Genomic DNA, 487,587 nt, shown 5'->3' with positions numbered 1-487,587 from the left:
TTGTATGCAGTGTAAGTATGAGTATGTAGTCTATAAATTGCCCAAAGAGTTGTCAGAAAAATATATTAGGTAATAGGAAAAGTTGCAAGGAACAGTGAGGTGACAGGCTAATGAGCAGGAACACGTGGTAAATCTTGCTTTTTGTGACATCTGACTAATGGAAGTTTTGTTCTGAGGAGTAAAGCCACACACGAGCCCACCGTCAAGTGGCCATGCACCTGAGATGTGGTTGATGTAAAGATTAAGGACCAGTGGTCTGCAAGCAAATGAACATTAATAGAAATGTCAGGGTACTCGATGGCTGAGAGAGAAAAGAATTATAAACAAAACAGAACAACAGAAAAGGAGAGTGTGTTATCTGGAATTTTGCACGGTAGGTGTTCCGCGTGTTCTTGCTGGGTTGTTCCGTGAGCTGTGCAGATTAAAGGCTTGTTTTGTTTCTCTATTCACAAGCACATGTTTCAGGCCAGTTTGTTTTTCCAGCCTTTTTTTTCTAAGAAAGCAAAGAAACGTCCGTATATGTATCTTATCTCTTTAGATCCCTCATGTTTATGTGTCTTTAGCCAAATAATTTTTCCTTCCCTTATGATGTAGCTCACAAAACCTTTCAGAAGAGGGACCATCATTGTCCTAATTATGATAAGGAAGTATTCAGAGATATAGTATAGTAATAATAATAATAATAATAATAGTGATTTCTGCACTTTTATATTTATTCAGCAAATACTCAAATGATGCTTGCTATGAGTTGAATACTTCTGAGTAAACTTTTCAAATACTAGATTTTTATCTCTCTAAAGACCCTATCAAAGAGCTACAGCTGTTCTTATTCCATACAGAGGAACCAGAAGAAATTGGAGATTAAATTATTTACTGCTGTGACCGCGGAAATCTAGACTTGTATTTCAACCATATGACTGTTTGGCCAGTGTGCTTACCAGACCCCTAGTCTACTCTTTACTTCTGTGCACCGGAGAATGACAGCCACTGCCTGGGATCCCTCTTTTTGCTTCAACTGTTAGTTCAAACCTGCCACGTCTTATTCAGGGTACTCAGCATGATGTCTCAAATTTTATCAGTGTGGTTTGCCCTTTGGGATTTCTACCACATTGTAATTCATCACTCCAAAGTCAGGGGAGTGCCTGCCTGTCCCAGCACCGTTTTGCCTTGTCCCCAGGGAGCATAAGGGAAGACAGGAGATTATATTATAGCACCAGCCTTTAATTGCCTCCAATGTTCACTTAGGATAAAATGCCACTTGATCCTGCTCCCGTGGTTCAAGCTATTTGTCTTTCTGTGGAGCGGCATCTCATGACTTGTTACATGATTGACAGTGCTCACCTCCTCCTTCATCCTTCTTCAGGTTGCGGGCATTGCAGCAAGGAAGGAAAAGAATAACAGTACTCAAGGATGCAGAAGCTGAGGGAATATAGGGTTTGAGTACTTGTCAACTATAGTCAACTCAGTAACAAAAGCATTATGGACTAATTCGACTCTATGTTCTTTGACTTTCAAATCATACTAAAATACTAAAAACGTCTTCAGAATTTTATTGAATTGCTTTGGGAGATTTATTGTGTAAAAAGACGATGGCCAGGCCACACCTGACAGAAGTATTCTCACCCACTATTCCTAAAGCAACCAGTCTGGTCAGGGAATCCAATTTGCAGCCTCTGGAGCAACTAGTTCAGAATGACCAGAATGTGGTCTATGATTAACAGGTCCCTTGCTCAAACTCAGTACTAACAGGCAAAACCGAGTACTCTTCCCAGACCTATGCTCTAGATGTGCTCCTTGTTAGCCTGCCTCCCTGTCTGCACCTGCAACCAGAACACACCTGTATCACTTTTCTTACCCACAAAGCTTTCCCATGCCTCTGCTTGCTTGAGTTCAGATAGGATGGACAGGACTGACTATTGCTATAGCTCAGAATTGATGCCTAGTCTGCTCGCCCTCCTTAAATAGCCTTTTATTAAGTTCCTCCATTTTTAAAGGAAAATGTTTCCTCTTGCCCCAATTTCTGGAAAATTAATTTTGTTGTATCTGATCCTTGTTTCCAGTGGAGTCCATAGGCATTCATGTAGGGCTGCCTGTGTTAACGTCTGGAGAGCTGGACAGGTATCTAGATATATCTCTATGCAGCCTTAAAACATCAGCCCTAGTATTTAAAAATACCGTCCTTTCTTGCTGCTTGTAGTCGGGCCCATTGACCTTCTTAGTGTTATTAAAAACTGGAGACGCAACCCAATGATATTAGGGAGAGTTTTATTGTAAAATAGCAGTACCTACAATTTTACATGTTTTCAAGTCTACAAAAACTCTCAGAGCAGAGACTTCTTCCTGTCTGTCACACCAGCAGACAGATTATTCATAAACTGGGAGGGAAAATTCACTTCCTGCTAAACTGGGGCAGAGGAGGGGGCACTTTAATGTCTTGGCCTCTCTCCAGCTTCTTCTCACAATCCACCAGGTAGTTGACGCCGTCGATGACGATCTGAACAAGTTCCACCTTGACCGTGAGGAAGAGGCACAGCCGCAAGGAGGAGGCGTGGTGGAGAAAGAAGAAGAAATGATTAATTTGAGCAGGAGGTGCCTGCAGAGTCCCCAGAATGTGAACTTGCCTCTTAGCAGGACTTTATCACGTGAAATCAGGGCACTTGTGGGAGGGGTGTCATCCTGAGGCTGGGCCAGATGTGGAGGGTGTCATCCTGAGTCTGGGTCCAGATGTGGAGGGTGTCACCCTGAGGCTGGGGCCAGATGTGGAAGGTGTCACCCTGAGTCTGGGTCCAGATGTGGAGAGTGTCATCCTAAGACTGGGGCCGGATGTGGAGGGTGTCACCCTGAGGCTGGGGCCAGATGTGGAGGGTGTTACCCTGAGGCTGGGGCCAGATGTGGAGGGGTGTCATCCTGAGACTGGGCCAGATGTGGAGGGGTGTCATCCTGGGGCTGGGGCCAGATGTGGAGGGTGTCATCCTGGGGCTGGGGCCAGATGTGGAGCGTGTCATCCTGAGACTAGGGCTAGATGTGGAGGGTGTCATCCTGAGTTAGGGGCCAGATGTGGAGGGTGTCATCCTTGGGCTGGGTCCAGATGTGGAGGCTGTCATTCTGAGGCTGGGGCCAGATGTGGAGGGTATCATCCTGAGTTAGGGGCCAGATGTGGAGATAGAAATGGGGCTTAAGGTTTTCTCTCAAACCTTCCTTAGGGTGGGGCTGCTGAGAGAATTTTATACTTTAAAATTATTAGTTTTCAATCCTTTCTTTTAAAAAAATTTGTGTATGTGTTTGTGTGTGTGTGCGCGCGCGCGCGCGCGCGTGTGTGTGTGTGTGTGTGTGTGTGTGTGTGTGTGAGAGAGAGAGAGAGAGAGAGAGAGAGAGAGAGAGCAGGCATACAGACATATGCGTTTCAGTCAGCAGAAGAGTTCAGTCAGCAGAAAAGTCACCCGGTTCTCTCATTTTACCATGTGTTCCCCACATACCTTTTCATTTTAAAGATTTGTTATTGTCTTACTTAATGTGCACACATGTGTGCCTGCATAAGAATGTGTGGAATGTGTGCACTGCATCCCTGTGGGTGCCCACAGAGGCCAAAGGACCTTAGATTTCCTGGAGCTCAGCTTACAGAAAGTTGTGTGCCACCAGGTAGGTACTGGGAACTGAACTTGGGTCTTCTGCAGGTACAGCAATCATTCTTAACCACTGAGCCAACTCTCCAGGCCACATGTACTTTTTATCAGCCTCTTGTACATAAGACTATACGATGACATCTGTGTGTTGTTCTTTAGAAGTGAATTCTAAACAGCTGCTCAACCCTCCGAGCACTGAATATGCTCCTGACATGGAGATCTTTAATTGCACTGTGGGTGTCTTTCTGAAAATTGTTGTAACTTTATAAACCATGCTTTTCTCCATGATAGGAAATTGGAGTATTTAAACAAATTTTATAAATTATAACAAACTACACTTTTGAAATTTCCTGATTTTAAAAAATGTTAGAACTTCAGTGTTCAAATATTTGTTGAAGGTTGTTTACCTAGGATTTTTTTCTGGGATCATCTCTAAACAAGGCACAGTGCTGCTTGAGAGGCCAAACTAAGACAATAAGTAAGAGAGGACTCGGGAGGTATAACGTAGTCTATACCCTCAGAGGGAAGAGCAGTCCAGGAAGGACCACTGAGTGCGGGAGGTGGAACAGGCCTTATGTGGATGGGGCTCTGTTCCTTTCCAAATGTTTTCCATTCAGAAGGAAATGGGGTCAGAGAGCCAGCTATGTGCAGCTAAGCCCACAGTCTCCTATTCTAATCCTGTCCTGTGTCAGACAGGATGCAGCAGGTGGGCTTCTTATTCACTCCTGGTGGGGCTCCGTCTTAATACAAATTTCCAGGAGGGAAACTGGCCATATACGGCTTTCCTGATTCCTTCCTAGGAATAATCCTGACTCGAGTTGTGATTCAAGTTATCCCCAGCTGATAAAAATACCAACCAGAAAACCTTAAAGATGCAATGGAAAGTCTTTAATGCCATCACCAAATCATGTGTTTGGATATAAAAACATTTTTCTTGTTTTGTTTTTGAATGTTTGTTTTTGTTTGTTTGCTTCATGGCATTGGGATCAGATCCAGGGCCTCGCACCTGCCAGGCAAGAGCCTCACCATGAAGGTACCCCCACCAATCAGTGCTGGAGAGGCGGCTCAGATGAAGTTACCCCCCATCAGTGCTGGAGAGGTGGCTCAGATAAAGTTACCCCCCATCAGTGCTGGAGAGGTGGCTCAGATAAAGTTACCCCCATCAGTGCTGGAGAGGTGGCTCAGATGAAGTTACCCCCCACCAGTGCTGGGGAGGCAGTTCAGCGGTTATGGGCACTTGCAGAGGAGGTACCTGGGTTTGGTTCCCAGCAACCACACTGTGGCTCACACGCATCTGTAACTCCAGTTTGGGGGGGACTGATGCCCTCTTCTCAATCTCTGGGTCACTAAGAATGCACTTAGTGCATATATATACATTTAGGAAAAACACACTTATACATAAGATAAACAATTTTTAAAAACTGACACAAAGAAAATAATGTTTTTAAAAGGCATTTTCTACCCCCACTCATGTTATTTAATAATATTTATTCCTGAGATAAAATATTCATGAATTGTAAAAGATATTATAATAAAAATTATATAGCTATCTTTAAAAGTTTCTTAACAATTATTTAAAAGAGTAAAAAAATTCAGATAATATTCAAAATGATGAGTACTGCTGGATTAAGTACACGTTTTTGAAAATGCTTTTAGAGATTTTGCTAGCTTTTGTAATGATCCTCTAGAAGGTTGCAATAAGCACTAAGTTATGTTTGGTAGTTACTATGGAAATTGAGAGAATGACCTACGGTCGCCCTTCACATCCAGCTTCTCACAGCGGCTGCATCCTGGGTGAGAGGCTCATCCTGGAACTTGCTATGAGCATTTCCTTAGCAGTCCGTGCGTGCGTTCCTAGGTGTGCTCTCCAGACCCATCTCACTCCCAGCGTCTGCCCGTCAGTGACCCCTGTCGTTTTTCATGTACCCACAGGAGTTCCTCAGCATTGTCTTAGAGGCTCATGTTTACACATACTTACCACAAATCCCTTTGACTAGCTAAACTCCACAACTAACGCATTAGAAACTCTTAAGTAGCCGGGCGGTGGTGGCGCACGCCTTTAATCCCAGCACTCGGGAGGCAGAGGCAGGCGGATCTCTGTGAGTTCGAGGCCAGCCTGGTCTACAAGAGCTAGTTCCAGGACAGGCTCTTAAAAAAAAAAAAAAAAAAAAAAAAAAAAAAAAAAAACAACTCTTAAAACTCTTAAGTATCTACGATGCCAAAATGAAGAGGCTAGGATGTGGTCTTGAGCAAGCGCAATGCAGAATCGCGAGGGCGTTCCACATTCTCCCACTCTCAGAGGGACAGCACACCCCTGAGTCTATGGGGATAAAACCCTGCTCCTTTAGCATAGGGGGCTCCTGTGGCTGATGATGGTTGAAAAGCTCTCGGGGAGGAGGGGCGCTGGTCAATAACAACGGTTCCACTACGGCTCCTTGACTTCCCACAAGTGCTCAGAATGAACTGTGTATCCTTCTTGCGTTCTTTTCCATGCCAGAGAAACACTGAGGAAGGAAAGGCTAACTCGGGACCCAGTGGGGAAAGAGGAAGTGTGTGGCTGAGGTGAGGCTGTTGAGGCTGCTCTCCCACGCCCTCTTTCTGTTAGGCCAACCTCGTTAGTTCATGCTAGGGTGAGAGAGACGTTACCTCCGATCTCCCGATCCGATCTATGTTGGAAATGTCGTATATATCCGCCACCGCTGCAGTGTCCACACCGCCGGTGCCACGCTTCTGGAGCCTCAGGTTCTCCAAGATCTTAGAAAAGCGTGGGTCCTAGGGGAAGGGACGTTGTTGTAGTCGTGAGCAAAGACGTAATAAGGGGCAGGAGCGCTTAAATATTTATAACATACTGGGACAGACACACTGGCTGGAACGCTTAAGCCTTCCAACACTCTAATGAAGCGGGTATTATTTTCAGCCCATCAAAGCCCATTTTCTGTTGCTGGAAAGAAACATAGCTGACCAGGTACCCTACAAATAACAGAACTTCTTTCAGCTCCCAGCTCGGGGGGAGTCCAAGAGCCGGGAGCTGGCCCTTGTGGCATCTGCTGAGAACGTTCTTGCCACACCATCATATTACAGGGCATCACACAGTGGGATAGAGCTGGTGTGCTAGCTTAGATCTTTCTTCCTGGACTGCCGCTAACCTCATCACGGAGGTCAGAGCTATGGCCTCAGCAATCCCTGTTACCTCCTGAGGTTACACATGCCGTTGACATGAATTTGGGGAGTAAGTCTCTATCCTATAAGTTCCTCAGGGACAATTGAAACTATACTAAACCCTACACTTCAGATGAGCAAACATCTCTAGAGAAATTAACTTGCCCAAAGTCAGAAAGCTAGAAGTTGGCAGAGCAGCCACTAAATTTGGGGCATTTGACTCTATGTTTATCTTCATATAAATATACACATATATATTTGCATGTGGGTGCCAACTTTTGTATGTTTGCTTCTCACCTGAGCACCAATTTCATTGTTATAATTAAAATCATGAAGTTGAATCACTTTTCTTAGCATTGGAATTTTTAATAACAAAAACTCAGCCGGGCGGTGGTGGCGCACGCCTTTAATCCCAGCACTCGGGAGGCAGAGGCAAGCGGATCTCGATCTCTGAGTTCGAGGCCAGCCTGGTCCACAAGAGCTAGTTCCAGGACAGGCTCTAGAAACTAAAGGGAAACCCTGTCTCGAAAAAACAAACAAAAACAAAAAACAAAAAAAATTCACATACCTTTATCTTTATAGGCAGCACATTTTTCTAAACTTGTTTAAGCTTCCCCGATGTACTTTGTGTGCTGTGGCAGAAATGCCTAGCTCCCAGTCTCAGTCCTTTACTCTCTGTCCAGCAATGGAGCTGAAGATGCAGCTGCTTGCTGCCTGAGCTCTTGCCAACAGAATGAGCAGAAGTAGTGTGTGCCACCTCCTTCCTGACACCCCAAACCTCATCGTGGACATGTCTACATGTGTTCTCCATACACCTTAAACCTCATCATGGACATGGCTACATGCTCTCTCCTTACATGTTGAACCTCGTCATGGACTCGCCTACATGCTCTCTCCTTCTCTCATGTTCTAGAACATGGAGAATGACCGTGGCTATGCAAATGAGGAAAATGCTCTGAGCATTCCTCCAAACAAGGCCCCCCTAGCAGCAGCCTCAACGTCACCTGAAAACTTGCAAGAAATAAAAATTCCTGAACCTGGATGGTGCTTGCTGCCAACCCTGATGGCCTGACTTTGACCACTGGAACCTGGAAGTTCTCCTCTGGCCTCCACTGTGTGCCCACATACTCCCCCACACCGCACAAAACATGAATACACAAATACAAAATGGAAAGAAAGAAAGAAAGAAAGAAAGAAAGAAAGAAAGAAAGAAAGAAAGAAAGAAAGAAAAGAAAAGAAATTGCACAAGCATGACCTAGCAATCTGGGCTATCCAAGGCCTCCCTCCAGGTGCTTCTCACACAGGCTCAGTTGTTAGGACAAGAAGGGAACCGTAGGGAGCAGAGCAGGCAGCCCACACCTACCCTTGTTAGTTACGCGATGAAGACTCAAACACACAATTCTTGAGTCCCCATTCCCTTTCCCAGGTCCTGAGCCTTTTATCCTAACTAATGCAAGTGACCTTAAGCCTGACCTGGGCCTCTCATCACTCTTCCATTGCAAAGGTCAGGATTAAGGAGTGAACTCTGACACCTTCTGCAAAGCTGTCACATCTGAGTTGAATCTTGAGACCCAGCTTCTGGTCACACGCCCTTACCTTGCTGAGCTTGGGGATCTTAACGTGGACACCAGCTCGCAATCCAGTCCCGAGGTTTGAGGGGCAGGTCAGAATGTAGCCTAGCCGCTCATTCCACATGAATTCCCAGCCTCGTTCTTGGATCAATCGTTCCACCTACAAACGCAACAGCCAGAAACAGATGGCAGCAGTCTGTAGTATCTACTCTCCAAGGGTCATCCCAACCGTTTGGAAACACTGCTCTGGAAGATTTGATTCTTAGAAGAAAAAAAAGGAGTTCCTCTTTGGAAGTCACCAAAATATCTTTTTAAAAATGCAAGCTAGCAGCTAAAGAGATGGCTCCCGTCTTAAGAGCACTGGCAGCTCTTCCAGAAGAGCCCGTATTGGATCCCAACACCCACGTGGCAGCTCACAACCATCTGCTTCTGTAGTCACCGGGGATTTGTCGCCCTCTTCTGGCCACCACAGGCACTGCAGGCATGAGGGGCACAGGCAGTGCAGGCAAAACACTCATACGTGCAAAATAAAATCATAATATTTAAAACCCATGATGTGATGGACTCTTACTTCCTTTAGTCCACGACAGAACCGCTCAAATACTCGTTTCATATTGCCTCCCTTTTCCATTGAGATTACCCTGGTGTGGTCTTCCTCATTTATCCAGATGAGAAATGTCTTGTCATAATTATGCCTAACGAAGACAGAAATGCAGTGCTGTTAATTGCTTTTACCTCAACACTTGAAGATTCTCATTACCTCTGCAGCTTGATTGTTGTATTTCATCTTCCCCATTCCCTAGATGGCCCTTATCTCTTAGCTGTGCCTGAACAAGGACTACAAAATAATGATACCTCCCAGAATGGAGACAGAGACGAAACCCAGCCATTAGCGATGCTGTGCATGGTTTTACCCCCACAAGAATACAACCTTTCCTCTTGTTCCTCAAACAAGATGACAACAGCTCACCTACTTAGCTCTGATGCTAGGACTGTTTTGTCTTTTAAGAGATTCAATCAAAAACTTGTGGTTCTTGAAAAAATGGGAGGCAAGGATGGAGGAACTTTACCTACACCCCAAGAATTCACATGTATTTGACACATAAACTCTGGCTGTTTACCCTTTTGTGAACATTCTTCCTCATCTCCTTCTGGAGACAGTTGGGATAACAAAGTCAAGGTAGGCTGAGGACTTCTATAAAGGATGTGGATAGATCGGACAGCCACTCCTTCTTTTAGGAATGGTGTGTCGTATCAATATTATCAATTATCAATATGATAATCAGAATTTTCGATATTAATTTTTCATTTTGTGTTTGTTTGTCCTAAGTTCACAAACAGATTCTCTAATGCGAAGTATTTTGAAGTCTTCCCCATGCATAATTTATGCAAACCAGCTCACATTCCTGTCATTTTTTTAAAAAACTATCACAACACACACACACACACACACACACACACACACACACACACACACACACGTTTTCAAGTAGACTTGGCTTCCCCATTTAGCTCAAGCCAGACATGCTGTCAACTGCAGTTCACAGCAACCTGGGGTTAGAAGAAGCAGGAGAGCTGAGATTCTCCACACACAGGGTAACTGTGAAAACTACATCCATACCAGATTCCCCTGGCATCAGGCCAGTCACGGGCCATCCCAGCGCACGTTAGTAAAGGGGACACTGGCTTATCAAACAGAAAGTGGTCCTGTGGGCCAAAAGGGACAAAGCAGAGAGAAGAATCTGTAAGGCTAGGTGGGCATGGGCCAGGCGATCAAGGCTCAACTTAACCGATAAAGAGGCCTCTTGGGCAGCTTATCTCAGATTCACTGGGAGCTGGAACAGCTTGAGAGATTTTAAAAATAAAAACACCAATTCCCAGAGCTCACATGGAGGCAAGATTCCAAGCAGATGTGAGGATTCCTTCTAGATTCTCCAAGTGGGAGGCCTTGGAGACTGGGGACAGGAAGGGCTGGAGAAGGTTGGGGAAATATCTCCTGAACCATTGCCCAGGAGGAAGCTCATCCATAAACGGGAAGTTAGGGTGACTGCTTATGGAAGATGGGGGTTTGCTGTGTAATGGTAGGCAGTGGACGGCGGAGTCTGCACACATCTGGAGACAAAGATGTACCAACTACACAGCTGCTCTGAGTGGTTTGGAAATGGGATGTTTCGTGCCATTTCCAACTTCTGAGATGGCAGAATCTTGTTTCTCCTTTTTGTGGAGTTTAGTTAAACGTGACTTTTGAAAATGCATTCTGTTTTAATTTGTGAGGACATAAAGGGACCCAAGCTCAACACTCGGGAGGCTGATTCAAGAGCATTGCTGTGAGTTTGAGACCAACATAGGCTACATACCGAGACCTTCTCTTACAAAACCAAAAGGGGCCTGGTATATTGTCTACTCTAGAGCCAGAGAGATCGCAGAGGTACTGGGAGGCATCAGGGATGAGTAGCTGCAGGCAGCCCCCACTGTCTCCGTTCCAGTCAGGGGAAGGACCTTCATTTCCTCCCTTGATCTCTGCTTCCAGAGTTTTCTTAGGGTATAATAGGCACGAACAGGATTTCCACACCCGACTGTTCTCACTTTCTCATAGGTGGCAGGAGGCAGATCCCTCACTCACCTCACCCCCCTGTGCCTCGTCCAGCACTCATACTGGAGTCTCCTCTTTAGATTTTTAGCCCTGGCCTGACAGGATTTAAAGCTTCAGCTCCTTTCTTACACCGACGCTGTGGAAGTCCCGGGCCAGTTTCAGCCCTGCGGGCCCCGTTCTTACGTGGGTAGAGGCCAAGGCAGGGTTGTGGGTCCAGCCTCCCACCCAGCAGCCCCCGGGTGAGTTATCACCTACTCACATCGATAAGCCGTTGCTGATCCTGCTCGGTCATCTCAGACAGCTTGTAGTAGCGACCAGCCAGGTCCCCCTTGAGGCCCTCCAGGGCAGTGATGGCCACATTCTCCACCTCCCTTCTCTCCGCCCGGGAGCAGGCAGGAGGCAGGCTCAGCCCACGGATGCTGCGACCAGTGCGCACCCGGGAGGACAACACGTAGCGCTCATCAAACTGTCCGTGAGTGATCTGCCGGGTCGGGCAGAGAGGAGGGTCACCGTGGCAGCCATGGAGCATGGTCCTCTGACCTGAAGCTTGCCTGGAAACCTTCAGGCACCGTATTGCACAGAATGTGGTGTGTCTACACCTGGGTGTGTCTACGCCTGGGTGTGTCTACGCCTGGGTGTGTCTACGCCTGGGTGTGTCTACTTCTGGGTATGTCTACGGCTATAAGCTCTGGAACAGCCACTTTAGTTAAGTAAGGTGGGATCTGGAAAAGATGGTTTTGGTTGTAGGAAAGTTTAAAGTTCCCATCAGTTGATTGTCCCCTAGAAGCCCCTTTAAAGGACCTCTAAACCTCCCCTAGACCTCACGGATATGGGGAAGGTAGGCTATGTAGACCTTTCAGGACATCTCACCAGGGCAGAGGCTCTGAGAGTCCCTCCTCTGCCCGTGGATTCAGGAAGTACTGCATCATGGGGGGAGGGGAGAGAAACGGAGGAGGGAGCCTACCTTGGATGCATCCAGGTCTGTAGGGTGCTTCATCACCCTCGGGTCATAGCCATTGTGCCTTAGCTTGATGACAGGATCAAAAAGGTCAGCGAACACCTGTAGGCAAGAATATCCTTCTGTAACTGGCTCTCCTAATAACAAAGACTTTTGCTTTCACTTGTCCCCTTTCTCCTCAAGGACCTCCTCTGAAAGTCTCCGTGCTACCATGGGGGATATGCGTAGAAGAGTAGACTAGCAGACAATAATGAATAGAGCAAGCCAGCGTGCACGAGAGAGGAGCATTCAGAGTCACCTCGCTCCTGACAGGGTACGGGGCTGCTGGACTCTGCCCTCAACACCCCTGCAAGGATTCTGCCAAGCTCACTGTTGTCACACTGGATGAGAAAATCTGGTGGCTAAGAACCCAAGGGCATTCTGTTTTGTGAGCTAAAAGAAACCACCAGTTTGGGGGTGGGAGGCTAAGCAAGTTTTGTGATCAAAAGAGAAGGTCAGGTTCTGAGATTTTTTTGTTTTGTTTTGTTTTGTTTTTCAAAACAGGGCTTCTCTGTAGCGTTAGAGCCTGTCCTGGAGCTAGCTCTTGTAGACCAGGTTGGCCTCGAACTCACAGAGATCTGCCTGCCTCTGCTTCCCAAGTGCTGGGAATAAAGGCGTGTGCCACCACTGCCTGGCTAGGTTCTGAGATTCTAAGCAAAACGCTAAGTCTGTGGGGAAGCCAACTGTACCATAAGACAAAACAAGAGCCTATTACCCTGTGAGACTGTCCAACCCCAAAGCCAAACAACCAAATTAGCCAAATAGACAGGGGTAGCCTTTAGATAAAGTAAAGTCGAGAGAAATTACATCTAATAACAGAGTTCTCTGCAGACTTGGGAGTTATGGGAAGTGGAAAGAAGGGTTTTAAGACCAAAGACAGCTTTAGTCTGTCTCTGTTACAAGCTAACAAGTCACTATTTTGTTTATTTAGGATGGCCCTTCTAGCCCATGGATGACAAGTTCTCTGAGAAGCTCTCTGTAGTTCTACGGGAGAGAGAAGAGACAGAGAATGAGGGAGTCGGGCTGCAGGCGTTTGTCACAGCGAAGAGGCTGCCCTGCGAGGCACAGGTATGTGTGGTCCTGAGTTCTGCTATGAGCAGACACCAAGCATGAGGCTGGGTCCAAGAACCTCGGTGAGCTGAGGAGCTTGTGCTACAATAATAGGAAGATAAGTCTCAAACTAAGACACACAATCCTGCCCTACCCAGCAGACCCAGATACAAACACTTGGATGTCTTTCTGATGAATACACGACATTCAATGTTATTTATTTATTTATTGTACCAACACAGCTTTTGATGGACCCGGAGAACTCTGTCATGCAACCTCTCCTTGAGGAGGGACACTGGCACAGTAACAAAGAAAACCTTGTCCCTAGCTAGCTATACATCTCAGAATTCCAGAAAGGACTCCCAAGATTCTGTGAGACTTCCCTTTACTGGAGTCTTCCTGGAAATGCAAAAAGCTATCCAAAGAAAGATAGAGTCCCATGACCGTGACCTCAACCACACTCAGGGTAGCCCCACCCCGGAACCAGTCACCCTCGGTTTTACCTCGTATGACTCCTCGTCACCAGCCACCATGCCCACAGTCTTTATGAAGGGGTGGCCGGGGTTGTCCACTCCAGTTTGGATGCATTGGTCCAGGGTGTAGCCGTTGGGGGTCATCTTGTTTCGGAGTTTGGCATAGATGGTGGGAGTGAGGCACTCAGCCATGCAGTTGTTATGTTTCCTCAGGTCAGGGTAGTCTGCGCTGTGGGAGGAGACAGGCTGTGGACCAGTAGCCCTCAGGTAAGGGCTATCAAAGATTCAGTTTCCCTGAGGCCCTCAACCAGGCTCTCTTGGACAAGTGGGCAGAGGAGACATTGGACAGACATTCGTACAAGGCCTGACTTGAATAAGTCAGACTTAAAATAAACAGCAGAGCCAGTGGCTGCTAGAGAGAGACATGGCCCCACCTTCCAGGAAACCCACGGTGCTATAGAAGCAACAGAGGGAAAGAGGAAAGAAAGTCAGAAAATGAGTTGAAATCATTTACAGATTTCTCTTCCACTCAGAAGCATTGATAAGATTCGATGAATTTGGTCTCATGGGTCTGTGGTGGGGAGAGAGACAGAGATGGAACTATCTAGAATGTTGTTTACTTTTCTGTCCTTTGCCTACAGGACAAGCTTCATGACAACAGAGCCCTGTCCTGTCTCCAGAACAGTGACCAGCCATGGGCACAAGCCTTTTGTAAATATTTGTTGGGATATTATAACATACAGGACACCACTTTGGATGCTGTCTTACCCTGGCTATTTGTTGTCTGAAGAATATGAGGAGCACCACAGGTGCTCTCCCCTCAGTGGTTCCTGAAGTTCATAGTTGCTCTGCTTCCCTCAGAGATGCTCAGGCTCCCAGAGAGCAAATGTCTCCCGGAGAATCTTAGTTGTTTTTTCTTCTACTCCTACCTATGTGGGAATCCCAGGACATAATCACACAGTTCAAACTACTCAGGGCATTGGTGTGTTGGACAAAGTGAGGTTCTGGGGCAGCAGAATATGACCTCATCTTCTGTGTGACATGCCTCAACCTCCCCTCTGTGATGTCCTTTAATGCTCACACTTAAGGTCAATACCTTGATCATGTTTCCTAGGATATGGTGGAGCAGCAAGGGAGCCGTGGGTCTGCTATCAAGGGACTTAGGTTTGCATTTGGCTGCATTAAACACATGACTTTGGATGAAGTCTCTCCATCACCAAAGGACGCTAAAATGAATCCCTCCCCATGTAAAAAGCCCTAACAGACATGTTAGCAGACGGTCTCATAATGTAAATGCTCGTTCCGTGAATTGAACTACCACTGTTGATACTGTTTAACTGGATGGCAAGCTTTGGGCAAGAATGAGGATTTATTCCTTGTATTTGTCACAGGTCACTAGGCTTAACGAGCTTCAAACATGATTAAGTTTGGCTTGGCCATTTAGAAAGACATAAAGAAGGATTTTCAGGGACTGGAGAGATAGCTCAGTGGTTTAGAGCACTGTCTGCTCTTCCAGAGGACCCAAGTTCAGGTCCCAGCACCCACGTGGCAGCTCACAACTGTCTATGGCTCCAGTTCCAGGGCATCTGACACCCTCTTCAGGTCTTTGCAAGTACTACATGTACATGGCACATAGATGTACATTCAGGCAGAACATCCATACAACTGAGATAGAATTAAATAGATAAACAAGTAAACAAACAAAAAGGCGGCATCTCAGTGACTATTCCCAGCAGAAGAGAACGCGTCTGGTTGACACTCCGAGTTATTAAAGGCCAGGAGGACTCACCTTGCGGGAAAGAGCTTGTGCTGCTCCCGGGCATCAGCAGACACCTTCTGCCTGTTGAGCAGGTAGCCAGTGGTCAGGGCACTGGTTCCCAGGGTAGTAAAGAGCAGAGATGCATTGCGGCCAGTTAGCAACTTAGAGAAGGCACTGGCCATCCTTCTTCTTGGTAGAGTGTCTGGAAGTAAAGAAGGTGTATCAGTCAGCATCGTAAGAAGGTGCTAAACCACTGCATGAGAGCAACAGGTGCGAAAACAATCAGCAGGGGCCATGGCCCTTTCGTTTGTTTTGTTAATCTTTCTTCCTTTTATTTTTTTGCATTGATTGGTGGTTTTCATATTTTGTGGGTGTGCAAATCATTTTCTCCAGTAATTACAGAGAAAAATAAACAGAAATTATTTATTTCTTTATATCAGACCAACTGTGTGCTTTTTGGACTTTTCAACCATATAACTAGACTCTGAATAAGATAGATCTCTGAACTTGTAAGAGGTACTGAAATTCTCTGAGGACCGTTGTCCCACACCTCAAACAAACTCGTGCCAGAGCTCAAAGTAACAAGCAAACACATTTGGGTTATCTGAAGGGCAAAGATTCTTCTCACTCAAAAGGTTGGGGTGCCAGCTGTATGGAAGTGGTGTGTCCCAAACTTCCACTCTGGCTTAGGATCCCTGAAAGGGGATACAGTTGTTCAAGGTTAACAACAATCCATCCTTTGGCTCCTAGAAGAAGCAGACTCAAAATCTTCCTTTAAAAAAATCATATTAAGCTTAGGTCTTGGATCCTTGCAGTTCAAGATTAAACAAGCTCCAAACCAAAGATCTCCAAGCATCCCGAAAGATAAAATAAGGAGACAATAGAGAAAAAATAATAACAGAGTTAGTCATCCAATGACTGTGCACTGTGGAATTGCTAGACAAGCGCACAGACTAGCTCTAGATAGATGTTTAAATAACAAAGTTATTTATAAATAGTTAAATTATTTAAAATTTATAATTAGAATTATAATTACAATCAAGCAACAAGAGACCATTAAGAACGACCAAGATACCCAAGCATGGTAGTTTACGTACTATTCTAGCTCTTGGAAGTAAGAGGCTGGAAAATTGTACCATGTTTGAAGCCAAATGGTCTGAACAGTGAGTTTTAGGTTAGCTAGGGCTATGTGGTGAGACCCTACTGAAACAAACACACCAAAGAATAAAACAGAAAAAAAAAACCAGAAAGACAATGGGATTGAACAGTTGCACATGGCATAGCTGAAGAAGGAAAAACAATGGAAAATCTGAGACATAGATTAGGAAATATGATTAATAACACAATGGGAAAGTTGGATACAAGCTGGGTTGGAGTCACAGAAAAAGACACCAGAGGGAACAGAAGTGATGTCTCAAAGGAAATGGCCAAGAATTATCCAGAACTGATAAAGTACATGAGGCATAATATAATATAATCAAACCCTGAAGAAACTGATCCCTAAGCCAATGCTAACCAATGGATATTGCTAATTTTTCAATAATTAATTTGGAGAAATATTATTTTTAGAGACAACAAGGCAATGAACTCATTTCACACAAGACTGAATGAATACAGATAAGGGACAAATCAATAACAAAGGAATTACTAGAATAAATTCTAGAGAAAGAACACGGCAGTGGAGGGTGGGCTGAAACATGTATAACAAGGAAAATCTTATATAACTCTCAACAAACCAGGAGAGTTGGTATTCCATATGCATAGATAGAATCTTGCTGGCCCTGCTGCTTCTCGGAATCAGGAGGGCCAGCCAAGCCTTGCAGTATCACCTGGCAAGAGCTACTTAGTGTGGGTCTCTGAGTAGATAACAGAGAAAGGCATTTGTCAGCCATATTCCCACTCCTTGGTATCCATGATGTTTAAATGATGAAGGCGTGAGTTCCTCTAACCTTGGGTGTGTGTTCCTGGGTTTTTACTTTGAGGAACCCCAAGTTTAGTTGGGTTGGTTGCTTCCCAGAGCTTGTTGGTATGTACTATTATGGCCAAAAGCCCGAGTCACCCAAAGAAGGTTGAAGTAGGGTGTGGCATGGCAGTCTGGTTATCCTTCTGACATCAATTTTCTTCCATGACTGAATTTGGGGGAACTGATGAGCATCTGAATTCCAGGATTCTCCAAAGAAATTTCTGCTAAATTCTAATATGTTGACTAAGCACCAAAGACTTTCAACATTTATGAAGATGCTTTTCTACACTGGCCTAGGAAATCAGCTTATTGGACACCTAATCTTCTATGTCAATGTCTGTATACAATTCTCTCCATCCTAATGGTACATTTGTGAAATTGTCCTGACAAATCAGCCATTTCTTGAAGTTATCCTCGGGACTTGTCATAACTAAACACTGACTTTATCACATATACTTCCTTGCCTTCTGCAGGGCTTTCATGTTGCCAGCATCCTTTAAGAATTTAAGAACATGGAGACGTGCTATGGTGTGCTGGCCCTCACATGCAGCTGGCAGCACCAATTCACATCTTGGTGTTGTCATGGTCTCAATTCCACTTCCCAAGCAGAGGGACAATGCTGTCACCCTGAGATTTACTATAAACTCAACAAAGGAAAATAAGTTCTAACTAAGCACCTTCGAGGCAGTAGGGGCCCAAGCATGTGGCAGAACATGCTGTCCCTAAGCTAATAGGAAGCATGTTCATGTCTGCAGTGGAGGCAAATTTCTTTACCCTGGGTTTTTTCCTATGTACTCCGATGGTAGGAGGCCTTTTTGGAAATGGCTCTGAAGAATCCGTGTTAGGAAGACAGGGAGGGAATGATCTCCATGAAGAGCCGGGTGGCATCTCATAGCCACAGGCCTTCTGTCCTCAGAGGCAGGCACATAGGCGGGCATCTGGATCAACATACTACAGTTTGATACGGCATTCTATCCAAAGTTTAGTATTTGGAGATAACGGTCTAGTTTCCTTCTAAGAGTTGCAGTACTATATTCCCGAAGGCGTGTGGTCTGTGTCACTGATGCGGGGGAGGCTTTGGTGGTGGCAAGCAATGCGGCCCCGAAAGAAATCTAAGACCCCATACTTCGGTTCCTTGTACATTTAACACAGAGTTCCAGCTTTGGTAAAATGAATGATCCCTGTTTCCTTGATTCCCTTGGAACCCCAGATGGCCTAGCTCTGGTTTCTAAGTGCATCAGGAAGTCCGGCATGGGATTCATTCAGAAAGGAACTCTGAGTGAGGGGGGCGCAGCTAAGTGCCAGGCATCACGGTAGACAATAGGGGTAAGATAAAAAGATAGTAAATAGATGCTGTCCCTTCTTCGGGGGCTCTTAATTTATCTAGGAAAGATGGCTAAAAACAGAACAAATGAAATAATTATAGGTAGAGACAGGTGCAGTAAAAAAAGCAAGATATTATTCAGGGAATCTTTCAGGGTGCCTACTTCGAATAAGGTTACTCAGGCCAAGAGAACAGACTGGCCAAGACTCTGAGGCTGGACAGATCTTGTTGAGACAGAAAGGGGTTGGTGGCATTGCAGCCAGGCTGAGAAAGAAGGGTTGGTGGCATTGCAGCCAGGCTGAGACAGAAGGGTTGGTGGCATTGCAGCCAGGCTGAGACAGAAAGGGTTGGTGGCATTGCAGCCGGGCTGAGACCCTTAGCATCATCTATGCCTGCTCAGACCAGGGCAGGCAAACAGGAGACTCCCATGGGAGATGTTCACTCCTCTCTAGATCATGGAAGCCCACACCATGGAATTCAGGGGCTTGGTGGGAAAGCAAGCGATGTGAGCTTAGTTGTGACAATTACTTTTGGTTTTCTTGGCATGTTACATCGGGTAACGAGGTGGCGCACACCTGTAATCCCAGCACTTGGGAGGCAGAGGCAGGTGGATCTCTGTGTTTGAGACAGCCTGCTCTACAGAATGTGTTCTGGGACAGTCAAGGAGACACAGAGAAACTGTCCCAAAGAAACAAAAGAAGGAGGAGGAGGAGGAAAAGGAAGAGGAGGAGGAATGGCCTGCTGGTCTTTGCTGTGGAAGAAAAGATGCAGAAAACCCATCAGTACCCACAGACGCTTGTGCTTCTCCTCCAGGGTCTCAATCCAGTCAAACTATGAAACAAGGTAGGCAGAAAGAGCCAAATATCAACCAAACAAGATGGCTTTTGCAATTTCAATAAAAACACATACACTTCATGCATACATCACTCAAGGGTTGTCATGGGAGACTGTTGCTAAGGACACAGTTGCCAGGCTGACATTCAGATCGACTCTAGAGCATTTGTGATCTTAAGCTTTTGATATTACTTCTAAATATTGATTCTTTCTTCTCTTGTGCCTATACCAGAAACTAGGCTGAGTTATCTTGACAAAGAATCATCATTTTTGGCTTCTTGATGCTCTTCCAGTTAAGACTTTGGTGTCTATTATATTCCCTGTTTCATGGGGCCACAGCCTGGTGCCTCAGTCACCTTAAAAAATGTTTCCTTCTAGCCCAATATGTTGGTTTGATCTTTTAGTCCCCAGAGCACTCACAGGCTATGCATTCATTAGTATTTGAGCTTCACACTGCTTTTTATCCTGTTGGTGAACTCAACTCTCGTGTCACCCATCGTTAGGGAATCCTTGTTCTTTGTATGGTCCTGTTGATGGTATATTTTTCAAGCCCAGGAAGTTTTCCCTGCTGACTAGTATTCTTTTTTGTTTATTTTTTATTTTTTATTTCTTTATTTATTGATTTTATTGAGCTATACATTTTTCTCTGCTCCCCTCCCTTCCTCTCCCCTCTCCTTCAACCTTCTCTCATGGTTCCCATGCTCCCAATTTACTCAGTAGATCTTGTCTTTTTCTACTTCCCATGTAGATTAGATCCATGTATGTCTCTCTTAGGGTCCTCATTGCTGTCTAGGTTTTCTGGGATTGTGAACTGTAGGCTTGTTTTCTTTGTTTTATGTCTAAGAGCCACTTATGAGTGAGTACATACAATATTTGTCTTTTTGGGTCTGGGTTACCTCACTTAATATGATGTTTTCTAGATCCATCCATTTGCCATTTCAAGAGGTCATTATTTTTTTTTTTGCTGTATAGTTCTCCATTGTGTAAATGTACCACATTTTCCTTATCCATTCTTTGGTCAAGGGGCATTCAGGTTGTTTCCAGGTTCTGGCTATGACAAACAATGCTGCTATGAACATAGTTGAGTACATGTCCTTATGGCATGATTGAGCATCCTTTGGGTGTATACACAAAAATGGTATTGCTGGATCTTAAGGAATTTTGTTTCCTAATTTTCTGGGAAATTGCCATACTGACATTCAAAGGGGTTGTACCAGCTTGCATTCCCACCAGCAATGCAGGAGTGTTCCCTTTACCCCACAACCTCTCCAGCATAAGTTGTCATCAGTGTTTTTGTTCTTGGCCACTTTTACAGGTGTAAGATGGAATCTCAGAGTTGTTTTGATTTCCATTTCTCTGATGGCTAAGGATGTTGAACATATCCTTAAGTGTCTTTCAGCCACTTTAGATTCCTCTGTTGAGACTACCATTCTTGAACATCTTGGTTAGATGACCAGTAAGCGTCCCCTCCTTAACTTTATAGAATTCCCATCATGCTCCACATAAGGATGTTTTGGTCAGCAGTGGCTGACAGGATGGTGGTCCATTACAATTATGGGCAAAGAGCTCCAATTGCTTAGTGACATAGTTTTTCACATAATGTCGTGACGTAGTGTGATACATTGTGTATGTATTTGTGCTTATGCAAACAAACTTGAGCTGCTGCAAATATAGAAACATAGCATATACAATGATTGACAGGATGGAATATTTGATAATAAACGACTATGTTACTGCTTTTTAAAATTTACTAATGATATATTTTATCAATATTTTGACTATAAAGAAACCTGCATATTGCCAGTGACAGTTGCCTTTAACCTTATGTTTTCTGTCATTTGATTGCATCAGAAGCCATATGGAGTCTTCATCCTCTCATTTTTAGATCTGTTACCTCTCAAGACCAGGCCCTGCTTCCAGACTAATTTGCACCCCTTTCATGGTAGATTTTGAAGCACTGCCCAGAACAACAAACACACGAGATAGCAGATTTGCTCTTGCTGTTTCCCTGCTCAGGTTTCTGTGTCCGGGAGCTGCTCACTATCCAGGACGACCAGTTCAGACTTCTAACCGTCAGAGACAACAGGTTGTCAGCTTCCTGGGTACCACCACAGCCATCCTCTGCAGTCTCTATGGTGATTCTGCAGTGGCTACCCCATAGAAAATGGGCCTTCTGGGAGAGCAGAGCATAAGTATGTATCTTTCCCCTTTCTTCCTTCCTTTATATCACTACCATCATCATCACCACCACCACCATCATCATCTGTTTCTTTCTCACACTGAGCAGAAGGAAGGTATTGGACTCAAATTAGCAACAAGTAATAAGTGTTGAGGAACTAGTATTAAATCTCCTGCCTCCCCAGAAATTGTCTTCTGCAAAATATAGGAAGGCAAATTAAAGCACTATTACTGAATGTGTGTTTAACCAGTAATATATGTCTTAGGTGATCCACTGAAGAGACAGAAGGGGGCCTTATTCTTTCACACAGATAAGCAGATAGAATCCATTATAGACATGTGCTCAAGGGAATGCAGGGAAGAGGACTTGGTGGCACCACTGTCATACAGAGGTCATCTGAAGGTCACTTCAGAATTGGGATGCCGTGTGTGCTAGCTACTTGTTTTAATCCAAAGAATGGGTAAATCTCCAGTTTGCTATGCACCAGGTAGATCTACAGTTCTAGAACCAAGCACCTACATAAGACAATTGTCTTCCCACTGAGAAAGGGAACAGCCACTGGCCATGGTTTCTCTTGCAGTCTACATTCAAATCAATGGCTTCTGGGCCACAAAACTGGCTAGTGGCTTACTTGGTTTTTTTTGTGTCTTTTTGAGTTAGGGTCTTGCTATATCTCTTAGGTTGATCTTGAATTCACAGTCCTCCTGCCTCTGCTTTCAGAGGGTTGTATAGGTGTGTACCTACTCTAACTTGTTTACAGTACATTTAAAAGAGACAAAGACATAGCTTACAATAACACATTTTACCAAAGGAAATGTTCTAAGGTAAAAAGGGGGGCTCTTTCCATCTACTATAGAAAACCTTGTTATGTCCCCCCACTTTACTGTGTGCTAGAGAGTGTGAGGTATGAGCAAGGTGAGCAATAGGTAGGGTGAGGAATGCAGGCCCAGCCCTACACCCCCAAGTGAAGGCAGGGCTGGGAGGCAGCTTTCTTGGCACTCACATCCATTGACACACACTTGCTAGGCTCTTATTAAATGCCTGCATGGGGTCACGGGTGCTAGGGTGGGCTGTCCAGGCCAGGTAGTTTTGTTGCAGCACAGAGACATTTTCTCCTGTGGCCCTCCTTAAACATCAGCAGCTCTGTGGGTCTGGTCAGTCTGCTCCCTGGAGCAATACACTCAATATTGCATAACAGTAACTGTAACCTTTTTCATTTGTTGATAACATAGGAAAGCAAAGCAAGAGAATATTTTGAAGAGCCTGTTTACACAGCAGCCTCCAAGAACGGGTAGATTATACCATGCCACATAACAGGGGACTTAGAAACAGAGATTTTCACCTGTTTAAGGTCACACAACTAAGATGAAAGCAACTGACCCAAGTATCCATTCTGTACTGGTAAAAATCCTACTCTTCCAGGCAAAATTTCACAGTGAAAACATCATGGTGTACTTGGATGGAGCTGACCCCCTTGGCTCCGAAGGACCAGAGCTGCTGGGGACCTAACTGGCTTCTGTCCTCACTGGTAACTCAGGAACATGGAGTGGTTTTTATCAACCAGGTTTTCCACAACAGAGGAACAGGGGAGGTTAAGAATGAGCCCACCAGTACCTCGACAGACTTCTGGGCAGCCCTGAGGAGAAACAGAGTCTGAGGCTAGCCCCAGATGCCGAGGATAAACAGAGTCTGAGGCTAGCCACAGATGCTCCATCCATAGAAAAACTATTAAAGAGACTAAGATGACCAGCAGGGTGTGAGGTTCAAGACCAAGCGGAGCCAATGACATTGACATGCTTCACTGTTAGAGGTACAGTGTGCAGTGACAGGGAGGGGAAGGGGGAACAGTTTATCCAGGTGAAAGTGGCTTTTATTTTTTATTTTTATTTTTTTAAAAATTACTCATTTGGAAAATTTTAACAATCCACTGTATGGCAGTTTCTACAGAGATCTTAAGTTGGAGGAGGAAAGCCTAAAGCACTCCTTACTATATGCTGAGCACATAGTCCCAGTGCTTGATGGACGCCATCCCGTTCATAGTCTCCACCAATCCCTTAAGATGCCCCTGTTATCTATGTTTTACAGGTCAGAGAATGAAGTGAAGAAAGGCGATGTGTCAGAGACCACATGGCCCGCAAAGAGGAGTTCTGGGATTCACACACAGCAGGCAGCCTTCACCAGCCATACCCTGAGCATGAGCCCTCTACTGGGAATTGTGTGTTAGGGACCAGAGTGGTCAAGGAGCTCTGAGGTGACACAATTTGGTAGTGTTTTTGCGAGGGACCTTGTCAAATTTTAACCATCCTGAAGTATTCCTTGCCTCCTCTTCCAAGAGACTAGTACCATGTCACACACTACTGAAAACTATAATGTCAACCATGAGTAGACACCCCCCAAACCATGAGCAGGAGCAGAAGACCATGATGTATTTATCGTGTCCATTTAGACAATGGCTTTCTAAGCCTCTTCTAGGTAGACAAGTGGCCATTGCCTTCAGCAACCTCAAGCCTAACCTACCCCAGAATGCTACACAAATGAATAAAAATGGAATATGCCCCTTGTTCTCTCTCTAGGTCCAGAATCTTAAGGATGAGGTCACAATATCCAGGACCATAGCCACAAATGCAATCTAGCTCTGCAGGGAGCCTACAAGAGACCACTTGTCTGGAATTTGAAGCGTTGAATTAAATGGGGACTACTATGCTTAGAATTTGTAGTGGTTATCATCAATGGCCCCAGGGAAAATCCATAATTTGTAACAATGCTCTTTATTTGAGATTACAGAAACTTCAGAAATGAGGGCCTGTCTGAGCATGGCCAATAAAAACCACCCAGTAAATAATTTGTGCCCAGAGATTCCATTAGGTTCCAAGAATTAAGCAATATGATTCATCCATCCATCCATTTATCCATCCACCCATCCACCCATCCATACATCCATCCATCCGTCCATCTGTATATCTACCTATTCATTCCTCATTGCTCCCTAATGTTATCCCTCCCTCTACCCCTATACTCAACAAATATTACAGAATAAATCCTGGTGTCAGATGTTGGGGTCACCTCAAGAGTTCTATCAAAGTTCGGGGGAAGGTAAAAATAAAGAGGTAAGGAGACCCCAAATACCTGATGGAACAGGAAAGAATTTCTGGAGGAGGTGAGAAACTTTGTCATTTTTTCAAATGAACAAGGGGAAGGCTTTGGAGACAAAGGGGATAGAACGAACAAAGGTGGGGCCGGGAGTGGCAGCAAGCAGGGGGGATGAGAGGCAGCAGAGCCAGTATTGCAGACATAACTAGAGGAAAGCAACCTTGAGGTTTGGATTCTGAGATTCTGTACACGGTAGGAAGATACCACAGTGTTTGAGACAGAGAAGATGTTTTAGTGGATGTATAGATAGTTGACATCAGACCAATATTGTGGAGTGTTTATAATGCTTCGATAGAGTGCTTTCAACTTCAGCTGACACTTCATATCTGTTTATTTTACTTTTCTAGTAGTTATACTTTATTATGTCTTACAAATCAATGGGTCTGCTGTGGATCAAACATGATTAATAGATGGTGTGAGAGTCACTGCTGGGTTTCTACAGACTTAAATGGGGCTAACATCTGGGCTTCCCTGCCTCCTAGAAGTTGTGAGGATTGAATGAACCCTTGGCTCGAATCTTGGCGTTTTAGGCACAGGTGGTACATAATGGACACTCTGTGGTGAACTTGGTAAAATGGGTGAGGAAAGGGAAAATATCTGTAGACAGAGAAACCAGGCAATGCATTCTAGAATAATCCAGTCAAGAAACTGGAGCAGAGCAAGCGGGAAGGCTTCCTGAGAAGGTGGAAGAATCTCCAAGGTGTCCAGGGCCGTTGTGGCCAGTTAGATGTGAACACGAAGTGTGCAGATGAATCTTGGACCCCCCTCCTCCGTTTCGGGCTTGAACAATTGACTCCATGTGGAGTCATGCTCTACAGTGGGGACTTTGGCTGGAGAGGAGCTTTGTGAGGGGAGGGGAAGATGCTCGGATGGACTACAAGAGACCCTTGAGGTGTTCCAGAGGGATTGTGCTCTTGCAAATGTCCTGTAGTGGGCGTGTAAGCATCACTCACTTCCCATACCTGCCTGGGAAGAGTGGTAGTTACCTACTTACTACATTGTTTCAGATCCCTGCCTGACAGCCTTCCCGAGCCATCTCCTGTAGAGACCGAGAGCTCATGACTGTCAGTCCACAAGGGTGCAGCATGTGACCAAGGCCTTGGAGCAGCAGAGCCTGGTTTGAGCCCAGTTTCATAATGGTTATTACCTGCTGTCTTCAGAAAGGCCTTTGAAGGCTGCATTTTCCAGGTCTTAGCTTTCTCAGACATTAGTGATAAATGGTAAGGGTATGGTCCACATTACACCTTCAGATTAGTGCCTGGGATTCCCCTTGCACTATTTCTGAACGGTCATTTCTAGATGTGCTTGAAAACGTTCTTTGCACCTCAGCAAAGACCCTAACATTAGAAAGCGGACTTTGTTTCCAAGGAAGGGTTTGCATGTCCTTCACTTAAAATAAACTTCCCAGAGACAAAGCAAGGTCACAGCTGGGCAACTGTAGCACCTCGCTAGGCCACATCTAGTTCTTCACAGGGATCCTTTAGCCTGGTATCCTACTTTCCATCAGATCACCCCTTCCTGTATCTGCTCAGGAAGATAAAGCCTTGGGTCTCAGCTCCTTTCTGTCTTAAAGACACAAGTTCTCCCAGGCCCTAAATGTGACAAGCAGGAGCAGTGGGTCCTCCAAGGACATCCATCCCGACTCTAGCATTCCCACATCCATAACTTCCACTGAATGTCTTCTCTCCCTGTGTCCCTGGTATCTTCTCACCCAGGCCACAGGGATTTTGTGGCCTGCTCCCTGCCCTAGGGTACCCCAGACAGCCTGGAGCCTTCTGTAGGCCAGGGCATACTTAGCTGGCCCAATTCACTTCTATGGAAAGGAAGCTAAGTAGCCTATTAGCCAGAGGGCAGAGTGGCACCTTCCTTTTGTACTAAAAGGATCCTTCTGAGTCTAGATAGAGGTTCATGAAGAAGGCCAAAAGTCACGGATTAGTGCTACCCTGACAGGCTCCCATCTGCCACCAACTGTAAACTTTGGGTGGCTGATGGGTTGGTTTCAGAATCACCTGGACAGCTCTGGGAAGAACTGTGACCAATCTGGAAAAGGAAGCAGGAAACAGTCATCAACACAAAAGTTCCCAGGCTCACGGTCCCAGCATCACGCTTTGGGAGGAGAAAGAGCTCCGGGGATATAGGACAGGGGTAGATGGGTCCTCAACACTAGTCTGTAGTATCAAAAAAGGCAGAAGCAACCAGCTTGTAAAAGGAAGAAATGTCTTAGTGTGTGTTTAGAATCTGGAGCACTCTGAAGCTGTTGTCTCCTCTTACCTAGACACATATAATGACTCATTCCTAGATGAGGAAAAAAGCATCTCATAGGAATGAGTGCAAGCATTTTTGTAACAGCAATACATCTTATATGCACACACATGCATGCATATGTGTATTTGCCTCGTATAAGCATCAAGAATGCTTCTGAAGGTGGTTCATGAAGGGCTAAAGGGTCTACAGCAATATATTTGGAGGAGTCAGCCATTCGTTTTTCTCCTGCTGGAGTCCTGGGAAGCATCACTTCTGCACACCTGCATTCATGACTTCAAAAGAAGTAAAAATCATAAAAAAGTTTGTGTGAAAATACCCAGACATCCATTTGCTGACTCTCGAATGCATATCTGCAAGCATGGTCCCGCCGTAAATATGTCCTGAGTAGGCTGCCCTAGCACAGGCAGCTGCCAGCCTAAGTGAAGGGATGCTGATGTTGCTCAGGGAGGTTCAGCATCTCATTTCCTGTGATGGGTGTGGCTAGGAGGAAGGAGCAGGCTGCAGAAGGCGCCTTCACTAACATCTTAGGGTGGATCTTCTACACTCCCTCCTGGGGACTACTACCTCAGTGACTCCAGATGCCTGGCCAGCCTAAGGTGCTGCTCCCTCTGAAGGCCTATTCATCTCAACTTTCTCAAAAATCATCTTAAGCATTTCACTTAATTGTTTTTATTTTATTCACCTACCTGAGGGCAAAACGTCAGACCAGAATATGCTTACTACATACTATAAGATTTGCTGATCAACCTTTGAATACCAAAATGAAGCTCACCAAATGAGTTTAACCAAAACATGGGCTCACTCATCCCAGATCCTGGCGCTGGCAGTGTCTACGACAGCCTCTTGGCCTTGTAGTTTAGCCCCTCATCTTTCCCACTTCTGATCCACTACTTGGTTCTTCACTTCTATCTAGAAATAGCTCCCCAGCCCTGCTCATCTAGCCAAAGAACTACCACTTCTTCTTTTCCCACTAACATGTAGTGAGCTCCTACTTGAGCCCAATGATGCCAGGGGCTTGACGAGCATCTTTAGACTTTGCAATAACCTATTAAGCAGGATTTCTTTGGCTGACTGGAAGTCAAGTGGCCTCCACCTAAAGTTGGCTTTGTCAGCAGGTGCTGACCCAGGTTCATGTGGACACCAGCACCTCACCTACAGCCCTGCCTTGGCTGGAAGAGAATTGCTCTTGTAAGTCCTGGAATTTAGTCCTGCTCCCACGTTACCCCAAGAGTCCAGAAACACTTTCACCGCAACCATGCCAAGGCACAGGATTGTCACCTTCGAGCATGTGACTCCTCGCTGAGTCCCAGAACATTTGAATCTTGTTCTCGTCCCTTCCTCGGGCTTCTGCAGAAGGGCCCAGTATTCCAGGCATTTCTGTGCACACTCCACTCTGACATGAGGCACTCGGTGTGCCTGCCAAGCCTAGCTAGGGACCCTGCATTCACCCTGCCTCTCTTAGAGGACGCCAGGACTTGCTTTCTCTCTCTTTCCATCCTCTCTCCCTTCATACAGGGTTAGATACAAGAGGAGGAAGGGGAGGCTGTCTCTGCTCTTACCAGGAGAACTTGCCTGTCTGTTCCTCTACTGGGAACAGCTCTATGACTCTTGCTTTGAAAGTCATGTTTTTAAAATAGCATTTGGATAAAATTAAATCAATTTTTTTGGGGGTTGTAAGCCAGGAAAATTGTGTGTGTGTGTGTGTGGGGGCGTTGTGATGTATAAGAACATAGCCTAACTAAGCTGAAGGTATTGGGGTCATGTTTGTGGCTACATTTGCTGTGTCCATCAAAGAAGGGTGAGCACTTTAGGCAGAGTGCCCAGGAGCTCTGACTTTTCTCCTGTCCCAGTGGGAGGACATGGTCCCAGGTTCCTGATGTTCTCTCTGGCTCTGCAATGTCATAAACTACCCCATGAGCTACTGCTCGCTCTGGCTACCCTGGGGTGAAGGTCACGTATGCTTTTCTGCTGACTCAGAGCTATTTCTGGTCCTGCTGTTCATCACATCCATCTATCTGAGCTTTGCCAGGCTAGGAGGAAGGGAGTAGTGGGGTGACCCACGTGTCACCCCAAAACAGAGGATGACCTTGAGGCTATCCCAACACCATAGGGTTTTCTGAGCAAATTCTCATGATGCCAGTCATGTAGGCAAGCAAAAAATGGCCAAGATGTTCCTGTTGTAAGACAGCAAGGGGATCCAATTACCTTACATGACAGGATGCAAGGTCAACCTTAATGGGCACTCTTGGGCTTCTCTATCCAACTCAGCAAATAGGACGTCGTAAGAACAGAAGGTTCTTCCCTGAGTGACAGGCCTGTCTCAGGTCCACTTGTCAAGATGGCCTGGGATCCCTTTTAGAATTGTCTGTCAAGAGAAATCATTTTCAAGAGAATGGGGGCCTAAAGGCCACCCTGTCCTCTGAGCAGCTGTGACAGAGTGGGATGTCATCTTCTCTGACTCTTTAGGCAGGTGTATGTGTGTGACCTCCGGCAATCACCTTCAGAGTTGGCTCAACAGGCAAGAACTCCCAGAATACTAGTCATAGATTCCACATGTGACCTCAAAGAAGAAAAACGGATCTTCCTTTGTGCTGTGGCAGAGATAGAGACTTGGGGGTCTCTGGAGTGGGGACCCAGTCGGTTCACACCTCTTCATTCCAAACCCCTATCTTCTGCTTCCTGTTTCTGCCTCTGTTGCGTTTTTAGAGAGACTGTCCCAGTCCCCAGCCCATGACCCGAGGCCATGGTCTTCTCGTGAAGCTTGCAGAACCTACACTGTGCACACCTTAGCACACAGGGATGAGCTGCTCCAAGCCCAAGGGATTTAAAAACGGTGCTTTCTAAAGGGAGTAGGATGCAAGGGTACAAAGTCTGACCATGACCAGTGAGTCCAGGAAGAGCCAGTCTTCCTGCCACCTCTGATGTCACGCTCTCCATGAAAGGACAGAACAGAAGGGCACAGACGCAGTGGGAAGTGAAAGATGTCCACGGGAAAGCACCCTCCTGGAAAGTACAGAGTTTAACCAACGTGGCGTTGTCTGACTGCCACCTCAGAGGCCACAGACAGCACAGTGCTGGTCACAGAATCTAGCTGCGCTTGAGGAAGGTTCAGAGGACAGCACTGAGGACAAAGGGGACTTTGGTTTGTTGGGCAAGTGCCACCCCATGCAGTCAAAGTAGAGCTTCCAAAGCCATGAACTTTACACATAAGGACAAGGGCAGGACTGGTAATGACCCTCCCCCAAGAGCCAACCAAGTAAGTAAGGAGTGAGTGGGCTGCCAGCCATTTGAAGCTATTTTTCTTTTTCCTTTCTCAAAACAGTGCCTTCCAAAGTTCATGTTCAGTATATTAATACGTTCAAGAGTGAATCTCTGGCCTTAGCATTAGCCATTAAATGGAACCTGAACCATTTCTAACTGTTCTGCTCTCTTGGAAAGCCTCAAGGAGCTTAAAATCTTCTAGCTAGTTTACCCCAAGTCCTCAGGCATCTCTTTTGATGTAGCCGAGGAGAAACACTCCTAAACATGAGCAGACTGGTCTCTGTAAATTATTAGAGAATAAAATGTAACACCTAAACTTTCCCCAATTCAGGGTCAAAAATTCTACAAAAGTTCTTGATTCGCTATGAAACAGAGGCACACCAAGCTATGGTTCTGGGTTCTCTTTCTGAGCTGCTCACATTCATGCCATGGGAAAAGGTGATTCCAGGCAGGAGTGACCATACTGGTATATCACGTTCCCATTTTTCTCTGGCCCCCACACAGTTTCCCAGTAAGTGTTTCTCCATGGTTGGGGCTCATGGCTCTAGGTCTGTCCTTCCTGGGAAAAATGAAGCATTTTGATCATCTCACTGACCTTGAAGCTGGAGGAGTCTGTCCTATGCAGATCCTGCTGCTGCACACAGCCAAGAAGTGTAACAGGAGCTTGTGGGCTCAGGCTAGAAAAGGCCACTGTGCTGGGTGGGGCTGGAGAGTCTCCTACCAATCAGACCTCCAGCTCCACTGGCTCCCCCAGCTGTGTCCTTGAAGGCCAGCTCCCCACTCTCCTGCCACTGGGCCAGGTGTCCTTTCTAGAACCTGCCATTTCTATGAAATGTTTGCCTTTTCCTTGAGCAGGTAGACCTTTGGAGGGTCTTGCCAGCTGGCTCTGCAGACAGTTCTTGCTTTGAGATGGTCTTGCGGCTCACTTGGAAGGTGGTCCTAGCTTGGGGTACAAGAGCCAGCAGAGGAAACTACCTACCTGTTAGAAGGGGAGAGAGGATTGCCCTGGAGAATAAAGTCTGAGAGAAATCTCAGGTGGCTTCTTTCTACCTGTTAGAGAGAGCACCAGGAGCAATTGGGAAAGCCCACACAACTTGTTATCTGGTTCAGGGACAATGATCGTTATTATCATTTTCACGATGAGGCTCTCTGAAGTAGAGACTAGACTTTCTCACTTTCTATCCACACCATCTTACATGACCAGCCGACAGCCCAGCAGACCTTATCCCTGCTAAAAATAGCCTCCCAGAACATCCGCCACCGAAAGATGCCTATGAATAGCAATAAACCACCCGGGTTTTGGACAGTAGCCCTGCCATTTCAAAGGAGCTTGCCTGGGCTTCTCATGGCCATCACGTACACAGGCAATCACATCGATGTCACCTGCTCACTCCTTTCTCACTGAGGGCACCGCCAGCTCAGCCACTGCTGGACAGGAAATGCTGGTTCCCCTAAGTGGGTCAGTGTTCTTCTTGGCCAAAGTTTTTTTAAATTTGACCCACAGAAAAAGTGCCTTTGAGGTGACTGAGGTGATGCGGAATGGGAGAGCACAGGAAGGGTCTCCTGAGAGCTGGGAAGTCTCGACCTGAGTGTGCACGCACACATCCCATCTCCTCTGCTGTGTGCTTAGGGGTGAAGCATTTCACCATGTGTTCCTGACAGCCCAGTTAACTTGGGTTCTCCCTGTCGATAAGACATGGCTCAACCTGAACGGGAAGTTTACAAAGTTATTCCCTTTCAACGTGTGATATGCTCAGATGCTTTCTGAACTTTTCTGTTGTTTCCTTGAAGCAATCCAATTGTGCCAACCACAATTGCTTCATGATCCTCCAGGATCTTAGTCCCAGCTGGGTGCTGTCATCCTGAGTCACAGTTCCTGGGCCCCAGTGGCCTCCTCTGCGGGGCATGGGACTGAAGGGTAAAACTCTGTGCCGGGTTGGGGCAGAGGGTAAGTGGAGGCTTCTTCTTAAAAAGTCTCTTGTGAGCATATATATTTGTTGTAAAGTCAGTTCTGGTGACTTGAAAGTATGATTCACAGATCCAGAAAACTGCAAGGTTTGGGGAGGATGTCAATGTCAATTTTTGAATAATGTCAAACACACATACATACACACACACACACACACATATGCATGCACACACACATGATCGCACAACACACATGCACACAATTTTTTATTTATTAAAAATCAATTAATAAAATAAAAATTAAAAATAAATTTTATTTATTAAACAAAAAATATTTAATATTTAAAATTTTACTTTAAATTCCTTTTATTTTTTCATAATCAACATTTCGGGCTCCCTCTGCCTCCCCTTACCTTCACAGCTTATATTTCACAGATTAAGTCTATATGAGTTAGGTCAGATGTTGGGGGACTTGTTGAGGAATTAAGTGTCTGTTCCTCTCTAAGCTTGTCATAAAGAGGCTGTGACGGGGACAGGAAACCTCTACGAGTGATTCATAGCAGCATTATGAGTGTCTGAAGCTCAGCTCACATGATTCCTGTCCAATTCCTTCTATCCCCTTCCCATCAACCCCAGTCCCCAAGCTCATGTCCATGTGGCCGTGTGATAGGCTTTTGTCATAGGGGAAAGGGCAGGAGTGACCATAGCACTGCTGTGTCGCCTACAATAGAGTGACACCTTTCTCCCTTAGCTGTCCCTGAGTCCACTTGCCCTGTGGATAGAGCAGGCCCCAGGTGGGGCCAGGCAGGGAGGACCCACCTTGTGAGGTGGCCAAGGAGGAATGATGTAGGAGGGTCTTCTGTTCTGTGTTGATTTCATTGGTTAAATAAAGAAAGTGCCTTGGCTTTTTGATAGGGGAGAAAATTAGGTGAGCAGAGTAGATAGAACAGGATGCTGGGTAGAAGGCAGTGTGGCAGACACCATGGATCTCCTCTCCAAGACGGACGCCGGTTGGACTCATCCCAGTAAGCCACAGTCAAGTGGCGATACAGATTATTAGAAATGGGTTGAATCAATATGTAAGTGCTAGCCAATAAGAAGTTAGAACTAATACAGTTTCTGTGTTATTTCTGGGGCTAAGCTAGCCGTGCAAGAGCTGGGCGGGATGAAAAGCAGGCCTGCTCGCCTCATCACTACAGAGGAAGATGTGGGTAACCTGCGTCTTTGTGTCCCTCCAGCCTGGGTGGGTCACACCACAGTGGGAAAAAGAAGCTAAGGGGCCTCTTTCTGCAGTTTGCCCTCAACAGCAGAATCCCGAATCAGCTCTAGGTGTCAGGACAATACATACATATATCAGCCCATGCAAGCTCTGCAGTCCTTCTAGAAATGGACACGACTCTGCAGTTTTAAAGAAGATGTAACCCGAGACAGCCAGAAGCTCTTGAAGGTCAGAGCTAGTGGTGACTGGGTGAGGATCCACTCCTGTATGGCATGAGTTGCCCGGATAAGGTAGGTTCTCCGTGCCTGGAAGCAACCAGCCATGGGCTGCAGATGTCACTGGAACAGACATAAGAACTAGAAGCAGAGGGGGAAAAGATGAACCCCCAGTTCTCTGCTTATTAATTTAGTCTGCAAAATAAAATCTCCTGGGTGTTCTTTGTATCTGAACTGTAGAAGTAAAAGAATATATAAAGGAGCCAATTGACATGAAGGGCAGTGGCAAAACGAAAAAGGAGATGAATGAAGAAACCATGAGACTTTTGAGTGCTGAAGAAAGGCGGAGTTTAATTTGCATATTGGCATAACCTGTGCCTCACTTGGCAAGTGCTAGGCCACAAAGCAAAGCCCTCATTAGAGTTACAAATGACAGCGGATGTGCAAGTAACCAGACACAATATGTTGCTTGGACACACGTGTTCGTACACACAAACACACACATACCTACAAATAATAAGTACATTTAATTCTTCTGCAAAAGAGAGCTGAGAATGGTAATCAGTTACCTCACAGTTGTACAGCACTTTAAAGTTTACATTCTGACCCCTTTGGTCCTCACAGCCCAGTGAGGTAGACAGCACCGGAATTATGACTAATCCCATTTTGTAGATGGGGAAACTGAGACTCGAGGGTGTAAACACTGGCCTAAGTCTCTCTGGCTGGACGATGCAGAGCTGGGCTGAGACTCAGGTCTGGTCCAGTGTTCTTTCACTACCAGCTTCCTGGTGAAAACGGACTGGGTTGCGGAAAGACAGCAGTTCAACACTGTGAAGGGGGGGGGGGTGATTGTTCTCCTCGAGCAGATCCAGTCAAAACCAGTCAACCCCAACCTGAACGCCGTGCCTCGAGGCAGCTGGACTGGAAACTTTGCTAGGTTACCCCCGTGTCTGTCCCTACAACCACAGATCCCTCTGGACTTCTCCTCTGCCCTCCTTTAAACTAATAGTGGCCGCTGAAAAGATGCTGTTTACATCCCACCGACTGCAGTCTCATTTCCAGGAATCACACAGTGATACCTTTATATAAGTCACTAAACCTACAATCTTATTTCCTACAAAAGTGAAAATGAGTTCCATTCATTGATTTCCTCCAGCTGTGGACATTAGCCTGGCTAAAAAATAGTATATTATCTCTTATGCCATCTCAACCGTAGTAAAAATGATAAATTTTACAAGTTGGATTTAAAAGAAACACGTTTAAAACAAGAGATCTTTTCATGAGGGGATAACATTAAATATTGAATTGAAAAGAAAAGCTAAGTAAAATCCCTTTTCAAAACATGAAAGTTAATAGTTTTAGAAGTGGGCACTTCATTGCCTTCCTCTTTAGGCAAGTGGCAACCACTGGTGGTCTACGGTCTTGTCTCTCATAACATGAGAGAAGAGGGGAAGGCCCATTGTCACATTAAATGGTTTACAGTGGGTTTTTCCCTTCTGGGTGACCCAGTATCCACGTGTTTACTTGGTTTAAATGTAGTACTTTGAGATGCACTAATAAGCAGACAGCAAAGGAGACTTGGTGTTAGAAATGCTCTAAAATAGTGCCACTTTAAAATTCTCTCTTTAAATTCCTCTGGGGAATCGCAGAAGAAAGGGGACAGCCTTCTTATACTTCATGCCTGAAAATGTCACATATACTGGCTTCAGTGAGAGATTTGCTTCTGTTTTAAGAGTGGATGTCTTAGTTAGGCATCCCTGAAGTCCTCAGGGTAATCCCACCCACAGGACAAATGTTGTGCTAATTTGAAAGCATGGAATCGGGTTGATTTCCTGTAGATTTTGCAGGACACATGTTCACTACTTGACGTTTTGAAGCTGGCCTCCCAAGTGCTCTTAGAAATGCATCTCATAAAGTCAGATATTGGCACACACAGATGGAAGAGCCTTGTTGTACCCCACAAATACATACAAATCTTCAAAAGACCGGGGCTTCAACAATCAAAGGAGGAACCACAGATTGCTCTGGTGAATTTTAAACATGATCAAGTTGAGGCGTTTTGTTTTTAAATGTGCATCCCTGCCTTGACTGACCATGAACGATCCTGGTCTCTTTAGCTCTAGCAAGCCTGTGAGCAAAGAAACGGCAATGCCCACAAATGACCACTGGGGGCGCTTCCAAACTGTTTCCTGGAACACCAAAGCTCATCACTAGCTGAGGAAAAGCTGCTTTTTAACAGAGGAGGAGCATTAGAAATTCTTTTTTTTTCTTTAATAAGAATGGCTGCAGTGGCCTCTGGAATATAATATTGGAGAAACAGGAGCCCAAACTCCCAAGGAAAGTGATGTAGTGCCTTCCTCTGAAGGGCAGGGGTGGTGTGGTGTGGAGATGGGGCGGGGCTGAAGGTGGTTCAGGTACTCCTTCCCTAGTAGTGATTTGCGTGAAACTAGTAGCTATGGTCCTCTCAGGAATGCTAACCTTTACTTTTTCTCTGTAAGTTTGTGCAGTGTTTGGTGTTAGTGACAAATTATTTCAAACGTTAGCTTCTGAACACCGAGAAATAAATCACGAGTGATGCAGGGTTAGGACCCAACAGCTCATGCTCTCATCACGCGACACTATGCATCAACCTCTTATTTGAACTGAAAAGAACAAACAAGCAACTCAGGAAATGATAAATAAAGAGAAGGCATCCCTAAGTGGCGGGGGGGGGGGGGGGCGTCGCAGCTTGGCCCCAGGGGCGGGACTTAGTACTGCACTGTTGGCTAAAATGAACCAGGGAAAATTTCTGGAGTGGGATTCATATAATATAAATTTTTAATTCAGCTTATTTTTTTCCAGGCAGTTATGTACAAGATAACCCTTACTGTGCAGAAAATGCACCTTCTCTAGTTCTATGGTACATTCCCAATGCTAGCTCTTCCATTGGGCTTTCGGAAACAGAGAGGGAAGGCATTAGCTAGCTCTCTGCTCTATCACATAATGAAAATGCAAAGGAAGAGAGGAGGTTGCAGATCAATCTTCATGGTCAGCATCAGTAAGTATCCTGCCTCTAAGAGAAAATGCTAGGCATGCTAGGCTAAGATCACAATAATCCCTCATTGTCAGCTCTTCCTCCTTCTAAAGCAGTGGTCTCCCTGAGAATAAGAGAGGGGGTAATTAGGAGAGCCCTATTCCCCGAACAACTGACCGTTGGTGGAGCATGAGGTCGCTTCCCCAGGCTGAGGGTGCAGAACAAACCCCTGCATTTGGCTTTCTGCTCTAAGAGCCGTGGAATAGTTAGTAGCCTTTCCTATGCACTTAGAATAGCTTTGTTCAGATGACCTTGTTTTAAACGAAGGCTAGGAGAAGACTGTCTACCAGTAGCACACGGAAGCGGGGCTTCTCAAAAGAAGAAGCCCACAGACTGTTTCACAGTACAGCCATTACTCACAATGAACCCAACTAAGCTTGTATACATCAGAAACGGTTTCTAGAACATTCTAGGGGAAAAGAAACCAGGTGCAAAGATGACTTGTAGGCCTCCATTTTTGCTTCATGAAAGTCATTACTTTCCATAGCCTTTGGTGGCCTTCCCACGTCCCACAGTTTTGCTGGCTAGCTGACACGGGCATGTACCTTACTGCGGCCTCCACAGCTGTCTCTCCAAGGGGGCAGCTCCTTGGAACCACCAATCTCTCCACGAAGGCCCCGCTCAAGCTGGTGGGACATTGCTTACTTGTAATTAAGGAAATGCTACCAACAAACCCACTTGTTTTTGAATCTTTTATTTCCTGTCCCATGGCCTAGAGGCTGCAAGGCTTTTTCAGAGCACGCCACTCCTCTCATGCATGTTGAATGCACCGAGAACCATGCACATGCTGCATACTGAAGCTGTATATGTGTGGGGCCTGTGGAGGAAGCTTCAGCCTGGCCATGACCCTTGGCATAAAGGAAGTGTAAGAGAAGCCGTCAAGTCATAGAAGATTGGTTAGAAGTGCGCCCAGGCTAGCGGAATGCCAAGGAAACTTTACAGCCCTCCTCTGTGGGGTCCTGTCCCCAAGTTCTAACAGAACATGGGACAGGGGACATCTACCTTCGTGACACTTCACTCTAACGGACAAGCATCTCCCACTTCACAGCCCTGACACAAATTGTGTCGTCAGCGTCACTCCGCTCTGCCCGTCCCACCCAAGGCTGGAGCATCTGTCTTTGACCCATGCATCTGGGCTTTACTCTGGCTGGAGACAGAATTGCAGTCTGGTTCCATCTTTGGTGGTGAACCAAGGCAGGCGCTGTCCCTCTGGGTCCCCGCCGTGCCACGGGTGACACACTTTTCACGAAATTCCCATGTTCTCAGGGACAAGGTAAGATCTTCAAGCAGGGAGTCGAGGTTCAATTTTGAGCGACAGCTCATAGAGTGTATCTTCATCTATGATGAGGGCTTTGTCAAGCAGGTACTGTATGACCTGGAGAGAGAGAGAGAGAGAGAGAGAGAGAGAGAGAGAGAGAGAGAGAGAGAGAGAGAGAGAGAGAGAGAGAGAGAGACCAGCTGATGCTTCTCTCAGAAGATCAACTGTACATTTTCTGAATGAGTCTGACACAACTCAACATTTTCCTTGAGACATCTGGAATTTTTCTAAAACAAAAACTGCTGAATATATTGTTACTGTAAAATAGTCCTCTCCCAACCTCTAAGCCCAGTCAGCACTCTTGAGGGTTGTTGTCATTTGGGATCGGTGACCTCACTGTACATTTAGATGCATTACACATACTTACAGTATTAAGTTTAACCTAATAGTGATGAACAGAATCATATCATCTATCAAAGTTTACTTTCCTCTTTGCAACCCAGGCACATGGAGTTTCACTGTTTATAGTCTTCAGGGTGTAACCTATCAGTGGCTTTTAATGATCGCACACTGATTCGTATAGGGTTACAGTAAGTGTTTTACAACCGTGGTCAGGGTGCAGTCCTTGTCAGCTTGCTCCCTGGTGCTCATGCGTGCATGTTCTGATGGACAGATCCCAGGAAGAAGGAAAAGCAATGGCACTAGAAATGAAGGTGTAAGGGCATGAGGTATTTCCTGGAAAGTATTTCCTTCTTATTGAAGTACAATGTTGATAACTCACATGAATGTATTTCTCACTGTTCTAGGCTTATTTCTGTTGCTATCACAAACACCATGACCGAGAGCAGCTTTGGGAAGAGAGGGTTTATTTCATCTTACTCTTTTTTATAGTCCATCATTGGAAGCAGCTAAGGTAGGAACTCAAGGAAGAAACTGAAGCTAGCTATTTTTTTTTGTTTTTTTTTTTTTTCGAGACAGGGTTTCCCTGTAGTTTCTAGAGCCTGTCCTGGAACTGGCTCTTGTAGACCAGGTTGGCCTCGAACTCAGAGATCCGCCTGCCTCTGCCTCCCGAGTGCTGGGATTAAAGGCGTGCGCCACCACCGCCCGGCGCTAGCTATTTTTTTTTTTTTAAAGCAAACTCTGTCTAGTTGTAGAATAGATCCTGTAGTCTAGAGAGGTTGGAACTGGATGAAATTCTGGGAACAGAAGGAAGAGGGCTGGATCCCAAGAAGCAGACGCTCAACAATGAACAAAACTTGACAAATCTATCTTTCCAGCATCCCTGTTCCCAGTCAGGTTTGCTGACCACTTCTAAGATAGGTCCTTATCCTAAGTCAGGCTTTGGTGTTACTGTGTGGTTTTTATATAGCCCACCAACTTCTACGTCCATCTGTGTGGCTCTCACTAGCCCACAGTGTTACCTTTGGCTGCTGGTCTATGCGGTATGCAGTCTGCTGGAACTGGCGTATCTCTCGAATAATGTGTGATATCTAACAGGGAAAAAAAGCATTTCAGAAGCATCCTTCTGCATCACAGTATTCTCCCAGGGTGACATCCCCGAGTCCTGTCCTCTATGGGGTAGGAGGAGTCTTACCTGATTGCTTCCTATACCAAGGGTAAAGCCAACAAGAAGGTCCTGAACTCATAATCACTGGGTTATTGCTGATGCTGGGTGGCCTCAGGGTATGGGCAGGGAGAAGCTCTGGGCGCTGCTTCCGTGGTTTCTGTTCTCTAACTTGGTGTGCAGAATATGGCTGTCTAGTAAGGAGACTCATGCATCTGCCTACTGGGCTGTCTTAGAGAACCATCTTTGGGGCTTTATTCCCACAGCCTGGACCCAGACTTCAAGGAGTCACTGCTAAAACACTCTTCACCTGGCCGACAACCGGTGTCTTCACCCTCCTTTTCCACCTCAAGATTTAGAAGCTAACACCACCCTCGTTATCTAGCCTCTTCTTACTAAGCCATGACGTCACTGACACAGGCCCAGTCACAAAATGGCCACCTACCATTCGCATTTTGGAGAAATTGACAAGGCCTTCTTCTGTAAAGTTTGGTGTTCCTTCTTCAATGAAGGCCAGGTCTGTCAAGTACATCCCGAGGTAAGGGACAGCAGGGGGGTTACAGCTGCAAGGCCAGGAAGAGTGGTTCTTATTCCTGCACACACACAGTTAAAACTTGCACCACAGGAAACACAGTTTCTGTTGAGCTGATTTGGAAATGCTTTAGAAGACGGGCATTCACCAACCATAACAGCTACACACGGAAGCCATGATAGGAGCCTGCTGTAAGATATTCAGACACTGTGTGAAGATGCACTGATGTGATTTGTGTGATTGAGAAACGAATGGCAAATAGCTCTGCAGAACAGGGTAGGTGGGATTTCCAGGTAGAGAGAGGAAGAGGAGGAGTCGTCTAGGTGTTCGGATTTCCACAGCAGACTCAGAGGAAGTGGGACGTGCCACACTGAGGAGAGGTAGCCAAGCCACGTGGTGGGATATAGGTTAAAATTATGCGTTAATTGAGTTATAAGAGCTAGCTGGAGACAAACCTAAACTAAACACCAAGCTTTCATAATTCATATTAATTTTCCGTGTCATCATTTGCAGGCTAGCAGTCCCAACGAGAAAGTACAACTACAGGAGACACTTGCTCAGGCAACCGGGTCTAATTGGTCTTCCTGGTGATGCCTAAGCCAAGGATGTGACTTCTGGTGTAGAGGGAACAGGATTTGAATCCCAGCTTGACCAGTCGCTCAGTGGTGCTGAGCAGGGTGCTCCCTGTCTACACTTCCCTCGCCTGCAGTGGAGATAGAAAAGCTAATCTCTGAAGCTTATTGTGAGGCGTAAGGAAGACATGTCAAGCACCTAACACGCAGTGTGTAAATAGCTAGCAAGCACTTGCTATGCTGTCATTGCTTTTACTGATGTAATAGCAATGTGTAGACACCTATCACTCATCTTTTACCAGTGTGACACAAGACAGATGTTCTCTGAGTAAGCCAAGTTCATGTGTTAAACCACAAGAGAACCAGCTGCAAGCAAATAGAATTCTTATTCTTCCCCCTCCCCATGTGTATGTGTTCAAGTGTGTATGTGTGTGTGTAGAAGGAATGATATAGGTATGAAAGATCAAAAGCAAATACAGTAATAACAGTAATCAACTGCTTTTGGAATATTTACATAAAACGTCACAGTAGATCATTGTGTTTAGATTAAGAAATACTAAATTGACAAATTTATACTAAGAGAGAATTTGCTTATGGTGATATTTTCCTATTTGGGATATACTGCACGTACCTCTAGTATACTTACTATACTCACAGTATCTATAACATGCTCACTGTGCATACAGCTTTAGTACACACCATGGTACTTTCATAAGATGCTCACTATATACACAGTATCCTTACATATCATGGCACTTCCATAAGATGCTCACTATGTACACAGTATCCTTACACACCATGGCACTTCCATAAGATGCTCATTATGTACATAGTATCCTTACACACCATGGCACTTCCATAAGATGCTCACTATGTACATAGTATCCTTACACACCATGGCACTTCCATAAGATGCTCACTATGTACACAGTATCCTTACACACCATGGCACTTCCATAAGATGCTCACTATATACACAGTATCCTTACACACCATGGCACTTCCATAAGATGCTCACTATATACACAGTATCCTTACACACCATGGCACTTCCATAAGATGCTCACTATGTACACAGTATCCTCACACACCATGGCACTTCCATAAGATGCTCACTATATACACAGTATCCTTACACACCATGGCACTTCCATAAGATGCTCACTATATACACAGTATCCTTACACACCATGGCACTTCCATAAGATGCTCACTGTGTACACAGTATCCTTACACACCATGGTACTTCCATAAGATGCTCACTGTATGCACAGTATCCTTACACACCATGGCACTTCCATTAAGATGCTCATGGTATACACAGTATCCTTACACACTATGGCACTTCCATAAGATGCTCACTGTATGCACAGTATCCTTACACACTATGGCACTTCCATAAGATGCTCACTGTATACACAGTATCCTTACACACTGTGGCACTTCCCTAAGATTCTCACTATATTCACAGAATTCCAAGTGAAAAGTAAAATCCCCAAACACTGCAACAATAGGAACTCCTTCCTATTTCTTCTTCTCCAGCAATGAATGGGTAGATCACTATTTGCATGCCATGTAAATAATTTGACCATATTCTTGAACTGTGAATGATTTAATGATTAAGGAAGACATACTTTTTAAGAGTTTCTCTGAGGTTTTTAAATCTTCCTTCAGATGAAACAGTCTTCTGAAGTTTTTCCATCAGCGCTTTTGTCTAAACAGGAAAGAAACAGCATAGTTTGTCAAGAAAACACTGTAATTCGATTAGAGAGAATATCATCAGGGCACTTGGGTCTTTCCTTCAGTGGCAGGTGCTGATGCCATTTAATGTTTTAAAAGAAGAAGGGAAGGAACATGCAAAGTGAGAAGTGCCTATATCCAGGCTTTTGCCATGGGGTGAGAAAAAAAATGAAAAGAAACAGTGTAATGCAGAGAAGACTTAGGAACTTACAGGTGCATAGCAAATGCAGCAGAAGGTTAGGCTAAGAGCGCATGGCACAGATCTCCTCCCAACAGGCACTAAAACTGTGCAGGAGCCTGGAAGATTCCTCCAAGACCCTTTGTGAGGACCAAGGTATTAATCCAAAATCCAATCAACTCCTCATATACAGTTCATGTGCCCTGCAGGGTCACCAAGGGCAGAACAGTCTGTGATACAGGTGAGACACACCCTAGGCTCAGAACATTAGCAGAGCCAATGGCACGGGCAAGACAAGGCTAGCCCAACTCCCAGTGATGGACTAGAGCCGGAGGTGGAGACAGCCTTCTAGGAGTCCAGAGAAAGTCTTCCAGACATCCTTAGAAGCCTCCCCCAAACTCACCAACACCCAAGGAGAAGGACAGGGATTTGATTTGATTAACTACTGAAATCTGAGTGGAAATAACAGATGAGCTAAATCTAAAGTAAGAAAAGCAACAGTCGCGTGTCCGCAGGTCTAAGTCACTAGGTAAAACCCCAAAAGCTGCTCCCAGAAGGACAGAGGGAACGTTGTATATGGAGGTCTCTGGGGACAAAGGCTTTGGAGGAGGGAAAATGGGGAGGAATCCATTGGGCAGTTGTGGGCTTACCTCCCCTCCAGGAGGATTTCAGGAAACAGGTCATGACTGACAACCATATTGTTTGAGGTTGTTCCTCCAAATGTTTTAATGAGTGTTTTGAAGACACACAGGAGGGGAATTAATTAGGTAGTAAGAGCAGGGTAATTATCCATTGGCACCTTCCTTTGGCAACTGTACTGCTCATTTCAGCTAATGATTTTCTCATTAGCAGGATTCATCTCGGCTCTCCACTCCTCTCAGTAGCTGCACGCTGATGCTCACCTGCTTGGACACCTTGGCCCAGGTTTTCTTCAGCCTGTAGATGGCACTTCTGTTTAAGGCTGCAGTGATCTCCAGCACACCATTGTAGTTATGTAGACATCGGCAAATGTCGGCCACGGCAACCCACTTCTCAATGGCGTTGGCGCGCGAGCTGATATCAGCGTAATTCATTATCTGGGAGGCTACCAGGTTACTCATCTAAGACAATCAAAGAGACCAGCAAGCTGTCGAAGACCCAAAACAATGCATCCAGGCAAATAGCTGAGTGGCCCATGAGCACATAAGAAAAGCAGGTTACTAAGTAGCACAAAGCTCTTGGTCCATCTTTAGACACCAGCTTCCAAAGAGACTGGAATCTGTAAAGATAACAATAGCAACAAACCACCCACCCCTGTTCATCCTGAGAGCGGAGGCAGGGACTCTTCAGAATCTGGCTTGTTGGAGGAAAATTGAATCTTTTTAAACTGGTAGTTTTGATGAAGGAATCCTTGCCAAGAAAGGGAATGAATGGAATGACCTAACTACTGGGGAAAGATCATATTGCAGACCTGAGTGTCACCCCTTGGGGACCTTGGGGACACATATTTCTGTACTCCCAACTGTGTGTAGATAGCATACTCTGGGAAACCTCAGTTTTCACAGAGAAAGAAAAACTACAGGTTACTATTAATCTGAATTCTGATATTTTTGGTTGTGAACCTAGCCTTTAATGGCTGAGCCATCTCTCCAGCCAGTCATCAATCTAAATTAATTCTAAATTAGTCATCGCTCAAACCAGAAAATCACTTAACATAGAAGAAGAAAGCATACTTCCTTTTTGGAAAATTTCTCTAGCAAAACAAACAAAATGAGCAAACAAACTTTAAAGCTAAGGACTGTAATTCTTCTAACCAAATCCAACTGAAGCAGCTCAATTTTCAAAATATGGAAAAGAGCGGACTAAAATCATCACCAAGGGCACAGGAAGCATGTGATCTTGCATTCAAACAGTAAGTCTGATGGGTACCCCTACTCTTTGAAGACACAAAAGCTCCGACAGTATTTTTGAGTGACACATAGAAAGTCATTAAAACACATACGAGGGTTAATCACTTGTTCAACTTTGATGTGGAGAATGACATAGAATCCAGTTTGTTAAGAAGAGTTCATTTTGTTAACCAATAATTTTGATAAGGATGTCATTTCCAATAATTATTCAGGAAGTGGGTTAGGACACACTTGTCTTTGGTGCTAAGAACAGAAGGAGAATGAAATCCATGACCCTCACTGGTACTGTTTGGGTGTTGAATATTCCCCATAGACTATGAGTCAATAGCCTGGTCCCTGGAGTGGCACTATTGGAAGGAGCTGTGTAAGTCTTTAGGCCAAAGAGGCATGTCTTGACGGGGATTGTGGCCACTATGTCCCTTCCTCTTCCACTCTTGCTTCCTGTCTGTGACCTGAGTAGTTTTCTCTGCCAGTAAACCTTTTCCCTTTATAAGTTAATCATCTTAGGCATTTTTTTTATAGTAACAGAGAGCTGACTAGTACACTGGCCTTCGGGTATGCTGAACCCAGCTAGGAGGGATAATGGGCAGAGGAAAATATGTAAACAAGTAAACAGCATACGTGAAATGCAAAACTATGTCTGCTCTGAGGCGTGGGATGCGGCCCAGTGGATAATGCACTGGCTGTGCAAGCAATGGGGTCCTGAGTTTGCATCCTCAGCACTTAACAGGGCATGGCAGGATGCATCTGTAACTCCAGTGCTGGAGGAAGGAGCCAGGCAGACTCAGGAGCTCACTGGCCAGCCAGTCTGGCCATCTCACCACTTTGACCCCATGCTGCATGAAGTGTCAATCTAATTATTGCACTCCCTGACAAAAATCATCTGGGGTTTCCCTTCATCTTTAGGATCCAGACCAGCTGTTCATCTGTTCAACTGAGCATGTGAGGACCCTAAAGACCTGTCCTCTCTGGGATAATGCTCTTGTACCCTGTAAAGATTTGTCACTTGTATTGGTTTAATAAAATGCTAATTGGCCAGTAGCCATGCAAGAAGTATAGGTGGGGTGACTACACTAGGAGAATTCTGGGAAGAGGAGAGGCTCAGTCTGCAGTTGGAACCCAGGTGCAGAAGAAGCAAGATAAAAATGTTGCGTTGAGAAAAGGTACCAAGGCACGTGGCTAAACATAGACAAGAATTATGGGTTAATTTAAGTTGTAAGAGCTAGTATATAATAAGCCTGAGCTAATAGGTCAACAGTTTATAATTAATATAAGCCTCTGTTTTTCTTTGGGACTGAATGGCTGTGGGACCAGACAGGACAGAAGCTTCCATTGACAGTCATCCTTGTCTTCTCATCAGGCCATCAGGTCCTCTGCTCTGCCGTGAATTCCAATTTCACACCTGTGCTCATTTACTGAGACAGGAAGTCGTGAGTAGGGGACAGGAGGGAAACACAGGTGTCTTGTAGATTCCTGTCTGGCCAAAGACATGGTGATGCCACTACCCACATTAGAAGCTCCCGAAGGAGGCTCATCATTGCTACGGGGTTGTTTAGAGCACAAGGCTATCCTAGTGTGGGAGACGTGTGGAGCCTGGGGTGGAGTCTTCAATTGGAGTGCCCATATGTATAGCCCAGGTAATGAAGTACGTTCCTCACATTACACCTTCACTTAGCATCCGTGAATTTTGAGCGGACCCTGTGCAGGGCTCTATCTTGGGACTCTATACTGCTGATTTGGTACCCTGGTTTTAGTTGACCTGCTAACTTGTCAGTGAAATTCCTTTGCTCATATACAAACCCTCACTATTCCTTGTATTAATCTGTACTGAAACTGGAAAGGAAGTTTCCCTTTGCCCAGACAGCCCCGAAGCCACCTCTACGGCTGTTACTTATTCTCTCACAAGACTAAGTCTGTTCCAACAGAACAGATGAGCAACTGGATATAAAATCAACTCCTCATCTTACTGCTGGAGCCTGGCAGTGGTTACCACTGCTTCAATGAGCTAGTGTTGTAAGAAGTCCCTCCCAAGGTCAGCCTGTAATTTAGGACATCACACTGATGCAATCTTATTGCCACCACCAGGGGTCAGTATATACACTACTCATTCAGTCTGTGACTAAGCTTATAGTGATTATAATAAAAATAATAACAACATTTTACACCTGATTGGATACTCACAAGACCTGGGAACCATCAAAACGAGACCTCTTATGTCTGGAAATTATCTTATGTCTAGAGATTTAAGCTTGCTATTCAATCAGCCCTGTATAAATAGTGATGACGGAGTTTATTTCTTTTCTGGGGATCAAACCCAGGGTTTCGTGCATGTGTAGACAAGTGCCTCTCCGCTGAGCTACATCCACCGTGCCACAGCTGCTTTGTTCTAGAGAAGCCTAAAGCCCACAAGGGTACCCGTTACTCACTTCATTGAAGTGCTGGCTGGTTTTCATGATGTAAGGGGCCCTTTCATTTTTATCCAGCTTCATCCAGCCCTGCCCAAGAAACTCTCTGAAAGTTGAGAATAAAACACAAAATCAGTGATGTTTGTAAGAGAAGGCGAATAGACCTTGCAGAGTTATGCAGATTAGACGGGTACATTTAATTAATATTCCGGGGACATCATTTACCCTCCTCCCTCCTGTTTCCACAGATCATCTCTACGGAACGGCAGCTCATTCCTGGCCTAGCATCCCATCACTTACTGCCAAGATGAAAACGATTTTTCAGTCTCTAGTGTTTGGAATGTTGTCTCAATAAAAGGCTTCTCTGAAATTCAAAACGCTGCCAACATAAGAGGGATGAAGTAACCACCAACTCGGCACTCTTGTGGTGATTTCCTCTGCGTTAATCTCTAGATGTATCTTTCAAGATTCCAGAAGATCTATTTTGACCCAAAACTGCTCATTAGAATGGAATCCTTCTCTGCTCTTGTTTTCTCTAAGAACGGAAGTTTTCAAGGTTGGGATGCTGAGCCTGGTGGAAGGAGAGTCTTCTGATGTCTTCCCTGGTGAGTCATTTTATTCAGGAGCGGGTCACTAGATCTCAATATGCATGTGGCAGTTGAGAGAGGGTGCGTGGGAATTATTTTGTGCAGGCATTTAGAAAACAGTGTGAAATGAAATCATTCTAATACATTTCTAATGCAGAAGTGTTGGCTGGACCCCCCTGCAAGATTTATTGTCCCTTGCTGCTGTTGCTGTTGCTCTTGGCTACGGTTCTGCAGGTAGACACAGAAGTGTGGACACAGTTCCCCAGCTGGAAATAACTGATAGAAGTTTCAGGCATGCAGGGGCACAGGGAGAAGACTCCCAGGAAGGTTCCACCGCAAGAGCCACCATGGGATTCTTTCTTGGCTCTTTCTCTAGCAGAGAAGGCCAGGGCCCACCTTCAAAGCTCTGGGTGGCAGTGAGAAGGTGACAGGGCGGTGGTGGAAGGGAAATTGTGTTTCCTATCCTAAGTTTTCAGGATGTCACTGGATTCATTTGAATAGTCAATGAGCCAGATTCCTATTTCAACAGTTCCATGTGCCTGGGTTGGTCTACAAATTCAGGGAAGCCAGGAAGAAGAGAAGACGGAATGCATAAAAGCACAGTCTACGTGAGTGTTCTTGGGCACTTCCCCTCATGCTTCTCTGACAGCACTGGTCTAAACTGTCTTGCCCATCTGCTCTGACCTCTCTCTTCCCTCACCAGGGATGTCCTATGCTTGACAAGGATCCCATTCCTGTGTCTTGCCCAGTCCTTGCACACTTTCAGTGTGGTTACCAGTTCATGGATAATGTATTTCTCTAAACAAAGATCTGTTTAAGGATCTTTCAAGTCAGTGTGATTGCTGGAGGCTTAAAGAGCTCCCCCTTTGTACATAGGGGAAAATGAAGAAGCAGGACAGCAGCAGGACCACAGTCATTGAGCTCAGTAGAACGCGTTAACTTGCTAAAGCATTGACTGTAGGTCACCGCTTCTCAGCTTGAAGCTTCGGGCTCCTCTGAACTTGGGATTCTCATGAAAAGACAATTTTCTGGACCTCAACCAAACCTACCAAAATTGGAATTTCACAAGCATGCTCTCTCTGAGAATACATTTTCTACAAGCTTCCCATATGGCTTTAGACATTCTGTAATTTGAAGATGGGAAAATGCAGAGAAATCAACAGTCATGGTAACCTTATTACGTATAGAAGAAACACAAACCGAGATCATCTCAAGGATCTCCAAGTCAATGCGCTCAACATGAACTGGGCCCAAGAGACCTTCAAGCATTCTAAAGCACCAAGAGATGGAGACTCAACATCCCTGAGCATGGGCGAGTGCACGCACACACCTGTGTGCCTTAGAGATAATGGCAGCTTTAAGGCTAGCTACTTCCTGCTAGAGGACAGGGCACTCACTCGTAGGGGATGCTTCTAAAGACGACGTGGTCCAGGAGAGTGATCTGCTCGGCCAGCTCCATGGCTGACAACGTCTCAAAGCATTCGGCCTTTGGACAGTCTGTCTGCAAGAGATGGTGAAGGAGTGAAACACAGTGCATCTGTGGAGCGTGAAGGCCTCTACTAGGGTCTAGGTCAGAAAGAAACTGCAGCAAACTCAACTGTGAAAGTCAATATGTACGTCCCCAACCAGCTGCTGGATCCTGTGTTGAGTGAGGCCCTTCTTGTACAGCTTCCCAGGCAGATACATGGTCAGCCACAAAGCTGGTCGCATGAGTTTGCTCACCTCAAGGATTCTGTGACTGAACTTACCATTTGAATTATATCCTCTAATTTTAGGTGGATGTCATCTTGATCATCTTGTGAAAGAGCTCTATAAGGAAATGGATAAAACAATCTCTGAGTAAGAGAAGATGGTCATGCTCGTAAGTGGCAATGTGGGGGTCTTTTTTCTGTGGTTAGGAAGTGTGGGGGTTCAGGTGTGTGAGGCTGTGAGGTACAACAGACTCTGTGACACACACATGCCCCTCCCACTTGCTCCTCTAGCCCCTCCCACCCGTGCTCCTCTAGCCTTTCCCACTCATGCTCCTCTAGGCCTCCCTTGCTCCTCTAGCCCCTCCCACCTATGACCCTCTAGCCCCTCCCACTTGCTCCTCTAAGCCCCTCCCACATGTGTTCCTCTAGCCCCCCCACTCGTGTTCCTCTAGCCTTTGCACACTGTCCACTGAAGCAGAAGAGAGACAGTGCACTCTCTTCTCAGCTCGTGGGCACAACTTGGAAGAACATAGCACAGGAGCAGGCAGGTGATCATCTTGTTCTTTGAGTGTGCATCCCAAACTCAAAAAAAAAAAAAAAAAAGCCGATATTTCAGTGTTTAGATGAATAAATGATACAAGAGTTAATTAATACCCAAGACACCATTTTCAGAGTAGGAAGACGTTTTATATATCTTACAGAAATTCCAAATCAGGAGAATTACAGCAAGTGGGAATTTCATTTTATACCTTGCTATCTGGGCCAAGCATTCTAAGTTTTAGCACACAGTCTGAGCATTAAACCACTTAAGCAGTTTCAAGTCATAAAGCTTGTCCCAGGGGAGACTAAAGTTGGCTCTCTTTCTTTCTTTATTGCTGGGCAGGGCAATTAAAGTCATAGAAATTGTTAAAGACTCTGGATAGGGAAGCAGCTAGGCTAACTGCAGATCTTCACCTGTTCCCCCCTCTTCCAAATCCAGTCCTCAAGTCTTACTCCCAGCTCTGTAGCAGACCGCCTGATGCAGCCTCCCTCCCCGCGCAGTCCCCATCCCCAATGGGTCTCACAGATCTTTCATTATAACCCCTCCCCTCACGCATCCCCCGGAACCCAGCAGCCAAGCCTGGCAGAGAAGCAAAAAGCCTATCAGCAAAGCAGGCAGGTGAGCTTTAGCTCTTCCCTCTCCCTCCTCTCTTCCACACCCAGTCTCACACCCCAGCCCCAGCTCTGCAGCAGAAGGCCTTTTGTGATCGCTCCCCACTCTTTGCTCTGATCCCTAAGGGACTAAGGAGATCCTGGAGGAAGACTTGCTTCTCTCCAGCCTGTGGAACACCTCAGGCCTCTCACCTAGCTCATCCTTATTCCTAAGTATCAGCTCCCAACACCTAGAATCAAATCTTAAGTGGAAACTTCAGGGGTCACACCTATCAGAATCTCAAAAGAATTTCCTATCAGACAGCATGCAGCTACCACACTCTCCTAAGAACCAGAGTGGAAACAGAAGACAAGGAACAAAATACTCACCCAACGAAAACAAGACCAGATATCAGCACCAAGAATTGCAGTTTCCCCATACCCAGATGCCTAGATCCCAGTGTAAAAACACAATCAACAGCAGCCAGGATAATGTGTCTTTACCAGAGTCCAACAAACCTACCACAGTAAGCTGTGAGAACTGATGCTTAGCTGAAACACAAGACAAAGACCTTACAATAGCCTTTATGAAATATGATAGAGATCCTTATAGAGGAAATGAATAAAACTATGAAGATCAGTGCCTAGTACAACTGTCACCAGAGGGGTGTCATCTAACAACCAATAGGAGCAGATGCAGAGATCTACAGCCAAACATTAAGCAGAGCCAGGGAACCCTGAAGAAGAGAGGGAGGAAGGATTACAGAAGTTGAAGGAGGGGTTGTCAAGGAACCATGAGAACAGAGGCCATAGAATCAGCTTAGCAGGGCTCATAGGGGCTCACAGAAACTGAAGTAACAAACACATACAATTGTGTAGCTTGATGTTCTTGTGAGACTCCCAATGATGGGCGTGAGAGATGTCTCTGACTCTTGCCTGTGCTTGAGACCTTTTTCCTCCCAATGGGTTGCCATGTCGAGCTGTGAAATGAAGGTTTGTGCCCAGCCTTTAATTGAATCCTGTTAGGCCATGATCTTGGGGAGAGGAGAGATAGGGGGAAGGGAGTAGGAGGAGTGGAGGGAAGGGAAACTGAGGTCAAGATGTCATAAAAGTTAAAAGAAAAGAAAGAAGTCTATGAAGGCACAAACAAACAGTGGAAGGAAATGAATAAAAGAGTCCAAGACCTGGAAGTAGAAAAGAATCAATAAAGAAAATCCAAACTGAGGGAAATTTGGAAATGAAAAATATAGGAACTCAAACAGGAGTCTCAGAGGCAAGAGTACAAGAAATAGACAAAAGAATCTCATCCACTGAGGACATGATAGAAGGAAGGAGTACTTCCATCAAAGAAAATGGTAAATCCAAAAGTATTCTAGAACAAAATATTCAGAAAATCTTGGACACTATGAAAAGATCAAATCTAAGAATAATAGGAATAGAGGAAGGAAAAGCAACCCAGGTCAAATGCACTGAAAATATTTCCTACAAAATCATAGAAGAAAATTTCCTTTGCCTAAGGAAGGAGATGCCTATCAAGTTACAAGAAACGCACAGAACACCAAACAGACTGGACCAGAAAAGAAAGTCCCCTCAGTACATAATAATCAAAACACCAAACATACAGAACAAAGAAAGACTATTAGAAACCGAAAGGGAGAATAACCAAGTAAAAGATTAAGGAGACTTATTAGAATAATACCTGACTTCTCAATGGAGACTCTAAAAGTCACATTCTGGACAGAGTTCTACAGACTCTAAGAGACCTTAGATGCCAACCCAGACTGCTATACCCAATAAAACTTTCAATTACCATGGATGAAGAAAGGCATTCCACAAGAAAACCAAATTCAAGCAGTATCTGTCTACAGATCCAGAGCTACAGAAGGCACTAGAAAGAAAACTCCAACTTAAAGAGATTAACCACACCCAAGAAATCACAAGGAATAAATAATACCAGACCAGCAAATCAAAAGAGGGGAAGCATATCCTCTCTCTCTCTCTCTCTCTCTCTCTCTCTCTCTCTCTCTCTCACACACACACACACACACACACACACACACACACACAACATCACCACCACCCTGAACAACAACAAAAATAACAGGAATCAAAACACTGCTTATGGATATCTCTCAACATCTGTAGTCTCAATTTCCCATTAAAAAAACAGAGACTAACAGAATGGATGTGAACAGGATCCATCCTTCTATTGCTTCCAAAAAGTACTTTTCATCATCAAGGATAGACATCATCTCAGGATAAAGGGTGGAAAAAGATATTCCAAGCAAATGGAACCAAAAGCAAATCCATGTAGCCGTTTTAGTCTGACAAAATAGACTTTAAATCAAAATTAACCAGAAGAAATAGGAATGGACACTACATATTCATCAAATAAAAAATCCATCAAGAGGAAACTGCAATTCTTAATAACTATGCCCAAACACATGGGGGAACAAAATTTGTAAAATAAACACCGTTACAGCTTAAATAACACATTGGCCCTCACACAGTGATAGTGATGGCTTAAGTACCCAACTCTTGACAACAGATGGGTCATCCAGACAAACACTGAACAGAGAAACCTTGGGGATAACTGACATCATAAACAAAATGGACTCAGCAGATATTTTCAGAATATTTCACCCAAACAGAAATGAACATACCTTTTAAGCATGCCATGGAACTTTCTCCAAAATTGACCACATATGTAAACAGAAAGGAAGCATCAGCAGATACAAGGAAATTGAAATAACCCTGCATCCTATCTGACCTACACAGATTAAAACTGGGTGTCAACAACAGAAACAACAGAAAGTTAACAAAACTGTGGAAACTGAACACCTCACTATTAGATATAAAATGGTCAAGAAGTTAATAAAGATATTAAGATAGAAGTTAATAAAGAAATGAAAGACTTTGTAGAAATAAATGAAAATTAATGTACATCATACCCAAACCTATGGGACAAAGTAAAAGCAGTTCTAAGAGGCAAGTTCATAGCACTAAAGGCCTACATTAAAAACAAAGTTTTTAATTAAAAAAATTTTAAAAACACTCTCATACTAGTAACTTAGCAGCACAGCTGAAAGCTCTAGAACAAAAATAAACAATACCCCAAAGGAATAAATGACAAGAAATAATCAAACTCAGAGCTGAAATCAATAGAACACAAGCAAACAAAAAGTGGACATAATCAATAAAACAAAGACTTGGTTCTTTGAGAAAACTCAAGAAGATTGACAAATCCTTAGCCAAATTAGCTAAAAAGTAGAGAGAAAACAGAGCAACAAAATTAGAAACAACAGACACCCAGGGAATCCAGAATCATAAGGACATACTTTAAAAACCCATGCCCCTCCAAACTGGAAAACCTAAATCTCTCTATACATGTTAATTAACAAAATTAAATCAATATCAGATAACCAATTTAAACAGACCTACAATAATTAATGAAATAGAAGTAGTCATTAAAAGCCTCCCAACCAGGAAAAAAAAAACAAGGTTTGATGGTTTTAGTGAAGAACTCTGCCAAACTTTCAAAGAAGAGTTAATGCCAATACTCCTCAAATTATTCAAAAATAGAAACAAAAGAGACATCATCCAATTTATTTTATGTGGCTATAATCACCCTGATACACCTTGATCTAATACTTCCAGAACTTTTTATCATGAAGGGATACAAGGGACATACCTACACATAATAAAGGCAGGTTCCAGCAAGTCCAAATCCAACATCAACTTAAATTGAGAGAAATTCAAAACATCTCCACTAAAGTAAGGAAGAAGAAAAGGTTGTCCACTCTCTCCATACCTATTCAATATAGTGCTTGAGGTCTTAACTAGAGCATGAAGACAACTGAAGAAGATGAAGGGAATACAAACTAGAAGGGAAGAAGCCAAAGGATTTTATCTGTATAAGATATGATGGTATACATAAGTGACCCTCAAATTTCTGCTAGGAAACTCCTACAGCTGATAAACACTTAGCCTTCCTACACCCAAGTGGCAAATGGACTGAGAAAAAACATTATTTTTTCAGAAGAAAACATGTTTTTCAGAAGAAAAACACCTTCAACAATAGCCTCAAATAATATAAAATATCTTGGGTTAACTCTAACCACAAAAGTGAAAGACCTGTATTATTAAAAAATGTTAAGTCTTTGAAGAAAGAAACTGAAAAAGATAGCAGAAGACGGAAAGATCACCCATACTCATGGGTTGGCAGAATTAATATAGATGTTTTTATAGAATGGGAAATACAGAATTTTCTAGGCTGCCCTTGCAAAAAACCACCAAGTAGGCAACCAAGAACAACAGAGTTGTATATAATTCTGGAACAGAAGTCAATGGTCAAAACGTCAGCAGGGGTGTGCATCCCTGAGGTCTCAAGGAAACATTTCCTTGCATTGTCTAGCTTTATGTGCTCTGCCAGCAATCCCTGGTGTTTGTCTTGTGGTTACATAGTTGCAATTTCCATCCCCACCCATACATGATATTCTCCATATGTTTATCTTCCATGGCCATCTTCTTAAAATGACACCTGTCACAGTCCCTAACTTAGTTGTCTGTATCTTCAGGGATGCTATTCACAAACAGGGTCATATTTTGGGATAGGAGATGTCAGGACTTGAACATGTCAGTTTTCCAATGGAGAACACAATTAGACTTCTAGCTGCTTCTAGATCACGATGGTCTGGCTTTGGGAACTTAATGGGGGATAAGAATGACGTATGGTACAATTGTTAAATTACCACAGGCTCAAGTTTGGCATTGCTACATTTGGGAGGAACTGAGCTGAATGAATTCCTCTCCACATATGCTTTCTATATAATTAATTACACCAAGACACAATACAAACATGTTTGGCTAAAACTAATGTCACTTTCAGGCTGTAAGTGAAGGAAGAATTGAAAACCAGAACAGTGAGGCAGTAATGGGCCTTACCAGATAGATGTCAGGCTTCCCACCCTCGAGTAGGGGCAGAAGATGTGCCCATGGGTGAGCTGAGTAGCCATAACTGACGCATGCCCATGAGACCCGTGATGGACGCACTCTTCATGTAGAGTGACCCAGAGAAAATATTAGCCCCCCCATCAGTTAAAGACACCATAAGACAGTGTGTGAATGCTGGGCATCACAACTACGGACAAATACAATTTTCTAGTAGGGCCCGCCAAGTCCAAGCCTTCCTCACACACATATCAGTGTATCTGACATGGAGAACTTAAGACAGGAACTGAACAGAACAGTTTGCCAGGACCAAAGCAACAAGCTGAGGATCTTGTATAACTACAGGCATGCCACCTCTCTCAAAGAAACACTACCATCCTGCTCTAAGGTAAGCTGGCGATTCCTAATTAGTCCTCACAAGCAGAATGAAAAGCCTCTCCAGGCTGCTGGCTGGATTCATGTCAGGAATCCAAGCTCTCCCTCTTTCACCCTGTGGTTCCTCAGATATCGTCCCCACACAGTTTAAGCCTATAGTCCAAAGCCTTCCTTGCACAGCAGATCCCAAACTGTCCCCACAAAGCAGAAGATAGAACAGCCTCGCTGCTGAGCATACAACCTCGGGTGCTTAGAAAGGTCTCAAACGTATCCTTCTGGCCCGATAGAACCCATTTTCCACGAGCAGAGCCCAGTGGATGTAACTCCATCAGCAGCTGCACTGGCCTTTACCTCAGGATGTTTGCTGTGGCTTTCCTTTCTTGAGGAAGAAGGTCTGGGTCTCGTAAAACTTCTTCCAGTAAGTTTAGAACGTTCATTTTGAGTTCGTTGTTGAGTTCAAAATCCTATAAGATAAAAGGAATCTCTTAAGATCTTCATTTCCAGGGTTGGCTCTGTGTCCTGTGATGCCTGTATTTGTGATCGTTTCCCCAGAAGCCAGGTCTGAAACTGAAATGTACGGCCCCATAGCTCCTCACTGCGTGCCCCCGGTGGTCCTGAGGAGTAGTCTGGGTTGGGGCTGTGCTGCTATATTTCTGACAGCTCCCCCCCCCCCACAACCAGGAGATGAGAACATGTGGCTAGCCAAGCTTGAATACTATTGCCTGTGGGACACAGTTGGATCTGATCTCTAGCAGCCATTAAAAAGCTCCAGCAACAACCCTCCCCCAGCCTCTTGTCTCTAACCCACCCTCCCCCATCACACCCTTCCTCCAACACACGCTCAGAAACACTGACTGGACTTAACGCACTTAACCCTAGTGGGGACATGTATTTCCTTGGCCTGGAACATTATGCTACTTCCCCAGGTGGATTCTCACTTATCTCTCAGGCCCAGGAGTTGGTAACTCTGCTTGGAGTCCTTAAATGACACAGTGGGGTAGAAAGCTCTTCTCTTGTGCTCCGTGGAGCACATAACTCGCTATTATCATAATTTAGTGTGGCACATTTTGAAGACCAATGTAGCCTGGTTTCCTACTGGACCGTGAGTAATCAGAAACAGGGACAAAGCAGCAACTTAAAAAAATATTTGTTGCAATAATAAAATGTGGTATTTGGGTGTTAACTTGAATGAAGATGTGCTAGGGTATTAATATCAGTGTAGTTATGTTTGAATCTACATAGCCATGGTAAGGGATAAGGAATAAATGATACTGGGAAACAGATGTGGTCATGCCAGAGACAGAGTGACACTGGTAGGACAGATTATGAGCAGACTGAGGAAGAATGGAGCATAGAAACAAATAATGAGAATGATGAATAAAAAATCAATAGAAAGAACTTGTGAGCCATTATTGCTACAAAGAGGGAGGGATGACTGGATAGATATGTGGCTGCATGGTTGTGGCAGATAGATGGGTGGGTAGGTGGGTAGATAGGTGGGTGGGGTGGGTGGATAGATTGAATAATGGATGGATGGGTAGGTGGATGGGTGGATGGATGGACAGACAGACGGATGGACAGACGGATGGATGGATGGGTGGATGAATGGGTAGATAGATAGATGGGTAGGTGGATGGATGGATGGATGGATGGATGGATGGATGGATGGACAGACGGACAGACGGATGGTCAGATGGATGGATGGGTGGGTGAGTAGATGGGTAGATGGGTGGATGGATGAATGGAAGGGTGGGTGGACAGATGTAGTAGACAGATGGATGGGTAGGTGGATGGATAGGTGGGTGGGTTGGGTGGATGGATGGATGGATGGATGGATGGATGGATGGATGGATGGATGGATTAGAGCTGGGGACAAAGTGGATGTCCTCAGTGTGACCACTGATTGAATGACTGTGGGAACACATACTAGTTGGAGCACTGCACCAAAATGAACTGTCCTAGATGGACAGCAAAGCAGATCACGGTAGAGATGACTGCTGCCAAGGCTAGTGATCTGAGTACAAAAGGAGAGACGCAAGTTGTCCTCTGGCTTCCACACATGTGTGCACACATGAACACACACATAATAAGGCTTTCACCTAGATTTGATCCTCCTGTCATTTTACTATTGACTTTTCCTGGGCTGTAAAGGGTGGGAGGAGTCAGGAGGAAACAAATGCAAACACACCGACAAACATGGCTCCAGATGCACACTACGCTGCTGTCTTTAAATCTAGTAACTTTTCACTGACTTGGAAATTTTTAAGGTAAAGAAAGTATCAGAAGACAAACAGAATAGAGATGTGAAGTTGTGGCTCCTGCACTCTATAATTTTTATAGAGTGCCACCAGGTGTACACAGGAGGGCTCACAGGTGTACACAGGAGGGCTCACAGGTGTACACAGGAGGGCTGTGTGTACAGGCAGGAGTGGTTGCTACCCACAGGAATCTGCTATGATTACTACAACGCATTCTATTATAATACTTGTATTATTATATTATTAGCTGTATTATCCATTCTTACAATTACAGTTTAACATTAAAGAAAATGATTTTGAGGAATTAACCTTCTGAATCATCTTTAATGGTTAGAAACCAACATCACTAATGGCAATTAGTTAAACAGAAAGAAAATTGTACAATTTTACTATATATAGTAATGTCCTTAATTTTATGAATTGGAGACATTTTAAGACTCTAACCTAATTTGTATTGAGAGTTTGTACATCTTAGTTCCACAGCTAAAGGAACAGTAAGCTGGTCTCAGCACTTCACTTCACTGTTTCCTGACAGTGTTATCTCTTGGCGAACACGAGCCAGTGGGGCCTGAGGGTTCATACAGATGTTCCTATCTGTCCTGCCTCGTTTTTGCCAACCTGACATAAGTTAGAGTCATCTGAGCAGAACCTCAATTGGGAAATTGCATCCATAAAAATCAGGCTATAGGCAAGTATGTAGGGCATTTTTAAAATTAGTGATTGATATGAGTCAATAAACTAAGGGTGGTGCCGACCCAGGGCTGGGGGTCCCGGCTGAGCAAGCCGTGCGGAGCAGGCCAGGAGGCAGCGCCTCTCCATGGCTTCTGCGTTGGCTCCTGCCTCCAGGCTCCTGCCCTGTTTGGGTTCCTGTCCTGACTCCGTGTGATGATGGACAGTGCTGTGGAAGAGTTACGTGAACTCAAACTTTTCCTTGCTTTTGGAATAAACCCCACTTGGTCATGGTGTTTCATCCCAGCAATGGTAACCCTAACTAAGACAGTCTCTCTTATCAATATTAAATAATGTTTCCATAAAATGTTACTTACTTATTGCCCAATGGCTTCTCATTGTGTGCTTTCCATTTAAACTGTGGGCAGGGATAAGCTAGTTGTATCTTGCCGCTGTTTTTTCCCTTCCTTCCACCTGACCCCCATCTCAAGGTAGAGGTATTTGTATTTTTAAGCCGTGAGCGACCTTGTCTACTTCAGTCTCTCTGGACTACCAAAGGAGCTTACACCCAGCAGGAGCCGATTTCCTTGATGAATATTTGATATACATTAGCGAGTCTTCATGTAGCTATGTTGAGATACTAATGATGCAGATAACCCGATTACCATAAACAGCACGATTAGCGTGAAGGACACCAGCCTTCTGTTCAGAGTGTGCTGAGAGCTAATTAGTGATTAGCTGGCATCCTTGAGCAGCTGCTGGGCTCCTTCCTGGGCGCAACAGGGTTGCTCTGAGGCCCCAGCACAGCAAATGTGGAAGGGTCTCCTAGACTCGTGTTGAGTAAGATGCTGAGAAGAAGCGAAGACGAGGGTGCAGTTCTAAACAAGTCATTTATACAGCTCCTGGCACACTGCAGAAGAGGGGACAGGACGAATGTAGGAGCTGGGAAGTAGGGAGGAGGACAGAGAAGTCCCATCCTCTACACACCACACAGCCAGTGTAAGCATGAACTTAGAGCAGCCACAATTATTTGCACTGGTCCTGTGCAACAATCATCTGTGGACGGGCAGGGACATGGATGCTCATGGGACTCCACACCTTACTGCTCAACTACAGGCTAAGTATGGGCTGGGGAATGGGAAGGGGGACTACTTACTCCAGTTATGTACCCTCTGGAGAGCCCGCCAGACCCCAGTGGATAGTTGCAATACCAAGGCCACGCAGAAGGCCATAGTCAAGCCCAGAGATACACAAACAAAACAAAAAAACATGAGCCTGGGGAAGAGATTGGTAGGGAATGAAACTTGGATAGAGAAGGGAGGAAGATGAGAGCTGGGATGGGAGTCAGAGCAGTCCAAATACATTACATACATGCACGAAACTGTCAAAGAACAGACTGAAGTAACAAACAGGATCCTGACACATAACTTGTACAAGGTTAGTAATTAGCACAAAGATCATCATATAAACAACCTTTTATTACTGAGCTACTGGTAAGCAGTAAAATAAGCCTAATATTCCTTTGTAAAAATAAACATTTTTAAATGTAATTTTACTCTTTTAAACTTTAGGGAAACTACTGTCCTGATCAGCCCTTTAAAAGATGGGGGTGATGCCGGGTGGTGGTGGCAGACGCCTTTAATCCTAGCACTCGGGAGGCAGAGACCGGAAGGTCTCTGTGAGTTCGAGGCCAGCCTGGTCTACAAAGCCAGTTCCAGGACAGGCTCCAAAGCTACACAGAGAAACCCTGACTTGAAAACAACAACAATAACAACAACAACAACCAAAGATGAGGTGGACAATAGGCTGGTGACTATCTGCAGCATGACACATGGCTACATTTGAATATTTGTGTCTGATGCAACATGGTTAATATAAAAGATTCTCCGACACCTCATAAAATGGTGAGGTTTCCCTCCCGAGTTTGCTTACATTTCGATAGGGTTTTCACCAGGAAGCACCCTATAAATCCAGTCCCTTCTCACCAGCTGGGCTGTGGAGGAGGAAGGAGACAGAGGCCAAGTTCTCAACATGTTGGACCACCAACACCGAGGAAGGATAATCACGGAAGCAGGGACACAGGTGTCCATCCAGCTCCTGTCACCTCTGCCGCTCAGACTCAGGCACGTTGGAGTCACCCGAGCTGGTACTAACCCCGATGGTCTGGCCCAGCCATCTGGAGAGGCACTGGAAGTTGTTTCAGACTGTTTCGTGTTGATGAGTATTAGCCTGCATGTATGTGTGTGTGCCATGCATATGCCTAGCATCCATTGGAGCCTCTGGAGCTGGAGTCACCAAGGTGGGTGCTGGGACCCAAACCCTGGTCCTCTGCAGGAGCAGTAGGTACTCTTTTTTTTTTCTTTTTTTTGGTTTTTCGAGACAGGGTTTCCCTGTAGTTTCTAGAGCCTGTCCTGGAGCTAGCTCTTGTAGACCAGGCTGGCCTCGAACTCAGAGATCCACTTGCCTCTGCCTCCCGAGTGCTGGGATTAAAGGCGTGCGCCACCACCGCCCGGCCGCAGTGGGTACTCTTAACCACTGAGCCACCTCTCCAGCTCCAAGATTCTGCCTGTAACAAACTCTGAAGTGACCACGTTTTAGCAGCAAGACTTTGCACTACTTCCGTCTTATTTTTAAAGCTGAAACCTTTGAGGTACCCACAGGATGTCATGTTATTGAGAGATGAACGTAAAAAACACACAAATGGCCATTGAACATTTTTGTTTTGAAGTGTAGAATATTATTTCCAATCAAAAATAAATGTAAATCAGGAAGGAAAGACATTTCTCCATATTTAAGTCCAGAGATAGGATATGTATGTCTGGCTAACTGCATTTTATCACAGAATGTAATTTTGTCTGCTTTTCCCAGACAAAATTTTGGTCTCAGTTCAGGCTCAGTGGAGCTCATTGCCCACAAGATGGCGCTGTGGGGCCGCTGTGCTCTTGGGAGTGGCCTTGACTCTGTCAGCTATCTGGAAGGGAGCCACAGGGCCTGAGACCTGTGGAAGCCACCAACTGAAGCTATAGAGGCAGTAGCTGCTTCCACGTGATTCCCACGCCATTTTGCTCCAAATGGATCAATCAGAGGCGTGGAAACAGAAAATCGGCAGGGGGCAAAAAGGAAAAAAAAATAGAGATCATTTCAATCTGCCTCTCCTTCTTCTGATAACAACTGTTGAGCTAGTCAGTATTGCAGGAAGGCAGAGCACAAACTCGGGAGAAGGGGTGACCAGAGGCAACACTAGCCAAGGATGTTGCAAGGCCCTTGGTTCAAGCCCCAGGGCTGGAGAAAGGAGAAGGAAGTGAAATCCATGACTCAGTGGGTTCAAATACGACAGTTGCGCTCCCCACAATGAGAGTCATGGTTGACTTAAAGGTGTGTTACCTTTATTTCCTCATCATGAGGGCAGTAAGGGTGTCCCAAGCCTGCATCCTGAGCTTACTACACAGCATCTTTCCCTGCTTCCCTCCTCACAAAATAGCCCGGATCTAACTCCTCTACAACATGATTTAAATCCTTCATCTTGTGTAAAACTAACCTGTGTTGAGAGCTTGAGCACTCTGACAGTTACATTTGTTCTGTCCAGAGAGCACGGTAACAATTAAGTACATGCTCCATATGGCCAAGGGGACTCCAGAGCACCAGGGACTCAACTGGGGAACACAATTTAGGGAGAAGGAGGCTTGTGAGCAATCAGCACAGTGTATTCTAACAGTGGCTAGAGACGGGAAAAGTGGGGACCATACAGAGTGGGGCAGATCTGCACAAGCAAGTCTAAAACCCGGTACGAAGGTCCCTAAGGGCAGATGCTTAGGATGTGGCAGGTCCTAAACTCGGGGACTGGGGCTCAGGTTGACGGTCAAGAAATCAAACGTATTCTTCAGCTTCCTGCCTTCCTGAATTACGCAAGATAGTGAATTTAAATTGTGCTACAGAGGAGTTAGATCCGGGCTATTTTGTGAGGAGGGAAGCAGGGAAAGATGCTGTGTGGTCTGCTCAGGATGCAGGCTTGGGATGCCACGATGAAACCTGCCTGCTTTTCACTCTGTGTCTGCCTCTGGTCCGTGGGCTGCATGCTGTGAATGTGACCCTCCCAGCATCACACACTCATTGAGATACTATGAGTAGCTGTTGTCCTTGCTGTTGCTTGAGACTTGACTATAGAACTGGAGCGTGACTTTTGCAGGTGACAGCAATGTGTCACAATGTCAAAATCGGAGGCACGCCTGGTAGAACTTTAAAACTGAAAGCCAGTCCGCGGAGGGGTTACCCTGGCTAGAAGTTAGGACAGGAGCCTTCGAAGGGCACCTTGTCCTACCCTGTCACCCTCGGGCTTGCCTGCGTTCACAACTCTGGGCAGCATTAAGTCTGTATCAACTTCTCCCTTTGGAAACCCTCACTGTAAAGAGGAGGGGAGGCCAGCGTTCCCCAGTACCCAACCAGGGAGGTAAGTAACAACCTCTTCATTTGCATAATGGGTGAGACATGCTCTTGGCAAGCGACAAGGGAGGATGGCAGTGTGAGCGTGGACAGCGCAATAGTGCAGCCTGTCTACACTTTCCCACACACGTACAGTACTTACTAATCGCTCCTTAACTGCCTTCTGGAGACTACGAGGATGATCTGTGCACAGGGAACCTGCAGCCCAGGTACTAGACTAGACAGTTAACCCCCAGACTTGCTAAGCACAGCCCCTTGTTCCTGGCTGACCTACACATATTTCTTGCTGAGCACAAGACCACTGAGGACAGGTGCTGATGAACTAAGTCTTAAACTGATGATCTGGGAAGTAGAAAGTACCAGAAGGCAGAGTACAAAATACAGACATGTAGCAAAACAAAAATCGTGGGCTGGAGGCAAATGGTTACACCGATGTCAATCCACAGAAAAGGAAGGCACCCCCAGAAAAAGCATTATTCAGATTATTTTCTGGAATGGTTCTGTGCTTTAAAGACTTACAAAAAGTTAGCCTCTAGTCCTCAACACTTGAATGAAGAATTTGGAAATAGTGTCCCATAACTCTGAAATTAGGTAGTTCTCAAGCTTTCTCCTTAAGCCTAAAAATAAATTAGCCTGGATAAAAACATGTATTGGGAAGAGACGTCAGAGAGAATTTTTCAGATGAGTGTTTTCTATTAGGGTTCCAGTTAAGTGATTAATGTAAATGGATCGGAACTTTCAAGACAATAACGAAGAAGGGAGGGGAAAAGAAAAGCCTGGAAGGGATTGCTCTTAATTTCAATATTTATAAGTTTTTAGTTGAATAATACCAACTGTCATTGAAATGATATTTGAGCTTACTTGTAATGTAAGCCTTAGAAAACCACTAGGAGAGGATGTGGTCCAGCAGTGTAGAAAGGATGCTGCAAAGAGTTTCAAGCAAATGTGCATCTTTCCTTCCTCATGAAGGAGACACTAGGTTAATGGGATCAGAGGCAGGGGGTGGGAGGGAAGGACAAAAAAGAAGGAAAGCAGGCAGGCGAGAGAAGCCAGGGGCTGACGAGCCAGGGGCTGAGCAAGCCAGGGGATGCATGGATGTGGGATTGGCTTCTGATGTCACCAGGATGCTCTGCAGCGGTTGAGGGCAGTGGTCCAGGCCTGGACCATGAAACAAGGACTGATGACATCCAGTGCAGGTCTGGCCATCAATCCCTGCTGAGGATGTGGCTGTACCCCACAGTCTCCAGTCACCCTTCTAAGGTTCAGGAGCGATTCTGAGAGCAGGGAGCCACCAGTGAGGAGCAATAATCTGGCTCCCATGACCCCTTATCAGGAAACAAGAATAAGAATCTATCAGAGCAGTCAGATTCAATGTGCTAATTCTTATTGATTTCTTAGTCAATAAAATCCATTGTCAAGAGGTGAAGGGATCTCAGTAGTTCTGTGGGAAACTTACTTTTAGCAGTTTTAGTAGCAGATGTGGCCACTAAAGAGAAGAAAATATCTTCCAAGGACACTGGCATTTTAACTGCTTAGTTTAGTTCATACCAGCAGTAAATTCTGCTGTGAATGCCTCACCAATATTTAAAAAGCCCAGAGAGCGTAAGGGGACTTCAAAGGACAGATGGAGAAATGGGTAAGAGACAAGGTGAATGTGGTAACTAGGATTTAGAAAACAAAAACAAGCACAAAACAAAACAGCAGCAACAACAAAAAACCCAAAACCTGATTATCTGTTTGTCTGGACCAGGGAGAGAAAAGAAAAGAAAATAGAAAGAAAGAAAGAACAAAAGCCAACTGCTAAAACCAAAACCAAATCCAAACAAACAAAGCACACACTACCAAATCCCAGAGAGTCTCCAGGATTCACACACCAAAAGTAAACACTAACTTCTCACCTAATAGTTTCCACTTAATATTTTGAGTCTGACAAGTAACTCAGTTGTGCACAAGAACCCCGCTGGGCGGTGGTGGGACATGCCTTTAACCCAGTACTCAGGAAGCAGAGGCAGGCAGATCTCTGAGTTTGAGGCCAGCCTGGTCTATAGGGCCAAAGTGAGTTCAAGGACAGTCAGGGCTAAAAAGAGAAACCCTTTCTTGAAACAACAACAACAGCAAAACCATGCAGATTGCCCGCCCACATCACAAGTGAGAAAGCAGGCACACTCACACTGAAACACACTCCTGCTCAGTGGCCAGAGCTCTTCCTTCGGAATCCTTTTGACCCAGGATCTTTCTTTAAGATGCAAGAGGAAACGTGATGTCCCTGGTACCCACTCAAAGGGGCGGGAGAGGTCTAAAGAATGCCACGGCAGGATCAAAATGCTGTAGGAATCAAGGTTTTCATCAGACTACGGGTCTAGAAACCTCAGCGACAAGAGAAGAGGAAAAACAAAGCTAGGGCTAGGGAGCCAAGGGTAAATCGGGCACATTGACAGAAAAGTACCAGAAGCAAATGGATAGAAGCAGGAATGGGCATAGACAGGAGGGGCTGAGCCCTGGGATAGGACAGACTGGCAGTCGGCCAAGAGCTGTCAGTAGAGGTGACAGCAGCTGCCTGCTCAGTAGCAAGATGTTTCTTACAAATTGCATTCTCCCACCCACAACAAAAACTGTGCTGTGCTTGTCCTGGCGCAACCTCCACTCCAGATCTAGAACAAAAGGCTGCCTCTGAACTCTCTGAGCTCCGCTGTGACACCGAGTTCTGTGTTTTGCAGAGTGAAGCCAAGAAGCAGAAACGAAAGAGAGGCTTCTACAACTGTCAAAATAACCCACCGTTGAGAGGAAGGCTTGCATCTTGGGTCCCTCTGATCCCAGACATGGGCCAGCAAGTTTCCTATTGGCTATCACACCAGCACCCACTTCTCCATTTCCAGGAGTCCCTGGGGACCACTCCTACCTCTGGCTGCAAGACACGGGAGTCACTCTGGCCCTTTCCTCTCTCGGGAGTGAAAAGCTGCCGTCTTCTCCTGTGTCCCAGTACAACAGTGGAACTGTGTAAACGTTTTATTTTTCCATCCACAGGGATGGGTCCTCCTCCTCGGTTTCCTACCACGGCAGTGGTGGAGACCACGTGTCGGGACTGCAAGAACCTGGGTCTCAGTGCTGGGTCCAGTTTCCTGATGGTTTTCTGGTTTATGCTAGTAGCGATTTCACTTCAATAAAGTGGTAACACTTCAACGCTTCCACCATGCTAGCTGCCCTAGAGATCAACCGAGAAGCCCCTGGGCAGGGCGCCCCGGGTGAAGTGCTGCGTTTATACAAGTTATAAAGTTCAGGAGACTAGCTTCAAATATGCCCTCTGAGAATCCAGTAGCTCGTATGTCAAGTGTGGGCATGATATTCTGTCTACCTGAGGTCAGGGTTTAGACCAGACAGTGCTGCCCAAGGCTTAGCTCCACCAAGAGCTGCCATCCATAACAGCCTCACAACCTGTCACCTCATGCCGTCTTCCTGTGACTCACAGGAAGGGGTGGCATTAGCCCAGTGTTTCCAAAGGAAGAAATCCAGGACCAGGGGCAAAGAGGTTCTCTGAGCCACAGAGCCAGTAAATGCCAGAGTGGGGGTTTCACACTATTCCATACCCCACCCTGCCTCTGGGGTACCACCTGTAACAGTGAAAGTAAAGTGGCCCTGTTCCCCGAGTGGTGGCAGTGGGCAGTAGGCACGTGGCCATAAGAGCCAGCAGGTCCTAGGCAGGGGGCACGTGGCAGGTGAGAGACCAAGCCAGAGCAGCCAGTCTCACAAGGAGCTGCAGCTGTGGCAGGTGAGAGACAGACTGATAGGAACGCCATGCAGAGTGAGGCTGGTTATTTATTTAGTGGGTTATGAAAGGGAAGGGAAAAGGGGAGAAGAGGATAAAGAGGCAGAGAAAGAGAAAGAGAAATGGGGGGGTGAGAAGTGGGGGAGAAGTGCCTGCCTCAGCGGAGTGGGGGAGGGAGTGGGTCGGGCTTGTCTCCTAAAGGGACAGGACGGACCATTACACCCCCACACCCTCAATAAGAAGATCCTTGTTAACACAGACTGGGCATGCCTCTCATGGAGTATTACCCCAGTGGTAATACTGGGCACGCTCTCTCTCTCCTTCTTTCTCTCTCTCCCTCCCTCTGTCTCTATCTCTGTCTCTGTCGTTCCTTCTCTCTCTGTGTCTCTCTGTCTGACTGTCTCTTCCTTCCTTCCCCTGTCTCTTTCTGTCCCTCTGTCCATCCCCTCTGTTTCTAGGATTAAGTTATGCAGAGCTGTACTGGTTAATTTTCTTACTCTACTCACAGAATACCTGGCAGAAACCATGTATGGAGGGAGGGGTTGGCCCTTGCTCAAGGTTCAGGGATGCCTGACTCACAGACCAAGACCAGTGACAGTGGCATTGTGGCAGGCAGGAGAGTGAGGCAATGCATTCCATCAGGCTGGCAGTCAGGAAGCAGGGAAAAGCAAAGTAAAAACCTTTCTTCTGCTCACGTTTCCCTTTTCATTCTCGACAGAGCTGGAGTCCAGGGTACGGCGCCACCCACAATCAGTGTGGCTCCTCCTTCTTAGTTAAACCTTCTGGGACATTCCTTCATAGTCACACCTAATGGTGTGTCTCAGTAACACCTTATGTGTCTATTAATCCAATTAAATAGATCTGAATTAATTAGACTTAACCATTTAATCAAAATTAGCTATCACAAAAGTTCTCTTACAATAGGAAGAGAGAATATGCTTGTGGGAATACACACACACACACACACACACACACACACACACACACACTGCATTAGAAACAGAATTCAAGGCAAGAACAAACCAGAAGAAACACAAGTAGAAGGTAAAGGGATTATCCTGACTATATTAAAATGTACATTAGATTAATAACAAGTAAAGCTAACAGAAGCTGAGCAATGCTCTGAGAGACACAGTTGACAGGGAGGGGCCCCTATGTCTTGACCAGGGTGACATTTCAGGGAGTTGGTCACTGTAGAGGTCACTGAGTTACACACTTCTGCTTGGTGCCACTTACATGAAGTCCGTCACAGCTCAAGAAAAAGAAAGAAACCATGTAACTGCAATACAAATTCAAAAGTGTTTCATTTCCAGATAAACAGGTCTTTTCAAGTTTGCCATAAAATTCACGTAAACAGACTGAGTGGTTTAGAAAGGCAATGTCTAGATCATTTGAATACAGTCTGTGAAAGGGACTCCCAAGAGAAGCCATATTTTGGATGGCTTTATAGAGCAGCATTGGTTCCCTTGCCACCGTCTGCCGTCCTGGCTGAGGTCCGGGCAGGTGCCACTCTTCTCGGGCCTTCAGTCACAGCCACTGTCTCATCAGAGCAGTCGGAATGAGCAGTCCACCTAGTAACATTTGTGACCCTGTCCACCCTGGTCTGCTCTAAGTCTGGAAGACGACACAGTACGCTCCCCTCACCTTTGCTGCGGTTACAGGTGCTCATGGGAACGAACAGAGTTGTGAGAAGCAAGTGGAACCTGGCATTGGCTCCTTCTGGGGGGAGCAGGACAGTGATTAACTTGCCTGGGGGATTTTGAAGACCACTCTGCTGGGCACCTCAGGGCAGCTTACCTAACCCAGGTAATGCCTGGTCTTCCATGCGTCATTTTCAAGTCCCCTCGGTCCTGAGCTTCCAATGTCCCACTTCATCCAGACTCTTTCAGTGGGATTATATAAACCCTCCAGACTCTCTCAGTGGGACTAAATAACTCCTGCTTGGACAGGGGGCAGAGCCAGACTGGATTCCCTGAAGGTCTACTTGCTCACCATGTAGGGAGGGCCCCCTGTGTGTGCATACACAGCTCCTCAATGGACTCCAGAAAACACCTTGTGCCTCTCTCCATCCAGGGCATGTAGCCGGTGACTTCCTAAAACGGTGTCTTCCATGGCTGCTGAGGAACAGGTCTGTTCCTTCCCCCACGGTAGGGAACGGATCCTGCCACTGTCTTATCCTACCTTGACTTCCCACTGGTGACTGAACACAACTGTGGCTAGGTTGCTTTCAAGAGCTCTTTTTATCCTCCTGAGATGGCCTGGTACCTCCCCTTAGGGTGTGAAGTCTTTGTTTCCTTTGTTCCACCTTTGTCTAAGGCGAGCAGAGGAACCAGAGGGAGAGCCAGGAATGACACTATGCACAATGGCTGAGAGTGGCCACCTGTTCCTATAACTGGAAACTTCTTGAAGTCAGAGACCACGTGGATCTTAGTGGCTCTTACACCCAGCCCAGCCTTTGTTAGTAGACAAATAAGAGAGAAAACAGAAAAGAGTACCAATTCTGCTCAATGTGTAAATTCTTTGGGAGAAGGAAGTGGTTTTGCGTGACTAGGACATTTGTCCGATCTCATGCTTTTGGAGGCTCTCCCTGAGCCCATGGTGAGGAATATCCGAATGGTTCCTCCTCTGGCCATTCAGACATTCCCCTGAGTGGGAGGAAGAAAACTGTAACCCAAAGTCAGAGCCACAGCTCCTCTTCCAGATCATCCAGTGTCTGCGGCATTTCTCAGGTAGACAGAGTCTCTTCAGAATGACTGATCAATAGACAACTCAGAAACAAACAAACAAACGCAGAATTGCCCTGAAATGTATCAAGTCTGCAACAGCCTCATGAGTAAGACACAGGTCTTGGCTGACTTGCCAGCCTGGAAGTTCCTCAGAAGATCACAGTGACCACAGGAGCCAAGAACAGCATAACCCTGACACCTTCAGAGACCTGGGAATTGTGCAAATAATACACAAGGCTTTGCAGCAGGAGGTGTGTGTGTATGCATGCCTGCGTGCACGTGTGTGTGCATGCCTGTGTGCACGTGTGCGTGCATGCTTCATGAAAATGTTTCCTTTTCACAGCAATTTCAACACACACACTGTAGCGCAGAGCCCAGCTTGTGAGCCCATTGGCAGACACAGCCCGTGTTTGGCTTCCTTTGAAAGCTAAAGGACAGAAAATGACTTCGTGGAGAAAGTGAACAGTGGCGTCATTAAAAACGTAAACTCAGCTCAACAATAACCAAGCAGACATCTGCCGTGTGCCCAGCACCACAGAACTAGTAGAATGAAGACAGATGCCCAATGGCATGGGGCAAGTATGTCTGCAAAGTGTGCTTCACGGCTAACTGCAGAGAGATGAAAAGAGCCAGCCTCTCTCCCAATCACAAACATCTGTGCTGTACTTCATGCTTAATGCAGAATGATCTTGAAGCTCTGTCACATATGTGGTCAGAGCCACTCAGAGCCTGGTCTTTCTATCCAACACTCATTATAGACTACTAGCAAGCTTTGAGTCCAGGAAAGCCTGACACGAAGCCCGTAAAAGACTGTGCATACTTAGAACCAACAAGGTAAAGAGGGGACTGGCTTTATTTTGCAAAAGGGAAATAAATTCTACAAACCTTTTGAATTGAAAACCGTGAGATTTCTTTCAACTTAAAGACAGAGTACTAGGAACCAAAACAATAAAAAGACACAAGATAAGACTTTGTGAATTTTGCAAATTTTGTGAATTGGTCCAAGAAAGTCCTCCCTGACCAGATAAAAATTATGTTTGGCCTTGATGGGGGCACTGTGATGTTTGCCTCTAGGGGTTCTGGGTGCTACTGAAGATGGAGGCCTCTGGAGCACAGCTCCACTTTCAGAGGGGACCCTGAGAAATGTAACCCCAGGATGCTCTAGTGCAGTTGTGACCATTGCTGTAGCATGGGAGGGGGTGCTGCCTCAAAGATGGGGGAGCTCCAGTTTACCAATGTGCCTCGGATTATCCGTAGATGTGAAATAGCAATGTTGGAAATATAAATGCCTTTTCCTTACATCTTTGCTTCTAACTCCCAGGGCTTCTAACCACAGTGTGCGAGGGGACAGTTTATGTGTGTAATGACTGAAAAAGTTCACTTAAACATAAAACACTTGAAAGCAGTCACCAGAACTTCTGGGTTACCTGTGCGTGCTTGGAGACCCAGTGGCGGAGGACATTGAGGACTCGGTTGGTGGCCGTTCTCCGTATGATAAACTCCTTGTCACACGTTCTCTCTGTGTTGTTAAATCCTTTGGAGGAAAGGAAACATGCACTGCAGTTAGGACCAGTCCCCAGGGATTAGAAAGGTCACTTATTTTAGGACTCCTGTTAATGAAACTCGCACAGGCTGTGTCTTGGCAGAGAGGAACGCGGCTTCCTATTATCCTCTCCCAGTCAGCCCAGCGCAGGTACAGGTGCAATTACATGAACAATGCACACATCTTTATTAAAGGCCACCGGGGAATGCTAGATCCACTGATGACATGGCTATTTAGGCCTCTCATGATCTACAGTCCAAAGCCAAGAGGGGACTTGAACAAAAGGAGCGGAGCCAGGGTGGATTTATTTATACCTTTGCCTCAAAGCGATTGTGTAACCAGTAGTATGTGAAGATGGATCTGGGCTTGTCAGTGAGCGCTCTATTGTCCGTCTGCAGACAGTACAGCCAGTGCTTGAAAAGAAGTATTTTAAAGTTGCTAAAAGTATGGATTCCACATGTTTTCAGCTCAGAAGCCTTATAAGTACCGAAAAGATTTGTTGATAAGTTCTAACCACTACATGATATAAACATACCAACGTATCTATTTTAGACTCTGTAAGTAGATAATATTTGTGTAATTGTTGCTGGTCAATTGAAAATAAAATAATTCAAAACAAAAGGTCTGCCTGGATGGAAGCTTCTGCCCCCGAGCTCTGGAAAATTATATTAATCTCTGATATCCATTATGTACCTGTCTTGTAGAGCTGGTGTGGAATAACACTTGATAACTCTGAAAAGTCTGTAAGATACCACAGTAGCCCTGGGGAAGGACTGGAGGGGAGACGGGAGGGTTTACTAGGAGGTTATGGGGAGGAATATGCTCAACATACTGTATTTACGTGTATGAAAAAGTCCTGTAACTCAGTACCATGAACAATACACAATAAAAATAAAAAGTAAACCCAATATGCTCTTTTCCCAACTCATTACTTTCCTGCATGAAAGTTATATACAGTGTTTTTTCATTTATTTATTTATTTAATATTTTTAAATTTCATATGACCTGCTAATGGGGACTGAAATCAGATTAATGCATTGTGACCAGCATTAAAGAAATGAAGTAGATGAGGGCCATCTGCATGTTACCCATAGGGATGGTGTGTATTCTTTAGAGAACTTTTAATATGTATATATGTGTGTTTGTGTATATGTATGTATGTGTAAGTATATATGTCTATGAGCATATGTGTGTATATGTGTGAGTGCATGTGTATATGTGTGCATTGTATTTGTGTGCATGCATGTATATGTTTTATGTGTGTATATGTGTGCATGTGTATGGGTGTGTGAGTATATGTGTAGGTATTTCTGTGAGTGTATGGGTGCATGTGTGTAAGTGTATGTATGTAGATGTGTGTAAGTGTGTGTATGTGTTTATATGTGTGTCTATTTGTGTATGTATGTCTGTGTGTGTATGTGCTCAGGTGTGCATGTGTGTGTAAGGTATGTTTGTGTGTGTATGCATGCATGTGTGTGTGATGAGTTATAACATATATCTCCTAGATTGAATGAAATGAGATTTGAAGGCAGATTATAGGACTGACTGATCAGTAGGTTTATGCTTAAATAATCTACATTAAAATTGAGAACCCCTGGAAGGAAGGGTCCATTTCAGACCCCAGAGCAGCAGAGCATCTTCTCTTGCCACATCTGCTCCATTGCTGTCTCTCCATTCTCCACCTGACACTCCATGCTGGCCTACTGCTCATTCATGGATCCCCTCTGTTCTCAAGTGGACTCTAATCAGTTCTCATGCTATTGAGTTATAACATCTATGTTAGAGCCATCTCTAGTCAGTTCCCATGCTACTGAGTTATAACGTCTATCAATCAATCAATCAGTCAATCAATCAATCTCTATCTATCTCTATCTACCTATCTATCATCTATCTATCTATCTATCTATCTATCTATCATCTATCTATCTATCTACCTATCTATCTATCTATCTACCTACCTACCTACCTACCTATCTACCTACCTACCTATAATATAGCCATCCCTTGTGGGTTTCTATGCATGCCCACATTTTCAAAATCCCCCAAAGTATTCTTTCAAGACAACGGGAAGTAATTCTATCTCATCTCAATAACATATCCTTCTCTCCTGAAAAACAGATCCAATGCTCAGGTTTATAGCTCATTCTCCCTAACTGCCCTCACTAACCCTCCCATTAGCTTACAGGGACAGCCATGGCTTGAGCCCTTCAGGAGAGAAACTTTACTATTCTCTGTCCTTGGTTTTTCTCTTTCAGTGATTATACCCTTAAAGACTTACTAGCAGTTGTTAGATTGTCCTCTTTCCCACAAGTCTCCTGTCCCCATCGTAAGGCTGAGCACTGCACAACTGTATTGTAGCTATAGTTCCTATATACTATAGCCATAGCTCCTACATGACATAATTATAGCCTCTGCACATGACAGCTATAGTTGCTGTACCCCACTGCCTTAGTTCCTGTACCCCACAGCTGCAGTTCCTGTACCCCACTGCCTTAGTTCCTCTACCCCACAGCTGTATTTCCTGTACCCCACAGCTGCAGTTCCTGTACTCCACAGCTGTAGTTCCTGTAGCCCATAGCTGTAGTTCCTGTACCCCACAGCTGTAGTTCCTGTACCCCACAGCTGTAGTTCCTGTACTCCACAGCTGTAGTTCCTGTACCCCACAGCTGTAATTCCTGTACCCCACAGCTGCAGTTCCTGTACCCCACAGCTGCAGTTCCTGTACTCCACAGCTGTAGTTCCTATAGCCCATAGCTGTAGTTCCTGTACCCCACAGCTGTAGTTCCTGTATCCACAGCTGTAGTTCCTGTACTCCACAGCTGTAGTTCCTGTATCCCACAACTGTAGTTCCTGTACTCCACGGCTGTAGTTTCTGTACCCCACAGTTATAGTCCTGTACCCTATGGCTGTAGTTCCTATATATAACCTCAGCTATAGTTCCTGTTATACCCAGAGTCCCATAGAAACCACCTAGGAGACTGAGTCCTGTGTGAAACAGCAAAGAGCTTTTATTCAAGCTTAAACTTGGTCTCTCCATCTGTCTGACACAATGTTTGAGATCAGAGAGTCTCAAGACCAGTCAGGGCAGGGTTTATATAATAGTAGAGGTTGGGGTGAGGGGATTTCCAGGGTTCAGGACCCTGATTGGCTGACATTTGTCTAGGGGTCTTGACAAAAGGATAATAGGTGAGTCCTGGGCTCAGGGACTTCTGGTGATCTAATCTAATCTAATGGTTTGATTGTTAGGTACTTCCCCTTAGATGCTGGCTGTCCGTGGGTGATGTCAACTTATGGCTTTTCCTGGAACCTGGTGTTGCCTGCTATGGCAGCTGTGTGTCCTGGGCCCCACATGGCCTGGGTTCCATTATGTGTGGCCAGGCTGCCCTGGGCCCCACAGCTCCTATGCATAACCTCAGCTCCATCACTCTCCTCCCAGTTTTCTTCCAGCCATAATTCCATGGTTCCATCATTATATTCTGGAACCCATTGTCTTCCATGAACTGCACAGCACTACGTGAGCAGAGGAGACAAATTCTTTGCTCTTGTGAGGTTTCTTTCTCTAGTGGGCATGGAGAGAACCCTCCAACCAGTTAAACATGGAACACATAAAACCCCAACCATGGCGATGGGTTCTGAATATCTAAATATCTGGACATCATCCTAAACACCCCCTACTTCATCACTCCTCCAATGCAAGACCTAATTAATATCCCTTTTCTGTGGAATACATACAAAATGTATTCCATGAAGAAGCATGAAGAAGTGATGTATGCTACATCACAACCTAGTAAATTGAAGAAAAGAGGTCAGTGCAGACAAGCAGATGTGCACACTTGCCATGCTGAACATTAGGGTATCAGTGAGCCTACGAGTGACAGTCTTCAGAGACGCTGACTGGGAGGATGGCCACTTGCTGTGGACATCACTGGTGCATACAGCCGTGTCCAGTTAATGCACTGTTAGCAGTCCTTTGTTGGCCAAGGACTGAAAACTCCACTCAAAGCAGGTAGCAGGAGAAAGGGAATTACTATTTTGTATACCTGAAATATTTCTCAGTTCTGGTCCCTTCTATCTTACTCAAGGCATATAATGACATTGCTGTCTGCTTCTTTTCAATTCTAAATATTCTCTCATTTTTAGGTAGCAAAACGAGGAAGGCCCTGCTAGCCTTGCAAGTCCAATTCCCACCATGCAGAAGGTAAGTATCTGCTTTCCATAGCATCTGCTGAAGAGAGATGATGCTTATGTATTAGAAACCCTCCAATATATTTATATTTTCCTAAGAAACCACGTTGTCCATCTCTGACGAGCTCATCATTATAACGCAGACCTGGGGGAGGTAAGGTGCCAGAGCACAGGTTCAGAACATGGAGGGGCACTCTCTAGATGTCTATTAAGATCAAACCAATGGGACAATGAACACATACAGGAAAGCAAGGTTTTATCTGTCTTTTCTTTTCCTTTGCATAAGTGTGCTCTTATTCTTCAGCTTTTAAATTCTTATTTGGGTTAATCTGAGATGATTTCCCCTAGGTACCATTAACTGCAGCAATGTCAGAACACGGCTCAAGAATGGAGTCATGTGAGGAGAATTCTGAGGACTTGCGAGAAAACTCCAGGAAAACCAGACAATAGTCTTGTGATCTCAGCTCCTTCAGAACACGAAATTGTCTTTAGAATGTGCTTTTGTGCCCCTCCCCAGTGTAGCACATAGGAGTGGGTTTACTTCAGACTATTCTTTACAGCTGGCTATTGTTATTTGTTTGTGTGCCTCTACAGAAAAAACACACTTTCGCCCCATGTGGCTTGCCTTCCATGTGTGCTTGCCCTTGTGATTGGACACTTTCCTCAGGTGACTCCCCCCAACCCTCCGATTGTAAACTGTCTGATGCTCTGAAGAAAGCTGGTTATGGCCTGAGACTGTAGACCGCTTCATTCATGGTCTCTGCTACCCCAGGCCCCACTGCCTCTAGAGCAGTCGGCATAGCAAGGTAAGCACATCCCTACAAAGTGGGGCAAAAAATCTTAGCGGGTCTGTCATTATTTGAGTTTAAAAACATACAGAGAATGTGGAAATCAATATATCATTGCTTTAATCTCTCAGGAAAATCAGTACCAAAAACTGCCAGCTGAATTGCTTTTATAGATTTTTTTTTTGAAAAATACATGCTTTAAGATTCCCAAAGGAGTAACTATTCATTGAGTTTAAAATGGATTAAAAATCTTTTAGTATTACATATTTTACTTCTCATGATTCCACATGTATTCCCCATTCTTTACAGATGAGAAAACTGAAGCTTGCTGAAGTCCATGGCACCTATGGTGACAAATAGTCGAACAAGAGCCAAGATTGACCGCCCATGTCACAGAGTGGGTAATCTGGCCGTAAGTCTTGGTTCTTATTCTTGAGAACACTAAGCTAGGCAGAATTAGTCAGACATGGACGAACAAATGCTCCCCAGTCCCACTTACACGAAGCACTGAGAACAGGAAACTCAATGAGGCAGAAAGTAGGCGAGAGCTGATCCAGGAGCTGAAGGGAGGGAGACAAGGAAAGCATTGCCTAACCCTAGCAGGAGCAGAACGTGGGTAATGAAAAGCACTCAAAACGTAAAAATGATCGAACAAAAAGGGTTCATAGAGCTGTGAATGAGCTGTGAGTGAGCTGTGAATGAGCTGTGAATGAGCCCTTGTGTGCCCAAGGAACTGAAGGGCAGAATTAGTCAAGATATTCTGAAGACACCAAATAAAGGCATTTTAGAGATGTGGGGAAGGAGAGAGAAAATGGGCCATTTTTTTCTTCCTCAACAGTTAACACATAAGAATTTAAACAAAAAGATTTTAATGTCCCAAAGCAGTGGGGCTAACACTAGTAAATGAAACACACCCTCGGAAGGGAAGGTAGAAGCCACAAAGCACAAGGTTGGCAGCCTGGTTTCGTCAGACACAAAGTATTGATTAAGCATGCTTCTGCCAGTGACTCTTTTGGAGGTACTAGGGTACATTATTGAACAAGGAAAATTAGCAAGCTGTTCATAGGAACCTATTTTCTACTACAGGGGAATAGAAATAGCACATATTTCTATGTGACAGTATTTATATAAAAACAAGTGTTGTGGAATATTATTTTAAGATGTGTTACATTTGTTTATGTTGTGGAACATTTGTTTAATGATGCAAAGATGTGCTGCATTCTTTTATTTTGCATTTGTTTAACTTTGTTAAACTGTGTTATTTCGTCTGTCTAAAACACCTGATTGGTCTAATGAAGAGCTGAACGGCCAATAGCGTTCAGGAAAGGACAGGTAGGACTGGCAGGCAGAGAGAACAAATGGGAGGAGCAATCTTGGAAACAAAGAGGATCTAGAAGGAGGACACTAAGGGTCAGCCACACAGCCACATGGCAAACCACAGAGGAAGAAGTAAAGAAAGGTATAGAGAACAGAGAAAGATAAAAACCCTGAGGCAAAAGGTAGATGGGATAGTCTAATAAAAGTTGGCTAAAAACAAGCCAAGCTAAGAACAGGCGTTTATAAGAAAGAATAAGCTTCCATGTTATGTGTTTGGGAGCTGGGTGGTGGGCCCCCCAAAGAGTAGAGAGCTGAAGAGTTAAAAAAAAAAACCCAACTACAAATAAGGAAAGTAAGTTGAGATGCTGGGATGACCTATTGAAGGGAGCTCTTGAAACTCAGATAAATGACAAAAAGGGTCACAGGGCTAACAGAGCAAGAGGGCAGTCAGTTACATACGTCTGGTGAAGGTCAGCAGGCTAACATGAGTGAGGGAACAGTCAGTTACATGGGGTTGGTGACAGTCTTCCCAAGAGGGGCTCATTAGTTGGGACATGTGGTGTAGGAGTTCCTTCTGTTTGTGTGTTGCTTTCATTGGTTAATGAATAAAGAAACTGCCTTTGCCTAGTTGATAGGGCAGAAATTACACAGGCAGAGAAAACAGAACTGAATGCTGGGAGGAAAAAGGGCAGAGTCAGAGAGAAGCCATGGATCCTCCACCGGAGACAGACACCAGTTAGAATCTCTGGTAAGCCACTGCTACGTGGTGATACACAGATTAATGGAGATGGGTTAAACTAATATGTAAGAGTTAGCCAATAAGAAGTTAGAGCTAATGGCCAAGCAGTGTTTTAATTAATACAGTTTCTGTGTGGTTATTTTGGGTGTAAGCTAGCCAGGCAGCCAGGACAAACAAGCGGCTCTCATCCTTCAACAGACATGGGTGACAGAAAAGAGGTGGGCATGTGAAAGTCCATCAAAGTTTCAAGTCCAGGGTGGTGGAAACTTGGTGGTACAGAGTAGGAAGAAGGGAGATGGAGTTAGTAAGCCAGCAAACCTGAGGGTATCCCATCAGCTGAGTTAAAGAGCTGGGGTCTGTTTGCTGGCATTGAGAAGCCACCTGAAGGCTTGACTAGGAGGGTGACATAATCTGATTTACACTTTGGAAATGTTATCCCGTCACAGGTAGTGTGGCTGGGAGAGGACAAAAGTGGAGTGAGGAGTGACCTGAGAGAAGCACCAATTTTGAGGATCCAGTCAGTGAACTCGTAAGAGGTTCTAGCAGGACATGGAGTGAAATGCTGGGGTGGGTAAGATTTGCTGAAGGGTAGTACTAGGGCATGTCTTGTGTGCTGACCCAAATGGCTGAACAAAGAGAAAAGAGGGTTGGAGAGAGAACATGGAGACTCCAGATCAACTCTTGAGGAGGCAGAGATGGGTGAAATTTGAGTAAATTGCAGGAGATGACTCAGGAGTAGTGTAGGGAAGACCCTTCCAGATTCCTTGAAGAAGTGGAGGGTGGATTGTGTGTAGGACCCAGTCACTTCAGTGGAAGACAGAGGACATTCATGGCTACTGATTTCTGTTTTCACCTACAAATCAGCAGAGACTGGAGAGGGAGGTGGGGATATGGGAAGAGAAGCCAATGGGAAGTGGTCATCCTGAGAAGAAGAGCCAATGGGAAGTGTTTGTCCTAGGTAGAGGAGCCAATGGGAAGTGACTGTTCTGGGAAGAGATGCCAATGGGAGGTGGGGAGAGGAACCAATAGGAAGTGGTTGTCCTAGGGAGAGGAGCCAATGGGCAGTTGTTCTGAGAAAAGGAGCCAATGGGAAATGGTTATCCTGGGAAGAGGAGCCAATGAGAAGTGGTCATCCTGGAAAGAGGAGGCAAAGGGAATTGATCATTCTGGAGCAGGGAAATTCTGGGGACTGCAGAAAGACATGACAGGAAGGACAACTTAGAAGGGGAGATTTTAATGCCTGTGTCTTACTGGGGAATTTTTTTTTCTCCCAGCATATCAGTTTTCTCTTTGGTTATAAGAAGAGTTATTCAGATGTCTCTGGGGTCTTTTCCTTCATTTCTCCTCAACTAGAGCCCAGCCTCCCACTATGAGCCTACTCCCCTTTCCTTGGCACCTAGTCACGATCTTCTTGTGGCACCTTGTTCTCCACAGAGCCTGTGTATCTGATTACAGAGGCCTCCACTTACTGTGATTCCCTCATGGGTGACAGTGGCACTTGTGTATTTCTTGCTTACCCTAGTTCTTCCTGAGAAAGTTGTAGGCAGATAGCAAATTTGTGCAGGAAAAGCAAACATCAATCCTGCACATAGACAGTAGGTGCGTGTTAGATAGCCAAGTAATACTAATGCAATCCATCTGGCTGCGTCCATGGAATTAGGTTGCATCCCTGAGTGGAAATAGACCCCAAACACATCTCCTGTGTGTACAGTTCAAAGACAATGAGGTTTCTAATACAATATCAGGTCCTGTATAAGGCAAGATGCTGGGACTTCTGAGGGTCAAGACAAGACACAAAGAGAAATCTAAACTGGCTTTCTGGAGAAGACCCAGAGATGGGGAAGTGGCTTCTCATATTGCCCAAGCAAGTTATCAAAGCCCACTCTACCCGTGTGAAGAGGGAGAGCTTCACAGGTGTGAAGATGCTGACCTGCTACACTGGGTTACATTATGTCTCCTTTCATAAGATGGTCTTATACACGATACTCAGCCAATCTATTCACTAGCTTTTATTCTTTTGAACCTTAGGGTTTTTTTCTTTTTTATTCACTTGGCTCATTCTATTTATTGGAAGACCTTGCTATTTCCTGAGGCCAGAGGTCCCTGAACCTCCCTGCTTTGGAATTTACCACACTTCTCCTCCAATCCTGTCATCCCCAGGCTCTGTAACCATGAGATACTGTGAAGTGATTTCAGGTTGGCTGCTGAGAACTCCGAAGAGATGCCTGTACGTAGCTGAAAAGCCCACAACCCCAGGAAAACACCCTGAATGCGAGAGTAATGTCACCCTGGCCCCATCCTTGGGCTGCTCCCCACCCTGCCTAGCTGGGGATTGGCTGTGGCTATCTTCCCCATATCCACAGAATGCTACACACAGTTGATTTGTATATTTTCAATGACAAATGGTTATTCAATGTTCAATGTTGAAAAGGCTCAACATAGATTGCAAGAAATTCTTAAGTACAGTTAGTTGAGAATTTCACATTCTTCTTTTGGGCTTACCTGACACCTTTACCTCATTTCCAGAGAACTGTACCCCCTGTAAAAGGATCGCATCTTCTTTCCTCCCAGAATACAAGCCCTGTGCATCAGCCCAACACTTAACTGTAGTGCACATACCAAGAGGCTCCAGAAGTGTCCCAAGAATTCTGGTTACTAAGTTTGTGTGGCTGTCACTGTTCATTAGACTAGAGAGCCTTTTCATAAACCACAAGTTCTGCAAGTATTTTCTATTTAACTTCCCAAGAAATGATTCAACTATCTAAAAATGATTTGACAATCTACCAGATATTTTTACAATTTTTTCTACCAAATCAAAGAATATGACTTGTATAAATATGAATTAATGAGCTATATGCATTTTAAAACTTCATTAGTCCTAAAACGTGCTGATTCCTAAATTTAAATCAGTTTTAAGGGCAGAAACTTTAATAGTTACAGTGAATCCGTGTCATTTGGTTAGAAAAATAACTTTCCAAGAACAAACTCGTCTCTTGTACTGGAGGTCCTCTGAAAAGTCTGTAAAATGCCACAGTGACCCTGGGAAAGGACTGGGAGTCTGTAAAATGCTGAGTCACCAAGTGACACTTATTCGGTGTAATTATTAAGGCCCTTCAGTTATGTTGAATAGAAGGGTGCCTGCCTTCTAAAATAGCTGTAGAGTTTCCTCTTAAATATTCTGACATTTTATAATTTTCCATCATTGCCCATTTCTCTCTTAGGGTTAGTTAGGCTATGATGCAATACCATGACCAAAGTACGTTGGGGTAAGAGGATTTATTTGACTTATGCTTCCACATTGCATTCCATTATTAAAGGAAGTCAGGACTGGAACTCAAACAGGGAAGGAACTGGAGGCAGAAGTTGATGCAGAGGCCATGGAGGGGTGCTGTTTACTGACTTTCTCCTCAAGATTGCTCTCCCTGCTTTCTTATAAACTCAGGACCACGTGCCCAGGGATGGCACCACCCACAATGGGCTGGGCACCACCCTCATCAATCAATAATTAAGAAAATGCCCTACAGGCTTGCCTACAGCCCAACATTATGGAGGCATCTTCTCAATTAAGTTCTCTCTTCTCAGAGGACTACAACCTGTGTCAAGTTGACATAAAATTAGCCAACACAATTCCCAAGGGAAAAAAGAAAGCCCAATAGAGGTAAGGAGTTGTTGTGTAAGCTTCTCTCTTGGCCTGAGAATAGTCCTTGGTGAATTAGACATTCAGGAGCCCATCTCTAGAGGAAGATGCTTAAGAACCTTAAAAAGCCTCTTGTATTTGCTTGTATCTGGCAGAATCTACTTCCCATTTAAATGAGAAACAACCACTGCACAAATAATTCTATAGATTCATCTAAAAGGATTGGTTGGCCAACGAAAAAGGATTTAAGTAGAAAAGAACAGGGAACTAAGAAACTAGCAGTGGGTTCATGGGTAGTAGCACTATTTATAGGAATATATTAATGTGATGATCTCAATAAACATCGAATTATCTGCATTCTAACAGTCATGCTTGAGCATCCTGCTGCAAGGTGGAATGAGGCTGTGATGGGGACACAACAATTTGTGTAGTGTAGGTTGCCTAAGAGGTCCTCTCCAGCTAAGAAGTGCTCAGGAAACTTAGCAAACAATTAAACTCTAAGATCTGTCAATAGCATGTCCTCCTGAGGGTTCCATCAATGCTTTCATGTGGAAATTACAAGAACTGGCTCTTGTCCTTAGATCTCAGGACATGGATTAACCATATTACACACTGAGGTCACTCACTAGAGCTTATTCTCCACCATCAGTCAAGGTGATGAAACAGTTCTTCTCTGACCATGCCTCTAAAAGTCTCTCTGATGAGGAAATCAAATCAAATCTACAGATGTATGCACCACCTATGGCAGGAGCCCCATTTAATCAATGTGATCAATTCTGTCACCATCAAGATAATTATCCACTCTATGAGAGTTTGCCTTGGTATCAGAAATGACAATAGTTCTGTTTTATTAACCCAATCCCTCAGTAAAATGCACTGGACAATTATGGAATGATCCCAAGATGGAATTGGATTGAGTCTTTGACCCATCTAAGGCTCAGATCACTTGTATGAATACTGACAACTGGCGTACATCAATGGTCCCTCAGCATAAAATGATTTTCCAAATGCATTGGCAGTTCCTTAAGCACTGGATAAATTAGGCTAGTCTAGGTTGTACATAGTAAGATCTCTAATAGACATCAGGAAGAAAATGCACACAATTACAAGTTCCTTTCTTCTCCACGTTCCCAAATGCAAGCCTTGCTACTGATTGGATATGCTGCAGCATTAAGCAGCTGTAAAGCTCCTTTCAAAGTTCCAGCCAGGGTTTTCCTTCTGGTAACATCCCAGAGAAGGAACTGGGAACTCCCCTAACTTGTTTCAACCTTTGCTCTGACTAGAAGATCAACATTCTAAATATTTACCATGCCCTAAAGAACACTCTCAACTCACATACAAGAATCACCAAAGATAAACTTTTGGATGAAGGTAAAAGTGATGAGGGTAGTAATAGTGTTCTCTAAACCTGTAAAACAACAGGAATAAGTAAGTGAAATACAGGTTTACTGAGTCATCAGTAATCAGCATGCAATTCATTCACAATGAGTAAATATATTGCAACAGTAACTTCAAGCCAATCATAGACCATTTTTACCATCCCCAATGTATTCTTAGTGCCAACTCTTGGTCCACCTCTACTCCTAACCCCCAATCTAGGCAACCAGTTATTGGTTTTGGGTCTTTAAGGAGTTATTCTTTCTGAACATTTCATATGGAGACATCTCATCATATTTACTTCCAATAATACCACAGTGTTCTCAAAACATAACGCGTGTAATTTTAGCCTTTCTTCACATTTTATTTATTTGGTGTGTATGTTGGTGATAAGCATATGAAAGTCTGAGGGCAGCTTGCAGGAGTCGGTTCTCTCTTTCTGTGGGTTGGGTTGTCAGGCTTGGTGGCGGGTGCCTTCACCCTCTGAGTCATCTCACCGGCACTGCGAGTTCAGTGAAATACATTAAAAAAAACTCTTCCTTAAAGGTATTCTTTCATTGGGTGGAATGCTCAGCTACATTCCTAGTTGGTTGGGTTAGTTGATAGTGATGTTCAAGACTTTAATATTCTGGTTTTTTTTCTGTGTAGTTGAACATTTCATCAGCTATTAGAGTATGGTACAAGTTGCACATCGCTAATCCAAAAATCTAGTCTGAAATCCTACAAAATCAGAAAAGAATTGAGTGTCAGCATGATATTTAAAGACTTTCTAAGTTTTTAGTATTTCAAATTGTGAGGATTTTTTTTAGGTGTATGTGCTCAGCTGGGAATATCTATGCAAATATCTCCAACTCTGACACGGTATCTCTGGCCCCAAAGATACGAGAAAAGAGTCACTCAACATGCATTAAAATTAATAGTCAATATTGCCAAAAATATCCGTTTGTCTTTTCAATGGTCAGTTTGGGGTTCCCTGTTGCTAGATGCAGTTATAACAAATGTTACTTCCTGTGGATTTTCACGTCTCATGATCAGACAGCCCTCTTACCTTTAGTAACTTTGGGGAGGTTCTTAAATCCTGTCATATTAGAGCTGCTTCAGTCTGTTATAATCTATCTTTGCATAAAATATCTTTCCTATTATTTTATTTTCAGTGTATTTCTTTTTATTGAAACTGTTTTATAGACAACAATGTAGTCAGCTTGAGTATTTTTAATGCTTTAACAATTTCTACTTTTTTGTTTTCATGTTTCATCATTAATAGTTAATGGAGTTTTGTATGATTGGGTTTATATTTAAGATCACTGTTTTCTCTGTTTTGTTACCATATTTTTTCTGTTGCCATTGAAAAAGATAAGCAAATATTTTCCAATCTGGAAAATCTGAACTATGTCTTATCAAGACGTTAAATAGGAGATGGGGAGAAGAGTCATTAATTTTTACCCAGCTAGGAACCTCATAAGTTACAATATTAACTAGACCAGAAAGACATAATCATTGATACAATAGTGGCATAAAGGTCATGAGTACAACCAACAGCTTTCTGATTAGACTTAAAGCTCTTCCTACAGGAAGGAACTCATGGCTGGTACAAGTTAACTTGGACAAGAGCCTGTGGTTGGGGAGGCCATACACTTTAGGAGAGAATCTACTACTAATATTTTGCTAAATGAACAACTATCTTTTGAACACTTGCCCTAATGCCCACAGGTTAGTACTGGAATTTCCCCTCACCAGAAAAGCTTTCTTGTGCAGTTGACAGGGCCAATATAGAGACCCACAACTGGTCACACTGCTGAGGATGAGTGACTGGTGTGTTCAGCTCTAAATGGAACATCTATCACATTCTCTGTTCTCGCCTTTTCCTAAGGCTCAGGGAGCATTGCAGGATAGGGGCAGGAGAGTTTCTGAGAGCCAGAGAGGGAGAGAACAGCTGTAAGATAGTGTCTTCTGGACACGCTGGGGCCATCGCACCCCAGAACCTACATCAGCTGTGTTTGTATGCACCAGACCTTCTTGAGATCAGGTCAGACGATATTCTATCATGATGGGGGAGGGGCTCATTAGGCTCCAATGAGCTGAGGAACCAAGTGATAGCAACTGCAGGAGAGAGTCAGTTTTCTTCAGGGGTGTGGTTCTTTGTAGGTTGCTCATGTTCCAGTGGATGCCCTACATTCATGTTCATATATGAAGTACCAATTAGACTCAGTAGGTTATTAAAAAGCAAAACCAAACAAAAAATAAGTAGTTAGAAGGGGAGAGGAGAAGGAGTGGAAGACAGGCAGTGTGGAATGGATATGATTATACCATTATTATTATTATTATTATTCAACTTGACACAATCCAGAGTCACCTGGGAAGAGGGAACTTCAAACGAGAAATTTCCTCCATTAGATTTGCCCATAAGAAAATCTATGAGACATTTTATTAATGAATGACTGATGTAGGAGGGCCTGTCCACTATGGGTCGTACACCTCTGGGCAGGTTGTTTTGGATTGTATCATGAATCAGACTGAGCAAACCATGAGAAACAAGCTAGTAATAAGTGTGCCTCTGGTGGTCTCTGTTTTGGTTCCTGCCTCCAGGTTCCTGCCTTGAGTTCCTGCCTTGGCTTCCCATTAAATCCTTTCCTTCCAAGCTTCCTTTGGTTATGGTATTCATCACAGTGGTAGAAACTGGAAACAATAATGAAAATACACTTTATACATATATTAAATTTTCAAAAAGTTAATAAGATTTTATTAATGAGCAATCAGCACTGGCAAAAATATGTCTGTCCTTTCACCAAATTTAGAAGCTGAAAGGTATCCTACAGTATTAGAGGACAGAAGTTTACTTTAGGCCTCACTGGGTTAAAAGCTAGACGCTGGCAAGGTCACATCACTTTTGGTAAACTGTAAGGGACAACCCACTTTCCTGCTTTTCCTTGTTTCTGAGTGCTACTCTCATTCCTTGGCTCCCAGGCCCTTTAAAACCATCTGTGGCTGGTTAGATCTTTTCTCATTAGGTGACCCTGACTCTAATCCATCTGTGGCTACAGTCTCTTTGAGCATATCAGGCTTACCTGGTTTCACAATGGTTCAACAGACTCTACAGACTCTGAAAAACTAACACAAATGAATAAACCCAACCATTCTACATAAAAAGAAAAGAACTAAAGAAAATCACCTGCTGAAGAGAAGGTCATTGGAAACAATCCCGAAACACATATATGACTAAGTCCAGCCCTGGATACTCTCCAAAATGAGTTTTATAAAGATCAGTCCCAAGAACGTGAGTCCACACAGCTGGCCCCATGACACTCTGCCAAGCCTGGAACAATCTCCAAGGAAGTCTCAAGGCATCCTCAGGTAAGAAAGTGCCAGAAATGACCACAGTCGGTGACACTAAGATGCTGGGTGCTCCTGAGACAGCGTAGAGATGCTTGACTCAGGGTCCACACCTCCCAGCCTTTGAATTCCCAGAGCCCAACAGAGGAGGCTGGTACAGGCCATCCAGGCTGTAAGACAGTGTTGGTGGTGTTAAGCAGATGTGAATAAGTAAGTCCTAGCCACCAAGAAGTGATGCATAGGCTGTTTACACGCTAAGATTCAGGCTTATCTTGCCCTTATCTGAGACCTACCTATCATGATTTTTACTGTGCTGTAAAGGAGAATTCTTAACATCTATGACAATTTCTTTGTGTGTATGTGTGTGTGTGTGGGGGGGGTGGCGATGTGTTAGAAAAGGTGGTGTTCAAAAGACCTAGCAACTATCTTAGCCTCAAATTCTCCTCTCAGAGACACCCAAACTGAAAACCTAAACTAGTACTCGTAAGCCCAAACCATTCCAGACTATCCTATCTCTGGCAACGACAATATACAAGATATATTCACCAAGATGTGTGACATGTTCAAGACAGAAGGTGGAAAACACATATTTTTCTTTTTATTTTTAAGATGTTGTTTCATGAACTGGCCTTCATAAACCAAGAATTCCATATTTTCCTTCGGTCTCTGTACAGAATAGATCCCAGACAATGTCTTCTGACTCACAATTCAGCCAGCGGAGCTACCTTAAGCCCTTTCCAAAATGATAGGAGGCACAAACACACTTGATGATGCATGGCCAGAGGTGAGAGAACCACACCAATCATCTTCAAAGAACATGCAGCGCCCTACTTCCCGCTTCCTGCTAACACTTAGCACCTAGCTCACTGAACTGAGGTCATGGGCATATTATTAACTGCCTCTTTCTTGCTTCGGTTTCCACCACTCTTCTCGATGTTGTACTATTTATACGGTTCACCAAAAATGCCTACGTCAACACTTTCCAAACTCCCTTGTTTCTCTGAACAGTTCTAGTATCCTCCACCATTATCACCACACACACCTACTGACACGCCTCTTGGCTCATCTCTCTCCAGTTATCTGTTGTAGAGATGAGGCGAGCAGGCCTGCTTTTTGTCCCGCCCAGCTCCCGCATGGCTAGCTTAGCCCCAGAATAATTACATGGAAACTGTATTCTTTTAAACATTGCTTGGCCCATTAGTTTTAGCCTCTTATTGGCTAATTCTCACATCTTGCTTTTTTTTTTTTTTTTTTGGTTTTTCGAGACAGGGTTTCCCTGTAGTTTCTAGAGCCTGTCCTGGAGCTAGCTCTTGTAGACCAGGCTGGCCTCAAACTCAGAGATCCGCCTGCCTCTGCCTCCCGAGTGCTGGGATTAAAGGCGTGCGCCACCACCGCCCGGCTCTCACATCTTGCTTTAACCCATATTTAGTAATCTGTGTAGCACCGCGAGGTGGTGGCTTACCGTGAAAGATCTTAACCTGCATCTGTCTCGGAGAGGAGAGCTATGGCGTCTGCCTGACTCTGCTTTCTTTCTCCCACAATTCTGTTCTGTCTACTCTGCCTACCTAATTTTCTGTCCTACTAAAGGGCCAAGGCAGTTTCTTTATTAACCAATGAAAGTTACACATAGACAGATGACCCTCTCCATCAATCTGTCATATCCACAGAATCAGTTGTGGTGAGTATCACTGTATAACACAGATTCATCTAACCAAGTGATTTCTGGGTGTCTTGACTATGTCCAGAACATACACTGCTTTCACTGGTTCACCACTGAAATAACAACTTAGATAATCATCCCTATTTTTTTTTTTTTTTTTTTTTTTTTTTGGTTTTTCGAGACAGGGTTTCTCTGCAGCTTTTTTTTTTTTTTTTTTTTTTTTTTTTTTTAGAGCCTGTCCTGGAACTAGCTCTTGTAGACCAGGCTGGCCTCGAACTCACAGAGATCCGCCTGCCTATGCCTCCCGAGTGCTGGGATTAAATGCGTGCGCCACCACCGCCCAGCTAATCATCCCTATTTTTGAAGTTAAATTACTAGTAATAAGTTGCCCATGCAAAAGTCAGAGTGTAGTGTGTGTGTGCACATGTGCTTATGCACTCATGCACACTCATGAGTCACAAGGACATACAAAGAGTAAATGAAGCCGGGCGGTGGTGGCGCACGCCTTTAATCCCAGCACTCGGGAGGCAGAGGCAGGCGGATCTCTGTGAGTTCGAGACCAGCCTGGTCTACAAGAGCTAGCTCCAGGACAGGCTCTAAAGCTGCAGAGAAACCCTGTCTCGAAAAACCAAAAAAAAAAAAAAAATAATAAAATAAATAAATAAAAAAAAAAAACAAAGAGTAAATGAGTCATGGGGAAACACTTTGATTTTAACTGAGCACTTTGTGCTGCCAGAAAGATAGAGTCTAAAGGACCCCAGAGAACATGGCAGTCTCCATTCTCAAGAAACTTATAAACTGAGAGGAGCAAAGAAACCAACAATAGTTGCAGGATATATTTGGCTAACATCTAATGGTAGCATACACTGAGCAAAGAATGACACCGAGCATCTCTCTTAATCCTTAGAAAACCACGAGTTAGGTGCAATCACCTTTGCCTTAAAGCTAGGAACAGGAGGCTTAGCAAGGCTTTCTGAGGTGTCATGTGGCCAGCTAAGTGGCAGGACTTTTATACATATTCATTTGACAACAAAATTCATTTGTATGACCTCTCATTAATCCTGACCACTTGATAAATTCTCTCAACTCTGCTGGCAAATACCCCTCTCTCTAAGGCTCTGCTGGTCCACACCCCTAAGAATTTTGCCCTTACCAGATCACAGGTCACCATGGATGATGGATGGGATAGTTAACAGTGATTATTAACTTGACAGGATCTAGAGTCACCTAGAGGATGAGTCAAGCCTGTGAGAATGATCTAGACCAGACTAACTGAGGAGAAGTCCCACACTATACAGCCCACACCATTCTGCGGACTGAATGGACCCATGGGGTCTTGGACTGAATGAAAAGGAGGGAGTGAGCCGAGCATCAGCCCTCCTTGCTCTCTGCTTTCTGACTCCAGGTGCAGTGCGATCTGTCACCTCAAGTTCCTGGGAAGATGACTTCCTTGCCATCACACACTGTGCCTGTGACCTGAGTTGGTTGATCAGGTATTTGTCACAGCAGCAAGACAAATCACCAAACAGCAGCCACCCCAGCAAAAAGCATTCCCAAGAAGAGGCATGCAGCTTCTTTTCCAAATGCCACAAGAGCAGACAGGCAAATCTTCAGGATGAGAGTGGACAGTCTTACGGGGAAGAGGAGTCCTAACCGTGTTTCCGCCTGCCCCACAGTGCTGAGAGTGAGCGCACAGGCGCGGAATGCATCATAGGGTACCTCTGCATTGCTTTTCACAGTTGATTTTCAAGACTCGAGGTTAGAAGCTCAGTCAAATAGGGAGCACCACTAACAGCACACTTTCACCCGGGGAATCATGGGGTGTGTGAAATCTATCCTCATGAATCTGTTTGAAACACAGCTTAAGATGCGGTTCAGTGGCAGAGTCTCTGCCAAGCATGCGCAAGGCCCTGGGTTCAACCTCCAATGGCAAAAACCTGTTTGAAAATGAAAATATGACAAGACCTTGAACATTGAAAATGAGAACCTTCTGTCTCCAGGGTCACTGGGCAAAGGATGTTGAGTGGGCAGGATATATTCCAAAGACTTGATGGTGGGTGCCTTTCACAATGACAAAGTCAGTGAATGAAACCGGTTGGCGCGCTCTACTTGCTGTGGTGATTCATCTGTTTATCTGAAGAGATGTTTATGACTGAACCTTTCTCAAAAGACTTGGGAAGTAAGCATTGGGACTTGCTGGAAATTAAACCCAGATTATAGTGTATACACACACACACACACACACATACACACACACACACACACACACACACACACGAAATAAGAAATAAAAGCAAGTCCTTGAGACTTTCCATCAGGAAGCAACTGAAACTGAAGGGGAAGGGAATTGATAGTCACCTCTGAAACATCAGTCATGAACATCACTGTCTAGGAAGTGTGCACCAATTAAACACCAACTGTCTCTCCAACTGCCCCATAACCTATATTTTGAAACACACTTAACAATGTAAGTATAGACTAGGATTCCATCTGCGACTTCTACGATCCACATGGTCAGGGACCTCACCTCACTAGCCCGTTGTTCCCAGAAGAGAAAGATGCCATCTACTTCCCACTTCTTGGTACTGTGACAATGGACATCCGTGCCACCACTTACGAGTGACCGTGTAATTGTAAGGTAGTTTTCAAATGACAGGTACAGGACCACATCTCTATGCCCACAATGCTGCAGAGGAAAGGGAAGGAGAACATCATTGGCAAACCTTTACTGCTGTAGCAAGGAAGTCATGACAGGAGCTTCTGCCATGGCTGCTTGCTTTTGGTGCCTTCCCTAAAGAAGACTGACATGTTTTGTACACCAGTTGCTGGAGTTGAGGCAACTGATTTTGGCAGTGTGACACTCTCTGCCAGATGAAGTTCATCCTGACTCAGACGTTCTACTGTGTTTAATTAATTCTGAATTGTGTATTGGATATTGAAAATTAGAGGCAAACACAAAGAAAACTGTAAAGAGGGGGCAGATCATAAGCAGGGTACATCCGTGCCGAGACACTTGATTGTTATGTATAATTAAGCATCCAGTCTGTCCAGAGCATGATCTGACAACATTTGAAAAACAAGAACTTGGTTTCCCTGCGGCCCTTTGCAGCACTTACTAAACACTCGCGGCGCTATAATTTTACTCTGTTTCAACTGGTCTATTTTGGGTTTCTGTGGGTTCATAACTCCCGACTTTCTAAGCCAGTGAAACACAATCTGCTTCAGTGTCTTTCATAACTTCTCCTTACGGCGCATGTGCCAAAGTCAGAGCAACACTGGGTTTGTCCGGTGTGGCAGACAGCACCTCCCCTTAACCGAAACCAGCTAGTTTGCTTCTGCAAAGAGCAGCTGAAAGCTGAAAGACCCAGAGATAAAAGTATTTTAAAGTTTCGACCCTCTGCCACCAGAGAAGGCTGACTAATTGGAAGCATGTCGAAGTGCTCTGAGTCCATATTAACCTTTTCCTTCAGGGTTACGCACTGCCGCTTTATTATTTTGCTAATATGACATTTTCTTTTGATTTTCTAGTCCAGAGTTTAACAACATGGCCACGGATTAGATCCTGCATGCTGGAGTTCACATCGTAAACAGTGTTTACTTTCTGCCTGTCTGTCTAAGCTCAACTGCAATGTCTGATTTTCAAGAGCAGGAGCGAGCTCTTGGGGCGGGGCGGGAGTGGTGAAACAGAGCGCTTGCGTGTTAGGGAAGCAGTCTACCTTAGGACTGCACCCCTAACATACACTCCTCAGATTTCAATCTTCTCTTCCCATAATCCCCAGAATGATGTTGGCAGCAGACAAAAGCTTGAGACAAGAGAGTGAAGGGGAAACAGAAACAAGAAAATGTGTATGTCATTCAGTCAGTGTTAGGAAGGAATTTCATGCAGAAATTCACATCTTCCCGACAGCCTGTGATGAACCTCTTTGCTTTAGACTGTGTGTCAAAAACCTCCCTTAGCCTGGGCGTGCTGGCGCACTGCCATGGGTCTGGCACTCGGGGGGAGGGGGAGGCAGAAGGACTCTGAGACTTGCCTGGGGTGCACAGCCACTTTAAGGCCAGCCTGAGCTACACAGAGAGACCACATCTGAAAACCCCCACAGACCAGGCAAGCGGTCCAGTAAACACTTGCTGGTGTGTGTGCCCCTGTGTTCAATTCCAGCACTACAAGAAGGAAAGCAGGATTGCCAGCAGCTGTCGTCTCTGGAAGCCTTCCCAGCAAAGCAGAATGCAGAGGTAAGCAGGGCTTGGATAGTCGGCCCTCTACATCCCGCCTCCATTTTTCCCCTCTCTTGACCCTTTCTCTGTAGCTTCTCTTCTAAGGTCATCCACTCCGTTTCCAGGTACTTGTATTACAGGAGCCAGGGTTTGAGGCTCAGTATCTCAAGTAATTATACCATGAATACAAAACTCCCGTTTTCCTGGTAAGGACAAATCCACTAGTCTTTTCTTTTCCTCTTAGAAAAAGGTTTTGTCTTAAGCATTGTCTTAAGCATTGTCTTAAGGCTTCTAAATATCTTATAATTCCGACAGTCCAGCTTTTTCACAACGGGGTTTCACACTGGACCAACACAAGGTCTTGGGAAGCCAAGATGCCAGGCCAAGTGTAACACAGAGGCCAACTTCAATTTTGTCTTAAAATGATAATTACAGCTTTAGACTCAGCATCCCAGCCAGACAATTGCTACACAGGGAGGGCCTCTCCCGTCTGCAGAGGAGCGTGCAGCCATAAGTGCCTCCCTATTGCTAAGCAACAGCGGAGCGAAGATCAAGCTGCTCTCAGCTCTCCAACAGCACAAAGATGAGTCGATGCAATTCGGAGCAGCACAGGTGATGGGAGAGGAGCAGCACAGGTGATGGGAGAGGAGCAGCACAGGTGATGGGAGAGGAGCAGCACAGGTGATCGGAGAGGAGCAGCACAGGTGATGGGAGAGGAGCAGCACAGGTGATGGGAAAGGAGCAGCACAGGTGATGGGAGAGGAGCAGCACAGGTGATGGGAGAGGAGCAGCACAGGTGATGGGAGAGGAGCAGCACAGGTGATGGGAGAGGAGCAGCACAGGTGATGGGAGAGGAGCAGCACAGGTGATGGGAGAGGAGCAGGCCTGGACAGAGACTTGGGATATGAGGCATGTGCAGGGTACACGGTGATGGCACACATACCACTTCCATTTCGATGTATCTGCTAAAACATAATCCCAGGCCCCTGTGTTCCACCGTGAAGAACCCGAACATGCTTCTCTTTCAAAAATGAAAATACAATCATTAAATTAAATTTGATTAAAAATAATCTGAGCTAAGTCTGTGGGAATTTATGATACCATCTGCTTTAGTTATCCAGCACTGTTTTAGAAATTACCCTAAAACTTAGACAAAGCAACAAGCAACTATCATCTCACAGTCCCTTCAGGATACAACACTGGGGGCTTGACTCTGGTTTCAAATGAATTCTTAAGCCTAGCTGTTTGGCTGTCCTGGGGCTGGAGTGTGTATCCCAAGCTCATCCACACATGCAACTGGCAGGCAGGTATGTTTACTCTCTTGCTTCACCCCTCTCTTTATGACAGGAGACTGGTTTCTTCGAGAGCAAGAGGGCCATGAGAGCAATGGATCAAGAGAGAACACACTATACCTTTGACGACGGGATTTGCCAGTTTTCTGTCTCTATGACAGCAATCTGAGAAAACAGTTTACAAGAGGAAGGATTTAGTTTGGGCTCACGACTTCAGAGGTTCCATTCTAGGGTCATTTGAACTCACTGCCGTAGGCTTGCATTGAGACAGGCCATCAAAGCAGGCACCCTGAAGACCAGCCAAGCAGCTTGCCCCATGGCAACCAAAAAGCAAATGGAGGCAGAGAAAACTCCCAGAGAAAGATACACCCTTCAAAGTTCCACCCTTGGTGACTATGCTGGTTGATACTGTCAACTTGAGAAGACTTGGAGTCACCGAGGAGGCAGATTTCTGAGCTCCCCGAGGATGGCATCAAACCATGGGCTGGGGGCCTGGGCTGGATAAGGAGAAGGCTGACTGACAATATGCACCTTCGTGCCTCTTGGCAGTAGATGCCGCCTGCAGCTCCTGCTCTTGTGACTTTCCTGTCACGAAGGGCTGCACCCTCAAAGCACGAGCCAAAGTCAACCTTTCCTCCCTTGAATTTGTTCTTTGCCAGATATTTTGTCATGACAACAGGACAAGTGTCTGATCCAGTGACCTACTTTCTTTAAACAGGTGTCACTACCAACAGTTTCTTCATCTAGGAATTTGCCAGTTGATTGGACCACAGATAAGAAGCTCTCGGGATCTAATCTTCCCTTAAAATGTGACAGCTGGTAAATAAAACCTTTAACATATGTGCCTTTGGGTGCTATTGTTAGAGTCAGACCATGACAGTGACCTGTAGGTCGCAAGCTTCCACTGGTTACTTCTACTTCATTTTATATATGGGAAGCAAGTTACTAAATGCCTCCTATGGAAGTGGTTCTCAACCTGTGGGTCACGACTCCTTTGGGTCAGAGGATTCTTTCACGGGGCCCCCTAAGACCATTAGAAAACAAAGATGTTTATATAATGATTCATAACAGTGGCAAAATTATAAAGTTATGAAGTAGCAATGAAAACAATTTTATAGTTGGGGTAATCACAACATAAAGAACTGTATTAAAGGGTCACAGCATGGGGAAGGTTGAAAAGCACTGTTCTACAGAAAGGGAAAATCATTTAATTTTCTATCTGAAAGGAAGAGGTGTGAAAATTGTGGATATATAGGCATGCCACACACACACACACACACACACACACACACACACCACATACGTATACCATATATACCTGCCTCTGCCTCCTGAGTGCTCAGGTTAGAGGTGTTCACCACCATCTCCTGTCTGTGGGTGACTTTTTAAAACCACAAGACCATTCAACGGAAATGCTCATGTCCTTTTCTAAACATAGTGGCTGCACCACATACATCCAAAGGACCAAGTTCAAACTGTGCCCGCCCCATGTGTACAAAGCAAGGTTGGGATTGCCTTGTACCGTGCAGGCTCTTTGTTTATGTTTTTACCCGTCAAGAGTCCACTGTGCCAAGGCAACAAAGTGCTGGTGAACCCCAACAGAGTAGTTTTGTGGTTAGGAGAAGAGCCAAATGACAGGATTCTAATCTAGTTATTGTAATTTGCCTAATTCTGCATCTCAGTGTTTTCTGCTTGAGAGTGAATGTAATAATAAGAGCAGTAATAATGATAACAACTCAACAAATAAGCTAAAAGTGCTCAATATTAAGTATAAAATATTGGAATATAAGACTCCAAAGGGCTGTATTTTGTTCACAGTGCCACCACTCAACTCATATACAGAAATATCCAGCTGGGCAGAGTGGGGCAAGGGTTTACAAGATGAGTGGAGCTTTGGGACAGTAACCACCATCAGTGTGTGTTTACACTCGATACAACAAGGCAATTCATGTTGCCAAGCTCACTTCCGAGGTTTGCCAGAGTACACAAGCTGTCCCAGTAAGTAGACAGCTGACACGGAACCCATCTAAAGGGATGCTTCCGGCGGGTGAAAGCCTGCTTCTCCATGCCCATGCCCACAGAAACATCAAGGCTCAGCTGCCCGGGGCTGTCTTCTGCCAGGTAAAAGAAACAGGTTTCTGTAATTTCAGGGGCCACCTTTAATCTTCATTATGCTCGCCTTTAAAAGTTTTATGACTAAAAGCAGATCACACTGGAGTAATAAATGGGGTTAATGAAATGCTATAAAATTACACTATTATCGTTGATTATTTCTCCAAATGAGAATTCGCTCTTTACTATACAGTGCAGAAGCTGTTTATAACATCTAACTTTCCAGAATAGCTATACTCAGTTTGGGGATAGTACTGATATCATTATTTGCTTTAGAATATTTATTAAGTTTCAAATCCTGAGGACAACAGACGTTTCTAAGTCTCATAAGATAATAAGTTTTGTTTGATGACTCTGCTGCATCACCGTTAGACAGTGAGAGTTTGACTCGTTGGAGGTTCTACTCAACATCATGTCTTTGGTGAAATATTATATTGTATGCCAATTTCTAAAACTCATACCCTCTTCATGAACATGAATTCCTTTGTTTACATGTTGCTTTGTATTTCTAACTGATATTGTTCAGCCTAAAATTTTCACATCACTAAAATAACAGGTTTATTATCTCTTCATATATTTTCACCACAGAACTGCTCTACAGAATGAAGATCGAATTTCAAAAAAATCATCGAAGAGCACAACTAAGAGCAGCACCCTAGTGGATCCAGCAAGACACCCTAGGGAACTAAAATGTCCTGATCAATCCACAAGACGCAGGGCCAGCGTTATGAGGTGCAACTGGTGCCATCAAGAATTCCATACCCAGAAGACATAGGCTTGGTTTGAATAACAAATTTTAAAAATGCCAGGAATGGGTCGCTTTTTTTTTTGAAGGTTCTGGCCAGTGAGGTCCTGTGGATACTCAAATATAACTACCTTCCCAAGCTCTTGCTTTCCTTCCAGAAAAAGACCCTATTGCTAAAGATACTGCACACTTGAGTCATAGAATGTGGGGACATTAAATTGATAATGACCTGGAGGTTTTATCCCTCCTGAATAGCTTTAATGGTGTTGCAAAGTGCTCCACCTACTACCAGATGGAGAAAACAAATCATCAGTCTTCCCAGCTGTGAACCCATGAGCCACAATGATGACCTTTCTGGCAAGACACTCCTGCTGGTGCAAAGTGGCACAGGTGTCATAGGGGTAACCAACTACTTTCTCATTGGATTTCAGGTCCATTTCAAAATTTGAAGCCTATCCCTGGCACAATGATCAAGGCCAGGAACTTGGGGATAGACAGGTCATACAACTTAGGGGAGAACCTGTTACTTCTGCTCTGGCAAAAGGGGATATCATTCAGCTCCCGGATGTGCCATTATGTCCACAGACTGGTGCATTTTTCAACCCTCATCAAAGAAACTTCTTTTTGTAGTGGACTTGATTTAACACAGAGACCCACAACGGCCATGGTGCCAAGGATAAGATAGTGTAGCTTGCTTGGACATCTATATCATACCCCCTCCTTCTGAGACTGAGATCATTGTGGAAAATGAGAAACAGAAAGCTGAGAGTCAGAGGTGGTGCACGGCTACAAGAAAACCCTGTTTTAGATTCAGTAAACAGCTTATATATGAATTCATAGCAGTTGATACAGCATACACAAGAACTGATTGAGTTCAAGACAGATAAAATCCTAGACTGGAGAGGGGTGCACGTGAGATCCTACTTCTAGCTGAGGAGCTATTGGCAATTGACAGTTGCTGGAAGAGGGGGAGTCAGTTTTGTTTAAGACTGAAGTCCCCTGGTGGGTTGGCTATGCTCCAGTAGCAGGCTGCACATCCCAAAGTGTATGGGCCACATCAACTGTACTCCATGGGTTCTTAAAAAAAAATAAAAGAGGATATGAAGTAGGTGGGTGAGGAGGGGCTGAATCAGAGAGAAGTAGGGTAAAAGGAAAGCCATGATCAAAATGCATTTAAAAAATTAAAATATTTTAAAAATATTTTAAAAGAAAATAAAACTGAGAAAGAAACCCTAATAGGTTTTATATAAGGGGAAATAGCCAGTTTTAACGAGAGGAAACAACACAGTGTTTAGGTGCAGAATTCTACAGAGTAAGAATATACAGAGAAAAAAAGTGAAAGGGAAGCTGTACTTGAAATAGGACAAAGGTGTGTTTCTGCTAAAAAAAAAAAAAAAACATCTAGAGAGAGCCTCTGCATAGGAAACACTGTATTTAGCCAGCATCTGTCCACATACCTCTTAACAGCACCAAGAAAACAGGTTAGATAGTCAGCTCATTTTCTGCTGTGCCCTAACCAGCCTGCAGTACGAGAATCAGATGGAGAGAGCAAGACAACTAGTCTCTGCAAGTCTCTCTCTCTCTCTCTCTCTCTCTCTCTCTCTCTCTCTCTCTCTCTCTCTCTCTCTCTCTCTCTCTCTTTCTCTCTCTCTCCCCTCCCTCCCTCTCTCCCTTCCCCTCTCCCCCCTCTCTCTCCCCTCCCTTCCTCCCTCCCTCCCTCCCCCCCTCTCTTTCTCTCTCTCTCTCTCCCCTCCCTCCCTCTCTCCCTTCCCCTCTCCCCCTCTCTCTCCCCTCCCTTCCTCCCTCCCTCCCCCCCTCTCTCTCTCCTCCCCCCCTCTCCCTCCCTCTCTCCCTCCCTCCCTCCCCCTCTCTCTCTGAACCCCGGGGGCAGGTGTACTGGGGAGTCCCCTAGCTTCTCCTACCCCAGTCACCACCACTGGGAAGTGCTACAGTGAGATATCTACATGATGTTCAGCCTCTGAAACAGAAAATCAACACTTGCCTCTTGCCAGCAGTTTCAGTTTTAGCTTGTAATATAAGCACGGGCAATGGACCAGCTGCTTTGCCTCTCTTATGGATTTATAGGTGTAGATAAGCCACTTAAAAAAAGGCTGAATGTTCTCACAGATCCTGAAAGCATGTCAGCGTTCGTGTGTGGCATTAACTTAATTGACAGAAATCAATATCTTACTGCATATGTAATCCTATCCTCAAGACAGACATAAAGGCTTCCTCTGACTAGATCCTATCATTGCAACAAGGCCCTGGTTTTCTGCCTGTACTGCTCCTTCAAGGTCAACTCTCACCAACCCAAGACCAACCGCTTGGTTACCAATTTCTCCTGAGCCCATCTCTCCCTACTCTCCATATTGCTGTATCTGCCACTTCGGGGATGCTGCAAGTACCTGCAGAGATGAGAAGAGGAGTATTTTGTGCACAGACACAGATGTGAGAGTGGATACAAACTACATATTCCACGTTCCCTGAGCTCCTACTCTTTTGCAGTTAATATGGAATTAGTGGCAACATCAAGGCAGGGAGACAGTGACTAGGTCACATCACTGAGTCTCCATCTCAGCAGCTGGGAGCCTGGGCAAAGCCCTTTGGCACCTCTCGTCTCACACTTCAGCATCATCTGTAAGACAGGGAGATGGCGCAGTGACAACAGGTGGCTCCCGAGTCCTCGAGCGTGGGTTTTTGCCCCCAAAAGCAAAAGTGGCCAAATCCAGTAGAGAAGAGGATGGAGACAACTCGCTGGAAACAGGCCAGCAAATGGCAGTCAAAAGCTGGGGAAGGGACGCCATGAAGAGAGTCAAGAATCTCTTAATAATATCTGGGGAGTACTTAGCAAATCTAACCATCAATAACCCTCATCTCCAGCTGTTAGAGATTACTGTAAACTTAAGGTCCAACCATCAATAGCCTGCACCCATTTCGAGTGTGGCCCACAAAAGGGTTTTGCTTGGCTAGAACTGTGTTTATAAAGAATATGTATTCATTTTCAATGTCTAAAAAACAGAAGAGCTCTCAAAAATATCCACATTTCTGGCTTTTCAAAAAAAAAGACCCCAAAACAAAAAGAGAAAGAACGTCTGACACGTGTAATGTTTCATTCACAGCAGGAGCTGAGCTGTGGCTGTACTGTAGATCTGTGCCAGCTTCCTGGCCCCTGCTCAGGCTACTTTTCTGGCCCTGCACAGACGGAACGGTGAGGTAATCAAACAGCGATTAAGCATCGTGAGGCACAATCAACTTGCTTTGTAGCTCTTTGGAGCCGCACCAGTGAGAGAATCATCTATGCAGAGCCTGGGGAAGGTCTGCACACAGAAGGAGGACTTGGTATTGCAGCTTGGCCCGGGAAGAAGGTGCCAAGGCTTCTGCAGTAAGGGTGTGGGTCTACTTGGGAGGTGCAGAGAAGACATATGATCAACAGTGGGTACCATGTATGGCCAAGCTTGGCCTGTGGCCCCTTTCCAAGAAGAGAATGTAAGGGCCACCTGCCATGATGGTCTACAGGCTCAGGATGGCGATCATACCACTGAAAGATGCAGCTCTTTAATTCCACAATTCTAATTCCAAGAGGGTGTGTGTGTGTACAGGTTTATTTGAAAATAAGACTTGAGATCCTGATTAATTTAAGTTTGGTTTGCTAATGCTCTCTATGGTTTCCATTAACAGAAATGTTAATATTTTTATTTAAAATTTTGCATCAAAGAATCTAATCTCTTATCCCCTGAATTTTAACTCATTTGTTTTGGGTAAAATGAAGAAAGAGTTTTAAAACATTTTAAAAGGAAAATAGAAAATATGTTCCAAAAAAATGAATATTTTAGCAGAAAACAAAGAGACATTCTGAACCTAACAAGAGTGCATGAAAGAGTATAAATGAAAACGAAAGCCACTCTAGATGCTTGCAGTTCAAACTTATGCAGTGAATAACAGACCTGCGCAGATTGAGTGATCTAGTTTCAAAGTCGGAATGATAACGGGTTGTGTACATAGCTCTCTGGGCTATTATTCTGTTGGGTGGGTTACATGGGCCAGCCATATGATTATACAATCACTGTAGAAACATAAGCAGCACCTACGCCATCACTATTGGCCAGCTCCCACATCCAACAAGGGCTTGAAGGAGCCTTCTCAGTGCACACAGAGGAGGAAAACAGGTGTGTCTGCTTGCATGTTAGTCCCGGTTACTTGGATGGAGAAGGTAGAAAATCATTTGTGTTTAAGTCCAGACAATACAGGAAGCCTCATGTTCTGATTTCCTCCCTGCTCCTGTCATAAAAACATTCTGGCCTCAAAGTATCTTAGGTGAGAGGTGGGATTATTATTTCAGAATCCAAGCTACAGTTCATCATTGAACGTAGTCAGGGCATGAATTCGAGATAGGAACCACAGAGGAACACTCCTTGTTGGCTTGCTCTCTGGCTCATTCATCCATACTCAGCTAGCTTTCCTTTATTGCCCAGGACTAGCTACCCAGGGAATGACACTGTCCGCAGTGATCCGGGTCCTCCAACATCAATAATCAAGACAACCCCTCATGGACATGCCCACAGACCAACCTGATAAAGACAATCACTCAATTGATAGTCTTCTTCCAGGTCCCTGTCAAGTTTAGAAATCAATCACAGAAGCAAACAAAAATAGTCAAAAGTTAATGATTGTTCCAGCAAATGCAATAAAACAAAAAAATAAATAAAAGTTATGCAGATTACACTGGAAGCAATAAGACTGTTTTTATTCATGGATGAACTGACACATGAAGAACCCTAGAAGATATAAAAATACTAGTGTAACTTAGACCAATAAATGAAAGAAGCTCTAAATAGATCAGTAAAGAGTTATTCCAAATTTGTGGATTGAAAGACTGAATACCGTTTCCTAAGACGGATTCATGGAATCAATCACTATAACCATCTCAACGTGAAAACTTAAGTTCCAGCTCCAACATGTGACCAACCTGGAATTTACCGCATTTGTGCTTACCACAAGAAAAAGACAGGCAGACTAAAGATAAGCAATGTTACTCAGGCATACCAGAAAATCAAGTTGTAGTGCAAATGGCATCCCCAAGTCTGGAGACATGTGTACCCAGAGAGACGAGGCAGGGCCGCCTGGCTGGATCATGTCACTGGAGCCACTTAGGGGCAGCACTTGTCATTGCGCTCACTGACTGAAGTACGAAGAGTTGACTCAGAAATGAACTTGATGAGCTCTGAAGGTCTACATTCTTCAGGGGGCTCCATCCTTCTGGGGATTTCCTTCCACGAACCACTGTGTCCTCACAGTAGGGACACGAGAGAGATCCACTCTCCATGTTTTTTTTTTTTTTTTTTTTTTTTTTTTGGTTTTTCGAGACAGGGTTTCCCTGTAGTTTCTAGAGCCTGTCCTGGAACTAGCTCTTGTAGACCAGGCTGGCCTCGAACTCAGAGATCCGCCTGCCTCTGCCTCCCGAGTGCTAGGATTAAAGGCGTGCGCCACCACCGCCCGGCTTCTCCATGGTTTTTGCAGGGAGAGGAGAGGAGGGACATGGATGTCCCCAGCTTCTTTGTTTACCGTTCTTTCAAAGGAAAAGACAGAAAAAATGTTCACCAGCTCTGAGACAGGCGCTCCTCCTTTGCTGGTGGTATCGCAGCTCGGCTTTCTGTTTTACACCTAACTCTGGGGATACTGAAATAGTCCACAGGAATCAGGAATTCAAGAGAAGAAAGGCTGCGACCATGGAAGTCTAGGGCAGGCAGGAAAAGAAGCTGTCCCCCCCGAGAAACTTTTGTGGGGGCCTCAGCTCCGAGACTGAGTCATAGAACACCACCTTCTATTGGGAGACAGGCCCTCCTCTCCAGCCACCATACCACATGTGATCAGAAATCTAGTCAATAGCTGTGGATCATGGCAGGAAGGGCTGCGAGGAGCAGTTAGGGAAGACCAGGGCCAAGAGGGGAAACTGAGGCCTCTTTTTCCTTTAAGTGTAGTCCACCCCAAACACAATCTGAATTCCAACCACGCTAACACACATCTTCACATTTAAAGGCCTAGCTAGATACCTCTATATCTGTTACCTCTCTCAACAAAATATCACAAGGTTTATCAAAAGACACGAACACAGTGTGAGGGGTTGCTTTAGTTCACTCAGCTGCCATAATGAAATGCCCAAGGCTGCAGTGTAAACAAAAGGAAATTACTTTCTTACACTTCTGGAGAGTAGATATCAAAGCAAACTCACTGCTAGGTCTGATTGCATCTGAGGCCCCTTCCCTTGGTTTTTAGGGGCCACCATCTTGCTTTGGCATCATGTTGTTAACTTCCTGTGTGTGGCTAGGTCCTAAACATCTGTCTTTTAAAGGGACCAGTCATGCTAGATGAGACCCACAGTATAACCCTACTTTACCTTTATTAGCTCATTAAAGACCCCACACCCAAATGCACTGATATTTGGGGGTGGTTGGGGCTAGGAATTACATTTAAAATTTTGGAACACAACTTAGTATGTAACAGACACGGTAAACCTCAGACTCGGCTATGACAATTACTAGATGGAATTGAAAGGCTAAGTTGTGTTCTAGGAGCTTTAGTGGGAGAAGTAGGCACACGCACAATCAGTTAGGTACTGTGAGCAGAAAGGCCAAGCAAGGAATCAAGAAGAAACACTAGGCATCCAAAGCAGACAGATGGAGGCCACCGTTACTGAACCCACAGTCGGTTTAGTACACCTGAGGGAGAAGTAGTGAGCCCAGTGATGGCCAACAGAAATCTTCAAACTGACATGCGGGAGGGAAAAGGGATGGAAATGAAGAGATAACTCTAAGCCAAACCATAAGCAAAGCCCGCAACATACATGAACCGTGGGGCAGTTTCAAAGGGTACAACACACACATAATTAGAATCTCAGAGAATGGACTAGAAGAAATACATTAATAACAACAAGACTTTTCTGAACTAAATGGCACTCATGAAACCCCGATCACACTGCCTAACAATTTAATCTTTGGACATGTCCTCACAAGAAGGTGGAAACAAAACACAAAACTTGCATGCAAATGGTGGCTGTGTCACTCACGGTAGCCAGAGTAGCAGTAACTCAAAAGCCAATGGATGAATAAATGGATATATCCACACAGCAGGGGGTTATTCTGCAATAAAAGCATCAAGTCACTGGTACACACTACAAACCAATGGGAAAGCCTCCAAAACACTGTGCTAAGAAAAAGAAGCCAGACGCAAGGAAACATAGTACAGGATTTCATTCATATGAAATGTCCAGAATGGATTCTTTTACAGAAACAGGAAAGATATCAGCAACAGAGAAATGGGATGAGGAGTCAGGAGGGGAGAAACAGGCAACTGCTACAGGGCTCTAGGATGGATAGAGATTTTCTGATATCATTTGCGGTGATTTTTGCTCTACTCCAAGAGTATATGAAAACTAATTGAATGGTACATGTATTTTATTCCCTTTATTTGTGCACGCATGTGTACATAATAGTAGTGCACCTCTACTATATGGGTGTGTGAGTGTGAAAGTGCTACAGCATGCTTGTGAAAGTCAGAGAGCAACCTTCAGAAATCAGGACTCCCCTTCCGCCACACGCGTGCCAGGCTTGGTGGGGGATGGCCTTTACCACTGAGCTTTCTTGCCACGTAGAATTACATATTTTAAGTGAGTCGTACATTTATATAAATAAAAAATATACAACAGTTTCTACTACTTTCAGATTAAGGCTTGTTTCTTCTGGTGCAGGACTCTAGGTAACCTACTATACGATTAAGAAATATTAAGAAATATGAGCATCGAAAATTAAACTTGGACATCGTTCTAATCAACTAAGTGCACTATGGAAAATAACAAACAGAAAAAGGCATCCAAGCCTTAGGAAGACATAAAGCTAGGTTTCCGTCTATACTCTACTACAAATAATATGGTCACAGAATTATTTTGAATGGGGAAGAGGCCCAGACATCACACTAGTTTGAGTGTCCCAAACTTTAATACATGTAGAGAACCACAGATGAAGCTTTTAAGATGCGGGCATGAGAAGGAACTCGCGGCGCGTAGGCACAGTAGAATTGATATGCGGTCTAAGAGTATGCGTGGCTTTTTAAAAAATGACCCGTGTCTATGCATGTGTGTGTGCGTGCTATGGCACACACGCCACGGTATGCTGTGTGAAGGGCAGAAAATGAACTCCTGGAGCTGGCTCTCTCCTTCTGCCACGTGGGTTTCACGGAGAGAACTCAGTTTGTCAGCCTTGGCACCTAGGGCCTTTGCCCGCTGAGCCATCGCTTTGGCCCGGAAACTTGCATTCCTCGCCAGTCCCCAGGTGATGCTGATGCTGCAATGCAGGGATGGCATCTTGAGCACCAGGGAATGCACTGGTGCTTCTCTCCAGCTTCAACCATGAGGATCTCTGGGCCCACAGCAGTTAAGTCCATTGACTGCTGTGGCTCATGTAGGACGCAGCCTCCCTCTCGCTTCCTATCCAGTCCACCAGGTGCCCCGTATAGCTAAGACATCTGCAGAATGGAATCTGGGCTTAGCTTCCAAACGACCTACAGAAGTGGGTTAGGATTTCCAACCGTTTCAGATCTGTATTTCATATGCGCTACTCAAACAATTACAAAATCTGTCTATGCCAAAACCCATCATGGAATTTGGAAGCACTCATATTTCAATTTTAAGTGACTTTCTCAGTAAAATATTTACATATATATCCACATATTCACACACATATAAATGTAACTCACAAACACATTTGTTCCAGCTAGATCAATGCTTTCCCCACCAAGGATCCACAATATATAATTTGAGAAAGTTCTAAACATTGTGATTCAGGACATTTCTCTGACTAAACAAGTCAGAATCTTTATGGGACCAGATATTAGTATTTTTAAAAACTTCTCCAAACCCAGTTACATAAACTCAGCTCCACTGCCTGAGTGGTACAGCACAAAACAGAATACGAACCATTTGCATTAGAAGTAGCAGGTAATCACCTGTAAAGGGTCCTCTTTTTCCGAAGCAATTGTGTGTGCCACTAATGTTCCTACAGACCATTCAACCATTCCTCCACGGTGCTGGTTTACATTGCCTGGCATAAAAATGTAAAACATAAAACCTGCCCACAGATAATCAGGAGCCCATTGTAGTAGCTCCAGGGCCATTATTGCCATGCCTAGAAAACACCCCACCTCATACTCCTTTCCATGCTTCATTTAGGTCATTTGATGGCATGTGTTTAAGGCTCCAGGTTGAGGTTTCCAGTAAGCAACACAATGTGCCTTGCTGTGCTTTTTCATTGTTTTTGACTTCTATTTGCGTCCTAACTATATTCCAACTGCACCCGCAGGTTACCTATATCAGAAGCCACTTGAACTGTATGCATCTTAATTTGTGCTTCATACGGAACACTAAAATTTGACCATATGCCTTCAAATGCCACATATGTCACTTTTGCCAATGTGACAGCACACGAGGGCCCCGTCAGTTGTTGCATGTCTCAAGGTTATGCAGAGTTGAAGCAGTACCACAGAGCCAAGCATGGTGGGAGCCAGAGCAGGCATTTGCATGACCTGACACTGCAGATGAAATCAGAGCAACTGCACACACCATTCTCTCTAGACACCACGGCCAGCAAATCCAACTCATTTCCACAGGACTCTGAATAGCAATGCTGGGCCAACTGTTCTGAGTTTATAGCTATCTTTCATACCTGACTTTTGATTAACTAAGAAGAAACAAGGGTAATGACTGACTGCGGGTCGTCAGCATGTCAACCTTCAGCCCAAAGCACAGATTTGCTGTGACCCTTGGCATGGGTTCCTGCTGGAAGTTTTCCCCCTGCTGTCCTTATGGTAACTAAAACTTATGAGCTTTGGTATAGGACCCTACTGACACATATGAAGCCTTTTGATAGGACCATACTGTTTAATGCAAATTAGGTGATTCCCCAGATACCATCCCCAAACCTATATATTTTATATACTCTGAAACAAAATTTATTTGTCTTTCTGAAGTTATCTTCCAGGGGGCTACCTATCTTGTATCCACAGCCTACTGAACCCTGTCCCATACTTCCACTCCCTCCACCTTCATGGACCAGTAGCCAACATTCCTGAGGAAGAAGGAGATCCACAGCATTGCACAAAGAGACTGCAGCCAGATGTTTCTGTCCTGCCCCGTAGCACAGCTGTTCAGTCCCAAAGAAATACACAGAGGCTTATATTAATTATAAACTGTTTGACCTATTAGCTCAGGCTTATTATTAACCTAGTTCTTACAACTTAAATTAACCCATAAGCCTTGTCTATGTTTAGCCACATGGCTTGGCACCCTTTCCCAGAAAGGCATTCTCATCTTGCTTCCTCTGCATCTGACTGGTAACTGACTCTCTGCCTTTCCTCTTCCCAGAATTCTCTTAGTCTGATCACCTCAACAATACTTCATGCCTAGCTACTGGCCAATCATCATTTTATTAAACTAATACAAGTGACAAATCTTTACAATGTACAAGAGCATTATCCCACAGCAAGAGACCTCTTTTCTAACCATTAGTGGTAAGAAAATGACCCAAGGGGAGCTCCTTATCCTTACTGTGGTGCTACCACACCATCAAATTCACCAAATTCTAGAACCGTTGCCTTTGGTTCTAGATCCAGCTATGTGACTCTAGTCTGTAGGTAGCAATGTATCAGCACCTTAATGACAGGGTAGCCTGCTCATACAGGATCCAGGCTGCCCTACACCAGTTATGCCCACTGAAGTCACTTAGCAGGTTCAGGTGGCCTCCTCAGAGACCCAGGTAGTTCATAAAAGATTACCCACCAGGGCTCTCCAGGTGGAGAGAAGAAGGTTCTCAGGCAACAGAAGCATCATCCTGTGAGGACAGCTGAGATCTTTGCTGACTTGGAGAAACACATGGGAAACTAAAGTCAGAAACTCCTCTTTAGTACTCGTTGGAACAGCCCATCTCAGCTGCCTTGTTGGAATGAAATAGGACCTTCCCAGCTGGGGTTCCAAAAGTGGGAAAATGGACTCACCGTGAACTAAAGCAAAGCCACTTCCCTTCATAAGCTCTATTGGAATTAGGAAACCCATGCTGGCTAGCTTGTGAGAGTGGACGGCTAAGGTTGTCTTTGCTTTTTGTTTTGTTTCAGCTTTGAAAACCTCAACTGACAACTAATACTGTTGAAAAAAATCTTTCTCATTTTTTTGACCCAAAAAAGTTTATTAGAATAAAATGCAGTCAGTAATAAAATCAGATAGAGTGATAAGATTTGCTTTTATAGGCTGTTATGTGCTATGCTGTTGGAACCTTGGGAGAAAGTTGAAAGAATATCTGAGACAGAGAACACCCCTTGGCACACACATACAGGAGCATGTTCGATGAAACACTGAAGGTAGGGAGTCTGCAGGATTTCCATTTAGATGAAATAGAGCAAATAATGTCCTTTCCCTCTCTACATGTATTGTTTATCAATTGAGAATGAATTCACGCACATATTTTCTGCTAGCTACTATTGCAAAACTAGGTTCATTGTCCATGAGAAAGGGCCCTTTGTGGCTGTTGACAGTGGTTAATAGAGCGGGTCTGTTCTCATGGTTTTACAAATCATGATCATAACCACAGGTTAAGATTACACAAAGACATGTTACACTCTCCAGGTGCAGACCGTATCAGTCAGAAGAACAGGTGAGTGACCTGTCTGTCAGCTGAGCTGCCCCGCTCCTTAGACCTGCTTCCCAAAGATCCATTATACCACCCCTCTTCCCACCTCATCCACCACCACCACCACCACCTCTGCCTTCTGCCAGCCTTCTGCACCCAACTCCCGCAGACTTCCACTGCCCAGGTTCAAGCCACACCAGTCAGAAGAACAAACATAGACACCTAACCCACATGCTGCACCAAAATCCAAACTAGCTCCAAGATTCCAGCCCCTCAACTTGGACAGACATTCCCTACTGGATCAGAGATAGAGATCAAGTCAACCTCCAGAAATCCAGGCCACAAAGACCAGAAGATCAAAAAAGAAACAGAAACCATGAAACAAAACATGCATCCAACAGAAGACAAACTCAGAAATCGCACCTATAACTATAACCATCCTGATCTCAGATGGCTAAAGGCCAGTGTAAGAAAAACAACAACAACATTCATGACAATATGACACCACCAGAGCCCAGACAACAGCAAGACCTGAATATTCCAACGCAGCTGAAGCACAAGAAAACAACCTTAACACCATTGTTATGAAAATGATAGAGGTCTTTAAACAGGATATAAAAAAAAATCCCTTAAAATAATTGAGAAAAAGACAAAAAAATTGAGTAAACTAATAAATTCCTTAAGGAATACCAAGAAAGTGAAGTGGGAAAACAGGTGAAGGAAACTGTTCAAGACTTAAAAATGGAAATAGGGAAATAGACGCAATAAAGAAAACACAAACTAAGGAAATTCTAGAAATGGAAAATATAGACAATTGAACAGGAACTACAGAAATAAGCATCACCAACAGAATATAAGAAATGAAAGAGAGAATCTTAGAGATTGAAGATACAGTACAAGAAATAAATTCATTAGTCAAAGAAAAAGTTAAATCTAAAATTCCTAACACAAAACACCCAGGAAATCTGGGATACTAGGAAAAGACCAAACCTAAGAATAATAGCAATAGAAGAAGAAGAAGAATCTCAGCTAAAAAAAAAAACCAGAGAACATGTTTAACAAAATTATAGAAGAAAATATTTCTAACCTAAAGAGGGACACTCCCATAAAGGTACAAGAAACTATGGAACACCAAATAGACTGGACCAGAAAAGCAAGTCCCTGTGCCACATACTAATCAAAGCACTAAACACACAGAACAACAACAACAAAAGAATATTAAAAGTTGAAAAGAAAAAGTCAAAGTAGCACATAAAGGCAGACTTATAAGAATTACTCCTGACTTCTCAATGGAGACTCTAAAAACCAAAAGGGCCTGGGAAGATGTTTGGCAGAATCTAAGAGACCACAGATGCCAGACCAGATTACTATATCCAGGAAAACTTTCAACCACCGTAGATGGAGAAAGCAAGATATTATCATGGCAAAGTCAAATTTAAACAATATCTATCCACAAATCTTGCCCTACAGAAGGTACTAGAAGGAACTCTACCAAAAGAGGGTAACTATACCCATGAAAACAAGGCAATAAAAAAAATCACACCAGCAAAGCCCAAAGAAGGAAAATATACATAAGCAACCACCGCCACCATCAACAAAATAACAGAAATTAATCATTGGACTTTAATATCTCTCAATATCAGTGGACTCAATTTCCCAATTAAAAACAGAGACTAACAGGATAGATACAAAAAAGAGGATCCAATCATGGTTTAAAACTAGAATTCAACAGCAACACTAATTCCAGAAAGCCCACAAACACATGGAAATTAAACAACGCTCACCTGAAGCATCAACAGGTCAAGGAAGAAATAAAGAGAAAAATTAAAGACTTCCTAAAATTCAATGAAAATTACCACACAACATACCAAAATTTATGGGACACAATGAAAGCAGTGTTAAGAGGAAAGTTCATAGCACAAAATACCTACATAAAGAAACTGGAAAAACACCACACTAGTGAATTAACAGAACATTTGAAAACTTTAGAACAAAAAGAAGCAAACTCACCCAAGAGAACTAGATGGTAAGAAATAATGAAATTGAGAGCTGAAATCAACAAAATAGAAACAAAGAAAACAATACAAAGACTCAATGAGACAAAGAGTTGGTTCGTTCAGAAAATCAACAAGATAGACAATCCTTTATCCAAACTAACCAAAAGACAGAGAGAGAATATGCAAATTAACAAATTCAGAAATGAAAAGGGGGACACAACAGACATGGAGTTAATCCAGAGAATCATCAGGTCATATTTCAAAAACCTGTGTTCCACAAAATTGGAAAACTTAAAGGAAATGGACAACTTTCCAGATAAATATCACTTACCAAAATTAAATCAAGACCAGATAAGCTAATTAAACAGACCTACAACTACTAAAGACATAGAAACAGTCATCAAAAGTCTCTCAACCAAAAAAGTCCAGGACTAGATGGTTTCAGCTCAGAATTCTACAAGACTTTCAAAGAAGAACTAATACCAATGCTCCTCAAATTGTTCCACACAACAGAAACAGAAGAAACATTGCCAAACTCTTTTTATGAGATTACAATTGCCCTGATACCCAAACCATATAAAGACATTACTAAGAGAGAATTATAGACCAATCTCACTCATTGAACACTGATGCAAAAATACTAAATAAAATACTGGCAAATTGAATCCAAGAACACATCAGAAACATCATCCACCATGATCAAGTCAGCTTCATTCCAGAGATGTGGGGATGGTTCAACATACGAATATCTGCCAACATAATACACTATGTAAACACACTGAAAAGTAAAAAGCACATGATCATCTCATTAGATGCTGAAAAAGCTTTTGACAAAATATAACATCCCTTCATGATAAAGGTCTTGGAGAGAGCAGGGATACAAGGAACACACCTAAACATAATAAAGGAAATATACAACAAGCCAACAGCCAACATTAAACTAAATGAAGAGAAACTCAGTGATCCCACTGAAGTCAGGAACAAGACAAGGTTATCCACTCTCTCCATATCTATTCAGTATAGTTCTTGAGGTCCTAGCTAGAGCACTAAAACACCAACAAGAGATCAAGAGGATACAAATCAGAAAACAAGAAGTCAAATTCTCACTATTTGCTGATGATATGATGGTCACATAAGTGACCCCAAAATTTCAACCAAGGAACTTCTACAGCTCATAAACACTTTCAGTAATGTAGCAGGATATAAGATTAACTCAAACAAATCTGTAGCGCTTCTTTACATAGATGATAAATGGGGTTAAGAAATAAATCATAGAAACATCACCCTTCACAATAGCCACAAATAGCATAAAATATCTTGGGGTAACTCTAACCAAACAAGCAGAAGACTTGTATGACAAGAACTTTAAATCTTTGATGAAAGAAATTGAAGAGGACACCAGAAAGTGGAAAGATCTCCCATGCTCTTGGGTAGGTAAAATTAACATAGTAAAAATGGCAATCTTACCAAAAGCAACCTACAGATACAATGTAATGCCCATCAAAATCCCAGCAAAATTCTTCACAGACCTTAAAATGGTAATCAACTTCAAAAGGAAAAGCAAAAAACAGTATAGCCAAAACAATCCTGTACAATAAAAGAACTTTTGGGGGCATCACAATCCCTGATTTCAAACTCTTATACAGAGCTACAGAACTGAAAACAGTCTGGTATTGGCATAAAAACCGACAAGAGGACCAATGGAACCAAATCTAAGACCCAGATATTAATCCACACACCTTCAAACACCTGATTTTTGACAAAGAAGCAAAAAAATCAAATGGAAAAAAAGAAAGAATATTTAATAAATGGTACTGGTATAACTGGATATCAACATATAGAAGAATGAAAATAGATCCATGCCTATCACCATGCACAAAACTCAAGTCCACATGGATCAAAGACCTCAATATAAAGCCAGCCACAATGAAACTCATAGAAGAGAAAGTGGAAAGTACTCTTGAACACATTAGCAAAGGAGGTGACTTTCTAAATATAACTCCAGTAGCACAGACTATGAGAGAAACCATTAGTAAATGAGACCTCCTGAAACTGTAAAGCTTTTGTAAAGCAAAGGACATGGTCAACAAGACAAAATGACAGTCTACAGAATGGAAAAGATCTTCACCAACCCTACATAAGATAGGCATCTGATCTCCAAAATATACAAAGAACTCAAGAAATTGGTCCTCAAAAGAACAAATAATTCAACAAAAAAGTGGAGTACAGACCTAAACAGAGAACTCTCAACAGAGGAATCTAAAATGGCTGAAAGACACTTAAAGAAATGTTCAGCATCCTTAGTCATCAGAGAAATGCAAGTCAAAACAAGACTGAGATTCCATCTTATACTTGTAACAATGGCCAAGATAAAAAACACTTACGACAACTTATTTTGGAGAGGTTGTGGGGTAAAGGGAACACTCCTGCATTGCTCCTGGAGTGTAAGCTGGTACAGCCCCTTTGGATATCAGTATGGCTATTTCTCAGAAAATTAGATAACAACCTTACTTAAGACCCAACAATACCACTTTTGGGTATATACCCAAAGGGTGCTCAATCATGCCACGAGGACATGTGCTCAACATTGTTTGTCATAGCCAGAACAACCTAAGTGCCCCTCAACCAAAGAATGGATAAGGAAAATGTGTTAATATACACAATGGAGTACTGCACAGCAGAAAAAAAATAATGACATCTTGATATTTGCAGGCAAATGGATGGATCTAGAAGACATCATATTGAGTGAGGTAACATATACCCAGAAAGACAAATATCATATTACTCACTCATAAGTGGTTTTTAAACATAAATGGAAATAATGGAAACAAATAAATGGAATAAAAACAAAAATAACCCCTTGTATTCTATTAGACTACCACAAATTAAAGCTGGATATCAACAACAGAAATAACAGAAAACCTACAAAACCTTAGAAACTAAACACATTCCTACTGTGTCAAGGAAAGACTTTCTAAAATTCAATGAAAATGAATACAAAACATATTCAACAGCATGGACACAATGAAAGAGGTGCTAAGAGGAAAGTTCATAGCACTAAGTGACTTCATAAAGAAATTGGAAAGATCTCCTATTAGCAACTTAACAGCACATGTGAAAGTTCTAGAACATGGCCTGCAAGGGGACCTGACAGTCTGCAGGAGGATCCATCATTCTTTGGGGTGAGTGAGGAGTGAGTGCCCGAACCGCGGCAGCTGCCCAGAGAGGGACCACCGACTCTCCACAACTCCCCCTGCCACCAGCACACTTCCTGCTCTTCCTGCAGGGGTTATTCTCCCCGGATACTGCCTCTCTCTCCCTGTCCCTTCCCAGCTTGCACCCAGAATCCTCCCCCCCTCCCCCTGCCTCATCCTCCCGTCTTTGGGGCCACAAAATCCCACAGCTCAGCCTGTTTGGGCTCTGGGGACCTGGAATTGAGTGCACCCAGGCCGGTGGGAGGTCCCCTCCTTCATTTGACTGCCCGGAGCAAGGTAGGCCTTTGTCTGAGAGCTGCTTGGCCTGCAAGGGGACCTGACAGTCTGCAGGAGGATCCATCATTCTTTGGGGAAGAGATGGGCAGGCGCCAATGCAGGAGCTCCTCCAACAACATGAAAGGCAACATGACATCACCACAAGCCAGACATCCCGAAACAACAAGAATTGAACACCCTACCCCAGAAGATATAGAAGAAACCGACATTAAACAGTACTTTATGAAAATAATAGAGGACTTTAAACAGGAGGTAAAAAATTGCCATAAAGAAATGGAGATGACAAACAAAAAGGTAGACGAAATAAATAAATCTCTCAAAGATACCCAAGAAAAACAAGAAAAACAAGAAAAAGCAATCAAACAGGTAAGGGAAACAGTACAAGACCTGATAAATGAAATGGAGGTATTGAAGAAAACACAATCTGAAGGACGACTGGAAATGGAAACTCTGAGTAAACGAACAGAAACTTCAGAGACAAGTATTTCCAACCGAATACAAGAGATGGAAGAAAGAATCTCGGACTCTGAAGATACTACAGAGGAAATAAACTCACAGATTAAAGAACTAAACAAATCTAACAAATTCTTAACACAAAACATTCAGGAAATCTGGGACACCATGAAAAGACCAAACCTAAGAATAATTGGGGTAGAAGAAGGAGAAGAATTACAACTCAAAGGCCCAGAAAACATATTCAACAAAATTATAGAAGAAAACTTCCCCAACCTAAAGAAGGATGTTCCTATGAAGGTACAAGAAGCCTACAGAACACCAAATAGACTGGATCAAAAGAAAGCATCCCCACGCCATTTAATAATCAAAACACAAAACATACAGAATAAAGAACAGATATTAAGAGCTGCAAAGGAAAAAGGTCAAGTAACATATAAAGGGAAACCTATCAGAATTACACCTGATTTCTCAATGGAAACCATGAAGCCAGAAGAGCTTGGATAGATGTGCTACAGACACTTAGGGAACATGGATGCAAGCCTAGACTATTATACCCAGCAAAGCTTGCATTCACCATTGATGGAGAAAACAAGATATTCCAGGACAAAAACAGATTTAAACAATACGCAGCCACAAATCCAGCCTTGCAGAAAGTAATAGAAGGAAAATCACAAACCAAGGAGTCCAACAACGCCGACAATAACTCAGGCATCTAGCGACCCTTCACCAGCACAACTAGAAGAAGGGAAACACACAAACTCTACTACTAAAAATGACTGAAGTTAACAACCACTGGTCATTAATATCACTTAATATCAATGGACTCAATTCACCTATAAAAAGGCACAGGCTAAGAGACTGGATACGAAAACAGAATCCAACATTTTGCTGTTTACAAGAAACACACCTCAACCACAAAGACAGACATCTACTCAGAGTAAAGGGTTGGGAAAAGGTTTATCAAGCAAATGGCCCTAAGAAACAAGCGGGTGTGGCCATACTAATTTCCAACAAAGTTGACTTCAAACTAAAATCAATCAGAAGAGATGGAAAGGGACACTTTATACTCATAACAGGAAAAATCCATCAGAATGAAGTCTCAATCCTGAATATCTATGCCCCTAATATAAAAGCTCCCACTTATGTAAAAGAAACACTTCTAGAACTCAAGGCAGCCATCAAACCACACACACTAATAGTTGGAGACTTCAACACTCCTCTCTCACCAATGGACAGGTCAATCAGACAGAAACCTAACAGAGAATTGAAAGACTTAATGGAGGTAATGAACCAAATGGACTTAACAGACATCTATAGAACATTCCACCCAAATAGGAAAGAATATACCTTCTTCTCTGCGGCTCATGGAACCTTTTCGAAAATTGACCATATACTTGGTAACAAAGCAAACTTCCACAGTTACAAAAAAATATTAGTAACCACCTGTGTCTTATCGGATCACCATGGATTAAAATTAGAATTCAACAACAATGCTACCCCCAGAAAACCCACAAACTCATGGAAACTGAACAGTCAACTACTGACCCACACCTGGGTCAAGGAAGAAATAAAGAAATTAAAGTCTTTCTTGAATTTAATGAAAACAAAGACACAACATACTCAAACCTATGGGACACAATGAAAGCAGTGCTAAGAGGAAAGTTCATAGCACTAGGTGCCCACTTAAAGAAAACGGAGAAAGCGCTCATTGGTGACTTAACAGCACACCTGAAAGCTCTGGAAAAAAAAGAAGCAGACTCACCTAGGAGAAGTAGAAGACTGGAAATAATCAAATTGAGGGCAGAAATCAACAAAATAGAAACACAGAAAACAATCCAAAGAATCAATGAAACAAGAAGCTGGTTCTTGGAGAAAATCAACAAGATTGACAAACCCTTAGCCAAACTAATCAAATGGCAGAGGGAGAACACGCAAATTAACAAGATCAGAAATGAAAAGGGGGACATAACCACAGACACAGAGGAAATTCAGAAAATCATTAGATCTTACTACAAAAGCCTGTATGCCACAAAATTGGAAAATGTAAAAGAAATGGACAGTTTTTTAGATAAATACCATATACCAAAGTTAAACCAGGACCAGGTAAATGCTCTAAATCGTCCTGTTAGTCGCGAAGAATTAGAAACTGTTATCAGAAACCTCCCTACCAAAAAGAGCCCAGGACCAGATGGTTTCAATGCGGAATTCTACCAGAACTTCCAAGAAGACCTAATACCTATACTCCTTAAGGTATTTCATAATATAGAAACACAAGAGTCACTGCCAAATTCCTTCTATGAAGCTACAGTTACCCTGATACCTAAACCACACAAAGACTCAACCAAGAAAGAGAATTACAGGCCAATCTCACTCATGAACATTGACGCAAAAATTCTCAATAAAATACTGGCTAACAGAATCCAAGAACACATTAGAAAAATTATCCATTACGATCAAGTAGGCTTCATCCCAGAGATGCAGGGCTGGTTCAACATACGAAAATCTATCAATGTAATCCATCATATAAACAAACTGAAGGAAAAAAACCATATGGTCATCTCATTAGATGCTGAAAAAGCATTTGACAAAATTCAGCACCCTTTTATGATAAAGGTCTTGGAGAGATTAGGGATACAAGGGTCATTCCTAAATATAATAAAAGCTATTTACAGCAAGCCGACAGCTAACATCAAATTAAACGGAGAGAAACTCAAGGCTATCCCACTAAATTCAGGAACACGACAAGGCTGTCCACTCTCTCCTTATCTCTTCAATATAGTGCTTGAAGTTCTAGCAATAGCAATAAGACAACATAAGGGAATCAAGGGGATTCAATTTGGAAAGGAAGAAGTTAAACTTTCATTATTTGCAGATGATATGATAGTATACATAAGCGACCCCAAAAACTCCACCAAAGAACTCCTACAGCTGATAAACTCCTTCAGTAACGTGGCAGGATACAAGATCAACTCCAAAAAATCAGTCGCCCTCCTATACACAAAGGATAAGGAAGCAGAGAGGGAAATCAGAGAAGTATCACCTTTCACAATAGCCACAAATAGCATAAGATATCTGGGAGTATCGCTAACCAAGGAAGTGAAGGATTTATTTGACAAGAACTTTAAGTCTTTGAAGAAAGAAATTGAAGAGGATACCAGAAAATGGAAGGATCTCCCCTGCTCGTGGATTGGGAGGATCAACATAGTAAAAATGGCAATTCTACCAAAAGCAATCTATAGATTCAATGCAATCCCAATCAAGGTCCCATTAAAATTCTTCACAGAGATTGAGAGGACAATAATCAACTTTATATGGAAAAACAAGAAACCCAGGATAGCCAAAAATATCTTATACAATAAAGGTTCTTCTGGAGGCATTACCATCCCTGACTTCAAACTCTATTACAAAGCTACAGTATTGAAACGGCTTGGTATTGGCATAAAAACAGAGAGGTTGACCAATGGAATCATATAGAAGACCCGGATCTTAAACCACAAACCTATGAACACCTGATTTTTGATAAAGGAGCCAAAAGTACACAATGGAAGAAAGAGGGCATCTTCAACAAATGGTGCTGGCATAACTGGATGTCAACCTGTAGAAGAATGAAAGTAGATCCATATCTATCACCATGCACAAAACTCAAGTCCAAATGGATTAAAGACCTCAATATTAAATTTGAACACATTGAGCTTGATAGAGGAGAAAGTGGGAAGTACTCTACAACAAATGGGCACAGGGAACCGTTTCCTACGCATAACCCCAGCTGCACAGACTTTAAGGGCAACATTGAATAAATGGGACCTCCTGAAGTTGAGCAGCTTCTGTAAAGCAAAGGACATTGTCACTAAGACGCAAAGGCAGCCTACTGACTGGGAAAAGATCTTCACCAACCCTGCAACTGACAAAGGTCTGATCTCTAAAATATATAAGGAACTCAAGAGACTAGACGGTAAAATGCCAATTAACCCAATTAAAAAATGGGGCGCTGAACTGAACAGAGAATTCTCAACAGAAGAAGTTCGAATGGCCAAAAGACACTTAAGGTCATGCTCAACCTCCCTAGCTATCAGGGAAATGCAAATCAAAACAACTTTGAGATATCATCTTACACCTGTCAGATTGGCTAAAATCCAAAACACCAATAATAACCTTTGCTGGAGAGGTTGTGGGGTAAGGAGCACACTCATCCATTGCTGGTGGGAATGCAAACTTGTGCAACCACTTTGGAAAGCAGTGTGGCGGTTTCTCAGGAAATTCGGGATCAACCTACCCCAGGACCCAGCAATTCCACTATTGGGAATCTACCCAAGAGATGCCCAATCATACAACAAAAGCATATGCTCATCTATGTTCATAGCAGCATTATTTGTAATAGCCAGATCCTAGAGACAGCCTAGATGCCCTTCAGTGGAAGAATGGATGAAGAAACTGTGGAATATATACATGCTAGAATACTACTCAGCGGTAAAAAACAATGACATCTTGAATTTTGCAGGCAAATGGATGGAAATAGAAAACACTATTCTGAGTGAGGTAACCCAGACCCATAAAGATGAACATGGGATGTACTCACTCATATTCGGTTTCTAGCCATAATTAAAGGACATCGAGCCTATAAGTTTGGGATCCTTGAGAAGATAATAAGAAGGTGAACTCCCAAAAAAGATATAGTAATCCTCCTGGATATTGGAAGTAGACACGATCGCCAGGCAAAATTGGAAACTTGAGGGTTGGGCAAGACTGGGCCAAGGGAAGATGGGGAGAGAAAAGTGTGAAAGGGAGAGCGGGGGGGGCTCGGAGGAATGGGGTGCTTGGGATATAGGAAGGGTTGATATGAGAGCAGGGAAGCATATATCTTAATTTAAGGAGCTACCTGAGGGTTGTCAAGAGACTTGACCCTAGAGGGGTTCCCAGGTTTCCAGGGAGACGCCCCCAGTTAGTTCCTTGGGCAGCTGAGGAGAGGGAGCCTGAAAAGGCCAGTTCCTATAGCCATACTGATGAATTTCTTGCATATCACCATAGAACCTCCACCTGACGATAGATGAAGAAAATGACAGAGCCCCACCTTGGAGCACCGGACTGAGCTCCCAAGGTCCTGATGAGGAGCAGAAGGAGAGAGAACATGAGAAAGAAAGTCAGGACCGTGAGGGAACCTCCAGCTGGCGACAGATGGGGAAGGTGACTGAGCCCCACATTGGAGCACTGGACTGAGCTCCCAAGGTCCCGATGAGGAGCAGAAGGAGCGAGAACATGAGGGAGAAAGTCAGGAACGAGAGGGGTGCGTTCACTCATGGAAACGGTGGGACAGAACTAATGGGAGATCACCAACTCCAGTTGGAATGGGACTGATGGATCATGTGACCAAACCCGTCTCTCTGAGTGTGGCCAACAGCGGGGGCTGACTGAGAAGCAAAGGACAATGGCTCTGGGCTCTGATTGTTCTTCATGGACGGGCTCTGTGGGAGCCTTCTCAGCTTGGTCGATCACCTTCCTGGACCTGGGGGGAGTTGGGAGGTCCTTGGTCTTAGCATAGATTGGGGAACCCTGATGGCTCCTTGGCCTTGAGAGGGAGGGAGAGGAGGTATGGGTGGAGGGGAGGGGAGGGAAGGGGGAGAAGGAGGGGAGGGAAGGGGGAGGAGGAGGGGAGGAAGGGGGGAGGAGGAGGGAAGGAGATGGAAATTTTTAAATATAAAAAAAATAAACCATGAGGAAAAAAAAAAAAAAAGAAAGTTCCAGAACAAAAAGAAGAAGCACACCCAAGAGTAGAAGAGGAAAGAAAATAAATCGAGGGCTAGAATAAAATAGAAAAAGAAAACAATACAAAGAATCAATGAAACAAGGAGTTGGCTCTTTGAGAAAATCAACAAGATAGATAATGCCTCATCCAATTAACTAACTAAAAGGCAGAGCGAGAATATCGAAATTAACAAAATCAGAAACAAAAAGGGGGACATAACAACAGACACCAAGGAAATCCAAAGAATCTTTATGTCAGACTTTAAAAACTTGTACTCTAACACATTTGAAAGTCTAGAAGTCTAAAATAATTATACAATTTTCTCAATGGATACCACTAACCAAAGTTTAATCAAGATCAGATAAACAATTTAAATAGACCTAGAACCCCCAAGGAAATAAAAACACTGCTTAAAATGTCTCAGCTCCAAAAAGTTTAGGATCAGATAGTTTTAGCGCATAATTCTACCAGACTTCCAGAAAAGAGTTAATACCAACCCCCCTAAAATTACTCCATAAAATAGAAACAAAGGGACCATTGCCAAATTCATCTTGTGAGGCCACAGCTACCCTGTTACCCAAAAACACACAAAGATTCAACAAAGAAAGAGAATTACAGACCAATTTCTCTCATAAACATTGATGCAAAAAAACTCAATAAAATACTAGCAAACTAAATCCAAGAGCACACCAAAAAGATCATCTACCATGATCAAGTGGGCTTCATTCCAGAGTGCTGGTATGGTTCAACGTAAGAGAATCTGTTGAACAAACCGAAAGAAAAAACTCACTTCATCATCTCATGAGATGCTGAAAATCCTTTGACATCACCCACAACACTTCATGATAAAAGTCTTGGAGAGATCAGAGATACAAGGGACATACCTAAACATAATAAAGACAATATATGCAAGCCTATAGCCAACATCAGATTAATTGGAAAGAAACTCATAGCAATTGCACTAAAACCAGTAACAAGACAAGGTTGTTCACTCTCTCCATATCTATTCAATATAATACTTGAAGTTAGCTAGAGCAGCAAGACAACTAAAAGAGATCAAAAAGTTATAAACTGGAAAGGAAAAATTCAAAGTATCACTATTCACAGATGATATGATATTATACATAAGTGATCCCGAAAATTCTACTAGGCAACTCCTAAAGTTAGTAAACACATTCAGCAAAGTGGCTAGATACAAGATTAACTCACAAAAATCAATAGCCCTCCTCTATACAAATGACAAGAGACTCTATAAAAAAGACTGAGAAAGAAAACAGGGAAGCAACACCTTTCACAATAGCCACAAATACAGATCTAAACAGAGAATTCTCAACAGAGGAATCTCAAATGGCCAAGAAACACTTCAAGAAATGTTCGACATCCTTAGCTATTAAGGTAATGCAAATCAAAATGACTCTCACACCTGTCGGAATGGCTAAGAACAAAACCACTAATGGCAGCTTATGTTGGAGAGGATGTGGAGTAACAGGAACACCCCTCCCTTGCTGGTGGGAGGGAAAACTTGTATAGCTACTTTGGAAATCAATATGGTGATTTCTCAGAAGACTGGGAATCCTCAAGACCTAGCTGTACCACTCCTGGGTATATATCCAAAGGATGCTCCAACCTTTCACAAGAATACTTGCTCAGTAGTGTTCATAGCAGCTTTATTTATAATACCCAGAACCTGGAAACAACCTAGATTGTCCCTCAACTAAAGAATAGATAAAGAAAATGTGATACATTTACAGAATGGAGTATTACTCAGCTGTTAAAAAACATGACACCACAAAAATTCCAGGCAAATGGATGGAGCTAGAAAAAAATCATCCTGAGTGAGATAACCCAGGTTCAGAAAGACAAACATGATATGTACCCACGTATAGGTGAATATTAGCTGTAAAGTTAAAGATAATCATGCTAAGACCCTCATATCCAGAGATGACAAGTAACAAGGAGGTCTTAAAGGGGGGGGGGAATGCAAGGATCTTCATGGGAAGGGGAAATAGAAAAGATTTCTCGGGTGGAAGAGAAGAGGGTAGGGGTAGGAACAGGAAGGATAAGGCTGGGGAGGGAGGAAGAAAATACTGGGAGAAATGATTGGAATTGGGGGTCATTTGGGGGTGAGGTGGAAACAGTACAATGGAAAATCCACGAATCTATGTGAATAACCCTAGCAAAGAATTCTGGTAATGGGGGACTTGGAGCCTGAACCGTGTAACCATGTAAGGCCTCAAGTAGAGGGACTGGGATACTAATCCAGCCACAAAACCTTGTCCTACAGCTCATCCTCCCCGCAGAGAGTTCTGAGGCCAGAGTCTAGCAGAATCCTCATCAAAGAGACCAGAAACATACTCTGTGGGAGGACACAAGTCTTAGCCGTGCAGCACAAAGGCTGGAGAGGAGAATCAACCAACACTGGAAAGGTGACACACCCTTCTCAGACACAGAGTTCTTCAGAAGCCTGACCCAAAGACCTCCCGTGTGAGGCTCACCCGACGGTACGCATTTTTATTGTACCGCATATTTTTATTTCTAGTCACTCATTTTTATTATATGTATATATGTACGTAATGGAGTGATTAAACCAAGTTATTTATTATATCTGTTACTCACTTTTTGATATAACGACACTTAAGATATGCCCTCAAGATTTTCAAGTATTAATATGGCATTATTATCATAACTACTGTAACCAAATTGCATAGTAGCTCCCAGAACTTATCTTCCTATGTAGCTGAACCATTGTAACTAGTGTCTCCCATTCTCCCCGCACTTTACCCTGGTCCCTAGTGCACTCATCTCTGTTTTCTGACTCCAGGAGTTCAGCTGTTTTAGATCATATTCAACATTATGCAGTGTTTATATTTTTGTACCTGGCTTATTTTATTTAATGTAACATCCTCGAGGTTCGTTCCCCAGTTCTGCAAAAGACAAGATTTTCTATCCCCCGTCATCAAGACCCTGGCATCAAAGGCCACTGGTTCAGTGGACTCTAGCACCCGCTTCAGGCAGGGGACTCACCTGGTGGACTCCCATGTCCTGCTGCAGCCGTGGCAATTGCAAACGCAGAAGCAGGGGAAACAGAGCAGTGGGGGCTGTCAGCTGCCTGTCCTGGGCATTTAAAGAAAAAGGAAATGGATGGTGAGGCACACAGATAATATTCTGCAGTGAATATTCTCATATTAATACCTGTCCTGGATGAAGGGCTGAGCAAAAGACCCCATGACATCCCTGCTAATAGGCAAGTCATGAGATTACACACCAGCAATTCCGTTCTAGGCACACAACAAAAAAAAATCACATATCCATGCAAAAACATCATATTCACAGAAGCAGCCTCACACTGCCAAAACTAGAAACACCCAAATGTCCATCAGCTAAAAAAATTAGATTTTAAAAAGATAATATTAGGGCCGGGCGGTGGTGGTGCACGCCTTTAATCCCAGCACTCGGGAGGCAGAGGCAGGCGGATCTCTGAGTTCGAGGCCAGCCTGGTCTACAAGAGCTAGCTCCAGGACAGGCTCTAGAAACTACAGGGTAACCCTGTCTCGAAAAACCAAAAAAAAAAAAAAAAGATAATATTAGTCCATCATAGAAAGGAATTAATTTTTGACACATACTATAAAATGGATGAGTCAAAAAGCCTACAATAGATGAAAAGGCCAATTATAAAGGCCCCCGCTGAATGCTTCTCTTTTTGTAGAAGTCTATAATGAATCCACACCTAGAGATCATAGACAGCAGTTACCAGGGGCAGATACAAGTGGGGGAGTTTGTTGATGACTATAGAATTTCTTCTAGAGTATTGAAATGTTCTAAAATTGAACTGTGGTTATGGCTGCCCGGCCTTTTCAGTATGTAAGATCTAATGAACTACGTACTTTGAAAAGAAGGAAAAATTTTGTAGTATATGAATTATATTTCAAAATAAGACTATTTTAAGACTCCCCATCATGCTTTCAGGACAAGTTCTTCATCAGTTAATAGAGGAATGCGTGTTAGGCATGTGTGAGGCCTTTGGTTTGGTCCCATCCCACCTTAAGGATGAATTAAGCGTGTCCCATTTAAAACTGAAAGGATGCAGGGCTGGGTTGTCTCAGTGGGTAAAGTGCTTGCTGCATTAACATCATGAGTGGAGTTAAGATCTGCACCACTCACAGAAGCCAATCTGGCAGCCACACCCGGAATCCCAGTGCTGAGAGATGGGGACCGGCAGAGCCCCGAACGATACAGTCACCCAGTCCAGTGAATTGTGAGCTTTCGATTCAGCAAGAGGCCCTAACTCAAAGGAAAAGTTGGAGAGGGATAGAGAAAGATACCTGATATCCACCTTTAGCCTCCACATATGTATGCATAGGCTGTACACACATACACACACACACACACACACACACACACACACACACGCGCTTTCTCAAAGCTGCTTGCTGCCAAGCCTGTTGATCTAAATCTGTGTTCAGTCCCCAAGGACCCCCATGGCAGTGACAGAGCCAGCTCCTGCAGGTTGTGCTCTGATTACCACATGCACGCCATGGCACATATATGCGTGCTAACCCTTAAATAAATAAGTGTAATTTCAAACATTTAATTTTTTGAATTGAAAGGCCATAATAAGCAGCCCCTGCAGCCACTTTCACGTCTCAGCCTATAATAGTCACATAGGATTTCCTAACACTAATGCAGTTCCAACACCACTGTTCCCTCTCAGGATTTTAGTAAATATGGTGTGATATTATTCTGACTTGAAAAGCTTGCTTCTGAATTTTGATGTGCATAAGTAAGTGGCTAGATGGTTATTAAATAAGGTGGGTGGATAGACGATTGGTAGAGAGATAACAGACCATAGAAGACAGATTAGATGAAATATAGGATGGACAGATAGACGATTGGTATATAAACAACAGATGATGATAAACAGACAGATTAGATGGTATATAGGATAGACAGACAGATGAATGAATGTATAAGTTATTAGTGGACTGGAAATGGGTAGATATTTAGATGAAGCAAAAAGTTTCATAATATTTCCAAACATGAAGTTATAACTATCTTAGTGAACAAGCAGAACATTGGCTAGACACTAAGAAACTATATGACATTCTACTATTTGTAGACACAATTTTATCCCAGGTTTTAGGTTACTTCCTGTGTTCTCAAGTCTTTATGGTAGGTAAAAAAATAATAAATCTTTATATAAATTAAAATTTTAGTGTGAAGACACATATGAATATAAAACTACAAAAGAAAGCTCTAATAGTAAAAGGGCTAGCAGTATTTAACTCTCGTCAGTCTCCCATGGGCCTTGATTACAGTTTCTTCCAGGAGGCAATGAACCTAAGGAAGACTATGTGACACTTACCAAGGGAAGTGCCAGGTCCTACATTGACCAGGGCATTAGGAATAGTGAGAGACTGAGCTGCTTCTGCTGTAGTCATGTGACAAGATAGAAAAGCCTAGAAGGCTGCCTTCATTTGCCAAGGCTACCCAAATGACAAGGAATCTGACCCCAGGGACTGAGATCTGGCCAGAGCTTACACCATACTTTTTTTGCGGCTCTCACAGACAAAGGCTGAAAATGACAGCCTCTGTAGAGTGGCTGGGGCCACAAGTGCAGTAACCTCCTGGAGACATGCACTTTCAGCTTTTCTGACTTGCCCTAGATGAAGACTGAGGGCCAAACAAAATAACGACCTGTGTTTTGGTTGGCTTATTTGGAGTGAACCTGGTTTCATAATTTTCTCTTCTGGCTTGATATAATCAGCTCTTGAAGGGGCCAGGAGAAGGAGACATTTCAAAGCAACCCTGATTTCGATATAATTATTTGAGCAATAAGGACAGAAAATGGGGTGATAAAATATTTCTGCTTTTTGAGTCGTTTCTCTTCTAATTCACAGATAATTGTTGTATTTCAAAACAAACTATGGAATCATTTGTCATAATTTTTATAACTGTATACTAAAAAAATGATCAGGTTCTGTTACTAACAATAATAATAGGGTCCCATTCGACTGAACCTTATTTTATATGAAATAAGAATTTCTAATAAGGGTCCCTCAAGTCTGCTTGGACAGCTTACACTGGGGACTCAGGGTAAGGAAGCTGATCCTTCAACTAGCCATGCACGAGGACACACATTTCATCGTGTTTTCTGCGCAGTCCACAGCACAATAATAGGCCCAGCAATACTAGCCAGACAAAAGGTAGGCTTCCTAATCATCGTTACGGCCACTCCTTGAACCCATGCAGCCTTACCTGCTTCTAGTTGTCTTTATAACTAAGACTAAGCAATGCCTTTTCTGTTTCTGAATCTGTGTTTGAGCCCTTACCTCCAGGCTGGCGATATCGGAGGTGCCGGGGAGTGGAGGGGGATCTGCAAGGTGACAGTTCTGTGGAGTCTCCTGCTCGGTCAGCTGGCACAGACTCCAGGACGGCTGCTGGAAGATACAACGTTACCCAGGCTGTGAGTTCGAGAGTACCTTGGCAATACCGTACCGATAATAAGCATTTCGTGCTGGTTTACACATTAAAAGTGCTTGCTTGGAAGTCATTCATCTCAGTAGAACTTTAAGAACGTAATTGAAATCCAGATCTCCACAAGCTAAGCTTAAGTTCTACTGTCTTGTTGAACCTGCGGGCTGACCTTGGCCAGCCTCTCGATCCAGTGCAACTGGAGGTTAAGAAGAACAGGAACTATGCAATGGATCTCCTGCTTTTCATAATCGCTGTTCCATTTTTCTTGAAACATTTTTCTTGAATCAACAATATGATTTCTTCTTTGTCTAGGTTGTGCCTTAAGGAAGCTCTAGGCGGGAGGGGTTCCTTCAGATCTAGAGACGCATTCCCAGCGTGGTGGCAATAACCAAACACGGCTGAATGACAATTTATATGATCTAAAATGGAAGGCTATTTTAACTCCCCACTAGCACTAGTCATGGCAAGGCTTAGTAGCCACCAATGGCCAGTAACTATAGCTGTGGCCAACACAGCTACACAGCAGTCCTCTCCCTTCCTGGAAAGGTGTATTGACTAGCTCTGAGAAGAGCTATACACCACTAGGAAGGAAACAAATGAAATTTTATCTGACAGGTTTCTTGAAAACGTAGCCTCTAGACTACAGCCCAGATGAAAATTTCTTCAAGGAACTGTGGAGAGTTTAAGATGATCTGAGTCTCTGCGTGACAGCTGATATCCCAAAAATGAGACTTCTCTTTCTGGACCATTAACAGGGCTATTGGGATGGTGCTTCTAGATGCCATCCCTCAGCTTCTTATATAGGCAAAACAGTAACATTTACTATTGTAAAGGTAGAATAGTAGAACCAAAAATTAATTTCTGTTTAACAGACCCTTCTTTGCTTTTAATCAGGTTCTCAACTGACTCCCATTGATTAAATTTCAGGGCCATTTCCACTAACTGTGTATTATCTTGGTCTGCTAAGCTGCTTCCCTTTTCCTTCCATTCAAGGTTTTACTCAACAAATATTCCAGAACCCATAATGATTTCATGTAAAGCTATTTTTAAACTTGCATCATATTTACTCCCTTAGAAATACGGCCATGATTTTGATCTCTTGAAACGCAATAGGGCTGCAGAAAGGAAGTGGTTAGAACTTTTCTTGAATGACATAATTACAGTAAAGCTGGCAAGATGCATATAAAAAAAAACACCAGTGCTTAGCTGTTAGTTTTATTATTTTCTAAATAGCTCCTTCAGAGTTCAGTAATGAGAAGCATCTGTTGTGCAAGGCAGAGCAGAATATCAAATGCACAGCCTTGGTTCAGTTTAGGCACACGTTCATTCATTTAAGGAGAGGAAGAAAACTTTAATCTGCAATACATCAAATTTTATTAAAAAAATTTGACTGAGAGAACTTGATAGGACCACAGTGTCCTGAAAGAGCAGGAACAAGCTTACAGAACAAGCCAACACACACCTACAGAAGAAGCCACGCCATGGGGATGCGCTTTCTTTGGCGTGCTCACTTTCAACCGAGTGCTGTGCAAACAGCTTTGCCCACAGGACAAGTGGGCAGATGTGGGCTCAAAACAAATGCTAAAATCGGGAGCATGTTCAGCCCACAGAGAGGCAATTTTCAAACGGAGAAGACAGAAACAGACACTGTTGCTGTGGGCTGAGCAAGCACACTTGGGTGACTAAATTGCATAATCATGGTCTAAAGATTAGGTAAGGGACTGCAATCGTGCTGGCGGCCATTGGGCTCTTCATTCCGGCCTTGCCTGCCACGGGCTTGGTTTTCATTGAGAACTCATTATTGAGAAAGTTTCAGGTGTTTTTTAGAAACATCTGGAGATAGAAAAGAGTAGGGGTGACCTAGTAGAGGAACAGGAAGAACGGTGGCTATTAGAGGAGCCTAGAACTATTTGGGGGCTAGGTTGTGAGATGATTAAATCATTTATCTCTATAAAATATGCCACCCAGCTTATTTTGAAGAATATTTTCAATTTCTCTTCCTTTTCTTCATGCCATTTGATGTTTTCTTGAAATATTACAAAGCTGGCATTATCATTGTGGTAACAATGAAGTTAGGTAATGGTTGTTGGCAGATTTCAATGATTTTACCCTAAAACTGTGGATGGCAGTAAGAGAGACCTACGTTCCCTATGGCCACCGTGAGCTGATGTTACACCGTGAGACTGTGGGACTGGGTTTTGAAGTGGAAAGTAAAATTGTAGCAACTCTTGGCACTGGAGTTTGCCAGCTGTTTTGACTCTTAATCCTATGCAAAGCACATGCAAACATCTGTCAAATTAAAGATAGATCCACATCTTCCATTTCCTTGGCATTTGGAATTTTTTAAGATGGGACAGCAAGAGGAACAGAGCCGCACCCTGACTTACACAGATGTCACACACATCTATGCACACTCATGCATCTATGCACAAGCATGCATCTCCGCATACACTCTGGATTGTCAGGTTGATGCCTTGGTGTTCAGTCATATCTTCTATAAAGCTACTCATGACCAGCATTGCCCATATACCAATGCAAAAGAAAAGTCTATAATTGATTAGTCTTATCTATTCAGAAAAATGTCACAGAACCACCATGACACCAGTTTTAATTCTAAGCCTTTTACTGTGAGGGTTCATTCTTCAAATCCCAGTGACCAGGAAAGCAGAACCTTTATAGACAAGTTGTTCTCAGTTTTGAATGGGAAGCACATAATTACCTTCATGTCTGCCGCCATTCTGTCAAACAAGAAACTCTGAAACAAATTCAGGGGACTCCAGGGCTCAGAGGACCACATTGTAGACTACATCACCTGATATCTTTACTTATTTTATTTTTAATCTGGATGTGCCTGGCCATGAGTCTGTTTGACTACTATCTTGAATACTTTTAGGGATGAAGTGAGAAATATAAGTATGAGAAGGAATTAGAAGCAGCAATAGAGAGGGGGAGGAACTTGAAACATAAGAAATACTTAATGGAAGGGTTAAGATGAGGGTTTCAGGGTGCTAAGAGCTAAGGGGGCTGTGTTAGCAGGCGGCTGTGCCTGGAAAGTGCCCCAGCAGAGGAACTGGCTTTTCTAGAGTAGAGCCTGGGCAAGCTCATCAACCACACATCTTGCTTGGGCTTTCTGCACCACCCGGACAGGGAGAGGAAAGCACACAACAAGCTGAAACAGCAAAACGTTCTTCCAAACTCCCACCATCCAGAGAAACCAGCTCTTAGGATGCAATCATTTGAGTCAAACCCAGAAGGAAAGAGGCATTCTGCCTTCACTTTTGCTAATTCTGTACTGTGGGAATGAGCACCTTTTGTCCCTGGTCCTCTCCACCTGCCAGCCTCAGGATGTGAGCAGCCAAGGCTGCTGCATGGGGAAGCTCTGAAGCAGTCAAAGAGCCTCGCCTGGGAGCTGGATCTATGCTTCTCACTTATCAGAACCTCTACACACTATCTGAACCTTCCAGACCATGTGGGAAGATTAGTCCTTGGCCCAACCGGGCTGAGAAATGGGACCTCCAAGGATGATTAAGTCACAAAAGCTCTGCCCTCATAAAAACTTTATGCTATTTGGAGAGAGAATGTTCATTGCAGAAGAATGAATTCAGCTTCCATCCTCTGACCGTGTCTCTTGTCATGTGAGGCCTTCTACTCCTCTACCCCTCTAGAGAGAAAGAAAATGCTCCTCTCACACTACTGCCTTCTCCTGGACTTCCTACCCTCTGGAAGTCCTGAAAATAAACTTCTGTTGATTTTGAATTACACAGTTTCAGATGCTATAACAGCCCCAAACATATTAGGCCCCACAATGAACTGTCTTCTAACTTATTGCTCCAATTTAAAAAAAGCTTTTTATCTCTACATAGTGTCTCAAGCATCCTGCACCAATGATATGCACTCTGGGCTTGGGCTTAAAGATCATAACTAATGAATGCAGTAAACAAAGTGCTGTATTCTCAGCACAAAAGCTAAACAGATCATCTGATTACAGGAGTAGTGTGCAGTGTAATATAGATCATCCAATCACAGGGGTGGTGTGCAGTATAATATATAGATCATCCAATCACAGGGGTGGTGTGCAGTATAATATATAGATCATCCAATCACAGGGGTGGTGTGCAGTATAATATATAGATCATCCAATCACAGAGGTGGTGTGCAATGTAATATATAGGTCATCCAATCACAGGGGTGGTGTGCAGTGTGTGGGAGCCACTGGGATGCAAGCATGCCTTTAGACCATCATGAAGAAAGAAAGAGGTCCTGCTTTTCTGATAGTAAAGGAACATTCATATCCATACTGGTGGCTATTAGTAACAATAAATGTTTTAAAAATTATTTTAAAAAAGAAAAGAAAGTTTCTTACATCATAGCCATTAGAATGATATCCATTTCAAAACAAAATAAAAACTAGCAAGTGCTGGCGGAACTCCTTCGCACTCCTTGGAATTTGAATTTGCCATGCATCTTTCTCCAAAATTTAATAATAGAATTAATGTGTGTCCCAACAAGCCCACTCATGTTACGTGTGTGTGTGTTCATGTGTGTGTGTGCGTGGGTGTGTGTTTTCCAGAACTGAGATTATGATCTCGAAGAGATATCTGCACTCCTGTTCATTGCACTGTTCACAGTAGCCAAGATGTAGAAGTAACTCAGACATCAGCTGAGGGGAAAATGGCAAAAAAAAGTCATTATGCATACAGTGAAATATTATTTTCCTGAAAAATTAAGGAAATCCTATAACAGGTAACATAGGTAGAAGCTCAAGGCTATTAAGATAAATGAAGTAAGTCGGTCACAAAAAAAGCAGTGTAATTCCACTTCCAAGAGATTCACAGAAACAGAACCCAGAGTGGTGCTTGCCAGAAGCTGGTGGGGTGAGGTATTGTCCAACAGTTGGGGTTTCCTGTCCAAGATAAAAGGTTCTAGTGATCTGTTGCGAACGCTTTTATTTGTTCACTTTCCTTAACTTAAAAATCACTGTGACAGTAAAAGAACAGAAGGAGGAAGAAAACATTAGGAGGACTTTTGTTTTAATTTGCCACAGTGTTTGTACATCCTAGGAAAAGCAGGAAGCTCTGCTTACAGGGCTCACGGCATCAACGCAGGGCAAGGCTACTCTTGAGCAGCTGTGCCCCAGGAAGGACGATCATTCCAAGGTGTGCACAACCACACCTGTCTAGACTGTCTCATTACCCAGAATGTGGCCTGCCTCCTCTCTCAAGTCACGGAGCTCTCTTGGCTCCTATCAAAGACACCCGTTGATTATGCTCAGCAAGGCACAGTCTCCCCTACGTTTCAGCTTCATGCTCTCGTCTGCACCCTTATGCCACCTGCCCTTACACGCAGGTCTTGCACCCAAATAACCAGAGTGGGCGCCATCCTATTTTCCCCATGCAACTGTTTCAGCCGCAGGGGCTCACAGAGCACCTGCTCAGGCTCCAGACTAAGCCTGACCACACATAGGGCAGCAGCAGACCTCATGCCAACCCTGAGGTCAACCAAAGGATGCCCTGGGAGCCATGAAGAGCTGACGCAGCAATCCTTGTTCCTAAATTGCTCCTGATTCCAAAGAAGATGAGAGTAAGGATTTCTCCTTTTCTTTCCTGCAGTCCAGTAACAGAGGGGAAAGAGCCCACCACACCCTGGCGTCCTCCTGGACTCCCCAGTTCACTGCAGCCCCGGGGAGGGTTGAGATAAGTTCAAGTCACTCCCTCCACAGAGGCGATCAGACCCTGGTGCTGGGTAGAGCCCCAGTTACATCTGCCAGCTAGTCCTTGGCTCATTATTTCCAAGAATTCATCATGATTTTGCCAAGTTTGTTGTTTTAATGACTTTTTAATTATTTTCCCCTTTCTTCCTTCTTAATTGCTCACTTGTCAATTTAAAGACTTTCTATTTTTTTTTTTAAAAAAAAAAAGATGCCACTTTGGATGCTGACATGTACTCCAGTTGAAATTCCATTAAGCACTTCACCCAGAAAGCTTATTTAAATTATCTGAGGGCATCAGCACATAAGACACTTCAAGTAAGCAGTAAAGCAAGGGTTTGGGCCTTCATCTGGGTGACTCCCCTTGAAATCTGGGAACTGTCTGACCTAGTGCCTGATTTTTATGTCATCATCAATAAGTCAGTCAGTTACATACAAGGGAGGCTCCTTGATAATACTGTGAGATGTGCTTATATTCTTCATGTTAACACTGGACACTTGGAGACCCACAGGGCACAACCCCAGGAAGCCTAGGCAGCACACCAGCTGGATTGGCCGCTCTTCCTATTGCTATGACCAAATACCTAAGGAAAGCGACCCAAGGGAGGGAGGGTTTGCTGTGGCTCTCAGTTCTTGGCTGTGTGGTGGTAGGGAAGTTGGGACTGTAGGAATAGGATGTAGCCCATCACTTGGCATCCATAGTCAGGAAACAGGAATGAGGGCTGGCACTCAGCTCACTTCCTCCTTTTTATTCAGTGTGGGACCCCAGCCCCTGGGGTGGTGCTGCCCACAGTTAGTGTGGCATTCCCAGCTCCTTTAATCCAGTCTGTAAACAGCTTAAGGGCTTCTCCAGAGATAATCCTAGATTCCATCACGTTGGTAGTCAATACTAACTATTATACTAGAGGACACAGTTTCCTGAATGATTCTTTTCATTTCTTCAATTCATAAGCATTTACTGCCTGGCCGAGGCATGGAGATACTGAGGAAAACAAGCTAGGCAAGGTAGCTGCTCTCCTAGATTTTTCACAGTCAAAGATGTGACAAAGGTCCTCTCAGAGGAACAGCCAAGGAATCTTAAAGACACAAAGAGGGAGTCACTGAGACAGTAGCCTCGTAGATGAGAAATGTGAAGAGCAGGACTTGCAAATCGGCAACAAGTCCTGTAGGATCTGCAGACCTTGGAAGGACAAATATACTTTATTCTACATGCAGTGGGAAGCTACTACAGAAGGTAAGATGGAAGACATATGATATAATTCACACACAAAAAGATCATTTTGTAGCTATACATGGTATGCTCAAGTTCATAATCCCAGCTCTTAGAAAGTTGAAGGTAGCCCTGGGGATTGAATTTGAGAAGAACAGCCTGGACTACAAAGTAAAACCCTAGCTTAAAATCAACAAAGTTTGGTTATATCATAGAAAACTAATACTGTTTCTGCTTTGATTTGTCTCACTATAGCTTTAATGTGACCTGAAATGGCCCCTCCCCCGTGGCCAAGCTCTTCAGCTATCACAGTACTTCCAGGTTAGGCTATCCTCGTGAGCAAAAGGTTAGAAGGGGCACGTCCTTCACCCAGACAACAAAGCAGGAGTAAACTGGGAGCCCAACCAATTAGATAAGGGGTGCCCAAGGCTTATCTTTTATACAAAGTATCATAATAGACTCTTAAGCTAATCAGCCTTTACCAACATCCAAGAACATTATGATCTTAATGTATCAGTCCTCTGCTGATGACTAGATACAACTAGACTTGATGTAGGAGTGTTTCTATTTATCTGTTGTTTCATTGGTTAATTAATAAAGAAACTGCTTGGCCTGATAGGTCAGAACATAGGTGGGTGGAGTAGACTGAACAGAATGCTGGGAAGAAGGGAAGTGAGGCAATCGCCATGCTCTCCTCTCTGGGACATTCACCATGAAGCCAGCCACCAGGTCAGACATGATGAATCTTTCCCGGTAAACCACCACCTCGTGGTGCTACACAGATTACTAAATATGGGTTAAAGCAAGATATGAGAATTAACCAGCAAGAGGCTAGAGCTAATGGGCCAAGCAGTGTTTAAAAGAATACAATTTGTGTGTTGTTATTTTGCATGTAAAGCTAGCCATGTGGGATCTGGGCAGGATGCAAAGCAGGCCTGCTCTTCTCTTCACTACATAGACTTTGAATGGGGGGGGGGGATGACAAGCTGCTCCCTGCTACTGCAGGGCAAGAATCTGCAAGGATGCTCTTTATTCAGCTGGCACTGTATCCATTCTTTGTATGCAGAATTGAGGAAACTGCCCCCAGACAAACAAAACAAAACAAAACAAACAAACAAACAGAAAAAAAACAAGTAAGCTGAGTCTTTCAGAAGGAATGGTGGGAAACCAGGCAGCTGCAAGTGTGAGGTGTGATCATAGCAATGTGCTGGAGAAGACACTTTGCAGACTTCATCTGGGCCTGCTGCACAGATCCCCAAGGTGTCCCTCTGTGCTCCCTCGGATAGCCGCTGCACTTCGCTCAGGAGCAGAGGCCCAGTGCTAAGACCCAGTGGTACTTACAGGTGTGAGGTGGCGGGGATGCCGCCGGACTGTGGGCGGTAGGACTGCTGGAAGGTGAAGATGTGGTCAGGTCCAGGGCTCCGATCCTTGAGTTCAAGGAAGATGTCAAGGATAGCTTTCTGGCCCTCACAGGAGAGGATGTTCTGGACACAGCCAGGGGCGGTGGGGAGGAGAACTTGCGGCAAAGACGTGGGGATTTTCCATCTACCATATGTTCACCTCTGTTGTTTGGGCTCGCAGCAAAAAATAACTCTAATGACCTAAGATGAAAAGCGAAGGCTGTTAACCGATTGTAGCCAAAGGAAGACCTGTCGCAGATATCACACAAGAGCATACTCTCAGCTCATCTACGTTTGAAGACCTTGACAGCATTGTACTTTCACTGCTGGATTCTCCTTAATCTAAATGCTAAAGGTGCACTTGCCCTGCGAGCGGAACACAGACGCTGTCCAGGCTCTCCGATGCCTTGCCACTAAGGTGCAGTAAAGCCTTAAAGTAGAGACTCCCATCTTTGGGAGTCTTGTTAAGCATGCCAAAATGAGGTCTGCTCCACGGTTACTGAGTCAACAAAACATGCTTAAGAGCGTTTAAGTAGACAAGATTGCCGGACAAAAAATGGGAACTTGGGGGTGGGGTGGGATGGGGGGAAAGGGGGATGGGGAGAGAAAAGTGTGAAGTGGAGGATGGGAAGAGCTTGGGGGAATAGGATGGTTGGGATATAGGAAGGGTGGATATGGGAACAAGGAATTATATATCTTAATTAAGGGAGCCATTCTAGGGTTGGCAGAGACTTGACTCTAGAGGGGTTCCCAGGTGTCCAGGAAGACGCCCCCAGCTAGGTCCTTGGGCAGCTGAGGAGAGGGTGCCAGAAATGTCCAGATCCTATTGCCATACTCATGAATATCTTGCATATCACCATAGAACCTTCACCTGGCATTGGATGGAGAAAATGACAGAGCCCCACATAGAAGCACCAGATTGAGCTCCCAAGGTCCTGATGAGGAGCAAAAGGAAGGAGATCATGAGCAAGAAAGTCAGGACCGTGAGGAGTGCATTTACCCATTGAGACGGTGGGACAGATCTAACAGGAGACCACCAAGTCCAGTTGGAATGGGACTAATGGAACAGGGGACCAAACCGGACTCTCTGAATGTGGCTGACGGTGGAGGAGGACTGAGAAACCAAGGACAACGGCGATGAGCATGAACTCTACAGCATGGACGGGCTCACTGTGAGCCTTGTCAGTTTGGTTGCTCACCTTCCTGGACTTAGGGGGAGCTGGGAGGACCTTGGACTTAACATAGTGAAGGGAACCCTGATGGCTCTTTGGCTTGGAGAGGGGCGCAGTGGGGGTATAGGTGGAAGGGAGGGGAGGGAAGGGGGAGGAGGAGGGGAGGAGATGGAAATTTTTAATAAAAAAAAAAAGAGCGTTTCAGCACCAAATGGTAGGTATTGGAGACCCGGTTAATGGGTTCCTCCATTGACACAAGAAGCCAAATCAAACCAAATTAAGAATCCAGATTTAATACGAGGAGCCGAGCGAAGCAACTCTCAGAAAGGCAGGAGAGCAAGCATGAAAGTACCTGGCAGATCTATGGGCATGGTCTAATAATCTGTAGGAGATCTTGAGCAGTTCCAGGGGAGGAGCAACCTATGGCCGGCTTTCTCGGGGCAGGGTCTGGAATGGGAGGAGTGGGGCTGGGTGGAGCTTCCCAAAACAAGAACATAACACCAATCATAATAAATAATGATGATGCTAAAATAAATGTGTCAGCTTCCAAATAATCATAGAGTAATCAAATGTCACTTGGAAACTTCCGGCTTCTTCCCTGGGGAACTCTAAGACCTTTTACTTAACTTCCTCTTACGCAATAAGGTCAAAGGTGAGCCCACAGCTTAGGGGCATTGGCAATGCTGCAGTACCTGACCGGGATGGAGGTGAAAGGCCTCTTGTAGATGTCGGAGAGCTTCGCCAGCACCACAGCGGCCGTGGTGAAAATGCGGTAGGTGTGTAGAAAGGTGTTGAGGAAGTCAATGCTCAGAAACCGCAAGTCCGTCAACCGCTCCAAGAGGCGCTCCACGCTCGCGTAGCGGATCTGCGGCACTTTGCAGGAATTGAGTGTTTTACTGAAACAGATGTCAGTGTCGTCTTTATGAAGACGGGCATCAGACCTACATGCAAACCAGGAACGGGTGAGCAAAGCTGCTGGACCTTCTGCCTCAGCCACTGAGTGCTGCAGCGCCTGAAAACGCACACTCGTGTGAGGCTTCCAGAGTTTTCCACAGACGACAGAGCGATGTGCAGGTGGTATGACATGCCACAGATGTGTCTGGGAACATTATGTGCTACCATGACATTCTACTTGAGAACGAATTATGGAGGTTGCAATGACATGTGATTTTACTGTGTGAATTCCTTCTTGCTCTAATTCAACATGCTTTATTAGAAAGAAGATACTAAGTCTCTTTTAGTAGAAAGAGAAAACATTTCTCATGTCTTGGAGCAGGTCAGAAGTATGCTTAAAACAGAGTGGTGACAAGCCCCAGTGCACGGCCCTGTGCTGTGTAAGATATTATGATATGTTGTGTTATAAATATGTAGTTCCTGAACACAAGATATAATTTACTATTTTACCTTTTAGAACCAGCTCTTTATCAGTTATATTACTTTCATATTAACTTATGCCCTTCCAGAGTTTTCCTACATTTAATTTCTCATCCTTTCTCTTTAACATTTTTTTCCTTCTGTTTTACTTTCTTTTTATTTGTCCTTTTATTTATTAAATTTACCTGAGGAGATGCCTGCGGAGGTCAGAGGATAGCTGTAGGAATGGGTTCTCTCCTTCCGCCGTGTGGGTCCCAGGGGTCAAACTTGGGCCATCGGGCTGCAGATGCCCTTACCTGCTCTACCATCTTGCTTGGGCCTTCTCTTCCTTTTTCCTAACTTCTCAAATTGAAAGTCTAATAGATTTATTTTATTCTTTCTGACTTATACATAGGCTTAAACTTTCAACACAATTTAACTCACAAATTGGTATGCTTAATTATATTCTGTTTTCAATATTCTGCAGTCTAGGAAATGGATTTTTTTAAGTGTTAATGGACTGTGTGTAGTACTGACTTCCTTTCTATAGAGCCTTCTTCCATCTGCTGCCCCTGACTCAGCAGGGGGCACTCACTGGCAGCCTCTCTAGGAGGCCACTGGATCCCGCTTTCTCTTTGCTTCCTTACCAGCTCTCTTGTGCCTCTTCAGGACAGCATCAGAATGGACAACTGAGAGTCCTGGCTTTCACTGTTCTGGTAAAGGTCATGTGCGGGGCCTGTGAGTCTTTGAGAGCCAACTTTTTGCTAAAGAACCAGCTGGTTTTGCTAGGAGAGTTCCTTTAGGCCTTTTAAAGCTTTGAAGAATTTTAAATTATCTATTTATTTTCTTTGGTATAAGCAAGAAGCAATAGCTGTCTTATAGCTTGCTCTAGCACACAGTCTGCATAGTGCAGGTGAAAGCACTCTGTCTGCAGCGTTTACGAGCATTTTAAATGGCTAGCCTGCCTCTGCAGAGGGCCTGGCCAGCCGTAGCCTGTTGGGTCTTTGAAGGTTTGCTTTTAAGAACCAGCCCTGCTCTTTCATTCATTTACTGCATGATCCTAAGGCAGCAGTAGTTTTAGGGATCTTGAGTTCTCATTTGTCAAAAGTCCTGGGTGACTTTTATGAAATAACCATGTCTTGAAGTGGTTGAATAAAATAGTCATTATTTTCTCTTATTTTTTCCCATCAAAATCTCCATCTTCAAAGAAAGTCAAAGCCAAATATTATTTTAAAAAAGCTAAGTCTCTGCACCATTTAGAGGAAAATTCCATGTACTAGCTGTCACTGTTTTGCATTCTAACTAGTTTTGAGCTTTGCATCTTTTTCACTATAATTAGTTTGTTCAAAACACTAGGAGGGAAAAATGTGTTGCAGCCAGCATGAGACTAAGTTAAACTAATTACACCACTGTCCTTCAAATTTGTGATTATATTTTCATTTTAAGAAAAGAAATTAAATATTATGAAATTACTTAATTTTCTTTTATTACACTGACTAGGCTCTTCCATGATTTCCTGAGGGACTCTCAAGAAAGCCACAGTGTGTTACTTAAGCCTCCAATGGCAATAGCAGCTCCTTTTTGGTAAACACATAAAAAGCAATCTTGAGAGATCAAAGCCAAATCGCCCATTATAATCGATGAGTTTTAAAAGGAAGTGAGCACTTATGAAATGACGTCATGTCAGTAACAAGATGTGGCTATGTTAGGATGTTTTCCCTTTTAACTTTGAAAAATGCTGATTTCCCCCTGCCTCTCCAGTGGCATGTAGCCATGGAGACAGACGCACAGGGAAGCAGAATACAGCCTTAGGGTATGTTTTCCTCTGGTTTAAGAGAACCAGTGAGACTGGGCAATAAGAGAAGGAATAAATAAAGGTGTGCCCCTTCTCTTTGCCTTAGGAATATAGCCAGTGTGGTGCAGAAGCCCTGGCAGGTCAGGTCCTTCTCCCTTCTCCTTCACTTCTGTGAAGTCTAAGTCAGAAGGTTTGGTCTGTATGAAAGCGGTCATGCTAATGAGAATGGACAGGGTCACTGTCATGGTAGGAGACAGTAAATGCATGCATCACCAGCCATGAGGGTCAGACACACAAGTGAGGTTCCCATTAATTTTGGAAGTCAACACGATGTGTGCAGCGTAGATATGCAGTTGCCTTGGGTTCCATGGGCTTTGAACTTACCTACAATGTCTGACTTACCATTGTGACTCTAAAGCACCATGGACTTTCAAATATATATTATTTGTGAAATCAGAGTCCTATCATAAAATTAATAAGAAAATTCTATTCAAAAAAAATAAAACATAGTTTAAACCTGGCTTAGTCTATACTTGTTCTGAATATTCAGATATTTTAATTAATTCAAAAAGAAATTTCTAAGTCAAAATAAACCTAAGAAATTCAATGCAGACAGAATCTATGCCATAGCATTTAAACACAGCCCTCCCCAAAACATTTTTAAATTGACTAAAATTCATGATAATATTTGCAAATTTTGTTTTATTTAATGTTTTTTATAGTGTTGCGTTCTCTGCCTTCATGTGATGTAATAATAAGTTCTACAACTGTCCTTGCATACTAGGGCCATGCTATCACGTCTCTGCAGCGCAAGATCATCCTTCTATAGGGACACTGTCATTTGTCTCAGCAAGACAGCTCAGACCTGAAAACATCCATATAGGAAAGCATGAGAGAATAATAAATAATGTTCTTATTTCCAATAACTTAAAAATATATAAACAAGTTGTTTTAAAAAAAAACATTTTACTTTTAAAATGTGGACTGCAAGGGACTGGAGAGATGGTTCAGTGGTTAAGAGCACTGACCTGGGGTCAATTTCCAACATCCACATAGTGACTCAGAAGCATCTGTAACTCCAGTCCCAGGGGAGCTGACCTCTCTCTGGCCTCCAAGCACACTACATGCTCATGGTGCACAGACATACATGCAGAGAAACACCCATTCACATACAGTTAAAACATGAAAACAATATGGAACACAAATAACCAAAAATAAAATGAGAACAAAAGCAATTTCTTCCCTAGTTTCTGAATTTCAAAATGTCATAGTACACAGACCATTGATATAGAGAGTTCTAGCATGCATAGCTGGGAGCCATTGATAGAGCTCCCCATTCTAAACTACGGCCTCCTAGTGGTCCACTTAAGCTACAGTTGCTTTGTTGAAATATAGACAAGATAGCAGCCCAAGCCAATGACCGCTGAGCAAAGCCAGGCACATGCAGTGAGCAGATAGTGCTACATTCATGCCAGCTGATGCCCATTGGGTGTGTTCAATGCCTAACCCTGGCTCTACAGCCAGATATGAGGGAGAGGATTCATACTCACTGGTATGATGCCAAATAAGCCAGACACACCTTCATCCACCCCCTGACCTTGAGCAGTTTTAAATACTGAACTTGAGCATCTTGACAGGATTTTTGTCCTGGGTAAGGGTATATGTTAATTGTATGAAAACAAATCTCAGTGCTATCTGCCAGTAGGCTGTGAATCTGAAAAAGCATTTTCATATCAGTTATTGTTAGTTATGATTTAACAGGAATTACTCCATGACTGACAAGGTGGACCCTCTCCAGAAGAGGCAGAATTTTACTGACAGTACTCTCTTCACAGTTTCTCCTTCTCTACCCATCTGATCCTGATTCAGACAGAAGGAAGAGGGCTGCTGAACTTACTTAATCATATGTGGCACAGTGACTTTGGAATTCTCTTCGAAGACTATAGTCATTAAACCATTACATCGTATGTTGTCCACACACTGAAAAGAAAAAGGCAATTAAAACCCACATGGAAACTCAAGCAGGTCATAGATAATTACCCATGCTTTTCACACACACACACACACACACAGAGAGAGAGAGAGAGAGAGAGAGAAAGAGAGAGACAGACAGACAGACAGACAGACAGACAGACAGACAGACAGAGATGATGATGTGGGAGGTGATGTTTGCTGTGAATATGTTTTATTACCATTAGTTAATGAAGAAGCTGTTTTGGGCCTATAGCAGGGCATAATATAGCCAGGTGGGAAGTCTGATATAGAGAGAGAGTAGGTGGAGTCAGGGAGATGCCATGTAGCCATGTGCTGGTACCAGTAAACCACGAGCCTCGTGGTAAAATATAAAATAATAGAAATGGGTCAGTTTAAGACATGAGAGCTAGCTAGAAACATACTTAAGCTATTGGTCAAACAGTATTGCATTTAATATAGTTTCTATGTGATTATTTCAGGTCTGAGAAGCCAAGAATGAACAAGCAGCCTCCAACTACAAATTGGCACCAACATGGGCAACTACATCCATATAAAAACTGAGAGACCTTGGGAAGAAATTCTAAGACACAGAAAAAAAACAGAGTTTAGTGCTGCATCTTGGTAGCCACATTTTTTCCCAGATGGGCTGTTTGCTGGCAGTGAGCAGGAGCACCATGGCTCCTTTGAGAGAGCTCTTCCTGATTCATCTTTAGCAGCAAAAAAACAAAGCCACATGGATTCTTTAAGAAATGGTGGCCTTCTGGCTCTTTCAGGAGACTTAGCTTTAGAAGGGGTTTGTGAGCAGAGTGCTACAACTTGCTTAATGGCAACAGAGACCTGCTGTGTGCCTGGGAATGGGGCTGTAAGCATGGCTCACAGAGCTGGCACTAAACAGACCTCTCCCATGTTGGACTGGGCAGAGCCAAAAGGAAAAAGCAGCCTTAGTCCTAGCCATGCCACTTAGCACTTTAAAAAGCACTCCTGGTCAGAAAAGGATTACAGATACACAAAGGACAGATTCAGAAATAAAAGACCTCTAAATGAGACACAGTGTGTTTTTTTAAAAAATGTACATAGGCTTGGGAGAGAGAAGAAAAAGAGTATAGAGAGTTACAAGAAGAAGTAAAGTCTTTAAAGAGACAGCAAAGTAATATAAAATAGTACAGTCATAGATTAAAGGTGTAAAGAAAAATAAGTCATGTAAAGATGAAAAATACACAGAGAGTCTGATTATATATATTATTGTTTTTCTTTGAATTTTCATTTTTTTTACTGTGAATGAGCTCAGTAGAGAGAGACACTATGTATGGGCTGCTAAGCTAAACCCCTTGACTTCAAAATTTGGGACTAAGGATATGTTGCTTTGGAAAAGAGCTTCTGCTTTTGTTTCCACAGAGGAAGAGAACCTGTGGATTCCTTCTAGGCTAATGTGGTTTGATGGACCAAGAGCCCCTGAAAAGTCTCCATGAACCACAAAATTACTTCGCTAACAAAAAGGAGGAAGCAGTTTGGAAAGAACTACACCCAAATTTACAAATATTGTTTATAAATGTTTGTTTACATTTAAAGGGCGATATGCAATAGAGATGAATACTTTGCTTTGGTATGGATCTTGGTCTATCGATACAAATTTAAGGTCAATTTTGTTATATGTATTTTTGCTCTTGTTTAAGGTATTAGGTTTGTGTAGCTCATTTAAAAATGGAATATAGTTAAGAAATACAGACCAATAGATAGTCATTTATAATAGTCAAACTTGTAGTCATGTTAGTTAGGTTTTCTAGATGTACAAAGATATATTTCAGATGGATAGTTATTCTTCAAACCTTTAAAAACTAACAGAATATGGAATTTAAAATGTTTTAAGAACTTGACTTTTCAAGATAATGAGACTCATCTGCTACTTGCAGCACCAGTCTACTTCAAGGGGAAGATGGATATTGAAGAGGCTCCTTATAGAGTTTGTTAGTCATTTGGGCAAGAAGCTGCTCTTGCCTGTACTGCTTGATGGTATGCTGTATGAACTGGACGTGCAGAACCCACAGAAAAATGACTGCTGAACTTGCCTAAAGGAGGTGAGACAATCCTTCAGGGTTCTGCTTCATGAGAGAACTGCCAGACATTTTCCAGGGCACAGAAGAAAGCAACTAATAAACTTTGCCAGTACAAGGCATAAGAGATCTTCAAAGTTCCCGCTTCATGGAAAAGTCTGCCAGATACAATGGGCCTATAGGCTGAAGATGGATAGTCCAATGATACAGAAGAACTTTGGGTAACTGTCCAGGCAGTGAGATGTCTCTGGCAATTCTAGAGTTTTGAGGTTGCTTACAATGCATTTCCTGTTTATTTAGGAATTATATACTTCTGGGGTCTTTGATGGAGTTGAAGAATAGATAGTAGTAATTATAGTTTTCCTTAGTTATACTAAAAGATTATATATATATATATATATATATAATAACTGTAATTCTTGCTCGATACCTTTTTGTTATATGTAATTTTACTATGTTAAAGTTAAAACCTTCTTTTTATTTAGATAGAAAAGGGGAGGTGATGTATGCTGTGAATATGTTTTATTACCATTGGTTAATAAAGAATCTGCTTTAGGCCTATAGCAGGGCACAGTATAGCCACGTGGGAAATCTGATATATAGAGAGAGTAGGCAAAGTCAGGGAGACACCATGAAGCTGCCAAAGGAGACTGACACCTGCACATTGGTACTGGCAAATTACAAGTCTAGTGGTAAAATAAAAACTAAGAGGAATTGGTTAATTTAAGATGTAAGAGCTAGCTTGAAATACACTTAAGCTATTGGGCAAACAATATCACAATTAATATAGTTTCTGTATGATTATTTCAAGTCTGGGTGACCAGGAAGGAATAAGCAGCCTCTGACTACAGAGAAAGAGAGAGAAAGAGAGAGAGAGAAAGAGAGAGGATAGATGTTACACATTGATAAAATCAACTCATACGATGAATTGTTAATTCAGATGAATTAGTTAATGAAATGATTAATTCAATACTATGCTTATAATCAAATTGTATCAGCCAAATGCATGACAAAATTCTGGCAGATAGATATAAGTGCTATATTTTCCCAGAGTGCATTTCTTATTATTTTTATAGAACTGGGGAATCAAGCATGGGAATTTGCACATACTAGGAAAATACTCCTCCTCCTGCTCCTCAGTACCCATTTCTTAGAATTCTTACCACAATGTCACTATGTCACAATTATGTGTCAATCAAAACACTAATCAGGCTCCAGCTATGTTCACTTTCTGCCACCAAGGGCAATATGCAGTAGTCAGATTGTGAATGGCATTTGGATGGAAACGATCTCACTAGCAAGCTCTGTGCCCACATCTCAGGTGTCTTTTTGCCAATAAATCCCCACATTTTACTAGTTTGTCTAGTAGTTTCTGTTGGCACCATATGGGGTTGGTGAGGGGGCAGAGCGTACCTTGTTGTGTTTCTGGCACACTTAACTCTCTATAACAACTTCTTCTGTTTTTTAAGAGAACTCAGAAATTTTGGTTGATTCCCCCATTGTATGTGTGTGTATGCCTCACTGATTTAAAATCTTCTGAAATTCTGAAATCACGTTGGGTTAAAAACGAATTCATCTGAATTATAAATATTCCCTTTGGATAAAATAAGTAAAAAATAAGTGCACAATTATTTAAATAAAAGCTTGCTTCTGGTCACAATGGTCCCACACAGAGCTTGTGGCTGTAATTAGCAGCAGAGACCTGACCCCTGCTGACCTGATCCCCAGTGCCAAATGAAAACGACACTGTGTATGAGAGATTAGATCACTGATTGTTTGGTCACCTTAGTCTATAAGCCATTTTCATATTTGTTTTTCTCTCAAAAGTTGTTTCCCCCCAAGTCTTATGCCATTATTTAAGCTACCAGGAAGAAAGGCTCAAACCTAGAAAAATGAAGTTTCCCTTTACGCATTTCCTTAAACTATGGCACTGGGAAATAACTTTGAGTTAGATTTCTTCACACAAATACTTAGTTTCTTAGCTATCAATTTACTTATATGCACTTAAAGGTGAATTTAGGGTCCACCTAACTCCTCAAGATTGATGCTAAAAAATCAGGACACAAGTAAAGACAGGCCAGATCAGAGTAGATTTGGATAAAAGCAGAAAACAGTGAGCTAACGCCCAGAAAGCACCCTCCTCCCCCCACACTGTATGTCTATACATTTGTTATAAGTAATCCTCAAAAAACATGTATCTTATCAGACCACCATGACTTAAAGTTAGAATTCAACAGCAACACTAATTCCAGAAAGTCCCCAACATGTGGAAATTAAACAATGCTCACTTGAATCATAAATGGGTCAAGGAAGAAATAAAGGAAGAAATTAAAGATGACCTTACTATAAGATAATTTAAAAAATTTTGATGCCAATAGTGATGATGATGATGATGATGATGATGATGATGATGTATAGCCAGTGTCCTTTGGTTAAAACAGTGCTTAACCCAAACAAGTCTCCTTTTTGAATTGTCAAGAAGTTACATCCAGTATAAATCCTGGGGTCTTTCCAAAATGGGTACTTCACAATTGCACATATTAAATATTCATTATGAGGTAGATACTGAGATAAACGTTAAATACTCTGATGAAAGCAACTCTCTAGAGAAGCAGGTACTCTGGCTCACAGTTCAGGGTACAGTCCGTGATGGGTGGGAAGTCAAGACTGCACGAGCTTGCAGCAGTTGGTCCTGCTGCACCCGCAGTCAAGGGGCAGACAGAGGGTGAAGCTGAGCCAGGGTTCACTTCCTTCCTCCTTTGCACACAGTCCAGGATCCTCTGCCCAGGGAGCTGTACTGCTTGTGAGTAAGATGAGCCTTCCTTCATCACGTAATCAAGATGTCCCCACAAGCATGAGCAGAGGCCCGTTACCCAGGTGATTCTAACGTCTGTCAAAGTGGAGCACCATCACAGCTCTCTGTTTCGATTATCAAGCTGTGGATTGGGGCACAGGGTAATCACCAAAGGGTTTTACAGAAAGAGACTGCAAATAGGGAGAGAAAGGAGGGATCACTCCCTCCCAAGATGCTCCCAGTTAATCTTGCAGCTTCCCTCCTCTCCCAGTGTCCCTGACATACAATGAGGATGCGGCTTGTGTCGTCAACACAGGAAGTGGGAGAGTGGAGAGATGGTGTTGGTGACCTGTGTGACATTGAGCTATGTTCCTATATTTTCTTTTTATTAAATGAATTCTAAGCAAATGGCATAACTGTGTAGACAACAACCTTCATGGTGATTGTACAAGACTGTACAAGCCAGAACAGAGCTGGGACCACAACCTATTGACATCACACACATCCAGCCCCACAGAGGCAAACATCCTGCTTAAGTGAAACCCAGTCCAAAAGGAGCAGGAAAAAGAGGTGGCTGAACTCATACACGTTACAAAGAAACAACGACACCTTTTCCTAGCTAGGATTGACAAGCATATTTAACTGGTTTCTTAGGGATTTATAGGCCCATTCCCTACAGAACACAGGAACTAGGGAGTCCTCAGCCTGGACACCAATATACGCTTGGAGAAGAGCTCAGAGGGCATGTTGCATGTCGAGGACCAAGTCATAGAATATGAGAGGGGTAGAGCATTTCTGCACCCCATGGAGACTATAAGAGAAGTCAGGGCATCTTAGGATCCTACAGGCTGACTCTGCTCCCTCTTTTCCTGGAGACCAGAAGAACTTTTCCTTTCTATTCTTAAAATAAGAGACCAATAAGAAAGGGGTCTTCAGACCAGTCCTCTCAGTTCCCTTGCCTAGGAAACACGTTTCTATAGAAACCAAGGCAGCTGTGATGTGTGGTCACCATGGCAAAAGTAGAGGATGAGGCCACTTTAAGGAGCCAACATAGAGTTCTTTTCCATCCTCAGCATAAGGAACAGGCACTGCCCCCGTCCCACCTTCATCTACTGAATCACTGGTCCAGGAACAGGCAGCTAGTTGGGACCTGGGAAGGCTTTTCAGACTGAAGCAGAAGAGGCACAAAGAAAGACTCTTAACCAAACCCATCACCACCCAGAATGATCTAAAAATCTGTGGAACTAGCTGGGCAGTGGTGGTGAACACCTTTAATCCCAGCACTTGGGAGGCAGAGGCAAGCAGATCTCTGTGAGTTCAAGGCCAGCCTGGTCTATAAAGCGAGTTCCAGGACAGCCAGGGTTGTTACACAGAGAAACCCTGTTTCGGAAATACACACACACACACACACACACACACACACACACACACAAACACACAAAACAACTGTGGTACAGGAAGCACTTCTTTCTTTTTCACCTCTGATGAAGTGGGATACTTTTTTGACTGAAATAAACTGAATTTCTAAAGAAACTTGCAATTCTATAAAAGAGATTAAATGGAAACATAATGTCCAAAAACTACTACAAGAAGATGTAAGAGTTTTTAACTATTTAGTTAAATTACTATTCATTCTAGAAATAGAACTCAAGGCTCTTCCTTCTTTTCTCAACTCTCTCTTTGCAAAAATAGGAATTCATACTTTTGAAATTAAGAGATGGAAGAAAAAAGAGAATATAGATCTTTGCCATCTCAGTGTTTCTATCTTTATTTAATCTTTTGAAGATTGATTTATATTTAATTTGTGCATGAGTGTTTTGTGTGCATGTTTTGTGTAAGTGCCCCCCAATGCCTGCCTGCTGTCTGCAGAGGTTGGAAGAGGGCACTGGATACCCTAGAACTGGAGTTATCAAGTTATTAGCAACTCTTTTGAGTGATGGGAATCAAATCCTGGTCCTCTGCAAGAACAACAGGTGCTCTGAACTTCTGAGCCATCTCTCCAGCCCTTATAATATATTTCAACTATTCAGAAAAGACTAAGACATTCATATGCCAGCCACCCAAACACAACTGCTACCATCACACTCATGTATTTGTATAGGCTATTCTTTTTCTCTTAAGGACATTTAACACCATTAACACAGAAAAATCCCCTTCTTCATTTTTTTCCAGGCTTCTCCCACTCAGAAGGAAGCCCTGTGCTGAGCTAATGGTACCTTTCCTGTCTTAGTCAGGGCTTCCACCGCTGCAGTCAAACAACATGACCAAAAGCAACTTGGGGAGGAAAGGGTTTATTTTGATTACACTTCCATGTCACATTCTGTCATCAAAGGAGGTCAGGACAGGAACTCAAGGCAGGAGCTGATGCAGAGTCCATGGAAGAACACTACTTACCTGGCTTTCACCTCATGATTTGCTCCGCATTCTCGCCTACAAAACTCAGAACCACCTGCCCAGGGGGTTCATCACCCTGCCCACGTCGGCCTTTAATCAATAAAATGCCATAGAGACTTGCCTTCAGGCAATCTTCATTTGAGGTTCCTCTAGCATATGTCAAGTTGACCAAAAGAGCCTAGCAGGACAGTCACTTTTCCTCATCTCCCTTTGTGTCGTATTAGCTACACTGGATTGTATTTGTACACTGCGATACCTATTATTTCTAGTTTTAAAATTCACACAGATGTTTGCATTTTAATACAGCATTGCTTTCAGGTTTATTTCAGTTTACCTGTATTGTACATGGGATCATTTTTACAGCTATGTTTCCTGTTGTCTAAACAGACATATTTATATATTTAAGAGGTTTCATTTTCTGCTATAATAAAAAAAATACAATGACTAAACTTACATATTTCTTCCTGTTAAAGTTTTCCTATCATTCTATCTTCTAGTTATCCAAAGTAATTTTAAGATATTTCTTTTTGTGTTTGTTTTCCTTCAGTTCTGCTCGTTGTTAGATGGGATTCTGAGTATAAGAAACTTGAAATTCAGTTTATTTCTTTAATCTGATGACTCGTATCTTTCATTTTTTTATAATAATCCCTACTCGTGTTCACTTTGGTGATTGCATCTCCCCCATTCTCTTGTCCCTCTAGGCCTCTCCAAAACTTCCCAATGCAGTTCTCTGTTGCTGAGTCTCCTTCCGCGGAGGAAGTTTGGCGGCTGTGCGTTCACCACACAAACAAGGCATGCACACGGTGGCGGTCGCGCGAGGCCTGCGCCCGGGTCCCTCGGGTCCCTCGGGGCGACCCGCACCACAGACCTCTCTAACTCACCTGCCGCTGCTCACCCACACGCAGGCGCCTCCCGCCCCCGACCCCCGCGCGCCGCTGCCACTCAGATAACTTTCTCATAAATGTGGGACCAGCGCTTATCTTCTCAGCAGCTGTGATCAATCCACTGTCTTTAATGATTTCCAGACGTGTGACTTTGAGATATATAGTTTCCACTTAAGAGGATCAATTTGGTAGGGAGCAGGGAGGTAGAGACATAGCCCAATGGTTGTGAGTACTTTCATGGGACCCAGGTTCAAATCCAAGTACCCACATGGCAGCTTGTAACTGTCTGTAACTCTAGTTTCAGGGGCTCCAACACCCTCACACAGACACACATGCAGGCCAATTACCAATGCACATAAAATCTAAATAAACAGATCATTGAAAAGATTGTCTGTTTGGTTCCTTGACAATTCAGTTGTCATTTTGACAATGTTGAATTCCTTCCTCTTGTGCCCTTCCTTCCTGGTTCCTTTCTTTCATCATTTTATTGTGTTTTAATGATTTTTAGTTTACAGTCCTGATGGTCACACTAGTATGTGAAGTCCATTAAAAGCATACCTTTGTCTGCGTCCCTTTGGTTTATATATTTTTTTAAAATTTAACCCATGTCATAAACCAAGTGTGGCTGAGAGGATAGAGACCTGGATTTGCTTCCAGAACCCTCTGGGGACTTCAGCAATCAATAATAGTAATAATTTCTCAGCTTGGGGTGTTTTTGCCATTAACTTCTAATTCCATAAGCCAGAGATACCTCCATCAGTACCCTGTTAGAAGAACAAGTGCCTTCTATCTTTCTGTACCAAAGAGTGAAATTTTTAAGCTCTTGTTCCACAGAAGGGATAGCTTCCAATGTCCAGGCTTTGACTCAGGATTTCTGATTATTTTCACAGGCCTCAGAGTTTGTCTCACAACCTAATTGTGTTAATTCTCCGGAGGACAGGGGCCAACTTCCATCTACAGCCATTCCCCAGACTCTTTTCAGATCTGTTGTTTCTTGTGATTAGAGATTTCTCTTCCTACCTGTACATGTCACCTATGTGTTACTGAATCCATGTAGCAAATGTTTCTGTCCCACAGCTAGTCCTAAATCTGTCCAGTTCTCCCCATTGCCAGGGCTGTGTTGCGGAATATTTGTGTACGCTGTAAAGATATGTCTCTCCTAACGTGCCTTCTGATGGGCTTAATAAAGAGCTGAATGACCACTAAGTAGGGCGGAGAGATAGGCAGGATTTCTGGGGAGAGAAAGAAAGAGGAGGAGGAATCTAGGCATGCAGATAATGCCAACAAGACCCCAGGGGACAAGGAGAGGAAATAGGAGGGGCAAGTTGGGAGGGAGGTAATGCCATGTGATAGAACATAGATTAATATAAATGGGTTAATTTAAGTTATAAGAGCTAGGTGAGACAAGCCTAAGCTAAAGGCCAAGCTTTTTTAATTAATAATAAGACTGTGTCATTATTTGTGGGCTGGCGGTCCTGACGCGAAACGCCTACTACAGGGCTGCAACTTGAGCTAAGTGCTTATATCCAAAAGGAGACATTTGTGTGACAATTTTTAGACATCTCATCCAAGGTCAGGTTTCACTTAGACGTCTTTCTAGTTCACCATGTGGAGCCTTGAAATTACTGTCAACGGGAATGAAAAGAAACTTACACTTACGTTCGAGTTTCAAAAAAATAGAAATATGCAGGTAGTCAGAACCACAGCTCAAAAGTGCATAGAACAAATAGTGACATTTCACTTGCACAAAAGGTCTTTGACAATGCTATACAATATCCAACCATCTATGGGACAGACAAATGGAGGGACAAATAGAAGACAGATCGATAGATGCTATATAGACAAATGGTATGTAAATAGAAGACAGAAGGACAGATCGTGTCATAACAGAGGAGTAGTTCTCACTAGCGCTACCTCAGCCAGCTTTCAACTTCTATCTCACTTCTATTCAGGGCTTTGAAAAATGCAACATTGAAAAGAGGTACCATTTCAGACAAAAGCTAAGCTGTAATAGACTACGCACATGTAAGTATGTATACAAGTGGAAAGTGTGACATAAGCAAGAGACCGTCTGTATCTCTGGATTCAACATCCATGCTTCAGTAAACTGCAGATGAGAAACACTGAAGGGACAGTTCATCTCTATTCACGCCATTTTTTTCTTGCCATTATTCCCTAAACTGTATAGTGTAGCAAACATGTAGCCGCTCACAATGTTGCTTTAAGTGTCGGTTCAGCTGTTGTCAGTGGTACAGAGATGATTCAAAGGATGCAGGAGGCTGTTTACAGATACTCCATTTTATACAAGGGACTTGAGCATCCCAGATGTTGGTATCCCATGGGACCAAGAGTCAGTGAACCCCACAGATGCTGAGGGGAAAGAGAATTCATCACTATGAAGTATATATCTTAGGCGTTAGGGAGAAATAACTGTACCTGAGGAAACTGAGTACAATTTTATAGTTTAGAATAGATGCACAAAAAAATAAGCAAGGTGTCAGATGGCTTTAATGTCATACTGAATTTGGATGAATTACAATAAACCTTGAAATTAATAGGATAATAAAAGTGGTCCCCTATAGTTTAACTTATTAAACATGTCTTACATTTACATGTGTGTGTGGGTGAGAGAGAGAGGAAGAGAAAGAGAGAGAGAGAATGTGCAGATGCCACGGCCACCCAAATGTGGAGGTCAGAGAACAATTTGTGGGAGTCAGTTCTCTCCTTCCACTGTGTGGGTCTCCTGCATCAAACTCAGGTCATTAGGCTTGGCAGTAAGTGCCTTTACCCATTGAGACATCAGCCCTGGACTGAGGTCTGTGTGAGAATAGGCCCGTACACAAACACACACGGACACACGCACACACATGTGCACACACATACACACATGTGCACACATGTACATATGAACTCATGCGCACATACGCATGCACACACATGCACAGGCACACACATGCATGTGATATAGCTGGTTTGGAGAAGTGTTCCTTGTTTTTGTTTTGGGGTTTGCAGCTTTTGTCCATAGGTCGTTGTCCTACCATGGTCTACTATGTCACCGTATTATTTTAGATTCTCAATGTTTTAGATACTTCCATTCTACAGGTAGTAGAAAGAAATATTTGCTTCCACTTTCTTTAAATTCACCAATTTTATGTTAAAGCACAAAATTGATCTAAGAGTAGCTATTTTAAGAAGGAAAGCATGACCAGTGGCTACAAATCCTCCACAGATGTCTAAAATGTAGACTGTCTGTCCAAGCCAAGAAGTGTGAAGAATTTTAATTCTTCATTTTAGTTAATTTTTATAATTGCTTCAAAATCTATTTAATGTACATTTTTATTTACATTTATTTGTGCATGTAAGAAAGACAAGCACCAATGAGTGCACTTCACTGAAAGGAATGGTCAAATCTTTGCCTCAAGTCCTCCCTATAAATAGATGTAAGGGGGAAGAATTATTGGTTGAGACCATTAGCTATTTGCATGTTTTGTTGAAGGCACCAATAGTTAATTATGGCCTACTGGTGTAACTAAAGGTGTAATTAATCATTCAAGTAATTGTTCCTCCTTAAAATTACAGCTTAGGGTACAGAGACTGGCAAAGCTTCTGTGAAAGTGGGACCCTCTTCCTTCTCAGGAACTGCAAGGCTGTCTTGAGGAAGACCCATGTATGATTAGGGCCACACAAGAGCTTAGCCCTATGGCTTCCAATCAAGCTCAGGAAACTAAGACGTAAAAAGTGTAAAAGACAAAGTAACAGAGACTATATTCAAAATCTGAAAGGAAAGAAAATGTCAGTTTCCCTGGTCTGTGAAGATAGTTTCAGTAAATTAGTGTTCAACCAGCATAACCAGAAAAGAAGTAGAAATAGCAGGGAATGCTAACCTCTCGAGTGATTACAAAGATGTAAATTAAAACCTCGAGAAGGCAAAACCCAATTTTCCATTAAGCTGGAAGAGGTGGTGATACGCCATGTTTTTGGCAGGATTTAGTGATTTAGATATTGTGTTGATGGTATGAAGAATTATACCTTGCTTTTTGGGTGGTGATAGTGATATTAGGGATTGAACCTAGGATACCACACACAGGAGGAGGATCCTCTGACCTTCATGTTTCCTGAAGGAAATGTGGCCAAACATGAGTTACTAAATGAAATCACGAAAATGGTCATGGCCTCTGTGTCAGTCTTACACTCTTGGGAGAATGTATCAGCGAGGACCTGGAGATGGGGAGCCATCCCTTACCAAGTTAGCACTACATTACATGTTAGTTCTAAGACTGGGAAACAGCACACATACTCAAAGCCACTTTATTTGGAAAAAACAATAAAAGTTAAATGTGATAAAATATATGTCTTATGTATGTACACACATACAGTTATTAGAATAGATTGGAGAATTTCTGGGAATATAAAAAGAAGTAAATGAGGTAAAAATAATAACAATAAATCCCCACTGAAGCCAAACTGTGAACTCATTTTTGAGTAGATGCTAAGGTCTTTGGAGATGGAAAGAGTTCGCTCTTCGGTGCATAGGTCCTGTAATATAATTGAGCAGGAGTGGTCTACAGAGCTTGTTAAGGGTAGGACATTTTGAATAGCATCTGCAATTTAGACTCTCAATAATGCATTTGCACAGCACTCCTTCAGTAATGCTAACACTGGCTGCGTGTAGAAAACACTTCAGGAAAACATCTTGGTGTGCTGCATGTTGGGACTATTTCTAGTTCATCTTTGTGGCCATGTTTTTCCACATGTGCAATGAAATATTGAAGAGGCCCTCTTCAAGCTCTCAGTGGGCTCTTCCAGCAAATAATAGATATGTTTGGCTATATTTATAATACTGACAAATTTCATGAATGTGTATGATTTCTCCCACAAAATGAATATGCTTTAGGCCCAGAATGAATCAAGTTGAGAAAAGGGCATATAGACCGGAGGTTCAATCACCAGAATATTCAGTACTTGCCAGTCAGGCTTCACCGCAAGATCACAAAGCACCTCCTAAACCCCACTGCCCTACCCGCTCTGGCAGAGCTTCACATAGAGCCCTCCATCCTCCTCATGTGCTTTCTTCAGTTGGCTTCCAAGATGCCATCCTTAGCTTTGGCCATCCTTCTATCCCTGTGGCCCCTTCTCGGTCCTTACTGCTGCTCCTTCTGGTTTCTCTTTCATACATCAACATTCTCTTAAAGTGATGTGATTTTAAAAGGCTCATGGCATAAACTAGCACCTGAATGATCCAAGGCCTCCTACTTGGGCATCTCTACTATGGCTTCCATGGGCCATCTCAGTAGCTGACAACTGCATTCTTGCAGTGGCTTGGGCCATTAACCCTCACATCACCTGCCACAAAATGTTCTCTCTTCTCCATGATATGACCTCCCTGGCCCTTCCTTCAGAATGAACACAGAACCCTGTGCCCAGCTCCACTATTGCCAGGCTGTGTGAATTTTCTGCACCTCCTTCTGGTGACTGCAGGAGCATTTCCCCTTACCTCCTTCTGTGCCAACTGGCTCTCCATCTCATCTTCTCTCTCCGCAATACCCGAAGTGACCTTGCAAGGCCTAAATGAAATTGTGGAGTCCATGTGCTCAAGTCCCTGAATAGCTTCCATCTGACTTGAAGGACTAACTAAAGACCTGGCCCTGCCATGGACTGATTGCTCTTACTAGTTCCATTTTCTCCAGCTCAGTCATGCTAGCATTCATGGAATTCCTTACAACACAGTGTTCTCTCATTTTAGAGTATTTGCGATCATGGCGTCCTCTCTGTGAAATGATTTCCACTTCATCACATATCCACGTGGTATCCCCATTTACTGCACTTTTTGGGTCTGTGTGTGTTCTCATGAAAAAAAAAATGGAATCAATACAAGGGAACTTCTTGTTGCTGTCTCCTGTTTTTCTTACTTTATGTCACAGTGGCCTAGAAGAGTACTTGGCATAGTAGCACTGTATGAATGAACCTGTGACGTCACATGGTGAGAAGATATCATTGAAGATAGTAATTTAATGTATTGATCTCACTGCCACTTTCTTTTTTCAGTAATAATTATTGCTTATCTTGATCATTTTTCTGATTAGCAGAAAAATACATTCTTGTAAGACACTCATGCTTGATACATGAGTATTCCTTACATTCCTGCTGCAAAGGAAAGCCACAGTCAAGACCCAGAACTGTGTCTGAGGCTGTTTAAGCAGGCTCATGTCATTGGATGCCTGGGTTGTTTCCAATCTTCCATTATATATGTTTTTTTATTTTATTGAGCTATACATTTTTCTCTGCTTGACTCCTTTCCTTTCCCCTCCCCTTCAGCCCTCTTCCATGGGCCCCATGCTCCCAATTACTCAGGAGATCTTTTCATTTTCTACTTCCCATGTAGATTAGATCTATGCATGTCTCTCTTAGGGTCCTCATGTTGTCTAGGTTCTCTGGAATTGTGAATTGTAGGCTGGATTTCTTTGTTTTATGTCTAAGAACCATTTATGAGTGAGTACATATGATATTTGTCTTTCTGGGTCTGAGTTACCTCACTCAATATGTTTTCTAGCTTCATCCATCCATTTGCCTGCAAATGTCAAGATGTCATTATTTTTTTCTGTTGTGTGTACTCCATTGTGTATATGTATCACATTTTCCTTTTCCATTCTTTCGTTGAGGTGCATTTAAGTTGTTTCCAGGTTCTGGCTATGACAAACAATGCTGCTATGAACATAGTTGAGCACATGTCCTTGTGGTATAATTGAGCATCCTTTGGTAAGTGATATTTATCCAGAAAGTTGTCCATTTCCTTTAAGTTTTCCAACTTTGTCGAGTACAGGTTTTTGTTTTGTTTTTTAAAGATTTATTTATTTATTAACTATACAGTGGTTTGTCTGCCTGTGGGCCAGAAGAGGAAACGAGATATCATCACAGATGTTTGTGAGCCACCATGTGGTCACTGGTAATTGAACTCAGGACCTTTGGAAGAGCAAACACCTCTGAGCCATCTCTCCAGCCCCGAAGTACAGGTTTTTGAAATATGACCTAATGTTTCTCTGAATTTCCTATATGTCTGTTTTTATTTTTCATTTTCTGATTTTGTTTTGTTTTTTTATTTCTGATTTGGTTAATTTGAATATTCTCTCTGTGCCTTTTGATTAGTTTGGATAAAAAAGGTTTGTCTATTTTGTTGATTTTCTTGAAGAACCAACTCTGTTTTGTTTTCTTTGTTTCTATTATCTTGATTTCAGCTCTCAACTTGATTATTTTCTGCCATCTAGTTCTCCTGGGTGAGTTTGCTTCTTTTTGTTCTAGAGTTTTCAAATGTTCTGTAATTCATTAGTTTTGGATTTTTCCAGCTTCTTTATGTAGGCATTGAGTGGTATGAACTTTACTCTTAACACTGTTTTCATTTTGTCCCATAAATTTGGGTATGTTGTGTGGTCATTTTCATTGAATTTTAGGAAGTCTTTAATTTCTCCCTTTATTTCTTCCTTGACCCATCGATGATTCAGGGGAGCATTGTTTAATTTCAATGTGCTTTTGGGCTTTGTGAAATTAGTGTTGCTGTTGAATTCTAATTTTAAGCCATGATAATATGATATGATACATGGGGTTATTCTAATTTTTTTTATCTGTTGAGGTTTGCTTTGTTACCTAGTATGTGGTCAGTTTTTGAAATGGTTCCATGAGGTGCTGAGAAGAAGGTATATTCTCAAATGTTTTGATGGTATTTTCTATAGATGTCTGTTAAGTCCATTTGAATCATAACATCTGTTGATTCCCTTATTTCTCTGTTAATTTTCTGTCTGGCAGAACTGTCCAGGGGTGAGAGTGGGGTGTTAAAGTCTCCCACTATTAGTGTGTGGGATTTAATGTGGGATTTAAGCTTTAGAAGTGCTTCTTTTACATATGAAGGTGTCCTTGTATTTGGGGCATAGATGTTCAGTATTGAAATTTCCTTTTGATGGATTTTTCCTGTGACTTTTTTTTCTTAGACCTATTTGATTGGAAAAGTTTTTCCCAACCCTTTCCTCAGAGGTGATAGCTGTCTTTGAGGTTGAGGTGTGTTTCTTGTATGCAGCAGGATGGATTTGTTTTTTTATCCAATCTGTTAGCCTGTGTTTTTTTATAGGTGAGTGGAGTCCATTTATATTAAGGAATATTAATGACCAGTGATGGCTATCTCCTGCTATTTTAGTTTTAATTGTTGATGATGCTATTTTGTGTGTTTTTCCATTCTTTTGGATTTGTTGCCATGAGATAATTTATTGTCTGTGTTTTTGTTGATGTAGCCAATTTCCTTGGGCTGGAGTTTTCCTTCTAGTACTTTGTATAGGGCCGGGTTTGTGGCTAGGTATTGGTTAAATCTGGTTTTGTCATGGAATATCTTATTTTGTCCTTCTATGGTGACTGAAAGTTTTTCTGGGTATAGTAATCTGGGCTGGCATCCATGGTGTCCTAATGTCTGCCTAACGCTTGACCAGGACCTTCTGGCTTTCATTCTTTCCATTGAGAAGTCAGGTGTGGTTCTGATAGTTCTGTCCTTATATGTTACTTGGCCTTTTTCCTTTAGAGTTCTTAATATTCTTTCTTTATTCTGTATGTTTAGTGTTTTGATTATTATGTGGCAAGGGAACTTTTTTGATCCAGTCTATTTGGTATTTTGTGAGCTTCTTGTAGCCTCACAGGCATATCTTTCTTTAAGTTGGCAAAGTTTTCTTCTATGATTTTGTTGAATATATTTTCTGTGCTTTTGAGTTAGACTTCTCCTTCTTCTATCCTTATTATTCTTAGGTTTGATCTTTTCATGGTGTCCCATATTTCCTGGATATTTTGTGTTAAGCTTTTGTTAGATTTAATGTTTTCTTTGACCAATGAGTCTATTTTCTCTTTTGTATCTTCAGTGCTTGAGATTCTCTCTTCTATCTCTTGTATTCTGCTGTTCATGATTGCATTTGTGGTTTCTGATCATTATCTCATGATTTCTGTTTTTATGATTCTTTCGGCTTGCATTTTCTTTGTGTCTATTTCAGTTTTCAAGTCTTGAATAGTTTCTTTCATAAGTTTGATTACTTTTTCTTGGGTTCCATTAAAGGATTTGTTGATTTCTTCCAATTTTTTGTTTGTCTTTTCCTCCATTTCTTTGAAGGAATTTTTCATTTCCTCTTTAAGGGCCTCAAACATTCTCCTAAAGTTATTTTTAAAATTATTTTCTTCTGCTTCATCTATATTTAGTTGTTCAAGTCTTGCTGGCATAAGGCCACTAGTTTTTACTGGTGTCATGTTGCTGTTTGTGGTGCTATGTATGTTCTTACCTTGTCTATCCATCTTTTCCTCTAATTGGTATAGTTGGGGCTGTCTGTGACTCTGGTGATCCGTCTTCCAGGTGGCAGTGGATCCAAGGCTCAGATGGTTGCTTCCCATGGTACAGTCAGGGCTATGGTTCCAGTCACCCCATGGGTTACTTCATGTTTCTGAAGGTCACTCAGCACTCCCAGGACTCACTCTGCAATACTATAGGTCATTCTGGCCTGCTCCCACAGAGATTGCTTGCTTGGGGATGTTTTTGCTGAGGTTGCTCCCTTGGGCCTGCTCTGGCAGAGGTCCTATCTCAGGCCTACTCCCTTGGTAGTTCTAGACTTGCTCCCAGACCTGCAGAGGTCTCAAGATATAACTTTTATTAATGCTCTTCATCTGCAGATAAAACCAGTATTATTTTGTAGTAAAGAATATCCCCACTATTGCATCTGGAGGAACTAAGGAGAAAATTGAACACTTCTGCCTGGTGTCATGTTGCTGTTTGTGGTGCAGCTAACATAAGTCTAAGTAGAAAGAAGGTATCACTTGAATGCTTGTAGCAGGTAAAAGTTTGGGTCCCATATTTTGAAAAACCAGACACAGAGTCAGTCATGAACTCTGGGGATCTTTCCCATATGCACACTAGACACCATAGGGAAGGTCAGGGAATTATAGTCAACCACACCTGGCCACATCATTAAAAGACTGAAGTACTGGAAAACCATCTGTCTATTCTTCCTCTTTACCATCTTTGTATACTTCTTGGCTTCATAACACTATCAAAGTGTGTTTACTCAGTGAGTTACTTCCTTTTCTGCCTTAAGAATCAGTCTTTACCTATACTCCTCACATTATTCCACACAATAGAAACAGAAGGAACACTGGCAAACTCTTTTTATAAGATTACAGTTACCCTAATACTGAAAGCACACAAAGACTCAACCCAGAAAGATATTTACAGACCAATCTCCCTCACGAACATTGATGCAAAAGTACTCAATAAAATACTGACAAACCCAAATCTAAGAACACATCAGAAAAATCATCCACCATGATCAAGTTAGCTTCATCCCAGAGATGCAGGGATGGTTCAACATACAAAAATCTGTCAATCTAATTCACCATACAAATAAACTGAAAGAAAGTGGTGAAGGGGAAAAGGGGGGAGAACTTGAGGGTACAGGATGGTCAAGATGGGGAAAGGAGAGAGAGAGAGAGAGAGAGAGAGAGAGAGAGAGAGAGAGAGAGAGAGAGAGAGAGCAAAGAAAGAGATATTTTGACTGAGGGAGCCACTATGGGGCTAGCAAGAAACTTGGCACTAGGGAAATTCCCAGGATTCCACAAGGATGTACCTAGTTAAGATCCTAAACAATTGTGGAGAGGGTACCTGAACGGGCCTTGTCTTTTAGTCAGACTGATGAATGTCTAATTGTCATCATAGAGCCTTCATCCAGCAACTGATGGAAGCAGAGGCAGACCTTGACAGTGGAACACTGACCTGAATTCCCAAAGTCCAGTTGAAGAGAGGGAAGAGTGAGAATACGAGCAAAGGGGTTAAGACCATAATGGGGATACCCACTGGTGCAGCTAACCTGAGCTAATGGGAGCTCACTGATTCCAGCCTGGCAGCAGGGGAACCAGCAGAGGACCAAACTAGGCCCTCTGAATCTGGGTGACAAATACCTTGCTCAGTCTAGATATAGTGAGGAGGGTCTCGGTCATGCCTCAAAGCAATGTGCTAGACTTTGGTGACTTCCCATGGGCAGCCTTACCCTCTCTGATGAGTAGATGGAGGGTGTGGTGGGGGAGAGTAGAGGGAGCAGGAGGAGGGGAGAAGTGGGAACTGGGATTGGTATGTAAAATGAGAGTAAAGAAGATTAATTTAAAAAATCAGTCTTAATACCAAATCCCCATATCTGAACCATACCTGGTTGCATATGGTGATTCCTCAGTAAGTCTTTGAAAAAAATCATTGAATGATCTAGAGTTTAATAAGCTTACAGATTCTTTACAAATAAGAGAGGCTCACTGAAGTATTAATGCAGCTTGGAGGTAATAAAAGAATTAATTAACCACCATAAGAATGTAATTTTGTTCAAAAAACAGTAAGGAAGATCTCAAATTCTTATCCATTTAGATGCCTAAAGAGATGAAGCTTCTCTTTTAACTATTTTCCCACCATGAAAACAGTCTGAGAGGTAGACAGGTAACCCCTGCAGTGTGTTTACCCCCAATGAGAAGTCCTGGCTAAGGTCTGAGCACCAACTCCATGCAGCTAAGTAACGTTGACAAAGGTAGATTTCCAAACCCCATTCTGACCTGCACAACAAAGTCTGCAGTATTTCTTTCTGTTTTCTTTTGAAGATACTGTTATGCGGATGGAATGATGGTGGAACTAGGAAACTGTATGAACATATAAAAGCTATGGTCATGCACTGCCGACTGCTCTACCAGTATTTAGTCACTTGGAAAGTTTAGGGAGCCGAAGAACTGGAACCTTAGTACATGCTTCCATTCACATCTTAGGAGAAAATTACCACGAACTCCTCGGAAAAATAGAAGGCAAGGAACCCGAAAATGAATGCCTTTGCCATTTGCCCTAATCTTCTTCAAATGACAACTTTGGAAGTAAGTGTGGGATGCTAATTAAAGATATAATTGATTAATTAACTAATTAGCTTAGAAATGAGTTCTTGCTTAATTGCCTAGGTTGGTCTGGGACTCTTAGATTCCAGCAATCCTCCTGCCTCCGCTTCCTGTGGAGCTGAGATTACAGGTACAAACCACTGCACTTCATTCAGTTCTATACAATCTCCCTCCCCTCTGCCCACATTGGTAATGGAGCCAGAATTCCTGTGGAGCAAGACTCAAGCCCAGCTGTGAGCAACCTGACATATTTCCAGGTGATGTCGTTGCCTGAAAAAAACTCATCGATCTCCTGCTTGAGCCTTGGAGCCACCCAGCTCCCTAGTTTTTTTTCTACACAAAATGCAGGAAGTTATCCCAGATTCCATCCTGTCGATGCTGCCTTCTGTTGTTCTCTGCAAATTCTCACCACAGCCCTTGGTAACTGTCCTTCCGTCTCTCATCACTTTCCTGCTTCAGAAACAGACAAGCAAAAGAAGTCACTGGTGTCCCTGGGAAGGAAACTGCTACCAGGAGAGTTCCAGCACTGTTCAACACAGTTGCAGCTGGTGCAGAAATCCCGGGAACTACAATGCAATTGTGTTTTTAAATAATAAAATAAAATGCAATGATTCAGAACAAAAACTCAAGCTTCGGAATTAAAAGAAATAAACAGAAGGAAAGGAACAGGGGAAGGTACAAGGAACAGAGATCCACTCATTCACACACTGAAGAATCCCATAAAAAAAAATCGCTAAACTGGGAGTTATAATATGTATGTAGTGGACCCCGTGCAGACCAGTACAGGTCTTGTGTGTGCTGCAGTCTCTGTGAGTTCATAAGAGCCTTGTTCATGCTGACTTAGAGGCCTTGTTTTCCTGGTGTCTTCCATTCCCTCTCTCTGGCTCTTCTTTCATGGGGTTCTCTGAGCCCAAGGGAAGGGATTTGGTGGAGACATCCCATTTAGCGGAAAGTGTTCCAAGGCCTCTTACCCTCAGCAAAATGTCTGCCTGTGGACATTTGTTCCCATCTGCTGCAGGAGGAAGCTTCTCTGATGATGACTGAGCAAGGCCCTGATCATATTTACCACATTTTAAATAAACATTAACAAAGAAAGAACAACCACAAAATGCTAACGACCTATCAAACTCGGTAGCAATGTGGCTAAGTACAGCAACTTAGAGGCACATGGCTCTTCTAGAAATTCTCACTAAAGGTTCATGCTGAAAACTTCTGGAAACAAGGAAAGAAGCTACTCAGTTACCTGACTGATGTCGCTCATCCATGCAGCTTTCTCCTGGCGAGAAGGGGCCAACAGGACCACAGTGAAAGGGGCAGCGTCAGGAGGCTCCACTACTATTTTAAAATCCAGATGTCCAAACATGTGGCCAGAACCTTTGGCTTCAATACACATAAACCAAATGATTACATGTGAATGCAAGGACATATGAACAATAGCTCCTCTCGTCTAGCCTCCTTCCTGGGACCCACGTGCATTCGAGCCCAGACTCTCATTTCAACAATGTGCTTCCGGAGCACACGGAAGGACTAGCGCATGCGCTGCTGGAGAGCTGAGGGCAGAAGGCAACTCCAACCAACCTCCCTGGTTTATGTTTAATTTCGATCACGTGTAGAAATCCCGGTTTAATTCAACCCCCCCTTTCTTTTTGGCCTGCTCTTGAAAGCCACCATCATGAGGCAAGCTATGCACAACGTCAGTTCTCAAAGGCAGTTCAACCAGGCTAGCGCGCTACACAGAGAAATGGCTCCAGAGAATTTGCCCTCAAATCGCTTCTGCCTCCATAGACAGCCCTCCTTGGCCCTAAAACACGAAGATCTACAGAATCTGGCTGTTCTAGTCCTACTGCTGTCCCAAAAGATGTGCTGTTACTTACAGTCATCGTCAGTTGCGTCGGGCTCCTCAATCAGCGTGCACTCTATGAGGGAGAGGACTCCACCTGTCTGAAAGCAAACAGTGAAGAAGGGGCGGGCAGCCTTGTGCAGACTGCGGAGTCCAGCTGTGTAAACTTAATATTCAGACTGCCGCGGATGGCAAATTCCACGTCATAAATAATTGTTCACAGAGTTCAAGACTAAGCAGAACAAATAAAGCCATTCAACTTTAATTAAATACTTCCCACTCTCGCACTCTTGCCCCCACCACTTATAAAATTTATTAAAAAGCCATCTGTGGGAGATTAGATGGCACCACAGTGACTTCAGAGAGCCACCGTGGCCCAGCAGTATGAACTGGCCAGCCAGGAAGTGTCTTAGGAACTAGAAGGCCATTGTCATGGTGTGAGTGATATTTTTAAAATTTGTTTTAGAATTTATTTGCTGTGCATATGCATGTGTGTGTATGTGGGGCAATGCTGTGGTACACGTGAGGAAGTCAGAAGGCAACTGATGGGACTCTGTCCTCTTTCTACCACGTGAGGCCCAGAAACTGAACACCAATCGTAGGCTTGGTGACAGGCGTCCTATCTGCTGTGCCATCTCGCTGGCCCAGGGAATAAAGGTTTATAGCAACAACAGAAGATAAATAAACAAGTTGGCAAAGTTCTCCTACGAAAGGTCAGAGAGGAAACATTTTGGGCTCTTTAGGTCACGTCATTTCTATCCTGACTCCTCAGGTGTGCGACCTCAGTGGGCAAGCAGCCATGGGCATGAGTGGTTATGTGCAAATAAAGTGTTATCACGACGAACGGGTAGTAAGTTTCAGGCCGCGGTTTGATGGCTCCTGATACACAGTGAGATAAAACAGCAGCTGTCAAATATCTCATCAGCGAGTGTTCTATGGTGAACAGACAAGATATCTACAGCCCAGTGGTTGTCAAGTAATAATAATCTTGCCTAGATTTTGATTTTAATAATGCTTCTTTAGGATGATGCACACTTAAAATAAATCTCTGTTGCCTTGAATCCAAATAACAATGAAGTGAATGCCAGAGCTGTTAGGCACACACTGCCCCTCCCTGCACAATTGCAATCTGCTTCATGACAATAGCGGGCACTGGAAAGCCAGAATCAAATTAACCTCAACATCTCTTCAGCACTGGGAAGACAAATGAAACCGCCACAGAAAACCTGTACCTTGAGCAGATGCAGCTTTCCTCCTGAACTCCTGGTGCAAATTAGAAAGTGTTTCGTAAACAAGAAGCACTGTCTCTCGCCTTCCTTTTTCAAAGACAGTGAGCCCAGACGAACTTTGCTAAGCTTCCCCCTCTCCACGGAAGGTACCTGAATAAGAGAACCTGGCGAACGAAAGCGAAGAACAGACAGCAATTACAATCTGGCGAGGACCATGCCCTTGGCAATAAACACAGGGATCTTTTCCCCAAAATACCAAGGATGTATTTGGTGTGCCATTGGAACAAATGGATCTCCTTCCTTTCTTCAACCGAGGAAACGTGTTGTATTTTAAGGAACAAGCTGTTCCTAGCATTGTTATGAAACAGTTTCGACTTGTTTCTTCATCTATAAACTAGAACCTAAGTTTGAAAGAAGGTCAACTTAAAATCAAAGCATTGAGATGCTGATGCCATCTATGATCTGACGGAGTAAATTTATACATTGTTTAAGTATAGATAATGATATGACAGTTTGATCAAATTAAGTTGAATTTATCCTTTCTGGAGCAAATAAAATAAAAAGCATATTAATATTTACTTTAAAATAGATGGTGTAATGCAAGTATCCTGTAAAAATATGCAAATTTTATGATGCAGTGCAATTTGATTAAGGGCTATCTTAAAGAAAGCTATTTCAAATTGGGTTTAAGTTATGTCTATACAAAGAACTCCATTCTGTACAGTTAATACATGCTGATTAAAAAAGAAATGCAAAGAAGTATTATTAAAATGCATTTGTGGAACCTAAGTGGAGCATAAGCCCCATTCAGAGCACAGCTGTGCTCTGGTCAGTATGAGAAGTGATGCATCTATGGCCATACCACCCTGATGCGCCCAATCTCGTCCGATCTCAGAAGCTAAGCAGGGTTGTGATGTAGAAGGGTCTTCTATCTATCTGTTGTTTCATTGGTTAATTAATAAAGAAAACTGCTTGGCCTGATAGGTCAGAACATAGGTAGGCGGGGAAGACAGAACAGAATGCTGGGAGAAAGAAAGCAGAGTCAGTCAGTTGCCATGAAGCTTCGGCTCAAGATGGATGTAGGTTAGAATCTTCCTGGTAATCCACCACCTCACGGTGCTACACAGATTATTAGAAATAGGTTAAACAAGATGTGAGAGTTAGCTAAGAAGAGGCTAGATATAATGGGCCAGACAGTGTTTAAATAAATGCAATTTGTGTGTTATTATTCCGGGTGTAAAGATAGCCATGCGGAAGCCGGGCAGGAGGAAAAGCAGGCCTGCTCACCTCATCACTACAGGGCCGGGCCTGGTTAGTACTTGGATGGGAGAAGTGATACACAGACCTCCACAATATTTATAGAATATCTGGGAATGCCTCTGATCACTTGTAGACTGCATTCTAGTAGAAAATTCCCCATTCCTAAAAAGAAAGCGCCAGTCTATTAAATATCAACCACAAAGCACGGAGATCTTTGCAAATACCTTGGCTCTAACTTCTGAAATCACCGGAGCCAGTAATCACCGGTGTAATCCACTGCTTTGGGCAGCCCTACACAGACTCTCATGAGCCCACAAGAAGTACAAAGTACATAGTCAATCCTTAATTATTATCAGAGGCATCTCTCAGAGAAACAACCTTATTTTTCTTCATGTTTTCTGTCTTTTTAGTGGAGCCAAGATTAGATCTATAATAAAAAGTGAAAAAAAGCCTAAAGTTTTTTAATATAACGAAATATATACCTAAGGCAATAAAACCAGGTGAGTCACAAAATCGCCAGATTAGCATTAGCTAGTGAATGTTCTAAATTGCAGCTTCCCATTAACAGAGCTGGTAAGGCATCCAGGACCCGAGTTTCCATGTCCTGATCTCACATCTCTATTTGGGAGAGTGATTAGGTGGGATGCTTGACAGACAGAAAGTAGGCAGCTCTTCTGGGCTTAAAGAATAGCAAGAAACCAGTCCTGGGGGCGGCTGTAGGAGTGGGGAACAAAGGGCCAAGAGGAGGCTTGATTTCAGGGAAGGGTTGGACAAGAGGGGAGTAATTGGAGGAGGTGAGGTGGGCGGGAGCAAACTGACAGACAGCTCGTGTAGCAAAGAATTAAACTTGAGAAGTCGTGGAGAAAGCAGAAGGCAGGAAGCTTAGCAAGCAACTACAGCACAGGATTGGAATTCATGAGACTGGGGGTTGGAATTAAACCCCCAGGCTGAGTAACTCTCCTAAGGGTGCACATGGGTGCGGGGCATAATCAGACAATAGCAGTAGATTTAACAAGGTAAAAACTGGAACCTGAAGGTAAGGGGTGGGGAGACTAAGACACTGATGGCACCAGCCACGCCCCAGGTAGTCCTATGGATTTCCCTTAGTCAGGGTGAGTGGAAGGGGGCCTCAGGTAAGTGTCTGTGTGGACATATGGGTCATGGCGCCATTTCCAGAAAAGCTGTAACCAAGTCAGTGAAAACTCTGTAATAGTGTGTTCATTGGCAAATACTTCTAGCATTTTAAGCAATTTTCCAAGTTAGAAATTACAACATTTATGGTAAGCACATCTATTAGTGATCATTGTGAATTTCAGCTTTGAGGGTTAAAAAAGTTTCCTTGGCAACCATACACTAATAACTATAACTATCACCAAACAGAAGACTATCTACATTAGATGCGGACAGAAATCTACTCAGCTAAAATAAAAGCGAGAAATATCATGACTACTTTACAGCAAACTACTTTATAAAATAAAATGCTTCAAAAATGTGCTTTGAGTTGCTTTGTCACACTTCATCTGTGTTCAACACATTTCAACCCAGCCATGTGACTTTCAGAAGATTCCTCTCTAACGCAAATTTGACAGATGGTTAGTCTTATGGAAATGATTGCCACAGCCGCTTTATCAGACCACTGCTGAGGTCTGTCCTTAGCATCCTGATCACTGGGTAGCTAACAGCTGAGGTCAACCTGTGGAAGTCCTCTGGTTCTTCCGTGATTACTTCCCACAGGATGGCCTCCAAGATAGGCCAATGCCTCTATTCTGAACCTATTCTGCAGTGAAACTATGAACAGCAATATTTGGATCAGTGAGCTTGGTGTCTGAGATGGTAGAGCCACTGTGCTATGGGGCTGTACTTTCTTACTCTGAGGAAACCTTACTGAGAAACAGGGTGATTCATTTTTCCTGGAAATCATAAAGTTGAAAGTGCGAGCATGCATATATTGAAATCAAGCTTGTATCGCCCCTCAGAGCGATTAACAAAAATACTAGCGCACCATTAAAAATCAATTGCAGTCAGTTTAGCAGGAAATAAAATCCCTTGATAGTTTAATGGATAATTCTCTTATAGTGTGTTTTATGGGTGTTAAGCCTCTTGAGACTATTTAGTAAATGTGCTAATAGGAGAAATTGAAGAAAAAAATAAAATCTTTTCCATTATAATTGATAATTTTCTAATTTCAGATTAAATTCTGATATTTAGAAACAACCGTTATTAAATAATTCCTAAATAGACTAACCAGATCAAACACACAGCAACAGCAGCAAGACACTGTGAAGTAACTTACCACACTGATATCGCTGTAACAATAACATTCCGGGCAATTGTGGCTGGCCCTGCCCTAGACGTAACATATAGCAGAATAAATAATGTGTGGATGTGGCTTCAAGCGTGAAGCAGTATATGATTTTTACTTCTTAAAATGTAACCACAAAAGCGTGACTTGTTCAATGCTTTTGACCCCCAAACACATTTGATTATTTGTGGGTTTTTTTTTAAGATTCACAAGGACCTACTTTTATAAATGCATTGAGTACATGTGGATAATAACCCTGTTCAATCAAAAGTATATAGTTCAGAAATCATATGTGAGTTACAGAAGGTCTCATGTCCATTTTTAGTTATAACGTACAGGTCAATTAGGAGACATTTTAAGAGAACTCCAAATACAAGAAAAATATAAAATAAATGTCTTACAACTTTAATCAAATAAGTTTATTCAGTCTGCCTCATCGCACCCTTTCCCAGTAGCTTTAATGAACAACGTGCGGCAAAGAGAATTCAGGGACGCTGCCTCTCATAGCTTGCGGTTACCAGGGGAGAGAGGCATGCAGATAGATATCTTCACACAAGGACAGAACCAACCCATGCTTCATGAGCAAAATGCCTTGACAATGAACAGGATAGATAGTCAAATCATTAGTCAATTTGTCATAACTTGAGACAAAGTGGATGGATAAGACTTCTTATCTGTCCTGGAGTTGTTAGGTCAAGTAGACCTTTTGTAGGCACAAAAGAGGCAGAGTAGGTCTTTCCCACTCCCAGGAAGGGAGACACAGATGAAGGCACAAGAAGGCAATGTACCTTGAGGCAGAGAGTCAGCCACTATAGGGACCCAGTCCACACAGAGGAACAGGACAGGAACTGGAAGGGTCTGGCGTTGTTGGCATTGTGTTCTACTATCGCCTTAAGGAAGTTGGTGTGTGGTGTCAAGAATGGGAAAAGAAATAATCCCTGAAATACACTTCCCAAATTTAGTAGATGTGTAGTGTCTCTTCATGTAAATAAACAACAGAAGATAGAATGGCATGTACAAATTTGTTGAAGTATTCTAGGCAAAAAAAAAAATAATGTATACTGCATAATGTCTTATTCAATGAGACAAGCATATTTTTAAGGAGAATATTAATGAAGGAAACAGTAGTAGCATTAATGATGCATTCAAGTTCCAAGTTTATGTTTCAATCCGCGGCAACCCCAAAACTATAAAGATGTGCAGCAGAAAACGCCGGTTGCTCAGACCCAGCATGTGAAGCATGCTTTCCTTCCCCAGGCACCGGAGCACTTGAGAGTGATTGGGATGTGGCTAACTTCTTGTGCTTTCAAATAAGAGCTGAGGAGGAGTGTGCATCACCAGGCTGGTCCTTCTCCAACGTCTGTGACACAACGTCATCTCTTCAGATGCTTAACTGATGAGGTATTGCCCCTCACAGAGCACACGCCACACATGGAGAGCTTCCCCAGCTCCAAAGCCAGGCGGGGATCTTCCACCTGGTAACTGGAGTTACCGACTGAATTAAATCGGAAGTGCCAGTGAGAAAAGGCCACAGGAGACCACTGCTTTCACTTTGAACAATGTCCCCACTCTTATTGGCTAGGACTTTGAGGAACACTGGTTTCTCCTGTGCCTTTGCCTGGATGTCATCACCATTTGGCACTGCCATTCTGACTGACCAGACAGACCTGTCCTCCTTGGAGCTGTAGAGAATGTCCGGTTCACTGAGGAGGGGCGTCCAGCCAGAGTGTGATTTACTGCCCCTCTCATGCTTAACTCTTATTGTGTTGCTGTTTTTCATGGCCCCTGAAAAGAAATAGCACAGAGGTAGGCCTCAACCACAGTCCTGGTCAAGGCCGCAGGGTCTCCTGCACGAAAGGCACCAAACACATAGGCCTGCTCCAGAGCATGCCCCTGTATCTGCCATTGATAGCTGTGACAGAAACCGATCACATGAGTAGAGGGTCGGATCAACAGGTCTTACCTTGGCGGATGAAAGTCTGGCTGGTGTCCAGCAAAATGTCACAACCCTCCACTATCATCCTTTCGATGGCAAGGTTTTTCCTAATGTTCTCAGTGTCACTGACTTCGTCGTGCATGACTCTGTGGGACACAACGCAGAGAGCATTGCAGTCAGAAACTTTAGCTATGGCTCTAGCCGATAGGCAAAGATGGCGCCACCTGACACGCTCGGAATTTAACCGAGAGAATGAGCGAAGACTGACCTCCAGCTTCAGCCAGCCACAGCCTAAAGCAAGGCCACAGTGTGTGAGCAGAATGCAAAAGGTAAGGGGACCAGCGGTCAGTGAGTGGCAATGCTTGCTTTGAGTGCAACAGGAAAGAGACCCAGCATTTTACAGATGACTCCCTTGGTTAACACTGAAGTGTCACCATCAACATTAGAGGCCCTAGGTTAGAGGCTGTTACTCTACTTGTCACACTTAATCTCAGTAGCACTGGTGGCAGCCTGCCCATTCACCAGCTACTTGCAAAATCTGAATACAAAAATTCAGCAGAAAGTCATTTTTTTCTGTTTTGGTGGAAAAATAAAAGAAGTGAACAATTGCAAAGGTCACCAAACTTTACCTAATCTCAGCTATATAAACTCACGTACCATGAGAACCTTTCAAAGGTGCCTTGTCTTGACTAAAGTGGACGTGAATGGTGATTCGGTGCCGCCTCTTACACCCTCAGATGAATCTAAGAAGTTGGAGCTACCATTGGCGTTTCCTCTCTTGAAAGCCACATGTCGCCGGGTTTATCCAGGAGGCGACCAGGATGTTTCTTTCACAGTCTGACCCCCTTCCCACAGGTCCCCTGCATACCTGGACAGTTCCTCCAGCTTTGACTTAGCAAACTCTAGGCTTTTCCTCTCCACGTGTTCATGGGGGGTGTGCGCCAGGAGTTCGTGCAGGGTGATGATATACCTGGGGATCTAAACACATACACAGGTGAGTGTGGAAAAGAGGTCCACGCGGATGACACGGGGACACTCTCTACTGGGCTGTCACCCTCGGAGAAGTCATCCCTATTCTTATAATTTTGAATGTTTTCAAGATTTTACAGGAATACATATAGATTGAACTGAGCTTCAAACCTCATACACCAGAAAAGTCTATAACAGAAACGCAAGAAAGACTTGTCATAAATGAATGAACTGAGTATAGAGGAGCCATCGTTTCAGTTTGCACGTACCTGTGCATGTTTGAATCAGAGCTTCTACAGACTGGGTGATGGGGAAGCAGATATTGCTGGCATCAGTCACCTGAGTCTCTTGCTAAAGGTCTGCTGTCTGCTTACACGCTCATTTAAAAACAGACAGACCTGACCACGCTCTTTTTAACCCCTGAAACCCAGCAGGACATGTTCGCCTGTATTGACAATCTGATCCTATTTCTTCTCGCTTCACCATCCAGCAGTGCAAATGTCATTTAACTAGGTTATTTATTTAATTCTGCAAAAGGCAAAACTCCACCAGCCATATGAGACTTTTAGTAAACCAAAGAGACTTAACGCAAGTTACAGACTCAACATATTTTTCTCTCTTTTGTGCTCCTAAAACGGCCTCTTAGAAAGCAGGGAGGTAGACTTCAGAAAAACACTTGTGAGCAACCAACTCCAACATTCCACTTTCTCTGGGCCCAGGAGAACTCTGAGCTCTGTGGACATGTCCACTCCTCCAGCAACATAAGGGTTAGTTCTCCACTTGCCAAGAAAGGAAAGAAATGCAGTGAGGTCCAGTAGCTTATCTAGGGTAGACCTTAGGACAGAAAAGCGGCTCCCAGAGCTCTGTGTGTAGCTCGTCCCTTCTGTCCTTAGCGCTGGTGACCCTATCTGTGGATGCATCTTTGCTCCTCACTTGTGGGACCATCATGGGGCAGATGCGTCTTTGCTGCCCACTTGTGGGACCATCCTGGTGCTATTTGCTGTTCTCTCACGGGTGCCTGCTTTGTGCACTTAAATAGGCAACAGTCAGTATTAGCACAGACATTAACTGTAGCTCAAAAGTGGAATCAAGGTCTTAGGAAACACAGGCAGATCCCGTGGTGAAGGAAGAGCAGGAAATAAGAGACCTTCTCACTGCAGGAGAGACGAAGGAAGATTTCTATGAACTTCTCACCAAAGCATCCTCTGATGCCATCTCACATGAAAAAGACTCCCGGGATACAGGTGCTTACACTCCCACAATCCCACAATGGCTAAAACTATGCTAAAAGTTAGTACTTCCACAGAAAAATCAAGCCATCAACAGCTAATATACTCATTTTTTTCCTAACGAATCCAGAGTGGGTGGGCCTCACCACTTCCTATGCACTGAAACCCCACAAAACTATGTTTAGTAGATGCCTTCATGCTCCTCCTCCATTAGCTAAATCTATTTTAAAGAGTTCTTTGGCTAAGGTTCAAGAGGATGGAGCTGAATTCGGTAACTGGCCCCTTCCACTTTCCAGTACAGGAATGAATAAATGCTAGCTCCCGCTGAGAGCAGGCAAGGGAGGCTCAGCTAAGAAGTGAAAGGCTGCAAAGAGCTTGTCAGTAGAGTCAAGAGCTCTCTGCAGAGAGTTCCAGAAAACGTCTAGCAACCTCAGCAGCTATCGAAATGAATCAGATTTCTACTTTCAATAAAGGAACAAATACTCGTCACTTTCCAGACTCTAATTAGCTTGCTCTCCTGTTTTGGTTAATAACTAGCTAGAGCAGCAAGCGCCTCCTGCCTGGAGCACATCCTCCAGCATCATTCTTGGAAGGCGCAGACGTCATGACTGGTTGACCTGTGGACTCTCAATACATGCACATCCAGATAAACAGATGAGATCCTGGAGACCACTGGAACAGCACCAAATGGTACCAACCGAGCCACCGTGTTTGCTAAATAAAAAAAACTTAATGACTCTGTTATTTCTGTAACAAATTGCTTGGTAACAATAAGACTTACTAGTTCTGGTTGAATCATCCCAAGTCTACAATTCCCCCGGCTCTCATAGTTCAAAGCAGCAACTGACTTAACAAAAACCCCGAGAAAGCTGGGCCTGGAGATCAGAAGCAGAGTGTTTGCTTTGTATAGGGTCTTGGGTGAAAATCCCATAACGAAAAGGGGGCATGGCTCTGTCACCTTCTGTCTCCCATCATGCACAAGCTACAGGATAAAAGCTTCCAATTCTAATCTTTTCCCACCCCTCCCTCTGGCCAGGCACCAGCTTCTGCCTGCATATTAAGCCCATGTAAATGTCTGAGCCAGAGGTCCTCTGGCAATGTAAAGGAGATTCACATCTTCTACAGTTGCGGGGAGCATGGGTGGGAGTATGTCCAGCACTACCAAGGAGCAAGGTCAAGGCTTGGAGGGACTCAGTGTATACAACGGAAGAAGCTACATCCCAGATCCTCTGAGAGTGCAAACACCCTCATGATGACTTCACCCATTAGTAAGGGACCATGAAGAGAAGGAAGACCAGGACTGGATGAGCCCAAGAAGAAAAACCTTCAAGTTTCTTTCTAGAAAGAGTACTTCCATCTAATTTTTCAGACGGTTTCTCCTCGAGGAGACCTGTTGTGGACCAGCCTTGAAAAAAACGCCTCTCATCAGGGTAGGTGCGTGGGGAACTAGAAATATAAGTAAAGAGTAACATGAAAATAATTTTAAAAATTGTAGAAAGTACCAGGAGGACATTCCAGTGAGGAAGCCAAAGAACAGACCCCAAGAAAACCGAGGTCCATGGGCAGCAATCTCCAATAATTTCTCTTCTTGGATTATTCGAAATCATTTCCATCTGTTTATCCTTTGAAATTGGGATAATTCTGACTGAAATCTCTAAGCTTGAATATTCATCTAGACAAATGGGCCTCAAAAGCTTTGAGTTAGCTCACCACGGAAGAAGTCAAAGACCATCACTATCTGATCCTTCAACTCAGTTTTGGGGTTTAGAGCTACGGCAGTCCGGAGCTGAGGAGGAGGTTCTAGGTCACTCTAGACTGCTCACAATATGGCGTGATTGCCCAGCCTGAACGTCCACACCACTGCTGCACGCCCGGGATCACAGCCAGAGATCTGAAGATCAGCAGAACTTAGCTTCCCCTATCAGAGCACAGTGACAATGTCACGGAGAGGGAAGGCCAAGTAAGACATCAGGTCTCATCAAGACTCCCAGCCCTGTCGGGCGGTGGTGGCACACACCTTTAATCCCAGCACTTGGGAAGCAGAGGCAGGCAGATCTCTGTGAGCTCAAGGCCAGCCTGGTCTACAAGAGCTAGGTCCAGGCCAGTTAGGACTGTTGCACAGAGAAACCCTGTCTTGAAAAAAACCCTCAAAAAAAAAAAAAAAAGACTCCCAGCTCCACGCTCTTCTCTGACATGATGGGAATACCTCCAAGTGAGTCAAAATGTTTAGTCATGGCTACTGCATGGATAGGCCATGTCAACGATACAAATAAAGTTCCTCCCTTTTAAAACCCTGAGGAGATCACAACTAGTGGAATTAAAAAGCACGTGGAAGAAACATTGAGCCGAGGGAGCTTCATGTGCTTTACACTATTCTACCTTTACACCCACCTGACCCGTGACTGCTGGTGGATATGGTTTGGGGTACTGAACCCTAACCTAGAGGTCACTGCAGAAAATGCAAATAGCATCACAGAAGAGTAATGTATTCGTGAGGCACTTCACTGTCTCTTAAACCTGAAATTCCATCTGTGTGCATACAGTAAAATAAAAGCTTGTCATTTTCTTGAGAAATATTTCCTCAGTGAGGCAAAGAGTTCAAGCAAAATAGTTACATTATATATATATATGTGTGTGTGTGTGTGTGTGTGTGTGTGTGTGTATACATATGTATATATACACAATATATGTGTATATATACATATGCATGTATATACATATATGTGTGTATATGTTATAGTTATGAAGTTCCACTACTCGTAAGTGTTTTCAAAGGCAGCCTTTTGTTTTTTAAGACTCTTACTGAACTACCATGGCCACTTCCAAGTTTTGAGCAGTACTGACAAACCTTAAGACAAACAATTATGGACCACAGAAATGTTTCCCCCTGCATCTCCTGAATGGTTATCCAAGGTCAGTGCTGCCTGCCCACAGGACCAAATGCCCCTTGGTGATCAGAACTCATGTGATCAGAAAGATCATTTTACCTCATGACAATTCGGAGGCCTCGTCAAAAGCCCCATAAATTCCACAACAGGAACACTCAATGCTTCTCCAAAAGAACAGAGCCCACAGTTTCCAAAAGAACAGGAGACTCTGTACCCATTTTGTGCTCTGTGGGGCTCCCTCAAGACAGGGTACGTCACGGGAAAGCCCAGAAGGCATGAAAGAACACACATGCATTTCATCTTGTCGGTCTCCCTTGTTCCCAAGAACAAACACCAGGGTATAGCCTTTCCTGAGAAAGGCCACATGACCAGGTCCCCACAACACCGAGGTCTAGCCAGCGCCTTCTAGCTCTGAGGTCTCCACAGCCTGTGGAATTAAGAAGGCCTTGTTTTGTTCTCCAAAGTTCCAGCCAAGAGAAACTCAACAGTAACCCTGCTGCAGCAGGAGAGGGGTTGAAAACGGAGACTTCCCAGCAGCCACCCCAGTCCCCGAGAACCTTTTATGTAACCAGCACAAACCGGTGCATCTGCAGAGAATCCTATTTCTGTGCTCCTAATAATATTTTTAAACATGCTGGAGGTGGAGACTCCATGAAAGAGATTTGTGTGGAATCATTCTATAAAAGAAATTACTGCTCCCAAAAAGTCATCCCTCAATTATTTGCCTCAAAAAAAATGTTTTCTGGGCTGGAGATGTAGCTCATTGGTAGAGTTCTTACCTAGAATACTCAAAGCCCTGGGTTCAATCCCCAGCACTAGGAAAATGCCAAAATTTCCATTTTGTTTTATACACTAGAGAGATAATTGGTGGCATATAGTTGGTAGCACTGAGCTAGAACCAAAGCCTTAGAAGGCTCATCCCAAGTGGCTTACCTGAAACATTGGGTAGGTCAAGAATGTCTCCAGCATCCTCCCCTCACAGGCGGGATTGGCTTCATACTGTTTTAAGAGCTTGTCAAAGTCTCTGTTTTGTTTACAGTTGGCAAGTACTTGGAGGCTGTACTGATGATTACGCACAAATTCTTGATAAATGTTCAGCATGGGCAGCAAAATATCAAACAGATCAGCTGGAAAAAAGAAGGCAGCATGGCTATTTGGTACCTGGAGAGTCACCACGAAAAGTGCCACCCAGTACCATAGGACTCCGGCCCTAGTTGCCCTGCCCGGAGGACAAATTGGGTAGAATCTGCCCTGCATGATAATGTGACTCCAGTTCCACATGAATTATGATAGACCAAGGGAAAACATCAACAGGTACCTACTGAGACATGGCCCAGTACAGCAAGACAGTCCCAGTGTCAAAGAAAACCCATAGGATAACAGTGAAGTCTAGACATCCAAGGCTGATTAACACATACTATACCTTAACACTAGGCAAACAACAGGAATTCATATCCTTAAAGAGTGGCTTACCTAAAACCAAAGTAGGCCAATTTGCCAGCCTTGCCTTTAGTCCTTGATGGAATATTTCATGAAGGAACATGATTGTTTCACTATAAAAAAAAATACCATTCAGTAACTAGAATGTATCACTTCTTGAGAAACCCAACAGATGCATAATACTATCTGTATACATGATACACCAGTCTCATAAGGCCTCCAAAACATCATGGACAATGTACCTGCCTCCATATAATTTCTTTTTTAGTCTCAGAAACCCAAAGGAAATCAAGATGAACCCCAAAGTCAGGAGGACAGGATGCTCTTAATATGCTTCTGTTTCACATTTATGGTCCTATGCTCTTAAATTCAACATTCCAAAGAGATAATTTTTCCACCAGCTCTTCTGATGAATTCTAAGGAACGGATTTCCTCTAGTAAGAGAGCAGCTGCTCTTCCCTACATTGAACCCTAGCCAACTGATGCATTCCCCTTTGTATTTTGATACCTGAATCAGAAAACAAGTGGAACAAATGCTGTTCATAACTGGGAAAATTACATTTTCTTAACTATGAGCTCTGCTGAAATTCAAGATAATCGGCCTGCCTAGGCTTTATTTCAGAGACAAGGGAATCCAGTTAAACAGCAGCCATGACAACAAACACCCTGTGTGGCCACCCATTTCAAATGTACCTCTTCAATGTGCCATCTAGAACTAGGGGGCGCTAACAACCGCTGGGTTGTTTGAAGAGCTCACAGTCTGAGCTTCCAATCAGGAGGCCTACCATTCACATTCTGAATGCCAGCAGTGTTCTCTTGGCTGTTCATGATCTAGGTCAAGAAGTCCTAAGGAAGCAAATCATCAGGGCAGCCAAAAACCCAGGGCCACATGCTTGGATGCCACTACAAGAGAGAACAGCTCACAGTCTCCTCCGCAGCCTCATCCACACATGCTTGAATAACTGTTTCCAGAAAGCTAACAGCCCTGCCTAAGGAAGACAGTGTGAGAGAGCAACTTTAAAGTGGCCCTCCCGTTGTTTTGACTTTTGAATCATATCAGTATACTATCTACTCAAAAACAAATACATAATTAGAATTTAAGTAAAACACCCAAGTCTTCCTCCCTCCACTTCTTCCTTTGCTTCATTTTTCCACAGCATTGATCGCTGGATAATATGCTACATATTTTCATTTATTTGCTGTCCACTTCTGTTCTCACATCAAAATACAAATGTCACGAAGGCAGGGAGTTTCTGCTCTGTCCACTAATTGATCTTCGGCAAAAAGGACACTACAAATACTTACTGCAGAAATAAATTCCACAAGGATTCTTGAGCCATCTTAGTTTGTATTCTTTCTAAAATGCTTCTGTGTAAATTGCACACAAAGTCCCATCAATCACTCCATATCCTTCAGCTTGGAAGAGAGAATATCTTCCACACGTACATACCCCCACATAGTACCAAGAACACAAATGTCAAACAGAGATGCAAACCGAAAAGGTCAGATGTCAAGACTCAAGAGAAACGCAAATGCAGACTAACAATGCCATTCCAGGATCGCATCCTTCCTCTTAACCTGAGAACCATGCAGATGGATCTGTGAAACCTCATCTTCTCAGACTGAAACAGGGATGCTTCAAGACAAACCTGTTGAGAAAAATGCTGCTGACATCATCATGGCTAATGGGGGGCTTCTTGGAGCTGGCTGCCATCCGCAGGGGCCGGAGGAAACCGTTGACCAGGATGTAGAGCTGGTGCACGTACTCTGTCTCGGCTTCCACCATGGCGAACACAATCTGGTTTCTCTTCCTCATGCTCTCAGCATGGGGAGAACAGATGTAGTCCTGCACAATGGTCTTCCACTTCCTCCTACACAGCCATCCCCGCATGAAGCTCTGAACCTACAGACGAGGAAGGGAAGGACTCTGGGAGATGAGTACATGTATGAACACCACCCTTTGAACGGTCCGTTGACACTTTTCCTTTTTTTTTTTTTTTTTTTTTTTGGTTTTTTGAGACAGGGTTTCTCTGCAGCTTTTTTAGAGCCTGTCCTGGAACTAGCTCTTGTAGACCAGGCTGGCCTCGAACTCACAGAGATCCGCCTGCCTCTGCCTCCCGAGTGCTGGGATTAAAGGCGTGCGCCACCACCGCCCGGCCGACACTTTTCTTCAGTACTATAAACAATGGCAAATATTCACAAAATAGCCGGGGGGGATGATTTTAAAAAGTTTTCCTGAGGTTCACAAATTTCTACGATAGCTTAAATGCACTAGGCTTATTTATATAGACACTAGAATATACTACTATTTAGCTAGTAATACTTCAAGACTTAGGTAATGTATTTAAATAATATAGCTAAAGGTTTCTTTTTAATAATAAAGAATCCTATATATTTTTATTTATGGTAAAAAGTAACATAAATTTGTCATCTTTTTTTTTTTTTTTTTGAGACAGGGTTTCCCTGTAGTTTCTAGATCCTGTCCTGGAACTAGCTCTTGTAGACCAGGCTGGCCTCGAACTCAGAGATCCGCCTGCCTCTGCCTCCCGAGTGCTGGGATTAAAGGTGTGCGCCACCACCGCCCGGCAAAATTTGTCATCTTAATAATTTTTAGGTGCAAAAGATTGAACCCAAGGTCTTATGCATACTAGACAGGTGCCCACAATTGAGCTCCAGAACCACCTTTTAGAAAAAGATTTCTTGTTTGTTTGTTATTTTGTTTATATGTGTGTGTTTATGTACATTCATCATGTATGTGCAGGAGCCATGAAAGCCAAGAGAGGGCATTGGATCCCCTGGAATTGGAGTTACAGATGGTTGTAATCCACCATGTGGGTGCTAAGAACCAATCCTAGTTCTCTGCAGGAACTGACTAATTTCATTTACTAAAATGTCTTCAAGGTTCACCCATGTTGAAGTATGTGCTAGGATGGCTGTACTCTTTAAGGATAAGTGACATACCATCACACATTTCTCATCCTCATCTCTGTTGGGCAGAATGGCTGATTCCACCCTATAGCTGTTATGAATAGTATTGCTGTGAACGTGGCTATGGCAATATCTCCTCAAGACCCAGATCTTGTTGCTATTTCTTTAGAAATATACCCAGGAATGGAATTACTGGAAAATGAGGTATTGAATTTCATCAAGGTCTATTTACCATTTTACAATCCACATCGCACAATTGTACGCAATTTCTCCATATCCTTGCCGAAATGTGTCATGTTCTTCCTGTTTAGGTTTGCAGTAGCTGTCCTAATGGGTGTGAGGTTCGGTCTCATTGTGGCTTTGATTTTTCTCTTCTCCAGTGATTGGTGACCTTTTCATGTGCTTGTTGATTATTGGCAAAACATCTAAATAGTGGTCTATTCAAGTACTTTGCCCAATTTAAGCCAGCTGATTTGATTTTTTTTATTGATGCTGAATTTTGTTTTGCTTTGCTTATTTAAGCCTAAAAAGTAAGTGTTGAAATTGGCTCGTGTAATAACTCCTACAAATGAGCAAACCGAGGTTTCAGACTATCTACATAGCTGGAAAAGCTGCAAGCAGAGCCATCGTCCTTTTGTAAGTCTTTCCTTAACCACTTATCCGTCGTTGGGCAAGACATATATTAGTCTTTGCAATGATGAGTAACTTTTAAAAGAATAAATTGATATAATATCTTTGTAGAAATATCATATAGCTTTTTAAATGGCTCTGAAATTCCTGGGCACAATAGTGGCAAATCTGGAAAAGTGCACTAGTCTGTATGGTTTGGCCGCTTAACAAACACTGAGCAACTCTTAACTGCCCAGGTAACTGAAACCCTGGAGAAACAGGTATATATCATAATCCTTCACTCAAAGGCTATGCTGCTAACCCACAGGACGACCTTGAATTCCAATCCTGTTTTCTCAGAATGAACCTAAAACTAAGAAGTCCTTTTTAAATATAAAAATTACTGGATAAGTAATTAAGCTATGGCCCTTTAGAGATGGCAGACTCAGCAGGAGGCATAATTCAGCTTCAGACATTCTTATAAGCTTCAATCCCCCACCTGATCCCCTTCATACAACCATTATCTATTCATCATCCCTTTTCAATATTCCCATCATCCGTGTGATATAAATTACCATGCATTTGATTTTATGACACTTGAGATGTTGCCATGTGCTTTCTAATTTTGACACCACCGCACAGGTTTCCATACGACTGTTAAGACTGATACACTCAAACAATAGAAATTAAGCAGATTTCAGTAGAATTATATAAAGAAGTTCTATGCATACTATTTTAAGAATTCTAAAGAACATTTTTTGTGAATTATAAGAAATTTTGAGTTGTGATCTCTTGAAGCTAAAAGGCTATGTTTTGCCAGGATTAGAGAAGATAAGAGGCCCAGCAAGGAGCCATTAGCCTGAAACAGAAGACCCAGCGGAGGAACCTTCACCTGGTGATGGATGGAGATAGAGACAGAGCCCCACATTGGAGCACCGGACTGAGCTCCCAAGGTCCTGATGAGGAGCAGAAGGAGAGAGAACATGAGAAAGAAAGTCAGAACCATGAGGGGTGCGTTCACCCATTGAGATGGCGGGACAGAGCTAATGGGAGATCGCCAAATCCAGTTGGAATGGGACTGATGGAACATCCGACTAAACCGGACTCTCTGAAAGTGGCTGGTGGTGGAGGCTGACTGAGAAGCCAAGGACAATGGCAATGGGCTTGGTCCCGACGACAAGGACGGGCTCTGTGTGAGCCTTGTCAGTTTGGTTGCTCACCTTCCTGGACCTGGGGGGAGTTGGGAGGACCTTGGACTTAACATAGTGTAGGGAACCCTGATGGCTCTTTGGCCTGGAGAGGGAAGGAGTGGGGGTATGGGTGGAGGGGAGGGGAGGGAAGGGGGAAGAGGAGGAGAGGAGATGGAAATTTTTAATAATAATAAAAAAAAGAAAAAGAAAGAAGATAAGAGGTTCATTTGTAAACAGCCTTTCCACAGACATTTATTTGATTTAGGACATAAAAATTATTAAGTTAATTTTGAAATCTATTAACAAGTTAAAAATAGGTGGTTTAAAATTGCTTCTTTGGAGAATCACAAAGGTTCAAAACTGTACATTTTTCTTTTTATTATTCTCTTATTTAATAGAAATAGGCTTAGAAAACTCAACTCAATTAAAATTTGTGTTAAGTAAACTCTTTGTCTTCACTTTGGCAGATGTTGCCTGATAAACAATAGCTGCCCCACTTACTTACTAACAGATCAGCCCCTCCTGTATGGATGAAAATTGGATATTATTAATATCCTTGTTTACATGCGACTGCATGCTATTAAAAGAAAAGCATAGCATTAGTCTTGAAATACAGTACCACAAACCAGGTTCAAATAAACAATTCAAATGCTAGGAAAACAATAGCTTTATTTTACTTGTTTATTTCTTAAAAATGTTCAACTCAACCCAGAGAATCTGTTCCAAATTCTGAGAAATATTTGGTTAAAGTTTTTTTTATAGCTAGCAGGGAATAATTATTTAATATAGAATTATAATTTCTTCCCAACTATGAATGCGACAAAATCAGGAGTTTCAACAGCACTGCATTATCCCAATAGAGGACACTGCTGTGTAAATGTGTGTTTGCGGCCTTCTTCCCAGCACCCGAAAGGGAAGTTCTAGGACTGGAAAGAAATCCCAGGCTGAATTTTTCCAGACCAGTGTCGATTCCAATGAAGGGACAGTCTGGGAGGCATTAGCAGAAACACCAAGGCTGTTCGCAGCTCAGGGACACTATAACAAAGTCACCATCATAGTAGACAACTGGTCACCATGCTCTCTGAAGCCCCACCCCCACCTCTTACCTTTTTAATCTTCTTGATGTCAGGATCCTCATCCTCTTGATGGCTGTGGTAAGGGCGCATCCGCTCCTTGGTTTTATTAAGAGCAACAATCTGTAGGACAGAACAGGTGCAGTTCAGGATCCGGGGAATGGTGGTATACAACCATGCTACAGAAGCACTAGCCACAAAGACGGCAGGAACCCTCACTGCTCATGCCCTCTCCTTGGCTGCTGCTCCAGTACAGGAAACATGAGTCTGACTCTAAGCCTGGGGTTTCAGGTGTTGACAGGAAGTGCTCCACAGAGTGTGACTTGACGTCTGCCTTAGGAGAAATACGAGTCCAGAGCTTAGGCCTGACAGACCAGGCCGATGTCTCCTCAAGACCCTGTGATGGAGGAGGGTCATCTGTCTATGTGTTACTTTCATTGGTTAATAAAGAAACTGCCTTGGCCCTTTAATAGGACAGAAAATTAGGTAGGCCGAGTAGACAGAACAGAATTGTGGGAGAAAGAAAGCAGAGTCAGGCAGACGCCTCAGGCAGTCGCCATGTCTCTCCTCTCCAAGACAGATGCAGGTTAAGATCTCTCCTGGTAAGCCACCGCACGTGGTGCTACAGAGATTACTAAATATGGGTTAAAGCAAGATGTGAGAATTAGCCAATAAGAGGCTGAAACTAATGGGCCAGGCAGTGTTTAAAAAAAATACAGTTTCCATGTAATTATTTCAGGTGTAAAGCTAGCCAGGTGGCGGGATGCAGCCCACCATTCCTTCTACAACCCTGACTGAAGGGTAGAGGGCATGAAGGCCTATGCTCTCTAAAGACAGAAACGCTCTAGTATCTAGATTCCTCCTTCATTCTTCAGCTACTGCTCACTTTCTGTGAGCACACACAAGACAGCCTAGAAGGTCTCTGCATAGACTGAGACCTAGGGTCAGAAGGAAAATGCAAGTACAATACCATAGCCAGCACCATGGCTATGGACTCAAAGACCACCTCCTCCATCCCGTAACAGTAACACTATCCTGAGCGTCACTAGAATAGGGGCCAAGGGAAACACAGAAATGCCCCATAGTCAATCAATGCCTTCTTGTTTATCCCAAATGTGCTTTTCAGAATTCTGCATGGGAAAGCTAGAAATGAAGTATTTCAGAATTCCTATCTGGTCCTTCCTTAGTTATCATTATGAAGTTTAAGTTATCCCGTGGCAGACTCACAGAAGTTACTCCAAGAGTCTATCTGATGACTAGGGTGTGTGGTGTGTGTGTGTGTGTGTGTGTGTGTGTGCGCGTGTGTATGCTTCTTAGCTAACTAAGGACATTAGGGGCATAAATAACAACAGAAGGTAGCACGTTTATCATGGTGGTAAATTCACATTTACCTAAAAGCAGACAATAGATTCAGGTCTAGATCAGCAGCCCAGCCATATATCTGTTGGTAGCAGAGGAACTCAGCATGAGATTAAATTTTTCTCCTGAATATTAGACAAATAATCATGAGGAAGTGACAGAAGACAAGAAACAGTGCGACAGAAGCTTCAGCTGGGAAATACCTCTGATTTAAGCCTTTCAATTTCGGTGTCTTGATCTTCAAGCTGGTGTCGGAGTTGGTTAGCAGCAATTTTTTCTGTCTCCACAATCTGAACCAGATGAATGTACTTCTGCATTAACACTTCCCTTTCAATCAAAATGTCCGCGTAACTTAGGAGAAAATTGCACAGTTAGTCACTGGAGTGTTGCTCTACCCCAGTTTCACATGGCACAGGGCTCACACGTTTATAAAGAGTCCCATGCACGTTGTTTGGCTAGTTCTACCTTACACATTAACCTAAACCATACAGTTGGCATTTTGATAATATAGAATTTCGGATCATTTTACATATTCTCCAACTAAGACTCAATTTAATGTTGACTATCACCCACAGTTTTAACACGACTATGAGAAAAAAATGCAAAAAAATTTTTTTTGAAATATTTTAATATGAAAACATATGTCTTTTTTAAGGAAGTCAATGAATTGTTTTGAATTGATGCCACTGGTCTTCAAGGATAGTATTCAAAGTGTTGCACAGGGTAGAACATTCACCAGTACAACTGACCTCCTCCCAACAAGAGTAAGGCAACCCCAAGAACAAGGTCTGTTCAGCAAGAGGTTGCCAGTTCTGTGGGGGTCTCTATGGGGTTCAAACTACCCACTACCCTGCTCTGAAAATGACCAGAAGTTACACAGGTGACAGAGAAAGTTAAACTCTTTGGGCAGTGTTACTTACGTCCATTTCTTCAGCTAAGCACAGCAGAGAGAAAACTTGTTCTTGATTTTTACCAATAATACGATATAGACAGGCCTGGACTATGATACAATGCCAAGGCACGTGGAATACGATGCAACATCAAGCTGCCTAGAAGTTTGCGTCAGATCCCCTGCACTGTTTGCTTAGGATGGTAAGGTGCGTGTTCCTCTCTTCATGAACCTTTTCTGAATGGCATGTTAAGAGTTGTAATTAATAGTGGCCAATAGTGGACACCATTTGTTGGATGTATGGGATGGATCACACATTTTTTTCATTGCAGCCTCCCTGTAATACAAGAGGTGGGGCTTATGGCTGCAAGCAGTGTGGGGAGAATTGGTTCTCAGAATACATATTGGCCCCAGGATTAGGATCAAAGCAAAGTCTGTCTGGTTTAAGTCTGTGTTATTGACCACAAGCCAAACTGGTCTCTCAGGGGAGAAACTACCCTTGGAGACTTCTGGCAAGTCTCCAGGCTGTTTGCCTTCTCTTTGGGACTTTGAGTCACCGAAGCCATGTTTGTACCACAGAACCTCCCTCAAGATCATGGTGAAGAACCAGAAGACGAGCTGCCTGATGCAAGCTATCACGAGTAGAAGCTTTCTCCATGGAGTCCTACTCTGTGTACAATAAGTGAGAGGATATGGGCCATTGTGGGGCAGCCTTTTTTAACCACCTCATCCCAAAGCAGTCACAGGAAGTCTGCTGAGGAAGAGAAGCATAGGCAAGTGTTCCAAAAAAGCAAACACATAACAAGCAGAATGTCTGAGACAGGAAGGCGGTGGTACCTGGGACCTGCAGGCTTTTAGGACATTTGAGTAGAATTATACCCTACAGTTCAGAAATACATGTAGTTTCCCTCTAGTAAACTCTCTTTCTAACTGCTTTCAAGAGGCACCGTACTTCTAAGAACTCAGAAGTCATGGGGCCATGCTTAAGTCCCATTGTGGCTGAGTCATGGGTCCCTCTTAGCACTGGGGTCACACGTGCCAGAGTTGCTGAGGATCTTGGAGTTAGCAGCAGTCTCAAGCTACCTGCTCTAAGAAACGGCCCCTTGAGCTTGGAAAGAAGGACTAGGTAAGAGTAGAAGGAAGACAGAAGAGGGTAGAGTTTCATCAGGCTTCCTTCTCTAAGGCACAGGTTCTCAACCTGTGGGTAGGCACCCTCTGGGTGGGGGGGGTATCACATATCAGATATCCTCCATATCAGCTACTTACATTACAATTCATAACAGCAGCAAAACAACAATTTTGAAGTAGCAATGAAGATAATTGTATGGTTTGGGGGTCACCACAACACAAGGAGCTGTATTAAAGGGTCACAACTTTAGAAGGGTTGAGAACCCCTGCTCTAAAAGGAGGAAGTAGCAAAAGAACATAAACAGAGCCATAAAAATTCTGTTCTTTCCTGTCAATTTTACCTGAAATATGTGTGTTTACAAATGTATTTTATCAACATTAGGTAGCAGAGTAGTATTTTATTTGATTAAAAAAAAAAAAAAAGACCAAGCCAGCAACTCCCCCAGAGCAGGCCTGAACAAGCAATCTCTACTAGAGCAGGCCAGAGGCAATGACTCCCACAAGAGCAGGTACAAAGGAGCCAGTGCGGTGGTGGCACACACCTTTAATCCCAGCACTCGGGAAGCAGAGGCAGGCAGATCTCTGTGAGTTCGAGGTCAGCCTGGTCTACAAGAGCTAGTTCCAGGACTGGCACCAAAGCTACACAGAGAAACCCTGTCTTGAAAAAAAACCAAGATAATAATAATAATAATAATAATAATAATAATAATAAGAAGAAGAAGAAGAAGAAGAAGAAGAAGAAGAAGAAGAAGAAGAAGAAGAAGAAGAAGAAGGAAAGGTAAAGTCCAGGCCAAGCTGTGGGCTGAGCTCCTGTGGAGTCCTCAGCTGACACTGGCCATCCTTCTTTTTCAAGGTTCCAATAGACCTTAGAAAAAAATAGAACTGTATGTTCTTAGCAATCGAAACTATAACAATATTGAAAAACATACTGTTAATAGACCAAGTATTTTGTGAACTTCAGTGGGGAAAAAAAAAGGCTGAGCAGAATTCATTTTGTAGAGAAACTGGAGGAGAAGAAATCAAAAGTGTAGAGTCCTCCACAAGAACATGAGATGGTTGTCACCAGGGTTGGCCCAGAAGAAACACTAAACACAGAACCAAGTGATGCAAAGAACAGACGCTAGCGTGGGATCAGGAAGAGAGCCTGTGGAATGTTGGCAAGTCAGGCTCCTCATCCACATCCCCAGATCACCACCCAGCCCGTGTTCCGCTCTCTGTAGAAAAGCTGGTCACCTCCACCAGGAAGCCTGAACTGAGAGAGAACAGAGCTTAGGTCAGTCCTGACATCCACTGTAGACATAAGGAGAAGCCACACAAGGAAAAGTGTGAGTTCCTGGCAGTGAACTCTGCAGGACAACTTCCCTATTGTGAGCAGCTTACTTCAAACTTGGGGGCTGGAAACAACACATTTATTATGAAGTGTACCAAAGATGGTACTTCCGAGGTGACATCTGGTTTCCATCTCACCTGCCTTCTCTTCCTACATTGCTGCGTTTGTTGCTGTCTCTTGCTGGTTTGCTCAGAGGTAATGTGGCTGCCTAGCTGTGAACTGCTCTATCTAGAGGCTCATGTTGAATAGAAACTGAGGGGGCTCTCTCACCAACAGTTGTCTAGAGGCTCCCCTCAACAATGTATAAGGAAGGGGATTCAGTCAGCATTTATACGACTTAGCAGAAGACCCTCCCTAACCCGTGTGTTCAGAGGAGACTGCAGACTTTTTCAGCAGCTTGTGGGAAGCTGCTAAGCAGAGGCCACCGAGCTAATCCGTGGTAAGACACCTGGCCTGCAGGATCTGTGATGTATAATGAGTTCCTTATTGCAGCAATCATTGCGGAGGGAACTGTTAAACAGCAGCAGATAGCAAATAAAGCCCCAAATGAACAAACAGAAGCTGCCGTGAGAAGCAAGGGTCATTCCGGCAGCCAAGACCCACGGTCTTCAGATTAAGAGCCACAAAGCAAGCAGGCTGCCATGGCAATGAAGCAATTGGATAGATAAAGAAGACTTGGAAACCCAGCATAACTGCTAACTTCTACAAGTCAATGAATGTACAAGCCTACATTCTTGAATGAATTAACATCAATTAATGTAAGTCAGACCTAGCTGATAAATCTGAGCAGGCAGAGATCAAGAATAATACAACAGGCTGTCTGCAGGAAATGAGACTCCAGGAGCAAACATTCAGTTCTGTCTAATCATTCATGGACTGCAGGACCAAATACCAACTTTACTATTTTGGTATATAATACGGCTGTGTCCACGGGGCAAATGCCCTGATCGCTTTTTCTTACAAATGAGTGAAGAGAGTGAGTGGTACATGGTAATGGGATACGGTTGCTGCTTCAACACATGAAGCAGCATGGGTCAAGTCAGGGTCTTGCCTATTTTCTCCTCCTCAGGTGCCTTTGAGCTCCTCCCTTCCAGAGCTTCAGGGAATTCTGCAAGCATCACCCCCTGGCCTGCCCAAGGGCAGATCTTACATTATCTGTGCCATCACACCCTTCCCATCGGCTTTTGATGTTCAGATTCCACCAGGGCAACATTCAAAGGCCTAACTGAATTTAGAGAACAGAAAATAAATATGTCAAACTTTATAAAGTGATAATAAATAATCATAGATGCAATAAAAGCTCAGCATCCAAAGAGAGAAAACACAATGATAGCACATGAAATGTCCATGTCCAGAAAGCCTTCCTTGTGGAGATCAATACCAACTGTGTTGAGCTGATAAATCAACAGAGATTTAATTGTAGTATTTCAGAACAAAGTCAACTGATTTAAGAGCTACAAGATACAAGCATCAGATACAGAGGGAGCAAAAGATGAAACTTAAGCAGTAAATTGATTTAAATGTTTCATAGTTATACCAAGTGAACAATATTGGGTAAAATTAGACAAAGGGGCTTCATAGAATATTATAAGCTAATAAGTGTATGAAACAGATAAACTACTTAATCAAAAACTGGTTAAGACCTTTAGAAAACATTAACACTTAGCATGAACACTAGAGTGGATTGGGTAATGTCACATGGCGCTCCAGAGCAAGCCATTCCAGAAGACAATATCACAAACACACCAAAGCAGGTGTGAAAGATTGTATCTTTTGTATTAGTGTTCTCCTTTCTGTAACGCAAGTCAAAAATATAATCACATTTTTTGCCAAGATGTGCAAAGAAACAAGATGCTCATTCATTAAAGCCGAAGACACTGAGACAACCTACTATACACATTTGTAAGAGAAGAGCTAAACAAGCACAGGATATCAGGAATTATTGCAAGGTATTTAAAAATCATGTTTTCAAAAGTTGCTATTAAAGAGGACCAGGACTGTAACTCAGTGATAGAGTGCATGTTTCGCACACATGATAGCCTGGGTTCTACCCCAAGTACTGCCAAAAGTAGGTATAAAATAATGAGTCTACCAAAGGCCTACTGATCCATGAAAAGGAACAAAGATATCAAGACGAATAGTATGTATGTAACATGTATCTAATATGTCTCGTGCATTCATATGTAGAGAGAGCAAATGATTTGCAGGGTATATAGTTAGGTAGATATAACTAAGATGGAGGGGAGGGGAAGGAGAGAGAGAAATAAACTGCCAAGTAAAGGACAGGTCAAAGCATCTAGAGTTGCTGTCTCTGGATGGAGATATTATGAGTGGCGTTTCCTCAGCTCCTGAATTACTATTGTAAGCGTATCAACACCTCTACAATACTGAGTGAGGTGAGGAATTCTAATGTTAGTCATGTGCTCTGTGCATTAGATACTAGTAGTATGAAAATAATAGAAGTAGTAACACTAGTGTGTGGAGTAAATGTTCCTTTGCATGTTTCTGTGATGTTCTGACTAAAACATATCATTGAGTGTTCAGAGACAGATGGAAGCCCGAGGCACAGGAATATACAAGATGGAGAGTCTGTGTCCTCATGGAGATTGAACAGCAATAAAAAGAAAAAGATATAATTGAAAAGAAAATCTACTGAAGAGGTGAACAGGAAGAAGGCAGATCAGAAACAGGAAGAGAGGGATTACAGTCCCAACCCAGGCAATGGGTGTTCTCACAAAGAGAGGGATTACAGTCCCAACCCAGGCATAGGGTGTTCTCACCAGGAGAGGAATTACAGTTCCAAACAAGACCTAGGACATTCTCAACAGGAAGCTGGTCCTAGCAGAATAGCTTGAAGGAAAGAGTCCTCACTGGTGGAAGAGCACACCAGGCAAAGGGAAGCCCAAGTGCAGAAGCCTGGTGATGGGCTGGTGGGGGCCTGGCCTGGCTGAGCATATGACACTGGTCTCCAGGAGGCAGGTGCAAGAGGGCTGGAAGAGGGGATGGAATAGTAAAATATGCAAGCTAATGATCTAGAATCTCAGGTTTCCTCCTCGTGTGAGATCTGAGCTTGGGTATTAAAATGTGTCAGTATTAGTCTTCTTAACAAGATCGTCTTGGCTGCTGTTATGGGGAAGATAGCAGTAGGGAGTGGCTCGTGCTGGCAGAGGTGAGGACAACTGGAGCTACATCGCAATGATGCAGGGAGAATGTTCCCCACTAGCCAAGCTTCTTGTGCGAGCCTTCGCTCAGATACAGAAGAGTCCCCACGATGTGAAAAGGTTGTGAATTCTACATACATATATCTGATATATATATATATATATATATATATATATATATATATATATATATATATATATACATACATCCTAATTCATGACACTTGTGCCTCTGGGGCTCTGCGTTGGTCTTCTCTACTCTTACTGGGGTAACCCTGCAACTGTATCTCACAAACCTTCTATGTGAACCCCACTAGAAAATCGACGTCATTCCCAGCCAGACCAACTTTCCGTGCCTGGCTTCTCCAAGATTTCCTGAGTGTTTATTGGTGTTTCTCTCTTAAAGTATTTTCAACCTATACTTTACTTGATTAAATTCCCCATTTCCAAGATACTGTCCAAGCTTTTAAAAAATGCCAGATGTGTTATTTCATTTTTTTCCCTTTTCAATTCAATCCCTACCTAAAGGAACAAGAAGTAAAGAGAGGGCTGAAAGGAGGAGAAGGCGATTTCACACTGCCCAGGGAAATAAGGCACAGTTGCATAAGCCAGCATAGTAAATGCAAAACCAGAAACTATCTGTGGAGTACCAACATATGCCATGCTTAGGAGAAAGTATTGATGTGTTATATTTATAATCCAAACCAAACCACCACTACTCCATACAGGAGGAAAAGAAACATTCAAAAGAAGTCTGGACGATCCAGAGAAGGGACGCGGCATGGAATTACAGTCTTCATTTTTATGAAGGGCAGACTGTTTGTTATCTTCGTTAGATGTTACTAGTTGGTGAGGTGCTCATCCTACTCGTTTTAATTCTAGGCGTGTGTATGAAGTGAACTGTTGCAAAACCTAAAATGAGAAGTTTTAGGCAAAGTCCCTGAAGAAAAATTCCAACTCCAAACTCCAGGGGAATGCTCAGGTTTCTCAGGAAGGTTGTTCAGGGTCATCACTACTTATTGCTAACCCCAAGGGGTCTTGATGTCTTCAGGAACAGGAAGAATCCAGGCCCAGAAGCTGCAGGGCTGCAACTCTTGATTCTGGGGGCAAGGTCAGACCTCTGCTACAGAGTGGATCTTGACTGTCCCCTAAAGGCTCCTGTACAGAAGGCTGGTCCCCAGAGTGCTGTTCCTGTGAGATGGTGGGAACCCTCAATACATCATTGGGAACGGACTTTTGATGGGGACTGTGGGACTCTGGTCTTCTCCCCATTTGTTTTTCCCTCTTGTCCATGAGGTGAGCCATTTTGCCCCATTACACACCCACCCACAGTGCCTTGCTGCCTCACCATGGACCCCAAGGAAGCAGGGGCAAGGGATCATCAGCTAAAATATTTGAGACAGTGAGCCAAAATACACCTTCTTTCCTTGAAGCTTAACTGTCTGGAGATTTGTCTCACACTCCTCCCCTTTCCTCACGGTCACTCACCGTCACTAGCCTACCCTCTGTAGTCTCTGGCTCTCAGGGCTCTCACATCACTATCTCCACTGCATCAGAACTTCTCAGGCACCACCTTAGCTTGAGACCCTGGCACCATTACCCCACCAGTATGTCTCTGACCGCATCCTTGCTCCTCAGTTATCCTCTTTCCAGTCAGATGTTAAGAAGATAACAAGAGGAATAACTGTAAAGATGAACCCTCCTCTTCTAATCCAGGGTGCAGTCCCAGCACATTGTGTAAATATCTCATCTTGAGCTGAGTGAAGGTTTTATCAGGAAGCCTTTCTAAAGCACAATTCAACATAAAAACAGACAGAGCAGTGATCAAGGAAACACGGCAGAAAGACAATGGCGCTCACGTGAACTACCCTGAGATGAAAAAGTTTTAGGGCATGCCTCTAAAGTGAACGGAATGTGTAGCTTAGCTTCTCCTAGACGCACTCAGAAAACAAAATGACAGAAACGAGTATTGCGAGGATTTGGAGAACTCAAACCTTCGTCTACTTCTGGTGAGAAGTGGCACAGTCCCTATGGAGGATACTTTGGTAGTTCCTCAAAATGTTGGTCACAGTTAACATATGGTGTAGGCTTCATGTAGGTATATGTCCAAGAGAACTAAAGATGTATCTTGGAGAGAGATATTCATAGCAGCATTATTCACAATGGAAAAGAGTATAAACAACTCGCACATCCATCAACTGATGCATAAGCAAAGTGTAATACAACAACAGAATGGACAATCCAGATATAAAAAGAATAAAGTATCTGAAGGGCTGCTAGACTAGTACAGCATGGGTGGGCTTGCAAGCATCATGCTGAGAAAGGAAGTCAGAAGCCAGGCTTGAATGGTTACTTCTTGATGAAATGTTCAGATTGAAAAAAAATCCATTAATAAAGCCCATTACTAACGGTTGGCTAGGGGTAAGAGTAGAGGGTAAACGACTAACTGTTTTTTATATGTTGGATCTGTAAAAATCAATTAGTAAAGCCCATTACTGGTTGGCTAGCGGTAAGGGTAGAAGGTAAAACGCGGTTTATTTTTATATGTTGAAACTGTTCTGAATTAGTGTAAAGACTGTGCAGCCTTGTGACTATTCTTAATTGTGTAACTTCAGATAAAAGATTTTGTACTATATGAAATACAAGCCAATTAAATTAAAAATAATGTTCTGAATTCATTTCCCTCTGAGGTAATATATTTTTATTGGATTGTAATTCAAAAGCTTTGCAAAAAAATTCACAGATATAACAACTATGAGACAGAAAAATGGTGCAGCTGATTAACAATGAATATAACCATCAGATAACAAATTCATCATGCAAAGAATGCATAAAATCAGATAGAACATGGAGAGACATTAAGAGAAAAAAATGAGAAAAGGACACGAAATGACAATTCCTACAGAAAACACAGATAAAGATTAATGGTAGCAAAAAAATAATCAATCCTACAAATGTTCGAGGAAATGCTCATTACACTAAGATACCATTTTTACACATCAATATAATAAAAAAATAAAATAATTTCAGCTTTCTCCTTGGTGAGGGAGATTAAATTGGTACACGTGTTTCTGAAAAGCAATTGGGCACAATGCCAGGAGCAGGGAACAAGAGAGGAACAGAGCATGGTTTGCTTTAAAGAAATTCAGACCAACAGAAAGAAACAGACATATAAGCAAGTCGAAGCAATGATGTCTTAGTGGCTTTGAGAGAGACAGGAGGTTGCACCAGAGGCTCAGACAAGGGAAGTGTCAGTCAGTCCTTCCGGGAAGGACTAGGCAGGGGCCAGGGAAGATGGTGCAGGTCACTGAGATCTCCATTTTGAGAGACAAATTTCTATAGGCCATACTGCAAGGGACCAGCCAGCACTTTAAAACTCCAGCCCTGTTTTACCTGGAACCTAAGACAGAGGGAATGTGGCCTACAAGGTTTCAAATTTTCAGCTTGAAGGAGCATTGTGCTATCTGGCTCAGTGCACTTCAGAACTCAGAGCATTTGATCAAGAAGCAATGGGTATCAGTTAAAATAATACACATTTTCTTTCCTTCAAGCAACACAATAACTATGGTATGAACCCTTCCTTTCTTGCATATTAAAATTTTTATTCTTTTAAACTTTTGATAATAAGTTAATTGAATAAAATAACTTAAGTCAGTAGAAAATATTGAGGCCTTTTCACCTGATGAGATGTTCTTAGAATGAACACTTTGGTAACCAAACAGAGGATAGAGATCAGGGAAAACTTGGAAGAAGGTGGGTGAGGGGCTCGGCAATCAGCATTCATATCTCTACCTGGGAAAACTGCCCAGACATAAACAGCAGCAGAGATGTGTAACAATCTACCAGTCAAATTCATGATAGCACTGAGCACCCGGGAGATGGTATATAGAGAGTTCAACATTTAAAAAAATGCACACTTGTGAATTTCTACATATAACTGAGGCAATGTATCCTGCTGGTTAAGTGTTGGAATTGCTCTGACCTGTTCTTAAATCTAGTCCTGCCATGAACCAGATTCGTGACCTTCACAAAGCCTTCTCATCTAAGCCTGCTGCCATGGAGACAGCACCACATAAATCAAAAGAAGAGCATGGCCCAATAGAGCAAGCAGAAAAAGGGTGGCTTTGGTCACGTGGGGCCAGTCTTGGGGTAGATGCCAAAGAGGAGCAAATATGAAGACACGTGTCACCAAAAGGACACAAAGAACAAACTCAAGAGTGGATTAAAGCTCTCTTTCTCCTCTGAAAATAAGGTTAAGGTTTAATTGAAAGACTTTCTACTTATCACGCTAGGAAAGACAAGGTCAAAGAAAGGGTCAGATCAAGGCTCCATGCTCCCTTTGCTAACTTCCTGGAATGGGTGAGTCTGCCAATTCCTTCCCCCAGTCAATACTCTCTCCTCAAGGCAAACCTGAAATCCTGGCATGAGACACACATGGAGAGGAAGAAAGAGAACCGGCGTGTGGATTTGAGCCAAGCTGCATCTGAAGAAATTGAAAAACAAGCCAAAGGCAGTGGGATGGTCTCCAACACCAAACATCTAAGTCACAGACGGGTGCAACAGCAAAACGTGACAGTCCCAACATCTCCAAGTTTCACCAACTGTCTCCTGACCTCAACCTAAACCTAGATCTCTTCTCAAGCCTTACTCCTCTAGTTGTTCCTGCCTATTCATTCTCTCATTCTTACACGACACAGGGCAGAAGGTTACAGGACACGTTCTGTAACCTCCAGATTTACCCTCCTTGTGATATACCTCACCGTTGCAATTCCCCTTCCTGGCCACAAATGAACATCGGCTTCACAACTTGTACTAACACATCATTTCTTTTTCTAGTGGGTAATAACGTCTAAGGGAGAGGGCAAAAAGTCTATTAGAAGCCATCTTGGCCTAATATTGTCCACATCCAGATTGCCACAAAGCCCTCTGGTAGATTCTCACTCACCTCTGGGGACTCCCTTATCCCACAGTTCCTGATTGCTGTAGTCCAGATCCTGTGGATCCTATGCTGAAGCCAGGACACAAGGATCTCAGAAAAAGTGCATCATGTCTTCTTCCAGACCAAGGACATCTTACTCAATATCCCAGCAGATAAAACAATAAATGGGTGTCACGTTAGCCAGGTAGGCTTTAGCATCCACAATTAACTAGATCAGTGTTTCTAAATGCTTTTATTCAACTACTTCAATCAAGTCTGACATATATGGCTAAGAAAATGAAGACAATATATCAGTTATTGGTCCTAATTAAGTTCCATGCCCAATTGGTAAGTTAATTATAAAATAACCATAGACTTAATTGTTATTAAAATGCTCTGGCTTCAACTTAAACAATAAGATGGCTGGGTTTGGGTAGCATCTTCCCACATACCCATGCCATAACATGGTGGAATGAAATTTTAAGTGCATCAATGTTCTAGAATTATCATATTGAGCAATTGTATGCAAAACTCTAACACCAACATTCCTGGACTGAGTCAAAGTTCCAAGTTGAAAATGTTAATTCTGATGACATTATTTTCTGGATCAGACATAGAGAGAGAAATATGCAATTGGACATCCCAGTAAATGACCCAAAGATCCTCTAAAGGCAAATCGTGGTGAGGAGCCTTCTCTGATACAAGAGCCAACAGAACAGTCTGCCTTCCATGGTGTGCAGATACAGCACTTCTAGGCTTCATGGAGAAGCCATTCTAGAAAGCAGGAGATGGAGAAATAGTAGTCTTGTTTAGTGTCTCTCGGGGGATTCCTAACTCAGAAAAAAACAAGCCTGTGCTAACATAGTTACTGAGAACCAAAAGCTCTGACTTTTGAAAAGAGGAATCAGTAAAGACTTGGCTATTGACTGCTTTAAAGTTTTTCATTGAAAGTCGTTAGCAATGCCAAATTAATGTCACCAGGTTGTCCCCTAAAAGTGAAGTGTTTAGCCAGCCAAGCCCAACCCATTAGTTGCGTTTCATGTATGCTGTCAAGACAAAGTGGCTAATGATCTTCGTCTGAAGCAGCTTCATGAAATTTCTGGCATTGTTTGTCAGCAAATAAAGTCAGTTGAGGCATATTTCAGAGAGTTCGTGTTATTATTCCTTGATTTAGAATAATGTTTATTCTATATAATAAATATTTTAGAATTAATTCAGAAAGGCAAATAGAAGGACACAAGTATAAAGCAGTCCGATTCAAAGGAGTTATCAAAGAACTTAGTCCCAGGCATTAAATCAAAGTAAAACAAGTACAAGAGAAGAAACAAAATCAAAGCATCAAGGGAACAAAAGACCAACCACTAAGCAGATATTCAAATCTAAGAGGAGAAAAGGATATTTACCATTCTGCCACCTAAACCACATAAGTGGTTTCTCATGTCCGTCTCCTGACAGAATCACACACATCTTAGATTGCATGTTATCTCAAACACAGTCAATTACTGACTGCACCCACACGTATGACAAAATCTTACCATGCCATAGTGAAACAAACAAAACATCTCTCCTCTGAAATCCATGCATCTGTAAAGTAATTCACACTGCATCCAATTCACCAAAATATTCTCCTGGCAACTGTAAAGCCATTCGTGGTATTAATAGTTCCTGCTCTTCTGGGATATAAAGTATGGTCAAATACACATGTTTTAAATTACATACTTCTTTTTAACACTCAGGTAGAAAAGAACAGACATAGCTACAAAGATTGTGACTGCAAATGGCCCCAGGGCTCTATTTTGCCAACTTGATGCATCTTTTGTCTTTGACGACCTGACCTTCTTAAGTCATTCTGAATCAGCCCCAACTCAGGAACTCAGGCAGCAGGCACCAGAGCACTGAGCAGTGTGCCTGTCCCCACTTCACAGAGCTGCCCCCTGGGGAACTAGCATTTGTTGCCAACTGCATCTCAGAGAACTACTTAGAAAAGAAATAAAAAAGAGTGAGATAGTCTGCAATTGATACCTTTTGCTTTCAACCCTGACCTCGTGTTATTCCTGCTTTGAAGAGAAAAAGAAATAGAAAAAAAAACTGAGCCGAGAAAGAAGAGAAGGAAGGACAATATGGAGCCCTGCTTAAGCATTGTGAGGTCCGGCAGACCCGTGTTGTTCTGCAGATTAACAATTTGGTGTTGGATCTTGCCAAATCTGCATGAATTTCTGTTTTCTCATTCATCAAATGGGGCTGGTGATACCTGACTGAGCTCCTGCAAATAACATAAAAGGTAGGTGTGCAAAGTGGTCCTTCCAAAGACAAAGCGGTTTTCAGAATGCCCGTGTCAAGGATTCAAAGAGAAGAGAGAAATCACTGGGGACTGGTGCTTTCTTTTTTCTATTAACCAACCTGGAAGTCGTTCCTGATCACCTGTTGCACAATTAGCGAATGCATTTCATTTATGAATGACTATGCCCCGGTCCTTCTCTTGAGTCTTAAGGTACACACAGGAAGTAGAAACCACGCAGAAAATTCCTTAAGTTGCTGAGTATCTGCATGCAGTACCATGCAGGTGCAGCAGTCATTTGGAGTATGGACTGACGAGGGATGAGCTGTCCCAGGGTCTCAGGGGAAGTGTTAGAGAGACAGACAACACACAGGAGAGGGGTGTTCTCAGATGCACATAAAGAAAATGTTCTATGACCAGAAAGGTGAGAAGAGGAACTGAACATGCAGGCAAAATGATGGCACCTGTGCTGGCTGGTTTTATGTCAACTTGCCACAAGGTAAGGTCATTGGAGAAGAGGAGAGCTCTGTTGAGAAAATGCCCCCCATAAGCTTGACCTGTAGGCAAGTCTGCAGTGCAGTTTCTTGATTGATGGCTGATATATGAGGGCCCACGTCACTGTGGGCAGTGCTGCTTCTATGCTGGTCCTGGGCATGATAAGAAAGCAGGGCAGGAAAGCCATGGAGAGCAAGGCATTAAGCAACACTCCTCCATGGACTCTGCGTCATCTCATGCCTCCATGTTCCTGCCTTAAGTTCCTGCCATGACTTCCCCAGATGATGGACTTGAGCTATAAGATGAAATAAATAAACCCTTCCCTCCCCAAGTCATTTGGGTTATGGTGGTTATCACAACAATAGAAACTGCGACAAGACAGCATCCATAGCTGAGGAGAAGATGGACAAGAAGTAGCAAGCACACACAGGAGCAAAGGAACTGGACTTGAAGGGAGAAAGCAAAAAGCCTGTCTGCCTCGCCCCTCCCTTCAGATTTCTCATTCCTGTCTAGTAGACAAGGAGGAGAGTTTTACAGTCTTGGTATTACTTAGGGGAAAATAAACCAGATTTTTCTGTTTGACCCAGGTTGAGTTTGTTACTACAATTCAATAATGAGACTGCATGGGGGCGGGGGATGGAGGATGGGGGATAGATGCTGCAAACGTGGACTCCACTGTGTGGGTATCTAGCTCTGCCACGTCGAGTAGCATGAAGTTAAGCAAGTGAACTAATCTTCCAGGCCTCGATTTCCTTACATGCAGAAGAGGAAGTAAGTGTAAATCCCCTATATCAGACTGCTGGGAAGGGTAGTCATACATTTAATAAAGTCCCTAATTGAGAAGCCCTTCGTAAGTACATAGTATGAAGGAAGAAATCCGTGTCCACTACCAGTAATTGTTAGTGTTTATGTCTGCTATGTTTATCTTTAACTCGCACATAGCCATAAAAAGGGCAGACAATCACCTCACACATGAACAGGAAGGGACCAAGGTGATACCATCTTACAATGACAAAATCTTCCAAAAGTACTGGCAGCCACGACGAGCCCCACCCAAAACGAGACATGACCCCCACCTGGCTTGGTGAATGGCTTCCATCCACTCTTTCCCGGCCTGCTCCTCTTCACAGCGCAGCTCCAGTGGCTTCTGACCTTCATGCCCGAAAAGAACAGTGAAGTAATACTGAAAAGAAAAAAAAATAAAAAAGGTTTATGGTTTTAGTTTTCAAGAGTAGAAATGTAATAGCACAGTGTTTGCCTACGAGAGGTATGAGCTTACAAAATCTACCAGCATGATGTAAATCATATTTCAAAATGTAATATCATGCCTGGTCCAGCCAGAAACATCTTTGCACCTTGGCAGTAATACAGAGAGCGTCTTAGCACCCCTGAGTAGCACTCAGCCCACAGCCCTACTGCACTGCATACGTTTATATAAGAACAAAAAGAACATTGTACCAATTGGCCAATGAAGATAAAAAAGTTAAAGCTAACACAAAAACGGATCCAGAAGTTTTCTTTATGCAGAGTTTGCTAAAGCAGCAGGAACTAGGAGTCTACACCACTTAACCAGCTGATTCTATTACCTGGCCTAGTCTCTATCTAGGCTCCATTCTGGGACATGCTATGTCTTTAATTGCATCTAATTGTTGCTATTGCCTCTTCTGCAGCCTTAGCCAGCATCATCAGTGGCTTAAGCCCTTGTATGACAGCCAAATTCTATTTACCATGGGAAGGAAATATAATTGCTGTCCTGGAGGTAAGTCATAATCAGAATTTCTTTTTGATTGAGTGTAATCTAATTTCTTGTTGGATAGAAGAAGAAAGAAAGGAATGATTTATCAGGAGCAAAATTACTCATCCCATCTGAACTTTCTTTATCATCACCCCAGACTGGAAACAGTGCAAAGCTCCTCTAGCAAGTAAGTAGTCAAAGTCAGTAAAAAGGAACAGTTCTTGATGAAGCCAGCAACTTGAATGCCTCTCAAAAGTACTAAGCAATGTTAAAAAGTCAGCCTCAAAAGGTGACAATCCAGAGGGCTAGAGAGCCAACACAGTGGTTAATATTCCTCTCTGTTCCTGCAGGGGATCTGACTCTCTTCCCAGCACTCATGCCAAGTGGCTCTAAACTGCCTTGAACTCACATTCCAGTGAGAACGCCGCCCTCTTCTGGCCTCTGAGGCACCTCTACGTGTGCACACATGCACACACACTTAAAATAAAAAGAAATATTTTTTCAAGTTTCATGCTCTATAATTTCCTTTCTGTGCTACTACTGAAAAGGTAGCAGAAAACAAATCCCTGTTTCCCAGGGCCAAGGAAGATGTGCGTCCCTATAAAGGAACAACACAAGGATTTTTTTCAGGGTCCTCCCCTTCATCCCCTCTAGCCTCTCAAAACCCCAGATCATTGACCTAAGGGGATAGATCAGTATGTCATCAGTATTGCTACGTTCCTTTATCAGAATAACAGCATAGATTCTCGCCCTAGGCCTATGGCCTATGTATTCTCAGGTTATTGGCTACTTCAGCAGTATCAGGTCTGGGTTTCATGTCATGGAATTGTCCTTACATCCAATCAAAAAGTGGCTGGTCACTCTCATGACATTTGTGTCACTATTGCACTGGTATATTTTGCAGACAATGACTGTGCACACAGTCATTGTTGTGTGTGCACAGTGTTGTTGATGGTTACCATTTTCCTCCAGCAGCAGGCACAGTACCTTCCAATGCCAAGAATGCTGGTCAGGAGGGATGAAGCCTCTAGCAGAGGACAAGCTCAACTTCTTCATGTTCAACAACCTAAGTAAGTGTGTTGTAATAGCCAATTCTATGCCAATTTGACACAGTCTAGAGTCATCAGAGAGGAGGGAGACTAGACTAAGAAAATGCCTCTAGAAGATCCAGCTGTAGGCAAGCCTGTAGGACATTTTCTTAATTAGTGATTGATGTGGAAGAACCCAGCCCACTGTGGGTGGTGCCACTTCAATGCTGGTGGTCTTGCATTCTATAAGAAAGCAGACTGAGAAAGCCGTGAGGAGCAAGCCAGTAAGCAGCACCCCTCCATGGCCTCTGCATCAGTTCCTGCCTCCAGGTTCCTGCCCTGTTTGAGTTCCTGTCCTGACTCCCTGTGATAACAAAAAGTGATGTGGAAGTGTGAGCCAAATAAACCCTTTCATCCCCAACTTGCTTTCTCTTCATGGTGTCTCATGCCAGCTATAAAAACACTAACAAGACGTATGATCAGCAAGGGGGCCTCACCATCAAGTTGTGGAGAAAAACCAATAGCCTTCACAATTGTGTCTTCCAGATACAATAGAATTGATGATGTAAGAATTTACGGAGACTGTGGGAGTATCCATAGGAGCTGCACAGGTTAAAGGGTCTCAGCACTGAGAAGGGAAAGTGAGCACTAAGTCTCACTTCTAGCCAAGATGCCTTTTGCAACTGATTCTCCTGGAAAAGGGAAACCTCAATTTTCCCTAATAGAATGTCAATGGGTATGTTAGCCGCACTCCAGGGCAGGCCTAATGCTCAGAAGTAGTTGGGCAACACAAAAGGAACTCCATGGTTTTGTGTGTGTGTGTGTGTGTGTGTGTGTGTGTGTGTGTGTGAGAGAGAGAGAGAGAGAGAGAGAGAGAGAGAGAGAGAGAGAGAGAGATGTTTTGTTTTGTTTTGATTTATTTTGGCATATGTTGTCTTATTGGGTTTTTGTTTGTTTTGCTTTTCATTTTAAGGGTTTGTTTGTTTGCTGGAGACAGAGAACATGAACTTGGGTGGGAAGAGGGTGGTGGAGAGAATCTGGGAGGAGCTGGGAGATGGCAAGAACGCAATCAGTACCTATTATATAAAAAGGTTTTGTTTCACTTTTTTAATTAAAAAATAAATTAATTAATCCCAGCCCAGAATTGGTGCTTTAGTGAGCAGCTCAAGTTTCCCTTCTTGTGGTGATGTCACCAATGCTGCTGACAGGCCACTGGCCCCTTCCCCAGAGCTCTTCCCTATAGCGTCCTCTGCCATCTCAGCTACTGCAGATTGGGAACCCTGTGTGGGGCTCCAGAGCATCCACTCACAGTCCCTGTCCCAGGCTCTAGCCTGAATCCTAGTCATTCTCCAAATGTGGTCCAGAGGTCTGCCCTCCACCGTTGTCCAAGTCTGGGCTCCTCTGCCTGTGGAGTGACAGGCTATGCCTTGGCTTTGCACAGCAGAAAGTGGTTTTTATACTTTTTATTTACCGTCAATGCTTTCATGACTACCTGCACCATCTTGGTTTTTATGGTTCATGGATGTTTACAGAAGAGGCAGACAGGAAACACAGAGCTGTGGTTTCTAATGTATAAACTTTCTACAATCTCCTAAGGGTAACTACCAAAACTAACTACATCCATGCTTCTAAAACGGGCCATGTGAGAGAGGGGAAGCAAATAAGTGTTTGCAGGGGATGAGGGACAGGGTAGTGGAGGGGACTACCGGCGTGCTAAGAGAGTTTATCGTTTGTTTATTAACTAGTGGGCTTCCTTGTCAGAGAAGCTCGGAGATGACTGGACTCTAGCATCACAGCAGAGAAAACTCCCATCCTGTACATGTGGGGAATATTCACAGTGCTGTGTGTTAGTACTAACCTAGTTCCAGCTACGGTTTGCTCTTTGTGCTGAAAGACGGGGTTTTGACAAACGTATTGCATTGCTATTCAAAATTACTGCATTTTCTTTTGGTCAATGAGATGATCTGATATCAGATAGTGCTGGTGGTCTCACAGTCTTGTGAATAAATTCAAAACAACTGAGTTGTGTCCTGTAAAACAGCCAATGCTGGAGAGGATGCCTATCTCGGTTTGGTTTGGTTTTGTTTAAGTGAGAGAAGTAGCAGCAAGAACAAAGGAGGCTCACACCCAGGCCTGGCTACTCTGCTTTGCCAGTTTCTAGTTACTCCCATCCATTCGTATCTTTTCCCACAATTTTCCAGCTTCAATAAGCTGGTTTTCTTTTAGAGCTGTTCTTTGCTGACAATTATTGATGGGGGTCCTAGTTTCTAGGACAAAAATGTTAACTCCATCTGCCCTCTACCACTGGTCTTCAAACCCTTAAAGAAACACAGCCTCTCAAACCATCCTCTCCGCTGCAGCACTTACTCCTCTCCTGGATTCCTGCTCCCACTGGCCTTGCTGCCAATGCTGCCTGTAGTGACAGCTACTTGGGTATTTGCCCGCCACTCTTTTCAAGCCTTCTCTCCCCTTCAACACTGTGCTTCCCACTACTTGATTCTCTTATATTTGCATGCACATTGGGTGTGTTGAGAGAGGAATGGACATACTTGAGGTCACGAGTTCCATGGTATACATCAAACACTCTAATATGGGTATATGGAGAACCCCAAGCTAGGACACAGAGCACTGCCTTCTCCAGAGTTTGAGGGAGGAGACAAAAGACTATCATGAGTGTGAAAGATGAATAAATGGCTCAGTGGTTAAGACTACCTACTCCGCTTGCAGATGACCTGAGTTCGAATCCCAGGAAACACATTGCATAGCTCATAACTGTCCAGAACTCCAGCTTCAGGGAATATGATGCTTCTGACCTCCGTGGGCAACTGTACTCATGTGTGTATGCGTGCTCACACACACACACACACACACACACACACACACAGAGTCACATAAATGCACTCACATACACAGACACAGAAAAAGAGAGACAGAAGAGAGAGATAATTAAATATGAAAGCAAAGAAAGTCTGAGAAAATAAAAGAAAAAGTCTTCTGGACAGTTACATTGGAAAGCAGTTTGAAGCCCCTGTAAGACCACCCTGTAAGAAAACTTACAAAGAAAATAATATATCTCCTTCAATGACCAGGAGACAGAATATCGGTCTAAGCAAAAAAAGAAACAGAAGAATGAAAGGAACAGGGGGTGCGGGGGAGGGGGAGAAGGCAGGGGGCAGCAAGGAAGGCTGTTTAACAGGGTAGAGAAACTTGCTTGGAGGGGCAGAGACCTCCAGTTCCAGCCAATGTGAGACACAAATGTTTCCAAAGCCCTTTCCACAGCACCGCTGCAGCCACGAGCAACAGTTCCCATCCATATTTTGAACATGACAGTTATATAACAACGGCTTCCCAATATTTCTGAATGCTGTGATGTGGTGTCTTTATTTTAGGTTCAGCTGCTGCCTCAAGACAACAGGCAGAAACCAAAGCCCACATGACCAAGTGAGGCTTGGAACTGTTTGTCCAGCTCAGAAAGGAGGTAGCCAAGAATCAGCTATGACCCTTGTTCACTTATGGTCATAGAGGGATTACACTGGAATCTGCCAGATTCTGGACAATCTGGGATTCCCTTCCCCCAGGGACCTATGTGTGCTGAGGTTCCCCTTGTCATCTCCTTTGGGACAGAGAGTGAAACATTCTCCTGGCCTCGGGCTTGTGAGGTGGCTCCCAGCAACCTATTCACACAAGTTCCTGTGTTTTCTTTCCCAACTTGGTGTTTGGCCAGTTTAGGCTCTATTGTTGAAGCCAGGAGGTTGAAAACAGAACACTCATTTGGGGAGTGCACTCCCAACCAAAGGCCAAGAAAAGGATGGTGTCTACTTTAGCCAGGAACTGGCCACAGCTTCGTGTGCTGGACTGAGCTTGCCTAGAACCAGCAAGGTCAGCCCAGGCATACCAGCGGCTTGTAACACAAAGACGTCTGGTTCCTGTCTGGTGCCACAGGCCCAGAAAGGGGAATCACAGGATCCAGTTCCCCTGGAGGAATCTAGATGCATTTCCTACTCTTGGATGGGCGTCCACTGCTGTGGAACCCAGGGGTCACTCCCACAGTGGGGGTGAGGGAGAGTAAGACAGGGTCACCAGGGACTGAGGCACAGCAGGTGCCTGCCTCCCTTCCCTGAGCTCCAGCCCAGTCACGGGGCAGCTTTCCCGTTACACCGGGCCATCTGTGGCCACAATACTAATTACCAGCAGAGACTGTCTGGGAAGGAACTGTGACTGGAGGACTTTGTGTGATATTAGAATCGTCAGAAAATGAGCTGGGCATATGCAAGGATTTATCATGGGGCCCAGCAAAACTGCTCTAAAAGAGAGACCTAAAAATAAAACCGGCTCTCTGCTAGCCTGCCTCCCCTTGTGCCCGATCTGCTCATCCAGTGTGATCCAAATTCATTCTTTTGCCTTTTTCAAACTGAAACCATCAGTTCAAAGATCTCATTAGCCTCCAGTCCTAGAGATGGACTTGTCTAATTTTATCTAAAAGGAAAAATTAAAAAATGGCTAATTAAAGATTGACTACATCTCTGTGCACATCATTGAGGGCTGAGGATTCTGCACCATGCCTGGGACAAAAGTCCACTGTGCTTCCCCAGGGACAGTCCCGTATCCTCCACAGGGCAGCTGGGTCTGTCCATAAACACTGGGGCAGGCAGAGAGTGGCGTGCCTTAGACTCGAGAGTGACAACCTGATAAACAGGCCTCTGAGCAGGGGCAACGCTGGATTTAACATTAGATCTAACGAAACTCCATTCAAATTTAAGAGAAGAGGAGTGGAAACTCCGGAAAAATAACAAATTGGTGGTTCAAAAGGGTAATGATTATGCAAAGGTTGACTTCTGTCTGAACTCGATGCCCAAACCAGGAGAAGCACTCAGTGACCTGGCCTGGTCTATCTAGGAGTTGTATGGTGCCCCCAAAGCAGTTGCTGCTTGGGAGCCCAATTAAAAGGCACCTTTAAAGACAGCCAGGCAATCCCATTAGCAGGGTACATGCAAAGGTTAAACCATCGTGCAGGCAGGACGTGATGGGAGAAGCAGTGAAGAGCCACTTCCACTTCCCAAAGCTGGGTTAGATCAAACACTGCCAGCAAATTACTTATTTCAGCAACTCATGCAAAGTCTCCTCTGTAGCCTTGCGGATGATAGTACAAATGTAGTCAACGGCTCTCAAAGGCTGATGGGAAGATCTCAAGTTTGAGGTTAATCTAGGCTGTGTAATGAGTTCAAGGCCAGCCTGGGCTATACAAGGAGGTCTTGTTAAAAGAGGGGGTCAAGGAGTGGGGAGAGAGAGGAAAGAGAGAGAGAGAGAGAGAGAAAACTCCATCTGGGGATCAGGTGCAGCTGTAGAATGCTTGATTAGCATGTACAAGGCTCTAAGTTCAATCCCCAGCACTGCTAGAAAAGAAGGAAGGAAGGGTCATCTGGCCTCCCTGGGATACAAACGCTATAGATGTGGATCTCAGACCTCATGCACCATAAGTCCCTTGGGTGTCAAACCTAGCAGCAGACTCCATGGTGTTACACTGTGACCTCTGATTGGTCCCTCTGCCATAATTTAGAAATTTGAAAATATAGTTAAAGCCAAGTATTATCATACATAAACTCCACACCATGCAGCAGTGTCAGCCTTTACAAACTCCCTGAAATATGATTGTTTAGAAAACATAGTTTAGTGGTTAGAATGTCAACTTAACACCCAATTTAAGAAAGCATTTAATTGCCCCCCTGTAGTGGTTTCTACTGCAAGTGGAAAAATCAATCCAGTCTAGCTGCTAAATCTCAGACAACTGAATCAAATTAAATTGTGTTCACTGGAGAGTGAACAGGATAATAAGAGGTCAGAAAACCTATCACTGTAAGAATGGCTAAAAGCTCTTGATGTATTCAGTTGTTCTTCCAAGCCTTGAAATACTATTATGTAAATGTTAGAACAGAGAAACTTTCGACTGAGGATCTGAGCTCGCAGCCTACTAAAATGTATGGAAATAACAGTGCAATGTTCAGTAGCTTAGGCCATCATCTTGGCCTTTCATACCTTGGTAAATTCTCATACAAGCTCCTATCTTTCTCCTCTATTACCACTTCAGACAGGGACAAGAAGATAGATAACAACTGACCTATGTGATAAGTTTCACTCATCTCCGGAACTTTCATTGATTTATTTAGAAAGAGACATCTGGTCAACCTCAGAGCTACTGATAGAATAGACTTGTGAGTTCAGTCATCACTGTCTCTTTTCTGTCATTAGTTCAAGGTCCAGATAAGCCTGGGTTATTCTTTGTTGGTCTGGAACCTCTAAGTTCACTTGTCTAAAGGGGGAAATCATCAAATACTTTCACATATTTGTGGTCTTATTTCAACTTATCAAACCATATTCTCAGTTGCGGAGGATAAACCAAGTGCAATAAGAACATATGCTCTTAACACCTGCGGCAGTTAGTGCCACTTAGCAGAGGGACAACTTAGCAAGTGTTGCTGAAAACAAACGCGAGGTGCTGTATCAAATAAGAATGAGGATAGTGCCAAAAAGTGGGGAGGATAAATATGGACTAGAGTACAGACTCCATCTTTATTCTCTAATTGTGTGACTTTAAATTGGAGATTTCAAATACCTTTCTGAAAACAGAATGTCTTGAGCAGTTGACTATTCTATTTATTTAGTTGGAGGGGGGGCTACATGTGCTCCCATATGCATGTAGAAGTCAGAGGACAACTTTCAGGAGTTGATTCTCTACTTCCATCATGTGAGCCTCAGGAATCAAACCCGGGTAATTGGGTTTGTACCAATTTGGCAAGTACCCTTATCCACTGAGATATCTAACTGAGCTAGCTACTCTCCATTTCTAAGGGATTCCCTGAGCTTAAAAAAACAAAATCAGATGGCCTCTATGATCCCATATTACCAAAATCCTTCAGTGCCCCAGACATTATTTAGAATCATATCCTTATGGTATACAATAGTGGATACATTAAAATACAAAAATATATGTAAAATAATGGCTAGACGATATTTCTGTCTTTGTTTTTTAATGCTCCAGTTTTCACTATATAATGCCTTCCCAGACGGAAATAAAAGAAAATGCAAGCCTAAATTAAGAAGTCGTGTCTCTGTTTTTTAAATGTGTGTGTGTGTGTGTGTGTGTGTGTGTGTACCAGGGTGCCTATTTATGTACCACAGAAGTGTAGGTGCATACAGAGCCCAGAAAGGCATTGGATGCCCTGGAAATTGAGTTAATGTGTGTGCTGGGAGTAGAAGTGGGTCCTCTCCAAAACCAGCAAGTGCTCTTACTCACCAAGCCACCATCTCTCAAACCCCATGGGTAGGTAGTGCCTTTTAAGAGGCAACATACTTTATAATTTGCCTGGTTTAAGTTGTAAATCATCTGGTAAAGTTATCGAATTAATTGGGAAACATCACTGAAGACTTTTAACCAGAATTTCAATTTGTTAAATTATAAAAATGATAGAAAGACTCCTTTAAAACAAATAGATAATGTAAAAGAATTAACTGAGTATGTGTAAGATGTGTAAGACCTTACACATCCTTAAACTTTGATCCTTAGCCAAAAGGTGGGCATGAAGAGGAAGAAAAGTAGGAGGAGGAAGAGATGGAGGAAGAATGGGAGGGACAGAGGGAGAAAAGGAGGGAGAGAGGGAGGGAGAGAGGAAAACGGAAAGAAAAGGATGCATTTGTAAATTAAGACCATTTAATCAAATTGCAACTTTTAAAAACTAAAACCTATAGTTGAACAGTGTCATAATATAGTGGTCTAATCTTTATGAAATGGAAGCAATTTTTAGCACAGACTGTAATATATTTTCATTTTATTCAGGGGTCAATACTGAAATAACTGGAAATTAATATTAAGACTTACCTAAACAATCATGGCATTATTACTATAATAAAAAATGTTCACTAATGGGGACAATTGAAAGAAACTGTGAGGCATTTAAACTACAATGCTTGAAGAAATTAAATTAGTAAAATTGCCAGGCGGTGGTGGTGCACACCTTTAATCTCAGCACTTGGGAGGCAGAGGCAGGCAGATCTCTGTGAGTTCAAGGCCAGCCTGGTCCACAAGAGCTAGTTCCAGGACAGGCTCCAAAGCTACAGAGAAACTCTGTCTTGAACCCCCCAAAAAATTAGTAAATGTGCCCCTAGTTTTCCTTTATGGTGGGGCTTGATGTTACTTAGGCCATCCTTAAACACTTGGGCTCAAGAGATCTTTCCGCCTCAGCCTCCCAAGCAGCCTGAACTAAAGCCACACACCATCATCTCACCCTCCCTAAAATCCTTGATAATTATCCTAAGAATATTACCCATTTTAAACACACTTAAAACCCATTTATAAATGAGTGCATTGGCACATGTTAGCTCCTGCCCAGCACAGGAGGATACATTTTACATACAGTTTAGGCAGTTGAAGGATGAATGACTTCATAAGCAAGGGTGAAAACACAGTGAGGAGAAGTCATGAGGCAAGTAGCTGACAACTAACCCCAGCCTACATCTGTCATATCCATGAGACAATGAAAGCAGACAGAGCACAAAGCCAAATGACAAATTACAACGTAGAACACAGAACTTTCCATGGTTTGGTGTCAGTTTTTATTCTGCTTTTCTTGTACCGGATAAGGTCACTGTCACCTCTAAACCCAACAATGACACCTATCACATCTGGGAGTTGGGTTATAGTCAATCTCTGTCACTGCTGGTCCAAGAGGACACACACAAGGACAGGGAACACAATTGTTCTTATCTCAAAAGAAGCATCTGATTATCTTGAATTGGATAAAATTAAAAATCTCCTCCAAAGTTATTCTCAGTTCCTCAACTTCCCCATGTACATGGTAGAATAGCAAGACTGAGACCATCAATGAGCCCAAGGCAGAAGTTGAGGCAGCACAAAGAATTGGATGTGGAAGCTGCAGTAGAGGAGGAGGAAGAGAAAGCTGAGAAACCTGCATGGGATGGGATTGGGAAATTATGAATGATACCAAACCAACATGGCAGAGACCATCCAAATGGAAGATGAATACAAGTCTTTCTACAAATTGTTTTCAAAGGAAACTGATGACCCATAGTTTATATCTACTTTACCGCAGAAGGGCAAAGTTGCCTTCAAATCAGTTTTATTTGTGCCCATGTCTGCTCCTCATGCTCTATTTGATGAATATGGATCCAGGAAGAGCAGTTACATCAAGCTGTGCATAGCTGAACATTCATCACAGATGACTTCTATGATGTGATGCCCAAGTGCCTTAATTCTGCCAAAGGTGTGCATTCGGAGGATCTCCCCCTCCATGTTTCTCAGGAGAACTGTGTAAACTGTTGTTCAGTAACATAAATTGCTCAAGGTGACAAAGAAGAAGTTTTTACATAAAACTCTGCACATGATCTGGAAGATGGGAAGTACAATGACACTTTCTGGAATGAGTTTAGCACCAATATAAGGCTTGATAGGACTGAAGACCATTCAAATCAGGCATGACTGGCTAAACTTCTTAGGCCCCAGTCTTCTCACCATCCAACTGACATTAAGAGTTTAGACAAGTATGTAGGAAGAACAAAGGAAAAAAAACAGACAATATATGCTTCATGGCTGGGTCAAGCAGAAGAGACTGAATCTCCCCATTTTTTGAGAGACTTCTGAAAAAGGCTATGAAGTATTTACCTCACAGAGCCTGTGGGTGAATTCTGCATTTGGGCCCTTACTGAAGTTGATGGGAAGAGGCTCCAGAATATTGTCAAGGAAAGAGTGGTTTGATGAGAGTGAGAGAACTAAGGGAAATTGGGACGCAACAGAGAAGGAATTTGAGCCTCTGCTCAACTGGGTGAAAGACAAGGCTCTTAAGGACAAGATGGAAAAGGCCATGGTATCGCAACATCTCAGACTCTCCCTACGTTCTTGTGGCTAGCCAGTGTGGATGGTCTGGAAACATGGAGAGGATTATGAGGATACAAGCATACCAAATAGGCAAGGACATCTCTAGAAACTACTATGCCAATCAAAAGAAACATTTGACATTAATCCCAGACATCCACTGATCAGAGACATCCTTCGGTGGGTTAAGGAAGATGCAGATGATGAGACTGCCTTGAATCCTGCTGTAGTTTTGTTTGAAAGAGTAGCACCTCAGTAGGGTATCTCCTACCAGATACCAAGGCATGAGGAGATAGAATAGATAGAATGCTTTGCCTCAGCTTAAACATTAATCCAGAAGAAGGAGAAGCAGAAGCAGAAGAAGCAGCAGCAGCAGAAGCAGCAGCAGAAGCAGCAGCAGCAGCAGCAGCAGCAGCAGCAGCAGCAGCAGCAGCAGCAGCAGCAGCAGCAGAAGAAGAAGAAGAAGAAGAAGAAGAAGAAGAAGAAGAAGAAGAAGAAGAAGAAGAAGAAGAAGAAGAAGAAGAAGAAGAAGAAGAAGAAGAAGAAGAAGAAGAGGAAGCAGCAGCAACGGTGGAAGAAGAGCCTGAAGACACAAGACACAGCAGAAAACATGGAGCAAGACAAAGAGGAAGAGGTGGATACAGGCACAGAGGAAGAATAGGAAACAGTAAAGGAATCTATAGCAGAAAAGGATGAATTAGAAATTATACTCTCACCACTGATCCTGTGTGAAGAGAGACTGTGAAATTTTAAAGTCATTTCTCTTGAGAAAATCTTGTTTTGGATGCGCTCACAAGTTCCCTTCTTCCCTGCACTGTAAATGTTGGGATTATGGATCACAGGAAGAAGTGGGTTTTTTAACTGAGATTCTTTAACATTCCTTATTAATGTAAATTTATACTATTTAACTGACTATTAGTGTAAAATCTTGCCATGAGTATAAAAATAAAAAGGATCCTAAATTAAAAAAAAAATACATTGGAAAGGATATTCCAAACATTTAACAGTAGCTACTTCTTGGGAGTTTTGTCTCCTTATTTGTATCTTTTATGCAGTTTTCAAGGTAGTCATAACAGATATGCACACTTTAAAGACATAAATATAGAGAGATTACATAAATATGTAGTAAAGTTGTTTAAAACACTCAGAGCCTTCTTGACATTTTCCTGATCAGAACAAACAAATATGAGGTTGAGGCATAGCAATTTGAAAAAGAGAGCTATTGACATGCACTTATTCATAAGCAGAGACACATCTATGTAAATAAAGCAGCATGGAAGGCGTCTAGTGGGCGAGCCAGATACCTAGAAACCATAGGAGCAGGATTAGGGGGCTTCAGTGTGGCTCACGAACTAGTAATGTGCTTGTGGGCCCCTTTTCTCTAAGATCTTCAGTATAAAAGCTATGCTTTCTCTCATTTGCTGGTGGCAAAAGCTTATGACTGCCAGACATCAAAAAGAATGTGACAGTCTCCAATTCCAGCAATAAGAACAGCTAAGACCATAAAGCATCAGGGATGGGGAAACAGTTGACACAGCGTATGCGTATTGTCTTCTCCAAAAATCTTCATAACCAAACCTTTCTCAAACTCTCCAGCTCAATGTGTCTTTAATTGTGCTTAACCCATACTCTCAATTATAGAGAATATACAACAAACAAGTCAGCTCTGTGCCCTGCACTTGATTCTCTCTCATTATAAAGTACAATCCAGACACCATGACTCTTGAGTTCCATCTAATAAGAACTAAGTTACCTCTTATGGAAAACTGTGTTGCTGGTGGTTTTTCTGTCCATGAAAAAAAATAATGCATAGATACACATGCATACATATATAAATACAGAAAACAATAATACATGCATACATATAAATACAGCAACAGAAAGCAAAGGGAGAAATTCACCATTCAAAGAGCATGTTCTCTCTCGCTCTCTCTCTCTCTCTCTCTCTCTCTCTCTCTCTCTCTCTCTCTCTCTCTCTCTCTCTCTCTCTCTCTCTCTCTCTCCCTCTCCCTCCCTTCCTTCTTTCTTCCCCCTCTCCCTTCCTCCATCCCCTCTCTCCAATGTAACCCCGGCTGAGCATCCTGCCTCTGCCTTACAAGCCCTGAGGTTACAGGTATGTGTTGTCACGAACAGCAGAAAACCACTATGAAATTTTGAGATGTATCATTCCAGGAGATTTTCTGGTACCATCGTTCTCATATTATATAGGCATCATCATTTCAGCCTTTCTCAAATTGTGTCTTATTTTAAAACATGTACTAAGGGTTAGCCCACATCCCTCAGTGGTGGACCCCTTGCCTGGCATGCGCAAAGCCCTAGGTTTGACCTCTAGCATAGAGAGTAAGTGGTGAGCCAGGTCACTGTAGTAATGTAAGAGATGGTGGCCGTAAAAGGAAAAAAGAAGAGGAAGCAAAGCAGATAAGATGTGAAAGAGGCATCTACAACTAATTACCAATTTTTACAAGTGTCAGGTCATGTATGTGCTCCATGCACACAATTACTCCCTGTAACATCTGGCACACCAAACTTTTCATCTGGTTTTGGATACACAGTGAACACAAAGCACCTGTTACTTCTTAGATTATTTTTAGATTTTCTTTAGAGGTTCGTGCACCTTGTGTTTGCTACAAGTGACATGAGGTTTGATCTGATCATTGTGATAATTAACTGTTGGAAAACACACGGACCACAATGTTAACGCTATCTGGGACAACAGCGCCGGGCATTGCAGTCAACCCAGTGGAGCATGGTTCATCTGGGCAGCAGCTGATGATGTGCAAACCGACATATCCAGGCGTGAGAATACTACCACCTATGCAGTGTTTAGTGTGTGCCAAGCATTCTCCCGAGGTTCACCCTGCTCTGCTTCCTATAATTCCCATCATGGTCTATCTTACGGATGAGGAAATCATCCTTCAAAGGTATGATAGTTCTCCCCACCAGTATATCAGATTCTGGCTGAAAGGCCTGGGAATGATGGACATTCTTGGCACCCACACCCTAGTCTCTAGTCCCCACTGTGAAAGCTCTGTACAGTATGCAGCAATGCTATTAAGTGTTATGAGCCCAAAATTCAGAATTCAAAATGAAGATTCACTCTATGGAACCAGTTAGGATGGATCACAAGGAAGCAGTAATGAATGGCTCAGAATCAGACAGTAAGTATGTCCAGGCTCAGAATCAGACAGTAAGTATGTCCAGAAATAAACATCAAACTTATCAAGTCTTCTAAATTTCTAAATTCTGTTCTGCCTGTGAATGGTGTAACAGTCCCATTCATATTCTTGCTTTGGGAACCCACTAGTGGGAACCTTGTGTGTGATGTTCTTCTGTATATGCATTGCTTTTATTAGTTGATGAATAAAGCTGTTTCAGCCAACGGCTTAGCAGAATACAGCCAAGCAGAAAATCCAAAAAGAGATATATAGAGAGAGTAGCCGGAGTCAGGCAGACACCATGTAGCTGCTGAAGGAGAAAAACACCAGAACCTTACCAGTAGGCCACAGTGTCATGGTGATACACAGATGAATAGAAATGGATTAATTTAAGATGAAATAGTAGCTAGGAATACTATTATTATTGTATTTATTTGTAATTATTTGGCCAAATTATTGGCCAAACAGTGTTGTAACTAATAGAGTTTCTGAATGATTATTTGGGCCTGGGCTGTCAGGAAACTAAAGCGCAGTCTTGGTTTACAGGAACCCACTAGAATATGTTTTCTGTAGATGGAGGCAATGGTTCTATGTAAGGTCACTGCACAATCAGATCAATACACATTTAAACCATTTCTAAACAATGGGCCCAGAGGACTGAAGCATCCTGGATAGGAAGGATGGTCCAGGTATGAAAAGCCCAGCATCTGTGAGGCAGAAAGCTGATGCTCAAGGTGTGGGCTCTGGAAGTATCTGGAACTCTTACGATACTGCCAGGGCCAGTTTCCCCAACTCCAGTCCTTCTCCTTGGCTCAATGCCCACCCCCAAATGAAAAGCTGTATCTGAACTGCCTGCTCTACTTAGGTCTCTTGCTTTCACAGGGTCATCCCCACAATGTGTGGAACTACTGTCTTCCAGAAAACATGTGATTGATCTTGTCTTGTGTACACCCCAGTGAGGTGAGCAAGGTAAGCTGCCATCAAGGGGCAGCTGGTCCTCGTGGTTCATGCATGTGTTCCTAAGACCAGTCACCCCAGGTTCAAGCCCCCCCACTAGTGCCCCATCTTAGTTTATACACCCTTGATGTTTAATCTCCCAGCTTCATTTTTCTCATCTGAAAATGCAGCCACTGTCATGCCTGCCTGCTCCACAGAGCTGTTTGGGTTCAATGATTCCCTACATGTAACAGTTTATGTTCGTGGAGCCATTGTCACTAGCCTGCTACTTTACAGGTACAGGGGGTGAGACAGATAAACAGGAAGTTAGTGGTGGTTTGAATTAGAATGGCCTCCTTAGCTCACATATTAAAATGCTTGGTCCCCAGTTAGTAGAATTGTTTAGGAAGGATTGAGGGTGTGGCCTTGTTAGAGGAGGTGTGCTACTAGGAGTTGGGTTTGAGGTTTTGAAAGCTCACTCTATTTCTAATTAACTCTCTCTCTCCCTTCCTTCCTCCCCTTCTCATGTGCATGCTCTTGATCTAGCTCTCTCTTTCATGCACACTCTCTCTCTCTATGTGTGTGTGTCTCTCTCCCCACTTCACAGTTATTGTCTCAGCACATACGCTCTCTGCTACTACCCCAGTGCCCCACCTACTGCCATGATCTCTGCCACAACGACCATGGACTCACCCTCTGAAACTGAAAGCAGCCGTCAGTTAAATGCTTTCTTTTATGAATTGCCTTGGTCAGAGTGTTTTGTCCCAGCAATTGAAAAGCAACTAAGACAAAGTTTCCCTTTCAATGTCAAACTCAACTGAAGCAGTTCCACATAATTGCAGGATCAGGTATTTGGGGTACAGAACTTGCCATTTGTTTATCGTTTGGCTGGGCCATTGCCTAGAGTGCTGAAGGAAAGCAAGAAGTCCAACAGAGCCACCGCTCCCGAAAGGAATATAATTTGCCTCAATTTACTTATCACAGAGATGCAGGAATTACCAGAAAACAAAGTAAACTAGGGACTGGAGGAATGGCTCCGTCACACCTGGGTTCAGATCTCCAGCACCTGTAATCCCAGCCCTGCACAGAGAGACACTGGGGAATTTGGTGATATTTTGTTTGTGCTCTAACAAATAACGCTTGCCTGAAGATCAGAGTGTGGAGCTAGCCACACTAATTAGCCACAGAGGCCAGGCAGTGGTGGCGCCCACCTCTAACCCAAGCACATAGGAAACAAGGCAGAGAGAGATATCTCTGTGAGTTCAAGGTCATCCTGGGCTACTTGAGATTGAATCCGTCTAAAAGGAAAAACAGAGCCAGGTAGTGGGTGGTGGCTCACACCCTCAATCCCAGCACTGGGGAGGTGGAGATGGGAAGTGATTGGCTGGGAGAGGAATATAAGGCAGGAGGAGACAGGAGCTCAGGATTCAGTCTGAGGTTTCATAGAGATGGCATTCAGTCTGAGGACTTGTAGAGATAGAATACTCCATTCTGTCTCAGGATCTTGTAGAGGTAAGAACTAGCAGATGGCTGTTCTGCTTCTCTGATCTTTAAGCAAGCTTTATTTGTTAAAGCACAAACAAAATATCACTACAGGGGATGGTGTGGCTCCCTTTGGGCTCCCTGAACAGCCCCTCTAGCCCAACAGCCTAGTGAGGACCCATGTCTCAAAAGATAAGGTAGAGAGTGCTTGAGAAAGACATTCAACTTTGACCTCTAGTTTCTACATGTACACTCATGAGCAGAGGCACCTGTACATGCAATTGCACCTGTCTACACATGTGCACACATGACACAAATATTTTCATACAATAAAGGTTAAAGACAATATAAAATAAATTTATTTTGTTGACAACATGATTTATTATACTCTTTGAGCTGGAACCATGGGCTAATAAAAGTTGCATTGTATGAGGGTTAATCTGGTATCTGGTATGCTGTGGAAGATTTGTTTACACTGTGTGAAGATGTGTCACTGTGATTGCTTTAATAAAGAGTGAATGGCCAATAGCTGAACAGAGAAGCTAGGTGGGATTTCTGAGGAGAGAAACAATTATGGGAAGAAGAAAGGCAGGGAGACAGAAGGGAGACACTGAAGAGGCCAGACATATGGAACTGAGTAGAGGTAACCAAGCCCCATGACAGAACATAGACTAATAAACAGGTTAATTTAAGTTACAAGAGCTAGGACAAGCTTAAGCTAATGGCCAAGCTTTCATATTTAATACTAAGTCTCCATGTCGTTATTTGGGGGTTGGTGATCCAAAGATAATCTGATGAGAAAGCTTGCTACAGCATCAAAAGTTGGATACTCAAGGTTTCTTGGGGACCTGTCCCTTCGAGGAGCAGAGCATTTTGCTAGGGCTGAAGGATCACTTCGTTGCACACAGAAGTTCTCTCAGAAAACCAAAAAGACTGAGGCAAACTCCAGAACTTCTGAACTTGAAAGCCACCAAGCAGGAAAAGGGTACTCACGGTATCTTTCCTGCAGGCACAGGAAAAAATCCTGGGGTTGGTGGTGGGGGTTGAAAAGGCATGGCCATTTTGAAATCATGTGAGAAACTTTTTAAGCAATGTGAAGGAAGTAGACACTCTGGTGGTCGTTAAGTCAGCCGATTCCAAGGAAAAAGTAGATTCCTCGCTTTGGGGCTGGAAATCACTGGATTTCTAACTCAGCTGCACCCTCGTCTGTCTGTTGTGTACAAATCTCCCCACTGAGTGCTCTACACACCACATTTAGAAACCCCTTCAAAACTTCTGCATCCTTCCCAAACGCCTTAAAGCCAAAAGCCTTTCCACTCTTTTCACCAAAAAGCAGTCCACGGATGCAATGCAAGCCGGAGGAGTGCCCAGGACAGGACGCTGGGAGGAAGCTGGGTACGGGTGTGGCACAGCTCAGACAGCTATGGAGCAGCCAAGAACAGGACAATGGGGTAGGAGACTTGCCAAATCCCAGAGTAGCTCTTTCCAAACAGCAGCACCAGCAGGGATTGGGGGTTATTTGTTCAATTTATTATTGCTTAAAACCATACAAAATTTAACTAAAATAAGTGAATATTAAAATTCAAGTTGTTTTCCAACTGGAAAACAGCCCCAGAAGCAGGGACTTAGGTGGGGCGGGCTGTTATCAGGCCTTTCTGGAAATGTTTCCTTTCATATCTTTAAAGACTTTGGTTACCACTCAGGAAATTTTCAATTTGAAAAGAGCTGGCAAGATGGCCTGATAAAAGCTATTTCAGTCTACAGCTAAGAAAGCAAAGTGAATTTCCTCCTCGAATAATCAAGCAGACCCAGCCCTCCGGCCATGATTCCTGCCTCCAGAAAGATCGCTCCCTCTGAAGAAAGACCGTGTTCCCATAGGAAAATAAAACACTGCAGAAGACAAAGACTCTACTGCTGGGCGGGTGCCCAAACAAACAAAACCCATGTCTGTGAGAAGAGCATCAGTGTTTGGGGAAGCATGATTGGCAGTGGCTAAAAGAATGGAAACAATCCAAACGTCCTCAACTAAGGAATGTATAAACAAAATTTTATATTTTATATTGTATATCTATACAGCGGACTATTATCTGGCCATGAAAAAGAACAAAGCAAAGGTTCATGTGATCCCATGAAGGCATCTTAAAAGCACTATGCAGAGTGAGTGAAGTCACTCATGAAGAGCCACGATCTTCACGGGTACATTTGTATGAAACAGGACAACCCATAGAGACAAAAGTAGCTTTGCGGTTGCTAGGGCTGGGGGAAGATCCAGGGGAAAGAGGGTGATGGGGAAGGATTTCTCCTTCAGGATAATGAAACATTCTATTTACTGCAATGGTGGAAGCTGCTGGAAAGAAATCCATCTGTGGGCAGTGCGCCATCTGTGGGCAGTGTGCTTCCGTTTTGAGCAGAGCAACGCTGTGGTGACAAACATACTGGACAAAGACAAGCAGCTGTGTAGCTCCCGGCTCTGTGCAGGGCATCTGTTGTGCTGTGTTCAATTATGGTACCCAGGCACACCGACTCCTGCTTCTCTCCCTCAAGATGATAAATTCTCCAGAGCTATTCATACTGATGAAATAGTTTAAATGGTTGTGTATTCCATCTCATGAGATGAGCCAGTCCTGCTTGGCTGAGATTGTCTCGAGTTTTAACCAACAAATGTGTGGTCATGATGTAAAAAATGAATGTTTTGACAGGTTTGAGCAATTAATTAGGTGCCTAGTGATGGACGCTCACAGGCCAAGTTGCGAGATGCCGCTATTGTGTGTGCAGCCACTGACCCAATACCAGAACCTGCAAGAAGCCACAGAAGTTCACAGGTCAACACACAGCACTTTGCACGAGTTGGTCAGGCCCTCTCCAGGAACCAGAAGAGCAGCAGGTAGTGAACCACGCTGTCCTGTTTCAACCTGGATGACACCTATTAACACCTGCACCCAAATACCTCACTGGCCACCACCCCACCCCCCACCCACTCCCACCCACCCACCACTGAAAGACAGGAAGCAGCTCATTGTGTTTAAAGTTCAGCAGCAAATGAGAGTTTTACTCTGGAGATCGGCCTCAGATCATTCCAGAAAACCTCGGGCTGTGGGATGTGATCAGACAGTCCTGCCAACTCTTGCAAGGAACAGAAGTCAGCTCCCAGCTCACCCTTAGCCAACAGCTCCCCGCAGTTCCAGATCACACACACCCTGCTTTCAGGCAGGATTTTCAAACAGGAGTCTGGAAGTGTGCACAATGCTGAGTGCCCCTGTTAGCAACACAGACAAGCTAAATGATCACCTCCCTAGGCAAAGGCCAAAGGGTCATCTACAGGGTTCTTATCAATGATGTACACAAGGTACATACTTGAGAAAGCTGAATCCACAAGTTTTGCAGGAGATAGCCAGACTTCTTAGCTGTAAATTAATGGAGGAAAAGTGGGCATTCTGTTCTTTGGTGTCTGTACTTCAGTCTCAGCCTGGGCCTGTATTATATATCCTAGTTTATATGTACGTTTATTTATTATATATTATGTTTATGTTCATTTACTATATTTACTAATTTTAAAAACTATAAAGGTTTTCATTATAAAGACTAGGCAGCTGTTGAACTAGTTGGGCTAGCCTCGGGCATATTAGGTAGTTCATGCTGGCCTTGAATTTATAATCCTCTTCTCTCAGCCTTAGAAATTTTTATTTTAATTCCTAAAACTTTTTGTTTTATAAATAGACCTTAAAATCCAAATCAACTTACTTTTTATTAAGAATGAGTTGTCTTTGTGTTACTAAAACCTTGAGATGTCATAGTTGCTCTTGTACCACATTAAGGGACCTTGATTGGCAGCTGCCATGTGGCCTGAAGACTCTCCCTAAAGGCTTTTCTCCTGTAAGCAGCCTGTGACCAGCAGCCGGTTCTGTCCTTTTACTGGCCAAACCTGTCCTAATAACTGCAATATGATGCTGGCAACTTGTTGTCAGAGAAGGCTAGTCTTATTACTAATTTTCTGTTTCATTCTGGCCAGTGAGATAACATCCTGCAATACTCAGCCAAGCGACCGCTACTCACAAGATCTCCACAGCTGCGCGATGCACACTTTTACCTGCACAGCATAGACGCCCAGCGAACAGAGACACATTTCCATAACTAGATACAATGAAGATTTTTTAAACTTCTTCCAAAGAAAACAAGTTTACCCGTTAGTAATCCAAAGCCCCTCTTTTCAGCATGTGTGGTCACTTGTTTACACCCACAAAAATCACAGCCTCGCAGCCACAGAAAATACTAAGAGTGGATCAGTGCTACTTAGCTACCGTGCAGATGTCCCACATCTAGCTCTCAATTATGGCTCCTGTCTCCCTCTCCTTCATCATGGGTATTTAAAGCAAGTAGCGCATGAGTGGAGTCTTCGCCGGCATCCAGCTATTCTGATAAATACTCTGGTCAGAGTGGCACCAAGTCTAAAGCCTCGAATGCAAATGCAGGAAGGAAAAGTAAAATAACAGAGACTCAGAGGGAAGAAGAGGAGCCCTGGAAATCAATCCCTAGCTGTGGGATTGATGCTAAATGCCAACAATGCCTCTGTTACTTCCTCTGGCAAAGTGAAGCTAATAGAAAAAGTTGGTCTTAATTTCTAAGAATGGATTTTCTGAGGGTGGGTGGTGTACGACAGTACTGCCTAGACAACTACTAGTTAAGTCCTTAACTGCTAGTTAAGTTCTTAACTACTACTTAAGAACAAGAGGTGCGCTACTGCACTGGAGGACAACTGAGATAGCAGTAACACTGGATATTTACAAAAAATTAAGACAGATTTTGACTGTTTGGCTACAAAGAAATACATTGAGGACACAAGCATATGTAACCTGATGCAAATGCAGTATTACTCACACATGTATCAGAATGGCATATGATATCACACTAAGACATACAGTTTGAGGGTTTGACATCTGCTTAAAAAATAAGTTTTAAAAATTAATTTTGAGCTGGGCAGTGGTGGCACGTGCCTTTAATTCCAGCACTCTGGAAGCAGAGGCAGATGGATCTCTGCAAGTTCTAGGCCAGGCTGGTCTACAGAGTGAGTTCCAGGACAACCAGGGCACCAGGGCTGTTATACAGAGAAACCCTGTGTCGAAAAACCAAAATACTAATACTACTATTAATAATCATAATAATAATAATTCTGAAAATAAGTACTCACTGTTGACTTTGTATGAAGTCTGGGCTAGCCTCACACATAATTTTACACTGGATGTGTATAGCATTTTACCAACTTGACTGCTAATACAAAGCCATTAGCTAAAGAAATCACTGCAGTGACAGGCAGAATGCTCCTGCCAATAGCTGACTCTCTTTGAAGATATACTAATTCTAGGAAAACATTTACAAATGATATGTATGAGGAGTTTCTTCCTATTACTCCCAACGCCACCAATTCTGCCACCTTCAAGGCCTTTGTTTAAATCAGTGGATAAGAAGTACTGAATCTTCTTCTAACGCAATGGAGATTTCCAAGCGTCTGCCAGATTGCTGGGTGCTTTCATCTATCCAGATGAGAAACACTCCCTCTCGTCCTTCAAGGGGTTTATAATCCTTCAGCAGCATGGGCAGGAAAAATACCCATGAACATGAGTCAAGGCAGGACTCAGCTTTCATGAGATTTCCAGAAGTGGTAACTTCTGTGTGCATATGTCCAGGGAGTGAGCGCTTTGGGCATCGAGCATCCATGCTACACCTTTCCAGTGACCCAGTGGTGCTCAAAGGGACAGAGCGCAACTGTTGAGTGTTGAAAACCTTTATGATAATCCTAAGGGGCCCACAATGAGTGAAAACCTCAATGCTTGTGGGTAAAAATGTTAAACCACAGGGATGCAAAGGTTTGATTTACAGAGGCAGCAGTGGTCTATTCAAAGAGCGTGATCCCTCAGGAACACAAGCCTGGTCAAGAATCCAAACCTTGCTATCTAGGAAATGAGCCCAGCCTAGGCAGGGAACTCACTGCTCAAATCCACCCTTACCTGGGTAGTATGAACTGTGATCAAAATCATCCTTGAGCACAGGCACATAATTAAGACTGTAAATCTAATAAACCAAAGATTGCTCCAGAAGGCTATTGTCTGGGAAGTGGTTGCTTTTCCCGGGAGGAAATATACACTAACAACAGAGGAGGGAACGCAAGCATGTAGGACACAAATTCCATCTTAATAGCTTTAGATCAGCACATCTTCGACACTCCTAACTGAGCCTCTGTTCACCCTGCACCTGGAGATAGTCCCTGCCTATTTACACAGTAAATAGGAAAATATTTAGCGATGACTGCCAGAGCATTCTCGGGTATGTAACTTTGGCTGCACAAACCTCACTTCCATGACTCAAGGATTCTTTCTGCAGAGGGAGCTTCAGTTTCAGGTGGAGGAATGAGCAGGCACGTCCACTCACAAATTCCAAATGAGAGAGAGCTTTCTTTGCTAACGTCCCTGGCACTTTGAGGCGCCCAGTCTACAACCGAAGCAACCCACACATCCTGCATTGTTCCCTGCATCTGAGCACTCTGACAGAGCTGCCTGCATGCTAAGATGCACCGCGGTGTTACCTGCTGTCAGAAATGCTCCTGATGCTTCAACCTTTAGGACCCAAATGAACAAACAAACAAAAGACTCCAAACCATCATTAGAGCCCTGGCATGAGCGCCTTGTTTGCTAACTTTGTTTTGAAAGAAGTTGTTGGAAATGCTATGCAGAGTCTGCCTTCCCTAAAGGGAAGAGAGAGTGTAAACTGAAGTCATGGCTCAGCTGGGAACTCTAAACAAACTATAGCAAGGCATCTTCCCCATGGCATCTTCACCATGGCATCTTCCCCATGGCATCTTCCCCATGGCATCTTCCCATGGCATCTTCACCATGACATCTTCCCCATGGCATCTTCCCCATGGCATCTTCACCATGGCATCTTCCCCATGGTATCTTCACCATGGCATCTTCCCCATGACATCTTCCCCATGACATCTTCCCCATGGCATCTTCCCCATGGCATCTTCACCATGACATCTTCATGGCATCTTCACCATGACATCTTCCCCATGGCATCTTCCCCATGGCATCTTCACCATGGCATCTTCCCATGGCATCTTCCCATGGCATCTTCCCCATGGCATCTTCCCATGGCATCTTCCCCATGGCATCTTCCCCATGGCATCTTCCAGACAGGTGCAGTTCTCACCCAGCAGCTCAGAGCTCCAAACACAGGTCATTCCTGCCACCACCTCGGCCCAGGTACTGGATCAGGAAGCCTGTTAGGACACAGTTCCTCCAGACCTGCTACCCTCCCAGACACCACAGGACAGGGAAGAGCTGTCCCCAGCCTGCCCCTTCTAAGATCCCCACCTCAGAGCATCTGTGAGCAGAATAAATAATCCATGCTTAGGTCTGAGACTTCCTCATGGGAAAGGCTTGGTCAGTTTGTGTAAAACAGCCCCTTTCTGCTTCTCTAGCCAGATGAGGGAGCTTCAGCATGTGACAAGAGGCTCAATAAAAACAAATCAAACTGCAACCATAGCAGAGAAAGAAACTGACTGAGGAGAACTGCAACAGCTGATGAGGATATGTGGGTACCTCAGAAGCAAGACTGGTGCCGTCCTGGCTTTGGGGAAAGGCTACAGAATTGAACGCAGACTTGGTGGAAAGCTCATCAGGGGACTGCCCTGATGTAAAAGTCTTCCTAACCAGTATACACGTAGATTATTGCGTATGACCCATGAGGGCCACCATCAGATGAGAGGGGAAGGGATGCAAGTGCGATGCACCGCTGTTTCTGTCACCATTCCCTGAAGAGAAGTCTCTAACTTCATCTCACTTCAGATTCTGTGCAGGTGGTACTGACACCTGTTCTAGCTAGCCGCAAACCCTGTACTGTGCCCCGTTAGCCACCAAAGCCCCAGAGGTCTACACTCACCAACTGTCATTTTCTCTTTTTTCATATGTATATTGCCCCCATGTCCGTAAGTGCACACATATCAAGGACACAGAGGTCAAATACCTTCCATGATAGCTCTGCACCTTAGACACTGAGGCAGGGCTCATTTGAACCCAGAGCTCAGCAGTTCAGCTGTTCTAGCGAGTCAGCTTGCTTCCGGAACTCCCTGTCTCTGTCTCACTTGTGCAGGGGTCGCAGGCAGACTGCCACACCCGCCCACATGTATCTGGGTGCTAGAGACCCAAATTCCGGTCCTCGCATCTGTAGAAGCACTGTACCCACGGAGCCATCACCCTGTCTCTACCCTCACCTTTTAGGTCCTGACTACTGCAGAACATTTTAACAAGGACTCCAGGCTTATATATTCAAACCCATCCTGATATAGGTTAGGAAACTGTGCAATGAGTCCTTGGGTTTAATCTATGTTGCATGGAACACTTTTTCTGAAATTAAAGTTGATGATTCTTGGGTACAGAAAGCTTGAGTAGCACACTTTCTAAGGAGTAATTGAAAATATTTCTTTGTCTGAGCAATTGAACATATTCCAAACCATAACTTAGATGACCAAAGTAACACGCATGGGAGATCGGGAAACCAGTCTGCTGCCCATTCCCCAGACACGGCACCAGAGAGCAGTCTATTTTAACTTCATTATTTGGGGTCCTTGGAGAAAGGTCTTCACTAAATCACGCACAGACATTAAGTCGTTGGAAACTGTCAAGGGCATTTGACAAATGGCTTCACAGTCCCCTCTGCTAGAGCTGTCTCCGCAGACTTACTTCACACCCCACACTTCACCCCTTGTTGTGCATTGCTTTCAGGCCTCGGCACAGGAAAAATGACTCCTCATTAATCTTTTGGGCATCGTGGATCCTATCACTGGCTCAGAGAGCCTGCAACCTCTTGGCTGAATCTGTCACTCGTCTCAAGCAAGGGAACAGCATGTCTAAGAAATGTTGTCCAGTGTATGTCCACCCCCCGAACTGCTTTTCCTTGCCCCTAGTTCCTCTTCTACTTGGGATTTTGTCTGCTTGTTCCTTTTGTTTCTAAGCCTGCATGGGCATATCAAATCCTTCAGAACTGAGGTATAGATAAAGGTAACATAAACAGAACTTTTGAGAAAGGCTAAAAGTAATGATGGGTGTCATTTCTTGTAAAGCCTAATCTGTTTTTGAATGTCATTAAAACTATAAGCAGGTCCAAACCAGGTAGTGCTTCCCCTGAAGCTCATCCTGGACCCTTTCCTGCCTGTTGGAGGCTCTCTCTCTTTCTCAGTCCAGGGCTGGTTATATGCCACCTGCTACCCACCACCTGGCCCCTCTACCTGCCCCCTCCACCTGCCCCCCACCTGCCACCCACCATCTGCCCCTCCTCCTGCCCCTACTAGGTGACACCCACCACCTGCCCCCCTCCACCTGCCCCTGAAACATGACACCCACCACCTGCGCCCCTCCACCTACCCCTAAAATGTGACACCCACCACCTGCCCCATCCATCCGCCCCCACCACCTGCCCCCCTCCACCTGCCCCCCACCACCTATCACCCACCACCTGCCCTCTCCACTTGCCTCCACCACCTGCTCCCCTCCACCTGCCCCACCACCACCTATCACCCACCATCTGCCCCCTCCACCTGCCCCACCACCACCTATCACCCACCATCTGCCCCCTCCACCTGCCCTACCACGTGACACCCACCACTTGCCCCTGTCCGCCTGCCCCCCTCCACCTGCCCCACTTCACTCACCACCCCTTTTCCTGCAAATTGGAATGTTGATTTTTTTAATTTTTTAATTTTATTTATTTATTTAGTTATTTAGTTAGTTATTGCTTCACTAGCCTGGGGGAAGAAGAGGAACCAACCTACATCCCATTGCATTAACCTTCAAAATCACTCTACGAAGCAAACTTCCTTCGGGTGAGAGGACATGAATGCTGTTGCTGAGTGAATGGAGGAGACAGACAACTCAATCTTTCATCCTCAGTCTGAACAGGGATGCTCAGAGCCTAAGGGGCAGCATCTCCCAAGGACAGATTGGCTTTATATTTGCATCTCTTGGTGTACTTCTCTCTTCTCCTTTCTTCCTCCCCCCTGCTCCCTGTCTTCTCCTTCTTCCTCCTTTCCCAAAGTGATGCATACTCTGGCAAAGGAATTTCAGCTGAGGCATGGTGATTTCTCCAATCCTAGCTGGGCGTGGTGAGTGTAGTTGGAATAATGGTGTGGCAAGGAACAGTGGGGAACAGTGAAGGTGGGCACTGATTTGGGAAACCCTGGGAATTTTTGCCCAGGATATCTGATTGAAAATGCTATTTGTTGGTTTGCCTGCCACAATCGCACAGAGTTATCTATGAGCCATATGCCTCACACAATTCATGTTCATTGTTTTGTCTTCTTTAAAAGCCATCTTTCCTGGCAAAAGACCTACACCCAACTGCAGGTGCTCAAAATATTTCCATAGATTTTGAATGTGTTTATACAACTTATAGAGAGAAAGCATTTTAGAAATAAAAGGAACTGTTTAAGGAGTAGGTATCATTCTGTAAACATAGTCAGGAACTTATAGGTTTGAAAAAAAAAAGATTGCTGTCAACCTACACCTTTCTGGTACCAATGAGCTACCCCAGAAATAGCCTTATTGATAAACAGAATAAAATAAAACAAGATAAAGATGAACAATGGGAGGAACACTAAAATAAAATTGTATAAAGTTTTTTTTAATTCACGATCTTATTTAAAAATAAAAAGGCCAGGTAACAAAGAGCCTTGACAGGCTACAGAAGCCCAGGTCCTAGCAAGTCTGCATTTCAAAGGACTCAGGTGACGGTAGACCTAGGTAAGCTTCTAGAGGCCTTGCTCTAACCTATTTGAAGTTCAGGTCATCTGATAGTGTACATATATAACTAGTGGAGAATAAAAGGAAGAAGGACCCTAGACAGCCACAGCAAGAATGGGGGGTTCCCCAATTCTTAAGATTAGTAAGCACCCCGCTCTGATCTAAGTTACAAACCCCTATGCTTCACAGATCTACCAACTCCAATGGTCCAAAAAGCACAACCAGACACCTTAAACTCACGGCTTGCGAACTTTCATGGATTTAGTTTCCACGTCTAACACGTGAAAGTCTGGATTCAGCCTTCTTCCCTTTCTTCTTTCTCAGATTCACACCAAGAGAGTCCCACAAAAAAGACTCCATAAACCACTAGAGTGAGGAAGCCAGCAGCCAGTCACAGAAGCTAACCATGGGAAGTAGGGAAGAATGGTACCAAACAGGAACCTGAGCATCCAGCTCCCAGCTTGGACTGTGGGGCACTACAGGTATGCATAGCAAAGGTGTGGCCTGAAACTCAATGACAGAGGGCTGTTGCCCTCAGAGGTCCTAGTGCCACCCCGCCAAAGAAATGAAAGTGTCACCTCAGACAAGCAGCACCTCTCCAGCAACAGGGAAAGTGCCTTTGCAGGGAACTCCCTCTCGACTCCTTGCAAATGCAGTTGGAGGGTTCTCGGGGCTCTGAGAACTTGCTCTTGATTGGTGGTGAAACTAGATTCATGAGGGAGCTCACCTACTGCTTGCAGAACCCGGAGACCCAGCTAGCAAGAGGCAATGTACTCTATTTCCCTGAACTCTGGTGCAATTTAGAAAATAATACAAAATGTTTTGTTTGTTTAGGTTCAGATTTTTAGGAGCTTTGGGGAGAAGTTCTTTTTTCACAGAAAAAAAAATCCAAATAGCAGTCAAATTGATAGCAAGCCTTTCTTTCAGGGTGACAGAAGTTGAGCTAAGCAAATAGAAAATTTCCTGTGTGCTAGAAATCTTCCTACATTCTCCAAGGGACATGGCTTCCACTGGCCACCTAGTGTAATCATGCATGCAGCCTTCATGCACAAAGCCAACACATTTCCCACCTGGACAGCCTCAGAGATAGGTTGGAGAGGAGGGGGAGGGGGACGCAAAGGCATGGGAATCCCAGATAGAACCATATTCTAGAATGAGGAAATGGCCCCACCAAGGCTCACCCATCCTCTGCAACTCATTAGAATTCACTGTAACTGTATTTTACCACAACGTGATTGGGTTACATCATAATTGACAGAGGGCTTGATTAACTACAGTCCAGCCACACGCTGCATCACACTGGCCATGTTTCAGAAAGGGAACTGTTTGCTTTAGCCTGTGAGAGGGAGGAGGAAAACCCCGCTTAGAGTCCATCCCCAGCATCCTGCTCACACTCGCTAACAGGATGCGGCGTTTTATGAAAACATTTTTCCACCACCCTACAGCACCAGTGCCAAAGCCCGTGACAACATTATTAGCTGCTCCGTGATAAAGGTTGCGCTGATACAGAATTTCCCACAGAGGAGTCTTTAAGCGACTCCCATTATAGTGCGATGTCTACACTCAAAACGACTGTACAGACGCTGCCACAGTCATGAATAACATTTCCATAAGAATGCTTTGGCACCCAGGATCTTTTGGGTAGCATTCATGCAGCAGACGTAATATGATTTGAAATATCAATACACAGGAAAGGAGTTCTTTACTGAAAGAGAAAATAAGAGGAGGCAGACACCATGCAAACCTGCTGTCCCAGCCCTGGAGAGGCTCGGGCAGCGGCAGCCTGAGTTTGGAGCCAGCCTGGGCTAGATAGCAAGACTTGTTCTCATAAAAACAAAAAGGCCTCCCCTCTGGGGAGGGGCTAGAGCCCAGATGGTGGTAGCATGCTTGCCTTGCATGCACAAGGCCCTGGTACCATCTCTGACATTGCATGAGTCAGGCACGGGGACACACACATGCAGTCCTAGCAATCAGAAGGTGGGAAAAAGAGGGTGGTGGGTTCAAAGTCACCCTTGCATATGTGATAAGTTATAGGCCAGTCTGGACCATATGAGATCCTACCCCACGGCCAAAAGAAGACCATAAAACTAACAGTCCTGCTGAGGGTTGAGCTGGACCCAGTTACCAGATTCTGCTCTCATAAAGTCATAGCGCTCAATTTCCTCGTTCACAATTACTGTCACCTTACTTTTTTTTACCTGGCTTCAATTTAGTAAGTAAATTTTAAATTCATTAGAGGAAGTCATATACATATAAACTGTGCACATTTTGCTCTAGTTTCCTTTTCTATCGTTTTGTGCACAGACCATGTCTCTCTACCAAGCATCTGTTAGCATTAGACACTGCTCATTTACACGCACTTTCTCCTGATCACAGTGTGCTGGGAAGTTTCCATCACCGTTACACATGTAGGGTCACCTGTAAAGAGTGGGAAACCTCAGGTGTGGAGTTGCCTCCATCAGACTGACCTAGGGGCATTTTCTTAATTGCTCCTTGGTGCAAGAGAGCCCAGCCCACTGTGGGCAGTGCTTATCCTGGGTGGGTAGGCCTGGGTTATATAAGACAGCAAGGTGACAAAAGAAACCCAGTTCCCGGATGGTCTCTGCTTCAGTTCCTGCCTTTATGTTCCTGCCTTTGTGCCCCTCGGTTAATGGCCTGAATTAAACCAAATAAACCCTTTCCTCCCTTAAGCTACTTTTGGCCATCCTTTTTGTAACAGAGAAACAGGAAAGCAAAATAATACACATGTTATCTCTGCATCCACCCCAAAATAACTGCCACGAGTTTGGAATGCAAATATGTACCAAAGTCAGCCCCTGAAGCCTCACTAGGTTTCTCTTTCCATTGCTATTAAATAGTTCAAAGAGCCATTGTAGTATGTACTGCATATCTCAGCCACTCAGCAATGGCTTAATTCACGGAGTCTCCAATATTTTATATCAATCTGCACAGGCCACTGATGAGAACACAACGTGACCTAGAAGAAAAGCTAAGTCACAGTCGCTGGCTGCAGAGACTTCGTAGACTAATTGAATAAACAAATACATAAAATTCATAAATGAAACATATACACAAAGAATTGGTTTTGAACATACATATAACTAAAAAAAATATAATTCCATGTAACTGAAACAAAGGAAGGATGACAGGAATCCAGGAAGTGTCGTGGAGGTGGTCCCTAAGGAAGCTTTTTAAGGAAACACTCCTTAGAGTAGCAGAATAATGGAAGGAAAAAAATTTCACATTGTGACTTTCAAACAAAAAGAAAGGTGACAGTCTCAGAAGTGCTGGGAATTGGAAAATATAATGTATCTCAAAATATTTCAGTTCCTGTGAAGCTGTAATGGGCTATTACATAGTGGCTTTCTTTTAACCAAGACTCTCTTTTATACTCTTCTATCTTCTTGGCTCCTGTCTCTGATCTTGTACAGCCTTCTTAGTGCTCGGGGAAAGATTCTTCCTGCCGTTTGCAATAACTAAAAGAGAAACAAAGCCAGAAGTGTAAATGTGTGATGTCATCACAAACCAACCAGCACTTGCTACCAAAAGCTGCCTTTACCTGATGAGAAAATGAGTCCTATGTGTTTCAAACTCAAATGACTTAGTCTACTTCACTATTTTTTATCAATAGTGGAGAGATCTAATCTCCACCCACACGTTTCATTGAGACGCCTCACCAAACCTGATGCTCAGACCAGGGTGGTCCATGGCTTTTGCCCCCAAAGACTTCTTAAACCAGTGAGAGCCAAATCCACCACTAGGGCATGGCACACGGCCAGCATGAGTCAAATGGACACTTCCATTTCTTGATTGCTATAGCTGAGCAATGGGAACCGAACAATGTACAAGTTTACAGCAAAGAACAGTCACAGGGCCACTGCAAATCAAAGAGCTGGGCCACTAGAAGGACACAGCACACGCTGGAGACCAGAAGCTAATGTAACATAAAAAGGGAAACTCTTCCGACAGCTATGGGGAACAGAACAGTGTTTTGATCAGAGAAAACAGTGAAGCATTTTGTAGAAAATAATGACCAGTTCTGAGTGGTGTTACCGCGGCCCAGACAACGAAACAGTGGTAGTAAGTGAGCCTGGCCTCCTGCAAACAGGACAGAGGATGTGGCCGTTGCTAGGAGCCAACAGCAGACACCTAACAGGAAATGACTTTGCTAGAACTAACGTGGGGGCAAGTGTGATGACCATACAGAGAACGGGCAAAAGAGGAGGCACAGAGGCCACTTGGAAGTTCAAGCAATAAGAAGAGTGTTAGGTCTAAAAGCCAGGAAAAATGGCCAGCTGAGGTGATCTATTTAACATATCAGAGCAGATCTGACCACCAGGTTCTCCCAGCATCCCTAGATCCCTACCTGTTACAGGGTCCTTAGGTCTAGCAAACCCAGCCCCCCTACCCTAAACTTCTTCAACCCAGGGCCTGGGCTGCCCTTCCCCCAGCTGCCTTTCAAGCCATTTTGATTCCCTGTCCTTTTGTCTACCTGTACTCTCCTGGCTCTCCCCTATCCCTCCCACCTCTCCTCACACGGACTGATTCAGGGTCACTCTGGACCTTTCCGGATGCCTGTGGCCATTCTCTCCCTCATAAATACAGTGAAACTTCTCCTCCATCATCCTAGGAACCATAGATTGCTTCTTTTTTTTCTTTCTTTTCATTCAAAGTGAATTTGCATCCAAGAGCGGAAAGTGAGAGACAAAGGCAGGCTTTATCAGTTTCCAAGACCAGCCAGGGATCAAAACAGAAGGGCTCCAGATTTCAGAACTTTGGGGGTCTTGGAATATCAGCACACGCATGATGAGTTACTTTGTGCTTGGAACCCAAGTGCAAACCTGAGATTTGCTGTGCATTCGCTGTGCATTCAGCCTGCAGAGGATTTCGGGTTTCATCTTGTGTTTTCGGTTTATGGGGTCAAGTGAGGCTCACATTTCAGCTTTGGGTGTGAGGTCAGGATGCTCAGCCCCCAGCAGATTTCTCTTAGAAACCATGTTTTGGATTAAACCAGGATGAGAATTTTTTTTAAAAAAAAAAGTCACAGCCAAAGACCTGCTGGAGCCAGCCCAGGATTGTGTCACCCTTCATGACAAGTACCTCCACTTTGAGCTGACCACACTTCACACTACTTCTTTCTGTGGGCTTAGGTGACTTTCAAACAGTTTTCCCATTAACTGGCAACAGTTCCCACAGTTCTCCACCCTCCACATCCTTCCTGTACTGGGCACTTAAAAATAGCTCAAACATTCAGGAAAGTATTTTAATGGGAGAATCTTGGCCTTCACAGTTGTAAGAAGATGGAGAACCCAGGATATGGTTCACACAGCTTTTAAATTAAAGCTGTGACCTTTAAATACAAAACCTTTACTTCCTAGCTGTGACTTCTTAGCCACCAAAAGAGGTCTGTGCAGTGTGTGACTTATTTCGTAGAAGATACTCTTTACCTAATGACCCCGAATTATGTCACAATAAGATGGTAAATGTTTTATGCAGCTGCTTCATTAGTAAGTTAGTGCTGGGTCAAGTAATCATTTGATTGATTATGTAAATATAGGTAGGCTGTTATAGAAACAGATGTAAAAATAAGTATGCAAAAATTAAAGTTGCAAAAAACACTTCCCACTCAATAGAGATAGCCAATATGTCAATATAGACAGCTAGAAGCAGTTTCTGAGGGAATTTCTAAAAATAAAAACACGCATATATATATATATATATATATACTCTTAAAATATAGATATACAAAACCCTTTGATGACCATTTGCTGCCATTTCTATTTTCACCATAATTAGGCAAAGATCTCAAGTCTGAAGTAGCCAACTTTTATCACTGGATATGTGCTAGTTAATTACCACAAACATCTGAGCTAACTCACACATAAAGGTGAAAGTTTACAGTCTAAGTCTTCCAGCACAGGGCTGGATAGACATGATGTTGCTGAGGCCACCAAGCTCCTGGTGGGGCGCTGAGTAACAGCGATAGGGAATCTGTATGGAAGCCAAAGATGTTAATGTCTCTCAGAAGGATAAGAAGAAAGGGATGAAGAGGAGGAGATGAGGAAGAAGAGGAAGCAGAAAAGTCTAGGATCCTATAATCGCTTCTTAAATACGCTATCACTTCCCAGTACCATCACCCTGTGGCCAAGCCTATAAAATGTAGTTTGGGAGTAGACATCTACACTGCAGCAGGCATTGGCACTGTATCCAGTGTTTGCTGCAAATGACTCTGGCCCAATACTGCATCCTCATAGGCACTGTGGTGTACACTCATCTCACTGTTCCTCGAGGGCAAATGCTAGAATTAGAGCCTTTGCTGCATTGAAGACATGACTTTTACATTACAGGAAATGTGCAGTCCATGAGTTCTTCCACACATGCCTGGCAGGAGAGTAATAAAGGAATGGCTAGTTTGAGATAAACAGATAATAGTGTGCACTCAGCAGCTCAGCACACGCATACTGTGTAGGAGACACTATGCAAGATCCCAGCACCACACACACAAGTAAAATAGCACATAAGACAGATAACAAATATATTTATACTTGAGAAAACAAACACGAAGGAAAACATTATCATTATTTAAAGAAAAAGTTTACATCTATTAAATTGTACCTTTGCCATCAATAAAACACCAACTCCCAACTAAAATATGCTTAAGACTGTGATGATTGCCAAGCTTATGCCTCCTGAGAAAGACCCAGACTTATTCAGGAGGCTCCTTTGGGGGAAAAAAGGACCTCAATGGGCAATGGACTAGAATTCTCTCTTACAGTTCATCACTGGACAAGGGAAATAGAATATACAGCACAAAGGCAAGCTGCACATATAATTTTAAATTTGCAAATAATCAAGGGTAGAAAAAAAGAAAACTTGGATAATAAATCTTATTTCTGTTTATGTGTCCAAATTCTCTTCCAACATGAATCAAACTTGAAAATTGCTAAGGTCTTACAAGATCATGTTTATTTACTTACTTATGTTCTTATTTACTTCTTGCACCGGCCTGCACTCTAGCATGCTGAAGTATATACAAACACGTCTGATTTTGACCAATCATGTCTTCAGGACACAAATCCATAGGTGGCTAATGGGTACTACAAAGAACAAGGCGTTTAAAAGGCAGAGGTTGGCAAACTTTTTATGTAAAAGGGAAAATGATAAATATTCTAGACTGTAGTCCTTAAAGAAAACTTGAGGATGTTATTAGGTAATTTAATGAACTGTTTTTATGGGGTGGGTGAGGTGGTGAGCAATTTTACACCAGGGACAGTTTCGAGCCAGGTTCGCAGCTAGAGACATACCCAGGATGGGGAGCGATGGTGTCTGTCTCTAGGGCAGGCAGGGCTGCTGCTTTCAGATGTACCTAGATCCCAGTGTCCTTGTCTCTTCCCCTGGGACCCCAAGTCATCACAACTTAGCAAAGTGGCCAGAAACTAACTCTGCTGGAGACCCCACAGCCCAGCACCCTGAAGTTGCCGTAGCAAAACCCTCCACAGACCCACTGAGGACAGCAGCAAATGGAGACCACTGGATGAAGAGTCAGGTCCAGGGAGCATGGGGGACAAGAGCAAATTGTGTCTGTGCCTGCTTGGTGTGGGCAGTTCCCGGTGTCTGCTCATCAACTCCCACCAAAGGGCAGCCCAGCTCTGGGAGTGCGCCTCCAAGAGCGGGACAGTTTAAAAAGACACCTCAGCAGTCAAGCTTCTGACGAATACCACAGAAGAGAAACCCAGTCACTTGTGCATCCCAGCCTCTTCCCTCCCCCATGTTTTGAGCAGTCACGTCTAACCAGGAGTGGAGAAGTGGACGTTCCTTTATATATGACACACTTAGAGGCAGGTAACTCTAAGACGCTGCAAACTTTGTAACATCTCGTTTGAGATTAACAGACGCTCCCAACAGTAATCCTCACTAAGAATGGAACCGAGATCGATCCTACCACTACCTAACCACTGGTCTCTACCCAAACATTATTTCTCATGTTGAAAATAATGGCCCCATGGAAGGCCAACTGAGCCTAGCCTTGTCTTCCTCCTTTGAATCGACCTTGGTCCCTCTATCAAGATTTACTGCAGGAACTCCTGGAGCCTTCACTGTGAAGTGAACTAGGTTTCTAAATCAAGGATTGTTGCAGGAACTTCTGGAGCCCTCGGTGAGCACAAAGCACAAAGTCTTTCCCTCCTAGAACACGGACAGTGCTTTCTATGTCTCCTAGCCTTGGAGAATGCTTTCTACTACATCATCTCGTCTCCTCTGTCGTCAGGGGCAACCAGACATCAGGGATGCGGCCTTGAAACTCGTGCACAAACCTCAGTATAGCACTTATTACTCAGAAATGCTCAAAACCTGCTAAAAGAAAACAAAAGGGAATGATGGGTCCACATTCCCATGAAGAGAGGCCCAGTCTGAGAGCGCAGTAGACTTCCTAAAAGGAGCAGAGGTGAAATGACACCTTTAACCCTTCAGCGACAAATTTCATCAATGTTTGTCCCCGTTTATCATTGTAGGGCATGAACCACACTGCTTTGCATTCCACTGCTATCAGCGTGATTCACAGACAAAGTCTTCTTCCTTTGAAAATACACTTGACCCTTTACGTGTTCACTAAATGAAAAGTATGGTATCTTTTATTTTCCCGCTGAAGCTACATTGACTCTTTTCTTTAAAAAAAAATCACTTTTTATATGCAAAAGAAAATGTCTGGGATACTCCAGCTTTTGTTACTAAAACACTGCTGTGTTTGGACCACATGCAAACGCAAGCCCATGCCTACACATGTACACACGTGCACACAGCAGCAACAACAATCCACAGCCTCTTTTCCTCTCGGTGGCGCCACTTGTTCTCCTGAGAACACTCCCCAAGATTCTGGGGAGGGATCCATGTGTGCTCCTAAAGCCACGAGGGACCATCAGCGCTGTAGATTCCACAGCACACCACGGCACTGCGCCTTGAGAATCCCAAGCATTGCCACAGGACTATAAGGATCCAGTACTTTCCCGCAACACCGTCCTAGAAATAGAATTCATACTGTGCTCTCAACTAAGCAATAAAACACCCAACACTAGTGACAACAACTGAAGGATTCTAACCTCTAAAATGGAAGGGTTTCACTTCCCTGCAGCAACTATGAAAGTAACTCCAATTGGTTTATTCCGGCCATGATAACAGGATCACACATACATTGCTTCACAACTAAGTGACTGTTAGCTAAGCGTGGGGAGGAGATCACAAGGCATCTAGAGAACACTTGCCTGAACTTTACTGTGAAGCCACTTGCCTGGACCCTCAGAGCAGGGAGATGGGCTCCCAGGTAGAGTGTTGAAAAGCTCTGGAAAAACCCTCTTCTCTGCCAGACAGGTTACCATGGAAATGACAGGGGCACCTCCACTCCACATAAACCCCTGAATCATTTCCAGACAAAATAGTTTGTCTGAGCATCAACTTTAGGAAGCCCCTTTATTCTAATGCACAGTGGTGTGTAAGTTCTAAAATAGAGGTGGGAAGGAGATCTGGTGATAGTCTTTAAAGAGTCCTGCCTGCGACTAAGATTGCTGTCACCATCACAAACCACATGGAAACCTGTGATGGGGACCGCAGGCAGGGCTGGGTTCCCAGACCTGGGTGGAAAGGATCACAAACCTAAGTTGCAAGGCGGCTGTTATCAGCGTCAGAGGTAGGAAAGTTTGAGTCTCCTGATCCAGGCAACTTCCATTGTTCTGGAGTTTCAGAACCACAAAGGGGACACAATCTAATTTAAGGATGGGCTAACTTAAATGCCCGACAGTCAGGTTTATCTTTCTTACACCACAGTGGGAAAATCTGAGACAAGGAAGAGCACTCCCAAATGAATAAACAATGGTGTTGTATAAAGAACCAGCCGTAGATCTTGAGTTCCACTTAGCAGCTCTCTGTGCCCAGAAGGGGTAAAGGCAGCCTTGGGTAAGGATGGCTGGTGGGAAAGTCTGCCGTCTTTCCATGTCAGCTCTTAGAGTGAGCACGGTAGCACCAAGCATGGAATTTTCATCTTTCTCACGTGGCCTTGTTATTCCCTGCCTTTAGATTACTTGTGAAAAGGTCAACATTTGTAGCCTACACCACAACATAGGCATACTTCTACTGTGTGTTCTGCCAAACACGTAACTAGAAAAGTGACTTGAAAACAAATAAATGCCAACCAACCCTTGTCTAGAGTTGCACATTTGTTCTTAAGATGGAATAAGGAAGTGCACCCTAGGTTAGTAGAAATGTTTAGGGTAAGAGTTACAGAAACATTCAAATGTACGCAATGGTTAAATCAGAACTTGAAGTATTAAATTGCAGGTGTGATTAGCAGGATGGGAACTTTGGACATTTCTATCCAAGTGAAGCACCATAATAAGTGTAGGGCACTTTAACTAATCCTAACAAACATCAACAAAAGGAATTAAATGATTACATTTGGCCACTTCTATTCCTGTATACTAACTTTTAAACAAAATGTGTTTTATGTTAGGTATTCGGCCAGTTGCCCAAACTACCTTTGCTAGCCCTGCGGCTCTTGCTCAAGCAAAGCTGTGAGTTTGAACCACCAAACAAAACAGAAACTATCATGGAATTCAAGGAAAGTGAACATTGAATAAAATGGTTCCTAAGCATCATGCGGATGGTAAAGAGGAGACTAGCTGGGACTTGGCTCCCAGAAGGAACACGTGCTCAGTAGAGACAGCCTTGGGTTTCATTTCCAGAACCTCAAACAGGAGACTCTGACTTCTCGAGTTTTCCTTTGTTCATTTGTTTACGTGGCTCCACCAACCCTGCCAATCACTCACAAATGTCCTCCGAATGCTCCTTGGAGTATTGTATACAGTAGGACAAAATTTCACAGTATGAAAGCAAAGTAAATGTCCACCTATGGGTGAGTGCCTATTATATATCTGCATAGTAGAAATTATGCCATAATGTCATCACAAACTTGACTCAAGATAATTACTGTATGCTCACAATATTATGTTCAGAACAAATATCGCTGTACAGTAAAAAAAAGTATACAATTTCTGTATAAAATAGAATTCCAACTATGACTCCTTTTCAAATGTCTACGTATTTATACACATGCAGAAAAACACCTATGAGGGAAACTCCTATAGTGCAACACATAGTTTTCTCCAAAGGACAGAGTTCCAGGAGAATTAACTATCTTCCTCCATAACTCTCTGTGATTTTCAAATTTTCCCAAGGGAACGCTGCTTCAAAGGTGAAAGAGTGATTTTTAAAATGTTCTGTTAAGGTGATATTCCACATCAGAAAGAAAAGTGTAGAAGTCACAGTGGGTTCAATCCTGTTCCCCGTGTGCAGGGTCAACATTCCCAGCAAAAACAATTTCTGCTTTAGAAGCACAAATACCAATTTAGCTACTTGCTTAAATAAAAGGTTCTCTTATGTCAATACATGTAATGTGCTCATCACAGTCAGGAAGGTCTATACACGAAAAGATTCATGCAACAATGATCATCTCCTCACTGGCCTGGCCTTTCAGATAAATGATCCTGCATTTCATAAAAGTGTTCTTCCCTGTAACGTATGAGAAAAGAATAAAAAAAAAAGTACTCCTTCAACTTCTTATTGAGAAGCTCACTAGATAGATAGATAGATAGATAGATAGATAGATAGATAGATAGACAGATAGATAGATAGATGATTGTGGGTGGGTGGGTGGGTGGATGGATGGATGGATAGATAGATAGATAGATAGATAGATAGATGATTGATAGATAGATAGACAGATAGACAGACAGTAGGTAGACAGACAGGTAGACAGATGATAGACCGACAGATGGCAGGCAGGCAGGCAGGCAGAAAGGCAGACACATAGACAGCAGAAAGATAGGCAGAAAATCTTCTGTTCAGAGCCTTCTACGATGACAGAGGGTGCTGATTTTTTTAATCTTTGTTACCAAGCACCAGGGTATAGGACAAGCACCATGAAGGAAGCCTGAACTACAAATCCAGACAGTGGGGTTCCCCAGAGACTGGCATCCAGCCCTCATTCCCTCAGAACCCTGGCTCTCAGGGCCTTGGCCTGGCACAGAGACTGTAGATGTCTGTAAAGTAGCTTAAGGCTAAATGGAAGACCAAAGACAGCTTTGCTTAACTGGTATGCTTTCAGGAATGTAGGCCAGAAACAGCAGCCTGCACAATGGGCTTGAAGAAAGGGGCCGGAACAAACTAAGCAGCATTCTCTTCTCACTGCAAATACGCCCTGTCAGACCAAGAAGAAGAAGACTGGAGGCAAAATCTTTTCCCTCCGCATCACAGATTTCGCAGGCTCAGCAAATACTGGCAGAAGCCTGGGTCCTAGACAGCAGGCTGGCTACTGAGTAAAGGTCTGTCCTGGGTGAATCACTAAACTCATCTCTAAGCTCAGCATCTCATCTGCAAAGTAAACAGGATAGTCATCTCAAGGCTGCGAAGACCCAATAAAGTGCTTGGGTCGCTGCTCACCCACATTAGCATGAAGTTGAGAGTAGCTGGACTGCGGGGACAGCTCAGCAGGTAAAATACGTGCTGTGCAAACCTTAAGGACCTGAGTTTAGATGCCCAACACCCAGATAAAAAGCTGGGCACACGTCATCCCAGCAGTAGAAGCCAGAGACTGGTGGATCACACTGGCCACCCAGCTAACCGCACGGTCCAGCTTGAAAAGGGTGGAGAGAAATTGGGGGAGACACCTGTGTTGACTGGTTTTATGTCAACTTGATCCAAGCTAGGGTTATCATAGAAAAGGGAGCCTCAACTAAGAAAATGCCTCTAAAAGACTGAGCCATAGGCTAGCCTGTGAGACATTTTCTTAACTGGTGGTTGATAGGGGAGGGTCCAACCCATTGTGGGTGGTGCCCTCCCTGGGCTGGTGGTCCTGGGTTCTATATGATAGCGGACTGAGTAAGCCATGAGGAGCAAGCCAGTAAACAGAACCCCTCCGTGATCTCTGCACCAGGTCTTGCCTTCAAGTTTGAGTTCTGTCCTGACTTCCTTCAATAACGAACAGAGATGTGGAAATATACTTCAAATAAACCCTTTCCTCCTCAAGTTGCTTTGGTTACAGTGTTTCATCAAAGAAATAGAAATGTTGACTAAGACAATACCTGGTATCAACCTCTGGTGTTGGCATGTAACATGTACCCTCATATACATGCACATGAACACATACCCACACTTAATTAACCAATTAACCTATTCTTAGAATACAAAACAATGTTCATTTGAAAACAGAGAAGTTAGTATTCTCAAACTATTGTTTCATTTTACTTCCTCAGAAGAAAGAATTAGCTTAGACCTACAGAAAGATAAATGTTTTAAATTAAATGTTCATTGACTAAAGTAGATGATAAAGAGAGATCTCTAGGTATCCAGACATAAGAAAACTTTTTAATTAAAAAAAGTGTAAATTCATTGTGTGGGGAAAAGATAAGGGTCATACCATGGACCTTCAAGATATATACCTCATGGGCCATGAAAATTATAAAGGTGAATACTATAAAAGATAATATTATAACTGCAGAATGATCTTTCTGTTTTATTTTGTGCAAATATATAATGCTCAAAGATAGTCATAGTTAAATTGACAAAGGTCAGTAATTTGGCTTTTACTTGTTTATAATTATTAAGCTGTAAGTGATAAACAGGTTCTTTTTGAGAAGGGGAGAAGATAAGATAACTTTTCCACTCTGTTACAAGGAGGGTCACACACGTTTGGACCACCGTAAACTGTTAACTCATAAAAGTCAGAGGTGCTGGATGACCTCAAGGAAACAGTGTCTTCCAGACACACATAACACACTCTCAGAGACTATGACAGTATGCACGGGGCCTTCACAGGTTCAACCCACACAAAGTCCCAGCACTGAGGTGAACTGGACACAACGTCCATGGAGTGCACTGAGCCTGACTATCAAATTCCAGGTCAAGGCCCGTGGACAGGAGGAACTGACCAACACAAAAACAGATGCTTGTTTTTTGTGGGCTTTTTGATTTGGCTTGGTATTTTTGTTTTATTGGGGTTTTGCTTGTCTTGATTGGGTTTTGTGGGGGTTGGGTTGAAAGAGAGAAAGAACATAAAAGTAGGTGGGTAGAGTGGGGAGGGGGCTCTAGGAGGAGTTGGGGGAGGGGAAATAAAATGATCAAAAATATACTACATAAAATCTCTTTAGACGATAATTTAAAGAAAGACAAAAATGATGGTTAGGTGATAATGTCCAAGTAGCTTCTTACAGACAATCCTCTACTACTCACACACTGATAATAATTTCCAAGCTGGAAACAATATAAAAGAAACATGTGTTTGAAAGAATCACTGAGCTAACAAGACAGCCTACACATAAGGAACAGATGCCCAGAGTAGGGAAGTAGTGAGTCTGGGGTCTGGGAAGTTTCTTCCATCCTAGCATTTTCTAGTACACAAATACAAAGAACCAAGAGTTTGAGAAAGCAAGCAGAAACCAGCAGCTATAACACAGACTGGGGAGCAAGACTGTAGCCCTCGCTGGGAGCAGAGGAGACTAAGGAGGAAGAGTTACATAATTGTCCTTGAATCCTGGAGAGGACGATGGGTGTTCTGTACTTCAGAAACTGGGGCAAACTGGCAGTAAAGCCCTCACAAAGCCTGAAACCTGGCTGACCAGCTCAATCCCAGAATGGATTAGTGCAATGCCCAGACACTAATGCCTGCAAGGAAGCAAAAGTAAATCCCCTCTGAAAGAAAATTACATCTTTGGGGGCCCCAAATTGCTTCTATCTCTCATACGCAATGTCCAGCAGTCAATCAAAATTATCAGGAATGCAGGCAACTTTGCCGCCGAGTCTTGTTAAAACTGACCCACAGAGACCCCGTGCCTCTCTGAACTGGGATTGCTATTCTAGGATGACTACCAGAAGACTCAAATGAAGAAGGTGTGAGGTGGAAAGTGTATGTTCAGGGCTGTACCTGGTCTGGGCCCAAGCTTTACAGCTTAAAAAGTAGTAAGATGGGCATGGTAGCAAGCATCTGTCATACCAACAGCTGGGCTGGGCATAGTAACAAGTATTTATAAACCCAGCTATTGGGAGGCTGAGGTGGGAGATCACAAGTTCAAATCCAGCCTAAAATTATAGCAAGGCCCAGATGCAAAGGCAAATGAAACAAAAGAGTAGCAAGTGTACTATAGAGGCTTTAATCTCTCACTCTACTACCCAAAGCTCAGCAAGGTTCATGATACGGAGAGTGACTCCCCAAATGCCTGGTCCTAGTCCAGGTAATCTGAGATCAGTGGTACATGCCAGGGTTCTGGATGTCAGCTGTCATCAGCCAACGTTGTTGTGGTTCCTCCAGGCTGGGGGTGGAAATCACTTTTCCAAACTTCACCAGTAGCATCTTTCCTCAGACTATCACATGCAAAATTACAGACCGGAGCACCACAGAGACCCCATCGTGGTGATGTAAACCTGGACAAAGCACGCTGCTAACTGAACTGCCAGGAGCATGGGCATGGATGCTCCCAATCAAGACTCGTTCTCCAGGGGGACCAACTGACCCCAAGCTTCAGGTCAAGTCTCACCATTTCTGAAGCCAAGGGTAGCAATTCATGTACACTTGGGACTCCCAACAAACACTCACCCATCATAAGGAGAATTGCCCCTCCTGCCTGTGGCAGGTAGGTGACATTAAACCTTAGAACTCCTCTTGGGACTGATGGTGTTCTCATCACTGGGTTCACTGCGTTACTGGTCAATTGTTTCCAGCCATATTGCTGTAATCCATGAACTAAGCTGCATGCCCAGGGACATTTTTATTCCCATATCCTCATCCATTGGGAAAGCAGCTTGACGATCAGATTTTGTGCAGAAAGGAATTGTCCTTCTTGGCCACTTTCTAGGCAACAATCAAAACGAGGGAGGTAGATGCTGCGGGGCATGGCAGGGACCCAGGTTGAAAATGAAAGATCCTGCCTCTACATGGCCAAACCCATGTTTTGCCTTTCTCCAGGAGCACCAGTCTGACTGGAAGCATAGTATAAGGGGGCCTCAGGTGTAGAACTTAGTTCTGATTACATTTCATAAAGAGCCTTGTACGGCATGTTTTGGAGTTGAACAGTAATACTGAAGCTAAATATTCATATGCTCTACAATCCAATATTTTTATTCCTGTGTGTGCCTACCCAACAGAAATGTGCACATGCATGTATGTATTTCCAAAGCCTGCATTTGGATTTTCATAGCATTAGTTACAATAGCTCCAACCTGAGAGCATCCCCCGTGTTCATCAACAGTAGGATGGATAGAGAAGTTGTTGTACACACACCCAGTGGAATGCAGAGTAGGGAAGAGAACAGATGCATCCAGAAACAGGTAGAAATCTCTCAGATAAGATGCTCTGAGAAAGAAACCTGCCACGGAACACTGCAGTATGAGTATGTAAAACTCAAAAGCAAGGGGCTGGAGAGATGGCTCAGAGGTTAAGAGCATTGCCTGCTCTTCCAAAGGTCCTGACTTCAATTCCCAGCAACCACATGGTGGCTCACAACCATCTGTAATGAGGTCTGGTGCCCTCTTCTGGCCAGCAGGCATACACACAGACAGAATATTGTATACATAATAAAAAAAAACTCAAAAGCAAGCAACAGCAATCACTATTATGATGAGGAAGGACAGGAGCTTCCATGGTGGCTTCCACGGTGGACAATAAAGATGCACTGGCACAAGGTTGGTTTCTGGAGGGCCGATCATGTCAGTCACTTGGCCCAAATCTTAACCACAAATTTCCATCTGTTTTGTGAAAATTTGAAAAGTGGCTCACTTACGGTTATGCATTTTCTCTGTGTCACTTATGTTTTGAAAACTGGCTTTGGTTTAAATTTATCATTTAAAGAGCATTTAAATAATTGTTAAAATATTAGAAAGTAATGAGTAATTATGGGCATGAACCCAAGCAGTTCAGAAGGCAGAATAAGAGAAGAGAAAGCAAATCGTATTATTATAGAGATCTTGGTGATAAAGTGAGTACGCAGAATTGCTACTGTGAGAGACACTGTGGCTTTTCATGATGTATAATGCTAGCATTCAGAGCATAGTATTAACTAGGTTGGTGAATGCACCCTATATAGCAATAATAATGTCCGTCACACTAAATTTTCTGTGATGCTCCCTGGCCTTGCTGATTACAATTAACTCACAGACTGGTGAGAAACCTGTGACTTTCATTTAAAACCAAAATACGAAGTGAGACAGACTCACCTGCAGCGGAATCAACGCCTGAATCCGGGAGTGAATGAGAGATGCTGGAGGGGAAAAGTCAAGCCTTGCAAAAGGACCACAAGCTGGGCATGGTCGCTCGCACCTGTGATCCCAGCACTTGAGAGCCTAAGGCAGAGGGATTTCCCGGAGTCCAAGACTAGCCTGGGCTACTAAGTAAACTTCAGGCCATCCAAAACTATGAGTTTATTTTAGAAAACCAAAATATTGAGTTGGTAATTACCAACTATAGGTATAGTAACTAGACGTTAGAGACTTTGGGCCATGGAGACACAGAAATAGTTAATGGGAACGCACTAGAAAGTGGCTGGCTAAGAACACTATTCATAGAATAGATAGATCCTAACACAGGCAGAGAGATTCTCTGTCTTGTATGGCCTTATTGCATTTGAGCAGTTTCCAGCACACATGTGTGACCATTATTTAAGACAACTTGAGTTCACACTTCTCCCTTGCAATCATAAAGGCATGAAGCAACCAGCCATTGGACAGAACCCTTTTAAAAGACAGGCAGTTCTCACACGTAATTAATGGGGTCTTAACACCTGCCTTAAAACAGTATTGACTCTTGGGTGACGATTTTGAAGTACGGAGGAAACACTGACTGATGTTTGGTGCACGCGGAGTTGCAAAACTTCCAAGAATAGAGTGTGGGGATGCGTTGGTGGCTTGGTGCTATGTACGACAGGTGTAAAGCCAGAGGAGCTTGGGAAATGCACCTCAGTGGGGGGAAGACCCTTCGATGACAGAGCAGTTGATGACTTAAATGTTCCTTTGCATACGGTCCAGTCATGGTCACCCCATCATCCCATGATCATGGGTAAACGACTGAGTGCAAACCTTCTATTTCCCCAGGTGTAATAGGTTAGAGTTCATCTAAAAGCTATTTCCATCACTTCCATATCTTCATAACGACTGTCTTCAGTTTTCCTTTATTATAGCATCAAAGAAAAGGACGGCTGCCATTAAATTGATAGACCTCATTACAGAATAAATCACAAACTCTTTCCGAAATGGGTCTTTTCAGAACTACATCTGCTATGGTCTCCAGTGCCAACCAAGAGCTAAACCAAAGAGGAAATGCTCTTCTATTACAAGTGAAATAATACAGTGTCTGAAACTGACTTTAAAATAAGCTCCCTACCTCGCCCCCCAACACACACACACACACACACACACACACACACACACACACAGGAGGAGAGAAACAAACAAATGTGTAATGAAAGTTGGAGATTGTTTACACTAAACGATAGTGGTCCATGAACTCTTATATCCTATGTGTGTCCATTTCTTTTCTCAGGAAGGAAGGAAAATGTCTCCCAAATGATTCTAGCAACAAAACCTAGAAAGTCCTTGGGAAGGAAGGAAACAGCGGCCGACAAATACGCTCTTTGCTTGTTTGGCTCTGTGTTAAGAACTGGGGAGGACCTAACTACCCATGAAGGCCATGATGGGGTACACAGGAACCTCTTCTTCTGGACACTTTCTCAGCCCACCTTGGCATTACTAAACTTAGAGAGATGGCTCAAGAGCATAGGTGTTTTAAGCAGCAACCTATGACCTAAACATACACAGTTTGCCCTGAAGTGAGCCATGCCCGATTCCTCCACCTCACCTGGTGACCTTCTTAACTGCCATTCCTACAAACTCTTTTTCATCCATAAAAGTGCCCTCTGACTCCTGGGCATCACTGAGGCAGTCTCATCTGACTTCTGTGATGAGTTATAGCACCACAAAATGAGCCTCAGATCAAGCTATACCTTCTTGTTCCCACACTGCCGGCCCAAAGAGGGCTCGTGGCTTGCCTGGATAGGGGTGGGGAGACTAGTCCCATTGTTTACATTAGTCACGGGAATGGTATGGTTCAGGAAATGAATCAAATAGTGTCTAAATTAATCACCCTAAACAAAATAAAGCCTTACAGGAACCCAGTAGCCATGCAAAGTACCAGTACCCATAGTCCCTCCCTCTGTGCTGACCCTCACAGTCTTGGCAATGCCTTTTTGTAAGCATGGCCCACATTCGTAGGTAACAGGATGACGTGAGGCTCCACACGCTCATTTTTAGAGAAAGCTTGTCTTGCATCTCCCAAAGTCATCAAGAAGTCTGTTTCTCGTTGCCTGCTCCGATGCTGCAAACTGTTCTCGTCTGCATCCCATCTTCCAGCAGAGTTCAAAAAGAAACAAGTTGCATAGATACAGAGCAACTCAAATGTGATCATTTTTTCCCCCAAAAGTATATTTGGAGCATTTTGTAGCCATTGTGAGGTTTAAAGAAGATGGTTTGAGTCTTTCTTTTTCTTTTTAAAGATTTATTTATTTATTATGTATACAGTATTCTGTCTGCATGTATGCTTGCATGCCAGAAGAGGGCACCAGATCTCAGTAGAGATGGCTGTGAGTCACCATGTGGTTGCTGGGAATTGAAGTCAGGACCTTTGGAAGAGCAGTCAGTGCTCTTAACCGCTGAGCCATCTCTCCAGTCTGAATCTTTATTTTTCACTGGTTCATGTATTTTCTAGTAAAAAGGAAAATTATATGATCATGGCCTATCTGCATCTTTGATCCACCTGTAACATCAATGTTCTCTGCTGGAACAAGGGAGAATGCCCTGCCTTATTCCTAAATATGCATGCAATGGTATTTTAATTCCTGGGAAAAAAATGGCAAAACCAACTGATGTATTTTAACTTCTCAATCAGCTAAAATTTAGAAGTTACACCAGTGCAAAATGTGACAACTGATCCGAAAGAATGCCATGTTTAGTCCACAGCCAAGAGTTCTTTCTAACAGTCATACATTTCACACAGTGCCACGTTCCTTCTTACACCATCTCGGCTTGACTGAAATACTGGCTGTGATTTTACTATATCATCCTACACCAAGGCATGGGGATATTCTGAGCAATGAATCATTAGGAGATTTCATCACTGTGTGAATGCTACCAAGCTTGCTCACTGGAACTGAGAGAGTGTGACCCACCACACACCAAGGCTATGGACATAAATGCCACAGAGAAGCCAATCCCCGACGGAAAGGTTATAGTGCAACCTGCACATTGCCGTTCCGGTTTCAGAGAATCTTTCCCGTGGCTTCTGTTCACCATGCAGTTGCTGTCATAGAAAATAGTGCTTCCCACACTTGGGCACAGCGGGTCCATAACTCACATATTTTTAACTTTTTGAGACAGAGGCTCACTCTATAATCAAGATTGGCTTTGAGCTCACAGCAATCCTCCTGCCTCAGACTTCCAAGTGCTGGATTGTAGGTTAACTCACAGTTTTAAGTGTCACTGGTACAAAAGAGAATATGTGAGCTCCCAATATATATAAATGTATAACAAGCAGTTCATATTCAATAGTCAACAGAAACAAATAAAACATAGATGTCTACATCCTTTTTTTGGTTTTTTTTTCGAGACAGGGTTTCCCTATAGTTTCTAGAGCCTGTCCTGGAACTAGCTCTTGTAGACCAGGCTGGCCTCGAACTCAGAGATCCTACATCCTTTTCTTAAAGGAAAAATAAACAGGCATAAAAACACAAAGCTGCTTCAAAATTGTGAAAATTAGGATTTAAGACCTGAGTTCATACACTTTGGCATTTATTTCATCACAAAATGTCTTTTTAAAACTTTTTCTACTCTTTACTATTTAAAATTATATTTACTATTGTATGAATATTTAAGCAGTTTGGTCGGGATAAACAAAAATCAAATGGAAAATATAGTCTGCATTAGACAGAAAATATCACTTTTTTTCCAAGACAGGGCTTTTCTGTAGCTTTGGAGCCTGTCCTGGAACTAGACCAGGCTGGCATCGAACTCACAGAGATCCACCTGCATCTGCCTCCCAAGTGCTGAGATTAAAGGTGTGCGCCACCACCGCCCGACTAGTATCATTGTTTTAAACTTTATCTTTTGGAAGCAAATAGAAAGAGAAAAGACTGTCACACTGCAAATGCTTTCTGCCTTTCCATGGTGTGAATACTGTCACTTATTAAAACCCACAGCCCAATGCAGCTCGCAGGACAAATGCATTTTACACACAGCTAACACCCAGTGGCGAGTTTTCCTGTGTTTTATCCTCAACACTAATTTTGGTACTCTAAATACTAAAGTATCCAGAATTAAACAACTAACTCTTGCTAATCTACAAGTTCTTTTTCTTTATTTACCTTCATTGGAAAAATATTTATAAAGTTCAAGGAAGAAATCATCTCTGTCTCCTGGATTATATTTTTGAACATCTTATAAGAGTTATCAAATGTCTTTATTGCATTTTCCCTTTGTGTTCAAAATGGAAACGCACCCATGGCTATTACACCTCCGTTCAATCCCGTGAACTAGAGCGAAAATCCCTTCACAGTCTCTGCCCCCTACAAACAGCTTGGAGTTTGTGTGCTCTTCTATCCAAGTCAATCAAATGCTGAAGAATCCCTGCCTTGTGGTCAAGTTCAGAAGGTTAAAATGTCTGTCTAGTAATGAGGTGACAGAGATATCACAGAACCTGCAATCCTTTTCAAATTAAATTAGCATGAATATGACAAGCATGTATAATTCTTTTTGCCCCAAGAGCCAAGAATACCCATCCCCCACCCACCCTGCACCACGTGAGGGAAACTAGGCTGAACACAACAGCAGATGAAGAAGAGAGACGGTCTCGTTACTGTACATCTTTTCTGCCTCGGGGGGGGAGACGCGTATGGCTACTTAAGTAGACCAGAGTAACTGGGCTGTGTACTCTGACCCTAAGTGCAAACACTCACTGAGATCTCTCCACTGAAGTAAAGGAATGTCACACAATGGGTTGTTTGAAAATCAGCCCCACTTGTCTTTGAGCATGTGATGGTCTGCAGCTGCATTTCACAAGGTTTAACGACAATCATGTGACTAGAGTTTAAATAACAAGGACCAAAACAGGGATTCGCACGTTGTACCTCCTCATGCAGATTTTTGGTTTTGTTTATTTTTTTAATTTGAGCTCAGTGGATTTAAATAAGCCTCCCCAGCAAAGCCCTTTTCATATCTGGAGTTGGATTTTACCTATCTAGAAGCCCAAGTTAGCACAGGTAAATTGAAAGTAAGGAGACAGATAAAGAGAAAGCCGGCTCTGAGAGCCGAAGAGTGCAATTAGACCAGATGGTAGATGGTCTCATGTCAGAGCAGAGCGCACAGAATGTGCTTGCTACAGAGGGAAGTTTTTCACTTGTCCAAAATGGGGCTTAGAAAAAAATACAACCAGATACATATTTGAAAAAAAAAAAAAAAGAAACATTCTCTTGGAGGCAATGAATCACTTTAAGCATTTTAAAACAAATTCATTTGATTATATCATCATTACTGTTCTAAAGAAACAGCCACGGTGGAAATGCTGATAAGACAGACTAGCAATACCTCAAGAGCTTGCCAGAGAAAACCCCAGAACACTGTGAACTCGATGGAGCAGCACAAATATCCTTCAACCTGGGCACATTTGGAAAATGAGCTTATTGACAAAAAGAAAAGAAAAGTTCAGGGTTCATTTTCTGAATTTTTCTTTCCTTTTCTCTTTTCTTCTTTCGGTCAATGAATGAACTTAATTTGAAATGTTATTTAGATAAAGAAAACCAATGGGTGTTTCTTCTTATGGCTTAGCTATCAGTCTAGTTAAACTTAACTAGCAGGTTAAAGTGATCTGAAAAAGAACCCATTAGAGGTGGCTTACAGCAAGAATTGGATTATTAATGTATTGGCCAAAGATGCCAGATTCCCTCTCTGAGAATGGCGAAGCCTCTGGCTCAGTGGGTGTTCCTCACAGGTTTGTGTGACTGCACCCTGGTTCTCAGGATGCCTACTTCATTTATCTTTCTCCTTTAGCTTTAGTACAGCGAGTATTGCTGTAGAGTTGCCGTTCAGATCCTCTGTATGGCAAAAACGTTACACCGTTTTTTTAGAGCCTTAGAGACAGATGATCTGCAGCCTTGAAAAGCGACACAATTAACTGAAGGAAGGCCATCTGCATCTGCTCACACCTAGACGGAATGTTTCTCCTTGTTTCTTATTCCCACAGTGTCTCTTCTAATTCTTCAATCACCTCTAGGTAGCAGTGTTCAAGAAAAACACTACTCGGTTAGGCTAACCCATTCAAAACAGTGTTTCTAACACACAGCAAAATTTAAAACTTCTCCAAGCCCTGCTTCAAATCCCTTCTGGAATTCTTGCATCATATACATATCAGTTTTATCTACAAACCCCAAAGGTCCCAATTTCCAAACTCCCAAATTTGCATAAGATGACAAGCACCCATAGCTCATGCATGGTATAGAGAAAAACCTTGTGTATGACGACCTGTCTAGAACTCCTACTATTCAGGGATTTCAATTCTGTATCAGAGTCCAATTTAGAGACAGACAGCGGTCTTGAAGATGAAGCTCAGACCTTTTCCAGAAGATAAACAGTGCTTTACATATGTTAGCAGAGTTTGATCCACAGAAGCTTTAAGCGCTCTCTGAACTCTGTTTCTGAGTAACCAAGAAGCAGTGACTTGTGAACTTAAGAATAAATGCAAAGGAAAGAGTTTGGAGTCAAGTCAGTGATACATATTCAAACTATTTTAAAGGACCCTCTTTTATTTCAGACATAATAGCACTTAAAAAATTCTTGGGGGCGGGGAGGTTCATGTGGGTGTTCTAATACTATTCAAAACACACACACACACACACACACACACACACACACTTTTTAAAAAAATCTTGTTCCTCAAAACTCTTCTTAGATTCTAGACTGCATGATTTGAATTTTCCCCATTTCTAATACACGTATCGGCTAGCTTAGAAACCAGTTTCTCAAATGACTGAAAGCACCTTTGAAAGTCAAAGGGAGTCTTTTCATTTCAAATGCCTAGCTCTTCTAATGTGTTTAATCCCTTATCATTTACTGATGTTAATGTTTTACAGCGCAAACAAAAACCAATCTTGTGCCCGGTGTGGTTTCGACTTCTCTGAGTTCTAAGTTCTAAGAGGGCAGCAAAATTGGGTGGCCACCCCAGCGCCACTCCTTCGTGTCTGCCGCAGCCTCCGTGGTTTGCTGAAGATGCAGCCTGCTCTAACTTGTGTGGAAAATTCAGCCTAGAAAATTTTTCTGCAATAGCAAAGACAATCAGTCCCCCATCCCCCACCCAGCTTCTCCTTCCTCCATGGTCGGAGTTATAGAAGCAAAGCGAAAGCATTTCGGTTGAATAAAATCATCCTTTACTAAATGAGTGGCATTAGGAACCGGTATGCTACTTATTTGCAGGAATGGGCATTCAGAGGTTAACCTAGTGCCTCCCCCACGCCTTGAACGTACAACAAAACTCACTAAAAGTACAACCTACTGCTAAAAGGTCTCATTTACTTTAAAGTACAGAGTGTTCTTTTTAAAAATGCCCACGTTTTTAAACACAGCCAGAACTCAGGGACAAATACTAAGCCTCGGGAAATAGGCACACGTGTGTCTTCATGACTGACCTCAGTGGGCAAATGTTCGCAAGGGAAAGTCCTAAACTGCAAAGCATGATGGACCAGGAACGCCTTTCTTAGAAGCCTGATTGGTTCCCAACACCACCAGTGAGCCATCCCTTGCAGGTAAAGAACTCTGCCTGTCCCGAGCGAGAAAAAAAAAAAAAAAAGAAACCAAACTTTTCCAAATAAGCTAGTTCGGTCTCGCCAACCTAAATCCAACAGGTGTCAACACACATCGCCACAGACACACATCTTTCTGGATGTAATCTAGAGCATCATGGAGTGATTAGTGAAGAAACTGGGAAAAAATCCAATCTCTAAGAGGATTGTGAAAAATAAAAACAAAACCAGCTTGGTCCCTAGCCCAGCTGAACCCTAGGCAGTGGGGTTAGGGAGTGGAGATGGGGAATCTCTGCTCGCGCACAGGGACGTGCGTAGCTCTGGGGTCTCGGGGCACTGCTCCTGCGCTGTCCACCCAGCACCACAGTGAGGCAGGGAGTCGCCTGGGGCTGGGAGTCAGGGAAAGGAGAGTGCACTGGTACCTGCTTGTCCAGGGCGTCCCGGGCGCCTGCCGGTCCTGCGCTGGTCCTAGGTGGTGCGGGTGTCCGCTCGCAGCTGCAACCCTCCAGGAGGTACATGCCCGCCGGGCGGCCGCTCTGCTCGCCCTCGAAGTAAAAGAGCACATTCTGGTAGAGAGCGAACCACTTCTCGTGCCAGCGGCTCGCCTCGGCCGCCTTCTTGCTCAGGAAGCCGCGCTTGGTGCCCTCCTTGCGCGCCAGGAAGGCCAGGTACAGGGCGTGCCCCTCGTTGTAGCGCACGCTTTTCTGCATGGCGAGGGTGCGGGACGGGGGCGGGGGGGGGGCGCGTTGGGGTCGCAGTCTCAGCCCCGCGGCGGAGCCATCACAGAGTGCTTTCCGGAAAGACGCACCCCGGCCCGCCTGCCACAGGGCACCCCGCCCGCCGCCCAGACCTAGGGCTCCGATTCGGGAAGGGGCACCGTCTCCTCCCCGACCGCGCCCTCTCGGGTCCCCGACGCCTCCCGAGCCCAGTGCCAAGCAGCCCTCCGAGGGCGCCCGTACCCGCGAAGTTGCTGCGGGAGCCGAGCCCCCAGGGGCGGGTTGCGCTGTGTGGCGCCCGGCAGCCGGAGGACTGTCCTCGGGCAAGGCGCTCCGGGAGACAGAAGGTAAAACGTCACGTGGGAGATCAGCTGTAATCGGCTTGGAGACCGATTTAAAGGGTAAAGTCGGCGCGGTGGCTGCCGCGGAGGCGCTGCCTACTCTCCCTAGCGCGCATCCCTCACTCGCCTGCCAGGACCACGGCCTCCGCCTCTGCCCAGGCCAACCCCTGATGGGGCAGATTGCCCCGGCGGGGCAGGAGCGTGGTGGCACCCAGCCGCTCACAGCAGAAACACGCACAAATAAGCCCTCACGTACACACAGGCAAACGCACACTGAACTCACGCATAGAGACCAGTATTCGCACGCAAACACACATCGTTCATATTCAAACACAAAAGCACACATACACGCAAATACAATAGGCACACGTTGACAAGTGTGTGTGCACTCACAACATAAATTAGCAAACACCCTTTCACTCAATGCTCACTGTCATACACATAAGAATACAACATACAATGACAAATAATACACTACTGTGCACACATACACATTCACAATTACAAAAACACACCCATTGTATGTACTTCTCAAAAAAGCAGACCCTCGAATTTGCACTTACACAGGCCACTACATACATGTACATACCTTGGTACTATCTCAAACATGCTTATATTTACTGTACACAATGTATATGCATTTATAATCATATACACATCCACAGAAACATCAGACAAATGTATGCCTAAACATAAACAAATCCATCAGCCCTTCTGGTCATACACACACACATACACACACATGAAGAATCATAAGCATATGCAAATAAATGCAAGTCCTCCTAAACACACTCATCAGATACAAGCGCTTACAGACAGAAAATGGACAGTTACGCAGGCACTTGGATCCACACATTTTTACAGCCCATGTGCATACTCTCAGACTCACAAAAAGGTTCAGTAGCAGCAGGTGGAGTCACAAGGTGGCTTTGCATAAACCACAATGTTGGCTTTCCAGCTTGTTCCCGACCTGTAGAGTTTAAAACTAGCAGTGAATGTTCATAGAAGTCGAGTGTTCCCAGAAAGCCAGCAGATGCGTCGATTCCTTTTGAACACCTGCTATTTCGTGGGATTAAGATAAAAGAAGCTAAATGCTAAGCATGGAGTTTTAAGTAAGGGGAGGGATAACACTAGGAGGGAGAGTTTCCTGGCAGGGGCAGAAACTGTCCCCGGAGGTCAACGTGGTCACAGGCTGAGCAGAGTCCCTTCCTAAGACTGGAAATCATTTGATTAACAAACCTCACAGGTACCGCTGGAAAACCAAGATGTTCTGCTCAAACAAAATACAAGTGGAAGAGAAAGGATGTTCCAGAAGCTTCCAGGAGAACTGCTGAAACCCCACAGTGCCCTCTTGGATTCTGCCTCACAGTGGTTTTGTTTTGTTTGTTTGTTTTTGTTTTTTTGTTTCATTCCCCACAACCACGTATTAAAATGAGTAAGCAAACCAGTATTGGGAAAAGCAACAGAATAGTAAGCTGTGCCTTTCAGGGCTGTGAATTGGTGGTGACACACCTGTCTTGTCCTGCAGTTGTGCACTCACAAATTGATCTCGGCAGGGTCCTCCCGCTCTGAAAGGGCTGCCTCTGCAGACTGTGTTAACTCTGCCTCCCCAAATAGCTGACGGTTTGCATCTTACCGTCAAGGAAAACTTCGCTATTGAAGTCCATGTAATAGGAAAATTGCCCTTTTGAGACGGCTGTGAGAGAACAGAAGCCACCCTTTTACATGCCTTTATGTATCCGAAGGGCAGCGGCATGTTGAGGGGGCTTAGCCCAGTGGAGAACTTGCACTGTTATTTAGAGGGAAAATGTTAGGTTGCAGTCCACATGGTTCTAGAAGCAGGGCAGAGGGTGATCGCCTCTGAGGCCTCTCTGTTCCTTTGCCATGATCCAGCTGCATGCAGCTCTGAGAAGAGCAGTTGAAACACTCGGGCTTCAAGCTGAAGCCAGAATAGGTCTCACACCAGAACAAAATATCCACGATAATTCTGTTACAAGCATCTACCTTCTAATGCCTTATTTCCTCGTGAGCATTCTTACCTTCTAAGCCCTTGTGTTCCCTCAGGGGCGAATGACTCCTGTCCTCTGTAAGTACTGTCTCTGACATCCAGGTATTATCAAATGTCCCCTCTCCCCACAGAAATGTCCTTATTTGAGTCCCAAGAAGTATTTGTTTTCACCCTTGTCTCTTCTCACTCTCTGAGGACCTCATCTGCCCAGGGCAATGAAAGGGAAAAAGCTCTGGTTTCCTCCATGCTTTGGCTGGTGACTGTAGTGTTGTTGTTGATGCAGTTCTTGTCTCTCTCTCTCTCTCTCTCTCTCTCTCTCTCTCTCTCTCTCTCTCTCTCACAGTAAGTGTGTAAGTGTGTGTGTTTGTGTGTGTGTGTATGCATGCCTGTACGTGAGTGTGGGTGTAGTATATGCAGACAACCTTAGCTGTTGGTCCTCACCTTGTCTGAGACATGTTCTGGTTTTGCTCACCACCACATATGCTGGACTACCTGGCCCTCAAGTTTCCAAGGACTGTCCTGTTTCTACCTCCCATTTCACCGTAGCAGTGTGGAAATTACCTTGTCCAGCTTTTATATGGGTTTTGGAGACCCTCATTCACGTCTTCATGCTTGCATGATAAATGCTTTGCCCACAAGAGCCATCTCTCCAGTCCCTGTAGTGGATTTTAATTATGGAAATCCACTGCAACAGTTGTTGGCCGTAAGTTGATGTCCTCAGTACTGTTCTGAAGTGGTATGGAATGGTGTGGCTCGTGCTATCGGTGTGTTCAGTTCAGAGGAGGCTTTCGTGGTTGGGAACATCTCTCTTGATTCTTAGTAGCAAAACCAACTCCTTAATGAATACAGCACCCACAGGGAGGGTTTACATGCAGTAAGTGTGTAAGTGATGCACAAGTATTTCTGCAGGGAGGGTTTACATGCAGTAAGTGTGCAAGCGATGCACAAGTATTTCCAAAGGGCGGGTTTACATGCAGTAAGTGTGTAAGTGTTATACAAGTATTTCTGCAGGGAGGGCTTACATGCAGTAAGCACAAAAGTGATGCACAAGTATTTCTGCAGGGAGGGTTAACATGCAGTAAGTGTATAAATGATACACAGTTTTTCTAGATTAATTTACCCTCTGGTCATTATTCAAGAGCACCAGCATCTCAAATTTAGATCTTTCTGCAAGACGTTAAGGGATAAAAATGACTAGAAATCTATGGGGCGTCTAGGAAACCACAGCCAGTAAGTGTGCAGCTAGCTTATGTGGGCCCTCAGCTCCTACATCCAGTGGAAACTATATCTTGGACCATGCCTTCCTGAATGGGCCAGAGGGTTGTGGAGTTAAGGATGCTTTTCTAGCAGATTTCATGGGTTAGAAAAGGGACTCTGCGTCAAATAGATGGGGTCAGGCTCGTCCATGAAGTCACTGCTTTTCCCTCTTGCATTTCATAGTCTCTCCTGAGAAAGTCAACTCATGGCATTTTTGAAAGATCAAAAAGTGTTTCTCACTGATAATTCTGAAAGCATTCTGTATGCCCTTTACTAGGCAAATTAAGGGGGAGAAACAGCATGGAGCTGCCATGTCTGGACACTCTGTTTACTGTTCCCAGAAAGAGGTGTGATTCAGGTAAGTTCACAAAAACCATGAAGACGAAGGGGAGAAGGATGAGGAGACAAGGGGGTCAGAGAAGGTAAGAAGGAGGGAGGGAAGGAAGGAGGGAGGGGGAAGGGGAGAGATAGACTGAGGTGTGGGGGGGTGGAATTTTATCTGAGCTCTCCAAAATATTTGATTGGTTAGTGGGAAGAGTTCAACCTAAGCTTCAGGGTTTCAGGGTTCCACATTCATGTCTTATTTTTAGGCACAGAAGTGGGTTTTCATTCATTTTCCCTTTCCCTAAAAGCTGTTGTCTGTGAAAATTTGAGTGGATCTTGTAGTTTCTATAGTGACCTTTCCTATGAGTTCTGCTGGTTAGAAATGGCTCAGCGCTAGGTTCTTGGGAAGTGCCTGCCTGAAGGGGTGAAGAAATGTTCATTTCTCTGAAGGTTAACTGAACTGAAGTAGCAAGACAAGTAATTGGAGAAAACAATCACACAGTCCAAAGAGATTACCCACAATTCCAAAGTTATCCAGAAACTTCTTTGACCTTTTTCTGTAGCAGAGAAGAAAAGGAGAATTGTAGACAAACTTAAGGGGCCTAAATGATGACCAAGCAAACAAGTCCTAGAGACAGTCTTCAAAATTTGGGGGAGTCCCAAGAACAGACAGTACCTTATGAAAGTCTGCCTGGGAGTGGGGAAACTCTCCAGCGTACTGTACCCAGCTAGACAGGGAGGCTTCTGAATGGAAGGGGGCACACTAGTGTTCCTTATCAATCTGCTCAGTGCAGATTAAGAAATTCCAGGAAGAGCCTCTCCTCATTGGTAGGGAGAAGAATAAGGCCTAGCTTGCTCTTAAAGCATTTTCATTTAGACCAAATTATGCAGCATGGGGGGAAATGACATATTCAGGAGATGTCACTCTCTGAGCCCTAGCATTGCCAAACAAAGCAGATCATTACCAGGACCCCTTTCTTGGCCATACAGAAGTTCATTTTGATGGTGTGTAGATATGGAAATCAGTAGAGATTCCATAAGAATTGGTGCTGTAAATGGAGGTGGAGTTTTTCTTTTGTCTCAGCTGCCTGGTCCCAAGTAATCACACAAATGCTTATATTAATTTCAGAATGTTTGGCCTATAGCTTGAACTTACTACTAATTAGCTCTTATATCTTAAATGAACCCATTTCTATTTGTCTACATTTTGCCACATGGCTTTGTAGCTTCACCTGTTCTCTAGCACATCCTGTTCCTCTAGTGGCTTGTTTGCACCTCCCTGACTCCACCCCTCTTCCTCCAAGTCCTCAGTTTGATTGTTCCACCTAACCTTATTCTGCCTTGCCATAGGCCAAGCAGCTTTTATTATTAACCAATGGGAATAATATATATTCACAGTGTACATAAAGGTCATCCCTCAGCATCTCCCCCTTTTTGTCTAATCAAAAAAGAAGATCCTAACTTTAACATAGCAAAATTACATATAACAAAACAGCTATCAAACAAGAACTACAGTTACAATATCAAGTCAATATATATTTGACAAAATTAGAGAAAACATCCAATTATCCATTTTATCTTGGTGAGTTCAAAGTTTTCTATTTAATTTACCCTTTTATCATAACTAAGATAAACTATAACTATTGATTGGGGGCTCTGTTAATCTGATCTTTTATGGCGTGTCCTGTGTGATAGGTCCATCTCAGCCAGCATTCCTGAAGCTGTTATGGATGTTGGATCATCTGGGCCATTGCTTCAGGGGCTCTTGTTTGATCAAATCATATTAGCCAGTAAGAAATTCACAGCTTTCTGTCCTCTATGGAAACAAACATAGAACCTCTTTTCCAAAGCAATCCTTAGACCCAAATTTTGAAGTCAAAAAACCTTTAAAATACATATGTTGCTTTATCTTAGCAGCCCATACAATTAAATGTCTCTCTGTACTTAGCTAATCAAAGTCAAAAAATTAAAGAAAACACAATAATATACATGATCCAACTCTATTTATTTTCCATCTTTATATGGCTTATTTTTTCTTTACTCCTTTAGTCTATGACTGTCTGTGCTCTGTCTCTTTAAAAACTTTACTTTTTAAAAATCACTTATGTTTTTATAACTATTTCTTATTTCTCCCAAGCATTTAGAAGTCTTTTTTATCTGAATCTGTCTTTATTGTGCATCTGTAATTATTTTTTGACCAGGAGTGCTTTTTTAATGCTAAGCAGACATAACTAGGACCAACTTTGTGGCCCTGCTTGTTGGCTCTGCCCCGTCCAACATGGCAGAGGCATGTTCACTGCCTCTGACAGCCATGCACACTGCTCCAGCTCCAGGGTCACAGTCTGTCTATGTCATCATTAAGCAATTTTTAACATACTGCTTACAGAATCCATTTAAGTGTTTGGCCTCCTGAAAGAACCAGAGCTGTTCATGCAACTAGCACAAAGTAGGAAGCCCTCCCCTAAAGAAGCCACACAGCTTTTGCTGCCAGTGCTGAGTCAGAAAGACCTCTCTTAAAGGAGCCATGGTGCCCCTGCTTACCACTAGCAAACAGAGCCCATCTGAAAAATAATTATGGCTACTAAGAAGCTGCTCTAAACTCTGTTCTGTGTCTAGAATTCTATTTCAAGCTTTCTCAGGTTTTATGTGAGTATAGTCAGCCCCATGTTGGGTGCTAAATTGTAGTAGGAGGCTATTTGTTCATTTCCCGGCTGCCCTGACCCAAAATAATCAAACAGAAACTCTATTAATTAAAACACTGCTTGGCCTAATAGTTCAGGCTTCTTATTAACTAACTCTTTCAACTTAAATTAACCCATTTCTATTATTTCATATTTTACCATGATGCTCATGGTTTACCAGAAAGGTTTTGGTGGGCAGGCATCTTTCTCCCTCAGCAGCTACATGGCATCCCTCTGACTCTACCTTCCTTTTTCCTCTATCTCTGCTTGGAATTCTCACCTTGCTCTATTCTGCACTGCCACAGGCCCAAAGCAGCTTCTTTATTAACCAATAGTAATAAAACATATTCACAGTATACTGAGGGAACTCCTCATTACTCTTTTATGCAAATTAAAACAAAACATGCCCTCTTGGAGATTAGATTAAGGAAAGGTGCCCTTTAGTGTATACAGCCTTGAAAACTGGAAGAAGCATCCTTATTTGAAGAAGAGGCATACCTTCCTCTAAATGACTATCACTCTGGAAGCCCTGTGCAGTGTTTAATTGTCTATACAATTGAGCTTGGTGTCCCATACTGCACACAATCCTTTGAATGGCCTTGTGGACAGTGTACTTCCTACATTTCTGTATTAATTCCACAAACATCACTGATCTCAGAGAAACTATGGAGATTAGATTTTACATTTAAAAAAGCATCTGGGTGGTGGTAGTCCTGTAATCCCAGCATACAGGAGGCAGAGGCAGGCAGATCTCTGTGACTTCAAAGACAGCCTGGTCTACACAAGTGAGTTCTAGGATAACCAAAGCTACATGGAGCGACCTTGTCTTGAAAACAACAACAACAACAATAAACAAGAAGCAAACTTGTAAAGCATGAGTTTGCAAACCTGAGGAGTCATTTTGCATTTGTGGTGGGTAAGAAAAGCACCACAGTTTTCTAACGCTATAATTTTCAATTCTACGGCAGTTACAATAGCAAGAAGTTGAAACACCCCAGCCATTAGTAACAGGAACAGGAGAGTGAGTGATATGTGGTGACCTCCAGCAGACTCAGTTAGTGCCTGGGATACAGCAGTGAGCAATATCTCCCTCTTCCCTTTATGCTCAAATTCCCATGCAAGAAAACTACCTCTATGCAGTGACTGGACTTCTTCCCCATCTTTTGCTCAACTACTCCATTCCAAATCCACTTGCCAAAAAAAAAAAAAAACTGCAGTCACCCACAATGCCACAGTGACATACTCCATGGTCAGTTCTGCCTGACCTAATGTCAAAATAGCACATGATAGAGTCGCTGACTCTTCCTATTTCCTCTAACACCTTCCCCGTCAGCGTCTGCACACTCCAAAGTCCCCGCCTGCCTCACCTTCTTAGTTGCTGTCTTTCTTGTGCTGACCTTCAAAGCAGTAGTATGCCCTCCTGCCTTCTTCTGGGCTGTTTGCTCTTTGTCTGAATTTTTAAAAACTATTGCATTCCTTTATTTGTTTGCTTGTAGTATTAGTGGCCTTGCACACATAAGATGAGTATACTACCACTGAGGTTCACTCCAACCAGGCTCCATAGCTCTAAATAAGTCTCTCCATAGCCTTCTTTGCTATCTGCCTACTCAGCATCTCTTCTCATGTATCTATAGTAGGCATTTGGGGCTCAGCATAGTCAAATCGTTCATGCAGTAATCCAACTGTTACCAAGATGGCTTTTTTCTCTCAGAATACAGCAGCTCCATTCCTCCTCTTCTGAAGAGACAGCTCAGAGTCCTCTCACCCACTTGCCAGCAAGCTGACTCCACTTTCAAGGAATGTCCTGCATCTGCTGGCATCTTACAGTGCTCACTCCTGCCCTCTCTCTATCAAGCCCACCCTTACTATTCTCCTTAGTCTATTGTCAACTGTTCTCCATTCTGCAGCCAGTTGGCAACCTCGAAACACCAACTGCTAGTCTGCCTCTGCTCTGGTTACCATTTCAACAGATCCCAATCACACCACAACTGCACACGCACCAACCGGTTCCTTCACCTGCCTGCCTGGCCTAAGCAGGGTCTGTGCATGGGCCCTTCCCTGGGCAGGAGTCTCTCCCCACTGCTTGGCCAGCTTGTCATTCAGATCGCATCACAGTGCCTCTTCCAGAGCTGTCTCCGGCTGACCTGAAGTGATGTCGCCTCCCTGACTGCCCAGCCTCACTTCTCTCAGGGCATCTAAACACCCTGACTCACAGCAAGAGTCCATGGTTCGCTGCCGAATGGGCATTGAGAACAAATGAAACTCACTTCCTGCCCATTGTAGATGTTTCTCTCCGGCATCAAGTGTTTCCTCCCAGACAGTTCTTCTGAGACTGGCTCTTACGCTCTCCTGCTCCATGGCTTTCTTCTATCCCCATTCCTCACTAACCTTGCCATTTCTACCCAGCCCAAGTTAACCTCTGGAGGGACTGAGAAATTTCCTCAGAATTGCCCTGATTCCAGAGCATAATGGAGAGCTTCAAAGTGCTGCTAAGTCTTCCTTTCAGGCTGATCATCATATTTCTTTCTCCAGACCTCCTCCTCCCCTGGCAACCTCACCTTTACTGCTGGAAGTTCTGTCTACAGCCAGTCCTCTATGGAAACAACCCTCAGCTGAACAGGCACATCCCATGAGCATCACAATGTCCTCTTGTGCCAATCTGCACCAATGACTGGTCCACACAGATGAGGTTGCTCTCATTCTGACTTGGTATCTTTGAGGAACTCCAATGCGGTCCAGCCACAGGAAAGGGTGTGGCTTTCTAATGCCTTAAAGCATCTTCCCAAACAAAGGAGCGCTTGCCCTGAGTCCTAAAGGAAGGTAGTTTAAGTGATAAATAGGCAAAGATGGAACACAGGATCCTTGATGAAGGAAACTGTGGAAGTGGATGATCAGGAACTGAAAAGTGCAGGGCCAGCAGGGCAAGGCAAGGGCATTTCCCTGTGGGAGAGGGAATAAAGTGATGGTGGTACATGGTGAGAAATGAAGGTGTCATGGAGATTGGTTGAGTCAATTGGCCTATGATAGCTCAACCGGGTAGTCAGTGTGGCACTGCGGGTTTCTGAGTTGCAAAGCATCATGACTTGGTGTCATTGCCCATGTTCTTCCCCCTCTGGTCATGCTTCTTCCCTTCAGATTATCTGGTACAAATGAGAACCACCGCCTTTTGACAGATCCCGCCCCCATGACCGAGGTGATTGGTCCAAGTTTAGATACTTGATTTGGGTGTCAATCTGCACAGTCAGTGGAAGAACCGCTCTCCCAGACGCCAACCCGACGAAGCAGTGCCTGGACCGTGAGAGTTAGAGCCTTGTCCCTCTTTGCTGTCTGGTCTTCATACAGTGGCCAACTTGTTCCCCACTTTAGCACTGACTATCTGGCATCCTCCTTCATACACACACACACACACACACACACACACACACATGGGGGGGGGTAGCATCTGTTTTTCTGTGACAAATAATGAGATCCTATAACTGTATTAGTTCTTAAACAGTGCAGGAAGATACCTGTAGATTAAAATGTAGGTGTGTGTGTATGTGCTAGAGAGAGACAGAGACACAGAGAGAGGCAGAAACAGAGACACAGAGGGAGTTAGCTATAATAGTAAAGACATATACAAAGTTTAAGTATATGTGTGTGCTTTTAACTTTTTATTTCATTTTATGTGTGGCTGGATGGCTGCATGTGTCTATACACCATATGCATGCAGTAGCCCTGGAGGCCATAAGATGGCATCAGATCTCCTGAGACCAAACTTATGGTTGGGAGCTGTCTTGTGAGTGCTGAGGATTGAACCCAGGTCCTCTGGAAAAGCAGTCAGTACTTTTTACCGCTGAGCCATTGTTCCAGGCCCATGCGTGCATTTTATGTTAGGAAAAAAAAAAAAAAAACATTTACCTTTGTAGTGGTGTGAATGAGAATGGCTCCCATAGGCTCACACATTTGAATATGTGGTCCACAGTTAGTGAACCGACTTGGAAAGATTAAAGGGTTTGGTCTTCTTCAGGGAGATGTCATCGAGAATGAGCTTTGAGGTTTCAGAAGCCCGCATCATTCCCAGTTAGCTCTCTCTGCCTCCTGCTGTGGCTAGGATGTGAGCTCTCAGCTACTGCTCCAGCACTCTGCCTGCCTGCCTGCCTGTCGTAGTATTTCCAGCCATGATGGCAGTGGATCACCCTCTGGAACTATAAGCCTCCAACAAATTCTTTCTTCTTTAAGCTGCCTTTGGCCATGGTGTCTCTTCACATTAGCAGAAATGTAACTAAGTCCCTGATTTGATTTTCCAGTATTTATACCCCACCATCAAATCCCATCTGGAGCCAAGGATAGAAATCTAGACCACAACACGTGGAGGTGTTCCAGCGTTGGCACAGAACAGTGCTCACTGCCCCAAGCTAAGTCTAGGAGACTTGGAAACTCAGTCCTAAATGGGATGTCTTCATTAAACCTCTCCCCCCAGGGTTAAGGGGATGGAGGACACCGAGGAAACAAAGCCTTCTATTCACAGCAGGTCTGACAAATAAGTGAACTCACAGAGAATGTGGCAGCATGCACAGGGTGTGCACAGGATCGAGCCACACGGGATCCTAGTCTAGATGGGGAAGGAGGCAGGAGTTCCTACCCTTAGCCGAGAAACTATCTCCGACTGACAACCACTTGAAAAGGGAAAATTAGTTTTCTCCAATAGAATCTCACTGGGTATATTACCAACACTTAAAAGTAGGCCCCACACCTAGCAGTAGATGGCCAACAAGATGAACTCAGCAGTATTTCTGTAGACTTTTCATCTCATGTCGTTTGGTGGGGGCGTTGCTTGCTTGTATGTTATGGTTTCCAATTTTGCATTTTTATGGTGTGTGTGTGTGTGTGTGTGTGTGTGTGTGTGTGTGTGTGTGTGCGTGCTGTCTTCTTCTTGTGCTTTTTCTATTTCTTTTTTCTGGTTTGTTTCTTTGTCATCTGTTTGATTTCTAAAGAGAAAGAAAAAGGAAAGGATGGATTTGTGTAGTTGTGGAGGATCTGGGAGGAGCTGAGAGAGGGGAAACTGTGATTAGAATATATCATATGAAAACAATTTATTTTCAATGACAAAGACTCTAGAGTGGCAGGGATGGGGTGTGCAGCTCCCTGGTGGCAGGGATGGGGTGTGCAGCTCCCTGGTGGCAGGGATGGGGTGTGCAGCTCCCTGGTGGCAGGGATGGGGCTTGCAGCTCCCTGGCAGAGCGCTTGTCCTCTTGCCACTGCTGATAGACACTGAAGAGACAGAGGCACAGATGGGCGAGCGCTCGCCAACATTCCCAAGTCACTGGAAAATGAATAAATACCCTGCAGAAATCCTGGTGATGGTAAGAGAGTCGGCTTCGAGGAGTCAAAAGCAGTGTGGTGGGACTTCCCAGGGTGGACAAGAGGTGGCATCACAGGACACCACCACTGCCACTCTGCCCCTGGAGGCCCAGGGCCCCTCGTCACTCTCCCTGTGTGACATCATCAGCAGACGTGTAAAGGGAGCATCTCGGCCAGGCACCAGTGCCACTAAGGATGTGGACAACTGAATGCCGGTTTCTGCTTTGGGGAGGCAATAGCTCAAACCTGAGACCTTTCAGTGTAGATTGATTTTTAAAATATACTGAGAACAAGAAAGCTCATATATTGTTATTTATGTTTGCCCTAAATTAGGAACAATTGAAATGAACGTATATCAATGAATTGTGGTACATTCGTATCAGTAAATAATACGTAGCAATGAAGTGAAATTGCCTATGTCAAATGTATTAGTGAAACATGAGTGAATGTTGCCAATATTTTGCCAAGAATAAAAGCCCAACAATAAACAGCACACAGTCTTCATCTGGTGCATAAAGAGGCTTCTTTGACAAGGGGTGAGAGCAGCTTTTGTAGCAGACAGAAGCTGTTTCAGATAACTTCAGCTGTTCAAAATGCAGACAATATGAAGCCGCGGGGTGCCCAGCCCCAACTTATACACCTACAATGCGACCCATTACATTTTAATTTGAGCAGTTATATGTATGCATGTGTGCTTGTATTATGCATGTGCTTTTGTTTTATGTGTATGAGTGTTTTGGCTGCATGTATGTGCATGAGCTACATATGTATACTGTTCAAGGAAACCTGACAAGGCAATCAGATCCCCTAGAACTAGAGTTACAGATGACTGTGAGCCACGTGGTGGTGGTGCATGCCTTGAATTCCAGCATTTAGAATACAGAGGCAGACAGATTTCTGAGTTCTAATTTTGAGGCCAGTCTGCTCTACAGAGCAAGTTCCAGGATAGCCAGGGCTACATAGAGAAACCTTGTCTTGAAAAAAACAAAAGAAAACAAAAAAATCTTTACTTCCCACTATGTTGGTAGTACTCTGTAAACAGTGAGACATGCATCCTTCATTACATGTTGGAAGCCTACTGAGAGCAAACATACAGCAGTGAGCTACTGTGTTGTCGCTAGGAACTGAACCCATGTCTTCTGAAGAGCAGCAAATTCTTTTAACCATTAAACCATCTCTTCAGCCACATTCAAGGGGTTCTTAAAGTTCATTGGCAATCATAGAACTTAGACCATAAAAACAGGGAACTTAAGTCTGGACATGAATGCTTTAAAGGAGAAGATAGAGACGTAGAGACGAGTTTCTTAACTCCGTATTGTTACAACTCCAAGCCCCACACTGAGTTGCGGTGTAAATGTAACCCTGTTTTGGGTGCAAATTCAATTGCCCGAACAATATCGGAATTAGTAAAACTTGGCTTACTTTAGGTTGAATCTCCACCAAGCTTGTGTGTGGTCCACTGTGGAAGTATAGAAATGAAAAGGTTATTGGGGTGGAGGAGAAATGTCATCACTGAGGTTATTAAAAACTGATGGGAACAGTTTTCCAGTCAACAAAGACCAGGGAGCATAACATTTGAACTGAAAATCTGAGACTGAAGTCATCAGTGGACTCTCAGGCCAGCAGGGAGGCGAAAGGTCAGAGGGCAGAAGTTCACTGCCCTCAGCATTGGCTTTTTATTCTGATAACAAGTTCATGACATTTGCTAATTCTACAAAGACCCTATGAAAGGGTATCGAATTGCACACCATTTTTATGTTAGGGGGATATTTATGACAAAGAGTTTGCAAAGGGTTTAGAAATCTAATGTTCTGGTTATATGTCATTGTGTACACTCAAGGAAAAAGTTAGTCAACGTATGGCCATGTTACCACTTCTTTCAGAGCACTGATGTCACGATCACAGCCAGTGTGGCATGCAGGGTTCCCTGAGGACCCAGGATCGACAGCCATTGTCAGACCTTGGCAAAGAGAGGTCCTGGGGATAAGGGTCCATGTTGATCTTCAGCAAGGTTTCCCAGCTCAGTTGTCTAAATTTTTTTTGTCTTAACTCCAGAGTACCTGAAGATAAGAATATAGACTTTTGCTCCTCTCCTTTCCCCTTCCAGAAATCATGAGTTACCAAATTAAAACAAACAAACAAGCAAAAACCCAGAGACAATAATGTCTCCCCCTGAGTTGTTGGTAAAGGATATCCCAGAAAGCCCCCTAAGCCAGTGGTTCTCAACTTGTGGGTTGTGACCCCTTTTGGAATCAAAGGACCCTTTCACAGAGGTCATTTAAGACCATTGGAAAATGCAGGTATTAGCATTCTGATTCAAGACAATAGCAAAACTACAGTCTTAACACAGCAATGAAAATAACTTTACGTTCAAGGGTCACCATAACTCAAGGAACTGTATTAAAGGGTCACGGCATCAGGAAGGTTGAGAGCCATGGCCCCAAACAATGCAAGCTCTTGCCATTACTCTTGATTGCCCACCAGAACTTGAGGGTAAGACCCTACCGCTGAAGACATCAGACACACTGCTCCTGGGGCACGGAGAAGCGGGTATTGACCGGGAGGAGTCCTCTTTGCTGGCTAGCTTTCATACTGATGGAAGGGAGAGAGTCACCAAGGGTGTCACCCAACAGTGAACCCCAAGAACTGAGTAATAAGTGACATGGATACAATAACAGCACCAGCGCCATGAGGGCAGCCAGCTGGGTTTTGTGTTGGACTTGGGGCCTACTTTATAGGAAGAAACACCTCTTTGGTACCACAGATCAGGTCATGAGCCCGTGGTTAGGAAGCTAACCGGCCCCAGGGGTGAGCTTACTGCCATCATTGTTCTAGATGGACCTAGTAGCAAACTGACCTCTAAATCTGCATCTCCATACCAATAAATTAGTGCAGCTCTCAAATAGCACAGAGAAGTTTCTTTATGCAGTGGGCAGTGGCTAATCAAGAAACTCACAATTGCTCAAAGTACAGAGAATAAACGTCAGCGGAGTGCTCAGCTACAAACAGGACGGCTATAGCAAACCCTCCTCTCGAAGAGCCAAGAACTAGCTAAGAAAGGGAGGCACAGAGAGACCAAAGAACCAGAGGTGAGGGAGGACCAAAGCAAATTAGCATCTTTTAGATCCAGCAAGGCCACTGTACTTAGGAGCTCATGGTAGCTGTGGGCTGCACACACTCAAACCAGGTGACATTCTAGCATGGGGTGGGAGGGGTTTGTGAGTCCCCAGTCAACTGAGAAACTACCAACAGCTGATGGCTTCATAAGAAGAGAGAGGTGGTTTCCTTTATGTGTCCTGGTTGGTTGATCATTCTTCAATAGACGACCCACGCCCAGAACATCACAAATTTGGGTTATAAAATTTTTAAAAAATTAAAGAATGAAGGCACAAATTAGGGTGAATCCAAAAGGGGTTTGGGTGAATATAGTCGAAATAAATTATATGAAACGAATGAAAATATTGTTAAATAGACCTCCAGCAAGAGAATAAAGGTAAATGCCTACCAAACTTGGTCACATTAGTATATTAGGCCCCCAAATCAATGTATTATACCAACTAGATAATTAAACTTCTAGTCTCCTCATTCACTTGAAAGGGGAGTTCTGAAGATACTACTTCTGACACGCTACCCAGGAAAGATGAAGCGTGGAACTTTTATGGGTGTAAGGCAGAATTGTACGGCAGTAGAAGACAAACCCAGATGGATACCTCAGTCGGGAATCTAAGGACAAAGAACGAGACAGAGAAAAGCATTCTAGAAAATGTTGTTTGAGCAAAATGGCATGGCAATGGAACCAGTTGGGCTATGAAGGCACCACACCCAAAGCTTTGTGCGCTGCCTTCTGTAAGGACTAGAGATAGGCGTGGTACTCTCAGACCTGAAAGCCAAGCAGGTCCACAGAGGGGCTCTGCTGTTCATCTGAAGTGAGACTAGCAACTCTGAGTTAGCTCTTTGAACTGGTACCTCAGATTCCAAGGAAAAGGTGCCTACTGATTCCATATCTGTACATAGAGATAATCGATGAGGTTGATAAGTAACAAGTCTGTTAATTATTTATTATTGTTATCATCGTCATCACTGCTATCATTATCCCACTGACCTCACTGGGTTTATAAAGATTGAACTCCTGTGAGCTTTCACTACAGGGCATGTAGTAGCCACCACTATTCTACCCACAACCGCACATCCTAGCCGAAATTCCAAGAAATCCAATCTTGAAAGATTTCTCCTGGACTCCATCTTCAGTCCTGAGACCCTCACTCGGGTTCTTTACCAATCTGATGATAATGGGCAATAAACTGCATCAGTGAGACAGAGTCATTCAAAACAAGCTCCATTTCCTGGGAAGGGCCATCTGACACTGCCCGGTGCTGCCCTTTGAAACCAGGAGCAATGGCAGGCAGTTGGCACCTGGAGTGGGTTTCACTTTCTCTTGCAGGAGTCAAGAGCCTTATTTTGTTCAAATGGCAGTCCTGTTCTCAGTGCTGGGATGAGATGAGAATACAGGGCCCGCAACGCATGCTCATTTACAGAATGGTGGTCTCTGTGTAGCAGCCGTCGCTGGGGCTCGACCCAGTCCATAAATTCTGTGATATTTCATTAAGAAGGCAATGAGAACTGGAGAGATTGGGAGGAAAGACGCTCTGAGAACTAGCGTGTTGGCGCTGTGCCGCACACACGTTCTTCCCTTCATTCCCCTTTGTTTGCCTGGGTGTCTGAGGTTAACTGTGTGACTCTGATGGTGACAGCTCTTGCCACAACCACTGTAAATGACAAAACAGTCTCCCGATGGGAGAACAGAGGACCTCTTATTTGTATTTAATTTCAGATACAAACTACTAAGCCCCCAGACTGTGGTGACAAGAAATCTAATTGTCAGATTGCCTCTATGGAAAACAAAATGTCTTAATGGTGTCGTAAACTGATTTTAGCTATTGTTCAGGGAAATTCGAACAATTGCTCTACGTGGTTTGAGTATATCCCTCCGAAATGTGTGTGTTGGCATATGCACCCCAGACAATGGAACTGAAAGGCAGGTCTTTGGGGAGGTGAGTAAGTCATGAAGGGTCCTTCTTACACTTTTGTCCTGTCCTCCATGTGATGACCCAGAATCCATGTCTGCTAGAGGACACAGCAACAAGGTACCCATGCCTGATAGCAGAGAGCAGCGTCCCCCAGCCCCCACCCCCACCAGACACCAAACCCACCAGCACCTTTACTTTGGATGCCCCAGCTTCCCGGGTGGGGAGAATGCATTGTGTTTGGAATCTCTCCAGTCTGTGTGCTTTGCTGTAGCAGCAGGAATGAATGAAGCTGGATCCTAACTAACAATTATCCCACCCACAATCCTGTTTCTTCTGCTAAAAACTTGAATTTCATCTCTTGGTTTTCTGTCTTTATTCCCTCTGGTGCTACCATAGCTTGTCAGGTTGTTGTGCGAATAAGGTTAAAGTATAACATGTCGTCTTTCTTTCTGTAGATGATGTTTCATGTAGCCCAGGATAATTTTGAACTTTGGATAAAACTCTGGGGTTACCATCATGCTCTGCAGGAGGGAGCTAGTCTTTCTCTTTCTCTACCCCTCTCTCACGTGTGTGTTGCATGCATGCATTGTATGCACACATGTGAACATATATTCAAGTGTAGTTGGCTCTTTGCATATATGTGGAGGTCCGAGGTTTATTTTGGTGTCTTCCTCTATTGCTCTCCACCCTATTTTTTGAGACCTGATCATTCACTGGAGCAGGAACTTGTTGTCTGGGCTCTTCTGGCTGTCCAGCAAACTGCGAGGATCCGTCTGTCTCCACGCCCCATGCTGGGGTTACATATGAGTGTGCTGTGTGATAGTTTTCCATGTGACAGTTTGCTTTTGTCAATTTGACATAAACTAGAGTTGTCAGGTACTAGAGTACCTCAGATGATAAATTTCTACCACAGAAATTTCCCATGGGCATATCTGTGGGACATTTTCTTGCTTAATGACTGATGTGAGAGGGTTTACCCCATGGAGGTGCCACCCCTGGGCAGGTAGTCCCAAGTTATATAAGAAAGCAAGCTGAGGAAGCAAAGAAGGGAAAGTCAGTAAGCAGCACCCGTCCTTGTCTCTGCTTCCATTCCTGCCTCCGGGTTCCTGCTTTGGCCTCTCTAGATGACGGGCTGTGACCTGTAAACTGAAATACATCCTGTCTTCCCCAGGGTGACTTTGGTTGGTCTTTGTCACAGCAACAGACAGCAAAGTAGGACAGCATGGAAGGGGACCAGAACTCAGGTCGTCACGTTTGCGCATCCAGGTTTGTACACACCGAGCCTTCTCCACACCACAAGGATATACCCTTTCAAGAATAACAAGTAATATTGCTTTGATGCCAAGCTGTGGGCAAAACAGGCTTAGGAACTTCTTAGAAATTTAATACTAATTTTTCTATAATAGCATAGTAACATTACCCCTAAGGCATTAGCCAATCTAATTGTTAATGTACCAAGAAAGAAGAGAACTAAGTCCTTCATCAAAGGCATTTCTTTGGTCATCTTTGATCTGGACCAACAGGTCAATGGAACCTTTCCTAAGCCACACCCAGCTCTAAACAGTGAATCGTTCCATGTTCATCCTTAGGCCTATGCCACAGGAACTTTTGTTAAAGCAATTGGAGCCAGCAACACTTATCTTTAGCAGAGTTTTATTTCAAAAACTGGCAACATGTGGCCATATGTCATCTTATAAGGACGACATTTAGGAAGCCATTTAAAAGAGGTTCTCAAGGCATTTGCTTTCATTTCAATGATGATCTTTGAAATGAGAAAATTCAAGGACAATGTAGCAACTTTGACACTGTATCAAATATGATCATTACTATATTTACTAAAATTTAAAGAATCTTCCTTTATTCTGAATTTCTATCTTTCCTATTTTAGGAACTGAGATCATTTAGTATAAAATGCTAGTGATTATAGATAGCAAGATTTAAGATAGCCTCAGTCTAAAATGAAGACTTGGCAGTTCCAGTCCTCCTCTGATTTTCAACCTACATTAGAAAACAAAAGAACAGATCAAAAAGCAACAATAATCTACGTCTGTTCTGGCGGGAGCCATACTACACGCATCTTTATCCTGATTTCCTGTGGCACAGGCCTAAGGATGAGCATGGACGATTCATTGTTTAGAGCTGGGTGTGGCTTAGGAAAGGTTCCATTGACCTGTTGGTCCAGATCAAAGATGACCAAAGAAATGCCTTTGGTAAAGGACTGAGTAGTGTCTCATACTTTGCATGCACCAGATTCTCAATAAATGCTTATCTTGGTGCCTATGAAGCAGCCTCCATTCATAATGTAAATATCTTCCAGGGAAATGATAGCAGTCTATTTCTCATGGCAACAATGTGTTTGAGATTTGGTTAGGACAGTAACTAACCCCCCCCCCACACACACACACATAAATAAAAAGAAGTTCAAAAGGGATGTGGAAATCTATGTTAGGCACCCTACTGAGAGTTCTAAATTGTATAACAGAGTAAAAATGGCTCCATTTTCTGAAGCACAAAACTGGCACCTACAGAGGGTAGGGTAACTAATTTTGGATTACACCAGAGTAGAAAGAAAGAGGGTAATGACCATTTAGCAGAGACTCAAAATACTTTGTATTTGTGCTAGCACATATTTCTCATCAGTTTGATTGGGTTGAGAAACACCTAGGAGATTTGCAAAGCACAGTTCAAGGTGTGTTGATGGAGGTGCTTCCAAGGATGCTTAGCTAAGAGGAAGACCTGCTCTGAACGTGGCTAGCACCATTCACTACTCTGAGGGCCCAGACAGAGCAAAAGAGGAAAGAGAGAGGAAGCTAGCAACACAGTAATATATCTCTCTCTACCTCGGTCTACTCACTCTGCTATCCATGATACCATATCTCACCTCAGGCCCAGAAACATGAAGTCAGCTGCCTGAAATCTCAGCAACCATGAGTCAAAGGACATCTTTTCTCTTCTAAAGTTGCAGGCTTATGTCACAGTGAAGGAGCGACTGACACATGGCCAAAAGGTTTGGGTCACAGCGGAGGAGTGATTGACACATGGCCTAAAGTTTTAGCATGTTCCCAGCAATCTATTGAGACATGGGTCTAAACTACAAGTTCACTTAAACTCAGTGTTCTTCCTTCTTTAAACAGAAGGCTTGGCCTTCAAAGCAATGTCATCATGTTTATAAGATGGATTGGCCCAATGCCTTTGTCAAAGCTATTAGTTTATATTACTTTAAGGAGCCACATGAGTCACCGCTTACGTATAAATTATCACATATGATATGATTATTCAACTACCAATAACAATAGCATTACAATAACTTAAGAAAGTCTAAGAGTTTGGGCATTATTATTGCAACTGAGAGACAGCCAAATTCTTTAGTATACAAAGATTTGGAGGAAGGGACAGACTGGTAGACAATAGCAGATAGATCATTCCAACACCTAAAATATTCCCATATTTTAGGAACTTACTGTCTTACACGTATTTTAATACTGAATCATATCCTAGCCAAAGTTATATATCTTTTAATATCTATAAAGAGCATGAACATCTAAACAAAATTATGTCCTAATTAAAAAATGGATAAGGGATAAACCTTTCTACAAAGAAGTTATACAAATGCCAACAAACACCTAAAAAGATATTCAGCATTGTTATGCTATGAGGAAATACAAATCAAAACCACTATGAGATAATGATTTATATACTTAATATGGCTTTATTTTTTCAATGGGCAATAAGAGTTTTCAAAGATGTGGAAGGAGGAACCACCATACAGTGCTAGTGAGAAGTAAGGGATGCAGCTTCTTCTTTGATGGATCATGCTTTGATGTCATATGTTAGAACTCTTGGTCAAACCCAAGGTGACAAAGACTTCCTCCTGTGTCTTCTTCTAGCATGTTCATCATTTAATGCTTCATGCTGTGGTGGTTTGAAAGAAAATGGCCCCCAAAGGAGTGACACTCTGAAAAGGTGTGGCCTGTTGAGGAAATGTGTCACTGTTGGGTGGGCTTTGCGGTCGCCTGAGCTTGAGCTACTCCCCGTGGGAAAGTTCACTCCCTGTTGCCTTTGGATCAAGATGTAAGGACTCTCGGCTCTAGTACACATCTGCCTGCTCACTGCCTTGCTTCCTGCCATGATGATAATGGATTCAACCTCTAAACTGTAAGCAAGCCACCCGACTGAAGGTTTTCCTTATATGAGTTGATGTGGTCACGGTGTCTCGTCACAGCAATAGAAGCCCTAACTAAGGTATGTATTTAGGTCTCTGATTGACCTTGAATCAACTTCCATATAAGACATAAGTGATGTACATGCAGAACTACTTTTCTCTTTGGTAAGAGAATGGCCAAGTTTAATAGCACTATTTGTTGAAATGTTTTTCTCTATTAAATTCTCTTTGTCTACCTCTGTCTGAAAATCAAATGATTAAGTTTACATTGCACCTATGTCCGGACTTTCGCTCTGTCCCCTTAGTCTACACATCTGTCTTTCCTCAGTAACATCACCGCCTGGCTTACACTGCAGTCTTACAGAAGGTCTAAAAAAAACAAGTCAGAGCATTTTTGGTTTTCTTCTCAGATTTCCTTTGGCGGTTCTAACTCCCTTCATGTAAATTTTAAGATCAGCCTATCAATGTTTAAAAAAAAAAAGATCTGGGCATATTTGCTTGGCATTATATTAAATCACTGATTAATTTGGGGAGCTAGAACACCTTAAGATGACTTAGGTTTTCAATGTATGAGCAGGGTTTCTCTGTATCTGTTGAGACTGCTCCTATTTTTCCCCTCATGTTTGGTCGTTTTAGTGTGAATAGATGATATAGAGGCCCAGCATGTGTCCTATGTTTCATTGTAGTGGTTATGGGTAAGACTGTAAATAGCTGATGGTTGAATATCCCAGTTGTATTTTTTTTTTTTTTTTTTTTTTTTTTTTTTTTTTTTGGTTTTTCGAGACAGGGTTTCTCTGTGGCTTTGGAGCCTGTCCTGGAACTAGCTCTTGTAGACCAGGCTGGTCTCGAACTCACAGAGATCCGCCAGCCTCTGCCTCCCGAGTGCTGGGATTAAAGGCGTGCGCCACCATCCCAGTTGTATTTTGCAGCTTTCAAAACTGTTTGTCTATGCTTGTGGCTCTTTCAAAATGAAAATCTGGGCATGGTGACGCGCTCCTTTAATCCCGGCATTCTAAAGGCAAGCAGATCTCTGTGAGTTCAAAGTCTGTGAGCTATAGGCCAGCCAGGGATACAGTGAGACCCTGAGTTTGGATCCCCAGCACCCGTGGAAAAAGACAGGTGCAGCGTTACACATCTGTAAACATCGGCATTGATGGAAGAGTGGGGGCTAGGCAGATGCTTGCCGCTTTCTGGCCAGCCAGCATAGCTGAGTTAGAGAGCTTCAGGTTTAGTGAGAGACCACTGTGGTTTGAATGAGAAATACTCCCCATGGGGTTCATGTCCTTGAACACTTGGTCCCGTTAGTTAAACTGTTTGGAGAGATTGTAGAATGTTTAGGTGGTGGAGCCTTACTGGAGAAAGGATGTTATCTGAGGCAGGTTTGAGAATGTATAGCCCTGCCCCACTTCCAATTCTCTCTGCATCCTGTGTGTAGTGGAGATGTGAGCTCTCAGCTTCCCGTTCCTGCCACTATGCTGGCCTGTCGCCATGCTGCTCAAGCCATTGTGGACCCTGGTCCTCTGGAACTGTGAGCTAAAATAAACTTTCTTTCTTCATTGCTTTTGGTTATGATATTTTATCACAATAATTTAAAAATCCCAGCACCATGGTCCTATCTCCAAAAGTAAGATGGAGGCATTCATGCGTTTTCTCATACAGTGCTCACCCCCCCCACCATCAGAGTTACTCCATTTTGCAGTGTAGAGAGGCTATGACAGACAACCACAAGTGGTAAAGGGCAGAAGGGCAGATGGCTGTGGATATCCTGTCCCAAATGGAGCATCTATAACATGGTCCCTAAACCTGACACTCAGTGGGCATCGTGAAAGAAGAGGCTGAAAAACTGTAAGAGCCAGAGGACTAGGACACTGTGAGGCAGTGTTTTCTAGACAGGACAGAAATGTTCCAGCTATGCGTATTCAACACCATGGTCACCTGCACACCAACATGCAGTCAGGAGGTCCCATGCACGGATAAAGAATCACATGTGATTGATGCCTACAGAAAGAGGGAGGATCCATTTTCTTCAGAAATGAGTTCCCTGATAGGATACCCAAGACTAAGACAACAGCTCTAAACTGGTGTACACACACATAAAGAACACTAACTGAACTAGGGTGTGTGTGTGTGTGTGTGTGTGTGTGTGTGTTTGGGGGTGGGGGAGAAGACCCAGTGAGAAAGACAGTTTTGTTCCACATAAAATTTGCTGGAAAGAAGTCATAAAAGAAGAAAAAGAAAGTGCTGAGGGGTTCACCCCTTTCCCTTTTTTCTCTCGCTTTCCACAGACTTACATAAAAGACATTCCGCTATATGGAAATATGTCTAAACCACACCCATCTCTGAGCTGAAGGCCCAGGAGAGCCTGCACATGCACTGTTGAACGGTTTTCTCACAAAGGGCAATCAACACGTTTGAGCTAACTAAGGACCGGAAGGGAGACAGGTTTAGCCTTAGCCAGTAGAGGCTGAGAGTTGGCTGAGCCTGCATCTACCTGCCTAGCAGCTGTTGACTGAAGGAGACTGGCTCTGCACACCCCAGGGTGCTATTCTCTTGCTAGTGTGAGTAGCCAGAGTAGAAAGTTTTAGAAGTTTGTTTTGTTTTGCTTGCTTTTTAAAGTTAACAGTCAACAGAGTCAGGCATCCCCATCTCTCCCCCTCCTCCCCTCTTTTCCTTCTGTCCTTGCTTCATTCCTTTCTCCCTCCCTCCCTCCCTCTCTCCCTCCTTCCCTTCCTCCCTCCCTCTTTCCCTCTCTCCCTCCTTTCCTCCCTCCCTCCCTCCCTTCTTTTCTCCTTCTTTCCCTTCCCAAGATCTCATTGGCTGGGATAAACCAGATGAGCTCCAGGGCTCTGTAGTCAAGCGTTCCCCTCCCAATCCCTGCACTGGTGTTACAGCCCCTACACCACCAGGTGTGGCTTTTGCATGGATGCTGGAGCTCAAACCCAGGACTTCATGCTTGCACAGCAAGTGCCTTTGTCATGGAGCCATCGCCCTTCCTGGAGCCAGGAATTTTCCTAAGTGCTTCACCTCTGTTAATCTGTTCAGTTTCCAAAGTAACCTGGTGACCTGGCTGCCATTGCCATACAGCTTTAAGAATCTCATCCAACCCAGCCAGGAAGAGACTGACATTTGAGTGTGATGCAAAAACAGACATTGGAGTGTGCCTCTGCTCCTACCCATGTGCTCCTCTGTCCCTTTAAGGGAATTAACACTTGGTGTGACCATCTTCCTAGGGAGCAGGGATAAGTTCAGGTCTACTGAGGGGAGTCTTTAGGCCTTAAAATACACTTAAATTCAAATTTAAATACAAATTCATTTTTAAAGTGGAAGGAAGCAAAAGTCACCACGTATCCATGCAACTCTAAAAGTGTGTTGTGGGGGTGGGGGGGATGGATTAGTGAGCTCATTCTTACCTGCCCCGCAGGGCGAACACTGGCCTTTTACCCACTTCCTCCTGCGGTCCTCAGAACTTGTTCTTCCCTAACTCTGTCCCCTCAAACAAATGAAACCACTCGAAACCTGACATTATTGCAGTACAACAAATACCAAATAGCATTTCCCCATCTCCTCCGAGAGCTGGAAAAGCACTACTCTACTGTGGATACACTGGGCGGACCTGTCTTGAGCCCCCGGAGTATTCCTCAAATGATCTCTTATCATTTAATCTTTGAAACTATGGCATTTTCTTTGGATTCTCATCTTCAGCAGCTCCGGTTCATCCTTTCTGGTATCTCATGCTCTATCGTACCTTTTATTACCTTTGAAATAGCCCCTTACCCTGAAATCTGTTCTGCACCGATTTTATCACTTGTTTCAGGGTGTACAAATGTCCCTCCTGGCTGGGTGAGTAGGGCTCTCCTTGGCTGGGGCGGAAGCAGCCCTCCTTGGCTGGGGTCCGGGCGCTGCTGCGTCTGAGTTCTCTCCCTCCTAGACTTTGGCTAGCTTTTCTTCCCCACAGTGAAGAAGCATTCTGGAGTACCATCTCCCTCTTATTCCCTCCCCTGCCCCTCTCAGTTCACAGCCTTTCAAAACACCTTTCTCCAAGCACCTCTGCAGCAACTCCCTGCTTCCTTCACATCTTCCCATAACGGAGGCGGGTGTTCATTGCCTTTATTGACCAAGCAGTCAGCCACTTCTCTCTTGTCTGTGGCTATTTCCCACCCGGAGCTTGGAGCAGCACCTGCCACTTGCAACCAATACCTATCTCTTCGATTAGTGAAGGAATCAAGCCTGCAGAAATGAAAGAGCAAGCGCTTGATTCAACATCTCAAGGAAGAAGAACGGTGACATTTTCATCTCTTAAAACTCTCTGATTAAATTAACATTTAGCATCTTTACCTGATGATAGAAAATCAATTCTTATTGGGGAATATTTTGAAATTCTGTCAAGCTATCTGTATTGTCTTTGTTTTTTAAAAAAGAAATAGAAGTGGTACCACCTGTCCCCCATTGTCCCTGTGGGGACCCCATTGTCCCTGTGGGGACCCTAAGCGTGTTTCTTTATCCATCTCATCTTTGTTTAACCTGGACAATTAGCATTTAATATGTGTGGGTGTGTTTTTTATTTTCAAAGCCAGTGTCTTATTCGACCGTTTGTTTGTTTTGGCTGCCTGAGAGCTTTGCATTCACACTCTGCCGTTAGTCACCGCAATGGCCGGAGTTTCGGTTAGACTCTAGGTGAGTAAGCTATTATGGACTAATCTAGAAAGCCGAGTGCTTCCCTAACCTTGTTTCCGTGGGGAAAATGCGTTTCAAATAACCAGCCAGCATTGACTGCTGTAATGCCAGCCATTTGTAGACGGTGGCTGCCTGGAACCTGAGGGCCTGTGACTTTTGCCTGTCACCCAATGCACAGCAACAAAGCATGGCGTGCGCTTTCACATCCCTGTGCCCACCTTCTTGAAAATGTCAACGTTTCAAGGTTTTGTGAACCCAAGAGAGAATGGAAGTGCTTAATAAGAAAACCCATGACAACTCAAAATGTAGGCAAGCCAGAGCTCCGAGAGCTTGGTGTGCTGGTACATTCAAGGACAGTGATTTGTTTGTTTGTTTATGGAGGAGTAAAGAATTTCTAATGCTAAGGACACAGATCCTGAGGAGCAAACCTTGTCCTAGGCAGGCTCGCAGTATAACACAGGGACTGTAGAAAGTAAAGAACAACCCCTAAAACCAATTACTGCAGATTTTATGTCAAGCAAATTAAAATAAGAAAGCACAAATTAAAAACAGGCAATTCTTTTGGTGGAAATCAATGTTGATAAATTAGAAAACAGCATGTTCCCTATAAGAGCAGCTGAACGGGTCCTGGAAGAATTCTTTCGACTTAGCTGCTAGAGTCGATTCACGTAACTCCACAAAATGAATTTTATATTTTTCCTTACTAATAAGCTGAAAAAGACATAAGAGTGCAGATGATAAAAAGGGTTATCAAGTGACAAAAATAGCAAAAATGAAATACAGCAAATAGAGTTTTTTAGAAGTCATTCCAGAACAATTGAGATATTTGCTATGTGTTCCCAGAAACCCGAAATTAATGTTCCTGTGCCATATTCGCCACACTCTGCTATGACAACAAAGAATAAGAAAAATTATAGAATGATCATATTTCTGATGCCTATTCTAGGGTTCACAAGCACAGACATAAGACAAAGACTAAAAGCAGCAACATGTGATTTGTGAAATTTAAAAAAAAAAAAAAAAAAACTCCAACCAGAAAACCTATCTGGAAATCATGGATGATAACAGAATGACAAGCTATGACTGCTCCATGAAACCATGACAAGCTCAAATTTGGATTTGAGAATTTCTTAATTTTTTTCTTAACTGTTTTTTCCCGGTCATTGATCAAACCAAATGCAGAGATCCACAACCAAGGACCAGGCCAAGCTCCGTGAATCCTGTTGGAGAGAGGGCAGAGGGAATATGTGAGCAAGGGAGGTCAAGATCATGAAGAGCCAGCTGAGCCAAGTTCATAGGAACTCATGAATTCTAGACTGACAGCTGTGGAGCCTCCATGGGAGCAAACTAGGCCCTCTGCATGGGGGAGACAGTGGTGAAGCTTGGTCTACTTGAAGGGCCCTTGGCAGTAGGACCAGGATCTATCCCTGCTGCATGAGCTAGCTTGTTGGAGCCCATTCCCTATGGTGGGATGCCATGCTCAGCCTTAAAGCAGAGGGGAGGGGCCTGGTCCTGCCTCAACTTAATGGGCCAGGCTTTGTTGATTCCGCATAGGAGGCCTTAGCCTTTGGGAGAGGTGGGTAGCTGGGGTGGAGATGAGGTGGGAGGAAGAACTGGGCTTGGAGTGTAAAATTTAAGAACTTGATAATTCCAAGTCTTGTCTGAATTTATGACTTACACTGAGGTCCTTGGTGCTTGCTACCGTGACTTGGAGTGGGCAGATATTCTTGCCTCAGAAGAGCTATGCACAGAGGCACGAGTCTCTGGAGCTTAAGCCTGGCACTCACACGCTTCAGCATTCAGATATAATAAAGCAGAGGGCTCGGGACAGCATCATGGGCACTTTTTCTGGCTTGGTTACCTTTTGTTGAATTTGGCAACAAAGACCTGGGGAGAAAACCTAGGGCCAGTAGCTTCTAGAATCACCTAGAGATGCAGGAAAAAGCAACCTACAAACTACTACCCTGAGGGATTCACCATCTGCCTATACCAAGGCAGACTTTGTGGGGAGTCTGAACTGAATTACAGTGATCAAATTAAAGAAACACCCAAAATTCCTTGATTTTTCACTGTTGTCGTTTAAAGAGCTGGGAAGGCTGAGTTGCATGTAGTCCTAAAAATGAGCACATGTGGAATAAACCAGGTGGAAAAGACTTTGTTCACACGTGTCACATCAGCCGAGATCCTTCTGGCATGCGACTTCAACTCAACCTAAGTCCTAAGGACATGATCATCTTGTAAGACACCTACGTAGGCAGGCCCACGGGTGGCTTCATGGTTCAGGTATGTTCTCAAGGACATCTTTTGGTTCTCACTGCACAGCTGCTGCCATGCTAGTGTTCATCGGTGGGGCACAGTTCAAGTAAAACATTCTTACACATGGCCCTGAAAGCAGAAAGTAGAGGAGGCACATGAAAAACTTCTACCAGATCAACTAAAGAAGCAGTACAAGCAAAACACAGAAAGAAAGAGAGAGAGAGAGAGAGAGAGAGAGAGAGAGAGAGAGAGAAATAATGAAAGGAGGGAGAGAGGAAAGGAGGGAGAGAGAGAGAGGGAGGAGGGAGAGAGAGAGCGAAGGAGAGAGAGAGAGAAAGGAAGGAAGGGGAGAGAGAGAAAGAAAGGAAGAAAGGAAGGAAGGAAGGAAAAAGGAAGAAGGAAGAAAGGGAAGGGAGGGAGGGAAGAAAAGAGGAAGGAAAGGAGGAAGGAAGGAAAGGTGTTTTCTTTGTATGCTACTCTTACCAGAAAGGAAAATTTCCTCAGACTTTCAGGCCAATCCCCTCTGATTGCCTTCAAAGCTAGTCACATGCACTCCTTGACTAATTCCTGACGAGAAGTTGAGCTGCTCTAGTTGGCGTAGAAGATTTGAAGTGTAGTTGGGCACACCACAGAAGGTGTAGCTAGAATGAAGCTGAGATTCAGTTTTGAAGGGAAAATGAGAAAATTTGGCCTTAGGGACATGAAGAAAAATAAGGCTGGGCCTGGTGTCACATGCCTGTCATCCCACTACTCTTCAGGCTGAAGCAGGAGTTCAAAGCCATTCTGGGCTACATACTAAGACCTTGTCTCAATAAGCAGACAAAAAAATGAGATAGTAAGTGTAGAATATGTTATATAAACTACATGAATGCTTATAATGCTGCCGTTTTGTGAGTGGGAAAAATGCAACAGTCAAGATAGAATGAAGTCCAGCGTAACACAACCACCCCAAGCTAACGGGCTGATTTAGCTCCTTTCCCATTAATGTGAAGCAGACCATAGCCAAGGCAACTTATAGAATAAAGTGTTTACTGGGGCTCACAGTTCAGAGTGTGGGTCCATGACCATCATGATGGGGAACAAGGCAGCAGGCAGGCATGGTACTGGAGCAATAACTGAAAACTTTCATCTGGTCCACAAGTAGGAGGTAGAGAAGAAGAGAGCTAACTAGGAACAGCATGAACTTTGAAAACCTCAGTGTCCATCCCTAGTGACATGCATCGCCCAACAGGGCCGCATTTCCTAATCTCTCACAAACAGTTCCACCAATTAGGGACCAAGTATTCCCATACATATAAGCCTGTGGTGGGGGTACTCTCATTCAAACATTTTATTTACTGTTTGTGTAGCGCCCATATAGGTTCACTGCAAGTCTGATCCACACATAGACCCACGTTTTATTGGGGATGTTGCATGTTTTGGGCAGAGGAATAAAAAACATTAAAAGTCAGATATTAGGTCTGAATATTTTTGCTCCAGGGAGACATTTTTCAGTACTTAGAATTTGTTGCCCAGGGCAAGTCACTTGGGTGAACAGCTCAACAGCTTGGGGTGCTGTTCACTTGCAAGAAGGCAAAGAGTGACGTCAGTATTTTGAATGGCAATGCAGTTTTCTATGAGGTGGCAGTGTCATTTGGCCATTTGTCAATAGACTGTGTGACTGTGATGTGGCACTGGTCATCTGTGAGAGTTCAGCCTTGCTGAAGACTTTCCGTTGTCACTGACCGCCTAGCAGGTGTACAGCACCACTGCTCCCCAGAGGACAAGCTCCCGAGAGGAGCAGAGGTGACGGACAACAGCAGCACTAATTTCCTCTAATATTACATTTTTACAATAGGATAAACAATGCAATAATAAAAACCATTTAAAACAGCCATTAAAAATTCTCATTTCCTGTCTCCAGCTCCCTTTCTCTCCCTTACGGACAAGCCCTTTGTGCAGAAGGGACATTTGATGATCCCAGTGCCTCCTGTTCTTTCTGTCTAGAACTGTACCAGCAGTACCAGCTGCAGGGTAGTTTTGACACACTCCCTCCCACAGCCTGTCCTACCCTGTTCAGATTTGGCCTCACTGGGGAAAACACAATGCATTTTTCACTGTTAAAAAGGTCATTTGATGACATCTTGAAATTTGCAGGCAAATGGATGGAACTAGAAAAAAACATCCCAAGTGAGGTAACCTAGACCCAGAAAAACAAACATGGTATGTACTCACTTGTAAGTGAATACTAAACATAAAGAAGAGGATAACCAGGCTACAATCCACAACCCCTGAGAAGCTAGGTAAGAAGGAGGACCCTAAAAGAGACACATGCATGGATGCCCCTGGGAAGGGGAAATAGACAAGATCTCCTGAGGAAATTCAAAACATGGAGGTGAGAGGGGAAGAACATGAGGGAGCAGGATGGTTGAGTTGGAGAAGGGACAGAGACGGAGAGCAAAGAAAGGTATCTTGACAGAGGGAGCCATTGTGGGGTTAGGGAGAAACCTGGTGCTAGGGAAATTCCCAGGAATCCACAAGGATGACCCCAGATAAGACTCCTAGTAAGAGTGGAGAGGGTGCCTGAACTGACCTTCCCCTGTAATCAGATTGATGACTACATTAATTTTCATCATAGAACCTTTGTAACAGGAGGAAACAGGTTCCTTGTCGTCCCGACCGCCCAGCTAGCTTACACCCAAAATAATCACTCAGAAACTGTATTTATTTAGACACTGCCTGGCCCATTAGCTCTAACTTCTTATTGGCTAATTCGTACATCTTAATTTAACCCATTTCTATTAATCTGTGTATTGCCACGTGATTGTGGCTTACCGGCAAGATTCTAACCAGTGTCCATCTCAGGCAGGAGATCCACGGCATCTCTCACTCTTCCCTTCTTCCTAGCATTCAGTTCTGTCTACCCCACCTACCTAAGTTGTGTCCTATCAACTCGGCCAAGGCAATTTCTTTATTTAACCAATGAAAGCAACACATAAACAGAAGGACCTCCTACACCAAACCTTCATCCAGTAACTGATGGTAGCAAATACAGAGATCTACAACTAAGCACTGAGCCGAGCTCCCAGGGTCCAGTCAAAGAGAAGGAGGAGGGATTATATGAACAAGGAGGTCAAGATCATGATGGGGATACCCACAGAGACAGTTGACCAGAACTAATGGGAGCTCACTGACTTTGGACCGATACCTGGGGAACCTGCATAGGAACAAACTATATGCCCTCTAAATGTGACAGTTCTGTGGCTTGAGCAGTCTGTGGGGCCACTGGCATTGGGATCAGGATTTATCCCTAGTGCATGAACTGACTTTTTGGAGCCCATTCCCTCTGGAGGAATGCCTTGCTCAACCTCGATATACGGTGGAGGGACTTGGTCCCACCTGAACTTGATATGACAGACTTTATTGACTCCCCCACAGGAAGCCTTACCCCTTATGAGGAGTGGATAGGGAAGTTGGATAGGGAGGGAAGGTGGGGAGAGCAGGAGGAGCAGAGGGAAGAAGGAACTGTATGGTTGGTATGTAAAATGAAAAAAGCTTTTAAATAAAAAGATAAAAGGTCATCTAAGTTGATGGCAACCCCCTCCTAAAACTCTTTTCTTGTCATGGCCTGGGAATGTCCTGGCAAAGTAACTCTTTCCCAGACCCACCTTCTGACACATTCTGCATCTGGGATGAGAACAGGGCATCTATGTAATTACCTGTGGGTTCCTTGCAGTGATCCAGGAAGGAAACCTGGCCTTTCTCACCCACCTTGACTTTCCAGGAACATCTGAACATCTGAAATGAGTTTTGTTGAGCTTACTAAATATTTTAACTAATTTTGAAATTAATGAAATTTTATGGTAACATACAATATAGAAGTCGTATGGGCCCATTTAAAACTGTTACTGGCTAGTTTTCTAATGAGAGAACTCAAAAGGAGCTTGAAGGTGGAGAAAAGAAAGACACCTGCTCCCTATATTTCTAACAAGACCCACATATAACCAACCCTGCAATTCAGGAACCCAAAACTCTGATGAAGCATAATCAAACTGGCCCCCTGAGGACCTTCTAGCGCCTATCCACTCTGTGAAGTGAATTTCTGATGTGCAAGGACCAGCATAGCCATCTTCAGAACTGAATCCACTGAGCCCTGATCCCTGTCCCTGTTCTCCTGCTGCTCTCCTTGCACTGCTTGTGGATTTCGGTATTGTAGCTGCCCTGCATGGTGGAAGCACGGATGGTTTCTTATAACTGACTTTTCCACATACTTCCAGGCTCCATTCATAGCAGAGCATTACCAGAATTCCCTTCCTTTTATTAGAAAATAATTGTGTGTATGGGAGTTTTGCCTGCATATGTCTGTGCACTACATGCATGCCTGGTGTCCATGGAGGGCAGAAGAGGGTGGCAGAACTTGGCAGTTCTGTGGTTGTGAGCTACCATGTGGTGCTGGGACCTGAACCTAGGTCCTGCTGAATATCTCTCCAGCCCTAGTCATATTTAATACATATGTAGTTCATGTAAGCACAATTAGAATGCAGAAACCATAACGCTTTTTGTTCCCCCCCAAATTCTAATCCCAAGCATCCACTAATCATTTCTTTATATATAGCTTGCCATTTCTAGAATATCAAAAATAAAACCTTTTAGCAAAGATTTCTTTCACTTGGCATGATATATGTAATATTTAAGGGTGTCACTGTATCGGTAATGATAATTTTTTTCTTTTTGTTGCTAAAAAGTATTCCATTATGGGGCTAGATAGACAGCTTAATCAACAGAGTTCGTCTGTGTAAGCATGAGGCCCTGAGCTTGGTTCTGAACACATATATAAATGCTGGATGCAGTGGTATGTACGTATAATTCTTCTACTGGGGAGGTGGAGATGGGGATCCCTGGGTCTTGCTGCCAAACCTAGCTAGCAGGATTGAGGAACCTGAGGTTCAGTGAGAGACACTGTCTCAAAAAATAAGGTTCAGAGCAATTGAGGAAGACACATATGGTCCCCACAGGCACTGATATATCTCTCTTTTTTATCACATGGTAATGCCACAGCTTACCAAATTAACAGCCAAAAGAAATTTTTGTTGTCTCCAGTTATGTGGCATTTTGAATCAAACTACCATAAATGTTTAAGTACAGGCTTTTGTGTGAACGTATTTTTTTTTTTTATTTCTCAGTCTAGGGTAGCCATCCCAGATCATGAATGCATGATCATCGGCAACTGTACAGTCCTCTTCTACGGTGATTCCCAAACTGTTTCCCAAAGTGGTCACACCATTTTTACTGCTGTCAGCAGTGTGTGACCCCCACGCCACCACATTTGTGGTGTGTGTGGCCTTCTGCTCAGTGCATCTTGATCTCAGAATTTGCGTATCTCTGACAGCTGATAATGTTAGGTAGTTTTCCATGCTTTTTCTTGGCATCTGTGCATCCTTCTGGTGACGTATCCTTTCTTTTGGCTCAGCATTTCTGGTTGTTGTATTGAGGCAGGGTCTCTCTATGTTAGTATTCATGCATCTGTACTGGCCTGACCTTGGGGTATACTGTAGTGATATTTCATTTGTATTTTAATAAATAAAGCTTGCCTGAGATCAGAGAGTAAAACAGCTCCACTGGTCAGCCTTACGGACCAGGTGATGTAAGTGTGTCTTCTATCTATCTGATGATTTCATTGGTTAATTAATAAAGAAACTGCTTGGCCTGATAGGTCAGAACATAGGTGGTGGAGTAGACAGAACAGAATGCTGGGAGTGAGGCAGATGCCTCGGGCAATCGCCATGCCTCTCCTCTCTGGGACAGTCGCCATGAAGCCAGCCACCAGGTCAGACATGCTTAATCTTTCCCGGTAAGACGCCATTTCATGGTGCTACACAGATTATTAGAAATGGGTTAATCAAGATGTGAGAATTAGACAATAAGAGGCTGGAACTAATGGGCCAGGCAGTGTTTAAAAGAATACAGTTTCCATGTAATTACTTTGGGTGTAAAGCTAGCCGTGTGGGATCTGAGCGGGATGATAAGCAGGCCTGCTCGCCTCTTCAATACAACCAGGCAATGGTGATACACACCTTTAATCCCAGTAGCCACAGTAGTTTGCCAAAAAAAATGGGGTGGCAGTAGTGCACCCCTTTAATCCAGGCCATAGAGAGCAATGTAAGACAGGGAGAGGCAGCTCTCAGACACAGTCTCATTCTGAGGACTCCTGGAGGTAGAATCGCCATTTCAGGCTGAGGTAGAGGTAAGAGTCAGTAGCTGGCTGCTTTTATTTTCAAGTCTTCAGGTTGAACCTTAATATCGGTCTCTGAGTTTTTATTAATCGTACTACAGTGTACATCCTTAGTAGTGCCACTGAGAGACCTGTGCACATTCACTATGTTCCCTCTTGAAAGGTCCCTCCCTACTTCCCATCTTTCCCTTCTTCTGTCTCTGTCTCTCTCCTCCCTCTCTCCTCTTCTGCCACTCCTGCCCCCAGAGGCCAGTCTTCTTTCCCTCCTTTTCCCACTCACTTTCCCCCAATAAAAAAACTCTTCACCTGAGTTCTGTCACGTGGCATCTTTCTCTTATATGCTGCTTTTTTTTTCTAAATTACAACACTCTGTGTATCCTTGGCTATACTGGAGCTCACTACGTAGAGCAGGCTGGGCTCAAACTCATGGAGAATTATTGCCTTCTACCTCCCAAGTGCTGGGATTAAAGGCATGCACCATAATGGCCGGGCCTTGCCCATTCTTTTATGTGTTCTTAAGCCTGGGTTTTGAGAAATTTTTTATATAGCATGACTAGAGGCTCTTTGTATGATTTGCCAATATTCCTTAGTCTCTATATACTTGATCTTTGTAAACTCTAAACAGTGTATTTTGTAGGTCAAATGCTTTTTAACTTTGAGGAAGACATACATTTATTTTTTACCAGATTGCTTTGGGTAACTTGTCTTTAAAACTGCTTGTCTAACTCCAGGTCATGACGGTTATTCTGGCTTTTTTTTTAACTGATTTTATTAAGCTATACATTTTTCTCTGCTCCCCTCCCTTCCTCTCACTTCCACTTAAACCCTCTCCCATGGTTCCCATGCTCCCAATTTACTCAGGAGATCTTGTCTTTTTCTACTTCCCATGTAGATTAGATCCATGTATGTCTCTCTTAGGGTCCTCATTGTTGTCTAGGTTCTCATAGGTTGTGATTTGTAGGCTGGTTTTCTTTGTTTTATGTCTAAAAGCCACCTATGAGTGAGTACATAAGATACTTGTCTTTCTGGGTTTGGGTTACCTCACTCAATATGATGTTTTCTAGCTTAATCCATTTGCCTGCAAATTTCAAGGTGTCATTATTTTTTTCTGCTGTGTAGTACTCCTTTGTGTAAACGTACCACATTTTCCTTATCCATTCTTCAGTCGAGGGGCATTTAGGTTGTTTCCAGGTTCTGGCTATGATAAACAAAGCTGCTATGAACATAGTTGAGCACATGTCCTTGTGGTACCATTAAACATCCTTTGGATATATACCCAAGAGTGGTATTGCTGGGTCCTGAGGAAGGTTGTTTCCTAATTTTCTGAGAGATCGCCATACTGATATCCAAAGGGGCTGTACCAGCTTGCACTCCCACCAGCAATGCAGGAGTGTTCCCTTTTCCCCACAACCTCTCCAGCATAAGTTGTTGTGAGTGTTTTTTTTTTTTTTTTGGTTTTTCGAGACAGGGTTTCCCTGTAGTTTCTAGAGCCTGTCCTGGAACTAGCTCTTGTAGACCAGGCTGGCCTCGAACTCAGAGATCCGCCTGCCTCTGCCTCCCGAGTGCTGGGATTAAAGGCGTGCGCCACCACCGCCCGGCTTTGTGAGTGTTTTTGATCTTGGCCATTCTTACAGGTGTAAGATGTAATCTCCAGGTTGTTTTGATTTACTTTCTCTGATGGCTAAGGATGTTGAGCATTTCTTAAAGTTTCTTTCATCCATTTTTGATTCTTCTGTTGAGAGTTCTCTGTTTAGATCTGTACTCCATTTTTTATTAAATTATTTGTTCTGTTGATGACCAATTTCTTGAGTTCTTTGTATATTTTGGAGATCAGACCTCTGTCTGATGTGGGGTTGGTGAAGATCTTTTCCCATTCTGTAGGCTGCCGTTTTGTTTTGTTGACCATGTCCTTTGCTTTACAGAGAAGCTTCTCAGTTTCAGGAGGTCCCATTTATTAGTTGCTTCTCTCAGTGTCTGTGCTACTGGGGTTATATTTAGGAAATGGTCTCCTATGCCAATGCATTCAAGTATACTTCCCACTTTTTCTTATATGAGGTTCAGTGTGGCTGGCTTTATGTTTAATCCATTTGGATTTGAGTTTTGTGCATGGTGATTGATAGGGATCTATTTTCATTCTTCTACACATTGATATCCAGCTATGCCAGCATCATTTGTTAAATATGCTTTCTATTTTCTATTTTTTTGCTTTTTTTGTCAAAAATCAGGTGTTTGTAGGTGTGTGGATTAATATCTGTGTCTTTTATTCAGTTCCATTGGTCCTCCTGTCTGTTTTTATGCTAATACCAGGCTGTTTTCAGTACTGTAGCTCTGTAGTAGAGTTTGAAGTCAGGGATTGGGAAGCCTCCAAAAGTTCTTTTATTGTACAGGATTGTTTTGGCTATCCCGGAGTTTTTTGCTTTTCCATATTAAGTTGAGTACTATTCTTTTGACGTCTGTGAAGAATTTTTCTGGGATTTTGATGGGGATTGCATTGAATCTGTAGATTGCTTTTGGTAAGATTGCCATTTTTACTATGTTAATTTTACATACCCAAAAGCATAGGAGATCTTTCCACTTTCTGGTGTCTTCTTCAATTTTTTTCTTCAAAGATGTAAAGTTCTTGTCATGCAAGTCTTCCACTTGTTTGACAAGTAGAGTTACTCTGAGATATTTTATGCTATTTGTGGCTATTGTGAAGGGTAATGTTTCCCTGATTTCTTTCTCAGCCCATTTATCAATTCTGTAAAGGAGGGCTACTGATATTTGAGTTAATCTTGTACCCTGGTACATTACTGAAAGTGTTTATGAGTTGTAGAAGTTTCTTGGTAGATTTTTTTGGGTCACTTATGTAAACTATCATATTATATCATATCAGCAAATAGTGAGAGTTTGACTTCTTCTTTTCCAATTTGTGTCCCCTTGGTCTCTTTTTGTTGTCTTATTGCTCTAACTAAATCCTCAAGAACTATATTGAATAGATATGGAAAGAGAGGATAACCTTGTCTTGTTCCTGATTTCAGTGGGATCGCCCTGAGTTTCTCTCCACTGAATTTGATGTTGGCTGTTGGCTTGTTGTATATTGCCTTTATAATATGTTTAGGTGTGTTCCTTGTACCCCTGTTCTCTCCAAGACCTTTATCATGAAGAAATGTTGTATTTTGTCAAAAACTTTTTCAGCATCTAATGGGATGATCATGTGGTTTTTATTTTCCAGTTTGTTTATATGGTGGATTATGTTGACAGATTTTTGTATGTTGAACCATCCCTGCATCTCTGGGATAAAGACAACTTGATCATGGTGGATGATGGTTCTGATGTGTTCTTGGATTCAATTTGCCAATATTTTACTTAGTATTTTTGCATCAATGTTCATGAGTGAGATTTGTCTGTAATTCTCTTTCTTAGTAATGCCTTTCTGTGGTTTGGGTATCAGGGTAATTGTAGCCTCATAAAAAGAGTTTGGCAATGTTCCTTCTGTTTCTATTGTGTGGAACAATTTGAGGAGTATTGGTATTAGTTCTTTGAAAATCATGTAGAATTCTGAGCTGAAACCATCTGGTCCTGTGCCTTTTTTTGGTTGGGAGACTATTGATGCTGTTTCTATTTCTTTAGCAGCTATAGATTTGTTTTATTTTCTTATCTAGTATTGATTTAATTTTGGTAAGTGATATTTATCTGGAAAGTTGTCCATTTCCTTTAAGTTTTCCAGTTTTGTGGAGTACAGGTTTTCGAAATAGGACCTAATGATTCTCTGGATTTCCTCTGTGTTTGTTGTTATGCCCCCTTTTCATTTCTGATTTTGTTAATTTGGATATTCTCTCTCTGTTTTTTGATTAATTTGGATAAAGGTTTGTCTACTTTGTTGATTTTCTTGAAGAACCAACTCTTTTGTCTCATTGATTCTTTGTATTGTTTTGTTTGTTTCTATTTTGTTGATTTCAGCTCTCAGTTTATTTTCTGTCCTCTAGTTCTTTTGGGTGAGTTTGCTTCTTTTTGTTCTAAAGTTTTCAAATGTTCTGTTAATTCACTAGTGTGGGGTTTTTCAAGCTTCTTTATAAGGTGTTTAGTGCTGTGAACTTTCCTCTTAACGCCGCTTTCATTGTGTCACAAAAATTTGGGTGTGTTGTGTGGTCATTGTCATTGAATTTTAGGAAGTCTTTAATTTCTCCCTTGACCCATTGATGCTTTAGGTAAGCACTGTTTAATTTCCATGTGTTTGTGGGTTTTCTGGAATTAGTGTTGCTGTTGAATTCTAATTTTAAGCCATGGTGATCTGATGAGACACATGGGGTTATTCCAATTTTTTTTTTGTATATGTTGAGGTTTGTTTTGTTACAGAGTATGTGGTCAGTTTTTAAGAAGGTTCCATGAGGTGCTGAGAATAAGCTATAATCTTTTATGTTTGGATGGAATGTTCTATAGATATCTGTTAAGTCCATTTGAGTCATAACATCTGTTAGTTCCCTTATTTCTCTGTTCATTTTCTGTCTGACTGACCTGTCCAGTGGTGAGAATGGAGTGTTGAAATCTTCCACTATTAGTGTGTGGGATTTAATGAATGATTTAAGCTTTAGAAGTGTTTTTTTTTTTCACATATGAGAGTGCCCTTGTATTTGGGGCATAGGTGTTCATATTGAGATTTCCTCTTGATGGATTTTTCCTGTGACTAATATGAAATGTCCTTCTTTGTCTCGTTTGATTGATTTTACTTTGAAGTCTATTTTGTTAGATGTTAGGATAGCTATACCTGCTTGTTTCTTAGGTCCATTTGATTGGTATATTTTTTTACCAACTCTTTACTCTGATGCAGTTGAAGTATGTTTCTTTTATGCAGCAGAGGGATGGTTTCTGCTTTTGTATCCAGTCTGTTAGCCTGTGTCTTTTTATAGGTGAGTTGGGTCCATTTATATTAAGGGATATTAATGACCATTGATTGCTATTTCTTGTTAATTTCATCTATATTTGGTTGTTCAAGTCTTGCTGTTGTAGAGTTACTAGTTTTTACTGATGTGGTGTTGCTTTTTGTGGTGTTGCGTTTGTTCTTACCTTGTCTACCCATTTTTTCCTCTGATTGGTGTAGTTGGGGCTGTCTGTGACTCTGGTGGTCAATCTTCCAGGTACCAATGGATCCAAGGCTCAGATGGTTGCTCCTTGTGGTGCAGTCAGTGCCATGATTCTAGTCACCCCATTGGTCACTCTGTGTTCCTGGAGGTCATTCAACACTCATGGGGTTTGCTCTGCTCATGTGGAGTTCACTTTCTCATTCCTGCTCTGGCCTAGGTCTCTGGCTCCAGCCTATTTCCTCCGTAGTTGCTCCCCTGTACCTGCTATTGTGGAGTTCACTGTCTCAGTCCTGCTCCAGGCCAGGTCATTGGCTCAGTCCTGTTTCTGTAAATGTCCTTGACCTGGATTTGCTACTGCTCCTGTAGAGTTAGTTCACTGTCTCAGGCCTACTCTGTTATGAACTAGTTGTGTGTTTTTTTTAAAATTAAACCAGAAGCAAACATGGTGCAGCTGCCAAGCTGACACGCTCTCTCCCAACAATGGAGCCCAAGGAGCAGCACATGAGAGAGATTGCAATTTCTTCATGAAGTGTGGAACCGGAAACCTTTCTGTTTTCTTTTATTAAGGTTGGTCTTAGATTGTATATTTATGTCCTCAGTCCATTTGTGCTTAGTCTCTGTGTAAGGAGTCGGGTATAGTTCAGGTTCATTTTAGGCGGTATAAATGTGCAGTAATCCCAACAACATTCGTCTAAAAGACTATCCTTTCTCTGAAGAAATACCTTTTCTTCAGGGTCAAAAGTCTGTTGAATAGCCATGCACAGTGGCACACACTTGTAATGCCAGCACCTGGGAGGTTGAGTCCAGAGGATCTAGCCTTCAAGGTGATCCTGGGCTATATAGCGAGTACAGGGGAAGTCAGGCCTAGAAAGGAAGACCAAGCCATAAGAAGACAGGAACAATAACTAAAACTAATTGATTGACCACATTCATTTCGAGGGTTTATATGTTAACTCCAGGTAATGTCACACCGACTCAACTCCTGTGAGTTTACAGTACCTCTACAAGCCAAGTAAGTAGCATCATCCCACTGCTTCTACTTAAATTTCCTTACACATTTTAAAACATTTTGTTTGTAACTACAAAAAGCCATGTTGGGATTTGGGTTAGAACTCACTAATGCTTTAGATAGCATTGGGAGATCTGAAATATATTAATGCTACAGATTCCTCTCATCTGTGAATGTCCCTCTTTGTTTATTTTGAACTTCTTTGATTTCTGTAGTTTATGGCTCTAGTTTTCACCATGTGGGTCCTTCAGATTTAGAGCAAACTATTGCATTTTGGAAGAAGGAGACTGTACTGCCTTTTAAAGCTGACATTTGAAAGAACACCACTGTGTGCAAGCACAGCAGAGCATGCTTAAGTGTTCTGATTTTATGTTACCAGGTGTCATGCTGACCACATAAAACCTACTTTCATGTTTTATAGAGGCCTCTGGATTTTCTCTATAGGCACTGTGGTTGTTTCGTTAAGAGTGGCCCCATAGTCTCATATGTTTGAAAGCTTAGTCATTGGGGAATGGCAGTACTTGGGAAGAATTAGTAAGTATAGCCTCGTTGGAGAAGGTGTGTCACTGGGGGTGGTTTTGTGTCTTAACCTGACACAAGTTAGAGTCACTAGAGAGGAAGAAAACTCGGATGAGGGAATGCCTTCATGAGATTCAGCTGTAGGACATTTTCTCAGTGATCAGTGGTGGGTGGCACCATCGCTGGGCTGCTGGTCCTGGGTTCTATAAGAAAGCAGACAGAGCAGGCCACTAAGCATCACCTCTATAGCCCTTGCGTCAGTTCCTGCCTCCAGGATCCTGTCCTGTGTGAGTTCCTGTCCCGACTTCCTTCAGTGATGAACAGCGCTGTGGAAGTGCAAGTCGAATAAACCCTTCCCTCCGCAACTTGCTTTTCGGTCATGGTGTTTCATGGCAGCAATTGGAACCCTAATGAGGACACCTTGGTCACAATGTCTCAGTAACAGAACACTGACTAAGACAGGCGTATTACTCATAAATGAAGAAAGCTTCATTTCCTGCCTTCAAGCCTGTCACAACCACTGTACGCGTCGGTGTTTCAATCTAGGCCAAGAGATATGGGGGGAAAGGCAAACAAAAGCAAATGCAAACAAACAGACAACCCAGGACTCCACTACCATGTTGATCACACTTTACATGTTTATTTCTTTCCTCTGATCCTCTGATGTCATTTTTTGTTTTCTTTCCTTTGCTCAGATTTGGTTCTAATCACTAGGAAAGATAGGAGTAGTCAGTGTTCATTTCCATCAGGCCTGGGGAAACAGGCAGGGCAGTAAATAGATGCTTAGCAAATCATTTTATCTTACTGTTGTGAATACTAATATTGTAGGTAGTAGGAGATATTTTGGTTTATTTACAAAAATCACTAGATATTGTTGAAATAAATATTGATAGAGCATAGACAGAGACATTAACAGTAGTACGAACTCTTGAAGAACAATGATCTCAAGCCTTCTGCTGGTCTTCAGAAATTGCTGTACTTTTTCTTCTCCTCCTTTTCAGAGATAGGGACAAGGCCTTGCTTTATAATGGCCTAGAACTCATGACCGTCCTGCTTCAACCTCCTGAGTACCGTAACTCTGGGTGTGAGCCACCACATCTTATAGCCTGCTTCACACTTGACCCGGCCCTCACAATGAGTGTATCTCAGAGCTTGAACAAGAAAATTGTTCTGGTGTCTAGACCTGTAGAAACTAGCTGAATACTTTTTATACACAGGAAAACTTTGGGTGTTGTTCTCCAGCAGGCAAGGCACAGTCCCCAAGAAACAGCAAGGGACAAAAAGAGGATTTGTTATTGAAGTCATTCTTACTGCCTTCAGAAACTATGTGACTTGTTATCTTAAAGAATTCACCAGTGGGAATCGTAATGAACATTTTATATTAAAAGAGTTCATGCCAAACCCAGGGGCTAAAAACAGCTTGTTAAAATTGTGTTCCAAATCCATAATTCTTAAGAGGAAAAGTGTCTTCCAGGAAATATGGGAGAGACATAAGCTGAATCTCTCCACCTGCCCCATCTGAAACAGGAATAATATACTCTGTCAAGGTTTGAGAAGGAAATATGCATAGTTAAACCAGGGCAGTCACAATTTCATTGAATGGATTCTTAACAGCAAGCTACATACAATGAAATGGAGACCAAAGCATGGAAAGAGAGTGTGAGATTTCACATAAATGTGATCTCACCTTAGGCAAGACACAGCCATGGGCAGGGAGGGAGAGGGGGCATCCTTTTCTTCAGTGCTTCCATTGGGTTGGTGAGGCTTTCCCATATGAGCAATTCGCTGCTCTTCACAGCTTGAAGAGAAACAGAGTTTGAAAGGCGCTTTATCAGCCCATTTCTAAAACAAAGCCAAATCTTCCTATGAAGCATATAATAGGCGTAAAAACATGTGGTGGATGGGCCCAGCTGCGTGCTAACATCCTATCATGAGACAGAATGCCATAACCACCTTTCACCAATGAAGCTTTTTAACAGTGTGTTGATTTTTGCCATTTCCCCTTATATTTTGTACTTTATGTACACACACACACACACACACACACACACACACACACACACACACACATATATATATATATATATATATATACATATATATATATATATATATATATATATATATGTGGTAATATCTGTTGGGCGTATCAGTTTTATTTTTCCCTATCTGGATCTAACCAGAGAGGGAGCCCAGGAGACAAGGAGCAGAGAAGCATCACGACAGAGCATGGATGACTGAACTAGAAGAAACAAGATCAGACCTTAAACAAACAGCCCAGAAACCACAGCATCTCACAATGTCCCAAGAACCAAATAGGGTTCACATGAGAAGCCTGGGGTTCTCCCTCCACATCACCACAGAACATCTCAGAGACTGAAATGAAGGCATTCATGTGGTTCTGTGCTTTAGACATAGCTAAAGTGGGCTGCAGGGATTCCTGCTGCCCAACATCCCTGTTCCCCACCATTCCCTGGGCAGAATGAATGACAACATGAGGAAAGAAACAGGCCAGGGAATAGTCACTGTACTCCCTGGGGCAGACAACAGGTCCAGGAAGAACTTCCCCAGCTCAACAATAAGAAGAAAACCAAGTGAAACTCATGCATAATACGTTGAAAACATTAATGCAGAACACACACTTTAAAATTCTTTCTGACAGAGTTTTAGAGGTGAAGGTATCCTAGGTGACCCAATGATCTAAAGAAAACAAACGGAGAAAAGAGCAGCAATGGAGGGCAAGGATATAATGGCCAAGGCCACCGAGATGGAAGCATCACCGCCAACACCACCAGAGATCAGAGTCAACACGTGGTAACAAGTTTCTAAACATTATGCTTAAATGTAAGGCAGAAGAACTTTTCAGTATGAAAGCAAAGTTAGATAATGTTCACATCTTTCACAAAAGTGAACAGAATGGCATTAATGAAACAAACTCTGGCTCTCCTGGTGCACATGAAAATAATATCTACAAATGTGAAAGATATCACAAAGGAAAACAAACCAGACCTATCCCACATTTCTCCTTAGCAACACCCCATAAAAAGTCAATGAAGCCAAGTTTGAGATGCTTCCATTCATATGTGAAGGCAAAAGAAAGTCTGGTTCTTGTATTCCAGAACTCAGGAAATACAACCACCATGATTCGTTTCTAAAATATACTGTTGAAGATGAGAGCTATCAATAAAGAACTCTCGGAAAACTTTTAACATGGAAAAGCTGGAGATACATACAATGTCTCTTAAACATAAAATATGTATGTAGGAAGCATAAGAACATACTACTATAGTTAAAAATTTTGCAGTTAAATGACAGAGAGAGAGAGCTTATGGTATCAGACACAGAGAAAAATAACTGAATATGCCAACACGAAGACAAATGAGATGGAGAAAGGAGAAATGTAGGGTTAAGAAAATTGATCCCAAATTTTCTTCTATGGTGATACATGGAAAATCAAACTTACACATGATTTCAGTTATAATCTAAACAGAGCTACTGAGACAATGGACAAAGCAAACAGTGATGATGATAATTAACTTGTATTATCACTTGAATGGATTAATAAATACCCAGAATACTAGTATGGCTGTGGCTACAGGAGACCTCATCCTAAAAAACAGCCATGTTTTTAACAAAGAGCCAAAAAATACGCACTGGAGAAAAGACAGCATTTTCAGCAAAAGGTGCTGGTCATGATAGATCCTTATCTCTTACCCTGCAAAAACCTTAACTCCAAAAGGATAGAGGAGCGCAACAGAAGATCTGATTCTAATAGAGGAGAAAGAGAGGCAAACGCTTCAATTTATAGGCACAGGTAATGACTTTGAGAAGAACCTCTGTAGCACAGGAACTAAGACCTACATCCACAAAAGGTCCACATGAAACTAAAGGGAAGCATCATTCAAGTAAAGAGGCCGCCCATTGAACAGATACAAGCTACATATCTGACAGAGGGCTAGTGTCTACACTCTATGAAGAACTAGACCTCAAGAAAGCAAACAATTCAGTTTAAAACATGGTAGGGAACAAAAAGAGTTCACAAAACATCAACTACAAATGGCTGAGAAACATCCTGAAAGATCCAGACCCTTAGCCATGAGGGAAAAGCAAGTTAAAACTTTGAGACTTCATCCTACCCATTCAGAGTGGTCAAGATCCAAACCGTAAATGACAAGCAGTGCTTGTGTAGACGCGGGGAAAGGAGAGCACTAGTTCATTGCTGAGGGGGTGCAAAATGATGCAGCCACAGTGGAAATTAATGTGGAGGCTTCTCAAAGGGCTAGAAATAGGTCTACCACACGACCCAGCTTCAGCACTCTTGGGCATATACCCAAAGGACTCTGTATCTTACTACAAAGACATTTTCTCACCCATGTTTCTTCATGCTCTATCCATAATAGCCAAGAAACAGGGGTAGCCTAGATGTTCATCAGCTGGTGAATAGATAATAAAAATCTGGTACATGGCTTACACAGTGTAATATGATTCAGCTGTTAAGAAAATTTGCAAGTTAGTGAATAGAACTGGACACAATCATCTAAGTGAGTGATGCAGATGCAAAGACAAGCATCAAATGTTTTCTCTTATATACAGATGCTAGCTTTGGATTATTTATTAAGTACATTTCATTTGGAATGCCCAGAGAAGTTAGAAAACTTGTAAAGGGCTATCGGGACATAAGGACCTTTCAAGGAAGGGCAGACAGAATGCAGAGACATTGGAAAATGTCTGGGGAAAATGCATGCAGGGGAAAGGGGAACAGGAGAAGTTAATTCAGGTGGGGATGGGAGGATAACACAGAGGACAGACCATGGGGAGGGATAACTAACAATAGAGGTCTTCTGAAAAATCCATATGAGTCAGGTGGTGGTGGTGCATACCTTTAATCCCAGCACTCAGGAGGCAGAGACAGGTGGATCTTTGAGCATGAGGCTAGCCTGGTCTAAGTAAGAGAGAATTCCAAGATAACTAGAACTACACAGAGAAACTGTCTTAATAAACAAATGAACTGAAAGAAAGAAAGAACAAAAGAAAGAAAAAGAAAGAAAGAAAGAGAGAGAGAGAGAACAAAAGAAAGAAAGGAAGGAAGGAAGACAGACAGGGAGGAAGGGAGGGAAGAAGGGAGGGAGGGAAAAGAGAAAGAAAGCAAAAAAGCAAAGAATAGAGGGAGAGATAAAGAGAAAGGGAGTCTGTGTGGATGTTAGTGGCCCATGGTGCCACCAAAGACCACATGAATGCCTGGGGTCTAGGCCACATTCTTTGGCCATATTGGTGTCTGAAGGCTGTGCCAGTATGAGAACATGCTGATCTGCCACATGTGCCTAGGCTGTTGCTAAGGGCCATGTCTGGGTCCATGAACCTGCAGAAGGCAGGGTCTGAGTTGATGTCCATGGCTCCTTTACCACCGAGGTCCGTGCCGATGGCCCGTGGTCTGGCCAGCCACCAGAGACCATGTTGGTGATCGAAAGCCTTACTCTCACCAGGGCCATACTGATGCGGGTGGCCTGTGCTGCTACCGGGACTATGGTAAAGTCTGGGCTCTAGCTGCTGCGAGGGCCATGTCTGGGTCCATATTCCTGCTGCAGCAGGGGTCTGTGTTGAGGCCTGTGTTACGGCAGGGGGTCATAGGAACTATGTCTGTTGAAATCAAAGGGCCATGCTGAGCTGTCCCGCCCCCAATGGCCCAGGGATAGCAACCCCTGCTCCTCGCTGGACACGACAGCTGGCCCTCATATTCGGGAGAGCTGACCCTGATGGCATGGGCCCAGGAAAGTTGGCTCTGCCTCTCGCCGGAGGGGAGCAATCCTAGTGGTCCTGATCCACATCCTGAGCTTTGGGTTTGCCTACCTTAACATCTACCCCATCCCATCTATGACCCACTGGAACAAGTGAAGGGACTGGCCCTGCGGAACAATAGCTGAAAGATCTCTATGGCTCTGACTCTGGGCAACAATAGGATATACAAGAGGAGTTTCAGTGAGGGTCCAGTATCGATGGTGTGCTAGGGGCCTTGAGCCAGACTCATTGCAATGAACAGCTTGTGGGTGGGGTGGATAGGACATAAGGATTCTGTGTAACACACAGCAGTTCCTGATGATGCTAGGATGAACCAGGAGGTGTTGGAGAAACAGAGGAGCGAGGTGGGGTTTTTTTGGTATGCGTATTGTTTCGTTTTTAATTTTTTGAAGGGAGTTCTTTGGGGGAGATGTTGCATGGGCGAGGGGAGGATATGGAGGAGCTATGGAGGTCTGAGCATGATGTGAAGTTACCAAAGAATCAATGAAGAATCGTTACTAAAAAGAAAGAGGAGAAAGGTCATAGAGAAATCTACTGCTGCAGAAAACTCCTAAAGTATACACATATGCATATATAAAACAGTTTAAAGAATTTAAGCGGAGTTACCCTATAAGGGGGGACAATAACCCAAGTAGACATTACATAATAGCAAATAAAATATCCCAGTGTTCAGAATGGTTACCTTCTTTGAGTTGTTGGCCAGTGGGGTCTCACAGAGCTGTCTTTAAGGGCTTTTTTTTCTGTTGCTATGAAAAACACCGTGACCAAAAAGCAACTTAGGAAGGAAAGGGTTTATTTTTTCTTACACTTCCAGCTAACAGTCCATCATTAAAGGAATCAAGACAGGAACTGAAGCACATGTCACAGAGGGGTGCTGCTTGCTGGTTTGTCCCTCGTGGCTTGCTCAGTCGCGATCTTACAGCACTGAGGCCCAACTGCTCAGGGATGGCACTACCCACAGCGAGATGGGCCCTGCCACAGCAATCATCAGTGAAGAAAATGCACCTTGGGCTTGCCCACACAAGCCAGTCTGCTGGGAACATTTTATCAACTAAAGTTCTCTCTTCTGAAACGACTCTAGCTTGTGTCACGCAGACATGCAACTAACCAGCACAATGCCCAAACATGATAGCTACTGCCATTACTCTTCAAAACTCGATGGGAAGACCCTTGCTAAGGACACCTCATAGCTGAGTTACAAACCACAGAGAAGAACAGTTACTGACCTGGACGTTTCAGCCCTACTGGCTAGCTTTTGTGGCGCAGAAAGGTGCTGAATTCCTGTAGTTGCTGGATATGAGAACTTAGTGAACAATTTAAAACCAAGGAGTGATGGCGTGTGACAGGACTTCCATTATCTCGACATTCAGATGCTCTGAGTCTGCCTGCTAGAGTGCTGTGTATGCGTTTCAGGGTGGCGGTGGGGAAAGAGAACTTACAATTTAAAAATAAACGCACAGTTCCCTTTATGATTCGCTTTTATACCTACTCAATAAAGACTTACATCCTTTAGCATAAAGAAAAAATGGAGCCGGGCGGTGGTGGCGCACGCCTTTAATCCCAGCACTCGGGAGGCAGAGGCAGGCGGATCTCTGTGAGTTCGAGGCCAGCCTGGTCTACAAGGGCTAGTTCCAGGACAGGCTCTAAAAAAAAAAAAAAAAAAAAAAAAAAAAAAAAAAAAAAAAAAAAAAAAAAAGCTGCAGAGAAACCCTGTCTCGAAAAACCAAAAAAAAAAAAAAAAAAAAAGAAAAAATGGAAAGGGGCAGCAATGTGGCTCAGTGGGTGCTTGCTACTACACTGACAGCCTAAGTTTTATCTGACCTCCATTGCATGCCAGAGCTAAGACAGAGTGTGCGTGCACACACGTGCACGCATGCACACACACACACACACGACATAATAAAACCTTTCAAAAGACTATGAAGATTTGTTATTATCACCAGCACCTTTATTCCAATGGTATCTACTCTATTCCTTCCCCCAAGTATTATACAGAAAGCATTTGGATATTGACTCTGACTCATCATTTAAAGGCCTTCATTGTTCAGGAAAATTATAACTTTATTAAGTTTATATTATGGTGATGGGAAAATACTTCTTACTTCCAGGTATTGAATAAAAAGTTTGATTCCTGTTTATGTACAACCTTCAAATTCCAGGTGCTACTGAATTTAAAGACAGAATATGTAAGATATACTAAGACTCAGGACATGAACTTTGACACACTTGGATGAAGTAGTTCTCAAAGGCTGAATCTTAGACGAACTCCTCATGGCATGAACTGCTTTCCTGAAACTTGCTGCCTCGCTTGTCCTGGTGCAGAGCTGCTGCCAAGCTCATAGACCCTTCTAGAAAGCGCAGCAGCTGCTGCGGATAGAGCTGCCTAGATGAATAGCTGAGAGAGCAAAGGCTACAGTCTAGCCAGACACACGAGTGGGAACAAACTTTCGGGTCTTCTACTGTAGGTGGGTCTTTGGGGACAGGAAGGAATAAAGCCAGCCCTTAAATATGCTACATAAATGCTCTTACTACCATAGCTTCAGTTGACCACCTACGTTTGCCTTCTCCAATAGGCAAAGACCAATGGATGATGACATCTGCAGTGAGCACACACACTCAGAAGGAAGGCAGTAAGTGTGACTTAAGAGAGAATAAGGACAGAGGGGGAAAGAGAATGAAAAGCCAAATGGAGACAAAGCAAAACACAGGGAACACCTGGGGAGACGGCTCAGCTGGTCAGCATCGAATCGGAGTTTGGACCTGCAGAACCCACATGAAACCCGACCATGGCACTCTAGGATCCAGTCCTTCACATGCATGGGCATGTCTGCAGCACATACATTATGCATGTCTGCAGTATACCCGCCCACAGAATGACCACAGTGCATGAATGCACCATACATGTGTGCACATCTGCAGCACATACATGTGCCCATACCACCCACAGAGTAATCACTGTGCACGTCTGCAGCACACACACGTGCCCATACCACCCACAGAGTAATCACTGTGCACTCTGCAGCACACACACGTGCCCGTACCACCCCCAGAGTAATCACTGTGCACACCTGCAGCACACACACGTGCCCGTACCACCCACAGAGTAATCACTGTGCACTCTGCAGCACACACATGTGCCCGTACCACCCCCAGAGTAATCACTGTGCACGTCTGCAGCACACACACGTGCCCATACCTGCCCACTGAGTAACACAGAGAAACTGATCCATTACAGCGTTATCCCATTGTATTGTCATAAACAGGGAAATTGTAAAAAGCAGAAGAGATTACAAATTTGTTGCCCATGGGCTGACAAGAAGTAGAGCTAGGCTCTAAGCAGAAAAGGACTCCATTTCTTTCTTGTCCCATAAGCCCAGACAAAGCTGCTGCTTTTGTTTTTCATTTCAGTGAATCCTCTAGTGTCTGTCTGTTCTTGCAACCTAAACAAATCTATAATTATTAACTAAGTTTGAGATTATTCACTTATACACGGATCAATGAGTTTATAACAAATTACCACCAAAGGGACCATTTTGGTTTAACAAGGTCTGAACTACAGTTAGACATTTATATAACAGTTTGCATAGCTGGTCTCAGATTGTCTGAATGTAATCAGGTGTCTTACAATTGACTACCTGCACTCACCTGCCATTTATAAATCTATTTTCAGGATTTGAATCAGATACCTTGAAGTCTGTGGGTACTTACTTTTACAGACAAGTCAGCATTTTCAAATTGTTCCTTCCAGTTAAAGTTTGTAACCAACACTGGAGCAATTAATTGTTCTATAAGAATCTAACATTACAGTGCAGGTTAACTCATTGCTGATTGGCAATCATTTATATAAAAGTGGTTTGCCTATTGATTACAAAGGGTGAGTTAATTCTGGCCCCACCAGTGATTCTTTGAGTCCACAGTGTTTGAACTTCTAATGAAGGGAGACTTAATGATCTTGAGTTAGGCTTGGGAATATTCTCACCATCTTTCCCAACAATATTATACACTGATTGGAAGCTATTAATACTGAGAATATAAAGTACCAGACAATTTATGAATGACTTGAGATAGTACATATGCTTTTTATGGACATTCACAGAATGAACTTTTAAATGCTTGCTTTCACCTAATATCCTGCTTAAGAGTTTCCAACTTTAAAGGAACAAAAGGGCGTGACTCACAGAAGCCAGTTCTAGTGAGAGTTTAGAGTGGGAAGACACTTGGGTCACACTCAGCAGTGACTCTTAGTCTGCAGAGGGATCATTTGAATAGTTGAAGAATAAAGGGTTCTCTCTGAAGTTTCTGCTCAGCTTTGCTGTGAAACTAAAATGCTCTGAAAAATAAAGTTCAATAGGGCTGGTGAGATAGCTCAGCAGTTAGGATGCTGCTCCTGCAGAGGACCTGGATTCAGTTCCCATAACCACCATAACTCCAGTTCCAAAGGCTCTGACACCCTCTCCTGACCCTTTGGGCATCAGGCACATATGTGCTGCACAGATATACAGGCAGGCAAAACGCTCATACATATGAAAGAAATAAACCTAACAAGAACAGAACAAAGAATTTAGATGGATACTAACCTTATATCTTATGGAAAAGCTAACACTATGAAATCCTACGACGATAACTACAGAAGAAAATGCAGATGACTTTGAGCACAGAAATAACTTTTCCGATCTATCAAAGGCGGAACCCGTGAAAGAACCAGTGCTAGACTTTATTAAAATTAATTCCTTCTCTGTGAAAGGCTCTGTCAAGAGAATGAGAAATAAGCCTCAGATGGGAAGGAAGTGTTTGCAAGAAGCAAGATAAAAGATTGCGTGGTGGTTTGATAAAGAATGACCCATAGGCCCATACGGTTGGATGCTTAGGCACCATAGAGTGGCACTACTTGGGAGGGATTAGGAGGTGTAGACTTGCTGGAAGAAGTATGCCACTGTAGGTGGGCTTTGAGGTTCAAAAGCCCAAGCCAGAATCTCTTCCTGCTGCCTGCAGATCTAGATTAGAACTCTCAGCTACTTCTCCAGCGCCACATCTGCTTGTGCGCATCCATACTCCCTGCCATGATGACAATGGACTAAACCTCTGAAACAGTAAGCAAGTCCCAATTAAATAGAGTTATATAGAGTTTATAAATAGTTTATAGAGTGTCCATGGTCATGGTGCCTCTTCACAGAAATAGAAAACTGACTAAGATTGTTAGCTAAGATACATTAAGGAATGCCTAAACTCAACAACACAATAATCATAGACATAAGAAAAGATGCTCCCTATCAAATGTCATCAGGAAAGACAATGTAACATGTCATAGACGCACATTATTGAATGGCTGAGTCTGGACCACTTACATGCTTAATGCTATCAAGGACGGGAATTCTCATTTATTGCTGGTGCCCATGCAAAGTGGTTCAGCTGTTTTTGAGGATGCAAAACTAAATATACCCTTACCACACAATCCAGATATCTGATCCCTAGTATTCACCCAGTGGAGTTTAGAAGTTGTATCTGCACAAAAACCTACATATGGATGTTTCCAACACCTTTAGTCATAGTTTTCAAAGCCTAGAGGCAGCCAAGGTGTCCTCCAGGAGCTGAATAAACCGTGATAGAGGTAGACAATGGAACACTACTCATCACCAGAAGAAATGAGTTGTCACACCAAAAAAGAATAGAAAAATATTGTAATAATATTTTTATTGGCATATATTTATAGGGCAAGGATGGACCTTAAATGCACATTACTAAGAGAAAAAGGCCAGTCTAAAAACGCTTCATTTTCTGATTCTAACTATGTGGCATTTTGGAAATGGCAAAACTACGAAAACAACAAAAGATCAGAGGTTTCTGGGAGTTTGAGGAGAGGGAGAGAGGGCAGTCAGGTAGAGTGTGGACCTTTAGGGCTGTTAAACTGTTTTGCATGGCACGATGTGGGAAGATGTTATTGTCCAACACCAGTGCTGGGCAGGGAAGAACCAGACTCAACAAGAGGAGGCTGTGGGGCAGAGAAGATACAAAAACTTGGCTTCTCTACTCGATTTCCCCTAAATTTGAAACTGTCCTAAGAAATAATCTATTAAAAAATGATATTTCTTGGGTTCCACACAAGACCTGCTCAGGCAGAATCTTGGAGAGGGCTGGGGAAGCGACATGCACACGTCTCCTTGCAGAATGGATCATGGACTATGAAGGGAGACATGGGAAAAGCAAAGGAGAGAGAAAGTGAAAAGTGATAAAGAGGTAGACGCTGTCTCCCAATCTCAAACACTCAGATCCAGAGTCAGGGTGGGGCGAGACTGCACTAAATCTTCTTCAGCTAACTCCCACAGGAGGCAGTAACTCATCCTACACCCCACGGGGCTTCATGAAGTAGGATGCAGAAGAGGCCTTGGAAAAGAGATGAGAATGGCGCACAGATACTCTCCAGACACATTACAGAAGATGAGCAGAAGGAATGTATGAGCTGAAAGACGGAGAAGGCCTGTCAACTGCCATCTTCTGGATAGGACGTGGTGACCGAAGCCAGGAGTTCACAGCTGTTATACTCACTTGCACAAGACTGGCCCTGTTAACTGTCAGTCATGGGTAGGGCAAGGGCTCTTAGGGCCCTACCTCTCCCCGTTATCAACTGCTGACAGACGCTGGGAGAGATGGAGCCATTGTTTCTAGCTGTGTGTTTGCAGGTATATCCATCAAGCTCCAATGGAGTCCCGTGATCACAGAGATACTGGTTAACTCAGTGGGTCACCGATCAGTGTGTTGCTCAACCTTCAGCAGAAAAGTGTCTTGTATTCGATGGGAACTCACACAGAAACCCATAATGAGACAGTGCACAGAGTGAAAAACCTTGGAGCATTCAGTCCCTAATGGGATGTCTTTATCAAACTCCTTCCCTCAGGGCTCACTCAGGGAGCTATGTGGCAGAAGAGGCAGAGAGAGACAGAGGTGACGGATGATGCCAAGGAAACAGTCTTCCAAACATAACAAAACTGAGACACACAGAGGGGCTGTGACAGCAAACGCAAGACCTGTACAGGTTCAGGCCAGACGGGGAGTCTCACCCTTCGGGGCAGGCCTCATGCCCAGGAGTAATTAGCCAACACAGAAGGAACTCGGGAATTTTGTAGACTCTTTCATTTTGCTTTGTTTGGGCTTTTATGGAGGACTGGGGTGGGGTCCTTACTTTTGCTTGTTTATCATGATTTCCATTTATCGTATGTGCTTCTTGTTATTTTGTTTTGTTTGTTTAAAAGAGAGGAAAAAAACAAAGTTGTAGAGGTTGGGAAGATCTGGGAAGAATGGGGAGGGAAAGCGATCAAAATATAAGGGAAGGTGAGGGAGAGAAATCAGAATTCATAATATACACACATGTACTTGTCTAGGAGCAAATCATTAATAAAAAATCTTATAAATGGAAAAGGAAGGAGATGAAGGGAGGGAGGGAAGGAGGGACGGAGGGAAGGAGGGAGAGAGAGAGAGGGAGGGAGAGAGAGAGATTTGAATGAAATTACAGAAGGCAGTGAAGAGTAGCTCAGCATTTGAATAAAAGACAAAACAACCAGAGAACAGAATTCCTTCTCCCAAGCTGAACTATTTCTGCCTGATGACAGCTTTGTTAAGTGTCTCACGACATCAAGTAGGTGCATGTTCTTCATCATGATTTCATGGAAACGGGGCAGATGACAAGTTATCTTTGGGATTTAGTTTTAAGGACGGATTAAGTGGAGAAGCCCAACAGCAATGAGCACACTTGAAGTTTTCTAAGCACACAATCCCTATCTGGAAGAGGCGAAAGCAACTGGCAGCCTTTGGTGAGGAACCCATGTCTACCCCGTGAGAGAAAAATGGGTTTTTAAAGATGGCATTCGAAACTTGTCATGTCAATGACTGTGCCACAAAGCACTGGCCCTATCTGGGGTAACCTTACAATCTATTTGCAATTCAGAGTTAAAGGTGTTTAGTAAACGTGCCAGCCAAGCCACTGGAGGCCAGGCTGTCCCAGGCAAACCAGAGGGCTCATCTCCCTGACAAAGTCCTGCTGTACCACTTCTCTGGGTCAGTAAAGCCAGCAGTCCTCAAATGCATGAGCAACAGTGTTCTGTGGAAGAACCACAGAGGGTGCTGATACACTCTGGCTCCTGGCGAGAAGCACTTAGTAGCATTTTTATAATTCACGGCACAGCAGTAATTACAATTGATCTTGGGACTCATCAAAGGTCAACATTAATTGGCAGGCCGTATTGGATTCAATCTAGATTTCTCAGGAATTCACACTTAGGCACTGTTTCACCAGCCCCGTGACACCCCCTCCACAAGTTCCAACTTGGCAAACTGTCAGATGAAAAAACCTTTGTCTTATTTTAAAACATACATTACTTCTGTAAGGATCACATGTCATCCGTGAACTGCTACCTTGATAACAAGGAACAGTCTTCTTATTGAGTTTCTGACTCAAAACATTCTTAGATTATTTTATATATTAAAATAAATATTTAAATATTTATTATTTAAATATTTAATATTTATTGGGATCTACAATATGCCATGTTTTCTTCTAAGTCTTAAAGCAGAGAGGAGATGGAACAAGTCATTCTAAATGTAAAACTCACTTGTAACCATTGAGACTAATGGTTCACAGACCAGGGGATTCTGAAACAAACCACACTTTGTCACACAAAAGCTGCTCCTATAAATAACTATTCCAATAGCCAGAATGGAATAATCCGAATGTACAACATGCACTGAACGGTTAAATAAAACATGGGCTTGAAACAGAAGGCTAAAAGCTCCACCAGTGAGAAGGAACGACTTCCTGGTACATGCCATGGCATGAATGAAGTTTGAAAAGATCAAGCTGAGCCAAAGAGAACAGGTACACAAGACCACATGTTACACAGGTCATTTAGATGATGTACCCAGAAGAGGCAAATCTGCAGAGGCAGAACATGCATGAGGGGTTGTCTTGTGCTGAGGTTCTGGGGAGAGTGCAGAATGACTGTCAGTGGGTACAAGGACCCCACTTGGGGTGATGAGAGCACTCCAAAACCAACAACAGTGGATCTGTACAAGTTTACGGAGAAAGAAACATTAGCTGATCTGCATACTCTAAATGGGAAAATGGTGCTGTGGACAAATACCACAATTAATGAAGCCATTCAGTAGTACTCAGCAACAAACGACATTCTTCGTCAGTATGGGTCACTGTTGTGGCCACTGTAGGTAATAATCTAGAAGAAGGAATTAAAACTATGTCCATTGACTATGGGAAGGAATTTAACTGAGCAGGAATGGTAAATGGGGGAGAAGAACCCTCATGCAGGATTACATTAGAAACAAAAAGAGCACAGGGACATGAGGAGCCAGATGGTAAGTACGGAAAAACCCAGGGACACAGCTGAGTGTCCATCCCTCGAAACTTGCAGGGAGGTAGGGTGTCTGTGAATCCAAAAACCCTCCAGGTTCAGCTCTGAGATGACGAGTGCCATCCTAGTTAACAAAGCAGTCAGAACAACGAGGTCAGCTCCTGAGGGCGTTCCACAGTTGAAAATAAAAACAGCTGGGTGTGGCGGCACACGTCTTTAAATCCCAGCGCTCTGGAGGCAGAGGCAGGTGGGTCTCTGTCAATTCACGGTCAGCCTGATCTACATAGTGAGTTCCATGCCAGTCAGAGCCACATAGTGAGACCCCATCTGAAAAAAAAAAGAAAGAAGAGAAAGAGGATAACATAAAAACTATCTGGTATCTGGAAATTAAAATTCAATAAGTCACATCACAACTTTGAGCAAGTATTCACTCCACAGTTTTTATTTAAATGACTGATACAATGATTTTATACAACCTTTAAGCTGTTTAAAATGATGACAACATTTAGCTCTCCAAATTTCATATGGCTTCTTCCTTCTTGTGCTCTGGCTTCTAGAAGCTTCATGGGTCTACTTCTCACGAAAATGTTTATGTCAATGGTGAACAAACAGAGGCATTATAAAATTTTGTAGTTCTCATAAAAGTGGATTCCTATCAGACTAGTCTGTTGCCAGTTGTCTGAAATGGAAACTGTTCGGCCCTGTGACCGCAGCCCTGGGGCCACTATTCTAGGCTTCACTGAGATGTGGCTGGTTTCACTTACTGTCTAGGAAATTTCTAATTACCCGGTGAAGTTTTCACATCCAATGTGTTTGTTCTTCGGAAGGTGGGAAGATGAGCGCCTGAAAGGCTCTCCCTTCCGAGGAAGAACTCTGACTCAGCAGGAAGACCATGCTTATCACGTGTGTTCACGTCACAAAGACAGGCTGCTATCAGAAGGTTCTCCTGTGCGGTCTGCATCCTCGGTTCTCCATAGTTTGCTCAGAGAAGGTGGATTTCACATCAATGTGGGAGAGAAGTCTGTATTCCCTCTGTTTCCAGCTCCTCTGTCCACGTGTGTAGCTCCTTTACATCACGGGCCATCCATAAGTCTGCAAAATACTTAAGTCTTTTCCTGGGGGAAAAAAATAAAGTATTAGCTATTTTGGAAATGGGATTAGTGGAGGAGGGTGTCTCACAGGAGCAACGGAAAGCTACTCGGTGGGAACAGAAAGGGCTCTGTGGACGGGAAGCTGTGACAGTGCACCCGCTCCAGGGCTACAGCTGCATCAAAGATCCAGGTTATTGATTCCCATGAATGTCTTCCTGCTGCCTGCTGGGAGGGGCCTATGACTTCTTGACTCTGCCAGAGACTGGTGGGGTTCTTATCTGTCCCCAAAGACAAAATATTCCTAGAAAATGTTTCCAGGATAAAAGTGAAACTGATTTACTAAAATAAAGCTGGTAAACAACAGAGCAAAACGTCAGCAGACCACTGAGGAGCACAGCAGTCATCAGGCTTGCGACTTAAGGTCTGGGAGTTCCCAACTACTGCCCCAGGCCTAATGAGCTTGGTGGTCCTGGAGCAGCATCTTGCTGAGATCTGGTCCCAGCACACAAGGTTGTCATGAGGATGAGGTGTGTCACTGTGGGTGAGTCAGTTAGTACAGTGCCCAGGAAGCTACAGGTGACTGTACAGAATCCTTGCTGTTATGTGAGTATGCGATTAATCCTCAACTACTGTAGCTTATCCACACCTACCACACAAGAAGTAGTTTGCTTTCCTTTGAGCTGACCAAGAGAACTGATGGGAAAAGTCTTAATGGATAGGGGAAGTGCATACAGTGTCCTGATAAACATCAAAATGGCCCATCTTAAAAATATTTAAGGGGGAATATATATATATATATATATATATATATATATATATATATATCAGTGTTTTGCTGGCATGTATGTTTATGTACCATGTGCGTGGTTAGAATCCACAGAGGCCAGAAGAGAGGGTCAGATGCCTTGTGTTGTCAGCTGCTATGTGGGTGCTGGGAATCAAACCTGGATCCTCTGAAAGAATGGCCAGTGCTGAGCCACCTCTCTCCAGATCTGAAATATCCCATCTTAATGTAATGTCCACATTCACCTTATCAAGATATGCAGATTTTAAAATGCCGCATATTAGTCGGGAAAATGAATGTCTACAGTAATCTTTGAACTTTCTAATTTTCTCTCTTTAGCTTTAGAGGCTACAGTAGTAACAACTATTTTACTGTCAGTTTGTGTGTGTGTCCTTTGAGGCAGCATTTCATTGTGTAGTTCTGGCTAGCCTGGAGCTCACTATGTAGACTAGGCTAGCCTCTAGTTCACAGAGATCCACTGGCCTCTGCCTCTAGCATGCTGGGATTAAATGGGTATGCCACCACACCCAGCAGTCTTTAGAGGTAGAGGCTTGTTCTGACTTCTTCCAGGAAAAGATGATTAGATGGCAACAAAGATTACATTCATCTTTGAACTTTGCAGAAGGCTAAAGTTTAGACTTTGAGCTCCCATTGGTAATCTTGTCAGGAAATTTTTTATATTAATTTGTCTTATAACAGAAATAGGCTGAAACTTTGCCCTTGCTTCTGGTGTGATGCTGCAGAAGTGATCTAGAAGACACTGGGAACTCCAGCCAGCTCCTAAGGGTTGTAACTTGCAGTTTGCTCACGGGTGCTTTCCTTGTGGTAGCCCCTAGGGATAGCCTAGGAGGATGCTAAGAGCAACTCAAGAACTGGCTACACACTGACTAGCTACCAAGGGTGGGCAGCGTTCACATAAAGGGTAGAGGTGCGGAGAGCACAGAGAAGCCAGATTACAGCTGTCACACACAATCAGAGCTAAGTGACAAGTGGATCGTGACTGCATGGCTTTATGCAGTTTGCGCTCCTATCCTGATAGAATTCTCCCCATGCCAAGATTAATTTTTTACTTTTATTTATGTGCATGGATGTGTGTCTGAATGAGTTTATGGGCACCATGCCTATGAAGGTGCTCACTGAGGCCAGAACCATTGGATCCCCTGAGTCTGCAGTTACAGGTGGCTGTGAGCCCCTGCTGGAGGTGCTGGAACTGAACTTGGGTCCCTTAGAGGAACATCAAGGACTCTTCATTGCTGAGCCAGGTCTCCATGCCCCAGTCCTCTCAGAATTCTTTCAGTTTCCTTCATTACATTTGCTTATTTAGGGGATGGGAATGTGTCCTAGTGTACATGTGGAGGTCAGAGGTCAACTTTGGGGAGAGGGTGTCTCTCTCTCCACCACGTGGGTCCCAGGGATCAAATTCAGGTTGTCAGGACTGGTGGCAAACTCCTTTACCCACAGAGGCATTTATTCGTCTGTGACAGAATTAATTCTGAAAGCTATTTATCACTGCAGATGCACAGTGAGAGAAGTTCTGCGCAGCCCCAAGTACTGATGGTGATCTAGCAACTCTTAAAAATAACTCCAATTCCTCAGCAGCTAAGGGGTTGGCACACACTGAGGTAATTCTTTAGAAAAAGAGACCAAGAATTGTTTGCCACCTAATGAAGAGCTGGCACAACCACGAGCTGAATTCATCTGAGTTGTGCCCAAAGGCACTTTTCCTCTGGCCAGAAGGAAAGCCCGCAAAAGAGGTTCCACAGTGGTCCTTCAACCCAAGCTCCAAAGAGGTTCCCATGGTCATTTACACAACCGCGGTCTTCCTTGAACAGCGTGGCACTTCCACTAGGAAGCAAAACAGAGAACAAATGAAGGCCATTCCAACCTTCTCAGATTGACCAAGTCTTCCAGCTCTTTCGATTTGTGAGCGGCTTTCCTTAAGATTTCTCCAGGCACTTCTGCTAGCTTCGCCACGTTCAATCCATAACTCCTCGCCGCGGTTCCTCTGGTTATCTGATAGAGAAAAGTGACAGAGTCCGGCTCCTGCTCCATGTCACCTGTGAAATAGAGGGGGGGAAGCGATCAAGACTGCCCTGCAAGGCAGGTCCAGCTGATGACTGAAGATGACAGTGGCTCCCACAACAGGCCTCTGTTAGAGCTCACAGCCTGAACACATTTGTTCTGTTTATTTGCTGCTTGTTTTATTGATTTAGGAAAAAGATAAAGTTTTGAAAACGCTTATGCATTTAGGAGGTTTGACTCGCTTAAGACAGTCTTGAACAGTGGGTGATTGCGAAATCTGGACTGAACTTCTGCATTAATGGAGAATGGTTCAGGCATATGTGCAGTAGGCCATGATGGGTCCCACAGTGCAGGGAAACTCTGGCTAGGGGAGCTCTGCATACTGAAGTGGATGCTGCTGCTCAGGTGCCCTTGGGAAGAAAGGTTTATTTCCACGGGTTAGGAAGGCTGTTGGCCTGAAACCATCACATAGTGTTCATGTCCTTTGTTATTTCCTCCTCCTGAGTACGGGATGGACCCAGTGACTCACTTCTAATGGACAAAATGTGACACTGCAGAGAGCAGACCAGAGGACACATCCTCCATCCTGGGCACCTCCCTTTCTTGCTTGCTCTGAGGAAAGCCAGCAGCCATTCTGTGGGCTGCCCCGTGAAAAGGTCCCTATGTAAACCTGTCGCTCATCAGTAGTCAGTGAAGGACTATGGCTTGCCAGCACCAAGCTGCGGCTACACCTGGAGGCCTGTATACAGCCGTGAGAAGGGCTGGGAAACAGGTTTACACTGGCTGTCACATGAACTGACTGCCTTCCAGGCAAAGCTCTCAGAAGTGCTCAGCCAAGTTCCCCTAGGTATCTGACACACAAGAAAGATAGACAATTTTTATTTTAAACTGATGTATTGAGATAGCAAGCTGCAGAACGTTTTTAGAAACTACTGTAGGTTAGGTTAATAGTGATAAATAATAAAGGATGTAGAAGCCTGGCCCTCTAATTCCCAGTTGAGGTAATTCTGAAGAACCATCCCAGCCTCCAAACTCTGTCCCCCACCCCCACAAATTTGAAGCTTTTCAGAACTGGACAATCTCAGGTACAGAGCTACATACATCGTTCAGAACCTAAAACACTGCAGGGTCATGCAGCTTTAGAACAAAAACTCAGTATTGAGTCACATCTGGTCCCATCCCAAATGGCCAGATCTTCAATGGTTTCTGTAACCCTAGCGCACGCTGTAAATTCACCGAGAGCCTTCGCTCACAGCCTTTTCTTTGTCAAGTGTGTATGCCTTGATAATCAACTACTGATGATGAAAGCCAAGAGTCTGAACACAGCAGTGGAAGAGGATAATGGGGTTCACCTCCCCTAAGAGTTCAGGAGCAGACAAATAATAGCTTTCCTAGGGGGTTTGCTACAAATAGGAGGTGAGAAGAATGCCACAATGCAGATGTCTATTAGCAAGCACTAAGAGTACCTTCTGCCTCCAAATGACAGCGGGAGACAAAGAAAGGAAGACCGGAATCTGCCAGTACATAGCTTTACGTTACTCTTTCATGAGCACAAGACGAAGAGGCAAGTGAATAGCAGTAGCCATCAAAAATGCAAACCCTAAAACAAAAAATAGTCCTGGCTCTTTCCAGGCTAATCTAGCTTCCATGCTGGTCTTTCTTAAGCAAGACGAAATCCATTCATCTGTTTGTACTCCCATCTGTCCAAGCATGCGCTGGCCAGCAGCATCTGACAGCCTGTGCGCAGCACAGAGCTCCTTTCTTAGAAACGGACTTGCTGATATGTTTCCCAGGAGTCCTTATTTTTCCCCCTACATATAATATATAGCATACATTGAGCTACATATGATAAATAGATACGTATATGCTATATATAAACAGTAGAGATGGCTGTCACAATGGTTCTGTTTGTCCTTACATTTTTTAAGACAGGCTTCACTGTATTACCCGGGCCACCACAAACTTTTGGTTCATATGATCCTGTACCTCTCAGCCTCCTCTCTTCTTTCAGCATATTTTCTTACAATGCTTTTAAGGCATACTACAGCTATAAACTATAGTTTAATTGCATACTATATTATACTACCCTGAACCTTGAATGCATTATTATCATGTGCTAGTACAAACAATGGCTGAGACTAACACCGTGGGCTGGTCTTCACTTTGGCATTATGATTGCTTTCATGCCTTCAAGGTCAAGAACGTGATCACTCTCCACAGCTACCTAGAGCTTTCTTTTTGTTGGTAAGCCTGTACCTTCTTGGTAGGCTGTATGCACGTGCACATGTCTACGTCAGAATATGGAGGCAGGAGGAGGCAGGTGGGAGGAGAGGAATAAAAACGACCCATTGTTTGTTTCTATATCCTTACCACAACGGTTCTTAGTGAGCTCTTGTCTCACGAGCTACACCCTTTTCTTAGGGGATATTTTGAAAACTAATCACTGTCAGAGTCTATGAATATAATAATCCATGTTTCTACTATAAAGAAAATTAGGAAAATCTATGGTGAGGTCAAATTTCTCAGGAATGTTGTTAAAGAGATGTGTTTTGATCAAATAATTTCCGAATTCTTTTACAATGATTTGTTCTGCTGTGGGGAACAGTGCACACATAGCACAGAGGGTGTCAGTTCTGCCCTTTCACAGCGTGGGCTTCAGAGACTGAACTCAGCATCAGGCTTGGCAGAGGGACATTTATCCACTAAGCTAATCAAGTTAGCTCCACAGGCCCTGATCAAGTCACTTCTGAACTTGCTTTAAATAGATGTATAGAAGTTTAGAGATGGATCTAATTAGACACTGTCTTCTTACCCCTTGACACGGGGTCTCACGTAGTCCAAGCTGGCCTTGAACTAGCCAAGTAGCTAAGGATGACCTTCATGCTCCACCTCCAAAGAATCAGGGGACGGACATGCAATACAATACCCAGTTTTGTCTAAGCTTTTACAGCGGTTTTCCCGGGTGCTGATCCATTTCTTTGGCTACCACACACTCCTTGAAACACAGGCCTTGGACATTTTGTCTCATTTTGTTGATATTCATAGTGGCCTATCCAAAATCCACTGCACTTTTAAGAAAACTTTTGTATTAAAAAGAATTGATTTCCTGTCCATTTAATTAGGCCAATCTCCTCACGCCCAGCTCTAAGAAGTGGATCCTGATTAATTTTGAGACAAAGTTATTTCTGCCATTCTCACTTAGATGCAATTCAATTCTGAAAATGAGATTGGAATGATCCTGAGATGCTAGAAGGCAACTAAAAAAAAAAAAAAAAAAAAAAGGTGCCTAGCTCCTAAGACGTAAGTTATAAGAAGGAGCAGAGACATAGGCTCAGAATAAACAAAGCCTGGTTCAAACCCAGCACCAAAAGTAAGATAAACAAACAGTGGACAAGTCTCCTAGCTGTGAGCTCCTCTTCTAGTGCTGGACACTGTCAAGCATCCAGTGTGTGATATCTGGAAGAGCTACAGCCACCTTCACACTGGCCTACGGATGGAGCCAGCGGGGCAGGGAGAGAGCCAGGGAACTGCTGGAGGAGCTGGGGACTGCACTGAGATGCTACACTGGACAACCTTACTGTTGGATCCAGTGATCGAGTGCTTTGTTACCGGAAATCAACCGCTTAGAAGGGAAAGTCCTAGGGGCCAGAAAGGCAGCCTCGGGACAACAGATGTGCAACAGGCCGGGCAGAAACAAAGAGCTCCAGCGGGAGGGACCCAGTGGGAAAGGTTCCGTTATGTTGGCAATGTTTAGAGAGGAATTTTTCAAAGCTCTCAGAGGGCTAAGGAGGATTCAACTACAGACTAAAACCAAATGACAAAATGCAAAACTAAAAATGAAGCAGATTTAATTCTTAGAACCCAGAAGTAGGTGCAAACAAAAGAGAATGTGCTTGTCTGATGAGTGGGCCCTTCCGTCACTGCAGAGGCAGCTAAAGCAATAAGCACGCGCCAGGCATACCACACTATAAAGGATGACGTTGAGAGGTCAGAAGGGGAAGGCTGAGGTCCTAGCACAATGAGACTGCTAATATAAGGTGCCAAGAAATGGGAACTATGCATATCATTCAGAATTATGACAGATGCGGAGGAAAGAGGAAAGTCTGCCTCGAGCCTGGGGTGGGAAGGGCCTGGAGCGAAGGGACGGAAGCTTGTTAGCAGGGGCCCAGCACCGTTCAAGTCTAAGAATTATGTCCACGGATAAAGTTTAAATCAATATAATAAAATGTCAGGCACTCCAGGGGATAGGATTCTGCTCTTGGTAGGCAGTGAGCTCGCAAGCTCTTGGAGGCAGCTCCTCATGCCCTCCCCACTGCAGAATTCTCCTTTGTTTGCAAGCCACTTTCTGTTGCACTGGATGCAGATTAATAAGAAGGAAAACTTAGTGAGAGAATTTACGATGTGTTTTTCAGGGCTCAGGGATTGCTTACCATTACATCTATCTTAGGTCCAGTACTTTGTTTTATTTGGCCCATCTGCCTGGTTTCCTTTTTAAGTTCTGTCTTTACTACTTTTTCAGAATTTAATTTGGACTCTGGAGTGTCGCAGATAATGGATTTTCCATTACAGCATACCAACTGTGCAGACCACCACAGGCTGGTAGCATAAAGAAACTGCTACTGGGGGGGGGGGGGGTGTCTAAAGCTTATTGGGTTACTTAGGCACTTGCGCTTACTCCTGTTGGCTAATCATTCCTTTTTCAGGGAAAGATCTCCTCCTCTGATGGGAGCAGTACTGGAAAAGCCAGGAAAGCAGGACTCAGAAGCAGAAAATGTGGATCTTCTACCCAAGTGGCTGGCACGGGCCAGGCCCTTTACCTGAGATTCACCTTTAGTATAGACACAGCACATCTCCACTCTAGGGTAACCTGTAGTAAGTAACTAGTGCTAACTGATATGGGGGAGGTGGTGACCAAGAAGCCTCTGCAGGTGACTCTTGTCCTAGGATGAGAACTGAGGGAAATGTGTGGGGCTAAGGAACTCCTGCTTAGGAGAAGGGCTGCCATTGAAACAGATGAGGGAGAATGGGGGACTTCGAGTTAGCAAACAGACAAACGCACTTGCTATACAACTCAAGGCTGACAGCAAATAAATTTTCCCAAATGTTCTTTATAACAGATGCTCACAGCTTGCATTATTAATAAGCAATAAACTTATATTTCTATAAACTTTGGGTTACCGAGCTGAAAGACAAGAGTATTCACCTTGTTGCGACCATAAGGAATTGCATACCTGAGTCCTGCTTGCTTCCATCCTCATTGACCAAGAATCCCATGTGGTAATTCCCCACCTGCTCTGGGTAACATTTTTCTAGTTCACAAATTGGTGGATAGTGGGTGACAAACAGGGTTAAGGATCTCACCTAAAACAGTAAGACATATAGTGTTGCTTCAATTAAAACATCTCAACTTTAAAAATCCAAATTTCCACAAAAGTTGCAAGAAAAGAACAAAAGCCCACCATATCCTCTTGATTTAGACAACCAGTTAATATTTTGCCACATTCCTTTCCTTCCTCCATACTCTGCAGGCAGACAGGCACACACATGCACATGCGAGCACACATACACACACACACACACACACACACACACACTTTCCTAGATCATCTTTCCCTCCTCCATTACTAAGGACTGAACCCAGAGGGCTTTTACATACTAGGGAAATGCTCTGCTACTGAGCTACATCTTTAGCCTTAACCATTTGAGAATTAGTTGCAGATAGCATCCCTAAATATCAAGATTCTATCTTCTAAGAACAAAATCCATTTCCTACAGGACTGAAATAAAATTTATATACAAGAAATTAATTGTTATAAAATATGATTCATATGTTTTCTTAAGTATCCTTATTTTTGAAGCATTAACACTGTGGTTAACATAGAAGCCAACCACCTTCCAATATACCAGATATTAAAAAGTAGAATTTGAAATTAAAAGGAAAATCCAAGTATTAGCTATATAAGCACCACTCAAATTAAAGACTTGGGTATAAACTTATAACTACTTTAAAACATACCCAACAAAAACTATATAACTCTAAAAAAAGACATCAAAGAAAAGTTAAACACAGAGATGCTAAGCCATGCTGCTGCTCAGGAAGAAGTCAGTGTTGTCAGAGGGTAGTTTATTTTAAAGAAAAAAAAGGAAACATGTCATTATCTATGTCATCTAAATAAATGATTGAAAAAAAAAAAAAACCCAGAACTTCTCCTGACCATTTAATTCAGTAACAAAGGCACACAGGGGAAAGGCTGGGTGTGGTGGTGTGAACATGTATTCTCATTCCTGGGGAGGTGAAGACAGGAGCATCTCTGAGCCCACTGGCTCGCAAGCCTAGCTTATTAGGTCCCAGGTGAGACCCTGTTTCAAAGCACAAGGTGGCAGTTTCTGTGGAACAACACCTAAGGCTGACCTCTAGCTTCCACACGCATGTGTTCCCACGTGTACCCCGCAAACACGCACATCCCTTGCACATACACATACAAAAGGGGAAAAGGGCATGCAGGCATCATGCAAAGGTAATACCAGTTATACAGTAACCAGAACAGATTTGAGGTCTCACCACAAAAAGTGAAGGGACAACTTATCAATGAGCTTAATTCAATTATCTCATATTTAAATTATGTTATTATAATCTGCCAACTTAAAATAATATTAGTTAGCAAAACTTTTAAAGGTGTGGTAGATGCTTACATCTCTGATGAAATACTCCAGTGTAGCATAGGCGATGGCGATTCCGTCATGGGTGCTTGTCCCTCTTCCCAGCTCATCCAGGATAACCAAGGACTGAGGTGTTGCTTTCCTGATTATCTCTGCTGTGTCTGTGAGTTCCTCCATAAAAGTGCTCCGACCTTTGTATATGTTGTCTGCAGCACCCATCCTACAAGCAAGATGGAAACACTTGATTTTCCCAAGTTTTCTTCCTAGAATTGCTTATTCATGTAAGCAATAAATTTATGATGTGTGTAATAGTAATTGAAATTAAATAAAATATACATTGAATATAAAGAATGTTCTAACACCAAATTCAATATTCCAACAGGGTCTAGGGTAAATAGACAGAACTCTGGAAAAGTGGGCAGTTTGACCTCAAAATTCTAAACCCACACCTTGGTGTTCCCAGGACAAAATAACACTGCTCTGTGTCACTGTGCTTAAAAATCTATTAGTGATAGGACTTGTACAATTAAGGAGGTTTCCAGAATTTTCTAATAGCTACATACAAAATTATTCATTTCCACACAACAAAACTGTTGCCCTAGAAATAACTTACAGGAGTTGAAGGGCCTTGGACAGCAGCTTATAGAGGTTCCCATGTAAAAGCAGCTCCTAGATGTCAGAGTCCTAACTCTCGAGGCTGCCCTTCCATTAAGCAATCTCCTGGAGCTTTGACTATACAGCGATGTACAATGCATGTCTCAGAAAGGCTCTAGCACAGGTACTTCCTTAACTCATATGACCATAGGTCCCTGAAACTTCCTTCAGAGCACTGGTGACGGTAATATCCTATGCCACATTTATTTGGGACAGCATTTATTCAGTGTAAAAGGACCTGAAAAGATGAGCAAGAGGAACTGGGTAATAGAATAAGATCATGCCGCTAATTACGAAACCTAGAAGTGGGGCTTTAAGTTCATAGTTGGCATCATGGAATGCTAGCAACTGCTGTCTTTGTGAAACGCCCTTATCAACTCAGTTCATGAACCGGGCACACACTTCACACCTGACTTGCAGCACTCCAGAGAGTGGAGTCCTGCAGAAATTCATACCACACTGAGTCACAGGCAGAATGGCTGGAGCAGGCAACAGCAAGGGAGATGAAAGCTGATGCCCACGGTGGGTGCAGCTCAAGTTCTAACAGCAAAACACAAAAGCCCTGGAATCTAAAAATAAAAGCATGATCACGGAAAAATTTAGAAGCCGTGGAAGGACCATGACATTAACCTGGCAGAGGAAGCCAAAGAAACCTCCAAGGATATAAACAGACAAGTCAAGGACTAAAAGTATACACAAGTGGCCCAAGCCCCGGATGTGTAGATAAGCACAGAACACAGGAGCACAGACAAGAAACTACGTCAGCAGGCCAACAGGTCAACAGGTGAAGGAGGCTCCCAAAGGCAAGAGAAAGCTTGCTTCAAGCAGGTAGTCCTGCTAAATACTGGCTATGATTAGATTACATTTGGTGCAATCTTGTGACAGGATTTTAAGAAAATCCTAAATATTTCAAAGAAAAATCGTATTTGGCTACAAAGTCAGGAGACTCAGACTGTGACTTTCAGCCCCAATGAACATTGTGTTGGCAGAGCAGGAGCAAGGCCTTAAGACTTTAAATCTACATGTTTATTTTATCTAAACTTACAAAATAGATTATCAACAAAAAGTAGGCTATTTGAGACTTTCTAGAACTGGGAATATTGGCTACTATGTTGCCTACACAAGAAAAGTACTTGAGACAGATAAAAAAGAGAAAAAGGTACTTAAGAAAAAGAATAAGAAATCATAGCAATTGACAGGAAATAAAAAAGGTCAGAAAGAAATAAGAAGTATTTTAGAAAGGGATGCTCAGAAGATTCCCCTTCAACAGGCAAGTCTATATCTCAGAATTTGATATATATGCTCATGTATATTTATGCTCTACATGTGTGCAGAATTTATATAATTTTAACATGAATGTGCACGATCTGCATTACAACCGTATAAACTGATTATATCTTTGTATCTTAAACTTAAAGAAGGAACCCAGGAACTGGGAATCATGGCAGAGGATCACGGCAAGTAGTAGGCCCTGGGCCTGGTCTCAACCCCCTCACTAGCCAAAAGCCCCACACTACACGAGAGATCATTAGAGCAATAGAAATGCTAGAGACTTTGTAAGGTAGAGTTTTCAAAACTGGAGGGAGAGAAGACAAGTTCAGAATTTAACAAACAATCCCTTCATATTTTGTAGCAAGATGTCAGACATTGCTAGAGACAGCCAATAAACTTAAGCTTAGAGTTCTAAGTCTTTTCAAGAAGTTACTCCAAGGCAGCTTCTAGCAATCAAGGCTGGAGGTAGATGGAGGTGGTCAAGGCTCAGGAAGCCTTCCCCCACCAGTCTGTAGTTGCTGTGACTGCTCTGTAGTTCTTACCACAACTGCTATTGCTTCTGCAATTATAAAATGCATGTGCTGTGTGTCACTCTTATTAAAAATGACTTGAACAAAACCCAGGTTATCAGAGTGTGTGTAAGTCATCTCTGGATGGAACCATTGCTGATTATTTTCTCCTCCTTGAGCATCTCTCAAGCCACCTGGCATGAAGGTGGAGCTGATATGAACACCACAGAGAAGCCATGCAGTGAAGTCTTCTTTGCCAACTCCAGTGGATTAAGACACGGAAGAAATCCTGCTACAGCATAGTGTGTCACAGTATTCTAAGCATCCTCTCATTATCATTGGGGTGCCTTTAGGGATCTGCATGTACAAGAAATGGCCAGCCAGCTTGGCGTGGTGTTAACTTGGAAGCACTGATGGGGTCTTTTAGGAAGACAGTTTGTCAGACGACATTTACGGATCTTCTTCCTCCTCTTCCCCCTGTCCCCATTAGTCTGGTTATCTAGGTTAACCAGGGCCTTACAGATGCTAAATGCATGCTCAGCCACCATGCTCCACCTCCAAGTTTTGCAGCTCGTTTGAGGACAAAGGCACTGAACTTTGCTCTATTTCTTGACATCAAAATAATCAAGTGTTATCTGGCTAAGGAGTGTCAGGTGTAAAATGGAGCAAGATGTATAAAATTATACTGTTAATTAATTATGTAGGTAGGCATGATGGTGCATTTCTATAATCCCACCTTTGAGGGAGGCTGAGGCAGTAGGAGGATGAGTTCCAGACCAACCTTAGCATCTCAAAGTTAAAATAATAGGGAGCTGGGGAACTGAACTTGCTTTGCTTGTTTATGACCCATAGTTCAATTCCTAGAACCAACACACACACACACACACACACACACACACACATACACACAAAGACACACAGCAATACATAAACACAGACACAGACATTCATAAACAAAAAGACACACACACAGACAAACATACATATACAGACACAGACATACACAGAGTCACACAAACAGGCACACACACATACACAGAGTCATACAAACAGGCACACAAACACACACACACACACACACACACACACACACACACACACACACACACACACACTTCTTTGTCCTAGACCAAGAGCCTTTTGTTAACCATGTTCTCTTACCATCTCATATCTTGGTCTTTTTTCTTTTAGCCTAAAAGAACTTCTTGCAGCAAAGTAGGATGTGTAGAAAATAATCAAGAGCTTGTAATTTCATATTAAATCAACAAGATGAATACTGAATAATGATTCTCAAGTTCTTCAGATGTTAAAATGTATTGGAGATTTAGGGAATTCTAGAACAAATGTTAGCACGTTTGTCTGGTTTATGTTCAATTGTAGTAAAAATGGAAATTGCTTTCTTTAGCTTTCTTCTCAGACAGAGGCTACAGTTATGTGATTAAGACCAAATCAACCGATATTTTTAGGAGTGGCAGCTGACTAATCTTCCTAATCCCCTCTCCCATCCCATAACCCATATATAGGTCAACACAGCGACAGAAACTAACTGGAGAAAAGAAATGATTACTTCTTTGAACCAGTTTCTACAATCAAGAACACTTCCAGGAGATTTTGAGAGATTATTTTTAATGAGATCTTGATATTTTGAGTTAGTGTGCTCCATGTTTTCTCAGTGACAGAAAAAGGAAGGGCCTCTCTCCAGATCACAGTTCCTGGGCTTTTGCAAAGAAAAGCTTGTGGGTGGGAGACATACACTCTATTGGGGCTTAAATATTAAATTCTCAAATGAAACAGTTACTTGTCTTACAACAAGATCCTTTGACATCAGGTACTTTAAAAAAGCAAGAATGAGACAGGTAAGCAAACTTCCCATCTTACTGTTGGGAGGCCCGGATCTGTGGCAGGAAGCACACTCCCAATGTTGAGCAGCCATCTCCACTGCTCTTTTCTAGAACCTTCTCTATGCGTCCACTGACAATCTGCTAAGTCCGCCCCACCCAGAAGAACTACATTCCATTTTCTGACTCTATGAATTTCCCTATTTTCAGTATCTCAAGTAGGAAGAATTAGAAAACAATCTACATTATATCTTTTATTTATGAAGTTTTTCAAATGTTAAGACATTTTGGATTCTTTCCCAATTGTTTCACTTTGTTTAAATATTTGCAGAATTCTGTCCAGTACAGCCAGCCATCTAAGCTTCTTGTTTCCTGGATAGTCTAACTTGAACTAAGGGTAAGAAACCTACTCAGTAATAAATACTCTGATTTTTAGTTTTTTTGTTTTCCAGACAGAGTCTCACTATGTAGCTCTGGCTGTCTTGGAAATCTTATGTATTTCAGGCTGGCCTCCAAATCACCGTGATCCACCTGCCCCTTGCTTCTGAGTGCTGGGATAAAGACGTGAACCACCACACTTATTCCATACTTTCATTAAAAACAAAAAATTATGGTTCATGGAAGAAAGAAAATAATCCAAAAACATGAAAGCTAAGACAAAAAAAAAGCTGCAGTAACTTAAAAATTTGACAACACCAAGTGGTATTTAAAGGGCCTCAAAATGTGAAGCGTGAACCCATCTCTTCACCTACTTGACTGTTGCTATCGTCTTAGTTAAACATTACCCATAATGGACGAAAGTACAAACTCATGCACAAGTGTGATTCCAGCACCAAGGCAGGAGGATCACTACAATAAGGCTAGAGAGAGGCACTGTCTTAAAACAAACAAACAACAACAACAACAAAAAAAAGGTGATCTCAGTGGCTCTCTGAGACACAGACTGCTGTGACTGCACAGGGTGGACAAAGAGGTGAGTGACCAGCCTCCCCTAGCTGGAAACAGCCCTGTCTCTAGGCCCTAGGCCCCAGGGCAAAACCCCAGACCCCTCCCTCACCCACCTCAGCTGCACTAGCCAGTCAGAGCAAGCCTCCTGCAGACAGGCTGCTCTAGCACCTCCCCATCAGACCCCATAATCTGTTCATGTAATCCCATATAAATAAAATGAAAGAAAAGAATCATATGATCATCTCATTAGATGCTGAAAAAGCCTTTGACAAATTCAACATCCCTTCATGAAAAAGGTCTTGGAAAGGTCAGGGATACAGCAGCATATCTAAACATAATAAAAGTAATATACAGAAAGCCGACAGCTAACAACAAATTAAATGGAAATTCAAAGCTATTCTATTGAAATCAGGAACAAGACAAGGCTATCCACTCTCTCCAGAGCTATACCACTGGAAGTTCTAGCTAGAGCAATAAGAGATCAAAAGGATATCAAGGGGATATAAATTGAAAAGGAAGAAGTTAAACTTTAACTATTTGCAGATGATATGATAGTATACATACATGACCCCAAAAATTCTAGCAGGGAACTCTTACAGCTGATAAACACCTTCAGTAATGTGGCAGGATATATGATCAACTCAAAAAAATCAGTAGTCCTCCTATATACAAACGATAAAAGGGCTGAGAAAGAAATCAGAGACACATCACCCTTTACAGTAACCACAAATAGCACAAAATATCTTGGGGTAACACTAATCAAACAAAGGTAAAAAGACCTGTTCGACAAGAACTGTAAGTTTTTGAGGAAAGAAATTGAAGACAATATCAGAAAATGGAAAGATCTCCCCATCAAAATCTCAACACAATTCTTTACAAACCTTGAAAGAATACTTAACTTCATATGGAAAAACAAAACAAAACAAAACAAAACCCCAGGAGTGATACATTTACACAATGGAGTACTACTCAGTGGTTAAAAAAAAAAAAAAAAAAAAAAAACAATGACATCTTGAAATTTTCAGAAAAATGGATGGAAAAAAACATACTGAGTGAGGTAACCCAGACCCAGAAAGACAAACATGGTACATACTCACTGGATATTAGCCATAGAGCAAAGGATAACCAGACTATACTTCATGATTCCAGAGAAGTTAAGTAACAAGGAGAACCCCAAGAGAGACATACATGGATCTCCCTGGGAAGGGGAACTAGATAAGATCTCCTGAGAAAATTGGGAGGGGGGAGAGAGTCAGAAAAGGGTGGGTGGAAGTGGAGAGGGAGGGGAAAAGGGAAGGGTAGAAGAGAACATTAGGGAACAGGATGGTCGGTTGAGATTGGTGAAGGACAGAGAAATCTGGCACTAGAGAAATTCTCAGGAATCCAAAGGATGACCTCAGCTAAGACCCTAGTCAATAGTGGAGAGGGCACCTGAATTGGCCTTCCCCTGTAATCAGGTTAATGACTATCTTAATGTCATCATGGAACCTTCATCCAGCAACTGATGGAAGCAGATGCAGAGCTCTACAGCTAAGCACTGGGCCCAGCTTCCGGATTCCATTCAAAGAGAGGTAGGAGTGGTAACATAAGCAAAGGGATCAAGATCATGATGGGAATACTCACATAAACAGCTGAGCTTGTGGGTGTTCACGGACTTCAGACTGACAGCAGGGGAACCTGCATAGGACCAAACTAGGTCCTCTGAATGTGGGTGACAGTTGTGTGGCTTAGGCAGTCTGTGGGGCCCCTGGCAGTGGGACCAGGATTTATCCCTACTGCTTGAACAGGCTTTTTGGAGCCCACTCCCTATAGAGGGATAACTTGCTCAGCCTAGATACAAGGGGGACGGACTTGGTCCTGCCTCAGTGTAATATGCCAGACTTTGTTGACTCCTCAGGGGAAGGCTTACCCTCTCTGAGAAGTGCATGGTGGGTGAGATGGAGGGAGAGGGAGGAGGGGAGGGAGTGGGAACTGGGATTGGTATATAAAATGAGAAAAGACTGTTTTAAAAAATAAATAAATACAATAAAAAACCCACAAAGCTAGGGCTAGGAAGGACTCAGTTGGTAAGGTATTCACTGCATAAGCATGAGTCAGCTACAGGACACAATGTGGGAATTCCAGGTCCCGTGAGAGAGTTTATTTCAAAAGACACATTGGAGTGAAACAGAAGAAGATGCCTGACCTCCAGGTCCAGACACATAAATAGAGAAAGCATCAGGATTTCTGATTTATAGCTGCAATGGGCAGGAAACTGAGGCAGGAAGATTGCAAGTTCAAGACCAGTCTGTGATAACGCATCAAAACTTTGTGTGTGGGGGGCAGAGATAGACAAAAAGGAGACAGAAAAAGAGAGAGAGAGGAGAAGGAGGAGGAAAGAGGGAGAGAGGAAGGGAAAGAAAGAGGGACAGAGGGGGAAGAGAGAGAGACCATTGCAAAATTAGTTATAGTAGTCATGTTATGGCTTAGGTGGCCAACAAACAGCAGGTTAGAAAAGAAACTGGGCCGGGCAGTGATAGTGCAGGCTTTTAATCCCAGCAATCAGGAGGCGGAGACAAGAAGATCTCTGTGAGTTCAATGTCAGTCTGGTTTACAACAAATAGTTCCAGGACAGCTAAAGCTGTTACACAAAGAAACCCTGTCTCGAACCAAAAAAAAAAAAAAAAAAAAAAAAAAAAAGTCCAACCCCTACCCCCCCCCAAAAGAAACTATGGCACAAGTATGGAATGAAATATTATCTAGTCTCAAAAACAAGGGAATTCTGTTGCTTGTGGCAGGCATAAAACTAGAGGACATAATGTAAGGAGGAAAAAGCACAAATAAATATCACATGTCCTTAGTTACATGTGGAATCTAAAATAAACATACAGGAAGAGTAACATGAAGGTCATCGAGGGTGTGGTGTGGAAGGATGAGGTCACTGAGGCTGAGTGTGGACAGAATGGGGGGTCACAGAGGCTGGGTGTGGAAGGAATGGGGTCACAGAGGCTGGGTGTGGAAGGATGGGGTCACAGAGACTGGGTGTGAAAGGAATAGGGGTCACAGAGACTGGATGTGGAAGGATGGGGTCACAGAGACTGGGTGTGAGAGGAACAGGGGTCACAGAGACTGGGTGTGGAAGGAACGGGGGTCACAGAGACTGGGTGTGGAAGGAACAGGGGTCACAGAGACTGGGTGTGGAAGGAACGGGGGTCACAGAGACTGGGTGTGGAAGGAACGGGGGTCACAGAGACTGGGTGTGGAAGGAATGGGGTCACAGGGGCTGGCTGTGGAAGGAGTGGGGTCACAGAGGCTGGGTGTGAAAGCATAGGGTCACAGCAGCTGAAGTGTGGAAGGAATGGGGTCACAGAGGCTGGATGTGGAAGGATAGGGTCACAGGGGCTGGGTGTGGAAGGAATGGGGTCACAGACTGGGTGTGGAAGGATGGGGTCACAGAGACTGGGTGTGAAAGGAATAGGGGTCATAGAGACTGGGTGTGGAAGGATGGGGTCATAGAGACTGGGTGTGGAAGGAATGGGGGTCACAGAGACTGGGTGTGGGAGGAACGGGGGTCACAGAGACTGGGTGTGGAAGGAACGGGGGTCAAAGAGACTGGGTGTGGAAGGAACGGGGTCACAGAGGCTGGGTATGGAAGGAATGGGGTCACAGGGGCTGGGTGTGGAAGGAATGGGGTCACAGAGGCTGGATGTGGAAGAATGGGGTCACAGGGGCTGGGTGTGGAAGGAATGGGGTCACAGAGACTGGGTGTGGAAGGATGGGGTCACAGAGGCTGGGTGTGGAAGGAATGGGGTCACAGAGGCTGGGATGTGGAAAGAATGGGAGTACAGAGGTTAAAGTATGGAAGGACTGGGCAAGTAATAGTCAAAGGGCACAGGATCTTAAACAAGATATAAGGATGTTCTTAGCATTCCATTGCCCAGTATAGTGAGCACAGACTGATGTGCATTTCAAAAGTGCTGAGGAAATGAAAGCGAAATATTCCCACCACAAAAACATCAAGTACTTGAAGTCACGCCAAGTCAATTATTATCATACTGCACCATTATTACATGCTATACTCCTAAGTCAGAATATTACTTTGTACCCAATGACCTTGTATAGTTAGTTACAAATTCTCAGTTTACAACCTGTAACAAGTGTGGCCAGGTGTGCTAACACATGCCTGCAGACTGAGAGATCTGTGCATCTGAGAGGCTGAGGAAGGAAGATGGTGAGCTTTAGGCCAGCTTCAGGCTACACTGTGAGACCATGAAATACACGAAAAAATGACAAACAACTGAATGTATTTCAGACAAAAGGATAATAATAATAATAAATCGAAAGATTTGTTAGTTTTAGTTTTGTTTGTTCCCTTGAAGCAGTAGGAATCAAACCCAGGGCTTTGTACATATGAGGCAAATACTATATGTAAACAAAATGCACATGCAAATGCCACAGGGCTGATTGGTATGCTTTCTACTGGAGGAGTTAAAAATATCCACATGGCTGATTAGGTATGCTTCCTACCAAAGGAGTTAAAAACATCCACGAAGACCCACACATGGATGCTTTGCTTTTAGCAATTTTATTCATAATTTTTGAATCTCAGAAGCAATTCAGATGTCTTTTAGTGTGGAAATGGTAAGCAAATATACACTGTGGTAATCTAGACAATGGAGTGTCATCCAATCCGGAAAAGAAACAAACTGCCAAGCCCTAGAAAACCCAGAGGAAGCTTCAATGTGGATTATCAAGAGAAGGAAGCCTAATGGGCGAAAGAGACTCACAACACATTCCAAGGACAAAACTATAGATACAGAGTAAAACGATCCGTGAGAACCAGCAGCTGAGGAGAGGGAGGAACGAATAAACAGGGCACAGAGGATCTTCAGGAAGGTGACTCTGTCCAAACCAAAATGAGTCTTCATGTAAACCATCAACTGTGGCCGATGACGCTGCAGCAAGGTAGCTCCGTCTGTTGGACCACTCTGCTAGCGGACACTGACACTAGAGCAGGCTCTGCACACACAGGCAGGAACCTCTGGAAATTATCCTTTTTTCTTAGTTTTCTGTGAACTTAAAACTACCTCAACTAAATTATAAAACCTTTTTCTTTTAAACAAAACAAAACAAAAACAGTTTACGTTCCTCTCCATCACACCCTCCTGAACAGTATCTTCAGGGAACTACAAGCAAGGGATCCATCTGGACCCACATCAGGAGACTCTGATCCAAGTAAATATATTAAATTCACACTTCCCACAAAAAAGGAGCAGTGAGCTATCTCATGTTTGCTATACAACTAAACACACCAGAGACTTTCCTAAGGCAAGAGGGATTTGCTCCTTTAGTTAAACGCCTTCTATCATATGGTCTTTAGTGTGGGTACTGAGAACTGAGGAGAAGATGCACACAGCAGAGACGCCTTCTTTCTGTCCATGAAGGACGCATTCTATTCTGTACATTCTTCAGTTTGTTTCCAGTATTTGCAGAGTCAAACTAAACTGGATGAACAAATTGGCTCTCTGCTCAAAGCAAACATATGAAATACTATTAAGCACCCACCGAGTGTCCATTACCTTTCAATTCTATCCCAAGACAAACACCCCCATGCCATCCTGAATATGGCTCCTCCCAGCACACCATCACATTATTTACTAGGGGCCAGTTACTGTAAACAGCCCCATCCATAAACATTTTATTGGCATAAACAGAAACAATGTTGAGAGGAGAGGACAACTGTTTTGCTTTTCTCAAATGACTTTCTAACCACACTAATAACTCACTGCTTTTCTCAAACTTAATTACCTAATCTGAGCTGAAGAAAGCTTATACTCTTACTCATATATCAGGAAGACAAGCAACAGATCTGATCACAGTGATGGCCTAAGATGCTTGGGAACAGGCATCTCACTGATGAGCACATACATCCTAATACACTGATTTCAATACATCACTTAGAGCCAAATAAAGATGTTGGTCAAAGATTACTTAAAAAAAAAAAAGATCTGCTAATGACTCAGGACTGCATTCATGTGACCTTATAATATCCAAGAGAAAAGATGCCCAACCATCGGTGTGACTGCAGTTTTCCCCCCGTCTCCTCCCTATGGCATACTGCATGAGCCACAGCAGCCATGCCATTGATAATTATGGACCACACGAATTTAAGCCCAATGTTCCAGATGTCCAATAAAAAACAAAAACAAGCAGCTTAAAGTCTGGAGCCAAACCTTATGCAAACATTTCACTCAGTTTAGCTACAGTCTATTTCTCAATGGATACAAAAAGGATTTTTGAGTAACAATGATGTAATTTGAATAATCACTTTTACTGGAAGAATTGCAATGCATATTAAATAAAGATTACAACCACATAATTCTCTAACTTGAGGCTGTTCTGACATGAACTTTTAAAATGTCAGTGCTTAGGTACCACCTCAGAGTTTCCGGTTAGAAATCATAAAGACTGGCTATTTACAAATCACAGTACAGAACCCATCCTGTATCAGAGCAAACTTGCTTCCACACATGATTCTTCAATTTAGATTCTGCTGTTTGGGCAGCCAACCAAAAAGGATGAAGAGGAAGCAGCCATTGGATTATAATGGGAGACCTGGCAGACGTGAGGGAGTACAGGGCATTCTCCAAAGTTTTTTGTAAATAAGCACAGTGTGTACATGGGAGAAGGGACTAAATCTCCCCAGCATCAAAAACAACAAAAATCTACCAGATGGTACTTCATATAAGGGACACTAAATAATAGAAATGAACACGTTCCTACAGCAATCTGGAGAGCACATAGAAATGCACCAAATGGGTATTTCTTGTTCTAATTTAGCTTTAAACATGAGGACAAACTTCACACACTGGTATGGCCTCGTTGGAGAACTTGAAAGATGACATTCTTTACAACAGAGCAATTCTACTCCTCAGTATAGACTCGAAGGGGAAAATCACTTCTGCACAGCATATGATGTGTAAGTCAGTGTCATGAGCACCCAGAAGCTACTTTTGCTTAAAGACATTAATTCATCATTGGCCTCACAATGTAACTGAGAGCAGGATGAAAGCCTGGCGTCTCTGCCTTCATTCTGTAGCTAAGCAACTGACACTCCCCATCAAGTAACAGAAGGCTCCAGGGAAGCTACCACAGCAATGACTTGTGACACAGAGGCCAAAGTGTAGAGCAGAGGCAATCATCACCTGTGAACTAGTCAGGCAGATCAGCTAGACCACACTATGATCAAGACCACTTCATTATGCAAACCTTCCCCGTGTCTCTACCTGTCTTCTTTTTAAACCTAACACTCATATCTGAATACTGAGGATGGACTTGGGTATTACGGGGCCCTTTATCTGCTTCTCTCCTTCCTCTGCCTTTTGCTGTTGTATTGGAATGGTTGGCTGAGCTCAGGCTAAAGGGGCTTGTGAGCCAGAGGTTAGGCCCCAGTGCTCAAGAAACACAAGTACCAATACTGTTTACATCTGTAAGAAATTGAAATCATGTTAACTACCTGCCAAGGAGCGTGTGGCACAAGTGTACATATAATACAGCATAGTAACTGGTATAGTAGCATATATACCCACACAGTTGCATTTATAAATATAACGAGGGGAGAAAACCACTCATAGATTAGTATGGTACAGTGCTCATAAAATTTAAAACTATACCAAATGTTGTTAGTTACTATTCCAAGGAACGTCTACATAGCAAATGTAGAGAAAGGCACCGGATGAACAGACCACGAACAGGCTGGATGTCGTAACGAGGACGTTTTCGTTTCCCTTACATTCCATTACACCATTAGATAGTTGTCGTAGTCTACCTCTTACTTTATAGTCAAATGGCTGAGCAGAACAGCCTTCCAATCTTTATTAGTTATCCAGTCTGGACACCCATCATTTATTCCACTGCTTCCCTTGTCGAGATTCTGCTCATAGAATCCCCATGTGCTTAAAAGATTCCTGTGTCCATGTTCCTCCTGTAACCTGAGGACAGAGCTAAAGATCTGAATGGATTTAGGTTTGGTGTTTGGGCCAGAAGACATCATAGCCTGTGTTTCCACCCTGTACCAGATGTTGGACTATGACCTAGATCCCTAGGTACCTTAAGGGCTATGCTGTAATCCACATTATCTTTTCTTGCTAATAGGCCACAGAGTTTCAGTAAGAAAAACTTCCCCTCAAGTCAAGAGAGTTACTTCATTATTCTTCAGAATAACTCAAGATTATTTTTGGTTTAAGTATCATTGTGACTCATTCCAACAACCTCCAAAAGTGATCAATACATTCATGAATTGTTTCATTAGAATTATAGATAGTTGGACACAATCTCTCTTCTGAAAACTACTAAAACATGTGCAAACCTACACTCACATACAAAAATAGAACCAACCAGTCCCTCCTTAGGCCTCTGGCATGCTCTTCTTGGCCTCTCTTCTCCAACAGCATCTCACTGCAGACTCACTCCACAGCCCCTGCTCCCTGGAGCGTGGGCCTGACACTTCTAGTGTTGCTAGTGATGCTGCTCTGCTAGGAACAGAAGGGAGTTTTCTGCCTCCATCTTGCTGTGCCTTTCAGCACCGCTGACTGTCTCTCTTGCCCCCTAAGAACCCATAAAGAAAAAGCTAGGCATAATGGTACAAGCCTGTAGCCCCAGCACTTGGGAATTAGCCAGTCAGCATCATGGGACTTGCTGGTCAGTCAGCTTAGCTTAGTTAGTTAACCCCAGGTCCCACTGAAAAATCCTGTCTCAAAGAAACAAGATGGACAGCTCCTGATTCCAGAAGAACATCCAGGTTGACCTCTGGCTTCCATATGCTTGTGTACATACATACACCTTCCCTCCCTCCCTCCTTCCATCCCTCTCACCCTCTCCTTTCTGATCTCCAGACTGTAGTGCTCTGTTTCAGCAGTAGCAAACTGTACACACCAGATGTACATACCACTGTTATTCCTGACAACTCATCTCACCTCCAACACTGTACGCATGCATCTCTCACCAAGACCTGATTTACTTCATTCAGGCTCTCCTGGAGGGCCTCCTACAGTTCCTTCTCTCACTGTGCCATTAACATGGTGCCTGAACATGCCACTCTGTCTGAAGCCCTTGCTTTCTCCCTTGACTAGAGAACCCATCCTTTAGCGAGCTCTTCAAAAGTCAAAAGAAAGATGTTTCAAAGTGCAGATTTTCAGGTATTTCAGTATTTGCCCAAGTTCATTAATATTGGTGATGGGCTAAATTCTGGTATGATTCAAGGGTCAAGTGTCAAGTTGGGCTGGTCTCCCCAGGCGTCTGGAAGCGGGCACTGGAGGGAAGATGGTTTACATCTCGAATGGACAAGTGTTGGGCAGCTGGAATCAGTTCCCATGGAGATTGTCTTTTATAGCAGATTTCTTCTGGGGAATAGCAGAATTTGTGGTTTTTTTTTTTTTTTTTTTTTTTCCAAAACTCTGCTTCAGCAAGATGTGAAGAAGAGAAGAGGCTATGGAAGCTCATCTGGCTCCAGATATGATGATGGAAGGGGCCACCAGGAAACCCTCCATGAAGCCTGGGTCGAATCAATCATCTTCAAAGCCCCAGCCCTCCTCCAATGGGTGGTGGATGAGGAAGGTAAACGTCTGCTTTGAGAAGCAGACAACTAGACACACGCGTGTGTAGAAGGAAGCCACCTCGAGAAGAGCAGCTCATGCAGGACAAGACGGTGTGTGTCTAAACAAGGACTGTTCTGTGTCCTCACAGATGAATGAGGTCATGCTGGGAATTCCCTCTGCAGGATCTGGCCTGACTGACGTGCAGTTCTATAAATGTACATGTTTGTCTCCTTATCTTTTTATATAGTTTACTAAAGTGTTAATATAGTTTTAATAAGTAAATATTTTTAGGTTGCTAAATTTGATTCCTCATCTTTGTATGATTAAACCCAGAATCTCTGATCTGGAAGAAATAAAGGCTATGTATTTAGTTCTGTTTTTTTGTTTGTTTGTTTGGTTGGTTTTGGATTTTGCTTTTTAAAAACAGGGTTTCTTTGTGTATCACTCGCCATCCTGGAACTTGCTCTGTAGACCAGGCTGGCATTGAACTCAGAGATCTGCCTGCCTCTGCCTCCCAAGTGCTAGGTAAAGGTGTGTGCCACCACCACCTGGCACTAATGTATTTACTCCTGTTCATGTTGCCTTTTTTTCAACTTCTGAAATACTGCTCAATGTTTTCTTGCTCTCATTTGTAAATAAATTACAATATAATTTAAAAAAAGGGTCAAGTGTCTAACTATGAAGTTGGACAGTAAAAGACACACTACATAGAGAGCGTGGTTATTATATAGTGCTATGTTTACATATATTGTATTTACTTAAATATTATAGCACAAGAGATACAGACCATTCAGGAACTAACAAATCGGGAGATATGAAACAGATTAAGCTTAAATTCTTTTTATCGAAACCGGGATAGTCTATGCATATTGCTAAGAAAGCATGAAATTAAGTTTACATATTGACATGTAATGTTTGAGAGCAGAAATAAATGTAAATTAAACAATCTTGTTTGGTACTTCCACCTCAACAATGGGGATGGTTGGGTTTCTGCTTCCCATGCTGGAGGGCACCATAACTTCTTTTCTCCATTTAAATGTTTTTTTCTTCAGAGCCTTTTATCTAAATCTGAGTGTAGATACTAATTCCCTCTCTAAGATTTTGTTTAAAGGACTCATTTAAAACGCTTGAAAAAAAACTTGCTGCAGAAAAATGACACCCTAGGCCTCTTCCATGTTGACATTTGAGATGACAAATGATGTAAAGCCCTGATCCCTGAGAGTTTTAAGTGCAAACCCACTCATCCAAACATGTACATGTACATAAAAAGAGAGCTGGTATAATAATGTGGCCCAGGCTTACACTAAGAGACACATTCAAAGAGAATGAACACTTTACCTTGTGAAAACAGCATCCACGATCCCAATTGTTGCTTCCTCTGCAGGAACGTAGGAACCGATCTGAGCCATGATAGCAACCAGGGCAACCTGTTTTATGTAGGAGCTCTTCCCACCCATGTTTGGGCCAGTGATTATCATTACTCTCTCAGAGTCCTGCTGGAAACAAACAAACATGAAATTTCACTTTTGTACCAGAAGGGGATTGGAATGGTTGGTTTTTATTTGTGGAGTGCAGGCTGACCTAGGGTCTCACTATATAACCTGGGCTAGCCTTCAGCTCACTCTGTAGACCAGGCTGGCTTCATATTTAAATCTCCTACCTCTACCTGCCAAGAACTGGAATTAGAGGTATCTTCTACCATCTTGACTCTTTGAGAAGATTCTCAAAGAGTTTTCATTTTGGTAACTACAATTCATCCCACAAAAGGGACTTCATTCAGCAAAGCATTGCCATGTGGCATATTGATACATGTCATTGAATTAATCCATTTTCCATTCCTACAACAAAATGCCTGGGACTGGGTAATTTGTTAAAGAGTTTCATTAAGGTCAGCATTCTAGACATTTGACAGCATAGTGTTGACTTGCTCCCAGGCCTGGTAAAGGTTTCACAGTGGACGGCAAAATGGTGGGAGTACAAGCCAGTGGTATTCACTTTGCAGACAGAAAGAGAGAAGTTGTGAGAAGCCAATTTCCCCTTTTTTATAAAAACTCATTCTCTGATTCCTAGTGCCAAAGGTTCACTTCAATGTATATAACTGAACACTCATCCATCTGTGCTCTTTTTCTTTAAATGGTGCTTAAAGAGCCCATCCTTTGCAAGTCATCCATGTTGATCCTTAGGCATTTTATCTTTGCTTAATTGTTAAAGAATGGTGGCTTGTTTCATGGTTTTTGTATTTGTGTCTAATGCATGTTTTAACATGATAGACGCAATGTATTGTGTAGCTACAGTTTTATGGAAAAGTCAATCTTGTAGGAGTTCTTTTTTATATCTTCAATAAATTTTTTCTTTATATTTCAAAAAAAAAAACCTTCATTCTCATAGAAACAATCCATTCCAGAGACCAGCATTGATCTTTTCTTTAGGGCAGTACTCCCATGACTTAATTACCTTCCACTTGGCTCCATCTTATTGGGGGTAGGGATAATGATGACAAAAGATACACAGATAGCCAGCAAGAATATGAAAAGGTGACCAATTTCAATAAGGAAAATGACAGCCAAAAGAGACACTTCACATGTACAGGATAATAAACAGCAGGAAGGAAGAAAGCCAGTCATGGTTATCAATGTCAAATTTTGGCAAAGATGAGACAGAGGCTGGAATTTTTATTCTGCTGTGGGAGAAAAACCCTGTACACCATTTTGAAAAGCTGCAGTAATATCTGCTAAAGCTAAAAATAAGACATAGCCAAACAGTTCTGCTCCCGTACACACATTAAAGGGAAATGAGTGTGCTATACAGCGAAAGACACAACAGTGCCTCTTACAACAGTCAGAGCTGGAGTATCTCACGTTTCCCCATCCAGGAACAAATAAACGGTAGAGGCATCAAATGTGTGCAGATGTAGGAGAAGACCAACAGTGCACAAGAAAGCCTGGTAGCCAAGGATGGGGCTAGTGAGCCAACACAGACATAGCTGTCCTTAAACAATGGCAGGAAAATGGTTGGCTGGATGAAAATAAGTAAGGTCTCAAATCTTATGAAACCTATTCTACGTAGATTGAAGAATAAACTGTGAAAAGCAAAACTCACCACACTTTAAAAAGAAAACATAGGAGGAAAGGCGGGAAATGAGTTACTTAGTGAAAACATAAAACAATTCTGCCCAGGCCAAACATAATAGTATACGATGTGCACCAAAACCTAAGTAAAAGACTGTTTAGACCACTCTCTCTGGAGGACACCTTGCTCAGCTTAGATATAGTGGGGAAGGCCTGGGTCCTGCCTCAAAGCCATGTGCTAGACTTTGTTGACTCCCCATGGGAAGCCTCACCCTCTCTGAGGAATGGGTGGGGGTGGTACTGGGGAAGGTGGAAGGAGTGGGAAGAGGGGAGGGAGTGAGAACTGGGATTGATATTTAAAATTAAAAAAGATTTTCCAAATAAATTAATAATAAAATAAGATAATAAAAAATACTGTTCATAGCTGCCTCAAACTGTTTATCAACAGATAAACTATGATACAACTGCACAGAGACAGCATCACAAGGAAGAACACAAAGATATAAAAAGCAGCGTTTATATGACTCCTACCTTTTAACAACACTGAAATAGTGGGGTACAGGCAAAGGATATAAATAGGCGATTTGTAGCCAAAGAAACAGAAGATCTAAAAGCACATTAGCAGGAAAGAGTAATCAGAAGCATTGTCCAGGAGCGCTACAAACTATTCCTAACGTCTACGTGAAAGAGCAGCTGGCAAGTAGCCAAGGAAAGTGAAATCTGTGCATTGTAGTGACAGCAGTTCTCCCGTGTCTACTGTAGCAAGATCCACAATGGCCAAGAAATGGAAAAAACCCGTCAGCATTAGAGGACCTATCAACAGATGAAAGGCAAAGGGATAATATCCCATTGGATGATAATATTATGATACCTACATACAATGGAATATTATTCAGTCATAAAACAGATGATAAATTCTGTTATTTGCAGCCAAATGGATGAAACCAAAGGCCACTATGATAAGTTAAATAAGCCAGGCACACAAATCAAATTCATATGTAAAATATAAAACTCTTGAACACATTTAGGAGGGAATGGACCAGAAGCTGAGGGGGCAAAGGGATGAAGGGGAGAAGTTATGCTCTAAACTCAGTAAGAAGTTCGGTTCACTGCACAACAGGCTGACCCCAGACACTGTAGTAACACTGGAGTTAAGAAGCTCAGTGTACTGCACAGCAGGCTGACTCCAGACACTGATGAGGCACTGTGTTTCAAGAGCTGGAAAGACGCAGAACGCACTTCCTGTGTGAAATACTGTTTCTCTCACAACCCTAGCACCTATTTCCAGTATCTAACTGTGTGTCCCAGGGAACACTTTGATCCTCGCAAAAATAGCAGTGAAGACTGAAGCAGGTGAAGCTCATTTCCAACAGCCTTCTCGCTGACCTTGCTGACCTCCATGCTCATTTCCCAAGCCAAATAGCAGTTTCATTGCTTAATATGATACCATTGCATGATGAAACCAAAGCACAGGTATCAAATGGCACTCAAAAATTTTCCCACACACAGACAGAAAAGAGAAGGCTGTGGAATTTGAGCACCTTTCTCAAGAGTCTGCCATTAGCATGGGTGACATCTATCCGAACAGAGTTCAAAATTTAAGAGTCAAAATGTTGAGAAAGTCATAAAAAGGCTGGGAGACAGCTTAGTTAGCAAGTCCTGTGTAAGCTTGAGAAGCTGGGTTTAGAACCCTACCACACACATGTAAAGCCAGGCGAGGTGGAACATGCCTGTAACCCCAAAGGCAGGAGATCCCTGGGCCTTGTTGAATAGCTAGCCAAACTGAATCAGCAAGCTCCAGGTTCAGTGAGAGAGCCTGATTGGCCAAAATAGAGAATGATTGGGGAAGACACCCAATGTCAATGATCTGCCTTCCACATACACCCATACACACACATGCACCTAAACATGTGTATGTGCGCGTGTATGTGCACATGTAGGCGCGCGCGCGCGCACACACACACACACACACACACACACAAGTTCATATGCATCATCTCACTTAGTTCTTACAACAGTTTCATGGAGTGAGGGTTGTCTTCTGCACCCTATCCTGGCCTCAAACTTATACTCCCCCTGCCTCCATCTCTTGATAGCAAGCATTACAAATGTGCACCATGGCCTCTTTGTTCCCATGTGTGGTGGTTTCAATAAAAATGCCCTCCAGAGGCTCATAATGAGTGGCACTATTAAAATGTGTGGCTTTGTTGGAGGTAGGCTTGAGGTCTCAGAAGTTCAAGGCAGGCCTAGTGACACATAGTCTCTTCCTGCTGCCTTCAGATCCAGATGTAGAACTCTCTGCTCCATCTCTAGCACCATGTCTGCCTGCGTGCTGTCATGTTTCTCACCATGACAACAACAGAGCAAACCTCTCAAACTGTAAGCTAGCCCAAATTCAATGTTTTCTTTTCTAAGAGTTGCAGTGGTCACGGTGTCTCTTCAAGGCGATAGAAACCCCAACAAGACAACACGTGACAGTGAAGAAACACAAAGGCTGGGGAAGCTAAGAGTCTTGCCCAGCAGAGCAGAGTGGCTGGCAGCAAAACTGCTGACACATGTCTCACAAGGGACCTCTGCTCAATGACAAGGAGGCACAGACACTGTTAAATCAGGGAAGAGGCTTCAGCTTGGGGAACTTGGCTCTGCCACTGAGGACACTAGGATGACAGTAAGTCATAGTAGCCCCAAAGTCAACAGTAGAAAAGAATCCAAAATTGTCACATGTTCATTTCTGAGACCCAGGTAAGAGCTAATTCTCTGCAAACCATGCTTCCTTCCTTGACAGGCACAGATACTGACACCCATCTTTAAAGACTGCGGAGGAGCTATTTTTATAGTAGCTGCGGGCCACTGGAAAAAATGTCAGTTTTAATGTGCTTTAGTCCCTGAAAATGTCAATCAATGGCAAGTTGTAGAAAAGACTCACTCCACACAGCTCTCAGTCAAGGACAGCGAGGGTAGCAACTGAGAGACCAGGGCAGTGGTCTAGACCTTTCTGATCCTACTTCCTACCCAGCTCACGTTCAGAAGAGTGGTGGAAGCAAGGCTGGTACCCAGCCTTTCACTTATGGCTGGGAGAACCAAGGCCCAATGACTATGCTGGACTGTTCCAGGTGACAGGGAAGCAATGGAAGAACAGAATTTAAATTTTTATATGCTATCACAGCACCCTCTGTGCCCACATAACAAAATGTGATGTGTGGGAGAAATTTTAAGGCAGGAAGAAATACTACCATGGACAGATTTTTTTTTTCTGGCTAAAGTGATGGTTAAGGTTCTATTCAGGAGGAAATATTTGTTTGGGGGTCTTGAAGAACAAGAAAGAGTTCAATCAATGGGTATCAGTTAGGGAGAGGAAGAAAGAGGACCACTCTGGGCAGATACCAGCAATAGGTAGGTCTTTTTAAGAAAAGAAAATCAGTATCACCTGGAGAGGTGGCTGGGTGGTTAAGTGGTCTGCTGGTCCTCTGGGACCTGAGCTCATTTCTCAGCACCCAGAGCAGGTGGCTCACAACCACCTAGATCCACCGCAGGATCTAATGCCCTTTTAGCCACCGAGAACACCCATACACAAAGCATGCACCCACACAGAAACAAGCTTCCACATGAAAGTAAATAAATAAATCTTTTTCAAGTCACTGTCTAACAAATGTTTTCTCACTGTTCCAAACAGGAGAGGAGAACACAGGGTGCCAGTCACAAAAAACAAGGTAAGTGCCATTCACGCTTCCCTTGGGGCTGGAGACAGGGTCCAGTAGCAAAGTGTCCATATAGCTCTTGCAAAGAACCTAAGTTCCCAACGCCCATATCAGACACCCCATAACCACCGGTAACTCCAGTTCCAGTGCATCTGATGACTGCTCCTGGCCTCCACAAGCACCAGCACTCATGTGCATATGCCCACACATAGACACGCACGCAGACATAGAATTAAAACTACATCTTACAAAGCTTCTTCCGAGCTGGCCCTGTGGTCATAAAAGTGGGAGAGCTGTCCCTGACCTTGGGGGCTGGAGAGGTGGCTCAGCAGTTAAGAGCACTTGTTCTCTTGCACAGGATCCAGATTCAGTGAACCCTTGTTAGTGCAGGTGTGGGTGAGCCAGCCCTGAAAGTGTGAGCATGGGAATGATGACCCATTACCCATCTGTCTTAAAGCACCAATGTGGGGGAGAGCCGCCCTCCCTCCAATCAACATCTGGGGCAAGTGGGAGAACTGACCCTGTAGTCATAAGAGCGAGAGAGTCAACCCTGCTAGTGTAGGTATGGTGAGCCAGCCCTAAAGTTGTAAGCATGGGAAAGCTGCCCCATCTCACATCTGGTGGACCAACCCTACAGCTGCTCAGGCCCAGACCCGAGGTTATGACTTGGCCCGCCCCATTACCCACCCCATCTATGATCTGCTGGAGCAGAAGGGACCTGACCTGCAGACCCACGTTCCCACAGACGAACAAATAAGTGTGTCTCTACTACACACCATACACAGTCCTGGGCACTAACGAGCCTCAGGTCACTTACTGATCTAGACCCCAGTACTTGCCTCGAGGGAACTGGGCAGTAGATTTCCCACAAGCTAGAGAGATCCACAGTTCAGGGGCTTCCTGGAGATCTCTGCACACTAGGCTCATTTTCTCTCCTACCCAACTTCCTAAAGCCACACAGTTGAATTTAGATTACTTACTTCAAAACCAAAATACAAAAACAACTTTGTTTTCAAAAGCCCACCCACCAGACAGCCAGACAGTCACAGGGCAGTTATAACTGTCATGTTGTATCATGGACTGCTCTAATCAGTATGTCCTGGTTTTGCACAGGGCCATAAGGATACACAGTACTGACTCCTTAACCTCAAGATGACGGATGGGGCTAAGACAGCCACAGTAAACTCTTCCTTCTCCTTTTATTTCAGTGAGCTGTCAAAATGGTATCATTCCCTATGTGTTCAGGCAGTAAGTATGGCTGAAAAAGCACCACTTGCTCTAGACTATACCCATGTTCCAAGAAACTGTCAAAGACTCGACTCGGGCAGCCTCTAGATCACTTTCCCATTCTGGGGATTAGTTTATCACAAGTATGAAGAGGTGCTACCCTGTAGTATCTCATCTTTCTTCTACTTCTTCAGTGCAATACTCTGTAAACTGTGAAATCCTCAATCCTGAAAAAGTAACATTTTTTTTTTTTCTGGAAGGAAAAAGAGGCAAAACTTTAAAGTGAGATTTGGACGTTACCGAGGTGTCTCAGTAAATCCTCAGTGACAAATCTGAGTAGGAGCGTGCTGTGCGTCAGGGCCACGCTATGGACATGGGTATGACTTTTACACACACATGACACTCCCTGTCCTTGTCAAGACAGAACCCTCTGGGAAGCACATCAAAAAGAACAACTGTGGCTTAGGAGGATAAGTACAAAGATGGGGGAAACACGGAGTGCAGGTGTGGGGTGTGCGATCACCAGAGCGTTGGTGAGGGAAGACTTCGAGTCAGGAGACATCTAAGAGGGAGAAAGGGCAGAACTTGAAATGGCGAAGTGGGCTGTTGGCGTGCGGGGGCAGGAGAGGGTGAGTGGGGAGGGATGACATTCGAGGAGGAGGGAATACCATCTGCCAAGCCCTGCGGCACAGTTACCAGAGGACTATGAGAGCACAGAGCAATTCAGATGGGAGCATGGCGTGGCAAGTTAGAAGAGGCTACAGGGGATAGGGAGCAGACGTGGACAGGATGGAGGATGTACAGACTGAAGGACGAATCCTTAGAAGAGATTCCTAAAACTGCGAGAGAAGCGTGCAAATGGTTACTTTGCTGTGAGAACTTTAATGATCTCACAGAATACAGAACCCAAGAAAGCTAGACTAGTTTAGATGTCTGAAAGGCTAATTTTCAAAAACTATGTAACTAACAGAAGTAACATTGATACCTAACTTTGAGGACATTTCTGTCAGGATATAGTTTATAAATTAATAGGTAGTTTATAAATTAAAATTAAAATAGTACATGTGAGATTGAGTTTTACATAGTAAGTTCTTTCTCTACACTATCCCTGTATATAAATTTATACCCTGAAAGCAGAATGCAGTTCACCATAGCAACAGTCTATATCAACTCCTACTCAAGTTAGGAAAAGCATATGCAAAAAAATGAATATTCTGAAACACTCTAAACTGCCTAGTAGGACAAAAAACCACTCGGTTTATTTTGTAAAGAATTAAATACAAGAGTTAATGATTTTTTTTTTAAAAAAAAGTCCTTGTAATTAGAAGGCTACTTTATTTGTTCAAATCTGACTTATTAATAATATAATACATTCTGTTTTTGTTTAAAAAGAGGAAAATAAAAGAAAAAGATATAAAAGAGAAATGAACAAATAAGACATCAATGCTAAGAATGAGGCTGTTTAATCAGGTGGATGAGCATGGGTAGTAGAGAACATTTTCGTGAGGGGCTTATCAGTTAAACATAAGCCAAGCTGCTAAATACTAGAACTACATTACTTTCTCTGGAAAAGCTACTGGCATGGAAACTAACAGAGTTCTTATTCTTATATAGGTTTCTCCTTAAGGACAATGAAAATTAGTATTTGTAACTCACCTGACAAATTGATTGCATACACATTTTTCTTGTAAGAATGAACAAGTTTACAGACATTGTGTCTCTGGTTGCTATGGTCTCAATGTCTACTTCTCTCCTTCCCCCGATGACAGTACCAAAGTGTTTTGAGTAGGTGATTAATACACAGGGACCAGGAGGGATCGCCCCCTTCTCCCTCCATGTGAGAACAGAGTGAAAGGTGCCATGATATGGGATTCCCCTCTGTATGCTAAGAATGTTTTATTGCCATTGGTTAATAAATAAAGAAGTTGCTTTCAGACAATAGCCAGGCTGTGAGATGCCATGTCTCCTCCCACCAGAGGCGACAGACGCGAAAGACATGCCCTGGAATTTTACCAGTAAACCATGAGCCTTGTGGTAAAATATAAAATAATAGAAATGGGTTAATTTAAGATGTAAGAGCTAACTAGAAATACGCTTAAGCTATTGGCCAAACAGTACTGTAAATAATATAGTTTCTGAATAATTATTTTGGGTCTGAGCAGCCGGAAACAAACGGCAACATCCGTCAACAGTGCCACACCTAAAGCACAAAACCAGCTCCCACAAGGCACTGACACATTCATCTTGAATTCAGTCTTCAGAATCATGAAAGATAGTTTCTGTCGTTGGAAAGCCACCCAGTCTATGGTACTTCAATGTAACAGTCTGAACAGACCCAACATAATTATAAATTACCAACAAACCCTGTATGACTTGATATGTAACATTAAATAAACAGGATTAGAAGCTTTTCATCTCACCCCACACACGCATGGCTGGTCACAGTGAGCTTGTCATACCCTTGCTCGTGGCCCAACATGGACTACTGCTCTTGCCCCAGTTCATGATAACTTCTCTCTGTTTGCTCTCCTACATTTCAATCCTGCCACTGACTTAACTCTCTAATGCTTTGTTTCTAACCTCTCTGTGCTTCTACCATGTTTGGGCTGCTATCTTGCTGTACTTTTCCATTCAGGGTTCAAAAGTTCTTGTTTTTTCAGGGTCCTCCCACAGCTACTTGCCCTTATTACAGACATCTACAAACCTCAATTACCATTTCTTGACATTTCTGATACCTGAGTCACTATCATTGTCCAAAACAAACACCACTGCCATTTTAGACAATTTCAATAGTCATGTGGACAACTCTTATTAACTTTTCTTTTCCAAACTCTTTGTCGCATGATCTCATTTCTGCCCTGCTACCCACTTCCTGAATCTTGCCATTATCCACAACACCAACACCTCTGAAATCTTGCTTTATAATGAAGGAATTAAGAATATGTTAAGTTAAAAACGATGTAGAATCATAGGTGTTCTTTAAGAGAATTACAGACTAGATCAGCTAATCACTTTTAATTCTTTCAGAGTGTTTGAAAACGTGCACTGTAGGACAGAACTCACTAATGTTATATGCTAATGAAAATCTGAAAATGCATTGTGTAATTCCGACATCAGTTGCATATTTGTGAATATAAAGTGTTTTTATTGGGCTATATTGAAGAAGTAAGATAATCATCTTTAGTTGCTAAGTCTTTCAATGTACAGAGAATTTTCCTTTGGGAATTACACCAATTCCACAATTGGCTGTGAATATAAAACTATGCCTGGAATTAGTCCATTTAAAGCTGAAGATAAAACCAAATAACTTATAAAAATATTTATTTGATACTCACAAAGTTGAAACCAATGTCCTTACCATACACTAGTTTTGGTGTCTGGTGGTACTTACTGATAAACTCGTACTGTTGGGCACAAACTGATCCTGTTCACCCAACAACACATCAATCATAGGATGTCTTCCATTTTTTATGATGATTTTCTTTTCTTCTTGTAGAGTTGGCCTGAAAAAAAAAATAAGTTTTATCAACCTGTAGACACAAAAGTAGCTTTCGAAAAGAACCACTGACTAGCTTGACATGGTAACATACCTTTAATCTCAGCACTAGGGAGACAGCCAGGGAGATTTCTGTAAGATCAAAGCTAATCTGGATATCCTGATACAGCATGCAAAGCTTCAGAACCCAACATGGAAGCCCTCAATAACACGTGTTCAGAATAAGGATTTGAGAACAGTTAAACTAATCAGCACTTAATCAGAAAGCAGCAATTGTGAATACCAGCACACTGAAAGACAAGCCTCAGCAAGCCTTATGAATTCTATCTTCATGTGATTTCAGTTTTCATTTGTCTATTATTATCTGAGATAATTTTTAAAATTGTTTTAGATTTATTTATGTGTATGAATATGTGCCATGTGAGGGCCTAGAACTGTGGATGGTTGTGTGCTGTGGGAAATTGTTCTTGTACCCTGTAAGGATTTGTCACTTGTATTAGTTTAATAAAACGCTGATTGGCCAATAGCCAGGCAGAAAGTATGGGTGGAGTAACCAGACTAGGAAAATTCTGGGAAGAGAAAAAGGCAGAGATGTAGTCACAGCAAGACACAGAGGAAACAAGATGAGAATGCCTTACTGAGAAAAGGTACAAAGCAAATGGTTAAACATGGATAAGAATTATGGGTGGCCAGGCAGGTGGTAGTAGCACAAGACTTTAATCCCAGCATCTGGGAGGCAGAGACAGGAAGATCTCTGTGAGTTTGAGGCCAGCCTGGTCTATAAAGTGTGTTTCAGCCTAACCAGGACTGCATACAGAGAAACCCTGTCTCAAAAAACAAAAACAAAAACAAAAACAAAAAAAGAATTATGTGTTAATTTAGGTTGTAAGAACTAGTTAGTAATAAGCCTAAGAAATAGGCCAAACAGTTTATAATTAATATAAGCCTCTGTGTGTTTATTAGGGACTGAACAGCTGGAGGACTGGGCGAGACAGAAACTATCATTTACAGTTGTGAGCTGCCACATAGGTGCTGGGAATTGAACCCAGTTCCTCTGTAAAAACACCCTGTGCTCCCAAACACTGATCCCTCTTCCCAGCCCTTCTTATCTATTTTAAATACAGCTTTATTCTATTTATCAATGCCTTGGGAGTCAACACTGAAATCTGCTTGGTGTCTCCCTTCCTAGCTTTCATCTGCACAATGATACTCATAGACATATTGCACTCATTGTGCTTTATTTGAAAAACAGAGTCATATTTCAATACAGCATCTCACAACCACTGTAACTCAAAAGATCATTTAAATAACCATCACACATAAAATTTATACTCTAACATCTACCACCTGGGTCCACTGGATCCTTGTTTTTATTTTTATTTTTTTTCTTTTTTCGGTTTTTCGAGACAGGGTTTCTCTGCAGCTTCTTTTTTTTTTTTTAGAGCCTGTCCTGGAACTAGCTCTTGTAGACCAGGCTGGCCTCAAACTCACAGAGATCCACCTGCCTCTGTCTCCCGAGTGCTGGGATTAAAGGCGTGCGCCACCACCGCCCGGCCTTGTTTTTATTTTTAAAAATGTATTTTAAAGATAACTTTATAGAAGTAAAATCAACCTCAGAACAATCTTAATAAAATAATAGTTACCATCATCATCATCATCATCATCATCATTAGTAACAGGAGTAGTAGTAGTAGTAACAGTAGTAGTAGTAGTAGTAGTAGTAACTTTATGGGATTGAGGCCATGACCTCACTCATGTTAGGAAATACTCCACCACTAATCTATAATCGAGTAAGCATGGCAAACCAAATTTTATTCAAACCAAATTTATTCTTAGTCTTCAAGGAATGTGTAACATATGCTGATTGTAACATACTCATCTATGAATACTAAATTCAAAATTTTAAATTACTTCTGGTCAATCAGACTAGCCTGTGCTCCTGTCTGTAAGAGATTGCTTTGACTGATGATTGATATGCGAGAGCCCAGCCCATGTGAGCAGCACCATCCCAAGGAAGGGGTTCTGAGCTGCATAAGAAAGCTCAGCTGAGCATGAGCAGAGAGAGCCAGTAGGCAGCATTCCTTCATGGGTTCTGCTTTAGCTCCTGCCCCATGTCCCACAGAGAAGCACTGTGACCTGGAAGTGTAAGCCAAACAACCCTCTCCTCCCCAAGCTGCTTAGAATCAGAGTGTTTTATCCCAGCATCAGAGAAGGAATCAGAACAAAGGGACATCTAGAAGGACAAGAAAAGAATAGTTTGGGGGTTTAGAGTATAACACAGGGTTTCAGGAAGGCGCTTCTGGGTTTCTCATAAGAGAAAAAGATGAAAGAACATGTTAAAATCAAATGGAAGGTGCTCTACCAAGTGAAGTCGGTGCATAGTTTTATGAGACCGAGGTGACTTCTCTGAGATTTCTGCTGTAGAACCAAACTGAGTGTTTTGTTCTGCTCAAAAATCGACAATGACTTATTCTGTTGCTATCAAAATTATATGACAAAACACTTCTTAGGAGGGTAAGAAGCAAAGGAAAAGTCACAGTCCTGATATGCTATTGCATACAGAAGAGCTACAGCAGGGAAGACAGGCAAGGCACACTGGCGAGATCACAGGGCTATGATGGGAAGGACTGAGGAAATCTAGGTATATATTATATATTTTTAAATTGCAGCTTTCTCTTTTAACTGTCCCAAGGGAATAGAATATAAATGATGTTAGTGAAACAAGTAAACATAATACAAATTAGACAGAAAGGACCAAAGTAAGAACTCGGCCTGAAGGCTACAGGACAGTCAAAGAGAACACCTTAACAGCATGTTAAGAAAAGATCCCAACTATGAAGCCAAGTAGTCAGGTTAACCAAAGATCGTACGTAACTCACATGCACTAACATCATAAAAAGCTGAGAACTGAAAAAAAAAAGTGTACCTCTCAGAAACATAAATTTAAAATGCAGTTTAAACACAAGTTTCCTGTTTCGTGGCAATTTATATCCACTTTAATTTTCTGCCAAAGAGACTGATGTAATCCACTGTCAAAAGTATATAAGATTATGTAGTTCCGCCAAACTCCAGTGAATTTTTTCTAATATAAAACACACAGTGCATAATTTGGAAATATTTTTTAGCATTTAAAATGTTTCCTGAAATGCTTATGGATGGACTCGATAATCTAGAACAATCCTTGGACTAAGGACAAACAAACGAACTGGTTGAAGTGCAGAAAACAACCATCCAGAAGCACCAGATAACGAACATGCCCTTAGCAGGCAGGACTGGGGAGGACGGAGGCCCGGGAGGCGGGCCACCATGAAGTGCTGAGAGACTTCTAAGAGTACAAGGGAAGCTAAACTCATGGGACAGCTGTGACCTGGAGGAGCCATGAAGAACTGTCGCAGGCCCCAGAGTAGAGCTGGGAGGAGGGCAGGTACTGCTCCATCACCTGATCTGGAACAGTAATACCAGACTGAAGTGTCCTGAGATGCCTACTGGATGAAAAACCGCTCCAGAATGGGTATTGTTTGGCTGGGGGCTTCACCCCAGCCCCCTGGCACCCATTTTGGAATGTTGGGTGGAAAGTTCCATTTCAAAGCTCCCTCCCCTGGGGGTTGCCCCAGTCCAAACTCCACCTCTGAGAAAGCCTGCCAAACAGTGACCCCTTCCCACAGAAGGTCAAGACCACTCCCACAAGCTATTTAAACTGTCATTCCGGTTCTCCTTTCCCCCTCTATGCATTTTCCAGAGGGGCCACCCAGGAGTGCTGGCATCCATTAAATCTGGGCTTTTCCTAATTCCATCTGATTTGGTTTGATTTAGATTATTGTGTCGGCAGAGTGGTTTGTTGGTCCAGAAAATACTTAAGAGGTACAACACAAACCATTTCTACAAGTGATGATTAAAATCACCAGCAGTCAAGAAGACAGAAAAGACAAGCAGAAATGACAACACAAACAGATCCACCAGCACTTCAGATACCTGACCCGACAAAGACTTTAAATTTACTATGTCTATTTACGTACAGAGAAACTGCACAACGTTGAAAGGTAACAGAAGATAAAACAATTCTCCCATCTTATACACTGATGAAAATCTTAACTTGGTACAATCAAACCTCATAACTATTTTCGTGCCCCTTTTTCACGATGGCAGTTCCAGCAGCAGCACATACCTGAAGGTGCCTTATAGAGGGATGAGGAAAGGAAGCACCCTCGGTCTCAGCTAGGAAGAATGTATAAACACACACTAAATGCCTCTGCTCCATTCAGAAATAGACTATCAGGAAAAGCTCACTTTACAAATCTAGTGTAAAAGACCTGCTCCTGACACCACAAATGTATAAGGGAATGAAGAGTCTAAGTTTTTATAATAATACAGGATAAATAGAATATAAATTTCCCTTGTTTGCTTCAGTAAAGATTCAGCTGCATAATGTCTATGGGTAACTGATCAGGCAACACTGTGTATGTTTGGGATCCCTTGGGTATGATAAAGAGCTATGTAGTAACTGAGATGCAAAGAATCTATTTTAAACATGACTGCTATAGGCAATAATGTAGATATACTTATCGCAGTGGGGCAGTAAAATAAAATATCACATCTAGAGAACATAGCTTATATACTCAATCCCTCCAAACATCTCTCTCAAAGAAATGTTCATTAAACAACCTCGCTCTAAGACCCTCTACGTACTGGAGATCACAGGATGTTTAAATATATATTTTAAAAACTTGACACAATACAAAGAAGAAACCCCAGTTTGAAAGAAGTAAGGACAGCAAGACCGTCCACGAGGAACTTCAGGCCACAGGCACGGCCAGGCAGCAGCCTCTGAGGCTTTTTAGTCCTCACAATAAACCGGACAGCTAAATAGTCTCTTCATTTTTCTGAAATATGTGGCTTCGTTTGAAAATGCTTTTGAAAGACAACGTATTGAAAAGATAGAATTACTATTTAGAGCTCTACTGATTTAATCCTAGCGTCCTTTATAAAAAGGAGACTGGGGAATGATGGGATGCTCAGAGGCCACTGAAGAACAGTGGCATGAATCCAGGAGGACCAGAAGAGCTCACAGCAACCAAGCAGAACCCCATCTTCCTGGTCCCTTGTTTATATGCCAGCTTTTATAACCGTAGTTTTTAAAATTGAGGGGAAATATGCCATAAAGTTTCTAAGAGCAAAGGGGTCCTCCAACTTCATCTTACAACTTGACACAAACAAAGGTCCAAGCGTAACATTCACTCCAGGGTTATGCCATCATCCACATTTGACTCGGAGAGCAGGGAGGGAAGGAGTGGATTTTTCAAATTTAGCTATCTGGATTTAACAAGAGGATAACACATCTGAACAACCGCAATATTTTATAATAGCAATCGTCAAATTAATCGATCCTCCCATTTTGTCTGAAACCATGATAATTGGCAGAAATGAAAAACTCTGTTACCTGCAGTAATTTCCTTGCTTGGCGACCTTGGCCAGGGAGAAAATGCAGTCAACAGTTGCTAGGTGATTCACGGCCTTGCACAATGTGTGGTAATGCTCACCAAAATTCCTACAGAAACAGCAACAAGATGAGCGGGCTGATGCCTTGACCTATGACAGCCGTGAAACAAGCCATCTGTCCACTAGCATCACAAGCACAAATGAAATAAGCAAATACATCTCACAAGCACGAGAGAGGGAACTGCCTTTCGTGGTAAAACAGCTGTTACTGAGTCTTCATCTACTTTGTTTGGGACAATTACATAAGCCTAAAGAACAGTTTTGGCATGACGATACAGACATAGTAATATTACATATATAACTATGTATGCTATAGTCACATTTCATCTGACTGGGACATTTCACTTCTGGAAAGGAATTTCAGAACAGAATTCAGTCTCCGTCTCCTTCCTTCCACAGCATCGAGAACTCCTCAGGTGGGCCATTTCCCCAGGGACTTTTCCTCATAGCAACAGCCAACTCTGGAGTAACTGTCTCAGTGTGTCTCCCAGGGAACTGGCAGAACTGTCTGTCTCATTGACTTAGCTTTTGTGATCATTTGAATAGGTATGGTCTCCAAAGACTCATGTGTTTGAGTATTTGGTCCATAGGGAGTGGCACTATTAGGAGATATAGCCTTGTTGTAGTAGGCATGGTCTTGTTGGAAGAAATGTGTCACCGTGAAGGCAGGTTTTGGGGTCTCATATATGTTCACAGTTCACTTCCTATTGCCTGTGACTCAGGATGTTGAACTCTCGGGTTCCTCTTCACCACCATGACAGCTTGCATGCTGCCCACCATGCCAATAATGGACTAAACCTCTGAACTGTAAGCCAGCCCAAATTAAATGGTTTCCTTGTTAAGAATTGCTGTGGTCACGGTGTCTCTTCCCAGCAATAGAAACTCCAACTAAGACAGCGTTAGAACCCTAACAGAGTCCACACCCCCAGCACAGAATAGACATTGCAACAGACATAAATAAGAACTTCTTCAGCTAACTTATTAATACTTGGTGATGGAAAATACCAAGGCTTTTATTAAAATATTTATTCACAAAGTGAATAGAAATGTTTCTAGAGTTGGGGTTTTTAAACCTCTTTTTACCTATTTTAGTCCGTTATCTCATCATAGTATTTTATTCAAATAAGTGCAAGACTGTACAAGCTATGGACATTTATATATAACGATAAGTTGTGGGTGTTAGAAATGAGCATAATTGTCCAGACATGACGACATAAGTTGACAATTTAGCACTCAGGAAACTACTAAGGATCACAAGTTCAAGGTCACCCTCAGCCTTACAGGCATTCATGGTCCTGTCTCAAAATAAATATATAAAATTTTTTATATATTTTATATAATGTATATGTATTATAAAATACTACAAAAGAACCCAAGACTTATTTTGTTTGTTTTTGCATTTTCAAGACAGGGTTTCTCTGTAGCTTTGGAGCCTGTCCTGGAGCTAGCTCTTGTAGACCAGGCTGACCTTGAACTCACAGAGATCCGCCAGCCTCTGCCTCCCAGAGTGCTGGGATTAAAGGCGTGTGCCATCACTGCCCAGCTAAGATTTAATTTTTAAATGCTTGGAAAGAAATATCATCTAAGTAAAGAGAGAATATGTAACTACGTTTAAACTTTAGATAGTCACAGCTGAGAGAAACTGGGGCTTTGCTCAATTAAAAGCACTCAAAAGTAGGCAGGCATAGGTTCTCTGAAGTCAGAATCTGAGGAAAAGCAACGACAACTAAGTCTCCAGAAGGTCCAAGAGGAACGCTGAAGGAAAACACTCCTCACTGCCCTGACTCAGGAAGGACACCTCTGATCGCTGCTTACCTAAACTTCACAAAGGAAGTTCAGAGAAATAAAGCAACCACCCCAGGCTCATACAGCTGTGACCAGCTGAGCCCAGACTCAAACCACATTCCTGATTTGTTTGGTTTTCTGGTTTTAACAGTGCTGGGGTACAATCCACGGCCTATCCCAGGCCCAGCACAATCTTTCATAGACCTCTGCTTCACAATGCTATGACCCCACTTCACAATGCTATTCTGCAAGGTCCTATTAGCACTGCTGTTAATTTCTGTACAGAGTTAGAAAAAAAAAAACAGAAGCAAATTGCCTGCCTATTTTCATAAAATCATAATGTAACACAGGTATCCCTTACACAAACCGGGGTGGAAGACAGAGAGAGAAGTCACACTGAATACATTTCTTGGCAGATTTATGTAATACACTGGATTTCAGAAGTGCTGAGGGTCAGTCTATTAGCTACTTACGGTTCTGCAGTTCTTCCCAACTTACAAAGGGCATCAGAGTACATTACTACATATCTTACTTTTAGAAAAACCCTCTATTTTTTGATTTGTTTATTTATCAAATGTACTCTATTAAAGTTTTTACTTTCTTTATTTTACTTATTTATTCATTTATTTATTTGGTTTATCAAGACAGGGTTAAACTGTGTAGTCCTAGCTGTCATGGAACTCACTCTGTAGACCAGGCTGACCTCAAACTCAGAGATCCACCTGCCTCTGCCTCCAAGTGTTGGAATTAAAGGCATGCATCACCACTGCCTGGCTTATTAATGATATCTTCATGCAAGTTTATTTTATTATTATTTGTAAGCTAAGAATTGTATTCACAGGATGGTTTACACATATTTATCTGAGTGGGCAGAATGTACTAATTAATTAGCCTATTTCCCCTGAATTAAAGTTCATCAAAATAAGTGAAATTAATTCTACTAGTAGTGTAAGAGTTTGATGGGTCAAATCACAAACACACAGTGCTTATGGCCCTCCATCAGCTGGACCCTGATGGGTCAAGGCACATGCTTGAGCACATGACGGTCGGCACTACCCATGTACCAATCTCCCTCTTGCTGTGAGAACTGACTTCTTAACATGCATCTTGCTTTATTCACTTGTAAATTGTGTGCAGTGATGCTATTTAATGCCACCGGGCTCAGAGGAGAGGAGTGAGAGACTACATCTAAAGTCTCACAGTCGTGTGGAAGTCAGTGCACATCTCTTCCAAGCTTCAGAGTAGTCGTTGGAAATAAGCTGGGCTGGGAGTGCTCACAAGGCAGAAAACAGCAAACTACAAACACACCACTGTTTCCCCAAGGGCTGGCGCACAGCAGCAAACCAGTGCCTAACACTGTCAATAGAATGCGTGACTGTCAAACAATCCAGAGTGTGAGCCATTCTGTAAGACAAGAGCCAGGACTCTTCCAAGAGAAATTCTGTGTCTTAGAAATGAAAAGCATGGCAGATTACTCCAGATTAAAACTGAGTAAAGAACCATGACCAAATGCAATGTGTAAAAGTTAATTAGATCTTTCCTTTAAAAATTGGGACAGGGAGCTCTGGGGAAACTTAAATATATTCATTTTCCAGAAAGACTTATTTTTACTTTATGTGTATGAGTATTTGTATGTATGTATGTGTATCACATGCATGCATGCATTAAATACATCCTTAAAGTTTCTTAGATGTAATAATGGTGCTAAGATTCCTTGCTAGGGTGCTGTTATTTTCAGAAGATGTATGCCTAAACATGCATAAATAATAAATGAATAAAATATTATGAAAAACTTCCAAATTCTGGAACAAAAATATGTAAGTATATATACTTTCACACACACACACACACACACACACACACACACATATATACCAAATGAAGCAAAAGTTTAATATTTGCTAAATCTAGATGAGGGTACACAGATGGTCATTCTACTTTTTTAAAAAATAAAAACCTAGAGGAAAATACACAAAATATTAAAAATTCAGGAAAATAAGCAAAGATAATAAAATCAAAGCAACTAACCCTTACATATCCACTGCAGAAAGACAAGGTGAAAAGGGTAGATTCCAAGGAGGAATTTTAAAAACTGGCTCTACCAAGCACCATTAGCCATAAAATATTGATACTGCCATAATAAGTATATTAGATCTCTCTCACTAGAGTACAATGAGCTTACGTCCCAATGAACTGAAAATAAAATCCAAGAACATAGTTCCCCACTGTCTTCTAGCAGGTCACAGTGGCAGTCTCTACTTTTCAGGGTTGGAAAGAAATTTCTGGTCTGTTTCTCAGAGCACAGACTCAGAGCGCATTGTTTGCTGTGAACTTACTCTAGAAGAGCCAGCCACTCCGTGCTGCAGTCAAGGACTAGCTGCTCCCGCAGCTGATTCAGACGTCTGTAGTTTTCTACAATAAAAGGAGGGTGAAAGCGGCTCACAGCTTTTGTGCTACAAGAGGAGAAAAAAAAAGAAACAACAAATAGGAAATCAAGGTTATAAGAATCAGTGCTGCCATCATTTCTGAAGATTAAAGCGGTTATTATTCACTGATGAGCCTTGAACATAAACAGCTGTAAACAGAGAGCATTCTTTAATTATGGTCCTGAGCTTGACTCTAATAGGACTCTGTTCAGGAAGCTTCTAAAATAGTATTTAAAATCACAAAAAATGACACAGTCAGAGCTGAAGCTTACTTCACTGGCAAAGGCTTTTTATTCTTTCTGTTATGCTAAATCAAAATGCTTGCTTAAAAAACAGCGGAAGTAAATGCAGTTAAAAAGATGTTGAGAAAGAAAAGTGGACACATTGGTGGAGGTCATATTACTCTTGAGATTTTATACTTTTCTGTTCAGTATAATTTAGTACAAAAATAAAAACATGATGTATCACAAAGAAGATCAGTGCATGAATTCAGAATGTAAAAAGACAGTTCTTCAGGCCTAGTGGCTCTGGATGAGAACTCCCACAAGCTCCTCTAGGCTTCAATGTAAGCAGTCCTCTCCATCAAGAAGGGGTAGATGGTATTTGGCAGTCAGAGATGCTAGGCCAGACCTTGACCAGGCCATGCACAAGCGCTGATATCTTCTCCAAATGGAATGGACTTTGTATGGACTATGTTACAGGGCTGTAAGAGTGCACCATCACAGGCACGGCTGAGTTCAGTGTTTAGCAGAGTACCTTTACAAGGATCCAAGGCATGAATGCTGCTTTTGTGAACAGCTATCAAAGGGAAGTAGGGCTTAGAAGAGCTCTTCAAGGCCATGTGTACCCCAGTCTTTGCTCCCCAAGTCCTACATCATGCTGCCATAGTCACCTTTAACTTAGCTATTGGATACTCAAAGTCTAACTGACAATGCTCTTGTATCAAGACTCTGGCAGTCAAACAGCAGACTAAATGGTACGAGTCCTCACCAAAATGTCTTATATGCACATCGGAATTCTATTACTGCATGTTTAGAAGATGTTGGCGTTGATTTTTTTGCCTTGCTTGTTCCTCAATTACATGTTCTAGAGTTCTAGGCAAACGTTTACTGCTGCTCTTTCTTCGAGAGTCATTTAGTCAGACACCTTAGTTGCTGTTCTACAGAGCAATATGGTTATTAGTAATGTCTTTTTATAAAGTGCATTTTCATTCCTTCTCTGTACTATAGGACAAAAGTTAATACAGGGAAGGAGGCTCTAAGGATGGAAAACATCCTCTAAGTCAACACTACTCACATCAAGAAACGCATGTTTGTGCTTAAAGTAGCTGTTGCCATGGCAATGGATAATGGTTACATTATTTAACTAACATGAGAAACTACCAGTCATTTTGTCAGTATGTCAAAATTTCCCTCATCCTTAACATAAGAATTCCTTCATTCCACCACTAGTCAGAAGTCTCTCTAGCATTACCTTGGGCAAATGTTAATATTTCCCTGCCCAGTCACACGGATGTAGGATGAGCAGTAAGAAATAAGCAGCACTCTACAGTCAAAAGTGCACACTTCTGAACGGGTCCCTCCAAGGGACGGATGCCAACCAAGGACAAAATGTGCTTCTCTAATACAGTTTTCATTCACATTAATCATGTCATGATATAAGTTACAAAAAGAAGTAACTATTTTAACGATGTGCCAAGGAAAAAACTGAGAATACAGAACCACGAAGCTCAGTGAGGTAGAAAATGAGATTTCAGCTTCTTGGAAGAAATGTCAGGTACAGCATTCATCAAAAAGCCCAAACCACCACATTCATCTTCCAGCTGCTGTATTATAAATATGGTCTTCAAAATATTTTTAAATAAATGACAAAAACAGTTAAAGACAATCATCTCTTTGGTTCCAATTCATAAAAAAAATCAAGGGAGGAAAAGTACTCTTGCTACGAGCATGTGGCTGGCACTGGCTTAGTATCTCAGATACACGTGTCATATTCATACCTGAGCTTAAAAAAATGCCTTAAACTTACCTTCCAACCTTCACCCAATCAGCTGGGACGCAAGATACGGCTGAGTTCTTTATTTCAATCATAAACTAAAATAAATGCAAATGAACAGTGAGATATTTAAATGGGCAGCCGCCCATGGTGTATCATAAGGCTTCTTGGAAACTGTGCATGACAATTTAATAAACATTATTCTACAACACTCAAAATAAATCCAGTATTATTCTTGGGAAAGTTTGGGCATTTTCTAATAACCTCTTTCATTCATTACTATCCATGTATCTTAAGAATTCTGTTACCCAGTAAGATTAAGTTTGATAAAAGTGTGTGGGGGTGGGTGTGCATGCGCTCATGTGCCCATACTTACAACTGTGGAGGAGGAGGACATTGGTTGGGTGTTCTGCCCTTTCAAGCTTTCTGTCCTACTTCCCTGAGACAGGGTCTCTCACTAAACCTAACATTCTTCATTTCAGCTAGACTGACTGGCCAGCATGCCTCAGGGATCCTGCTGTCTGCTCCCTGCCACATGTTTGGAGCTACCCTTTGGAGCAGAATGGGCTTGTTGTCTGGTACACAACTGATGGCAATGGTTGTCCTTCCTGCAAGGTCATCAACTGCCAATCATTCAGTAAGGAGGGTCGGAGCCTTATGAACCACACCTGCATCCATCACAGGCTGCTGACAGCCCAGGAGATAGCACATCTGTTCTTCCCATATAGCTTTCTTGTGCTTTCCCCCCTTCTTCTGCAATGTTCCCTGAGCCTCCATTAAGACTACCTTCATATATCCAACTGTGCTCTGTCAGTAGACGTCTCTGACGTGAGCCAGAAGCGAAGGAAGTCAACTTCACCACACCTCATCTGAAGAACTATTCCGAGGTGTGTCCTTTCAGGGTGCTCAAATCTTTGTATATACACACGTGTGTGCATGCGTACACATACACACACACAACTACTTGTGGCTTGCTCAGAGACACTCTGAAAAACCTATACTATATACAATAAGAACTATTGCCTCTTGGATTAATTATCCTGTGATAGTTTCATGAAGTTTTTCATTTGTCTGTTTTATGATATGCGTAAACTTTGCATTTGTCATGTCTTGTTTCATTTTTACACTAAAAGAATTGCTGTAGGTTTTACATTAATGGTTATTATTTATTAATTTCAATGCCAAGCAAAATTCTGAAACTAATAGTACCTTCATATATAGAAATTGATTAATACAATTTCAAATCTCCCATACTCAAGTCTGTTGAGAAGCAAAAGCCTAAAAATGTTCCTATAGTTATAAAAAATTAAGTGGAAACAGGCCAAAATTTAGATATATTATTATTATTATTTTTTTTTTGGTTTTTCAAGACAGGGTTTCTCTGCAGCTTTTTTAGAGCCTGCCCTGGACCTAGCTCTTGTAGACCAGGCTGGCCTCGAACTCACAGAGATCCACCTGCCTCTGCCTCCCGAGTGCTGGGATTAAAGGCGTGCGCCACCACTGCCCGGCTTTAGATATATTATTGATGGGAAAAATAAAATTACTAACTAAACTAAATAATTCTTCAGCTCAAAAATGCACTGTGAAGGCACACTGGCATTTTATGAAACAATTCTGAGAGAGCTATGCCAAAGTGGAAATATCAAATTTCAAGGCTACAGGAAGAAAAGCTCCCAACCCATGGGAGTTGGTGAAGGATGGTGAACATTTTGAAAAGCCCATAAAAGCAAGGTGTACCCTGAGAATCACTGGGCAGCTATCAAAGGCCCACTCTAGGGACCAGCAGCGTGCTATCCAATCACAGCCATGGAGAAGGGGAGGTGCAGCAGGAGCCTGGAAAGCCCCCTGGACCTCCCGCTGGCTAGCGTGTGGTCGCACATCTGTCCTTGGGTTTCAGTCTAAGTTTCTCAGCACAGCTAAACACTGTGCTCTGCTGCACCTGCCTTAGCAGAGGAACTGTCCTTTCCAGTTACCTCCTTTTCCAAACATCCTAAGAACCAGCAGGCTTGTTTATGAGTTTTACTGCTAAAGAAAAGCCACTGGAAAAAAAGTGTGTGTTCTAGAAAGCTCTGTAAGTTCTCACAGCAATGCCCTGCTCTGCATTCTCAACTCAGCACAAGAATTCTGCCTTCAGTCCAGGACTTTCTCATATTACTCTCCCAGGACCTACTTCTGTCTGGGTTAAATATCAGCCAGTGTCATTCAAACTATGTTACACCAGCCTAGGCTGCCAACACTGCCAGGTTTGCTGAAAATCTTCTATCCTACCCTTTGCTTGTGTTATTTGTTTTTAGATAGATGTGTCTTCATTAAAGTTCCAGTTGCTGTGATGAAACACCATGACCCAAAAGCAAGCTGGAAAGGAATGGGTTTATTTGGCTTACACTTCCACATTGCTGTTCTTCACTGAAGGAAGTCAGGACAGAAACTCAAACAGGGCAGGATCCTGGAGGCAGGAGCTGATTCAGAGTTCATTGGTGGTGGTGGGGGGGGGGGTGGGTGCTGCTTACTGCCTTGCTTCTTCTAACTTGCTCAATCTGCTTTCTTATAGAACTAGGACCACTAGTGAGGGAAAGTACCATTCACAATGGGCTGGGCCCTCCCCCATTGATCACTAATTGAGAAAATACCTGCCCTTTTTTGGGATGCTTGGGGTTTTTCCCTTTGGACCTGTGGTGATTTGAAAGAAAATGGGCCCCAAGACCATTGGCACTATAAGGTGTGGCCTTGTTGGAGGAAGTGTGTCACTGTGGGGGCAGGTTTTAAGGTTTCTTTTGCTCAGGCTTCCCTCAATGTGACAGACAGTCAACTTCTTGTCTGTAAGATGTAGCATCACATCTCAGCTCCAGCACCACATCTGCCTGCATGCAGCCATGTTCCCCGTCATGATGACAATGGACTGAACTTCTGAAACTGTAAGTGAGCCACGCCGATTAAATGTTTTACTTTATGAGACTTGTTATGGTCATGGTGTCTCTACACAGCAATAGAAACCCTAACTAAGACAGGACACATACAAAACACTTATTTGGATGAGCTATATTGCTTTGTATGAACAAATTTTTCCTAAGGATTATTCCCAGTATTTTCTCCCTTTTCCATTAAGAATAATAATACTATTAGTGCTGCCTCAAATCTAAATATCATCCCACTTCCCTATTAACTCAGGTTAAGAGATAGTTCACTGCTGTCATAAAATATGACCACCATCGCAGTAAGCTATGTAAAGTTACCTAATTTCTTCTTTCATAACTTTCTTGCAAACCAATACTTAAGGAAGAGCATATAATGAGGCTTAGTGTGCTAATGAGTACATAAAACCCAGGAGCAGAGGTGAAAAAGAATGCTGTCAAAGCACTAGCTCAGCAGCCTGGCACATTTATTTGTCCATTCTCAGTAACATGATTCATATTCTGTATGGTCTGTGTCAACAAGCTTCTATTTATTTTTTAGTTATTACAAGGGCCATGTATACAGAAATATATAGAAACCAGAGGGTATAAAATCACATTGAAAAGTAGCTTTTCTCCCTACTCATGAATAACACTAGTAAATAATGGCATGATGAAAAGGGTGTGCTCATGTACTGCATATGTAAGTACCTCCAATATTCTCACAACACAGGAGTCTCATGGGACATGGAACTGGTCAAACTGGCACATAGACCCAGCTTTCCCACCATAACACCTGCAAGCCACTCCTACTATACAGTGTTAGCAATTGTATTAGAACAATTGTGACCACTTGGATTTCACCAGTGAACCAGAATAGTGGTATTAAGTTATATGTAATTTACCAAACTCATAAGCACATGGTGGAAACGAGATATAATTAAATATTCAAGGTCTGTTTAAAATACTCAAAAATATTTGTGCAGATCTCTGAGTGAAACAGGTTTTGTGAAATGTCTGCTGAGTATAACATCCTCGGAACTTTAGTCAGAAGATGGACAGGCTAACTTACATCAGTGGTTATTAAATGTGCATGGTCTTGAGCAATCTGATAAGCACACTATTGTTCATTTTACTTTCTTATTTCAAATAACTATATAATTGAAAATCTTTCACTAAAATACACAAAGCAATGCAAATATTAAGACATGTGATTTGAAAATGTTGTAGCTTGAGGGAGTCATTATGGGGCTAGCAAAAACCTGGCGCTAGAGAAATTCCCAGGAATCCACAAGGATGACCCCAGCTAAGACCCTAACTAAGCAATAGTGGAGAGGGTGCTCGAACTGGCTTTGCCCTGTAGTCAGATTGATGACTATCTTAAATATCACCATATAGAAACCTTCATCCAGCAACTGATGGCAACAGGGGCAGAGACCCGCTGCAGAGCACTGGCCTGAGCTCCCAAAATCCAGCTGAAGAGTGGAAGGAGTGAGAATATGAGTAAAGAGGTCAAGACCATGAAGACACCCACTGAAACAGTCTACCTGAGCTAATGGGAGCTCACCAACTCTGGCCAGACAAGGAAAGAACCAGCATAAAACCAAGCTAAACCCTCTGAATGTGGGTGACAATTGTATGGCTGGGGCAGACTGAGGGGACACTGGAAGTGGCACCAGAATTTGTCCCTGCTGCTTGTACTGGCTTTTTGGAACCCATTCTCTTTGGATGGATACCTTGCTCAGCCTGGATATAGTGGGGAAGGCCTTGGTCCTTCCTAGGAGCAATGTGCCTTACCCTCTCTGGGGAGGTGGAGAGAATGGGAGGAGGGGAAGGGGTGGGAACTGGAATTGGTATGTAAAATGAAAAAAGATATATATATATATATGTATGTATATATACATACACACACACACACACACACACACACACACACACATATATATATATATATATATATGTATATATATATATGTTGTAACCAGGCTGTTCAGGTGGGTGCCCTGTAGCAGAGCTTTCTCTCCACAAGAAAAAAAAATCTATTTTTTAAATCTTAAGTAGAATGTTCACCCTGAAGAAATTATCCCTAAGTTTATTAAATTGATATTTTAACAAAGTAAAATGTATGAAATTCCTTTAATGAGGCTCTTCACAGTAATATAAACAGACGTAGTAGGAATGAGCCTCAAGGTGCAGAGCAGGCTTGAAAGCTACGATTTCATTTTTAAAACATTTCTCTCTGAACAGTTCTCATTTAGATATTAATACCAGTTTTAAAGACAAGTATACATCCTTGAGCTGGAGAGTTTGCTAGGCGGTTAAGGGCATTGGCTGTTCTTTAAGAGGATCCAGGTTCAAGTCCCAGCACCCACAAGGCCCAGACTCACTACTATCTGTAATTCCAGATTCAATCAGTATATGTGATCTACTCGGCACCATTTCCTCTGTGAGGCAGAGGCCAAGACTAGCTCCTGTGCCCAGGGACCTAGACCATGTTAATAATAACTAAGATCTTCTGTAATTTATCTTCAACAGGTAACGGGGTATATGTAACACCAAGTTGCTTGAATTTATTTAAAGATTAAAAAGAATTATTATGATTTCTTGTCAAAATAGGTTATTATGGCATATATCCAAGGGAAAAGACAGAAGGTTTTTAATAATATATTTACAACTGTCAGGTTCAAAGCCTTCCCCCACCCCTTTCCCCCAGTGGTAGTGCTGGTGGCATTGTCCTAAACAGATGGACTCTGGTCAGGTGATCAAGCCTAAAGGTTACTGTTTCCTGAAAAGCTGACCTCTTAAGGTGGTTTCTGTTCACCAAGACTGCTCTTAATCCTCCAGGAACCTCCCTTAACCTTCTCCCAAACCTTCCAGCAAGGCACATAGTTCTGGATCAACCTTGACAGCCTGGATCAGCTCAGACCCCCACCCCACTGACTGTCTTATAAAATCTGCTTGCTTTTCCACCATCTTGTCCTTCCCTGACCTTGGCAGTTTGAATAGCAATCTTCCTGCCCATGGACGGGTCTAGCTCGGTGGTTTTTCTGCACCGCTGCTTATAACAACCTATCCACAGATTTTACTTATATTATGAAAGAGCTTTTCTACTCCAGGCAAACTGCTATAAAATGAAAATGTTTGACATTACCTCTTGTCCTGATACAGTCACATATTGTAAAGAAGGAAGTTTTAGTATTTTTCGTAATTCTTGTAAATGCATTTGGATACTCTGAGTAACTTCTTGAATTTCATCTTTCCTCTTTTTTATTAAAGGGAAGTCAGAGAGGTCTTTGAATAATTCAGTTTTATCCCCAACTCTAAAATATGAAAAATGCAGATACGTATATTGAAGCATATTAATTAGACCAGTTATCAATTTTGTAGCATGATTAAATATCAACAGCCTGGAACTCAGGAAAACGTGTTTCTAATTCCAGCTCCGCCACTGAATATTTAAGGGGACATTCCTCAACTTACGAGGACTGACAAATCATTTTTATTTTATTCACAATTGTATAGTGAAACCAAGAAAAAAAACTATGGCATAATTTGTCTAATAACAACAAAGGCCAGCTCAGCTTCCTGTGAGACACAGCATAAAGCTACACCCTTAAGAGGACACCTGCAGATTCTAATAAAAAAGACAACCGCCCCTGGAAAATGGGGACAAGGGCCATTTGGCACCTGCTTTGGAGTTACTAAACTGCTACTACCAGGCTTTAGGAGAACTTCATCCTCTGTCATCTGATATCCGGGCAAGTACTTCCTTGGTCCTAGATTGTGAACTGCCTGAGTTTAGACAATTATAAATGTTTCCAATTGCGTATGTACTAAAGCAACTTCCCACACCAAGTAGCAGATACACTGGCTGATGGTTGCTAGGGGGAGGAAGTGGGAGTCCACACTTACTTGGCAGCCTGTTCATTCAGAATCTTTAAGTAATGTTCCACTGGACTGAGGAGCTCAGGGGTTTCTAAGATGAGTGTTCGCAGTAAGTCTGATCGTACATGAGAATTCACAGCAGGCATTAATGCTTGAAGCTCTGACTTCAGGTGACTCAGGCTTTTGACAATCAAGAAGAACTCTTGCGTAGAGCACTGGAAACAAATATTTTTTAATTGAAACAGCATAAAGAGCTGATGTGGTGACTCCCACCAGTGATCCCAACATTTAGGAGACTGGGTGAGAAACCAAGGACAACGGCAATGAACATGAACTCTACAGCATGGACGGGCTCACTGTGAGCCTTGTCAGTTTGGTTGCTCACCTTCCTGGACTTAGGGGGAGCTGGGAGGACCTTGGACTTAACATAGTGAAGGGAACCCTGATGGCTCTTTGTCTTGGAGAGGGGTGGAGTGGGGGTATGGGTGGAAGGGAGGGGAGGGAAGGGGGAAGAGGAGGGGAGGAGATGGAAATCTTTAATAAAAAAAAAATGAGAAAAAAAAACTCTTAAAAAAAAAAAGATCCGCTGTAAGCCAGGGGGCAGTAAAGAAATGCTGAAATGGCCATTCTGCACTCCATTTTAATTTTGCCCTTTTAGTTGGTTTACTGAGGCCAGGTGGCCAGGTCTGACATTGGGGCACTGATTGTTCTTAAGGAGAGAACCAGACCACCAGAGGCACTGGTGAAGAGGGGAGCAGCTTTGCCAAAAAAGGGAGTTTGGGTTTTATAGGGTAGTTTTAGTTGGGCAAGAAAGCAGTAAGAAAAAAGGAACTGTTGCAGGCAAAAGGGACTGTAGGGACAAGCAAAATTGTACAAGGGGTGGAGGAGGTTCGGCTGTTAGGACATCTTATCCTTAAATGTATGTACCAACTTTAACATCTAATATGGGTTTCCTGTGACACAATTTTCTAAGATTTGACTTTGAACTTTTGATGTAAAAAGAAATAATTTATTTTATTCCACATTAAGCCCTCTTGGAATCTTCCATCACTTTTACTGTAAAAGCACCTCCATGAAAATTCTACAACCACAGGTCCTAGGCTACCCCACAGAACGGGCAAGAACTGGACCCAGGATGTCACTCATCACTGGTGCAAATGGCAGCAGCCTGGAGTAACGCAGCAAGAAGAGAAAACTAAATGAAAGGGCCATGGATAAACCCGAGCAACTACTGCTTAAAAACAAACCAACTAAACTAATAAATGGCATGCACTGACAGTGTGATCAAGAGCCAGCTGAGTAAACTGTGGTGTGAAACATTCAGACTTTTCTAAAGTTGGTTTATCACCACTTTGTCCTTCACCTTTGAAACCAATCTTGAGCCTCTCTCTGGGGAAACACAAGAGCAGCACCAAGGAAGAGCTTCCAAGCGAGTCGCACGTTCTAGTAAAATAGTCAGAAATCTCAGAACACAAGCCATCCTTGCACTGCACATGGATTGCTTTTCTTTCCTTTTTTTTTTTTTTTTTGTTTTGTTTTTTGTTGTTGTTGTTGTTTTTTTGAGACAGGGTTTCTCTGCAGCTTTTTTAGAGCCTGTCCTGGAACTAGCTCTTGTAGACCAGGCTGGCCTCGAACTCACAGAGATCCACCTGCCTCTGCCTCCCGAGTGCTGGGATTAAAGGCGTGCGCCACCACCGCCCGGCTTGGATTGCTTTTCAAATGAATATGATTATAACTTCTCTAGAGCTTGGAAACTTGAAGGGATACATAAAGCTTATGAGAGGTAAACCAAAGTAAAGTTTAAAGACAGGCCGCAAGGCGGCCTAGAAATCACCACAGCTTGGCAGGGTGTCGCCACCTCCTGCCATGGGTACTTTGACCTTGCTTTTTTGATTAACAGCTCAAACAAAATCTGTTCTGCTCTTATTTTCTCTTGAGAGGAAAAAAAGGGGGGGAATCTCTGACATCTGTCAAAAAATCCTTCCAAACAGTGAAGGCAAAATGCCTGGAGATCAGCTGACTGGGGAAGGGTAACAGCACTGGCTGACAAGAATGGGGCCAAGGATACAAATAACACATGATTTTGTACCTCTCTGCAGCACAAAAGAGAGTTTTCCAACATCAACATGGCATCTATCGCTGCCAGCTAAACGGCAGCACAGCACCCAATGCTGCAAGTGACTCCACCGAGCATCATCAACTCAGGATCTGCTTCCCCGGGATCTGCATGACCAAATCCAGTTTGTAGTTTGTTTCTAATTTAACTGAAGTGCAAGGAACGATTACATAAGTCCTCCTGAGTGCCACAAATATCCTCAAAGGCAGTACTTATCATTCTGGCACTATTTCCCAAGGAAGACAAGTCTTAAAAAGTAAACATTAATGAAAATTGGTCAAACTAAACTTTGGGCATATAAAAATTTGTTCTACCATGAATTAAGCAGGCAATTTATATTTGGCAAAAAGTAAAATATAAATAAAGTTTAACTGTGAAGAGTCAACCAGAAAAAAAATTGCAATGGCAGTTGAGAAAACCGCATCAAACATGTTAGCATCCAAAGGACACAGCAACTAAAACATAGTCAAGGATACTGGATGTAAGCACAAATTCTGTCATGTTAGTAAGCCACTAGCCCTCCTTGGTGGTTTGAATGAAAATGACTCCCACAAGCTCATAGGGAGGAGCACTACTAGGAGGTGTGGCCTTGCTGGAGTAGGTGTGTCACTGGAGGCGGGTATTGAAGTTTCAGAAGTTCCATCCAGGCCCAGTGTTGCTTTCAGATCCAAATGCAGAACTCCCAGCTACTTTTCCAGCACCATGTCTGCCTGTGTGTGACTATACTTCTTGCTATGATAACAATGGACTAAACCTCTGAAGTGTAAAGTTGCTATCGTCATGGTGGTCATGGTGTCTCTTCCCAGCAATAAACCCCTAACTAAGACAGCCTCTTTTAACAGCACTGCATTATACGACAGTATGCAGTTGTAGCATGACTACACAGAGCGGTAAGAAAGTGCTATCACACCCCTCTCCTCTCAAGGCTCAGGTCATTCCAGAACAGGAGCAGAAAGACTGTGGGAGCCAGAGGAGGTGGTGACTGCACCGAAACAATGTTTTCCTGATACACAGGGCACTTGTACAGATGAACTCATAAAAGGGCTAATGGCCCAAAAGGCTAACGTGAGTTAAGCAACACAGGACAAGAGTGTTGACTCGCTACTGACATCTGCAGGCTGCTAGCATCCAGGAAGATACTCAGATACTGTTAAAGAAGAACTAAACAGTGGGTGGTGGGGTGGCTTCTCTCTTTCAAAATCACCAAAGTAAGTTTCTCATTTTGACAATGAGCTGTACTTGGACTATAAAACACAGTATCCTGCATTTTTTATTTGAATTTACTTAGGTTTTTTTTTTTGCATTTTAATAGAAGAAAGACTTCAGTATATGTTTCTGGAGTTTCAAAAAGTGAGAATACTTTTTATGAATGCAAACACTGGAACAACTTAATTTGTACAGTTAAAGTTTCTGAGGTTACAGCTGTTTCTCATGCTCCTTACAAGCACTGAGAACCCCACACAGTTTTACTTCAGGCCCTAGCATGAAGGGACACTGTGAGTATCAGGAGTATTGATTTTTACCACTTACTTTCTTATGGTAAATGCTACATAGTCCTCTCTCGATGTCGGGTAATTTACGTAGGTGATTTTCTACCTGCTCAAACACACTGGATTCTGAATGGAGAACATCAGATATTGCATCAAGTCGGGAGTTTATGTCCCTGTGAGAACAGAATAACACAAAGAGCAGATGTTAGGAATTTGGAGTATACACATTGCCCACTTTAATGCCTAGGACTCTGTCACTATCTAAGGAAGATGCTCTCATTCCATTCTTCCCTGCCTCCTTCTATCATTTGGCTCAACACCCAGATACCATACAAGGAAAGTCTCTAGCTAAGTGTAATAGAGATGCCTCATGAGGCAAATACACAGAATATACTTCCCAGCTCCTCTAAGATTAGTCATGATCATGTACTCAAGTTCTACTCATCGAAATGAGAATAGGAATGACATACGGCACCTCTATGCCCAGGCTGATAAACTCTCCTATGTCAGCTTTCACACTACTCTTTGTGCCTTTGCTCAAAACACTGCTACAAGCCACATGCCGACTCCACCTGCCTGGGTTCGTGACTAGAGCAGAACACCCTGTACTTCCACATCCATTCTCAAATAAACTCATGTAGTTGAACCACTGAGACTCGGGATATGCTTGCTATCGTAGGCCTATTAAACAATAAGATGACTCGGTTATGGTGATAGTGCTGTTGAATGAGCACGTGTTGGCAGAAATAGAGCCTAATCAAATATGCGGTACTATCAATAAAAAGTGTGGAGACTGTGATGTCAAAAGACACCGGAAACAAGCATTCCAGGACTTCATCAATGGTGACATACCCTGAGGGACGTTAGTCACTGGGGAAGGTGTGTGAAGGAAACCTGACTAAAAGTACCCTCAGTGAACTGTGGCCCAGCGAGTCCTGTCGGACCAAAGGCCTACACTGGATAGCAAGGCCATCAGCGATTCTGAAGACAGTGGTAAGTGTGTATTTCTTGTGGATGCAGGCCCTCAGTAAAATTTAAATGAATAAACCGGTGGCTAAAAGAATGACATGTTCTAGTGGAAACAGAAACATCAGACATTAGGTAAACACGGTGGGAGACTAGAGATGGACAATTCGGTGTTTAGGAGAACTTGTTGATCTTGCAGAAGATCTGGGTTCTGTTCCCAGCACGCATATGCAGGCTCACAACCACCCTAACTTCACTCCCAGGTGGGGGTCTGTAGGAGGAGGAGCAGTGGGCCTGTTTATCTCTACAGCACACCCTAGCAAACAGCAAAAAGCTGTGTTAAACTCTCTCTCCCTTTTTTTAAAGCCCTCTCAGGTTTTTAAGTGGATTTAGTCACCACGTTGGGTGCCAATCTGTAGAAGGAGGAGCAGCAGGCCTGTTTTTTGTCCTGTCTGGGTCCTGCATGGCTAGCTTAGCCCCAGAAAGAACAACACACAAATTGTATTCTTTTAAACACTGTCTGGCCCGTTATCTTTAGCCTCTTATTGGCTAACTCTCATGTCTTGATTAACCCATTTCTAATAATCTGTGTAGCACCACGTGGGGTGGCTTACCAGGAGAGATCTTAACCTGCGTCTATCTTGGAGAGGAGAGACATGGTGACTGTCTGAGGCGTCTGCCTGACTCTGCTTTCTTTCTCCCACAATTCTGTTCTGTTTACTCTGCCTACCTAATTTTCTGTCCTATTAAAGGGCCAAGGCAGTTTCTTTATTAACCAATGAAAGTAACACATAGACAGATGACCCTCCTCCATCAGGGGTCTCACACCCAAGGCCAGCAGAGTGTCAATCTACATGAGGAAGAAGTCCGGTTCAACACAACTCAGTAGCCAGTATTGGTTCAAACCTCAAGAATCTGACACGAGGCAGTTTATTTTAGGTATGTGTAAATACAGTACAACTTGGGGGGGGGGGATATCCTGGTGATAATTAACTCAATCACTTGTGTATGATAAAGCTAAGACAAGACTACATCAAAACTCTTTGTAAAGGACACATATTCTCTTTCATAAAGATGGGGTCTATAGATAGACTACATGTGACATCTTAAGGGTTTGGGGAAGGATCTGATGTGGTCTCAGTCATACAGATAGTGCAAAGGTCGCCAGGCTACAAGCCACCTCTGTTCCTGTTTGTAAAATACATGTGACAACTCCCACCGAGGTGGATTCTATAGACTGACAGGAGAAATGTTCAATGTAAGGGTCTGGAGAGAATGACTGAGATAAACATTAGAGTCTGGGGGAACCAGATACATCTGGCCATACTACATAAAAGTCTGGGGGAACCAGATACATCTGGCCACACAAAATAAGAGTCTTGAGGGAGCCAGATACATCTGGCCATACAACATAAGAGTCTGGGGGAGCCAGATACATTTCTCCATACAGACAGCAGAGGGTACTAACCACATTCATTCCCAGTCTTCTAGGTAGAAACAGATTACACATCTCTTTCTCTAAAGAGACAATCCCGCGTGTTCAACATTCTTGGTTTCCATAATGCTTATCTGTGAGCACAAGGATCTCTGTGGCCCTACAATCCTAGGGGATGTGATGCCACCCTTTGACCTCTGCAGGTACCAGGCACACACGTGATACACATGTATAAATGCAAGGAAGTCACTCATATAGATAAAAATATATCTAATAATAATAAGCAAACAGGTTGGTCTATGCTGTTATCCCACACACGGAAGTGATGGGCACACCTGACGTCGGGATCCTGCCTGCAGCAGTTCTCTGTTGGTGGAGAGAAGCTACCTTCACTACCCTGGCACTCACTCTGTGAATTGTGCCTTTCCATGGTGCAGTGCCACTACACTAACATCCCCACAACTTCAGCACCACAGTATCTCATCACAGGATGCTCAATAAACAGTTGTTCATTTCAATTCAACCTGATTCCCAAAGCTACAGACAAAGTAAATCAAAATGAGCAGAAAAAGAAATCAAAGCCGTTTTGCATAGGACTGTTGTGATAAAATAAATCAATGTTTTACACTAACATTTACCCAAAACGCTACACAAATATGAAGTTTTACTTCAATAACTCATCCCCACAAAACTGAAAGATGACAGCAATTGGATTAGATGGGGCTGATGCTACAGATGGCTTGAGGACAGACAGAAGATGCCATCTGGGGATGTATCAGACAACCCACACAGACAGCTACTATCCTGAAATTAAAGGTTTTTGGAATATAGAAAGATAAGAGCAAATGACTTGAATAGAAATCTAAGCCAGTTTTATAAATTCTATTAGATAAATAATTAATAGACACAGACCAAAAGTTCCTTAAGAGACAAGAAATATGAAACTATGTTGGTTTCGACCTGCAAAACCACAAAGCAAGCAGCTTTGGGTCTAGCCTGGTGTCAGCACTGGCCAAAGCATGATGCTCACAATGAATCATTTTGTATTAACCCAGCTTGTTCCAGCTCAGATCATAAGAATTTGGGATCAGGAAGAAAATGTCTTGAGTTTTATCCAGGCTCTGCCATTTATTATTTAGCCTCACCCTGGTTCCTCCAGCTAAAATATGTAAATAGCAATGACCCCTGACTTTTAGTGTTATTACAAAAATTCAGTAATACAGGCCAAGTATTTAAGGCAGTGCCTGCAACACAATGATCATCCAGAGTACTAACAAATGCTATCATCAGCTCTATTTTAATAACTAACAAAAAGAATAGCATAGAGCTCAAGCATGGAGGCGCACACCTTTCCATACAAGCATTTGGGAGGCAGAGGCCAGCCTCTGAGAATGGCAGGTGGCAGTGATTTGAAGGATTGTGCTGAGGTTGGTGAGGAGCTGCATTCGGAAAACATGTTACTACTAATTCAGATGCCTCTGTGGGCAGGGGGATAGAGAACGTGTGTGCTATTGCTTAGCACCAATCTGTCAACACAGGGTAGCAATAATTCCATTTTTATCTTCTTATGCAGAATGACACAATGACATGAAATGCCAAAGACAAAAAATGACTTCAAAGTTTTTAAAAATAAAACAATTCATATAATTTGAAAGTCTTTTTTTTTATTAGAAGTAGTTATAAGACCTTCCAAGAAATTATAATAAAGCAATGTGAGAGTCATGGGAGCCATTATGTTAGTTCACCCTATGAGAGAGTTTGGGTGAGTGTGACAAACAGGAAGCAGCACTGGGATAATGATAAAGATGTTTTAGTTTTCTCTGCTATCATTGTGATAAAAAAAAAAAAACCCTGACAAAAGCAATATAGGAGAGAAAAAAACTTATATGGCATACAATTCCAGGTTAGAATTCGGCAGTGTGGGGAATCAAGATGATTGGAACTTGAATCAGCTAGTCACATCCACAGTCAAGAGCTGAGAGAGAACAAGGGTATTCGTGTTTCTGCCCAGCTTTCTTTCTCCAATCTTATAACATTCAGAACCCAAACCTAGGAAATGGTGCTACACACAGCAGCCAGGTTTTCCCACTCACCAAGATAATGCCCCACAGACAAGCCCATGGGCCAACCTAACCTAGACAATCACTCATTGAGATCCTCTTCTCAGGTGATTGTAGATTAGGTCAAGTTGACAACTGAAACAACCTCAGACCATATTATCCCAAGACACCCCACATTAGTGCCCCATTGGCTGCTCAATATTATACAACCTAAACCAAGAAAAGAAAGGTGCCTGAATCATTTCATTCCAGATGAGCTTGGGGTCCTATAAATAAATGATAGAGTCCTCATTAGCAACCAAAGGCCAGAGAACTACTTGGTATCACTGAACTCCTTCACACTCAAAGATTGGCTGGTTGATGTTGTTAGTGTCACTCAAAATAGTGCACAAGGGCTACGACTACCGATGGAGCTGGAACCTACTGATTGCTTCTGTGACGCTATCCCTGCAATGTAAACATGCGGTGAAACACAAACTCATCGTTGGGGTATTTGTTTGTGTTGTTATTCCTAGTTTTTCACTAAAAGTTTTTCTGCAAATCTGGATGATCAAAATTAGAAAGCTGATTATAAATACGAATACCCTGGTCAAGCGATATGACTAAGATGAGTGTTTAAACGGCCTTCTTGGGACAGAGAAAAAGCTCAGTGGTTACGTGCATTTGTGTCTCTCCAGGAGGACCTGGCTTTGATTCCCAGCATCCTCACGGCTCACAATCATGAATAACTTCAGTTCAAGGTAAATCGATGCTCTTTGATCTCCAATGCTACCAGGTATTCACACTTCACACATACATAAATATACACATACACACACACACACACACACACACACACACACAGAGAGAGAGAGAGAGAGAGAGAGACAGAGACAGAGACAGAGAGAGACGGGGAGGGAGAGCAGAACATTCATATACAAAGTAAAATGAATAATTTTTTTTTTTAAAAAAAAATAGCCTTCTACCAGAGGCATGAAGTCCTTTTTTAGGGCTTAAGTATTGTTATTACACTGACTTGTTTAGCTTTGCCTTTCACACACCCTGCTCAGACACCTAAAGGAGTCATAGAGCACTTGGAAAGTACCAACACAGAAGGTGGGAGCAGGCACAGCTGCAGCTGTTGAGTATTCTAGGAAATCAGACCTTCAGCTTAGGTCTCACAGCACTGTGCTTTTTTTAAACATTTACCTACATGCTTGGCTGACAGCCTTGGATAACTAACCAGTCTCCATTTTCTTTTTTATTTATTTATTTATTTATTCATTCATTCATTCATTCATTATGTATACAATATTCTGTCTGTGTGTATGTCTGCAGGCCAGAAGAGGGCACCAGACCTCATTACAGATGGTTGTGAGCCACCATGTGGTTGCTGGGAATTGAACTCAGGACCTTTGGAAGAGCAGGCAATGCTCTTAACCACTGAGCCATCTCTCCAGCCCCTCCATTTTCTTTATCTATTACAAAGAAGGATCAACGGACTCTGAAGATGGTTGGAAATTAAGAGATGATCTGGATCAGGTGATAGATGGGCTACCTACTCCACCATTTTCTTTCTCTTGATCCTTCTGCGAACCTCAAGGTGCAGAACTGTTCCAAGAGCACTTGCCCCCTGCACAGACCACAGCTCCTCAGTCCACTCCACTTGGCTGCTTTTCTTCTTTAAGTGTTACATTTGGACTCCGAATGTAAAAAAAAAAAAAAAAAAAAGACCTGTTTCTTTCTATGCAATACCTTCATCTACTTTAAAAATTATGTATAAATGTTTCTCTTTCATTCTTAAAAATCAATCTAACCCTTTTCATAAATATCTCATCTAAAGAGCTACAACAAGGATGCTTTTCAAAAAGAAGATGGGCAGTGATTTTTCAGAGCAATGAGCTACAGATATAACAGTGCAAGATGAATACAACTTACAAAATTCAGTGCTTCCTTACAATCTCACTTCAGATAACAAATTTGTGTGAAAAATATTTAAATGTCGGGTGCATCCAATCTACCTATACCAAATGGAGGAAATTTTGAAATGTAGAGCCTATTTGTTATTGGTTGAATTGCATGTTCCCTCTAAGAGGCATGGGGGAGATTTTAAAATCTTATCTCTCAGAGCTTCATGTGAAATCAGGGTTAATGCAGCTGTAAACAGCTATGCTGAGGGCATGTTAATTAAAAGGACACCAGGAGAAGAGATGCACACCAGCAGAACACCATTAGACCCTGAAGACAGCCATCAAGAAGATGCAGTCAAAAGCCAAGAGAAGCAGTGTGCCAGCAAATTGCCAAAGCTAGGAACAAGGCATGGGACTAACTCTCGCATGGACCTCAGAGAATCAGCTCATACCACTAACACCTTCATCTTTGGCTTCTAGCCTAGAAATCACACGGCTAAAATCATCGAGCACATGGTACTATCACAGGAGCCCTAGCAAGCTTACAAACCATTGGCACCACCTGTGTGGAGTTCAGATTCTACAAGTATGACCTCAAATAGCTTCCAAATGTTGCTGAGAAAAAACAAACCAACCCACTCAGATGTACTTATAGGAGTACATTTCACATTACATTTAAAAGCAGACATTGCTTTCTTCTCTTACCAGCCTGGATTTTCTACAGTTTTGAGAGTCAGTTACTTCTACCATGATGCCACCAGAGGTTTGGCAAGAATGCAAGATGCTGCCACACTGTGTTAAGTACTGATGTAGGTGGGTCTATCTATCTGTTGCTTTCATTGGTTAATTAATAAAGAAAACTGCTTCGCCTGGTAGGTCAGAACATAGGTAGGCGGGGAAGACAGAACAGAATGCTGGGAGGAAGAAGGCAGTGAGGCAGACGCCATAGCTCTGCTCTCTGAGATGGACCCAGGTTAAGATCTTTCCTGGTAAGCCACCACCTCGTGGTGCTACACAGATTACTAAATATGGGTTAAAGCAAGATGTGAGAATTAGCCAATAAGTGGCTGAAACTAATGGACCAGGCAGTGTTTAAATGAATACAGTTTCTGTGTAATTATTCTGGGGCTAAGCTAGCCGTGCGGAAGCTGGGCAAGACGAAAAGCAGGCCTGCCCGCAGCTCCTTCTACAAAGTACAATGTTTTCATTTTTGGCTAAACAAATATTCCAATATAAGGGAAAAACAGTTTCTCCTGGCAAACTTTATAATGTTAAAGCAGGAACCAGATAAAGGAAAACCTTTATCTTTTGTCTAAAGATTTCTCTAAAATCAATTGTCTTAGAAAAGTGAGTTTCTCCTGAAGGTGCACAGCTTCACCTTCACATCTTTGTATCCTTTTTTTTTTTTTTTAATTTTCAAGACAGGATTTCTTCTGTAGCTTTGGAGCCTGTCCTAGAACTAGCTCTATAGACCAGGCTGGCTTTGAACAAACAGAGACCCACCTATCTCTGCCTCCTGAGGGCTGGGATTAAAGGCATGCACCACCACCACCCAGCCACATCCTAAAATTTTTAAGGGACATAATTTAGTCATAAAAAAGCAAAGATACTATATGCTATCAAAAGCTCACAAAAGAAATATAATCTATAATGGATAATAATAAACACTGTAACATATATTAGGATAAGAAAATATTTTAATTTTTAAGCTGATACCTAATGTATAGAGTAGAGTCAATAACTATGTAGAAAGTGGAGGAAAAGGGAAGAACATTCTAGCTAAACAAACTATCAAGTACCAAGACCACAAGATGAAGAAAAGCTTCTAGACACCCCAGCACCACAGGTAGACTCATGTCAAGGAACAGAAAAGAGCAGGCAGATGAAACAGCCATGGCCAAAACTTCTGATTTTATTTGAAGCATAACGGAAATCTAACTATTGTAATTAGTTTTTCTTTGGGTCACCAGCCCCCCAAAAAACAACATGGAGATTTACTATTAATTATGAAAGTTTGGTCTTAGCTGAAGCTTGTCCTACTAGCTCTTATAACTTAAAATATTTTTATTAATATTTTTATGAATCTACATTCTATCATATGATTTTTATCCCTCTCTCATTCTGTGTATCCAGCTCCTTCCATGTCTCCTGTGTGCCTCAACTATCCCCTTCCTCTCTCTGCCCAGAAGTTCCGCCTATCTCTCCTGTTTAGCTATTGGCTGTTTAGTTTTTATTACACTAGTCAGTGTATAAATATCCTCATCACAGTGTACAAATATCCCAGAACAAACTGTGTCAAGGCTAACGGTATGGCTCAGTGTAAGAGAAGTAGAAGAATTACTTAACATCTCACAAGGCCCCAGGTTTGATCCCCAGCAGGGGGAAACAAGTACACTATTTCGTTTAATAAATTCTTTGCCTCCAATCTGCTTTGTAGATCCAACTAGAATCTTTACTGAGGTTCACATGGCTAGCATGTGTATGGGTCTGGTATGTCATCAGCATATGGGTCACAGGCCACAGTCTGTGATAGCTATCTGAAGTCACAGCCACAGATAAGTTCCTGAAGCAGGGAAGAGAACCCTGGGGAATTTCAGCATGTGAGGTACAGGCAGAAGGGGGCACTCACAGAGGAAACACTTTTTAATTTACTTATTTTTACATCTTTTAGATGCATTTATTTTATGTGTACCAGTGTTTACCCTGCATGTATGTATGTGTACCTGTATGCCTGGTACATATGGAGGTGAGAAGAAGTTATAGGTGGTTGTGAGCCACCATATGGGCACTGGAAATGGAACTATGTCCTCTGCGAGAGCAACAAGTGCTTTAAACCTCTGTGCCATCTCTCCAGCCTTTGCTTAATGTTTTAACACAGCACTCCACTAAGTCTTGAGCACATTTTTGGCAGTGCTGAGGAAAAAGGAATAATCATCAAGTAGACCAATCTAAAGATGGAATCTTAAAAAAAAATGTAATATAAATTATTTAACTTTTAAAAAGTATTGGACCTCGTGGTTTATAACATGCCATCCATTTATAAGAAGCTAGGAAATGACTCTGAAGAATCTTCTTAAAATCAGCAGACCTGATTTATATATATACACACACACACACACACACACACACTCCAAGGGGGACCTTTTATAAGAAACAGTGTGACAATGTCAGTAAGCATAAATCCCATCTCAAAAGCTGAAGTGAGCCACTGAGCACATGATTAGTCAATAGAGCAAAAGTCATTTCTGGGCCGGGCGGTGGTGGCTCACGCCTTTAATCCCAGCACTCGGGAGGCAGAGGCAGGCGGATCTCTGAGTTCGAGGTCAGCCTGGTCTACAAGAGCTAGCTCCAGGACAGGCTCTAGAAACTACAGGGAAACCCTGTCTCGAAAAACCAAAAAAAAAAAAAAAAAAAGTCATTTCTGCCTTTTTAACTGATGCACATTTCTGCACCAAAGAGGCCATTTGAAGAAATAAACTGTGGTGAGGGCAGAAAGTCCTTCGAATATAAACACCTGGTTCTGAATTTATGAGCTCTCTGTCTGCCCTGAGAGCTAGAGCCAGCCATCTAAAAGTACAGAGAGACATCTAAGAGGATTCACAGATGACTAGCAAACCACGGGACTCCACACAACACTGGGAAACTTGCCTCATCCTGTGAGCCCCTCACCAGCCATGACTGGTCCTGTGATCTCAAGACAGATGAAAACCAGACCCTCCCTAACATGTAGCATCGATTTTAGAGATGGACTCTAAGCTGACAGCATCAGCAAGACACTGACACTAGTGTTCTGAAAAGGAGAGAACGGTAAGAAACAGCTGAGCCCCTGGCTACTCAGCTGGTCTGTCTCTAATCGTTCTCTTGACATCATTAAAATTTAACTGAAATTCCCTTTAAAATGCACTATAATGGATTAAAGTTTTTAAACAATGACCTAAATTAAAAGAAAAATGTGTGTGGTTTCCTGATGTGTTAAGCCAGCACAGCGCTCACACTTGGAGCACCAGTGTTCAGTCCATACCATGCTTGTCATCCAAGCATGAGGACCTGAGTTCAACCCTCAGAACTCAGATGAAAGAACTGGCACAGTGCTGGGACAGCAGAGACAGGTGGACCTCTGGGGCTCACTGGGAAGTCAGCATGGCAATTGATGATCTCCAGAACATTCAGAGAGGCTATCTTAAATGACTGATAGATAGACAGTCCCTGAGGAAAGGTCTCTGGCCTCCAGATACACACACAAACCTGTCAATACACACCAAAACAGTAAAGAAGGGAAGGAAGGAAAGGAGGGGAAATAGGGGCAAAAAAGAAAAGAAAGAAAATGAGTGACCATCAGGGCTGGAGAGATGGCTTAGTAGGTGATGGCATTAACTGCCAAGCCGCATGACCTCCGATCCAGAAGCCTGATGGTGGAAGGAGAGAACCTGACTCCTGCAAGTTACCTTCTGACCCCTACATCCAAGCAAGTGGCATACACATATACAAAATAAAGAAATATAAAAATAAAGTTAGATAAATAAAAATTTAAATTTAAAAATCATTGAGTATTAGTGTTGGGTAAGTGGCACGCCTTCCTTTAGCCTTTCTAGAAAAGGAGGATTCCAAATGAAACAGAATTCAAGCCCCGAAGAATAGAAAACATGTCTATTGACTTTATCTGAAATTAATTCTTGTTTTGTTTTGTTTTGTTTTGTTCTTGAGACAGGGTTTCTCTGTAGCTTTGGAGCCTGTCCTGGAACTAGCTCTTGTAGACCAGGCTGGCCTCAAACTCAGAGACCTGCCTGCCTCTGCCTCTGCAGGGATTAAAGGCTTGCACCACCACTATCTGACCTTCAAGTTAATTCTTGTTATACACACAAAAACAAAACAAAGTTAGAAATAAGCATGTTTAACTTACAGGAAAAAGTCACCTAGAGAGTATCTTTCTGTTGTTTCAACCAAGCAGAAGCATGGTGAGAACCAAGGTGTGGCGGTGGTTCCCCTGCAGCCACAGGCTGATACCCTACGTCCTTGTCCACAGAGTGTCAGCACAGAGCTACCCCCTTTCCTCTGGAAGATGTTCACATTTATCTGAATGTGAAACTAAGGACGACACCCACTTTAGGGGTTTCTTCTCTACCTCATAAATTCCCCACATCTTGCAGATGTTAAAGCAACAGAGTGAATCTGAAGTGATAGGTCATGATCAACAACGTCTCAGCACATGTATGACTGAAGACAGTGAAGTCATCCTCGGGTAACATGGAGCTAATAATACTGTGATGTGAGGCCCAACAGAGAAAGAGATGGCTCAGTGGATGACAGTCCTTGCTGTTCTTACAGAGGACCTGAATTCAGTTTCCAGCACCCATGTCAGCCAGCTCCCAACTGCTTACAGGATTCTAGAGGCCCTTTTCTGGCCTTCATGGACACCTGTTCTCTCTCTCACACACACAGACACAAAAATAAAAATAAAATTTAAAAATTATACAGAGAATTGCAAGGTACAAACAGGCCCTCCCCACCAGGTTCCTGCTATGAGGTCAAAGAGCGCGAGTGGTAGGTAGAATTACTGCTTTCCCATGACAGCACCGCCGAGGCTCCCAGGGACGGACTCGCTGAGCACACACATCACACAAGCAGCTCTGCTCTCACAGCTACACCTCAGTGTGTGGTCAGTCACACTGGTAAGAGTTCAGGACAGGGTGGGGCCTGCTCATGATCTAGTGTCACTACAGGGCTTAGAGCTGCTCATTACTACTATGGGGTATGAGACACCAAGCATGTTTTTGAAGCTTTAAGGCCTGTTCCCTCATTCCGAGGACCCACGCAGGGAGGGGTTTTGAGTATGGAATATTGGCACATAGTAAGAGTCCAAAAACTAAAAGCATACACTCAGTAAACACAACTGAACACCTGCTATGGGGCACAGTTCCAAGAAGGAGTTCCCACATTTACCTTCATAGCTATCATCGGGGAACCTAAGAACTCAGCTCCCCGGTCATAACACAGACCAATCCGATCACAGTTGGCGGGGTAGACACAAGCATTGCAATGGAGATCCCAGAACATTCTCATCTGCAGAGACAGGGACACTGCTAGTGGAGGCACTGGATCCAGTGTCTTCCCAGAAGGACCTTCACTACTTCACTACTACTGCCAACTCTACTTCCAGAAATACTTGGATTTTACCAGAAAAACTGGCCCTGCTTTATCTCGAGCCCTCAACACTTACGCTCATGAGAGCTTTACCAGCAATGCCGTGTAGTTCCCTCCACAAAGCCAACTCTGATCACAACCCCACTGGACTAAGATAACTCTCTCCAGCTAGCAGCGTCTAAGCCTCACCTTCGAAATCCTCCACAGAATGCACTAGCCATTGCGCTCCCTTCTGGCAGTACGTCCTTACATTGCTGCTGCCAAACCAACTAAACTATCCCCAGCAATGCCCATGGCTTCTGATCTGCAAGCAGGCTTGCTCTTGACTGGTGTGGGGATGGGGCTGGCTCTGTGTATTATCAGACAGTCCACTGTCAGTTATGAAATACAATTCTCTCAAATTTAAGATGGTGAGCTCGTTAGCCATGGTAACAACTTTAGTTTCAAAGCTAATATACTTTCAATTTTATGTTCACAGTTTAAACACACACACAAAGAAAATCCTTTCACCTGAATTTAAGCAATGGTTGGGTCACCCACGTCTTTAACTTCCTTCTCCCAAACGAGGTTTTAGTGTGGTCTAAAACCCAAAGTAAACTCCCTCTGGTCCTCATATCGGTCTGAAAAAGATGAGAACACAAGTTTTCTTCAATTATAGATTACAATATAATACAGTATATTTATGTTGCTGCTTACATGCCCTGGCTAGTCCACCTATTCCAGCTGGTTTTCAGTGTTGTGATTGAACAGAGGGCTTTTTGCATGCCAGGTAACTGTTCCACAACTAAGCATCCTCAGCCCTCTTGATTTTAAATATTGCAGATGCCCAGTACACATGCTACTCATAAGAAGTGCTCTCTAGTGTGAGGAAGGACCTCACCTGTTCACACAAGAGAAAATATAAATATATCCTATTTAATCAGAAGAGAATTTGAAGCTTTGGGTTAACTGTGAGTAGATTATTCTGAGGCCTCTGTTGATGAGGCCACAGGTAGACTGCAGAGGTAAGTAGAGGCCATTAGTTCTCCACTTCTGTCTGTTAGAACCCACACCTTGACCTGGAAGGGGCTCTAAGACACAGCTGGATGGCAGACGACTCCGCCTTAGGAACTGGATTTGGGAATTGACTCTAATAGATCACCTGAGATAAGACAGAAACAAGGAGAAAGGAGGGCTGTGTCCACAGGCTCTGTAGGGAACTCCTCCAGCCGTGGGACAATCTCTCACCCTGCTTCCTGTTCCCTCTCCAGAGCTGCTGTGCAGGGCCAGCGAGAGGCATCTACAACAATTCAGGGGTCACAGCATCTCCACCACAGAAGGGAGACAGACAAAAATGGTCCTCAAGAAAAAAGAGCTAGACTGCACAGGAAGATGAGGAAATGATAAGAATCCAACTCAAGAATCAAAAAATAAACCAGTATTTACATGGGCGTAGTAGTGAGTACTTGGAAGAGCTTGAAAACACTTCACGTAGAAAATTTTCCACTCCTTCTCCAAGTGATCTAGAATTAAGTGTTTTATTTTATCTGGAATTACATTTTATTTCTTTATAATTTTGTTAGAACACTAGTTTATATTCCAGTTTTCCTAGTAAGAATATAGAAATGAAAGCAATAACCTGAATGTTTCCATTATGGTCTTAATTTATTGAGAAAGGGCAAGTAGGTAATGATGTCATGATGGGAGCTTATGAGAAGGGATCCTAAGCATCTTAAAGTCAAGCAGAGTATCACAACAGCTTGTTTCATATGCAAATAATGGAATAAGAGGGCAGACAGTAACAAGAAGTTAAATGTGTGTAGGAAAAACATTTGCCAATTGGATAAAGACAAGCACTTCATATTAATTTTCAAAGACAGAACCCATTCTAAGAAATATGTGCTATAGAAATAGCAGGATGCTATGTCCTTCAATTACTAAAAACAATAGCCCTACAGGCTGCCCACCCCATGTGGTGCTACAGTCAAGTGACACCCAGGTGATAGATAGACAGCCCGCTGCCTGGCTCCCACTTCCCTTATTCACTTCCTGCAAATCGTTTTAATCAACCAGCCTGCCTGTCATCCTGACCTGATTCTGTAGGATTTCCAGATTCCTTAACGTTGTTCCATTAAGTCTCATAAATTCCATTCCACTTGACAGCTGCTTAAAATTCCTGAAAAAGATGAAATGTAACAAGTCCACAGGTGAGCACACACATCTTAAAGAATTGCAGGATACTGTCTTCCACGGATGCCACTGCTGTGACACCAAAGTCAAGAACACGAAGGGAAGGGGAGGGGACAGCGTTTCATGTTTGTTCACATCTCCAGGAACAGAAAGAGACTTTTATCACTGGCAGAAGACACGGTGGCTTCTTCAAGCAAAACTATGCAATTAGCCACAAAAATCTGTCAACACACCTAAGACCTCCCTTATTCTCTAGCATGAGATCATCTTAAACTCTTTTACCCACATTTTAATGTGTACAACAAATGTTACTTACTCTATAATTAACAATACATATTAACGTGGGCAATGTTTACTGAGTGTAAAACAGAAAGAAGCAAAAGTCATTTTTTAAAACACAGTTAAAGGATTCTTACACTCCTTATGTTCCTGAAAGTACCAAAAAAACCTAATAATTTCAAATTAGCCTTGATAACTGATTTTCTTTTTTCTTTTCTTTTTTTATTCTTTCCTTTCTCTGTAGCTTTGGTGCCTGTCCTAGCTCTGGAGACCAGGCTGGCCTCGAACACACAGAGATCCAACTACCTCTGCCTTTGGAGTACTGGGATTGAAGGCATGTGCCACCACCGCCCAGCCTTGATAACCGATTTTAAAACACGTGTACAATTCTAATCCACACAGAGAAGTATTAATCAACACACTACTAATACAATTTCCCTTATCAGCTAACCCAGCAGCTTTAGAACTCACCATGCCAGCTTGCTCTGCTTGTTTTTGTATCAGTTTCACTATGTAGCCCAACCTGGGCTTAAATTTGTGATCTTTGCCTTTGTCGCCCAAGTACTGTGATGACAAACATGTGCCCCACACCTCACTACCGTAATGCTGAGTCATTAAGCTACACAGAGGGCGTGTGTCCATGTTTACACCACATCCTAACCTCACTTCTGGGGGGAAATAAACTCCAATTTCCCAAGCCACCCAGGAATGCAGAGAATGGTTCTACCAAAGCCAAGAGCCCTGGGAAAGAAAACTGACCTACTGCATATTAGGAGCAATTTACCTATGGGAGGTTTACTCTACCTTTCAAAGGATGAGAACTCACTATTGATTAGAGGACAACAATCCTAAAGCTGACAGCACATGTGTGTAGCCTTTTCTCCCTCCTCATGGCAGTTAATTTTCTTGAAATACAGTAATTTGGATTGCAACTACACCATCCTTAATGGACCTAAACTCCTTGGAGGCAAGATTACCAGATTAGCCCACTTATCTTCCGCTACCACAGGGTAGGGAACCACAGTTGCTTAGTGAATGTCCCCACCTTCCTAAAGGAAAGCTGCTTAGGTTTGATCCCTTTGAGTCCGAAAGCCCCCGAAATGTCTGAAGCCCCCAAGCATAGCTATAAACCATAAAACATCACTGACAGGAAGAATCAATTAGGTAGTGTTCGACTGTATAGTTAACAGGTGTTAATGCAAATTCACAGTCAAAGATCCAAATCAGAAGGGCTGGCAGCCTGATTCTGCATTGGTGCCTAACCAGCTACTCATCTGTTTAGAAATGGAACCAGCCGTGATGCTTCCTGCCCCAGCAGGCTTCACTAACTACATCCTAGCACTGATCAGTTAATATGTGGTGCCCTAATTAGACACAGATCCTTAATAGGTGCTTAGTTACTACCCTAGTCATGTGGATTGCTATAACAAAACACCTTAGGCTTGGAAATCTGTAAACAAGAGAAGTTTACTGCTCACAGTTCTGGGGCCTGCAAGTTAAAGACCATGGATCTAACGAATCTAGAGTCTGCAAAGGTCTGTTAACACCTCACAGTGCAGCTGGGGTCCACAAGCCTCTTTTATAAAATCACTAAATGGCATCTTCACTTCCTGAGTGCCTCCCCTGTCAACAACACCACACTGATAAGGAAGAGATTGGTAATTCGAATCTGAGGTTACGGAGTTGGCATAAGAAAGACTACAAAAGAAGCTATAATGCAGCATCTCAGGTTGTTCCATCACTCAACACAAATGAAAATGTATGGAAGATTGAAAAATATTCCTCAGCCGCCCACACCCTCATATGATCAACATAATAATCCCACGAACACAAAGTCTATATCCCGAGAGATGAGATCTGAGGTTTAGGAGTCTAGAAGCGTCCTCTGGTCCACTAGCTATCCTGACCTTAACAGTGAAATGCTGCTCCTACCAGGAAAGTAACGTGTTGTCAGAAAACAAAAAAAGTAAAAGAACCAGAAATTTGTAGAGCTTTCTGATACCTACCTACAATGAAGTATCTAGGAATGTGGCGGAATTTGGTTGGACAAGGAATCAGTAAGTGGGCTTGGAGGCTACATCTGCATATAACTACTGGAGTCTTTTAATACCAACAGTATGAGAAAAGATGAACCACCAAATGGCTGTTTTAGTTCACAATGCCAAATCCTTCTATCCCAATATTGATGTGTTTTGTTTGGTTGGCCATGGGCTTTTTGTTGCTGTTTTTCTTTTTGTTGTAATTGAAGAAGAAATTTAAATTTCAAACTGGATGCACTAAAAAAGTGTTTCATTAAGCCAACATCTCTACTGACTTAAGATAACAACCAGTGGCAATCCTCAACCGAACTGATTCCTAAAGCATGAAAATACAGCATTAAGGACTGGCTGTGCTCTGGAAATTTCTCAAATTTGGGGGTGGAAAGAATTCTGGGGTGGAGCTTGACTATTTCTTCCAAACACAAAAGAAATTTCCTTCTTGCCACTGCCTGTTTCCAGGGGGAAATTCTATATATTTTGAAGATTTTATCTGCTAGCATCCTCGGGTACTCAACAGTATATCATATATAATCACTGGTCTAAAATATTCAAGCAATTCTGAATTATTTATACTCACAGAAGATGCCAAAGTATGTGTGCTTCAATATGAGCCTCATAAGCAATATCTAACCAGAGTTCATGCTGTGTGAATCTGGACAGAAATGTTATGAGCCATATGGGAAAAGACTTCATTAATATTTCAGCAACAAAAAATATACAGGGTGTTCTCTGTCCTCGAGTTTTATAAGAGGGGAAAAATAACATTGGCAAAACTTGCTGAGGTGATGTGAGGGGTTTTATTACTCTTACTCTATTTTCTGGGGAGGAAAAAAGAAGCCCATCTTTTTGAAGAGTAGTCAAAATGCGTACCTTACCTGAACGGTCAACCAACTACAGAGAGTCGATTCAAATACTATTTTAACAGAAATAAAAATCAAAACCCTCTCCTGTGACACACCTGAAAGAGCGGAGGATCTCTATGGTTCTTGGGGTGAATGGACTCACCACTGACCTGACTTTGGGCCACCTAGTAATCTGTGAATTGTGAGACTGTATGGGAGAATAAAACCTCAGCTTCACTGCACTTTCGCCTCTACTTGATTCAAACTAAGCAAACAACTAACGCTAACATTTCCTTGATGCTACCAGGAAACCCATTAAAGAGGGAAGCAAAGGCAGATCCCTAGTGCAGTGCCAGAGCCACCTACCAGGTTCAGTGAGGACGTCCAGAGAGTGGGGAAAATCCATTGCCAGCTAGACATCACGTACAGGATTAATAACCAGAATGTACAGAGTATTGAGAAAACAAAACCCAGTCAATAAGAGTGGGGGTTAGATGTAAACAGGGATCTCAAAAGAAGGGAAAAAATAGCTAAGAAATACCTGTTAAAGTGGTCAACATGCTTAGCAATCAGGGCAATGTAAATTAAAACTAATTCGAGATTTCACCATACCCCAGTGAAAATGGCAAAGATTAAGAAAACAAATGGTTGCAAAGGCTGACGGTGTAGAACACTCCCCTGTCCCCTGTTGGTGGAGGGCAAACAGCTACAGTCACCATGAAAGCATGGACTTTGATGCTGACTGCACTGAGCTTATGGGTCACTGGGGAGCTGACGGTGTTCTCTGCCAGTTCATGAATACGGGGTGCTAGTCCACTTATTTGGGTGCTCTTTAATTCTCTTCAACAATTTTTATAGTTTTCAGGAACTAAAACTTTGATTTTTGTTACATTCACTCTTACTCTACTTGAAGTTCTAACCAAATAAATCCTAATAAGAGCTACCAAAAATGGAAAGAAAAAAATACATTCCAACTATAAGAAAGTCAGTTCCTTCAGAATTTCAGAATGTAGCAGTTCCCTAATTCTGTCATAACGATGTGGGCAGTTTTCCATCACTGGGACAAAACGTCGGTGCCGACTGTTTGTGTGGAAGATTGGCTTTGGCTCACAGTTTCAGAGGCATGACAGTCACATGGCTCCATGACATTTGGAGCTGCATCCAGACACTACTGCAGGACTAGGAAACAATGACAGAGTCAAGAGGAAGGATCCCAATATCCTCTTCAGGGGTGCATCCCGGATACTCTCCCTCCACTGAGCCCTTTCTCACGAAGGTTCCATCGCCACCCAATAATATGGACTTGGGATCTGACTCTTAAAACATGTGCTGTTGGGCACATTCCGCACCTAAACTACAGCAAAACTCTCTAGCATTACTGTCTCTGTGCACTGCTATGAGGACTAGCTCTAGAACAAACCTACTTAAATTATCAGAACAATCCTGTAACTTCAAAAATTGTATTATTTGACAAAACTTGTGCTTATAAACAATTCCTAAGATGTGGGTTTAGGGTTTTTTTTTTTTATGCCACCTAAAACTCTGCTGTAAAGACATAGCAACCTTTCATTGAGTGCAAATTAGGGTCTCTATGATACACAGCAATTTCTGTGAAAGCCTTTGCTAAACAAAGCAAAGCCCAATTTAATTTTTGCCTGACAGCATAGCTCTTGAAGAGACAGTCCACAAGTTCAGCAACATCAGACTGTAACATGACTATTTTCCCAAAGCATAAAGTCTAAGAATTACACTTTCAGAACTGCCGTCCAAGGGAAGCTGCTTGCCACATATGGACCCCACAACTGCACTTCATATTCAAGCAGAACAGTACCAGTCCGGTCACCATCTTTATGTGTGCATCTTGGTTTCCAAGACATTTCAGCAACTGTGAGTCAAGTCTACCTTGAGCTAAGCAATGACTTCCTTTTCTCATTAACTGTCTTTACTGTCTGCCTACAAAGGGCTGTTGGGGGTGTACACAAGGGAGGGCCTGTCACTTTGAAGCTTTTATATCTTTCTTGTCTTTGGTGGTATGGAATCACTGAAAAGGCAAACAGTTAGAGGTGCACCAAGTCACTACTAGAGCTCCTGATCATTTCACAAAGGCGCCTTCAAGTACAGACAGAGAAAATGCCACACTTCCACATGCATGCAAAGGAAAAACTTAGCTCCGCTCAATTTAATCAAAAGATCCACGATATAATTCAAATGAAGTTTTTCAAAGTTTAGTACACAGAGAAAGTTCATGTCTATTACTTAGAGCTACTGTTCCTCTAACTAAATACAAGAGGGCATCCCCTTTCATCTAGTCCTAAACACCCAGAGCCTGGTTTACAACAGAAACTTCCTCATCCAGTGTCTGCTTCATTCACAGGCTCCTGCTGGGCAAAAGTCAGAAGGCCAGTGCCTTCTCACCCTTTCTCCAAGGTCAGTCACATAACTGAATCTATTTAATAAGTCTCTCTTTGGAGCTTAAAGTAGAGTCCAATGAGATACAATCCTAGGCCTCTAACCTTAAAAATATAACTTTGCAGTTTCACTAAAACATGGAATGGATAATCTTGTCAGGCTGCCTGGACTGTTAGGACATAGAGAGCCCCTTGTGGGTGTTTGCAATGGTTTCCAAAGACCAGGAGGCCAGGGAAGCTCTGGCCTCATGAGCAGACTAACCCTGGATGTGCTCATAGTGTAATGCATTACTAGAGGGTGTGAAGGGAGGGAGCTGGGCTGCGTGAGGCTGTAAGTCCCAGTGCCAGACATGAACTACTCCAGTACACCCTTCCCACCATGACAAATTAACACCTTTCAGGTATGTTAGGCACAATGATGAAAAGTTATTATTGCACATATAGAGAATAATCTATGCACAGATTTAAAAATCCCACTACACTACCTCCTCTGCCAAGCCTTGTTTTCCTTTCTTCTCCATTGGGGAAGGGATGGGAATCACTGCTCTGAAATTGCTCATCATCCCCATCCACTTCTCACTACTTTCCTTAAATATGTTCTGTTAGAAGCGTCTAACTTTATATGATAAAATGTGTGACTCTTTTTATCAGCCTGATCTTTGGCTTGATGATGGTTTATTTTATTAAAACACACACCAAAAGCAGCACAAAATTCCCAAGGAACCTGCTCTTCCTCCATTCTCCACAGCAACCTTGAACACCACCATTCCCTTAGTATAAACTTCAGGTAATGCTATTTCACTGAGTTAGCTCCTCCCTGCTCCACCACCTTTGCAGAATGGGAAGGAGCTTGCTCATGCAAGATGTATAACAGTGATTCTCGACAGAGACACCAACAAGCTGGTCAAGGTGCAAATACAGAAAGGCAAGAGAATTTCCAACGCCATCTTTGCACCACTGGTTATGAAGATGGTGTTTTCCTGCTTCTCCTGCCATAAGTTGGGAAGAAACTCCTTTTGTGTCTCTGACTTCTAACATCTGGACAATGCCAGTGATATGATGGCGTCAATACATATGTGATGTGGGATTCCCCTCTGTATGCTGTGAATATGTTTTATTACTATTGGTTAATAGAGAAGCTGCTTTGGCCTATGACAGGGCAGAATAGAGCTAGGCAGGAAAACTAAACTGAATGCAGGGAGAAAGAAAGCAGAGTCAGGCAGACGCCATGTAGCTGCCTAAGGAAGGAGATGCCGTACAGTTACCAAAGGAGACAGACACTGAAAACTTACTGGTAGGCCACATCCTCAAGGTGATACACAGATTAATAGAAATGGGTAAATTTAAAATGTAAAATTTAGTTAATAAGAAGCCTGAGGTAATAGGCCAAACAGTATTGTAATTAATAAAGTTTCAGTGTGATTATTTGGGTCTGGGCGGCCAGGAAATGAACGAGCAATCTCCTCTTACACATGTGTTAAACAATTTAATTAATTAATATTAACCAGTAAATACTGAAGACACAAATTGATATCTGCCCTCAAGACCTGCTTCTCAGTCTGGGGGTGCAGCTGGGTGTAGAGCACTTGCTTGACTTGTGAGAGGCACTGGACTCTACCTCCAGCACCGAGAGGAAATACCCCAATAGGAGAGCTACTTCTGAGTGCTATAGACTACTTTAGTGCCCAAGTCACAGCCCAAATGATCCAACTATTCCTAATTGTCCTAAATTTAATAGTGCCCTAAGTTGTGTGTCTGAACTTCCTGCAAACTGAAAATACATATGGCCCTCTATTTTTAAGAAAACATTTAATTCACTTGTAGAGTGATCAAAACAAATCATCAAGTTGAGATGCAAAACTGGTCACTCAGCTCTAGAAAATTCATTAATTCTTAGAGAACCAAGAGCAATTCCAGAAAAGAGTCAAGACATGTGCTGACCTGCTCAACAACACATTCTAGGATTGGATTTCTCTGTTTTCCCTTTTAGCCCTGCCCTTCTCATACTGCGTTTTACATTTTCAAATAAGTCATCTCTACCAAGTCCTTGTCTCAGCTTAAGAAAATACTAGCTTAGTACAGAACACTAAATTTAACCACAAACCTTCACATTTTATGGCCAGCCAGTAAAACTTGAAGCCTTTCAGAACAGATTGCTTTCCTATTTGAAAATATAAGGTTCCATGCTCTGTTCTGGTTCACCCCTCAGGGAAGGTAAGAGTCACAGCCAAGTGTTAGTGCTAGTGTTTCAGGACCCTCTTCTAGCTTGGTTAAGGAAGCTTCAAAGTTCCCAAAGAGAACAAGGGACATTCCTAACATCCTTGGAAAGTGTAAATCAAGCTAATTATTTGAACTGGCGTATTTTTAATAAGGTAAATATTAAATCAAAAACAAGATGGTTTTGCTTAGAACATCAATTAGCAAGTTTGAAATTTCTAAAATCTACAAACTTGATCACTCTCATGAAAATCTCTAAAATAACAGCTGGCCACTTTATCTCCAACTTTTAATTAACTAAAACCAAGAATAAGAAAAGAATATTTCTTGGAGCTATTTAAATTTTTTTCTTTTATTCTTTTCAAGTTTATGCATTGTGGTATACAGGTATGTATGAAGTTTGCATGTGTGTGGATGTGCATGCAGTTGAGCGTGCACATGGATGTACACATTCGCATCGGTTCTGAGAACATGAACTCCTGGTCCAGTTGCCTGAGAAGCAAGTGCCTAAACTCTGAGGTGTGTCCCCAGGCTCCAGGAAAGGTGAAAATTTATTCATCCTTTGTAATACTAGTTCTTACTCTGGTCAGAAGTAGTTTTATAGAGAGAATAACATATCACATATCTATAACAAACACAATTTGACAGTATAATAACTATCTTTATTATTCCAGCAACAGTACAAGGTAGTTCATCCTTGCACTCCAGTGATAAGCCTGAGTATAATCCCTACTAAGGTAGCTTGAATGAAAAATGGCCCCCATAGGCTCATATATTTGAATGCTTAGTCACCAGGGATTAGAAGGGTTAGGAGGTGTGGCCTTGTTGGAGGAAGTGTGTCACTGGAGGGTGGACTTTGAGGTTTCACTAGACCCCAGCATCTCTCTCTGCCTGCTACTTGTGGATCAGGATGTAAAGTTCTCAGATACTTCTCCAGCACCATGCCTACCTGTATATTGCCATGCTCCCCTCCATGATGAAAGGGACTAACCCTATAAAACTGTAAGAAAGCCCCCAATTAAATGCTTTCTTTGATAAGAGTCACCTTGATCATGGTGCCTTTTCACAGTGATAGAACAGCAACCAAGACCTTACCAAATGTGTCATACAAAATTTGTACAATAATTCTCCTCCCATATTTTTTTTTTTTTTTTGATTTTGAGACATTACTTACTCTGGTTTGGATAGTATCTTTTCCAGGTTAAAATCCTTGAGGTATCTTATTATGGCAGCCAAGGAGCAGATCACAGGCTTCTCCAAGTTAATGACACCAGAGAAACTCTGAGAGCCTAAAAACAGAATAAGCATCCTCAGTATTATTACTACCAATAAAAATACATTAAGTAAATTTCATCTATAAAAATGATAATTTATATCATGCATACTAGGCTTGTATTTTGAAACCAAACTGTGATTACAAATAAATAAGTTGTGGTGTGGGCAAAAAAAAGACAGTTCTTGATAGACTAAATCATTTTTGCAAATAATATACTTTTTTCAAATCAGAAAAAAACATTTAAATACTTTCACTATAAATAATCTGAACTACATGCCATGATGTGCATATAAGAAGGAAAATTGACAAACATTTGCAATAGGAAAACAACTACAATCAACCCAAATAAACATCCATAGGGCAAGGATGAAATAAGTTTTGTTAAATCCAGATTATGATATGCCTCCTTTGAGAGAATACTGACAGTGAATACACATCACTACAGGCGTGGGAGAGACGGGTGCAGCTTCCCATCCAGTCACCTGCTCCACCCTCACTATCGAGTATACTTAATACAACCAAAGGAATTCTTTTTAGCATGGATAAGAGATCATTAGACATCTTCACTCAAAATAGCCCAACACCCACCAACTCAGCAATAGCTATCATCAAGTCTGAAACCACCAGGCCCTACGGGATCTCTCTTCCATCTTCTAATGATAAGCTCTCTCTTCCTCCTCTTCCTCTCGGCTACCCCGTCCAGTGTGCAGACTCTTGCTCTCCCCTACCCCCTCCAGCACTGTGTCCTGTGAGCTCTTTTGTGCTCACGGTTGCCTCTGTGAGCAACACTACTGCTCTGTCTGGATGGCTTTCCCTCCCAACTCCTCATTCTCTGTCCACGTCGCTGTCACACAGCGTCTCAGCAAGGCTCTCCTCTGCTATCCCATAAAAAAGTCTACCTTACTTTCTGCTTAGCATTTACAGCCACATAACAAGCTAACTATGAATGTTACACAGACATAAATAGGTTTATTCATAAGACAATTCTTACGGATGATACTATTGTGGAATATTAATTTAGGGTGTGTTACATTTGTTTATTCTGAAATACTTGTTTAATGATGCAAAGACATGTTCCATTTGTTTGACTAAATAAAATTAACCTGCAGTCAGGAGGCTGAGTCAGCAACTGGCTGAGGGAAGTGGTAGGAAAGAACCAGGTGTAGCTAGGGTTCTTAAGTGGGGGTGGAGCAGAAGGAGGGCTAGTTCTGGGGGAGACAGGAACTAGACGAGGAGGTTAGCTACTTGCTATTTAGTCTCTCCAAACAAACAGAATTTCACCTTAGCCTTTGAATCCTGTGTTCTACAAAGGGATAGAGATCTAGATAAAATTCTTTTAATGGCAGTGATAGAGTCCGTGCCTAAGGGAATGGAATTCCAGCCTGGCCACAGCCAGTGAGGTGGAACCTCTACTAGTATAGTAGCTTCAGAATTGCAACTGCCTTTTAGGACAGCATTGCTTAAGAGGCAGCTACTGAATTTAATGAAAAACACCATGATATCAAACTGTCAATGATCACCCCTTCATAGACAAGTGACAAAGGCAGGAACTTCTCCATGTTTCTTTATACACAACTGTGTTGTCTGACATTTTTTACAGAAATTAATAGGTATTACAACATGCCCTTTGTAGTGATGCAACGCTTTATCACTTAACTAAAGGTGTTCATAAACCTAGGGCAGTAGTTGTCAACCTGTGGGTCATGACCTCTTTGGAAGTCAAACAACCCTTTCACAGGGGTCACCTAAGACAATCAGCAAATACAGGTATTTACACTTCGACTCCTAACATCAGCAAATCACAGTGGTGAAGAAGCAGTGAAATAAGGCTGGGCACAACACAAGGAGCTGTGCTAAAGGTCTCGGCAGTAGAGAGGCTGAGAGCCACTGACCCGGACAACACTGACCTCGACAACACAAGGAGCTGTGCTAAAGGTCTCGGCAGTAGAGAGGCTGAGAGCCACTGACCTGGACAACACTGACCTCGACAACACAAGGAGCTGTGCTAAAGGTCTCGGCAGTAGAGAGGCTGAGAGCCACTGACCCGGACAACACAAGGAGCTGTGCTAAAGGTCTCGGCAGTAGAAAGGCTGAGAGCCACTGACCTGGACAACACTGACCTCGACAACACAAGGAGCTGTGCTAAAGGTCTCGGCAGTAGAGAGGCTGAGAGCCACTGATCTGGACAACACTGACCTCGACAACACAAGGAGCTGTACTAAAGGTCTCGGCAGTAGAAAGGCTGAGAGCCACTGACCTGGACAACACTGACCTCGACAACACAAGGAGCTGTACTAAAGGTCTCGGCAGTAGAAAGGCTGAGAGCCACTGACCTGGAGTGTAAAAATTGAAGAGCAGCCTTCTCCTTCAACTGAGAACTTACTTTAACCTGCTAGTTCCACTTTCCTGGAAACAAGAGTGTTAGGAGATAGCTCGGTCTCCAATAAAAATGATCTGAAGTCAGTGCACTACATCTGACTTAGAAAGGAATATACTTAAATCCAGAGTGTTGGCCTTCCCTGCGTGCAATGACTCTTACAGTCTAGCAAGTGCCTTACAGAGCTTCATCAAAAGATTCCTGACGCACATGGATCTTCTAAACCAGGAAACCCATACCCACAGATGAGCCTCTGTCCCTCACATATGGCCCACTGGAGCCATGGACTTCCATGAGCATGCCTCACACCAAGAGGACACGTGCCTCGTAGGCAGGCTCCTTTCCATCCCACAACCTTCCTCTAAGTCAATCTGAGGCTCAGAAAGGATTGTGGTGTCTTATATGTTTAATGAAACCTAAGATGAACCCTTGATTCTAGTTCATACTGCTTTCAGAAGTGAAATACGGTCTCAGACATTCATTAAATTTGATTTAAAGGCATATGAAACTAGACAATGATACCCTGGTGGTGGGGAAATGACAAGACAGTAAGGCTTAAGCAGGGGCTAGCGACAGGGCTAATGACAAGTGTTCTACAGTGTGTGGCAAGGACAGGTTTCCTCCCTGTAGGGTATAATGGGGGTGGAGAGAGGGCAACTCCGGCCTAAGAGAACAAGAAGTCCCTTTTCACCTTGCCAAGCCTGCAACTGAAGCTAACACAACCTAGACTGACAGGAACAAAATCATACCCTACTATATGACAGCAAATGTCACTTAAACATGTAATGGTCACCCCACATATGGGGTCTGGTCACTAATGTGCTGGCACTGTAATTCTGGTAACCACCCTTTCAAATTGCTAAGTTTCATCACAATATTTATAAAACTGCAAATTATGTAAAGCAATGGCATGAGCCATCTTCACTAAAAAGCATTTGTCTAAACCAGCAGGTAACTGAACAAATGGTATCCGCGTGCTACTGGGTTGTTTTTCTTGTTGTGGCTGTTTTGGGGGAGCTGTTTGTTTTTGTTGTTCTTGTTCTTTTCTGCTGAGACAGGGTTTGGCCCACTGAACCAGGCGAGGCTGGCACTAGAAAGACTCCTGCCTCAGCCTCCTCAGTGCTGGGTGGACAGACTTGTGCCAAGCAGGCCCAACTGCAGAGGTATTCCAGATGAGCCCATTGACAGGGGGTCGGGAGGCTGCCCTCAGATGCTCCCACATACTACTAGTCACTTCCCACACATCACTAACCGAAAGCCACGCTCACCTTTACCCACAGCTGGTACCGGTGCAATTAAGGACATATGGCTAACATCAATAAAATACTTACCCCTGCTGTCAGCCACCTCTCGGGCATAAAACTCTGTAACTGCCTGGAAAGCATGGCTGTATTCAAAGTAAGTGTTCTCCATCCTCTCTACTCGAATCCTGTCATACCGCACACTGAAAAGAAATTGAAATCTCAAAGAATTACCCATTATCTTGAATTATCTACATTAAGATATCAGTCTTGAACAATAACAACAAAAGGCAGACTCATTCCTTATTGTCTTTGGCACAAGCTGAGGACCACCTGAAAGCACTCACTTCAAAGTACGTCACCTGCTACTCATCTTCTGGACTGCACACCGAGCACACTAACTGCCCCATATTGACATTAGAGGCAACTGAACTAAAAATACTAAGGTAGAAAATTTAAGAAGCAGTTTAATTTGATCACATGAATTGTTTAGGAATTCTGGCAAACTCAGCGCTGAGCAGCTCATTCTTGGGGAGCACCTCCACCGGGCTGGCTTTGTGCTGAGTCAAGTTCCATCCTAGTCAACTATATAGTCAATTTTCCTCAGGTCAGTATTCACTCCTATGTGACCTTTTAAATGTGAATAAAAGTTTTCACAAATAAACAAAATCCCACAATCCATATTTTTCCTGACTCCCTCTTCATCTTCCCTTTCTCCTATAACTGAATGGCTGCTCTCGCCTCACAGCCCAGGTGGACCCTTCCAGTCTTTACTGTTCACCTGACCGGACACAAACACATACCACAGGCTTATATAATCTGTTCTTCACTGTATTACCAACAAATGATATGCCTCTACACCCATCTTGCTTTCCTAAGCAATATTTCTCTAAATTCTTTCCATATGTCAATGACTTGTCTGTAACTCATTCTTTTGAATGGCGAAAAATATGTCATAGTACTTATTTGTTGCAATTTATTCAAGCACTTCCTCGTTGCTTGCTATTCACTCAGAGTTAACAGTTTGTTATATATTATGTTCAAACCCTTTATTCTGAAATAGTAATATATCAGACACAGCTGTAGCCCCAGTCATTCATCCAGTCACAATTCTCTAGCACATGAGGATACAAACACAGCCATGACTTTAGTGTGCTCTTAGGCCCTGCAGCATGTTGCAGAGGCCTGTGCTTCTAAAATCAGAAGCTGTTTTACTAAATCTGTACCATTTGCTTTGGGACACAACGCTACACTTCTAAGATTTGCACAGGCATACGCTATTTAGTTATATATCTCTATGTACTTCATTAATTCTTATATGTTCTAGTAAAATTGATATTTGTCTTTCAAACACAATTTATTTGAACTTATTTTTGGAGCTAGCATGTGGTAGAAACACAATTTGACTCCATATAACTAACAATCAGATATACTCAGAGAGCATTCCATCCTCTCTGAACAATTCACAACGCTCCTCCGCCACCTGTGTCACATCCCTCTAGGTTTGTGACCTACTTCACTCCACTGATCTTTAGTTCATCTGTATCTCACACTACAGGGCTCTGTTTCTGTGCTGTGTTATCTGGGTAGCCAAGAAACCTATACCTTATTCTCCAAAAGTTCATATGTTCTTGAGCCTCTGATTTTCCTCACAAATTTCCAGTTCATCTTAGCCAGGGAAGTTGTTTGTTTTTACTTCCACTCCCTAATCTTTTACTCTTCGGGGACCAGCCACCAGCTCACAAATAAATCACTCACAGGCAGGCTTATTCTTACTTACAAATGCCCGGCCTTAGCTTGGCTTGTTTCTAGCCAGCTTTTCTAAACTTAAATTATCCCGTCTACCTTTGCCTCTGGGCGTTTTCCTTTTCTTACTTCTGGGTGTCTTACTAGCACTCTTGCTCCGTGGCTAGCTGTGTGGCTGGGTGACTGGCCCCTAGCTTCCTCTCTCCTCCCTTTCTTGCTCCTTCTCCTCTCCCCCAGATTTTTCCTTCTAATTATCCTCTCTGCCTGCCAGCCCTGCCTGTCCTTTCTCCTGTCTCCCTATGGGCCATTCAGCTCTTTATTAAATCATCAGGTGTTTTAGACAGAAAAAGTATCGCAGCTTCACACAGTTAAACAAATGCAGCAAAACAAAAGCAACTCTCTTTGCATAATTAAAATGTTTCATAGAAGAAACAAAAGTAACACACCTTAAAATAATATTCCCCAACAAGCCAATTTCACAAAAATCTTTACTGAGATTTTGACTGAGTAACAATTGATTTACAGAGAAATGTTACCTTCACAGGAATGCTCACTGTTAAAGGTGGTATTTTCTATTTACATCTCTAATATTCAACAAGAGCATGCTATAATTATTTCCAGACTACAAAATCTATAACTATATAGATTAATATTCTAATATTAATACCTCTAATATTCAACAATAGCATGCTATAATTATATCCAGGGGGTTCTACATTCCGTTTGCTCTGCTCACTCCCAGTACATACACATGATATGGAGTTCAGCATCAGGAATTCTTTTGCACACTAAAGTCAGACACATTAAGTCAGAGTGGCTGACATAGAGAAACAAGGCAACAGGAAGGAATAGCGTCAGCTGCTCCAGAGCCTGTCTGGGCTAGGAACCCAGTGGTATAAGACTAGAGAGCTGTTTACAAAGCCAGAGTAGGACCCTGCATCATGATGCACTAGAGAGTCTCTTGGTTTTCTGCTTTTGCTCTTTGTGTAACCCTTCTTTGTCTCTCCATGAAACTTAAGGGAATTCTTGAAATAATCCTCTGCACAAGCTACAGGAAGCTTCTACTTTTCTGTCTATAATGGAATTTCTTCTGAATAGTGAAATTCTAAGGTCTGGTTTGAAAGTTCCACTACAAAGACCAGTTAAACAACAGCCTGACACTGAATACAATCTGCTGAACAGAAGAGGTAAAATCCTAGAAGGAAACTCAGTATGGAGAAAGAGACAGCTTATTTATACTCATTGCTACACCACAAAATAACCACGAACATAAAATCTCTTATGTGGACATATGGCATATATGGCATATCACTCAGGTTCTTATTCTCAGTTCATAATCTAAAACAATAGACAACAATGCACTAGACATCAATGAAAGGTACAGAGAAGACACACACCCAATACTTGTAGAAATAGACAAACCATTTTACAAATTCAGGAAATCATTGTAATAATTTTATTACTTTTCTTAATCAAAAATATAACTGGAAAATTTTTTTTTAAAAAAATAGTCTTTAAAAAACACAGCTTTGTAAGAAAAAAAACCTCACACACCATTTTTACATCTCTTCAAACACTGCTATGAAAACAGAGAACAGAATGGCCAAAACCTACAAATGATATACTATAGCTGCAAGCTACCTTTAAGAATTCCAAATGCAAGCTAGTGGGATGAGCAGCAATAAGATTCATGTGCTATTTGCAGGCATGTGGTAAAGAGACAGAAACACCAAGGTATCAGGGACCAAAGAGCAAGCACACTCACTGCAAAATTGTTGAAGCCCATGTTGCTCCAAACAGAAAATTATCTTCCTTAACCGGACTGGTACGGAGATGCAAGGAATAATCAGACACAACTTACACGGTCATCATCGAAGGGCATCTCAGGGTCTTTTCTCCTCATGATCTCCTGACGGTCCCCCATGTTTATTCTCCAATTTATATACCATCACATCAATTGAGGGGGAGGGGGGAATACATTAGGCTGTCTCCTAGGTAACCAGGTGAATGGCCTTTTGTCACGTTCGCATTTACCTGTATGCTAGCTGTCCCGTAGGCCTGAATTAGCATCTCTATAAGATATCCTCCAAATTACAAAGGAAAGGAGCACCAAACATCCTGATCTTTGTTAGGCAGAGACAGCTTGTCTGTAGAGCTACTTGACCCCCTTAGATTGGGCCTATGGCTTTTGTGCCTTGTAGCCACACCATACAGAAATATGGGCCTACACAAAATGTAACAAGAGGTGAGTAGGTAAAAGCACGGTGACAGCGGTCCAACCAACCGACTGGGAGCACGGGTGACAGCGGTCCAGCCAACCGACTGGGAGCACGGGTGACAGCGGTCCAGCCAACTGACCCGGAGCACGGGAGAGAACAGTACAGCCAACTGACCGGGAGCACGGGAGAGAACAGTACAGCCAACTGACCGGGAGCATGGGAGAGAGCAGTACAGCCAACTGACCGGGTGCACGGGAGAGAGCAGTACAGCCAACTGACCAGGAGCATGGGAGAGAGCAGTACAGCCAACTGACCGGGAGCACACATGGTCTGCTGTAAGGTGTGGAGGGACCAGAAACTGTGAACTGACAAAACTGTCAAAGTACTTGGTGAGAAGAGGTTTTATGTGTGTGCAAGTACACATGTATGTTTGTGCATGTGCCTGTGGCAAACTGAGGTCACCCTCAAGCATCCTTCCTCAGGAATGCTGCCCACATTATTTTTGAGGTGAGGTCTCTCTTCGGTTGGGGCTTAACCCACTAAGTTAAGCCGGCTGGCCAGCAAGCTGGGGCCCACCTGTCTCTGCCTCCCCAGTGCTAGGATAGCAAGCAGAGACCACATCGAGCTCTTTAAACTGGGATCAAACTTGAGTCCTCACTTTACCAATGGAGACTCTCCCCAGTCACCAAGGTGCTCCTTGGAAACAAGATCTCACTCTGCAGAGATGCTCTCATTAACAGAATAATCCCAAGTGAGTAGACAAGAGATAAGAGTCAAAGTAATAAAGAAAGGACACGGCAGGAACAATGCACAGCAAAGTCACTGTGCTAAGTCAGACACAAAACCAACGACAACACAGTGTAAAATTCCCTGTGTGCAAAATTCTAGCAAGACCAAAATCGACAAAGAATTAGTAATCACTGGGGCCAATGGTGGGGACAACTTCAAAGAGACTTGAGATATTCGACTCGATGTGAGCACGGGACGACCACAGTCCGTACTCTGTATTTAAAGAAAGTAAATTGTGCTATTTCTAATGATACCTTAAGATACAAACAAACTGCAACAGTCAAGCTAAGAAAGCTCCTATCTATAATTCTCTCCTAAGAGATCAGGAAAAAAATATATATATATATAATATATATATATATAGTAACAGAAAAGAATCAAGGTCAATTTCTACCCAAGTTATTGTAAGAAAAAAAAAGCTGAACAATATATATGCAAATAATAGCAGAATCTCAGCTATAACAAGTCAAATGTCCATAAAATGTAGAAAGACTGGAACTTAATATTTAAAGGTAAGCTTAAAAAAAAACGAACAAGAAACCATGATGTTTTTGTTTTTGTTTTTGAGACATAGTCTCACTATTGTTGCCCTGATATTTGTTACATAACCCAGGCTGGCCTAAAACTACTATTTATCCTCCTGCCTCAGCCTTCCTAGTGCTGGAATAACAAGCTGGGTGGAAAAAAAAAATCCCTCAGTAATGTACTGCCAGAACCAGGATGATTAAAACAGAAAGAATAGTAACTAGTCTCAGAGGTGAAAGATGCTAGGATGAACAGGTCCTGCAGATAACACACGCGGGTAGAAAATAAAAACCAAGGACCAACTCAAAATGAAAGGAAGCAACTATTTAAAGTACTGAAAAACACAACAAATCCAGAAATAGAGGGAGGTGATCTAACTATGTACAAAAGTGCTCCCAAGATGCAACACTGAAGCTCCACTACCCGGAACTTACTAGAAATGTAAAATCTGACAGCTTGGTGGCAACACTTTGGTGAACCATGAGTTCAAGGTCATCCTCAGCTAAATGAAATTTCATCTCAAAAAGAAAAACAAACATACAAACATGCACTCAGGCATCACCAAAGCAGTGTATCGCAGAACAGGGCATAAACATTAGAAAAGCTTAAATCCAGACTTTGACAAAAACACTTTAAAAAGTGAAATTAGTTTTTCACTGGTGAGTGTCATGGAATATTTATTCGTTTAGGCAAAGATGCTCTACATTTGTTTATGCTGCATTTGCTTGACTGTAAACATGGGCTGCATTTATATTCACTAAATAAAATCATCCTGGGTTCAGAGAGGTGGGACTAGCACTGGTTGACAGGAGGCAGCAAGAAGGAACATAGCCTGGTTTTTTAGTTGGGGCAATGTGGAAGGATCAGGACAGCTGCAGAGAAAAAGTTAGCTATTTGCTATGCTAACTCTCTGAGGTTGCAGGATTTCACCCTAGCCTTTGACTCTCAAGTTTTATTAGAGATGTAGTTAAAGCTGCCTTTAACAGCAGCAACAGAGCCATTGTCTTGGGGAACAGAATGGTAGTGTAAGGCACAGCAGCAGTGAGGAAGATCAAACAACAGGTGAGAGAGAGTTCAGTTTAACGCTGTCATCTGATGACTAGCCCAATACCCAGGGCTGGGGATTTACATAGGCCTTCAGGTAATGTGATACACAATAATGCTAAAGAGCCACTGAATTAGCCAATGGCGTCCAGACAACCACATAACTAGAAATACTAGGATCGGTGTTGAGTATTTAATATGTGTTTGCTTAATGAACCAAGCCTTGCAGATGCTTTATGGTAGGGGCACATGTTCAGGGAGCCATGGGAGAAGAGGCCCCTGCTGAAACAAAACAAACCAACAGGGGAGACATGGGACAGCGTAGGCGGCAAAATTCAACTTTTTACAGAAATCCATATAAGTGGTGGTCATATCAGTTATTCCTCTGAAAATGTACAACTTAAGGAAATAAGAACTTGGCATTGTAATAACAGAATTAACAACTTACATCTGAACCCTCAACACAGGGAAATGGGAAAGACAAGAGCAAGGCTGAAGACTCTGAATGGAAGCCAGTTAGCCCCAAATTCAAATTAGAAGTATTTTATGTGCTCTTTACATAGTTCATCTGTAAAATATTTGTCCTCTACAAAGACCTAGAAATAATAACTAATTCTGTGACTAAGGAACCTCTGGAATGTAGATTGTGTTTTTCAGATATCTTTTCCCGATAAGAGAAACCATGGCTATTTGAAGAAGTGACTAACTTCAGGACTAGATTAAGATAAGCCTAGAATATCTTATTATGTATTAGCAAAAAAACTAATAGTAGGGCCACAACAAATGACTCAGAAACCAACTTGAAGAGGCCCTCATTACCTAATTATGGGCCAATTGGAGCACGAGGAAGAAACACTGACTAGCAAACACATTGAATTAAAACATTCTAGGTATGCTTAAAGTTGGTCGTCCACAATGACACTTTCAAAGATGGACTAGCACACTGCCAGCACATGTCAGTGACTACTCAGTGCCTCATCAGAGACGGACATGTGGATAGAACACATGAAATCATCACACCATTTCTCCAGAGCAACCCCAAATAAAAGCACCAACTCGACTCAACTACAAATCCACAGGGAATTCTGAGAAGCAAATTAGCTCTATGATACAGCCATTGAGACCCAGACTCTAGAAAACTCAAGAAAATCAACTGTGTCTCTTCAGCAAATAAAGGGTTAGAGAGGGGATGGAATCTGCAGGTAGAGAAGACTCAAAATAAAACCATAAGAAACCTACTATAAGAACCAAGAGCAAACATACACATAATAAAACCCTGGGGGGAAGGGGCAGCAAGGAACATCAGGCCTGTGGTTACCCAGAGGGCTGTGTGGGCCTTCTGGAAGGACTGCTGGCACTTATCACATGCACTGACCTGGCTCCATGGCCTTCCTTTTTAGTGTACTATCTTCTTTTCTACATTTGAACCAGACTTTAAGTGTCTTTCAAATTAAACACAAATACTTCAAATTTTCCTGAGTTTCTCTAAAATAAATGCTCTTCTTAAGTCACATTTTACTTTATTCCCCGTCCTCTCATTTAATGCCTTAACCACCCACGCTAATCATCACTCTGGACTTAGCAGGATTCCGATACACCATTCAAACAGCTCAACAGCAAGAACACATTAGCCAGATTTCTTTACATCGCTGAAGAACGGCTTATTCCTTAGCACCAAAACACAAATTGCCAGCAACTATGTGAAAACATTCTCAGCATCAGTAAGCATGAGGGAAGTCAAAAGTCAAAACCGTTTGACTTTTAACAAGTCAAAACCATAACACAAGTTAATAATAGCTATTAGTAAAAAAGATTTTTAAAAACAATGTCAGTGGACATATAGGAAAAGAGGGGCATAACAAAGATGGAGAGGAAAGTTCATACAGACACCATGGAGAACAGGATGGAGGTTCTTCAGAACTGTTCTGATCTAGCAACCTCACTTCTGGATGCATATTCCAAGAAATGAAGTACGTGTCTTAAAGATGCACTTCCAAGTTTATGGTCACACTGTTCCCAACATTCAGGACACTGAAACAATCTGAACTCACTAACAGAAGAAGAGTAAGGAAATATACCACAGAGTATTGGCCAGGTGATGGAAAAGGAAAACTCTGTGATGAGCAAGAACCTTGGCAAACCTCAGAACACCATGAGACGTGAACAGAGCCAGGCCCAGGAAGACAAACACTGCACGATCTCACTTACATGTGCCATCTACAGAAGCTCAGCTTTAAAAGCCAAGACTACCATGGTGGTTGTCAGAGGAGGGGACGGTTAAAGGGCAGATCCAACATCCACATGGTGACTACAGTTATGTGTCGTCTTAAGAAGACAGCGTGAAGTGATGGCTGTGATCGTCTGTAATGAGTGGATCAAAACGCTGTGGCATCCACATAGAGACACACACTTCTTCACTCACACATGAGTGAAATCAGAAGAGACTGAGCGGGGGGACATATGTGGAAACCCTTCTCCTTTAACAGCTGCACTAGCTTATAGACAGATGTCGATGTGGCACTTCATCATGAATGAGAATTTGTCAACAGGAAATGAAGAGTGGCTAAAAACTTGGCCAGAAATAAAAATGACAAAACGCAAAACCTCAGTGGCACTCGGGAGGATAGAGGGTAATTAAACTGATGATGTGTAAACCAGGGTTATGCTAAAGTGAGTTTTAGAGTAGGGAACAGAGTAAAAACTTTAAGGGTTGCCGTGAGTCAGACACACTGGGCCTAAGTCCTGAATGACCACAGGTGGAACTGTATTCAGAACAACCTGTTTTAAGAAGTGACTTTATCATAACAAATGGTTTGGAACACAGCAGCTCCACTTGTCTTTGGGCAGTAAGTTGTAAGGCCCACAGGGATACCTGACACTGACACAGCACTAGACCCTTTTAAAAAGAGTGACAGCTTCCCAAAAGAGAAACATAAAATTACCAGTAACCTACCGCTTCCATTCCTAGGTATTTGCCTAAAAGAAAAGAAGACATGGATCCACATACATATGTATATAAACGTCCACATCATTTATAATGAAAAATAGCAAACATCTGAGTCAATCAAACAGTGAATGAATAAATAGAATATAGTATACCATACAATAGATCACTGCTTGCTAAGAAAAAGTGATCACGTACTTACACATATTTCAACAGGGGAAACCCTGCAACAACTCTGTTAAGTGAAAGAACGCAGTCACAATTGGGATGGCGAGAAACTGAACTGCTTCTGCAAGCAAAGGGAACAAGCACCGCGTGGGGAGACAACCTGTAAGTGAGAAGGAGTCTTTGCCAACTGCCCTTTTGCTGTAGGTCACTGTGATAAAATACTGAGCAGCAACTGGGTGTGGAGAGGGGGTTTACTTCAGCTCTGAGGGAAGTCAAGGCAGGAGCTCAGAGGCAGGAACTAAAGTGCAGACCACAGAGGACACTGCTTACTGGTTTGTTCCCCTGGCTAGCTCGGCGGCCTTCCTTATACATCCTTGGCCCACCTGCTCAGGAGTGGCACCACCCACAATGGGCTGGGCCCTTCACATGGCATCATTAATCAAGAAAATGCCCCCAGAGACATGCCCACAGGCCAATCCGATGGCCCCAGCTCCCTGATTGAGATTCCTTCTTTCTGTGTCCCCCAGTTTGTGTTAAGTTGATAAAAACTAATCTTTATATCAACTATATATTCAACCAGGGCTTGCTATCTATAAAATATAAGGAACACCAAAAAGAAGCAAATCGCAATTAACACAAATAGTAAAAACCCAGAGGCAGGTCTTGGGGTTCAACCTGATGATCATCAGAAAAGCAAAGCAGTCAAGCCACTAGAGAGCTCTTACCTCTATGAAAACTTCTGCTGAAAGGAGAGTAAGTTCCTGTCTCTTCCTGTCTAATATTCCTCTCTAGTGCTGGGACTAAAGGCGTGCACCACCACCACCCAGCCTCTATAGCTAACTAGTGTGGCTGCTGGGATTAAAGGTGTGTGCCACCACTGCCTGGCCTATATGGCTGCTAGTGTCGCATTCTGCGTTCTGCTCTTCAGGCAAGCTTTATTTATTAAAATACAAATGAAATATCACTACACTTTCCCTTTTTGTCTAAAATGAAAAAAGAAGGCTATAACTAATATAAGAAAAACTATATACAATAAATACAATATATTCTCTAACAAGGACATAAGAGCCCCTGCCCCTATAGAGCTTGGTATTTAAAGAGGGTTAAGCAGAAAACTGATAGTAAAAATATTTGAAAGTACTTTTTAAATTATCTATGCCACACATGTGAGCCCATGCCACACATGTGTGAGCCCATGCACACATGTGGAGGTCAGAGGACAAATTGGAGAAATCAGTTCTCTCTTCTACCACATAGTTGCTGGGATGGAACTCAGGACATCAGGCTTGGCAGCAAACACCTCCACCCACCAAGCAATCCTGCAGCCCTAAAAACAGCGTGCTTCTGGTTTGAGCCTTGCCCCCAACAGCTGAGCCATCATGGTTTCAGCCCCCAAACATACTCTTTGTATGATCTGCCCCATCCCTTATCTAACTTCGTTCTTTTTCCTCCAATTGCACTGACCTTTGTGCTGTCCCTAAAACACCTACGATCAGGTCTGATCCAAGGGCTTCGCACTGCCTTCCCTGTGCCCTAAATTCCTCTCCTGGATCTTTTATACAACATCCCCAGCTTCAGGCTTTCAGAGTCATCTCATGAGAGAAATCACTTGGAATGACCGAGTAAGGTGGCACTGCTCACCAGCCTCCCTGAGAACGGGGACCTTTATCTGTTTTATTACAGGGACCCAATTCTTCCTGTCCTGCTGGGTAATGCACAAGGGCACAGATGAGGACAGCCTCGAGAGCTACGCCTCCCCAAGTTCGGCAGCAACATTCCCATTTTAAAAACAAGTGGCCCGAGTTTTCCAGAGCAAACTAACATGGAAGCTTTTCCCGTTCACCTACTGCCCAGGTGACTCAGAACAAACCCGAAGGGAGACTTTCTACCGTCTCTGGTGCTGCAGAAGGATTCTCTTCTATCTTACTCCACTGGAGAACACAGCAGCCTAACACAGGGCCCTTACTGAATTGCTTCCTGTAGACCAGTGGGTCGTGACCTCTTTGGGGGTCACATATCAGATCTCAGATATTTACGTTATGATTCATAACAGTAGCAAATTTACAGTTATGGGGTAGCAATGAAATGATCTGATGATGGGGTCACAGCATTAGGAAGGTTGAAAGCCTCTGCTCTAGGCTCTCTTGACATCCAGCCAGCCTTCCAGGAGCCCGCAGAGCTACTGTCTGTCAACTGGAGGAGCAGCAAATGCCCTTCCTAAGGGAGAGGCTCTGAAGGAAGCAGAGGCAGCTGCTCACTAATCACTGCTCTAATTAGGGCTTTGTTTGGTAAGCAGATAAGGATTTAGAAACCCATTAAATCTGATAAAAATGGAATTGTCGGTTATCCTCAAGGCTCTCCTGAAGCATGAGAAGAATGTTCAGCCCATCTTTGGCCAGACGTGCATTAACCATCCTCCTGCAAACAGTCTGTTCTCAGATGGGCTCTTTACAAAGTCTCAGTTCTCTGTTTCCCAGATTCCTTAGGTGTGAGCACTGAAGTCCAAAGCACTTTCCCGAGAAAAATGGAAACTTCCTACAGGAGCAGCAGCCTACCAGAAACCTATCAAATTTGATTTTAGTAAAATGTCCTCTTTGATTTCCTCATGTAACATGACTTGCTGCTGACAAATGCATTTTTTAGAGAGCAAATGGTGATAAAACTGTCCTTCGTGGAAGTGTCGAGCCTCACTTCCTCAAACCGAAGTCTGCAGCAGGCCTGTTTCAGAATCACAGGACTGTAGCACAGGCACGGGCTTCACGGCCCAATGTGCTATGACTCAGGAGGAAGTCGGAGGAGGCCACTATCAGTGCCCAACAGTCTGGATGGGAAGTGCCCCCCACAGGCTTAGGAGGCTTTTGTCTTGTTGTATGTACAGGTGTTTTACCTGCTTGATACATGCATCACAAGCATGCAGTGTCTATGGAGGCCAGAGAGGGCATCAAATCAATTGGAACTGGAGTTTATGGAGGATTAGAAAGCTGCCTTATGACTGCTGAGAACTGAACCTGGTTCCTCCACCAAGAGCATCAAATGTTCTTCCCACTAAGTCATCCTGAACATGTGCTCCCAAGCTGCTCTGCTGCCTGGGGAGCTTGTGGAACTTTAGGAAGTGGGTTGCTGAAAGCAGGCCCAGCCCACTTCCTACACAGGTTTCTGCTTCCTACTAACAGGAAGTAACCAGCTTCGCTGCCTCCTGCATGCTCAGGTATGATGGACAGTGTCCCCTGAAATGTGACCACAATAACACCTTACGTTGTTTCGGTCAGTCACAGTGATGAGAAAAGTAACATAGAAAACGGGGCCTTTGCAGTGCAAGGCTGCCCATGGGGCTTAAAGGCCCGAGGAATCAGTGGGAAGAGCAATGTTGAAGAGTTTCAAGTTGTGGGCCAGAGAAGCCCTACAATGCTAGACGCGGAAGTCAGTGAGCATCAGCGGGGAGTTCAGAGACAAATGCAGACTGTAAAGACTGGGAGCTTTTAGAAGGAAATAAGGACTATCAGGAACTGCCCTGCAGCCTGTTCTTATAATCTCACAAAGCATTTGTCTGTTTGTTGTTTTGGTCTGTGTTCTGAAAACTTGAGTAAGGTTCAAGAAATACCACAGAAGAGGGGGGAGAAAAGACTGTAAGAGCCAGAGGACAAGGACCCTTGCTCTAGATAGCGTCCTTTAGACAGGCAAGTGCACCCACGACATCTCAGCAATGCAGTTACCTAACCAAGACCTGCATAATAGCACCACAGTGTGGATGGGGACTCTCACGAGGCCCCACCCCTAGATAAGGAACAATCAATGGCACTGTAGAATGGCAGGCTCTGTAGCATTTCCATTCAAGTTTGCCCTATACTTTAACCACAGACATCCCTTATCCTCACCGGTCCTCTCTCCAAACCCTAGCCCCCTTCTTCCTAAATAGTCTTCCCGTTTATCTGAGTGTATGAGACCTGAGTCCCACAGAAGAAAAGAGAACGTGGATTACTTGTCGAAGTCTGATTTATGCTGTTTAATATACTGATCTTCAATTCCATCTATTTCCTACAAGTAAATATTGTCATCCATTCAATAATTGTATAGCTGAATAAACTCCACTCATGTGTGTGTGTGTGTGTATGTGTGTGTGCATGTGTGTGTGCTTACACATCACCTTTTCTTCATCAATGGGGCATTAGGCTTACCTCCTAACTTGGCTGTTATTATAAATACTGCTGTAATAAACACGGCTACATGGCTATTTCTGTAGAAGTCTGACTTAAACTCCTTGGGCATGAATCCAGGAGGTGCAGCTGCACATGGCAGTTCTGTCTTAGATTTCTGAATCCTTGTGTCTATTTTAGAGAGAACTACAAAATTTAGTATGAACTCAGTGTCTATCCGTGGTGATTAGCACAGCAAAGCACACGCTGGTCTCCAAGCTTTCTGAGTATCACAGCTACCTGGGGCTCCCCTCAGCTCTTTTCTCCCAACCCCTACTGTAAACCTCTCCAGCTCTTGGGCTGCCCTCCCCCTGTTTCTTATTCTCTTACAACCCTGCTATTTCTCTCTCTCCCAGCTATGCTCCCTCTCTTTTATCTTTCTCTCTTAGCTCCCCTCTTGGCTATTCCTCTCTTGGTCTCCTTGGTCAGCACTCTCTTGGCCTTCCTCTCTTGCTCCCCCCACATACACACCCATGCTTTGGTTCAGTCCGCTGCCCATGTTCGGTTTACTGCTTTCTCACACTGCTCTGGACCCTTCCAGATGCCTCTGACTGTACTCTTCCTCATATCTAAACTAAAAACCTTCCCCTCGACCAAACCTTAGAGCAGATGCTCACATGGACTAACTTTAGATCCAGGGGATCCACCCAGCTAAGCCCCAGGGACCTGGGAGCAGCCTTCCCACACCAGAAGCCATCCCCCACTGCATTTCTGATCACAGAAGCCTTGGCCCAGGAGAGGTGAGTATTTGGGTTCCCAGCTGGACTGTGCACTCTCCAGGTCCTAATCCAAGGAGAACCATTCCATGCCCCACCCCCAACCACCAAACCCCGAGACTCCAGAGCAGCCTCCCCATGCCTGCAACCATCCACTGCACTGAAGACCAGTAGAGTTTTGGCCCTGACTCTACCTGGAGAGGAGCCCCCAGAGCTGCATCAGCAAATACCAGAGGCACGGCCTGCCTGAACCAGGAGGGAGGGTGACTACCTAAGCTACAGGCCCCATGCACCCCTTCAAGGAAGAGATGGGTAGGTGCCAATGCAAGAATACACTCAACAACCTAAAGAGCAATATGGCAACACCTGAACCCAGTGATCCTACAAAAGGAAGACATGACCATCCTAACCCTGAAGAAGAGAAGAAAACAACCTTAAATATAACTTTATGAAGATGATAGAGACCCTAAAAGAGGAAATGAAAAGTGCTCTTAAATAAATGGAAGAAAACACAAACAGAAAATTGGAAGAAATCAATAAATCTCTTAAAGAAAGTCAAGAAAAAAAACAATCAAACAGGTTAAGCAAACAATTCAAACAGTTCAAGATGTGAAAATTGAAATAGAGTCAATAAAGAAAACACAAACTGGGAGAATTCTGGAAATGGAAAATGTGGGCTAGGGTTGGGGTTAGGTTTGGGGATGGGATGGGATTGGGGTTGGGGTTGAGGGTTAGGAACAAGGAACAGGAACAAAAATACAAATGCAAGCATAACCAAGAGATGGAAGAGAGAATCTCAGGAGTTGAAGATACAGTATAGAAAAAAGATTGATCAGTCAAAGAAGATGTTAAATCCAACAAATCCTTAACACAAAATATCCAGGGAATTTGGGACACCATGCAAAGACCAAACCTAAGAATAATAGGGATAAAATATGGAGAACTCCAGCTCAAAGGCCCAGAAAATATATTCAACAAAATCACTGAAGAAAACTTTCCCAATCTAAAGAAAGATAAGCCTATGAAGGTACAAGAAGCTTACAAAATACCAATAGACTGGAATAACAACAACAACAAAAAAAAAAGTCCATTCACCATATAATAATCAAAACACAAAACATGGAATAAAGAAAGAATATTAAGAGCTGAAAAGGAAAACGGCCAAGTAACAAATAAAGGCAGACCTATCAGAATTATACCTGACTTCTCAATGGAAACCCTAAAAACCAGAAGGTCCTGGACATATATGCTGCAGACAATAAGAGACCACAAATGCAAGCCCAGACTACTATACCCAGCAAAGCTTTCAATCACTATCAATGGAGAAAACAAGATTATTTCATGACAAAATCAGATTTAAACAATACCTATTCACAAACCCAGCCTTACAGAAAGTACTAAAAGGAAAACTCCCATTCAAGTAAGCTAGCTGCACCCACAAAAACACAGGCAACAGATAACTTCATACCAGAAAACCCCACAGAAAGGAAACACACAAACACTACCACCAAAAAAATAACAGGAACTAGCAATCACTGGTCATAAATATCTTTTAATATCAATGGACTCAATTCACCTATAAATAGACACAGGCTAACAGAATACTAAAACAGGATCCATCCTTCTTTATCTACTGCATATAAGAAACACACCTCAACCTCAAAGATAGACATTACCCCAGGGTAAAAGGTTGGGAAAAGATTTTCTAATCAAATGGACCTAAGAAGCAAGTGGGTGTAGCTATCCCAATACCCAACAAAATAGACTTCAAACTAAAATCAATCAGAAGAGATGGAGAAGGACTTTTCATACTCATCACAGGAAAAATCCATCAGGACAAAGTCTCAATCCTGAAAATCTATGCCCCAAATAAAAGAATACCCACATATGTAAAAGAAACATTACTAAAGATTAAATTGCACATCAAACTCTCACCAATAGACAAGTCAATCAGACAGAAACTTAACAGAGAAATAAGAAAGCTAACAGATGTCATGACTCAAATAGAATTAACAGACAGCTACAGAACATTCCACCCAAACACAAAAGAATATACCTTTTTCTCAGAACCTCATGGACCCTTCTCTAAAACTGATCACATACTGGTTAACATAGCAAACCTCAAAAGATACAAAAAAACTCTAGTAACCGCCTGTATCTTATCGAATTACCATGGTTTAAAATTAGAATTCAACAGCAACACTAGCTGGACAAGCAGGATACAAACAAAAAGACTGCCAAACCTTGCCAAGACAGGATAAGACAGTTTTTAAAATTTTCCTGCCTCTGAAAACAGTCTGTCAGTCCCTCTCAGCCTTGGCCAAAGTTGGTTGCCCCAACATTGCCAAAGGGACGTTGGGTAATTACCCAGGTAGACAGTTGCCTGTATCATTTATTGCACCTTTTGGAAGTTGCTTGATTGTATTTCCTGTTTACTCAAGTAATATTATTTCCCTTCTCAGATCTTTGATGGGGTTGAAAAATAGATAGTCATGGTTATTTTCGTCTCATTACTTAGTCAAGCCATTTCTAATGTAAGACTTAGACTCTTTAGGATAGGATAACTATTGAAACATTTAGCATATGTTTCTTGCTTGATGTTGTTCATTTTGGATTAAGTCTAACTTTTATACTTGACATTTACACTTATTGTATATAGTTTTGTATTAGGCTTAGAACTCTCTTATTTAGACAAAAGGGGGAGGTGCTGTGGGAACTCCTTCAGACAATAGCCTTTAAGATACTGGCCCACCTTGGGCGAGGTCTCATGTACTATAAATCCAGATGTAAAAGTGTGCGTGGGCTTTGGTTCTAGTGGCTGCTGGATTTGGTTCTAGTTTCTCGGGCATGCAGAGGACTGTGAATCACTATTCTTTCTGTGAGTCTATAAATAAACCTTTATTATACTCCATTCTTGACTAGTTTATAACTCTTTTGTACTGCAACAAGTAACACCAAAAATTTGATGAGGAAACTCCTACAGCTGATAAACACCTTCAGTGATGTGACAGGATAAAAGATAAACAAAAAAATCAATAGCCATCATGTATACAAATGATAAAGGGGCTGAAAAAGAAAACAGAGAAATATCACCCTTCACAATAACGAAAAATAACATAAAATATCTTGGGATAACACTAACCAAAGAAGTGAAAGACCTGTATGACAAGATCTTTAAGTCTTTGAAGAAAGAAATTGAAGACACCAAAAAAATAGATCTCCCATGCTCTTGCATAAATAGGATCAACATATTAAAAATGGCAATTCTACCAAAAGTAATCTACAAATTCACTGCAATCCCCATCAAAATCCCAGCAAAATTCTTTACAGACCTCAAAAGAACAATAATCAACTTCATATGGAAAAACAAAAAAAAAAAAAACCAGGATAGTCAAACAATCCAGTACAACAATGGAACTTCCAGAGGCATCACCATCCCTGATATCAAGCTCTATTATAGAGCTATAGTAATGAAAACAACTTGGTATTGGCATAAAAACAGACAGGTGGGCCAATGGAATCAAATCGAATATCCAGATATTAATCCACACACCTATGAACATCTGATTTTTGACAAAGAAGCTAAAATTATACAATGGAAAAAAGAAAGCATCTTCAACAAATGGTGCTGGCATACTGGATGTTAGCATATAGAAAAATGCAAATAGATCTATATCTTTCCCCATGCACAAAACCCAAGTCCAAATAAATCAAAGACCTCAAAATAAATCCAACCACACAGAACCTCATAGAAGATAAAGTAGGAAGCAGTATTCAATGCATAGGCACAGGAGACCACTTCTTAAATATAACGCCAATAGCACAGTCATTGAGAGCAATAAATGAATGGGACCTTCTAAAACTGAGAAGCTTCTGTAAAGCAAAGGACACATGCAATAAGACAAAAAGGCAGCCTATAGAATAAGAAAGATCTTCACCAACCCCACATCACAGAGGACTGATCTTCAAAAAATATTAAGAACTCAAGAAACTAGACATCAAAATACCAAATAATGGGGTACAGATCTAAACAGAGAATTCTCAACAGAAGAATCTCAAATGGCTGAAAGACACTTAAGAAAATGTTTAACATTCTTAGCAATCAGGGAAATGTAAATAAAAACGACTCTGAGATCTCATCTTACACTGTTGGAGCCACAAGTATTATACAGTAAATGCACAGCTGACAGATTCCTAGACAGACCCACACATGTACAACTTGTGGGGGACCCATTTTGCAGAGCTGCAGGAACACTTGTCTTTGGATAGTTGCTGTCAATTCTGTAAAAGCCTCGCGAAGTCATGACTCTTCTCCCCTTCAAAATGGGATTCATTCCTAAATACCTCAAAAGTGTAAAAATCATTCTTTAAACCTAACTTTTCCTATACAGGCAACTGAATACCTTTACCCACACTATGAAGCCCTGGTGTCAAAGCATTCATTAAGTCAATCCTTTGTTCTAGTAATAAACCCCTATATAAAGTTAGATCCCCTACAACTGTTTTTTTTTTTTTTTAGATTTATTTATTATGTGTACAACATTCTGCCTCCATGTATGCCCGCATGCCAGAAGAGGGCGCCAGATCTCATTACAGATGGTTGTGAGCCACCATGTGGTTGCTGGGAATTGAACTCAGGACCTCTGGAAGAACAGACAGTGCTCTTAACCACTGAGCCATCTCTCCAGCACCCCTACAACTGTTCTTATTGACAGGACTCACTGACAAGAAAGGAGTCCTAAGCAGGGGGCATTGAGCAGAGAGACAGTATGTCTACGCTAGTAGAAGACTCAAAAAGGTTTAATCTACTGGTCTTTTGCGCTAACCTAACAAGTTACTAATATTCTGTATTTACCCTTTACCTTGGTTTCAATTAACATAAGATCATAGCCCAGGAAATTAACTGTTTTATGCCTTTACCCCTAGATACACAGGAAAAAGGCTTGGGTCCCTAAACTAGTCCTAGAGAAAGAAATTCATTCCCACCTGGGAGCAAGCAGGCATCCCACTGGAGTTGCAAGGAAATTCAGGTAGCTAGATGCTGATGCAAATCAAACATTTTTGCCTGCAGGTTGCTATGGTTACCAACACTGTGTTCCCAGCTGCCAGGGAAGAAGTAAAAGTGTTCAGAAAGTAGAATGGCACTTTTGCCTTTTCTATAATTATTAACCACAAACTTCTAGCTTAACTGATACACTTAAGAAATGTAGTCAGTGCACAAAAACCTCTTCTTAGAGTTTTGTATTGATTCTTAATTAATCCTGCCAGTATCTGCCAGAGAGCTTCATAGCCATGCCCCCTCTGAGACACAAGGCATCTCCTTCACCTGTCTCTGTGATTCTATGAAATGCATGCTTGTTAACTATCTGCATATAAACTGAAAACCATGTGGGATGGGTGGAACAGTGAGAGAATAGAAACATCCAGAGAGCATTAAAAGAGGGCATAGAAAGAACAAATAAAGCATGATAAAAAGGACTTACATGAGTCAATTTATTTTATTACCCTTAGACCTAATTAGCCAGTTTTTGCCTGCTATAGCGATCCTTCTAAACCCGGAGAGGTTAAGTGGATTTATCCCCAACATAAATCTTGATATTATACCAGTCAAAAAGACTATAATCAAAACAGCAATGATAATTTATGCTGGAGAGGATGCGGAGTAAGGGGAACACACCTCCATTGCTGGTGGGAGTGCAAACTTGTACAGCCACTTTGGAAATCAGTATGGTAGTTTCTCAGAAAATTAGGAATCAACCTACCTCAAGACCCTGCAATACCACTCTTGGGCATATACCCAAAAGATGTTCAACCATACTGTAAGGACATTTGCTCAACTATGTTCATAGTAGCATTATTCTTAATAGCCATAACCTGGAAACAACCTAGATGCCTCTCAACCAAAGAATAGATAAACAAAATGTGGTACATTTACACAATGGAATAATACTCAGGGATAAAAAAACAATGACATCCTGACATTTGCATGCAAATAGATGGAACTAGAAAAAACCATCCTGAGTGAGGTAACCCAGACCCAGAAAGACAAGCACAGTATGGACTCACTCATAACTAATATTAGACATATAGCAAAGGAAAACAAGTCTATATTCTACAACCACAGAGAAAGTAGGTAACAAGGTGAACCCTAAGAGAGACATATATAGATCCCCTTGGGAAGGGGAAATAGGATCTTCTAAGAAAGCTGGGAGCTTGGGATAGGGGAAGAAGGGAGGACAGTAGGGGAGAAAGAGGGAAGAAGGAGGGGGTGGAGGAGAACGTGAGGGAATGGGATGGTCGAGATTGGTGAGGGATGGTGTGGGAGGTCATTCTGTCTATGTGTTGCTTTTATTGGTTAATGAATAAAGAACTGCTTTGAGCCAGAAAAGAACATAACTAGGTGGGGAAGGCTAGACTGTATGCTGGGAGAAAGAAGAGTGGAGTCAGAGAGAAGCCATGGAGCCACCAGAGACAGATGCTGGGAACTTTACCCGGTAAGTCACAGCCACGTGATGATACACAGATTAATAGAAATGGGTTAAATTAATATAAGAATTAACCAATAAGAAGTTAGAGCTAATGGGCCAAGCAGTGATTTAATTAATACAGTTTCTGTGTGATTATTTCAGGGCTAAACGGCCAGGACCAACAGGCAGGCCTCCTCCTACAGAAGGACAGAGAGGGAGAGCAAGGAAAGAGACATCTTGTTGAGAGAGCCATTATGGGGCTAGCAAGAAACCTGGCAATGGAGAAATTCCCAGGAATCCATAAGCTATTAGCCTAAGCAATTGTGGAGAGCATGCCTGAACTGTCCTTGCCCTGTAGTCAGATTGATGACTATCTTAAATGTTATTATAGAACCTTTATCCAGCAAATGATGGAAACAGATGTAGAAATCCACATAAAGCACTGGGTTGAGCTCCCAGAGTCCAGTTGAAGAGAGGGAGGAGTGATAATATGAGCAAAGGGGTCTAAACCATGATAGGGAAACAGCTTACCTAAGCTAATAGGAGCCCACCGACTCTAGCCTGACAGCAGGGGAACCAACACAGGACCAAACTAGGCCCTCTGAATGTGAATGACAGTTGTGTCGCTGGGGCAGACTGTGGGGCCACTGGAGTGTGGGCAGGATTTATCCCTACTGCTTGTACTGGCTTTCTGGAACCCATTCTCTTTGGAGGGATACCTTGTTCAGCCTAGATATAGTGGGGAGGGTCTGGGTCCTGTCTCAAAGCAATGTGCTAGACTTTGTTGACTCCTCATGGGAAGCCTTCCCTTCTCTGAGGAGTGGATGGGTGCTGTGGGACAATGGTCTTGTACTCTGTAAAGATTTGTCACTTGTATTATTTTAATAAAATGCTGACTGGCCAGTAGCCAGGCAGGAAGTATAGGCAGGGTGACCAGACAGGAAGTATAGGTGGTACAACAAGAACAGGAGAATTCTGGGAAAACGAAAGGCTCAGTCTGCAGTCATCACCCAGATGCAGAGGAAGCAAGATAAGAATGCCTCACTGATAAAATGTACCAAGCCACGTGGCTAACACAGACAAGAATTATGGGTTAATGTAAGAGTTAGTTAACAAGAAGGCCTGAGCTAATAGGCCAACCAGTTTATAATTAATGCAGGCCTCACTGTGTTTTTTGGGACTGAATGACTGCAAGACCAAGCAGGGCAGAAACCTTAGTCAACAGATAAGGGTGGGGTGGAGAGAAGGTGGAGGAAGGGGATGGAGGGGAGAGAATGGGAACTAGAATTGGGATATAAAATGAGAAAAGATAGTTTTTTAAAAATAAAAATAAAAATTAAACAACAATTGTACCTATATAAGTACTTTCCCAATATTCCACAAATTCCACCAGTATACACACACACACACACACACACACCATCTATTTTATATTCAGCCCCAGCATATAACGGAGAAGTTGGCATCATAAGTTTCTAGAGTTCCCATCACACCATTTAATTTTCTAATATGATACAAATGAAACAAAAAACACTTCCAAAATCTGTCAAAATCTACAATGTCAACTACAGAAATATAAAATCCTAGCGTATTTCAAATTCAAATAGTCAAATTTAAAATAAAACCTTGGCACCTAATGTAGTGCTATTTTGTTTATGTTTTAACAAATAAAGCTTGTCTTAAGATCAGAGTGCAGACCTAAGCCTCTAGAGGTCAAGGAGTAGGGTCACACAGCTTTAACCCCAGGATCTGGGAGACAATTAGTTCCAGGCCACCCTGGGCTACATAAGATTGAAACTTTCTAAAAGACAAACAGAGCTCACACAAAAGTGATCCCAGCACTAGAGAGGTGGAGACAGGAGTGATGTGGCTGGGTGGAGAGCGGAATATAAGGCGGAAGGAGACAGGAACTCAGTGCAGTCTGAGGTTTGGTAGAGAGTATGGAGATGCAGTCTGAGGACAGGATCACCCCTTCGGTCTGAGTATTGGTAGAGGTAAAAGAACTCTCGAGTAACTGGTCTCTCTGCTTCTCTGATCTTCAGCATTAACCCCTATATCTGACTGTGAGATTTTATTATTAAGACTAACTAGAATTTGTGCTACATATGGTGCCCAATGTGAGATCCCTCTGCCTCTGTTGCCTCTATCTCCCAAGTCCTGGGATTAAAGGTGTGTACCACAACTCCCTAGCCTTTAGTGGCTTAGCTCTGCATTCTGAATTTCAGACAAGATTTGTTGAAACATAAACAAAATATCACTATAACCTATAATTGAACGTATGTGACCCATCTTCTCTATATACAGCATAGAAACAGCTCGTTTTCCCATAAGGAAAAAAAGTAAACCTTAACCCCAGCTAAAACCAACAAAATAAAATACCTTATAGGCCTAAACTATAAACTTAAACTATATAAACCTCAAGAAAAGGAAAATATAAAAGCCTTCATATTTCCAGAATAGAAAGAACTCAAGATATTCAAATCACTAAAGAGGAAACTTTAGGTTTGATATTCAAACCTTTTGTTCTTCTGAGTTCATGAGAAAATTAAAAAGTAAACCAAAGCTTGGAGGAACTATCACTGAGGGAATGGGGGGGTGTAAAAGTTTTACCAAGAACAACTCCTATAGCTCAACACAAACAATCCAAGAGTTTAAAATAGGCAGAAAAGACACATGAATAAGCACTCGATAAATACATGTAACAGCACAGGTCATAGAGAAGCAAATTAAAACCCAAATGTGAAATCACAATTTGCTCCTTTCAATGGCTCCAAGTGAAAAAATCAGTAGTGGCAATGGATGAGAAGCACGGAGAAGACCTACAGTTCTCACAGCCTGGCAGCAGAGAAGCAAAATTGTGGAATCACTTTAAAAAATAATTTTGTTTTTTCTCACATGGTTGATATATACTTATGTACCTAACCTAACAACTCCACCCCAGGTCTTGACCCCAAACAAGTATGTCCATGAAAAGACTGACACCATAGGAACATTCCTAACAACTTTACTGAATAGCCAAAGGCTCGAAGAGACACAGGATTTAGCAGGCGAATGATCAGCAAACCTTGATATATTCATGTAACACAAATTATATAACAATTAAAGAGAACAAACTTCCCATACACTCAACAACAAAGACACACTTCATTATGCTAAGGAAAGACAATAGACACCACAGAGTACACATTGTAATGATTTTGTTTGTATGAAACCCGAAATAGCCTGAACTGTCCTCTAATCACAGCAATCAGATCATGAGTTCCTTGTAGTAAAAGTTGGTGATCAAGGGAAAAGAATTACGAAGACGCAGAGGGAACTCTGGGAAGGGGGAAGTAAGGAGCTTAATTGGAATGATGGTTACAGGATGGTTATATGGACTTTGATTGACACAAACTCAAAATGTAGAAAGCTCATTACATGTAAGTGACATCTGATTAAAGCTGATTAAAAATAGGATTTTTGAAACTGCTATATATAATTTAAAGCTAAAAACTTTTTATTTCCAAATCTAAGACTAACATGACTAAATTCCCATGCAAATGTATACTCCAACCCTTCTGGGTAAGATTCTGATTCCAGTATTTATCCAACAAAATGCTCCTTCACTCTGGAAGAAAAATACTGAACTTCAAAATGTACATTCCAAGCTGGGCATAGCAGTGCACACCTTTAATCCCAGCACTCAGGAGGCAGACGCAGATATATCTCTAAGAGTTTGAGGCCAGCCTGATCTACAGAGTGAATTCCAGGACAGCCAGAGTCAGGTTTTAGAGACTCTGATTCATATGTATGTATGTATGTGCGAGTATGTGTGTGTGTGCATGTGTATATACGCATATATATTACATATGTTATACATATATTACATATATGTTCGTGCATGCATGCATACATTTAAAGAAGTACATTTTACATCTACACATTTTGAGGTATTTCAAATATCAGCAAGAATTTATAAATAACACATTAAAAATATCACATTAAAAATTTACACATAAAAATGTTCCTCCTAAAGTTTAAAATATGTCTATTTTTAAAGTCACAAAGCCATGCATATTAGTATGCTAGCCTTTTAAAAAAAAGAATTTTTTTCTAAAAATTCCACTTTACATAATTGTTAAGATGCACAACAGTGAAATACTCTCAGGTAGTTAAAAAAAAAAGTCATCTGAAAATGTGTTAAAAGCCATGTGTTAAAAGCATTTTCTCAGCAAAACAATACACAGCCATTTCACTCAAACTGTATGCTGTGAGTCCAGAAGTTCAGTAACAAACCCATTTAGGTTATTTCAAGCAGCCTAAAATACATCTCTACAGCAGAGTTTTCCTCCAGAAACCCTAATTCTGCTATTAAGTCAAGAGCAACTTCAAAAAAAATTAACAGATTACCTAGTATTCATAGATCAATTGATAACATATACACACACATGCATACATAGGTTACGGGCTAACTGTGATCCCAAAAACTCATATGTGGAATTTTTTTACCTCCCACCTTAGAATGTGACCTGAGGCAGGGTCTTTACACAGATAACTTAGTTACAGTGAGATTATTAGAGCAGGCCCTACTCCAGTTTTTCTGAACAATCTCCTATGCATTTTTTTCAGACAGCTGGCTCTCTCTCTCTCTCTCTCTCTCTCTCTCTCTCTCTCTCTCTCTCTCTCTCTCTCTCTCTCTCTCTCTCTCTCTAACGTGGGGCTCCAGTTATTGGTGTGTCCCATACAATACAATATGAGGAAGGATCCAGTTAGTTCTCTTTATAAGTTAAATTCATATAAGTTGCTTTGGAGATAGTTGTTGCTAATCTCTACCAAAAAATTTACTACAAGCTCTTTGTCAGGGACTTTTGAAGTTAAAGTAAATGCATTTTGCATTATGATCTTGTTACAAGCTTATGGGTGCCAGAGAGTAGATGTGGTAGTTTGAATGTAAATAGCCCCCATAAGTTCATAGGGAGTGGCACTATTCAGAGGTGTGGTTTTGTTGGGATAGGTATGGCCTTGGGAGGAGGTGTGCCACTGTGGGTTCTGAGGTCTCTTTTGCTTTACTCAGTGCCACAGACCATTCCCTATTGCCTGCAAGATGTAGGACTCCAAGCTACTTCTCCAGAACCATGTCCGCCTGCACACCGCCATTCTCCCTGACATGATGAGGATGGACTGAACCTCTGACACTGTAAGCGAACCACTCCAATTAAATGTTTCTTTATAAGAGTTGCTCTGGTTATGGTCTGTCTTCATAGCAAGAGAAACCCTAACTAAGACAGCCCCCCAAAAAGACAGCAATGGTCTGATTTATTGGAAGTAGGCAGTTACCAATTAACAAGTTCTTTACAGCCCGGGTTGACATTAAGATACAGTGTGCATCGCCCACTGCCCACCTCCACCATTAGTGTGTGACTTTCCCGAGTGAGTGGTCTGAAACAGCTCACACTGGCTACCTCCGAGTAGTACTTCCGAGAGTGTACAGTTTTCTGACTGCGCCAGCAAGCTACCATCCGTTCAGTGGCTTTAGACAACACACATTCCCACATTTCCTACCTAACAGTTCCCTAAGTAAGAATTCCAGAAGCAGTTCTCAAAGTCCAAACTTAGTGTTCCTTTCTCTGCTTCCTGTTCCCACAGCCCGCAGGTGAAATGACATCCCTTGACTTACAGTTTCTTTCCCCATCTTCAACACCGGTTGTCAGTGGGAGAAAGGCATTACTCAGACCTCTTCCACCCCTTTTCCATGTATGTATGGGCATCTACTCCCAATGAGTGATTAGACCACCTAAAGAGTTACTTCTCTAAGACAAGAACAGCTTCTTTACAACCTTAACACATCAGCAACCCCACTTCCCCTCTGCCATTTGTTCTAAATACTTGCAGGTTCCATGCATTGAGAAGGGCTTATGTTTGAGATCACTGCGTGCTCAGAGACACAATGCGCCTTCAGCATGTCCACCTGCATCTCCTGTTACAGGACAGATATTCTGATAACAACCTCAATGAGCCATAATGATTAAGTCAATGACTTGATGAAGAATCATTAAATGCACCAGATGCAGAGAAAGAAGCTAGAGGCATAATTTTAAAGATACCATGTGATAGTTACCATCCTCTGTTATTGATGGCTTCCAACAAGGAAGGACCAACTCTGTAATGTGTCACGCTCCAGCATGTCCACCAGAGATGGCATGGAGGCCCACTCTCTGCATTCTTTTTTCATTTACATGTGCTATTAAGGCAACCTAGAAAACCTGCATGGCAATACAAAGGTCTTTATTCATTCCCATGAGACACAAAGTACAGCTCTGGCTGGCCCAGAGAAGTTGGTTAGGGCTGACAGCTCAAAGAGAGTTCACAGTGACATCAAGGGACAGTTTTTAAAACTTATCATGGATTACTATAGACTTCTGGGATAAAAGGGGGTTCTTACACAAAGGAGAGAGTCTATCTTCAGCCTTAGTACTGTGTATTTAAACCAGATTATAGGTTGGAAGGTAGGTGACAGATGACTAATTCCATGACAATACCAGAAAGGTTGTTTTCTTAGAGAAGGGGGAACTTAGAGAAAAATGCATAACCGCACTTCATAGACTTTTTTTTTTTTTTTTTTTTTTTTTTACTGCTCTGGGGATAATGACTTGAGCTAGAGACTTAAAAAAAAAAAAAAAAAACTCACAAAAAGAAGGTAGAGGTAGAAAGAATTTGCTGCCCTGAAACAAGAGATAAGAGGATAATCCCAGAGTAATCAGGAAAATAATAGCAAGAACCCTCCCTTCAGCTGGGAGGGAACCACTGGAAAGACAGGAGGTTAGCAGGCTGTGAAGCAAGCCTCCAGCTGAAGGCAGAAGTCAAGCAGCTCTGCTGAGCAGACAGGGAAGGGAACAATTACAGCAGCCCTGAGGACAGGTGGCAGCTGTGGGGGTTCAGCTACAGGGGAACTTTGCCCTTATGATCGAGTGAGGTCACACCATCCTGGAGTAAGCAGGGGAGACTGACAAAGACCACACAGACAGGAAGTCTAACTAGTTTGACTCTTACTCTCTAGCGACCCACAGCTTCAGGAGATGGTGGGGCTTCTGCTATTGTTCGGTACTGCTTGTTTTGGTTCAGTTTGTTTTTTTGGGTTCCTTATTTTTATTTCATGTGCATTGGTGTTTTGCTTTCATGTATGTCTGTGTGAGGATGTACGATTGTCTGGAACTGGAGTTACAGACAATTGTGAACTGTCATGGAGGTGCTGGGAATTGAACCCAGGTCCTTGGAAAGAGTGTTCTTAACTGCTGAGCCACCTCTGTAGCCCTTAGTTTGGTTTTTAACCCAATGGCACCTCTCCCTGTTGTAAAATGAAGATAACATTTGCTTCAAGGCTTACATGTTACCAAACCCACAAATAATATGTATGAAACACAGCAGAGATAATTTTTGCCTTTGCTGCCTGTCTTTCCTTTCCCTCCATCAGCCGCACTCTGCAATGCACACTGTCTACTTGCCTCACCTGAAATAATAAACGCTCTTTTAATACTTGTTTTAGGATTTTTAAGGTGATAATCATAGATAATTAGAAGCTCTACTACTGAATCATAACTAGTTTCGTAAAAAAATGTTTTTGCAGGGGCTGGAGAGATGGCCTCAGTGGTTAAAAACACTAGCTGTTCTTCCAGAAGACCCAGGTTTGATTCTCAGCACCCAGATGGTGGCTCACACTGTCTGTAACTTTAGTTTCAAGGGATCCAAAGTCCTCTTCTGGCCTCCACAGGCACTATGAACAACACAGTGTCCAAGCAGACATGCTAGCAAAACATCCAAACACAAAAAATAATAAAATAATTTTAATGTGTCATGAGTTAGATACAAATAAACCTCTGTAATATGGGGGAGAAGATACTACTAGGATATTAAAATTTTATAGTACAATCCTCTGAGGAAAACCCTGAGCAACAAAGTATTTAGTTAATGAGTAGACTTTATATAAGTAAACCCTTGACCCCATATAAGCAGGTGTATTTACAAAAATCAAAATCAAATTAGTGAAACAAATGCTGCCTCCCACACAATTACTTCTGAAATGTCTGCTCAGGCAGTGCAGCCCTGCCTGGGGGTTCCCTGCAGCCACCTCCAAGGCCAAGTTCATTTCCCGAGGTGTCAGATGCTGTTTCTTCATAATCAGCTACTGTCAGTAAACTTACTGCAGGTTCAACCCACATTTGCTTTTCAAGTCAATGCCCTATTGAGGAGCTCAAGGAAAGATGCTCACAACTTCACTAAACAGTTTACAAACCCTATCAGGAATCATCACCTTCACGTTTATCCTGTTTGAAATTAAGAATCTTCATACTCTATAAGTTAAGTACATTCACTATGGTGCCAAGGGACATGCAGAAAGAATTAGTAACTAGACAACTATTGACAACACAACAGCATTTCCATAAATAATATTTAAGATATAATATACATATTTAATTTGAGATGGTGCCTTGCTGCATAACCAGGCTGGCTCAAACATGCAATCCTCTTGCCTCAGCACCCTGAGTACTGAGATTATAGACATATACCAACACACAGATCTAAAGATTAATAATGTTTCTTTTAAAAAGGTATATAAATAGCTTTTTTTAAACATAGAGAATATTTCCCGAGCCCGAGGTTTATGCCCATAATCTCAGACTTGTCAGAGGCAGGAAGATCAAGAGTTCAGGAACACTGACTCCTTAAATGTCTTCCTAGAAACCAGCATTTTCCACTGTGTGTGAGACTTATTTCTGCTATTTAACACATTAATAGTTACTTCCATTAACAGTTCCTACAAAGGAGTATCCAAAGCAATGCAGGATGTTTAAACTAATTTAAAGTCATGTTTTTTAGGGTTTTTTTTTTATTTAAATAGAAATAACAAAACAAAACGACAGGGAATCAATACACTATTCCAGAAAGCAATTGGTGAGAATTGCTGAGCTTGAATCTATACTAAGAAGCAGACACATAATGCTCGGCTTTGCTGACATTATCCCTTCTATGTTCATAAGTCCCAAGCATGTTTTATATTTTATATCTTAAAATATAAAAATAGATGACAATTATTCTGTTTCTTTTTTTGCATCTTTTTGTTCTCATTTTTTTATTAAAAATTTCCATCTCCTCCCCTCCTCCTCCCCCTTCCCTCCCATCCCTTCCACCCCTACTCCCACTCCCTCCCTCTCCAAGCCAAAGAGCCATCAGGGTTCCCTTCTGTTTCTTTAAAAATGTAATTTATTTAGCCATTTGCCAATATATATGCTACTTTGATAGGATTTGGGAACACAGACGATCATTTGGGGATTAAGCATGTGGCCCAATGGTCCAGTACACACAAGGCCCTCCAGTTAAGTCCTCAGTACCAAAGACAACAACAGGGAAAGACAGACCATATGAAGACAGACCATATGAAGACAGACCATATGAAGGTCCTGCCCCGGCCACATCGCCGTTTTTATCACACACTTTCATCTGCCCTGTTGTGATCCACTCTGTCTCCTTCCCCCTCGTTCCTTTTCACTCTGCACACCTCTCCTCTCCAAACTACAGCTCTACTGCCTCAGCCTTCCACGTTCATTGAGAACAGGCCGCCAAACTAGTTTCACCCTCAAAGAAAACCTCCATCTTCTCAGCCGATGCTCTTGCAACATCAGTTACTGACACTCCTTCACGTTTCCACACTAGGAGTAACTGTTCTTTTGGCTGTTGTCTAATGTAGTTCAAACTGGCCTCAAACTCAAGCACCTCCTGCCTCAGCCTCCTTCCAAATGCTGGATTACAGCGTATGCCACCACCTCAGATAGGAGTAGAGTCTTTAAGACCCACAACAAGCATCTCCACCACTGGTTTGTCCCATGACCAATTCCTGTCTGGAAGCTGGAGGAAAAGATTCCTCCTCCTTTTGTACCTTTAACACCTAATGACAAATTCGGTACACAGCAGAAACTCAATGAATGTTTTTTAACAATGAATAAATGAATGAATATTTAATAATGTGAGTTCAGAGGATGTATTGATAAGCTGAGAATTATTAGAAACATATATCAATATCAAGATTTTTCTTAGACATAAGAAAAGGATGTTTCATTAAGGTTTACTGCTAGACACCTAAATTAATAAAATTACCTAGATGGTGAGATAAAATATCCTAATAAAAAAAGGCAAGCCATTCAGAAAAAAAATAAAAAAGCAGAAACTGTCTCACCTTCGACAGCTTAGGTGCCCAATTTGGGTCTCACATTCATCACTTATATTTTCTTTTACTATACCTGGCTTTGTTTTAGAATTCAAATAATGATCCAGTTTATACCAGTTCAATTCAAGTTAGAAAAACTAACGAGAAGCAAATAAATGTGGCACTGTGCCTAGGCGCTCACACCTTGCTCCGGCATCATCCCTCCACCTCTGTCACTACATGAGGCATGTCACTGCATCCTGATCCTTCTTGCTAAATTAACTCCGTACCAGCTTAAGACATGTTCTACACAGGAAAAAAATATGAAATTACAGGTTTGACTCACTAATTGGATGTTTCAAATATATGTTTAGTAAATATTTAACTATAGAAATCAAAGAAGTGAGTCATTTAAAATGTTATCAGGAAAACAAGGCAGGTGCAGCATGGGAGCCATTTGGAGTGGCCAGTCACTCAGCTCAGCACCTTCCCTGTGCCAAGCCATTTCCTTCAGCCTCACACTCTGCACAGGACAACCCCCTTTCTGGGCTCCAGGGCCACTTGCTACTGAGGTTTCTTCTGATGTTTTAACTGGCACTCAGTCTTTGTGTGTGCAATAACAAGAAAGGATAAAGAGTTCGAGAAGGTGATAGGGCCTAATCACCTACTGTCACCTGAAGGAGGGCCGGCAAAAATCTTCCCACTGCTTTTTGTAGACCCCTACTGCGAACTCACAGAGAATGAGACAGGATGGTTCCACTGATTGTGCTTTAAAAGTATTTTACAATCTGAACTACAAAAAAAAATTTTAGAGGCTTTTAATCAGATCCACACATTTACAAAGCTCAACTTTACTGCAGCAAATATCTGCAATACAATCAACGCACTAATAATTTAATTATACTAAAGTAACTACAAAGAAATAAGTGATACAAAACAGTCACTACAATCTTGGTCACAGGACTTCAGCATGGGAAAGGAAGAGTGCTTGATATGGCATCCCTCTCCTGATTCGGTACCCTTCACTTGATATGACATCCCTCTCCTGATTCGGTACCCTTCACTTGATATGGCATCCCTCTCCTGATTCGGTACCCTTCACTTGATATGACATCCCTCCTTTACTTGGCTCCTAAAACCTAAAAATTAGGTTGAAATGGCCTCATATTAGTCCAGGGAACTGATTTATTAAACTTAGATAGAACAAATTACAACAACGCACTGACTAACCTAGAACCATCAAATATGTAATAACTTGATGTTATTAAACAGTTTAATGAGAAAAAAATCCTTTTCCCTCTTATCCTTCTAAAGAGCCCCTCCCCTAACCAAGGTTTTTCTGTGTAGTCCTGGCTGAACTAGAACTTGTTCTGTAGACAGGGATCCACCTTCCTTTGCCTCCCCTCCTGAGTGCTGGAATTAAAGGTGTATACCACCACAACTGACTTGGCTTGGTATTTTTTAATTAATGCCAAACTGGAATACTGACATTAGGAGAGGTTGCTCTTTAACCATAAAGAAGCCTACTTTATACAGTCTCAAAACTTCATTTTGACACTAACACTACAACCCTAAGTGTTGAACAGCCTCTAAAACATAATTTAACAGAAGACTAAATTGAAATGCTGTGATGGTTATTTCTAACACCTGTCACTATAAATGTCATTTGAGGGATATAAGTCTTCAGGATATAATAATCATCTCAAAAAACATTTTGTTTAAAGAAATACAAATGATGTTCAGTCTTTCACAGCCAATAATAATAATAATAATATATTAATAAATCTGTCTAACATAACACTAAACTTCAACATTTTCTTTAAATTCGCAACATAAATGCAAATGAAATAGTCAAGCATTTATTTCAAACGTCAGACTGCTAACGTCACTGGACACTCAGGCATTCTTCCACAGACCTTCAGTAAGTCACATCAACTACTGAGAGCAACTTCTTAATCCAGGCATCTTCCCGAATGTCACATGACCTTAGTCAATATGGTAACAACCAGTGTGGTTCAGTGCCTTACATGCAGCAAACAACCACAGCTCTACCACCTACTGGTCTTGGCTCTGCCTGACAGTAAACCCTCCCTTTCTGCTTTTTTTCTTCCTACTCCTTTCAACTATTTGCATTCTCCAAACTCCTCAATCTCACTTCCTACTGTGTGTTTTCACACTTAGGGATTATTCTTGTTCACCCAGTGTCTCACCTCACAGCACACTCACTCTTCTCTACCATTGCCAGAAACCTCACCAGCTCTCACTATGAATCTGTGCCTCGCCCCTGGATTTCCTGATTAACACCCTGCAATGTTTCCTCAGTTCTCAGAAGGAGCATTCCCCCTGGTCAGGAGTCTCTCCTGTCCTCATACTTCCCTAACTTTTCCAGCTGTGTGCCGAGTTTGGACTGTTTCTTTTCACGCCCTATGCAATTCCCTCTTCTCTTCCACCAAGTCCAAGCCTTCTTGTCCTGCAAATGTCCATGCATGCCCACCTCCTCCACTGGGCCTTCCTTGGCTGCAAATGTCCATGCATGCCCACCTCTTCCACAGGGCCTTCCTTGGCTATGTGCCCAGGATATTCCCATACCCATGAACTCACATGTGAGCACCACCTGCTATGGTCATCATGCTTGCCTCAAATTTCAGTATGAGAACTAGTAAATATGAGTAACAATTCTTAATAATTTGATGCAGTGCTTTCCATAGCCCTTCTTTCGACTATAAACTATGTTCTATAAACATAAAAATCTCTAAACTAAAGCAATCTTGAAACCACTGTTACTCGGTTCTCCCCGTATATTTTGACAACAAACAGAAGACAACAAGCTCTTAGGACTGCTCCCACCTGACAAACACATTCAATACAAAGACAAACACCTGAGGCAAACAGTTTGTCACTATTCACTATTCAAGGGTGTTTGATTCAGCTGACTACAATCTTTGCCTAATTCTAATCCTGAATGATACAAATAAATACAAATAAATACAAGTTGCTGGAGAAATAAATAAGAATTTCATAATCTTAAAAACAAAATTTTAACTCATAAAATATAAAATCCTTTGGAGACCTCTTGTGGTTAAAGTTAAGAATAAAAGTTAAATTTTTTAAAAAATGTTTTGAAAACTACTAGTTGACAGAGGTTTCTGTCCCACCTAGTCCCATAGTCATTCAGTCCCAAAGAAACACACAGAGGTCTACATTAATTATAAACTGGTTGGCCTATTAGCTTGGGCTTCTTACTAATTAATTCTTAAATCTTAAATTAGCCCATGCTTGTCTGTGTCAGCCATGTGGCTTGGTACCTTTCATTAGCAAGGCATTTTCATTTTGCTTCCTCTGTGTCGACTACTGACTGATGGTTTCCTCTTCCCAGAATTCTCCTGTTCTCATCGCCCAGCCTCTACTTCCTGCCTGGCTACTGGACAGTCAGCATTTTATTAAAATACAAGTGGCGGGATAACATTAGAATCTTCTATAATTCCAAGTGATTTTTGCATTTTCTCACATAGTATTAATACAGAATGTCGTCAATGGTGATAAAATACCCACCAGTACCTGATAAAAACTAGGGCTTTCATCTTCCAGCTGTGCAGAAAAAGATGGGGGTATAGAGAAACTGTAGGTCTGAGAGACAGGAAACTCCTATCAGCACTGACAACAGACACCGCCAAACTGACAATAAAACTTCGTATCTGAAACTCAGTGTTACACTGGTGCCTGGCAACCTGATCCCTGCTAAAGTACTTTCTTTTACATTTGTCTGGAGGCACTGACAGCTAAGGAGTACATAAAGTATCCACCATAGGAGTAAATAACAAGTCAGTAAAGGCCAAGGACCTTTGTGGACATTAAAGTGGAGCCGCTATCTCAAATTTTAAAAATTAAGGTAGGAACTCACCTCATGCAGTGAAATAAAGAAAAAGGTAAATTTAAAACTGAACACTACAAATAAAATTAAAGAAGAAGAAATAATTTGTTGGAAATAAAATATCGATGAAAATAAAGGTAAAGCACTTTCAAAATGGGAAAATATCTTTTGAAGTATAAAAATAATAAATGTTACCAGAGGCAAGGGGACTTAATTGGCCCAAATAGACTACTAAAAACAAGTAGAAAGAGGAAATTAAATTAAAATTTTTTTAAATGAATTTACTTTCCTGCAAGGTGCTTGGCAAGCCCCCTCCACTCTACCCCCATCTCTCTGGGGCTCTGGGGCTCCCATGTACATGCACAAGGCAGAGGTCAAGAGCAACATGAATGGTCTCTATCCGGAGCCCTGGGATCTTCCTGTCTCCTGTGCCAGCACTAGGACTACAGAATTTGTCACCACACAGCTTCCCTCATGGGTGCTGAAGAGCTGAACTAAGATCCTCATGCACAAGCATGTGCAAACAGTAATCACTGTATCCATATTGCAGTGTACATTTCTACCTCCGATTAAGATACTTATATATATTGTTTATGTATTGATATATTTACCATATTGCATTGTATATTTGTACATTGTTTATATTTGGAGTCATTGTCCTCATTTGTTGCACAGTTGTTTATTGTCTTAGTCTTTAAGTTAGATAGGTATTGAGAACTATATAGATCAATAGTCATCTATGTTTGTCATTTATAATTAGACTAATCAGGTTCGTTAGATACATAGAGATTATACTCAGAATAGATAGATAATCTTCAACCTCTTCAAAGAGCTGTAAAAATGGCCTTTAATTTAACTCAGAGTTCCATGGTAGACAAATAATTTGATAGTGAGACACAATTGCTCCTGGCAACACTGATCTATTCCCGAGAGATTGTTGAGCACCAAAGACACTCCACGTGGAGCCTTTCTTCTTGGCAGAACTGGCATTTGGGCAAAGAAATGCCCATACCTCAACCACTGACAGATACAGAGTATCCATCAATGGATAAAACAGGACTGTCATATCCTGCCAAGACAGGGTAAGATAGTTTTGAAAAGTTTCTTGCCTTTGAAAATGGTATGTCAGTTACGTTAGGCCTTAGCCAAAGTTGGTTGCTTCAACGCTGCAAACGTGACTTTGGGTGATTGTCCAGGTAGCTGGTTGTCTCTGTGATTTGTTGCATGCTTTAGAAGTTGTTTGAATGCACTTCCTAATTACTCAGGTAACATTATTTTCCTTCTCAGATCTTCGATGGGGTTGAAGACTATATAAATGTAGTTACTTTCCTCTCATGACTTGGCCAAGTTATTTATTATACAAGACTTAAGCTAGTTGGAATAGGATATTTGTGCTTATTGTATATGATTTTATAGTAGGTTTAGAATTCTCTTACTTAAACAAAAGGGGGAGGTGTTGCAGGAGCTCCTTCTGCTCCTTCAGCCAATAGCCGCTGAGATACCAGCCCATTGGGGTGTGGTCTCTCTTTTTAAAAATGCGGCCACTTCCCTCCTCGCTCTCTGGCTTCCGGCTCCGCTTCTGGCAACTAGGCTCCCTTCCTGATTGTGCAGAGGGCTGTTGTCTGGGACGGTGATCTGTAAGATTTTCCCCTTTAAATAAATAACCATTCTATTAATCATAATTCCAAACTGGTGTGGGATTGTTTGTGATTTACGCCTTCAAACCAGGAAACACAACAAAAAGCAAATGGACAAATCTCAACCATTTGTTAATGGATGTCATACGACATCTTGATTGTGAAGTGCTTACAAAAATATCAGCAGACAAAAGATGTTCGCTAAGCTCTGCTTCTAAATAAGCAAAGCAGAGAGGAGGGTGAGGCTGCTGAGTCAGGCAGGGCACGCTGACGCTGGCTGATGGACTCCTGGCACCTCACTGCACTATTCTGTAATTCCGTGGTCTACAATGTCTCATAAGAAGATAGATGGGGAACTTTTTAAGTTAAAAATCAAGTACAAAACAATATTTTGCTACAGGAACACAAGTTTATAAATAAAAAAGTGATATATATACATATATATATATGTATATATATACACCAAAGCGCAGTTATTTCTGTATTTGTGGAACTGTACTTACTTCATCTTTCTTTCTGTAACTCCTAATTCTTCTAAATGAATGTATATTAGCAATATCACCAGAAAAACAATCTGTGAAAGCTCCTTTGACACAAAGAAAAAAAGTAAATGAAAATGAACGCTCCGAACTCCAAAGACAAGGACAAGCATGTCGTCACATGAAGTCAGTTTGACTTTCTCACTGGCTTGTCAGCCCACTGGTTGTAAACCTGACAGTCGCCCCTTCACGTAGACAGCTCTCTTCACTCCTGTACAGCCGACACTTCTGCCCTTGCCAGTCATACTCTGTCAAAGACACCTTCCTGTAGAGTACTTAACCCTGCATGCCTTCAGAACCCAGCGAGGCACGTGGAGTCTCACACGTGTCTTCCCCTCCACTTGCTATGGTGCCCATACCTTACTTCTTAATGAGTGCTGTGACACGAGTTCTAGTAAATAAACTACAGGGCACCCCCTGAAGAGATACATGCAGCACAGAAATTATACAGATATTTAAAATTACCTCTAGAATGCACGCATAAATCATCAAATAATATAACTAAATAATATGGTAAATCCCTTTGAAATGACTGTCATCTATAGTTCTACACAATTTTTTTCTTTTAAAAACTCTATTATTGGGATATAACTACTATGTCTATAAGAACACGTGCTGCCTTGGGAATTAACTCCGGCTTGAGAATGGTCACCACTCACCTGACAGCGGTGGCTCTGTGGATGAGCATCTCCGTCGGCTCCGACAGGTGTGAGGGAAGCAGAAGTTCCACGGGCTGCAGACTTGATATGCGAGTCTCCAGCTCCAGCCTCGAAGCAGAGTCCTGGAAGCAGTCGAACACAACCTCACCTGTGGCTGGCTGCACTCCCTGGAAGCAAAGACAAACACGATAGCACAGAGCACAGACAAGGTCCCATCACAAACACCGACACATCACAAGCATGGTTCTAAGGTTGCTGCTCTCACCAATATGTGCTCAGTTTCTAAAGAGAACAGCTGCCTGCCCTTTAAGACTCTTACCTAAGTTAGCTTCACAGGTATCTACAACAGGCTGAGAAGATGGCTCAACAGGTAAAGAGTCTGCCACCAAGCCTAGAGAATCTGAGTTTGACCTCCACAAGGTTCCCGTGGTGGAAGGAGAGAACATACTCCCAAAGTTGTCCTCTGACCTCCACATATTTGCCATGTGCACCTATGCAAGTGTGAACATAGATAGACAGATAGACAGACAGACAGACAGATAATGCAATGTCTTAAGTGAGAATTTCAGGACACATTGAGCACGGGTTGGGACCTGATGTACCTATCAGCGTGCTATGACAAGTCACCAAGTCTTTGGGCATCAGCTTCCTCTTCTAGACATGGAAAGACATTATCAACTTCCCTCATCGGGTTGTTACAAGGACCAAATCAGACAAGTAGTAGCGTGTGAAAGCTCTGACAGCCTGGCCCACTAGGAGAGCACGGCACCACAACAAAGCACCAGTGAACACACCTGCTGGCATAGATGTAACAGTCTGATTGCTGCACAACAAAATCAGGCATAAGGAACGTTCAGTAAAAAAAGCCAGGACAGCTGAAAACCACCCCTTGTCAGCCCAGTGTCCGAACAAGAAGAAAACCTGAAAGGGTCAGGGTTTGGAAGAGGTGCAGAAGAGGTGAAGTTACTTAACCAAGGCCTCAGAGCAATAAAACGATGGAACTGGGATTCAAGCCTGAGCAGTCCGACCCCCCAGCCGGCACTCTCTCTGCTATTACTGATGCTTCAGAGATAACTACAGACAGCATACACTAACAAAAAGTCACAAGTATGACAAATCTTTATTCTGTTGACGCAGTCAACTGACAGCCACTTCTAACTAGATCCAAGCTCTGTCTAGAAAAGGAGACCATGTCTGCAGTGTTTACACAGCAATTCCTCCCCAGGTATACATTCATGCGAACCTGGGTATTGTATTAAGAGACACAAAAATACTCATAAACGTATTCTTTGTGAGCCAAAGACCACCAAGAGCCCCATGTGCCCAGCAACAGAGGAATGAGTACACAAAACTACAAAGAGCACTGCAATCAAAGATCCACAGCATGTAACAAACGTCACACTCAGGTCAGCGAGACGGCCCAGCAGCTAAAAGTGCTTGCTCTCGAGCCTGGTGACCTCTGGGATCCTCACACGGTAGAAAGAACTGATCTCCAAAGTGTCCTCTAATGTCTGTAAGCATGCACCACGGTACATGTGACCCCACGCAAACCAAATAAATAAACACAAAAACATTTTTTATTTTGCACACAAAATGGGAAACAAAAGATTCAATACACTATTATAGCATGCTTACTTTGCATATAAAGCTGAAAGTGGTAGAACCGGAACTGAAAGAGAAGGGCATTACTGTCTGCCCCAGAGTCGGGGTTACAGTTACTATAGAAGGAAAGGCACCTGGGACGGAGGATTCTGGGTAGTGTTAGAGTTATTCCCCCTGGGTGATTGTCTCACTTTACTCTTAAGTTTCTATTCATCTTTTCCACTTGAATATTTCATAATTTCTTTAAATCCTACATCTATAGCCAAAGAATGTCCTCATTTCCAGCCCAGAAGTATCCTCTGGTGCACACAGCTGTGGCACTAGTTACATTAGGTTTACTATTTAAGTTCAAGTCCCGATCCACAAACGAAGCATTTACATAAATAGATGACAGAGTTATGAGCCAGTCAAATTCTCTGTCGCTTTAATCAAAGAACTAATCTAATAACAATACCTGCACATGTATTACTCCGAGAAATGTGTAACATTAAGAAATCCACAGCCTGAACAAAACTGTGTGGCCTAAAATGAAGACACGAGGCAAGCTTGCAGTGGTTCTCAACAGCGAGGCTTCAATTTCAGACTAACCACTAGCACCCAGAGGAGACTCTCAGATGGTGACCGGAAAATGTAGGTGCTCGTCATGGTGAGAGACACGCAGGGTGAACAGTGCTGGGTAAGGGGAAATGAGCTCCACTCGGCCCCACTGCATCTGAGCGGCCACACTGCATCTGAGTGACTGGAGCAGCGTGGTCCAAGTGGCCCTGTGCAACTCTGCAGGGTTCCAGAGCCCAAGGCAAAAGTGCAGCCTTGGCCTAGAGCTCAGGATGAGAAAAGTAACAGCTGAGGTCAAGGACAGGAACCGAAAACCACTCAGAGTCAAGGACCCCTGTCCATCCTTTCATATCCCTGCTCATCTCCCACAGGTGAGCTTGGCAGGGGCAGGATACTATTCTAAACGCTCCAAGTGTGCTCTCCTGTGCTATCCACTCTGTCTTTAGTCTGAGCTCCAGGTAAACACACAATAGCACACTACATATGCTAAAGCTGAAAGGCAAATACCCTTACTATTTGTAGACGGGACCGACTGTCTATGACTAAATAAAAAGTGCTCTCAAGGGAAAAGATTCATTCGAGCCCCCCCCCCCCAACACCCACAGTCCTGCTGACTCCCTGAGATGGGGGCTTACTGGCTAAGCAAATGTCATGTTAGCAAGTGCTGTGATAGGAATAATGTACGAAAGGTGCACTGAAGACAGTCAGACTTTAGGAATCTCTGTGAACGCTGGTCACTGACTGTAGTAGACGTTAGGAGAGGCAAAGAATGATGACAAGGAATCGATACTTCTGAGGGCGCAGTCTACGTAGATCTTAAGTAGGCAAATTTACTCCTAAGTTGGCAGAAGGCACAATCAGTAAAACTATAGCTCCTGAATCATATTTATCTGGAAGACAGTGGAGACAGTTCTGGTATTAATTTATACTATGCTATATATAAAATATAATAGCTTGCATTGGCCACGTCTCCCTTCCTCAAATCTAATCAGGGTGGTTCCATAATCACTCCCATTAGATTACACACCAAAGAGAAAGCTGCTAGCCATGGCCCGGCTTGGCGTAGTATCCTACTGTGCTACCAGCTCCCAGTCCACATGCGTGCCTGTCACAGCCACCATTTTCAATTCTTAACAACAGCATTTAGTCTGAAACTATCTGATCTTTCAGGCAGAGTGCCAAGTGACCAGAAAAGAAAATCCTAACTAGTTACTTGAGGGTAATGCTGTGAGGAAAATGGTCCTAGTAAACTCCCTGGAAGCACACCCCACCAGACTCCTCATCGTGCACTGCTCACGGCTGCTCACGAGGTGCCACGAACACCATCCTTCATTCCTCACCTTCAAAGGACTTACCACAATACCAATAGAAATGTTCCCCTTCTTTTTGTCCTTAGTGCTTTCCAGCTCTTCATAGACACAGAGGAGATAGTTGGTAGAAGTATCTGTTGTTACCTCATCAATGTTCACAGAATCATCCAGTCTGATTAGAGGATTCACATGTAATAATGTTAAAGAAAATCACATGCTTAATTCCTATTAACTCATAAAGGTTTGTTTTTCTCATGCAGCATTCTTCCAATTATGACCATAGTTGAATGTCATCTCTTCCCTGAACTATAAGATGCACAAGGACAGGCAACTATTATCTTCTCACTTCCAAAGGACCTAGCAGTGTGTCTCCAACCCGGTGGGAATTCACACGCAAACCCACTTTGCTGAGATATTGCTGAGACTTGCATCCTTAGCAATCATATAATGAATTCACAAAGCAAAGCAAACACGTTAAAGTATCATAAATGAATTTTCATCTATAAAGTGACTAAAACTCTAGAAATAAATTCTCTAGAAAATTCTAGAGAATTGTAAGACATTTTAATTAAACAAAAACATATTTACATATAGGAGTATATATGCACACACATTAATCAAAATTCTCAAGAATAAAAGCTGATTCTGGACAAAGTCATCCTGGAGACATCCGACCTGGTTATGAGGAGGAAAGAGCCTCACTGGCAACTGAAGCAAGGCAGAGAAGGGGGAAAGGCTCCAAATAAGAGATTCAAGCTCAGGAAAATGCAAAATACCAGGTTCTTGCAGCTTGATCAGCTTAGAACAGAGCTCCTGACACTCTGCCCTCCTCCTCAGTGGTGACCGTTCCTATGATGCTCCGCCATCCTCCTCAGTGGTGACCGTTCCTATGATGCTCCGCCATCCTCCTCAGTGGTGACCGTTCCTATGATGCTCCGCCATCCTCCTCAGTGGTGACCGTTCCTACTGATGCTCCGCCATCCTCCTCAGTGGTGACCGTTCCCTCCTGATGCTCTCACTTGAACAAATACATCTCAGAGTTTGCGTAGAAGCTAAGCAAGCTGAAATAACTTTCTAGGAAACTATAGTACAGGTCCTGGAAAGATGGTTCGGTGCTTAAGAACTTCCAGAGGACCCAGGCTCAATCCCAAACACCTACAAAGTCGCTCACAACCATCTATAATTCCAGCTCAAGGGAATAGGATGCCGTCTTCTAGATCACACCGGCACTGAACACACACGAGGTACACATAAAGATAAATAAATGTTTTATCAACAAGAGTACAACTGCAATGCTGCTTTCACACGCATCATTTAATCTTCCTAATCCCTACATTCCTTTACTATGAGGAGACCTAACCTAGGGTTGGAGAGAGGCTCAGTGGTCAAAGAGCTGTGGATGCTCCTCTAGAGGACCCATGTTCAAACCCAGCACCCACAGGATGGCTCACAAACAAAAGCAACTCTAACCCCAGGGTATCTAATGGCTTCCTGGGGCACCGGGCACGAATACAGTGCATAGGTATACATGTAGACAAAACACCCATACACATAAAATAAAACATTTTCCTAAAGCTGAAAGGGGCAGTGGTCACACTCCTCCTTCTCTATCCTGAAAGCTATCTCCAGATGAAAATTTAGTTTTCTCCAAGGGAGTCTCTGGGGAAACAACCACTCCCAAGGGCAGGCTGAATACCCAGCAGTAGATGGCAATCACGAAATGAACTCAACCATATCTCCGGAAGTTCTTCATCTCATATTGCTGAGTCAGGTTTGGGGTTTTTTGTTTGTTTGTTTGTTTTTTGTTTTGTTTTTGTCTTTTTGCTTTTCAGTCTTTCAGATCCTTTGGGTATGATCATAGCTTTCAGCTGGGGTTTATGTGATTCCTGTGTATAAACAGTGTTTATTTCTGTATCTTCATTTCTTGTGCTTTTTCTTTGCCTCTTTTTTTGTGTCTGGTTTTGTCCTATTCTAATTTTTTATTTTGCTTTATCATTTGTATGTTATTTTATTATTAGTCCTTAGATGCCTGCTTGTTTCCTAACAAAGACAGAAAGGGTGTGGATTTAAATGGGAGAGGAGGTGGGAAGAAGCTTGGAAGTGTGGGGAGGAGGGAAAACTATAGTCAGACATATTATATGAAAAAAAATCTATTTCCAAGAAAAGAAAAAATAAATAGAAATTTGACCTACTATCTAAATATTTTATTGTACTCTGCTCCTTTCTTATGAATAACTATTTCATTTGTTAAAATGACATGTCAGGTATGGTGGCCAGGTAAGAATAAGCCAGGGCCAGAAGGCTGAAGAAGGAATTCAAAGCCAGCCTGTGCTGCACAGTGAGACTCCAAAACAAAACACTAGGAATTTTATTACTATGCTTTTAAAGCTATTTTGCTTCAAGTAACATAAAGAACTTCTGAGTGATGACAAACTGGGGTGATTGTTGTGTGCACTGAAACCTGCAGGAGAAAATTTCAACCAACTACCCATTTTCAATAATTCTTATGACGTCAACAATCAATGAAGGTTGTCTCGTATTTAACTGTATCTTAATTTTGTCTTTGAAGTTCTTTTCACGTGAAGTTAGTAAGCTATTTTCAGGTCTCACTTTAGCAAGACTCTGAGGAACTGGCAAGGCCCTAGATAGCTAACACTGCCCCACAAATGGTCCGAGGAGAAAATGTCTTTTCAAAGGGCTATTAACCTGGCAGGTTTCATTAGGCTCATTTTATACCTGCTATTAATAAAATGATGAATTAATATGACGAATTCTGCTCACACTATGACAATGGACACACGCTGTACCCAGCCACTACGTCCCCTCCCGTCAGTGACACACCCATCACAGCTGAAGTGGCAAGATGGGCAGTGGCCAGACGTCTCATCAAATACATCCTCATCAGGAAAAGAAGAAACTGTTCAGGTAAACTTGTCATTTTAAAACAAAACCCCTACAATAAGAACGATGAAAATAGCTGTTCTAAAAGGATATCTTCTCCAATGAGTGTGGATTTCGTATAAAGAGCAGTCAACTTCCGGGAGAAGACAGAACTTTTATTGTCTCCGATGGCCTTTAGTGCGGCAGTTTCCGTTTGCTTCACAACGCCAACCTTCAACAAAAATAAGACATGCTTACTGTAAAGTCCCATGAATCATTGTCTAAGAGAAAAATCACTTCAAAATGTCAAGAAGTTAATTCAGAAGCACTGAAGATAAGCAGGTCAACCCTTGATCCCCAGATGCAAAGCAGAAAAAAACCCAAGCAACTGGCAAGTGGATGAAGGGTGAAGAAACACTCTGTGACGGCAGCAGAGGGCCCTCTGGGGCTCACATGGCAGGGCACTCCTTACGAGCCCAGCACTCGGGAGGCTGAGGCTGGAGGACTGAGTTTATGAGAGTCCAAGTCCATCATAGGCTTTACAGCTTAGACCCTGGCTCAGGAAGTAAAAACAGAATATAAAGCAAGATACAATGTTAATAACTGCAACACATTTTACTTTCTCCTAGTTCCAAATTCTACAGCCAGTGAAAACCTTTCTACCACCTTATGGGCATGCTTTTGCTCTCTACAAAAGTCCCGATAACTTTTCCACAAATCAAAGCTGAAGCTGACCTTGTATCCTTTGGCCACAAGTCGGCGGACATGCACGAACAGTCTGTGGGTGGGTATGCTTGCTGTCATAAAGTTGTGGTCTAAGTGGCAATAAATATTGAGTTCCCGGGAAGCAATCTGAAAAGTGTAGGGAGAGAGAATGTTAATAAATGTCTACTCATTTATTACAAATGGCTCAGGTTTGTCTACTTTATTAAAAGTTCATCAAGCTGCACACATGTACATAGGATCTGATACTTCTCTAAACACATACATCATCAATAAAATGTTGAAAGGACATCCCCTGTACAATAAATAAATAAATAAATAAATAAATAAAAACTTATGGTTTTATCTACTTTGGACACTTCCAATAGGAATGATTTCAGAGCCAACATCTGTATCTCTAAATTCCAAAAACACAACAGTTCTTCTTCATTGTGCTTAGACACACATTGATGTTACCAAACCTTAAAATGTTCAGTCTTCCCTACAGGAAGAGTCTGAGAATAATAATAATAACAATGGAATAAGACATTGTCACACAAATGGCACACATGAATACCGACAAGTAGAAGACACTACAGAGCATTTAAAAGGAAGAATCTACAAGAGCTAGTTCCAGGACAGGCTCTAGAAACTACAGGGAAACCCTGTCTCGAAAAACCAAAAAAAAAAAAAAGGCAGAGTCCATTTACATGGAAGGATTAAGGAGGTGTGCTGTGTCACTGCGAGTAGGATCTCAGGTTTCAAAAGGCACACCATTCTCGGTTTGCTTCTCTTTCCCTGCCCTGTACTTGTGTCTCAATACGTAAGCACTTAGCGACTGCCCCAGCACCATGTATGCATGCATGCATACATGCCTGCTTCCACACTCCCTACCACGATGGTCATGGACACTAACCCTCTGTAACTGTGAGCCCTTAATAGAAAAAAGTGGCAGTATTTCTTAAAGAGTAACTACTAATCTAGCTTCTTTTTCAGAAAGCCAGAAAGATAACCGGCAAAATAGCTCAGTGGGAAAGAGCACTTGCTTCTAAGCCTTGTGACCTAAGTTAAATCCTGGGACCTTGTCTTAGTCAGGGCTACCATTGCTATGATGAAACACTATGACCACAGGCAAGTTGAGGAAGGAAGGGTTTATTTGCCTTTTACTTCCACATCACAGTCCATCACTAAACAAAGTCAGGGCAGAAACTCAGACAGGGCAGGAACCTAGAGGAGGGAGCTGGTGCAGAGGCCGTGGAGAGGTGCTGCTGACTGGCTTGCTCCTTATGGCTTACTCAGCCTGTGTTCTTATAGACCCAGGACCACCAGCTTAGGAATGGCACCATCCACAATAAGCTGAGTCTTCTCCCATCGATTAAGAATTTAATTAAGAAAATTTAAAAAAAAAAATTTTTTTGGTTTTTCAAGACAGGGTTTCTCTGTGTAGCCCTGGCTGTCCTGGAACTCTCTTACAGATAAAGTTGGCCTCAAACTAAGAGGCCTGCCTCTGCCTCCAAATTCTGGGATTAAAGATGTGAGCCAGGGCGGTGGTGGCGCACGCCTTTAATCCCAGCACTCGGGAGGCAGAGGCAGGCGGATCTCTGTGAGTTCGAGGCCAGCCTGGTCTACAAGAGCTAGTTCCAGGCCAGGCTCTAAAAAAGCTGCAGAGAAACCCTGTCTCGAAAAACCAAAAAAAAAAAAAAAATAATAATAATAATAATAATAATAAAGATGTGAGCCACTATGAAAACAAATTTATAAGCAGACCTGGTTGGTGGTGAACATTTGTAATTCCAGAACTTGGGGGTGGGGAGTGGCTCAAGGGGCAGGATCAAGAGTTCTAAACCAGTCTGGGCAGCATGACCCTGTGAGAAAAGAGAGACAGAGGGAGAGAGAGAGAGAGAGAGGGGGAGGGAGGGAGGGAGGGAGGGAGGGAGGGAGGGAGGACAGACAGAGCTCACCTCTGCATCTTCCCCGAAGAATCTGTACTTGTACCCACACTCCACACACAACACCGCATCTTTATGCTGCTGCTTCACATCCATGTACTGCAGTTCTAATGGTGTATAGACACTTTTGGACCGCCTGTTAAAAGGTTTATAATCAGAAGCCTTCTGGAAATTTTCAGGACATGGTCCAGACTGACTGCTCTGGAAAACAAAAAATGTATACAGTTTAGGAAGCGCCAACTGAACTGCTGAGTTCTCAGAGAAAAGGCAAGTTTGACAAAAAGCTAACAGTTGGTGGCTCCACATGGAAGGTTTCTAAAGACTTATTATATATTCTAAAGCCATACTGAGGCCAAGTTATCTTATAGGCTTGAATTTATTTTTCAAAATAAAAGTTTAAAACTCAGGAGAAGTGGGGGAGGGGTACAAATGAGAACGGAGTATAATGACATGTGATATCACAAGGAAAAAAACAATTACTTTGTAAGCTAATTCTGAAAATTAACTAAATACAAAGGTAAATAGCCAGAATAAACTATATAAATAAACGTATTTGAAAGTTTAAATAGTTTAATGTTCTATATGCTTTTTAATTTTGTTTCATATAGCTATTAATATCTATTATTTATTCTGGGGAGCAGTGGGCAGGAAAGAGCAGAGGGCATGTATCTAGAGCACTTTCAGAAAACATGCGAACATCTACAGCAGGTGAAGAGGGCAGCTTTCCAAAGAGACTCACTTCATCTCAATAGTAAAGCAGAGATGGTTGTGATCTTGGCAACTCGTCAGAGTTTAGAATCACCTTGTTAATACACCTCGGGGTGTGACTATGAGGGTGTTCTCCACACCCTTTAATTGGGGAAGGCCAGCCTTGAATATGGGCAGCCCCATCCTGTGTGCTACATAAAAGGAAGTGAGCTGAACACCAGTACACACTCTGCACCTTGACTACAGAGGGTACAGATGCACTGTGGCCAGGGTCTCCTGCCCTGACTACAGAGGGTACAGATGCACTGAGGCCAGGCGTCTCCTGCCCTGACTACAGAGGGTACAGATACACTGTGGCCTGGGTCTCGTGCCCTGCCACAAGCCTTCCCTGCTGATGGATCAGACCAGCCTACCCTGAGCTAAAATAAACCTTCTTTCCTTAAGCTGCTTTTTCAGTTTATCTCAGCAACAAGAAAAATCCTTAGTCCACACACTGCCTCCAAAAAAAGGGGTGGAGACTCATGGCAAGAGAAATGTAGCATACTGTATGTATCGGGTCTGAGAATGTAATTATTTTTAATTTTATGACATTTTCCCTTTTGTTTCCATGATTTTATATAAATCCAAGAAAGCTATATAATATAAAAATTAATTCACATTCACAGAAATACATTTCCTAGGAAAAAAATTATTCCCTTATTCATTTATGGAATAAGATAGACTTCCAGAAAAACTGATACTCGTTTATCTTACCTTTGAATTGACTCTGTATCTGCCAATTTCCAACCAAAATACCTCACACCTACATGCTGCCCATGGGGATTTCCCATGTAAATTATGGAAACTATTAATGAAAAGTACCCCCAGCCTACACAGTACAGCAGGACTATCTGCAGGAGTTCTGTCTTGTTTTAACACAATCTAAGCAACCTCTCCCAAATATATATTAAAACTCTAAATATTGAAAAGAAAAGCAACTAAGAAAGAAACACTTCCTCAGCTGACACAGATGATCGGCCACCTGTGGAAATCATTGATTTCCCTGATAACCCCAAAGAACCTCTAACTACTTCGGGACAGGAGTGAGTGATTGTCCCTTACACAAAAGTTACATACTTTCAGATTAGCCTGGGATCTGAAATCCTCAGAAGAAACTGCACTCTTTGCACGCTGAAGAGTGATGTCTTCAAAATCAGTACATTTTGGCAGAACTGCAAATCTCTCTCGAAAAGGCTCTGTCTGGACTGTGTTTTGAGGGAGGGCAGAATCACAGCAGAATTCTTTCAACTTTTCCAGAGACTTTAAAGCAATCCTGGGCCTCAGACATTTCTTTGGCTCTTGGGAAATAAGAAGAAAACATACTATTGTATTTTGATTTCATTACATCAATTCATAATCTGGAATTTTTCAGAACAATACCCCATTGGAACAATGAACCTAACTATAATGTGATATAAAAAAAAAAAACCCCACTGCTCAAGGTAAATATGACACACGGAAACATACCTATAATTTCATTCACTGATGAAATCCATTGAGAACTACGATAAAGGAGGCCGGCCAGACAGCTCAGCAGGAATGGTGTTTGCCACAAAGCCTGAGGACCTAAGTTCAACCCCTTGAAACTGGAAGGTAGGAAAGGACCAACTTCTTCATGTCCTCTGACCTCCACAAACATTTGTAATCCATGCACAGACACACACATAATAAACAATAAGTAAATAAATGACACAATTATAATTTTAAAAAACAGGACTGACGTGGGATGTCCTTCTGTGTATGTGTTGCTTTTATTGATTGATGAATAAAGCTGTTTGAGCTGATGGCTTAGCAGAATAAAGTCAGGAGGGGAGGTGGAGTCAAAGAGAAGCCATATAGCTGCTGAAAGAGACAGATACCAGAAGCTTGCCTGGAAAGTCTCAGCCTTGTGGCAATATACAATTAATAGAAATGGGTTAATTTAAGATGTAAGAGATAGCTGGGAATATGCTGAGTCATAGGCCAAACAGTGTTGTAATTAATACAGCTTCTTGTGATTATTTGGGTCTGGGCGGCAAGGAAAGAAACAAGCAGTCTCCGCTTACACAGGACAATAGTAGAGCTTTGCTCCTACTTTTTTGGGATGTAATGACAGACAGGACAGGGTTGGTGACAGCTGCAACTGGGATATCTGAAGTCAGGACAGGGAAATGATGTGCAGTCACTAATTCAGCACACAAGATTCACACCCAGTCCTTAGAAAAGCAAAACCAACTCTATCCGACACAACATGCTCGAGATTCAGGAATCGGGGGCACCATGGAGTCTGGAAACAGAAAGTTCTGGGATAAAAAGGACTGACTCAAAGTGAACCTAGATTCTTCTCACCCGTCAAGTTCTGAGGACCTTTCTCCCACTCGCACAGATAGATATTTCTCCGGAAAGGAGGAACAAGCTGTGCTGCTGACTGTAAACTATCCCAGGAAAATGGATAGGTGCCAAAGCTTGATGGATGCTGAGACCTTGGCGTTGCCAAGACGAAGACCCAGCCTTCCCCTCCAGACATAAGTCAGGAGCCACTTGGCTGGGCGCTCTTACCAGCTCAGACCGCTGGTTTTTCTTGCCTCCCTAGCTTCTGCATGCCACATCAAAAATGCATTCATTCTTCAGGTCCCATCCCAAAGCTACCTTTTCCATGAAGCCCTGTGTGTTTATTCTCCATCTTAAGAGTCTCCTTTCTTCCTTTGTGTTTGTTCCTGCAACAAGATCATGACTCTCCCCAGAGCCTATCACCATTATAAGCAATGACTGCAAGCAGTTATTCACTATCTGTTATTTATAAACAAACAATTGGTACAGAAGGGGTTTGTCATTCCCTGGGGCTTGGCAGCTGCTGCGAAGAACAAGGGAACTGGGGTTTGCACCCTTTGTCATCTCTCTTTACCTTCCTTATTAAAGCAAAAAAATGCAGAGGTCAACAGCTGGGTTTTGCTCATCTGTAACAATTTAAAACTTTTCAGACTTACATAAAAGTTTTTGGAGTGTACAGGTTATCATGCCTTACATGAATCTCACAACTAGAAAATTGTGTAATTGACTCTTTCAAGTATATGAGCAAAGGCTAAATAGTTTCTCTATTAAAACTGTTAATAAACAGTTTTTGTAAGATATACTTCACATAAGTATATGTAAAATTTAAAAACAACAACAACAAAATGGAACTTCTAGAAAGGGCCTATATAAAACCCGAAGTTGAATATTCCCGAGACATACAGCAATGTAGACAGCATAGGAAAAAAAAGATCATCTTAATAGAAAATATAGCCACAGAACCTATCCAAAACAAAGCACAAGGACAAGCAAGACTGAAAACAAACAAGTGTCAGTGACTTGAGGGACTGTCAACAGCAAGTGTTCTAACAAACTCTAAGAAGGAGGAGGAGCACACAGAAGCAATTTGAGAAGGACTGGACAAAACCATTTTCTAAATTTTATGAGAACAATAAACTCATCAGTCCAAGAAGTTTAGAATGAGTTCTAACTAGGACAAAAATTAACTCATTGACTTAAAAACTAGGCTAAAACCCTAAAAATATAAGAAAATGAGTAAGAAAAAAAAATCTTAAAACTGGTGGGGTGGCAGGAAGGGTGATACAAAACAAACAAACAAAATCAGCAGTCTATAATCAAACCAACCACCTCCAGAAACAAATACATGATTTGAATATACCAACAGTAACTAAGATATATGTCTGTTGACTTGTTTGTTTTGTGGTTTTGAGACAAGGCAAGCAAGGCCTCAAGTAGCCCAGGCTGTGTCTGAACCACTATGTTGCTGAGGATGACCCTGAACTCTCTGTCCCGAATGCTGGAATTACAGGTATGAGCCATCACACTTTATGCAAAGCTAGGTCCCCAGAGATGCTAGACAAACTCTACTAACCGAGCTATAGCCCCTCCACAACTAGGAAATGTGGAAGAAAAACTCACTCTTTCTTTTAGAAATTTCTTCTAAAATTCTGATTTTTCCAAATATAATTTACTGGATTTAGTGAGGTTTCTCTTATTCTAAAAATATACTTTGGGATATCTTTTCCAGTGTGTAGCATGAATAATAAGAACCTAGAGATAGATATTGAGATATTGGATATTGGATATTTCAAGCTGAAGATCAGAAAAGCAAAGCAGCCAAGTCACTGGAGAGTTCTTACCTCTACCAAGGCTCAGACAAAGCGGTGATCCTGTCCTTGGTGTGACTGCAGACTGAAAGGCTCTCCACCAAACCTCAGACTGCAATGAGCTCTTCTCTCCTCCTGCCTTAAACACCTCTCTCCACCCAGCTATATCACTCCTGTCTCCATCTCCGGGATCACCTTTGTGTGAGTTCTCTTTTTAAACAGATTCAGTAGCCCAGGGTGGCCTTGAGTTCTGGGATTAAAGATGTGTGTCACCACTCCCTGGCATCTGGTAGTTTAGCTCTGTACTCTGATCCTCAGGCAAGCTTGATTTATTAAACACAAGAAGACAAGCCAGGCAGCAGTGGTGGCGCACGCCTCAATCCCAGCACTTGGGAGGCAGAGGCAGGGCAGATCTCTGTGAGCTCAAGGCCAGCCTGGTTCTACAGAGCGAGTCCAGGACAGCTAGGGCTGTTTTCCAGGAAAACCCTTTGTCGAAAACAAACAAACGAACAAAAAGCCCACAAATAAAATACCACTACATCAATGTACATTTGACCTCATTTTTCTCAAATGTACATAAAGGTTTCTTGTGAGTGTTAAGATTTTCCTTCTGTTTTGTAGCCCAGGTATTAAAAAAATGACCTTGTACATGGAAGAATCTAGGAACAAGGTAGTTCTGTGTAATGGAACTGCCAGGATATAAGAAGAGGAATGTGGAGCAGTCAAAATGACATTGCGGTCATGACCAGGGCTCGGACGTACGGGAAACAGAGACATTCTGTTGGCCAGTGCTGCCTTTTAGAAGTGAAACGTTAAAGTCTATGGAAGTGGATAATGAGGACTGTGAAATGGCTCCCTGGGTAAGGCTGCTCGCCAACAAGCCTTACAATCCGAGTTCAGTGCCATAACTCACAGTGGGAGGAGAGAAATGGCTCCTGGAAATTGTCCTCTGACCTCCTGTACCCACGTCACAGGCACACACACACATAATAAATAAATCACTAACACATGTTTCATCTTTATAACCAAGATTTAGAGGACAGCAGAAGGGGCTGGAGAGATGGTTCAGTGGTTAAGCACACATACTCTTTCATCAGAGTACCTGAGTTCAAGTCCCAGCAACCACATCAGGTACTCCAGGAGGGTTCCACATCTCATGGCTCTGCAGGCCTCTACACTTAAACCACACCCCACCACACACAACTCCACACCCCGCACCTACACACACACACACACACACACACACAAGTGCACACACTTTTAAAAATTACAGCAAAAGTGAACAAAAGAGAAATTTTGAAGAACTATAGTCAAATTAGAGAAGTGAGTTCCACTGTGGCCCTAGCCCCCCCCCCCACACCAGCTCAGGCACAACAGAGATAGGCTCAATGCCCCAAAGGCCTCCTCTGCTCGCTGCGAACCCCAGCAGCTGAGAAGACTCATTCCCTAGCACTTACCAGGGTTGCCAGATGTTACTGAGGTATTTTCTTCTTCCTTCTCTGGAACTTTCTTTGCTTTCCTCTTAACGGGCCCATCACTCCCCAGTGATCTCTTCCTGCTATCACCTCTTGTAACCTATAGCAGGAAGGTTGGAAATGGTGTGGTAATGCCATCCTAAGGTTTAAATCATTTAAACCTTGCTACAGAAGGACAGTAAGTTCCCCGCCTTCCACTCTTCCCAGAGTGATCTACTTTACTCCGGAGAGGCTTTGGGCAGCTGCTTTTGCCATCAGAGACAGATACCAGCAGGTGCAGCCTCTTGTCACTAAACTCAGCTGAAATTAAGTGGTGTTCTCACCTTTCCTGCTTACACGTGTTACATAGGAGATAAAAAATGTATTTTCAAAATGCAAAATTATGGAAGAAGGTGAGATAATAGACAAACATTTTCTGTTTCAAAGCTTACAGCCACTGTTAACAGATGTCCCAGGACTATTTGTTGGCAGGTAATCTAAGAAAAGCTTAAAACTTTCCAATATTCTGTCAATGGTGGGTGCAAAAATAAAATGTTTCATGACGTCATGAAAAATATAGCTCATCCTCAGAGGACAGAGGGAAGAGCAATCCGTTTAAGGAAGAAAACTAAATGAAAGGGGTTAAGATTCTTACACTATTTGCACCTGCATTAAAATATGGTAGATAGCTAAAAGCCAGTCTACAATCACTTTCTCACTTCTCATCCTCAGTGGTGGGAGTGACCAAGTACCACGCCTAAGGCACCCTGAGCAAGGGTACCACACACACACAGACACCGTGCCCCCGCCTGTGTGGGGACTATAACAAGGAACCTCAGGGACCACTACCCTTGGGCCTGCACTTGTGGCAACATCACGGTGGGGTTTGGGGCTTGTTTCGCTTTGCTTTTAACTATTTGAATGGTTGCAAGCAACAGGAAGTAGCCAAGGATAAGTCGTCAAGAGGAATTTTACCCACCCAAACGCTTATATCACACTTTACACTGGGAAGCTGCGCAGTAGCAGAGTGAGATCCGAAACACAGAGCAGTGCTTCTGAATTCTGCAACACGAGCCTTAAAGACAGCTTTGTTCTCCTCAGCCAAGCAAGCATATGTAAGTAAAGTTCTTCTTCAACCATCAATACCATAGGGAAAACGTAAAGGAAAGAAGGGACGACGGAAGTTAAAAGATGTATCCTGGACCTGCCAGACTTGGCATCCACCTAAGTTTTCGCCCTCAGGTTCCGGTTAACGACAGGAGGCAACAAGATCTCAAATCGATTACAGCCGGGTAAAAAAAAAAAAAAAAAGCCTTTCAACTAAAACATGGACCCGCAGACGTCACCACCTTCTCCTTCCCGGCTCCGCCTTCTCAGATATCCCCCACCTTTAGGCGCTACACACTGCCTCCACTTCCGGCCGCGACACCTACGCTCCCGCCCCGCCCCTGACCGTCTGGCCCCGCCCACGACGTGACCCCGCCCCGTCGAGGACAGAACCCAACCCTGGCGGGTTCCGCTGGGGGCGCTCAGGAGTCGTCGTCTACCTTCGCCGGCTCCGTGGAGGACGCGGTGGATCTCAGGCTTCCGGCAGACTGGAAGAACCGGCTCAGAACCGCTTGCCTCCCCGGGGCAGCAGAAACGCTGCCCGACGCGGACTTCGTTCGGGGCATCCCAGAATGCAGAAGAGCGAGCCCTTGGGGAGCGCGCAGTCCCACTATTCGCGCCTGCGCGCGCGCGCGCGCACGCCGCGACCCGCGGGGAGCCGGCCTGGTGGAGGCGGGGCCTAGTGGGGCGGGATCTTTGATGCACAAATAGGCTGCGGGGCGGAACCTGGTGGGGGCGGAGCCTTTGCTGCACAAGTCGGAAGCGGCGTCTAGCGGTCGCTATTTTCGCGCCAAATTTGAGGGGAGCCCTAGCGTGCAGGCTGTCTAGGAGCTGATTGCCGCTTGTCATGGTTCGAACGCTGAACTGCATCGTCGCCGTGTCCCAGAATATGGGCATCGGCAAGGAACGGAGGACTTGCCTTGGGCCTCTGCTCAGGTACTGTGGCCGGACTGGGTTCGGGAAACCGAGGCGGTTCGCTGAGTCGGGTCGAGCACTTGGCGGAGACGCGCGGGCGGATCTGCTTAGGCACAGTCGTGAGCGGGTAGGCCTACCCGCTGCAGCCCCTGCCGGTGCCCGCGGTGATCCCCCTGCTGTGGCAACCTTTGCCCAGAGGCGCCCTGGCCCTGAGCAAAGTCCGGTCACTGGGCAGCACCACCCCCGGGCTTGCACGGATCGCCGCCTTGCTGGAGTCTGAACACACGTGACAATGTTCCGCTTAACGCAGTGTTTCTCTAACTTTCAGGAACGAATTCAAGTACTTCCAAAGAATGACCACAACCTCCTCAGTGGAAGGTAATTTGGGGTTAAGTCATGAGGATCTTAGGGCCTGCTTGAAGCAGGATTTCCATTGCAGACGTGTAAGCGGGAAGTCTCCTGTGGGAATATGGCATCTTTGTTTCTTGGCAGAAATTTTTGTGCTGTTCCCAAAATTTAATAAGCATCCTCTTTAAAATACATATATTTGAAATTTTGTTAGCAAGAGCATTTAATTGAACAGAATAATCAGCAAAATTTAGCCGTTTTAATATAGAGACCAGAGCCAGTATTTAGAGTTGTTGCCGGAAGACATAAAACTTGAGCAAATGGAGAATGCAGGGGAAAAGAGGTTAAAAACAATTAAACATTTACCTGATACTCTTGGATTTCTGGAGAAAGGAAGGCACGGTGGGGTGGCGGCTGTGGTCTTCAGTGGGACAGTCTGGGGGGTGACTTGAAAGAAAAGAACGGGAGTGGTGTGCAATTATAAGGCCGTGTCCAGTTGCTTGTAGGTCATTCAATGTAATTTCTCCCTAACAGACATGTTTGTTTATCGTGGTAGGAGAGGAATAGAACAATGGCTCTCAGCCTGTGGGTTTCAACCCCTTTAGGGTTGAATGACCCTTTCACAAGGGTGGCCTAAGGCCATTGGAAAGCACAGATATGTACATCATGACTCCTAACAGTAGCAAAATTCCATTAATGAAGTAACCATGAAAGTAATCTTATGCTTGGGGTCACCACACATGAGGAACTGTATTAAAGGGTCCCAGCGTTGGGAAGGTTGAGAATCAATGGCATAGAACATGGGGAAGCAAGTCAGCAGAGCAGGTGTTGAACAATATTCATAGGACAAGTAGCATAGAAGTCTCTGGCAGACAGGTGGGCAGGTGCCATTAGCACAGTGTATGCCCAGGAATCTGGATATCAGGATTAGGGAGATGGCTCAGCCAGTAAAGTTCTAAGGATCTGGATTCAAATCCCAGCATCCAAAAAAAGCTGGGCATGGCAGCACCCGTTTGTAATACCAGCGCTGGTGAGACAGACAGAAAGATCCCTGGGGCTTGTTCTCTAGCTAACTTTGTGGGCTCCAGGTTCAGTGAGAAATCTCGTTTCAAGAAAATAAAGTGAAAACACCCAGCTTCACTGCCTGGGCCTCTGCATACAGGTGTACAATGCACACAAAATAAAACCTAATGTTTTCAAGATTTATTTGTTTTTCCTTCTTATGTGTGTTCTGAGAGTGTCTATAGACATGTATGTACAAAGTATGTGTGCCCGGTCCCCACAGCCGCCAGAAGAAGGTGTGAGTTTGCTGAAACTGGAGTTAAAAGCACTTGAAAGCCCCTAGATGTGGGTGCTGAGAACCAAACCCAGGTCCTCTACTATGCTTTTAACAGCTAAACTATCTCTCTAGGCCCCAAATCATTTTTCTTAAAAGAATCCTAATTATTACTGTACCTTTGATCCAGCTGTCTGACACTCAAGGTTTTTTCCAAGTAATTAAATAAAAGATGGAAGCTGTATGTATTGTTTTCTTGGCAGGACTTTTTTAATGTTTTTTATTCTTTTGAAAGTTTCATTACATTTATACAATGTATATCAATCGTATCTATGTACCTTCTCATTCTTCCTTGTGCCCCCCTTCTCCCTCCCTAATTCTAGTTGTTATTAATAACCATGTGTATGGCTATTGACTGGGGCCGAGCCGAACCTAAGACTGAGTCTTCCTCTCTCAGCAGCCCCCAACTACCAATAAGCTATCTAATAGGGGCAGAGCCTCAGGAATTCGTGTGATGGAATTCTGACTGGCCTAATCTTGGTGACCAAAGCTGCCTGTGAGTTGGTGCCTGCAGACATTCTGCCAGGTCACAACCAGAATCAGTGTTCCCCATCTTCTTCCCTCTCCCACCAGCCCTTCCATTCATTCTTTCCGCCCCCCTCTTCTTCTGTGGTCCCGACCGTAGAGTAGTGGGAGCTGGTACTACAGATGACCCAGAGAACGCTGCTTTTTAGATGGTGAGCACAAGTTCTGAGTCTTTACTCTTCTCAGGGTTTCCCAGGAGTAGAAACTGTTCCTGTCTCCATTTTAGAACTAAGAAAAGCAATGGGGTATCTAGTGGATGACCAAAATCCCGTCAGCCTGGGCACTTGGAATCAGAATTATGCAAGGTTGCAGTTGACTGAAACCTAAGGAAAAGATAGACATTGGGTGGACCAAAAGGAAAAGTCGCCTATTTTAGTTAATGAGCACTAAGTCTGAATTTGAGGTGAAGCTGTTTGTTTTAATGTTTCTAAGGATATCCACTAGATGTCACTATGACAATCGTATCTTGCCTGTGTATGACACTGAAAATATATATCTATTTTCAAAGGTATCCTGTCTGCTTGGTTTTTGTAGGTAAACAGAACCTTGTGATTATGGGCCGGAAAACCTGGTTCTCCATTCCTGAGAAGAATCGACCTTTAAAAGACAGAATCAATATAGTTCTCAGCAGAGAGCTCAAGTAAGTGACGTGAAGTCGCCACAAGAAAACTGATCTATATGCCAGGGCACAAATCAGTACCTAATAGAATGAAGTAGTACAGAAGTAAGTTGATGAACATCTTTGTGTGTGCATGCACATCTGTACATATATACATGCATGACCATGTGAACAGGGGCACATGTGTGCAACCATGCATACAAAGCTGAACATTGCCCTTCCATGTCCTTCCTAAGAATCTGTCCACCTCGTTTTTCTTGAGACAGGGTCTCTCACTGTGATCTGGGGCTCAAGTATTAAGCTGGCCAGCGAGATCCAAGAGTCCCTCTGTCTCTGCTGATCCACTGATAGGATTACAAGTGCATGCCACCGAGGCCCATGCTTTTTTTTTTTTTTTTTACCAGGTGCTGGGGGTCAAACTCAGTCCTCATACTTGGACAGCATACTGTATTATCACCCTAACCTCTAATAAATGATTCACTATCCAAACAAGTTGACACCATCAGTATTCACCCCAACACCCTGAGGTGACTAGACCCTTAATCTACCAACTTAGACCTAACTGAATATCTTAATATCTCAACCGAGTGGGGGCAGTTATGCCATGTGGCAACTTATTCTGTTTGTTAAGTGATTAAAGTGTCTAGAAGTCTTCAGGAGAAGGAAAAGTCTGTAGTTGACTTCTGCTAAGAATTTTCTTATCCTCCAAATGTTTGAATAGATAATTCGTATCATCATGACTTAAGGTAGTTGGAGACTGGAGAAATGGCTCAGGGGTTAACACTGGCTGCTCTTCTAGAGGACCTGAGTTCAATTCCCAGTGCCCACATAGCGGTTCACAACTGGCTATAACTCCAATCCGACGTGATCTGAAAGCCTTCTGGCCTCCAGGGGCACTAGGCTTGCACAGGGCACAGACATGTCAGGAAACAGTTAATCTTAAGGAAGTGATTAGAGAAGATTGACTATGAAGGAGTTTGACCCTTGATGATGACCTTTGCTATTGTTGTACTAGTCTTAACTTCCTTAAAATAACTTCCTGAGTCTTACATGGGCATTGTTTTTAGTTTAGATTGTTTTGGTCAGCAGGTGACTAAAATTTAAGGGGAACATTAGGATTCAAGATGTGACCATTCTTCCTTACATTAATAAGTAGTCACCAAAAACATCACATGCGTCTTAGAGCACGGGGCATTGTTTGCTTGAACAGTAGTCAAGAACGTCACTCCCATGTCTGTTTATTTAGGATCCAGCTAGAGAAACAGATGCAATAGAAGCTGTAGTTGTGGGGGATGGCTTTTCATGGTTATGGGGCGGAGTTACATGAGTCCAAAACATCAGACAGCAGACTATCAGAAGAGCAAGCTAAGACTTCCCCAGGAGGTGCTCTGGTTTCTTCTGAGAAGTCTCAGCTCTACTATTGGGGTTTTGGGACAAGATTCTCTGTGTAGCCCTGGCCCACCCTGGAGCTCACTCCATAGACCAGGCTGGCCTCAAACTCAAGAGATCTGCCTGCCTTGCCTCCCCAGTGCTGTGATTAAAGCGTACACCACCCAACTTCTCAGTTCCACTATTAAGGCGTCTCACTGCTTTGAATCAAAGTCAGCTCATAGATGTCATCACATCTACAAAACACGAGTATCTGAGTGAAGGGAAGTTAGCACAGCCCTGGGAGGGAAATTGCTCTCCATAGCTGCGTGCTAAGAGACTTCATGTAGGGTTTCTCCCACACCCCTCTTAAAATGACATAGGTTAAAACTAGAAGAAAATAGCGCAGATGTTTTGCATTGGTTGCCTCTAGTAATGGGGAATATACGATGTGCCTCTTGCCACTCTTCCTCCAGCTTTTATGCTGCTCCTTGTCCTGGTTGCTAGATATTCTGATGATCACTCTCCTTGAAAAAAATCACAGGCTTGTATTGCCATGTCCAGAGATTTTTAATAACATATTCTTGAATACTACTCAAGTATATTTATGGCCAGCTTGAGCTAAATAAACATAAGAACTCTCAGTGGGGACATGTTCAGTTTGAGCTAGCATTTTCTTCTCAAATGATGAGTCTAAGTTCTTCTTTATGACCCCCTATGGCGTATGTAATGGATTGTGTTGCTTTTTCGTGTATTTATATATAAAATTTAGTAGGGTTTTTTTATTTTTCCTTTTTTTAAGGCTGAAAAAATTCAAAGTCTTTATTATCAAGCAGGCTAGAGAAGTTGGGATATCAGTCAGTGAAAGATTTTATTAAGGGCTCATTTTTTCTTCGGTCTCCGGCTTCTCTTGATTGTCACTTTCTGTATACGCAGAGCACAATGAGTTCCTGTGACACAGACAGGCACCGCACATGGCAATTGCTTATGCAGGCTCTCCACTGGTACTTGGGATTTTAGCCACTAACCCCATATGGGAGTCATCAAGGTAACCCAAAAGTCACCATGGTCTGGAGAGGGCATACTTTTCATAATGCGTTCTGGGAAGTTTGTTAACGGAAGTTGTAGTTTTAATAGAACTGAATGACAAGTGTGAGTCAGTGGTAGTGGGCTGCGTTGACACTAAGCTCACCAGAAGTCACTGTTTGTACGCCGTAGGAGATGCATTAATTATTGGGGGAAGGGTGGGACACGGTGGCCACACACATGTGACCCTATCACTTTTCAAGGCTTTGTCATGAAGCTCTTGAGATTAAGGTCATGCTGGCTATAGGGTGAGACCTGTCTCAAAAATAGCAACAGAAAAGATGTTTATATGAATAAGTGAATGCCTCTGGTGACCAAAAATTAAATAAAGTTTCACATCAATGCTGTGATCACTTGAGATTATCGGGGGGGATCCCAATTGCCTCCATGATAATAACACACTGCAAATTTTCTCTCCGTAAGAGCTATTCTAATTCATGGTGTAAGTAACGTCTTATGATTCCTCTATCATATTCTTTCTAGTGATGGCATTTTCTGCTTCTTATGGCCTTTCCCTCTGATCCAACACATGCAGCCCATTAAGCACTGACTTAGTGGACGTCCCCTACCTGCTCTGGCTCCAAGTAGCCTTTGGGGTTTACACAGGTCATGAGTAAAGCTTCCTGAACCTGATCTGTATTACCTACTAGATGAGATTAAATCATAGCAGCTCTTAGGATGGTTTTTCAGAATTTGTTGACTTATGTGTGTTAATTTCCTGGCTCACAAAAGGTACCTGTTATGCATAGCTTTGCAGTTTAAGTTCCCCAGAAACATCCTGCATAAGAGCTTAGCCATCAGCTTCATGGACTTTTGGGGTGTTGGATAAGAGGTCTCAAACTAACTTCATCAATGACTGATAGATAAGTTCACAGCTGAAAGGATAGTAGAATGATGTCTTTGTGGAGGAAATGAGTCATTTTAGAGCATAGACTTGGAAAGAAATCTGTTGCCCGTCTACTATGAAATGAGTCTCGTGGCCCTACCACTTTCCTGACAGGGGTTGCTCTTCCTTCAGGCCCAAAGCAGCAGGAGCTAGTGGTCAAGGCAGTGCATCAAGCTAAATGGCTCCAGCCTTAAGTTGATTCTTCAAGCTTTTTGTCATAGAAGAATGACCCAACACGGGACTCAGCAGAGACCAGCTCCTACCTTGTCCCTGAACCTTGTAACTTATAGAAAATGTTGATATTAGGAGCTGAGGGAGGAGCATAGTGTAAGGCTCCTGAGTTTGAGACCTAGCACCCTCAAAATGAACATGAATAATTTTTTGATTTCTCTTTATAGTACATGAATTGCTTACTTTTTAATATTATGGGATCACAGTGAATAAACTCATAATCTTATTTTTTTACCTTAGCAAATCACCTTATTTTATCCTAAGACATAAATAAATCTCTCCTACCTAAATCAACTTGTACCCTCCTCCTTTACTCCAGGTGATCAGATACTACCCTATTGTCTCCATTTTGAACCTCACCCTAAGTTACTATTTTCCTACCCTCACTTTCTCTGAGTTTTCATGTGTTGAATAAGTTCTCTGTAGCCTACAACAATTTCTAGGGAAGTATATCATTTCCAGGCTTTTGGGCATGTTTACCTCCGCTGACACCCAGCTAAGGAGTCTGGCACCATCATTGCCCCACCAGAAAATTATGCAGTATGCCTGGACGCAGATCCTCTGCGAGTCTTGGTATTCTGCTGCCATGCTTTTTGACCACTGCTGAGACATGTATCTGGTTACCTTCTCACCCCTTTGGGTAGAAGGACTGCTAAGTTTTAAATCTCTGTTGACAGCCTAGAAGTTGAGAAATCTTCACAGAATTAGTGGTCTGTAGGGCCTGAACACAGGGTTAACCCTACTGATTCTTCTTTGTATTTTAGAAATGTGAAAATATCGTCTATTTACCCTGCTTTGTGTATTAGAACTAAGTTGCTGTCTAGTAGCTACATGGATGGTTAAATGGACTACCTACTTACACATTGTTTTCTAAATGGACGGTATATACTTAAAGGTTGTTTCTAAATTGAAGCATCTACTTACACATTGTGTTCTCTTAATCCTCTGAATTCTCTGAGGGAATTTAAGACTCTTCCATTAGAAACAATACCAGCCATGTCCACACAGTTCTTGACAGATTCATATCATGCCCCTTTTTTGAAGTCCACACCAATCTTATTTTAGGGTTTTTGTTTGTTCCGTTCTGAGGTTTTCGTTTGTTTTTGTTTTTAAGTAAACTAGAGAGTGTATTCAAATTTTTGCCAGCTCTTCCATTGCTGTTTTTTTTTTTTTTTTTTTATTCTTCTAGGTTCTAATTCAGTATCACACGTGTATTGTTCTCTTCCGTGTCTTTCAATCTATGACAAGACTATCATTAATACAGTTAATCGAAGTTCAGTTTATCTGAAAACTTGCCTTGAGAGTTCTCGGTCCGTGGTGATAACCAATTGTCCTGAAATAAAGAGCTAGGGTGACCCAAAGGAAGAAAGGAGCCTTCTTTAAAGGAATTAAAGGAAGAGCAGACCGTGATAACACGGGTGGGTCAGTTGTGTTTAAGGCACCTACCTACCTGTGTATAAGAATGGCGGTGAACGGTTACTTGAAAGCTCTGGGAAAAACACGAGGAATGAGGAAGACATCAGAGCTCCTCTGCTTTGGAGCAGTCGTGGAGGAGTTGTTTTGGAAGTAGAGGATCTGAATTAGTTCAGTCTTGAGACAGGATAAATTAGCTAATCAAGTATGCAGAGGTTACTAGAAGGCATTACACTTCTTTCTACATGGACCCCTTTTCTAAATTATTGGGAGCATAAAAACTGTTGAGCAGTGAGTGAGTGTAACTTACACTCTGGACCCTAGGGAGGGTTCAGGGGAAAGCAATAGAGAAAGAAGCTCCTCTGAAGCAGTGGGCCCCTTTATTCTTGAGTTCAGAGCTTTGCTAGGGATTTCTTATTGGTCTCTTGTGTGTACTGGGGATCAAACCCAGGGCCTCAGGCATGACAAGCACACCAAGCATTCTTGTAACCCTGGAAACCATATTGCTCTCGGCTTTTGAGTCCCTGCTCTGAGATTGTGTGCATCAGCTCCTTCATCACCGTCTCCAGTTCTGTTTCATCTCTATAACCATCCTAGCTTCAGCATTCTGTTAGGCCACTGGACTGTTATAGACCATTATTACCTGCATCATCTTCAACGTGACTGAATCTTCTAGTTGTTATTCTGCTCCTTCAACACTGTCGTATCCTGCCTTGTCCCTGAAATACCCTCAGACCTTTGGTGTAGCTCAGCTCATTTAACTCATCTTGGCCTCCCATTTTTTTGTTTGTTTGTTTGGTTGGTGGTTAGTGGTTGGTTGGTTGGTGGTTGGTTGGGTTTTTTCTCTCAGCATAAGTCCAAATGTATTCTTTGCTCTATCCTAATCCCCTTACCTATGACCAAGAGTAAAAAGAATAAAATGGGAAGAGAAGGAAAATGCTACTAGGAAGATGAATAGTCCCCATCAGTTCTTGATTAATCATTGTTACAACTACAAGTTCAAAGACAATTATGTAAGTAGTTCTTTTAAAGCACCAGCTAAGAACTTGACATTGAATTAATAATTTTTGTTCTGTTTCCAATCACTATGTATAAATTTACTCATTTATAAAGGGAATTGCAACTCCTCTCACCATCAAAATATAGAATCCCAAAATTTTAGCTAATCAGCATAAGCAGTGAATTTATTTAACTTTTCTTTCTGAGTATTAATTCTGTAACTGGTAATAAGCTCATCCTCAAACACTTTCTGTCCTTTCTGTATTGCTCATAATACGCAAGTTCTTTCCCCATATACATTAACAATCTGAACGCTGCTTCAAATTCTTCTATTATTTGAATATTCTCTGTCTAATCTTTAATCACGACAGTTTTCAGACTGACAGAAAGAACCGTACATTAAGCCAGGCAGTGGTGGCACATGTGTTTAATCCCAGTAGAGGCAGGCAGATCTCCGTGAGTTTGAGGCCAGCCTGGTCTACAAGAGCTAGTTTCAGGATAGCCAGTGCTGTTTGTTACACAGAGAAGACCCTGTCCTGAAAAGCAAAAAGAAAGAAAAGAAAAGAAAAAGAAAAAACTGCTTGCATAAAAACTGCATACCCACCCCCTGGATTCACCCATCCCCCCCGGATTCACCACCCCCCGAATTCACCCACCTCTGGATTCATCCACCCCCTGGGTTCACCCACCCTGGATCCTACCATTAAGTCTTTACATGTTGGTTTGGGCACCGTTATCATCTATCCAGTTGTGTGCTGCTTCCACATTTCAGACTAAAGGGCAGAAAGAATTAGTGTATTTCCCAAAATGCTTCCCATGTATTCATTTAGCTAGAATTCCATGTTGCTCTGCTTGTTGCTGTGGTAAACATTAATACAATGAGATGCATGATCTTGAGTGCACATTAGCTTAGTGTTGACAAAGACATCTACATAACTCAACCCTATTAAACCTCCAGAAAGGTTGCTTTCCACAATGAGATGTCACATACGGCTTTGTGTACCATTCAGGTATGAAAGATAGAGTGGATGCTGGACATGGCCGTGCATTCTAAGTACTTTATGTTAAAACAATTGCTTTCATAATTTGTTTTGTACTGACTGCTTCCAAGTCAAATTATTTGACTAGTGTGGACAGGATTTTACAGTAATCATGATTTTTTTTTTTAAATCTCAGGGAACCACCACAAGGCGCTCATTTTCTTGCCAAAAGTCTGGATGATGCCCTAAAACTTATTGAACAACCAGAGTTGGCAAATAAGTAGATATGGTTTGGATAGTTGGAGGCAGTTTCCGTTTACCAAGGTAAGTAGAGTTATTTCTAAGTAGAAAGAAATGTCCTTCCCTGCTTCTAGCCATGACCGTAGGAAGCAGCACATTATCCCAGCTCTAAGCTAGACAAATTGTCAAAGTGAACTATTTGAGATGGAAATAAATACAAATGTAAGTGTAGAATTTATACTTCATACTAGTCTAGTCTCTTTTTATTTGTATGTTTTATGGTATAAAATCATGTATTTCATTATGAAGTTGTGACATATTTCAATCTGCTCTAGTCCTATTTCCCCCCACGTCCACTTCCCCTTACCAAACTCCCCCATGCCAACTCACCACCTCCCATCAACTTCAGTGCCTTATTTTTAAATCTGTTTTTTAAATTGGCAAATAATCAGATGATCTGAAACATGCATTCCAGAGCGGATAAACTGAGATTATACCACCTTGCTTGTTTTCGGTGATGAGAAACACTTAAAATCAGCTCCAGCATTTTAAAAGCACGGTTAGTCACCGTTGCAGCTCATGTAGATCCCAGATCTTATTCTTCCTGTGTTCTTTGGCAAGTTTCCCACATGCTAGTCAGTTTCCATTCAGAATGCTAGTTGTTTCCAGTTTAAAGATCAGTCTGCTTTGTTGAGCATTATTCTACTCCCCAGATGTGCCCTGGTGGGGACTTGCTGTTGCCTTTGATTCCAAGATAATATTGTACTGAGAAGAGCATAGCTCTCGGTCAGCACAGGCAGATCAGATGGAAAGCTTTTCCTCAGCAATCTCCCTGCAGTGTGAGGGCAGAGGAGGACGGCATGTTTTGTATCATAGTGGAAAATAGTGTACAAAGCAGAAAATATTCTTTTCCTGGTCTCATTTGGTACCAAATGACTTCTGGCTTGTTTGTTTGTTTGTTTGTTTGTTTAGATATTCTTTGGAAAGATTACCATTTATATGGAAGAAAAATCAATTCTCTTTGGGATATGTGTTAATACAGAGAGAGAGAAGGAGAGAGAGAGAGATGATTTGAGAAGGAAAGAGGATTGCAGATTCCTAAGCTGGTTCTGACTACTCCTTGTCTCACAGTCCTGTTTCTGTAATGTTGTCCTCCTATTAAATATGTTCTGTAAGCACTAAGTGCTAAAAGCACTTATCTAATTAGATCTACATTAAGGAAGTAAAACCATCTCACATGCTGTGCTTTCGGCCTGTCCTCCCATGCCAGCTGGTGAAGTGGAGCAGAGCCTTTCATTTCTGCACTGTCTATGGCTGCTTTGCTGTAAGAGTCAGCCAGCCTGGTCTACAAGAGCTAGTTCCAGGACAGGCTCCAAAGCCACAGAGAAACCCTGTCTCGAAAAACCAAAAAAAAAAAAAAAAAAAAAAAAAAAAAAGAGTCAGGAGCCTGTGCCGCTCCAAGCCTGAGCTGTTCACCAGATGGCCCCTTACTGAAAGCTCACTCTGCTTTGAGGAAGACCTTCAGATGCAGCTGTGGTTAGTCTACACCAGCTCTTCTGGTTTGGGCACAGTGGGAACTAGCAGAGATTTCTTTGGTTGCAGCAGCCATAATAAATGATGTAACATAAGCTGAAATACAGAAAGGAAAAAAGTGTTCTATGCTAGTATAGCACAATAGTATAGTATAGTATTAGAAGTTAAGAATAACAACCTGAAATCTTATATATGTGAGCATTCTTTTTCTTCCTCTATGTGTTTGAAGATCTTGGATCTGCATGTCTGAGTCATCCTTTCCATTAAAAATATAAGCTATTTCTTCCAGGCGACTCGTGAACATGGGGTCTGCCCTGGAGTATGGTTGATATACACAGTGTCATTATACTTACTAATTATAAATTATATAACTAAATGTTAATTATAAAATTAACATTAATTATAGTTAAAACAAACATTAATAATAACATTATAGACATTGTTGGGAAAAGTCATTAACCAAAACAGACTGAATGCCCATTATTAGCAACAAGAGACAAGAAGAAACCCTGCTACAGAGAAAGGGGCCTTTTCAGGTGAGCCGAGTAATAGGTGTATTAATGGGGTGGGGAGCCGGGGCTCAGCAGTTAAAAGCTCTTGCTACACAGTTGTTGAGGACCAGGATTCAGACTCCAGCACCCTCATAACAAGCATGGAATCCTGTAAACCTGTAAACCCCCTCAGTTCCAGCTCCGAGTGATTCAATACCCTCTTCTGACCCAGGCACACAAGTAAATGAGCAAATAAATCTTTAAAGAAATGGGTTGTCCTGAGTGTTTCTATGGTTGTTTTTAACAGTGAGGACTTCATAAAAGTACTTTCTTATTCAAGGGGTACAGAAACAGACTTCTCTTGAGAAAAGCATCTAGGTATTAAGGGGTGAATCCTTAAAAGAGCACCGAAGGAAAACAGCCTAACTGAATCCTTAAATTTAAAAAAAAAAAAATACTTTAGATGAGGACCAGAATGTATTTTCATAATTACTGATAATATTGACTAGTTGCCATTCTCAAGGTAACAGAAGCTTTAGAATAGAGGATATATACATATACATATATATATATATATACATATATATAAGTAAGTTTGAGGGAGCTGGAGAGATGGCTCAGTGACTGGAGTTCAGTTTGCAGCAGCCACATCAGGTGGCTCACACCCACTTGTAACTCTAGTTCAGCTGGCTTCCCATAGGTAAACCTGTTCCCACACAAACCTACGCAAAGAGGTATAACATATATAAACAAATCTTTTTTCAAAATAGTTTATATATATTGCTTGAGAAACTGTAAGCATGGATTTAATGCCTAGTACAAACTTAATTCAAACACGAATCTTCTAGTCTCTTTGTCTTTCAACAGCGGTTAAGGAGAGTGATGCCTTCTGTTTTGTTTCAAAGGAAGCCATGGATCAGCCAGGCCATCTCAGACTCTTCATAACAAGGATCATGCAGGAATTTGAAAGTGATACGTTCTTCCCGGAAATTGATTTGGGGAAATATAAACTTCTCCCAGAGTAAGTACTAAAATTATTAATTAGTCAGAAGCACTTTAGGGACTAATTACAGGAAAAGGGGAAGCAAGTAAGGGAAAAATACAATGACATGTGGATTAAAATTAACAAGTCACAACAGAACCCATGACTATTAAATAAAGACTAATCAAAGAAGGAAAAAGGGTTACAGAGAAGAGTAACTTTTTTCATATTTGATTTGAAGTAGCAGTGTGCTATATAGAAAGATACTTTTTAAAATACGTTTTTATTTGTTCTTTGAAGATTCTTAACACTGTATTTGGATTGTATTCATTACCCTCCCTCACCTTCTTCAGGTCATGTTCCCCTCTCTTCTTTAAGAACAAGAGATCATGGAGTGCAGTCTGCACGGCTGACTGCTCCTGAACATGGGGCCTGTTGCTGGAGTATGGCTGATAACACTGCCACTGTATTGTAGAGAGTAACTTCCCTCTCCAGTAGGTGTCTGCTCTTACAGCTCCTGGTTAAGGGTGTGCTCTGCACCCACTCCCTGCTCCTCATGCTGGAATCTGCCTTACTTGAGATTGTACAGGTCTTACGCATGCTTGCCACAGCCACTGTGAGCCCATGTGTGCATCTGCCCTATTTCCTTGAAGTCACCACCACCTCGGCTCTCAGAGTCCTTTCTGCTCCTGTCCTATGTAGATCACTGAGCTTGAGGGAAGAACTGTATGCGACATAGAAGAACATCGCATTGGGATCAGTTATTCCAAAGTCGCTTATCTCTACATGTTGACCAAGTTGTGGGTGTCTACTGCAGAAGAAACCTCCCTGTTGAGAGTTGAGCATCTATGTATAATGTAATAGGTATAGTCAGTATGTTATTGAGAGTAATTTTATTGTTATGTTAACTTAGCAGAATAATCGTAATAGGTTTTCCCCTAGGTCCTTGGTTGGCCTTTTGGCAGTGTCAGGTATGGGTTCTATCTCATGGAGTCAGTCTTAAATCCAGAAAGAGAAGTAAAGAAAGCATGATTACTCCCATGATATCACGCCATTATTGATAGTGAACCAGTGGGCATATCTTGAAAGCAGTCACTATTGTAGCTCAGAGTTCAAAGTGGGGAGCCCCATGACTGCTTTCCTTTTCAGGCAACATGCGTATCACCTTCCAGCACTGAATGCAATGTCTAGTTTAGTGCCAGCTGCATTTCTCCTCACCTTCCAGCACTGAATGCTGGCCAATAGGAATGCAACGTCTCGTTGAGTGCCAGCTGGATTTCTCCATGCTCTATGGCATAAGAATGTAGTGCCTTTTTTCACATGATAGATGTTTGTTTAGTTTTATGCTCGGGTTTAACATAAACTACGCTGATGGGTCACAATGCTTGCCAATAATCTTGTGTTTAAGAAAGCTTTCTTCAGCTGGAGTTATGTAACTGCTTATTTTGAACTGAAACACACCCTCCTGGAGGAAGGAGAAAGGATTTTAGACCCAGAAGTAAATTCAGTTCACAAGGCACAGGAAGCTTCTCAAGCTTAGGAGTGACAAGGCCCTCCCCCAAGGTTACCTGGGTGATGACAGTTGCCTGGGGAGACGAGAGTGATCAGCTGTTGCAGGGAGCTCCAGGGGTGCAGCCTTTGTGGTGTTGTCAACTACTAGTGTGGGCTTCTCATAGGTGCCTTTCCGTCGGTCACCCATGCTCCTGTAAGGCCACAGAATAAACTCACTTGTTCACAGAGCTAGACTTACAGTCATTTTCTTTGGTGTGTTGCCAGTGCCCTATCTGGAAGAGAAGTTTGTATCCCTAGAAAGATACATTATCGGGGCTTTAGAAATAGACTTTAGTAGACTTGGAAATGTGCAGGCTTTAATGATTTTAGTGGCATCCAGCACAGTTGTCACTAGGTCATTCTAGGGAAATGAGGCCTATCTTAGGCACCATGAAAATTGTGTGGATTCTGCCTGCTAGTGCTGTTACCCATCCTGGAGACAACTTCTTGACAAGCATGGAACAGTGGGGTCTGGTGGGGTTCACTCTGAAGAGAGGCATCTACTGTGAGAACAAGATCTAGAAACAGCCACCCAGCAGCAGGAAGAGTGGTCCAGGAGCAGGAAATAGGGAGTGCAGAGCCTGAGCCCAGGAGGAAGTTGGCCTGTTCTGTGATGCAGGAGGCGGCCAGGGACATTGTCCCAGCTCTATGGCAAATGCACTGGAGAGGAACACGAAAGAGTCTAGGTGTGGGTGAAAGATGAGGGGTCATAGGTTAAGGTGGCCCCAGCTGTGAAGATGCAATAGAAAAGCTATCTTGTGGTTCCAGTAGGAAACCTGGGGACATTTTAATTTCATTTAAAAGCACTTTAAACTGTGAGCTATAGAAAGTAAAAGAAAAAATTAATTATATTAACACTTTTAGACCAGTTCTTAACACATCTTTCTAGATAGTCTCAGTTGTGTCTAGTAATTACCCTGAGTGTGAATTTGTTTTTTACACGTCCCCTAAAGAAACATTAACAGCTTAGTCTAGATAAATGGATGGCCAAGCTTTAGAGTAGTAGTCCTGACAGTCTGTGGGATGACAGTCTCGTCTAGATAAATGGATGGCCAAGCTTTAGAGTAGTAGTCTAGATAAATGGACGGCCAAGCTTTAGAGTAGTAGTCTTGATAGTCTATGGGATGACAGTCTCGGATCTCATAAATTCTAAATACTGATTTTCTTTGGCTCTGAATTCTAAAGTAAACAGAGAATCGCAAACCATCAGCTGCTTAAGTCCAGACTTTGCATAGGCTCCTAAATCTTAAAAGAAAGCCACAGTTGGTCGTTTTATAAAATGTTTATGTGAAAATCACACCATTTATTTTCTGCTTAAATTGTGAATTCCCAGGTTATGTGAATATAGGTCTATGTTATGTGAGTATAGGGCTTAGCTATCTCTCCTTATTTCTTTTCTTTTTCTTTTTCTTTCATTTTTTTTTTACTACTAGCGATAACAGACTGCTATATGGTCAGCCTCATCCAAATATCATTTTAATGCTTCCTGATTTTAATCAGAATTTCTCCATGGCGCTGACCCTTTAGGAACCTTGAACAATTTAAAATAAATGTCGCTGTGACTCTCTGACTTTTAAAAGAAATCAGAAGAAGACCTTTGCTGACAAAGGCACGCGTCATGACGTTCACCTGTTGGGACTGAGTGACTCGGTAGCCTTGCTGTGCTGGCATTTATTCGTGCATGTCGTCACAGTCTCAGCTAATTACAAGTGGGAAGGAGTTTGTCTGGACTCCCGTCTGTCCCTTTGGTCAGTGTGTACCATTATGCTGCTATTACATAGTCTTATTTTGGTTTGACTGGGTCTCATATAGCCCAGGCTGGCCTGGACATACTAATTAGCCCAGGATGACCACCTGCTTCTATTTCTCAGGGGTGAGAATCATACCTACCTGACTTGGCTTATTTACGCGGAATTGTCATTAATTCTAACTTGTAATCAGGAAGCATAAACCTTTCAGCTTCATTCTGTTTCAAGATTGCTTCTTGCTATTCTGGGACCCTTGGGTTTCCATAGGAACTTTATGATCTGAATGCCAGTTTCTGATAGAAAGCAAACTGGGGTTTCATAGGTATTGTATCCGTAGAGCACTCTGAAGAGAACTGGCTCTGAACCAACATGGCATCCTAAACCTTGAGCGAGTTGGAGCTTTTCACTTAGGTCTGATCCTCTCTCTCTCCCAGTAATGCTTTACTGCATCCAGTGTCTTGCACCACTTCGAGTATACATTATTCCATCTGTTGCTATGGCTTTGTTTTCAGACTGTTTACTGCTAGTGTATAAAACTACAAGTCACCACTTACTGGTCCATGTCCTTCAACTTCATAGAGCTTAACAGTTGTATGTATTTGTGGATGGTTGTGTAACATTCATCTGGTACCCGAAGCTTTAAAACTGGAGTAGTTATAATTGTTCGTACATTCTTAGCACTAGTCCCATGCTATAAAGATGAAGGTAAGAGCTGACCCGTGTTTACTGTCGTCTGAAATTTTACTTCCACCATTTAGTCGGTGCCATTATTTCCTTTCTCTTGCCTGAGTATCTGGTCCAGACCCCTCCAGCAGAGTGAAGAGGAAATCCGAGCAAACATCTTACTTGTCTTGTTCATTATCCTAGTGGGAAAGTGTGACTTTATCCCACGAAGGAAGGTCCCTTCGGTCTCTAGTTCATTAAGTGATGTGGTGTTGAAGGACTGTTGGATTTGACACTATTAATACAGTGATTGCATGAGTGGGTTTTGTAGTAAACGAATTTTGCATTTCTGAGGTGAGTTCTTTTCCTTAAGGATTTTTTTGCATTTGTATCTAAGAGACATTTGGTGCCTGCTTTTCTTTAGCATTTGTTCAGCTGGTCTTGGAATCAGATGTGTTGACTTGCCGAGTGAATTAGCAAGTGCCGTCTTTTCTGCTTGCTTGGGAAAACTGGAGAGCGTGTGCTGTATTTGCCATCACGGAGTTGGTGGTGAGTGGCCTGAGACGGGACAAGGCCATTGCTGTGACGTGGATATTCTAAGTGACACAGGAACAAAATGTTTGTTCCATCACAGCAGCTGATAGCCACCTGTTCTTTGACCTGTGTTAACATCACAACAGCCTCCTTACATGGAGGAGAGGGTATTCCCTACGGAAGTGGTCCTCACCCTTCCTAATGATGCGACCCTATAAATACAGTCCTCGTGCTATGGTGACCCCCAACCATGAAATTATTTTCAGTGCTACTTCATAACTGTAATTCTGCTACTATTATAAGATGTAATGTAAATATCTGATATGTAGATGGTTTTAGGCAACCCCTGTGAAAGGGTTGTTCTACCACCAAAGGGGTTGTGATACACAGGTTAATGGGAACCCTTAAGTAGGTCTGTCTTCCTTTAAGACTCAAAAAAAATAGGAAATCTCTGGACAGTAAGTGTGTTAGTTAGGGTTTCTACTCCTGTGTTAAACATAATGGCCAAAAGCAACCTAGGAAAGGAAGGGCTTATTCCATTTTATACTTCTAGGTGACAGCCCGTCATGGAAGGACCTGGATACAGAAATTGATGTTGTCTACCGGCTTGCTCCTCATGACTTATCTGCCTGCTTTCTTGTAATGCCCCAGGGCCACCTGCCCATAAGTCTCACCTCCCACAATAACTGGGTCCACCCCTGTCAGATGTCACACAGACTTGTCTACAGGCCAATCTGATGGGGACATTTTCTCAATTAAGATTCCTCCCTCCCAAACTAGCCAGCCCAGTGAGGATACTCTGTCTGTAAGGTCAGAGCATTGCTCAGTTCTGGGCCTTTGTTTCTGAGCCTCTGTGCACTGGGGAACTTCTCATTTCTCTTTAATGTCCAAAAATGAGCTGTAGTCTTTCTCCACTCCCCTTTGTTCTCCCATCTTAAGTTTACATGTGTGTATCTAAATTTTTATTTATGTTTTTAAAATGTAGATGATCAAATCCACACACCAGTTCATCCTTTCTAATTCCTCTCCTGTCCCCTCGCCCCCAACTACTATTCTCTCACAATTTCATGTTTTGTTTTGGTTTGGTTTTGTCTTTTTTTTTTTTTTAACACACCGAGTCCATATAATGCAGCCAGTATACCTGTATGGGCATGACTGTGGAGCATGGGGCGCCTCTCAGAGACCACATCCATTGAGAAAATAACTCTTCCTTCCTAAGCAGCCATTAGTTATCAATAACTCCTAAGCTAGGGATGGCACATCTTGACTTCTTCTCTCACCCATGCTTAGACTTTGTCTGGCTTGGTCTTGTAGAGATGCATGCGGTCAAACTGTGGTGCGTCCATATGTGCAACAGCCCTCTTGTGTCCAGACACACAGCTGCTATGCAGCTGTCCACTGTCTCTGACATTCTTTCCAACCCCTCTTCCACAGTCATCTCTGGGGCTTGTGTTTGTACATGTGAGTGTGGAGGGTGTGTATTTGTGTATGTGTTTGTGCGTGTGTATGCATGTGTCGGGGAGGTTGTGTGTGCCTGTGTGTTCATGTATGTGATACACATAGAGGCCAGAGGACATGCTCAGGTGCCATCCTCAGCAGCACATCCTCCTTGAGACTGCTCTCTCCTTGCCTGGAATTTATTCAGTTGCTGGCTGACCAGCAAACCCTAAGCTTCTCTTGTCTCTGCCTCCACAGCATTGGAAATACACCCTTGCCCCTGCACCTGATATTTTTATGTCTCAGGCCTTCCTACTTGAGTGGCAAGCTCTTTACCACTCATTTTGACCCTCATTGTCTCCATTACCTGAGTATATTACTCCTGTGTTTAGATAGGTTTCCGTTCAAACACAGTATTTTTCATTAACACCATACTACTGGTTTTCGGTTTGGTTTTGGTTTGTTTTGTTTTTTTTGGTTGTTTTGTTTTTTATCTTTACTATAATGAAATAAAGATAAAAGCAAGAACTGTGAGTGGAGAATGAATTAGAAAGTGGACGAAGCATCAGATGGTGAGAGGCCTGAGAGCAGAAGTTGACATTAACACAACGGTGGCTTCACCGTGCCTTCTTTTCCTGGAGTCTTTGCCTATGCAGTTGCTCTTCCAGCAACACAATGCCAGCCCATCCCATGCGTGTCTGTTCTCATTGATCTTGCTTGGAAGAAATTTTTCTGTCTCAGATTTTATGAGGCATCAACCAAACCAGCAGGCCCAAAAGTTTTATATCAGCGGTATTCTGTTTAATGAGTTGCAGAATAAACAAATAAGACAAAAGAGGGACCTTTAGAAGCTATGCTCATCCATGCTTTTCATTACTGAAAAATATTGAATGCCTGAGGCAAGCTAAGTTTAGAAAAGCGATATGTATTTAGCTCGGAGTCATGAAGCCTCAAAGGCATGCTACAAGCTTTAGCATTGCTGCTGGTGACGACCTCATAGCAGATGTTCCACAGTGACAGGCATTGCTGGAGGGGGCAATCACTCTTGGAATCTGGATGCCAGAGAGAGACTGGAGTCTCCTAATCCCTTCTTACCTAGGTCCACATAAAGACCCACCACCACCTCCCACATCATTTGGTCTCTTAAATCACCATGCTTTGGAAGACAAACTCCTTCCACACCATAACAGAGTGGGTAGTTGGCTCCAGAGCTGGGACCGATGCCCCTCATCAGTGGACACCATGGAGTAGATTTTAGGCTCACTGATGTCTTCTCTTCTGGTCCCTCTATCTCTTGACTTTCTGGGATGCTGGCATGCTTACCCAAAATCAGGAGCCTGCAAGTTCAAAGCCAACCTGAAATACAGAGTAAGATCCTATCTCAAAACAAAGAAAGTTTAGAATTGTAATTATAACCATTATTAAAAAGATAAAAAGATATTAGAAGAAAAGAAACTAAACTTAAGGAGAATTCAGTTTTAGTTTCACAGCAAAATTGCTTAAATATACTGAGTATATTTAGCAGGCAGCTTATATGATTTTATTATTCTTGGCTTTAGAAAGTACCCCTTAGTGCTCTGCTTTTTTCTTGGTAACTGACAGTTTTGGTGGTGCTGAATTTTACACACACACACACACACACACACAAATGTGACTTTTTCTGAATTCATTCCAAAGAAACTCAAATCATAATTGAAAACTGGCCTAGTAAAATCAGTTTTAAAAGGCAGGAATACTACAGACAATGAACAGCAATAGGCTAGAAAATGGTTGGTGACTAGGAGAGCTTCTTCTGTTGACCTGAAGTTTTCCATATTATAACTCTGTTGTTCCTCATCAGTTTATGATATATCACAAGACATTTTAAAGTTTTCTGTAGCATTCTTGCCAGCAGTTTGGAGTAATACCTAACACGAAAAGGGAGCATCTAACACCGTGTCAGACATCACGCTACTCCATGAAGAAGTCTTGACTGCCAGCCAAGCAGAGCTATGTGTACACAGGAGAACCAAAGATGAAAACAGCAGCTCCTGGTCCCCTCTGCTGTAGACCAGGATGCAGCCTGCACAATAGTGAGGGACAGCTGGAGGGATGTGGGGATGCTCACTGGGAGACTGAGTGTCCAGAGGGTCCTGAGTAGAGACGTACCTGAGAGTCAGATGATGCGGAAATCAAGTGCACCATGGCTCTATCAAGAGGCGCACCATGGCTCTATCAAGAGGTGCACCATGGCTCTATCAAGAGGTGCACCATGGCTCTATCAAGAGGCGCACCATGGCTCTATCAAGAGGCGCACCATGGCTCTATCAAGAGGCGCACCATGGCTCTATCAAGAGGTGCACCATGGCTCTATCAAGAGGTGCACCATGGCTCTATCAAGAGGTGCACCATGGCTCTATCAAGAGGTGCACCATGGCTCTATCAAGAGGTGCACCATGGCTCTATCAAGAGGTGCACCATGGCTCTATCAAGAGGTGCACCATGGCTCTATCAAGTGGCCAGTTGGCCTCATGTTGTGAGGTTAGTAGAACCAGGAAGTGTCCATAAGGCAACGGAGAACAAGAATCTGCCAGGTGCTGGCCATACAACTTCGGTTTTTGGCGTTTTGGATTTTTTTGTTTGTTGTTTTGATTTGTTTGGGAGGTGGGGTTATGACAGTGTTTCTGTCTGTAGCTCTGGCTGTACTGAAACTCACTCTGTAGACCAGGCTGGCCCCAGTCTCAGAGATCCGCCTGCCTCCTCCTCCCGAGTGCTGGGACTAAAGGCGTGCGCCACCACCGCCCGTCTTCTTCAGTTTTAAGCAGCTACAGATAATTTGCTTTTCTTTTCTTAGAGATGTGATTTCAGCTATAACTTGCAAAAGTTCCTAAGAAATTGCCTAGTAGCTCATTGGTAGAGTGGAAAGATAAAAGAAATAAAAACTGGGGTTCATTTTTGAGGAAAAAATATGAATCAGAGATAAAGGAGAAACTATGGGACTCACGTTTTCTAGCGTTCCATGGTTGGCTGCTTCTCTTCTGTCGCCGTGTGTTGTGTGGCTGCGGATACTCACTCACCTTAGGAGTGGCCGCCACTTTGAAGTAAAAAAAGCCTCTCTCACTTCACACAGTGTTGGTGCCCTTGGGTGAGAAGTCAGGGAAGCCATGCTGTGTCTTCAGTGGGTGTAGAATTAAGTTGCGAATCTTCTTCTTTTCCAGATACCCAGGGGTCCTTTCTGATGTCCAGGAGGAAAAAGGCATCAAGTATAAATTTGAAGTCTATGAAAAGAAAGGCTAACAGAAAGATGCTTGCTGGTTGACTTCAAGTTCTACTGCTTTCTTCCTAAAATTAGCATTTTTACGAGACCGTGAGACTTGTGTTGGTTTTAGATCTATGAGTAATTCTTTCTTTAGGGAGGGGTAATTGGGAGGAAGTGTTTGTTTTGCTGTGTTGGAGATGGAATCTAGGGCCCTGAATGCTGGACACATGTTGTTCTGCTAAGCCATGCCCCAGCCCCTGTATAATTCTAAACAATGTTTTCATTTCCGTTAATCTAACCATGTTATATTAAATATATTTTAAGAAGCACTGCTTGCTATAAAAATTTCAGTGCCCCTCCTATGCCACCTCAAGTGACTCCCCAGTAGATGCTTAGCATAGTGTGCGTACAAGAGACCCCCCCCAAAGATATAGAGCCCCTGAAAAGCATGGTGTGGGGACTCATAGAGATAGGAGCTAGACAGACACATCCAAAGGGCAGAAATGGGTTTTAGACAGCAGAGCTGGAACTCAGACTTTAAAAGAAAATTAGATCAAAGTAGAGACTGAATTATTCTGTGCACATCACACTCTCAGCAAAGTTCTGTTCACTCAGACAGAAAACCAGTAAATTGAGAGCTCCATTGTGCTCCATGGAGATGGGAGCAGGTGGAAGATTATGTAAGGTCTGAAACATTTAACTTCTCCGTTTCTCATCTTCAGTGAGATTCCAAGGGATATGGCAGTGACAGAACAAGAATAGGCTGCTTCTACCAAAAGGAAAAAAAAAAAAAAAGAAAGAAAAGAAAAAAAAACCTAGGTAATAGCTAGCATAATAGCTCCTGTTAAGAATCCAGAGATAACAAACTGAGAATGGATATTGCTTGAGATGAAAATTAGTAAGTTAGAAACCAAACTTTATGAAAATGAAAAGATGAGAGTTGAAGAGCCTTTCCTGTCATCTCAGCAGGGTTTATTTATATCATCAGGTCAAAAAGATAGTATTTTCAGACCTGCATTGTAAATTAATACAATCTTTTTTTAAAGAATTTTTTTAATCTTTTACTTGTCAACTTCATATATGTAGATCCAAATCCCCACTTCCACTCCCTCCACTACCTTCATGTCCTCTTTTTTGTTTTCTGTGAACTCCCCTGAAACCAGTTGAGGCTTTCTTTATGTCCCTAGATGTGGACCATCCACTGGGGTATGAGCAGCCTCCAGTGGCCACACATACACACACTTAGCAGCCCTCAGTTGTTCTTCAGCTGTGGGCGGAGCCTCATGGGCCTCTCCTAGCCATGCTGTGGTATTGACTAGATCGATCTGCAGACAGCCGTAGCTGCCGTGAGCTTGTGAGTGCAATGGCCATGCCATGTCGGAAGACAGCGTGATGTGTGCAGCACTCTTCCCAATCCTTCAGGTCGTTGTTCATTCTTCCTCACTGTGACCTGAGCTGTAGCCGAGGTTGTCCGTATAAACGGTCTCACTCAGAACTGGATATTAAGCAATCGTTTATTCTCTCCAATCTGACGAGTTATGAGTCCTGTGCTAACTGCTGTCCACTACACAAAGGAACTTCTCTGACCAGAGTTATGAGCAGCACTGATCCAAGGTATAAGCACAGATACTTAGAAGACACCTCGAAAATGTATCCATTTAGCAAAGCAACAGCAGTAGGTTAGCCCATTAATTCCACAGCCATGGGCATTCGACCAGTTTTACAGCACCATACATAGGAATTCTCTCCGGTGGAGTGGGCCCTCAGATCCTAGAGAGCAGTTGGTTAACCACTGGGGTAGCCATGCCACTACTGTGCCTGTACATTGTAACGTGCACCGCCTGCTGCTAGGGAAGTCCATGAATGACTTCTCTCCCCTGGTGGTAGGCATCACACCTTCTGGCACTGTGAAAGCTAGCCAGTAATGAGGAAGTTTGCAGCTCAGTTCCAGATTGATGTCTCTATGTCCTGCAACCATGCTGTGTTGTCCTTCAGTAATGGAGACTTACCGTCTAGCTGTGCTGACCAGCCAAGAGCAATGGTAGTAGCCTATGTTGTTTAGGGAGCCTCTATACCAATTGCTCTGAGGAGGTATCCCATACCTTGCATTGAGATTTTTATTTAATGACTTAGGTTTTCATTTAATAACCAGTGTCCACTAATGCATAAGGTACCACCATTCAAGCTTTTTTTTTTTTTTTTAGTTATAGTTATCTTACAAAGCAGTGGGGTGTTTCGTTTTCTCATTCGTCCTTAGTTTTAGTTAAGCCATTCTATAGATACAGTCTTTTGAATGTAAGTTAGTAGTCAATTCAAATTCATAATATTCTAGGTTTGGACCCAGAAATACTACCTGATAATCGTGAACAAATTTATGAACTCATGGAACCAGGAGAGCAGCTGAGTCAGTTCCCATAAAGCATGGAAACTGAGTTTCTTGTGTATCAGCTTCCTCTAAAATTAAAACCTTTCTTGGAGGGAAGTTGTATGAAACAAGATGTTATAGAGGAGATGAAACGAGGATATACTAAGGGTGGGCGGGACAGTCCATCCTGCTAAGAGTTTCCTTAAGTTCAGGAAGTAAGCAACGCCAAAGGGTTTAGGAAGTTCCTGAAACTGACCAGTACACTAGGCCCCTCCCTTCCCAAGCATATATGAGCAGTGAGTGATTGCTGAGGGGCACTGAGACAAGCTAGCTATCTAGCACAGGTGAAGCCTCCTGGAAAAAGCAGAGGCCAGTGACATCTGAACTACCTGGAAAGGGCACCCCAACCTGTCAAGCTGCTTGTAGACTATATAATACACTACAGGTTTCCAGATTTCATGAGCTGTCACCCATGCTGGTGTGGGCTTTTGGTGATACAATGATCTGAGTCATTTCTGCTTCTGTAAGAAACCCCAATAAAATCCATTAGTTCACCGAGTGGAATTTTGGTGGTATCTTTCCTTTGAACTTCCATATCGGGTTAGTAGACAATAGCTCATATCTCTCCAGGAAGGGTGTTACATAACAGTTTGGATCCCTGGCGCCATGTAAAAGGCCAAATACAGTGGCATATATCTGTAACCGCAACAATGGTGGGGTAAGGGAGAGACTGGCCCAATTAGTGAGTTCCCTGTACAATGAGAGTTGCTGACTCAGAAAATGAGGTAGAGAACAGTAGAAGACACCTCACATTAACCTCAGGCCTCCATATGCAAGCACCTGTGTACACACACCTAGTACATACACATCGCACACAAAAAGCATCCAAGGAAAGTTAATTGTTCCAGCATTTTCTCTTAAATTTGGAAAGAGCCTAAATGTCAAAAAAATGGTTATGTCTATAAAATATTCTATTTTGCAGCACTTGAAAAGGATATGGCCCTAGCAAACGCTAAAGTTCTTAAATAAGAGAAACTATAATGAAACAAAAGCATCTAGTACTACCATGTCTAAGAGTAAATATATATTATGAATAATTAACAGTATCAGATTTGGTGAGTGTTATCTCTCTGTTTAAGTTTGTCTTCTATGATAAGGATTTTTGGAAACTATTTCAGACAAAATTAATCAGTCACAGCATTTGTTCTCAACAGGCACAAAACACCCAGAGTAAGTGATTTTCTAAAAGTCTTCCTTCCAAGGAGGGGCACACCATGCAGAAGAGAAGGGGTCAACTCTACAGGAAAGTCTCCCATCCAGGGAGAGGGGGTCACCACACAGAAGAGAAGGGGTCAACTCTACAGAAAAGTCTTCCGTCCTGGGAGGCGGGCACACCCTGCAGAAGAGAAGGGGTCAACTCTACAGAAACGTTGTATATCAAAAGAGAACAGTAAGGCCTTCTTAAAATTGAACATAACCTGAAAACTACCAGTGTCCAGTGTAGGACTCGGTGATTAGGTCAGAAAAAGAAACAAGCTGCTTAAAGGAGAAATTAAAGTGGCCAGTAAATGTACACTGAGGTAAACCTTCAGCTAGGAAAGAGGGAAACACAAGCAAAGATTGGGTGTGATGCTCTCACTCACCATTGCCAGACTTAAGTGTTGTTGATACTTCCTAAGGCTGAGGATGCATCCACTCATGAACACAGCAGTTTCACGGTGGACAAAAACCAGGAGAAAACCTCACACGTGGTAATGAAAAGCTGAAAACAGCCTGGAAATCCAGAGACAAATTATTGCATTACTATTTTGGTATTCCTATCCAAAGCATATTCTGAAACATTTCAATGAGAGTGGTCTATGTCGTGGGTGATACCAGAAAGCGCCATCTGGTATACAGGAAACCAAGAAACCTGGTTCAAGGTCAGCAAGCAGGTTCCCACCGGCAGGCTCACATACCTGGGACACTGAGGGAAAAAGAGCTGGAGGATGTGGACTCAGTCATTGGTTGAGGGATGCTCCAAGTTGCCAGCTGTTGCTCTGTGTAAACTGGACACACTCCAGCTGCCAACGTCCCAAGGGTTTTCAATAAAAAGCTGCTAACGTGAATGCAAAGAATACTTCAGCAACTCCATGTTTCTGCTACTTTCTGCATAGGAAAAGTGTAAAGCCCAACAATTTATTTGAAGTATGATATATATCAGAAACCGTCCATATTGAAAAACAGATGTGGTGTGTTTTAGCGTTAGAAGTAGAGGTTTCTGGTGGACTCTGAATTTAATTTAGACTCAAGAAGTTTGAGATGCCTTTAAGAAAGGAAGTAGGGAGTAAAAAATATAGAAAACAATGGAAATCTGCCTTCAAAATTCTGCAAGGAAAGTTATTTTCAACGAATAAATCCTCACTCACTCAAATACAGACAAATGTGTGCGGGCCCCCTTCATGTACCATTTCTTATAAATCTACTAGAGGAGGTGCCCAAGCAAAATGAAGGGTTATACAAACCAAAAGAAGGTAGCCTGGGATCTAGGAAATATAACTCAAAACTCAGGATACCAGCCTTGTAGCTGGCTTTGGAAACAGCCGGAAAATAATGATGGGTGGATGACAGGTCAGGAGCATCTGGAAAGTTCTCTCAAGACAAAGAGGCTGGCAGTCACACAACTTGGCAACTGGTGTGGGGGCATGGAATTTAAGAAAGGAAATTTAAAGGATACTTTTCTCAGCAGTGAACTCTGGACATAGTGATAATGGAACGAGGTACTGTCCAAGCCATGGAAACTGTAAGCTGGAGCCTCAGCTTGTCGAAGATAAAACAACCAAGAAATCACTTGAGAAAGAAAATCGGGAAAAGCTACTAAGTTACAAGTTGGCACTTTAGACATTTGGAGAGGGTAGAATGGAGGCTTCAAGACCTGGGGCTCCCTAATAAGACTGTGCCTACAAGTTCCAGGGATCCTCCAGTCCCTGCTCCCCACTGTTGGGATTGCGGATGAGCAGTGCCAGTAGAGGTGGCTTCTGTTGTGGGTCCTGAGGATCGAACTCGGTCCACACACCACCCAAGCAGTTTACTGGGCTGTCTCCTCAGTCTCAAGCTTCTCCTTTAATCTTTCTTAACAAAAAGTTGCTAGCTTCCTGTTGCTCTCTGTGCATGCCACCGACAGCTGCATGGAAACTTTGAAGGCACTGTATGTTCATACTCAGCTGAGAAATAATTAGCTGTAGTCACACAAAAGCCCACAGACTAACTGTCAGGAAAACGGGCGTTTTCCCACAGTGTCCGCCCTGAGAATTCGGTCTCCCTTCTCCCAGGATGGCTTCTGAACTATCACTAAGGTGAGAGTTTGAAGCAAAGATGTAACTAACGAGCTTCATATGTTCTAAACACACGGCTTAGTAGACTGTATGCTTCTATAAAACTGGAATTATGCAACACCCACTTCCTTATAAGCCATTCCTCAAAATGTTCCCATTACACCTGCATCGGGGATGGGTCCTGGAATCTGCCCTTTAAATAAACACCCCAGAGGACTCTGGAGCTAGAATGCCAAGGCCCGACTGACAGAAGCGTACTTGTGGGCGCCGCCAGGCACCTGGAAGCTGCCTGATTCCTTGCTACTGCTTTAGAAGGCATTTGTCCCCCAAAGGGGGTGAGGAACTGTCACTATTTCTCATTCTCAGGACTTTCAAAGGAAGCAACACAGAAAATCATTCAAAGTATAAGCTACCGAATAACAATGGAAGAATATAAGGGTGTGTGGACTAGATTTTCATATTGCTGATTTTGAAGCTAAAGACCTTTCACTTCTTAAATATATAATAAAATTCATATGAAAGTATTTGTGTGTAAGTAACTCAGATAACATGGTAAATAAAGTTAATGATAGGTGTCCCTTAACAAAGTGCAGTCTAATCGTTCATTTATTAGTTATATAAATGGTGGACTGGAGGGATGGCTTGTGGCCAAGAGAATGAGCTGCTCTTCCAGACAACCCAGGGTCTTTTCCCCAGCAATCTGGGGCCACATTTACCTGTAACTTCAGCTCCAGGGTGTCTGGCACCTTCTTCTGGCCTCTGCAGGCACCTATACACACGTGGCATACACACACACACACACACACGCATACATAAATTTTAAAATTAAGTAAATAATAGTGCAGGCACACATAAAAATATATATACTAATTAATTAATAGTTAATAAATAAAAATCAACCAAACACATAACCTGATTAAGTAACATGACTTTGTGAGGTTAAAGGTGGCTGGCCAGCTGCTGAAAAGATAAAAATATAACAATCATCTTTGGAAGACTGAACCTTGTGACTAAGGATGCTCCAGCTGGGTGTGGAAGAGAAATCAAAAGCATAAGTGAATGAGAACCGGGAATAGAACCAGAGACTTTAGGCTGAAAATGTTTTTACTCACAGTGGAGCCTCTGGCCAAACAGGAGAGACACCTGAGGTGGCCCTGTGGTGGCACTGTTCCTGAGACAGGAGACACACTAGAGAGGGTTTCTAATGTGCAGCTCCTGCCCTTTCCGTTCCCCTGGAGACCGCACGTGTTTCTCCGCTAATACATTGACATTTCTGTTAAACCATTTTCTTCTTGGAACAAAAATGGAGAACAAATCAGACCTGTGTGTGGTATTTCAAATAGCTTGGTACTTAATAATACAAAACAAAATTATCAGAGGCTGGATTTAGGTGCTCTCAGCATCTGCCACCCCTGAGCCACAATCATTCAGGTCCTGAGGGAGCAGTCAACAAGACAGAAAACAGGGTTCTGGCCTCAGGAGAAGCTGGAGGAAGATGTGATTGTCTGCAGCACCCACAGCAAAATCATGAGTGAGACAGCCTCTTTATCATATGGTTGTGATCTGCTTAAAAGGGGGAGAATAACCCGATGTAGCATCGAGAAACTAAAAGGTTTCCCTTTGCCTGGCAATGCCCCATAGATAATGTATATGTTGTATAAACATATGTACTGTATGTACATATAATGCATGTGTGTGTATATATGTTTGTGTGTATGTGTATGTTTTTGAGACAGGGTTTCTCTATTATATAGCTCTGGCTGTCCTGAAACTTGATAAGTAGACCAGGTTGACCTCAAACTCACAGACGGACCCGCCCCCGTGTGCCTCCTAAGTGCTGAGATTAAGGCATGCACCCCCACCCAACCCTGTTTACATTTTGCTTCTTTTCGAAGTTAGCTTTATGCATCATTTATTCTTGTATTTCATTAACCATGGATCAGTATTGTTTGGTTTATGGAATATTTACTTAACAAAATACACATTTTCATTTTGACACAGGAATACATTTTCATGGCCCAAAGCTCTGTCCATCACCTCAGACAGCTCCCTTTCCAGTCACCCTGCCTTCAACTCTCAGACGAAAGTCCTGTTTGGGGTTGTTTTCTTTTCTCATTCCAGGTTTACTTGCCTGATCCTTTCTTCTTGGCTAGACTTACAAGGACACGCTAACTTCACTCGGGGTGATTTATTTGCCAACCATTGTTGCTCTGCTGATAATTTGTTCCTTTTTTTTTTTAAATTTTCATAGTATTAATCAGTAATCAAAGCCAGCAACAAAAAATCATGGGGAAATGTTCTGATAGGGTAGACCTACTTGGTCGTATGTTCTGGCCGCCGTGTTTGGTCTGTTCTCTTGGAAATCCCTTTCTAGATAAGTGAATTAGTGGTATCTCACTAGTTAAGTCTCAACTTCCTTCTTCTTTAATGTGGATATTTCTAAGAAATAGCCTCCCCCCAGTCTAGATTCTGTTCTCAAATCAATCCAGATCAGTGAGGTAACCATGGCTTCACTAACGTCGCTGCTCAGGGAATTTAAACGTCTAGTCTCCGTTTCATGTTACCTTGATAGTAATTTTGCGTTAAACGCATTGTGCGTCCCTCTTCTTCTTGATGGACCTATGAACTCTATTGAGGTCAGATTTGGATCCCTTAGGATCTCCCCTAGGGAGATAGTACCTGATGGCCAGGGCTGGCAGATACCTATTCCTGGATCCCACATCTGCTGATCTAAGCAGCAGCAGACAATATGCCGTGTAGTTAGGCCTGCAGTGGCTACATGTACACTAAGCATGTGTAGCATTGTTACCGTTCCTTTAGAACAAACTATTAATTATGGCAGCTATTCCCATAGCGTTCAGATTATATCAGGCATTGTGCGTTATTTTGAAATGCTTTAAGATATACTCAAGGGCCATGCTTGTCCTCGTGTGCCTGCTGTCCCACCAGCTGGGACATTGAAATGAGACCCCTTGAACCTAGGAGTTCAAGACCTTACCCAAATCCTAATTGTACCTTTTCCACAAGCCCTTCCTTCTCTCCTTTACAGCCCTTACAAGGTGGCAATTCGGAGACCCAACTGTCTTCCATGTTGTGGTTTCCGTCCTCAACAAGGAAATTCCCCGGGTAGTGGCACAGAGGAAAGCATGGAGAACCATACCTGAGGGTACTGGTGTGGTGGAAAAACCGGGCCTAAAGCTGTGTCACGGAACCATACATGTCACCAGAAAGGTGGGAGAGCTGTGGAGCAGGAGAAAAGGAAAACGGGCTTGGGGACAGTTAGCCACGCTCTGGTACAATCACAAGGAGAAGGAGCCCTGGCCTGGCCTGCATATTCTACCAGTTCTTGAATCTACCGTGAAAGGAAGAGCTCTTGGTGGCTGTCAGGATTCACCGCGACTGAGTGAGGCTCCCTGAGGTACTCGAAACCAGGAGGTTCAAAGGAGTCAATGCTAATCGTTCTCTGAGGGGTGTGAGTTGTACAGGCTTAGCTCAGGTTTCCTGGGGAAAGAACTCATATTCAGTCTGCACGCCTGTGCAGATGAGACATTCAGCTATTGCTCTTATAAAGCGAGAATAAATACCCTTGTACCTGCACAGAGAAATAATTTCATTATGTAGAGCATTAAAAACATATGCATGGGTTTAGAGAGATAGCTCATCAGTTAAAAACACATACTTCCAGAGGACCTGAGTTCAATCCCCAGCACCCACATTTTGCAGCTACCCACACACAGACTCACACATATACATGTGATTAAAAATAAAATAAGTCTTTGTGTATATGTGTGTGAGAGAGATAATGTGTGTGTGTGTGTGTGTGTGTGTGTGTGTGTGTGTGTGTGTGTGCGTGCGCATGCATGATGGTGGGCTCGTGCCTGCGAATCCAGCACTGGGGAGGTAAGTGCTCCTTCATAGTTCCAGGCCGGCCTGTTAAGTAGTGAGCTCTAGGCAGCCTAGGCAACAGAGTGAGGCACTAACTTAATGGGAAAAAAGGAAAGAAAGGAAGAGAAGAGAAGGAAGGGAGGAAGGGAAAGGAAGGGAAGAAAAGAAAAGAGCAGCCAAACGAACAAAGCACTGTACGCCATTATACATTAGCTTTGGGCTTTACAGGTTATACTGTTTATATTCTCATTATCTATGCCACAATATTGTGTAAAAGGTGTTCAGTTGTGGGTATGTTCTTTCTTAGCCCTTTATTTAGACTATACAGTCTGCTTTTGCCAAATAGGTCATTAGTGATATTGACTTCTCCACATTCTGTCCCCAACACTTACATGGAAGGTTTTCGTTCAAGTTATGAATGAGAATCTGAACCCTGTGACCCCAGCATGCTTCTATGAACAGCCTCAGGCAACCTATCAACCCACTTTTCCAACATTTGGGGCAACAGGACTTAAAATTATGATTATTGTCTACCTACTGAGTTCAAACTCACAGAGGGGCAGGGAGCTGGCTCACTGATATTGAATAGTTCTAAATTTTCAGTTTAACACTCTAATTATTAAACAAGAAAAGCCATGAGGGGCAGGGCATGATCTCAGCCCAGTGCTCAAGAGACAGAGATAGGCAGATCTCTATGAGTCAAAGGCCAGCCTGGTCTTCATAGTGAGTTTTACCTCCCCACAGAGCTACCAGCAAGACTGTCACAAACAAAAACCCGAACAAACAGAAAGTAAATATATAACTCAGTAGTAAAACCTTTATCCAGCACATTCAAGTCCCCGGGTTCAGTTGCTAGCCCGGGGTGTGAGGGAGAGAGCGAGGGAGGATTTAAAATGACTTCATTACTCTGGTACACAAATATGATTGCACTGGTCATAATTTTCCATGGAAACAGAGCCAATAAGACATGTATTTTCAGAATTAGCTCATATAGTTGTGCAGGCAGGCAAGTGTAGAATGTGTTGTGCAGGCCAGCAGCTTAGAAATTCATCCAGGAATTGATATGAGAAAAAAAAACTAAAACAGCCAGATGGTGGTGGCTCATGCCTTTAATTCCAGCAGAGGCAGGTGGATCTCTGCGAGTTCGAGGACAGACTAATCTACAGAACAAGTTCCAGGACAACCAGGGCTACACAGAGAAACCTGTCTCAAAAAACAAAAACAACAACAACAACAAAGAAAAAAAACCTTAAAACAGCTGGGTGTAGTGGTAAATGCCTTTAATTCCAGCACTTAAGTGGCAGAGGCAGGAGGATTTCTGTGAGTTCAAGGCCAACCTGGTCTATGTAGTGAGTTCCAGGACCGCCAGGGCTTCATAGAAAGAACCTGTCTCAAAACAAATAAACAAACAAACAGAGGGAAGGGTTTGTTTTGTCTTTGAGATAGGGTCTTCTATGTAGCCCAGGCTGTTCTCAAACTCACATTCTTCACGTGCCCACCTCCTGCGTGTTACGATTATAGGTGCATGACTCCCGCACCCTTTTTGTGCATTGCCGAAGAGCAAGCCCAGGGCTTCCTGGATGCAGGGCAAGCCCTCTGCATTGGAGACACAGTCCTGCCCACAGCCTACATTTGCAAAGATCAATCTATGGATGCTGTGCTTCAGTCTGAACAGAACGACAGCCATACTCGGCAGGGATCTGCTTCATGACTGGGTCTCATTGGTCACCTCCTTCTCTATTTTTCACTGATATGCTTCAAGCGGAGATCATAAATGAAAAATGAAGTCCAACTTTTAAGGCTGTCCCTCCCAGGCCACCTAAATTCCAATTCATAAGGGCTATTTGGTTCTTCGGCTCTGCAAACTTGGAACAATAGTGTCCGCTGGATGCTGTTGGCCGGAGTCTGTTTCTTTTCATGGACTTGCGGTGATTTCTGGAAAACACTGATTATAAGTGCTTTTCGGTGGACTTCACAAGTTGACCCTCAGGTAGTATACTGTCAAGTAGAATTGGCTTTCAGAGAAGTGAGGAGCGGCAAGCCCTCCAGGTGGCCATGGTCCCTGCTGGTACTGAATCTGCCTGTTCAGCTTGTGAAAGCGTGGCCTGATCCTCCCAAAGCCTAAATGCTGGCAGCGCCCCACCTCCACTACGCCCCTGCCCCTGCTCTGCTCTGCCAGGTGTTGTGAGGAGTGGGATACCAGGGAGCTTAGGCGGCTTTGTAGTTAACGGTTTAGCACAAAGAGAGAGAGAGAGAGAGAGAGAGAGAGAGAGAGAGAGAGAGAGAGAGAGAGAGAGAGAGAGAAGGAAAACAACCAGGCTTTGAAGCAAGCCAGACTTCAGCTCTGTCCTTGAGCCATTCTGAGAGGAACAGAGTAATTGTCTGCTTGGAGACCTGCAGAATAGCGTGCACACACGGCAAAGAACAGTTTGTACCTGGAATATATTCATTAGCTAGGATGTCAAAAGGCCACACGCAGATAGAAACCATTATCTCGGCATTCTTTGGAACGCAGCAGCCTTGAGACTTGAGGGGCAGAAACCCACGTGCCCATGTGACTACCTGTCGCTCTCTGCAGCCCTGCCTGGCTAACAGGGACAATATGGGGAGATGGTGGGAGGGGATAGCCTAGACTCCTGCCAACTTGGGCTGAAGGAAGAACAGGGAAGACAGGGGGCCCGCACGTAAGTGCTCTATTAGGACCGATTTTCGGTGCCTTGGAACCCTCCTACTGGTTTAGCTTAAATTGAGAGGGGATTTGGTTTGCCTCGCTGGCTGTGTCTTCCCACTCATTTCACAGTTACAGCTTTCTTCTTTGTCATTGAAATACATTAAATGTGTACTTGTTGGGGGTGGGGGTACGGCTTTCTGGTGAGATCTGCACCAATGTCCGCAGCCCTGAGTCAGTGGAAAGAGCAGCCGTATGATCAGAAGGCGTGAGTTTCCATTCTGGGTCTATCTTGGAGCGGTCAAGCAGTCATTAAAACCTGCAGTTGTGAGAGACAAACACTAGAACCATCGTGAGCTTGCTGGTCCAGAGACCAGTGTCTCCAGTGCAGGTGATGCCCCAACTGGGACCTAAATGTGAAGGCGTTTGGGAGCTGAGGTAAGGAGGGGTGTGCAGGAGTCAGCTAAGATCTCCCAATGTCTTCCTCATGCCCTGTTGCCACTAGCCTCCCACCTCCAAGCCTGTGTTTGGGACCCTACTGCTACCCCTCCCTGCCCCCGCCATGTTCTCTTTCTTAGTTGAAATTCTCAGGGACTAACATCAGGGTCTCTACCCCTCAGTCTATGGCATTCTAAGACAGCAGCTAAGGCTAAACAGCACTGATAGTTCTTTTTCCAGAGACTCAGCAACAAGGATGCAGAGGTGAACAAAAGTGACCCAGGGCTGCCCTGACGATGGATGTGACAGGCCAGGAAACAGAACCAGTTTGTAAACACAGAGTCCTCCTTCCTACCCAGAGATGCCATGTCTGGCTCGTTCTACCACTTCCTGGGCATCACTTACTATAAGTCATATAGGCAATATAGGCACCATACATTTAGAGATAGATGAGACGAAGTTTCCAATCTTACTCAGTCCTGTCTGGTTGACCTACCAGCTTCTGAGCAAGTGATAACAGTGAGAGTTGACAGGGAATCTGATATTGGAAACCGGGGCCTCTGCTTGGCTGGGGAAGTCAGAGGGAGGAGCTCACAGTTGTGGCCAACTTGGAAGCCAGGTAGTTTGTCAAACTCAGCTCATGAAGGAGAGCAGGGTCAGGAGGAGCTGGGCTTCTGAACGAAGGCGACGGAGATCATGGAAACTTGAGAGACTAGAGACCCCACAGACTGGGAGAAGCCCAGGTGGGCTACCCTGCCCCCAAACTTCCACACTCTCTCACCATCTCAGTATCCCAGTCCCACGCCCTCCTACATGCTGTGACCCAGCCCCCAACAGGGGCGGGGACTCCCCACTCTACCAGAGATCAAACAGACCATGGGAAGTCCAGGGAGGCTGCCTGCCCACCAAACTCCCCCGCTCTCTGCCTCTGCCCACCCTATCCCCAGCCCCCACCCTCCGAGTTACCATACCCTAGCTCCCAACTGAGCAGAGACTCCCCTGCTCTACTAGAAACCACCCAGGCTGGGAAAGTCCAGGTAGGCTGCCTGCCCACACTACCCCCCATCTCTCTCTTTTGCTGTCCTCCTACCACTATTCCCCAGCCCCTCACCTTCCTATTGCCTTGCCCCAGCTTCCAACTGGGCTGAAGACTCCCCACTCTACCAGAGCCCAAGCAGACTAGAAGTCCAGGCATGCTTCCTGCCTGCCAAACTCACCCATTCTCTCACTGTCTTGGCATTCCCCCAACCCTATCACCAGTCCTGTGCCCTTCTGAGTGTCTTGTCAGCCTCAAAGTGGAGTGGAGACAGCCTGCTCTAGCAGAGACCAAACAGACTGGGAGAAGTTCAGTTCACACAGACCAAAAAGCCAGGAGGAAGCAGAAAACAAGGAACATCCATCCAACAAAGACAAACTCAGGAATCAGCACCTAGACCTTTAATTACCCCAGACCTAGATGTCTACAAGTGGAAGAACAGAAGAAACAATAGCCAAGGCAGGAAGTCACCACCAGAACGCAGCTATCCTACTGCAACAAGCCCTGAGTGTTCCAACACAACAAAAGCACAAGAAAAAGACCTTAAAACCAGCTTTATGAGGATGACTTGGGTCTTTAAGGAGGAAATGAATAAATCCCTTAAGGACATTCAGTAAAATACAAACAATTGGAGGAAATGAATAATAATCCCTTAAAGAAAGCTAAGAAAAAAAGCAAACAGTTGAAGCAAATGAATAAAACAGTTCAAAACCTGAAAAATGGAAATAGAACCAATAAAGAAACCACAAACTGAGGGAATTCTAGAAATGAAAGTCTTGATACTCAAATGGGAACCACAGAGAAACCACGTGAACATCATCAACAGAATACAGGAGATGGGAGAGATACTCTCAGCCATAGAAGAAATTGATACAATGATCAAAGAAAATGCCAAAATTAAAAAGATCCTGGCACCAAACATCTAGGAAATCTGGGACACTGTGAAAAGACCAAACCTAAGAATAATAGGAATAGAAAAAAAAGAAGATTCACAGTTTAAAAGCCTAGAAAATATCTTCAACAGAATCATAGAAGAAGAAAATTTTCCTAACCTAAAGAAGGAGATGCCTATAAAGGTACAAAAGCTTACAGAACACCAAATAGATTGGACCAGAAAAGAGAATCCTCCTGCCACATAATAACCAAATGTATAGAATGCATTAATACAAAGTACATAGCTATACTAAATATGCAGGACAAAGAAAGAATGTTAAAAGCCATAAGAGAAAAAGGCCAAGTAACATATAAAGTCAGACTTATTAGAATTACACCCAACCTCTCAATGCAGACTCTAAAAGCCAGAAAGGCCTAGACAGATGTCTTGTTAGACTATAAGAGACCACAGATGCCAGCCCAGACTACTATACTCAGGAAAAGTTTCAATCACCATAGAGGGAAAAAAACAAGATATTCTATGACAAAGACAAATTTAAATAGTATTTATCTACAAATCCAACCTTACAGAAGGTACGAGCTGGAAAATTCCAACCTAAAGAGGTTAACTATACCCATGAAAACACAGGAAATAAATAAAGAAAATGCGCTCTCTCTCTCTCTCTCTCTCTCTCTCTCTCTCTCTCACACACACACACACACACACACACACACACACACAGAGAGAGAGAGAGAGAGAGAGAGAGAGAGAGAGAGAGAGAGAGAGAGAGAGAGACAGACAGACAGACAGACAGACAGACAGACAAACACACAAACACCAATAACAAAATAACAGGAAATAACAATCATTGGTCATTAATATCCTTCAATATCAGTAGACTCCATTCCCTAATAAAAAGACACAGGCTAACAGAATGGGTGGGTATACAGGATTCATCCTTCTGCTACATACAAGAAACACACCTCAATATCAAAGACAGATATTAATTGCCTCAGAGTAAAGGGATAGAAAAAGATTTCACAAACAATCTTATCAGACCACCACGGCTTAAAGCTTTATTTCAACCACAATGGAAATTGGAAAGATTATGATAAATTCCAGGAAACGGGAAGAAATGCTATAGAATCCCTAGAATACAAAGTTTAAAGAGGAATTTAAGAAAGAGAAGATAGAAATGTTCTAGCGAACCTTGAAGCCTTGCAAGTAGTCCCACAGGATCTCATGAAGACTTGGCAGGAGTCAATTAGTTACAGTAAGTAAACATTTCCAAATTCACTCTTAAGAGCAAGCACTCTGGAGACATAATACAGGGCTGGATAGGAGAGGAGTGATGTCAGAGGCACTAGAGCAGAAGGCATGGGTTCCCATCCGGGGTCTATCCTTGGAGTGTTCACTAAAATTTTCAGTTTTAGGTATCAAACACTAGAATCATAAGCTCATGGGCCTAGAAGGACAATACTTACAATGCAGGTACAGGCCCAAATTGGAAGGTGAAGGTCTTTGGGAGCCAGCAGGGAAGGTGGGAATGATGAACCTTGGTAATGGCTTAGTGGGGAAGAGATGTTAACTCCCAGTCCTGGGCTTAAAGGCTGAAGGAGAGGCTCTGAGTCCCAGCAAGGCAGCTCAGGGCAACAG

At 42.9% G+C, this 487,587-nt stretch overlaps 4 protein-coding genes and 1 pseudogene across 9 annotated transcripts; 2 read left to right on the top strand and 3 right to left on the bottom strand.

Annotated features, from left to right (window-relative positions):
- Positions 1–2,359: 2,359 nt before the first annotated feature.
- On the bottom strand, positions 2,360–30,874 carry Ckmt2 (creatine kinase, mitochondrial 2). The gene is made up of 10 exons (XM_038323386.1): positions 30,797–30,874; positions 15,256–15,427; positions 13,497–13,695; positions 11,911–12,006; positions 11,206–11,427; positions 9,975–10,060; positions 8,925–9,048; positions 8,379–8,513; positions 6,270–6,395; positions 2,360–2,509 (listed from the first exon to the last, which is right to left on the bottom strand). Exons 2-10 carry the CDS (start codon positions 15,405–15,407, stop codon positions 2,390–2,392), a joined length of 1,260 nt encoding a protein of 419 aa, XP_038179314.1. The 5' UTR covers positions 15,408–15,427; positions 30,797–30,874; the 3' UTR covers positions 2,360–2,389.
- Positions 30,875–37,294: 6,420 nt separating this feature from the next.
- Positions 37,295–252,140, bottom strand: Rasgrf2 (Ras protein specific guanine nucleotide releasing factor 2). Of its 5 annotated transcripts, none has more exons than XM_038323695.1 (27): positions 251,525–252,140; positions 198,301–198,407; positions 183,229–183,376; positions 181,700–181,789; positions 177,516–177,769; positions 175,900–175,979; positions 175,360–175,553; positions 170,209–170,318; positions 169,368–169,486; positions 163,846–164,006; positions 162,648–162,714; positions 162,017–162,153; positions 140,646–140,728; positions 136,293–136,541; positions 134,370–134,629; positions 125,967–126,074; positions 122,662–122,751; positions 70,772–70,878; positions 55,840–55,952; positions 49,090–49,150; positions 48,739–48,842; positions 46,776–46,860; positions 43,363–43,560; positions 42,177–42,256; positions 39,884–40,031; positions 39,296–39,364; positions 37,295–37,991 (listed from the first exon to the last, which is right to left on the bottom strand). In XM_038323695.1, the coding sequence occupies exons 1-27, from the start codon at positions 251,810–251,812 to the stop codon at positions 37,899–37,901; spliced, it is 3,603 nt and encodes a 1,200-aa protein (XP_038179623.1). In that variant the 5' UTR covers positions 251,813–252,140; the 3' UTR covers positions 37,295–37,898. The 5 variants fall into 5 exon arrangements, with proteins under 5 accessions (XP_038179623.1, XP_038179625.1, XP_038179626.1 ...); XM_038323697.1 differs by having other exon boundaries at positions 39,884–40,001; XM_038323698.1 differs by having other exon boundaries at positions 136,293–136,496.
- A 56,131-nt stretch (positions 252,141–308,271) lies between these two features.
- Positions 308,272–448,921, bottom strand: Msh3 (mutS homolog 3). 2 transcript variants are annotated; one of them, XM_038321228.2, is made up of 24 exons: positions 448,669–448,921; positions 447,125–447,242; positions 442,627–442,847; positions 440,815–441,003; positions 438,887–439,003; positions 438,266–438,383; positions 435,317–435,462; positions 431,805–431,971; positions 394,201–394,313; positions 390,391–390,505; positions 381,333–381,417; positions 379,773–379,882; positions 366,812–366,944; positions 363,193–363,380; positions 362,432–362,600; positions 356,423–356,487; positions 354,305–354,421; positions 350,125–350,232; positions 344,583–344,694; positions 334,537–334,691; positions 318,436–318,622; positions 316,974–317,103; positions 311,606–311,777; positions 308,272–308,960 (listed from the first exon to the last, which is right to left on the bottom strand). In XM_038321228.2, the coding sequence occupies exons 1-24, from the start codon at positions 448,792–448,794 to the stop codon at positions 308,849–308,851; spliced, it is 3,273 nt and encodes a 1,090-aa protein (XP_038177156.1). In that variant the 5' UTR covers positions 448,795–448,921; the 3' UTR covers positions 308,272–308,848. The 2 variants fall into 2 exon arrangements, with proteins under 2 accessions (XP_038177156.1, XP_038177155.1); XM_038321227.2 differs by having other exon boundaries at positions 334,537–334,694; positions 448,669–448,920.
- LOC119808781 lies at positions 332,924–333,221 on the top strand (annotated as a pseudogene).
- Positions 448,695–471,680, top strand: Dhfr (dihydrofolate reductase). Its single transcript, XM_038321229.2, is given in 7 exon segments — positions 448,695–449,164; positions 449,472–449,521; positions 451,887–451,992; positions 459,131–459,213; positions 459,216–459,258; positions 462,079–462,219; positions 471,311–471,680. Coding segments are annotated over 7 exon segments (591 nt in total). The 5' UTR covers positions 448,695–449,075; the 3' UTR covers positions 471,390–471,680.
- Positions 471,681–487,587: the final 15,907 nt, after the last annotated feature.

Source organism: Arvicola amphibius, chromosome 3 (assembly GCF_903992535.2).
Source record: "Arvicola amphibius chromosome 3, mArvAmp1.2, whole genome shotgun sequence".
Classification (NCBI taxonomy): Eukaryota; Metazoa; Chordata; class Mammalia; order Rodentia; family Cricetidae; genus Arvicola; species Arvicola amphibius.
The sequence above is the reverse complement of the archived record's forward strand: the minus strand, read 5'-3'. Positions and strand labels throughout refer to the sequence as shown.

Coding starts and splice junctions, on each gene's coding strand:
- Ckmt2 (XM_038323386.1), bottom strand. CDS start 15,407: ATGGCCAGTGCCTTCTCTAAGTTGCTAACTGGCCGCAATGCATCTCTG. Junction 12,007..13,496: donor GTGACGAGGAGTCATACGAG/GTAAAACCGAGG, acceptor TCTTGCCTACAG/GTGTTCGCTGACCTTTTTGA. Junction 2,510..6,269: donor ATCGGATCGGGAGATCGGAG/GTAACGTCTCTC, acceptor CTCACGGTCAAG/GTGGAACTTGTTCAGATCGT.
- Rasgrf2 (XM_038323695.1), bottom strand. CDS start 251,812: ATGCAGAAAAGCGTGCGCTACAACGAGGGGCACGCCCTGTACCTGGCC. Junction 198,408..251,524: donor GGGACGCCCTGGACAAGCAG/GTACCAGTGCAC, acceptor TTTTCTTTTCAG/TATTACTTCACTGTTCTTTT. Junction 175,980..177,515: donor AGCAGCATTTTTCTCAACAG/GTTTGTCTTGAA, acceptor TTTTTTTTATAG/TGAAACAATCATGTTCCTTC.
- Msh3 (XM_038321227.2), bottom strand. CDS start 448,794: ATGCCCCGAACGAAGTCCGCGTCGGGCAGCGTTTCTGCTGCCCCGGGG. Junction 363,381..366,811: donor GTAGCATTTACCATAAGAAA/GTAAGTGGTAAA, acceptor ATTTGTTTCCAG/TGCTCTACGCAAGAGTTCTT. Junction 318,623..334,536: donor GTGGATGCTGTTTTCACAAG/GTAAAGTGTTCA, acceptor TCTTGCTTGTAG/GATGGGTGCTGCAGACAACA.